The following is a 576,716-nucleotide window of genomic DNA, read 5'->3' on the forward strand; positions in this document are numbered from 1 at the left end:
TAGACTATACAACAGAAGGTTGCAATAAATGTCTGTATGTGGGAATGGAAATTTGTGACTGTAACTCTGGGAAAGAGGCTGCTGAACAATTGAGTTGGAATTTTGCATGGGGACATTTTTCGAGAAGACGAAACTTTTAAGAACAACTGATTAAAGAAATTCCAAAAGTTGTTTTGAATGTTGTTTTTGAATTGATCGTTGACTGAACTACGCAACTGTTAATTTAAGTAGCACAGTAAGCGGCATCGTTAATGACAGCATGAAAACACTTCATTAGCTAAGTTGTTCTCTCCTACTTTCCCTCTTCAATATTCTCTCGTTAATTTACATTACATATAATTTTATCGAGTTGGAGTTACACCAAGAAATAGTTTTATTCTAATTTTAATCTCATCAACGATTTCTTTTAGAATAACTTTGATCGGCCTGGTGTTCTAGATGTCCCATTTATGCACCTTTTCAGTTAACGTAAGTAATCCACCTTTAAATAAATGCAACAGATTATTTCTCCGTGTTGCTTTGTCTATCTCCAGAAAATTAGGAAAACCTTCTTTTTTATGACACGTTTCTTTTAGAATAGGACCATTATGATCCCTAATTGTTTCGGCCAATCAGCGGCATGCTTCTTTTCGAACAATTTATAAGGTAAATTTAGAAATAGTTTCAACACCTAATTTTCTCTTTTTAAACCGTTATGTACTCGGCAGAGTACCCTGGTTTCAAAAAACATGGTTAACCCGGGTCCTTTTTCTATTTTTGCCCGATTTTCAGTCTGGGCTCTCAAATAATTGGAAAATCAGTCTATTATTATTTTTGGTTTTTTATTTTACAGGAACCTGAGACCACATCTGGTTCCTGTAAATCTGGATCTTCCAGACCAAGAGACAAATTAGTACAACTGTCAATAAAACCGAACAACATTGCACAATGGTCCAGAAACCAAATTTAGGAAAAAATTTGGTTCTAGAGCTCTATAGCGATATTTAAGAGAAAACTTCCTTCTACAACAACAATATCGCACGCTAGCCGGGGGACTAATGCGGTCTCGATCAACTAGATTAGTTGAGGGAATTCGTTATCGATATTGTTGTCGGCACATTTTGCATGTTGTAGGATAAGTACTAGTATAAGTAAAATTTGGGGTAACTCAAATTTACGAAGAAATCAAATATCTAACTTTTGTATCTTGATAGAAAAAGAACTTGTTCTACAATGTTATAGCTTCGTTAATTTTAAGTGCCTTTGTAGAAAAAAGTTCTTTTCTATCTTTGAAAACGACCGATTTATTTTAAAAAAAAACACATTTTGTGCTTTAGGGCTTCTTAAGAGGAACAATTTACAATGCTGATATCGTGAATATCTCAATTCTACTCTACTTCAGTTATTAATTTTTTCATAAACAAATACACTAAAGTCGCTCTTTACGCGGGGGATACGTGCCGCGTTACAAAACGCGTAAATTCCGGAATCCTCGTAAATTCCGGAATCCGCGTAAAAAACGCGTGAATTCCGGCATCCGCGTAAAAAAACCGCATAAATTCCGAAATCCGCGTAAAAAACCGCGTAAATTCCGGAATTCGCGTAAAAAAAGCCGCGTGAAAAAACCGTGTAAAAAGCGACCTTAGTGTATGCGTTTTCCATTTTTTTTAACTCTAATATTTATTTGGGCCCAACCGCAAAGCATAACGGGGCTGAATATCTTTTGGAGTAGGGAAAAGCCAGCTTGAGTAGAGCCTGTATCCCGACTGCTCCTCCTCAAACAGGCATAAAAACCCTCTCATCTTTTTTCTTTTAAAAATACAATTTAAAAATAAATGTCATTTAAACCTACGGCTAACAGTAACATTAAAGTTCTTTTCTATATGAGTAAATATCAATTTTTAATACTATTCGTCCCTTATCTCTTAGAAATCAGAACTTATATCTATGTTCGGTGGATCATGTATCTCAGGAAGAAGCGATGTTTCATGTGTCTCTAAAAAGATGAATAAAAGAAAGAAGAAAAAGAACAGAATTAGTGTGAAACTTTTTAATGGAGGTTGTGTTGGAAAATAAGAAGAAAAAGCAAGGATATGATCAAATTCGAAAGCGTTTTTTATTTGTTTGTCATTCTTTTTGGGGCGAGCATAAAAATATATTTTGGTCTCAATTTGAAGGAGAAAATAGGACTCTATATATGGAGATATTTGAACACATAACAAAAATTCAAATAATTTTATATATTATGCATATATAAGCACACAGATTTCTTTTTTAGTATTTTTTCTAAAACAAGAAGTAACTACCTTTAATATGATCCAAAAAGATCGAAATCGAACAACTGGTTCAAAAGTTATGAATTTTTGAAAATAAAATACATCGAACAAGGCCATTTTTATGGTCACCCTATTCCGAAGCTAGTCCCCCTACGACTCATCGAAAAAGTACGGGTTTGATTACCTCCAACATAGATCCATCTCTGCAATTTTGAGCACAATTTAAGCACTTTGCGTTGTTAATTCCGAAATAGGGTAACCATAAAAACACAAAAATGTATAACTTTTGAATCAGTTGATTGATTTCCGATATTTTTTGTATCAAATTGAAGGTAATTATTTCTGGTTTAAGAAAAAATACCAGAAAAAAAGATCTGTATTCTTTTACATGCAAATTATTTAAAACTATTGAAATTTTTGTCTTGTTTTCAAATTGAATTTACTCAATTTTAAAAAATTACATTATTTTTAATTTCTCCATATACAGAATCAAATCTAGATGAACATTTCAAAAGGTCCTATCTGCTTTCATCGTTTCTCCGGAGTTTTTTTTTTTTTCATTTTGGTAATGTTCACACAACATTTATTTGACACGGCACAATACAAGTTAATGTTTAACTGAGCCAAATAAAATTCTGGTAATGGTTCAGCTTTAGTAACTCTCCCGAGCGTGGGTTTCGTAATCCTTCTGCTATCAACTTGTGCAAATCATGTGTCATAAAATGTGTCTAATAAGTTGTGAAGATTGAATGAAAGTAATCGATCGTTGTTGTTTCCTTTAAATTGAAACCAAGAGATTTTTTTTATGTTTGTCCAAAAGACAGATGAAAAACGCATATTTTTTGATAAAAAACATAATTACAACATCAGCATTGCAAATTATTTCCCTTAAGAAGCCCTAAAATTCGTTCAAAGACAGTTTTGATGTGAAAATTGAAACAAAAAAGTTAGAGCACAAAATGTGTTTTTTCAAAATAAATCAGTTGTTTCCAAAGATAGAAAAAACTATTTTCTACAAAGTTACCTAAAATTAACGCAGCTATAATATCGTAGAAAATTTTTTCCTTCTATCTACAAAGATAAAAAGTTAGATACTTGATATATTCTAAAATTTGGATCACCCCAATTTTTGATATTTTTCGATAAGCGCTTTATCATATTTAACAACTTTATAGAAGAAAGTTTTTCACTTAAATATTGCTATAGAACTCTAAACCCAAATTTCATCCTAAATTTTGTTTCTGGACTATTGAGCATTGATATCAAAATTCATTAAATCACTCCAAGAGTTGATTCTCATTCATTTTGAGCCAATCTGATGAGTTGTCCGAAATGGCCATTTCGGAGCAGGTTTTGAATATGGTCCTGGAAAACCGGATTTACGGGAACCATATGAGGACCAACGCGAACGGTTTTAGATCCCGTATACTGAAAGCAGACAAATTTTCCAATCTTTTGACGGATCAAGATCCAAAAATTGCCAAGTATATAACGGTTAAATTATTAATCTTTAGATTGTCTCATTATCAGTATTTTCCATTTAGTCGATTTGCTCAGGTAAAGTATTAAATAAATTTTTTCTGCAAACGCTGAAATTGTCAGAAGGAGAAATCTTGCTACAATTCTACAATTTCACGCAAAACAGGACAACCATTTCAATTGACCATTTTGGTCTAGCTGAAAATTTGCACAGAAATTTCTATGAGCTAAAGATGCGCTATAGGAAACCTTTTTTTAATCGCGACACAAAATGGTGAAATTCAGAAAAAGGTATCGATGTTCACAAATATTTTTGGAGCCAGATGGGATTGATTGGTCGTTGTGACGTCCTCGGCAAAGTTGTAAATGGTATTCTTTTCGTTCCAAAAAAATATGCATCGCTAGAAAAAATTTTTTTTTTCAATTTTTTATAGTGGATTTTTTTTGGAAGAAAAAAAAATTACCTGCAACTTTTTCGAAGAGACTTTATTAACTGTTTAGACGCTAAAAATAATTTTGTCATTAGCAGAAGAGAGGCGCAGAAGAGAATCCCAGCATGTCAGCACATTAAGTCAGGAGGGATTATTTTTTGCGCCTTGTGTATAAAAATGATAAAAAAATATTTTAGTATAAAGTGCTGCTTAAAACTGAGTCGTGATTGAAAAAAAATATGTTTACCTATAGCACAAAATGACATCCTTAACCAGGATGTTCCTGTGCATCTGTGTAGCCAAATCAAAAATGACAGTTGAAAAAAATTAAAACTGGCACATTTTCCACAGAATAGCTCTCCTCCACCGAAGCGTGTTTTTTTATGGTCATGTCATATCAGGTAATACGAGAAAAAATCTAACGCAATATCAAAATTTTAAATTTTAAATAGGTCGTCTTGAAAAAAAAAAAACTATCCAAAAAACACAACACCAGAAATCTTCAAAGTAAGTGATTTTAACGCTGAACACCGGTCATAAAATAATTCTCTAACTAGTTCCAAAGGGAAAATTTTGTATGATGATTATTGCTTCTCAAGATATAATTAAGTTCAATATCTGAATAGTTTTGTATGCTTTTCTTCCGTAAGAAATCCATCTATGATCGATTTAGTATTAACAGACATAATTCATTATCTTTTAGCAATCAACACAACCTGTTTAGGCCGATTTTCTTCAATTATCCTGATATGAAACGGAGATGAAAAGCATATCTTTATCTACTAATTTAATGTCGTAACTAATTACATAGAATACGAAATGTATAGTTTCGGATGGAATAGTATAGTGAAGAATTCAGATACTTAATGACAAGTTTTCCCAAACGACATCCTTTCTTTTGCAGTGTTCGTACATCGTCCTCCAGACTCACTGTTTATTAATCAATCATTTATAGCCTTTAACATTTAAAACACATATTAGCTTCATTGCAACCTAACCACAATTCTGCTAACAAACTCTGTCATTGCAAACGTACGCGCAAAACCCAGTTTATGCATAATTTAACAGGTTGCTGATGAGATTTGACATTGCTTTCTACAGTTACCGAGAATAGTTGGTATGGCTTGTTTTCGGCTTACAAACGGACAATTTATTGTGATACATTTGGGTGTAGAGATATAAAAAAAGTACAGTAGACGACATATCTGAAACAGAGTAACCTTAAATGCGGTCGCAGTCAGCTGTAGCTGCTACCAAGGGTTCATAACTGCACGCAGGTTATATCGCACCACAAGCTACAGCTGTCGAGTTCATCTCAACAGTCAGCCGGTGGCGGTGCATACGTGAGTAGATTGTGGCCACCACCATCGTCATTGACGGCGGCTGGCTTTTTTTTGTGCTACTAGGCGGTAGTGTGCTATACTGTAGCCATTCTCTCTCTCTCTCTACCGCACCTTCTTCCTCTCCCTCTCGTGGGGCCGATCAAAATTGAATAAAATGCCGATCATCTATCTTTCGGTGTGCGCTGTGTTGCTGCCGGGCATGAGTAGACCACCGCGCTGGCATTAGGCAGCGACCACCGAAACAGTAGTAAGATAAACACCTTGCTAATCAGATGCCGCATAGATTATTCGGTGCTTGATCCGTTTCGCGGCTTTAAAATTTTTATTGTCGCTGGCGGCGTTTCTCCGGAGATAACAATTTAATATCCAATGATACAGATAATGCTGACACCTATCAATGCGAATTCGATATGAAGAATGTGAAAAATTCTTTGTGAAGGTTATTACAATAATTTTCAGAGAAAGCCGCCTTAGGAAGTGAACTTTTGAAATTATGTTAAGATTTTATTCTAGATTTAACGAGCAAAGTCAAAATATTTGTAGAAAATATAGCATTATTGTAAAAGTTATTGTGAGCAAATGGAGAAAATAAGAATGCTAAATCAGGTTGAAAATTATAATATTGAGAAGAGAAATAAAATAAAAAATAACTTTTACATTACTTGTTGAAAAAGTAATTATCCCTTATCAGCCCAGGATTCCCCGTGAAAATTTCATTTCTCTCAATTGCAGATAGCTACTGAGTCCGCGTACAAAACCAAACTAGTCTGATGTGATTTTCTCTATCGGTATCTATTGGCGTTCATAAAAGTATTACCAAATGATTTATTTATTTTATTTTTACCAATAAATTGTGTTTATCAAACTTATATTATAGGTTAGGTCCACCTAACATATGATAACAGTTTTGTTGTTTTAATGCAGTCTTATCTAAACGAAGAACCATTGAACTAGGATCTAGCGCATATATTTTATTTTTGACATTTTGTTGCACTTGAAGATAAATGTTGAAACAAACACCTGAATTCAAGTGAATTAATCAAAGAACAATCTAGCAGTTATTTTTCTACTTAAACAGTGAACTTGATCAGTAGCGAATAAAAGTTTCTGCCCTGATACTCTTTGCATGAATACTAACAAATTACATGTTTGTACAATTACTGCAAGATTAAAGACATTCATTAGACTTGATGTCAAAAATTGCTTTATAAACTGAAGTTTCATTTCATCAGGGTAATAAAAGCTAGCCAATATAAATTACCCGCACTAAGTGTTCTACGGCAGGCTCGGATATTTTCGCCAGATACCGACATTAAACAGCAATTGTGTCCCTGGCTAACCTCGACAGGAGTACCATTCCGTTTCTAGCATTCGCTGCCTCCCTCACCGCCACCCATCGACAATCTAGTATTTTTCTGGTACGTTACTTTCCACTCGAAGCGGTAGAACAAGTTCAAATGAATCTGCGGAGCAAAACAAGAAAACTGGTAAACCGCAAAATCAAAGCCACAAACAACTAATAAACGGTGTACAAATGAAGGAAGAGAAAAACCGCGACCGCGTTCCACGAGAGAATCAAACCTAAGCCGCGCGCACGGAGCGGAGAGTGCGGGAACAGGCCCAAAAGAGCTTTTTAAAAACAGTTATATTATTAGTTTTCGCTCTCTGGGCCACTCAGACCTGCTGCAGCTAACTGCCATGTGATTCGCAGCAGCAGCGCGCACACAGTCCACACCGCCCGGCGCGCACACGTTCGAGTCGATCCCAGGCCAGCCACAGTAGATCCCTCCCAGGCTCTGAGCTTGCGCGAATCCCCTTCACCGGGTGCACGCAGTGGCAGCAGACTGGCTATTGTGGAACTGCACATTAGCGACTAGCTGCTGACGGTGACGGCCGGTTAGCCGTTTGGGACTGGATCAGGGAGTTACTGTCGGATGGGGTGATGTTGTTGTACCTGTTGAACACCAATGCGGTTGCGAATGATCTATTCCATCAGTTAGGGATATTTTGTCTATAACATGAAACTTTCGAGAAAGTTTTATTGCTAGGTTTTTTACCTCATGAGTGCTCGACACGGGTACGCTTCCCACAAAATGAAATGCTTCTTACCTTCGATCTTGGCCTGTCAAAAGAATGGAAAATCTGTATATTTTTAGAATTCAGGACCGGCAGATATCTAATACCATATCTTGTTCCTGTGAATTCGGATCTTCGGGATTATGTTCCGGTGAGACAAATTAGACAAATTAGTTCAGTCAAAATTCATTAAATCCCTCCAGGCGTTGATTTTTATTAATTTTGAGTCTATCTGATGAGTTGTCCGAAATGGCCATTTCGGAGCAGATTCCGATCCTGAAAATGGTCCGGATTTACGAAAACCATATAAAAACCAACGGCTCTTTAGATTCCGTATACTAAAAATAAACCAATTTTCAAACCTTTCGACGGGTTTAAAATCAAGAATTAAAAGAGTTAGAAGCATTTTATGTGCATGGCTCCCAAAATTTGCCATAACGGTTAATGAGGTCAAGTTCATGAAACCCAAACAACTCAGCGGTGAGCAGGCAGTGGAAGAAAAGCGAAGGCAACTGACACTGCGTGAACAAGGAAGAGGAGGGATTATTTCAAGCTTTATCCGAATCTTTCGATTTGGGACGTGGCCAATCAGATCAGTTCTTCCATTTGGTTCGTCCAGCAGACAATGAAGCGGGTTGAACTTCATATCTTCAAAGTATGTAGGGGTATGTGGCGGGACTATCATCATCATCATTCAAGGTAAGGAAGGCGCCTAACCGAGCCAATAAACAGGGAAGTACGCACCAGGAAGGCTGCGAGTCCCGTCTAGAAGTTCCGGAGAAATTCCGAAAAAAGAATGGGCCACAAATTTGCCATAAAGTGCGGTAAATTCAGCAATCCGTGCATAATGACCGGCACCATCCACAGCCAAATATATACAGAAGAACGTCTCCTGAAGCGCCCGCCACGTTTCCTCTGATCCCACGAAGACGAGACATTGTTATGGCTGGATCTGGAATTGTGCCATTACGTGAAACCGGTGATAGAGTGGTACGAAGCCAGCGATATTGTTTTGTGCCGAAGAAGGCAAACTAACCAAAACTTCGCCCAAAAGAAAAAAAAAATTCTGGAAAACAAAGGAAGGTCTTGAAAAACGACAAGAATATGAATAAAGGTGCAAGTATTTAGCCTATGAGAGGAAATGAATAAAAAAAATTTGCAAAAACATAGTAAATATCTATTTATTTATTTCCTAAGCTGAGTTTCAAAAATATCCGACCCAAAAAGAAATTTTGGTGACCATTTTAGTCTGTTATTTTTTGGCGAGTAGCTATACACAACACACTAGTTTTCTGATCAACATTTTTACAGCAAAACTATGCAAATCGTTAAACGTTGATTGTTCAATATAACCAATCGCATTTTAAGCTTGATTAAAATATTAATTCGGACCGTTCAATTTATGTTGAAAAGGTGGATGATTGGAGTAATGGGTATACGGAGTTTAAATCCACATACACAGAATTAATTTCCCAAATTAATGTTTTTATCCAATTGTCATCAAATTTGCAGAGTGTAAAAAACAACAATTGAAATTAGTTTTGCCAATATTGATTTTTTTCGCCTTTTCATTCATATGCTTGCTCTTTGGCCGCAAATCCCGGCCAGTAAGTTTTGCACGACCGAGTTTACCGTTGCATCTCCAACGACTATGACGGAAAGGAAGTAGTACATATTTGTAACTGTGATAAGTAACGGATTTTTAATTCCCTTACCTTCTAAGTTTACTACTGCTCTTCTTTACCGAGTCTAGTTATTTCCCTTGTAGAAGACTGAACCATTGCGACCATTTTTAGATCTATTGTGGTTACTCCCGCTAAGAATCAACAATTATAATTCCCTGGAGAGGCATTCATTCAACTAAACTAATTTTTTTATAACTCACTTTTATGGTAAGGGAAGGGTCAAAAGTTTGGTTTTGGGAGGGGGGTAGAATAAACTGCTTAAAAGCCCGCCTGACATCGAATGATCTGACTCTATTAGCATTCGAACTTATGACCATCAACTCGTCGAAGCGGACTCTGTAACCATAAGACTACACAACTCTCTTTTATTAAGCAATTCTTCCTGACGGGATAATACTACAAGGTATACAGCCCTTATAGCTCTTATCTTAAACCTTTCATAGTTCTGAAAAGAACCGATAATTTTCAACTAGAAATGCGTGCTACAGAACGCTGATGATGGCCCCATCACCGGTAGCATTGAATATTTTCCTTAGCCGCAAATAATAAATTTGCTCTCCGCTCTGTTCTCCGGTAGCTGTGCCAGCAAAATATTCTGCAGCATACGATGGTACCTCTTGCTGCCGTAAGCAGAATAAAGGTATGGTGTTCCGCGGTGTCTTTTATAGACTGTTCCGAATATTATAAATACATCTTCTTTCTTGAATAAAACAAAAAAAAAAACAAAAGGATTTTTCCGTTCATTTTATTCTGAAATTTAGATAATAAGTGTTTTCTTTTCAGTTTCAGTTCAAGTTGGGATTATTTTTCGTAGGATACACGAGTTCTCTAACTTTTCTCTTAACTCTTTTGCACAGTGTGTTCTCCGACCATTTTTACCACTTTAAGCCAATCTTTTTTAAATTTTTTAACATTGTCCGCTGGTTTGACATATTTCCTCAGCTTTGCCTTGGTCAGAGCCCAAAAAGTTTCAATAGGGCGAATTTCAGGGCAGTTTGGAGGATTCATCTCCTTTGGGACACATGTGACATTATTTGTTTTATACCACCCTAGTGCATCCTTAGAGTAATGGCAGTAAGCTAGATCGGGCCAAAAGATTGGAGGATTGTTATGCTGCTTAACCATGGGTAACAACCTTTTCTGCAAACACTCTTTCACGTAAATTTTACCATTCATTGTGTCATTCGTAATGAATGGACGAGATATTTTTCCCACATTCACAAATGGCCTGCCAAACCATTTCCTTCTTGCCGAATTTTTCGGTGTAAATGGCTTTCACTGGTCCAGGGACATCCTTTCCCTTCGGTGATGTATAAAATTGCGATCCTGGCAGTGTCTTATGGTCCAGTTTTATGCAGGTTTCGTCATCCATGATAACACACCCCATTTTTTTGGTCAGAAGTTTGTCATAAAGCTTTCGAGCTCTTGGTTTCACAGATTCAGCTTGTTTTGGATTTCGTTTTGGCTGCTTCTGCTTCCGACGGGTCTGCAGACCCATTCTTCCCTTGGCACGCATAACGTTACTCGCCGAGGTTCCAAGCTTTATCGCCACATCTCGTACTGATACTGAAGGATGCCGCTTGTAGTATTCCTTAACCTTTTTGTCCATTGTGGGATCAACAGGCCCGGGTTTCCTACCACGTCTTGGGGCATCAGTAAATGTGCACTCTTCACAATACTTTCGCAATGCGGTTTGAACTGCTTCGACACTTATACCTTCTTCTCTGGCTAATTTTCTTATAGAAAGACCACTCACGGTGCCCCATTTGTGCACATTTCGCTTTCTTTGCTCGGGAGAAAGGCCACGCATTTTAAAAATTTCGCACTAAATGTTAGAAAAAATGACAGCATCTGTTTCATTTGGATGTAAACAACAGGACGCAGCCAACGTTTGGTTGAATACTGCACGTTATTTGAAATGACGTTCGATCGTAAGTGTATTTATAATTATCGGAACGGTCTATAGTTGACTTTTTAAGAGCCAGCTAATGCATTATTTGAACAGTAATGATTTGCTAATCCCAGAACAATCAGGTTATCGAGAGGGACACTCTTGTGAGTGTGCTTTGAATTCGGTGTTAGCAAAATGGAAAGAGAAAATCGAGGCTGAAGAAATTATTTTTGCGGTGTTTCTGCAACTGAACGCGCTTTTGAAACAATTTCCAGGCCCTTATTGGTGCAAACATTGGAGCGTTTTGGTGTCTACTTGTGTTCTAGAATTCAGGAGACTCGTTTTCATGATTCTGAGTCAGTTTCCATTGCTAATACACTGGGTGTACCACAAAGAAGTATTTTAGGGCCCATTTTGTTTATAATTTATATTAATGACATGAAGCGAGTTTTATGGTTTTGCGATGTAAATTTATTCGCCAATCACACTGTACTTTTGAGCGTAGGTTTTTGCAATGCAGGCGGGGCGACGCAGATTCGAGAATGAGAAACGAAACAAACCACTTTGCTGAGTCAAAATATGTAAGCAGTGGAATTTATTCCGTCCATGTTGTTGTTATTTGTGCTCGGGAAGCAAGGCAACAACGAAGACAGTGTATGGGAAAGCCATTAGGCAGTTAATCAGCTATGTAAACACCAAACAAATGATAACAATCAAATGTTTTAAATTTTATCCATCCACCGACATATAGCTGACTAAGATGCATTAAGCCGTTCGCTTGCTGTAATTGTTTAAAATCTAACACAACATTTGCCAGTTTCATTTTCAATTTTACAAAATGTACTCTGGTATAGAGGTAACGAAGAGGTAGTTCTACGTCAAAGCTGTACAAGCGAAGCAATGGCGTGATAAGTGCTACGAAACAACTGCTATATCTATTTCAACAGTAGTAATGTTGACTTGCCCGATTTAGTAGTGACCGTACTTCCATAACCGTGCACCACACTTAGGAAGATCAAACGTTTCAATCACAACGAGATATAGGGGAACTGTTTCATAATTCATCTCAGCCCATAGATTCATCTTAAACAGTATGGAAACACTATGGAAAACAGGGAACAACGCATATTTTCAAACAAAACCAATCTATTAATCCATGGAATGGATTCTTTTCAGTTCACTTTAGATTTCTCATAAAGTGGAATCCTCAAAAACTTACTTAAAAGCTCTAAATTTGATATTATCCGCATTCGAAAACTTATTTAGGCCGTTACAAATTTTATTTTCATTTTATGTCAACCCCCCCCCCCCCCTCTCAAAAATCTTGAATATTGGAAGGGGAAGAAGTAAAAGCTCAAACCGTTTTATTCATTTCTTTGGTTTTCCGACAGCATAAATGCTTAATTTAGCAACAAACAAGTCAAGTGACAGCGAGAATGTCGTCGAAAGGCAAGCGAAATAAATAATAATAATAATAAAGTGTTACTTTTCAACATTTATTTGAGTGCAATTCATAACTTGCACGCAATCTTTGATCAAAGATATTTCTTTTTTTTCGTCTCGGTGTTATTTATTTTTTGCCACCCCCTCTGCTAACTTTGATAACCTTGGACATAAAAAGAATTCGAAATTTGTATCAGCCTTATTTCAATCACCTACAACAAAAAACAAAATCCGCGCATTGCTCTATACGGCTACAACGGGACTTGTTCAGCAGCCAACCAAAGTTTTTTTTTTTTCATCATTAGCGGACCTCTTATTACTTTAACCACTAAACAAAATCACTCACTACACTAAGAATACTTCAATCTTGAAAATGTTCACCTCAAATTTCCAAAAACAATCTTTAAGGCTGATACAAATTTCGAATTCTTTTTATGTCCAAGGTTATCAAACTTAGTAAAGGGGGTGGCAAAAAATAAATGGCACCGAGCCGAAAAAAAAGAAATATCTTTGAAGAAAGTTTGTGTGCAAGTTATGACGTTTGTAACTTGCATTCAAATAAATGTTGAAAAACAACACTTTATTATTATTACCGTAAAACGGGGTAACTTTCATCATTTTTTTCACTTTTTCGTGAGTATTTATATATTTTACAACTAAAATTGCAGGTTTCATATTTTCAAAACCAGTACTGGCATCCTTAGAACTTGAGAAGTTAGTTTTCAAAGCCCTTCGAAAAACCTGAACATCAAAACATTTATTTTTCGTCGTTGTTTCAATTTTCCTTATTTGGTCAGTTTCAATTTTGAATAGTTTTGAAACCTTTTTGAACTAAAAATGTTAGATATTTCTTTGATAACATGTTTAGTGACGCTTCCCGTTCTCCTTGACTGCTTTTACTGCGGAGGATAGTCCTGTCCTTGCATTTAGCCGCGGTATGTACTGAGAGGCATTTTTAAGCCATATGTAATTTTACCTTTCGATGATGAAAAACGTAAACGTTGGTCGCGAAAGTTGCTAGAAGTATTTTGTAAGTCGACAATCGTTGTAAAATTTTTGGCTAGCTCTAGCCTCCTACGTTCTATGCTCTAGCCAAGACAACATCCTGGCGTAGGGCAAGATGTTGTCTTGGCTAGAGCATAAAACTGGACTTTTTTAACAAATATAAACTAATTAACATTGAATGTAATAAATTTGACTAAAATTTTTTCTGGTTGATCGAGAAAATTTAATAACGAATTCGGAAAACATGTCAATGAATACGAAATGTTCAATATTCGACTAGTATAAAGTGCTCTTTCTGGCACTTGCTGAGAGTAAGAAATATAACGATCGAATTAATTTTGAAGTTTGGCCATCAAAACAATAAAAAATTTCAACCAATACAATATTGTTCAGACCTCGAATGACACAAGACTATCATGTTATACTCAATTTTAGCAAAAGTAATCACGGAGCAGTTTTATTTCAACTATTCATGAGAAGGGTAAAACTGATCAATGTTACTTCGCTGATCAATGATACCCCGTTTTACGGTATTATCTATTTCGCTTGCCTTTCGACGACACTCTCTCTGTCACTGGACTTGTTCATTGCTAAATTAAGCATTGATGCTGTCGAAAAACAAATAAAATGAATAAAACGGTATGTGCTTTTTTTTCTTCCCCTTCCAATATTCAAGATTTTTTTTGAAGGGGGGGGGAGGGTGACATAGAATTGAGAATAAAATTTGTAACAGCCTAATTAGCAGAAATATACGAGATGATTGTTTACAAATCCCAAATTTCAACTGTATGTTTTTTATCTGTGTTCACTGCGTTGAAGATAATCAAAAGTTGCCAAATCAGTTTCTGTTTATACGAAAAAATCATACTGAAAATGTTGAATCATTCCGACATAATTGACTTAAATCGACAGCACTGCAGTGGTTACCTAGGTTACCAATTTTGCATGTAAACAACTACAGCGGATATCTAGGTAACCTACTAGGACGGTTTGCGGATATGTTCATTCATGAAAGTGTGATCAACAGTGTAATGAATATGGGGGCGTCGTGTGAGGAATAATTGAGCAGTGATTTAAGTTTTGAGATGAATATGGAAGCGTTGTGAAAAATAGATTGTTTTAAAAAACTCTGGATAAATCTAGCTAAGTTTACTAAATACCCAATGCTGGGTGGTTCCTTAAGAGCATGTAAGGGTATTTTGTTTGTTTGTTCATTGATTTCATAAAAATTTGGTGTTTAATTCATGCATTCTTCGTGAATATCGGCTTAATGAGATGAATAATGGAACAAATACCCTATAAACTACCTATATAACCTCAATATAATGACTACCTTCAACATGATGAAACAAATAATGAACAATATTATTGTACAACATTGGATTGATTGGACGTTGAAATCAAAGCGAAACGGCTATATATGGCGAAAAAAGTAGAAAGTGTACCTTCAGCATGACAACGCTCCAGCTTATTCCGCACTCATTATAACTCATAAATCAAAAGAATTGCACTACGAACTGGTTCCACAACCGCCATGTTCGCCATATTTAGTTCCGCACGACTATATCCAGTTCCCCCAGTGTTTCTTTCTACGAAGTGACTTCACTCGCATGAAGAGGTAAATTTGAAAACAAACGACTATTGAAATTTTAGAGAATCGCTACAATAAGTGTATAACTATTGATAAAGACCATGTTGTAGAAGATTTTTCATAATAATGATCATTTTTTGATTAGTAAACCAAAGACTTTGAACCCATGAAGGATTGTGCTCATAAATTTGTATGATGTAATGTTACAGTAGTTACCTAAAATCGAACTCAAATATTGTAACTGGTCCACCACGAGCTAAACGTAGAATACTTTGGTTTGATGCCCTCCAGCTGGAATAAACATTTCGGTGGAAATATGCATATATATTTTTTCCTTAATTTTAAATCCGGTGAGTACGTTAATATTTATAAATAAAACCATTTCTAATATGACCATTTTGAAAAAACCGGATTAAATCACCGATGTGCATGATGATGATTGAATCCCACAGAAATACTTTCCATAACCGGATAACACCTCTAGCACAAGTTCCATTCCAACTTTAGCTTTAGCGGAACAGAGGAATAGCGTAGGCGAATAGTTGTGCGATCTTTTTCGTACTTATATCATTCATTTTCACTCCCAAGAGAACAAAGTCACTAAACGGTGAATTCACCGTAAAAAATCGACACGTTACTGCCAAGTGGATTCAACTTACTTCTGTGCTAATAGATGAAACATTTCATATCTACGTGGATTACACTTGCGTTTCATTTCACTGCACAAAATCAAGTGTCTTACACTTTGGTTTGCCATGTCATGCATACCAAAATCATTCATTTCACACTCAGATTTCAATGCTTACACACGTCAAATGCCAAAACACGTTAATATACTGAGGATTCCAATAAAAATCGATGTGGGTCGACATAATAGAATGATTAGGTTCGTTTATTGACATTCATATGTAAAGAGCATTAGGGATTAACGTGCGATTTATTTTCAGTGTAGAAGAAAATTCTAACACTTTGTAAACAAACCTGTGGCAAGTGTCAAAAAAGTGAGGTTATTTTTGTGTGCAATGATATACTTTCATTTTTGCAAAAGAAATAATGAAATTTGCTACTGCTGTCATACTTTAACGAACATACAGCCAGGGCTAAAAGTAAATACACTTGCAGTTTTAGTTAATTTTCCATATTGGCGCACGGATTTAAGTTGTTAAATGATGTTATGTTACGTCATTACGGTGTGCAGACACTCTTTTTAAAAGAGGAACGCAAAAATAACTGGAATTTTTCTGTGTCGGTGATTCCGAAAGTTTTTTGCGGGAGTTAGTGCTTTTAAGGTGGCGAAAAAAAATGAATACACTATAACAATATACATATACAGAATATTCCAAATAAGCTTTATTTATCTACATATCGTTAGCAAAGTGACCTTCTACGTTACAAAACTCATTTTCAGTATTTCGTGGCTTGTCCTTTGTTTTATAAAACCATATTCAGTAGTCGTGGTATGTTTTCCACCAGGTTCTTACGAAGAGAAGCTGTAATAGCATTTCACGTTGCCTGTACGACGTTCCATAAGGCTGTTTTATTCTTTGGATGATGCTTTATAACGAAGGACTTAGCATACTTCCATAGATTTTTGATAGGGTTTAAATAATGTTTCAACTATTAGCACAGATGTAAGTGGAATCCTCTTCGCAGTAACGTGTCGATTTTTTACAGTGTAGTACACTTGGGCTTTGCTTGCTTTGATCAACGATACTTTTCTGAATATATAAAACAAGAAAAACGGAACCATCAAGTACTCGTCAACTCAACTTTCGAGTTAACGTAGAGGGCAATCTTTACTAAGGGAGGTTAAGAGGTTAGGCACATACCTTTTTATTAGAGGAAAGTTGGGAATGGTTTTCAGAGTGTGTAGCTCTTTTATTACATTAAAGTTTTAATTTTCTGAGAGTACACTTTTTTGTCAACAAAATATCACTTGTTTATTAAAAAAATAATTTATAAGAGTAGTTATGGCCGTTTCTCCGAATCTTCTATTGCGAGGATTACTATGGTTTTCAAGAAGGTCAACTGATATCATGAAATCCATAAAGTTTATTAGTTTAGAGTTATTCCGTGTTTGTTAATGATCATTTGTATAAGTAAATCGTTTGAGATGCATACGAGAGTGATTTTTACCGAGTACACGATTTTAGTGCTTAGAGCACTAAAAATTAGGTTCGAATTTGTTTGCTGCGAAGTAAAAAGTTGTACCTACGCGTTTCAAATCGCTGTAACTTTCTCCGTTTTGTTCAAATCTCTATGAACATAAATGTTCTCAAGAAGTTGTATTTTAAGATAGAGCAATAATATTTTGAAAAGCGGTATATAACCGCAAAATTTCTATTTAGTATTTTCAATACAAAACTAGAAAAATTGAGTTCAGATGCCTTTTCTAGGTAAGCTACTTATTAACAGAATTAATTAAATACAGTTATGTAAATTGCAAAAATAACTTTTTACGGATATATTAATAGAACTCTCCAAAAAATATTGCATACTATTACTTTTTAAATACACAGAAGAATTGACAAAGGATGAGATGTAGAGAACTGATTATGCTTGTAAAAAGATATATACCCACAAAAAAAACTTCAATGGCTCCGGCCAGTCTGCTTACAGACTTCTAACTTTCAATGTGAAGTGTTACCCATTTGATATGAGTTGGTATGAGCAAACTACCAAATTTTAGCAAGAACAAAGAAAAAATGCAAGCAAATATTCGCTCAGTAGCCAAAATAATATCAGTTGTGTCAAAATGTTGGGGTCATCTAAAAATAATGCAGAATAATTTCAACTTTTTTCCCTCCAAATATTTTTGCATAGTATTATTAGTTGTCTACGAATAGTTTTTAACAAGTTTAATATACAAGTAAAAGTAATAAGGCTGAAAAATAGTTCGTAATTCAAATAACTGTATAAAATTTCATTCAAATGAAAAAACCTTTATTTCGAAATTTGCGTATTTTATTTTGCAAAATTTTCCAGGTCATTACGATACAAACAAATAGCTCTCATTCATACATGCGCAACAAACATGGATAGCAAGGAGCAGTGAAAGGATCAGCATTCATATTGGTAAACGCCGAGACTACACGAAAATTCATGAAATTCAAAAAATATAAATACCTTTTAAAATTACCCTCCTAGCCCTCCACTTGCAGCTGCATATGTGGGGGAACATTCATAAAAGACGTAGCATTCGAGGGGGTTTTGCAGTTTTGTGTCAAAATGTGACGAGGGGGAGGGGGAGGGGGTGGTTCAAGACAAGCTACGTAGCGAATATGAAACTAAGAAAAAAGTTCGGTTTTGTTCTAATTGTTCATTTTTATTACAGTTTTGTCTGTTTAGAATCATTTTTAATACTTTCTTGTTTTTTCTTGTTCATCAATGTATGTTCTTGATATTAGAATTTACGAAAAAATGAAGGAAGGGGGGTTTCTTATAAAGCTACGTCATTATCTAGGGGGGGCTTTGTGACGATATGCTACAATGGTGGAGGGGGGTCAAAAAAACCTAAAAAAGCTACGTCATTTATGCATGCTCCTTAAGAGTAAGTATAGATTTGCAGTATAAAGTAATTTCATAAAAGTCTTCTTTGGTAAAGCCCGACTGACGGATCTACCAGCGATCAACGCCAAAAGCTCTCTCAAATGGTCTAAACCAACCAGTGCCAACGGTACACCACTCCTAACCACTGCTGGGTGGGTGTGTACGTACTACAGCTTCGTGGGTCCACCGCTACGGTTCATACTCTCTTCCCTCCGCTGTTGGAGTGCGCCGAGGGCACAACACAGCCCGACAGTGTCTCCAGCAGCAGAAGCCTGCTAGAGCCGTTGGCGGCGTGCGGCGGCAAACGAGCGACCGAGTGAGCAGCGTGCAGTTCCAAGTGCGAGAGGGTGGCACGGCATTCAGTCGGAGTGTTTGTTAGGCGGCAGGGCGCGCTCATGATGCTGCCTGGCTTGCTTACTTGCTGCTTATGTTTGCTGGTTTTGGCATGGCTCTGTGCAATGCATGGGCTCACAGGCTGGTGGCTCCGGTGAGACATTCTGCTGGTTTTTCGCTATATGTGTTGTCGGTATATCTCAGTACCTTTTACAGCTCCGTATGGTACTGCGCGGGCTGCTTGCTTGTTGCTTGTTTATTATGAATTTCATTTTCAGTATTGAGCTGTCCCGCGTGACGGCAGGACGTGTTTCTCTCTTTTGGCGCGCTTTTGCACTTCTCAATTCCAGTCTTGGAAAGCTCTCTGTCTCGTCTCGCTGTTTATGTGTTGTTTTGTTCTGACTTGCCAAGTAAAAAAGGCTCTTCCTGTGTTTCTTCTTGTTCCGACAATATTGCGAACAGCTGTTCCGTTTTTTTTTCTGTTAGAACCTATATCAAGTGTCATACTTAAAAAGGCCAGTATCGAACCGCAACGGAAGCCGGTTCCGCAAGTGTCAGCTTTTGAAACGAAATGTAAACAAAGTAGTGTTGGGAGGTTCGCAAAACGATCTAGTTTGTCGGACTCCACCAAGCGGAACTGCGGTGACTAACAAGTGGCAACCCGACGCCACCCGACACCCAACTGGCTCAGTCATGTGCTCGTGTTTGTGTATTATGGATTCTGATTACTGTTATTATCGTTTCAATTAGATCAATTTGCGCCAACTTCTGTGGTATTGTTGGGGACGACAGCGCGGTTGTTGATGTTATTTATTGTAGTGACTGTGTGAATGTGAGAGTGCTTGCTCTCTATCGTTTGATCCAATAGCCCCGCTAGCCAAACTAAGTGCACGGTTGCTGAGTAGTGATACATAATTGGAAAATTGGTGTTTATGGTACAAGTATGTTTACCTAAAAACCATACAAGCACAAACAAATGCGAGCCCAAAGCCGGGGCATATGCGCAGTGCAGCAGAGTGGTGAGAAAATCTCAACAATTTGGCATCTAGAGGTTACAGCCAGCCAGCCGGCCAGCCCTGCAGTAAACCCAGTTCGCGGTGTATGTCTAGCCAAGGTGAAACTTGACCACCTCGAGCACTCTACATCAATATTAATTGTAATAATAGCAAACATTATAAGCGGCAACCAGTAATCAGTGCGCAGTGCATAGAACTTCTGAATCGACCGGCCGCGCCGCCGCCGAGTTGAGAAAGCTTGTAAGTTTTGAATCGATTTTGTGCATCCATGCAGAACCTTGGACTAAACTACTTTGTTGTTATGACGGCACCGTCGAGGGCAGGCTAGCTTCCGGTGTCTATCATGAACTGGCCCATTGTAGAGCTAATCTCCACGGTGTACTAGCTAGAAGAACTGCAGTTGCTGAAATTGTTACTTTATTAAAAGTGTTAGATGCCTATTGCGAACGCAATCGCGCTGAAGCTGTTTTTGCGAACACATAAGTGCACTTGGTAAGTAGATTGAACATGCGGCGTGTCTGAGCCAAAGATTCCACTAAATGCGAAAACTATTTTTTTTTCGTTAAGTTTATCTTCCCCAATTACGTGGCTTACATTAGATTTTTATTGCTTATAAAAGATTTTTGGAATTGACACAGACTTTCAAGTCAACAGAATAAGCGGGGCTAGCGTTAGTTAATGGGTTTATTATAAGGTAAAACGTGTTTGATTGTTTTCCATAATTTAACATATAATCTTGTTTAGGCTTCCGTGAAAAATTTAATCTGGTAATTCTAAACGGGTGATTCCTTAACAATGAACATTTTCCTTGGCTTAAGAACTTTTGTGCTCAGGAGAAAAATTTAAAATGTTACTCAAAATATATCTCTGGTTTATTTTCGCAAGGCTATGTGCAAATTATAATTTTTTATATCCTACATCAAAAAAAAAAAAGGCAAACAAAAAGGCATAACGAAATGTGCCTCCGTTTTGTAACATAAAAATAGTTTCTTTATTGTGTTGAAAATATTTCGCAGGCGCAGGTTTGTAAATGGTCAAGGCAAAACGAACGATTTGTAGGATTTGGACAATTGCGATCATTGTTTTATTCTTTTCTGCGATGATCGTCTTCTTTGCTTCTGACGTTCGCAAAGCTCGTAATAAAGACACATTTTGTGCCGGTTTTTGTTTTATAATTTTAAATTTTCTACGAACATTTTTCGAAATACAAAATCTGTAGTTCTATTTAAACATGATTATTGTGATACTGTTCGATGTATAAATAAACATACTTATTATTCAAATAGTAACATCAATGATTTCCATTTGTCAAATTTGAGATAACTTTTAGATTTTTTAGGTTCAACTATCAAATAAATGGTTCTAAAAATGAACGATTAGTTTCATATTTAATTTATCATAACTGGAATTCTACGTTATTTTGATCAAATATATTGTGCTAAACTTTTAAGTTTAGTTTCAAAAAGAAATGTTTGCCTGTTACTCCGGGTTGGAAATGCTTTACAAAAGACTTCTCTTATGAAAAGAGATTCTGAGACCTGAGCAAATTAAAAAGTAATTTTACAGAATTGGAAAAAAATCGTTATATTCCACCTTGAAAATTTCCTTAGCCTTGAAAATATTCTTCAGATAGAACCAAAGAGGAACCGTTTGTAGAAACTATATACGACAGCGGTTCTCAACCTTTTTTTGTCCGCGTACCCCTTGGCGATATTTTTCATATGGGTCATTTCATACGAAGTGACCACGGAAAAGAATAAACTTGGACACGACCATCACGGATTTGGCTCAAAGCTGAGGGAATTATTCATCTAGGTTCACTATGAAAAAATCCCAATTTTGGTGTCGATTGGAATACCCCCCGCTCTGTGGGACCCCCCTCTTTGTGACAAAGTCATTTGTTCAAAATTCCGTTTTTCTTTTTCTTACAATTCATAGATGTAGGACGTCCGCAAAATACTGATAGATGATATTTAAAGAAAATAAACCAAGGAATCCAAAAAAATTATAATTTTTGACTGGAAGTGTTGCCAAATAGATTATTTTTGTATTTGAAAACTAAATTTACATTTTTCGGCAAATGCAGCCATTTTTATTTTAAACTTGATAATTTTATCGTGTTTCTTGGAAAATTTCACGTAAGAAACAAGAGGTAATATGAGCCAATCTCGAGATATAACATTTTTACGAAAATAGTTGTAATTTTCGTAAATAATTTATTTTATAGTTTATAGCTGTAAGACACCAGAAAAATAGTGATGAGTGAATTTTGAAGAAAATAAACCAAGGAATCCAGAAAAAATATTATTTTTGACCGGAAGTGTTGCCAGATAGATTATTTTTCTATTTCAAAACTAAATTTGCATTTTTCGGCAAATGTAACTGAGTTTACATTCAATTTGAATATTTCCTCGTGTTTCTCGGAATATCGGCATATTTACGAAAAACTAATTACGAAATTTAAAACCAAAAAATGCTATATCTCGAGATTGGCTCATATTACCACGGGATGATAAGTGTTTCTTATGTAAAATTTTCCGAGAAACACGATGAAACCTTCAAATTTAAATAAACTCAGCTACATTTGCCGAAAAATGCAAATTTAATTTTAAAATATGAAAATAATCGATCTAGCAACTTTTCCGGTCAAAAATGATGTTTTTCTGGATTCCTTGGTTTATTTTCTTCAAAATTCACTCATCACTATTTTTCGGGCGTTTTACGGCTATAAACCATAAAATAAATTATTTACGAAAATTACAACTATTTTCGTAAAAATGTTATATCTCGAGATTGGCTCATATTACCTCGAGATGATACTTGTTTCTTACGTGAAATTTTCCAAGGAACACGATGAAATTATCAAATTTAAAATAAAAATGGCTGCATTTGCCGAAAAATGTAAATTTAGTTTTCAAATACAAAAATAATCTATCTGGCAACACTTCCAGTCAAAAATTATATTTTTTTTTGGATTCCTTGGTTTATTTTCTTTAAATATCATCTATCAGTATTTTGCGGACGTCCTACATCTATGAATTGTAAGGAAAAGAAAAAAGGAATTTTGAACAAAAATTGCCTGACTTTGTCACAAAGAGGGGGATCCCACAGAGCGGGGGGTATTCCAATCGACACCAAAATTGGGATTTTTTCATAGTGAACCTAGATGAATAATTCCCCCAGCTTTGAGCCAAATTCGTGATGGTCGTGTCTAAGTGGCATGTACACTTCGTATGGAATGACCCATATAATGTTATCGCAGAGTGGGGGAGAGTAGTGGTAGATTATTTAATAGTAGAGTAGTTCTGGTTTCAAATTAAACTATGGTTTGAATGATTGCTACAATCATGTTTTTAAGAGCAAGATTGTACAACAAATTGGGTATAATAAAAAAATTGCTCTGTCCGCCATTACTGATTTTTTCTATCGCGTACCCCCTGAAGGCTTTCGAGTTTCCCCAGGGGTACGCGTACCCCAGGTTGAGAAACGCTGATCTGCGAGATGGGTACATTTTTCTCAACATCCCGTAGAGTGGCATTGGAGGCTTTTTCAGTTGTACATAAAAATCTGTTCGGGAATCGAGGTTTTAAGATGTAGTCCAAATTCTGTCACTTCGTTAAAATTGTTTCGAAAAACGTTTTACCTAAAGGAATTTAAAATTTGAAAAATGTTACGAAAAGTTTCAAAATGTTACATGAAAGTTTAATTGATCAATATATATAACATTTAACACCAGTGATAGCTTAGTATTGCAATTCCATGCGAAATAGGGCCATTTATAATTTTACTAAAATTTTCACACACATGTTCTTACCAGCCAAAAAATCATGCTTTCATTTGTGTCATTAAAAATATTTCATTCACGACTTTGTGTCATTAAAAATATTTTCTTCACGAATTTTCGAAAAGGGCTTGCGTAAAAGATGTATTGATGATTGAAAAAAATTAGGTTTGTTTGACTGGTGTGATATCTTCGATAAAGTTGTACATATGTAGTTTTTTTGTCCTTCCGAAACACACTGTAAATTTTGTAAATATTTTAAAAAGCTAATTTTTTAAACCCTAAATTTTCTTCATAAAATATACAAAATGTTAGCTAAATATTGATGGTCGTTTGATCAAGAAAAATTTAAACTCTAAAGGATGAAATTTGGATTTTTTGTTGGGGAAATACGGCTACTTGAAATGCTACTATGTTTCATGTCCGACGCACAGTGGTCTGGGACTGCATATAGTCGGAAAAAAGTCTTAAAAGTCTTTCAACTTAATGCATCGAGCAAGCCCTCTTCGGGAATCATTTCTGCAGGGTTTAAGCTAGTGAAAAATCACCAGAATGTTCGGATTATTATTGTTGTCATACATTTAACATAGTTGAGAAAGTAGGGTTCTTGTTCATTCACGACTTCTCTATTTTCACGTTGTTTTCCCAGGTGATTTATTACAGAATGCAGAAGTTGTGATAAATATTACAATAGTGTCGAATTGATTATATAGCCTTACTCTAGGATTCTAACAACTTCAGATATCATTTTTAAAGTTGTTAAAGTTGAAATAAGCCCTCCACAAAATAAGTATAATGAAATACTTGGCACTCCAACTTTATGTAGAGTTTTAAATGGTATCCCCGCCGATACCCGCGCTGGTTCATAGACTAAAATGTTCCCTCGTGTTCATAGAAACAGGAACAAAAAAGTTTTCTGGGCAATTATCGCCGAAACGTTCACAGTATCAAAAACAAAAACGAGCGTGCGACGCGCAAGCGGCCATTTTTTAGCTAGCAATGTTAGCTTAGAACGCCACTCATAAAAATAAAACTCAAACTACCTGAATATTAATAGCCGTTACGCATACCTTAACTATGTTTGATACACCTGGATCGTGAAATTTGGGATTTTTCGGGTTTTTCTTCTTAAAATGCTATAAGTAGCCAAAAATGATGTTTTTTAAGGTTGATTGCTTAATTTCTCAAAAAATACATCAGGTACTAACTTCATGTCCGAGGAAGAGTTTCTCAAAATACTAATCTTTACAAACTTTCTTTAGACATTATCCTTCTATTTTGCTTCCTTGAGAAGTTAGCGATAGCGCCGCCCTAGTGGTGAAATTTTGAACTACATAGCCATTACCAAAAGTTGGCCAACAGTTTCAGGATCAACTTTCGAGAAGACATCGTTTATCTAGGAGGCAACCCTTAGTAGTTATTAATTTCGCCCTGATTTCAGTCCTTTCCGACCACTGTGCGACGTTGCGGTCTTTGGACTTGGCCTTCCTCAAAGAATATAAAGTTGCATCCTATTTCGTTCAGCGTACAAAGCTTAACAATCGGTTATCATAGCTTCCCTTTCAAGATTTTACCACTTACTAGCTAGAACCCAACTTGATGTTATTGTAAGTGGTAACAATTGTGATAAAAAGCACGAGAAAACGAATCAAGTATACAGCAACCCAGCGTGCTTTTCGATGTGGTATCTTAAAAAAGAACCTGTTGATAGCTTTGACAACCGATCGTACAGCTTTGTACACTGAACGAAAAACGATACCACTTTTTATCCGTTGAGGAAAGACAATTTCAAGGGCCGAAACGTCGGACATGTAACATGCGTTTTGATCCAGCGTTACGACTGAGAAGCCGTATTCCACTGAAAATAAGTTGTAGGTAGTATAACATGTACAAGAAAGAAAACATTTTTTATGAAAATCAAAAAAATATATTATAAATTTAGTATTTTAAAAAGCCCACTTTTTAAAATCTGTTTTTTTTTACGAAAATTACATAGTGTTAACCAAGCATTGTAGCTGTTCAAACTTGGAGAAAATGAAACAAGCAAAATTTTCAAAATTTATTTTGTTCTCGTTTCACAGTGTATTTATTATCTTTAGAAGGACAAAACTGTTGTCAACAACTGTTATGGCTCTAGAAAAATTTTTGTTATTAATACGCACTCAGCGCAAATTTTATTTAAATATCTGCGAAAAGTTGTTTGTGTTAATGGAAGTATAATTTCGAGAGTGTCTCCGGTTTGTTTGATTGGTTTGTGTCTTCGGTTAAGTTGTTGATAATACTGATCGACAAAAGCGTGAAAATGTTGCCCTAATGCTATAAGAAGTTACTTAAAAAGATTACAACTTTTTTACTATTTCTGTGAATTTTGGAGCCTTGTATGTATGCATAAAAGCTTTAAAATGTCGCACAGTAAGTGCTCATCGGGTTCATCGCTTCTTCGTTGGCTTACGGAAAAACTGATTAAAGACTCTGAAAAAACTATCTTTGCTAGGGGCACCAAAATCCATAGAAATGGTTTAAAAGTTATAATCTGTCCAGTTTGATCTCTAAGGCAAAACCTGTATTTGCCAGTGTGATAATTATGTCCTTTCAACATAAGTATGCACTAGAGCAAAAACACGCCAAACGACCGATCGTCCATACCATTTTTAGCATAAAGACAGTTTTTCTCGTTTGTATTCAATTTTTAGCTTCAAGAGTATTTTTCTAAAAGGACTTCTGTATTTGAGCACGGACTTTTTTGGAAACATTGTAGCTCAGGACCTTTTGATTGTAAAGAGAATCTGTCTGAAAATGAAATATTAAATATTTTGTGAAAAAATACACTATGAAAAAATTTTTTACTGCAAAAAGTTCGAATTAAACATTAAATTTAATTTACAGACCAGTCGGTAATTGCATTTTCAACATTTTTTGTTTTCGAAAGCAACTAACAAAATAACGAAACTTTTGGTAAAAGACCCAGAATAAGGGAAGGAACAATGATATTTTAAGGTTAAGATTCAAAGCATTTTTTTAATTTAAATATTTTTAAGAATAAAAGTAGTCTAGAATTTGAAAAAAATACAGCCGAATCCCTTTATAGCGACATCGCAAGGGACTGTCGTTATAGCGAAACGTCACAATAATACAAAAAAAATTGTATATGGAGAACAGAAGGTACCGCTGAGAATGTCGTTATAGATTTAGCAATGTCGTTATAGAGAGGTTCGACTGTACTATTGTCGAAATAAAAAATGACAAGTATGAGTTTTGGTATGCCGTTATAGAGGAAGGTCGTAATAGCGAAATGTCGCAATTAAACGAAGAATTTTAGTATTAAACTGAAGGGCGTTTGAGAATGTCGCTATAGTGAGATTTGTCGTTACAAAAATGACGTTTCAGAGGGATTCAACTGTATTCTGATAGACATTTCAATTCAAAAAGCATACAACAAATAACTTCCTAAATAAATGCGTTTCAAAGTTGTTCTGAATTTAATTCAAAAATATTGGAAAAGAAATGCCAAACTATATATTAAATCGAAAAAGTTTAAAATTTTGTGTCAAAATATCAAAGTCATCTTGAAGAAAAGTTCGTAGCCTCAAGATTACAGAGTTTGGTTTGATAAACGAATGGTCATGGGTTCGAATCCTAGTAGAATCAGATCGTTCGACTTTTACGCATGGGTTTATTCCCAGACCTCTTCCCATCCCCTACTTTGATTCTTCCCTCAAATACAAGAAGAAAAAATCAGTCCAGAAACACAATTGAATGAATACATCTCGCAAGGTAATTATTATTGCCAATACCAGCAGTAACTAACGAGGACGGAGCCTAGAAGGAAGCATACAGGGGAGGGAAAAAGTATACAAATCACTTACTACGGTGAGAAAAGTACTTTTCCGGTACCAATCGATGCAGAGGTAAACTTGGTCCCTGGCAACAACGAGTGTAAAGCAGGTATTAGACGAAGCAAATATTTGCTATTTTTTCATACAGATTTAATTTTGTGCAAATAAAAATCGTACCAAAAATAGCAAATATTTGCTTCGTCTAATACCTGCTTAACACTTTCTTCCTTTCTTCGCTAATCGACCGTAACGACGACATAGCCGGCGCCGTTATCGATCCAAAGCGGAAGCTACTGAATTGTTGTACCATAGGGATGGTGATGGAATCCCAAATTAGCCATCTTGTTTTTGCTTTGACCTGTTTTTGTTTTTTTTTTCTATTTTCAATTACTAAATTAAATTAAGCAAATAGCAAAAGCTTAAGTGATATCCCATATAGGGTTTGCAATATTCCCGAGAATAGATTTCCCGGGAAACAGGAATGAAAAATCTCATTTCCCGGGAATTCCCGGGAACCGGGAAAGGAAAAAATCTTTATCAAAAATGAGATTTCAAATAAAGTCTATTAATTAAAAGTTTCAAACTATCGTTTACAATTTGATTATCAATTGAAGAACAAAATTTATTCAAGTTCACTCCAGAAATTCATGAACAATCGTCTATCAATCGCCTCAGATCCGCTGACAATTTTCGTCAGGCCCAAATAATGTAGTTCCCTTCTGTAAAACTTTGCTTAAGATCGCTGAATCACCGCTGGTGTCTGATTTCTAAAATACTTCTAAATCGGCGGTTTTTTATGCAACTTCATCAAGCTCAGAATATTGAGGCCACCTGAAATGTAAATTTCTAGAAATCTTGGTTGTACGACAAAGAAAAATCGTGCGAATAAAACCGTGTAAAAACTGCGTTATTTAAAAAAAAAACGACGTAAAAAACCGCGTTATTCGGAAAATCGTCGTAAAAACGTGTAAAAAAGACTTAACTGTAGCGTCGGACATCAAGTTCATCTGGACACCAGCTTTCGGTCAACAGACAATCGAATTATTTGAAAAAGTTTTGATAACGCATGAAAAATCTTGTTTTCTTTATTAATTGAGACCTCCTTGTTCCCCAGGAGTTACCTCATAACTCCTGGATATCCGTTTCCACCGAACCCAGAAAACTAGAAATCGCCATCTTGTCATCATCATAACCTGTGCAAAATTTCAGTTGGATCGCTTAAAATTTTGGTGTCTTAACCCTCGAAAATTAACAGCTCTAAAGAAAAATTTTGTTTGATACCCCGTTCACACTACACCCCATATCACCTGATATCAGGCGATTCGTGCCATGGAGGCCATATCACCGAATATTCCATACAATCGAGCTGTCATCATATATCGCCTCGGCTACATGATATCGCGAATAACATGTTCGAAAACCATTCAAAACCTGATTTGCAGCAGTTGGCAACACGGCCAACTTAAGCAAATGACATTTGATGCAACCCTACAAATTTCGCAATTCACGTTGCATGCGAAAAAGAAAAAAGAAAATATTTCTACTGTTGTCATCCCGCACATTTTGACAATTGCATATGAGAGACCGCGTTGGTGCAAGCCAATTAGCTAATATCTCTATCCTCATTGCTTTGCTCTTGTTGTTTTTGCTTTGACCTGTTTTTGTTTTTGCCTCTCTCCTAGAAAGGTATAGCAATCACTTGCAAAACCGAAAGTATAAAAGTGCCCCAAAGGTCCGAATGGCATATATCACTCGACTCAGCTCGACGAGCTGAGCATTTTCTGTATGTGTGTGTGTGTGTATGTGCAGATTTTTATTCTCACTCACTTTTCTCAGAGATGGCTGAACCGATTTTCATGACATCAATTGCAAATGAAAGGTCTTGTTGCCCCATAAGACTCTATTGAATTTTATTGTAATCGGATTTTTAGTTTAGAGGTTATGTTTAAAAATGTGAAAATCATGAAACATCAATATCTCAAAAACTACACATCCGATTTAAACAAAATTGGTCTCAAAAGAACAAGCTACCTTAAAAACCCCTAAGTTTTGAATTTCATAAAGATTGAATTTGTGGTTCCAAAGTTATGAAAAGAAACGTGTTCTGAAGACTGTTTAATCTCACTCATGTTTCTCAGAGATGGCTGTACCGATTTTCAAAAAATCAGTGTCAAATGGAAGGTCTAAATGCCCCATAAGACCCTATTGATTTGTTTTGCATTCGGACTATTACTTTGCCTGTTATGTTTAAAAATGTGAAATCCAGCTATGCAAAGGAACATATTCCGAAGACTACTTGGACTCACTCACTTTTCTCAGAGATGGCCGACCCGATTTCCACAAAATTAGTGTCAAATGAATGGTCTAGCTGCCTCAGAAGACCCTATTGAATTTTACTGTAATCGAACTGAAACTTCATTTGTTATGTGCCGACTTGTGAAAATTACGAAACTTTATTATCTCAGAAACTACACAACCGATTTGATTATTATTATCAGATGGGCGGGCTAGTTAAGAGTTAACTGATGAATTATGATTGAACACGTGGTTTCAAAGTTTGGCTGCCCTACACGTTCCCATTTCATTTGATTATAATCGAACTTAAGCAACCGTTATGTATTAAATTGTTAATAAAACAACGAAAGTCTATTATCTCAAAGATTACATGACTTATTTGAACATAACTAGTGTCATACGAACTAGTCATCTCTCAAACTGACAAATAACAAACTTCATAACAATTTGATATGTGGCTCAAAAGTTATGGAAAAAAGAGAAATTCAAAGACTATTTAAAACTATACCTGCTTTGATCGATATATGTGGCCTCAACATGATTTAAATGTGGTGTCGTACTATTTGAACGTTCCAAGTTCATTGATTCCTTGCGGTTTGTTTGAAGTCTGCAAATGCACGACGAATCGGCCATAGGATATGATCAAAGTCAAATAACAAATCGTTTGAAATGATTGGTTTTATCGAAATGACAACATCCTCGTCTTTTGGCTTCTGTACATCGCCCTCATTCTGAATATATTCATATTGGGTGGTATTCTGTCATTATCAGCAGACTTTCTGGCATCAATCTGACACCGAAAATACCCATATTGGGAGGTATTTTTGGTTGTTTTCCAGAAACTAAAAGTGGTCGTCTTCAAATTCAAAATAGTGTCCAGGGTCAATGTTTGGTTTCTATGCATCATCACGTTTACGGAAATATCCATATTGAGTATTATTCGGTCATTTCCGACAGTTGCCTATTAGTTGCCATTTAGCAATTCAAAATGGTGCATGAGGTCAATTGTTAGCTCCTTGCATCATTCTGGTTCCAGAGATACTCATATTGGATGGTATTTGTTTATTTTAGGCTGTTTTTCACAAACCGGTAGTCGCCATCTTGGATTTCAAAATGGTATTTAGGATACTGGTTAAAGAAAAACTCATATTGGGTGATATTTGGTCACTTTGGACTGTTTTTCAGAAGCCGATAGTCGTCATTTTGGACTTTGAAATTGCCTGTGAAATAAATTTCTGCCATCTGGGCGTAATTCTTGTTCCGAAAACATTCATATTGAATGGTATTTGGTCATTTCCGGCTGTTTGCCAGACACCGGAAGTCACCATCTTAAAATTCAAGATTGTGTCTGTGATCAATTTTTAGATTCTGTGCATCTTTCTGGTTCCATACATACTAATATTTAATGGGAATCGTCCATTTCAGGCTGTTTTCCAGAAACCGGAAGTTGCCATCTTACAATTCAAAATGTTGTCTGAAGTCGACTTGTGGCTCCAGTGCATCATTACGGTTCCGGAAATACCCATATTAGGTGGTAATTGGTCATTTGCCGCTGTTTTTTCCGACACCGGAAGTCGCCATTTTGGATTTAATAATGGCATTTGGAGACAATTTCTGGATTTTGAACGGCATACTGGTTAAAGAGTAACTCATATTGGGTGGTATTTGGTCATTTTCTGCTGTTTTCAGAAACCGGAAGTCGCCATCTTAGAATTTAAAATGCTATCTGTGGTCGATTTTAGCTCCTGTGTATTATTCTAGATCCGGATATTAATATATTGGGTGGAAATCGGCCATTTTCGGCTGTTTTCCAGAAACCGGAAGTTGCCATCTTACAATCCAAAATGTTGTCTGAGGTCGATTATGGAACATATTTGTTACCACTAAAAACATTCACCTGCCAATATGGTTCCATTTAGTTGATTAGTTCGCGAGATGTGCAGAAATTTGTTAAGAACCATGTACTTCCAGAAAAGGGAGGGGCGTCAAACCATTATGTACATATTTGTTACCACTAAAAACATTTACCTGCCAAATTTTGTTCCATTTGGTTGATTAGTTCTCGAGATGTGCACAAATTTGTGTTTCATCCAACTATTATGGACATATTAGTTACCCCTTAAAACATCCACATGCCAAATTCGGTTTCATTTGCTTGGTTTGTTCTTGAGTTGTGCAGAAATTTATGTTTCATTTGTATGGGACCCCTCCCTTCCAGAAGAGGAAGGGGTCTCAAACTATCATAGGAACCTTTATCGGGACCAAAAACCCCTACATACAAATTTTCACGTCGATCGGTTCGGTAGTTTTCGAGCCTATATGGATCAAACAGACTGACAGACCGGACTACATTTTTATATGTATAGATTACAACATCAATATTTTAGAACCGAAAGAGTGATTATACATTTATTGGATTGAAGCGTTCATGTAAATCTATTTTTAAAAATAAAAGATTGAATGAGAAAGACTGGGTCTGTCCGCTAGGTGGATTAATTTAGGTTTTTCTTTTTTCAATTACTAAATTGAATTAAGCAAATAGCAAAAGCTTAAGTGATATCCCATATCATCTGGCTATATCAGGTGATATGTGACATAATCTGAACAAGGCATAAGATGCCTAATGAACATTGATTTACATGTGCTTTGGCTAATCATTTTAATGTTTATCAGGCATATTGAACTAGACATTTTATTAGGGATGTCCATTCTCAAGGGTCAAAACATCAATAGGTCAAGGACAAAATCATGTCCGATTGAGCTGACATTTTGCACAGATCATTTATTTGGTCAATGAACAAAATGTACATGGTCGGTTTTAGGAATTTGAAAAGACCGTTTACGTTGTCACCCTAGTGTATTCCGTTGTATGTATTAATTTGAAATATGCTATTTGGCATATATAAGAGCCCGTTTCAGCCGAAACTGCTCCTATTAGTTCTAGACAGCGACAACAGCAGTTCTCACTTAGCAGCAGCAGCAGTAGTACAGTGGACACCAATGACAGCGGATAATGGAAGCAGCTGTGGCATGTGGCAGCAGCAGTGATATCAGCAGCGATAGCGGCAGGGCCAGATGGTGCAGCGGTACTTTCTCTAGTAAAAAGCTGCTTTTGTGCGTTAGCGGGCAGTTTCAGTAGTAGGTACATTAGCTGGCACTTCCTCTTATGAAAAGTTGTCGTATTTTGACAACACATGACCGTTTTGATATGCTGGCACTCGAAATATATGGGCCGTCAAATTTTCAGTGTAAAAACAGTTTTCAACTGTGTTATCAAAAAAAATGCCTTAAATCCCCGCTGTTAGGATGGCACCAGGGATATAACAGATGTGATTTTTCAGACACTTTACTTATTTCACATGACTATGTCCCTCCCCAGTGCAAAAGTTATTTAAGCGAGCAGTAAAAACTCCAAGGAAAATTTTTCTACAAAATTTTATGAAGCGATATTTTTTTTAATATCCGCATGGTTTGATGGGGATGTGGATTCGAATGCGGATGTCAATTTTCATGCGGATGTTCCGCATTTACGGATGCGGTTGCGAATATCCGTAACATCCCTAGATGGCACACAGATAAGATCAACATTATAATATATGAAATTGAAAAACAATTGTCCTTCCAAGGACAACAAACAAATTATTGAAGATATATTATTTTCACGTTCCGCGCTAGAAATAAAAGTTAAGTATTATTTTAATCTACATGCACTCTGACTGTTGAAACTTGTTTGCGTTGTATAGTGTTCAGGGATGTATGTGCAAACTGAAAGTCGGTAGCACTTCAACTCCTCTTTTGCCCAAAATTTTAAACATATTCATTACAAGTAATGTAACAAACGACATTATGTAGTTCTACGTCAACCTTGCGGTCGTGGCTTTGCATACAACCCTTGTTATTTTTTTTCAATTTTACTTGAAAAAAAAGGGGGGAAGATGTTTTGCTGATGGAGGTCGAGCTTGGCATAATTTTGAGCAACATTTGCGTGACGTACTTTTGGATGTCGCCTTAGTTTTGACTATTTTTTAAATAACCTCAGTCTGCTGTTAGGTGTTGTGCAAAGTAAATTTAAACGTTAAACTAGTTTAAGCTGACTAGTTCTATCTAGATGGTATACAGGTTGGAGGTGGCCAATACATCGGAAGAATGCTGGAGTATATGCTTTTCAAAGTTGAGCTATAGCTTAGACACATTCGTTATCCAAGTTTTAAAGTCAACTGGAAATTGCACAAACTTAGCACAGTACAGTAAATTAGATATTAGATTAGATCATTATTGAGCTCTCTAAAAGCTCAAAAAAGTAGGTTTTCCCATACAATTCATACAAATTTGAAATGCAATGCGCCAAGCGGAGACAAAACCAAACGACTTCCGGTAAGTTAAGGTTTGTTTGGGGCCCCAAAAGGAACCAAAGAACTTGGTTCTGGAAAATCGATCACTTTGCTCCACCCTAATACATATAAGTGTAATGGTCGTCTTAGAAAAATCTAGCATAGCTTACACTTACTCTTATTTGCACAACTTTTGTGTATTTGTTTGCTGTTTTTCGAGGCTATCATTAAGAAAATTGGGCCAGTGGTTCAGTTGAAAAGTATTGAGAAAAGGTTTCCTTTGAGGGCAAATGGCGACGTTTGCGCAGAATTAGGTGATTGGGTGAACTCTTAATTGGCCAACAAGTAAGAAATTGGGCTTATATTCCCAAAATTTGCATAAAAATGAATAATGAGACCAGTCTTGTCCACTTACTCATCTTTGTGCATTTATCAACACATAAATTGCATCACATCAGTTTTTTAATAGGCATTGTGATGAGCAAGAAAAAAGCACAACCTTATTGAGCGATGCCTTTGCGCGTAGGGAGTGTGGAATATAACTACACACATGAGTAGGCAAGCCAAAGCTGCGTGCTGTTGAGTAAATTTACTGTGTCTGGGCTAAATTTATCATAGACCTGCACCGTGATAGTAAAAAAAACTCAGTGAGCATAACACAGTGAGTATAGCGCAGAGCTCTACGTAAACGCTACTGAACAGGTTATTAAGGAAACAGTCAGAAAAGTTTCCCCAGCTAGAATTTTGATCATAGTGCCCTTATCAATGAGCAATAAATGTGCGCTATCTACATTTTATCAGTTGCAATCGAGAAAGCCTTTCTGCGGGAGCTTTATGCGCTTACTCTTTACAATACAAGCTTTCTGATGTTGCGTATTTTGCTTTCTTCACACAGTGTGCATTTGCTTTTAGCGCGCGAAAAAAATAATCAACTCATCCGTTTTTTTCAACATGCTTCAGTGTTCTGTACAAATTATATGAGCCTCTTTGTTACGCACGATGAGTATGCCAAGACTGGATGAGACATATGTGAAACAGAGAAGCCAGCGTTATTCCGTGTAAATCCGTATATTCTGAAGATTTCTAAGGATATTTAGCTATTCCTGCAGATTTATCTGTATTTTGTACGTCCTTAGAAGTGAAACTAGTCCGTAGATCTGGCAAGATTGATGTGAAAGTTTTTATAAACAACTTTCACATCAGTCAGAACACTAGTTTTAGACTGTTCGTTGCCTTAGGTCAACAAAGGAAAGGGGTTTTTATGCCAAAAACGTTAACTTTCTAAATTGTGCAGTCTCGCGCTATTTAGTGCATTTTAACTCTAGCCGAAAATGGGTGCCGAAAAAACTTTGTATATGATATAAATAAGGAAGATGAGCAATTCTCGCTGAAGCCGTCCCACTGGTGACATGAGGTCTTAAAAAAGGATATTTTTGTGTCTAAATGATTGAATGTAGGAAAAAAATGAGAACACCACTTAGGTTAGTTCATATTAATGGACCCCTCGAGCACAAATCGGTTAAACGGTTTTTACAAAAATTGTTTTTTGAGCAATTCTTGACCTTTTTATTGACCCATTTCTCTTGAATTTGTCATTGAAATCCCTGTAACCAACACAAAGAGGACGGAATGAAGAGGAATAATAGAGCTTTCATTTTAAGTAGAAAAATATTGGCCGCGGTCTTGGGTTTCATCAGAAAAACGTGTTTTTGAGCAAGTTCGGAACCACCGATTCTAAATTTGTTATCACCATTGGAAAGCTGAGAAAAATGCATCTTACATTCAAAAAAATAGGTGAGCATTGAGTTTACCTTGCCATTCTGGTCACTTTTCGAAATCGAGCTTCAAACAGTTCAACGCATGACGCACGGCCAACATCAAATAAACGCAATATGCTGAGCATGTGTTGTGTGTATGATGTGAACAGTCAGTATTCGTAGTTCACAGGTAGTACGTGCACACACGCACCGTAATTTTTAAATAGCCTTTAATCAATCGGCTGAATTTCGGTGGTTGCGAACTTACTCAAAAACACGTTTTTCTGATAGAATCCAAGATGGCGGCCAATATTTTTTACTTAAAATGAAAGCTCTATCATTCCTCTTTAAAACGATATGTTGGTTGCAGGGGGTTCAATGACAAATTCAAGAGAAATAAATCAATAAATAGATCAAGAATTGCTCAAAAATCAATTTTTGTAAAAACCGTTTAACCGATTTGTACCCGAGGGGTCCATCAATATCAACCAATCAAAGTGGTTCTTCATTTTTTCACTATTTTCAATCATTTAGACACAAAAAACTTTTTTTTTTTTGAAAGACCTCATGTCACCAGTGGAACGGTTTCAGCGAGAATTGCTCAGATAAAAAAAACATTAGTTTCAACAAATTTGTAGATTATTAGTTTTAAAAATCGATTCTTCTGAATTTAAGTGTATTTTTACATTCATAGACGGTCTATCAATGTTTTAACTCGCGCTTGTTTGCGTTACGGGGATCTTCTTCCTAGTGTTTCAATAAAGACGGTTCTATTTTTTTTTTTCGAGGTGTAAGGCAATACAGCGAAATTTTATTTTGTATTATTTGAAGATAAGTTTGGTATGACGGCTCGTGCTGGATTGGATTGGCGATGATTGCAACAAAAATAAACTTCCTAAGCGATACATACAGATTTACACTTGTTATAAATATAAAATACGGTATTATTCCACCACCATGAAATTTTTTCCATTCGATGTTACATGTGAGGATAGAGGCCAGAATTGTGCACACCGTTTGAGTTTTAAGAGTCGGGCCACCGTGCTAAGTTTCTAATGAGTCCGCCGTTCTGTGTTTTTCATAGATTGTTTTTCTCTTGTAAGTCTCTAAATAAATGCAAAATATTATTTCTCTATGTCGCTTATTTCCCCTAAAAAACGTCGCAAATTGTGTCGATGATAGGAAAGTTTTTGCACCTTAAAACTAAGTTAATCCATAAAACAACAAAAAAGTATCTATTCTGCTACTGAAATTAATTAAAATGAGAAAAAAATATTTTACGCTCCAATTATTAAGTTGTCATCAGGTATTAAAAATCTACATTTTTTTATTTACAGATTTCATCCGATTTAAAGGTTTGGTTCCCATATTTAAACTAAACTTTCTCACCCCCTATGACATGATCACATAACATAAGAAGCTTCGAAACTCTTATCCTTCCATGATATCGGCACCAGTGAATCGTTGTTAAAAGAAAACTTTGTACCATCAGTATGGGTTTTACGAAACAACCCCACGGAACGCAGGAACATGGGTGTATCGATGTGGCTGAGTATGATGTGTGAGATTTTGCTCAGAAGTCGAGCCGGGTTCGTGTCGAAGATGAAATGAGAAAGATACAAAACATTCAAGTGAGCAGACACTTTTCCAGTCCGCACGATTGTTTGATTATGTAAATTAAATCAAATAACTACCCATTAGGGCCAGTATTAAAATAGTTAATGTGTACCAGTAATAATTTTACGCCAAGCTCGAGTGATAGAGTGCCAGCTGTGACGCCTATGTATGTTCAAACAAATATTGGTACTTCGTTGATCGCGGGAAGTGCGAAAACGGGCAGCCGTTAATAATTAATAAAATACTAATGAGACGTATTTGGCGGTAGACAGGCAGTGAAATATGCAGGCGTGAAAGCAAAAGTGACACTTTAGGCTGATAACTACCGGTTCGGTTGCAGAAGTGTTGAGTTGGGTCTCTCACTAAGTGTGTGTTTGTGTAAGTTTGTGTGTACGCGCGCCTTAAGCCCAGTTGAACTGGAACAAACCAGTGACAGTTGACTAAGTCACGATTATCACGTGCTGATGTGGAAAAGAGTGGCCGCTAGCTTGCTTGTGCAGAATTTAAATAGAGTAATTAATGCGCGAGGATAAGGAAAGGAAAAAAATGCAGTAAATCTTTCTGCCGCGGACATAGGGATCGTTTTACAGCCAGTTGGCGGTTTGCCTTTCCGTCTAAGCGAGCCAAACCCGGCGAGGAAAAGGGGTCATTGAAGAAGTTCGGTATTTACAAGTGCAAGTGCAAGTGAGCGGAAGAGTTGTTACGGCCGGTTGGCAGCGTGCTGCCCCAGAACTAGGGCTTGGCCTTCTGGATTATGCTGTTTTAGTAAGTACCAGCCGCTGCGCTGACAACGCGTTACCTTGAATGGTGTGACTTGTAGAGTTCTAGTTTTCAATAAAGCTGGCGCGACTAGATTAGCAGTGATTGTGCGCCACCGATTGGCGTTCTATTCCGTGTCGTGCCCCTGGAGCCACGGTGCTGCTGATAAGTGACTGTCGTTGTTGTGGCTACTGCCCAGCTCCGTAAGGCTGTAGGGTAGCGCAAAGGTGGACACAACAACTCGTCAGTGCCGGCTGCTGCTGCTGAGTCCGCTGCCCCACCGAGGCGTCCTTCTAGCCCACAAAGGAGAAGGATTATCATTTTGATACGGTGTACTGGAATTTTAATGGTTTACATGGTAAGTCCTTGTTGATTTAGAATACGTAATTAAATAATGGATTATAATGTGTGATTTGCCAATGGGATTCGCGTTGTTGCACTGGGAGGGAAGGTCATTCGATGGAGACATATTTAGCCTATCGAGTGGTTTTAATCCGGTTTAATCGAATGCACGAAACTAATTGAAAGGTGTGACACATGTATGGTAAACCATCTTGAAGCTAAAAGTAGTAAATAGTACTTTCAAATACCTACTTCCGTCTAACTAAAATGAATGGGTTTCAGTTGTTCTGTTTGTGGTACAGCAGGTCATGAATTAATAATAATACCACAAAATTATAAAGTCCTTTAAAACCCACATCTGTGTTTAAATCCAATCGCAGTGGCGCGAGCAATTCGAATCAACAAAAGGCGTGATGATGTTCATGGTAGTTTTAAATTAACCACAAATTTTCGAAAGGGAATCAAAAGTTACAACTGCCAATTGCATTGCTGAAGATCACTGCAATCATTGCAGCAGCAACAGCAAAGGCACACAACAAGTAACGCAGCATTTATTATGCCCTTTCGCTTCAATAACTGAAAGGAGTGTATCTGGCGAGTGTGGCGGTGCGATCGGTAGCGTACATCGTCGGTGGCACTGCGGACCGAAGATGGACGCGACTTAATTCCTACTTCATCACCGTGAATAACTATTCCTTTCCAGTCGAATCGTGATGAGAACGTTCATGGGGCGCGAAAGGAGTCGCACGGTACATTGATACACATTTTGCAAATCACCACAATTCAGGAGATTTATGCTCATAAGTAGCTGTTGGTAAGCTCGTCACTATAATCTCTGTCGTGGAACTGCTGCGGTAGAGGCCATGGGTATTGATTTTTTAAAGGCGGCGGGTAATGATCGAGAAAAGGTGTAGGGATTTTACCATGAAACATAAAATCAGTGCCGCCACCGGTTTTATTTAAGTTTATGCTATAAAAATAATATTGACCTGAACACTTTGAGGGTACCGTAATCCGGGGTGAGATTGTGCCATACAATCCCATTGTTTGTCAGCCATGCCATGGCGATCACAAGACCAATTTTTCTTGAATAAGTTTCCTCGAAAAACTAACCGAGAAAGACTAGTCTTATGAGCCGAAGGAGATGGCTGACAAGTCACGGGATGGATGACACAATCTCACCCCGGCTTACGGTAGATGTTTAAATCGAGGTATTGGCATGTTTTTCATCGCTAACGATTACTAACTATATTCTATTACAGATCAAATCAAATACAATATTGTGAATAACCTTAGTAACAATATTGGTTTTATCAAAGTTTTATAGCGTCTACTACGATAAAATCAGTTTTGTTACTTGGGAAGAGACTTCAATGACTACAAGGGACAAACCCTTAGTGTATATTCACGTAAAATAGCTAAATGACCATACATGAGTTATTTTCTATTTGGGTGAAACTTTGTGTTTGCTTTCAACTAGAGGACACTTGATTTTTTCACAGTTTTTTGTTTTTTAAAAGGGTGCATCCTTCTAGTCGACCTAAGGTGAAATCTTTGAAAAATTGACTCGAATAAATCATATACTGAAAAAAAAAATTACTAGGTACCTATTTTTCAATATTGAATAAAGTCTTTTAACTTAATTTGCAAAAAATGCATTTTTACGTATTTATTAGAAAGTTTTGAAACTTACTACAAACTGAGTGATAATTATTTTTAGTATTTTTGGAAGAACTTTTCTTCTCATATATGATATTTAGTTTTTTATTTTTTAATTATTACCTTTCAGTTGTAAATAACGATTTTATTTAATTTAAACTTTGAAAATGACGACATTTGGAATTATGTTCACCAAGTTAATTTTTGATTATCGCTTCATCGAAAATCGTGATTTATAGTCAAGAGGTGTAACTTACATAAAAAGCATCAATTTCAAAAAGGTGTTTGCTTCTTTACAAAATTCAAACATATATTTGCATCACTTTGCGTTTTTGTAGTTTGAAAATGATATCAATTCTACATGGTGAAATTTTAAAATAATTGACAAATGCGATTTCAGTTTGAAATTTTATTTCATTATTTCAAAAAATTTTGTGAAAAAGTTCTACAACTATGGTTAACACTTTAGTAGAGATCAAAGCTTGTAATGTACAATTTTTCAAAGATTTAATTTTCTGTCCACTAGTGGAAAACCTGTATAAAGTTTCATCAGAATCGTAAATGTTCGTTTCAGATTCAGTATTTTCAGGAAGATTTCGCTTGTAATTGTTGCCTATTAAGGAATGTAATTTTGCATGGGATTCACAAGAGCGATACCAGCCAGAATCGTGGAAAAATAAGTCATGTTATGAAATTTTGCTGAGATCTTCGCGAATACATAACTGTTCATGCAAGTTTCAGTAAACTTGTTACTTTGCAAAAATTAATTTTTTTTTTCTTCAAAAATTTATTTTGATTTCAAAACCGATTTATTTTGCTTTTTGGTGTAGGTTTGTTCAATAACATTGATCAACACAGGTTTTGCTCTAGAGCTCAAACCGTAGGAAAACGAAAGATTATAGCTTTTTAACCATTGCTGAGAATGTTGGTGCCCCTAGTAAAGATAACTTCTTTAGAGACTTAAATTTCTCGTTAGCAAACGTAGAAGCGATAACCCCGGTGAGCAATTATTCTGCGGCCTTCTGACGCACTTCTTCTTTTACTTCTTCTTTTCTTTTTTCATGGCATCAGACCGTTGAGATCCTATGCCGTATACAGAATACGCCTCCACAGAACTCGGTCTTGAGCTGCTCCTCTCCAGTCTCCCCTTATATCGCTGTTCTGGCATCCTCATCGACAGCACACATCCAGGGCAAGCGAGGTCTGTCTCGAAGTCGTCGGGCTCTATCCGGTTCTCTGCTAAATATTATCTTTGCCGGTCGTTCATCCTTCATCCGTGCTACGTGGCCAGCCCACTGTAACATGCCGTGTTTCATCAGCTTAACAATATCAGCGTATTTGTAACCTTCGTACAGCTCGTGATTCATGCGCCTGCGCCACACCCCATTGTGTAGTTTTCTATTGATCGCAGGATTTTACGCTCGAAGACCCCAAGCGCTCGTCGATCGGCCTCCTTTCACGTCCACGATTAATGTCCGTAGAGCACCACCGAGAGGATCAGAGTCCTATAGGGCGTAAATTTCGTACGTATCTATAGGCTATGAGACCTAAGCTGGCTGTGCAATCCGTAATAAGCCCCATTCGTTGCCGCAATCCGTCTTTTCACCTCACGGCTCACCTCGTTGTCACATGTCACGAGAGTACAGTAAGATAAACAGATTCGTCGACCACTTCGAAAGTATCCACATCCATCTCCTCTGCAGCACCAAAATCCGTAGAACTACCACACTCTCCGCCAGCTACCATGTACTTCGTTTTGGCATTGTTTATGACAGCACCAATGATATCAATGTCGTCCGTGAAACCCAGAAGCATGAGAGACTTCGTGATGATGGTGCCGCTCCTTTGCACACCTGTCCTTCGTCATGCACCTTCTAAAGCTGTGTTGAACAACAAGTTCGAGAGCTCGTCACCTTGCATCAGACCATCTAACGTAAGCGTCGCATGTATAAGTTTAATTAGTTTTGTTGTTCAAGCATAATTTGCCACAGTTCGATGTGTTCCACTGTGTCGTACGCCGCCTTGAAGTCTATAAACAGATGATTTGTCTGCAAGTTGTGTTCTCGAAACTTATCAAGGTGAACACCTCTTCCGTTGTGGACCGTCCCGCTCGAAAACCGCATTGGAATTCTCCAACAAAGGCTTCCTGCAACGGCACTAGTTACAAAGCCGTCCTTTTCAGCGTCTTTGTGGTTCTTCAGTTCTTTGCAAGCATTCCTCACCTAGTCCAATGTTGGTGGGTCCACAGCTAGTCTGTCCTCCCCAATTTCTATCCTGTTTCCCTCGACGACTCTCCTTCCTTCCTCACCGTTCATCACCACTTCATAATGTTGTTTTCAACGCGTGGCCACCTGAGATTTATCGATAATCAGGTTCCCCTCCTTGTCATTACACAAAGCAGGTACTGGCACGGTTTCGTGCCTGTAGTAGCAATTCTCCGCCTGCGCGAAGACGCGATCGTAGTGCTCACGTTTCTTACGGCAGTGAAGCCTTTTTTCAACAACTCTTGCCGCCCGGTATTTCTGCCGCATCAGACAATTATATGCTGCTAACATATGGGCGTAGGCCAGGTTCTTCTCTTCCGTCACCTCTAGACACTCAGCATCGAACCTCTCAAGTGGTTTCCGGTGTCATGTCTATCACTTCTCGCGGTGTTTTGCTAACCGCATCATGTATGGGCTTCCACTGCTCGTTCAGGTCCACTTCAGCTGGTTCACCTGCTAGATCTATCAACTTTCCGAGTACACTCTGCAGCAACTCCTTCCGCTGCTAACCTCTGGATGTTCAGACGTGCATTTACTAGTAGCATGATAAAAAAAACTACAACAATTTTTTTTCTCTTTTTCTTTTGTGCTGGTTCGGCAGGCTTATCAGTAGGTTTTTGCGTGCATCTGACGGATAATTTAGCAGCCTTTGTTTCTTTGTTCTTTTCTCTGCAGTGCATTTATTTTAATAATGCGAATTCTCGCACTTTTCAGAACTTAATCCAAAAAAAAAAAAATGTCAATTTATAGTATATCCTAACAGGAGATTTACACGATGATAAAAATCAGACTGGAAAAACAAATTTAAAGCAAGTAATTCACAAAAATATCCAAGATTCCGAAGGAAACGCGGATATTTTCATTACGGTTTGACTTGTGCGCGTGTTTTTGTGTATAATTCACAATATTGTAGTTTACCTTTTAGAACTGTCATTTATAATTGACTGTCTGTCCACTCGGACTTGCACACAAGCTTTCATGCAAGCCTTCATGTGGGAAGCAAATGACGCTCCTTTTGATTGTCACTTTCTATGTATAAAGTACAATATTGGAAGTAACAATAAGATCACTTTTAAACTACCTTCCGCATGTCCACTATACTTATCTTTAGCAGCATCGTTTTAGTGTTCACTTCCAATTTCACACGTGATTCCGTAGTCCCAGTTACACCACTAAAATTAATTTTTTTATGCGCCGATGCAGGATTGACTCTGCACTTTTAAAGCCAGTGTTGCCCTCCTAAAACTGCCCTAAAACTCTGAATAGTTGCCCTAAATTGAATATACCTTTTTAACTACTCCTGTGAATTTTGGTGCCAATGTTACCAAAACCAAAATGTTTACCGGTATAATCGAAGTAAGCTGTTCCTGCATTTGACATGAGTCCTTATCGAGCAATTCTTTCAATATAGTGTCTTTGAAGGGTTTTGGCCTTTATTTACGCAGGATCGAAATAACCGATTTTAATGCAACGGAACCAGTCAGGTTGCGTTGTTTCACTTAAACAGCATTTCAATATTTTTTCTTAACTCTCAATGCAAATAATTTGTCAAAAAATCAAACATCACACAACTACGATAAAATCACTAACGTATAAAACGGTTTATTTACCATATGTCTCAGCTGAGTTGAAAAACAGTGTGCACTTAGATGCGCACCTAAACGGATTTTGAACGGCAATATCTTGATCCAAAGGTGAAGGTTTCCCCAAACTTGTTGTATTATATTTGGCATATCTTTTCAATGGTAAACTGAAGAAAATTTGAGTTGAAAATCAATCATTTGCAATACGAATGTACGAAAAATGAATTTCAAATTGTTTTCGTGTCGGATGGAAGCAGATACCAAGTGCGCAACTGTTGCGTGTTGCATATTGCCGATGTGCGACTAGGGAAAATTCTGTGATGTGTAATTATTTAAAAAAAATCAACGAAAACCATCAAATATCTCGATCACCAATTGTTTTACGTTTGCACGCTGTAAGGTCAAATTTTGTTACAATGCTTAGCTCCCAGAAGCTGCGAATATTTCTTGTTCTTAATAAATCTGCATTCAACGTACTATCTAACATATATTATCAAAGAAAGTAGAACGCAAGTTCCGCAAACGAGAACAGAGCTAAGTGAGCATTGCATTTTGCTCTGAAATTCAATTCAATTTGATAATAAAAAAAAATATTGAAAACTAAAGGTTTATTTGTTTACACCAGTTAAAACGCACTACACAGAGTATCAAAAAATTATGCAAAGTTGTCTATGACTCCTGGTGAAAATAAAAATGATAGAAAAAAAGAGAGCAAGTGACATTGAATGAGAATGAGAGAAAGATGAAGGACAGAGAGAAAACGAAAGATTAAGAGAGAAAGAGAATGTAGGATAAAGAGAGAAAGAAAGAGAAAGAGAAAGAGAAAGAGAAAGAGAAAGAGAAAGAGAAAGAGAAAGAAACACAGAAAAAAGACCCAAAAAATAAAATTTCTCATATCTAAAACATTTGTAAAAATCACTCAGTATGATTATTAAGTACCTCTAGGCTTCGTTTGCGCCTGCGAATACCGGAATCGGATTTTTCTAGGAAACTTAGTTTATTAAGTTGTTTGTGGATTTTGATATACTACCCAAATAAACAACAAAACAACATTTTCACACATACATACGTACATGCACTCATACACCTACATACAGGCATTTCTCAATTCGTCGATCTGAATCGGTTGGTCTTCTTAATCGATTGACAGGTAACCTCTATGGCTTCCTCTATCTACGCTAAACCGACACTAGCTGATTAAACCATAATAAACTTTAGGCCAGGAAAAAATGAAACAAGCCAAATGGCCTGTACTCTGTATTTTGACAAAAAAATCTCTAAATTAAAAATGGTCCCGTGATTAATAAATAGTAATTTAATTTTACAATCGTTTGAATCCATCGAAATAAAATCATAAGCACTCAAAAATCACATCCTAGGTTCCGAAAGAAAGTACTATTGAATGTGCAATTAGTATATAACTAGCGTAAAGGATCATAAACACAAAAAAAAGAAAACCCACACACGTACCTTCACCGTGACTTCGGGAACTACTGTGAACATTTACTGTTCCCATAAAACTCGCACTGCATGAATACCAAAATCATACCGTCCGATCCAAACTGCAGCTTCCTATTCGCTTAATAATTAAACTGAAATAAAAACTCAAAGTGTCGCTCCGCGGTAGTAGATTTCGCTCCATCCATCAAGCTATACGTACAAATCTATCTCGTAATGTTATCTAAATCGTACCTACACTCAACCGGAGGCTGCCTTCTGGTTAGTTAGTTAGCCTCTCGGGCAACGGTGGCACTAGTCGCTAACTTCGGTCCATCATCATTACTTATGCAATGCTAATTATTTTAACTTTTAACGACACCAGATAATAAGCGTGAAGCTGCGGGCTGAAGCGTGCAGCTTATTTTGTGGCTAAGTTTTCTCTTTCCTTCTTCACGGCCGAAGCTAGAAGGTTCGAAATGATTACCGGTTCAGGAGTTCGATAATGCTGTTATTGGCCATTAATAAGCTGGTTCCGGTGAATCGCATTAATCGCAAGTGTTGTCTGTCAAGATAATTTGTTTCGGTATAACTGAGACAAAGATGACAAGTTCTAATAAAAAATCAAATGATAGTAAATCTTTTTTATTGAATGATACGAACCTTTCCAAATGGTTGTAACGCTTTTATAAACAATGAATTAAATGTAATCATGGTACAAAAGAAGCAGTTGTTTTGATTTCTCGAAACACGCTAGTTTACGAGTTTACTTTTACTTTATATCCAAAACATCAATTTCTTACTTTCACTAGCCCATTTATCCTTTTTTGTTCTATTGTGATTCCCAACAACGAATCAATCGGCATTTCCCTCATAATTACGGTAATAACAATTATGTAGTGACTGGTAACATGCACCAGCTGTTTTTTATCTACCGAATCAGTGCTTGTCATAACAAGACTGATAACCCATCAATTTATGTTCGTGATGACAGCTGTTGACTGGTGAAGGAAAGGTCCCACATCATTCAAATATTTATCTTTGATTGTTGTGTGAGGTGGAAGATCATTACCGTGTTGCTGTGGCTTTAACGAACAAGGTGGAGATGAATTTCAAAACTTCATCAATTAAGTACGGAATGGAATTACTAGCATCTGAGAAAGAACTATCTGTAGGAATTTCAAAAAAAAAAAAAGAAAATGAAAACTCGTACTGTTTTAGCTTAGAATTCATGGTACTAATGTACTGGTCTATTTGACTCAAAACATATTTTTCTCAGTTTCCTCATCATAAGCGTTTTTTATTCTGTTTAATAATTATTTACTTTATGATAAGTCGAAATCTATAGAATCTGTGACAAATTATACTCAACTTCGGTGCACGCCATTCACTTTCGTTAGAAGCCTGGCCTGCCAGATCAAATGTTTCGCCCTCCTCCGTCGCGGTTCATTCGCGTTGCTGGTTTGTTGATTTGGTGCCATATGACGAGTGATTAAATGATGATAGAACGTTAGATCGAGTGGTGAAATTAGGTTATAAAATTGTGGTATGGATATTTTGAATTCGTATTTTTTCGCTATTTTGATTTTGTTTTATTATCTTTTTTTTCTTCTGATTTTTGATAGCAGATTTTGAAATTTTTGCAATTTATCAATTCGATAACCTGACCAGTTTTATATTTTGCAAATAATCGATTTGTTAAAATTTTTTAATTTTTGTTTTTGAATAATTTCAATTTAAGAATTTTGAATTTTCCACTATTCATACCTTTTAACTTAAAATTTAATATTAATTTTACAATTTACTTCATTCTGGTTCTCACACTTGTGGTTTTCCTGTATTACGAACTTTTCGCTTTTCTTAAATTCTGCTTTGATTTTCTTTCGGTTTTCTGTCTCTCTGATCTTTTGAAGTTTTTGGCGTTTTGAATTTTTTAACTTTTGGATGTTTGAATATTGCGATTTTGGATTTTGTGAAACCTGAATTTTGTATTAGAACAGTTTTTAATACTATTATTCTGATTTTTTGAATCTCTGTTCAATTTATATATATAATTTTTTTTGATATATATTATTTTTTATAAAATTCTGTTATGACTTTAATCAAACATCTATTTTCGAAAATTAATAATCATAAATTTAAAAATAAAAAAAAAACACCAAATTTAAAATAAAAATAAAATTAACTGTAAATAAACTGAAAACATTCGGTTTGATTTAACACTGCGAAAAATCGAACCTTTATATGGGATAAAAAAAATACACTCACCATGACCCGCGCGAATTGTTCGAAACCCCGCAAAACTGGCTCCGTACCATGCGAGATCATAGCCACCGGCTATGCTGCCAGCCAGTCCACTGAAGATTGATTTCGCGAGATAGACAACGAGTGTTACCCCGGGTATAAGAGCAAGTTGCAGCCATCAACCTGGCAGCTCCTTCGAGGTAGAGATGGATTGAAAGGTAGGCTATTATTAATTAAATAAAATCAAATTACATTAATCAAAAGTGTGTCTTTAATTCATACACTTTATATAGATTTAAATCAATAGACTTCCAAAGGCGTAACCACTTTGCAGACCGGTTGTTATTGCTCTTTTCGGTCTACCGGGGCCAACCAGCTGAGCTACAAAGCAAGCGGCTGCTCGCCCCTAGAAGATAGATAGTCTTAATCGCTATAGAGCTGATTCACGATTTGGATGCTGCCAGAGGTAAACTCACGAGCTGTTGGTAATGTTTTGGTTGTTCTTTCATTAGTAAAGCTATTGTTTTATGTTTACTCAATATAGCGATCAAACTATAGAAAGGGCACGAGTCTTCCGTGAAAATATTCTATCAGCATCTGGCGACTAATTCAGATCACTTGAAGGCTGTTGTAAAATGCCATTACATTTTCTGTCCAAGGACTGCCAATAGCCAAACCACCAATCTAGACGGAACAAATTATGATGACCATGTAATTGCATAATTACACGACGCACAGAAATGAACACGCGGAGCCTCCGAGAGTGCGATACAACTTTTCCTAGCCAGTTTCAAACCGTTGTGAGTCTCGATGCCGCTGCGGTGGTGGAGCGGACGTTCACATTAAAGTCGAAGATCGAAGCTTTCAGATTTTAGAAAGGAATCTCAACTTCAACCCGTACGCCCAGGCGATGATGAGTCGTGTGCTTATTCATGAAGGAAAAAAGTGAAAGAAAGGCCACACTGTATGCGTCTCTGTGAGAGGAGATTCGCTTAGACCTACGCTTTGCAGTGCTGCTGGCTAACACTTTGGCTCCTCTAGTACCCGTCCCGGGGGTTCAGGAATGGAACGAATTTCATGTCCAATCAAGTATTAAATTTGGCCTCTGCAGTGACAAATTGGCAGCAGGTCGTCCATCTGAATAGATTTATGCAAACATCAAAAAGACCTTGAACATTTTCAGCGCGCGTAGGGGTCCCTGTCGCCCCTTTCGGCTGATTTATTAGTTCACATATCGACGCCGCACGGTTCGTAGTCTCTCATGAGGCGCAGTACTTTGTCGGTAATGGATTCCGACAATCGTTGCTAAACTGAAATGATTACCTCTCAGGCAGGTCCGCTCTTACGGTATCGGTTAAGTGCTTTGAAAAGCTTTTCATTATACCGGAACCCGCTCGTATATCATCCATCGACAAGGTTCGCCTGATCGCACTTGGCACCTCAATCTGCATCCAACAAACACAAATTTACACATAAGAATTATGCTTCACCCAATATAAACAGGCTCGAATCGGCGTCGCTGGGTTTTCGATTTACATACGCAGTAATACCGTCCTTTTATTTACGAATGACACCGCACAATAGAAAGGGAAAATAGGCCAACCTGAGGCGTAAAACAAAGCGCGAAACCTGAACCAAACCCTAGTGTGTGTGTGTGTGTGTTGTGGTGCTACCGGCCGCCCGGTTAGGTTAGATCGCACCGCGATAGATCGAGTGAGCGAGTGAGATTGAAATACACGCCCTCCGTTTGGGTGCGGCTAGCGTAACCTGAATGGCTTAATATAAAAAGGATTTTTGTATCCGAACCAGGAAGTCTTGGGCCGTTTGACGTTGGACGGGTAAGCAGTGAGTCATAGCATGCTAAATTAATTTATTAGAATCGCCAATTCTTTCGGTAGGAATTAAGTGAGTCTGTACTACCTCAGTTATTAACGATCATTTCATCTTCGAGTGGAGACCAAATGGATTGCGTACACTTGTGTCATTCCATTCCAAATTCAATTAAAAGATAAAGTTGCCAGCTATCTCTCTTTCAATTTTTAAATTTCAAAAAAGTCAATATTTATTTTTACTACTATAAAAAAAAAAATTGTTCTTTTTGAGCTTTGGATTTCTGCTCTATTATCTTAGTTCGAAGAGTCGAACGTGACATTATTCGATAACCTCCGTTCTGTTTTGTTTCGCAATAAAACCATGCTCTTGGGAATCAGTTCATGTGAAAATGTCGGCAAAGGTTTCAACATAGTGAACTTTCGTTTTCAAGCTACATCTAAATATATCTAAATATATTTTTTCGATTGAATTGTTGTCAAATATGACTAAAACAGGTTTCTGATGTTATTTTAATTCGCCATAGAAATTATTGACACAATTAATTAACAACTACGGCCACACAGGTGGGTCACGTAGGTTAGCATGTCATTGTATATTTTAAATGTTTTTAAACCTTGTGACTGAACATAGTTTGTTCTTTGATTAAAACAAGTAGCCAATTCTTGAAGAACGGATTGGATTATTGATGGAATATTGCTTTCCACACGTCATGCGAAGATTTTTTTAAGGTTTTCTATCGGTTTTAGGTCCGGACTATGTGCAGGTTAGTCACTAATCCTGATACATAGGGGAATTGCTACATTATTCATCTCAGCCCATATATTCATCTCATGCAACATGAAAACACCATTGAAAACAGGAAAAACGCATTTTTTTTTCTTAAACCAATCTGCTGATCCAAGGAATGGATTCTTCTTAGTTCACTTCAGATTCCTCATAAAGTATAATCTTCAAAAACTCACTTAAAAGCACTAAATTTGATATTATAGTCGGGCATCTGCACTCGAAAACTCATTTAATTCAATCACCTTCCTCAGAAAACAACGTTCTATACGGCTACAACGGGAGTCGTTCAGCAGCCAACCAAAGTTTTTTTCATCACTAGCGGACCACTTTTTATTTTAATCACTAAACAAAATCACTCACTACCCTAAGAATATTTTAATCTTTGAAAGGTTCACCTCAAATGAATGAATTTCTACAATTCCTAAATTTCAACTGTATGTATTTTCATCTGTTTTCACTGCGTTGAAGAAAATCAAAAGTTGCCAAATCAGCTTCTGTTAATATGAAAAAATTATACTGAAAATATGGAATTATTCCGACATAATTGACATAAATCTACAGCACTGTACTGGTTACTTAGGTTACCAATTTTGCACGTAAACAACTGCAGCGGATATCTAGGTAACCTACTATGACGGGCTGCGGCTACGTTCATTCATAATAATGTGATTCATTCATGATTGACAGTGTGATGAATATGGGGGCGTCGTGAGATGAATAATTGAGCAGTGATTCAAGTTTAGAGATGGATATGGATGCGTTGTAAAGAATGGTTTGTTTTACAAAATTAAGGATAAATCTAGCTAATTTTACTAAATATACAATGCTAAACGATTCCAAAAGAGCAGTTCCCCAATATCGTTTCGAAAAACATCGCCTGCTTCTCTTGATGAAGTTTACTAAAATGTAATCCTCCATAAATGGAACCATAAGTGATATCTTAACTTTCGGTTCTTGCCTTGAACCAAAATTCACTAAAGTCGCTAGACCTTTATTTTAAAACCAAATGTCTGAATATATCACCATAAATCCAACCCTCTACACGTTTCTTCTTGTTGTACTGTTCAGTAACCCCCTGGAACGTTCTCCCATGTCCATTCCTTGGTCCATGTCGCCAGCCAAGCAGATGAATTGACTGGAGTTATTGACTATCGTGGTCCGCATGGTAAACACCGTACATTTTATAATAACTTCAAGCAGGAAAGGCAGGGAAAGGTTATCGCTTTGTCGAAGTTCTTTGCGGATTTTAAACGGATATTATTACGCACTCTAAATCTTTACGCAGCACTGTACACCACACCCAACGCAAACGGGGAACATTTTATTACTTTAGGGCAATTTTTTATTACTTATTGCGTCTTATGACTGCGCATTATACACAAATAGTAATAACCGAAAAGTAACAAAAATTATGACGGGCACACGCTTGTATGTGTTTCTGCAGGAGAACATACAGCCGAGCACCGCAGTGCATGTGTTAGCAAGACTTCACTCGCTGCATTTGTATTGATGCAACGATCAGATTCATTTTTGCTCCATTCATCAACACATAATGAGAATCTCACCCGTCAACCTCAAATGTCTAATTAGAAACACTTTCGTTTCGTCCCCCAGTGTTTACATGAAATGAATATATGTTATACTGTCTGAACAGAGTTGCCGAAGTTGCGATTATTGTTCTGGATGGGCACGAGTTTTGTATTTTCAAACAGGTGCAAATGAGTTTCCATGAACCAATGAGTATGTGTTTAGGATAGCTTGCAAGAGAGCGAATGTTTTTGTTTTTCTCTAACGCAGTTTACAGATCGTGATGTCATTTAAAGACGCATTTCAAGACTTTGAAATCATCAACGTTTGCATACTCTATGACGGGGAAAATGCTGCTTGGCAGCTCTTGTCATATTCTTCCTCTACTCCGTATGCAAACAACGAGCGAACTAATACACGCTCACCGGGTGAATTGGAGATTGAAGAAACTTGTAACATGTGCAACGTATGCGACGGTGTGTGATTTTTTTTTTACTTGAGATGTAAAGGGAGCAGTTTTTGACAGAAAAAACCTTGCATGTGGTTGAAACGACCATTATTAGATAGTCGTACTACCGTAACACGTGCTAAATATATGGCAGTATGTGTTGTTACTTGACTGGGAAAGAATTTTATTGCCTTTTTAGTAATAGGTTTGTTACCTAAAAAGCAATTTTGCGCTATTGCTTCTAAGGTAATAAGGAAAAATTTTGCCTGCATCCATCGGAGCCTTGATTGCATTACCCATTACTACTTGTCATCCTTCTTGTACATTAGGCATAATACTACCTTTTTCCACTCCTTCGGTAGCTGTTCTGTATCCCAGATCCAGACCATTGGCTGATGCAGACAGGAAGCCAACCTATCTGAACCCAGCTTGTTAAACTCCGCTGCGATGCCGTCTTTTCCAGCTGATTTGTTGTCCTTGAGCTACTATACTGACGAAGTCGTTTCTCTTGCCGTTTTTGTCCTGGATCTGTCTGTCAATCAGGTGTTAGTTGTAGTGTAGCTTCCACCAGTCGATCACCTCACGTTCATCCGTCAATATTCCTCCATGCTTATCCCAATCCCGCCTGCGCAGGATTCGTTTTTTGTTTTTGTATAATTAACGTGTTTTCTGAGAACGATACAGCTGCTTCATTTCGTCACACCCCAGCACTTTCAGCCGGTGCTTTTGTCCGGGAAAAGATGGGCCTGCTGTCATCCTTTCAGTTAATATCGTATCACGTTTTAAAGGGTTCATTGCTGTAGCATTAATGCCGGCGCTGTATTCTTCTCGTCTAAAATCGTCTGACACACTTAATCGAACCAGCCGTTACGTCGATTTCTCTCGACGAACCCAATAGCACCTTCTGCTGCGCTGTTAATGGCTGCTTTGACATAACTCCAGCAGCCCTCTAGAGGCCCCTCATGCGGCAACGCTATCTCAAGGCTTCACACGTACTCAGTGTTAAACAATGCCCGTGTCTCTACAGACAGACAGAAGCTCCAAAAGTATTAATAGGCAGCGACTTTCATAGCTTGGTAGACGGAAGCAATCCGTTCATGGCAGTTTACGAAGAGCGAATTTCAAAAAGCGCCGTTGAACTGATTCTATTCTTTCCACACCATTGTTGTAATGAGGAGTCCAGAAAACCAAGCAGTACTCCAGTATAGAGCGAGATAATGCGCAATACAATGATTTAAGGCAGTAGATATTCATAAAGTCTTTAGTGATCCTGAAGATGAATCCCAGAACTCTAGAGGCGTTGTCGACAGTGAACGAAATGTGAGGCTTGAAAGTGAACTGGGAATCCAAAATTACCTCCAAGTCTTTAACTTGGTTTACGCGCTCGATCTCAGTTACTAGCAAAGCGTATTTGTAATGTATAGTCTGTTTTTTTTTCGCGAAAATGATATAATCGAGCATTTGGATGGATTAACGTCCATACGGTTCAGATGGCACCAATCGGTAAAAACATCTAGCTGACGTTGAAGGAAGTGACAGTCTTCAATTGTGTGAACTTGAAGATAGAGTTTGAGGTCATCCGCGTAAGACAACCGTGGTCCTTTAATAACTAGGCTCACGTCATTAAAATAGAGTGGGAAGGTTAGACGGTTAGACGGCGACCGGTATGGTACGATTGAAACCATAGTAAAAGATTCCCGTTGATTCCAAGATTGTCAAGTTTTGCAACGGCTATGCGATGGGTCAGTTTATCGAAGGCAGCTGTCAAGTCAGTGTAAATGATATCCGTTTGAGCACGTTTCACCATACTGTCACTGATGTACGAAGTGAGGCAAAGTAAATTAGTGGCGGTGAAGCGACCGGCTGTGAATCCATGTTGGTCAGTGCTTATGAAAGCTTTGCAGTGAGCGAGCAAAGGCTCCATGATGACAAGCTCGAACAGTTTGGCAACAGCACAGAGCGAGGTGATGCCACGATAGTTGCTCACATCGTTTTTGTTTCCCTTCTTGAGTACTGGAAACATGTACGCCGATTTCCAGCAGGACGAGAAGACACCGAAAGTGACAGATAGCCGGAAAGCATGCAGAAGCGGAGATATTAGGTTATCAATCTGCGTTTTAAGAAACGTCGACGGAATCCCGTCAAGACCCGGGTTTAATGATGCTTTGAGTTTGCAGCAGGCTTTAGAAATCATCGTCGCGTCTAAAAGAAAAGTGTTCAAAGTTTGACCGGACCGTCGGGTATTACTGGCGGCACGTTCGACGTAATGATCGCTCAGTGTCTCGTCAGTGAATACGCTGGAAAATTTCTCGGAGAAAAGCTGACTGATGTCCTGCGGGGTGGTTGCCTTCTTACCGTTGAATGTCATAGAAGAGAGTATACCACCTTCATGTCGTTGTTGATTGACGAATCACCAAAACTGCTTGGGACGAGACTTGGGCTTTCTCTGTAAATCTTGATGATATCGGAGAAAGCATCGTTTCGGAACACTTTTGTAGGTGTGGTTGATTCTCACGTAATGACGTTTTAAGGACAGTGTACGGTGCTTAGTAAATTTTTGCAAGGCAGCTCTCTTCTGGGATTTCAACTGTCGAAGTTCTCTCGTTTGCCATGGCTGTCGGGGCGCAGGATGCTGGCACTTCTTTGGGACGTATCGGTCGATGGCGTAGGCCAATACGTTGGAGAAAGTTTGAGCGGCGTCATCGGCATCGACGGAGTCAAAAATAGAGTTCCAGTCTAGCTCAAAGAAAAACTCAGCGATTTTTTGGTGATCGGCCTTGCGGAAGTCGTAAGATACGGTAGCAGATGCAGTGTCAAGGTCGCGTTTCAATTCGGCGTTTATAGTTACTAATAATGGTGGGTGGTGGGGGACTATTTTAACCAATGGAGCAGGGGCCTCGCATAAATATGGGGCTGTGTCCTGGGCGCTCACAAAGCAGAGGTCTAAAATGCGGTTGTTCTGGTTGGTAATATGGTTAATTTGAATGAGTGTGGCTGAGCTATAGCAATCCAAAAGTAAAGCTGTGTTAGGATGGATGCTCGAATGATCCAAGTCCAGAAGAGAAACCCGTCTCGAAATTCTCTCCATGAAATCCGGGGAAGATTGAAATCGCTAAACACCATAACTTCGTCTGTTGCTTTTGCGGTTTCCAACACTGAGAAGACTGATTGGCAATGAGCAACTCGATCCGGAGGTATGTACAGAGCGCAGAGAAACAACTTACGATCGCCCAGTTTGATCGCTGTCCAAACTTGTTCAAGGCTCAAAGATGCAGTATCCACTAAAGTTTTGGCTTCGAACTTGGAACCAACAGCCACGAGAACGCCACCACCAGTAGATTTGCGACTATTGTCGGTGCTCCTATCACAACAGAAAACCTCGTAGTTATTTCCAAACACCTGGCGAGAAAGTGTGCGGGAATCCAGCCATGTCTCCGTAAGAACTATGATATCGTAGCAAAGATCCGAGTCGGCAACGCAGAAATCATCAACAACGCTGTTCATACCGCCGATATTCTGGTAGTACACGGTGACCTCTTGGTGGCGGCTAGAAAGCAAGCTGTTTGTTGGTCGTGTTGTGGATGTGCTGCTCGAAGTGCCGGGAATGCAGCTTAAATGCGAAGCGTTATCAGGCGTCGATTGGGACGAATCGTAGTAATACTTGAATGCTGAGGCAGGTTGGAAGACCCCCGATCCACATCTGCCCTCAGGACCGAGACGACTGTGGTAAGCGCTGGCTGCAATAGGCGCGACTGGTGCTATAGTTTTATAAGCTTTCTTGCAGGCGTAGTCAACGTGGCTCCCAAACGTAAGCTTATCGTCGACCATCACCCGCAAAAGCTTCATGGAACGCTTGGAAACAACAGTGCACCCACCAGCACTGTGGTGATAATTTCTCACTTAACCCAGCTAGCTCTTTGTGATCCTTTATCAGGGTCGGCAACCGACTATTGGGACTGAAGGGACTCATGCAACTTGACGACATCCCGTTAGTGAAGCGGAACGACCAAGAGACTGTTAGTGAAGGGTTACTGGCTCATTATGAAAAATTAGGAAATGCATGCTATATACTATTTATTGCGGATCATCGATACAGCTCTAAACGATGAACGTTGGGGCCCCTGATGAACGATGCGCAGCAGGAGAGGAGACGGACATACCTTGGTGACACGCGTTCCGGTCGACGTCGATAGGTCAGAAGAAACGTATGGTTCACACAGAAGATCCGCCGCAGTTCGGTCGGCGGCAGTGTTGGAATAATCATGATAAAAAAAAGTTCACTCACCGCTCAATGCAATGAAAAATCGCCAGGGAACTTCGCACAAGAAGATCATCAAGGATATTCGATCTAAAAGTTCATGAAAACACCATACGAGAATCATTATCAGCTGGCATCGTAGAGGATATTTTTGTCTGCATCTCACATGCGAGCGAAACGTACTCGGGATTCGAATCATTCGAACATCGTGTCGCCTTCGTGCTTTTTCTACGTTGAGAATAGGTAGCCTATATCAACGAACGCGCGAACTCATATTGATATTCGGTTTTGATATTTTTCGTTTCACTCAACCGCCCGGCCCGAGCGGCTCGGGTGAGGATTTTGTTAGTAGTTGTTTGGAAGTCTTGCAGATTCGACGTGCATTTACGGCTGTGACAGCAATTGGATGCGAGTTTTTGAGGAATGGATAATAATCGAAACCCATGTAAACGGTTTAAAATCGAAAAAGCTGTAGAAAAGAATGATAACTCATGCCATTGAATTACCGTGCCTTTCATTAACCTTTTTAAGCTGCTGTTTTTTTTTTTATTCTCGCTTATTTTCCGTCGGTCTAGTTCCGCCACTGTTGTGGCCAATCACCGACGCCCAGGGAGGCGACTCCACACCCAGGACCCTAACTCACGACCCGTTTTTTAACGGACCGGCGCCAACGGCTTCACTTCCTCATGCGATGGAAGGCGTGATCCCAGAGATTTTTTTTCGCCTCAGAAAATCTCCTGGTGTCGGCTAGGATTGAATCTAGACCAGTTGGGTTGGTTGTGAGTGGATCACGCCACCTCACAACCATCGACACCTATATCGGCGGTGGGATTCGAACCCAGGCGTCGAGCGTGGTTGGCGGAGACGTTACCAGAGGTCTAAAATGCGGTTGTTCTGGTTGGTAATATGGTTAATTTGAATGAGTGTGGCTGAGCTATAGCAATCCAAAAGTAAAGCTGTGTTAGGATGGATGCTCGAATGATCCAAGTCCAGAAGAGAAACCCGTCTCGAAACTCTCTCCATGAAATCCGGGGAAGATTGAAATCGCTGAACACCATAACTTCGTCTGTTGCTTTTGCGGTTTCCAACACTGAGAAGACTGATTGGCAATGAGCAACTCGGTCCGGAGGTATGTACAGAGCGCAGAGAAACAACTTACGATCGCCCAGTTTGATCGCTGTCCAAACTTGTTCAAGGCTCAAAGATGCAGTATCCACTAAAGTTTTGGCTTCGAACTTGGAACCAACAGCCACGAGAACGCCACCACCAGTAGATTTGCGACTATTGTCGGTGCTCCTATCACAACAGAAAACCTCGTAGTTATTTCCAAACACCTGGCGAGAAAGTGTGCGGGAATCCAGCCATGTCTCCGTAAGAACTATGATATCGTAGCAAAGATCCGAGTCGGCAACGCAGAAATCATCAACAACGCTGTTCATACCGCCGATATTCTGGTAGTACACGGTAACCTCTTGGTGGCGGCTAGAAAGCAAGTTGTTTGTTGGTCGTGTTGTGGATGTGCTGCTCGAAGTGCCGGGAATGCAGCTTAAATGCGAAGCGTTATCAGGCGTCGATTGGGACGAATCGTAGTAATACTTGAATGCTGAGGCAGGTTGGAAGACCCCCGATCCACATCTGCCCTCAGGACCGAGACGACTGTGGTAAGCGCTGGCTGCAATAGGCGCGACTGGTGCTATAGTTTTCGCCTCAGAAAATCTCCCGGTGTCGGCTAGGATTGAATCTAGACCAGTTGGGTTGGTTGTGAGTGGATCACGCCACCTCACAACCATCGACACCTATATCGGCGGTGGGATTCGAACCCAGGCGTCGAGCGTGGTTGGCGGAGACGTTACCAACCACACTAGGCCCTCGCTCGAAGCTGCTGTTGTTATAGCATATAAATTCTTTGCTAGAAAAAAAACATTTATTCCTTTCATCTGTTTGATAGATGATTAACCCTATTCCAGCGGACAGAAATGACTTTCGAACTTTTATTACTACATGCACATTTGACACCATTGATTAAGTAATTCCCAGAATAGCATTTTGAAAATAGCTTCTTAAAAATAAGTCGTGTTTTTCCAACCAGCTCACCTCGTTTTGACCTGAAACCAACCTAACTGCTTTAAAAACCCTTCTTTTTTCGCTCGATTTTGACCCAGTACTGATCTGGCGTGCTGCCCGAAGTGCATTGTGAAATTTGTCAGCTTCAAGCTAGCACCGCATGTCAGTGCTGCCACATATACAGGTTTGTCTGCATTTATACAGACTTTCTGCGTATTTTTCATACAGATATCTGCATATACAGATTACAGGTTTTCTGGAAATAATACAGATTTAGGGGTACTGGGGGTAAGCCCGGCACTGAGGGTAAGACCGTCACCCCTGGGATTTAACTAGAAAACGCTAATTAACTGTGTTTTGGAATATGTGAAGTGTTGGTATTTAATATTTTAGACATTTTAAGACAGATCGAAGCCACCGTGAAACGTCAACCGTCAAAATAAAAGACAAAACATACGCTACTGCAGCTGCTGCGTAAACGGATGTAATTCTTCGTGAGTGGAACTTAAGCTTTTATTCCTTTGAAAAGACTTAAATAATTTTTTGTTGCTCTACAGTTTATTGCTTGTATTGTTAGCAATCAAAGGAATTCGATCTGAGGTAAATTGAAGCAATAAATTTGTAGAAATACTCTTTTTAAAAAAATGTGTGCTGTCGGGGTAACACCGTCACCCAGCGAGTGGAGTAAGCCCGACATGGTCTGAGGCTAGTTGGATGCTACTGACACATATTTCTCATCTATTACCGATGGCGCGCTGCTAAATAAATTGATTAATCGACTTAGAACCATGCACTCAAGCTCTTCTGTGATTTATGAATGATTCCAACGGTTATTAGAGGTGTCAAATGTACTGAATCAAGTCACAAAACTGACCGCTTTCTCGGAAGTATTTGGAATATGCTCCGGTGTGGTCAATGTGATCCTGGCTAACCAGCTAACCGACAACAACCAAATTCAACAGTAACATACAGAAATGTAAGATCTCTCGTTTGGCGATTTCCGAATTCAAATTGGTTCAGTTAATTCGAGTAAATTCATGAATAAACTTAGGTGCCGGTGTTACCCCCAAGGGGTGCCGGTTTCACCCGCACTGATTGCTAAACGTCGTTTTTATCTAAGTTTCAAAACTTCACTATTACTTGTAAAATAACAGTTTGAAAGTCCTGAAAACCTTCATATCTTGTAGAAAACAATCTGGGCAATGATTCTGTGAAGGAAATATAACAATATTCGCCATCAAGTGCTACTAAAGAATCATTTTCCTTAGAGGGCCGGGCTTACCCCCAGTACCCCTATACAGATTTTTTTGGTTGTCATGGGGTCGTAAATTAAACTTCTTTATATAGTTGAAAAACATAAATTAACTCAAATGCGGTGGAGCGTGTCGGAGGTTTTATCACAGACTAACGGACGTAACACTGGAACTTAGCTCCATCGCCACAAAAAACGTTCATTTCAAATTTTCAATCGGATAACAGTTATCGCGCGAAAACGTCGTCTGGGGCGCTGTCATGAAATCTCATACATATTTAGTAGTTCCCCATTTGACACATGCAGTAACGCTAGCGCTGATGTCGAAATACATGACGCAGCGCGAACACGACAGCAGATGGTGCTAGTGTTAGTAACGTAAAGTACTGGAATCATCCAAACGATGATTTTATTGAAAATTTGTTCGACGTGTTATGTCTGTTAGCCTCTGGTTTTATTTTATTCATATGCTACGCAAAATGAATGTGTGCATGAATGAATCACGGAAAAAATGTTAAACAAGCTATATTGCATTTTTTTTTCGAGAAGGATATGTCTAGTACATATGCAGATTTATTTTACAGATTTTTTCAAATTTTACCAAGGTGATAAGATTTTTTGAGCTCCAAAATACAGATGAAAATGTGGCATCACTGCCGCACGTGCTTAGTTCGTGAACAATTATTTGGAATCTTTTTCATACTTGCATCGTAAATCACGATGGCCTTTCTTTATTCCTCGACAGATTTGCCCTGATGAAGTGGAATAAAGGAATTCGCTATCTGCTTAGGCTGTCATATGCAACTTCTAGAAAGCCCTACATTAGAACCGCCCATCAGCACCTCCATTGCACTTGTCGTAAATGAAATGTATAATCAGTTATCTGGCTGAAGAGCGGGTAAAGATCGATATTTCGTCGAACAATATCCCGAATCATTTCATGCTATTTCATTTACGACATGTGCTCTCGGTATATCATGAGCGAATGTGATGTAAAGAGATAGAGAGAAAAAACGATCTGATTGTTTCCGTATCCTTGCATCGGTGAGTTGCGGCAAATCAAGTTCATGCAAGCTCGTTTTCATGCACCTCGAAGTTCAATCGGGATTTATCAGCGTGTGAAACGAGCGACAGAAAGTTCAGAGGCGAAAACGTATCGCATTTGAAATTGATATTTTGCTGACAATTCCAACACTGCTACCTTCGAAGTTCGTAAAATAGTAAATGGTAAAATGGGATTGCCTAACGCGCAATAATATGAGTGGAAAATATGCATAGTATGAATGAAAAATATAAGCAGTATATGAATGAATTACGACTCGGCGGTAAAAGGAGTTGAGTCCGGCCACTCGTGGCCTAGTGGTGAACTGTCTTTTTTGATGGCTGTTCTCAGACTCTCCCGTCTCGATCTGTCATCTTCCCGATCTTGCATTTGTCCTCTCTCTCTCTCAGCCTCCTATACCCATACCAGATACCAATTTTTCGTGCAAATGCACAAGTGATATAAACGTTTTTCTGATCGTTTGAGGGGTAGGTAATTTTAGTGCGGGCTTTATGCCGTCTTTTATGGTCCTCCCGTTACAAATATACACATACATAGATTTAGGGTTATTACCGTTTAAGGAGTGAGGCCGTCCCTTCCCTGGGCTATGTTTTACGGAAGCTCTACCGCCACCGTACTACGCCCCAACGCCTGGTCTGAATGTTCCGGGGTGGACACCGAAGGTCTCTTTAAAGGGCCCAGGGATAACATTTTAGGAAGTGCCCCTTCAGTTTTTCAAACGGTAACGTTTAACTCGATTTTTTTTCGCAAATTTTTCGTAGCCTACTTATTGGTTAAAATAGGTTTACGGGTTAGTACACTACAAACAAAAATAAACTAACAACAATTAACAGAGAAGAGCCAGAAAAAAAAAGAAAACTGCTTTACTTAACCTACCTTACATACTAGAATTTTACATCTAACATTTAGTTTTACAAAACTCACACCAAGACGTCTCATATTCGGCACCGTTCCATCTGAACAAAATGTCCGGTAACATAATCCAGCCTCCTGTTACGATTTACGATTGTTTGCTGCGATGACCTCTGTATTATAGTGCGCTAACTCCAGTTTCCTGGAGTGCATCCAAACCTAAACTCCGCGTATGGATAGCGCGGCTTTCAACTTGAACTCGTCGTCCGTAAAGCCTGCAATCACCGCTTCCGGTGGTTGCTTCAGTTTCAACACATCGTCGTACATGGTATTCAACAATACTGGACCCAGGATGGAATGTTCGCGAAGAGACAGTCTTCTAAGCATTTTTGCATGACCGCCCTGAACAACTCGGGAGCTATCTTGAAGGTCGTTTTAATGGACAGGTTCGGGATTCCGTTTATGTTCTAGGGCAAAACTTTTGTTGACCAGTGCTATTGTTACCAGCGCGTTGATTTTTCTATCATTCTGCTTCTGCTTTGTGCTATGTTTCAACTGCTCGCAAAAAATTAATACATGAGGCATTCCATGGAAAATGGGTAATTTTTTTTTTTTCAGAATGACATTTCCGATTTCGCTGAAACTTTTTACAATTGTTCTTTTTTGATAAAAAGTTCATTTTATGATATCCGCTGTTCATGTTGATTCACGACTGCTGTTTCAAAAGGGCTTTACAAAAATGGTTACTGATGCATAAAAAATTATATATCAGGAAAACGGGTTGTTTGATTGAAATGGTGTTCAACTTAGTTGTAGGTAATGAAATTGCGGTTCTAGAAAACAAATTGTACACTGTATTTTTTCTGTGTCAAACTTTTCAAATTGTCACAAAATAATCAATATCTCGAAAAGTACATTTTTAAAAATATTATCTGTTTTACACATTGAAGATGACAATGTGTATTAATATCTGTCAACATTTGGTGATGTTAAAATGAAGACAAAAAAGTTATGGACGTTTGAGTACTTTGACATTTCCACTCTGAAATTTTTTATGTATTTTTTACTAGCTACAATGTTAAAATTTATCACTAAGAGCATGATTCCAATCCATCGCGCTGTTTTTGTACCATAATCGATCATTTTTACACTGGCGAACCCTGTTATCAAAAGATTGTTAAAGTAACACGAACACACAAAATAGATTTAGAGAACCGGGAGCTGAGAGGTTGAGCAGAAATTTTTTTTAACAGGGTATAAATTTTGTCTAGAACCGCTTTTTTATTACCTGCAACTTTGCTGGAGAATGAAATTTTTATCCATCAGTCTTGTGACTGGATAGGCCTATTTGAGACAGCAGTCGCGAGTCTACATGAAGAACTGATATTATCAAATGACCTCTTTGTCAGAAAGGAACAACTGTGAAAAGTTTCAGCGAAACCGTAAATGGTCATCAGGATCAGGATGTTATGTCCTTTCGTGTGTGATAGTTCATATTGGTTTATTATCTCTTTAGAGAGATATTTCAGATTCCATTGCGGTGGTTTTTTGCATGCTCCTCAGATACATACGATTGGCTGTTCTTTTCAAGCAAATGCGTCGCTTTGTCCACCAGTGTGAGAGCAGTTGTTTTCGCAGTGAAAGATACTAGTGAAATTTTAGGGAGAAACGACAAGCATGACTAAACATTTAGGTAAATTTTAAAATAATAACTATCACTTGAATTGTTATTCTGAATCTCCCAACATATTCAATTCTTTTTTAAGAAAATGTCTTCAGTATCATTGTGCAAAGTCTCGCGCTAGATCTGCTGAAAACTAAATTCTAATAAATCATCTGAAACTCCGACATTCCATCTCTCCCAGTTAGACTCAACCGTACGCCTAGCCAGAAATTGAATAGAATCTTTTTTACATTGCAAACTTCATCAGTTGCAATGCAAATTTAATGCCTGCTGCCGTCTGCTGGATTTACAAAAAGGGTAACAACAGACGATTGTTTCTGGACAACCGATGAGGACTGTTAGATACGAATTCACCCCACCCCGGTCCCAAACCGATCGATCGCTCGACAAATATATGTGACCTGTCTTTCGACCCTTATAGTTATGATTTGAATTTATGCATGTTGTTACCGAAGCGATGCGAAACGGCCAATGCTGCGGTGGCAGGCGACAGTTTCGAGCGTGGCTATCGTAAACTTCAATCGGCGTGACCATTGTTATGTGGCCATTGGGTATGTAAATTAAATCTCATGCACCAGCAAAAAATCGTAATGACAAATTCTGGTTCAGTTGTCAGTTGGTTTCAGGAGTATGTTGTGACTGCTGGCAAGTACCGTACCGTAGATTGAATAGATAAATCCGAAGAAAGGTGCGAGGTAGGGCGTAGGCGTTCAAAGCCAACACGGAACTGGTAGAAACATGAGGATTCGTTGCAAGAAGGTGACGTCAGTTATCGATGCTATTTTTTTATAATAACTGTAGTTCCAATCCTACTACTTTTACAGAGTCAACAGATATTTGTCTTGCTCTGAAGAGATCGGGAACATCGATAATATCTCCGCGAGAGTAATGCTTATAAATTACTGAACCATATCAATAAATAATTGCTAACTGGGCACGTGCATAAAAATTGAAACAAATTGCCTGTGACTCTCATCCTCAAAATTACTGGAATGGATAAAACCGTTCTGCCTCATTAATATATTATTAATGACTTGTGACATGTGACATTACGGGTCCAGAAAAAGCGAGGGGTTGGGTATAAGGTGGGACCATCATTATCATCACTATACCATTAGGATATGCAGAAAACAATCAATTCAATATCCGTCTGAAACCGACACCACCCCACAGCCTAGATCCACTTTTGTCGGCTGTTTGTTCACTTCAAAGCGACCCGCTCGATACAAGGTGTGATAAATTCTTGCCATTCTCGCTGAAGAAAAGAGCTCAACATGCTGCGAATTAATCTGAAACACATTCTTCAAGCTACTGCGACAGTCACCAGCGCGAGTTGTCCTGCCGGGCTAATCTTTTATTTATGCACCATTTGTCTACACTGGCATTTGGGAACTGGAAGCATTTATCTTCCACACATATATTCACTGTGTATACTCATTTGTGCGGTACGTAAGATCGTCGTGCCCGACTCGACTCAACCTGCAACCTGTCAAAGTGACGTTTCAACTGCTGATTAGCAACAAGTTGCAACTATGTAACCGAAAAATAAAGAGCTTGAAATTGATTTTAGTCTGCCAGCAGGCATCGATTAATAATAATGGAAATTACCGCGCCCGCACTCGGTGGAAAAGCTGCACATACAAGTGAGAGAGATCTCATACCTGGTCGAGGCACGTTTTCGCATTAATTACATTAGAAGATGGATGTCGTGATTAAAGCTTTGCCCTCCCTGCGAAAGCATTTCCTGCTGCTTATGTATCTTTCTTTCACTCGCGGAGCAGACGCCAGTTTTGACTTGAAGCACTCGAGCGTGTGATAAATGTTGTCGGTCATTCATGAAGACTGAAGACAGACTCGGTTACCTCGGACAGCGCGGTACACATCTGAAAATGCTCCACACTGAAGATGTTTGGTATCAATTTCAGCTGCAATTAATGAACTGTACCGTTGGCAGCCACAATTGAAAGGAGGGTCGTGCAGAAGGCTACGAAGTCATCAATTAATTTTTCGGTGCACACTAGAGGTGGGTCCGCGCAAAACGACGACGTTCTTTTGGTGGTAAAGGTTTTCCACACCGCTGACGTCGGATAGTTGGTCAACGGTCAGGGCGGAGACGAAAATTTTACCTCGGCAAATAAAATCATAACCGGCTGTAAGCATATGTTTAAAGTGACCTTCATAAGGTGGAAAATATTAAAGTTATTTTGAAAAGCAGTTCATACATAAAGCTATTTGAAAACGTTTCATTTGAATGTTATCATTAAAAAAATTAACTCTAATTCCAATTAATTGAGTCACACTCGAATCTTTTACAAACTATTCCAAGCACCCTTCAGATAACTTCTGCCGAAGAACCCACTTACTGCGGCCGAGTGAGGATGGGAAAGCCCACGGGCATCCGCGGAATGCGATGGTGAGAAACCTGCGAAGCTTGTTTCTCTAGTCTGTGGTTCTGGTTATACCCGTTACTACACATTCATACATCTACAGCTTAGCTTCTCTAATGAACTTCCAATTTCTGTCGATGGTCCTACACACTCGATGCATTTTACAACAGACTATCCGGGCAGGGAATAATTTTGGTCGTAATCATCTTGTCTAGCAGCTCGGCTTGGTTCGTTAATCTACTTTTGATCAATGCGGCCCCTCTTGACGCCATGCGTCAGTGTGTTTGTGTGTGTCTCTAGAAAATAGGAATGAAAAACATCTGCTCGAATGACAAGCTTTGTTGCGAGATTGATGATCAACCGTATCGAAATATGTTGGGTATTGATATTTTCAATTTTGCTCGATGAAGGAAACTTCGTATCAGATGTGTATAATGAAGATAATGCTTCGAGACTCCTTAGTTTGAATGTCTAATCAAATATTATTAATTCATCATCATATATGACACATATTACATTTCTTATCAATATTATTTTTGTGTAATGGGAATCGACCGTACTATTGATATTGAGATATTTCGGTTATATGTGTTCTTGCAATTTTGGAACAGTTTACTTGATTTTGTCTAGCGTTTTGACATTTCTAGTGGAATTCGGAGTTAATCTGGTTTCTTAAGTTAACGGTTGAAATGAGTGTGTTCATTTACTTACTAAACTTTGATACATTTTTTGAAGTAGAATACTTCTCTCAGGAAGTTTGGCTACATAGGGATGTGAAATGAAAATCTAAAACCGAAAAAAGTGAAAAATATGTCCAATTTCAAATGCAAATAAATCGGTTAGTATTCGATGGATTTCCTTCGTTCTTGCAGCAATAGATTGGAAAATCTTCTAAGATTCTTCCCAAAATAAGATAATTGTAATTTTATTATTCACACTATTGTACTATTGAAAATAGTCAAGCCTTGTCAAAACGAAAAATTCGACCTCTGATTGGTCGTTATATGCTTGCTTCCCAAGCACGGTCGACAGGATCATATACCTTGCAATTGAAAACATGCTATTTGGCCTATATAAGAGCCTGTTTCAGCCGGAGCCGCTCATAATAGTTCTAGACAGCGACAACAGCAGTCGTCCTTCCTTAGCAGCAGCACTAGCCCTGTGGTTGGTCACCACGTCTCAGGAGTAGCGCGGTTCTTCTCAGCGTGTGTCGCCAGACTGCCATTATTCCCCCCGTGTTGGGGCAGCATGAAGATTGCCATCAGGAAATCTAATTTTGAAAATCAAAATACCTTTTTTAAGGAAAATAAACAAGTCATTGAAAGTTAATAAATTTTGACAACGCAAGCAAGCATTCGTCGCGCCCGTGTAATTCACTGAATGTGTAATAGCTTCCACAGTGCATGATGTCCGTGTATCCTAACTCCCCCACTGTTAGGGAAGCTCAAAGGTTGCGATCAGCAACCGATTTTGAACCGCAAAATGCCTTTTTCAAGGCGAATAAACAAGTAATTGAAGGTTTATAATTTGCTGGCATCAACACAAGCAGACATTCTGTGCGGGATGCAATCAAATTCTGTTGTAGTTGTCTAATTTTTACTTAATTTAGTTAACCGCCCACTGTAAAGGCTGCGATTAGCATAACCGACTTTGAATTCACGAAGACAGTTAGGTCGACTATGCAGAGCTAATATGAAGTCGATTCAATCAATCAGCATGAACAGAATTTCGTCGTCTCCCAGTTGCCAAGTTGCAACATGATGCAACACGCAGCAGCGAGCAAACGAAATCGCTAGATGTTACAAACCGTAATAAGATACGGGTTAAAACCGTTGCGTGTGTAAGAGCACCATTGGTGTTTATTCGCTGGATACAAAAATCAAATGCGGATTGTGGAATAATTCGTCTAAAGAACATTAGGAAATGTTAAAACTGAACTGAAAGGCGTGGCCTATTACGTAGCACCCTTCGGCTATAAAAGAGTGTTTCTGCGAAAACTAGCTACATTCATTAGTCGGAAGGTGAACTGGATGAACCGTCCACAACGTTGACAGCAGTAGCAGCAGATATCGGCACTCAGCAGTAACAGACCATAGCAGCGGGTCGCGCCTGTGGCTGCCTTCAAATTAAACACTTGCCCTGTGGTTGGTCACCACGTTTCAGAAGCGGCGCGGTTCTTCTCAGTGTGTGTTGCCGGACTGCCATTATTTCCCCACTGTTGGGGCAACCTGAAGATTGCCATCAGGAAATCCAATTTTGGAAATCAAAATGCCTTTTTCAAGGCAAATAAACAAGTCATTAAAAGTTAATAATTTTTGACAACGCAAGCAAGCATTCTGTGTTGGATCCTAGCAATTTAAATCTGTCGCACCCGTCTAATTTACTGAATGTGAAATAGCTTCCACAGTGCATGTTGTCCGTGTATCTTAATTCCCCCACTGTTAGAGCAGCTCAAAGGTTGTGATCAGCAACCGATTTTGAACCGCAAAATGCCTTTTTCAAGGCAAATAAACAAGTAATTGAAGGTTTATAATTTGCTGGCATCAACGCAAGCAAACATTCTGTGGGGGATGCAATCAAATTCTGTTGTAGTTGTCTATTTTTTACTTTATTGAGTTAACTCCCCACTGTAGGGGCAGCGCCAAGGCTAGTGATAAGCATAACCGACTTTGAATAACAAACTGCCCTGTTAGAACGCGTTCACAAAGACAGTTAGGCCTCTGCCATGGTGAACGCGAACGCGAGCGATGGGGCGAGAAACTTGCCGTAGGAAAATAAACAACTCTCTTTACGGCTGTTCGGCATTCTGGATTTTGGCAATCAAAACTTCTGCTGGCTGTCTGATTTTCAGTGAGAAAACAGCCTTCAACTTTGTTGTCAGAGTGCCTGACTACGGTTTGGTAATACTGTTTGAGTTAAATGTTTACAAAATTTTACAATATTCCTCTTTCTCCCATTCAATAAAACAGGTAATACGATGCCTTCGTCATACGCAAGTTCACCATAACTCCCGCTTTCGTCGTAACACAGAGATGCAATCAGCGTCATATCCGATTTTAAATTCAACAACAAACTGTCATTTTTAGGACAACCAAACAAATGAATTGAAGATTTAATATTTTCTCGTTCTGAGCTTTAACCAAAAGTTAATTATCTTAATTTGAATTCACATGTACATATACTCTGACTGTTGAAACTTGCTTGCGCCGTAAAGAGTTTGTTCTTTTCCTGTTCAGTGAGGTCGTATTCATATGTGTAAACTGAAATTGAATAGTACTTCAACTTCATTTGCACAGAATTTTCAATACTGCCAATGAGCGGTCAGCATTTATTTGATAGGAAAAATGACTGACACGCAAGCAGCCGGGTTATCTTTCTTGTAAAAGTATTCTACTTCAACCTTGCGGTCGTGGCTTTGCATACAACCTTCCTGTGATTTTTTTGTTCAAAAAAGGTTTATAAAGACCCTAATTCAAATAATTTTCATTGCTTTAATTTCCGATTTTCCGTTACTACTACTTTCGTTACTACGACTTCTTCTGGATTTTAGAGATTCTTTCAGCAATAAACTCTTATTTGCTTTTTTTGAAGTAGAATATTTCTCTCAGGAAGTTCGGCTACATAGGGATGTGAAATGAAAATCTAAAACCGAAAAAAGTGAAAAATATGTCCAATTTCAAATGCTAATAAATCGGTTAGTATTCGATGGATTTCCTTCGTTCTTGCAGCAATAGATTGGAAAATTTTCTAAGATTCTTCCCAAAATAAGATAATTGTAATTTTATTATTCACACTATTGTACTATTGAAAATAGCCAAGCCTTGTCTAAACGAAAAATTCGACCTCTGATTGGTCGTTATATGCTTGCTTCCCAAGCACGGTCGACAGGATCATATACCTTGCAATTGAAAACATGCTATTTGGCCTATATAAGAGCCTGTTTCAGCCGGAGCCGCTCATAATAGTTCTAGACAGCGACAACAGCAGTCGTCCTTCCTTAGCAGCAGCACTAGCCCTGTGGTTGGTCACCACGTCTCAGGAGCAGCGCGGATTTTCTCAGCGTGTGTCGCCAGACAGCCATTATTCCCCTCGTGTTGGGGCAGCATGTTGATTGCCATCAGGAAATCCAATTTCGGAAATCAAAATGCCTTTTTTAAGGCAAATAAACAAGTCATTGAAAGTTAATAATTTTTGTCAACGCAAGCAAGCATTCTGTGTTGCATCCTAGCAATTCAGATTTGTTGCACCCGTCTAATTAACTGAATGTGAAATAGCTTCCACAGTGCATGTTGTCCGTGTATTTTAATTCCCCCAATGTTAGGGCAGCTCAAAGGTTGTAATTAGCAACCGATTTTGAACCGCAACATGCTTTTTTCAAGGCAAATAAAAAAATAATTGAAGGTTAATAATTTTCTGGCATCAACACAAGCAGACATTCTGTGCGGGATGCAATCATATTCTGTTGTAGTTGTCTAATTTTCACTTTATTTAGTAAACCCCCCACTGTAGGGGCAGCGCAAAGGCTGCGATCAGCATAACCGACATTGAATAATTAACTGCCCTGTTATTACGCATTCACAAAAGCAGTAAACAGCATAAACAGAATTTCGTCGTCTCCCAGCTGCCAAGTTGCAACATGATGCAACACGCAACAGCGAGCAAACGAAATCGCTTGATGTTCAGACCGCAATAAGATACGGGTTAAAACCGTTGCGTGTGTGAGAGCACCATCGGTGTTTATTCGCTGGATACACTATCTCTATACTGTCTACTGAACGCAATAATCTGCTTACATGCGACACGGGGACGGGAACATTTTCTTCTACCAAGCTGCACAACACGACACAAAACATGTTATTTTGTTGCTTCAGTGAGAGTGCTATCGGTCCGGCTCGACAGAATGTTCACAAGAAATCATTTTTGTGCATCCGTGCTACGAAACTGAGGAAAAACTTTAGAAACTGGAAAAAAAAAGGGGGAGCTTATCAAATGATCGCTCTGACACATATTTTTCAAGTTATATCATTCCACCATGTACGAAAAATAGTTCATTCCTATTTTCATCCCTATATAAGAGCCTGTTTTAGTCGAAGCCGCTCATAATAGTTCTGAACAGCGACGACAGCAGTCCTCCCTAAGCGACAGCGGGAGTGAGCAGTGGGTACCATCGATAGCGGATAGCGGCCACAACTGTGGCATGGCTGCGGATAAGCTAAGCAGTTTCAGCGGATCTCACCATCGATAGCAGCAGGGCCAGCAGATGCAGGTACAGCGGATACCAATGGCGGCCATAACTGTGGCATGGCTACGGATAGCGTTGCAGTTGCTCAGCAGTTGGGCCAGCGTATAGCGGCCACAACTGTGGCATGGCTATGCATAGCGTAGTTGTTGCAGCGGGTATATCAGCATCGATAGTAGCAGGGTCAGCTGATGCAACGACACTCCCTTCACTAAAATGCTGTTTCAGTGTGGTAGCGGGAAGCATCAGCAGCAGGCTTGCATGAAGTGAATACATCAGCCAGCAACTTTCTCTAAGGCCTCTGCCATAGTAGACGCGAAAAGCGGCGCGAACCGATTCGCTCGGCCGTAGGTTAATGTACAGCTCCACTGATGGCTGAACATTAACCTACAGCCGAGAGAATCGGTTCGCGTCGCTTTTCGCGTCTATTATGGCAGATGCCTAATGGGAAAGTTGTATCATTTTGTTCAGAAGAATATTATTGTCGGTAATATTACAGAGATGCGATTGCGTAAATCCGATTTTGAATTGAACAATTGTTCTTCTGAGAAAAAATAAAACACTTATTTGAAGAGTTAATAGCTTTTGGTACCAATAGCAGTATAGTGACAGCCTCAGCAATAGATGCAGATGCAGCCGGTACTTCCCTGAGGCCGATGTAAAGGTAAATGGGAGCAGCACGGCGAAACAGTTCGGGTTATGCTTAGACGCGCGTCATTTTTCGTTGTTGATATTTATTCCCCACATGAAACGACGCGCTTTCGTATGATATCGGTGGTATTGGCGGTAGATGCATTTGCCAACATTTCCTCCAGTAAAGCCGTGTCTAGTTTTTAATGTGAAAACACCTTTCTCATTGTGTTGACCGTGCGCCTTAGTCCTCACTATCAAGGTAACACAGAGATGTAAGATAAACACTACATCCTATGATAAATTGAACAATTGTCCTTATAAGGACAACAAATGAATAAACGAAGATTTAATTTTGAATTAGAATACTTCTCTCAGGAAGTTCGGCTACATAGGGATGTGAAATGAAAATTTAAAACTGAAAAAAGTGAGAAAAATTCCAAATGCTAATAAATCGGTTAGTTTTCGATGGATTTCCTTCGTTTTTGCAGTAATCGATTAGAAAATCTTCTCAGATTCCTACCAAATGCATGAAATTGCAATTTTGCAATTGCAATTTTATCATTCGAACTATTGTACTATTGAAAACTCTTAAGCCTTGTCAAAACACAAAATTCGACCTCTGATTGGTCGTTATACCGCGCTTTCCCAAGCACGGTCGGCAGAGTTATGGACCTAGTAAATTGGGAATGCATCATTTGGCCTATATAAGAGCTTCATCAGATAATAAACAAACATTTCATCGGATATTAAATTGAACAACTGAAATTTGAAGAACACAAATGATTATTTGAAGAGTTAATATTTTCTCGTTTTGCGCTATAATCCAAAGTTAATTATCTTCATCTACATGCATACTCTGATTATTATGACGTGTTTGCGTCGCTTAGTGTTTGGCTACGGTCATGCAAAACGCAAATAACGGCGCGATGCGATTCGGCAAGACGAAATCTGTTGAAATGTATAGCTCTACTTTGCTTTAAAAAGAGCTGTACATTTCACCACGGTAAGGCGAATCGCATCGCGCCGGCATTCGCGTTCTGCATAACCGTAGCCTTTGTTCCGTTCCCGTTTAATGATGTCGTATTAAATGTGCATATTACAATTCGGCAGCACTTCAACTTCTCATTTGCAAAAAATTTAAAAATATTCAATGAACTTCATTCAAAATATCAGACAAAAAGATATAACAATACTGCCAATGAACGGTCAACGTTTATTTACTAGAAAAAATGACTGACACGCAAGCAGCCGGGTTATCTTTCTTGTAAAAGTATTCTACTTCAACCTTGCGGTCGTGGCTTTGCATACAACCTTCTTGTGATTTTTCTATTTTTTTAGACGCATTAAAATTTTGAGGTTAATTTTGGATAAATATTTGATTTTAGCTTTCAGCCTTTTCCTAACGTTAGATAAACTCAAACTCAATTTATTTGAATTCTTTTTTATGAGATATTTAGAACCAAATTGAAATTAAATTTTTAGTTTATTTACTGTGCGAAATGTTTTCAATTAGTATGATTCAAGGAGCATTTTATTGCAATTTGAGTTATGTTTGTTTATTTTTTCATCTTTTATAATTCGTATAAAAGACATTATCTTCCCAGTTTCTACAGAAACTTCTAGCCATATTCAGCTAATTTTGATTTGATTAAAACTTTGCACAGAAATTTCTGTGGGTTAAAGATATCGTTTAAGTTTCAATTTTTTTTGGATCACGACTAGTTTGTGAAAAGGGTTTATGTAAATACCCTTGGTTACAAATATTTTAGGATTCAGACCGCTCATTAAATCGGTGTGACGTCTTCGACAAGGTTGCAGATAATATAGTTGAATAGATACTTGTTATCTTAAACCATTACCAAAAAATGACATCTTTTGCCCATAAAAACGTCTAAGCAATGTTTCAGCCAAAACAAAAATGGTCGATCAAATCGGTTGCCCGTTTTTGTGGAACTGCTCCATATTAAAAAAAAGATTTTAAACAAACATATCTGTAGCAGCTTGCAGAAAACATATGGAAAGGTAAACACTATAAGTAACAATTGTAATGAAATATTGTACGTAGTCTACATTTGCTTGACGAAACAAATAAATACATAAAATAAAAATGGATGCTATTTATTCGGGATAACATTTTGATGCTTGGTTTGGTTTGGTTGCACACCGACCAAAACACGATCATTAAAAGTTATTTTTTTCTCACTCTTCAAATTTTTTAGGTTGAACTTGGATTTTTTTTTACTGCTTTGCAACTTTGGTGTTGATGAATATTCAGCCGTAGCCTAAAAGCGCTATTATAAACTCATTATGGAATAAATTTTTGTTTGCTTGCTCTAGATTTTGGAAGTAATTTTAACCCTTTCTCGGTCATGAAGTAATTTTCATAATTTAAAAATACTTACGGGGTTAAATTTAGAACACAAAAAAAATTTATTCTCAATATTTAGCTATTTGAGTATTTATTCGAATATTATAAAAAAACAGAGAAAAACAATGTAATTTCCGAAGAAAAAAACTAAGTTTATGACCATTTGATGAATTTTATCTGATGGACTTTGGAGAAACAATTTCTCTGTATTAAGTGCAATGGTTCTTTCTGCATACTTTGAACACGTAAACACGGTTACGATGATTAAATAGGGAACCTCTGTGTGTCTCCAAATACTGGCCAGTTTAATAGCTCCTGATAACGGATATCTATAGTAGGTACATGTTGTAATTTTTTGTCATCTGTGTGCCCAGTGTTGCTCTGAGGCTCCATATAAAACTTAATAGATCAGGCGAAAAAAAAATAGCTAATTTTATGATTTATTACACTCACTAAACAAAAAATACATTTGAAATTTATGTTTTATCTGAAATCGATTAATGAATGTTGGTAAAAAAGGGGTTGTCAAAAACACACGTTATTTTTTCATGGTAAAATCCAGACTTTTCTCTGCAGTTTTTTATAATAATCCAGGCATTGATTCAAGCATCATCTTGCAGTGAACAGTAGTCAAAACAAACTATTTCCTATCATTTCTGTAAAGCTACTAATGATGATTTTCTGTCCATGTGGAATGTCGACGGCCCATGAGATAAATATGGAAGTGTCGTGAAAAATGTTTTTTTCTTTTTTCAAAACAGAGCAATTCCGCAAAAAACGGGCAACTAATTTAATCCAACATTTTTGATTTGGCTGAAACTTTACATAGATGTTTCTATAGGCAAATCATGTCATTTGGTGCTATTGGTTGAATTTTTTGGAACACGAATCATTTTGAGAAGCTATTGAAAAATGCTATTTTGGGAAGGTATTGATGATTACAAATATTTCAAGGGCCAAAACAGTTTGTTTGATCGGTGTGACGTGTTTGGCAAAGTTGTAGATAATAATTTTGTTCTCCCATAAAAATAATAAATGTACTCTGTGAAAAAAAAATAATTTTTTTTTCAAAAAAGCATGCCCTTTTTCTTAATTTCTCCATGATCGGACCGGTTGCATTGGTAATCTTTTGTAGTTTAAAAAAAATAGGTTTTCAAAAAATGAACTTTTTCATGATTGATTTTTAATTTTTCTTTAAACTCTTTTTCAAAAATTAAAGAATTTTTTCTTAGAGTGTATGTTTTTTTTCGGAAAGACAAAATTATTTTCTACAACTTTGCCGAGGACGTCACACTGATCAAACAAACTGTTTTGGCCCTTAAAAATACACTAAAGTCGCTTTTTACGCGGGAGATACGTGTCGCGTAAAAAAAAACGCGTAAATTCCGGAATCCGCGTAAAAAACCTCGTAAATTCCGGAATCCGCGTAAAAAAACCGCGGAAAAAACCCCGCTTAAAAAGCGACTTTAGTTTATTTGTAAACATCAATACCGTAAACTGAGGTGACTTTGATCACTTTTTTGATTGTATCTCAAATATTTGCAGAATTTACTGAAAACAATATTCTTTGATATTTTTAAAATAAGTACTGACATACATTGAGAAAGTTTCAGTCACTACTTCAAAAGTTTAGCAACAATTTTGCTGTTTTTAAATATGCTCTAAAAATTTTACACTAATCATCATTCCGGGGTGACTTTGATCACTTCATTGTTTTGATGAATTTGGAGTAACACTTTGCTACTCTCACTAAATTTACCAGCCTAAAACGACTTAAACGAGTTTATAAATATGGAAAGCAATTTGGGGGCCATTCACATTCTACGTGAACAGTTTATACTTTTACAGAATAAGTTTCCTGAATCTTGGAAAAAATCATATGTCTTTCCAGTCTATAAAAAAGGAGATAAATGCAACATTGTGAATTACCACGGAGTCACATCTCTGTGTGCCGGGTCGAAATGTTGCAGATTCTCGTGGGTGAGCTTTTATTTAGTGAAGTGAAATCGTACATCACGATAGAACAACACGGCTTTTTTCCCAAACGCTCGATTAACACAAACCTGCTTCAATTCTGCTCGTTTTGCATTAAGAAAATGGAGGAAAATGCTCAAGTTGACACAGTGTACACAGATCTTAAGGCTGCTTTTGACCGCATTGACCACCACATATTGTTACGGAAACTAAGCCGATTCGGTGCTTCTGACGGTTGAAAAAGATTGACATAGTAAAAGATTTGGGAGTGGAACTGGATTCCAAGCTTACATTCCAGAGCCACTACTCTAGCATCATTTCGAAAGCTAACCGCAACCTAGGTTTCATTATGCACATGGCCAAGGAATTTCGCGACCCGTACTGCTTGCGAGCTCTCTACTTCTCGTTAGTACCCTCCATTCTTGACACAGCCTCTGTTGTATGGAGCCCGCATTTACAATTTTGGAAATCCAGAATAGAAACTGTACAACACAGATTCATCAGATTCGCCCTAAGACATCTTCCTTGGTCTAACACAGTAAACCTACCACCATATGACGACAGACCTTTTGCACCTGTTGAATATCGACACTTTGAACAAACGGAGGAATGCTTCAAGAGCTGTTTTCGTCGCTGAACTTCTAATGGGTGAAATTGATGCTCCTGAGCTCCTGTCAATGTTGAATTTAAACGTTGGTTCGAGGCCTCTAAGATCTCGAGACTTCCTGCGACCTGCGTTTCATCGAACCGACTATGGAAAACATGAACCAGTTCAAGCGATGTGTTGTATTTTCAATAGTGTATATCATTTGTTTGACTTTTCTTTAACATTAGAGCATTTTGACCGTTATGTACTCGGCAGGGTACCCGGGTACCTTTTCAGACTTTGCTGCTTCAAAAAACAAGGATAACGTCAACTTAGACAGCTGAAACTTATGGAATGCTCCTAACTAGTGGAAATAAATCATTTTCCATCATTAGTCTGTTTGTAGAAACAAGGGGGGTCGAAGAGGAGGGCTTTGAAATTTTTTACCACGTAAGTACTCGGCAGGGTACCCGGGTACCCACAAAATGAAATGCTTCTTGCTTTTTCAATTCTTGACCGATTTTCGATCTTTTGTCCTATCAAAAGATTGAAAAATCTGTCTACTTTCAGAATCTGGGATCGACATGAACCTGTAACCACATCTGATTCCTGTACGGGAGCATGTTCCGGTGAGACAAATTAGTACAATTGTCAATAAAACCGAACAACATTGGTATCAAAATTCTTGAAATCACTCCAGGAATCGATTTACATCCATTTAGAGTCCAACTGATGAGTTGTCCTCAAAATGGTCGCACCGGAGCAGATTCCTGTGGGGCCCTAAATGGCATCATCATTTTGTTTCGTTAGCTTTGCGGAGCTAAATTCATTGATTATTTTCGTAACAATTGAGTTTGTGAGTAGTTGGGGGTTAGGGCAGATTACTCGTAAGAATTTTCCAAATTGCCATAATTTCGAAAAACTAGTTCTTTGGCTGAGATGAACCGTGAACATGCATTGGAATATAAAAACAATAGGACTTCAGCATTGTTCTGCATCATGCAATCGATGTTAATTTCGCACGTCAGTGAAAAAAACTATGCGACTTTGCTTTTATTGTTTCTGAACCATTCGCCGGAAATAAATATTTTTGTCTAAAGTTCACCACTATAATACACACACCAATAGATCATATATTATAATATTCGTTATTGTTCTTTTCATTCATTTTCTTTTTCCTTTGTTTGTACTTTAGAATGAGTCCACTACCAGGGGGCTCAACATGAGCTTTTTGGTGAGGGGGTAGTGGTGGGCCATTAAAAAAAAAAGAAATTATAAAAAAAAACTTCGACGGTAATTGGCGTCACTACCTGCCGGTGCCATAGTTTACGATTTGCATATATTGTGTATTTGAATAAAAATTACCAAAACGTCGTTGATAAGCTGGCAGTCAGGCTCACTACCGATATTTATTTTTGTTGTTCTCGCAGCACTGCAACCATCTCAGCCGCCACAGCGCATCAGTCGTGTTTACAAAAACAAATACATTGAAAACATTCGCGCAGTCCGCGTTGTGTGAACACGTAGTTGTTCCATGTATTTGTGAAGTCGGAAGAAAGTTCGGAAGTCGGAAGTCCGACACAATAGTGGTCACAACACCATATAATCATTCACTACCTTTAGCTAGGGATGGGCTCATCAGTTGGACTCTAAATAGACGTAAATAGATTCCTGGAGTGATTTCATATTGCTAGGGTTTCTATCCACTCATGCTGGTGGCCATATAGGGCCCCACGGGAATCTGCTCCAGAGTGGTCATTTCAAGGATAACTCAGAAAATGGACTCAGAATTTATAAAAGTCAACTTCTGGAGTGAATTCATGCACGCAAAAGTTGGATGGTGCGAAACCTGTACAAAATTGTGCGTTTTTAGCGCAATTGTTGATGTAATTCGGAACCAGTACAATGATTGCGTGTTGGGCATAACGCAATTAATGCTCTAGCGTTTCCCCAATGTATTTGGCAGCTCCAAACTACTACACCTAAACAGTTTCAATTTGTATCAAGCAGCATTGCAAAGCAAGCGAGAAGCAAAACCATTCTTATCCTTTCTGCTTGAGGACGAGACATATGCTACGCTTTTCAAATCTTTTGCACACATGCTTTCGAGATACTTTTTCTCCTTCATGCATTCCTCTGAATAGCAGCAAGCACGCACCGACAGTATGAGTGAGACTAACAACACTGGTATCAAGTATGTACAGCACGGGTGTCTCTCTCATTTCGTGAAGCAACGAGATATCGCCTTGCGCGTCGCAATCCGAACCGAAAGAGAAGCGAAAGAGCAACCTGCAAATTGTATGTGACGTGTCTAGTCTTGTCGCACATACATGGAAATTCTACGAGCGAGAGAGAAATTTCTCTCGTCGCTTGAGAAAAAAGCGATTATTCACAATTTACAAGTGTTGCCATAAAAAATCAGCAACGCTTTTGTGGCTTTGTGGAATGGAGGGTTTTGCGGTGAAGCTAGCGTTGATTACAAAATGTTGTGAACAGAATTTTGTTTCGTTTTTTTTTTGCAAATCATTCAATGGTACTTTTTAATGACCAAATCCATCGAGATAAATCGATCGAGTATTATAGCTATTTAAGTCTAGTGACTTCACAAGTTGTTGTTTGCTGCTTGCACTGCTCCATGAGTAGCAGTCACCAGTGCTGATAAAAGTCATTTTCCCCAGCAAAATTCTTCGAAAATTACAGCCAATCATCTTCAATTTTCACTTCCAATGATCGCAGCACTCTTTCAGATACACTAGACTTTCGTCCTAGTAACGTGCTGTTATACTCAGATGAAATAGATCGCGCGCATCGTTCACGGTTACGGAATAAAATTCGACGACAAATCCAACCAAATGATCTTCACTTCAAAGCGAAAAAGAAAACCAAACAGTCCACTCAATCAAAATAAACCTCACCGAAACACTTTTTCACTGACACTGACCGATGCCTTGACAATCTTCGTTAACTGATAAACTGATTTTGTTGTCTTGCTTCCATCGCATGAAATATAACGAGGTGTTTTGACAGTTCACTTCCATGCAAAAAGCGAGAAAGGAGAACTCTGAAAGGATTGTAAGAAAATAACGTTTATGGATGCTTTTTTTCACTTTCACTCAAAAGTGTCAACAAATATCAACCCTGGCAGTCACTAATACACTCGACGTGAGAAATAAAGTGTCGGTATATGATACATATTCTGATTTCATTTTATGTCAATGTTTTCGCAGTACAACTGTTGCGTTGTGCGTTTCACACATTTATTGTGCGATTTCTGTGCAACATTTGTGCGAATCGGGAAGACACAATGATTGTACAAGACTTCAACTTTTGCGTGTGGATTCCGATACCAATATTGTTTGTTTTTTTTTTTTGTCTATTATTGAAATTGCCTCGGATCTTGAACCTGGCCCCGGAGATCCGGATTTGCAGGAACCATATGGGGAACAATGGCTCTTTAGGTCCCGTATACTAAAAATAGACAAATTTTCCAATCTTTTGACGGGTCAAGATTGAAAATCGGTCAAGAATTAAAGAAGTAAGAAGCATTTCATTTTGGTGGGTACCCGGGTATCCTGCCGAGTACTTACGTGTGTTAAAATTGACGAGTACACAACGGTTAAGAACCGAATCCTTCGAAGTGATATGTTAGATTAATCGTAGAAAATGTGTTATAGTGTTAATACTTTTTATAATTCTTGACTGATTTTTGTATGTGATCTGTAATTGTAAACTATGGACACCTCATTTAAAAATGGGTTTTTATGCCGATTTGAGAATGGTTATGATGTTATCAGCTCAAGTCGGTTTTTCCCATTCCCACTTCATTGAGACTTTGCCAGTTTAAGTTAAATAAATAAATAAACAAATAAACAAATAATGGCGAATGCCCAAGATTCATACAAAATTTTTAGAATATATATGAATGATTATCCACTGAGAGGGAAGGTGGTCTAAAATTATCAAAAACTAGTCCACGAGGAATACGGCTTATTAAATTGTCCAAATTTTCATGTTACTTTACGTCTTGGGTTTTTGTTAAGAAGAAATATGTAAAACGCTGTGGAGAATATTGGGACTCAACTTTGCCATTGAGGAAAAACTTGCAGAAATAACAATAAAATTTATTGTTATAATATTTGTTCATCTTAAGAACTAATCTGGGAACAAAATGAAAAAACTTTACGTATTGCAACTTGTTGTTTCGAATCTGCTTGACCCGATTGTTTGTAAGCAACAAAAATCGCCGAAAATACACTTTATTTTCAATTAATATTTGGGCATTAAAAATACTCTTTAAATAGCAGGAAATGCATGAATAGTAGCAATGCAGACATATATCCACACAATCCACATATATCCAGTGAAGATTACGACAAATCCCAAGCACTATGGACGCTTTTTCACCACATTTTCAAAAAAGAGGTACAGTGACCCGGGTGGTCAAAGTCACCCCAGTTTACGATACCTTCCCAAAATAGCATTTTTCAATAGCTTCTTAGAAATGAGTCGTGTTCCAAAAAATTAAACCAAAAGCACAAAACGGCATCTTTTGCTTATAAAAACGTCTATGCAAAGTATCAGCCAAATCAAAAATGACAATTAAAAAATTTATTTAAACTGGGACATTTTTTGTGGAACGGCTCAATATCGGCTGAGTTTCGCTAAGTTCTATTGTAAAATTTTATTATTCTCAAGAGTAGTTTTCTGATAGGGCACAAGTCTTCTAGATGAAAGAAAAATGTTGTAAAATTTGGGCACAAAGAAAATGTTTTTGAGAAACAAACAGTCAAAATAAACAATAGATTTTGATTGAAGAAAAGGGTATTTTTTTCTAGTTTTTTTATTGTGAAAACAAAATGTTTTATCAAACTTTTGGCAATAGCCTAAAAGTTCTAAATATAAACCAAAACAGGTTCTGTGCAATTCAAGAACTAAGATGCTTACGGGTAACAACTAAAAATTTCGAATTTTTAACTTCTGCTGTCAAAAAAGGTGGATGAACTTAAAGAGAAACAAATTCATTTAGCATGAAGATATATTCACTATAAACTATCGAAAAATATTGAACATTTGACAAGGGTCCATTACCGGCCTTCCGACGAAGCTTTCTTATGATACCGGAATAAGAGCGTTGTACGGTCTTCACGTCGACTTTTCGAATACATCTCTTGATTCAACCAATCAACTGTTTACAGTTCGTTGATCTCCAGTTATTTTTGTACCGGAGGGACCTAAAATATCTTTGAATGGACGACACTGAGGTAGATTCGTTGAGTTGCGTTGCGTACAAGTGGAGTCGATCGGTTATTCAGGAACGTTTGTGTTTTTTTTTCAGTGGTCCCCGTGGTGCTGTGGTTAGCGATGTCGGTCGGCTAGCTTTCCCACACGGTTGTGATATCGGGTTCGGTTCCCGATCAGGTTGAGGTCGAGGAAATTTTCTCGACTTAGCACTGGGGCACGGTGTATCGTTGTACTTATCCTACACATGCAAAATGTGCCGAAAACAACTATCATCCCGAGGTAATATGGGCCAATCTCGAGATATAACATTTTTACGAAAAAAGTTGTAAGTTTCGTCATTATTTTATTTTATAATCTATAGACGTAAGACACCCGAAAAATAGTGATAGGTGAATTTTGAGGAAAATTAACCAAGGAATCCAGAAAAAATATTATTTTTGACCGGAAGTGTTGCCAGATCGATTATTTTTATATTTAAAAATTAAATTTGCATTTTTCGGCCAATGCAGCTAATTTTATTTTAAATTTCATGGTTTCATCGCATTTCTTGGAAAATTTTACGTAAGAAACACTTATCACCCCGTGGTAATAGAACCAATCTCGAGATATAGCATTTTTACGAAAACAGTTCTGAATTTCGTAATTATTTTTTCGTAAAAATGTTATATCTCAAGATTGGCTTATATTACCACGGAGTGGTAACTGCTTCTTACGTAAAATTTTTTGAGAAACACGATGAAACCATGAAATTTAAAATAAAATTAGCCGCATTGGCCGAAAAATGCAAATTTAATTTAAAAATATAAAAATTATCGATCTGGCAACACTTCCGGTCAAAAATAATATTTTTTCTGGATTCCTTGGTTAATTTTCCTCAAAATTCACCTATCACTATTTTTCGGGTGTCTTACGTCTATAGATTATAAAATAAAATAATGACGAAACTTACAACTTTTTTCGTAAAAATGTTATATCTCGAGATTGGCCCATATTACCTCGGGATGATAGTTGTTTCTTATGTGAAATTTTCCAAGGACTACGATGAAATTATCAAATTTAAAATAAAAATGGCTGCATTTGCCAAAAAATGTAAATTAAGTTCTCAAATACAAAAATAATTTATCTGGCAACACTTCCGGTCAATTTTTTCTGGATTCCTTGGTTTATTTTCTTCAAAAATCATCTATCAGTATTTTTCGGACATCGTACGTCTATGAGTTGTAAGGAAAAGAAAAAGGAGATTTTTGACACAAAATTGCGCGACTTTGCAATAAAGAGGGGGGTCCTGGAGAGCGGGGGGTATTCCAATCGACACCAAAACTGGGATTTTTCAAAGAGACAGTAGATGAATAATTCCCCCAACTTTGAACAAAATCTGTGATGGTCGTGTCCAAGTGGCATGTACACTTCGTCTGGAATGACCCATATGGCCATACTCAGGAAAACATTCGGTGGGACTGATATGCGATTATTTTTAAGATGGGACAATTTACCCAGCCATTTTTCCGACTATTTTAAATCAAAAATGCTTTTTTGATTTCTTCATCAATAGTGAAGCAAAAAATAGATGGAATCTGATATTTAAATCAAAAACGATGAAAATCCATATGCGATTGTAGGCAGTGCGTGCGTCTTCAGTAGCAACCGAGATCTAGCAACCCTGTCTGCAATATTTTTACGAGTTAATCCGTGAATTTTCTGCTTCTCAAAAGCTGAATATGCAAGGTACTTTTTGTTAACATTTTGCATGAAAGTGTGGCTCATGCTCATTTCACACGTCATTTTTAATGCCGAACGGGCTGGATTTCGCCGGAAACGTTCCTTCACTGCTTTGCTGGTATCCAAACACTCCTTTTTACCAGCTAGTGCCTGTATCTTTGAAAGGCCTAATTGTCGTGTAGGTAGACCAATAATCCGCTTAGAATTAGATGTGACAGCTTCCTCCTGATCTCAATGTTAGTCAATCCTTACTACTGCAAGACCCTTATTTGTTCTTTACTTGAATCCATTGCATTTTTCTTGAGAGCGGAACTGAAAACTGACGTATTTATTCCGAATAAACAGTAAACACGTCACTCTTTCAAAATATGCTCAAATGTTTGTCATGCTGTAACAGTAATTACAACGAGGGGCAGTCGAATACGTGTATCACTTCCATGCTACCACCCTGTATATTTTCAACATAGATTTATATTAAAGATAAACATTTGTTGTATGATATTCGTAAATTTCTTGTCTTAAAGCCTTTGTAGATTGGCGAACAAAATATAAGTCCCATCGAAAATTTATTTCGATATCCATATCATTTAAATTACTGTCTCCCAACCGAAGCTGAAAATTGAGCAACAAAACTAAACTGCTCGAAATAAAAGTTGCAATATTTTGGCATTTGCAAGAGGTATTCAGAAATAAAAGTTATTCATTTGTTACACTCCGTAAACGGTGATCCTCACCGGTAATGCCCCAAAAAATCTTCGGAACAAAGTTATTGTTCATACACATGATACGTGCTCTCAGTTGTACAATTACCAATTTCTCACCGAATCGCCACTAAGGTTCCAATCGAATTGATGATGGGTGTGGAGATGACTATTTCCAATCAGTTCTCTTCGTGATCTGTGGTACGTGTTAAATTGCGAAGGTCAATCGGAGAAATTGAGCTTTCCAAATAACCCGTTGCGAGTATTATCAACTGCTCGAATGCGATACACAGACGTACATATGGGATGTTACAACCGATGAACTTTTTTGTCCAATTTCTCTCCGATCGACTGCATGGTTGTTAGTTATGGCCATAGTGTGAAGTTTCGGTTCTCATGCGAACGGAACGTGGCGCCCCGTACCGGATCACTAAATTCGATTTTAATAAGCTAATGATTTATGTAACTTAATGTAATTTAATGGTTTCGATCTGCATTATGCCCGTATTCAGCCGGGACAGACTGTGCGCCATTGATTGATTACGACGACCGCGCGGTGCGATGTGATGCTTTTCCCCGCTTACTCTAGGTTGCCGTAGGGCGTGGGAATCGAACGGATCGGGAAAGGGAAACAAAATTTATGCTTTCGGCATCGCGGTTGAATAGAAGCCTGAGCGATAATCTATGCGCTGCTTCGGTGCATATTGAAGCGTTACTAAAAGCTGAGAAATATCACCCATTATTTACAGCCAATCGAGAAACAGAGAGGTAAATTGAAATGTTATGCTAATAATTACAAGCGAAAAGGATCTATATATTCAAGGTCATGTGGTTACATTGTATTAAAACTGATTACTGAACTAATACAATCCTTAGGTGCTCCCATCGAGCGCAAGTAGAGTTGAAACCGGATGGTAGAAACGAGTAACTACCTAGCGATTGTCGACAAGCATGCACGGGGTTCAATCATCACAGTGCATTAAATTGATTCGTCTCAATTGCAAATAGAACCACGATTTGCCCGTTACGACCCTATCAACCGGTGGTTCGAACTCATGTTTCAACAACATTGTTTTTGAGTAACTGATTGACGTCTTAATGCCGGCATGTCGTTAGAAAATCTGGCCTCAATTAAAATGTTCAGTGAACGTCTGTCCGCTACCTGCAGTTCAAAAAAAAAGGAACCTGTCTGATTGCGAAATTGAACTGCCAGAGCGGTCTGCGCTTTAGAAGACGGTGTAATAGGTCGTAGCCAAATGGATAACTAATTTAGTTTAACAGCAATTAGGATTTATTAGCGTCATTTACACCCAGGTGGTCCTCGACGGCAACATGCCTGATTTTATACTATAGCGTAGCCGTAAAATCACACATGAAGCTTCCAACTCCGCCTAATATAGTAGAAGGCTACACTATCAACAAGATTCCTCCTCGCCTCGGTCATCAAATCGCTTGTCTAGGCGGTGTCGGTGGTGCAATACAGCTTCAGCGAACATGCGCATGATGGCGCGATCTGGTGCCGCTGAAAAACTATTCAGCACAAATCCCCGTTAGGTACCAATCTACAGGTTTTCACGATGCGGTTGCCGCAAGACCTTTCGAGAAACAACGGATGAAACTGGGAAATGCGCTTTTGCAACACCACTGTAAGGTAGTTTGCGTATCGAAAAAGTTTACCTCCTTGTTGCTGCGATTCTATGACAAGCACTAGTATCAAAAATATACAAGTTTTTTTGAGACATCAGACACCCTTTGTTAACTTTCGTTGGTAAGTGCAACTGTGCAATTGCGTGCCTTTTTGTTAAGGTGACGACTTGCAAACGGCCGAAACAGGCCTGGTAACATAAAACCACCCGGAGCACCTATCGCAGAATTCGCAAATCAGGTGTTCATGTCAGCACCACATTTATCATTCAAGCGTATGGAAATTAGTCTACAAATTGACTTTAAAAGCCTGGTTGTAAAAATTTACATTTATTAGACGAATAGCAACGCAGCACGGACGCGGGGGAAACACCGGCAGTGGGGTGGAAGGGCTGAGAGCATATACCGCTAGGCTTCAAATTGGACGGCCTCAAGACGATTTACGACAACGGATTGGATTTCAGCCGGCGTCGCAGCCGGCCGGTTGACAGGAGCCGCCTGGGAGTCGGTGCAAACGCTACGCTTGGCAGAAGTGCACTCGCAGAACAGAAATCTTCGAGTGAAAAACTGGTTCCGATTTGCAGTCTACAAATCAGGATTGCACGATGCAGTGGGCCCACTTTCGAGTGCGTGAGACCGCGATTATTCTGTGCAGCCACGAATTTCTATTTGATAATATTTACATGCGTCCACCCTGCGCATACCCTCAAAGAGTTAAGCTTGTGTGTTGCTGGATTGCTTATAGAACCTGCTAGTTTTTTTCGATATGAATCATTATTCATTTATGGAATTGAAAATACGCGTAGCGCGGTTTAGGATTGATACGTTTTGGCAAGTGAAGGAAAAAAAATGAAGCTTTAATTCAGACTATCTGGTTTCGAATCACGCGAGTGCGAAACAGTCAGGACAGCAACGACCTTTGGAAGCAGCTTTTTGGTAGCTCTAAACTATTGATCGCAAACCAATAAATGTCTGGCCCATGTAGGTGATAGTACGCCAATCGAATTGCCAGTCTGCTGCAGGCGAAAGGTGAAAAACAGCTTCGAAATCGAACCGTGCTTATGACTTTTCGGTGCCATCTTCAATCCGTTCTCCTGCCTTCGGATCGAGCAAAGGGGTTACAACAAAAACAAACGTGCTTTCTGCAGGTCTCCTCCCTGCGCGTCAACCTTACTGCCTACCCCCGGAGAGCCATGCACTAATCAATGAGAAAGGAAAGATCGTCTTCAGTCCGCGCGTGACACGCCTTTGTACTGCCTACCCCCACGAATTGGTGTCGATTCGGCGGAGATTGTAAGCTGAGCTAAACGATTATGCGCGACTTCGATTTCACCGGACCGAGTGGGTGGCTGGTAGGTACTGACTTGAAGCAGCGGCTGCCTCCACCGGGTGAATGGATTGACGACTCGACTGCGTCTCACCGCGACTCGGTTCGGCTCCGTTCGGCGGCACACGAAAGACTTCAATGCCTGGGAAGCCGGATCACACCGTTTTGAAGATGTTGCGAATAAATAAAGGTCTCGACAAGCACGCCGTCGAATGAAGATGATACCCGCTGACTCGCGCGGTGAAAGGGTGGAGCGCGACTGCACGGTCCCTTGAACGTTTCAGTAGAGTGTAAAATCGAACAGTTGTATTAATTAGTATGAATTTTTGCAACCATCGAAGCAGAGTTGCTGATACTGATCACGTTATTTATTGTAGTAATAATAAATGAAACATCTTTTTACTCTAGTGTGTATGAGGTTCGCATATTATTATGATACCTTTAGAGGCTGCGAACATCAAATTTAACTCGCTTGTTAGATTACAGAAACTTACCTAAAAAGTGATAATTGAAGCTGCTAATTGTTGATTACCTCTCATTCATGTCCAATTAATTTACAGGAATTCTGGATTATTCACGATTATCCAAATCTTTTTTATGCAACACATTTCCTTTCAGAACAAACTTGCAAAAAGTTTTACACAGGAAAAATCGAATGTTCACTAGTTGATCGCAGCTGAAATATAGTATTTCCTATGTAAAATTGGTCGATAAATCGATTGGAGATGGTTTCATCCTGTGAAAGGCTCGGGAAAGGGTATATATTCCCAAAAGCACGCAAATACATGACGAATAAAGGTTTATCTATTTATAACGAAATAATTTGAAAGGAAACAAACTTCATTACGTTTCTGTTAGAAGCATTGGGGTAACTAGGAATGGGCTAGAGGGGGCTATAGTCCCCCTAGGATTTATGCAGCCTTTACTAGAGTACCATTACTAATTTTGCTACTCAAAATTATAATGGTACTCTAGTAAAGGCTATACTAGAGGACTGGGAACTACTAAAATATAATAACTTCTTTCATCGACCACATCGAAATAGTTGTGAATCTTGTTCAACAAGAAGACAATTTAAAAAACAATAACGACATTGATTACGCGTTTACTCTTTTTTGCTCTACCTCTCTGTTTCTTTTGTTGCATTCATTACCACGCGTTTTTATTTCACCAACAAACAGCTGTCAAAATCCAAAAGCTAAAATTTTCCCGAGTCGTTTGAAATTTTGTTCTCCTAATTGCAATTAAAATAGTGACCGATTCGAGGCAGGTGATTTCAACTATGGACTTCGGTTCATATCATCACAAATCAAATATTTCCCAGAAATAACAAAGAATAAGAACAGTAGAGCAGACATTCGGCAAATTTTTTTGTCGATTTTCTCCAGCTACTGCTGTAGTCAGAAACCGGATGCAGGATGCACTTGCTTTACTTCACATGGAGTCATTGTTACTTTAGAATGTTGGCGCTGAAGCAGTGGTACAGAAATTCAATTCATCCGTTCGAAGGTTCAATGCTGAATGAAATTCTATTAGCCAGAATAGATTAAAAAGAAAACAAGCAGTGCTACAACCTTCTCTACATGTATTTTTTCACCCACGAGAAATACAAAAAGTAAAAAAACTTGCTATACCGTTTTTGCATGAAAAATGTAGAGAATTAGCTCCCCCTAGGATTTTTCTTTAGTTACGCCAAATGGTTAGAAGAATATATAAAAACTAAGTAATCCATTCTCCAAACCCGTTTAGCATTAATGATGTCATTTCTGTAGCTGTGCGATGACAATCTGATCAGGAACATGAAATAATGACGACCTTTTTGAGGCTCATTTCACCAAGTCATTAAGGAAATTGGAGAACCTGAAGAGCTAATTCGTCCTAAAATACAAAAATTTAAAACAAGTTTTTGATTCTGATGAAACTTTGTTCTTGTTTCCAAACAGAAGACGTATCACTTTTTCACAGGTTCTTAGACCATTCTGACTCAAGACTTATTTTCGAAAGCGGCGTATAAGTTTTAGTAGGTAGAATCTTTGAAGAATTTTGTCTCGAGGGTATTGATCTCTACTAAAACGTGAACGACAGTTTAACGTTTCACAACTAAAGTCAACCAAATGGAATACAGAGTTAAAAAGACCGCTGACCTGGGTTTCTAAGAATGTCAGTTATCTGAAGAGTTTTGAATGGCGCGTTCACATTATAGTTTGTTAAAATTAATGGGGCATCTAAGTATGTACATTTACATTTTTCCAACAAATGCAGCACACGTAATCTCTTTGTTTTTCAATTGATCCATATGCAGCAGGAGGAACTTGTCTACATATAGACGAAGCTCCACAGGATTCGTCCAAGGAATCTCTCGAAGCGCGTATTTTATGAACCTTTTCTATACCGATTTGATTCCAAAGCCTAGCCTAGGACTCCAAACAACTTCCGCCGTTTCAAGGGTAGAGCGTACAACTGAATAGAACAACGTTCTCAAACAATACGGATCACGGAACTTATTAGCTATTCGCATTATAAATCCCAGATCAAGAACGGGGGCTTTCGCATTGTTACAGCTGTAGTGATCGAGGAATGTTAGTTCCAATAGGAATGTTAGGTCAAATAGAAAATTGGTATCTTTAACAACCGTTACTCGTACCATATCCTTACAGTTAATGAAGTAGCTGTGTTCGATTGGAGCCTCTTATTTGTCTGATACTGAGACGGTTAAAAACACACCATTCATGACATAGGTTAAAAAACATGTCACGGTGCTTCCACAGACCGTTATTATAAAAAAAATGCACCAAAGAATCTGAGTACACCATTCGATTCATTATGACGTCCAGAATCTCTGGTCAAAATTTCAAAATCATCGTACGGTACATTTTTGAGTAATGCCCTTTTGAAGGTCGTAAAGTACAAAAAAGTAATAAAGAAAAGACGAAATACTTTTTTATTTATTTATTTCTTTATTTATCAACAGGCCTCAAACGGCCCCAAAGATAAAACTTAAAGTTAAACAAACACTAAACATTTTTGAAATAATTTGAAAATAGTTGTCTCAACCATATCCTAGGAACATTAAGTCGAAAATATGCGACACACGATTAAACAGTCTTTGAAGCCCTGTTATGGCAGCATTTGCGGCAACGTTCGTTCTGCTATGGGTTAATCGGAGGAATGAACTGCCTCTTAAACTACGCAGCCTTGCTTGGATGTTGATGCGCCCTAGTAGAGATGGAGCATCACAACGTCCTGTCAAGAGATCGGATACTACTAAAGCCCGAGCTGTATTCCTTCGAGTATGTAGTGGGTCAAGACGGATGAGTTGATATCGGTTTTCGTAGCTTGGTAGTCTTAATGGATCATTGTAACTTATTGTAACGCATGTTTTCCAACCACCATTATATTTCTAGACATTAACAATCGGTGTAAAGATTTATTTGAAAATCCCACAGTGCACAGTGGTCTATACTCGAAAAATCGTGATCGTATTAGATTTGACTGTGAAAAATTAATATTATGTACTCAGTATGTTCAGCAAAATTGTTTTATAAAAAAAGGCCTTACTTTTGGAATTTTTGGTTTTTAGATCAATCCACCTAACAGTAAGGTAAGAAGAATATTTTCGCTAATTTTCAATATACCAGATTGCTTTCTTCAGCTAAGTTGTAGAAAAATTTAAAAGAAAAATAGATGCTGAATACTGCGATGTCCTATCTGTACGTTGGACTCGACAAAATAGAGTTTTTTGTGGAACACCCCTTCTTAAAATCAGTCTTTTGTCTATAACTTTTTCTGTGATTGTCAAAACAATAAATTTTACAAAGTCTTAAGAGAATCTTAGTTGAATGAATAAAATCTCAGAACATTTTGCGTTGTTTTGACCATTACAGACAAAATTATAGAGAAAAAATTGATTTTAAGGAGGGGTGTTCCACTAAAAAACTCTATTTTGTCGTGTCCAACGTACAGATAGGACATCGCATTATCCAGCAATTATTTTTGTTGCGAATTTTTTTCACAACTTTGCTGAAGAAAGCTATTTGGTATATTGAAAATTAGAAAAAATATTTTTCTTACCTTACTGTTAGGTGGATTGATCGAAAAATCAAAAATGCCAAAAGAAAGGCCTTGTTCTATGGAATGATTTTTCTGAAGACATTGAGTATATTAAATTAATTTTTTCTAGTCAAATCTAAACGAATACGATTTGTCGAGTATAGACCACTGTGCACTGTGGGATTTTCAAATAAATCTTTTCATCAACTGGTAATGTCTTGAAAAATAATACTTGGAATGTGTATAAGCTATTTTGGAAGTTATTTCATAAAATGGTGGTTGGAAAACGTGCGTTACAATAAGTATTTCGTCGTTTTTATATCACTTTTTTGTACTTTACGACCTTCAAAAGGCATTACTCAAAAATGTACCGTACGATGATTTTGAAATTTTGACGAGAGATTCTGGACGTCATAACGAATCGAATGGTGTACTCAGATTCTTTGGTGCATTTTGTTTTATAATAACGGTCTGTGGAACTGTACTATGAAAATGAATTTTAAGGTTATCAGCTTACACGATTCCTGAAAAACATGGAAGGGGCATAATTGTAACATAACGAAAACAACAAGGGTCCTACGTTGCTACCTTGAGGGTCGTAAAAATTTCCTAGCAGTATAGTGTGGTCAAAGTAATCGAACTCTGCTTAAATGTGAGTATAAACCGTGTCAACTTGTGCTCAATTTTCCATATGTTGCATACAAAATGTACTGAACCTAACTAGATTTGTACCATATGAGCGGCCAAGAAAATGCAATGCTGATTCGTTGAATTGTATTGTGTAACACTTCCTTGTAGGGAGCCACCTATCAAAATCTCAAGCAGTTTTGAGCCAGCAAAAAGCGATGTATTCTTCCGTTAGTTGTGAACATAGCTTTTGTTTGCCTTCATGAACACAGTAAAAATATAGGACCTTTTCCGACATTCCAGAAATGTGTCCTGATAAAGTGCAAGCGATTGGTTAATAATTATTAGGCATTTTTTCATTAGAATGGCACTTGCTGTTACAGGACAACTTCAATATTGTTTCGTAAAAAACTAGTAATGCTTATAACGCATACATTTACAGGTTTGCATTTCGTACATCATGAATTGAGGCACTATCGGTAGCGGAAATACTAGAGAACTGCTGAATGAAAATGTTACAGGTGTCTTCCTTGCATTTTTCGTTAACGTTAACGTCTCGGTAAGGTCGTAGCCAGCGTCTTTATAGATAGGGAAGCTACTGAATTATCGAACATTGAAGACGGTAAATTAATTCCAAATTATCCATTTTACGGTGGTTCTTTGTACAGCTTTACTAGCTCACCGAGGAACTGGTGCGGTCACTTAAGCTCAAGCTAACTTTCAAATTCTTCTAACTCAGTTAGTTTGTAACGCTTTTTCTTCGTTTTTCAGTAATCGTTTGTAAAATTAGCTACGTGTCCACCAAAATGCCGCAAATTGTAACTTTAATAAGTTAACTATTGGGCTAGTGCAAGTACAAGCATACAAGCCAAGGTGAACGGAGTGTTCTACTCAGCACTGCAAACTTTCACTGTCATGAAAGGATTTTCAGATGAATTTGCAATCTTTGAATCTCAGTTTTTAACGAACGAACTAAGAATGAAAGTGACTCTCAGCTCCAATCAGTTGACAATGATTGTTGGCTAGCAACATTTCTGTGATTTCGCATACGCTGTGTTGCTTCAGTGATGTTTATGTGGTTGAGAATGTAGATGGTTTATATAACCGACTCGACTTCATGCAATGAACTGGCTCGAATCAAATATTTTCGATAATTAATCAGACATTTCGTTTCTTTCAATGACCGGACTTTCATTAAAAATAGACACTGGTGACAGTTCAACTTGAGACAGTAAACATGCAGTTTTTTTTTCATTTCTTTTTGCAGTGTCAAAAATTTGCAGCCCTGGTTCTACTGTAGTTGTTTCCAGGGCTCTACATTTTCGAATCAAAACAATGAAACTGAATATTTTGGGCTGTAATTTTGATTCAAACAGTTTCATTTCTCATCGGATCATTTCAAATGAAACTGATGACTAATTCAATTGACGGAGAGAGCGACGGAAAGAGAGACTCTTCCCTTTCCCTCAGCGTCTCAATTGAAACAAGCATCGCATCGCACAGTGGTGTGAATTGTACGGCAAGGGCGGTCATAAATCATTTTTGTACAGTATTGCTCCTGAGAACTACTGAAATCGACAGAAATAGTTGTTTCTCGACTATAATAAACTTTTCCGGGACTGCCATCACCCAACTTGTTTCAATTTTCTGACATTGCCATTTTTATACATGCATAATAAGGAGCCAATCGAATATAGGAGAAAGTTTGACCATTGAATTTCAAAATATGGCAGCTTTCAAAAGTTTCACTTACCCGAAAAAAGTCCTTATGCAAAATTCAAGCACAATCTGGTTTCGTTAAGTGAAGCCTCAAAGCGATCAAAGTTTGATTTTTCTTCTTTTGCGTTATTTTTCTGGAATAATTTCAAACAAATTTGATAATTTCTCATGAACCACCCGTGTTTCAACATCAAATATCAAAATTCGAGTAAAAACAAATGTTTATGAACAAATTTGTTATTTGAGCTGAATGTACCCCAACCCTTCTAAGAAACTATGTAAAAAGTATGAAATTCAAACGAAAAAGTAACCATCTTTAGCAGCTCGTCATCGACTAAGATGCAAATATATGCAGCTGGAACCTTGACCAATCTTTTTTAGGTCCTAAATCTTACGTGTGGTGGTAATTTGATGACAGTATCTCGCGCGGAACACATTTAAACCGTATGAGTGGTGCTCTCTCACTTTACCACTACGTTCCCTCTTACGGCTAATTATGATTACAGTTCAGCACATACCTATCCAAACAACACCGCAATAGCGAAACAAATCTGTTTTCTGAAGGTTCATGATGGAAATAAACAGAAAAAGCAATTCAATTTGTATTCAAGCGGATATGTACACAATGTAAAAAAACACGTCTGTTTAAATTGATTTTGCAAGTGTCAAACACATTCCTTCATCTCGCGCTCAAAAGTAGACTGTTCATAAAATAGGCAAACAAAAACAGCTTTTCTGCATTCTCGGGTTTATAACCGATCCATTTAATCAATAATAACCAGAAAACAAAAAAATATTTTTCTCTATTTTTGGCCTATGGGCGAACCACTGTGCATCGCGTCGTTTGATGATAGTTTTGTAATACCGCAAGCCGCAGTTAAAACGGCAATGGCATTCAATAAATACGTCACGCAAGTTCCGATCAATGTTTCGGAATTTTTTTTTTCGCTGTTGATTATTGCCACTGCGTAACCACTGCAGATTGTGAAACTGGTGTTGGTGTCCTCCGTTTCATATCGTCACGTTTTTTTTTCTCCCTCTTCTCTATACATGCGTGAAGTACTGTATGGAAGCACCCTGTCTCCGACAGCGCTTATTGTCATTCTTGCCTTTACTTCTCAGAAAACCTCTAGAGTGCAGGAGAACAGCTTGCACTGCGAAAATAACTGCTCTCACACTAAGGAGCAAATAAACGCACATGCTAGAAGAGAACGACGCACCGATTTTTATCAGCTGGGCTTCTTGAAGACACTGCGGTGAAATCTGAAATCTCTCTCTTGCAAGACAATGAACAATGGTGTACTTTCTCACACGTGTGGTCATCACGCACAATAATTACACTGCAGAGCTATCTGCGGTGCGTTTCACAGTTGATTTCTTGAGCATGGCAAAAGAGGAAAAGAGATTGGGAGAAAAAAAATAGACTGCGTTGCTCGTGCCGCTCGTGGCGGTCGAATTTACTCTGGTGGAATTCATTTTCGCAGTGTAGCTACATGAGGACTACACTTTTGCCCGGTAGGTTTTTTTTCACCTTCCGCACTACTCGCCAGTGGACACTGTTGTGAACTTCTGCGTTTTCTCTGTAGAGTGATTAACCAGCTGGAAGTATGTTTGTCTTTCTGTAAGTTGGTTGAGACACTTTGGAGTGGAGAAAGAAGCAGTGTGGTGAAAGCATTTGCTACACGCAGGCACATACTGAAAGGGAAGTGCGCGGTATTTTTTTTTCTCCTCTCTTCCCACATACTGAGGAGAATGACAAGCATGCTCATTGTCATTTTCAATTGAGAATCGTCATGTTAGAGTGACGGTGATAATTTCCGCTTTTAATTGAAAAGCATATGAATCACTTTCAAGCCCTTCAGTTGTCAAAATCAAAGCAAGAGCTTTCGAGTGGGTTTTATGTGACTCACGAAGTGCTCGAAAATGATACGGAAGCGTTTCAATGGAAAGCGACGGGTAAAAGCGTCACTATAACCTGATAATTGTCAATTGAAAACGACTTTGTCGGGCTCTGGTTGTTCTGCTCCGCCACGTTAGTCTACCGAAAAGCTTGCTCAGACGGTCGACCTCGTAACCATAGGTCTAAAGGGTCTAACGCCGTTGGTGGTGGCGGGTGACTTTAACGCCTGGGCTGTTGGGTGGGGAAGTCGCTGACCGAACCAAAGGGATCAGATCGTGTTGAATGTTGGAAGCTTTGGCACAATCTAGACCTGACCAACGTTGGGACCAACAGTACATTCAGCATGAATGGAGTGGAGTGGATCATAGACGTGACGTTCTCCAGTCCAGAAATGATCACGAACTGGCGGGTAGACGATGGCTACACCAATAGTGACAAAAAAAAACAGTTTACTCTAGTGTTGATCACAACTTGAGGCGGCAAGCGACGGATAGAGCTAACACTCCAACCGTCTGGGATGGAAAACATCGCATTTCGATGCCGAGGTTTGTGTCTCCGTGCAAGACGGAGGATACAATGCGTGCGAACCGAGGAACTTGAATTAGAGCGCCATGCAGCATTTGGGTCTGCAAGATCGGCGCTAAAGAGTGCGTCTGAGGCTAGCAGGAGAGCCTGCTTTGATAGGCTATGCGCGAGTGCCAATACGTGGGGTAACGCCTACTGGATCGTAATGGCCAAGATTAAATACGGGTTGGTGCCTGCAGAATGATCACCAGAGATACTGGAGTGTATCATCGAGGGACTTTTTCCACGTCACGAGCAAAGTCCATAGCTTCCGGCGGTCCAGTCTTACGTCCAACGTTACAGTATCTCAGGAAAAGACCAGGGATGGTCGGCCAACCTACCGAACATCCAATCCGTGAGCGACGACAGCCGTGTCAAGATTAAGGAGGGACAAGGGTTACGAATGAGAACGCATTGTGATCGTCAACTCCTTAAAAGTAAGCAAGGTACCGGGACTGGATGGAATCCCAAACCTGGCCATCAAGACGGCCATTAAAGTGCCCCTATCCTTCGAGCTTTACGGGTAGTCATGCAAAAGTGCCTGGATGTCTGCCTCTTTTCGGAGAGGTGGAAGTGACAGAAACTGGTACTATTGCAAAAGGCTGGGAAACCGCCAGATGACCTATTGGCATACAGACCCATCTGTCAGTCTGACACTGCCGGCAAGGTGCTTGAGAGGATTATCCTCAACGAACTGATGAACTACACAGAGGGTGTAAACGGTCTGCAAGTAACCGGTTCGGCTTCCGGCAATTTATGCTATTCTCTCCGTCACCAAGGAGGCGGAAGTGCAAAGGAGGAATATTTGCCATTCATTTGCCATTAACAATCATCATACTTGACGTGAAGCATGCGTTCAATAGTGTCAGCTGGGACTCCATAGCGCTATCGCTTAGCAGCATCCATGTTTCAGAATTAGCGCACCATGAAACGGATGTCACGGTTGTGAATAATCGTAAATCAGAGCAACGGGTGGTGGTCAGAGTCAGAGGGGGTTGTGGTATGGGAGGCCAGTGTAGTCCAGAGCGCTAGGTACTAACACTTATCATGGTAAACGGGAAAGTACCTACAGGCTCATGTGCTTGAGGGTTGCGAGTGCGTTTCGTGCAGCGCATACGACGTAATCTGCTCCCTGTTCGGCGTGATGCCTATCAACATAGCCATCAAGGAGGACGTAAAATGCTTCGACCAACCTGAAATCAGAAGATCATTCTCGATTATCAGATGCCAGCAGAAATGGTCCAATTCTGCGAAGGGTAGATGGACGTACCGGTTTATGGGTCGGAAGGCGGTGAAGTGAAACCCCACCTAACACGAATTCTGTCAAGTCATGGTTGCTTCGGGCAGTGTCTACACATGTTCGGGCACGCTGGATCTCCCATGTGTCCAGAGTGTGCTGATGCGAAAGAGCCTGCTGAGCATGTCTTCTTCGTATATCCTCGAATTGCACGTGCACTTACAAGCCGCTTCTCAAACTGTTTTGGAGTTGCAAAACAAGCCACAGGTTGACCATCGACATGCCAATGTTAGCTAACTGCAAGTCTCCTGGTTACTTAGTTAGGGTTACTAAGAGACTTTAAAAAACCAGGAGGATGCACAGAGCTTCAAAGCCGTTCCCTGAAGTAATACCTAGTGGTCGTTCCGATGAGTATTATGGCCTGGAGAGTGAGGGATTATAGTGGGTCAAACCCCACACTATTTGAGGTTGATCTCTCAAGTGTTTGGTAGCAAATTTCCCCTATACCTGAAAAAAACGCTATATTTTGGCGAGTTTGCAAACTACGAGACCTGGCTGCGTAATCCATTGAAGGCTCTGTTCTGGTAAAGTTGTCTTCTGTGCTGGCGAGCACCTGCTCCTCGTGCTCACGCTTCTTCCGATGGCGGACTCTATTTTCGGTAGCTCTCGCCTCCCTGTATCACTTTCTGTTCTGACGCGTAGCCATAGTGAGCATGCGGCTCCTGGCACGGTTCTCCTCGTCCATCGCTCTTTGGCACTCGGCATCAAACCAGCCGTTACGTTGTTTTCCACTCGTCGTACCTACCACCTCTCTCGCTGTTGTTACAATGCTACACTCCACAACACATTTATATCCTCCACTCGTTCCTCCTACTGATCTGTTGTCTCTGGCGTACTTTTTTACTACATCATCAGCTTTCAACCACTGCACACTGGGCTAGGAAAGGAATTAACCAGAACGAAATGATTAGCGCTCTCAGGGTTTGACCAATCGATTTCCGATCTTCCACAAAGTTTCTTGGTATAGTTAGGGCTTCGAATTAAATGTTTGAATTAGTTCGGAATTTAGCTGCGAAGATGGCTTTGCGATGAAAACTTTTTTTTCTTACACACTAGAGCTTTACGGCCTTCGACAAAGTTGTAGATCTCCTAATTCTATGAATCTTTACAGAAAATAAAAAATTTCTAACTCTCCACGTAACAGAGATCTACGATTTTTTATAAAATTTGTCTGAATTTCACGTTTCACTGTGATAGTTTCATAAGTTTGCTCGAATTAATTTCTTACAAACTTTTCTCGAAAGAAATAGCATAATTGCGTCATTTTCTTCCAAGTAGGTACAGAAGTTTTCGAAGTACCTGAGTGAAAATATGACACAGAATTTCTAAAAAATATACAGTTTTGTGAATTAGATATCTCATCGGGTAGCAAGTATTAGCAAACCCTGTATTTTTCTAAAAATTATCCATCAAAAAATCTTTATTTTCTGACATTTTGAAAGATGTGTTTCTTTTGTGTTTTTGTGATATTTCAATTTAGGTATAACCACAGGTTTAATATAAAAATACAATTGCAATGTATCTATTGCATGGAATACGCAGTCCAGCGCTCTGATACTCTATCCAATTGATTTGCAGTCTTCAGCGAAGTTTTCCGGTGTAATAAGAGCTTCAATTTTACTTTTAGCGATTTGGCCGCAGAGATGGCGCTTCGACACCAACGTTTTATTTTTACTAGTTGCAAGTTGAACTGTAGTTGAAGATAGTTCTTAATCCTCAACACACATAAACGATCATTTACGGGCTCTACTGGATGACTCTTGTTTTCTGACTCTTCCAACTACGTTGTCATTTGATTCTTTTTGATTTATTATTGTATATCACTCAACTAAACTTGAAGAGTTGAACACATCCTGTATGTGTAAGTATATGTGTGCATGTCTGTATGCATGTGGAACACTCTCCAATATCACCCATGATTCTAAGAGATAGCTAGACCGATTTTCAAGTTGCGTGTTGTTGCCTTCGAAATTCACAGTTTTCGAGATATTTTAGAAAAATATATAAACACTAGTCTAATATAAAAAGTTAAATCTATAAAAAAGGAGAGTTAGAAGAAAGGTGTCTTAGGCAAAGTTGTTTGGTGGCAGCATTATCCACAACTTTGCCGAAAACCCAATTCTCTGAAGACTGAAAAGGTAAATTTTACAGCGCCACTAACGGTGGAATTCCGAACTACAAATTGTTGTTATTAATTGAGGCGATTTATATCCTTAATATCTCCTAAAAATAATATGTTCAAAATCCAGTATTTGGAGGGTAAATGAAAAAAGTTCTAGATTTAAAGCTCACGTTCCACTGTGCTGTAGTTAGAATAAGATACATTTGAAAACCTTTTTTACATTATTGGTAGTTTCGTTTTGTAATGTTTAACGCGTATGTTAGCCACCCAATCACCAAACCAAATAGTTATACTGCAGAAGCCATAGCCGGTGATCCGAATATCCGGCCAAAAATTCGTTCGTGGTATATATCTATTTGACCCTCGACTGAATATTTGATTATATAGTTTTACATAGCGTTAACAACGGTGATTAACGATTTCCGTTTAACCCTTTTAAAGTAAAACTATATACCAATAAGAACGTATTCTGAGTTACTTTCAAAAAAAAATTGGAAGTCTCCCCGACTGCCTAAATATGTTAATAATAGAAGCAAAGTTTCGTTAGTTCTGGCAAAATAATTGAAAATTTGCTTGAAGATATATATATAAATTGATATTGAATTTCCTCGAAGTTGGAAAACAATAGTTACATTTTTACGATCAATTTATACTAATTGACAATTATAGAGCAGCTTGGTCGAAAGAGTATAAGAGTATTGAACCGTGTACAATTTCCTAGACAGTTTGCTGTTTATCGTTAAAAATAATAGAAATTATAAAGCACATTTGACGGCTCTGGTTCAAGTATTCAAACGAGAAACTACTGGAAATTATTAAAAGGCCAAATCACTTTTAGCCCTTAGCATTCGTACTGACAGGCAACATGCATGGCAGACAGACACACCCACACACAGCATCATAGAGAATTTAATCAGAATCATATTTCATTGCATTGTTATTTCCCGACTCCGTTCTGGCACACCTACTGTGGCACTAATTGGAAAAAGAACTCCAGGCGGCAACGCACTTAGAGTACTTTTTCTGTTTTCCAATTGTTCAGTCTAAGATTTTAGTTTTACTTCACAAAGAACCTGTTGTAACCTATAAGTTGTGACCTATTGATTTTTTTTTTGTGAACCGTTCAACAGTACCCAAGAGTATTTTAGTAATAAAAAAACGAATGGTACGCCGTTGTTTAGCAAACTCTCAAGGTATCGTCATTTCCAATGCGCAGAGGCAATTAAGGTGAACGAATAAACATAAAAATGAGCATAATTTATGTCCCAGCAGAAGACTCAGCCGGCGATCGGGGTTCGCCAGTTTTTCCTCCTCGGAGCACATTTTCAACATATCCCTTGGGGGTCAGAGATACATAATGTAAACTAATTCCGTTTAGTTTTTTTTTGTGCCCGGCTTAAATCTCGTCTCGTCAGCATACGAATGTCGTACTAATATCACACATCCAGCAAGTGTTCGGCAAGAGCTGTTTTTGTTTAGCTTAGCGTAGTAGGACCTCATGGACGAGATTCCGTATAAAGACACGGTCCTCGTTCGTCAGCGCGTTCCCTCGAGCCATAAATCGCAGATCAGCCAGGTGATTGCGAATGAAATGTTGAGTCGCTGCGGCTATTGCTGGTGGAAGCTTCGCGTGTTGCGCTTCGGCACCAGAGAGAGAGAGAGAGGAAAACACCGGTAGCCTTATGAGTTGATGATAGATGGTACACGTAGACTGACGTTGCTTTTCCTCCCATTCAACCTCGACACCGGTTGCTGGATTCAAATTAGGCTTGGTATACCGAGGGCTGAACGGCCGGGCCCGATTTGCTATACGCGCAGGAGAGATTTTTTCTCGATGCTACAGCTTGCTCTTCCCAAACCCCTGGATCCCTTCTCCTACCTATTATCATCGCAATACGTCGCGTCGCTGTCAGACAAAGTTGTCTTGACTCGATTTGGGGACGTTCTAATACGTTTGTGATTTGCAAATTGGTTACAATTTAGACTAACAAATCAGATTGCCATAGTTTCGTGCGACGATGGTGTTTTCGATTGGATCACCGGTAATTGGCTTACATGGAACGGATAACAAATAGATGAGCAACGTAATCCGCATGGAGGGGATTCGCATTAGTAATAAAAGTAACGCAGCGGATCCATGTTTAGGATTCGAACGTAGCCATAGATCATTTTTATCTATATTGGGTTCACAAGCGAAACAGTTCGGACATCAGAGGTGAAAGCTGAACAAATATTATTTTAGAGTGCGAACCCAGCTTAGCTGTTTTTTCGACAAAACAAGATTAATGGGTTCCAGGCTTCAGATTTCAGCAGCCTCAATGACCATCTGATAAACCTAGCACCTTCACTCGAAAGGTTTAACAGATTGTGAAAGTAACTTTACGAACTTCGAAAATCTTGAAAACTACTCTGCTTGATTGTTTGCCCCACGAGCACGATCCTGTCCTTAATATTTGATAAATGTCTCATGTTTCGCGCATTAAAACTTCATTAATCAATCTCGTAACAATATGTTTTCGGACTTAATTACCTAATTAGCTTGAACGTACGTCCGAAAGGGCGCAGTGCAAAATGCGTGCCCAGTCGTACAGTCTTCTGACCCACCTTTTCTTCTCTGGCTAACAAACTCACATATGGTAATGGGCGAAGTGAACGCACGCATCGATCCTTTCAGCATACGGTTTTACGCCACACGACCAATGAAACGTGTTTATCTTTTGGGTAGGCAACATTGTCCACTACGCTGGAGCTAGGGACATAAACGAAAAACTTAACATGGGAAATCGATTTAAAGTCATCATCTCTGCTGATGATGTGGCAGTAAGCATTAACGCAACTGATTCGAAGACGACTTGGGTGAATAAAAATTAATTACTTTTCAAAATTATCATACTAAGACAGCCGCAGAAGTATAAAGTTTCGTAGAAGGGACTAGAAAAAAGCGACTGCAACACTGAAACGATTCTCTATTCCCCACAAAACAAAAAAAAAAAACAAACTGTACAAATTTCGAATGCCTGGGTAAATATTTTTCAAAGAATGATTAATTTTAGATTGTACGATTGCTGGAAATTGTGCAGAATTCACCTAGGAAATACACGTGAATTCCACAGGTATCATTCACTCTCCTGTGCGACAGCCGTCAGAAGCCCTCTGGCTTAACAATCATGATCACTGCATTGACGGCTACTTGTTGCATTCGATCTAATTCCCGTACGAAGCTACCTCGACAGCATATTTTCATAATCGTTTCCATATTCTTTTTTCTCAATGCCTCGGTCGCTTGAAGTTTTTACCATGTTCTCCATTATTGAAGTTACCTGCCACTGTTTTTTTTCGCAAGTGCCGAGCATTGCTACTACTACTGGTCCAGCACAGCTTCAGTCAGTGTGTCAGTCCCGGACAGGCAGTGCATCGGCAGCAGGAAATTCAATTGGATCAAAATTAATTTCTTGTACGATTGAGATCGATTTTTGCCGATGCATTTGATTTATGTTTCCCCCGGTTGGAAATTAATCAGAATTTACGGTTACCTGTCAGACTGTTTTAGCTCCTTCACCTTCCTCTTCTGCTTGATTTCATTGTGGCACTCAGAGCATCGGTTATGCTCCCGGCTGGCGCTTGTTCCTGAGGACGGTATTTTTTCTTTCACTGTTCGACTCCCTTCGCGCTGCCACTAATCAGCGTGATTGATTCGATATTGCTTCCGCGTGTGGAGAAATCCGGTTTGTGCCTTTGACGGTTGCTGGATTGGAAAATTGATCATTGCATGTGATTGTTTTTTCCGCTCTCTGGGAATTAGGTGAGCGGGATCGATTTTTTTTTTGCATAAATTATAAACCCTAAACTATCATTCGAAAGGTCAATACGTGCTAGAATTTGTATTTTGCTTTCGCGATCATACCTGACAAAATGTTTAAATACTGACCATAACATAACCATTTTACGGTTAAATGGTAGAATCAAATTGTCAACATAAGGATCAATAAGGTGAATTACAATAATAAAACACAAATGAATCTGTAAGATTTTTTTCTGGAAAGTAGTGAATGCAATTACAGAGATTGAATAATTAATTTGACAGAAAAGTAATTATTTTCGATTAAATTAATACTTCAGGTGGAGTTCGAACCCCGAGGCTTTGAAGTTGTTGGTTCAAATACCATCTGCAGAATTAAAAATTTCTATAATTCAATCTTTTTCCATACTTCCAGCCTTTTTTTTTATTTTTGTACATTTATTTACTGCTGATAGAAAACATGTAGTTGGTATAGCATGCTTAGGGGTATGGAGAGGAGAATTATTTTGTGGATATTGTTCTAAAATTTTATTTATTTATTAGGCCGTTACAAATTTTATTTTCATTTTATGACAACTCAACCCCCACCCCCCCCCCCCCCCCCCCTCAAAAATCTTGAATATTGGAAGGGGAAGAAAAAATAGCTAAGACCATTCTGTTCATTTAATTGGTTTTCCGACAGCATAAATGCTTAATTTAGCAACAAACAAGTCCAGTGGCAACGAAAGTGTCGTTAATAGGCAAGCGAAATAAATAATAATAATAAGAATAAGAATAATAATAATAATAATAATAATAATAATAAAAATAATAATAATAATAATAATAATAATAATAATAATAATAATAATAATAATAATAATAATAAAGTGTTATTTTTCAACATTTATTTGAGTGCAAATTACAAACGTCATAACTTTGATCGAAGAGTCTCGGTGTTATTTATTTTTTGCCACCCCCTTCGCTAACTTTGATAACCTTCGACAAAAAAAGAATTCGAAATTTATATCAGCCTTACTACTAATAACTCTGAAGAACTAAAAACCATCATGTATTATAGCTAAAATTGGCAACAAAATTTATTTCACTCACAGCGATTCAGTGAAAAAAAGCGATAGGGAGTTTTGGTTACTAAAGGGTGATTTTTTTGCTATCTGGTTTTTCGTGTATTCAGATTTGACAATTCACGCGGGAATTCTGTCAGCTGTCAAAGTCTAATGTACTCAGTTTGGTTTTCCATTTCATCATGAACAGACTTACGCCTGAACAACGCTTACATATAATCGAATTTTACGAAATTCGTCCTCTGTGGAAAATGTTTTTCGCGCAAAAATTGTGTTCACGAAGCTCATTTCACGGAGCTCATTTCACATATTGCAGAATGAGTTCGGCGAGCAATTCATCTCACAAGTTGGCCGCCTAGATCATGCGATTTAACACCGCTAGATTATTTTTTGTGGGACTACGTTAAGTCTCTCGTCTATGCGGATAAGCCAACAACAATTCCAGCTTTGGAAGACAACATTACACGCGTTATTCGCGAGATACCGTGGAATGGGGTGAAATTGAACAGTGGGGTGAAATTGATCACCTGAAAATTCGTGATAAAAAATACTAATCAAAAGATATTGCTCTTACAACACTAGGCAATGTTAACGTGTCCTTAAACGCAACTTTTGCATGATTCAAATACCTGTCAAAGTTAACCCTTGTATGCCCGGTGTAATTTTTCATATTTTCGAAAAATTCTTCTAACTCAGTCAAAACTCAATCAAATTTGATCAAACAAGTTTCCAAATAACAAAAAAAGTATTGAATTTACTTTACTAATCTTAGTTGAGGGGTAATTATGTTAAATTTGGAGAAGTGAGTAAAGTTTGATAAAAGTTTAAAAAATGTAGTTTTCAACAATGATCATTCCATACCATTAAAGAAATACTGATGAATTCGCAGAAAACCACAAATATTTTAATTTCAGAGCTAGTTTTTGAGCTTTTGCAACAAACCGAATTGAAATCGGTCTAACAACGATCAAATAAGAGCAAATTTAGCAACAAGCAGCTCGTGAACCAAAATAAACAAATTTTAACCTGAAATTTTTTTTTTTCGTTTCCAAACTAGCTGTAAATGATATTTTTTAGTACAAAAATCATCATTTATCTTCAGCATATCAAAGAAAAAGCGCATTGCCAAAAAATTTATGGATTTCAATGGTAATCAATTTCACTCCAATTTACCTCCTAGTACCTTATAGGATTATCGAATTTATTTCATGAAGTCGACAATAGAAATTTCATCAATAGCCATAGAGGTTTACTGGAGCGCATACCAGTGCTTGTTTTAAAATTATACTATTTCGGGAAATATGTACATGAAGTTAGTTAATTGAAAATTGTTATAAAAATTAATCAATTTCACCCCGTTCCATGGTACCAGCCGAAATGCTCGAAAAAGTGTCCTAAAATTGGACTTTTCGTATGGACCATTTAAAACGTGGCGGTGGCCAACATTTGAATGAAACTATCTATAAAAAGTAATGGCATAAACCAATTTATCGCCTCAAATAAAGATTTCATATAGTTTTATTATTTTTATGCGTTTTTTAAAAGAAAAACCAACTTCTTGAAAAATCTCCCTTTATATTCTAGTATATTCAGTAAAAGTGAAATTTTAACCGATACAAAGATACATCATATTTCGAATGGTATTTTTTTGTGTTTGAGCTTCAGAGCATTTCTTTAAGCAACTTTTTTCGTTTTTGTCGACCAGGGTTATGTTTTGAAGTGGCATCAAATATAGTAAATACAAGGTCAAGATTTTATTTTTTTAGACAAAAGTGTTTGGCGTTTCTCCTAGAAAGGTATAGCAATCACTCCAAAAACTAAAGGTATTAAAGTGCTCCAAAGTGCCAAATGTCGTATATCACTCGACTCAGTTCGACGAGCTGGGCATTTTCTGTATGTGTTTGTGTTTGTGTTTGTGTGTGTGTGTGTGTGTGCTTGTGTGTGAGTAACGCTCTCCCAATCTCACTCGGTTATCTCAAAGATGGCTGAACCGATTTTCATGAAATTAATTGCAAATGAAAGGTCTTGTTTCCCTCATAAGACCCTATTGAATTTTATTTCATGAAATCAGCGACATATAAAAGATCTAGTTCCCTTATAAGATCCTATTATTTTTTTTTGCAAAGCTGTTATGTTTAAAAATGTGAAATCCTGTCATGAAAAGATACATATTCCGAAGAGTACTTAAACTCACTCACTTTTCTCAGAAATGGCTAAACCGATTTCCACAAACTTAGTGTCAAATGAGAGGTCTAGCTGCCTCATAAGCTTCTATTGAATTTCACTCGGACTGTTACTTTGTCAGTAATGTATCAAAATGTGAAAATCACGAAACTTCATTATCTCGGAAACTACTGAGCCAATTTGAGCAATATTGATATCAAATGAACGGGCTAGTTGAGGTTTAACTGATGAAATTTATAATGATTGAAAACGAGGTTCGAAAAAAATCTGATGTTATCCAAAAACCAGATCTCGAAGTTTTATGTAATTCGATTTTGAAAATATCATGAACTACTTACTACCTGTGCGTTTGAAACTTTGTGAAAGTTTGATCGCTCCGGGGCTCCACTCCCCAAAAGTCGATTGAGCGATTTTGTTCTCGAAGAACATCGCTGTCATGTTTCTCGTTAGGAAACATCCATAACTAACGTAGTATTCAAGGGGGAAGGGAGGGTTTGTAGTTTTGTGACGAAATTTGATGAGGGGGGGGGTCTAGCCAAGCTACGTAGCAAATATCATTACTTTATTGTCTTTTCTTGTTTATTTATGATTTGAGGTATATTTTTGTTAATAAATGTCATGGGAGGAGGGGGGTTGGTATAAAGCTATGTAGTTATCTAGAGGGGAGTGTGACTTTGTGACGAAATCCCACGATGGGGGAGGGGGTTTGTTGTCAAAAAAACCTAAAAAAAGCTACGTCATTTATGGCTGTTCCCTTATTATTTCTAGAGGTGCAACAGTGAATTAGCAAACTGCTATTAAGGCGGCCAAATATTAAGTGCAGTAGACTACAGATCTAGTCTTCATACCTATCAAGCCGAATACCTTCAGCCCAAACTTATACAGCAATAAAATACGCTTTTGAATTAAAAAAGTGTGAATGTATGAGTTTTTCTCGAATGAAATTTTATGATAAAAACTTTGCATCACATCTAACAGTCCCAAGCCGAGGTGTTACTTTTGCAGTACATAAGAGTCGTCTTCACTCCACTCGATCCAAGGCTGCATTTTGTCAACTCTACAGTCTGCTTACCCTAACTAACACATAGAGAAGTGAGTGAGAATTCTCATGATTCCTGTAACTCGGTGACGGAATCGTGAAAGAAATCATTTCTGTGGTACGGACAGAATCTGTTCAAATCGCATATGGAAAACCTTCTCATTGATTCCTCAAGAATCAAAATGTAGGAATGTTTGGGTTTCATTTAGAAAAATCCTTCGAATACATACATGTATCTCTTTTTTTCAAGGTGGCAGGAAAATCTGTGAACAGACACCTGAGAAGAGAGCTCAAGGTGTGGGGGAGAAACTAGGGGATAGTAACATCCCCCCCCTCCCCAAACACCTACTGGTCCCTGTCTCGACCCACTAAAACTCCTCCAGTCTCCAGCCCTAGTCTTCCCGGAACGACGGTTATGTATAACGTCGGGAAGTGGTTTTTGTGCGTGATGTACCCTCTTTACTCTTACCTCCTAGCTAAATAACTGAAGACTGGTAGTTAGCTACCACTGGCGTGTTGGTGGCTGACCCGCCACAAACGTTGCAGCTCAATGACGATCTGGGACTATACTTCATATGCCCCTTGTTTCACGATGGTCGAAACATTGTCTGTCGGCGTTGATGGCGATTTTGTAGACATCATGCCGGACAAGACACAGATTGCATCGTATGACACCGCACGATACGCACTTGCAACTTTGAGGCACATGAGCCTTAGGGTGGGACAAAAAATAAATGTTAGCTCCCATGCACTTTTCGTGTTCCTTATGGGTCCTATAACAACTGTGTAATTTTTCAGATCGATCGGTGAAACGCCCGATTTGCGCCCGATTTTTAAAGTTTCCATACGATTTTATATGGAAAAATTCGCTTTTTCAAAACTTATTCTCTATAAATTCCCAGTTGGGTCCTAAAAATATATCGGTACATGATAGTTGTAGGAAATTTTCCTGGAAAAAACTCTTCTGAAGACCGTAAGGCGCTACGATGCTTGTAGAAACAGCTATTTACCCCAAACTAATTGAATGTCTGACGGACGGCTCACAATTGAAATTTTCCAGCAACACTGCTACAGCATGCTGCTATTGCAGACTTGCTTAAGTATGAGAAATAATTTCGCGTGGAATTAATTTTCAAAGTGTGATTTTTGCACATTGTATCTTTGGGAAAGCCTCCAAGATAAATTTTAGCGATATCATTTCTCATCACATGGTTGAATTTGCAACAGCAGCATGCTGCAGCAGTATTGCTAGTAAAATTCAATAGTGAGCCGTCCGTCAGACATTTAATCAGTTTGGGGTGAATAGCTGTTTCTACAAGCATCGTAGCGCCTTACGGTCTTCAGAAGAGTTTTTTCCAGGAAAATTTCCTACAACTATCATGTACCGATATATTTTTAGGACCCAACTGGGAATTTATAGAGAATAAGTTTTGAAAAAGTGAATTTTCCCATATAAAATCGTATGGAAACTTTAAAAATCGGGCGCAAATCGGGCGTTTCACCGATCGATCTGAAAAATTACACAGTTGTTATAGGATCCATAAGGAACACGAAAAGTGCATGGGAGCGAAAAAATAACACCATCGCTTTTTTCCCATATAACCGTGTCCCAGTCTAATGAGCCTGTTGTTACTTTCCAATGTGCTGCGGTAACTGTGGTACTCAACGCTCTGGACAACACTGGCCCACCATACCTAAGCATGGACAAAACCACCCTGGCAAGAAGTCTTCGCTTGCTGCCATAAACCGCTGAGCTATTGGATATTATACGAGATAGTGCTACAATAGCCGATAAGGCTCTCTTACAGGCATAGTCGACGTGACTCCCGAACGTGAGCTTATCGTCAACCATAACTCTCAAGAGCTTAAAAGAATGCTTTAAAGTGATGGTGCAGTCACCGATTGTAAACAACCGCCTTCACAACCGTGACCTCCGCCTTATGATGCGCTAGCTCCAGTTTCCTGGAGCGCATCCAGTCCTCGACCTTGCGTATACAGTGCGCGGCCGTCAACTTGACCTCCTCGATCGACTCGCCGTAAACCTCCAGCGTTATGTAGTCCGCGAAGGCGACGATCACAACCTCTACTGTGAACTTGAGTTTCAACACCCCGTCATGCATGACATTCCACAACACCAAACCCAGGATAGAACCTTGCGGAGCTCCTGCGGTGATTGGGACGTACTTCTGGTCCTTCTTCGTGTTGTGAACAAGTACTCGGTTTTGCAAGTATTTTGTACAGCGACACCGATACATGGATGCTCATGAGCGCAAGCGCTATGGAATCCCAACTAGCGCTATTGAACGCATTTTTCACGTCAAGCGTGACGATTGCGCAATAGAGTATGTCCTTTCTTTTGCGCTTGAGTGCTACCTCCGCTGTTTTGGTGACGGAGAAGGTAGCATCCAGCGTGAACCTGCCTGACCATCTTAATTACTTCACCACTAAATCACACCTTCCAGCGCAATTAATAAACAGTAACAGAGATCATCACGTTGCCTTAAGTCTTTCCGAGTTTCGCAAGAGCGGTATAACTTGCCTAACCGCGAATATGTGATCCGTGGTGGCGTGGGCCTGATAGTCGACGGCAGAGTATTCGGGAGAGTATCTTGTAGGCGGCGTTTAGCAGAGCCACTACCCGGTAATTAAGAAACTCCAGCTTATTGCCCTTTTCGTAGATTGGATACACAATACTTTCCACCCATTTTTCCGGTACTTGTTCTTTTGCACAAATCTTGTCAATGACTCAGCGCACGGCTCTAGTCAGTGTTTCTTCACCGTATTTCAACAGCTCGCTAGGAAGTTAATCCACTCCAGCAGCTTTATTGTTTTGTAGCCGGCCAATCCTCTCCTCCACTTCCAGCAAATCAGGAGCTGGAATCCTTTTGTCTTCTATTCGAGAACCATGATCAATCACCTTACCGTTCTCGCGCTCTACCGCATCGACGTTCACATTGATGGTGCCACAACTCCGGTAGAAATGCCCGCTTTCCCCTAATTTTTGCCTTGTCCAACAAAGTTTCTGCAACGCTACGACTTCGAAGTTGCGTGAATATTGCTCATCGCAGATTATACTGTCGCATTCTGGATAGCAAAGTGATTGGCAGCTCAATGTCCCGAGTTTTCAATCGTAGTTCTAATTTCGTTGCCTATTTTTTTTTTTTTTTTTGTAAGATCAGGACTACTACAATTGTTTTGATCTTTTGTGGTAATTTTGTTGCCTAAGTCCATGCCGATTGTCCCGATTCGTATTATATCCTACGTTATTTGTAACAAATTGTTTTCCGGGGCGGCTTGATGGGCTTTACCCAACCTCCTGTCTCACCGGGGGACCATCGTGTCAGCTCTATCTAGAGTGCAGGATTTTGACCAGCCACTCTTAACTTGGAGATCAGACGCTGTTTTGAGCCGCACCATCTTGGTGAATAGACGCTCGGTTTGGCGAAGCCCGTCCTTAACCGCCGAAGTATGGTTTGCATTCCAATGATTGCGTGCGTTTGAATCGAATTATTGTTAATTATAACATTCACAATATCCATGAAATGGAAAAATATAAAAAAATTTCAAGGCAGATGCCCGTGCAAGGAAAAGCTGAGCAAAATCATTTCAAATCGCCTGGAAATACGCGAAAATTTAATCGACCATTTTTGATTTGAATGAAACTTTGCACACGTATTTGGCTTAGCAAACTGAGCATTTTTCACAGGTGGAGAGATTTTTTACACCCATGAGTTACATTCTAAAAGGACGTATGCCTTTTGGCACAGGTTTTATTCGAAGCATTGTAGCCCAGGAACCGTTGGTTGTACAGAAAAACTGTCTGAGGATGAGTTGTAGGGAATTAAAAACGCACCATAAAAAATATACACTGTACAAAACAAATTTTTTTTGACCAAAAGAAAAATTAAAAATAAACGTTAAATTTCAATTTAAAAAAAAAAGAGTTGAATTTTTGTTTTATTTTTTTTTAAAGAAACTTGCATTAATACGCAACTTTTAAAAAAAGTCCAGGGTGGAGAAATGAAAAATAATTTTTTATGGTAGAATACATTTTTTTTTAAATTCTAATTCAAACATTTTTCAAAATATTCGTATTCTGATGAGTTTAAAAGATGCAGAAAGTCATTTTGAATCAAAAAACTCTTGGTAGTAAACATTCTAAAGGCATTGGTTTTCGAGTTATTTCTAATTTAAGCTCGAAAAATTATAATTATTTAGGAAAATACACGTTTTTCTTAATTTGTCCATGGTTCTCCAGCAAAAACCATACGTTCATTGGAATGCTTGATCAAAAATATACAATTCATTCTTTGACAACAAAACGATTGGGCGAACGGTTCTCAAGAAAAAAGTTAAATGTTCTAAGTGATATAAATCAAATATTTATTTTCGAGTTTTATTATCTTAGGAACATATATTTTAATATGACATAGATACTTTACAGAACTAGTTTCACCTCATATTTTATATACATCATAAGTAAATGATTCGTCATGTTTTGAAAACAGCTTCGTTTGTATCTTATTTTCTTAAATCGGAACAAAAGAGTAATACTTTTGTGTGGCAGCTATTATTATAGATTTTTTGAAAATATTGCTCCATTCTGTTACTCCTTGTTCATATTCTTCATATGATACGCAACTAAATGACATTTTTGATAAATTTTTATTATTTTGCTGATTAGACCAATCATACAATTCTTTTGCGCTTGTAATGGGATGTTCATGTTCTTTAGCTAAATTTGCAACATGCATCCTGCCATTCGTTTTAATATGCCACCAATTGCATCGCATGGGCCTTTAACATGACAAGTCGCAAAAAATGCCACTCTGCATCGACGTTATATTTTGTTTTGAACTTGCAAAGACTTGCAAAGACTTGCAAAGACTTTCTGCATCTTTTGAAATCATCAGAATACAAATATTCTGAAAAATGTTTAAATTAGAATTTTTATAAAAAAATTAATCCATCATAAAAAAAATATTTTTCATTTCTCCATCCTGGACTTTTTTTTTAAAAAGTTGCGTTTTAACGTCAAGTTTCTTTCAAAAAAAAATAAAAAAAAATTCAACTCTTTTTTTTAAATTGAAATTTAATGTTTATTTTGAATTTTTTTTTTGGTCAAAAAAAATTTGTTTTGTACAGTGTATATTTTTTTATGGTGCGTTTTTAATTCCCTACAACTCATCCTCAGACAGTTTTTCTATACAACCAACGGTTTCTGGGCTACAATGCTTCGAATAAAACCTGTGCCAAAAGGCATACGCCCTTTTAGAATGTAACTCATGGGTGTAAAAAATCTCTCCACCTGTGAAAAATGCTCAGTTTGCTAAGCCAAATATGTGTGCAAAGTTTCATTCAAATCAAAAATGGTCGATATTCGACCATCGGTCATTTCGCGCGATTTGTCTCTTCTAAATATTAGAATGACAATTCATATGTTATCCGAAGCTATAGATGTTGCTAAAAAAAACTGTAAATAAACAGCTGAACCACGAATAATGTGGTATGAATATTGCTAAACATAATGCCCCAGGTGGGACTATCAAATCGCAATGATTACATTTACTGCTTCAAATAACAGAAATATACATGATTTGTTCCCAAGAAAAAATAAACGAAAAAGGATCAGCCTTTTTTTACATCCTCTATAATTACGAATCAAATAGCAATGCAAAATGCAATATTAAAAAATCGTATATCATTGCTCTCGAACATTTCAACGTCTTTAGCGTTACTAACTAGTACCTATATACTGAATGTCTTTCGGTGCATTTTTGTTCGAATGTAATTAGCCCTGTGCATTATTAATATAAAATTTTAATAATTTTAATACAAAAAATTGATGATACTAAAAGCGTCAGATGACACTGCTAGACGGAATGCAAAGGATCTTTAACTCTTCTGTCATTTTCATTAAAAACGTATTTCGTACGCTAAACCACACATTCTCATATCCAAGTCACTCAACCAACAGAGAAAGGAATAATCTCGACTCGCGGCTTAAATTAGCCTCCGACCGTCGTCGAGAATAAGGGCAGTAGAGCAGTACGACAGGGATGTGTGTGCATAATGAGAAACGTCAATTTTAATGACAAATCGTTTCGAAATCGAACACAGCAGTCGTGAGGTGGACATAAAACTTAAAACTTTAGGCTTCAATCTCACGAGAAAAAAAAACCCTCCAGTCACAAACCCACATCGAAGCGGCCAAGCAGCAGCAGCAGTGCCCAGACCATTTGCCATTGTGTCAGAACAATGTCACCGTGCGTCGCCTGCCACTTGCCCTGTCCTCTGGTTGGCAGCCAGCCCAGTGATTCAGGAGCGTACCGCCCGACCAATGTTGACGGGTAAATTGAAAGCTAAATTTAGTGTTCTGATGATTTGCATATACTTATTGCATTTCACTTTCAGTAACTAAATTGAATAATGTGGCTGCCAACTGAACATAAAAGAAATAATATTCAATTTGATATTATTCAATCGAAACTTTCACAAAAAAAATTTAAAATTTTAAAGTTATGATGTTATTCAACGACAATAACCATAATACTTTAAAATCTTTGTAGACTTCAAACAAACTCCGGTTCAAGTACCCGAATCCAATCGAATATCAACCACTTCGGGTGCACTGCTTCACAGCTAATGTTGAAGTTGAAAAGTCCTCTCGCGATTCTATCGAGTTCTGGCCTGTCCGGCAGCTTCGTCATACACCTTCACTTACCGCGTCGCGACCGTACCGGCGAGGAAGCACGAGAAAGGGGGCCGGTTTTGGCCTTGCTCTATATACGCCCCGTGGAGGCAGAGTGCCGCCGACATTGCAACTGTCCTGTCCTAATGTGCCGTTAGGGATGTGCCTACCTACTCCTAGTCCGACTGGCATGCCAGTGTTTTATTTTGCATTCGAGTCATTAATTCGGTTAGATTCGAATCGAGTTTTAGCAGTGTAATAGTATGTGGTAAAACCGCCTTCTGCCGGCGGGCATAACCGCCACTCACCAAACGGACATCAATCATCGATCGAAGATACGAAAATGGGAAAAACTCGATGTACGAACGTGACAAAACATGGATGGCTAGAGCCTGTTGTAGGCAAAAAAACGTTATTATAATCGTAGCCGCCACCTTCCTTTCTTGTTTCCCTATTATGCTGGCGTGTCGGTTTTTATAGATGCCATTTTTTAATGATCATGTCCCCAATGTGCACCCTCATCGAGGAGAAGCTTCAATTGAGTAGGACTAGTCTTCAATGTAGGACCATCCATTGTAGCGAACTGGGTGATCAAGGTCTTGCTTTGTCTCTGCAAATAAATTAAGATATTAGCCACATCCGATTGTCATCGGAGAGTCGCGTGGCATGATTGATGATGCTGGACGGTTCGGGCGCATATGTCGGCCACAGCAGGTTGAAGGAAAAACAAACAGAATTGGTTACGGCACGATTGTGTGTGCGTACAATTGTTCATTTTCGTGAGCTCTAAATCAACGGAACGCTTAAAGGTACTTATGAATCCCCAGGAGCTCGCAGCGATTCCTTTTAGGGAATGATCGATGTTCATTCGCGCCGCGGCAAGCTAAAACCGATCAGCAACAAAAAAGCAGGTATCGGAATGAGTTTAAATCATAATGACCTGATTTGTTTCTCTCGGTTGGAGAACTTGCCGTCGGACCGTACAGCTGAAGGTGACGATTATTTTGAAAAATTGGGCAAGGTCAATCAGCTAGGCTCGATTGTTAATAGACACATCGAAGGTTTGATTAATTTGGAGTAAAAATAAACATTTGGAGAGATACTTGTCCAAATAATTTGTATTGATATTGAAGGCTATAACCCCTAAGGGGTTAAACTAGTTTTTTCGTAGTAACATTTGCACCATCGAGAAACTGGAAAACGGGATAAATACAACATAGTTGGAGTATCAGGATATGTATTGCACAGTGGAGATTTTTTCAACAAAGTAGTTAATCTTTATTTTTCTCAATAGATTTTTATAGGAATTCTAATCGTTTAATGTTTTTTGGCAGTACAAATCATTTTCTGCCGTTTTGGTTCAAGAACAGCACTTTATCCGTTCTTTCTCAGGAATAATGTTTTCGATTAAACCACAAAAGATGGATTGGGCGAAATTAGTGCATTTTCTTCACCAAGTGTTAAACAGCGTTCCTGGAGAGACTGTAATAATCACGTTTGACAAAAGTCTCATCATCCAGCCTCTTTTTTACAAAATATTTCGTCGTGCAACTTTATAACGACCTGTTTTACGGATGCTGCTTCGTTCGAACGTTTTTTGTGGTATACGCTGCTTCTTGTATGTCTTCAAACCAAAAAACTTCGGTCCCCGTGCAAATACCGCCAATTACAACTTCCTGAATGAGATTAATATTACTCTGATCAGTTTTACTAAGAGAAGAACTTATTTTGTCAAGAGGAAGGATTCTTCTCTAAATCTTGTTAGTTCTGCTAATACCGCAATACAATCACAATTCCCTGAAGAAGCCCTTCGAATGTTAAACACCTCTGGTCAATTTTGCTATAACAAGGACTTATATTTTGCCGAAACCTCGTTCCCCAAGTCAATATCGCGCTATAATTACAATTCCCTGAAGAGAACTATGTACATTACTTAGACCAATTTTGTTATAAGAGGGACTTAATTTTGTCAACAGGGGAACTGTAAAATTTAGCTTCATGTAAGGGTATGCGGTGGCTGGTAGTGAGCCTAAGAACAAATCAATGTTAAATTCTCTTGACAACCTGTTTCTACTTAGATTCAAACCCACAATCACCCGTTTGATAAGGGGTTATTTACCTTTTTAGTTATCAAAAAATCGAGAATATAATATAGCTTCTGGAGAACATTCTCACAAATTTTCGTTAAGATCTGAGCAAGCTTTGAAGCGCTTTGAAGCACGCCTCGTCGCGGCCGCATAAGCTAAACTTGAAACTTTATAAGCGTTTATCTTCATTTATATTATCGGTGTTTACGACTGCGGTCAAACCACTGAACCGATTTTCTTCATCTTTTTTGCCTTTTTCCTAGAAAGGTATAGCAATCACTTGCAAAACCGAAAGTATAAAAGTGCTCCAAAGGGACGAATGGCATATATCACTCGACTCAGCTCGACGAGCTGAGCATTTTCTGTGTGTGTGTGTGTATGTGTGTGTGTGTATGTGCAGATTTTTATTCTCACTCACTTTTCTCAGAGATGGCTGGACCGATTTTCATGAAATTAATTGCAAATGAAAGGTCTCGTTGTCTCATAGAACCCTATGAAATTTCATTGTAATCGGATTTTTAGTTTAGAGGTTATGTATCAAAATGTAAAAATCATGAAACATCAATATCTCAAAAACTACACATCCGATTTGAACAAAATTTATTTCAAATTAACGGGCTACTTAAAATATCCTTAACTTTTGAATTTCATAAAGATTGAACTTGTGGTTCAAAAGTTATGACAAGAACCGTGTTTTGAAGACTACTTAATCTCACTCATGTTTCTCAGAGATGGTTGAACCGATTTTCATGAAATCAGTGTCAAATGGAAGGTCTCTGTTTTGCAATCAGACTATTACTTTGCCTCTTATGTTTAAAAATGTGAAATCCAGCTTTGAAAAGGAACATATTTCGAAGACTACTTGAACTCACTCACTTTCTCAGATATGGCTGACCCGATTTCCACAAAATTAGTGTCAACTAATAAGTCTAGCTGCCTCGTAACACCCTATTGAATTTTACTGTAATCGGACTGTGACTTCGTCTGTAAAGTACCAAATTGTGAAAATCACGAAACTTCATTATCTCAGAAACTACAAAACCGATTTGATCAATATTATTATCAGATGAGCGGGCTAGTTAAGGGTTAACTGATGAATTATGATTGAACACGTGGTTTCAAAGTTTGGCTGCCCTATACGTTCCTATTTCATTTGATTATAATTGAACTTAAGCCACCGTTATTAAATTGTTAATAAAACAACGAATGTCTATTATTTCAAAGATTACATGACTAATTTGAACATAACTAGTGTCATACGAACAAGTCATCTCTCAAACTTACAAATAACAAACTTCATAACAATATGATATGTGGCTCAAAAGTTATGGAAAGGAAAGAAATTCAAAGACTATTTAAAACTACACCTGCTTTGATTGATATATGTGGTCTCCACATAATTTAAATGTGGTTTTGTACTATTTAAACGTTCCAAATTCATTGATTCATTGCGATATGTTTAAAGTCTGCAAATGCACGACGAATCGGCCATAGGATATGATCAAAGCCAAAAGACAAATCGTTTGAAATGATTGGTTTAATCGAAATGACAACATCCTCGACTTTTGGCTTTTGTGCATCGCCCTCATTCTGAATATGTTCATTTTGGGTGGTATTCGGTCATTTTCAGCAAATTTTCTGGCATCAATCTGACACTGGAAATACTCATATTGGGAGGTATTTAGTTATTTTGATTGTTTTCCAGAAACTAACAGTGGTCGTCTTAAAATTCAAAATGGTGTCAAGGGTCAATGTTTGGTTCCTATGCATCATCTCGATTACGGAATTATTCATGTTGAGTATTATTTGGTCATTTTCGACTGTTTCCTGGAAGTTGCCATTTAGCGATTCAAAATGGTGCTTGAGGTCAATTGTTAGCTCATTGCATCGTTCTTGTTCCAGAGATACTCATATTGGATGGTATTTGGTTATTATAGGCTGTTTTTCACAAACCGGAAGACGCCATCTTGGATTTCGAAATGGTATTAGAGAATGGTAAGATAATTTCTGGCCTCTGAGCGTCATTCTGGTAGAAGAAACACCCACATTGGGTGTAATTCGATCATTTTCCGCTGTTTCGCAGGAACCGGAAGTCGCCAACCTAACAATGGGGTCTTTGGTCGATTTCAGCTGCTGTGTATCATTCTAGATCCGGAGACACTAATGTTAGACGGAAATCGGTCATTTTTGGCTGTTTTCCAGAAACCACAAGTTGCCATCCTAAAATTCATAATGGTGTCTGAAGTCGATTTGTGTCTCCAGTGCATCATTACGATTCCGAAAATACCCATATTGGGTGGTATTTGGTCGTTTGCCGCTGTTTTTCCGAAACCGGAAGTCGCCATCTTAGAATTCAAAATGGTATCTGTGGTTGAATTTAGCTCCTGTGTATCTTTCTTTATCCGGATATTATTATATTGGGTGGAAATCGTCCATTTTTGGCTGTTTTCCAGAAACCGGCAGTTGCTATCCTACAATCCAAAATGTTGCCTGAGGTCGATTATGGTACATATTTGTTACCACTAAAAACACCTGCCAAATATGGTTCCATTTAGTTGATTAGTTCGCGAGATGTGCAGAAATTTGTTCAGAAACATGTGCTTCCATAAGAGGGAGGGGCGTCGAGCCAATATGGACATATTTATTACCCTTTAAAACATCCACTTGCCAAATTCGGTTTCATTTGCTAGGTTTGTTTTTGAGTTGTGCGGAAATGTATGTTCCATTCGTATTGGACCCCTCCTTTCCAGAAGAGGGAGTGGTCTCAAACTATCATCGGAACCTTTATCGGGACCAAAAACCCCTACATACAAATTTTCACGTCGATCGGTTCGGTAGTTTTCGAGCCTATATGGATCAAACAGACAGACAGACAACCAGACCGGACTGCATTTTTATATGTATAGATTACAACATCAATATTTCAGAACCTAAAGAGTGAATATACATTTATTGGATTGAAGCGTTCATGTAAATCAATTTTTACAAATAAAAGTTTGAATGAGAAAGGCTGGGTCTGACCGCTAGGTGGATTAATTTAGGTTTTTTAAGTTCGTTTCTCAATTCCCCGGTCATTGAATAATTTTTTATATACCCGGTCGTTGAATAATATATGAGATATAGAGTTTAACTCTGCCGAACAAAAATTTCTAACGCAGTTTTTAGAGCTCAACACATGTTTTTTTCAGGAAAAAAGTTCCCATTTGTACTGAAATAAAAAGGCTTATGAAAATGATCGTTCAGATACCCGGCACACTTCTAAACTAATGAAATAATATGACTTTTTTGATATCAGTTGATCTGGTATCTATCGTAAACAGCACAGACCTCTGCATAAAAAAACAGCGTTTCGGGGAAACGGCTGTTAATCTACATATAATTTGTATTTCCTTCGAAGGAACGTGGTTTTGTTGTTGTTGATCAACAAGACTTGCAGAAAACTTTTACTTTTATGCAATGAGAAAGGTGCTACATAGGCGGGGGCTTAACGTGGTTGGTAACGTCTCCGCCAACCACGCTCGACGCCTGGGTTCGAATCTCAACGCCGACATAGGTGTCGATAGTTGTGGGGTGGCGTGATCCATTCACAACCAACCCAACTGATCTAGATTCTTTCCTAACCGACACCGGGAGATTTTCTGAGGCAAAATATCTCTGGGATCACGTTCCATCGCATGAGGAAGTAAAACCGTTGGCGCCGGTCCGTTAATCAACGGGTCGTAAGTTAGAGTCCCGAGTGGAGTAGCCTCCCGGGCGTCGGTGATTGGCACAACAATAGTGGCGGAACTAAACCGACGGAAAATAAGCGAAAATAAAAAAAAAGAAAGGTGCTACATGCTTAAAAAACTTAAATCTTTGCTCTTTTTTCTCGCACAAAAAGATATATAACTCCTTAAAGGTATTTTTTGTCCTTTTTTCTACGGTGTCGGTTGCATATTTGGGCTTGAGGCTTTTATTCTCTTGTCCAATATTGACGAAGAAGTAGCCGACTGGTGCGATTTCGATAAAGGCGGGTACAAGGAGCAACGGGTCGAAAAAACAGCACCACAAGACCTGAAGCATCCATCGGGCAAAACTATACTCGGATGGATATCCGAACACCTGGGTTGTCGCCCAAAGCAAAGGCAGTGAATACAATGCAGATTTGTAGGGATCTGGCATAGTTTAAATATCGGGGATCTGCTGAAGGCTATGGAACCGGCAGTTTTAAGAATTCCAGCCTTCAGCCGGTAAAGATACTGGATTGCAAGCAATTGTCTTCAGTAAAATTTACACCCCATCTTTTTTCGCGTGACTTTCGGCAGGACTGCTTTGCCGAGTTATGTGCTCGTGGACAAGGTGTGTCTACCCGTGCACTCGTTTGTGCCGCGGGTTATAAACTGCCCTAAGTTCAAACAGTGGAATCATACGGCCACCCACTGTGGCAATAAAGAAGGCTAAGGCAAAAGCAGAGAGCAACACGTGGATAATGCCTGTGATAAAAAGGCTGAAAAGTGCCTTTTTTTGTGGGCAGACTCCACATGAGCTGTACAAACAGCGCCAAGACAAGATTAGGCGGTTTCTGAAAGAGCGCTCAAACTGCACTCTTTCAAAAATGCTAAAAGAGGTCACCGCCAGCAAACTAGTATCCCCGAACCTTTTCGAGATTTTGTCGTCCGATGAGCTTGACTCTGACAATTCAGTTGGAGAACCTTCTTCTGCTGAACCCGGGAAGCCTAGAAAGAGTAAAAACCTCTCTTCTCCTAAACTTCCTAGGAAAGATCCTCATTTGAAATACCAGATACTATAAAAACTAATAGTGCTGTTGGAAAGCTGAAGCAAAAGCCTCCGAGATTTGGCTCAATTTTCGCAAGGAGTTTCCAGCACTTCAAGGAACATCAAATTGCCCAACTGTTCCTTCCTTTTTTATCTAAGATTCAGCAAAAATTTGGACTGCTGAGGCTTCAGGTATTTGACAATTCCAACATAACTGATCTACTTAAAAGTCCTCTGATAGCAGTTCTACCTACAGGTAAATCGTTTTAGAAAAAAAAAATTTCGAAAGGTAAACGGACGACTACTCCTAGGCATTAAGAAGTGATATTCTTTCTATCGTATAACCGATTCCAGAAATCGAAGATTTGACTTGTCAAATGACAAAACAGTAAGGAATTTGGTATTGTCTCATTATACACACTTAGATTTTATTGCCGAGAACTCAACAGCTGATAAATTCAGTAAATTGTTCTACAAGTTCACGGCAGGATTTTCAAGAACTACGGCAAACAAAATACATGTTAGTTTACGGTAGATCGATATATTTGCTGAATGTTCGTTGAAATTTATTGCTTCGCCGAGCTCGAGTGTATAATCCTGTGTATAATCCCCCCAAAGCACAAGTTGGGTAACGGCTGCTCGTTGATATAATAGAACTTCTTCTTTCGCCTGGGGGAAATTTGGGAGATTTACACTCTCATGACTTGGCTTAGAGTTCCTTCTTTTATGATCATTACTGCTCTTTGATCTATAACTTCGATCGAATTAACCAGGGCATATCATTGCGCAAAATTTCACGATTTGGAGCATCGCGTTCGTTCGATGAATGGTGAAAATCGTATCTATGTGGAAAGACACTACGTGTGAGGCTTCGTTCCTGTGTTCCGTCGCAATTCACAAATAAATCTGGAGTTCCGCAAGGTAGCAATATGTGGCCCTTTACTCTTCGCGCTGTTCTTCAATGATGCAATGACCTCACACGAAACATTGATTGGAAGTTATACGAGGAAAAGATCTCGTAAGCTTTCCCAATGCGTTCAAATGCCTACGTGGAAAAGTCCGACGCGTTCAAGGCCTTTCGGAAGGCAATTTTATGGCTAATTCGAAAAGTTGCTAAATCACCATGCGTAAAATGCATGTGCTTTTCGGACTACAAGTTGGGTGTTATACACAAATTACGTAACGCATGAAGGAAGGAAGGGGGGTTAAGTCTGCCTTACTTATTGTTACATATGAGGGGAGGAAGAGTAGTTGAGACAGTTACGTAAATGTGATGTTTGCTCAAAATTGTAAATCTGGAGAGAGGTAAGGTTGTTCAACGTTACGTAATTTTAGGGGGGGAGGAATCATATCGAACGTTACTCATTGTTATATAGAGGAAGGAGGCCTGAAATGTAGATTTTTAGCGTTACTTAATTCATGTACGAAACGAAAAATAAACGAATATTCGGTTTATGGAATAATAATTTGAACTCGAGCTCATCTAGGATAAGTCAGTTAAATTCAGGAACAATTGGTTTTTAATTATTCTCATTCAATCATCATGTTCTGTTGAATATTCGACCGGATTGACGACCAAATGGTCTATCATATGGCTGTCATATTAGATATATGATGAAAAAATGCCAACAAAGAGTACAACATCCTGATAAGACTTTACCAAACAACGATATTACCTGTGCTCGAGTACCGTGAAACGGGGTGAGTTGAAACAGTGGGGCGAATAGACACGAAACTTCTCAGCTTGGAAAATGTTATTACAAGTTTTTGATAACATTCCAAAATTATGTAAAAAAATTCTCGAATAGTTCAATAGTAAACAAGATTTCCAAACTCATTTATGGGTAGGCAGAACTACTGTCAATTTGTTAAAAAAAAACAAATGGAGGCTCAAGTTCTGAGCGTTTCCAAATACCAAAAAACAACGCCATAGCGAAACTTTCTAGCACAAAAACATGTAGATTTGAGAAATACATAGTTTTTCATGTAAAATGATGCCAGTCCATCTCAGCCAGGACAGGGCCCAAAAACGTACAAAAAAACGGATCAACTGCGTCTAATGTAAGTCGTTGAGGATGTTACAAAGAAAACTTTCACCTCCGTCAAGCGGCCACGAAATATGGAATCGACACCCTCAGCTTCCACCAGAACTCAATCATAACTTGGAAAAGTTTACTTTACGAACTAATTTCATTTTTTGTCATGTTGACTTACATTTTAAGTTTAGTAAAGCGGGCAATGTATGTAGTTTCGCGGGAATGCGAAGATGAACGGGAATAGAAGGTGTGACTAGAATTAGAAAAAAAATTCCCTCGTCCAGACGGGCCTCGAACCCGTAAATTTAATTTTAAAATACAAAAATAATCTATCTGGCAACTCTTCCGGTCAAAAATAATATTTTTTCTGGATTCCTTGATTTATTTCCTTCAAAATTCATCTATCACTACCTTTCGGGTGTCTTACGTCTATCAATTGTAAAAAAAAATAATTACGAAGTTTACAACTTTTGTCCTAAAAATGTTATATCTCGAGATTGTCTCATATTACCTCGAGAGGATAGTTGTGTCTTATGTGGAATTTTCCAAGGAACACTATGAAATTTCAAATTTAAAATAAAATGGCTGCATTTGCCGAAAAATGTAAAGTTAGTTTCAAATACAAAAATAATTTATCTGGCAACACTTCCGGTCAAAACTTATATTTTTTCTGGATTCCTTGGTTCATTGTCTTCAAAAATCATCTATCAGTATTTTTCAGACATCTTACGTCTATGGATTGTTAGAAAAAGAAAAAAGAGATTTTGAACATAAAATGCGTGACTTTGCAATAAACAGGGGGGTCCCACAGGGCGGGGGGTATTCCAATCGACACCAAATTTGGGATTTTTCCAAAGTGACAGTAGATGAATAATTCTCCCAACTTTGAGCAAAATCTGTGATGGTCGTGTCCAAGTTTGTGCTTTTTCGTGGTCACTTCGTATGACATGACCCACCTGCAATAAATGTTACAGGAAGCCACGTCTAGACGAAGTATAGGAAAACCATGAATCGGTAGACATGTTTGACCCAAACACGGATTCTTCCGTTAAGGCTGACCCCTGCTTTAATATTTATATTCGTTCTAGATATTACAGTATTTTTTGTACGCTGCGAAATATATCTATAAATATATTCTATTCGCCCCGTTTTATGGTACGGGTGTTTTTGCTCCCGCAGCGCAACATAGGTACATCCATTGAATCAAGCTGAAACGATTGCAATATTGTTGTTTGCGTCCACTTTAGGTTACATCCATTCGACAAATACGAAAAGTTTGGAAGTTTCGGCTTTTGGGATCTGCCTGCTTCAACTGTGTTTTTCGATACATCCATGATAGAAGAACTCGTGGAATCCGTGATCATCTACGTGTGCAGCAGATCCCCAAAATATTTTTTAATGAAAATAAAAACATCAGCTGCGACAATGCGTTTCATATTAAGGGATCACTTATTAATGGGCTTCGATATCTTCAATAACAATATAACCATCTTCTCTAAGCTCGATAATTTTGCTTTAATTTTTTTAATTTTCGCGGCAAAGTGCGCTTGTCAATTGACAGACCTCGTGGGATAAGGGAGAATTGGGAAAGTGGCTACACAGAAATCCGTGACTCCAAACCCCTACTTTTTAATACCCTCAGTGCCCGAGGAATACAACCCTAAGTCTAAAGTAATTCCAATGAAAGACATTGTGTGGTCTCGTAATTTTCAAGCTGTGGATTCTTTGATAAAAGATAAGTGAGTCCTTTTTGTACTGTGCCGTGTCAAATAAATGTTGTGAAAAAAATGTGAGTCCTTTGGCTTCTTTCCGCTCAATAGCACATATAATGCGGTTTGTGAATTTTGCTCAGTGACCAACGAAAGTTCGCCACAGAGAGTTTTCTTCAAGAGACCAAAGCTGGTGTGTAATGAGAGCAAACAAGACAACTATAACATAATCATAAAATGGACTTGCAAAAATCTTTTTTGACTAAATATATGATGCGAAATTCAACAATCTGGAAAAATTTTGTCCAAACTGAAACAATTTTCTTTATTAATCCTCAAATGTAATGAACAGAAAAGGGCTCATGTACGGTTGAAAGACTACATGTGGTAAGCCGCGTTTTTAACCATGTTAATGCTAGGCGTCGCTTTTTGTCTGGTGCCTATATGTCAAAACAACACTTTTTACTCATTCAACCTTTACATTTCCGATGCATCATCGCCAGCAAATACTACGTACTAATCAATGTTTTGTATTCATTTGTTTCAGAATGGACTTGGCAATGACCCTCTGTCTGCGAAGGAGGTAGGCATATAAAACTTCTACCGACAATTATTTCTACCTTCTAACGTACGCTTTGCATGTATTGCATCCAGCGATAACCGTGAACACTGCGTTTTCTCACCTTGTACTGCGCTCTGTTCTGCTACATTAAAAGCTTACTACAGGTGTTGAAACGGAAACAGCCAACACCTAATTAAAATAAATCGAACTGTAATAAAAGGAGCGAAGCCGGTTATCATTTTCGAATTTCGCACTTTATCTGTCGAACATTTATCACCGGGATGGCGATTGCTAATAATCACATGTATTTGTGCAATATATCTTTAAGTAGCTATTAATAAGTGGCACCTCGCCTTCGTTGTACTGTTCCTCCCGATTCAGTCGGGCTGAGAATCGTACAGCAGACAGTCGTATAAATCTACACAGAAGTGGCCAATGCCACAGGATTTTTAACCACCTTTATTAAATGCATTATAATTTGTTTTTTTTCTGCTCCCCTTGTTGAAAAACGTAAAACCGAATGGGAATTTGCAGTTGCATCGAACAGGTTATTTTCGTTGCGGATAGACGTAAATCATGTTACACAGTTACGATGCCAGATGTATGATAAAGCTTTTAGACTGAAAGGGAAAACGACCAGTCTAATAATGATTGAGTTTCATTAAAAGATTTTTTCCTTCTATTATACAAATAATCTAGTACAACCAGTAATGAGATCACAAAACATAGTTCCTTATTTGTTAAGTGCAATAAAAATTGTGCTGTTTGTGTTCTCTGTACATTGCAGAAATCAAATTAAATCGCGCGTTTTTATGAAATCATAGCCTTATAACTAGTATTTGAATAGTAAATTGCACTGTTTGCATAATCAACAAGTGGAAAATTGCCACGAAGATTACCTGTCTATTATCTAATTAACCGAAAAGCTAGTAATTCAGAAAAATGTTGGATTTCACTGGTTCATTTACGGTTTCATTGCACTTTTTATCGGAGCAAACGAACTATTTTATAGCGCTTCGCAATTGTACTTTAAATTGCACTGATTAAAGCCGCTGCAGCTTTGCCAACATATGCTTCATAACAACATTCCTTTCAGAATACTCCTATGCGCTTGATTGGAATACTACGTTAGTCTGTAAATGAAAGTTTTCGAGAATAATTTCGAACAGTTTAGATTCAGGAGCAAGTCATACGACAGAAGTGACGAAATCTGAAGCAGTGATACCAGTTAAGATGCTGCGTGGCAGTGCTTCTACGGCCAGTAAATCATCGAAGAGCGATCAGTGGCATGCGCAGTTTAAGCCCACTCATCAATGTGGACAACAGGTCAGCGTGCTCATAAATATTATCTTAATTATGCACGTACCAGATGTACCGAGCTGCTGCCCGTGCATCGCACCGTTCCTTGGGCCACGGGAAAAAGAACAGCTTAGCGAAAAAAAACATACATCGCCAAAGGTTGGATCGCTCTTCTGCTCTCGTATCTACCGATTCCTTCGCATCGAGAGGACTTGCACCTGATGCATTTGCTTTTCTCAAATACGCAAGCGTAAATGATATAGGTGAGAGCTTTTCGGTTCGCGTGATAGTCCGGATTCACCAAACCCGTTGCACCGGCTGATAAATTGCCTGCATTTTTGCAGGCGTACGATTTTTCTGCCCATCACCTGAGTCGAGGTGCAAACTATGAATAAATATCTGATACAGATCCACTATATAAAACTTACAGACAACGTTGTAAATTAATAAACCGTTCCAATGCTTGTACCGGATGGACAACTTTGCACAATGCAATATTATATGAGAATGGTCTTTCTCGTGATTTTTTTTTTCACAGTGCCGCTAATCCCGGGGAGATCTCTTCGTATGAAAAGTTTCCAGTGTACGGCCTAGGATCTTACAACGTATAATGGAGATACCGGGAGCTAGTGAAAATAAAACGGCACACTATTCAAATGAGAGAAGCCATATTTCATAGTTTATAGCTTAATTTGATATCGGCTGTAGATAAGGGCAATTATCAGTAATGTTTATTGCTTATGTTAGATCCATAATATCGCCTCTTTTCTTACGCAATTTACGACTCCTAAGCTGGATGTTAAGAAGGTGCCTTTAATTGAGGAGAAGGAATGTAAATCCCGCTATAAAACAGGTCAACCGACTGAGCACCTGATCAAAATAATGTGAATTTAAATCATCATCAAAATAATGTGAATTTAAATCATCAATTAAATATCATCCGAATCCAGTGATAAAACTACTGTTATAAACTGTGATTTCTGAAAAGACACTTAAGAATCTTTTATTTTAAGTGGGCAATACAGCTGTATAGTGGTCTTAAATTTTAAAAGCAATCACTGCGGCATTAGATTTTCACTCAAAATAATCTTATTGATGCCAGCCGCAAGATTACAGAGTCTGCTTTTACAAGGGTTCAAGTATCATTTAGTAAAATGCCGTGAAATGACTTGGGCGTAGATTATTATCATTAGACTCCCCGATAAGCATTAATAAAATATTCTGAATAATCCACAAAAAATATTTGATACAGACTTGGGTGTAGACCAGGGTGTTTTTTCGGACAGGTAAACATTTTGTGTAGGGTTTTTTGTAATTCTCTGGTTACTTTTTTCCCATTTAAGTTATTGGCACTCTAATATAGACTTTGCATCATGTTTTTTCTTATCAAATCAGCAGTCAAAAATTGTAAAAAGTAGAATGGTGAAATGTTCAAACGCTGGCTTTACGTAACGCTACAAATGTGTTGACATAGATGAAGAAAAAAAATGTGTTGACAATTGCTGTGATTTATAATTAAACCTTCATACACAAGGCGGCAAAGAAAATTCACTACAAAGACCGTATACAACCGTACGAATTATCAGGTAGACGCCAACTGCTCGAACTAGCACTATTTTTTGCTCAATGTATGCCTGAAGGGCACTGGGTACTGAAATGCCACTGCGACATTCTTGCTGATTGTCTTTTGTGGCGGGCCCCGATTGCTGTGCACAGGTTACGGATTGCTCGTACTCATTGATGGAGTAGAGCTGTTTTGTTGTAAACCTGTACCCCAATTAGGTACAACATAGTTGATGAAACTAATTACCTGTTTGGGATTAGAGCTCCACACTTGGTATGGAGTTAAAAGGTAACTTCCTAAGAAGTTGTACCTAGAGGAAGCAAGAGCTCCACAAGAGCAAAGTAAATGCTCTGAGCTCTCTGGTTCAGATTTGCAGAATCGGCAGGTGTCGTTCAACACTACGCCGATTTTCTTTAAATGATAAAAAGCGGGACAGTGTCCGGTGAGGAGTCCCGTGATTATCCGTAGGTCACTACGATTTAGACTAAGTAGCTTTCTGGCGGTTCCAGGGTTCGGATAGATAAACTGTGTAGCTTGTCTACAAGCCTGTGCCTGTTGCCATTGGGATACTATTTCTAGCCCTTCCCAAGTTAGTAGTTCGCTTTTGATAGCGGAAATGGACGTACCCAGAAACGGCTCGGGGCCAATAAACCGCTGAGCTGATCCCTGTCTTGCTAGGTAGTCAGCGTGTTCATTACCCTCTACTCCGCAGTGTCCGGGCACCCAAAACAGAAAAACTGAATTCTGTCGGGAAAGTTCCCGTAGAGTTTCAATGCATGCCCAAACTAGTTTGGAAGCGCATTTGACGGACTTAAGTGCTAGTAGTGCTACTTGACTGTCCGAGAATATACCGATTTTCGCATGTCTGTAGTTGCGTTGCAGACTTGCTTGAAAACCAGATCCCGTTAGGGATCCCATTTTCGAGCCATCCGTATAGAAACTGACGATGCCAGGGAAGATTAGGCCCTCCATTGTTCCACATAGAGCGGATTGTTTCAATCACTCTATATGGAATATCCATGTTGGTCCTAAAGTCCATCCAGTCGGAGACTGTGGTTAATAGCGGAGTTAGTTTGAACTCCCTAAGTATGCGAAGGTGGCCGATTTGGTCCCCTTCAAGTATAGTTTTCCACCTTTGCAACCTTAGAGCGCCAAGCTCTGCTTCCTTTTTCACATGAAGATGTAGAGGTAGTAGGCAAAGCATAGCTTCCATGGCTGCAGTTGGAGTTGTTCGCATAGCGCTGGTAACCGAAAGACATGCAAGTCTTTGAACTTTTTTGAGTTTGGCTTGCGCAGTCACTTTGTTCACCTTAGGCCACCACACTAGGGCAGCATAGGTGATTCTTGGTCGGGCAATGGTCTTGTAAGACCAGAGTGCCAAGTCTGGTTTCAGTCCCCAGGTTTTACCGAACAGAGTTCTGCAGGCCCAGATCGCTGAGATCGCTTTCTTAGCGGCATGATCCAGTTGTGCAGACCAGTTCAGTTTCTTGTCCAGAATATTTCCGAGGTATTTGACTTCATTGCTGAAGCCCAGTCTAACTCCATTCAGTATTGGAGGAGTGATGGAGATCTTCCTTCGTCTGCCGAATGGAATTAGAACTGTTTTTAAGGGGTTTATGTTTAGACCCTCCTGTAAACACCATGACATGGTGGTATTCAGAGCCGTTTGCATTCGGCTCGACAGAGTTGCGTCATTTTTACCTCTGACGATGAGGACGATGTCATCGGCGTATCCAATGACCTCGTAACCAAGCTGTGGAAGCTTGTTGAGAAGTGCGTCGTCAACTAGTGACCGTAACAAGAGGGAGAGAACTCCTCCTTTCGGGCATCCCTTGATCACTGACAGTGTTACAGACGAATCCCCCAAGGTTGCTGTGATCACTCTGCTAGAGAGCATTGCGTGTATCCAGCTCCTTGAAGTGTGGTCGATCCCCTTATTGGAGAGAGCCGTATCAATTGATGCAAAGGACGTGTTATCGAAGGCCCCTTCAATATCAAGGAAGGCACATAGCGCCGACTCCTAGTAACTCAGGGACTTTTCAATCAACGTCACTAAGCTGTGAAGAGCAGTTTCTGTTGACTTGTCGCTTTGATAGGCATGTTGGTTCCTATTCAGCGGGGAGTCTTTCATCACGGATATATTTATCCATTATTTTCTCCATCAACTTGAGAAGTGATGAAGTCAGACTTATGGGTCTGAAAGTTTTAGGTAGGGTTTTGTCCTTTCTTCCAACTTTGGGGATAAACACTACCTTCACCTTCAGCCAGTTATCCGGAATATGGCCCAGGATAAAGCTGGCTCTGAAGAGGTTGATGAGTTCGGACATGATAGCTGCGGCCGATTTTTGTAGAAAGATGGGTAGTATGCCGTCTGGACCAGGAGACTTCATAGGGTCGAATGAGCTTAGAGCCCAACCTATTGAAGCTTCCGTAAACAGTCGACGGGCCAGCAGGATGGACTCCCGAGACGATGATCACGAACTGGAGGGTAGACGTCGGTCACACTAATAACGACCACAAGTATCTGCGAAAGCTACGCTCAAGAGCGCAATTACAGCAAGCAAACGAGCCTGCTTTAACAGATTATGCGTCAACACGAATCCGGGGGGGTGATGCCTGCAGGATCGTGATGGCCAAGACTAGAGGAGAGTCAGTACCGGCCGAACGGTCGACAGCGAGTTAACAAACTATTTCCACGCCACGATCCAAATCCCTGGCCTCCGATTGTTGGACCACCAGTTAGGAACATGGAACTCTTTGATATCGCAAACTCGTTGATGGTGAGCAAAGCGCCGGAACTAGACGGTATCCCGCACCTGGCCATGTTGTTTAAGGCGGTCATGCAGAAATGCTTAGATGATTGCCGATTCCCGGAAAAGTAGACGCGACAGTGACTGGTCCTGCTGCCGCTGGCCGGGAAACCACCCAATGCCAAACTGTCTGCTAAACACGGCAGACAAGATGGGCCTCGATAGACTGGTGAGATTCACGGAAAGTGAAAGCGGTTGGGGTAGATTTACGGTGGATGCTATTCTCTCTGTTGCTAAGACAACCAAGATAGCACTCCAACGTAAAAGGAGGATCATCCGCTAATATGCAATCGTGACACTCGACGTGAAAAACGCGTTGAATAGCGCCAGTTGGAACTCTGTAGCTCTCACGCTACGAAGTCTTAACATACCGGTGTCGTTGTATAAGATTTTGGAAAACTATTTCCAGAATCGTATACTTGTTAACGAGGGTGAAATATGTGTCCCAGTCACCACAGGAGTACCGAAAGTTTCAATCTTGGGCCCGGTGCTGTGAAATACTATGTATGACGGTGTGTTGATACTTAAGCTCCCTCCCTTGTTGGTTTTGCGGACGACATAACCTCAGAAGACTATGGCGAGGCCACAAAAGAGGTCGAGTTGAAAGCTGAACTTTCAGTTAAAATCGTAGAAGACTCGATGCTCTATGAAGCTGGAGCTCGTAGGAGTGATGGTCGACGACGAGCTCACCTTTGCGAGCAACGTAGCCACGACTTTGTCACGCATAATGAATAAAGTGCTTGCAAGCGTGACTACATCCATACTCAGGTATGGAGCACAAGTTTGGTCTCAGGCGCTGGGTACTACCTGCTACAGAAGTAAAGTCCCGGAACAAGCAGAAACCGTAAACCTCCGGCTTGGCATGCGTAGTACGACATGAATGGGTTCGCCATGAATGCGACGAGTTACGTTGACTATGTGCCAAGTTCGCTAGTGGACATGAAAAAGCGACCAGATTAGAAGATGTGGAATGCAGCTGTCTGAGACGAGCTGGATTCTCTCGAGCGGAATTAAACGTGGACGTTAGTCAAGCTTCTGAAGATGCGTACCGATCACGGACTATTCAAGGTGAAGCGAAACGAATCCGATGGGAAAGAGTGCTCACCTTGTAAGGCTGGTGGCTGGTGGCTTTAGCCAGAAAGCAGGATTCAATTATGGTGAAATCTATTCCCCGGTTGCCCATCTGGACACCTTGTTTGCTGTAACGAACAAGCTGAGGATGGCGGTGCACCAGACGGACATGAAGACTACCTCCCTCTACGGGCAATTGGACGAAGAGATGTTTATGGATGCGCACAAGGTAGGGATGGTGTGGCAGTGTGCCGCCTCAAACGTTGATTGTACGGCCTTAAGCAAGCATCAAGGGTCTGGAATGCAAGGTAGCATCCCTTTCTAGAACGACTCGGTTTCACCAGAAGTTTGAGCGATCCATTTCTCTACATAAAGGAAACCGGAAGCAGCCAAGTTATCCTTGTGCTATACATGAATGACTTACTTGTGGTAGGCCGTCAACTGGAGGCATTTGAAACAGAGAAGCAATGCTTGTAGAGCGAATTTGAGAAGATGAACATGAAAGACTTTTCAAATCATCCAGAGTGAATTCCTCAAAAACATTTTGCGTCATTTCAACATGATTGACTGCGACCCAGCATCAACGTCGATTTAGAGTCGCCTACGCTTGATGAAGGGAGAGGCAACCGACCGTACTGAGGAACCAGACCGAGAATTGATCGGTTGTGTTACGTACGTGACACTGACGCACAGTGGGGCTAATTGGTCCGTTGGCGCGACAAAACCTCATAACTCCTTAAATGTTGTTTCCACAGTATTCATGTCTTCGGCGATGTTGTTCACCATAAAAACATCTTTTTGAAAAATGTATTCAGGCAGCTTTAATGTTTTTTTCACAGATGGCGCTGGCATCTATCTTCTGAATTAATGGTGCCAGCCATTTTGTTTCTTCGGGAAAGTTGTTTATATCATCAATTGACATAAAGTTGTCGAGCATATTACAACTGTAGGACGGACCGTTGACGAGATAAAATTATTTTCATTATTCATAAACCCAAAATTTCAGAAATGAATCATAGTTGGGACTTAAGTACATATGTTTCAATTTCAAATATATTCGAATTTCCGAGTCATCATGAAATGAATTATTGGAAGTTTTTAGTTGCTTTTGTATAGTTTTTTTTGCTAATCTATGATTTGTCATTATTTTTCAGGAAGAATATAAAATATAGTTTCAATGTTATTGTTAGTGACAAAATATTCCAAATAGGAACATTGTTCAATTAAAGATTAGCTGGTCATATTCCCTTTCTTAGAGCTCCTCTTGTTATATTTTATTCTATTTGGCATAGATACTAAACGCTTACTTTTGTTTAAGACACTGTTCATTCAATAACAAACTGTTTCCTAGTACTAATAATTATTTCTCAGGGGTCTTCATACTACTGGACGTCAGTTTTGAAAGACCCCCGAACACAATTATGGTCGTATTGCATACACCGGCATTCAGCAAAGCCTATTGTAGGAAAACATCGATACGGACCCTGCTGATTAACGATTTTCTACATGAATTGACATAAAAACAATCGTTGCGAAAACTCGAATTACTCGGTAAGTCGCAACCAGTAGCAGCTGATTTTTGGTTTAGTACTAGCCAATACCTTTTATTTTAGTACAATAACAGTGTCATAGCAGAACAACGTAGAACTTTATGTTTTTCATGTTGCCGAAAATGAGGAAAAATTACAAAAAATCTTGTTTTAAATACTATGCCTCCTTCGAACCTATTTTCAACAAAACTGTCTTGATATCACATTACCTTTTAGTTTATACTCTATTTTATGAGGATCATATGAGTTAGCTAATTAATTTCTAAGTATTTTCATGCCCTACTGGAAAATATCTGTGAAAATATTTTCTTCCATTTTACAAACCTTGTAAATCCTCTCTTTCACGTTATTATAGGCTATAATTTCTAGCACATTTTCTTAATTATTTTTCAAAGTAAAATATCGTGATTTCCAGTCGATAACATGTCTACTACAAGTAGAAAATAAAATGAGGCATGAAAACTGAATTTCATTTTTTTGAGTTTTGTCGCGACTTTTCTGGATTCTGCCCGACAGTGTGACGTCAAGACCGGACCTGTGTGCTGCAGACAGCAGACCTGAGTCAATTTCAAAGGAGTCCTACGGAACTGCACTGGATACACGCCAAGAGGGTATTGGGCGTATCAGAGAAACATTGGACTTCAGTCTGGTGTTCTCAGTGAATGATTCAATACCGGATATGAAAGCTTTCCCCTAAGCAGATTGGGCGAACAATCCGGTGGACAGACGTTCGCTCACTAGAAACGTCTTCCGGGTGTGTGGGCTGGTTAACTGGGAAGCAGTTTACCATTTTGCTGTCTTCTATGGAACCGGAGAGCCCAGAGGTCTACTACGAAGATAACCAATCTACGATCAACACGGTCGAGGAAGAGCGGAACACTGGCCGCCTAAAGCACGTTGATGTTAGGCATCGTTTCGTCCGTGTACCAACCAACCAGCGAGCGAGTCACAGGCGTGATGACCAAGGGCTTGCCAGTAGATTTGTTCCAGAAACATCGTGCCACACTAGGACTAGCACGTTAGGGATATTGAGCGGAGAGGTGTTGAGATTGTCAATACCCAACACCTGTTGTTTTGATCTATGGAACCGAATCCCCCAGTCGTGGGCAAAATGTATGCAAAAACTGAAAGTCCGGTATCTTGTTCTAGTCATCTTTGATTTCGCGCTTTTAAATTCTAATGTCTCAAATTTCAACAACCGAACCGAAATATTTTATCCGCTGGACAGAAACCACTATCTATAAAATATATACACTGGGGTCTTTTTTACGCGGTTGTTTGTACCGCGTTGAAAAAATCCGCGTATTAAAAAACCGCGTTATTTTAAAAAATCGCGCAAAAAAACTCCATTCAATAATAAGATCCAATTAAAAATAATGGCACGTAAGTAAATATAAACTTTGAAAATAATATAAAAATGGTAACGAAATACACAATATGAGTTTATAGTGCTTCTAACATGAAAATTCATTGAAGAACATGACAATAACTTTTTTATAATAATTTTGCCACATGTTTAAGCTTTCGTTCCTTCATCGGAAGCTAATTGCAACGACCCTGACTCGTATCGTTATACAATTATTAATGCAGTTTTGTTCCTTCTTCCCGAATCAACGGAAATTGCATATTTTTTGATAATAACAGCAAATATATTAAAAATATGCATTATTGAGATTAATAAAACAGAATATATTATTGTCATGAACCATACGATTGATTTTTGCTTGATTGGATTTACTTATACTAAATATATTTGATACCGCGTAAAAATAATCTTCCAAATCGCGTAAAAATAATCCGCGTTATTTCAAAAAACCGCGTAAAAATAATCCGCGTTATTGTAAAAAATCGCGTAAAAAAAGTCGCGTATGAAAAAACCGCATAAAAATAACCCGCGTAAAAAAAGACCCCAGTATAAATATATATATATATATATATATATATATATATATATATATATATATATATATATATATATATATATATATATATATATATATATATATATATATATATATATATATATATATATACATATATATACACTGGGGTCTTTTTTTACGCGGGTTATTTTATATATATTATATTTATATATATATATATATATATATATATATATATATATATATATATATATATATATATATATATATATATATATATATATATATATATATATATATATATATATATATATATATATATATATATATATATATATATATATATATATATATATATATATATATATATATATATATATATATATATATATATATATATATATATATATATATAAGCACGCATTTCGATGCCCTAGGCTGTCCCACTCGAGCATAGGTCTTTTCTCGGCCTCTCTCTTTCACTCTGGGTACCGAGTAACATATAAACGGAGGCTGAGTCATAGTGTTTTCGTTTGCTTGGGCATGCAGTGAGTGATATCTTCATGAAGCTCATTGGTTAAAGGCGCGGGAACTCAACAGCCTCTTCACCAGCCGTAAGGTGTCGCATGAGCTTATTGTCAGTTGTGGGTACATATATATATATATATATATATATATATATATATATATATATATATATATATATATATATATATATATATATATATATATATATATATATATATATATATATATATATATATATATATATATATATATATATATATATATATATATATATATATAAGCACGCATTTCGATGCCCTAGGCTGTCCCACTCGAGCATAGGTCTTTTCTCGGCCTCTCTCTTTCACTCTGGGTACCGAGTAACATATAAACGGAGGCTGAGTCATAGTGTTTTCGTTTGCTTGGGCATGCAGTGAGTGATATCTTCATGAAGCTCATTGGTTAAAGGCGCGGGAACTCAACAGCCTCTTCACCAGCCGTAAGGTGTCGCATGAGCTTATTGTCAGTTGTGGGTACATAGGTCGTTCCAATTCGAACTGGTAATACATAATCGAGCTCATTTTTCCCGATAAGAAACTATTTGGCCTAAAGTAACCACGCAATGCACGAAATATGTAATCGATTGTAGATAGCTGCAAGAGACAATAAGTTTCTACTGGTTTTCAATTGTTGCCCCGAGTCATAGAAAACTTTTCGGAGATAACCACTATTTGCTCCAGCAAGACGGTGCACAAGCATATACACTAAGGTCGCTTTTTACGCGGGTTTTTTTACGCGAATACCGGAATTTACGCGGTTTTTTTTACGCGGATTCCGGAATTTACGCGGATTCTGGAATTTACGCGGTTTTTTCACGCGGATTCCGGAATTTACGCGGTTTTTTGACGTAGGACTACGTCTAACCGCACTATATTGAGATACATTCTGCGAAAACTAAAACCAAGGTGTAACGTTGGAATGAAAGATTTTTAACGGTAATACTGATGTAACCACATGATGGTTCACAATAGTCAATATGTCGTTGGATTGATTAAATGATGGTCAATTTTGTGTTTCTTCAGTTATCGTTATCACTTCATTGTTAAACAGTTAAAATTTCATAAAAGTTCCAAGGTCGAATTTTCACCAACAATGTACCAATCCTATGCGAGCACGCCTGGCACAGACTTCATGAGTAGACACCAACTGCCTGCTGTGATATCCCAAAAGGTCAACTAATATTTGCTTCTATGAGCCTAGACTATTTTGAAGTCTTGAAGGTGAAGCTTTGTCGGAAAGTTCGTAACCACCTCCACTATCAGACAGTATTACGTTGTTTATTTTTGGACTCTACACTCCGCTTTTTCAGATTTATTTGAAAAACTGAACTGAGTCAACTATGCGGTCATGTCTTGGAGGGTGGTCCTCCTACTATTTTACGCGGCACGTATCCCCCGCGTAAAAAGTGACTTTAGTGTAGGTACTACGAACTTAGCTCAAGGCTGGTGTTAGGACAATTTGATATGACCCCAATAGACTTTGTTGTCTGATCCTACATAATGTTCAACTTGGTGTAGTTTATAAAATATTCGAGTTCAAACTGGTATTTCTCAAAAACATGTTTTGATAGAAATCGACTGTCTGGGACGGGATTCGAATTCAAATTAGTTGTACACTAAGGTTGCTTTTTAAGCGGCTATTTTTACGCGGATTCTGGAATTTACGCGGTATTGTTTTCTTACGTGGATTCCGAAATTTATGCGTTTTTTTAGGCGGATTCCGAAATTTACGCGGTTTCCTTTCACGCGCCACGTATTCCCCGCGTAAAAAGCGACTCTAGTGTATTTCACTTCAACTTTACAATAGTTGACTAATTTTCATGTCGAATATTTGGAGAACGCATGAACTTCCGATCAAGACTTGGTTTTTTGAAATCCATTCTACCACTATGGTGGTAAGTGTAGAGTAAAAATTATTATTAAAAAGGATATCAGCAAACCTGTTGCGGCTACAGAAAGCGAACTTGTAATTGATTGAATGCTGCGAATCGTAACTAAAAATATTTGATATCCTACTCAACATTTCGTCAATATACTATTGCAAAGGTATGCAAATTATTACATCACAAGTTTAGGAAAACCTCTACCTTTCGATTAAAATATTAGTGTTCAAAATCCATTCAGTGATAACAAGATTATAGTGCATTTGAAAATGACACATCTTCATTACAATTCTCACAGTATTTCCCCTTATTAAAGCAAGAAGTAATCTTACATAAAAAGAAACAACGCAAAGAAATCTGAAGAACCGTACAGTTAAAAATTGTTAACATAATGGAATGTAGGGGAGGATTGTACAAAACGCACCAGTTAAGCATTGGCGCGATTTACAGCGCTTCAAATCATTTCAAAGCGACATTGAACGTGTAGGATTATTGAAGGATCTTTTTATTATATATTTATGACGGAGTTTGTTATAAAATACTCAATTTCAATGTCTTTTTTGGTAAAAATTACCACTGCCGCCAAACAAGCCTGTGACCAAAACGCACCACAACAAAGGTCAGTATGCTCCAAAGCAGTAGGCTAATATGCCACTAGCAGAAATCAGCACGCGAAGTGAGAAGCGCTTGAAGTCTCGAAAGTAAAATAAAAAATAATGGAACATGCTCTAAATTGTCAAGCAATCTCCTGCAAGCTCTTCATAGTGCATTCTGCCCCAATTTTAGTTTTAATTGTTTTTAGGTAAAAGTTAACGAAGGTTAGTGGAATAATTCGAAATACTCATAGTATTATAAACTCCAAAAATGTAAAGGTTAGGTAAACCATAAATTTTTGTATTATTTACAAGTCAGTTAATCATAAGAGCTTAAATAAAATTCATGAATAATTACATGTTGGACAGAACCACAGCCAATTGCACAGTTTTTTTTAGTATTTTGATCATTATGGTACACTTTTTCATATGAGAACTATAGAGAAGCTGGGTTTTTATGAGAAAAGCGAAGAATATCGTCATAAAAAGCCACATGTGTAAGTATTTTGGGAAATTAATAGCATGGGCCATCTTACCCAACTGGTGCGTCTTGTACGGTTCTCCCCTATTTGAAAAATTCACCTTAATTTACCTCTCTCCGTTTACCACCATCGAGCGTTCCATGTACGAGAATACAGTAGGGGTAAGCGGGGTAAGACCGCCCTCTTAAGCAATTCTGTTTATGGAAAGAAAAGTTGCGGCTGCAATTTCATTTTTTCTTCGCTAAGAGGTTCTTCTATTCAATACCCGCATTTAAAAAATAAGAACTGAAATATTTTTGTTTATTTTCCAGCTTTTTTTTTAATTTTAAAAATTCATTGAAAATGTGCAGATCTATTTCATGCGGGGTAAGCCCGCCCACCATTTTTTGAGGATAAACAATATTTTTAGGGCCGAAACGGTTGATTCTATCGGTATAGTGTCTCTGACAAAGTTGTAGATGGTATTTATTTTCTTTTTGAATAAAATATACACTGTGAAAAATCTGAAAAAAAAATTTTTTTCTAAGTTTTAACTTATTTTGTTTTCTGATTATTCAAGTTCAAATCAATGTTTAGGTAACTTTTTTGGTTTTCAAAATAAATAGATTTTTCAGAATTGGGGTTTTTCAAGATATTGAATTCATAATATACCTATCTTTAAGCTAAAAATTTAAACTCATTAAACCTATCTGTATGATTCTTTTGAAGACTTATTATGTATAGAAAAATACTAATAATTATTATTTCTTTTATTTATGTTTTCAATTTTCTATGTTTTTTTTTTTTTTGAAGAACAAAATTACCAACGACTCTATACACCAAATAAACCGTCAAAAAAAATCCTTCACAAAAATTGAGCTATTAATATTTCTATTACTCCATGATCCAACAACCATAAAATTTTAGCTTACCTTTTGTAGATTTTACAGGCAAAAACATGTTTTTTTCAAAAAAAATTGAAAAAAAAATATATTTTTAATTCTATTTCTATATATTTTCTTTAAATTTTTTTGGAGTGTGTACTTTTTTCGAAAGTAAAAAACTACTATTTTCAATTCTGCCGGAGACGTCATATCAAACACACCGTCCTGGCTCTAAAATTATTTTGGTTCATTAAAACCATTTTCACACAGGTTTACTTTTTTCAAAAATAAGTCTTGTTAAAATATATTACTAGAAAAGCTTAAACCAAATCGAAAATGGTCGATTAACATCGATGTCTTATGTGGCTTGAAGTTGCTTTACTGATCCTGTAAATATTCCCTTTGTAGTGTCGAGGCATTTGGGTCTTGAAGTAAAACAACAAGCAGTTGGATTCGTGGCGGTTTTACCCCTTGTATAGTGGGCGACTTTATCCCCAGTGGAACATTTTCATATTTGACCGAAAAAGTAGTCAAAATTACAAGATTACTCACGGCCTTTGATATTTCCGAAAGAAGATAGATTCAGGCAAGCGATTAAACGTATATTCACGAACAAAACAATAGGTTTTTAGACTGAAAAACCTTAAGTCCCGTTGCCGCAAAACAATAGCGCATTGACTGCTTGCCAGTTGAAAGGTTGTTTTTAATTATTTCTGCGACCGTTCGTGCACTATCAAAACAGAAAAACGTGCAAAATGTTATGTAATTATACTGTAATAGACACGTTAAAGAAACTTTTCAATGATTTTATAACTTGGTAGTAAAACTACGGTGGGCGGTCTTACCCCTCAGGGCGGTCTTACCCTGTTTACCCCTACAGTGTGTGTTTTAAGTGAAGCTCGAAATCTTGTTGTCAATGGCATTATGTTGACGAACCCAGTTCAACATATTCCTCGAAAAGTTGTCATTCAGCGTGCAACTCCGCGTCCATCAGATCATTGAGCGTATCTTCAATGCCACCGAAAAATAGTCTGTACCCTATAATAATTTGCAGCTCATCAAAGAATGAAATTCGAAGGCTATAGCCACCCAGTCTCAAGATCAAGACTCACGGATGTGCTTTCGTGAATCGTTCGCCTATAAAATTCTCAGCTAGTTGCCATTTTTTTCTGCTTCTCAGACAAATGCATAGCATCTAATGGACTCCAGTAAAATCAGCCCGGTAGCCATCATCGAACCGGAATGGGAGTCATTAGCGCAGGCCTTCGCACAATTTTCAGCTTCACGGAATTACCGCATTCATCAGTAGGTAACATCGGTCGGTCGGTTTCGGCATTGACCGACAGGTACCGAAATGCGACGGTGATGGTCAGTGAAAGAACCGAACAGCAGCAGCAGTGTGCGCCGTATGGCATTGGCCATGGCAGTCATCAGTGTGCAACCCGGCGTGAGAACGAGCACCCGCTACCGGTGCCGATGTCGAGCAAGCAAGCCGCAGGCAAGATTGGTAAAAATCGAATTTTATCTCGAGCTTTACGTGCCTCTTAGCGATTCGTCATTTGCCATAATTTGATCGAGGGAAGGTGCGTGTGTTTACTGTGTAAATCTCGCAAGCTTATATGCTAGATGGGTGCCAACCAGACCAGTACTGCACAACAGGACCACGCTGGACAAATAAAACGCCGACTATCACCTAGAGTATATATTTTGCCCGCCATGTGTCTCACTATGCGTTTTACTATGCACCATGATTAGTGTTGGCGTTAATTGCCTGACCACGGTCTACGTCCGGAGCAACAACAACAACAAAAAACCAACAGGCATACTAATCGACCTGTGCTCTACGCCTCTGTAAAATGTAGGCAAACGTGCGGTTATAAAAGTTCCACGTTTCACGTCCAGTTTAAATATTAGATCACGGCAAGGTCGATTGTGTCCGTGTTCGCTGGGCTAGAATTCGTGCACCTCAAATCCTTTTGATTGTTTCAGGTCAACGAGGATATTAAGAGGGGCTGACAGATTGATTTATGGCAGCGGAGTGTGCAAGTGTTCAAGCTTTTAGCGTTGCACGAGGTGACTAAACATGAATATCAGATTGACAACTGTAACAATTGTGGTTTTGATCCCATGTTCTACAGGCTGGATATGGCCTGCCCGATGCGCACATAATCCGACGGGCTTGAGGGGATTGTGTCTGCGTACCAACCCAGGAGTACGCGATTAGCGCCAAAAGAAACATCAAGGAACAGCCAGCATTTACCGTTCGCCGATGGTAATTGCCTTGGCTGCGAAATTGGTCCCCTTCTATAACCCACCGGATCGATTGCAATCGCTCAATAAAACGCGCAAGATTGTATCAAGATCTTCTTTGGCTTACATTAGAGGCCGACACAACTTTTCCTGCTGTCTACCATCAGTCAGCAAGAAGGAAAAAGGGGGTTCACATATATTTGCGTTATACGATCGATCACTTGCGATCGTCGCCGCATGGCAGCCAATAATATTTCATGTAAAACCTCCTTCGCGTTTCTTTAGGCAGAGACAAAAAGTGCAAACAACTAACGGCCGGGTGGACTGGTGTGTGCACGCGAAAAGCGAGGCTTCGGAGAATCCCTTTCTTTTGTTGACGAATTTTACGTCATTTACTGTCATTTTTTTTTGGAACAATTGAACAGCTAAATGCCAAACCATTAGTCACAAGTGTTTCAATCAGTACGATGCCAATGTTATTTTTCCGAAGTAGGTGCATAATAATCTCAAAAACTTTGACCTGTACTAAAATGTTTATGGATTAATTTGTAAAAAACTGATTTCTAAACATAAAAAATGCACTTATTTAATTTGCAAAAAAAAAAAATATTTTGATTTGTTACAGGAGCAGTATTGAAGCAGTGTTGTTAGCATCATGTTCAAAACCTAATCAATTTAAATAATAGTTCTTGTTGTTACACACATAGCTGCCGTTCCGATTTAAGTGGGCACATTTTCGTTTACCGACTTAGCAATACATACCTCGCTCTGAGCGCAGGAACATAATTGCCGCTACGGTCTGAATACCAGATTCTGCACAAACGCGGGAACGAACCAACCTACTGAACTGAAGATAAGTTCCGCCGAAGCGATATCGGATAGACATTTTTTTTTTGTTGCAGCCGGTGCGACGCCGCCACCGCCTAATTGACAGACGGCATCTCGGTCGTTGCGGATATTGCAGTCGAGATAAATTAAACTGTCGATCAAAGAGCTGGCGAGAGTTGCCAATTCGTTGACAAAAGAGCACGGCTCAAATGTGTACGCTTCGACGGACAACCTAACCAGTACACCCCCCACAACATCACCTATCCGTTTCGCTGCTGCCGGCTGCCGCTGCCAGCAGCTACAACAACGAGGCGTGCGAACAGTCGCAGATTTAAGACCTCCTGCGAGGAGAACGGCTATTAATTGTGTACAGTGTGTACGGCAGGTGCATAGAAGCAATAAATATCTTTTAAGCTGCAAGAACTGGAAGCGAGATTTAACTGAAGCCTACGGACTAACAGGGTTAATCCAGGAAAATCAAGAATGGCGCCGTGATTGATATTTGTCACATTTAATTGGTTGCTCAACATTCTGCGCCGAATCGTTTCATAACGATTGACGCTAAGCGAGCGTGGATTATCGAATTAATTTGATAACCTTGTTGTCAGTTTAATTGAAATTCATCTCTTTTCAATTTTCAAAAAAAAAACATAGTGCTCGATCAAAAAAAAGATAACAAATGCATCGGCCGGGAATCGAACCCGGGCCGCCCGCGTGGCAGGCGAGCATTCTACCACTGAACCACCGATGCCTGTTACGTTTTTCTAAGCATGTTAAGTTCACCGATTATATGCAGATTAACAAATAAATTCATTTCGCCTTTTAACATTAAGCTCCTCATAAGCGACAACGAATCTAATTTTAGTCTGCACCCAACTTGGGACCTATTTCACTTTGCTAACAAACATTCGAATATGAATCATCGCCCCTACATGACCTTTGCGGTTAAAGTCCACTTTCCACCTGTGGACCTATGTTTTCATTGTCCACCGTCATGATCATGAATGCATACCTACTATGTACGACCAAGGTATCCCGTCAAGTGTAGCAGCAAACGTTCGTTTGCACTTGTTAGTTGATTACTTTTCGCTGTTTTACGTGCAGCGTTTGCGTTCTTCCCATGCTAAGCTACGTAAATCTACGTACGGAGTGGTGAAGTAGACGCAAAAAGTCGATCGTACTTACTGTCTCTAGGGCCACAGCAGCAGCCAGTAAAGCAACAGGCAAAGCTTAATCGTTCGGTAAGACTGAGCTGCCTTTTGGTAGCAAGCAGCAGCAGCATAGTAAATATGTCTTATCTTCCATAGTTCGAACTTTTCCCATCGCTTCAATTTGGAACTTACGATTAAATTTTAGTCGCCCACTTGCATTTGATAGTAGTAAGAAATCAGTATACGACATGCAGGCAAATGAAACAGTATAAAGCCTTAAAACGAATACGAAAGATTGCTAATATAAATCAGAACAATGTTGAACAATATTCGCTACACAATTTTACTGATTCATAAAATATTTTCTGAAACAAAAAAAAATGGTAGTTTGCTGAAATATTTCCTTTTTGGATGAGAAGCTCATACGTAATGTGTATTCAAATCATTCCTAGGCAAAAAGTTACGTAAGCGCTACCTTATTGAGGCTTCATCTTTATTTCATACAGTAATCACCCGATTATATCAGTACCCGATTTTATCTGCCCAGATTTTATCACATTTCTCACCCGATTTTATCATCATAAAACATTTCATTAAAAAAATGTCAGAGTGAACTGATTTTCTATTACGCTTCAATATTTAAGAAATTTTTCATAATTCTGTGTATCATTCTGGATGTAGTTTACATTAAAAATTCAACCGATGCATAATGTTACATTTTGCTGTTTTCGTGCGAATAATTGAATAGTGATACAAATGTTTATTATAACCGTATAATATGTTCGGAGAAGTTGCAAATTATTTGAAAACGCATCTTTTGATGTAGAAAGCTGGGTGATCAATCCTCCTAAAAGTGAGATAGAATATTAACTTTTTCATTAGATAAAGATAGACGCTTGGTGTCTCAGGCAAAGTATTGGGTGAGCTCAAAACAAGAAACTTTACAGAAGACATCATGTTTCTATCTCTTACATATTGCAAGCAACATAAAGTTTTCTATGAGAAGGTATTAAAAATCGTTATTTTAAATTTAAGATTTTTCTGGTTGCAATATGTGAGAGATATCAGCATGCTGTCTTCGGCAAAGTTTAGTGTTGTGAGAACATCTAATATTTTGCTGATGGTACTGCGCTACAAAAAAGCAAGTAATTCATTTTATCAATTCGTACAAAAACATGAACTATTAAAAAAATTTAATTGTAATTTATTTGCAACTTCACATCGATTTTTTTAAGGTTTTTATTTTCTTAGGTTTGTTCAGAAAAGTTTTAGGCGACTGAATTTTCTATCCAAAATTTTTTTTTTTTAAAATAGTGATGATCGATTTTTTATAGTCACTCTTTGTTTTTGAAATTTTGTTTTTCAGTACAGGATTTCAAATTGAATTTTTCAAATATTTTTTTATAAAAGTTCAGACAGTTTTCTCAAATTCATCCCTTGACAACTTTTTTCTATCTTTTGTCATTATTCAGATATATCGATTTATAAAAAAATTAACTGCAGCTTTTTTCATATGTTTGTACAGATAAATTTTCCAAAAAAAATGAAAATCACTGATTTTACGTATTTAGTTATTGATTTAACATCTCCAATAAAAAAAATAAAATTTAAAAAATTTCCCGATTTTATCACTTTCCCTATTTTATCACGCCAAAAATCATTAGGGTGTGATATAATCGGGTGATCACTGTATTGCCTAATTAATTATGTTTTAATATATTTTGTCGTCGTAAAAAATCTTTTCTAGAACCTTTCAAATATATTAATAAATTGCAATAAATTTTACAGATTTCCACATAAAATTCGTTTATATCATTTATACATTATACCCCTAATTAATGATCATAAATCATAATGAGCAGAACCCATTGCTGGTCTTCGATGTAATATTAGTAAAAACATGAATTCGACTTTCTAAAAAATTGTTTACAGATTGCCCAGACGTGATTAATGAAAAAATTACTTTTTCAAGCCACTGTAGAAAGATGCTAAAGGGGAAGACCGAGGCAAAAGTGACTACATCGCTGCGTGCGCTTGGCCGTGAGGTCAGTTCAACCGGCCAAACACCTGGGGAATATGGACATACATGTCAGGAAGTGGCAGTCCCGTCCACTGGTCTCGGAGCCGCAGCGGCAGCAGCCGAATAAGAAGGTCAAGTCGATTTTCCCTGTGAATCGCGACGTGGCGGTGGTGATGAACGACGAAACCTACTTTACCCTAAGTGGCAACGACTAGCTGGGCACTTCGTATTTTATATCCCCCACGAAGGAAGTGAGCTCCTTGGTAAAGTTCATTTCACACACAAAGTTCCCCAAGAAGGTGCTGCTGTGGCTGACAATAGGCAAAAAGGGGATGTCAAAACCGCCCCTCTTTCGCTCCGGACTGGCTGTGAACCAAGTTCCAAGGATAATTTATAGTACGAAGTGCCTGCCGGAAGTTGCGTCGTTCATCAAAAAATGCCATGAGCGAAGATGCGGTGTTCTGGCCGGATCGGGTGTCGGCTCACAACTTGAATGTCACCGAGTGATGTGTTACGTGTGCGTGTCGGGGACACTCTCGAATCCCTTCGAAGCGCGCAGAGGGTTGAGACAAGGAGATGGATTATCCTGCACGATTTTCAGCAAAGGTAGTCAATTCATAGGCTTCGTAGACGACCTGTACATTATTACGAGAAACTCAGCGACGGCGGAGGCAATTTACGCCAGACTAAAGTGGAAGCTAGAAAAGTTGGACTGGAAATAAATGCGTCGAAAACCAAGTATATGCAAGGAAGAGGCTCGAAAGATTCCAACACGGACGGTTCCCACGGACGGTGATCATGGACGGCGACGAACTCAAAGTGGTAGAGGAGTTCGTATACTTGAGATCACTGGTAACCGTCGACAATTACACAAGTAAGGAGGCCCAACGACGTATTCATGCTGGAAATCGAGCCTACTGTGCCCTTCGCAGGACGCTTCGATCCAAGAGCATACGTCGCCGCACGAAACAGACGAAAATTCTTGATACGGCACGAGCCACTACGGCTCTAGGCTGCTGAAGTAAGCACAACTTGAAGCGATCATTGGAGGAGATAGAGCGGCTGAATATCGATATGGTACGGCGAACCCGCCAAACATTCCCCAGCTTAATCCCATCGAAAATTTCTTGGCAAACATGAAACGTAAGATCTACTCCGACAATTTTTGTTGCGAAAACTGAAGAGAAAATGATAAATAAAACGAAGAAAGATCTCAAAAACATGCCTACACGCATGTTTTCGTCCGCCATGGCGAATGTTCCGGTTAATTTCCGGAAGGTCGCTCGCATGTCGTAGATTTTTTTGCCTTCCATGGAAAATTTATCAAATTCAATTTTCTGTCTTAGTTTTTTGACGTAGGACTACGTCTAACCGCACTATATCGAGATGCATTCCGCGAAAACTAGAACCAAAATGTAACGTCGGTATGAAAGTTTTCAAACGGTAATACTGATGTAACCACATGATGGATCACAACAGTCAATATGTCGTTGGATTGATAAAATGATGGACAATTTTGTGATTCTTCAATTTTCATTATCACTTCATTGTTAAACAGTGAAAATTGAATAAAAGTTTCAAAGTCGAATTTTCACGAACAATGTACCAATCATATGCGAGCACGCCTGGCACAGACTTCAAGAATAGACACCAACTGCCTGCTGTGATATCCTGTATAGCAGTGGCAAAAAATTGACAGAATCTCCCCGTCCCAATAGGTCAACTAATGTTAGCTTCCATGAGCCTAGACTATTTGGATGTCTTGAAGGTGAAGCTTTGTCGGAAAGTTCGTAACCACCTCCGATATCAGCGGTATTACGTTCTGCTGTTAATATATCTGTTAATGTTAATAAAACTGATGTCTTGAAGGAGAATATGATGGTACAGGCAACAGTACTGCACCGAGCAATGCATGAACAGAGCGCTGGTTACTCGTCGTCTATCGATGCAGAATAACTCGAAATTCATTTTTGTGCAGTCAAGCCAAGAGAAAACTACATTGCCGCTGTTGACGCACAGTGGGGCGTGGAACACAATCAAATTGCCGTTTGAATTGTCTTCTTCTTCTTCTTGTTTCGTATAGCAGCAAATATCAGAATTCAAAATGATTTTTCGGGTGCCGCAAAATACGCTGCGCCGCCGGGGACAACGAAATGCGTTGTTTATTTTTGAACTCTACACTCTGCTTTTTTCAGATTCATTTAAATAACTGAATATAGGGTATTTGAAGGACAATAGAAAACCAAAATGCTCCGTACAGATCTTTGAATAGGTAGTTGAACGAGCTGTACTGATGATGTTATTTAACTAGCTAAATGAATTTAGTCCAATATGACAATACTAGTTGCATCCCGCGGTGGCGGTATAGAGGAAAACCAAATTCATTTAATCTTGATATTAGAGTTCCGGCATTAGTATTTGTATTTTTCAATTGAATTTTTTTTTTTTGAATTAGCATTTGCAAGAAAATATTACTTTCCATAACCTTACTTATAATTGAACAACGCTATGCAAACATTAATTGCTGAGGCTAATGTTGTGCATCACTCTAGCCCCGTTTATTTTCGAAGATTACGGACATATAACTTTCAAATATGGTATCTTCGTTGTTCTTTGGTATCTTGAAACTGATCAAATTTTTCTGATTGATTCTGTATGCTAATAAAATGCTTAAATTGACCTGAATTGAATGTTAACATGTTCATAAAATTCTATGTCAATTTCGAATTTTCTATAAAAATTCATTTTCTACTGAAACTATTCTTCGTTATCGATATTTTTTCCACGAGCTTGTAACTGCAGGAAAAAAATATATGTGACATCTTTGCCGCTTTGTGCTCGGTGAGTGAGCCAACTTCAACAAGACAAATAGATGTAGAAGGAAGTTCAATTTCTACTGAATCGTACTCAATAAAATATTTTAAAGAAGGTTGCCTTTTCGCGTAATAAAGAAAATTCGCTGTATTAGAATAAAAGATTTTCAACAATGGTCAAGAAACCCAATTTAGGGGGAAATTTGGGTCTGGGCAATATTTTAGAGTGACCAAAATTTTCGATGCTATCAAGTGTATAACTTATTTATTTTTTTAGATAGAAAACCTTGTTCTACAATTTTATAGCTCCAATAATTTTAAGTAACTTTGTATAAAAAAAGTTTTTCTCTAAAACATTGCTATAGAGCTCTAGACCCAAATTTCCCCCTAAATTTGGTTTCTTGACCATTGTGAATGTTGATAAGAATATTCTTTCTTCTAAGTTAGAGTGTCGCAAAAAAATAATCAAAATACAGACCCCGTTCAATTTTGGCAACACGCCAGAATTTTTTCTATTGCCAGTATCGAACCATGCCAAAAATGAACGGTTTTTTTCATGACTTTTTTGAATTTTAAGTGGTCGAAGACGGCCTCAACAGTATAAATGGCCACCAATGAACTAGTTTTAGTTCCAAGTCGTTTGAAGTGTCGCTTGATGAATTTGGGCTGACGACCTAGATACTCGATATTACCACCCGAACTAAAATATTTTCCTTTTGGAAGATGTTGAGCTTAAATTGGTTAAAATAAATCAAGCAAACTACAAAAGTAAAACGAGCTCAAATCAAACATAGCTTCAAATAACAATATAAAATCATTGTAGTCCTACGTCAACTATGCGGTCGTGTCTTGGATACCACCCTCCTATTTTATCGCCATCCGAAAAAAAATCCTTTTTTTTTAATGCAAACGATACCAATAAACTAAGATCGAAACCAATTAGTTAAACCGTGAATGTGCACACATTGCGCGTAAAGCAATAAACATCAGTAATCAAACAAATACATTACATTAGTTGAAGTAGATTCGATAGATTTTCGAAATCTTTCACCAATACATGCCTAAAAATGTAAGACGATATTAATAACGGGTGACAACTCAAAATTTGGAATTTATTTGAGGCTCTCTTACCCCATAATAAACAAGCCCAGAGAAAAATGAGAGTATGTATATGTAAGCTCTCTCTCCTCTTTATGCTAGTATTTTTTGTTTTGTTTATGCATCTCCAGTTCTTTAAAAAATGGCATCGAAACAAGGAGCATTCCGCAAGTGCATTGTACAGTTCGCCGTGATCTACACAACAATTTTGGCAAAAACCTCACGGCAAACCATTTTTAAAGCAAAAATCTCCCGGTTTCGACTGTGTATAATCAACAATAATACGCCTGGAAGGTAGTGAAAGACCGGTCAAAGTAGTGGACATACATGGACTTTTTCCTATCTGTCAACATCATGGTTCAAGCCTAGTGGCTTGACTATTAATCGAAATGTGTACCAGAACGAATGTTTCGACAGAATTATGATTCCATTTCGTCCAAAACAGCATACCGATGAAAAGTATGTGGTTTGGCCAAATAAAACATCATCACTCTACATCAAAAAGTTCAATCGTTCCTGAACAACCACTCGACTCCTTTTTGTTGGTTCATGCCATAGCTGGTAGATTTTTTCCTTTCTCCTAGAAAGGTATAGCATTCACTGGCAAAACCGAAGGTATAAAAGTACCTACTCCAAAAGGCCAATCACTCGACTCAGTTCGACGAGCTGAGCATTTGTGTGTGTGTGTGTGTGTGTGTGTGTGTGTGCAACTTTTCAATCTCGCTCGATTTTCTCAGAGATGGCTGGACCGATTTTTATAAAATTATTCTCAAATTAAAGATCTAGTTGGCCCATAAAACCCTATCAAGTTTTATTGTAAACGGATTTTAAGTTTGCATGTTATTTATCAAAATGTGAAAGCCACGAAAGGTCAACATCTCAGAAATTACACAACCGATTTTAACAAAATTAATTTTAAATGAACGGGCTACTTAAAAAAAACCCTTAACTTTTCAATTTTATAAACATTGGACATATGGTTCAAAAGTTAAGGAAAGGAACGTGTTCTTGAGACTATTTAATCTCACTCATGTTTCTCAGAGATGGATCTACCGATTTTCATAAAATCAGTGTTATATGAAAGGTCTAGTTGCCCCATAAGACCCTATTTTTTTTTGCAATCGGACTTTTACTTTGCCTCTTATGTTTGAAAATGTGAAATCCAGCTATTAAAAGAAACATATTCCGAAGACTAGTTGAACTGACTCACTTTTCCCAGAGATCCACAAAATTAGTGTCAAATGAAAAGTCTAGCTGCCTCATAACACCCTATTGAATTTTACTGTAATCGGACGGTAACTTCGTCTTTAATATATTAAAATGTGGAAATCACGAAACTTCATCATCTCAGAAACTACACAACCGATTTGAACAATACTGATACTAGATGAACGGGCTAGTTAAGGATTGACTGATGAATTATTATGATTGAACACGTGGTTCAAAACTTGTGAAAAGAAAGTCATATTTGAAATAGAAAAAAAAATCTTACTATAATACTCGAATCTAAAATGATATTTTTTGTCGAATGTTATATAATCAAGTCTATATATAATTTTATTGAGTCTATAATTTGTAGAATCAAGTCAAACCTCAATATAAGTACAGTGACGTTTCGATTTTACCACAATCAAAAAAAATTACACGTCAAATAATTCATGTAATTTTCGATAGAAATGCTCGAATAAAAGCGGTGAAAAAACTGCGGAATTGGCAACCGGGTTTTATATGTCAAAAGAGCCAGGTATTTTTTTAAAGCGCAATGTTGACTAAGTTTTTTATTCGACTCATATAATCGATGGTTTAATCTTGTGTTTATGTTTAGTTTTATGAACATTCAATTCACCACAATTGATCATTGTTTTATCCATACAAAAGTTTGTGGTTAAAAATCACTGTGATAATGCAATTTTGAAGCATTCTCACTTCATTATTTAGCAATAAAGCAATTAAATGTATAACAATAAACACGTTCTTCATTGTGCCTGTTTGTGGTGACCTCTTGTTGAAAACCTTCAAAACGATTCTTGTGTTAAACTTTGTGAAGTGTAAACCAAATTTAGACAGGGTATCTGACGGGAAGAATACGACCTCTGGCCGAAAGAATAGAAGACAAAGACATTTAATAGGTATAATTCCATTTTGAACCAAAGTTTATACAAAAGATACATTACATTCATTATCTATATTTCATACGTAACCAAAAATTGCACTCATTTCGTACAACACATATGTGGTGCGAAACCCACTATACTTTTGCGTGTAGCTTCTAAACATGTGATGATTTTTATTTTTACACTTTCTTCGCAACCCCAAAATAATCTGAAATTTTTTACTGTTGGTTCTTAAATAAATTCTTATAATTTTTTAAGTTACTCTGTAATCTTGATCTTACGTGTATTAATTTTTGTGTTTTGTCAGCACTTTGATAACTTTTTATGTTCTCTGATTGTTAGTGTTTTAATCATTTAAAACACCTAGTTCCTAACTTTTTTTATGATTAATCAAATAAACTTATTTTTTAGTTTTTTTTTTATGAACAGTATCCGTGAAAATAACATGCTCTGCTTCTGTACAAGAACTCTCTTCTTGTTCCAAGGACAAACATATAAACCTGAAAACGACTGTCCAGGTTATGAAATTTGCGTGGATTGAAACCTAGTGTTCAAACTACCAAACTATTTTCCTAAGAGTTTATTCAAGTATTAAGTGGGCCGATCCCGGCGGTACTGCAATACCGGGCCAACCCGTGGCGGAAGTGGAGCAAGCCCCTAACCGTTCCGCCTGTTTACAAAAATCAGTTTAACATTTGTTGTCTCCCTATGGGAGATCTATCAGATGTTAAGCTGATAAGAACAGATACTACACTTTGATCTTAGCCTTTAGGCCGAGAAGCGATACCGTTATGTGGCTGCTTCGAACGTTCCCACTGTACGCCATCGTGTTGCTCTAGCGATAGTTGCAAACGAAACCAGCCGTGCAAAGCGCAAAAAGGATAGAGACGAAAATGGTGTTGTATACAAGGAAAGATGGTTTCTGATGACTCTGCTTTCGAGACATCTTTGAAAACAAGATTACTTTTTACCTGCAATAATATGTAAAACGTTACAATGCTTTCGTGAATGAACGGTATGAAATAGTGCAGGTCAAATATGCTTTTAATGTTCAATGTCTGTCAGATGTTCTAGTAACAGTAAATCAATAACTATAATGCTTCTTTCAATTAGACTGAGGTTATTAATCATTTTACTCTTCGTTAAAACAACCCTAGCAGTTTGGTAATGTTTATTATTTTTTTTTTTTTTTCATTTTCATCGGCAAATGACCATTATGACTGTTTCACTTTCATGGCAGAGTTCACCCACCATTATCGTACCTTCACGAAAGAGAGAAGGAATTCGGTTCGGTTCGAATTTGACTCGCTAGAATAGATAAGAAAATTTAAAGCGCAAGTTGATAACAGGGCATCGCCAGACTTAGAAAGAAAGTTTTTTAGTTCCAACCGATAATAAACTCTTGGAATAGAAAAAATATCAAAAAGGTTACACACGACATTGACGATCGCATACTATTTAAAATTAGCAAGGTGTTAAACTTGGCTCAAATTCAAAAAACCTTTGGTCATCGAGGGGAATGAAAAAGCAAAATATTCTCGAATTCAATAAGAAATTAGCAAAAATATTCAGGTAATAGTAATAATTAGGTAATGAAAAAACTCCTAAACTAACATTATCGGCTTTTCAACAATTTAAAAATTTTAAACTTTTACCAGAGTGCTATTTTTTTTATAACTCTAATATTTATTTAGGCCCAACCGCGAAGCATAACGGGGCCGAATGTCTTTTGGAGTAGGGAAAAGCCAGCTTGAGTAGAGCCTGTATACCGACTGCTCCTCCTCAAACAGGCATAAAAACCCTTTCATCTTTTCTCTTTTAAAAACATGTCATTTAAACCTACGACTAACAATAACATTAAATTTCTTCTCTATGTTAAATATCAATTCAAAATACTATTCGTTGAGGTGTGATGGTTCCTTATCTCTTCGAAATCAAAACTTATACCTAAGTTCGGTGGATCATGTCTCTCAGAAAGAAGCAATGATTCATGTTTCTCTAAAAAGAATAACACAAGAAAGAAGAAAAAAGGAACAGAATTAGTGTGAAACTTTTTGAGGGTAGTTGTGTTGGTTGAAATAAGGAGAAAAAGCAAGGAGTACCAGAGTGCTATTAATTGATACATTATTATCAGTTCATTGGAAGGAACAAAATAATGAGTTATGTATATTTTATGAATGTTCTCAATCAAAACAAATTCGGTTTTCGGAATTCTGTATCAAATTTATTGTTAAAACAATACAACACCTATGACTTTTCTTGGTTACGAGTTATGAGAACACAGTGAGGAAATTATAAATAATAATCGTTAAAAATACTCTGCAGAAAAAAAGTTGAATCAGGTTAAAATAACTCTTTCTTTTATTATGTATCTGGCCCCTCTCCCTTCTATTAAATTTAACCTTTGTACTTTATATGCTCTTAACTTTCGTTAAATTTCCAATTTTTCAATTTGGACATTTTATTATCAATTATGTGTTACATAGAATTATTCTTAAATAATTATCAACCTCTGATTTTGCTAGGCTTTGTTTCCAATTGCTCTAAATTTACTCAGTTATTGTTACGATTTTATTCTACTGTTGGTTTTTATTTCATTTTGCTAGTTGTTGTTATCCAAATTTTCTTAAATAGTTTCTATTCCAATTCAATTCCGATAATGTTTTATCAACAAGAATGAATACCCGAGAAATGCGCAATGTTGTTTTAAAACAACTCTACTAAAAATGTTTTAAAGTATACGTATTTTAATATTTTTTAGAAATATAATTCATTAGAACAGCTCTTTTTTACGCGGATTCCGGAATTTATGCGGTTTTTTTTACGCGGCACGTATCCCCCGCGTAAAAAACGACTTTAGTGTACTGTATTTGAATGTTTTGTTTTTATTTTTGCTGTCAAAATCTCGGAAACGAAAAATAAACATGGCGAGTTTCCCAACTGGTGTTGACAGTCTTGGAAAATAAATTCTAAAGTGAGGTAAGTGAAAATGCCTGGATAATTAGAAATTATACTAACAAAAGGTCAATTTTAAAGATACTGTTCACAAAAGTAATTGTTTAGACTTTATTCTGCGATAAAGTCGAAGTGTTGTTTAAAAACAACATGGTGATATTTGCACATTAAAAAGTAAATCTTTCAATATTTTCATGCATATTGGTTAGTTTTAGAGCAGTAAACCTGTTAAACAAAGATTTTATATTTTTAGATGATTTTTAACGTCGTGCGCATTTAAGCGTTAACCATTGAAAATAAATTCTAGAAATTGACTAAAAAAAACTCCACAACATAAATAATAATCACTACATAAAAGCAAATTTATACTAATTTTTAGACATTCAGACAGAAAATGTATAGACAAAACGCACACAATTGGAAATTTACGGAAGACATTACAGCGAAATTATTACGACTAAAGTTTCGTGCAGTAACAGTCAAAAATATTGTAACAAAATATTCGAAAGAATAACAAAACCACACTCAGCATGGAAACAATAGCACGAAAGAAAATAATGGAATTTATCGGGGTGCCTAAACAGAAAAGAACTATAACTCTAAAGTTTGTCAAGACACATAGAAACAAACACTCCGCTTTGTAAGAAATATGAAACACCCATAAGAGGTATCAGTTCTATTTAATAAAATAAGCGTTGGATAAAAGGATATTATATTCTCCTTATTGAAGATTATTAAAGATTCTGATAATTCTGGTCTTATTTTTCTAATCATCTTTTTAATAGTAGTAGAATTACCAATCTTTCATAAAGAAGAGTAAGTTTTCAACGCATAAAATAAAAAATATGTTGTTTGGAAGATTATATTTTTTATGAATAAATTAACATTGCCAATTCATCAAAAACACATTTATCACGAATCTCAAAGTGTGAAGTATTACTTCATAAGCGTTCCATTTGCAATCATTCAAGAAATTAAATACATCGAATAGAATATTTCTGGAGTACTTCGTTATAAGGTTGTATGTCTTAAAAGTAAACAAAACGAGTGAGAGATGATTTGTGCTTGTGAAGTACAAGGGATATAACTCTCACTCACCCACTCATACGAACTTATCACAAAGTACTTTAGAATTGTATTTTTTCAAGGTAAACCTCTCAAAAAACATTATCAATTTATCATTGGTTATATTGGTTATTGGTTATAATTTATTAAAATCCATCTGACAGAATACTTGTCTTAATGAACTATTAAATACTAACACAAAAAACTATCACATACAGGCTACCTAACACTAAGTCTATTTTTAAAAGCTGCACCAGTAATATTGAAATCGAATAAATCTGAGACTGAATTAAAGCTGGCCGACATGAAGCGCATTGGGTCGAATTGACCATATCGTACACTGCGTTCAGGCAGTTTCAGTAGTGGTCTGGATCTGAAAGATCGTTCGGGGGCATATATATCCAGGTGGTCGAGAATTTCCGGGGGATCGATTACACCTAGAAGCATTTTACCGATAAATGTAGTTTGAGCCATCTGAGGCTCAAAAGTTCGCATTCCTAGAAGCCGACAGCGTTCAGTGTAGGCTGGTAGAATGGAGGGGTTGCGCAAAGGAAGGAATCTTAGAGCATGTCTTACAAATTTTCGTTGCACGGATTCAATTCTAGCAATCCAGGAACTGTGAAATGGGCACCATACTACAGAGCAGAATTCAAGGATAGACAGCTTTAGAGAGAAATACAGCGATCTAAGACAAAACGGATCGCGGAACTCGTTTGCTATCTTAAACATAAATCCAAACTGACGATTAGCTTTACAGACAATTTCATTGTAGTGTGGTTTGGAAGAAAGTGCGCTATCCAAAATTACTTCATTGTTAATCCTAACAAAATTTAATATTAACTAGCAGTGCTTCATTGTCTGACAGAATGTCCCAAAAACAAACAATTTATTTGCATTAATCTGCGATTATAAAGTTTTGGCATTTCGGTATCATTTATTTATAGTTCAATAACCTGCTTAAAAAAAGTCCACAAACCTTTAAGGTTCATTCTTTCGGCACAGGGCCAAAACATGACATTTTGAGAAACGAAAAGCTTCAACCCAATTTCCGATTAATTTACACTCGCTGTAATCGCAAATTGAGCGGAATCGATTATGTTGGGTGTCACCGGTTGAAAGTGGTTGCTCTGCACTGTTCGCGAGCCATTCACTTTCGTTGTCTGTACAGTTGGATTCGAAGCGAAGTGTCTAACAGGAGGTTCGCAGTTGCGGAGCGCAGAATCTTCGCCAGGCAAGCGCGTTCGTTTTGTTGCTTTCGTGCTCGAGAGAGAGAGGACTCTATAATCATCATCATCATCAGCAGCAGCAGCAGTAAACAGCGGAGCCGACGGTCGGCTGATCGCTTACCGTCTGGCTGATGTTCAAGTGTGGGGGTCAGTTTTTTTATTCGTTTTCCAACTCTTCCACTTTTGCTTTCGGCGATGGATCGCCAATCTTTTTTTTTCACCTGGTGTGAAATACGTGAGTAGCACGGTGCGGCGTCGTATGAGCGCCAGCCGGACTTCAGCTGATCGTAGCTTGATTTTCAATTCAATTTGAAAAGTTCTCACGATGAATTGATGCTGCTCGATGGCCAACAGAGAAGCGGCAACCGGGAAGGTAACACGCGAGTATCATGATTTGTTTGCTTATTTTGGTAGTAGACAATTGAGAAAGGCGTCGGTGGTAACAAGCGGTGATTTGTTCGGTTAATTTAATACTCGCGATATTAAAATAAGCTGTCAGAAGTACACGAGAACTTAGAGATATACCAGTTGATTGGTTTGGTTCCAAGATGTGAAGAAATTGTTGTTGAAAATAAACAAGTGCTTATTTATTATCTGATTCGATTTCCCTTCTCAGGGAAAGAGAATTAAGCATGCATAGCAATTAAGCATGTGTATTTAACACATTTCTTCAAATCCTTGTTTTTAAGGGTCTAAAACTTACAATCTTTTCATTCACAACTTTACTGGTGGACGGAAAAATGTCAACAACTAAAATTGGCACTACGACGGTTTTTTCATAGTATTCGTTTCATTAGGGTTTCAGAAATGAGCATGTACTTAACCTCAATAACTCAACCGTTCAGCTAAGAAGGGGCTCTCAATAGAAAAAAATTATCTCTTTTATTTTTTTATAAATCTATCTTGGCGACAGTGCTCAAATGATTCTAATTCTCAATTCTATAGTACGAATTCGAAAAAACACACGGTGTTCTGCAATTGCACCGCAAGGTACGTTTCCAGCAGACATTCGATTATCGTGCCGCCGGGAATCAGTTTAAAAATCTGCTTTCACTGTGATTGCAGAGCCTTTCTAAAAGAGAGGAAAGCGTGAAACATTCATAGGTCAAGGATCGCTTCTCCGCGGCACGACCGTGCGTGTCAACTCCAGTTGCGAACTCAAATCATGCCTTACGGGCATAAAACTGCGCAATCAACAATCTCTACTTAGCAGCACCCTCGTAAGCGGCAATATGATTGACAAACAGGATTTAATCTAGACCATTTCACGGGAGCTCCCAGATCGCACCTACATACATGAAGTGCGGTAGCCATAGATCGCCATGTTTGCGCCCGAGTCGTAGGTGTGAATAAAGTTGGCAAACGTAGCCAAACCCGGGTTCCTTTCATTGCCTGCCTGTCTGCCTGCTTGTCTTTGCTTCGTAGGCAGAAAGCATAAGCTGGAGCTGCCCGGATTCTGATTGATTTATGGACAAGGTGTCAGAAGTTTGGTACGTAAAAGTTTTGCTGTGATTTGAATTTGTAATAACCATTCGCGTCAAGTGTCACCGGTTATACCACACTGGTTAGAAAAGGATTTTCGCACGCTCTCGTGGCCGGCCTTCGCCGACAGCCAACCAGCAGTGACGGTCTACTAATCTAGAAGGATGTGCCTGTCTGCCGCTGGTTTCTTGAGTGCACATATACGGACGACCTTTGCAGCCGACGCGACGTGAGAGGTGCCACTGTACTACACCGTTGATTGACCAGCATCAAATTTAATTACCTTTATCTGCAGATCATGATCCAGCGCTTTCCGTCAGATTAGCGCAATCCGGTGCCACGCTGACAATTACCGCTGATGTGTGTTGTGGGACAAATTTCAACTCGCCTCCCCGTTTTGGGAGCGGAATTGCTCGTGGCTGTGCAACCACTCACTGATGACATTATTGGAGCCATGGGAACGTTTGTTTTTTTGATACACGTGGAGAAGAAGGAAAAGTCGGAATTTTTGAAGTTCGTAATACAGTACGTTCTCATAATTTGTCTGCTAAACCAAAATGTTTTCGCTGCAATGAGTACATTAGCGTGTTAAGAAGATGTGATAAATGCGTCCAAAAATTTCCATTTCAGATTCAGAACATAACCATTATTATAGCTATAGACGGTAACGGTGATTTGCTATAAATCCAACGTTTCGGCCGTTAGTTGTGACCTTTTTCAACACTATTTTCAATTTTTTTGACGAAGGCCGCGACTAACAGCCGAAATGTCGGGTTCTAGCAATGAACCGTGCTCAAAAAACGCTGGTGCTGAGAAATTTTGCAGGAATGATATTGTTGGGACATTCGATTTTTTTTTATTTTCTTTTCAATAGTAACTTAGATATTGTCCATTTGAAAGGGGGTATTTTTATTATCCTACGGAATGCCAAACCAGTTCTCAGAATTTTATAGATTTGTACTTTGAGTCTAGTTTATCGACTTACGAATGAAAATAAAATATCAAAAGATCTGGTATACCAATTTTTCCGAAAAACTCTAAGGGGACATCCACGTTTCACGTGGAGAGATTTAAAACGATTTTAACCCCACTTCATCTCCAAAACTTTGTAGGGTAGGGAACATATTCTAAGCAGCTTTAGGAACCGCCTGTGTATTTAGACAAAATACTCAAAATGTGTTGGGTGAAATTCAAACAGTAGTATATCAATATGTTCTCTATCGTTTTGTCCGTCAGAATTTGTTTTCAGATTCTAAAACTAAGTTAGTAAACTTTAACAATAATCAAGTAAAGTTACCAATCGAGGGACATTATTCCAATCACCCCGAACCTATTTTAAGCAGTCTCCATCTGTTTTGCAGGTGTTTTTTTCCAGCCCCCGAAGTGGCTCCTGAATGGCTGCAATATAGGTCGATTTGTTTCTAATGATTTTTGTTCACAGATTTCTTTGTGATTAACGGTATTTCTTATATTCGTAAGACAGCTAGACAATCAAAGTTTTCGTTTCCATCATTGAAATTGTCGATATTGATCAAAATGCGGGAGTTTTGGGCCTGTTTTCTTCGACTGATTAAAATAAGAGCTACTGCTTAAGCCGTTCCTTACCCTATGTACCGCGAACAACATTACACGTCGAAATCTGATGCTGTGAATACACTCAAAATAATGGTAACGTTGATGCTACGTGAAAACATATGTGAATTTTATTCATCGTACTTTTCACATAGCTTCTACGTGATTCACAAGCGAAGGAACTCATTTTATTCCGTGGATTCGCCACCAAAAAACACGTAAAAATTACGTTGTTTTTTAATGTGATGCACATTTTATTCAGTAAATTTCAAATTGAAGAAAAATAAAAATCGTTTAATTTTCCATGCATTTAACATGATTCTTATTCGGTTTAACGAATCTGCGGCAGATATTACAGTAATAATGGCACAATTCAATCTTTATATTCATTTAGTTGTTTGTACACTTCATATACAACTAAACGAACATAAAACTTTAAATATTCCACTATTACCGATGTGGGATAAAATTGATTAAATTACAAAGTGAATATTGTGAACCATTTTATATTTTCATTGGGATAACAATATTTGATTTTCTACTTTAATCTACATTTAGATCATTTTTGACTCGAAAGAGAATCTTTCAGCTATTCAATGAACTATTACAGGAGAACTATTGAATGATTCCATTCTCAGAATGGTTACAATGGGTAAGCACTTTTTTACCTCACATGCTAGATAGTGGTCACAATAGTTATCTAACTGCCAGTATTGATCTACTACATGTATATCGTTGTTATGCATTTTAAACTTCTGATAGTATTGAGCTAATCTCATTTTGTATTTGGAATACATCTTTTCTCGTGAAGTTATAATTTTTGTGCATCAGCAATGTTAACTTAAATGTCATCTGAATTAGCTTATCGATTGGCTGGGGCTTCGCAACATCGCTGTCGTCAATCCTGATAATTTTTCCTGGAGAGCAACTATGTTCTGTCGAGGAAGGAGGATCGTCAAGATGTGTATCTACTGAGCTCGTTCGTTTGTTATGTTCAGCTGAGCTTGGTGTTGGAAACAACGAGCTGTTGTTCGAGCTGGTAGCATCTAGTTTTTCAATCTGTTTCGCTACACTGTGCTGTAGCCATGTTGCTTCTTTTTCATAAACACGTAGCAAGTAAGTGAAAGTCGAGCTGTCAAAATATGAGTTCTGTGGGTTCTAGATGACGTGATTTTCACGTATGATTGATTGATTCTTAAGGCGAGTGTGAAATGAGCTGCACAAAGATGTTAAGGGGTGGGTAATCAATTTCAATTGTGTCAAGTAAACTCTCATAAAAGAGTGTGTATATGAGTCTACGTGATTTTTCACGTACGATCAACGTGGAAATTATTTTGAGTGAAGAATTTGAAATGAAGGATTTAAATGTGATTGCTGAGATATTCTTGACAATATTATTGAAACATATCATCTTAGGACACTGCCAGCATATATAATTGAATATTTCATTAGGGTGGCTCATATTTGACTGGCATAGTATCTTTGGCAGAAAATAATTTTGTCCTTCTATAAAATTAAACCCTGTGGAAAAAAATTTTTTTTTTAATTACAACTTTTTCTTTTGTTTTTGTAAAAAAAATAGATTTTCAAAAATCAGTTTTTTAGATAATTTTTTTTTATTTTTTTCTTTTAACTTTTTTTTCAAGAAATAAAAAATATTTTTCCGAGTGTTTTTTTTTTTTTGACGTAGGACTACGTCTAACCGTCTAACGTCGGAATGAAAGATTTCAAACGGTAATACTGATGTAACCACATGATGGATTTCAATAATCAATATGTCGTTGGATTGATAAATGATGGACAATTTTATGATTCTTCAGTTATCATTATCATTTCATTGTTAAATAGTGAAAATTTCATTAAAATTTCAAGGTCGAGTTTTCACCAACAATGTACCAATCACATGCGAGCACGCATGGCACAGACTTCATGAGTAGACAACAACTGCCTGCTGTGATATCTTGTATAGCAGTGGCAAAAAAAAATTTGACAGAATCTCCCCGTCCCAATAGGTCAACTAATGTTTGCTTCCATGAGCCTAGACTATTTTGATGTCTTGAAGGTGAAGCTTTTTCGGAAAGTTCGTAACCACCTCCACTATCAGACAGTTTCACGTTCTGCTGTTAGAATGTTATTAAAACTGATGTCTTGAAGGGAAACATGCTGGCACAGGCAACAGTACTGCACCGAGCAATGTATGAATAGAGCGCTGGTCACTCGTCGTCTATCAGTGCAGTAGAACTCGCTATTCATTTGTGTGCGACCAAGCCAAGTGAAGACTACATAGCCGCTGTCGACGCACAGTGATGCGTGTTGGGTTAACGCGTAGGTATCGTTTTGCCATCTGGAACGAAATCGAATTGCCGTTTGAATTGTCTTCCACTTCTTCTTGTTTCGCGTAGTAGCCGTGAGCCGCAAAATACGCTGCGCCACCGAGGACAACAAAATTTTGTACGTATCGGTAGAGGCAGATAGCAGAGTATATAATTGAGGTTCATTGCACAGATAAAATGCGTTGTTTATTTTTGAACTACACACTCTGTTTTTCTCATGTCCATTTTAAATTTTCTGTGAATATACATTTTTGTTTAAAAACTGTAATTCTTTATCGTTATTTTTTCCACGAACTTGTGACTGGAGGAAAATTTTACTATGTGACATCTTTGCCGCTTGGTGATCGAAGAGTGAGCCATTTTTCACAAGACAAATAAATATTGTTTAATTTCTACTAAATCGTACTCAATTTTGAATTTAGAATTTATAGAAGCTTGCCTTCTCGCGTACTGAAGAAAATTTACTGTATTAGAATGAAAGGTATTCATCAATGTTAAAGAGAATATTTTTTCTTCTAAAATAGAGTGCTGCAAATAAATAATCAAAATACAGACCCCGTTCGATTTTGCCAAACACGGCACGGCATACTTTTCTTGTTGCCAAGATTTAACCATGCCAAATATAAACGGTTCTCTTTTCATGACTTTTTTTCATAGATATTTCCACCAATGATCTAGTTTTAGTTCCGAGTCATTTGATGTGTTGCTTTATGAATTATGCCTGACGACCTGGATAATTGATATTACTACCCTAGTAATTAGAGGCTTAGTACTGCTTAGATCATGATCATTATATTACCGGCACATGTTCCGGTCATATTCCAGGAACCGTTTTACGGATTCAAGTCATTCGCTTCGGCAACATAAAGAACCAAAATTCGCTTCTTTTGGAGGATGTTGAGCTTAAATCGGTTGGAATAATCTAGAAAACTAAGAAATGTGATTAGATATAATCACTCGTTTTTGGCACATGTGTGCCAAAATCGAACCGTGGCAAAAGTAAAACGACCTCAAATCAAACAGAGCTTCAAAGGGAAATATAAAACTATTGTAGTTCTACGTCAACTATGCGGTCGTGTCTTGGATACCACCCTACTATCTTGAACAAAATTATTATCTGCAGTGTTACATGGCATCTATTGCCCATAGAAACGTAAATGCAAAGTTTCCGTCATATCAAACAAATGAAAAAAACGCATCAGAATGGCTATTAAAAAACATGTCGCACGTTTGATGATTAACAGGAAGCGTCATTCAATGAATTATATATGATACTCAGATATTTTTACTCTGTGTATGTAGTTCCAGTGAAAATCTATTCCTAAAAAGCTCAGGTTGGGCATAACTTTTTTAAATCATGCGGCGAAGACGCATAACTGAGGGCAAGAGACCGAGGCGGCACTAAGCCGCCGTGGTTTTTCGCAGTCCAAACCGATCGCCGACCCGCCGTTGGAAGCGGCGGCCTCTCGCATCAAACCAACTGATCTATTGGTTTTATATGTCTACTCAAACAAACTTTTTTCCCTTAGTGGAGTTCGAACAAGCGGTGGCGAGTAAGGACAGCATTCGCCTGAACAGCGAGTCGGTTGTATTGCTTTCCAATTGATACTATGGTGCGAAATACATGTTATTGAAAGAAGGCTGTGGTGATGATGATGATGATAACACCGTATTCCACCTCACTTTCACTCGACCTTACTCCCATTCGGCCTCACGTCCATTCGGCCTTGCGTCTTTCGGCCTTGCATCTGGCCTAGCGTACTATGGCCTAGCGTACTATGCCTCGCGTCTGTATGCTTAACGTGGTGTCTTCGTGTATTCCAACATTTAGTGATAAGGAACTTTTAAACCATCATTTATAAAGAAACTTTATATTACTCCCAAAAATATCGAGATTTATGAAGAATATATTTCTAAAAAATAAAAAATATACCGTTATAAAACAAAAACGAATGGTCCTATGCGAGAACCATGAGAAACATGCAATGCAAGTAATGAGCGATAAGATAATTTGTCGTTTTTCCAGCAACACTTTCAATAAAAGTTTTTGGTGATTAACCATTGATTCGAACGTTTGTAAATTAATTTTACACAAAAACCTAGTTAGGTGGACTCATTTCAAAGTGTGCTGATCCAAAAATAATTCTCTTCATCTTACGAAACTCAGATTTGCCGCATACAGATATTATAATTATTATTTTATGTATTGCTTGGCACTCGATAATTTGTACACTGGAGAATCAATTCAATTACAATTCTGTTACTTCATTTTGATTAAATCCAGTTAAACATTAAAATCTAAAAAATTTAAATACGTAGACACTTCAATGCGTACGCTGCAGGATATGCCTTGCGTGTAAACTAGGGTAGCACAACAGTCACTCGCACGTTTCTGGTGAAATGATTTACAACAAAGTACGCATCTGATCGCTTCACTCTCACCGGCACTGGTCGCAGAGAAGGTGGGAAATACGACGATGAAAATCGACCAATTACACGGTCAACTGTTGCACTGGATCAAAATAAAGAAACTGTTTTCCCATGGAAAATGAGCAGCGCGTTTTTTTTTCGCATAAATTTCCACAGCGTAATCAGATACGCTTTTTGCGAATGCAATCAATAAACTCCTTTGGCCGAGCTATTCATCATCATGAAAATCAAAACATTCGTATGAATTTATTCCAATTTAATTGAATATCGATGAATATATATTCACCTGCTTGGTAATAAATCAATCGTACGCTTTGACTTCCTTCTTCTCAGGGATTGTGGGACCACGGCGGGCTTATACAGCAGTTGCAATTGGCGCGCTGCCTACGGTGCCGAAGCGTTACCCCGACTGCAATGCACACGATTGCATGTGCGATGGTTCGTACGGGCTCGATGAATTCGGAATTAACCCACCCGAATCAACCAGAAAAGGTGCACGGGAATAGATAGAAACGGGCTACTTGCAGGGCAGTTCAATGTCAACGAAGTCAATTTGACACTAAAATTCAAGCTGAGCGATGGGGCAAAGTCGGTTACCCTAATTGGACGCAATAGCCGGTTGGTTCTCCTGGAGAGATAACGAGCTTAAAGGCAAGTTGATTTTAGAATATTGTAATTTTACGGAAATAAACCGATTTGGTTGAATTCTCATACAGCGACTCCGTCAATGCATAACGTCTTGCAGGATCGAATATTTTATACATATATTTTTTCCAAGCAACGGTAATTGTAAGGTTATGAGAAAATAAAATTTTAGACAACAATTGGTGGAACCCTCTCTGCAGGGGTACCAATCAACCCACATTGGTATAATCTGGAGCAATCATTTACTGACAAGTTGACAATTAATCTGCGGGCTAATACATTCTTGTGCAAGAACAGAGACCAACCCCTGTGCGTCAATCTGGATGATTTTTTAATAGTTAGCTTATGGGTGTTGCCTGCCATTACTTTTTGTTTTGACAGTAGAGCAGTTAACATTCGGGTAACAAAAAAAATTTTTTTTTTGTAATGGAGTATAGCGAATCGGTTTGTTAGTTTGCTGGCCTTCTGTTAAGGATTTTGCGAGTGTCGCTTAGTAGAAAAGGCTCAACAGTAGAGCGCCCCGCGATATAAGAGCTCGAGGCCTGGAAACTCCTTGATACAGTGTTAAGCATCCATTCTACCTGGTCCGTTCGGTTAATAATCAGAAAATTGGTTTTTATAAACATGTTTGATCCTAACTAGAGATAAGGTTGCATTAAGAACGACACTCTGCACTTCTCCGAACAAGATATAGCGCACAATCGTGCAACACCGATACATAGTCCGGACACAGTTTCGATAGGGTAACGACCCCACCTATTTTTTTTTCATTGTCCGCAATATAGTGGCAACTCTTAGAACCGTGTTTAAACATAAAAAAAGGAACAACTGAGATTGAAAATAAATTATTATTTGGCATAGTTCAATGACAAACCCCGTAAACAATTCGTTGATTAGTGGGTGGGCGAATTATGGGTCAGGGCGAATTATGGGTCCCTTACCCTACTACTCTCGTTTTGGTCGCGTTCTTCCTTTAGCGGCAGCCCACCCATTTAAACTGGCTGGACGGCTGTGTGGACTACTGGAAGCTGATTGTTGTTTACTCACGAACCGCCGGCAATAACGGCATAGCCGCGACAAGCAGGTGGGCCGGGTGCTTGCTTCTACGGTTGTCAGGTGTAACATTTATGTCACTTTCGGAAAGATCAACCGATTCAGATTCCAAAAGGTTGCAGTGTGGGCTGCTCAGAATGGCATATCAGGGAGATTGATCTACCCAATGTCGATTTTGCGCTACCGGGTACAAGTGAGTTAAATCATTTGACAGCGTAGTTAGAAACAGAACAATACCATACAAAAATTGAACAGTATCTGTCTGTTTAATAGAGTTGCTTCAAGATTTAGATTTCCAGTGACTAAACTGTAGCTACTATAATTTACAGTGTTGCGCTAGTGTAAAAAGAACTCTTGATTTTAAAAATCTAACCCACAGCTGTATTGTCGACTCATTAAACAGTCAAACTCGTAACCGTGCAAACGGGAGGGGTTTCAGTGACATAAATCTCTTTCGAACGAAAAGCAAAACGTATAACTACTCCGAATTTTTCAGTCCTGGACCGCAGCTGTTGTGATTAACCGACCTGTCAATTGAGTGGTTATGTACATATTATGTACAGCTTTATATTGCTCCATCTCTATGAACAACTTCTTGCTCAGATTATCTTAAATTTTCTTAGAAATATAGGGAGCAGAAGTATATAGGAAGCTTTGAAGTACGCTTTGTTACGTACGCTTTCAAAAGAGCATTTGGGGTCGTTTTCCGGCCTTAAAATATAATCATGCACACGTAAAAAAATTCGCCGAGTCTCAGCATTATTTGTGCCGAGATTTGGACAGCCGAGTGCTCGGAACCAACTCGGCTGAATTGATTTTGCCAAGAATCTCGGGAAACCAGTATTTGACAGATGTCATTTCATGCCGAGAATATTGGTACGAATTCGGCAAATCTAACCGAGAGACGGCATACTAGTTTAACGACCTTTCGGTTATATAAGCTGAATGTTTCGGCTGGAGTCAAGAGCCTATTTTTCAGTGGAATCCAATCGAAGAGAATAATTTCAGTTAAAATTCAGTAGTTTGCTTTCAAAAGAAAATTATAAGCAAAGAGCAAAATTCGTGCCGAGATATCAGTAATGTTTTTGCTGACCTCGGCATCAACAGAGTTTAACGATAAATTCGGCAAAAAATTTAGACGAAATTCGTCAAGCTAAGTATTTTTGGCGGAGTGTCGGCAAAATGATCTGACATCATTCGGTAACCAGGTTTTTTTTTTGCTGAAATATCGGTTGAGCCCCAAGTTACCGAGTGAGCTCGGATTTTTTTTTAGCCGAGCTCGAGATCCAGTTTTAAGTGTGTGGTTCCGAAATTACTTATATTGGATTATATTTGACCCAGAGTGTTCAGCTCTGATTAGTCGAAATCTAGGATCATGTTGGGGGCATATCACTAAAACACCCGAAACCATTCAAAATGATCGATTTCTTTCACTATTAATTGAGGTGAACTATAAAATTTCGTCTCATGAATCCTGAAATAGTAGGAGGGTGGTATCCAAGATACGCCCGCATAGTTGACGTAGGACTACAATAATTTTATATTTTTCTTTTGAAGCTCTGTTTGATTAGAGCTCGTTTTACTTTCGTAGTTTTCTTGATTGATTTTAACCAACTAAAGCTCAACATCTTCCAAAAGGAAGGTATTTTGGTTCGGGTGGTAATATTAAGTATCTAGGTCGTCAGCCCAAATTCATCAAGCGACACCTCAAACGACTTGGAACTAAAACTAAATCATTGGTGGCCATTTCTACTGTTCAGGCCACTTAAAAAGTCAAAAAAGTCATGAAAAATGAACCGTTCTTTTCTGGCATGGTTCGATTTTGGACACAGAAAAAATTCTGGCGTGTTGCCAAAATCGAACGGGGTCTGTATTTTGATTATTACTTTGCAGCACTCTATTTTAGAAGAAAAAATATTCTCTTTAACATTCACAACGAAGATACCATATTTGAAAGTTACGTATCTGTTATCTTTGAAAATAAACTGGGCTAGAGTGATGCACAACATTAGCCTCAGCAAATAATGTTTGCTTAGCGTTGTTAAATTACAAGTAAGGTTATGGAAAGTAATATTTTCTTGCAGATGCCAATGCAAAAAAAATTTCAATTGAAAAATACAAATACTAATGTCGGAACTCTAATATCAAGATGAAATGAATTCGGTTTTCCTCTATACCGCCACCGCGCGATGCAACTAGTATTGTCATATTGAACTAAATTCATTTAGCTAGTAAAATATAATCATTAGTACAGCTCGTTCAACTACCTATTCAAAGATCTGTACGGAGCATTTTGGTTTTCTATTGTCTTTTGAATACCCCATGTTCAGTTATTTAAATAAATCTGAAAAAGCAGAGTCTAGAGTTCAAAAATAAACAACGCGTGTTGTTGTCCCTGGCGGCGCTGCGTTTTTTGCGGCACCCGAAAAATCATATTGAATTCTGATATTTGTTGCTATACAAAACACGAAGAAGAAGAAGGCAATTCAAACGGAAATTCGATTGTGTTCCACGCTCCACTGTGCGTCAACAGCAGCAATGTAGTTTTCACTTAGCTTGACTGCACAAAAATGAATATCGAGTTTTTCTGCACTGATAGACGACGAGTAACCAGCGCTCTATTCATACAGTGCTCATATTCATACAGTGCCATCATATTCTTCTTCAAGACATCAGTTTTAATAACATTCTAACAGCAGAACGTAATACTGTCTGACAGTGCAGTAAAATTTCCAGTCACTCATTTGAAAATGATAAATATAAACGAATCGGTAAAACCTAGCAACCTTCCTTTTAACGTAGTGTTTACTCGTAGAAGCCAGATTTGGCAGGCCAAATTATTTCATTCGCGACCCAGCAACATATCTTCACCTGTTCACTCATTTGAATGACCACTTATTTTTTCGAGACATCGCACAATCTCAGCAACAAGGTAGTTACTTGTAGATTGAAACAAGCAGCATTTCATTTGAGTCAGTCGTTTGTGTTTCAATTGATTTTTGCGAATGGAATACGCTGGACTCAATTCATTCAAAATAGACCTATAGTGATAAACGAAGAACAGATAAAACTAATATCATTCATTTTCTGCCGTATGCAACGTAAACTGCACAGGTTTGTATCGGTTTGTGTTGTTTTGATTTTTGAGATGTTCGAGGTTTCTCATTTCTTCGCGCATAGCGAGAGGGAAGAAAACTTTGCTGCAGCGAAAAAAGGAGTGAGTTAAAATAACACCAGAGGTTTTAATTTAGGTACCCGTGAACTAGTATCGTAGTGAGTCTGACATCAGATATAGAATAAATGTATGCAGGTATTGATGCTGTACGCTGGTATGCTGTTTATTTAATATTAAATTATTTTGGCCGATTGTGCTTTGTTCACAATCAATGCACTTAGGCTGACAACATTGCAATCATTCCTGGTCTCGATAGTGATTTATTGTTTATAATATTTCGCAACGCACCATAGTTACTCATTCGCAAATGAATACGTGCAGCTATTCAATGGATAACCAACTGCAGTTACTCAAATGAAATGTTTACCAATATGAGACGATTGGGAACTGTTTGATTTGAAACAGAGTGATTATGCTGTTAGTTTTCATTGTACATTTTCGATTGAGTATGAAATTTTACTGCACTGCTGTCTGATAGTGGAGGTGGTTACGAACTTACCCATATAACCAGAAATGAGCTTCGTCACTGAACACAATTTTCGGTAAAAAAGTGGATTTTCGGCATTTTTCACAAAGGACGAATTTTGGTAATAAAATTCGATTATTTGTAAACGTTGTTCAGGCGTAAGTCTGTTCATGGTGAAATGGCAAACCAAACTGAGTACATTAGACTTTGACAGCTGTCAGAATTCCCGCGTGAACTGTCAAATCTGAATATACGAAAAACCAAATAACAAAAAAATCACCCTTTATGATTGCTTTCCAATCACGGTCGACAGAATCATATACCTTGCAATTTAAAATATGCTATTTGGCCTATATAAGAGCCTGTTTCAGCCGAAGCCTTAACAGCGTCCTCCCTTAACAGCAGCAGTAGCAGTGCAGTGAACCAGCGATAGCGGATAGCGGCCAGAGCTGTGGCATAGCAATGGATAGCGCACTGGTTGCAGCGGATCTCAGCATCGATAGCAGCTGGGCCAGCTGATGCAGGAACACCTGATACCAATGGCAGCGTATAGCGGTTACAACTGTGACATGACTACGGAAAGCGTAGCAGTTGCAGCGGGTATCAGCATCGATAGCATCTGATGCAGTGAGGCACTTTAGTGGAATGCAGTCTCTGTGCGATAGCGGGCACTAGTAAATGCATTCAATGAAAAGTTGACTCATTTTGACAACACATGAGCCGTCTAGTTTTGAATGTTAAATCAACTTTTCACTGTTTATTTTATCACAAGCAATACTTTATTCGAACTGTCAGTGATAACGCCAAGATGTGAACGGTATCTTATCCGATAGTGAATTGAACAACAAATTGTCCTTTTCAGGATGAAATAAAAACCTGATGATTGAAGAGTTAATGTTTTCTCTTGAGTTCATTTACATTTTGTCTCAGAACGTGCTGAATTATCTTTTCTTTCAGTCATAAGCAAGACATCCGACAAAATTTCATTATCTCAAAATTTAAAAATTGACAAGCCCCAACCATGACAAGCAACTTACTATATTATTGAAAATGGTCAATCCTTGTTGAAGCGCAAAATTCGATTATCCTGATTAGTCAACGTTTATTTACTAGAAAAAATGACTGACACGCAAGCAGCCGGGTTCTCTTTCTTGTAAAAGTATTCTACTTCAACCATTCGGTCGAGGCTTTGCACACAACCCTCCTGTGATTTTTTCGAGACAGCGACAGCGGCAGTCCTCCCTTAGCAGCAGCAGTAGCAGTGCAGTGGATACCAGCGATAGCGGATATCGGCCACAACTGTGGCATGGCTACGGATAGCGTAGCAGTTGCAACGGATCTCAGCATCGATAGCAACTGGGCCAGCTGATGCAGGGATAGCGGATACCAATGGCAACGTATAGCGCCCACAACTGTGGCATGGCTACCGATAGCGCAGCAGTTGCAGCGGGTATATCAGCATCAATAGTAGCAGGGTCAGCTGATGCAACGGCACTCCCTTTAATAAAATGCTGTCTTAGTGTGGTAGCGGGCTGCATCAGCAGTAAATACATCAGCCGGCACTTCCTCTAATTGAAAAGTTTTGTTCAGAAGAATTATACTGTCGGTAATATTACAGAGATGCGATTGCATTATTTATTTATTTATTTCGTCAAACAAAAGTAGACTACATATGCTTATAACTAACTTACATGCTATATGTTATTTATACTAGTGAAAGAGGAAAAAAGAGTTTATACATAATTGAATAATGGTTTCTTTACTTGGCGGATTATTACAATGAATGTATTCTACCGATTTAAATTGCGCGTTGAATTGAAATATTGTTTTAATTTAGTTCTCGACATAGAAAAGTCAATTGCTTCACAGTGTTGGTTATACACTAACATCATTTGATTAATAGGCCCGTATTTAGCATAATTGTTTCGTTGATGATTTAAAGAAAACAAAGTCCGCGATCGTAAATTTCTAGAAGGTACATAGAAATTGAGTTTTGATAATATTTCGGGTGAGTCGACACGCTGAGATACGATATCGTTAACAAATGACATCATTGCGAATTCACGACGGGCTTTTAATGATTGGATGTCAATATGTCTGCAGCGTTCGTCATATGATGGTAGGGGAAATGACGTCCATCGTAGATTACGAAGTGCATGTAACAGGAATTGTTTTTGTACTGATTCTATTCTGTCAACATGTGTTGCAGAAAACGGAGACCATACAATGCTACAGTATTCTAAAACTGACCTGACATAGGAATTATAAAGTGTTTTTATTGTGTATGGATCTTGGAAATTATAGCAGAAACGTTTTATAAAACTGAGCATGTTACTAGCCTTATTGATAATTGTATTGTAATGATCAGTGAATGTGATTTTGAGTCGGGTATGACTCCTAAGTCCCTAACTCGTTCACATTTCTCTACTACCTGATCTCCTAAGGAAATAATAATGCTTGGTATGTTTCTTTTCCTGCCAAAAGCCATCGAACTACATTTTTTTACGTTTAGCTGAAGAAGGCTTTTTTTACACCAAACATAAAAATATTTTATCTCGTTACGAAAAACGTTTACATCATCAGCGTTTTTAATTTCAATGAAAAGTTTTATGTCGTCGGCATAAATAAGAGTTTTTACATGTTTTAGAATAAAGGAAATGTCGTTTACAATTAATATAAATAGTAGAGGGCCCAAGTGAGAGCCTTGAGGAACTCCCGAGGTTACCTGAGTAGGATTCGATAGTACGCCTTTAAATTTGACTGTTTGTTGACGATCTGTCAGATACGATTCAATCCATTTGAGTAATTGTGGATGAATTCCAATTTTTCGTAACTTGAAAAGAAGCAGGGGTATATCAACGCGATCGAAAGCTTTACTGAAATCAGTATATAAGATTTCAACATAATTTCCTTTACCCATTGCGTTCAGAGAGAAGTTAATAAACTCGATTAAGTTTGTTGTTGTTGAACGACCTTTGAAAAAACCGTGTTGCGTTGGAGTAATTCTTTTTTTATTTGGTGGAATAACTTTTTGTTTATAATTGCTTCAAAAAGCTTAGGTATGCAAGAAGGAATGGCTATGCCTCGATAGTTGCAAATGTCGGATTTTTTACCAGATTTGAACACAGGCACTAGATATGAGTTTTTCCAGAATTTCGGGAAGCAACCGGATTCCAGCAACATATTGAAAATCAAGAACAGTGGGGAAGTTAGCTCTTTAGCTAAATGTTTCATAAATGCTGGCGGAATTCCGTCAGGTCCCGGACCTTTAGATGCATCCAGAGCTTTTAAAGTATCTTCAATTTCGCGTGCGCTGACATGTTCAATATTGAAATAGTTGGAAAACTCAAGAAAGTTGATGAAGAATGTATAATCACGATCAGATTCTGAGAAAGTTGTATAATTTTGTTGAAAAAAATCAGCAAATAGATCAGAGATGTCTGCCGGGTTCTTTTCAACTTTGTCATGTAGTTGCATTTTTGAAGGAAAATTTTCAGATTTTAACTTTTATTAAACATATTTGAAAAAATTTTTTGAACAAGATTTGATTTCAAGCTCAATTTTTAGTGTGAACTCTTCCAACGCGTTACTAATGGCATCGTTTAATTCGCCGCAAATGTTAAGATAAGTTGTTAAAGCATCACGATTATTATGAGTTTTGTATTTTTTGTATGCTTTTTGTTTGCGATTTTTTAAGTTTTTACAATACATCTTGCCAGTTGATACCATTTAGTTTATGTTTTAATTCATCATAGTTTGCTGACTGAAAGTCAAAAACATCTTCGAACGAATTCATCAGGCCTTTTATTCACATGCACAAATAAAGAAAACTCTATTGCTGTATGATAAACTTCGTTTTTCCATAATGGTTGTAACGAATTCGTCACACAAAAGTCTTCACTAATGTTGGACATTAACAGATCAAGATAACAATTTTGTCCATTTTTCACGTGATTTATTTGAATAAGGCCAAGACTAGAGGTTTTATCAAAAAGAAGTTGCAGCGTTTCATTTTCGCCAGTAATTGGAAGTAAAATAGTATAGTTATCGATGTCCGGAATAAAATCAATGTTGCGTTGATTGAAATCACCATATATGTGGAGTTTTACTTCAGGTAACAGGTTAGATGCTATATTTTCAACAACATGAAAAAACTTTTCAAGAATTTCTCTCCGCGCATTATTTGGAGGGAAATAGACAGAGACAAATACGTGTGTCTCTCCTGCTAGTTCTGCTTTAACCCAAACATGTTCGAACTCTGATTAGTTCTAGATTATTTGAATTTGAATTTTGCTTCTACAGAATCCAACTACCGCTCATCAAGAAAATCGCAATCGCATTTTATCTTGTCAAACGTAGCTTGACGTATAATGAGTCGGACTGTGCGTTATCGATAGCTTTCAGCAGTTCCTTTTCCGATAGCCAGATAGGTTTTGCTCTTGCTACAGAACACAGTCGACCACCAGCAGTAATAAAGATAGTGTGGATAGAAATAATAAAGCTTTCTTTGCTACAATTAATAATTTTTTTTGATAAAGAATAAACCGGTTAAAAGTAATGAAAAGATACGCGTAGTGTGTTGGTCATTAAGCTCGTGATACAATTCCCTGATAAAACATTGGTGCCGTGACCAGGATCACGGGTGTGGTTAGAATCAACCACTACGCTAACCTCACAGTTCATTCCCTGGAACCGGAGTTGCGGATAGCAGTACCTGCTCAAAAAGTACAAGGCCTGTTGAAGACAGGCTCCATGTGAGTATCTGTCCAACCGTTAACATTTATTCGAGAGGTACTTCCTGGGTCTTTTCGATCCTTCAGATTTCCGCGTGTTCCGGACAAGAGTTTCAACCCACTCGCTGTTTGCTGCACAGAGCCGCTACCAGTTTATATTGTGAAACCAACCAACCAAGTCATCCGATCCGGCGGTGTTCGAGAGTTCCTGCTTTTAGTGAGATACAAAGCCAACCTGCAGACGGCCACAGCCAAACGTAACATCATTGCTGCTGAGGTGTTAACATCATGACGGAGAAAAAAATGCGGTTGAAGCAGCTAAAGCTAAAAAATGTACTGGATTCCATTCAGCGTATAGAAGATTTCCTAAAGAATTTCAACGCGGAACGAGATGCAAGTGAAGTAGCGATCCGTCTGGCCCGACTGGATACACTAATGGAAGCATTCGAATCACTTCAAAGCGAGTATGAAGCATTCTATGACACTCCTGAATTTGTGGCGGATAATACGCAGGTAAGGGCAAAAACAGAAGAGCAGTTCATTCGGGTAAAAGGTGGCCTAGTCAACAAATTAGCTCCCCTACCTACCAACATCCCATAAGATAAATTCCTATTCGGCAGTGGAAGAATATCAACCCGGGTGCCTAGCTTGCAGCGATCATCATCCTCTGGTAAAATGCCCTGTGTTCGAAAAAATGCAACTGAAAGACCGATTGAATTTGGTTAACACTAAACGCATCTGCAGCAATTGTTTTAGAAGTAATCACTTCGCACGAAATTGTTCCTCTAATTTTTCTTGCAAACATTGTCAGAAAAGGCATCACACTCTACTTCACCCTGGATTTGAGACACCAGGAACAAGCAGTAACTGCAATCCTAACAGTCAATCTAACCGAAACGTTCCAAATCCTCCAAGACCTAACGAAAACCGTGCTGCAAATACTGGTGCAATTTCTTCTAATTCGGCAGTAGAATTCCATGGTGTGAACATATTCCTATCGACCGTCGTCGTCAAGGTGCTGGATGGGTATGGAAAGGAACATTTGACCCGAGCACTCTTGGACAGTGGATCGCAAAGCAGCTTGATGAGCGACCGACTATGTCAAAAACTGCTATTGTATCGGCATCGTATTGATCAACCTATTCTTGGTGTCGGTGAGTGTCCTATTCGAGCAGTTTGCTCGGATACAACCGAAGTAAGATCTACCGTCGGCGATTTCTCCATTCCTCTCAATTGTTTGGTGCTTAAAAAATTGACTACCGCTCTTCCTGCTGTGTCTATCGATACATCCGATTGGAACTTACCTAGCAATATTACGCTCGCTGACCCTGAATTTAATATCTCTCGGAAAGTGGATCTGATAATAGGTGCTGAACATTTTTATGCCATCCTGCAAGGTGGCCGGTTACAAATAGGTCCGAATGCGCCTACCCTAGTGGAGAGTAGCTTTGGATGGAATGTTTCGGGAAAGGCTGCTTATGATCCCCTGCCACAAACTTTGGTATGCTGTGCTTCCACACTTGAAACCCTAAACCAGAGCATTGCAAGATTTTGGGAAATAGAGGAGTTAAACGACGTCGCTCTTTCACCTGTGGATCAATATTGTGAAATATTCTACAAGCGCACTGTCACAAGAGATTCCACCGGACGGTATTTCGTGAAATATCAAAAAAAAAAGGTTACGAAATAATGATAGGCGAGTCTTTTTCTTACGCAAAATACCGGCTGGAAAGTTTAGAGCGCAAATTGGACAACAACCCCACTCTGAAAGAAAGGTACCACGCGTTTATGGCAGAATTTATTCAGCTGGGCCACATGCAGGAGGTATCGATGGAAGAATCAAAGCCGATGGTAGAATGTTTTCTCCCACACCATGCGGTGCTAAAAGAGTCAAGCACCACGACCAAGGTTCGAAGTGTGTTCGACGCATCTGCTAGAACAAGTACCGGATTCTCCCTCAACGATTCGTTACCGGTCGTACCGGCCATCCAAGATGAACTGTTTGATATTTTACTCCGCTTTCGAAAGAACCTGGTTGTACTGCTAGCCAAATTGGAATTCATCCCGATGATCGTTCTCTTCAGCGCGTGTTATGGCGATTCAATAAGAGTGATCCGATAACTAAATATGAAATGACCATAGTCACGTATGGAATAGGCCCATCGTCGTTCTTAGCTACACGCACACTACTCCAATTAGCCGAAGATGAAGGTGCTTGTTTTCCTCTCGCTGCTGCGATTTTTATATGAATGATTTTGTAAAAAGCGAGGTGGACGTACCGACGGCGATAAAATTGCGTAAAGAGATGGATGAACTGATGAACCGTGGAAGATTTTCACTAAGAAAATGGTGCTCAAATTTCCCGGAGGTCTTAGAGGGAATACCAGCTGAAAACTTAGCCTTCGATAAAGAGCCTGCACAAACTGTAAAAGCCTTAGGAGTTTCGTGGGAGCCTACAACCGATTCAATTAGGTTTGATTTTGCTTCCTTCTCAACGAGCGGAAAGATTACTAAGAATCGAATGTTGTCTGTTATCGCTCATCTATATGATCCTTTGGGATTAATTGCCCCTATTGTTGTACGCGCAAAAATATTTATGCAGCAACTTTGGTTGATGTCTATCGATTGGAATGTGGAAGTCCCCAGAGAGATCCGAATTATGTGGAAAATTTTTGTAGAAAGTCTTCCCGATCTGGCCAATTTTCGGATTCCTAGGTTTGCTTTTGGCATGGGTTATGTGCAGCTACATTGCTTCACGGATGCATCGGAATCAGCTTATGGTGCTTGCATCTACGCCCGAACAGTGATAGCTAACCAGCCGACCAAAGTTGTATTACTTGCAGCTAAATCAAAAGTGGCACCGTTACAGAAACGTACTATCCCCCGATTGGAATTATGCGCTGCGCGACTTGGTGCTCGAATGGCATCAAGAGTCATCATGTCTCTGAATCTGGAGTCTGCACCTATTTTTTATTGGACAGATTCGATGCTGGTTGTTTATTGGCTTCGTGCACCACCACAGACCTGGAAAACCTTTGTGGCTAACCGAGTGACAGAAATTCACACTCTAACAAAAAATGCTATGTGGTTGCATGTACCCGGTGTGGATAACCCAGCAGACTTAGTTTCGAGAGGATTGACCGTACAACAATTTCTGAGCTGCAAAAGTTGGACGAACGGACCCTATTGGTTGGAGAGAGGAGAGGAGTGTTGGCCAAAGCTGGATATCTCGCGAGTTACTCATGATGATGGAGACATGGAGCGTAAAACTACTACACTGTTCCTGCAAAGTCCACGACAACTTAACACTCTATTCACTCGCTCATTTACGAACAATCGGCTATTGCGTACGACGGCTTACTGTTTACGATTACGACATGCGAAAAAAGAAATGAGACCATCTGCCATAACCCTCACACCTGATGAAATTGAATACGCTCGGGATTGTCTGGTGAAAATTGTTCAAGCTGAATGTTTTAGAACAGAACTTCTACTGCTTAAAAAAGGAAGACCAGTATCCAAAACCTCATCACTGAAGCTTCTGAGCCCGTTTGTGGACACATCGGGCATAATCCGAGTCGGTGGCCGGCTCAAATTGTCCGAGCAGTCCTATAGCACGAAACACCAAATTTTGCTTCCTGGTTTCCACCGATTTACCCGCCTGCTTCTGTTATCGAACCACATAAAATTAATACACGGAGGAATTTCGCTAACATTGGGATTAGTTCGAAACGAATATTGGCCTACGAATGGCAGAAGGGCTGTTCGCAGTGTAGTAAGAACTTGCTACCGTTGTACCCGTGCGAACCCACAACCGCTGCAACAACCTGTGGGACAGCTACCGGTCGCACGCATTACCCCAAGTCGTCCCTTCGCATCCACTGGAATAGACTATTGTGGTCCGGTGTTTGTTAAGTCCCCTAAACGCAAGACTGCTCCCACCAAAGCCTATATTGCCCTGTTCATCTGCTACAGTACAAAGGCTGTACATATTGAGCTCGTGGGGGATCTATCCACAGCATCCTTTCTCTCGGCTCTCCAACGGTTCGTGGCCAGACGTGGTAAACCCGAGAATATTTACTCCGACAATGCCACGAATTTTGTCGGTACTCGAAATGAATTACATGCTCTTTACAAAATGCTCTCGAATTCCGACGAAACTGATCACATCGCTACTGCTCTCGCAACTGACGGAATACGATGGTATATGATCCCACCTCGGGCCCCCAACTTTGGTGGTTTATGGGAGGCCGCTGTGAAGGTGCCAAAGAAACATTTAGTTCGGCAGTTAGGCAGCACGTCTCTGTTATATGAAGATTTAGTAACGATTTTGACCCAGATTGAAGGAGCAATGAATTCTAGACCCTTGGCGCCTTTGTCAGAGGATCCCCACGATGTTGGAGCTATCACGCCAAACCATTTCTTGATTGGTTCACAATTGCATGGTCTACCCCATCCGGATTTAAAAGACGTGCCTACGAATCGGTTGAAAAACCGGTACCAGGTTTTCCAGCAGAAACAGCAGCTGTTTTGGTACCATTGGCAAACAGAGTACCTTAAAGAGTTGCAACGACATGCTAATATTAATCAGCGGCGAATCGAGCTTAAGGTCGGTCAAGTGATGATCCTTCAAGACAACCTCTTACCCCCCGTTCGCTGGCCGCTAGTGCGCATCGTGAGCCTGCACCCTGGTGAAGATGGTGTGACCCGAGTAGTAACAGTGCGCACATCAACCGGTGCGACCTTTAAGCGAGCTGTTGTGAAATTGTGCCCATTACCTATGATGGACCAGGAGGACTTCTCAGCGGATCCAACCCATACGCTCCAAGACAACGTAGAGGACTCGTCGAACCCGATTACAATTAAATAATGCGAAAAACAAATATGTTAAATTTAAATATAATGATATAGGGGAGAAGTACCAGTTATGGCAATACCTAAAAAATGTACCAGTTATGGCATGAACCAGTTATGGCCTGTGGAGTTTAAATGGTGTATTGCCATGACTGGTACCATTACGCTTATGCGATATAACCATAACTGGTGCACTTACCATAACTGGCTCACCTACCCTAGATTCTAGTGAAATGTTCCATTCCAGGTGGCCGGCTATGATTAGTTCTAGATTATTTGAATTTGAATTTTGCATCTACAGAATCCAACTACCGCTCATCAAGAAAATCGCAATCGCATTTTATCTTGTCATACGTAGCTTGACGTATAATTAGTCGGACTGTGCGTTATCGATAGCTTTCAGCAGTTCCTTTTCCGATAGCCAGATAGGTTTTGCTCTTGCTACAGAACACAGTCGACCACCAGCAGTAATAAAGATAGTGTGGATAGAAATAATAAAGCTTTCTTTGCTACAATTAATAATTTTTTTTGATAAAGAACAAACCGGTTAAAAGTAATGAAAAGATACGCGTAGTGTGTTGGTTATTAAGCTCGTGATACAATTCCCTGATAAAACAAACTCTTTAAACTGAATGGTGTCGATAAGCACTGAATTAAAGTCTATTGACACCGCAATTAAAACACCACCACCGGATTTCATTTCAGATAGTTAATAGTTACGATTATTTCTATAGACATTATATCGGCAACCGAAGACTTCTTCGCTGCGAACACCCTCATCCCAGCTGGTTTTGGTTGCTAAAATAACAGAAAATGAACAGGATAGTACATTTTTTTGAATTTCGTTAATTTTGTGAGCGCCTCGCATGCGGTTAAAATTTTGACAATATACAGAGATCTCGGTAGTGGTGGGGTATTCAAGTGTAGAAGCTAAAGAACGAGAGTCATTATTAACAGAAGTGTTTACCAGAACAGAGGAGGTCGCGTCATTTCCTACCTCTTCAGGTTGAACAAAATTATCGCCAGCAACGGTCGGTATATCCGATATTGAATTGAACAATTGTTCTTTTGAGGACAAATAAAACACTTATTTGAAGAGTTAATATCGTTGGGTAACAGTAACAGTATGGTAACAGCCTCAGTGACAAGTGCAGCCGACACTTCCCTGAGGCCGATGTTGTAAGAAAGTAAATTGAAGCGGCACGGCGAAACAGTTCGGGATGTGCTTAGACGCGCGTAATTTTTCGTTGTTGATATTATTCTCCACATGAAACGACGCGCTTTCGTACAATAGCGGCAATATTAGCGGTAGATGCATTTGCCAACATTTCCTTTAGTAAAGCCGTGTCTAGTTTTCAATGTGAAAACACCTTTCTACTGTGTTGCCCGTGCGTCCTCACTGTCAAGGTAGCACAGAGATGTAAGATTAACACTACATTCTTTGATAAATTAAACAATTGTCCTTATAAGGACAACAAATGAATTTATAAAGATTTAATTTTTTCTCGTTTTGCGCTATAATCCAAAGTTAATTATCTTCATCTACATGCATACTCTGACTGTTATTACGTGTTTGCGCCGTTTAGTGTTTGGCTACGGTTATGCAGAACGCAAATGACGGCGCGCTGCGATTCGGCAAGACGAAATGTGTTGAAATGCATAGCTTTACTTCGCCGTAAAAAGAGATGTACATTTCACCACGGCAAGGCAAATCGCATCGCGCCGTCATTCGCGTTCTGCATAACCGTAGCCTTTGTTCCGTTCCTGTTTAATGATGTCGTATTAAATGTGCATATTACGATTCGGTGGCACTTCAACTTCTCATTTACGCAAAATTTAAACTTCATAAATAACATAAACTTCATTCAAAATATCAAACGAAGATGAATTACAATACTGCCAATGAACGGTTAACGTTTATATACTAGTAAAAATGACTGACACGCAAGCAGCCGGGTTATCTTTCTTGTAAAAGTATTCTACTTCAACCTTACGGTCGTGGTTTTGCACACAACCCACCTGTGATTTTTTTGCATTGCTTAACTACTTTTCTTCAAAACTTATGTATCAGTTGATTCCCATCCCGGGTACCCACAAAATGAAATGCTTCTTGCTTTTTCATTTCTTGACCGATTTTCGATCTTGGCCTGTCAAAAGATTGGATAATCTGTCTTCTTTTAGAATCCGACACCAACATGAATCAGTTACCACATCTGGTTCTTGTAAATCCGGATCTTCGGGAGCATGTTCCGATAAGACAAATTAGTACAATTGTCGATAAAACCGACCAACATTGGTATCAAAATTCATGAAACCACTCCAGGAGTTGCTTTGCATTCATTTTGAGTCCATTTGATAAGTCGTCCGAAATGGCCATTTCGGAGCAGATTCTCGACCTTGAACATAGTTCAGAAGATTCGGATTTACGGGAACCATATAAGGACCAATGGCTCTTTCGGCCCCATATACTAAAAATAGACAAATTTTTCAATCCTTTGAGCATGAGCATGAGCATGATTGACCGCCTGCGGTTGCTACTCCGTTATTGACAGATCAGCTGTAATTACACAGAGAACCAACAGATGATGCTTGGGACCAACATGCATCCTCAATGTGTAAAAACTGGTAACCTTAATCTTTATATTGGGCAATACCTGCGCCGGCCGCATCCGGATGCAGGTCAAAGAAGGAATTTGTATAGGAAATGTTGACGTGATACTCGCTTATTGGAAGCCGAGAACACCTCTGCACTTCCACGAGAAATCACTGGGATGTTGGAGAAAGGGCAAAGTCAACAGCAGGGTTCGTTTTGGTAAACGATGCGCTGGTTTCGAGTGTCAGGTTCTTCGGAACAAGTATCGCGCGAACAAGTTAATATATCCGCCACGATATTCATAATGCGATCGAACTTATTCAGTTTTACAATGTAACACCGCAACAATGAACCGTACGCTAGGGTACTGAATCTTTGATCGAATTGGGACAACTTGAAATGATATGATATCTCTTCGTAAGGTAATCCTCTTTACACCGAAATCTATTGCGCGTTGTTGATCTATCTGTAGATAATTAATTAATTTATTTATTTCGTCAATCATATATGTAGACTGGTTACAATAATTTCTAAACTATACACGAACATAAAACAAATTAATTTTGTGTCCTCAGCCTCAAGGACTTGAAATACTGTTTTAATTTATACCGGGACATCGTTAATTCAATGGCTTCGCAGTGTTGATTATAAGAATTCATCATACTATTTATAGGTCCATTTATTGCGTATTCCGTACGATGATGGTTAACAGCAAATAAACTACGGTGTCGAAGTTGTCGAATAGGTGCATAAAAGTTCAATTTAGAAAGTAGTACTGCTGAGTCAACGTTCTGCGAAACGATATCGTTTACAAATCAAGCCATCGCGTACTCTCGCCGTTCTTTTAATGTTTGAATGTCAATCAACATGCAGCGTGCTTCATATGACGGAAGACGATGTGCGGTCCAAGCTTACGAAGAGCATATAGTAGAAATTGCTTTTGTACTGATTCTATTCTTTCTTCATGTACGCCAGGACGAGGAGATCACACAATGCTACAGTATTCCAGTATTGACATCACATAGGCAATATACAAAGTTTTGATAGTGTACGGGTCTTGAAAATTGTAGCAGAAGCGTTTGATGAACCCTAACATGTTGTTTGCCTTGTGTATGATAGTGTTATAGAAAATTCGACCACATGTAGGTATCGACGCGGAGTCCCTAGGGGCCGAACCCCAACCGGAAATTTTCTACCTAACAGATCGACCAACGACGTTTCTCGTACACACTTTGTCTGCTCTAAAGAAACGATACGATCCCGCGAAAAACACACCTGAAAAACAGAATATAACAATGTTGCGCGCTTATTACGAAAACTGACCATGAGTATATTTCTTGCCAAACATCGCGATCCTCTGCGTACGACGCACGCGATGTAGCCTACGCTACTCGTAGCAATCAGCTATTTGTCAATCCCGAGTACTTCCGAAGAAACAAACGCACGTCGGCCGACGCGATTATTTGGAGGGTATACATCGCGTTTTCGGTTATCGCGATATACATCGACCGGACAAAATCTTCGGTTAAACAGTCACAGTGAGACATGAACAAGTATCTGGGTATAGCCTTCGAAATCACTATATTCTGAAAACGTTCATATAAGTAAAATTCTCCCGAGCCGGAAACGCGGTTTACATCGAAGCACTATGCACGGCCGCTCTATTTCCTCCTACCGACGCAGACACTCGGGGACACGACATTTCACGCCTATTCTCTTTTAGTTGTCGATGCGAATGTTGCCTATTAAATTAGTGCTGTGCGCCGATCAAATCATCGGCGGCGGCGGCGGCGGCGGCGGCGGCGTGTATCGGCGTGCCTCTAATTACCACCTCTAAAATATTGCGTATAATGTTTGATGCAACTTAATACTCTTGATGTGAAATGCTGTATCGAATATTCACAATTCAGGATAATTTACACTCATTGGCTGTGATTCGTGGTTTCTCCCGAATCGTGAAAAAATCCAGTCTGCATAAGTATTATCGGCGCGTAAAAAATTTTCTCGGCGTCGCGCCGATTCAAAATCGTCGGCGGGAACGGCGTGCGTAAAAGTATCAGCGGCGGCGGCGTGGCGCGGCGGCGCACAGGACTATATTAAATAGAAAATTGGCAAAGTTTCATGCATACAAAGCCTTAATAATTTAAAAATGCAAATTTCCATATTGACAAATTTTCCAATCCTTTGATGGGTAAAAATCGAATATCAGTCAAGAATTGAAAAAGCAAGAAGCATTTTATTTTGGTGGGTACCCGGGTACCCTGCCGAGTACTTACGTGTGTTAAAATTGCCGAGTACATTACAGTTAATTAAATATGCCTTTGATATAGCGCAAAATTTCCTCGTATTTGGAAAAAAATCACAGGAGGGTTGTGTGCAAAGCCACGACCGCAAGGTTGAAGTAGAATACTTTTACAAGAAAGATAATTCGGCTGCTTGCGTGTCAGTCTTTTTTTGTAGTAAATAACGAACATAAAGTTTTCGAACGTTGTGAACTGATGGAACTGGAAAAATAGGTGTGACCTAATTATTTCCAGGTATACCATTCTACAACGTTCGAAAAACTTTATTTCGTATGTCGTAATACGAATGTACGAAAAATACATCTCATTCATTCTGGTCCCGCCTTTATTTTCAGTTCCTACAGATTTTCTCAGTTTCGTAACACGGATGTACAAAAACGATTTCTTGTGGACAATCTGTCGAGCCGGACCGATAGAGCTCTTTTTAAGGCAACAAAATAACATTTATTGTGTCGTGTTGCGCGGCTTGGAAGAAGAAAATGTTCCCGTCCCCGTGTCGCATGGATGCAGATTGTTGCGTGTTTGATATTGTGATGTCAAACTATAACCGTCTTCTTCAAGACGTTACATCCTTGTTAATGAAGTGTTGTGAATTTTCTAAAACAGACTCAGCATCGTGAGCAGAACGTGCCGAACTTTTTTGTTGGAAATCGGATTTGTTTCGTGTATACCGCTTGTTAAGCACAGTATCAACAAATCGTAATAAACATCACACTGCTGTGCATTTGCAGCAGCATCAAACCTCAGTTGCAGTTTATTAATAACCATTCATTATGCTCTTCCAAATACATTAAATATCCTTGAAAAAGGCCGATTGCTGCAATTGCAATTTTCATTCAATTATTGCATAAATGCTTCATGGTCAGATATACCCGCTGCAACTGCTACGCTATCCGTAGCCATGCCACAGTTGTGGTCGCTATACGCTGCCATTGGTATCCTCTGCCCCTGCATCAGCTGGCCCAGCTGCTATCGATGCTGAGATCCGCTGCAACTAGTACGCTATCCATAGCTATGCCACATCTGTGGCCGCTATCCGCTATCGCTGGTATCCACTGCACTGCTACTGCTGATGCTAAGGGATGACTGCTGTTGTCGCTGTCTAGAACTATTATGAGCAGCTTCGGCTGAAACAGGCTCTTATATAGGCCAAATAGTATATTTTAAATTGTAAAGTATATTATTCTGTCGACCGTGCTTGGGAAGCAATCATATAACGACCAATAAGAGGTCGAACTTTTCGTTTTGACTATTTGACTATTTCCAATAGTACAATAGCTTGAATAATAAAATCACAATTATCTTCATTTGGGAAGAATCTTAGAAGATTTTCCAATCTATTGCTGCAAGAACGAAGGAAATCCATCGAATACTAAACGATTTATTAGCATTTGAAATTGGACATATTTTGCAGTTTCTTCGGTTTTAGATTTTCATTTCACATCCCTATGTAGCCGAACTTACTGAGGGAAGTATTCTACTTCAAAATATTCATGACTCCCTGTGTTTGAATGAGAAGATCGACATGATGTGGTTAATTACCGTGGTATTACAGAGTTTCCAGCCGTTTCTAAATTGTTCAAAATAATAGTGAGTGGTGTAGTTCCTAGTGCGGCAAAATGCTTTTTATTAGACGACCAACATGGCTTCATACCAGGTCAATCAGTAACATTTAAGTCTGCTGAGATTCACGTCAGAATGCATTACAAACCTGGAATAGAAAGGGCAAGGTGATGTAATTTACACGGACTCGAGATACCTACTTAGGTGTTTTTCCTCAGCTAACCTCTTGGTTTCCTATTGATTGGAGCGTGAACTTTACATTAACATTGACGGTTTTGTATCTAGACCGTTTTCAAACAAATCGGGAGCGTCTCAAAATAGCAGTATTGGCCCGCTACTGTTAATTTTGCTCTGTTGAAGTGCGCACAAAAGGAGACTCATAGACATGCTGATTGGTGCGGCTGGAATAAAGAAGTAATTAATGTGGACAAATGTCAAGTCATATCGTTTCACCACACATTACAATCGATTTTATTCGATTATAATATTGTGGTTAAAAATTCTCCCCAAAATTACCGATGCGTCCCCAAAATTACCGATTTCAGAATCAGTTTTGACTCACCACGGGCGGCATCTATTTCCAAAGCAACACGGAAGTTAGGTCTTATTTCTAAGATTGCGAAGGATTTCCCGGACCCTAACTTGCGGAAATCATTGCTCTCGTCCGTCCAATTTGAGAACACGCGTCAATCGTGTTGCAGATTTTGTGGAGTCATAGAATTATTAACTTAGAAACGATCTTGAGTTGGGGTAACATATCATGCAATTTTGATACAGGAGTAACGATGAAAAAATTATAAAAAATCGACAATAAAAAATATTATAGATTTATATTAAAACAATTTCGTATCTAAAGACCAAAAAATTTAAAAAGAATCAAAATTAATCAATATTATTGCTGTTAAAAAACTTTGTTCGACCGGTTGTTACAATCAATTTAGGGAAATATACTCGGAATTAAACAATTTGTATGCATATTCAGCTTATTCTTATGTTCCAAATTAAACTGTAACCGCTAACATGCGGAAACTTCGAGCACTTCCACTATGCTTGTATCTGGCTGAATTCATACCATCAAACTCCTTTCTCTGAGCTATGAGTTCATAGTTCACAGCACACACGATAAACACTGTATAATTTATCGCCTTTAATTTGAACGATTCACCAGCAAATAAACAGAGTGGTGAATTTACAATCGGTAACCTGTCCATTTATCTTCTCGTAGTAGCCAACCACCCCTCGGCGGATTCTCGCATCGGGGAAGGTTTGTAAATTTACTAAAGGTTAATTAAACAGATTGGCAAGAATCATACGCTGATTGTGAACCCGATAAAGATTCACCCCGGCCAGAGTAGAAAAAAAATAGTAAAACATTCGCGATCGTGAAAAATGAAAGGTCAACCATATGCTAATTTTGCATCACTCTGAAGTCCATTCATCATCTAATCGTTGGAGCGACATCCTCCCTCGCCTAAACCGTGGCCACCGATGTGTTCCGTAGAGCGCGAACGGAGCATGCTACTCGCAGAACATCGCGCTGCAAAACTTGATAACGTCCAATCGATCCGTTCGTTTGCGGTTCGAATGTGGTCAATGTTTTTCATTTCGCCTCACCATAGAGAAGGTTAGTTCAGTTTGACTTCAGCACCGTTTATCACACCGAATAAGTCTTCAATCGGTTGAACTCCGCATGTTGTGGTAATTGCCGCACTGGGGTATAAAATCGACAGCACCGATCCGACTGTTGTGCACCATGTTTTATTGATTATGAATAAAATTATAAATAATTGTTCCAGTGCAACTTCGAGCAACATCGAACGAACACGACAAGGCACAGGACAATTTTCACCAACCGTTACCGCTTTTTTCCTCTCGGCATTCGTGTGCAGCGTACAACATGGAAATGGCCGTTTTGGAGCTGCGATAAATCTAATTGCACAGCAAATCGAAGAGTGTTACTGGATTGCCGCAGCCAATAGTTTGAATATGCTCCATCCGGTATAGTCAACACAATAAAGTTTTGTGTACTAAAATTGTTTAGCTATTTTTATGGCTGGAGCATGTTTTAAATTAGACCACAAATGTTTTGACGTTTAGATACATCTCAATTCAGGATGTCAATAAAAAGTTTGTTCAGCCTTACAGCATTGCAGAATTAGTCCTTAAAAATATATTTGATTGATTTCCATGCAAATCGATTCATGTCCCATACTAATAAATTCCTACTCCAAATTACTTTAAAGTAATCATATCAGTAATCAACTTAGAGATCTAAGAGATTTTTAAATACATGAAGATTTATGTAAAAATTTGATGATGTCAAAGGTAATGTGTAATGTTTTCATGTATTAAACCAAAAAAATTCGCAGCATCAGTTTCACAAAAGATTGCCTATTTACGATTGCCATTTTAACAATTAAAGTACAAGCCTAAGAAGCTTGCTTAACATGCATTCCTATGTGTAATCTATTTTGAGATTTGCTAATACCTCCCGCCAACCTCGGGGTCGCATAACTAAATTTTGAGTCGTTTCGTCTCGCGCGACGATATTTATTTAAGATTTCAACCTCAACGCTCAGTAGCAGGTGTGCTGAATGGGCGTTCGGCTTTTTACGACACACTGCAAGTCATTCCACTCGGATCGAGTGTCCGCACTGGTCATACCCTCAGGTGGTCTAAAGGGGGAAATCAATCTGAATGTTAAAACTGTTAACCAAATTCGCTGTGGGTGCACGACAGGCCTTTCAGACCTCTCTCGGAAGCTTACTGACCCGCTAAACCGAGCGTTGGCATTCTGTTATTGACGACAATAAACCTACACGGTAGGAGCATGTTAAATGTATAGTCATTCCGACTGTCATGCCTCGTTAATGACTGATGACATGTACCACCTGGAACCATGCAGGTTCCATTGATGTGATAGTTTATTTTGTAGGCTGCAGCAGGTTGTTTTGATTTTTTGTGGTTTTTTTTTCGAATGACACATCAGCGGAACTAATCAGGCAATTTGTTTGATCGCGTGACGGCTGGAAGCTGATATTTTATCACCGAAACTGTCGGAATAAGAAAAAACAAATCGTTTTTGCTAGTATACACGGACTGATTAAGCCGATAAACCCGTTAAATTAACCGTTTCAGTCGCTATATAAACAGATATTTTATCAAGTTTAAAAAAAACTCATCACTCACAGCGCGACTTAATTTGACGTTTATATTTACTTGTGTCGAAAAAACTGTAAATGATAACATGTTCGATTGATAGATATTATTTTTATGCGAATATTATATTATCAGGCACACGACAGCATTTTTGACGTAGAAACACGTAAAGTCCTTATCTTAAAACCTTGAATACTAAAAAAAAATATCCTAGCTGCTTTTTTCTAAACAATAACAGTATATTTGACACGGCACGATACATTGTACATCAACTGAGACAGATACAATCCCAGATTCTTGTTGACTCATTGAGATGACCACTTCGTAATATTTTTGGAATGTAAGCTGACTATCCAATATTACATAGAGATCTCCAACTTGGCTTACGCACTGTGGACTTTGCTTTGGAAAACTGTATGGTCAAAGCTTTATACGTTAGATGTTTCTACGCTCAGAAAAACTATGGTTAATTTATTCACTAATGGCATGGAGCAAGTTTTGTTTTTTCAGTCTTCATAACATAATCATGGAGATTTTCACATCGTCTGCAAGAAGGAGCCGTGTATCTCGCAGTGATGTAGCAGCAACGTCGTTAACGAAGAGTGAGAACAAAGGTTATTCCAGAGAACTTCCTTGTGGCATTCCATAAAAAGTTGTGAATGTCTCAAAATACAACTCTGGCAGTCAGGTATGATCGAAACCATTTCACGAGCGTGCAGAGAGCCCCAGTTTATTTGAATTTCGAAGAAGAATGTCGTGATTCACATAATCGATCTTTTTACACAGCACACCTACCCTTGCTATCCTACATTAGTATTTTTTCATGAATTAACGTGACCATTTAGTTTTTTCATCTGGTACCTACTAAACAATTCTTGTTGCAGAGAGAGATTAAAACAGTTCACAAGAGGCACCACCAACTTTCGAGCAATTTTTCAACATAGATGGCGGGATCCCGTCTGGTCCTAACCAAGTAAACTAGATAAAAAATTTTAGAACGAGAGTTCTCAACTGGATTGGTCTGCGCCAAATCATTAACGAACGTGATCTGCTTGAATCAACGACAAGTCCACTGCCTTCCGAATGTGCCCAGTGCAGTTCACTATGGTTGTAACCTCCAAATAGAAGAGCATAGACCATTTTAAGAATGATGTAGCTTTTACCTGCGTTATGTCACCGGTTCAGTGCATCCTGTTGAAATTTCAATCATGAATTGAGTTCTGAAACGTCTCGTAAAATAGTCGATTATCGTACTCTAGTATGAGAGAACGTGGCAGTACTTAAGCAGTAATAAAAAAACAGGAGGGTTGTGTGCAAAGCCACGACCGCAAGGTTGAAGTAGAATACTTTGCGTACAAAGTATTGTGGCGCCAGCACTAAATTAAAGTTCGGAAGTCAGACTTCCGACTTCCGAACTTTCTTCCGACTTTACAAACACATAGAACAGCTGCGTGTTCACACAACATGAACTGCGGAATGATTTCAATGTATTTGTTTTTATAAACCGGACTGACAGCGCAGTGGCGGCTGAGATGCTTGCAGTGTTGCGAGAACACCAAAAATAAACATCGGAAGTGAGCCTGACTGCCAGTTTATCAGCGACATTTTGACAATTTTTATTTAAATGCACAATATTCGTTGTGATAAAGTAAACAGTGAAATGCTGATATAACACTCAAAACTAGACGGCTCACGTGTTGTCATAATTAGTCAACTTTTCATTGAATGCATTTACTAGTGCCCACTATCGCACAGAGACTGAATTTCACTAAAGTGCCTCACTGCATCAGCCGCTATCGATGCTGAGATCCGCTGCACAGTTGTGGCCGCTATACGCTGCCATTGGTATCCACTGTCTCTGCATCAGCTGGCCGAGCTGCTATCGTTGCTGGGATCCGCTGCAAATAGTGCGCTATCCATTGCTACGCCACAGCTGTGGCCGCTTTCCGCCATCGCTGGTATCCACTGCACTGCAAGTGCTGCTGCTAAGGGAGGACGATTGCTGTTGTCGCTGTCTAGAACTATTATGAGCAGCTTCGGCTGAAAAAGGCCATCTTTTATAGGCCAAATAGCATGTTTAAAATTGCAAGGTATATGATTCTGTCGACCGTGCTTGGGAAGCAATCATATAACGACCAATCAGAGATCGAATTTTTCGTTTTGACAAGGCTTGACTATTTTCAATAGTACAATAGTGTGAATAATAAAATTACAATTATCTTCTTTTGGGAAGAATCTTAAAAGATTTTTAAATTTATTGCTGCAAGAACGAAGGAAATCCATCGACTACTAACCGATTTATTAGCATTTGAAATTGGAGATGTTTTTCACTTTTTTCGGTTTTAGATTTTCATTTCACATCCCTATGTAGCCGAACTTCCTGAGAAAAGTATTCTACTTAAAAAAAAACTTAAATTACATCGTTTTCTGTTCGGACGCATTGTTTATTTTACTGTAGCAGCGATCCTTGTGGCCGGATTTGGAATATATTGGCAGTCAGGCGTACTATCGATCGGAAGCTGCAATCAATGGTGTTGAGAACGATTAACACAAACCCGAGAATTACGGTATCACCCAGAAACTTGATATCAGCCAAAACATCGTCAGCAGATTTCGATTTTTCTGCGCCCGAAAGTAATCAAACAGGGTCCTGAAGCAAAATCTGATGGTCAAAAGACACGCTTGGAAGCTATGCAAAGAGGTTCCTACGAAGTGTGAAGTAAGGATCCTCATCGACGAAACAAAACGTACGTGAAGATGAAGGTCACTGAACAATGATTCAGAAACCAAATATAGAAGGAAAATTGGATCTGGAGCTCTGTAGCAATATTCTAGAAGTTGCTAACATATGATATTTTCATATTATCAGAAATCAGGATGACCACTGTTCTCGATGCAATAAAAAATATAAAGGGTGTTCAATAAGCTCAAATACAACTTTTCATGTTTGTGTAGGTGCGTACCTTGTACATTCTATGTATTGGTATTGGTGTCAGATTAAGCCTCATATATAGGCTAACCGACACGCAAAGTGTTCATTTGAGTTTTTTGTTGTATGTTGATGTCATGTTCATGTCATGTTATGTTCACCACGCACGATGGAGGAGTATCGCGACATCGTAAGAAATACTTTCACGGCACGCGGGTCAAGATTGTTTTTTTATGAGGAATTCTTTGTTTTGCAACAGCCGCACAATGTTCAAAATGATCGGCTGTGGGCGCCGACGTAGGCCAGCATCCCCCCGTCCCGAATAGACATCCTGCGGTTTCAGAGCATAAAGGATTATTACGTCCTCCAACAGCACGACGCACCGGCCCACACGGCGGATATCATCCAAGCGTTGTGTCAGGAGAATTTGGCTGATGTTTTCAATAAGACTTTGTGGCCTTCCAGCTCCCCTAGAACTCAATCCCCTGGACTTTTATGTATGGTTTACACGCATGCTGGTCAAACAGAATGATCATGAAGTGAGCACTATGGACCAATTTAAGAATCTCATGTCGCACAGTGCAACACTTAGAACAACAAACCTGATCATAATTAGCTTAATATTATTTTTGCATCGAAAATATATCGTATATTGATAAAAAAACCAACGATTACATTTGGATAATTTTTTACATGGAATTACCTACCCAAAAAGGATATATGACATTTCGTATAAAAAAATTGAATTCAGTCATAGTCAGCTTAAAACTCATCCAAATACTTTAAATCATCATCAAATGTCTTTTCGGTACACTTTTCCTTGAAATAACAAAAATTAATTTTTGTTATTTCAAGGAAAAGTGTACCGAAAAGATCATTTTTTGATCATTTTTATAGAACGATATGGTACGAAACCGAAAGCATCCGGAAGCTTTTGCTTCACCACTACAAACAAAAATATTAGCACTTTTACGTAACATCACGGGCAAAATAATTTATCCTATTTTAAAGGTACAGTTTTTTTTTTATTTCAGGAAACAGATTTTTTCAAACACCTGAGTATTCGAAGAGACTAAAAGAGACATATTTTTTGATGATAAACATTAATAACTTTGAATAGAATTGAGGTATTCACGATGTCAGCATTGCAAACTGTTTCTCTTCAAAGGCCCTTAAAGTCGTTTCAAGACAGTTTTAATGTGAAAATTGAAATACAACTTAATACGTGCATAAAATGTATTTTTTTTTTTTTTTAATTTCTAAATCGGTTATTTTCGAAGTTAGAGAAAACCTTTTCTACAAATTCGCTTAAAACTAACGGAGCTATAACATTGTAAAATAACTTTTCCTCCTAGCTGTTGAGATAAAAAAAGGTTACTATCGAACTCTAGATCCACATATCCCCCTAAACTCTGTTTCTGGACCATTGTGCACTGGTGAACAAGCGATGCACTTGTTTGAAGAGAGTAGCGTGTATCAGAGGAGCTCGTAAAAAAACACCGATGTGGAATCTGAAATATTTCTCCAAAGAGACAATAAACTGGTGTGATCTTTTCCACACGAAAGGACAATACGCTCAATAACTACACCTTAGAGATCACTGCAGTGCTTTTACTATGTGTCATTTAAGTAAATATCTAATGAGGGGAAAATATAAATAGGAAAGTGTATTGCGTTGTCTGTATTGCATCTAGAAACTAAAAAAAAAAGATAAAGGGTATGTGCTCGACTGCACAAACGTAGGCTTGACGTGGGACTATTGTGGGTTTAAAGATTTAATTCTGCCATAGCCATAGTATATAACACACACCAAACGTACAAATACCATACACAACAATCCATGAACAAAAAAAAAACACCTGTCGTAAACCAAAGCATACAAAATAATAGGAAAAATAATTACTTGTTGCCTACAAAAGTATTCTATCATAAATAAATTTACCACACACACATTAACACACACACGCTACTCACACACAGACATATACACACACATACACACACACACGCTACACACACACGCTACACACACACGCTACACACACACACGCTACACACACACACCCTACACACATACACACACGCTACACACATACACATACACACGCTACTCACACACACACATACACACGCTACTCACACACACACATACACACGCTACTCACACACACACACATACACACGCTACTCACACACACACACACATACACACGCTACTCACACACACACACGCTACTCACACACACGCTACTCACACACACGCTACTCACAAACACACACCCACACACACACACACACACACACACACACACACGCGCTACTCACACATACACGCTACTCACACACACACGCTACTCACACACACACACGCTACTCACACACACACGCTACTCACACACACACGCTACTCACACACACACGCTACTCACACACACACGCTACTCACACACACACGCTACTCACACACACACGCTACTCACACACACACGCTACTCACACACACACGCTACTCACACACACACACACATACACGCTACTCACACACACACGCTACTCACACACACACGCTACTCACACACACACGCTACTCACACACACACGCTACTCACACACACACGCTACTCACACACACACGCTACTCACACACACACGCTACTCACACATACACACACGCTACTCACACACACACACACACACGCTACTCACACACACACACACGCTACTCACACACACACACACACACACACACACACACGCTACCCACACACACGCTACTCACACACACACACACACACACACACACACACGCTACCCACACACACACACGCTACCCACACACACACACGCTACCCACACACACACACACACACACACACACACACACACACACACACACACGCCACTCACACGCACACACACACACACGCTACTCACACACACAGGCTACTCACACACACACGCTACTCACACACACACATGCTCACACACACACACGCTACTCACACACACACACACACGCTACTCACACACACACACGCTACTCACACACACACACGCTACTCACACACACCCACATTACTCACACATACACACGCTCACGCTACTTACACATACACACGCTCACGCTACTCAGACACACACACTTGGTATACGACACACTATACCTACACAAATTACTATCGGCAGCATCCAAACGGCTTCCAAGTCTTCCAATGGTCCCTTCCAACGGCTTCCAATGGTCCCCAGTGCCGATCACGTCCAGTTTCGGGCTGTATTCCAACAACGATATCTGAATTAGATTACCACTGGTGGGGTCCAACTCAGATCGAAGGGAAGCCGAACTGTTCGCTTTGACGGTCGACCAGGGAATGAGCTTCTCTCAACACGGAATGTCCTTTTATAGCGTCACTCAGTGTGGGAAACTTGGGTGATTGGGGGAAGAACCAATCACGTGGAAGCATTTCAGCTTTCTTTCTTCGTCGCTGGGTGGTAAATGCGATGCCAATTGGCTGGCGTTGCTAGCCAATGACTGAATGCGTGAAATCATTTCGTCTATGTTTTTGAAGTCTGCGTTAGGGAAATATACCAATCGTATGAAAAATGTATGTGGATATTCGACCTTCAAACTTTCCCGCAATTTTCACGGAGTAATAAGAAAATGGTAACTAAAATTATCATGTTATACAAATCTTGTATGTTTTAGCTTTCCAACGGTATATTAACTATTGAAATCGGAACAGTTGTTTGAGCGCTATTAGCATCTAAAATCTTCCATTCCGCCAACCAAAAACGTTACATGTTCAATCCAGTTTTTCCAGAAGGTACCTTAGTATCGTGAAGAAAGACGTAGTCCCACGTCAAAAGAAATCCAGCCGCCCGTCACGCATATTTGCTCTTTGAATTCTATCGAATTGATCTCTGTAGGCATACACTCACTGCGGCGTACTTCTCTGTTTTCTCTGATTAGAGTGATTAACAACTCTTGTTTGGCTCAACTGTAGTGTAAGCAGCAAATGTGTTATGTCGTTTTCGTTTTCGCGGTGTAGCTACACTCAAACGACACTTTTGACACCGAAAATGATTTATTTGATTTTTCGTGCTACCCCTTTTCTGTCTCTCCCTACACTTTTTCTGTCACTGATGACACCCGAAAAAAGCAGAGTGTACTGTAGGAAGTAACCAACACATTTGTGGGGCATTCCGGTACCCTTCTATGTAAAGACACCTCTAATAGAATAATGAGTTGATATCCCGCCTTTCGGGATCACTCTCTGTTGCAGGTTAGTACCATATTTGAGAATCACGATCTACTCTCTCTCTCTCTTTACCCGATTCCTGGTCATCTTTTTGTGTGCTTGGCCTCTCACGAAGTAAACTCAGCCTCTTTCGTTTCCGGACCATCGCGTAGGTAGGACGTGCAAGTAAGTAGCTCTTCTGCAGAATTTTACCCATCCATTCGGTCCGCCGCTAAGGATGGAGTGTTGGGACTTCACATTGGCGATCCTGCCATATTTTTCCTAAATATGCGCATCAGATAAAAACCAATATGATTGATCGGTAATCAATAAAAGGTGCACAATCTGTTGTCTGTAACATTTTGCGTTTGGTTTTTAGGAAAAAAGCTGGCTTTACTGGAGATTCATCGTTTGGTTGTGCTGATGACTGGAACGGCCATTTTGTTAAAATTAAGAAACTACGTGATGGGACGTGAAAATAGCGCGTTGTAGCAACCGCTTCAGTGGGCTACGACAGCCACTTTCGAAAATGGTGTGATTGTTTGTTCAACTGTTTCCGTGTGCTGTGACAGCCATGGAAATCCCTCTTTCAGCGCGTTGAGACAACCGCTCTCGTGCGCTGTGACAGCCATGAGAATTTTAGCTAAAGATTAGCGTGTTGGGTCAACCGCTCCAATACGCTGCGACGAACAGCGTAACCTTGAACAAATTGAGTTTTGTTTTCTCTAACCTCGCAAGCAAATGAGGAAATAAACTGCATATGCAATCGCGCGTTGTATCGACCGCTCAGATGCGCTGAAACAGCCACTTTTATTTTTCTAGAGAAATGCGAGCTGCATTTCCCGATCGAAGTTTCATTCAATCATTTATTCGGAGATGCTTTATTTACTATTCATTAAAAAATCCAATTTTCAGGAAAATATTTGAAATGTCGGCTGGAAGGTATGTGCGAGCTCCGTCGGTGGACTCGGTCTGCCACTCAGAGCAGCCAGGGGAGCTGTTCGAAGAGTATTTGGACAACATGGATTCTGTTACTGTCGGGGCTACAGAAGAGGTGGAATTTGAGGAGGTGAACGACAAAAATAATCAATCGGCCATGGAAAAATCTTGTGAGCCTGAAGTTGGCTGGCGTTATCCTTCTAAACCACCCACTCTCGTGCGAGCAGGGAGCTCTGCTTCTGGTAGTACCCCGATCAGAAAGAAAAAACAAAAATGTAACAGAAGCTGTTAGTTTGTTATGGGAAAAACCTTACAGGCTGTGTTTTCAATTTGATCCCGTTAGGTGTTAAAATAACAGAAATTATAACAGAAATGATTCTACTGGTATCAAACACATATCAAAATTTGTTACTTATGTATCAGCTTTCTAACAAAATCAGATACTATATAGAACAATATAATAACAAACATTGTTAGAAACAACAGGTTTTGATAAAAACGAAAAATTACTCAGACTTGCTTCAGAACTACTTCATTTCAGGTTTTGTTATTATAACTCATTCAGGTTCAATTTTGTTATCAAAATTATATGGAAAAATACAAAATTGTATCAATATATGTTATTTGTATCTCGCGCTGATAGAATTTTGTAATTTTTTAGTTATGCTCTTCTGATCGGGACGCGTATAGATAACGCTCCGCAGTTTCCGAAAAATGTACCTACAAATAGATTGTGGGAAGAATGGTCTCGTTTCTTAGAGAAATTCGAGATCGCAGCATCACTTTCAAACGTAAATGATCCCGCCCAACTAGCGAAACATTTGTTTATGTGCATGGGGGATCAGCTCCAGGATATTGTGAGTATCGCCAAACTAAGACCAGGTTTGAACGATCCGCGATGTTATCAAGCAATGATAACTAACATCAATACACACTTGCGAACATTAACGGATCCATTCACTGAGCACGAAATGTTAAGTAGAATGATACAAGGAAAGGATGAAACAATAATTTAATTCCTTTCACGGTTGAAGTCGAAGGTTAGACTATGTGAGTATAGGGCACTTGACGAAGATCGATTTTTATGCACCCAGTTACTAAAAGGTATGCGAGACAGAAAGCTGGCGGAAGATGCAAGGATCTACGGTCACGGAATAGTCCTTATCGTTAAGGCTGCTGCGCAGAAGGAAGCGTTCGCTGGGAATACTATTGGCCATGATAGCGTGGAAGCCGGATCAGAAGTTTTTGCTGTATTACGGAAACCATTCCAAGAGAATCGACCATTTCGGAAACGCAGTGGAAAGCCTTTATTTGTTGGTCAATCAAAAATGCAACGTTCTGCGGGGAGCCAGAACCAAGGCCGTCGTTCTCGTTGCTGGAGGTGCAATAGCTCGGCGCACATGCACAACGTTTGCCCAGCCAAGAACAGGAATTGTTTTGAATGTGGCAAGATAGGCCACTATGCTTCAACTTGTCGTCGTAGGGACATCCGTAATATCCAGACAAAAGAAAAGAATCGTAACACTCCATCAGGCTGGACTGATGACGAAAATCAAAGTCAGGTATGAATCTAAATCAGCAGTAGCTATATAGCAGAATAAACAAATAAATGAAACGGCTCTATGTGTTTTCTTACGAAACTCATTACCCTTTACAGAATATCCATGCTCTTTCGATCGGTGATGTTATGGTGGATTGTCGGTTGAGTTCTTCAGGAATAATCCGCTTCCTTATTGACTCGGGGGCAGATGTTAATACCATTGGAGAGACTGACTGGAAAGTACTTAAACAAGAGTATTGTCGAAAGGTTGCTAAGTTGGAGCCAATTGATATTCCGACGGGAAAAGAGCTAACAGGTTACGGTTCAGACAAACCATTGCTTATTAGATGTGCATTCCGCGCTTCCGTAGAGGTGGTCAAAGCTGTAAAACCGATTGTGAACGTAGAATTCCTCGTGGTTGCTGATGGACGTCGATCATTGATGGGGAGGTCTACTGCTAGTGCCTTAAGATTATTAGACGTGGGTTTAACGGTTAATCATTGCGAAAACAGGAGTAGTGGTGACGTTTTTCCCAAGATTCCTGGTGTTCTCATGAAATTCAGCATCAACAAATCCGTTTCGCCTGAACTAAATTCGATCCAACGACTTAAATTCGAACTTGAATTCGATCCAACGACTTTCAAACTTTTGTGAAAAAATCTGATGCTGTTTATGTTGGTATCGTTGCAGGAGAGAGGGATGAGGCTTGGACGAAGGCAAAAAATGACGTTTCGAAGTATTTGACGGGATTCGTGAAACAAAATGCAAAGCTGTTCGATTTCTTCGATCCTGTTTTAAAAACGGTAGCTTTATTTTATCCTAAAACAATCGTGAAATTGAAAAATTCAAATGATTTGATTTCCCACATTCGTAACAGTAACTGATCGACAAAACTTGGATAACGAATTTCGCTCGCTAAGAACAAACTTTTCGACCGGAATAGTCGCTGAAACAGATGACTTAACTTGGTCTAAGTAGTTGGACGCCACAATGCCGAATGGTAAATTCATGTTTCCGTTACTGAGATCATTTGTGCGAATTTTTTCAATAGTTCCACATTCTTCGGTTAGTGTAGAACGCATTCAATATATATTCATTATATAATTGCAACAAGTCTAAAGCCGGAAATCTCATGGCCCCTAGGCTTATGAGCTCAATTTTGAAAGTTGAGAGCTACGTTGCTAACCAAGCAGGAGCTACTAAAATTAAATTAACAAGAACATGCATGAACATAACGTAAAGAAAAATAAGCAATATCGTGTTTAGTTACTACATTTGATTATCGCCTGATTAAAAATTTGACATCAATAAAAAATTAAGCTAAAGCAAAAAATGGTGATTTGCTTCAATATATTCTTTAGGGCAGTATTTTTTCATCCATTATTCTTAGTTTGCTCGATACAGATTTTTTATACAGATTTTTTAGCCTGTGAAACAGATATACAGATATTTTCGAGCAAAAATACAGAAATAAATGTGGCAACCCTGCCTCTCACCAGGCCAAGTAAACTCAGCCTCTTTCGTTTCCGGACCATCGCGTAGGTAGGACGAGCAAGTAAGTAGCTCTTCTGCAGAATTTTACCCATCCATTCGGTTCGCCGCTAAGGATGGAGTGTTGGGACTTCACAACATTCACACGTATGTGTCAAAACTGGTTTGTTTTGGTTTTCGTTCCACGTGGTAAAGTGTCAGGAAAATTTTTTCTCAGCACATTTGCGAGATGGACATATGAAATAGAAACGAGACAAAATGACGAATGCGATAATGACCAAAACAAAACGAATTGACAGCTATCCCATTATTACGCATACCAATGCAATGACACTGAAAATGTTTTATTTGAAGCTGCAAAGTATAGCACGGAAAAAGGGTAGCTACACCGCGAAAACGAAAACGACATTAGTTGTTCTGCGAGGAACAGAGAAACAGCTCAAAAACAGAAAGAAAAGTGTGGAGTAAAAATTGCTACGCGCAACTCTCATACTGGACAAGAAGTAAACGGCGAATATTCACTCTGCTCTTTACATATATTGAGGAGAATACCAAGCATGAATTCCAGTGTTATTTCCACCCGCGAGTTGAGATGATAAGGTCAAGTCGAAGGGTGAAAATTAAGTTCAGTCATCTGAATCTCCCCTTGAAGATCAATTCATGCAATTTTGTGCACAATTGAAGCACTTTGAGTGACCAGTTTAAATTAAAGGATCAAATTAGAGGAAATTATTTCGAGTTTTAAGAAAAACACTAAAGAATTGAATATGCGTACTTTCGAATGCAAAAATCACGTTTTCAAGTTGAATTTACTTAAACACAAGAAATAAATTTTTTTTTTCATACACTTACCTTAAGATAGATTTCTGATTTTATCGAAATGTTGATCACCCCAATTTTTGATAACATGAAAATAAGCGATGGTTGAACTTTCTTCTACAAAGTAACATTTTTTAGAAGAAGGTTTCTTTTATAGAATATTGCTATCGAGCTACAGATCCAAGTTTCACCCTGAATTCGGTTTCTGAACCATTGTGCACTAGTCAATGTGATCGTATTTGCCAATAGATTCGTAAGGATTCGTATTTAGCAAAAATCCAAAATCCGTAAGTATTATTTAGCAAAAATCCATTACGGCGCAAAAGACCGCAACTGGTGGTGGTGGTGGTGTCAAGACGATGGGGTGGGTTTTTTCGAAAAAGAACATCAGTACACCCAATTTATTCCGACTATTTGAGAAACATTCAGCAACAATTGTCAACCAGAAGTTAAAGAATGGTGAAAAGCTAACTCGAGATGCGATAGAGATAACGAAATAAGGCAGTGGTTCTCAACGACGAATAGGACACAAACGGTTAGGTTTAAGGAACACCTTTCTGTACCAGTAAAAGTGAGAAAAGTGACATCCGGAATTCCACAAGGCTCCCATTTAGGCTCTTTGCTCTTCATTTTATTTATTAATGACGTTACCCTTGTGTTGAATCATCTCAAAGTATTGATATGTATGACATGAAATTGGAAATAAAAAACAAATCAGACATCCAACAATTCCAACAAGAGGTTGACATTTTCTACATTTGGTGCAAAAAAAGTCATCTTGATCTCAACGAAAAAAAATGTAATATTATATCCTACACAAGGAAAAGAAATCCTGAACATTTCAGATGCACTCTTGGACATCAAGTTGTAGAAAAGTGTTATCAAATTAGAGATTCAGGAGTAATTATGGATTCTAATTTAACATCCATTGATCACTACTACAATACGATCATCAATAGAGCCAACAGTATGCTAAGTTTTATAAAAAGGTTCAGGTATCATTTCGTAGACCCGTACACTCTAAAAACTCTCTATGTTACATATGGTCGGTGTTAAGTCAGACCGGACCAAGTCGCAAAATTGGAAAAAACGAGTTAATGATAGTATTGGCTAAAGATTTTCTTAAGCTACATCACACAACAATCAGATTTTATTTATCTCTAAAACAGCAGAAATAACAGCATGATTTTTGTCTGCTTGACCAATGAAAAGCGATTACAGTGTTCAGTCAGAATGGACCAAGTGTTTATTTTCAAGGAGACTGCCTTCGGTCAGCTATTGATAAAAGCGAACGAACGGAAGAATTTTCAAGCGTTTTTCCGGATTTCTTTGTATCAGAGAACTCTTTCCCTCACCCCACATCGGAATATGTAAAGTTTCACGCACTACCGTGGGTTTGAATGTGTTTTTGGACCGTTTATTGCTGTCCCTAACATAATCTGATATCATGCCTTATAGTGTGCAGACAAAGTGGACGATGTGTTAAGACAACACAAATGAATTTCAGCACTATCAGGCATCTTAGCGGAGTGCTTCTTCACCCGTTAGTCAAAAAAGTATACTTTATCAGTAAATGAGGAAAATGTACATGGTCCACTCTGATTGAACACGTCAATGAGAAACGTTAGTCATTTGTGTGGGTGACACAACATTCCACAATTTCAGAAAGAAGTTCAAGTTACAGTAGTAATTCTGACTTAAAACTTCATAATTTTACCAATGAATTATATCCTCAGGAGGTTGAAATAAGTGGTAAGTGTATGTTTGTTACTATTTTATGCAAGCCATTGATTTGTTGAAACAAACACAGTTTAAAGTTTATTCAAGCTATTTTCAATAATTGTTGATGTCGCAGAAGCTAACCATGTAGATTAAAAAGTTTTTGACTGTTCGGCGATCAATGGACTAAAATTATTTGTTCAATTGTTTAGTCATAATGGACCAAGTCATTAATTATTCTTCTTTGATTCAGTCAGAGTGGACCAAGTACACTTAATCAGTTACAAACCTGTCCTTTTTGAGCTCACGGCACTCCTTTTTTTCAATTGTCATATTGCATGATACAGTTAGAGAGTTACTCCAACTTATAACATCAAAACTGCGCTAAAATATTGAAAACTTCAAAATTCCCAGAGCAACAAACTTCATACTCGTTTTTCTCGAAATGATCAAAATGCCACTTGGTCCGGTCTTAACACCGACCATATGTCAGATCTATTTTAGAATACTTTAGTGTTGTTTGGTCGCCTCATCATCACGTTCATTCCAATAGAATCGAATCTGTACAAAAACAGTTTTTGTTATATGCACAAAGAAAACTAGGTTGGAATTCATTTCCTCTCCCTTGTTATGAATCACGTTGCATGCTTATCAATATAGAAACGCGTGAAAAAAAAACGAACGGTAACTCTTGTCAACGATTTAGTTCCACAACGCATAAGTTCGGAAAATTGCTAGGAAAACTCAACTTTTATACTCCTACACGTTCATTAAGAAGGCGAAAAATTTTTGTATTAAATTCCTATAGAACAGAATATGCCATGGCCGGACCAGTTAATAGTATGATGAGTCTTTTTAATAAATATTGTGAAGTTTTTGATATAACGATGTCGCGAAATGCTCTTAGAAAAAAAAATTTAACACTGGAATTACATAACTATATTTGTGATGTTAGCAATAGTTTTTTAGGTGTAGTCTACTATGATTGACGCAAATAAACTAACTATCAAATAAGGGAAAATTGTTTTGTCCGCCATTACTGTTTTTCATTCGCGTATCCGTTTTTCTGAACTTTTCTTATTAGTCTTTAGTTAGTCGTTAGACTCCGATTAAATCATATTTATTGTATACATATTTGTAAACATCACAGTTATAAACAACGGAATGCATTGATCAACTCAATCAACATACATATATTGTTCAATCGCAATATGTTGAAGTTCAAACATAGCTGCATCGGCTTGGAATCGAACCCGGGACATTCGCGAGGCAAGCGAACACCACTGAACCACCGGTACTTCTCTTCTAACAGTAACGTATTTTGTTTCTGCACGACACTGTGATCGTTAACTTTCATTTTCTCAAAATCATTTTTCCTTCATCAACACACACGGCAGCCGCACTAGAGCAAGCACTAGTTTCGCCTCAGATAGCTTTTGCTAATTGAATTGACTGAACCCTTTTAGCCTGGCTAATTGATGAGTTAATCAATCACATCCCTCCTGTGTGGTTGTGTCCTATTACTTTGGACCTGCTGCGCCCGAGGATGGTCATAACAGTTGATTCTCTGGCAAAATCATTAACTTAGGTAATGTCCGCTCGGCGAAGTACGGAGACTCCTAGGCCCAGTGATTGATGTGGGTGCCCATTCCGTGTTTAACTGGTTGCTGGGAACGATTTTACCTTTCACCTCTGAAGTTGCTCGAGCACCTTAGCGTTGCTAATAAAACTATTACACACTCCGAGAGCGACACACCGTACTGCTGCGTACACCCAGTGACGATTCTCCACCTGGTGTCTTGGGAGAATTTAAAAAATCAAACTCGAATTGCGCGGTGCGGCTTGACTGAAGCCCGATTGACGGGGACCGACAGTTCATAGCAACGTACATGAATAATTGAAAATTGAAGGTCTTTGGCAGTTTCGAAGTGGTGTGTGCCACACACGGTCAACCGTTTTGTGTCGCCAACGTCGGTTGTGGCAGCGGGCACAGTCGAAGTTCGACCAATTTAAAACAGCCAATCAAATTGACCATAGATGTCGGTGAGCGAGTTCTGCACGTGTGGAATGCTTATGCTCTATCTCGTAATCGTAATTGGATTTCGACAAGGGTACCAGAATTAGAACGGCCGGTGGATCTGAACGAGAGCGGATTAATGCGTCGTACGTATAACACATTAGAAATACATATTTGATTAAATTTACGACCTGTATAGTTGACTGAACAATCGGGCCCCAGATAACAAGAAATCGTACCAGAATGCCCACATCAAATCGTAAACATATTGATTGGAATTGTTTAATGATTATTGTACCTCATCGAATCTAATTATATATAATACATCGCAACTCTAATAAACAACTCTTACCTGCAAATAGGTGACCTATACAAGTCGTTATTATTCTAAAGCACGCTTTAACAATATATTGTGAAATTGCTAACATTATAAAAATAAAGCTTTAGAATAAATGGATTAACCTGACCGTCTGAGGCTTAGAATTTTACCTTAATTTAACTTTACCTAATTATTCTTTTGAAACCCCCAGTTAATATGACATATTACCCTGTTATTCAATTAACCCACTAGTGCCCAGTGCTGCCTTTAGACACGCATCAGTTGAACTTCTAAAAAGCTTCAATAAATACTTAAAACATGTTAATAAAGATTCATAATGATTCTATCAAGATCCGTCTGAAAAATAACTTGGGCACTAGAGGGTTTATTCACTATTAACTACAATTTCAACATAATATAAGCAGTGGTGGGTACCGCTAACAAGAAAATTAATACCACTATTCGTTACTTATTGTCAGAAACTTACTAAAAATCATGGAAAAGTTAGTATTGCTTAATGCCATATATTTTTATAGAGTTGCATGATTGCCAAAAACTTACATTTTCAAAAATACCCGCGGAATATATTCGACTTTTTCTAATAAATCCATGTCTCTCCTCCGTTAATTGACGATTTACCGTTCGATCGTAACCAACTCAAAAGTCAAATGACTGGTTAAATTTGTTGTTTCCATACTACACCTAAAACAAATAATCGGGAATGACTATCATTGTTGTGCAAAAAAACTTCATAGGTTTTGTTTATTTAATATTGTTGTGTTTGGTAGCTTCAATACCATATAGGGTCCTAGTCGTCGAAACCAAGCCGCCCAATACAGCACCCATCTGTTATTCGACCGAATCAGTGGATGGTCAGCTTCATAAACTAACTCCACTAATATCCGAAAGCGATCATATCGATTATCGCCTAATAACCGGGCAGACACTGTTCCGCTAGAAGTGCCTGCTGCTGCCTTATGTGGCGCACGCGTTTCGCGGTCAATCTTTTATTACTGCTGCTACTGCCGACTGCCGGGAACTTCCTCCTCTCCCACGACGCCTGAGATGCCGGGGCTGATGACTACTTCTAAAATGATCACCATCGCGATTGGTCTGGGCGGTTAGCTTTTACGCGCGCGCATTCAGCCACCCAGTTTACTCCTGCGCTTGCCCGTGTGTGCCTTCGGGTAGGGCGTTGGCTTGCCTATTCTCGCAGCTTATGTTTACGTGTGCCGCTACCTGTTCAGTTGGATTAGCAATAAATGCCGACTAGAATTGTTTCGCCTCAGGCTCAACGAAGGCGCGCTATATACGGCCTGCCAATAATCAAGATAGATTAAGATACTACGTCATCACTGCAACCAAGTACGTGGATCGAGTTTGACAGCAAGAAAATCCATGCAACTGAGTCAATGGGTCAGACAGTAATAGTGCCTCTAAAATATAAACGAACTAATGAGCAATTTTTATTCCATCAGTAGTCTGCACTGTAAATTCAGGTTTAGGCCGATTTATAGAGGTGTAGTTTTTGAAAAAAAAAAAAATCATGCGACTTGCATGAGTTATTAACGACCGAACCAGTCTAAATCCCTATTTACCGTAAATGTCAGAACCTCTATTAAGGTCTTACAACTAGCCTGATGAATACGAAATTGAGCAACTTAACGGCGTAGTGGTATTAGTAATATAATGATTGTTAGAGCTATCCGTTTCAAGGTCAAAACGTAGGGTAGCAACATTTTTTTACATAGACCTTAACGATAAAAAACCCACAAAAAGACTCCCCCCTAAAATTACATAAAGCTAAACCCCCAAAAATTTTCGATTTCAATGGAAAATCACAGTTACGTAACCGTTTCAACTACCCCCCTACCCCATATGTAACAGTAAGTAACGCAAACTCAACCCCCCCAACTTTAACTCATTATCCAATAAATTTGAGCTTTGAAAAAATTGTGCGATTTTTTTTCGTTTAGGATTGGTGTGCTTACTCATGACTCAGTAACTCGAACTTGCCGTTCAACATCTTTCAACATACCAGTACCTACCTTGAAAGACTTACAAAACATTATTGAAATTATTTCGATCATGGGACACATTATAACACATAAAGACGTTTTTTACGAGGGCTATTTTTTACCATGTCTCTACAGTGTATCTTGTTCACATGTCTAAAGCATTTCAAATGTCGCGGATCGTGTTAGAAACTAAAACGAAACGAACTAAAATTTATGAGAGAAGCGTGAATCCCTAAAGGATCTACCTAGAAGTGGTCGACAATAAGTTCACATTCGTTGAAAAAGACATCAAACTTTGTTCGTTTTATTTATCAACTCCTCCTCAGTTTTCGCCACAAAATTGTTGAAGTAGATTTTACGCTTCAGGTTTACCCAGAAGTTCTCGATGGGACGTAGCTGCGAACCGTTAAGCGGGTTCGCCGACTTGGGTACCGCATCCATATCTATCCGCTCCATCTCCTCCAACGATCACTTCAAGTAGTGGGCCGGACACCGTGTCCTCGCCCCTCGATGAACGTCGGAATTTCAGGTGGGCACTTCGTACTATAAATTTCCCCGTTCTCGGCTAGTCCGGAGCCAGAGAGAGCGGCTTTGACATCTCCCTCTCGCTGCTTGTCAGCCACTGCTGCACCTTCTTGGAGATCTTGGTGTGTGAAATGAATTTTACTAAGAAACTCACTTCTTTCGTGGGGGACGTAGAATACGAAGTGCCTTGCCAGTCGTTGCCATCCAGGCTGAGAAAGGTATCGTCGTCCATCACCACCACCACGTTGTGATTCGACTTGACCATCTTATTCAGCTGCTGCTGCTGCGTCATTTCATTCAGCTCCAATGGACGGGACTGGCACTTCCTGACTTGTATGTCCATTAGAGTGGGGAATCGTTATATGGGAAAAAACGAAACTTGATAGCAGAAAGCCAGAACCAAGTTTTTTTTGTTCTATTTGAGGCCCCAAACAATCCTAAGTTTATCGGAAGTCGATTGGTTTTGTCTCCGCTTGGCGCATTGCATTTCAAATTTATATGGAGATTTGTATGGAAAAACCAACTTTTTTGCATTTTCTATTCTAAAGAGCTTGTTTGTTATTCAAAAATCATTTGTCACATTGATGCAATCCGTAAAAGTATTGTAAAACTTTAAAATCGTTTTTCTCGTTTGCTTGATTTGAAACATGAGACAAATATGCGTAGAACGGCAGTGCCAAGTGCCAAGATGTTGTAGATGCCGAAACGGGCGTATCCAGTGTTCACAAAGTGCCGCACGATATCGATAAACGATACAGCATCATCAATGTGCACTTTCTACGTAAAGAAACACCCGATGACGAGAAGGAAGCACTTGACGCGCAGCTGCAGCAGGTCTTAGATAACCGCCCGCGACGGGACGTGAAAATCGTCATCGTTAACATGAATGCTCATGTAGAACGGGAGGCAATGTACAGACCGGTAATCGGGCCAACTAGTCTGCACGCCGTGTGTATCAATAAGGGCTACCAATGCGTAAACTTTGCAACTTTCGGTGTACCTTTTTCCCCCTCAAAAATTTCCCTAAAAACCAACAGAGAGAAAAACAAATCGACCACGTTCTAATTGACGACAAGATTCGGACCACTGTCTAGTGGCTGTTTGCATGCGATCAGAGTTTCCGACGATGCAATAATATCCGCCGAAGTCGAACGCCAACGGTTGCGCAACTGCGAAACACCGGAGTTCAACAAAACTATGCGCTTCAGCTGGAGCTAGTGCTACCAACGGAAGAGCAGCTTGACACAGCTACTCTAGATGATGGCTGAAGGAGTATTCAATCCGCAATAGGCACTGTTGTAGCGATACTAGGTAAAAGGGCTACGGATCATATAAACGACTAGATTGACGGCGTATGCAAACCGTTAGTCGAAGAGAAGAACGCTGCACGGGCGAGAATGCTTCAACATCATACGAGAGCGAACGAGGAACGATAACGACGAGCACGGAACAGCTAAAACGCAGTTCTCCGAAAAGAGAAGCGTCAACAAGAGGACCGAGATCGCACAGCGATTGAAGAGCTGTACCAAGCTAACGACACTCGAAAGTTCTACAAGAAGCTGAATAGCTCTCGCAAAGGCTACATGCCGCATGTCGATAAGTACAGGAGCTTGGACGGCAGCCTCCTTAAGAGTGAGTGTGAGGAGTGCGAAGACGGAACGGCAATTGATCTTGGTGCACGAGCAGAAACAAGATTCCAGCCCTGGATCTCCTGGAGGTGGAGGAGGAGATTGGCCAGCAGAAAAACAATGAAGCTGCTGGATTGGATCGATTTCGACTAGAGCCAAGATATGGAAGAAAAAATGAGTACCGGTGGAGTGGATGGAGGGTATTGTGTGCCCTAGGGCGACAAAATCAATTACTGCAATTACCGGGCAATTATTCTATTGAACGTCGCCTACACGATACTCTCCGAAATATTTTACCGTCAACTTCCACGGGCCACCACAGAACAGATCTGCACAAATGCCGCGAATACAACGTGCCCACACATCATCTATCCATCGATTTCAAATCGGCATTCAACACAATCGATCGTGATCAGCTCTAGCAAGTTATGCACGACTATGGATTTCCGGACGAACTAAAGCGATTGGTTAATGCGATCGAGAAATGTGTGTAATTCGTGTATCGGCGGCACTGTGGACCTCCTTCGAAACTCGAAGTGGTTGAAGGCAAGATGATGACCTCTCATGCCTACTGTGGCTTGCTCTGTAAGGTGTGATTAGAAAAAGGGGGGTTAACACGAGTGGCATGACATTCTAAAAGTCGGTTCTCTATTTCGCTACGCTGACGATAACGACATCGTGGCTCGAACCTTTGTGAATATGGCGGATACTTACGTCTGACTGGAGTACGAAGCCAAACGAATTGGACTGGTCATTAATGTATCGAAGTTGAAGTACATCAAATGAAGAGATGCAAGAAAAGATAGCACTAACCGGCCACCTCAAGGTCAAGTTGGTGGTAATAGAATCGAAGTGATCGACGAGTTCATGTACCTGAGCTCACTAGTAACAGTAGTGGCCGCCGACAATGATAATAACACATTGTGGCAGGAAATCGCGCATACTTAGGTCTCCGAAGGACGCTCTGATTGAGCCGAATTCGACGCCGCATGAAGTTGACCACCCACAGCACACTGATCAGACCGGTAGTCCTCTACTGCTATGAGACATCCCTAGTAACAATATTGGTTTTATCAAAGTTTTATAGCGCTCAATAAAGCCTAAACGGCGCTATAAAACTTTGATAAAACCCGTTTTGTTACTTGGGATGAACTATGCTTGTGGAGGACCAACGCGCCCTTGCGGTCGTACCATCTTCGGTGGACTGCAGGAGAACGAAACGTGAAGAAGGCGATTAAACGAGTAACTGCAAGACCTGTTTGGAAAGCCATCTATCGTGTCTACACTGCTAAGGGGCCATCCACATACCACGTGGACAGCTTGGGTGGGGGTTCTGTGTAATATCCACGGTCCATACAAAATTTTTGACCAATTCGTCAGGGACGAGACGGAGTAGCGCACAAGCGGCAAGGTGGATCGATTAGGTGCAAGATGCGACCTTCGGACACTACGTAGGCTGCAAAACTGGCGAACTACAGCCATGAACCGAGTGGAGTGGAGACGACTCTTACATACAGCAATGGCCACAACATGGCTTGAAACTGTTTGGCAAAGTAAGTACCAAGTATATATTAGGAAGAGATTCAAAAGAAATCAACATTCACCTACCACGGCCGGTGATCATGAACGGTGATGAACTCGAAGTGATAGATGAGTTCGTATATTTGAGATCCCTGGTGTTTATCGACGCTAATACAGGTAAGGAGATCCTGCGACGCAGCTGGTGCTCAGGCCTATAGTGCTCGGCAGTTCTCTATGGACTTGAAACCGTGTCGCTGCTCATATAAGGCATACGCTTACTAGCCGTAATCGAACGTAAAGTGTTGCAGACAACATTTGGTGGAGTACAAACCGAATGCAGGGAGATGATTGAGCCATGAGTTACAGGAGCAAGTTGAAGAGATTCCCATTGTGCACCTGACGAATGTCGAGAGGCTACCAAACACCGGACATGTCGCGAAGATGCCGGAAGACTGTGCGGTAAAATCGGCACTCTTCAGGGACCCATCGTTAATGGAAACAGACGCTAGATAGCTTGACAATGTTGAAGCGGATCTGCGAGTGTTCAAAACACCTGAGGAATTGGTGACGAGTAGCTCAGGACCGAGTGTAATAAAGAAAAATTCTGGATACGACAAGAGCCACCACAGCTTTAGGCTGCTGAAGTGAGTACGTATAGACGCCCAACCCCGTGATTGATCTGAGCCAATAAAATTTCACAGGCAATCATCATTTAATCTTTATTGTGCGGTTTATTTATATACAATACAAAAAAGCTTGACTTACAACAAAACAACCAAATGCCAAAACATATTAGCTATATTAATGATTTTATTATAGCTATTACGTTATCAGAAGATTTAGATCAGAAGATAACCTTGTTTGATTTTAATGTGGTCATTCAATATAAACAAAAAACTAGTTCGTTATGAAAAACTCCTCTCGTAAAACAACAATAAGCACTCAGTTCCAACTTGTTAAAATTGTTGGCAAACCGAGTAGTTAACATAAATCCTTTCCGTTTTACCTTGCAAAACCTAGACTGCCTAGAGTTTTAGAGAAAAGTACAATTTGAACGTTTGAAACGATTCCTTTTAAAACGTCTTCGGAATACACTAAATCAAAAGTAAGGATAAATTTTCTCCGATTGAAAAAGTGGAACAGGTTGTTTATAAGAAACGACCGCAAGGTTAACGTAGAATTACGACAGCCTGTATTATACGAAAGCGCGTCGTTTCATGTGGGGAATATCAACAACGAAAAATGACGAGCGTCTAAGCATAACCCGAACTGTTTCGCCGTGCTGCTTCCATTTACTTCCACATCGGCCTCAGGGAAGTACCGGCTGCATGTGCATCTACCGCTGAGGCTGTCACTATACTACTATTGGTACCAAAAGCTATTAACTCTTCAAATAAGTGTTTTATTTGTTCTCAAAAGAATATATTACCGACAATAATATTCTTCTGAACAAAATGATACAACTTTCCCATTATGCCTCTGCTATAATAGACGCGAAAAGCGACGCGAACCGATTCGCTCGGCTGTAGGTTGATGTACAGCCATCAGTAGAGCTGTACATTAACCTACGGCCGAGCGAATCGGTTCGCGCCGCTTTTCGCGTCTACTATGGCAGAGGCCTTAGAGAAACTTGCTGGCTGATGTATTGACTTCATGCAAGCCTGCTGCTGATGCTTCCCGCTACCACACTGAAACAGCATTTTAGTAAAGGGAGTGTCGTTGCATCAGCTGACCCTGCTACTATCGATGCATAGCCATGCCGCAGTTGTGGCCGCTATACGCTGGCCCAACTGCTGAGCAACTGCAACGCTATCCGTAGCCATGCCACAGTTGTGGCCGCTATACGCTGCCATTGGTATCCGCTGTACTTGCATCTGCTGGCCGAGCTGCTATCGATGCAAAGATCCGCTGAAACTGCTACGCTTATCCGCAGCCACGCCACAGTTGTGGCCGCTATCCGCTATCGATGGTACCCACTGCACTGCTCCCGCTGCTGCTAAGGGAGGACTGCTGTTGTCGCTGTTCAGAACTATTATGAGCGGCTTCGACTAAAACAGGCTCTTATATAGGGATGAAAATAGGAATGAATTATTTTTCGTACGTGGTGGAATGATATAACTTGAAAAATATGTGTGACTTCATTCTGGCTCAGAGCGATCATTTGGTAAGCTCCACCTCTTTTTTCAGTTTCTAAAGTTTTTCCTCAGTTTCGTAGCACGGATGTACAAAAATGATTTCTTGTGGACATTCTGTCGAACCGGACCGATAGCACTCTCATTGAAGCAACAAAATAACATGTTTTGTGTCGTGTTGCGCAGCTTGATTGAAGAAAATGTTCCCGTCCCCGTGTCATATGAAAGCAGATTATTGCGTGTTTGACATTGCCGATGGTAGACATGAGTATGAAGGTCAAAATTCTGCTGAGGTATCAAAATATAACCGTTTTAATATAAGACGCAAAAGCGTAAGTGCTGCATTTCTGTCATCTGCTGCCATCGAGAACAAGTATAAATTATAACCGGTCCTTCTCAGGGCCACCAACACGTTCTTGAGGCAATGTTGAATTTTCCCTCGCTTGCAAATGCTGAAATTCGCGGTTTTCCGTCTGTTACACACGATGAAAAATTTTAACTACTTCTATCACATAGTTGAAGAGCACCAAAAGGTGCTATTATATTTCACAACAGTAACAACACCGGCAAGTTTGTTCAGTTATCATCATTCCGGATAACCATTCGCCGATGATTCTAGATCTCCCGTTTTCTCTAGTAGAACTGCCTGCCATTTTCAATAATTCTGCAGCTACCGAAAACTCCATAACAGCCACCAGATAGTCAGGTGCTTAAGTATCAACGCGCCTAGCGCGATCAGCCAGAAATTGAAACCCGGCTTTTCTTTCTTCTTCATGACCAGCAACCAACGTCCGTGTGGTATCGGCACAATCATGGAATGAGTTATACATAAAACACAAAGCGCGCATTCTTAGTCAACTAGGTATATTCTGTCGACCATGTTAGGGAAAGAAGCATTGTGCGACCAATCAGAGGTCGACATTTGCGTTTCGACAAGGCTTGACAATTTTCAATAGTACAATCGTTCGAACAATCAGATTACAACTTTCTGCATTTGGACGGGTGCTTGGTTGATTTTCCAATCGATTACTGCAAAAATAACGAAAATCGGTTGGAAACTGACTGAGCTTAAAACGGTTGAAAATGGACAATTTTTGTGACGCTCTCGATGTTTTTGGTTTTTGAAATTGGATCCCTGTAATGAAATTGGTCCCCTGTATATGTTGCCGTAAGACGTAATTCTATGTCAAAAAGTAAGTTAAGCGGTCATGTACGAATAAATTAGATTTTTTTAGTTATTTTGAAGAATACAAACTGTTTTCTTTAAATCTTGGAGCAAATTGTACTGTACAAATTGTACCGAACCCACTGATTCTTTGAAAATTTTTGAGCAGCAGTTTCCATACGTTTCGAGCGTCAATCTTTTTTTGGATTTGAGGGTCTCCATCTTTTGGATTCTGAATTTCTAATTGTTAGCACACTGTCCATTTTAAGTGCTAACTACATGGTATGGCCTTGAGAAACCATTGGTAAAATTTGCGTTTAAAGAAAATATTTCTTCCTAATATTTCAGACGCATAGCCGAATTTAGGAAAGGGTGTACCACCGTATCTCCCATAAAAGTTTATTGCTCATAACTCATGAATAAATACAAAAAATAAAAAACCCAAACAAAATCGTGACGTCGATGCAAATGTTGACATCACGAATCGTATTAACGGTATACTTTGGTGGCAACACAAAACTATGGAAAAGTTCGCTTCACCTCTTTACGTACTTTTACGTGCGAAAGAAAGGAGAAAAAAGAAATACTCTCTCACACTAATGATTTGCTGTCAAATCTTCTTGGAAAAAATTTCTGGAAGAGAAAAAAATACCAAATGTCGAGAAATTTCTGTGTAATTTCGTACATTTTGACCCCTAGTTGCGGATTTGAGTAATGTTTTCAGAATTTGTTTCTGAATATATTGAAAATTACTTGGTAACATTAAAACGCCCAATGAGTACGAGAAATAGAGTTTAATGGTCGTCAACAATTAGGGCAACAAAAAATCCATTTTTCTGTAATCTAATTGATACCGCAAGAAACATACATTTCACTTTTCTTTGTATCCTAAATTACCACTAAACTAGCTTTCAGCTAGTTTATATCTAGTTATTTTTCTGCGGAAACAAAACTGAAAAAAGCCTTTTCGGAACAAATTTCTTGTCTAACGATTTCAAATTCCATCAACAAGAGCAATATTGTAAGATGACCAGTGATAACTAGCTTTTACTAACCATGGCTGATTAGGGCCTTATAAGGTCAATACTTATACGATAGGTTTGTATCTCTGGACTCTCTAAGAAATTAACTACACTCCATAATTGAATAATAAAAAAAAGGCAAATCAGCGTAAAACAAATTTACTTAACGACTTTCATGGCATTTCATCTACATAATGAATCGAATCCAAAAGTACACATTCGTAATTGAAATCTATGTAACACTTTTCACGTCCGCATTTCCGAGCATAAAACAACTCAACGATAGAATACAGACCAGGTGACGCGGTTTTCATCTTTTGGCGAAGCCTCACACCATGGCATCTCGCGTGACCGGTGGCCACTGTCAGTCAAGTAGCTACTTTTGTCACTGTGTATAATTAAACAGTACTATATCTATCTTGACTCCTTTACTCCTTTACTTGATTGATTTAATTAATTGCACAAAAGAGTGCGCAGAGCACGGACTCGACGGGTGATAGAAATCTGTTGTGTGTGCATCGGCGGCTAATGATCGTGTTTTTATCTTCGTTGGTTCGTTCGTTCATTTGCTGAAGCACCTCGGGTGTTCCAGCCATTACTATCTGGTGACAGGTCGTCACTCTAGTTTTGCCCTAAGCTTGCCGTAGAATCGTACCAACATTTGCGAGTAGTATTATTTTCGTAATTTGCTCACTGGCTGACATTATCATGGAAGGTGCAGTTATTCGGCGCCTTGGTTAAAATCGAAATTGGTAGATTTTCACCAGCTCGCACCATTTAACATTTGAAAATATTCTACCCACGAGCTTCTTAGATCACATCGACTGTGATCGAAAATATTCCCATTCTTTTTCGATATTCCTGTTCTAAATTGCTGCTCGTAAATTGTCCTTTCTCCCACTATCGCAATCTCGCGCATAGAGGAAAGCCACGATCGATCTACCTCCTGAACGAGGCCACCGGTCAACGATGTCGGTCACGTTGACTGGTTAAGCAAAGCCAATCGATCCCATCGCTTCGCTCCGCACATATAGCCACAAGACACCGAAGCAATCAGAAAAGGCAATCTGCTGCAAAAGCGCCAAATCGATTTCACGCCCAATTTGATGGTGTTCACTCCCCTCGTATGCATTTTCCTGCTTGCTGACCCACGCCGGAGGATGACGCTGTACGGGCTGGCCATGGGATACTGCGAGGTCGGTTGGCGTGACGCGATCGCATGGAGGTAGAGTGCGCGCATCGTTTAGTGTCCGAGACGAGTCATTTTCTTCGTCATTTTGGCGCGTGAGATGAGAATACCATTTAAAACGGGTGTGACCAAAAGGTTGAGAAGATAGTATAAGTTCATTAGGTATATATTTTTTCGATTAGCTGTGGAATGAAAAGCGACAAAATTACTTGGCGTAGGAGGTATGTGTTATTTCTCTTGATCAGTTACAGTCATGATAAGTTGAACTTCGTATATTCCCCATTTATCCAGGTTCTGTATTGAACTTTCTTAAATTAAATAGCTTAACATTTAACCCCGTTGCAACTTTTAGGTTTAAAAATATTTCGTAAGCGTATAGAAAGTTTTACCTCAATTCAAGATCTGGTCCAGGCATCCCAATGGTACAGTCGTTTTTGTTACTGTCTTCTAAGGATACGTTTTCTGTTGCTGTTTGTTCGTGATACCTATCCACGCTGGCGGTCCGGTAGTCACATTAAGAACGTATTGGCAACAGAGCATCACAAAAGGAAACCAAAAATGTACTCCGTGTGTCGATTCGGTATTATTTGGAGGATGTCTTAGGGACTGCGAATGTAGAAAAGAGAAGAAGCTGCTCTTTATACACACGTTCGTGTCCGCACTACACAAACAACGCGTTTTGGTTACAGCCCGAATCCACCGGAGGCATTTTTCTTCCTTGTTTTAATTGCCTATGATGGATATCGTGTGACGGCTGATAAGAAAGGCTGTGGGAAGAAAAAGCGTGAGGACTGCTCGGCACCTTGCCGACAGCCTTCGTGCAAAGAAAAGCAAACTCGGCAATAGAGCGGCTGTGCACTGAAAGATGTTTGTATCGCATACCGAATGTTATATAAAACCATACATGCCATCGTCGATGACACCCCGTTAAGCATACAGACGCGAGGCATACGGGCGCGAGGCATAGTACGCTAGGCATAATGGACGGCAGGCATACGGACACGAGGCATATGGACGCGAAGCCGAATGGACGCGAGGCCGAATGGACGTGAGGCCGAATGCACGTGAGGCCGAATGGACGTGAGGCCGAATGGACGCAAGGCCAAAGGGAAGTGAGCCGGAATACGGTATTATCGTCATCATCACAGCCTCCTTTCAATAACGTGTATTCGGCTTCAAAGTGTCATTTTAAAGCAATACACTCGCGGCCTTCATCCGACTCGCTGTTCGAGCGAATGCTGTCCTTACTCGCTACCGCTCGTTCGGACTTAACTAAGGGAAAGAAACTCTGTTTGAGTAGACCTAGCAAACCAGTAGATCAGTCGTTTGGGCGTGAGATGCCGCCGCTTCCGACGGCGGGTCGGCGGCTGGCTCGGACTGCGGAAACCACGGCGGCTGAGTGCCAAACGGGAAGGGGATTTTTTTTATCGTTGTTCACATAATTGATAAGAATCGACACCATTTTCAAAGGTCAAGATAGTGACTTTGGTTTCTGAAAGCTTGGATCAGACTTGTTATTACTGTTGAGGGTAAAAATCAGGGTGAATACTCAACGCTCACTTCTTTTTTTCCTGTATGGACTTCCTCACTGCGACCAGAATCGTAGATCTATTGTGAGATATGCCCGGGTGTCTGCTGTATCCGGCACTTCTGTTAATAGCAATACCGCTATTGAGCAGTGGCATGCTTATTATTATTGCTCATCAGTGCTTGTGTGTAATGTGATACTCTTCCTTACACGCTTACTGTTCTACTATACCGATACTCGTTCCTCTTGCCAAATATCACCAATTATAATTCCCTGGAGAAGTTTTGTCGTGCGTCCTTCTGGCCAGTTTTATTGATAAGAGGGACTTATTTTTTCTTAAGAAGACGTTACGCATAGGAATTGTAGACTTCAGCGTAAATGAAGGGTAACTGGTGGGGAGCCTGAGAATAAACCCATGCTTAAGTCCTTTTTGACATCGGATGGCCTGGTTCTACTGAGATTCGAACCCACGACCATCCGCTTGACAAAGCGGACTCTGTAACCTTGCGGCTACGCAGCTCCCTAAAACTCACTTCTCTTCACTTCACGCTCACTTCTTATCCAGCATGAGTGCTGAGTGCAGCAATTTTTGCTTCTGTTTTGTACTGTGTTTCTGCTGCACGCAGAAAAATAATACACTTGCTGCTAGTTTATTATCTTTGTGAAGGGATATGTCAGATTCCAATGCGGTGTTTTTTTGCATGCTCTTCATACGATTCTCTGCTCTCCTCAAGCAAGACACCCGGGCATATCTCACAATAGATCTTCGATTATGGTCGCACTGAGGAAGTCCATACAGGAAAAAAAGCAAGTGCGTCGCTTTACTCACCAATATAAAAGCAGTTGTTTTCGTAGTGAAAAATATTCTTCTACACAGTTGTGATTCTCTGAAGATAAACAACAAGCCTGGCTGGGCTAAATAAGGAAAATGCCCAATAACCTTCCAATAATTGTATTTCCGGGACTAGGATACGGTTGAATGGTGCAACGAAAATCTTTGAATTGAATCACCTCGTAAGTGAGAGTGTCGTGATAACCGTAAATAAATTGCAAGCGATAGAACAACTAAAGGACAGCAAAAAACCAAGGATGCCAGATTTACGTTTTTTGCGAAATACAGATTCTAAGAGCCCATATGCAGATTTTTTTCCGATCTGTAGATATCTTTTGTTACTATTCGTAGAGGTGCAGTTTATTTTTTTTTTTTCGAGTCTTATGCTTAATAACATTTTTTACGACATCGGTCAACATACATCAGTAAACGAAGCTTTGATAAAAATAAAACCGGCGAACAAAAGTACATTATATTACTTTATGACAATAGCAAGTTACATTTTGTAAAATGATAAAAAAATTCAATATCAAGTTATCGATAATTATCGTATCGTTATTCTTCTCTCTTGTATTCATACTTTGCTTCTATCAATTGAGACCTTTTTCTGTAACAGAAACCGGAGAAAACGAGATATATAAACTTGAAACCTTTACAGAAATTTGTTGTATTTCCATTAGAAATGTTGCGTAGGTATATGATAATTATATACATATATTGCATCATATTATTGCATGTCAATATGAAAGATGAAAGAAACAATGCATTGTTTTTTTTTTATTTTTTACTGATGGTGATTATAGTCACTAGTTATAAAGTCTGACGTACTTGAAATTTTGAAGACGTGTGTGGAGTTCGATCCAAACCTAGCAACCGAGCCCAATGAATGCTCAAATTACTAAAAAGATCATACCTGTAAGGGGAATAAATTCGTTAGATGTGCTGACAAATAGAAAGCTGGATAAAACAAAACTAGAACAATTTTCGAAAAACTGAAGATCTCCAACCTTTAGCTGTTTCGCTGGTGTGCCCAAAAAACTAGAGGGTTGGCAACGCTGGCTATTGGAAATCCAATTTCGTTTACTCGCAGTGGCATCGTGTGATAATTGTCACAATCGACTGATAGACGAAGTTAACTCACACGCTGAAAAGATCGGATGTTTATCGGTGATTTAACCGCCGATCACCAATAATGATTCCAGTTTGCTGTCTTACCAAAACTTTTTCGTATTCATGAAACATGTTCAACGTGAAACAATGTTGAAGATGAAAAAGTTTTTGTTAGAAATTTTTGCTTTCAGAAAAATTATGAAATGTTTTTGGAGACTAAACTGTTCGTTTCAAAAAAAAAATGTTAAATCAATTTTTACTTTTATAGTCATTGGTTTTTAGTGTAAATTTTCAAACTCATTTTTTAATATTTTTAATATTTAGACAACTTGCCGCTTGTTTGAGAAACAACTTGCCGTTTGTTTTAGAAACTTTCACCGCTTTGAGGCACCACTTCCCAATGTTCGATTGAGCTGAAATTTTGCATGGGGACTTAGTAGACAAAACTTTTTAGTCCTACTTTGAAATCTTTATCCCGGAAAACCTGCTGACCTTCCAGCATCTTCCACATTCGTTACCAGGTGGGAATCAGGTAGGTGTGGGATCTGGTGCTCTTTTGACTTACGCCGATTTGGGGTGATTCATGGTTGCCCATAAGGCGCTAATATGGCCATGACCTCCCGGCCTTGGGTAGACTACCTAGAACCCAGATAGGTGAATACTCCAGTTTGAACAAGGATATCGACTGGAAGGTATTCAAACAAAATGAGTTCGCTCAATAAATACGCTACGCTAGACGCGAAAAGATCACCAAAGCCATTCACCAGAGATGGCATCCACAAGTCTCCGCTAAAGCCAACGGATGCGCTTAAGGGGTTATATACCTTTTTGGTCGAGAAAAATGAGGGAAGTTTGAATTTATTTTTAAATGCATAGCACCATTTTCATTACATCAAAGTGGTATTTTTCTGAAAGTACAGTTTATCAACAACAACAAATTTCGTTTGATTTTGAGATATATCAATTATTACTGAAGTAATGGCCGTTTCCCCGAAACGTATTTTTTTTTTTGCAGAGGCTTGCGGTGATCCTGATAGAGACTCAGCGGGTCAACTGAAATCAAAAAACTTATATAATTTCATCAGGGAACGTTTTTCCCAAAAAAAATCACGTTTTGAGCGCTAAAAATTGCATTAAATTTTTTTTGCGGCAAAATGTAACTGTATGTTTCAAAAAGCGATCGTTCAAGGACCGGCGAATTTAATAACGAAAATTAAAAAAAATGAAGGCATTCGGTTCAGTAGTTTTCCCAGTATCAGGATCACAAAGTCATTTTTTGAAAAACACTATTCCGAGATAATCGCGTGTAAAGTTTCAAGTTTAGCTTATGCGGGCGTTGCAAGGCGTGCTGCAAATCGCTCCAACTTTCTCCCTATTGTTCAGATCTTTATGAAAATTTGTGAACAAGTTCTCAAGAAGTTGTATTTGAAGATAATGCAATAATTTTTTTTCGGTTTTTTGAAAACTAAAAAGTTATATAACCCCTTAAAGGTAGTGGAAAGATAGATACGCCTATAACCACACGCTAGACTAGACAGTCGAAGACCCAGTAAACACGAGTTCAACAGTGGCAGTGTTGTCGGTGCAGCTTAATGCCATAAAACCAGGTTCGCGCATAATCAAACCAACACATCCAAGGACTTGAAATGGAGTCTTCAATTGCTCTACGTATTTGCTGAATCGCCCACCAAGCGTACGAGGTAGTCTCTTTCCTCGCCACGAGCCTAGTTCTTGGCCTCCGGCAAGCGAGTCTCACGTCTAACGTTCCAGTATCTCAGACACAGACCGGGGATAGGGTTAAGCTCATCGTGATCGCCAAATCCGTAAACTTGAGCAAGGCACCGAACCGGATGAAATCCCTAAAGGGCTATTCCCATTACTTCCGTGCCGGGACCGGGCCGGGTCTGGGCCTCGGCTGTTCCGTGTGTTGTCCGTGCTTGTTTGAGATTGATTGCATGCGTTCTTACGGACGCATTCACACCGACGCGCCGTGCCCAGACCGGGGCAGCGCTGAGTTGCCGTCGTGCTGCCGTCGTGCGAGAGAAAAACTATCGTTGCCGACGATACCTTGTGTTGGCCGGAGAGTGCACGGAAGGTACTCGGGTAGATGCGTGTAACCCAAGTAACACACAAAACATGTTAGAAAATAATTCGCAGTGAGAGTAGTCATATAAGAGTACTATAAGCGCATTCGAAAACTTGTGTTGTTATTTTCTTGTTCTGGAGATATTATTCTATATCATGAGTGTATTTCATAGATTAATAAATATAAACTGCCTTCGCTTGTCTTTAAGTTGTGTTCATGATGTTATCAAAACAGTACAGAAAACAACTTAAAATTAAACCTTTGCGAGAAGTTGTTCTTCATCAGAAATTCAACCACACTTCGAAAACAAGCTCGTTTTCCGGTTTTGGAGATGTTTTTCAATATGTTATTTCAGCAAACAAAAACTGACATAAATGGCACTTGTCTTCAAGATGTCTTCCAGATGTTTTCCCTATTATAACAACTGTGTAAAAATGTCCAGCCGTGGCAGCCGCGCCAGTTCAATGTTACACGCCCAATAATAATTTACGTACCTGTAAAGTGCTTTTCCTTCGGTTGGTCTTAGTATTCAGCAGCCAATAACTTGATCATATTGTTATTAAAATTATTTAAACGATTTTATTCAAACTATTTGAGTTGGATCGAAATGCGCCATGAAAATGTAAACAAAACGCTTGCAGTGCAACCAATGTCACGCTAATTTCTGTTACTGTATATCTAACAACGTTTCTAGTTTTGTTATATTTGATGTTTAGATAACGTTAAAACTATACGAAAACAATTTTAACACTCAAGTGACAGAAACAATTCATTTTGAAAGGTTGAACATTGTTTTTATCAGCAATTTATAATTAATTAAAAGTGCGGCTGACGAACACAATTTTAGATCTAGCTGCACTGCGCGTAACAATTTACGCATGCGCTGGGTAAATGTTGTCATAGCAACACATTTTCGCATGCGCGCTGGTGTGGCGAATTCTGACCCACGAATGCGCGAGTTTTTTTATTCCACTAGGTCAGTGCAGATCAAGCCAGGAAAAAAGAAACGACATTGCGATTTACTAGGCAAGTAAAAAAGAGATGCCAGATAGTTGTTTACGAACTAAGCTCATGCGGTGTTGGGCTAAATTGAGACTCTTCGCAATTAAATCAATCTATTTTCCATTGATTTACAAACAGAAAACCGTATCCAATGAATGGCGCATGATTTTTTCAGAAGTAAAATGCAATGTTTCACCATGAAATTTGACGCGCACGTAGAACTTTGTATTAAAAGCGTCAAATAGTTGGTATAATATTGTTTATTTTTGGTGAATATTCGATACGCCATAATCACTATTTTTTTCCTTTGTAGTTCCTGATATAAAGCAGCGTTGTTCTATAATATTTCTATTTTGAAGTTTTATGCTTGCGTCAATGATGTTTTTATTAGTTAGTAATTACAACTTGAAAATAACTTGTTTTCTATGTTTTTTTACCGCATTGTATTTTGCAGTTTCAGTCTAGCAAGTTGGCTTGCTTTCATGAAGTTATGTAATACTTCATATAGCACCAGTACTTGTTCTAGTAGCCTTCGATTTTTGGCTTTTCTGGTGATAGAGATGCCATGGAAAAGGTATTGTCAACTGAAATCTATAACCGAAGGTTGTGTTGGAGGAGTTATCTTAACTATTCTATAACAACGTGTGTTACTTGGGAAGTTTTAGTGACATATTTCGCGTGGAGCGAGCTGCGGTATGAACAAAAAAGAGAAAGACGTTCTTTCACATACACACATCAACTTTTCTCAGCCAGAGCGCGGTGCAGGCACGGTTCATACACGGTTGGAATTGTTAGCGAAATATCATTTTCAAATGCGATACCCTTTCGCTTCCGAACTTTCTGTCGCTCGTTTTACACGCTGATATATCCCGATTGAACTTTGGGGTGTAAGAAAATGAAACATCATGAACTTGATTCGGCGCAACCGATGCCACGATATGAAAAGAATCAGATCGTTCTTTTTCTCTATCTCTTTTCATCACATTCGCTCATGATATACCCAGAGCAAATCTCGTAGATGAAATATCATGAAATGATTCGTGATATTGTTCGACGAAATATCCCGATCTTTACCCGCTCTCCAACCAGATGATTGATTGTATACATTTCTTTGACGACAAGTGCACTGAAGGGGCTGATGGTTGGTTCTAATGTAGGGCTTTATAGTAGTTACAGATGACAGTCCAAACTAAGCTTATGAGTAATAAGAGTTAGATAGTCATTTCTCTCCGTTGGGATAGGGTTAAAGGATAAGTGTTTTTCTATTGTAAAGCATTAATACTTATAACAAAGCAAAACAAAGCCTTGGTGCTAAATTCTGATCAGAAACTCGACCTTCTGTTCATAAACACAGACATATGCTATAACATAAAAAGGACCATATGCCAGGTAATTGTTCACGCCAAGTATGATGACATTTCTACAAGGTATGCTACATTTTTGTCTATCCACGCACACAAACTAATCTCGTTATGAAAAATTTCGCGTTTTGTATGGAATTCGGAACGTTTTTGGAAATTTCTCGTTTTATGTTGTTTTATGTTTGATTTTTTTGGTTGAAGAGTGGATCTCCAATTGAAACACACTAGAAATTGATATTAATTTAGATTTAGTGTGAAAAATTGCGACAATATGTCGAAATAAAATATATAAAAATGCTATATTTCTAATAGTTGGAGCATAATCTTGGTAATTGTCATAGCTCATGACTTTTGTTACTGTATGAAACATAAGCGACTCTATTTAGAAGCGCTATAAGAGTACAAGAAAAAAACGAAAAGTGCAAAAAGGTTACAGGCAAAATGATGAAAAAGAGCATATTTTACCTAAACTCCAGCGTGTTTATGTATTTCTCACAAATAAAACATGTTTCTTCATCATTTCTATAACTTTTCAGGAAAGTATGTTTTATAAGTTTAGTTTAAAATGCATAATCATTTCAAGTTTCATACAAAATCTGAAAAAGTTCATAACGCTCACTAATATTAATGCATCGACGTGAATAGCAAACCTTTTAGAACTGTCATTTATACTTGGATTGTTTACGAACTTAGCACGTGCGGTGGTGGGTTAAAGCTGACAAATTTTACAGTGCGCTTCAGGCTGCACGGCAGGTCAAAACTGGGTCAAAATCGAGTGAATAAAGAAGGGTTTTGACAGCAGTTAGTGCTATTAGATCAAATATCGTTGATGATCTTCTTGTGCGAAGTTCTCCGGTAATTTTTCTTTGCACTGAGCGGTGAGTGAACTTTTTGCCTTTCTCCTAGAAAGGTATAGCAATCACTTGCAAAACCAAAGGTATAAAAGTGCTCCAAAGGGTCGAATCTCGTATATCAATCGACTTAGTTGGAAGAGCTGAGCATTTTCTGTAAGTGTGTGTGTGTGTATGTGTGTGTGTATGTAACGCTCTCCCAATCTCACTCGATTTTCTCAGAGATGGCTGGACCGATCTTCATGAAATTAATTGCAAATGAGAGGTCTAGTTGCCCCATAAGACCCTATTGAATTTCATTGCAATCGCATTTTTAGTTTAGAGGTTATGTTTAAAAATGTGAAAATCACGAAACATCATTTTCTCAGAAACTACTCAATCGATTTTTACAAAATTGCCTTTAATTGAACGAGCTACTTAAAAAACCCTTAACTTTAGAGTTTCATGAAGATTGAACATGTGGTTCAGAAGTTATTTAAAGAAACGTGTTCTGGAGAGTGTTTAATCTCACTCATGTTTCTCAGAGATGGCTTAACCGATTTCCACAAAACTAGTGTCATTTGGAAGGTCTAATCACCCCATAAGACCCGATTGAAATATATTCCGAAGACTACTTAAACTCACTCTTTTTTCTCAGAGATGGCTGACCCGATTTCTACGAAATTAGTGTCAAATGAAAGGTCTAGCTGACTCATAACACCCTATTGAATTTCAAAGTAATCGGTCCGTTACTTTGTCTGTAATGTATCAAAATATGAAAGTCACCAAAATTCATTATCTCAGAAAGTACACAACCGATTTGAACAATATTGGTATCAAATGAACGGGCTAGTTAAAGGTTAATTGACGAATTTTATAGTGATTAAACACGTGGTTCAAAAATTGTGAAAAGAAACATGTTCCGGTGACTTTTCAAATTCACTCGTTTTCCCAAAAAAGGCTGGACTAAATTCAACAATCTTAGTGTCAAATGAAAAGTTTGGCTTTCCTAGAGGTTCCCATTTTATTTGACTATAATCGTATTTTTATTTCAACAGTTATGTATTAAATTATAAAAACAACGAAAGTCTATTACCTCAAAGATCACACGACTTATTTGAACATATCTAGTGTCATTTGAACGGGTTGTCTCTCAAACACACAAGTAAGAAATTTCATAGCAATTTGAAATGTGGTTCAAAGGTTATGAAAAGAAACGAAATTCGAAGACTATTTAAAACTGTAACTGATTTGATCAATACATAAGGCCACAACAAAATTTAAATTTGATTTTGTGCTATTCGTACGTTCCCGGTATTGCTCGTGATTGAAGTGTACGAAATTCAAAGTCATTTCTTTTATTTCGCTATTTCTTCAGCACGAATATTTTACTCCTAATTAATTTTTTTTTAACTTTTTGCCTTTCTCCTAGAAAGGTATAGCAATCACTTGCAAAACCGAAGATATGAAAGTGCTCCAAAGGGCCGAATGGCATATATCAATCGACTCAGTTCGACGAGCTGAGCATTTTCTCTATGTATGTGTGTGTGTGCAGATTTTTTTTTCACTCACTTTTCTCAGAGATGGCTGGACCGATTTTAATAAAATAATATGCAAATGAAAATTCTAGTTGCCCCATAAGACCCTATTAAATTTCATTGTAATTGGATTTTTAGTTTAGAGGTTATGTTCAAAAATGTAAAAATCACGAAACATCAATATCTCAGAAACCACACAACCGATTTCAATAAAGTTGGTATCAAATAAACAAGCTATCTTAAAAACCCTTATCTTTCGAATTTTATATAGATTGAACATGTGGTTCAAAAGTTATGAAAAGAAACGTCTTCTGAAGACTGTTTAATTTCACTCATGTTTCTCAGAGATGGCTGGACCGATTTCCACAAAATCAGTGTCATATGAAAGGTCTAGTTGCCCCATGAGACCCAATGAGATTTTGCAATCGGACTATTACATAACCTTTTTAAACATAACATGCAATGTTTAAAAAGGCTATGAAATCTAGCTATTAAAAGAAACATATTCCGAAGAATACATAAACTCACTCACTTTTCTCAGAGATGGCTGAACCGAATTTCACGAAATTAGTGTCAAATAAAAGGTCTAGCTGACTCATAACACCCTATTGAATTTTACTGTAATCGAACTGTAACTTCGTCTGTAATGTACCGAATTGTGAAAATCACGAAACTTCATTATCTCAGAAAGTACACAGCCGATTTGATCAATAGTATTATCAGATGAATGGGCTAGTTAAGGGTTAACTGATGAATTACACTCTGAAAAAAATGCACGTAAAATTTACCGGGAAAAGTAACTGATTCTCACCCACCTTCTTTTCACGTAACTTTTGCCGAATTCTCGAAAGCCGATCATGTGTCAGAGTGTTAGTGTCAATCAACCAGGTGTTGGTCAGGTAATTGTTACCTGATTTTCACGTACCTTTTTACGTGATATTTAGGTGAAACCATTAATAAAACGCATAAACCCCACATGATTTTCTCGTACTTTTTACGTGTTATTCAGATGGAATCCACGTGATCTTCAAGTAAATAAAATACATGGCGCATGTGAAAAATAATATTTATTTTTAATTTTCAACAAATAATTACATTCTCCGAAACGACATTTCCGACAGGAGAGAAACGGGATTGGCCGGAACGATTGTCAACCGTTCACCCGCAGCTGGTGCCGGAGATGTTTTGCTCGAAACTACCTGTTGATGATCCAATCGTTCCGGAAAGAATTCACCAAATGAAAATTCAAAAGATTTTTTTCTTTTGATAATATGAATATTATTCTGGCTACTTAAATTGCGTGTCTTCCAATATTGAATTAGCTGGAGCAGCTCAGGAGTCCTTTGTCCGCCATATTGACTTTTTTTGCATACTAAAAATTCACGTAAACATCGTTGTCTGAAACGTCAAACCACAGCCGCACTAACACTAACAAAGTTAAAAAAACACAAATACCAACGCGCTGTAACCATATACAGATTGTACGTGAATTGACAGTGAATCGTACGTGAAGTTTAGGTGAAAGTTACTAACGTCACGTAAAATGGAAGATTTTCTTAAGGTCAGTCACTTACGTGATTTTTCAGGTGGATTTTACGTGCGTATTTTCTAGAGTGTATGATTACACGACTTATTTGAACATAACTACATACATACTACATACTACATAACTGTCATACGAACGAGTCATCTCTCAAACGTACAAATAACAAACTTCATAACAATTTCATATGTGGTTCAAAAGTTATGGAACGAAAAGAAATTCAAAGACTATTTCAAACTATACCTGCTTTATATGGCCTCAACATTATTTAAATGTGGTATCGTCTTATTTGAACGTTCCTGGTATCGCTAGTGATTAAATTGTTCGAAATTAAGAGTCATTTCTTTTATTTCGCTATTTCTTAAGCACTAACATTACGTCAAATTGTAAATTTTTGACTTCAACTACAACATCAATATTTTAGGACCCAAAGAGTGAATATACCTTTTTTGGATTTAAGCATTCATGTAAATTTATTTTCACAAATAATAAGTTTGAATGAGAAAGGCTGAGTCTGACCGCTAGGTGGATTAATTTAGATTTTTTTATCATGACTATTCCAACACTATGTGCCTGGATGACTGCTTCTTCTTGGTGAGGTGGAAACGGCAGAGATTGGTCTTACTGCCGAAGACTGTAAAAGAATGCGTTCAATAGCACTAGTTGGGACTCCATAGCGCTTGCGCTTAGAAGCATCCATGTACCGGTGTAGCTGTACAAGGTTCTAGAGAATGACTTCCGAATCGAGTACATGTTTACAACACGGAGAATGTCAGGAGTACGTCCCAAACACCGCAATAGTACAGCAAGGTTCTATCCTGGACCCGGTGTTGTGGAATGTCGCGTGTGACGGTGTGTTGAGACTCAAGTTCCCTGTAGGAATTGTGATCGTCGGCTTCGCAAACGACACAACGCTAGAGGTCTACGGCGAGTCGATAACTCCGGAATAAGTTGGTGGATTCATCTGCCCTTTGTGGAGTTAGACCATTCTCGCTACCAGCGGAGCATCGAAAATGACCTTCTGGTACCTCGTATGTCGAAACATTCTCTCTCTTCCTTAATGGCGATGCTGATAGGCATCGTGCCGGCCAAGACACATATTGCATCGCATGACACCGTACGATACACACTCGTGACTCTCAAGCACATGAGCCTTTCGGTACATTCCAGTTTACCGCGGTAACTAGTAGTACCTAGCGCTCTGGACCAGAGTGACCCAACAGACCTAAGTATGAACGAAACCGCGCTGGCAAAAAGTCTTAGGTTGCTGTCATACGAGTAGGCGTCCGGGGGAGTGTAACTACCGCAACATCACTCTCTTAGTTTCATTCCCGGAACCTGAATACTCTTCTCAGGTGTCTGGCATGTCCGCAAAGCCCTCAAAGGCTCATAGGGGCACGAATAAGAGTAAAACTATGGATGACGGTTTTGGACTACCGTAGAGCGAACGCGAGGAACAAGAGCGATGCGCCTATACTCAAGATAGACAGGTCTAAGTACTCTTGGGTCATGAAGTCTATGAGAGGTTACGTCCAGGCTAAATGATCTGGGTACGAATGTTCGGGCCATTCGTAAATCTCGTACCGGCGATATGATTTGAGAGCTCTGCAAAGATGCAATGGTAAAATGACCCATCTATAAAGACAGTAACCTAAAAAACGTTAGGTGAAACGGGCAAGTTCGGACCCTCACTTCGATGGAGACTCTCCAGCTCAAAAACCTGCACGATATGAGCACGGTATGTCAAGAGGTGGTATGTCGAGAGCACGGTATGTCGAGAGGTGGTTGCTACAGAGGCAAATCACCTGGGCAAGGGTACGACCGGGACTCAGGTGGCCACCATAAGGCTCCCATGACCGAGGAAAACATAGTTCAAAGGTAGCCTCAATCAAGGTTGGCTGGTCTGTATGTCTCCTGGGCATCCTCCAGCAACCTGATATTTGTTCAGGGGCTTTAAGAGGGAACATGAGTCCAGGTCTTGTAACTGGCCCGACAGGTCTAACCTAAACAGGCGTTGCGGTGGTACAGGCCAAATAGCTAGAAGCTAGGGAAACTTGGCTAGGGTAGTTAATGACTACAACAATAGCGACCACCAGTCGGTCTGCTATAGCGTAAATCATAACACGAGGCCGCAAGCAACGGCTAGATTCAATACAAGAATATCGCACTTTGATGCCAATGTATTTTCGGAGGCAAATAGCAAAGAACACGAAGGAGAAAGGGTGGGATTTACCAAAATTGTACACACCGTTTAAGCTATTAGCGACGATCTGCCTTGCGGGACTGTTAATAAGTTCTCGATTCTGTGTTTTTGTCTTCGAAATATTTTTTGTTCTATCTAGAAATAAATTTAATTTTATTCGAATGCAATAGAATATTTTTCTGTGTCACTTAATTCACCGTGAAAAAATAGGAAAGAAATGAACTTATTTTGAAGCCACTGATAGAAGATACCCTCTAAAATTAAACTTTTTCAGTCATAAACGTTCAGTTTTGATAATTTTGGATACGTTCGATATGTACTTTTAGTACTTCCCAATAATCGCAGATAGTATCAATCCTTGAATAATTCGTTTATACATGCTTAGTCGTTAAGAGATTCATTGGCTAAGAATATGAAAGTCATTTGACTCAATTAAGGTCAATGTTTTGAGACAGTAAGCTCTCGTTATTATTGGATTTTAACCTTATGTTTGAACTAAATGTCAGATTATATTGGTTTTTATTCAAATTATCAGTTCGGCGAACTGGATAGAGTAATATTTGTTGAAATCGGTCACGAAATCTAATATATAAGTGTGTCTCGTGATTTTCATATTTGCATACATAATAATAAAATCCCAACTTCAATTTTCGCAGTGGTTGCTATACTTTTCTTGAGGAAAGACATAAATCGCATCAAAATCATCTGCGACCATTCCGCTCCTCGTTCGTTCACACGAAAAGCTCTATCCACACTTGCCAACAATTCTGTGCAATCCTCCTGCACCGCTACATAGTAGTCCAACGTCAATGGCATCGAATTGTTTCAAATGAGCTCCACTCGGCAAAAATCCTCCAAACCATGCTGCCGCCCAGACCAACCTGCCAGAGCTGATGGTGATTTATGAAAATATTGTTATGACTCCTTAACCGTCCACATATTTCCTCTCGTTCCGAGGAATCTCCCCACATACCGTACATACATTACAATTCTGTGGAAGACAATGGGCCATTGAAGGCGGCTAAAATCGAACATTTAAATGGATAACTTGTTCAATCGGACCGAACGATACGCGATGCTTATTCGTTAGCCAGAAGTGCATTCAATTCGTAAGTTGTTAATGAGAGAAATTTTGTCCAAATTACAACAGTCCACATTCCACTGTATGGCGGGTTACGAAAAAGGGAAACAGAAATGTCACCCCGGAGGTGTCGAAGGTTCGAAATTAACAGACCTTATTGGATCGTGGGTACCGCAGGTGGTACAGTGTACCGTAGTGACCCAGTGGTGCAGCGTTAAGCAAAGCTGAACCGAGTTCGGATATTTATTAATGAATCCTGACCGGTGACACTTGTGAGTACCAATTTCACGACTACCGAGCACCGCAGCAGCATCAATCGCGACGGCAATATCGGCATGCTGGAGTAGGATGTTAGAAAGCCGCACACTGGCCACGAGCAAGTCACAAGTGCCGCGCCGTACGAATAAGGATCGCAAATTTCAAAGCCTCCCGAGGCGGCACTTTGCTCCAACGGAAAAAAGGAGCATTAAAACAAAGACACTGCTCATACCGGTCAGGGCAGCATGGTCGGGAATCCGAACGACGACGACGACGGAGGAGAAAAAAAGTGTTTCTCGGAATGGTTGGCAGTGACAGGCGCGCGCATATTTAGTTTTGCATACGGAGCAAATAAAGTACAGAAATTTATGATTTGAACATTCCGCTTTTTCACATTCACCGCCGACCGTGTGCCGGTGCGGCAGCAGCCTCTGATTTCCCGTTTTGGAAGAAACACATTGTCGCTGGTTAGGTACGAACAGATTGAATATTGTTCCAGAAAAACCATTCATCTATAATCTGCGGGAACCTTCCGGCGGTACTATGGTCTGATTAGGAAATGGTTTGGATAAAAATATGAATGCAGTGATTATTTTACATAGTTTGAGTATTAGTTCAAATTATAAAATAGAGTTTTCAAGGAAGAGGAGTAAATAAGTTTTGAAAATTTGTAATAGAAGATCAGAAATATTCTCTTTTTCCCTTATTCGAAACCCCTCTTCCCTACCTAACAAAAATATTCATCAATCCCATAAGCCGTAAAAGTCAGTAGGAAAACGTATCCAAGATCACACTATAAACCATCAGACTAGCTAAACAAGTGCACCTCAACCTTGATTGGTGAAGACAATCACGTGTATTATTTATAGCTCCAAGCACTCTATTTGCGTACATACGAGTAATAATCCACCGAAGAACTATGCATAGATAGACTTGCTGAAAAATAATCGTGTTTTTACGCTACATGCTGCTGAAGCACCGAACAACGCTAGATAGCCCCCCGTTTTCCGCAACCGCCACTAAAAGTTTCCGCCATACCCACTGTTGGACACCAATAAATAAATACCCGAAACAAATGGCGACTACGAAGGTAAAAAATAAAATCACACCCTAAAAATACAAGATAAAAATAAATATCAGCTAGCCATTAGGGATGTTAATAAAAGCTATCGATTAAAAATAATGTTTCATGTTTGAAACCGACGCCACAAACAGTTTGCCATCCCTATTCGCATAACATTGCAGTTTTTAGTGGACAAGGTCGTCGTTAAGTTGGCCGCGTGCGAAAAAAAAAACGAAAGAGGGAGACACAGAAATTTATTTTTAATGATCCGACACCTCCATTTACTGAAATAGTGCTGCGCCCTCCGGCTGGAGGATCTTCATGTGAATAATCCGACAGATGACCGCCGGTGGATTTGTGGTACCAGAGGCTTGTTGACGGGCGTCGTGAATGAGATAAAGAGTTGAGTCAACCATGTTAACCTTTCCGTCGTCACCTGTTACTACACGGGAGGTGTTCGTAGGACCCAGCCTTTCAGTTTTGAACCACAGATTATCAGACGTGTTCTCGCAAAATGAAACTACTAAATTTCGTCAGATTGCTCGACTTCAGTCGGGTAGCGTGCCAATTGGTTGATATTTCGTCATTTCCCACGAATGAAAATTTACCTGTTTTATGAATCTGGATTAAGATCAACGTTGATGTCGAGGTTGTACCTGCTTTTGCTGCCAAGGTTACCAAGTAGCGCAGTGCTGCGCCAATTGGGGCAAAACACATCAATCCAGCCTGTGAAAGCAAACTGCCACAGGCTTTGTCAATTTGATTAAGTGCCTCTGATAGCGGGTCTGTGTACAACATGTTGGTATACTCACTACGTAATTATCGCAATTATATGTCCTACACTAGCTCATTATCTGAACGATAACGAGGATGTAGGCAAATGATCACACTTCCATATAAAACCATCCACTAGGTGGTTGGTTTATGTTTCCAATGGTCCTCAGGTCGATCGACTTGAACCATAAATCTAAAAATAAAACGCACTTGGTGATAAACATATTCGTCGCCCGAAAGTAAAAGGTAAAGTGCAATACGTTGCTCAAGTGCTAATTTTACAATTCCATTCAGAGAGAATAGTAGTAAAAATCGTGTCTTTATTGACCTGTTTTGCAACTATCTCTATATAGATCATGTTCAAGTGTTACAGTTTCCTTTCCTTGCCGTTTTTCCTCCCATCAAGCGAGATCGATTTCGATTCAAACACCGTAAACCTCAAAACGTAAAAATCAATCACGGTCGTTCGGTCTGACGACGATTTGGGCTGCTATTATACAGCAGTCTTTTATTTCAGTGTGGGAAAACAAGCTATAAATCTTATTTATTGGCAAAACACTACGATACCAAACGCGACATGGTAAAGTTTCAATGTTATTTTTGTTCATTCGGAGGATACGTGTCTGGATAAAGTTCTTGATTTTTTTTCTTAAGATAGCATAAATGCGGTATTCCGTTACTACACTGTAAAAAATCGACACGTTACTGCCAAGTAGATTCCACTTACTTCTGTACTAATAGATGAAACATTTCATATCTACCTGGAATACACTTGCGTTTCTGTTCACAGCACAAAATCAAATGTCTTACACTTCGGTTTGCCATGTCATGCATACCAAAATCAATCATTTTACACTTAGAATTCAATGCTTACACACGTCAAATGCCAAAACACGTTAAAATACCTTGGATTCCAATAAAAATCGATATGGGTCGACATAATAGAATGATTAGGTTCGTTTATTGACATTTAATGTAAAGAGCAATAGGGATTAGCGTGCGATTTATTTTCAGTGTAAGTCTATCTTATTGATGTTTCCTTCATTTGTGTGGTGTATTCAACTGTAGAATACCTCCAACTAGGCTTGCCAGAGCGAAGGAATTTTCTGTAGTACAAGTATACAGAGAATTCCGTAGAAACCGGGAGAAATCAGGGGAAATCCGTAGAATCTACGGAATTACACTGAACAGTTCTAGCATCTCTTGGCTCCAAGCATCTTGGAGGCTCCAACATGGATATTTTCGAAACCAGGATGATACCCAGAGACCGGAAATTAATTCCAGTCACCTGTTCGAATTCTCCGGTTTTCGAAAAGGAATCAAAATGGCCAAAACCATTTAATATGAGAATTTCCGACATCCAAAGGCTGAAAACCATCTCCGAAGCGCTATTTCGAAATCCGCGATACCAACTTCCGGTTTTCGAACAACAGGGTAATTTAGTTGAGCACCATTTGATGTGAGTGTTTTAGGAACTGGAAATCTACTCTAGACGAGCAAACCCCCACCATCAAATGATTTTTAAATACGATAAATCTTAATCGACCATTTTGTATCTGAATGGAACACGTATTTGAATTAGCAAACTGAGTATTTTCCGTATTCGAGATTGATAACCACAGTTACTTTTATGTATCATCGTCTGAAAATGATGCAATGTGATTATCCCAACTAACAGTAACTTTTATTCAATACTAATAAATAAAACCTCTCACCAAATGTCAGCTTACATGAGCATTGCCGAAACCGGGATTATATAAACTGGCCGTAAATCGCCACCACATTATTTCCAGAGATTTGCACTAATAAATAGTGTTGAATAAAATTTATTACCTTTGAAAAGATCGTAATCTTATATCATTCAAAGGATTCGCGATCACTTTCTGAATGGCAGAGTTCACCGGAGGGACGGCGGAAAGCTGTTTGCACACTGGAAATTTGACGGTCGACAGATTTTGATTGCCAACATCCCCGTCTGTGTGTTGACAAAATACGACAGAACTTTCCACTGGGGGAAGTGCTGGTCAATAGTGCTGATGCTACCGCCCAAAGACAGTTTTTGCACTAGACGAAAAAGTAGTACCGCTGCATCCACTACTGCTAAGGAAAAGCGAACAGCTCACGATCCGTTCATATGAACCGGTTCATAGAAAAGAGCGAACGAACGAACAGCTCGAACAATTCGACATATTTTTCCCTTTTCTGTTTTAAGATTTTCATCCCTATGTAGGCGAACTTCCTGAGAGACGTAGTTCTACGTCGAAAGTTCAGGATGAAGAAATGTATGGAAAATTTTTACTATAAGTAAAGCTTTATACACTGAACGAAAAACGGTACAACTTTATATCCCCTGAGGAAGGCAAAGTCCAAAGGCCGAAACGTCGGACATAAAACTTAGCAGCGTTTTAATCTACCTTTGAGACTGAAAAAAGCCGTATTTCCCTTGAAATTTTATGTTACAGTCGTCTTTGAACCTAATTTTCTAAAATTAAAGTTTTGCACAATTTTTTTAAATTCCATTTTTTTCTAAACAATCAGATTTCAATGATGCAATATAGTTGAAAAATAGATTAAAATCATAAAGCTCTCAGCAACTACCTTTCTAAATGCTTCCGCTTTTAAGAGATATCTCTAAGTGTAGTTTGGAAAATTTGAGTTCTACAGCAACAAGCATAGATGCATTGAAATGTACCATCAATATAATACTATTTGAAATTTTCCTTATACACCAATCATGTTCCTTCTGCTAGACGAACTGTTTTACGAGTCATTATAGTTCAGCAGAAAAGACATATTGCGTTCCTCTAACCAGTCATAATAATCTAAGTGTGACCTATTCCATTACATCCACAATTAACGATAACCATTCAAAATTATAATAGAAACTATAATCAGATTACTCATAATTAAAATATACAATTGAGGTGAATGATTGTCCCACCCAAATCACCTCTACTTTTTTTGTATTATCTAGCGCGTGAGAAATATGGTTAACTCACTTAACTTTTTACATTCACAACATATGTAGGCTGGTGCTTTGTTCGAGAGTATGTTTTATGACCAATAATTATAATTTTATATCTGTTTCGAACGAGTAGCTCAAATTAACAGTTCAATGGGGACTACGCCATTGCTGTAATCGAAATAAATGTCAGTTTCACCATTATGATTAGTTTTTTTTTTTTTTGCCATAGAAACTATGTTTTATTCCAGTTCCAAGCCATTCCGATCGCTCTAAATCTACCTCCAATTTTATGCTTAGTTAAAGGTGTCTGCAAGCTGGACATTGAGCGCAAATTTATTACATTGGAAAGTCATTTCACGATTAAATTATTTCGTCAATTAGGTCCGGAGAATGGTATTCGAGGAAATATGGTTTGACGCGATACGTTATTATTTATCTAATTTTAGGTTCATTCTAATAAAAGACTTCGAAACGTGATTTCTTTTCTAGTTGGGCTCTTATTACCATTATGTTTTACTGATTGTGCTTTTGTGTATTTGAGAAAGCGTCTGCTCGCTTTTATTTTCAATGTAACTGCATAATTGAAACATAAAGTTATTTTTTCGCCACAATAACAATAAACTTCACTAACCATCAGAAATAAATTGGAACATAACTGAGGCAAAGTCACCGCAAAAAAAAATTTTTTTTTGTATTCATATTTACTAAACTCAACAACGTTTATTTTATTCATTTAAATCAAGAATTAGTTTACTCATGCTATGAATTTGATTACCACTTAAGGCCCAAATACACACACGGCGTAATGACGTCTTCACCACACAAACTGGGAGACGGGATAGCGATCACGCCTTCTATTTTGTATGGAGAAGGTGTCATTGCGCCGTGTGTTTATTTGGGCCTTTACACTTTTTAATCATTGTAAAATATTGCACGATGCGTTACTGATTATTTCTATGGATAGATATTATTGACTTATAAACGAAAAAAAACCTAAACCTATTTGTTCAACAATTTTTCCGGAAGAACATAAACGAGTATTTTCGATTTATTCAGACATCACAAATCCAACCAAAGAGATTATTTGAATTCGCTGTAATAATTATTCGGGAAAAATAAATGGAAAAAACCAAAACTAAACATTCGCGGTGCGAAACCATTTTCAATAAATAACATGTTTTTTCATATATTCATTTACTTATAATCTTTCCGGTAGTGAGAGTGTTTTAAGCTAAATCTTTCGGATCCTAAGAAATATAAATTTATAAAACCGTCAACACTCTTCTTGAACGTTATATTGCAAAAATCCTTATTTAATGATAATAAAATAGGCAAATAATATTTTAATATTCGTTAATCGGAGAGACTATTGTTCTAAACACTTTGTTCTAAATTTTTCGCTCTCCTGGAGATTGTTGTTCCGACTAATTTTTGTTCCGTCATCGTAACGTAACAATTCAACTGTAATGTATAACGATACTTTCACGATTCCCAACAACGTTGCCAGTATGCCAAATAAATCTGGATTTTGCTAGATTTCATCTACGTCATCTCGCAAAAAGGTCATCGTTGCGAAACGGACCGTGGTCAGCCTTTAACTACCTACCCCGCCGAGAGCAAAAAAAAAAGGTCTTCACTTTAGGGAATTTAATCCGACAATGATTGCCTGATTTTTACCAGACTTTTATTTTCGTTTTGCCAGATTTTATTTAAAACTTAGTGGCAACGCTGATCCCCAGTGGTTGGTGTCCGTAACTGCCTTCCAGAAACCACAAAGTTTTAACTGAATAACGTGGGCCGATCCCGGCGGTACTGCAATACCGGGCCAACCCGTGGCGGAAGTGGAGCAAGCCCCTAACCGTTCCGCCTGTTTACAAAAATCAGTTTAACATTTGTTGTCTCCCTATGGGAGATCTATCAGATGTTAAGCTGATAAGAACAGATACTACACTTTGATCTTAGCCTTTAGGCCGAGAAGCGATACTGTGCAAAGGTTGCACCGAAAAAGCCCATCGCAGCTGGCCATGTTGCTCTAGCGATCGTTGGAAGGATAATAAGGACTACCTGTGATGTCCGTGTGCCGCGTGTCGCGGTCGGTAGTTTTTCGCCTGAACCAGAATTAGGATTTGTCCTAAATCTATGCATAATGTAGGTATAACTTCTGGTGTAGACAGTAAAAAGGATTCTTTATCATCCATGAAACCTTCTTCCTTTCATAAGCAACATCTTTGCAGTGCACAGCGGGGCGACTCCATACAATTGCTGGCCAAGCAAAAAAATGTCTTCAAATCATGGAAAATACATGGTTTTTATGTAATTTTGGGATGCTGAGTCCGAATTTGATAATATTTTTGCATGAAGATGCATATTTTTGACGCTAGGGAAATTTTTATGTTTTCTATATATATTATATGAGGAAAATTTTACGTCGGTTTAAATCTTTTGGAAAATAAAATGCATGATGCTTGAAAGACTTTCATATGTCATAAAAAAAACATAAAATATTATTCAGTTATGAAAAAATAAAAAAATATCAATTGTAAAATATGCTTTGTGTTGAAAATCACTTATGACTTGTCTTTTTCAAAGTGACTATACTACATTGCTTCTATTTATCGCATACTTCTTTTTATTCACTTCTACCTTCATCTCCATTTTTGTGTTCATTTTCAATACAGTTTAAATATCTTCAGGGAGGATTTTCATAAAGCAGTTTCTAACGTCAAAATAATAATTACCTATTTGCTCTGTAGAAATTAGCAGGCGATGTATTATGTCATGGTTTGTGCTCACACGATTGTTTTTACATGTGACTGGTATGATATAAACTTAAAACATGATTTTGGTACTGAGTGCTGGTGATTCAAAACATAAACAATGATTATTTTTTGATACTTCGGTAATTATCGGAATATAGATGGGTTTAACCTGTAAATATGAAAATAGTGTGATTATTTATACTGTTTGAAAACGTTGTTATTATCAAACTAATACGAGCCATTTGTTATTCTGTTGACGGTTTGCAGTGTAAAATTTAAATTTACATCTTGAAAGTTCAATATGTGCCGAACCCTCGTTGTTTCTCTTCGAAAGAAGAATACTCTGCGCAACTCTGCGATATATCAGGCTAGATGGATTTTAAAGCATTTTTTTCAAGCTATCTTTCAAAACTAGTGTCTAAAGTGCCAAACCCTGCCATCTAAACTTTAAATGCTGTTTTATGCAAAAAATACGTAATTTTTTGATTCCGCCTAATTTTTTTGAATATTACAATGAGATTATTATACATTGTCCGATGATGAGGATTTATTCTCGACTATTTTATATACAACTTTTTCTTAGACGTCATCAAGATTCAAGTTACCCTTGAGGCTCAAGCAAGTTCTGCAACATTGCATATTTTCCAAGAGAAACGCTAAAAACGCTGACTCAGTCAGTACACTTTAAAAATTCATAGAAAATTCAAATTTTGTCGTAATGCTCTAAACTTTAAAAAATCATAGAAAATTCAAATTTTGTCGTAATGCTCTAAAAATCTGTATTCTGACGCTTCAATAGTATACAACTATAGGAAAAATATAATTGAAAAAAAAATCGCATTTTCAATTTTGGGTCGATGGCCAGCGATTCCCCACTGTGCAGTGCAGCGAACGACTTCTGATCAACGAACTAAAAGGAAGTATTAGCTTCATCGAATGTCCAATGCTCCCCAGAGACAAGAACTTATCATCCTTCAATGTTATTATTTAGTGATATAGATAGATGTACATATGTTAACATGTCAACTTCATTGATATTTTTCAGCAATTCAAAAAATTTATAGAAATTCAAAATAAATACTACGTTTGAATAAATTGAATTATGTTTAAACTACATCAAAGATTATTGCAGGCCCGTTGAGTGGGAGGAGGGGCTCCATGTGTTGATCATGTAAATGAATAAAACTTCATTGAAATTTGTTCTTAAAATCAAAAGCATTCTAATGCTATATTATTTTCATTTGAGTTCAAGAATTCACTTAATTATTACTGAAAAAAAAAACAAAATTGAGAAAAAAATATTTTCTAAAGAATAAGATCACTAAAAAACGAACGTATTAATTATCAACTAAAAAACTCCCAAAAACTTTTACTTCTTCACTTCTTATATCTTTTTTTATCTATTTACCATGATTATCATCGAAAAATTTACTTTGATGATTAAAATATTTAAACAAGTTTTCATATTTTATGCTCTGTTTGCTATGAAATATAAAAACTAATTTAATATAATTTGTTTAAAAATAACAAAATACTACAAGGTATACAGCCCTAGGGTTGTATGAAATGGTGACGTGGGACTAAGCACTGTAATTAGGGGATTTTTTGTTACAAAATATACGGAGTCAAATAAAATTATTAACAAGTTCCAGCAAAAAATCGTAGCAATCAACAATTCCATTTTTAAAATGTAAAAAGAGATTTTGAATGAATCTTAGTAAATTAAACAAAAAATTCTCAAGCATTCGCAGGCTCTTACTCTTCTATAAATGTGTATATTTAGGGATTTATTCTTTCGACACTACCCGGTCACGATTATTTAGTGAATATCGAAGATAAAATTGTTGAGTAATTTATGGCAATCATATTTATGAGATAAACTTTCAATCACCATCAACAGCAGCATTGCAGTTTTTCCTCGATTGCACACGAATAGAAATGTACGAACAAAAGTGTACCGCTGCAGTACGAGTACCGCTGAAATGTATGAATAGAGAAGTGCCGCTGCAATCATAGACGATGAGAGACTTGCGGTTCTGTACTCCACTGGTACTGTTGCTTTTACCAGCATGTTTTCTTTCAAGACATCAGTTTTTATTAGATTCTGAAGGCAGGTTTAGAAATTGTTCAAGAATGGGGATTGTTTCAAACTTTTCGGAAAACTTTTACCTTCGAGACATTATATTAATCTAAGCTCATGGAAGCAAAAATAAATTGACCTATTGTGACGAGGAGACTCTGTCAATTTTTATTTCGATATGGATACAGAGAATATCACAGGGAACGGATGGTGTCCATTCACGTCGTCTGTGCTAGGAATGCTCGCATGTAATTGGTTCATTATTCGCGTAAATTTGTCATTTAAACTTTTTATCAATTTTACCGCTTAGCAATGAAATTAGAGTGATAACTATCATATTACAAAATTGTTATACATTTTATCTATCCAACAACATATCGGTTGTTGTTATCCATCATGTGGTTATGCTGTTATCAACGTTTGAAATTTGACGCAACATTTGCCAGTTTCAGTTCCAATTTTACAGAATACATCCCAGTATAGTAAACAAAGACGTAGTCCCACGTCAATAAAAAAAACATTCCAATATACTTAATTTTACACTACATACTCAACGAAATAATAGCATAAAAAACATAATAGCATAAAAAACACACCGATCTCAGATTTTGAAAAATGAAACAAAAATGTATTCATCATTCTCTAACTTTATCCCGTATAGCGAACAATTCGATTAGAACTGCTTTTCAAAACCGCGAAATGAAAAGACCACAAAGATAAAAGCATTGGGAGAACGGGGGCATTAACGAAAAGACTTCGAAAGACCACGGGAACTAGGGAGAAAGGGAGCATAATAAACGAACAAAAAATGACCACGTTATTTAGAAACGGCCGCTATACTCTGTGTAATCGTATACCAGTATTGGGAAAATATTTTATTTGCTATACTTGAAGTTATGCTCAAAATAATAATAAAGCCTATTTGCCCTCTTTTCTTATAAACTATTTTTATGAAATAACGTATTACCTAAAGCAACTTTCCAACAATATCTATTCTAATTGAATATGAATAAAGGACTACTTTCAGCAGGGGTTTTTCTTCGTCGTGTATTTTACATTAAAATGAATCAAAAATTAAATCGAAAACAGCAAGCAGCAGCAGCACTCCGGGTCCCACAACACCCAACCTGAGTTTTAATTCATATTCTCGCAGGTAAAAAAATACCACTCGCCCGAATAGGGACTTGAACCCTAGACCGTTGGATTAAAAGTCCAACGCTCTACCGACTGAGCTATCCGGGCTGTTGCAAATACCTTTCACACGGGAAAAAACCTAACAATCTTACTTAAAATATATATTAAATGTCTTATGAAGTTAACGTACAAATTTAGAGTTTTTTTTAATAACATTGTTCATTCATGACAACTTCAAATGATCAAATAACAGAATATTATATTTTCAAAATAATTACGGAAATTCCTAAATAAGTGACAACTCGTTGCGCAACGCAATCAACCGATCAGCTGTTGACGGTCAGCTATTCCGCGAGGCAGGAAACCAAACCACCCCGCGCCGGCTGCTGCTGTGACCTGCAGACGGACGGTAGCCGATGCAGTGCCCGAAAATTTAGCGCGCATTCATTAGGCATAATTTATTCTGCAAGTGTGGCCTATTGATCGGCGCTGAAATCACGCTTAACTGACCACTTCCAGGAGATTGAGCATTATTAGCGGCTGCTGCAGTCTGTGTGGTGGTTTTCGCTGTGCGCTCTCCTCGCCGCGATACCAAAATATTTCGGACAGGGGCAAACATGATTGACTTTGATTTGATTTCGGGCGGCTGTGTTGGATAATCGAATCATTCATTTTCAACGATAATTTCTGAGCTGAGGTGAATTGAGGAATTTCGAAATAAAAATTTGTTAACACTATTCTGGCCACAATTGGTCCAGTAAGCGAAGCGTGAATTTGTGCTACGAATAAGTTAGCAGCCTAGAGAAGGCGTTTTTACCTCGAGGCTCGAGCATCGTTGGCTACAAAGCGCCGAAAGAAGAGTAATTCGTTAAACGTCACGCGCACGAGTTTTTGTTAACAGTTCTAATAATTTGATTCATTGTAATACACTCGACGCGTGAAAGTAGAACTGCTGGGTAGCCGTAGTCTCACTTTCGTGACTGATAAAGTGAGTTTGTTTACTTATTCTTCACATTGTCTACGGTTTGTTTCTATGTAGGGCAGCACTGATACTTTTGCGTTCTATTGGTCAAAAGTATTGGTATTTATTTATAGTGAAAAGGATTCAATGTAATCATTGGAGATTTGATGGCAAACTCGCAAGGAATAATTGGCTTAGCACAGAAAAAAGCTAATGTTTAAAACAATGAAATCGGTGGGGCTTAGATAAATTTGAGTGTTATCGGACTTATGACGATCGATATTGTCATCAAATTTTTAATTGAAATAATTTCAGATATTATTTTGTTCATTAACTTAACATAATAATTACTGTTCCTACCGTCTCAGCTTCAGTGCGGCTTTTTTCACCGGCTGGCTCTACAAGCTTCTGAACAATCCTATCCTATATTTTTTTGGCATTATTGTTCTTAAGAAATTTCGAAAAGGGGTTCCTGGGGTAAAACGCTCCAGTCAACAAATCCAGTCAACAAAAACAGAATATATTCTTGTTAAAGCTGAGGGATCCAACCAAATGTTATATACTGATCAAAACATAAAAACTCTTATTTATTCGTTCAAACTCGCATCTGATGCTAAAGCACTCTCGAAAATGCAGTCCAGTCTGTCTGTCTGTCTGATCCATATAGGCTCTGAAAATACTACACCGATCGCACAGTGGTCTTAATTCATTTGCTCTCCAAATAATGGTTTTATTGACATACTTTCTTCCGAAGATATTTAACATATAAAAAGGCTCAAATCATGACGGAAAGTTTTAGTTCGAAACTCAACCGCTAGTGGCGCTGCGAAATCTAACTTTTTAGTCTTACACTTTAGAGAAATGGTGTCTTCAACAAAGTTATAGATGAAGTTTTTATAAAAAACTTTGTCGAAGACACTTTTCTTCTAACTCTTCTTGTTTTGGATATATAACATTTCTTATAAGACTTCTCTTTAAAATTAGTTTTTTTTTTTTTCGAATATACAAAATACTGTATATAATGTTCTATATATATTTGTATATCATTAAAACACACAACTTTGTAGAAGACACAAAATAGATAGCTTCCACACAAACCGAGTTATTGCCAAAAAATGTTAAGAGAGCATCATTTTTTGTACTCACCTAGAGCACAAAATAGCAAAAACTAGCAGACGAAACCTACATAGAATGAAATATTATCATAATCACTCCATGAAATCACCTTGATCGTTTGTCCCTTTTAGTATCTTCATTGTCTGATATGAAATTCAAAAAGACAGTTCAAATTGCAATTGCAGGGAGAATATGTCACAAACTTTAACTAGTAATAGCATTGGACAAATTCACGCAAAGAATCGTTCTCAATGTATCGATCTTTTTTTTAAGTACAGTTAAACTTGTTCATTTGAAACTTCATGTGCAGCTTCAAAACAATATTTCCACAGCATTATTGAAGAAAAACTTTTTTTTATGCGGTAGATAGGGACCGCATAAAAAAAAATTTCAGTTAAAAATAACTCGAAAGTTGTTGATTCTGATTTAGAATATCTATGAGAACAATTTTAAAACATCGGATTGATAAACGTAACTTTTTTGAAGTGGAATACTACTCTCAGGAAGTTCGGCTATATAGGGATGTGAAATGAAAATCTAAAACTGAAAAAAGTGAAAAATATGTACAATTTCAAATGCTAATAAATCGGTTAGTATTCGATGGATTTCCTTCGTTCTTGCAGCAATAGATTGGAAAATCTTCTAAGATTCTTCTCAAAAGAAGATAATTGTAATTTTTTTCATTCACACTATTGTACTATTGAAAATAGTCAAGCCTTGTCAAAACGAAAAATTCGACCTCTGATTGGTCGTTATATGCTTGCTTCCCAAGCACGGTCGACAGGATCAAACATGCTATTTGGCCTATATAAGAGCCTGTTTCAGCCGGAGCCGCTCATAATAGTTCTAGACAGCGACAACAGCAGTCGTTTTTCCTTAGCAGCAGCACTAGCCCTGTGGTTGGTCACCACGTCTCAGGAGCAGCGCGGTTTTTCTCTGCGTGTGTCGCCAGACAGCCATTATTCTTCCCGTGTTGGGGCAGCATGAAGATTGCCATCAGGAAATTCAATTTTGGAAATCAAAATGCCTTTTTCAAGGCAAATAAACAAGTCATTGAAAGTTAATAATTTTTGTCAACGCAAGCAAGCATTCTATGTTGCATCCTAGCAATTTAAATCTGTCGCACCCGTCGAATTTACTAAATGTAAAATAGCTTCCACAGTGCATGTTGTCCGTGTATCTTAATTCCCCCAATGTTACGGCAGCTCAAAAGTTGTAATCAGCAACCGATTTTGAACCGCAAAATGCTTTTTTCTAGGCAAATAAACAAATAGTTGAAGGTTAGTAATTTTCTGGCATCAACACAAGCAGACATTCTGTGCGGAATTCAATCAAATTCTGTTGTAGTTGTCTAATTTTTACTTTTACTTTATTTTGTTAACCCTCCACTGTAGGGGCAGCGCAAAGGATGCGATCATCATGACCAACTTTGAATAACAAACGGTTCACGTTTATTCACTAAAAATTCATCCAATTCAAAACAGGATTTTTGTCTAAGTACAATAATTTGCAGTCCAGTCATGCCTCGTGAACGTAAAGGTTTTCTATCACAGACATAGATTTCGTGCTCCAGCACGTTACAACACGTGGAAATTGTCTTTTGAAGTAGAATACTTCTCTCAGGAAGTTCGGCTACATAGGGATGTGAAATGAAAATCTAAAACTGAAAAAAGTGAGAAATATGTCCAATTTCAAATGCTAATAAATCGGTTAGTATTCGATGGATTTCCATCGTTTTTGCAGCAATCGATTAGAAAATCTTCCAAGATTCCTTCCAGATGCATTTAATTGCAATTTAATCATTCGAACTATTGTACTATTGAAAATCCTTAAGCCTTGTCAAAACACAAAATTCGACCTCTGATTGGTCGTTATACGATTGCTTTCCCAAGCACGGTCGGCAGAGTTATGGACCTAGTAAATTGGGAATGCATCATTTGGCCTATATAAGAACTTTGTCAGATAATAAACAGACATTTCATCGGATATTAAATTGAACAACAGAAATTTGAATGAATATTTGAAGAGTTAATACTTTCTCGTTTTGCGCTATAATCCAAAGTTAATTATCTTCATCTACATGCATGCTCTGACTATTATTACGTGTTACGTGCGTCGCTTAGTGTTTGGCTACGGTTATGCAGAACGCAAATAACGGCGCGATGCGATTCGGCAAGACGAAATGTGTTGAAATGTATAGGTCTACTTCGCCTTAAAAAGCTGTACATTTCACCACGGTAAAGCGAATCGCATCGCGCCGTCATTCGCGTTCTGCATAACCGTAGCATTTGTTCCGTTCCCGTTTGATGATGTCGTATCAAATGTGCATATTACAATTCGGCAGCACTTCAACTTCTCATTTGCACAAAATTTAAAAATATTCAATGAACTTCATTCAAAATATCAAACAAAAAGAAATTACAATACTGCCAATGAACGGTCAACGTTTATTTACTGGAAAAAAAATGACTGACACGCAAGCAGCCGAGTTATCTTTCTTGTAAAAGTATTCTACTTCAACCTTGCGGTCGTGGCTTTGCATACAACCTTCCTGTGATTTTTAAACATGCTAATCCTTTCAACCGCTTTCCTTCGTAGGCAAGCAATTCGTGACTTTTCCTACGTAAAACTGGCTCAAATAGTAATTTTTGGACGCAACACTTCTGTAATGCGTTTTAATTTATTCCAAGAATCGGAAAAACTAAATAAATGGCTGAAAATGTTGTCGGAAGTGGTCCTTTTTCATATGCCGCACAAAAAAAAATCGCACAAAAAAAGTCGCACAAAAAAAATAATCGCATAAAAAAGTCGCACAAAATAAATTTCGCACAAAAAAGAGTCGCACAAAAACAGATTTGACTGTACTGTAAATCTAGTAGGCATTTCCTAGTCCCTATTGGCCAGCTATCCGAAAGCCAAGGCACAAGAAAGCCGGAACAAAGACATCAAGAGGTATGATGAGCTTGCTGAAATATTTGAAATTACATAATAATTGTTACCTTCATAGATACAGATTAGATTAGACCACATCAAAAAGTTTTCTAGAACAGCCGTAAATGCTGATTTACTACACCGTTTTCTGGAATCAATAGATCTAGTTATAAGCAGTTTGCGAGACAAGCCACCTAATGAGATATGCGGTGATGAAAAATACAGGCCAGATATTAGTTAGGAGGATAATGCTAATTCTGATGGGGATGATTTTTCAACATTATATTTTGTATACATTTATTTTAGCAAAATTAATACATAAAAATATAATTTAATTATTAGAAAAATGCAATAGTTGATACAACTTTTTTAATTGGGAAAAGGTATGCAAGGATCAGTAATCTGGCCAACGTTTTGACATGTATTGTCATCGAAAAAGTTGAGTAAGGCTGTTTTATAAACAAAACTTAGGCAATGAAGATACCGGAAGGGACAAACGTTCAAAGTGACTTCGTAGAGTGATTATGATAATATTTCATTCTATGTAGGTTTCGTCTGCTAGTTTTTGCTATTTTGTGCTCTAGGTGAGTACAAAAAATGATGCTCTCTTAACATTTTTTGGCAATAACTCGGTTTGTGTGGAAGCTATCTATTTTGTGTCTTCTACAAAGTTGTGTGTTTTAATGATATACAAATATATATAGAACATTATATACAGTATTTTGTATATTCGAAAAAAACTAATTTTAAAGACAAGTCTAATAAGAAATGTTATATATCCAAAACAAGAAGAGTTAAAAGAAAAGTGTCTTCGACAAAGTTTTTTGTAAGAACTTTATCTATAACTTTGCTGAAGACACCATTTCTCTAAAGTGTAAGACTAAAAAGTTAGATTTTGCGGCGCCACTAGCGGTTGAGTTTCGAACTAAAACTTTCTGTCATGATTTGAGCCTTTTTTATAATAAATATCTTCGGAAGATAGTTTGTCAATAAAACCATTATTTGGAGAGCAAATGAATTAAGTTCACGTTTTTGAGCTCTCGTATCACTGTGGATCGGCGTGAAATTTTGTATATAGGGGTTTTAGGGGTCAGGAAAGGTTACTATGATAGTTCGAGACCCCTCCCTCTACTGGAAGGAAGTGGTCCCATACAAATGATACACAAATTTCTGTACATCTCAAACTCTAACCAAGTAAATGGAACCAAATTTGACATGTGGATGTTTTAGGGGTAACAAATATGTTCATAATATATGTTCAACACCCCTTCCTCTTCTCGAAGGGAGGGGTTCCATACAAGTGAAACACAAATTTCTGCAGGTGAATGTTTTTAGGGGTGACAAATATATCCATAATAATTTGACACCCCTCCCTCTTCTGGAAAGGATGGGTTTTCCACAAAAGAAACACAAATTTTTGCATATCTCAAGAGATAATCAAAAAAATGGAACCAACTTTGATAAGTTACTGTTTTTGAGAGCTAGAAAAATTTCCAGGGTGGTTACACACCCCTCCCTATTCTGGAATAGAGGGTTTTTAGGAGCTAAAAATATTCTCATGATGGTTCGAAACCCCTTTCCACTTCTGGATGGGAGGGCTCTTATACATATCAAACACAAATTACTATGGTGGTTTGACACTCCTCCGTAGTCTGGAAGGGGAGGGAGGCCTCCCATACAAATTAAACATATATTTCAACCAGGTTTTCCAGTTTCCGGGTCGATACAGAGGAGCCAAAACTCGGACCAGAATGACGCCCAGAGGCCAGAAAATGTCTCCAAATGCCATGTTGAAATCCAAGATGGTGGTTCTCGGTTTCTGTAAACAGTGAAAGTTTACCAAATTCCACCCAATATCGTAATGATGAACTGAAGCCACAGATCAGCCTCAGACAACATTTTGAATTGTAAAATGGCAACTTCCGGTTTCTGAAAAATAGCCAAAAATGGCCGATTTCCATCCAATATGAGTATTTTTGGAACCAAAATAATGCACAGAAGCTAAAAATCGATCACAGACACCGTTTCGAATTCTAAGATGGTGTCTTCCGGTTTCTGACGAACAGTCTAAAGTGACCAAATGTTACCCAATATGAGTATCTCCATTCTCCGGAACCGGAATGATGCAGGAGCTAAAAATTGACCTCAGACAACACTTGTTTTTATTATATTTAAAAAAGAAATATCTTAACTAAATTAATACTTATCATAACGATTTGACTGCTGGAACTGGACTACCTGCTGCTGATTGAGTTGCAATCGATGTCTATCCATCGATTGTCTATAATTTTGTGAAATGTGGAGACGCAACATGCTGCGGATGTTGATGTTATGTGTTTGTATGTGCAGTTGATAATTGTCGTTTGGCGTAGCCTCACTAACTCTTCCTCCTTTTTAATACTTTGTACTCAAAGTTTAATTTTTCTTTCTGAAGTAGACATGCTGAAATAACACAGTGCAACATTTTTTTTGCCTTGGCTCCTATGTATGATTTTTTGATGAAGTTTGATACGAAAATAAATTTCCATGAGTCTGAACATATTTCCACTTAAGGGGCAACAATGGCGCCATTTTGAATTTTTGAGAAACCGGTAATTTTTGTGGTTTTTTCGACGCCATTTTGTTTTGAGGCCAAATATCAAAATTCTAAGAGTTTGTATACATATAAGCATCCTTTTATCCATCTTTTGAAAAAAAACAGATCTTAAATCGGACAAAAGCTGAGCTCAAAACGGTGTTACTACGAAACCGGTTTTGGCATAGTTTTAGTATATTTCACAAAGCAAAAAAATATCGATTATTTCTGAGTATTAATGGTAATTCGCTAATATCTTAAAGTGGTAGTCAAATTATATCTTATTTTGAGTAAAAAAGTCTCAGAAATTGAATGGTAGGTGTCTGATCTACGTAAAATGTCAGCAGATAAACCTATTTTAGTATTGTATTTGCTGACATTTTACGTTGATCAGACACCTACCATTCGATTTCCGAGACTTTTTTACTCAAAATAAGATATAATTTGACTACCACTATAAGATATCAGCGAATTACCATTAATGCTCAAAAATAGTCGATATTATTTTGCTCTGTGAAAAATATACTAAAACTATGCCAAACCCGGTTTCGTAAAATCACCGTTTTGAGCTCAGTTTTTGTCCGATTTAAGATCTATTTTATTCAAAAGATGGGTAAAAAGATGCTAATATGTGGACAAACTCTTAGAATTTTGATATTTGGCCTCAAAACAAAATGGCGTCGAAAAAACCACAAACATTACCGGTTTCTCAAAAATTCAAAATGGCGCCATTGTTGCCCCTCAAGTTGAAATATCCTCAAACTCGAGGAAATTCAGTTTTGCATAAAAATACACAAAAAAATTATATATAGAAGCCAAGGCAGAAAAAAAGTCTATTTTTTTTGCACAGTGTTATTGTTAAGTTCCTCCAATCTTTTTTTGGTAATATCGGGATGCGGTGAACGAGCTAAATTTATTTCTATTTCCTCTGGTGCAGTCGCTTTCTGTTGATTTGGTTCAACAATCTGTATCTTTCTTTTGTTGAATATTTTTGATAGAATAACGTATAGTATTAAGGATATGGTTTGGTTATGATTGAAGTTGCTCCAAAATTCAAAAAACAGCATCACTTTAGTTTCCACTTAAATGACTCGTTCTGTAAATAAACGTGCTGTATCATGTCTCTTTAAGCTAGCGTCAATTTTTTAGGACATCCAGGAGTTGGATCATCGATGATGTTTTCTTCATGAACTAATAATCCAGTAGTTGGTCGATATGAGTTCCATTTTTAAATTTCAATTTTTAGAATGAAATTTGTGTATACGTTATTGTCCAAATATAGGTATTTGAAATTCTTCGAACTGAACCAAAAATTATCCTTCTAGATATTGTGAATGGTTGCTGCAATCTGAATGCAGGGGAACTGCTCCAATAGTCATCTCAGCCCATATATTCATCTCATACAACATGAAAACACAATTGAAAACAGGAAACAACGCATATTTTCTCCTTAAACCAATCTGCCAATCCATGGAATGGATTCTCCTTAGTTCACTTTAGATTCCTCATAAAGTATAATCATTTAATTCAATCACCAAGTACTCATTTAATTCAATCACCTACCTCAAAAAACAAAATCCGCGCAATGTTCTATACGGCTATAACGGGAGTCGTTCAGCAGTCAACCGAAGTTTTTCATCACTAGCGGACCTCTTTTTATTTAAATCACTAAACAAAACCACTCACTACACTAAGAATACTTTGGTCTTTGAAATGTTCACCTCGAACTTCTTAAAACAAGCTTGAATTAGCAGAAATATATGAGATGAATTTATACAATTACTAAATTTCAACTGTATGTATTTTCATCTATTTTCACTGCGTTGAAGAAAATCAAAAGTTTTCAAATCAGTTTCTGTTAATATGAAAAAATCATACTGAAAATGTTGAATTATTACGACATAATTGATATAAATCGACAGCACTGCAGTGGTTACCTAGGTTACCAATTTTGCACGTAAACATCTACAGCGGATATCTAGGAAACCTTTTACGACGGGCTGCGGCTACGTTCATTCATGATAATGTGATTCATTCATGATTAACAGTGTGATGATTATTGGGGCGTGAATAATTGAATATGGGGGAGATGAATAATTGAGCAGTGATTCAAGTTTTGAGATGGATATGGAAGCGTTGTGGTTTGTTTTACAAAATTCAGGATAAATCTAGCTAATTTTACTAAAAATACAATGCTGAACGATTGCATAAGAGCACATGAGCATATTTAGTTTATTTGTTCAATTATTTCGTGAAAATTTGGTGTTTAATCCGTGCATTTTTCGTGAATATCGGCTTAATGGGATGAATAATGGAGCAGTTCCCCTAATTTTATGTTGACGTTACTGAGTAAAATTGCTGCTTATTAATTCGTTTGATAATTCCAGTGGCATTAACTTTTTCATAGCTGCAGTTTGCATGATGAATTTGAATCAAGTTCTTCACGCATTGATTTGGTAATTGTTTTGCTTCTGTATCACATGTGAAAATATCTGATTCTTTAGGACACTTTTCAAGAGTTTCAAAGATATAAGAATCATTCTACATAATATAATTGTATTTTATCGAAACTTTTTTTTGATTCTGGATAAGTGGGTCATACTATAAACTCATAGTCATACTTGGCCAAAGTCGGTTTTATTTTTCAACATACTCTCCTCTGAGGTCAATATTGCGAGTCCAACGATTTTCTAACTTTTTGATACCGTCCGAAAAGTACTCGATCGGAAGGTCTCAAAAACACGCCTCAGTTTCAGCTAAAGGGTGTCCACGATGCAATTGCTACACACGAAATTGATTCGCAAAATTTGAGTTTTCATCCGATCCATGAAATTTTCCCTTAACCCCGGCCATAAGATTGTGCACAACCTGTGAATCAACCGTTTTCTGCATGTAAACTCATACTTTCTTCAGTTCCTCGACTGTCTTCACTACCTTAGGTACAGACGGTGTTATAAACAGATACGCAAAGAGTGAGGTCGAAAACACCAAGTAAACCGTCAAATCAAGGCTCCAAGTGTGCAATGTAAACAAACTCATGCGTGTTACTTTCGTACAGAATGTGTCTTGCAATCAGTATAAATTCTGTGAATCACGTGCAATTATGGTTCCAACGAAAAATGTGTTCGTCATGCTCATATTATGAGTGATGCATTGAAAATTATATAACTGGATGAACAAGCATTGAAACTCAGTAATATATCCTTACACTTTCTAGTGCGTATGAAAAGTCATGCGAAAATAAATGTGGTTGCCAGAATAGTTTAAAATAGAATATTAGCAAAGGGTTGCCATATTTACTGCTTTTCTCTTTGCGAATCTCTTTATAACACAGTCTCTACCTTAGGTTGTTTGAGAAGGTGCTGCTTCATGATCGCCCAGTATTTTTTGATGGGGCGGAGCTCCGGAGTGTTGGGAGGGTTGAACATTTTCGGCACGAAATTGACCTTATTGTCCGCATACCACTTCAGCACGTCCTTGGAGTAGTGGCATGAGACCAAACCCGGTCAAAAGATTGCTGGGACGTTGTGGGCTTTCAGGAGAGGAAGCAGCTGCTTCTGGGGGCACTCTTTCATGTACACCTGTCCGTTCATCGTGTCCTGGGTCACGAAAGGTGCACTCCGCTTTCCGCACGTGCAGATGGCTTGCCAAACCAGGAATTTCTTCGCAAATTTGGACATCTTCTGAGTGCGGACATGCTCCGGAACGCTGAACTGATCCTTGGCCGTGAAAAACAGGTTCCCGGGGATCTGTTTGAAGTCGGCCTTCACATATGTTTCGTCGTCCATGATGCAGCACTCAACTTTCGTCAGCATGTTGAGGTACAACTTCCTGGCACGGGTTTTGGCGGACTTGTTCTGCTTCTCGTCGCGATTAGGGGCCTTTTGTACCTTGAACGTTCGGAGCCCAGCCTTAGTTTTGGCCTTCTGGACAAAACTTCGGCTTAGGTGCAGTTTCTTAGCCACTTCCCGAACGGAGGCGTTCGGGTTCCGGTTGAAGGCCCCAACTACGCGGTTGTGATTTTTGGTGTTGTACGGAATACTTTTTCCTTCACTTCTGGGCTTCCGATCGGTGGTCAATCGTTCCTCGAACCGCTTAATCACTCGCGACACCGTGGAATTCGCGATTCTCAACGTTTCAGCGATGGAACGATGCGAAAGATCCTTGTTCTCGTGATGAATGCGCAAGATTTTATCACGCACGAGCTGTTCTTTCGACTCCATTTCCGCAAGTTTTGATCACAGGACTTTAAAACTTGCAGGATGTAAATAATGCACTATGAACTGAATCCAGCCATATTTTCATTAAATTCTACCCAGCGGTTAAAAGTTAGAGCAATTTCATCGTGGACACCCTTTATGAACTCCTGATTTGAGTAAAAACGCGTACCGATGAGCCATTTCTTCAGGTTAGGGAACAAGTTAAAGTCGCTGGGGCCAGGTCTGGTGAATACGGTGGCTGAGAAACCGATTCGAAACCGATTTCATGCAATTTTGCTTGTGCAACTAAGCATGAATGAACAGGCGCATTGTCGTGATGATAAAGCGGTTTTTCTTCTTCAAATGCGGTCGTTTTTCGGCGATTTCGATTTTCAATCAGTCCAATAATGACGAATAGTATGCTCCGGATATGGTTTTACCTTTTTCAAGATAGTCCACGGATATTACGCCATGTGCATCCCAAAATACAGAGGCTCTCCGGTCCATTGTTGCGTTTTTGGATGCTTCGGAGCACTTTGGCCCTGTAAAACGCACTGTTTTGCCTGTTGCGTTGACTCAGAAGTGTAGTAATGGATCCAGGTTATGAATCGGCGCAAAAACTCGGTTGGCTTACGCGAAAATATTGCCAAACTCTGCTGGGAAGTCGTCACATGAATTTGGTTTTTGGTCCACTGTGAGCAAACGCGGCACCCATTGCGTCTTCTTCTCATGCCCAAAACTGAATGCACGATATTGCCCAGGCATTCCAATGACATGCCTACAGCATTAGCTACCTATCTTAATTTCACTTTAGGATCATTCAACATCATATCATGGATTTTTCCGACGTTTTCTGGTGCAGTGACCTCTTTTGGGCGCTCTGATCGTTCAGGATCAACTGTGCTCGTTTGACCACAACGAAACTTTTTAAACCACTTATGAATTGTTCTAATCGACGGTCCAGAGTACGGGTAATATTTATCCAGCTTGGCCTTGGTCGCGGATATCGTTTTCTCGCGTAGTGTTTGATCAAAACTCGAAACTCAGATTATTCCATATTGAAAAAAAACTCGGAGTCGCTTCTCACTGAGAAGTTCTCAGTCCTGTAACTTGTAAATGCGTAAACATAAATAGCTGAAGTTTTGACAGACGCGATTTGAAGAATCGACAAAAATGGTTCACATGAGTGAATACTATATAATGCCATCTCTTAGAATTTTCAGCTACTTATCAGACTGCCTATGGCTGGCTGGTCTGACAAGCCTTCTTTTTTATCTCCACTTTTTCTTCTGTGCATGTAAAATTTGTGCATTAACCTTGAACAAATTACAAAGGTTACAAGTTACTCAGCTGTGCCTTTTGACAAAAACTGAGAGTTCTCGGCGATGGGGAGTTCTAGTTCATAATGTACGCATGGCTTGGCGCTCAGTAAGGCGTCGTACACGAATTACGTAACGCATGAGGAGAGGTTTGAGTTTGCGTTACTTTTTGTTACACTTACTTAGTTATCTGTGTTTTTTAGCGAAGCTGTTCTAAAAAGTCTGCATAACATGCATACGAGGCTCATATTGCATTTTTAATAAACATTTGAACATTGCAATAACTAAGTTTAATACGATCGTAATGTAAATTACTACTAATTAAATATACATACACTAACCCAATACTTAGACAGCTTTCAAAACACTGACTCATTAACTGCGGAAAGAACGTTGATTTGTGCAACAGGTTAAGATGGATTGTGTATAAGCTCTCTACCTAAACAATATCAATTATTATACGTTATCAACGACATACGTGTTGTCGTTTATGACTGGCTGAATCCGGCGGCTTTCAACCGCTTAAATGTGATAATTAATGTGCCTGCTAATGAGCCTGGTTGGCCCGTGGAGATTTATGCTAACGGCACCGAGGCAGGGGCGTTTAGCGCTGGTGAATTAATTAATATCTCAGTACTAACGATTTCATATTGACCTATCCGCCATCGGAGGCATACACCAGTAGCGCATAGGCTGGCTCCCTGGCCGCGAGATCCCCTTTTCTGTCCGTTTATGGTTAGTCCCAGCAGGAGTATAACAATTTATGAAAGGAACGCGCCGTTTTACCGCGCACGGGTCGGCACAAAAAGCACTATTTAAAACCTGTCGGAATAAAGTGCGCCTGGCTAAAGTGAGGGAGCGTTCGAAGATAAATGGTTTCACCTAAGCCCGCGCAAAATTTATAGCAACAGCAAGTGAAACCAGAGCTGTCAAACACTTGATCGCGTTCCTGATCTCGATCGCAAGTAGTTTTAGACGGTGGGAGGCGGAAAGGCCACACCGGACAGATACAATATGTGTGATTGCAGCCGCGTTTACTTTCGTAGGAGTGCAGAGAGTGTGATACAGTTTCGGGCACAGGGCGGTTTGCGGATCCGAACTACCGGGGTGGCCTGCACCTTTGTGTGTTGGTTTACTAGCTGCATTAGTCCACTCTACCTATATATACAGCCCAACCCGTGCACGATAGTTGTTCTTCACAAAAGATTTGCAGTGGCGTGGAAAGGATTCGGTAGGCAGTTTGGAAAATTATTTCAACTTATTTTCTTTCAACTGTATACTCTTTATCGATCATGACTTCTACGCCACTGTTAAAACCCGATAGGGAAACGGAGAATGATATAAGTTTCAAGGTTACACATCCTATTTGCAGCAGCGAGGACGCCGTACGCGGTACTTCGACATAGTCTCACCTGTCGACAGCAGGTTAATTCTGAATTACAAATGCACCTTCATAATGTCATTTCCATATCAACCGCAGCCGTCTTCGTGGTATCCCTCAAGGGGAGCCTTTCGGTTTTTGCCCGTAGATGTCATTACCCGGTACTGTTCACCGTAACTAATTCGATGCAAAGTGTACACCAGGCTGTTGGTGGCTGATGTCTAAGGACGCCAGAGAAGTAGTCGAAATAAAAAAAGTCGCCTAAGCAAAGTAATAAAACTTCATTATTCGATCGTGTACTAGTTCGATTGGCAGTAGAGACATAAATGACAGATGGCGATATTTCGCGCTTATAAACATAACCTACAAGTCTCTAGCTTGGAACCTTCAGCGGCCGGTGCGTGGTGCGTTCCCATGCCGAACGGGATTAGTATTTGATGGATTGAGATCTTTTCTGTCATAATTTTGACAGAGAGCACATTCCAGCGCATTCATCATCGGCACGGTTGTCTGCACGATCGAATGTGGTTCAAGTGAATTGAACTGACTGCATGTTCACCACCGGGCGAGATATGTCGCCAACCAACCGTCAGTCAACACAAACTGTTTTTATTTTTCTTTTCGTCAGGTCTCAGCCGTTCAAGCTGTACTTGCTTAATTATAAGATAAAAACATGAATTAGTTACAGTATTTCATAGTCGCATGCTGTGCAGTCGGAATGATTTCTTTACCGTCTAAGTGTCTAGTTGCGATTGCATCCGGTTGGTTCGCGGTCCAAGGCGACTGAAAGGCTTGTTACCTGCCTGTTGCGGTGACAAATGAAGAAAAACGTTCATGTTTTTAACAGATTTCTTATTTTCTATTTTTGTCCCTTGATGAATTTCTTATTGTTTGAACATTTTCACATGCTATTTTATTTACCTACTGTTTTTATTTATTTTGGTGTTGCAAAAATTATTTCATCGATCAACACAAAAAAATTTTTGTTGTTTTTAACGGCAACAACTAGTATGGCTTATAGATGAAGAAAAAAAAAACTAGTATGGCCTTCTCCAGTAATTTATTATGCAGATTAATTTCCAGCAAACTTCAACAATAATTCGCCGGAAAGTTAGATGAAGATCGGTCAGCATAATGAACAAAATATGAATTAGTTTTTCTTGTCTGAATCACACAGTGCTACTACAGACCGTTATTATGAAAATAAATGCACCATAGGATCTGAGTACACCATTCGATTCGTTATAACATCCAGAATCTCGGGTCAAATTTTCAAAATCGTCGTCGGAACATTTTTGGGTGATGCCTTTTTAAAGGTCGTAAAGTACAAAAAAGTGATAAAAAAACTACGAAATACTTATTGTAAAGCACGTTTTTCAGTCACCATTTTATGAAATAACATCCAAAATAGTTTGGAAAAAGAAAAAGGTATAGACGAAAAATAGATTTGAGGCGGAGTGTTCCACAAAAAACTCTATTTTGTCGTGTCCAACGTACAGATAAGACATCGCAGTATTCAGTGTACAGTGGGACTACGTCTTTGTTTACTATACTGAGATGCATTCAATAAAACTGGAAATGGAACTGGCAAATGATGCGTCAGATTTCAAACGTTAATAACAGTATAACCACATGATGGATAACAATAACCAATATGTTGTTGGATAGATAAAATGTATAACAATTTTGTAATATGATAGTTATCACTCTAATTTCATTGCTAAGCGGTAAAATTGATAAAAAGTTTCAATGACAAATTTACGCGAACATTGAACCAATTACATGCTAGCATTCCTAGCACAGATGATATGAATGGACACTATCCGTTCCCTGTGATATTCTCTGTTTCAATATCGAAACAAAAATTGACAGAGTCTCCCCGTCCCAATAGGTCAATTTATTTTTGCTTCCATGAGCTTAGACTAATGTGATGTCTCGAAGGTAAAAGTTTTTCGAAAAATTTGAAACAATCCCCATACGTGAACAATTCCTAAACCTGCTGTCAGAACGTAATAAAAACTGATGTCTTGAAAGAAAACATGCTGGTATAAGCAACAGTACCAGTGGAGCAGAAATCAGCAGGTCTCTCGTCGTCTATTATTGCAGCGCACAGTGGTCCAATACGGCAAAGAGTGGAACTTAATATCATAGCGCCTTTCACCTTCATCCTAGCTTAATAAAGTCTTCGGAACAATTGTTTGTATGAATGACTCGCATAATCGCAAATTATCAAAAAGTATGGAAAATTTACTAGACTAAAAATAAAAAAAAACTAACTTTTTGCCTTTCTCCTAGAAAGGTATAGCAATCACTGAAAAAACTAAAGGTATAAAAGTGCTCCAAAGGGCCGAATGTCGTATATCACTCGACTCAGTTCGACGAGCTAAGCATTTTCTGTATGTGTGTGTATGTGTGTGTGTATGTGTGTGTGTGTGTAACGCTCTCCCAATCTCACTCGATTTTCTCAGAGATGGCTGGACCGATTTCAATCAAATCAATTGCAAATGAAAGGTCTATTTGCCTCATAAGACCCTATTGAATTTTATTGTAATCGGATTTCTAGTTTAGAGGTTATGTATCAAAATGTAAAAATCACGAAACATCAATATCTCAAAAACTACGCAACCGATTTGAACAAAATTAATTTCAAATGGGCTACCTAAAAAACCCTTAACTTTTGAATTTCATTAAAATTGAACATGTGGTTCAAAAGTTATGGAAAGAATCGTGCGGATATCGACTCAGACCACCACCTAGTAGCAGTACATGTGCGCTCAAAACTATCCACGGTATTTCACACACTTCAGAACCGTCCTCCCCGGCCAAACAGCCGGCAGTTGACCAGCCCGCAGACTGCAGAGAACTACGCGCGCTTACTTGAGGAGGCACTACCTTCCACGGAAGAACTATGTGCTTCGACTCTCGACGATGGATGGGGGAAGTTACGCTCGGCCATTGGAGAGGCCGCATCCGCGGCATTAGGTGTAGTATCGTCGAGCCGACAAAATGACTGGTTTGACGGGGAATGCCAGCAAGCGATGGAGAGGAAGGAAAGAGCTTGGAAAAATTATCTAAGCATCGCCACAAGAGAGAACGCGGCCAAATACCGACGAGCATGAAATGCGTTGACCACGGTTCTGCGGAGGAAGAAGCGCCAGCAGGAGGACAGAGATCGTGAAGAGCTGGAGCAACTGTTTCGGGCTAACGATACACGCAAGTTTTTTGAAAAAGTGAACCAATCCCGTAAAAGCTACACACCGAGTCCAGATATGTGTAGGGACGTGGAGGGAAACCTGATCACAAGCGATCGCGAGGTGGTTGATAGGTGGCAGCAGTTCTTTGATGAGCACCTCAATAGCGGAGCAATGGAAGGAGGCGGAAGGGAAGTTATCCTTGGAGTTCCTACATACGACAGTAGTGTCCCAGTTCCTGATATCCTGGAGATCGAACGGAAAATTGGTTCACTTAAGAACAACAGAGTCGCCGGCAAGGACAGGCTCCCGGCAGAGCTCTATAAACACGGAAAAGAGGCTCTAGCAACGGCAACCAACTGGGTAATCTCTAGGATTTGGGAGGAAGAGAGACTACCGGAGGAATGGATGGAAGGAGTTGTATGCCCCATCTATAAAAAAGGCGATCAGCTACAATGCAGCAACTACCGCGGCATTACGCTGATCAACGCTGCCTACAAAGTCCTCTCCCAGATCCTACTCCGCCGTCTATCTCCTATAGCGAAAGAATTCATAGGGCAGTATCAAGCGGGCTTCACATAAGCACGCGCTACTAAGGATCGAATTTTCACTCTCCGGCAGATCCTTCAGAAATGTACGGGAGTACAACGTGCCCACACATCATGTTTTCTTGGACTTCAAGGCAGCGTATGATACAGTCGATCGAGACCAGCTATGGCAAATAATGCACGACTACGGTTTTTCGGATAAATTTACACGACTTATCAAAGCTACCTTAGACCGAGTGATGTGTTACGTGCGCGTGTCGGGGACACTCTCGAACCCCTTCGAAGCGCGCACACTGTTCAACATTGCCCTTGAGGGTGTAATCCGACGGGCGGGCATCGAAACGAGAGGCACGATTTTCAGCAAAAGTAGTCAACTCATAGGCTTCGCAGACGACCTGGACATTATTACAAGAAACTCAGCGACGGCGGAAGCAATCTACGCCAGACTAAAAGTGGAACCTAGAAGAGTTGGACTAGAAATAAATGCGTCAAAAACCAAGTATCTAATAGGAAGAGGCAAGAAAAAAGTAACATTCGCCTCCCACGGACGGTGGTCATGGACGGCGACGAACTCGAAGTGGTAGAGGAGTTCGTATACTTGGGATCTCTGGTAACCGCCGACAATAACACAAGTAAGGAGGTCCAACGACGTATTCAAGCTGGATTGAGCCTACTTTGCCCTTCGTAGGACGCTTCGATCCAGGAGCATACGCCGCCGCACGAAACTGACGATGTACAAAACCCTAATTAGACCCGTAGTTCTCTATGGACTCGAAACCGTGACGCTGCTCACAGAGAACATACGCGCACTGGCCGTATTTGAACGGAAAGTGTTGCGGACAATATTTGGTGGAGTACAAACCGAAAGCGGAGAGCGCGTAGGCGTATGAACCACGAGCTACAGACACTACTTGGAGAGATTCCCATTGCACACCTGACGAAGGTCGGAAGGCTACGATGGGCCGGGCATGTCGTGAGATTGCCGGATGACAGCGCGGTCCACCGGCACCAGGAATAGAGGGGTCCAACGTGCTAGATGGCTTGACCAGGTTGAAGCGGATCTGCGAATATCGAGACGTCTAGGAAATTGGCGACGAGTAGCCCAGGACCGAGTAGAGGGGAGGAAAATTCTTGATACGGCACGAGCCACCACGGCTCTAGGCTGCTGAAGTAAGTAAGTTTAGATCGTGCAAAAATATGAATCTGCTGAACAAACAAAATTTCTATCTTCATTGGGTACAGAATTATAGAGTATTTTCTGTAAAACTTACTAAAAAGCTAATTTTTTGCACTTAACTTTTGTTAGCTACATTTTACAAGAAAACGTTGTTCTAAAGATGCATTAGAACATACAAACACACGTTTTTGTTGAAGGTCACACATCTCTAGGACTTTTTCTTACAAAGTTAAAGCATGTTTTAGCTTATTTTTTCGATAAATTTAAGAACGTTGAAACCAAATCTTAACGTCTGCGTTGAAAAAATGAACTTTTTCCGAATGGTGATGAAAAACACTAGGATAGGTAATTGAGTTTAAAAAATTTCCTTGTAAGGTAACTGTTTTAGCTTAGTTGCAAAAAATTCAACGCCCTACGGCGGACGAAAACGTAGGCATGTAGGCATGTTCTGAATTCTTTTGGGTACCACATCGTTATTCAGTCGCTCCATTTCCTTCAACGATCGCTTTGAGTAGTGGGCCGATGCCAAATCTGACCAGAACACGGCGTATTCGCCCTTCTAATACCATCTTGATGAACAACTAAACTTGCGGCGGGTACTTTGTTCTATAAATTGCCCCATTCACGGCCAGTTCAGAACGAAAGAAGAGGGGCTTTGGCATCGCCTTTTCGCTGATTGTCAATTACAACAGCTCCTTCATGGGGAACTTAGTGTGTGAATTAACCTTGGAGCTTACTTCTTTCGTGGGGGAAATAAAATACGAAGTGCCCTGCCAGTCGTTGCCATCCAAGATGAGATAGGTCGCATCACCACCACAATGTCGCGATTTGCCGGAGAAATCGACTTGAGTATCTAATTCAGCCACTGCCACTGCGTCATTGCCTTAAGCTCCAGAGACCAGTGGAAGTGACTGTGCATGTTTGCTAGGTACTCTTTCACTGTTTGGCCGATTGCACCGACTTCTCGACTAAGTGCGCGCTACACAGCACGTTTCCTTCGGCCTTCTTCTTTAGCATCCATTGAAGCTTCTTGTCGCTCAGCGTCGTCGGACGTCTGGAACCGGACTTTCTTTCTGTTCTGATTGTTGTTCAATAGTGCCAAGATGTTGTAGATGCCGGAACAGGCGTATCCGGCGTCCATAAGATGCCGCACGATGTCTGTTTTCGACGCGACGGGGTACCGTTCTTTAAACGCGAACACTTTTGAACGGAAAAGCTTCACTATTTTCACCATCACGGTTAGAGTTCAACCGATACAGCTGTCATTTTTTTTCTGCTGACTAATGGGACTATGATTGATGCCGCATGGGTAGTTTTGTCAGTGCGTGTGAAGGTAAACCCATGAAGAATCGGCAATTTCTGTCCTTTAAATGCAAACGTTAGTGTCCTAAAGTTCAGCTAGGTTATGGTTGTTTTCCTACACAGGAAGGTATTCAAAACTTGGAACAGGATGGGAAGATGCAAATCCTCCAAGTTCAAATTGTTTATTAATGCATCACAACCTCACGTCCGGAGTAACTAAAAACTAAAGCTACTAATGTAAACAAACACTTCGATAACACTGTTCGACAGAAACGAAAAAATTTCCCTGAATCTCAAACTGAAAAATTAATAAATTCCAGCTTTGGTTGCATTACGGTAAATTTGAGTGCCCTTAGCGAACGGTGAAGTGCGTCAGAAGCCCGCAGAGTAATTGCTAGCCAGGTTCGTCGCTTCCATGTTTGCTTACGAGAAAACTCATTCATGTCACTGAAAAAGTAATCTTTGCTAGGGCATCAAAATTCACAGAAATGGTTAAAAAACTATAATATTTCATTTCTTCCAGTTTGAGCTCTATGGCAAGACCTGTATTGAACAGTGTTATCTAAAGAAGATCCACAGATTGCGACCACGTTTACTCACTTTCTGAAGCACTGAAACAAAAATAATATGGAGTCAAACTATAACTTTGTTGGGGAACAAATTATTTGATTTCCTCAGGGAAACTATATTTTTTAAATAATTTTTATATTTTACGAACATTGTCTACTCACAAGTTATAATTTCGTTCCTTGTTCTGTGACTTTTTAAAGCATATAACTAGTTTGAACATTGATGGTTGTAGTTTTATATATCTCTTACTGTTCTCTGCTATAGTATTCCAAATCTGTGGTTGCTCTAACGGTTGCATACACACGACCGATTATTCAACAGAACAGAACATGAACATGATGATTGGATTAGAATAATTGAAAACCAAATAATTCTTAAATTAAAGTGAACTCAAGCTCAAATCATTAGTCGGTAAACTAAATATTTGTTAATTTCCAATATTCGGTGCAATTCTAGTTTTCAACATGGTGGTTTTTGCTATTGAGGTTTTTTATCTTGGATATTGATACCCTACATCAACAATACGGTTGATTCCTGTTTCACACTAGATGTAACCTTCCGAGTAAATGATTGAAATCAAATTTCAGTTTTCCCACAAATAACAAACAGTCGAAAATATTTTTTAGATTCGTCAGCTTGAACTACATGAACATAAGTTGCCATCCAGATAACATGCCATCCAGATAACATATCGGAGACTCCCAGCTTCGTAATTTCAGTCCCCTCGTACCCGTTTTGGTTTGATTCGTCTTCTGCGACAATGGGTGTGTACCCCTCAAGGCATAAAACATTTCTCGTGGTAGGCAGTAGGGGAGGATTGTACAAAACGCACCTGTTAAGCATTTTCGCGATTTACAGCGCTTCAAATGATTTCAAAGCGACATTGAACGTGTAGGATGATTGTAGGCTCTATTTATTGTATGTTCATGACGAAGTTTATTATAAAATACTCGATTTCAATGACTTTTTTGGTAAAGATTACCATTGCCGCCAAACAAGCCCGTGACCAAAACGCACCACAACAAAGGTCAGTATGCTCCAAAGCAGTAGGCTAATATGCCACTAGCAGAAATCAGCACGCGAAGTGAGAAGCGCTTGAAGTCTCGAAAGTAAAATAAAAAATAATGGAACATGCTCTAAGTTGTCAAGCAATCTCCTGCAAGCTCTTCATAGTGCATTCTGCCCCAATTTTAATTTTGATTGTTTTTAGGTAAAAGTTGACGAAACTTAGTGAATTGGTTTGAAATACTCATAGTATTATAAACTCCAAAAGTGTAAGGGTTAGGGGTACCATAGTTTTTTTATTATTTACTAGTCAGTTAATCATAAAAGCTTAAATAAAATTCATGAATAATTACATGTTGGACAGAGCCACAGCCAATTGCACAGTTTCTTGAGTATTTTGGTCATTATAGCACACTTTTTTATATGAGAACTGTAGAGAAGCTGGGTTTTTATGAGAAAAGCGAAGAATTTCGTCTTAAAAAACCACATGTGTAAGTACTGTGGGGAATTAATAGCATGGGCCATCTTACCCAACTGGTGCGTCTTGTACAGTTCTCCCCTAATCAACTTCAAAAGTTCAGACAGACGTTGCAGGCAAGAAAACAAAAACACCCATATAAGACAGACAAAAACCATTTTTACATTTGTCCGGTCCAGTTAGAGCGAGTCCACTGCGGTATGAAAACGATTCGAAAATAAATGAAGCTCATTAGTCGGTAAAATGGCACGAAAATTGATAGCAATTTAGTGTGATAAATAAGTAACAGTCACTTTGACAGAGCTTGGACCTGTTCACGAGACTGGTTGAGCAGTACAAAGTAGGTAAATACTTCACGTTTGTATGCCACGCCACTCTGTTCTTCGTATTAGGAGAGGCTATTTAAATGCGGCACTATTCGCCCGGTGCAACATTGTTGCACCTCATGTTTTACCGTAGAAAGGAATGTAGTTTTATTTTAAAGCAGTAAAACCCACTGTCATTTAATTGTTTCCGTTTTTGTTTCGGCACGATTGTAATTGTGATATTTTACCTTCATGCACTCACATATTTAGTAATAGCAGCATTCGGTGAACCCCTTGTCCCAGTTTGCTTTCGTTTCGGGTCAATCTTTGCAAACTCATCACCGATGGCAGTTTGATTCAATCACACCAGCCGGTAATGCGCCACGATTGGGGTGGCAGTAAGCACCCAAGGAGTCTTTCCCATGGTGACCAAACTTCCCGAGACTGTGGTCTCACAGGCGGCAGACGATGATGGCAGATCTAGGCGAAGGGCGTTCACGATCATCGCGCCACCACCCGCCCGTAGGCTACAACGACGAAAAGTCTCATCCCAAGTTGTATTCCAAGCGGCACAACCCTGTTCATTAGGGTGACCAAACAAACGATCTCTTTTATTTTGCTCCTTTGCTCAAATCATTCCAATTTTACCCAGTTAGAGGAAGCGGATATTGAAACCGTCTCTGAATCACCCTACCCGTGCACGCGAGCAAACCGAGCGAAATATTCTCCCACGCTCGAAACACGATATTTCAATCTGTTTATGTAATAGATGCTAAAATGCAGATAGATTTTGATGAGTCGAAACTCTACCGACACCGCCAATACCGCCACGCCGTCTTTGTGCCTAGTAGGGCGATGATTCGGCTGGGGAAAGACCTCCAGGGGTTCAGAACACAGCAAGACGACAGTCACCGGCACAAAAGTTGGTCGCCAAGGGAAGCAATGCCTGAGATCGCAACACAGAAACATGATCATGAGGCATTCATTTACCAGAAACAGCAATTGCTACGCTTCTGACCTCCTCCCTGTTTCCGCGAAAGTGCAATGCACATTGCAAACTTGACGTTTATTGCAGTTGAATTGAATTGACTCCTAGGAGTTCCAAATAAACTCGTGTCTATTGATCGTTTTTATTGTGGTTATGCTGCGATACGTGTCTCTAGTGGAAGGTATGTACCTACTTCGATTGAGCCTATGTATGAAGGGCACAGTAAGACGAAATCTCTACCGTGACGATGGCACTAGGGGCCTGCGAAGAAAACCCGTTCTTCTCACGAAATCACGTTGTACCAACGGAGTGCGCGGTGTGGTCGCTCTCGGGAAGCAAACTGATGCAACAGCATGCATGCACTGGCGAGCAAGTAACCGAAAACGTGATCCCCAACTGGAAGATTCGCTTTCACATTGATGGATTGTTCTAGGGGGGATCAATATGTAATAGGGATGTGTTGCTTTGAACGTTGTGAAGACACAATGCATCCGATATTATTAATTAAATATATCCCGAACAAAACCTTGTCATCATATATAAAAATCATAAAAAAAAAAACAAAATAAATTACTTTACGATAAATCAATTTTTATTCATGTTTTAGTGCTGAGTTTTTGACACTAACAAACAGACATACCACTTTATACAAAATTCTAGAAAAATATGGCTCCGATTATCTTGTGTGACACCTACTGGGAATATTCCACAAAACCACCGCCCAGTGGTCCAATAAGCCAAAAAATGGAACTTAATTCCATAGCGCCTTTCAACCTCACCCTAGCTTAATAGTGTCTTCGGAACAATTGTTTGTATGAATGACCCGCATAATCGCAAATTGTCAAAAATTATGAAAAGTTTACTATCTATACATATAAAAATGCAGTCTGGTCTGTCTGTCTGTCTGTCTGATCCACATAGACTTGGAAACTATTGGATCGATCATCGTGAAAATTAGTATGTAGGAGTTTTTGGGGCCGAAAAGGGTTCCTTTGATGGTGGGAGATCCCTTCCTCTTCTGGAAGCGGGGAATCCCATACAAATGAAACAGAAATTTCTGCATAACTCAAGAATCAAGCAAATGAAACCGAATTTGGTATGTGGATGTTCTAGGGATAACAAATGTGTACATGTTAGTTCGACACCCCTCCCTCTTCTGTAAGGGAGGAGTTCCATACAAATGAAACACAAATTTCTACACATCTCGAGAACTGACCAACTAATTGGAACCAAATTTGGTGAAAGTTTTTAGGGGTAACAAATATGTCGATAAGGGTTAGACACCCCTCCCACCTCTTTAAAGGAGAGATCCCATACAAATGAAACACAAATTTCGCACAGCTCGAGAACCAATCAAGCAAATACAACCAAATTTGGCATGTGAATGTTTTTAAGGGTAACAAATATGTCCGTTATGGTTCGACACCCGTTTTTCTTCTGGAAGGGAGGGTTTCCATACAAATGAAACACAAATTTCTGCACATCTCGAAAACTAACTAAGTAGATAGAACCAAATTTGGCTGGTGAATGCTTTAAGGGGTAACAAACATATCCATAATAGTTTGACATCCCTTTCTCTTCTGGAAGGGTGGGGTTTCCTACACATGAAACACGAATTTCTGCATATCTTGAGAAATAATCAAGAAATGGAACCAAATTTGATATGTTGAGGTTTTTGAGAGCATGACAAATTTGCATGGTGGTTCGAAACTTCTTCCTTCTTCTGGAAGAGCGGATTCATGCAAATGAAAATCAAATTTCTTAACAAGAACTTATCAAATAAATGGAATCAAATTTGGCATGTTGAGGTTTTTGGAAGCAAAAAATATTTTCATGGTGGTTCAACACCTCTTTCACTTCTGGGTGGGAGGGCTCTTATACAAATCAAACACAAATTTCTATAGTGGTTTGACACAACTTCGTACTCTTGAAGGGGAGGGAGGGCTTCCATACAAATTAAACAGATATTTCAACCTGGTTCTCCGGAAAACAACCTAAAATGATCGGGTCGGTACACAGGAGCCAAAACTCGACTCCAGCCGCCACTTTTAAATTTAAGATGGAAACTTCCGGTGTCTTATATTAATAATATTGGTGTTTCCGGAATCAGGATGATGCTCAGAGGCTAGAACCCAAGTAACAATCGAAATGCTTCAAAGGCTTAGGATTGTTTTGTTTTCGTTTTATGTTAACTTACATTCAAGTCTTTGATTATATTTTGGTTTTATTTGCGAACCATAAAATATGATCCGCAAGTATTCGTTACAGTCTTTAGTTACCAAATATAACTATAAGCCTGCAGACTATACTTGTGGCCAAAATAAAACTTGATGGTCGTAACTTAGGCAGATGGATACCATGATAGGCTTGTTTGGTTTAATATAGGGTAGGGCACATATTTTAGGCAGCTTTAGGAACCGCCTATGTATGGAGACGAAATACTCGAAATGTGTTGGGTGAAATTCAAACAGAAGTATATAAATCTTTAACAATAATCAATTAAAGTTACCAGTCGAAGGACACTTTTGCAATCACCCCTACCCTATTTTAAGCAGTTTCCATCTGTTTTGCAGGCGTTTTTTTCAGCACCCTAAGTGGCTCCTGAATGGCTGCAATATAGGTCGATTTGTTTCGAATGTTGATTTCTGTGTGATTTCTTTGTGATTAACGGTATTTCTTATATCCGTGAGACAGCTAGACAATCAAAGTTTTCGTTTCCATCATTGGAATTGTCGATATTGATCAAAATCCAGGAGCTTAAGGCCTGCTTTCTTAGACTGATTAAAATAGGCGCTACTGCTTAAGCCGTTCCCTACCCTATGCTATGTTCTGATCAAATTAGGAGAATCGGTCGTGATAGAGAATTTGGGATGCGTTCGAGGGTTTATCCGGAAACAAGTCGCCTTTAATAAAAAATGCAAAATTATGAATTTCAATCCCAATTCAACATTTTATTTTACTGTATCACCGATATCACAGAGTAGTTTTGAAATTCGAATGATGGATGAAGTCAACATTTAACAATATATATATATATATATATATATATATATATATATATATATATATATATATATATATATATATATATATATATATATATATATATATATATATATATATATATATATATCATGGCATTTATTCAATCATCACCTTAGTTCAGAGGAATTAAATTTGGATTTTTATTGCTTCACGCTTAATTTGAAGAATATATCCCAGTTGAAATTTCGAGGCCATTCTATGCCAAGCAAATAGGCCTGTTGAGAACATCTGGTTCTAAGATGGAGCGCATATGAAGTTTTGATGACTGCAATAAACCTGGGCCAACTAGCCATGACACATATATATACAACGCTGTTGTTAATAGGTTGTTATATCCGCGTGGTCGGCATTGAAGCTATCATGTTTTGGTTGTGTCCAGCACTAAAAAACTTAGACCTATTCTGTTACTTGGGAAATTATCTCCAAATGCCATTTTGAAATCCAAGATGACGACTACCGGTTTCTGAAAACAGCGGAAAGGGACCAAATACCACCCTATATGGGTATTTCTAAGATCGCAATTATAAACAGGAGCTGAAATCGACCCCAGACACCATTTTGAACTCTAAGATGGTGACTTCCGGTTTCTGGAAAATGGCCAAAAATGACCAAATACCACCCAATATGGATATGGAATCGTAATGATGCACTGGTGCCACAAATCGACCACAGACAACATTTTGAATCGCAAGATGGAATTTCCGGTTTCTGAAAAACAGCCTAAAACGGTCGATTTCCATTAAATATGAGTATCTTCGAAACCAGAATTGTGCACGGAAGCCAAAAATCGATCACAGATACCATTTTGAATTAAAAATAGGCGACTTTCGGTTTCTGGAAAACAGCCTAAAGTGACCAAATACCACCCAATATGAGTATCTCCGGAACCGGAATGATGCAAGGAGCTAAAATTTGACCTCAGACACCATTATGAATTGTAAAATGGCAACTTCCGGTGTTTATTACTAAAACTTGGGCCGGATCAGAGCGGCCACACTGTCGGGATTTTCGGTGCTATAAACTTGAACTAAGAACTTGCACGGTTGCAATGCTGGGGGCACTCAGTCTTTATTCGGACGTGGAGAGATCTAAAGCGTCACAACCGTTTCATATAAAGGTTTTTTCGAGACTGATCTTTATCATAATTTGATCGTTCTACTCAGGCTGAGATGTGATACTATGGATGCTACCGGGTGTCGATAAGAATCGCTTCAATCGATATGAATGCGGTATGTGCGATCGTGTGCGTGTGGGATCAGTGCCTGGCAGCACCAACCACTAGCGATATCAAATTTTGTCTTTGTTTCGCAACATCCGGTTTCTGGACAACAGCCAAAAAAGGCCGACTTCCATCCAGTTTGAGTATCTCCGGAGCCCGAATGATACACAGGAGCAAAAATCGACCATACACACCATTTTGAATTCTAAGATGGCGACTCCCGGTTACTGGAAAACAGCCGGAAATGTCCAAATAACACCCAATATGGATGTTTCTTAAACCAGAATAACGCTCAGGGACCTGTTTCTGAAAAACAGCCAAAGGTGACCAAGTACCTCCCAATATGAGTACCTCCGGAGCCAGGATGATGTAAGGAGCTAAAAATTGATCTCGGACACCATTTTGAATTGTGAAACGGCAACAGCCGAAAATGACCGAATACTACTTAATATGGATATTTCCGTAATCGATATGATATATAGAAGACAGGCATTGAGCCTGGAGACCATTTTGAATTCAAAGATAGTCACTTTTATTTTCTGGAAAACAACCAAAATAACTGAATATCACCATGGTCTTTCCGGAATCAGATTGATGCCAGAAAAACAGCTGAAAATTACCAAATACAGTCATACCTCGATATAAGGCAATATCGATATAAGGCAACCTCGATATAACGTAACTCGATATAACGTAATTTTTAATTCGATATAACGTAACTTTTTAAAATGTATATAAATTGAAAATAAATGATACAGCAACTGTTTTGGGCTATGAATTGCTCCAAAAAAATTTTTTTAGTAACTTTTGAAACCAATGAAACCAATGCGAAAATTGTCCAAAATGGGCATAAGGAAGGTTTAAAAATACTAATAGGTGATGGGAAATAGGTTTTCACGCATTCTTCAGTAACAATACACAGGCTTGCAACAATTAAAAAAAATTTGTTTGGCTTCGATTTAACGTAAATCGATATAACGTAACGAAAATAAAAATAAAGTTGCCTTATATCGAGGTATGACTGTACCACTCAATGTGGATATTATCAGAATAGAGGTGATGTACAGAAGCCAAAAGTCAAGTGTGTTGTCATTCCGATAAAACCAATCATATCAAACGATTTATCTTTTGACCTAAATTATATCCTATGGCCGCTTCGTCGTGCATTTGCAGATTATAAACAAATCGCAAGGAATCAATGAATTTGGAATGTTTAAAATTATTTAATCAAACACAAAGGGGGCGAGACGAAGTTTGCCGGGTCAGCTAGTAAACAATAAATTGTGAAGTAGACTTTTATTGAGCAAATTACATGAAATGATTCTTTTAAGATATGAGTCTACGGTTATTACGAGTCTACGATCTCGAACACTGACTCAGAAGAAAAAAAAAGTATATACCTCTATAAAGTGAGTTTTCTTTGCACCCCTATTCTCTTAAGCTCGGATTGTTCATGGCAAAACATTTGGTTCTGCTGGTTTCCTTAGTTCGTCATGCCGTGCTATTGCGAGTTTTCGCGAAAGCCACATATATTTTCAAGCTCTTGCCTGTCTGGAAGGATTCGGAATTGGACGGTTTATTCCCACGCACTAAATAAGGCTACCACCAGTCGGATGACACATTCCCTTATGTTATGACCTTATTATTTGGTAGGTAATGGAAGAAATGATGAGAAATTTTATTTTTTTAAGTGAAAATAAATATGATTTAGACAGGCATTACTACGTGAGCCGCAACAAATTTTATTCTTTTCCATTATATTTTACAAAGATATAACTGTTACAATTTTCTAGATTTCAGCCACGTAATTTTATTAATCTTTAGAAGAATTTTCACAACTATTATTTGCATTTGTACAATGAAAATAATATATGCGTCGAAAAATAAAACCTTCCAGTATACTGTATATGAAAAACATAAGCCTGTTTTTCCAATATCGTAAATTTTTTATACCGAAAGTTAGCATAACGCATTCGAACATGATCTGAAGATTTTTCTCTAGTTTCAATGCTCTTCTTGTAGCCACAGAATCAATTTCGATAATTTATCGCATTGCAAATACAAACCCTCTCAAACCGTATCCATAAATGCTACCGAAAATCCTATTGAAAAAAATGTTGCTCATTTTCCAGCTTCGAGGTGAACTACATTTTGTAGTTAAACTGTACCATATCAACAAGTACCAAAATAAGGTGTTATGAGGTTAAAAATAGAAATGTATTCTTATATCGTTATAGGTTTACCTGTACAATTCATACACTACAGCACCTATTTATAGAACATATTTCTTTTTATATTACAGGCAGAGGGCCCACCAGTCCAGCTGGAACCAGTCGATCTCAGCGTTCGTTCGCCCCCAAAAGGTAAACGCATAATCTTCAGATAATTGTTGAAAAAATATGTGAATGTAAAAATCAAAACACGATTTGACGTTCAATTTTTCCCAGAGCACTCATTTATTCCAGTTGACAGAACAGAGAAAAAGAGTCATCTCATAGGAACTGATGTTCCTGTTCAGTTCCAGTTCCATATTTCCCAACGTTTATGCTCCATTCGTTAACGTTATCGACAATCGTAAATTATTATGTTTTATTATGTTTTAATAGTATAATTAATTCTCCAAGCTCGTTAAACATAGACCGAAAACGCGAGTACTTGTTCGACAGCTGATTCCATCTCGACGACGATGCCGTCGTTGTGGTTACTTGCAATCTCTCGGTCGTATTTACCTGGCTTACCTGGGCAGAAGCAAGATGTGAGCAGCAAACGGGCATAAACAAACGCCGACGACTACGGAGACGACGTCGGGCGGAACAGTACGGCACACAATTTGATTATAAAAACCAGATTTTATGCTCCGCTCCGGTTTTGCCACTTGTTTAAATGTTTCCTTTCATCGCCCTGACGGCTGGTCGTCTACGGCTGGTTTCGTGCCTGCGGTGTTGGAAAACAAGTTGTGTAGTTTTCCCCCACCGGCCAGGGAAGAGGTAGAGCAAAAATTATAATGCTGAACATGCGCATGACCAGACGTTTCGTTTTGAGCGCGAGAGAGTCGGATAGCTCTCCGCAGGTAAACTTACAGCTCTCAGAATGAACGTCCTAAAAGGACGTAGTGCTGTTGTAAGGTTCCATTACTGCCAGTTGAAACGCGCTTAACCATCGATAGAACTGTTTTGGACAACACATACTATATATATAAGTTTTACAACTGACAGCCTTCGGAGGTGTGTGTCTTCGTCTGTGATGGCACGATAACTGAACATTGATCGCTTTAAACACGTGTTAGTTTGCAGATCTGCTCAGTGGCGACCCGTCACACCTTGTGAACGGCAGCCGAATCTGGTATCACGGGTGAACTCTCGCTGCACGGCGCCGGGCCGTACGCACGATCGATGCCATTCGTGATACAAGACGCTGCCAAACCCAACTATTCAAAATTGTTGAGTATCGTAATTTAATACAGATAGCTTAGCCTTCGGATTAAAATTACATTGTTCAGAACGCTTCCATATCACTAGGGCATCGCCGAGCGGTTGGCCCATTCTTTTGCTACTTTGTACCCCTGTAATAATAATTGCTAAAAGTATGTTATTTTATGGTTATTATTAATATTCTTTTGCTTGCTGTAATTAAATTAACCTATTATTTACTTTATTTCTATCAATCTTAATGTAAAGAAAAGATTTAAATTAATTAAAAATTTATTCGTTTGTACACCATATAATCATTTAAAGTACCAATTACGATGGCCGAAGTAATTATAATTGTTTGTTGTTTAACAATTCCCACTTTATCATTCAATTTTGTAAGTGCCTAGTTATTTTTGTTTCGGATGTAGTACTGGACTTTATTGTGAGTTATTCCCAGTAAGGATTGACTATAATAAAACACCAATTGCACTACCATAACTTAATAAAAATTTAATTACGAAAAATAAACCCTAGTGACAACACTTGGAATAGCAATTGACTTAGATGTAAAAATTAAAAGACAATGATAAACATTTTTTAATAACCAAGTTTTGCTCAGAAATTACACTCTTTCAGCTGATACATATATATATCAGAAAACCGTATAAAAATGAAGGACCCAATTCTGCAGCATAATATTTGAAAATATATAAGTATAATATACCAATACCTTTTATGTATAGGTGGTTTAAATATAAACTAGTTTTTAATAATGCTACGGCATCATACAAAAGAATAACATTGATCACTTTTCTTGTGTTTTCTATTTATTTTGTCAGTAAAGTTTATCATCACATTTCGTATATTTTATAAAAGAAATACATTTTTGCTTACGATGTGAGAAGTGTTTTATATTTGTTTCTTCTTTTGAATTGGTGAAAGCTTCCATCAACATTAATTTTATACTTTCTATAAATTTCTTTGAATAGAAATTTATCAGAAGACTAAAGTGCTGGAATTCTACTCCATAAATTCGAAAATATTTTCAAACTCACGAATGTTGAATCATAATTCATCAGGGTAAATAAATGAAATGTTGCCTGAAATGTTAACGGTTACGTGCTGGAGCAGAATGAGAAATAGATAATAACTACTACTATCTCTGTCCGTTTTTTCGAATGAACAACAATCCAACCGTTTTTCCTGATATGCTGGTCGGTTCTGGCTACTCAAAAAGTGACCAAATAATTGGAGCTCAAACGCGGGACACCTATTAGGCGGGGGGAGGTGTTTTGGTTTTAGTAATTATCTTCGAAATTTGAACCACACCACACAAAAAAGTTTTAAAATTCTATGTTAACTGTATCAGATTCAGCACTTGAAAATCAGTCGGTTGATGGAATTTGAGCATTAAAAACAATATTGTCTAATTGAACATCAGTATTAGAAAAACAATACCTACCATTTATATCGCAATAAATGTTGGCGCCACTTCTATTAAATCTATGCTGGCCTGGAATTAACCTAGTAATTCTCAACCGATATTTTTATCAGACGAATCGATACAATTAAATGTGTATAAAAATTGTTCAGGTGCGAAAATCTATCAAATTCTTACATATCTGTTATCTTGCACATTCTTGTTTGTTTTTCGTTTTTCCCACCTTCTACGCGGTGCGAACCAGTCTGTGGCTGAAAGCCATCTTTATAAAGCAATAAAAAAAAGTTTTTCCCACCGTCTGTCAAGAATTTTCTACAGAATCGGTCATGGTTTACATATTAAAATGTTATTTTGGTCGAGCCTTAGCTTCAAAAAGCTTTTATGTTGCGTGTTTTCAATGTTGCCGAAATATTGGCATAATTTGATAACTTCTATTTTCGTTTCGGTTTCCTCTAAATTACTAACACACTAATGCCTTTATTTTGGCTCCTAAAAATAAATTAGGTTATTGGGCTTGTTTTACTTTGCGTCGTTACAACTTCATACATTTTATTTTAGGAGCCGTCCACATTCCACGGGGACAAAAATTGTCATTTTAGACCCACCGTCCGTCCGTGGACAGCCGTGGAAATTCAAAAAAAAAACATTGAAAAGAATTAAACAATTTTAATTTAGCTGAAGCCTATGAAAAAGGAGAAACGAAAAAGTGCGAGACGATGACAGCCGCAGCCGATCAGCAGGCTGTCAACAACGCAAGCCAAGCCAACAGGACATCCTCAAAATGAGCAAACTAGTCATGTCATGTCCGAATGAACAAAATACATGCGCAAGACTGAGCTATCGTGTGCAACACAAGCCAGTTTCGTTGCCTTGTGTAAGCTGTAGCTGTATGTGAGCTCGCATGAATAGCTTATTAATGAGGCTGTTTGAGTAAAAAGAGAGAAAAGTCGTCAGTATAGTGTCGCTTTCCAGTCTTTTTCCTAAACCTGATTGTGTGCTCGTGGACTCAATATTTTTTCAAAAATCTCAGTTATATTACAGACATGAAGTAAACCAAGCAACACGTACCAAATTTGTTATAAGAGAGAGATATATAAAACTTGTATGAGGAGGAAAACAAATTTCGTGACGTTACAGCGCAAACTTAGCCCAGATCCAACTTGAGTTGTATTTAACCTAGTTAAGATCTTATACAGGGTGTCACCGTGAAAGTGATACACTTTTTTTATGCCATCAAATTAAAACAGATTAATCATTCCTCTCTGGTTCTTTTTTACTATTGTGGTCGTGTAGTAAAATTACAGTTGAATCAGTTCAATTCAAATCTTCCGCCTTTGCGTTGATTACTGTAATAATAGTTACTTCGATCGGCCTTTCATCCCAGATTTTCTCCAAACGATTCTTAAAACTGTCCAAAGTCATGTGTTTTACTTCACCCAGCTTTCCTAGCATGTACCCCTAAATGCTGAAGTCCAATGGATTCAAATCGGGAGAGGATGCCCACCATTCAGAGGTACTGATAAAACACGGTAACAATTCGTTGCACCACTTCTAATCAACCAATGCCTTAATTCCTTGGCACAAGGCACAAACAATCTTCAATGACAGTTATAGATAGTACTCTTTATTAACTTTCGAACCCTTGTCGATGCATGGCAGTGTCAACCATCCTCTGTTGGATAATCCTTCTCAAACCATTACTGCAGAAGCACTCTGGAATCGTTCCACTACATTTTTATTTGTTTATTTGTTTATTTGTTTATTTTGGTATAATTTTCATCTGACTCGAAGTCTTAATGAACTAAGGTATATATGTATATAATATTAAAAACTTATCCTTTCTAGCTTTTTCTTCAATTTTTGCGAAGGCTCACCAAATTCAAAATGTTCTTCTATACGACTAAACATAATTATACACGAGGCAACGGGTTCATTGTGACCAAAGTTCGTACGATGAGAGTGATTGATTAATAGTGAGGATTGTCGAAGGGCTCTTTGCGGCGCACGAAAATTTATCAACGACAAGAGTTTTGGAGAGTCTACCTCATTATTCAACAACTTTGCCACAAATAATACCTGTTGTATCTTGCGGCGGCGTTCCAAGGTATCCAGATTGAGTAAACGACAACGGTCTGCATACGCTGGAAGATTGTCAGGTTGTCGCCAAGGTAAGTCTCGAGGAGCTATACGTATGAACCTACGCTGCACACGTTCTAATCGTATACTCCAATAAAGCTGGTGTGGCATCCAAACAAGGCTGGCGGACTCGAGGATAGGACGGACAAGTGCGCAATAGAGGGATTTGAAGCAGTATGGGTCTTTGAAATCACGTCCAATTTTCGATATGAAGCCTAACTGGCGATTGGCTTTTGAAATAATCATAGTACGATGACGATCAAAAGACAGTTTTGAATCGAAGGTCACGCCAAGATCATTCACGTACTCAACTCTATTCAAAGCCTGGCCATCTATTTGGTAATTGAATTTAATGGGCGATTTTATACGATGATAGGTTATTACGTTGCATTTAGCAATGCTGATTGTCAGGCAATTCAATTTACACCAATACACAAACGAATTTATCATTTCCTGAAGACGATGACAATTCTCAATAAACGAATCGTCAGAAATATTTTAAGGTCATCAGCATAAAAAAGCCTACATCCAATTCCTAATACAGCAGCAGCGTCGTTGAAATATAGTTTAAACAGTAGTGGTCCCAAATAACTGCCTTGTGGCACCCCAGATTTATTGGTGAATGGAGGCGATAATTGTGATCCTAATTTTATTTTTTATTGACTGGAACATCACGAAGACATGCTTCTGCTTGTTCAAAACAGCCTCCAACGTAAATAAGATTTCATCTGAAAAAAATATGTTGTGAGCAGCGTGTGTCTTCAGTAGCCATCGATATCTGGCAATCCTGTCGGTAATATTTCTACGAGATTATCCTCCAGACCTTCTGTTTCTTGATAGCTCCGTATCCAATGTCATTTTTGACTATTTTATGCATAGTGTTCTGACTCATTTTTATTTTACGAGCCATTTTTCTTGCCGACTGGCCTGGATTTCACCGGACGCGTTCTTCAACTGCTTCGATTCCACCTGCAGTCCGCACATTCCGAATTTCACCCGGTTTCTACTTGGGGACATCCGTGCCACTTTCCTCGCATCGTTTGATGGTCCTGTACAAGATGACACCTTTCTTCTGATCTGTGTGTTGCTCATTTCAGCGAGATACATAATCTTGATTTGTTCTCTACTAGAATCCAATGCAATTTTTCTCTGAAAAGAGTTAAACACTGCCTATCGCTTATAAGTGAACTGAAAACATGTGCAGAAATCAAAGCAAATACAGTTAATCAACAAGATAGCGTTCCCGATGCGAAAAGAGGCACTCAAATGTATTATATAGGTTATCATCAAATCTTGTGTTCACTGTATCAGATTCAATGCTAAAATTTATTACCGCTCTGATAGCTTGAGCAATGATGCATTTCTTTTTCTAAAAGGATAAAAAAAGCGGAGAAAACCACACGCAACCCAAAAAATGATTCCCGAAATAAAAGTTACTTCTTCAATAAATATCTGATTCACTGCTTAAAAGGTTAATTTTAGTCTGAATTTAAAAAAAAGTTGTAAAATTTCTTAAGTACTTTGAAACCATTTTTTTCTCAATAAAGTTGTTTAATAAATTCTCTAATAGCAAGAATATGAATATATATTTTATAGAAGCTAAAAAAAAGTTTTATAATGATGGATAATTGATTTCAACCAAGTAAGCAAGCTGCTTGCGTTGTGGAAGTTTTAAATGGCGAAATCGATTTAGCTAAACTTCCGTGCTTCTCACCGTGCCCTAATCAACTGACCTGCATCTAACTGCATTTCACCGTACATCATTTGAATTCAACGAGCCATCCACCGCTGCAATCAGAAACTTTCTGAGTGTTGAAGATCTTTTTGAATTTCGCCAATCATCGCGCAAGTTTGTGTATAGGTTAAATCAATCAAACATTTTGTCGACTTGTCCCCGATTATTAATAATTATTGTGACTAATGTCAGATAAACAAAGTGACAAACAAGTGATCCTGTGTAACAGTTTCACAGATTTTTTAATATATGTCCCTAAAATATATATAAAAATAATTTGCTTCTACCAATGCTATGTTCAAGGTGATAACAAATTATTAGAGTCGGTACAATTTGTCCCAGAGTTATACATGAAGCACACTTCATAAAAAATCTTTGGGGCATCGTAAGATCTAAATATACAAGATCAAATTAGAACAATGCGCTTAAATTTTGAATATCGATTTTATTGAAATATCTTGCAACAAGAATAAATGGCAAAGTAAACAGTGATAAAACAAGCAACCCAGGGCCAAGTCTATCGAGGCCACTCGAGAAAAAACAGAATCAGTTAAAAATGGCACATCAAATTACGTGCCGCAGCAGTAACTGTCAACACTTCAGAACAAAGTGTACTCCCCGATTAGAAAATGTTTGTAAACAGGCTGCCGTCGCGCTGTCATCATATCGTGAAGCACCAGCAGCCGCCGCCGCCGTGTATCGTGCTTATCGGAAGCACACGATCGCATGCAATTCAACTGCGACTTTTTCGTCTTTATTTAGATTTATCCCCAACGGACAAACATGGCGTCGCACCATACTTAGGTACAGTTACACGTGCTGGTTACCCACTTCCAACCATTTCGCATAAGTTGCGGGAAACGGCGTGCCTTACACTTGGGAAAACAGTTACCAATATGATAATGGAAAAAAATGTTTCAATGAGCGTGGATTGAATACACATTTATTTACACTTTATATTACGAATAATGTCTTACGTCCACAGAACTGTTAATCCAAACATTGAAAACTTGCAGACATGCAGTAACAAAAATAGTTTTGCGCTACACATACTTCTCTTCACCAAATTTTGACAGATTGTTGTAAACATTTTTATCTCCTATGTGTGGCAAAATCAGGTTTTTAGAGAAGGTACTTATAGAGATATTTAATATTTTGTGACAATTTGTAAAATTTGACACAGGAAAAAAATCACAGTGTATATGTTTTTTCTAGAACTACATTTTTATTGCCTACAACATTGCATTGCATTCTGATATAGAACATTTTATTCAACAGTCCATCAGTCACAATAAGGAACAACTGTGCAAGGTTTCAGGGAGATCAGAAAACATTTCGTCATACCAACCGTTGTCATATTTCAAGCTTTCATTTGTGCACTAGCCTTTTTATTTATTTATTTTTTTCGTTTGTTTAGTCCGATAAATAAAACCAATCAATGATAGTTATTCAAAAATTTAAAAAAAAATCGCAGTTTCAGCAAAATTTCTCTGTTTCTTAGTTTTTGCGATGTTTCTACTTTCAGCGTGCAATGATTCTGTCAAATTAGCATCATCTATCGAATTTAACAGTGAAATCATAGCTTCGATTGCCATGGGATTAGAAGGTGTAGCTAGGCACTTGACCGCGTTTCAACGTACTCAATTATCGTCCGAATCCTACCCAGTATCGTGGCCAATCTGAACTCAATTAACTGCATTGCGTGGTGTCAAATAAAGCTTCAATCCAACAGGCAACCTGTCCATGCCAATGGCGTAGCCAATTGTGATCATATGCAATGCACCCTAACCTCCAATTAATCAGTCTGATCGATCTGGAAGCCAATCGACTCCAAAGCTGATCTAGAAGTGCTACCTACACCTTGCCAGAAGCAAAAACAGGGAGTCTCGAAATAATGATAGACTATTTACTGCTGCTAGCCAAGTTCACGTCAATCGGCTTAGCTGATTATTACCGAGTCGAGCTACAATTGCCTGCACTTGACCAGCGTTGGGCCGTCCCACCACTACTGGCAAGCTTGAGAAGCAAACTGCGTCACCTTCCCCCCTTCGAATACACATACGTGTGCTTCCATCCTTCGCAACCTCAGGAAGCTAAAAAACAAGCCCCCAACGCAAAACTGGCGGTAACATTTTAGCTTTCATTTCATAATTCAACAATCTCTCTCGGTGCTCAGCCGCAAAAGCTCTACGGGCATCTTTTGCCACGGTTTGAGCAGCCGCGCGATGACGGATCGCGGAACGGTTTGCTTGCTTATCTAAAAGACAATCTTTACCTGGCGCGTGGTTAGAGTTTGCCCTACCTTACTTCTCAGCTGTATCTACAAGCATAAATACGTGGCGACAGCCGTGCGTTGTAAGCGCTTGATAGCTTCCACTACCTACGTCTAAGTTCCTTTTTTATAACTGAGAATTTACCTGATTTTTGCTCGCTCAAAGCTCCAGCGTGAGGAAATCTCCACAACATTCTCGATCATTCCCGTGATTAGTATAATTTATCGTTTCGGTCGGTTAGCAACGGGCCATCTCTGCCCTTTCACATGGTTAGGATTAAAGAACATATACCACAGGATTAGCACAAGTTTCGCGCTATCACCACCGTGAAAGCGAGATAAAATTCCCCGAACCACCAATAAAGTACCCAGCAGGGGACCAATTTGCATCTCATTCGTTAATTATTTTATTATTCCATGTTAGTTTTAATTGCTTCTAAACTGGTAATAACCGATCTCATCGCACTCTGCTTGCCATTACTTGTTATACCTTTCACACTCGCAAGCGTGTGCCACAGCATCTATAGCGAAATGATCTTCACTGCTAACCGATTCTAGTCATAAACACTCTATCTTTTTTTCGCTTTCGGCTTCAACCCAACAGACGATATTACCATTGGAAAGAGCGAACAGATCAGAAATGTGTAATAGGACTTTATCTAACTTAAAAGATTAAGGTGACAATATCAGCAGGAACAGTGATGGAAACGAAACGAATATGATGCAATCGTCGTTTATTCATCACTTGTGCACTTCACGAAGTGTACAGGCCGGGACTTAACTTGAATCCTCTCAACCCATAATGAAATGATGATATGGTGCATAGGTTTCTGAAAGAAAACAAACACATGACTAGACTACATCAGCTCTGAGAAGCGATTCGATCGTTGCGTTTGTCTCTCCATAGGCCGGTAGTTAGGGGAAGAAAGGATAGCAACAGGAGAATATCATGTCGCCTGAACAGCAGCAGTGGTTGGGTGCGGTGAGAGGGAATGTGTGGGGGAAGGGACTACTTCGGCAGCGGTTGAGTTTAAGCGAGAGTAGGAGGGCATACACTGTCATTTTCTTTCTTTTTCTGACAAATAATCATATTCATGAATCAAATGAATAAGGATATAACAAGTTCTGATCCCTCTGTGTAACAGAGACGAATAAATTCATATACCGAGTTGTGCACATTGAGAACCACGTGTTGTGGTGTACACTAATGAATAGAAATACATCGTAAAGAGGAAAGCAAAGAGAGTGCACCAGCACCGATACTTTGTTTTTCGCATACTGACGACGATTTCAACGCATCTGAGGCTTGTTTTATGTCTATTCATTAATCGCTAGAGGTGATTTTTTTCCTTCGCTGAGCAGGAAGCCCGCCGATAAATTGACGTCATTTAATTAGATTGGCTAATAGACGCATGAACACGTCACGTCTCATACAATCTTTGTTTTGAAATCGTGAACGTGTATGGTTTGTTAGGTAGCAATTCAGTTCACAAGTGCCTTCGTGGCGCAATCGGTTAGCGCGTTCGGCTGTTAACCGAAAGGTTGGTGGTTCGAGTCCACCCGGGGGCGAGATATTTTTTTCTCATTTTTGCGAATGAGCAGTGTTACAGCAAAAAACATTCATCAAATATGATTGCCATTTTATGAACCGTTGATTTCATCCTGTTTTGATTATAGATTTAGAAGCCTTCAAATGTAAGTTTTTTTTATACTCTTATATATATTTAGGCCCAACCGCTAAGCATAACGGGCCGAATGGCTTTTGGAGTAGGGAAAAGCCAGCTTGAGTAGAGCCTGTATCCCGACTGCTCCTCCTCAAATTGGCATAAAAACCCTCTCATCTTTTCTTCTTAAAAATACATTTTAAAAACACATTTCAAAAATACAATTCAAAAATACAAAATAATGTGACTTATAATGAATGTGTACATTAGGCTGTCCCAAAAAAAAATCGATGTTGAAAAAGTCATGGTGCTCAGCCCTAAATTGAGAGATAATGTTATTTGTAGCATTTTTGTAGAACATTTCGACTTTCTAAAAAATCGTTTTCAGGTTTCAGGTTGTTGTTTTTTATTTCCCAAAATAAAACAGTTATTTAACATATTTGTTAAAATGCATAGTTTTCCATCACATAGAAAAATGCTAATATCTCAGCTCCCCGATGAGATATCAGGTATCTTTTTTTTTATTTGTGTTTTGAAGGGATTAATCTAAAAATTATTAGAAAAGTTAATTTTTTGTGATGTTTAATGTGCTCTGGGAGTCAAAAAAAATAGTAGGAGGGTGGAATTCAAGACACGACCGCATGACGTTGACTACCGTATTCTTATATTCCATTGAAGCAAATAGTAGAGGGAATTGCAACGCTTCTTTTACAAAACTTCTGTAACAAAATTTCGAGCCACCAAAAGGTACCAGTTGCCGATTATTCTCGTTTACTGGTTAGTCCGTCAAGAATTCCAGCCATTTTAGTATTTTGCAGTAGCCATTTATTACTAACAGCAACCAGCATAACGGGTGAAACCGACACGAGATGATCGGTACTATTTTGTCTTTCCTCCTTTCAGCTGCTAACACCTAGCGCTGTCGTGAAATTAACATCAACACAAACATGCATTTTTGCAAGGTTTTTTTCCGTTAGCAGCAGCAAGTGTAGAACATAAAATTCAACTAACCGCTTCTATTATAAAACTGCGAGGCACCAAAAGGTGCCAGTTGCCGATTTCTTGTTTACTGGTTTCCGTCCAGAACTCCAGCCATTTTAGTATTTTGCAGTAGCCACCAGCATTACGGGTGAAACCGGCACGAGATGACCGGTACTATTTTGTTTTTCCTCCTTTTAGCTGCTAACACCGAGCGTCCGTATGTATCCGGTACGGTTTAATAATGAAACTGATGGGGTGAAATGTTCGAACGATATGTTTTATACCAAGGCTTCGTCAGATAATTAGAAAGAAGGAGGGGCTACATAGATGATGGAATGGTAGAGACAAATGTTTCTTGAAAGCTGCACCGGCCGCTGTCGTAATATTAACACCAACACAAACATGCATTTTTGCAAGGTTTTTTTCGCTAGCAGCAGCATTTGGTAAAACAGAAAATTCAATTAGCCGCTTCTGTACCAAAATTTCGAGGCGCCAAAAGGTGCCAGTTGCCAATTATAGTTTCCTGGTTAGTCCGTCCAGAATCCCAGCCATTTAAGTGTTTTGCAGTAGCCATTTACTACTAAAGCCACCAGCATTACGGGTGAAACCGGCACGAGATGAGCGGTACTCTTTTGTATTTCCTCCTTTCAGCTGCTATCACCTAGCGTCCGCATGTCACTGGTGCGGTTTTGGAATCAGAATGATGGGGCGCCGGCCGCTGTCGTAAAATTAACACCAACAAAAAGTTGCATATTTGCAAGGTTTTTTCCGCTAGCAGCAGCATAAACATCGGAAACAGAAAGTGACAACAACAATAACAACAAAGTCAGATCGATTGTATCCGTTAGTGTCGACTGTGCTTGGGAAGAGAGGTAGTGATTGGCTGCGCGGTATGATTTAGACAATCGATATTAATTACCAATTTTTCAATAGTGTATCTCAAACAATAGTTTGTTTTTGTTACATAAATTTAACCGTAAAAGAATTTCTGATCGATTGATGCCAAATCCTCGAAAACCTGATCATAGATGACTGCAAAATAAGCGCTCAAAACCTGACCACTTTTCTCTGGTTTTCCCTGGTTGAAATACTAGATTTTCAAATTCAGGGGCCTAACTTCGATATAGACGTTAGTCAACGTCAAAACTGAATGCAATGCTGAACCAAACCATGCAAAATATTCAAAAACAAAAATAGAAAAATACATGGAAAAATTTAGAAATCGAACAGAATTGAAAAAAGGGCAAGAAAATGGGATTGTAGCCTTAAAAAGTCATTTTTTCATAAATCACGTTTGGGCAACCTGAAAATGATTTTTTAGAAAGTCGAAATGTTCTACAAAAAGGCTATAACATTATCTTTCAATTTAGTGCTGAACACCTTGACTTTTTCAACATCGATTTTTTTTGGGACACCCTAATGTACATCTTCTTATATGACTAATAAAATTGAGGGATTCAAATGTAAGTGTTCACTATTAGAATATTTGAAAAAAATTTATGTGTAAGGAAGTGGGTTGTGATAAGGAATTTCTTTTATCAGTAAGTTACATCTGAAGCAAAATTGTATATATTTTGAACTTTTATGTCATACAGCAAAAATTATCCTGATCTACATGAAGTGTGTATTCTAACTAAACTACCTTCTCAATCCTTGAATGTTATGAATAGGTAATACATTTTTGCATTTGTTTGCATGGATGCATTTTTTTATCATCGTACCAAATAGTGAAATGGTTTTCAAAATTTCATCTTTCATGTTACAACTTTAGAATTTGAAAATCAAAATAAATGTAATCGATGATCCCGTAAAAAAAAATCAAGATTTTCTCCAGTTGTCTAAGTTTCACTATCTTCAGACTACAGAAATCAGACTTCATAGAATCGAAGTTAGTAAACAGATTTGTTGAGAAACATTCTAAAAAATTTACTGAAATAGATATTCAGAAAAGAAAACTGGAAATCGTACACAATGCAAAAAAGTAAGATTTATTTGTCCTCGAACTCGATAAAAAAATATTGTAAATAAATGAATAGATAATTAATATTGGAAAGTGATTTTTTTCGATTGGCGGTACTAACTTGCTCCCAATTTTTGTAGCAATTGTACAACAAAATTGACGACATAGACTCTACCTACCACAAAATTGCGTAATTCTAAGAGCCTCAATCGTTTCATTTAATACAAAGTTAGGTTTCGATTTGACCATATATACACACGACTGGAAACGACTATGCATGCTGAATTACTACTTTTTTTTAGGAAAACAAAAGAGATAACATTAATCTCAAATCAAAATATGAAATGGAAATTCATTCATTTTTTTTAAATTCATTTCTTCGCAAAATTGTATAAGAAAAAAAAATCAATTTTTTGGTAAGCCCAGCAATAAGTGTTGTACCGATTTAACCAGTTTCCCGATTTGATCAAGATTAATTTTCCTGATTTATCTCCGTTAGATTTTACATAAATTTTTGACCACATCGCGGGAAGTCGTTAGCTCTGGTATATAGTTTTGGGTTCCCCTATTCTCGTTTACGTTAACTTTGCTGATACCCTCTTTCCTGAAATTTGGAAGAAATATGAACGTATGTTTTAAGACGGTTCCAAAAGGTTTAATTATGACAGTTCTAAATGTAGATTATGCTGGAATCTGAGATAAATGTTTTTGCTGTTTTAGGAGGTCTTTAAAATATGTATCTCGAAAACATTAATTTGTACTGAAGTATTGTCTATAAATGAGTTGTAAACAATTGATTTCTAGACTTGAAAAATCTAAGCGCTGATAAAAATTTACTAACGGGTGAATTTTTTTCTACAGCTGTCAAAAAAGGTGGAAGAACTTAAAAAAAACTGATTTATTTCTCATGAAGATACATTCATTGTGAACTAACAAAAAATATTAAAAATTTGAGAATGGTCCGTTACCGGCCTCCCGATGAAGTTTTCTTATGGTGCCAGAACAAGAGCGTTGTACGACCTTCAAGTCCGCTTTTCGAATGTATCTCTTGATTCTACCGATCAACTATTCGAAAATCGTTGATCTCTAGGTAGTTTTGCACCGAAGGAACTCAAGAGACCAAAGAAATCTTCGATTGAACGACATTGAGGTGGATTTGATGGGTTACGTATTCAGGGTACAAATGGAGTCGAGTGGTTGTTCAGAAACGTTCGTGTTTTTTTGACGTGCTGTGATGACATTTTCTCTGGCCTAAGCACATACTTTTCACCTGTATGGTATTTTGGAAGAAATGGAATCATAATGTTGTTCAAACATTCGTTTTGGTACCGTAAACTGGGGTGACTTTGGTCACTTTTTTAAATATAACTTCAATATTTTAAAAATATACTGGATGCAAAATTATTTGATATTTTTAAAATAAGTACTGGCATGCATTGAGCAAGATTCAATCACTACTTTAAAAGCTTTGCAATTCTGCTGTTTTTAAATAAGCTCCAAAATTTTTTCATTAATCATCACTCCGGGGTGACTTTGATTCATTCAATTCATTGATGGATTTGGAGTTAAACTTTGCAACTTTAACAAATTTTAACAATTTAAAATGACCTGAATGAGTTTGTCAATATGAGAAGCAATTTGAGGGCTTTTTACATTTCACGTCAACAGTTTCTGTTGACGAATGTCCAGGATTCATACAAAATTTTTAGAATATGTATAAACGGTTGTCCATGGAAAGAGAGGGGGTCTAAAATCATCAAAAACCAATCAAATATAGTTTATCCAATACTTCAAAGTTGCATGTGACGTGCCCTCTTGGGTGGTCGTTAAGAAGAAATCATATATGTAATACACTGTTGAGATTATTGGTACTCAGCATTGCTTTTGAAGAAAAAAATGCAAAAATAATAATAAAAATCGTTTTATTAATATGTTTTTATCTTAAAACTAATCTGGGAACAAAATGAACACCCTTTACGTATCGCAGCTTGTTGTTTTGTATCTGCTTGAACCGATTGTTTGTGGGCAATAAAAATCGCTATATTTTCCACTATATTTTCAATTCATATTTTAGCATAGGAAACACTCTTTAAAAAGCAGGAAATGCATGAATAGTGGCAATTTAGACATATCTAAACACCATCAGTGAAGATTACGACAAATCTTCTATGAGACTTTTTAATACAAATTCGAAAAAGAGGTAGAGCGATCAAAGTCACCCCGCTGATCAAAGTCACCCCAATTTACGGTACACATTTTGATCGATGGCCAAACCACTAGGTTTGAGCCATGATTTTGACAAGAAGAAAAAAGTCTTTTTCTGTCTAGTACTCTGGCCGGTCTTCCACTACCTTCCTGGCGGATTATAGTTGAGGTTCTCAGAAAGCCATACATAATGAAAAACCGGAAGATTTTCGCTTTCGAAATGGTTTACCAAGAGCTTCTTGCCAAAATTGTTGTGCAGTTCATAGCGACCTGTACAATGCACTTGCGGAATGCTCGTCGTTTGAACGCCATTTTGAATGAAAGTGAGCATGCATTAACAAAACAAAAAATACTTGCATAAAGAAGAAAGATAGAGCTTCCATATACATATTCTCGTTCCTCTCTGAGCGTGTTTGTTGCGAAATAAAAAAAGCCCCAAATAATCCAAATTTTTAATTGTCACCCGTTATATAAAATTTTATTTTTGGATTTCAATCATGAATAATTAATACACTTGAAAACAAATTAAAAAACATGTTTTGAGATGATAAAACAACTATTTCAAAATTTCTTAGGAGAACAAATTTTGGTTCATACTAAGGCTTGATTCGTTTAGAGACTGAAATCACAAAACCAGTTATATCTCAGAATTGGTTCGAGGTACAAACAATGTTATTATATCAAAATGTAGATAATTCTGCAAATTCCCTATACGTTTTTGAGTTCATTGTTGAATCAAGAACTTCTTGGCAAATTTATCAGTGGAAACGAACTTAAATTAAAATTTCAAGCTTGGGAGCTGTCCAAAATCCATTTTCACGTACGTTCCGTCATCCATCAGCATGCTTGCCTTACTTTACCAAACAGTCCCAAACCGTTGTGTGGCTTTTGATGCATATAAAAGTCGTCTTCATTCCACACTAGTTCGCTAGCTCTGCAGTCTGCACTTCTGACCCTCCTCCGTGTTGTAAACAAGTATTCGATTCTGTACGTAATTATCCAGAATCTTGTACAGCGACACCGGTACATGGATGCTCCAGAGCGCAAGCGCCATGGAGTCCCAGCTGGCGCTATTGAACGCATTCTTCACGCCAAGCGTGACGATTGCGCAATAGCGTATATCCCTTCTCCATCTTGATGACAAAGAGGATTGCATCCAGTGTGGGCCTTCCCCTTCCGGAAACCGAACTGGTTTTTTTTTTACTTCTCTGTATGCCTGAAGGGCACTGGGTACTGAAAAGCCACTGCGACATTCTTGCTGATTGTCTTTTGTGGCGGGCCCCGATTGCTGTGCACAGGTTACGGATTGCTCGTACTCATTGATGGAGTAGAACTGTTTTGTTGTAAACCTGTACCCCAATTAGGTACAACATAGTTGATGAAACTAATTACCTGTTTGGAATTAGAACTCCACACTTGGTATGGAGTTAAAAGGTAACTTCCTAAGAAGTTGTACCTAGAGTAAGCAAGAGCTCCGCAAGAGCAAAGCAAATGCTCTGAACTCTCTGGGTCAGATTTGCAGAATCGGCAGGTGTCGTTCAACACTACACCGATTTTCTTTGAATGATAAAAAGCGGGACAGTGTCCGGGAAGGAGTCCCGTGATTATCCGTAGTTCATTACGGTTTAGACTGAGTAACTTCCTGGCGGTTCCGGGTTTCGGATAGATTAACTTTTTAGCTTGTCTACAACCCTGTATCTGTTGCCATTGGGTTGCTATTTTTAGCCTTTCCCAAGTTAGTAGTTCGCTTTTGATAGCGGAATTGGACGTACCCAAAAACGGCTCGGGGCCAATGAACCGCTGAGCTCTTCCCTGTCTTGCTAGGTAGTCAGCTTGTTAATTCCCCTCGACTCCGCAATGTCCGGGCACCCAAAACAGAAGAACTGAGTTCTGCCGGGAGAGTTTCCGTAGAGTTTCAATGCATTCCCAAACAAGTTTGGAAGCGCATTTGAAGGACTGAAGTGCTAGTAGTGCTGCTTGACTGTCCGAGAATACACCGATTTTCGCATGTCTGTAGTTGCGTTTCAGACATAGTTTTGCGCAGATATATATGGCATATACCTCTGCTTGAAAAATGGTGGGCCATTTGCCCAGGGAAAATGTTTCCCTGATACCGGGTCCGTATATACCGGATCCCGTTAGGGATCCCATTTTCGAGCCATCCGTATAAAAACTGACGATGCCAGGTGGAAGATTAGGCCCTCCATTGTTCCACATAGAGCGGTTTGTTTCAATCACTCTATATGGAATATCCATGTTGGTCCTAACGTCCATCCAGTCGGAGACTGTAATTAATAGCGGAGTTAGTTTGAACTCCCTAAGTATGCGAAGGTGGCCGATTTGGTCCCCTTCGAGTATAGTTATACTCCTTTGCAACCTCAGAGCGCCAAGCTCTGCTTCCTTTTTCGTATGAAGATGTAGAGGCAGTAGGCAGAGCATTGCTTCCATGGCTGCAGTTGGAGTTGTTCGCATAGCGCTGGTAACCGAAAGACATGCAAGTCTTTGAACTTTTTTGAGTTTGGCTTGCGCAGTCTTTTCGTAGGCCACCACACAAGGGTAGCATAGGTGATTCTTGGTCGGGCAATGGTCTTGTAAGAACAGAGTGCCAAGTCTGGTTTCAGTCCCCAGGTCTTGCCGTAGGTCTGTAGACACCATAACGTGGTGGCATCCAGAGCCGCTTGCATTCGACTCGACGGAGTTGCGTCATCTTTACCTCTGACGATGAGGACGATGTCATCATCGTATCCAATGATTTCGTATCCAAGCTGTGAAAGCTTATTGAGAAGTGCGTCGACAACTAGTGACCATAACATGGGCGAGAGAACTCCTCTTTGCGGGCATCCCTTGATCACTGACATTGTTACAGACAAATCTCCCAAGGTTGCTGTGATCACTCTGCTAGAGAGCATTGCGTGTATCCAGCTCCTTGAAGTGTGGTCGATTCCCTTATTGGAGAGAGCCGTATTAATTGATGCAAAGGACGTGTTATCGAAGGCCCCTTCAATATCAAGAAAGGCACATAGTGCCGTCTCCTGATAATTCAGGGACTTTTCAATCAACGTCACTAAGCTGTGAAGAGCAGTTTCTGTTGACTTGCCGCTTTGATAGGCTTGTTGGTTCCTGTTCAGCGGGGAGTCTTTAAGAAACTCATCACGGATATATTTATCCATTATTTTCTCCATCAACTTGAGGAGTGATGAAGTCAGACTTAAGGGTCTGAAAGTCTTAGGTAGGGTTTTATCCTTTCTTACAACTTTGGGGATAAACATTACCTCCACCTTCAACCAGTTATCCGGAATATGGCCCCGGATAAAGCTAGTTCTGAAGAGGTTGATGAGTTCGGACATGATAGCTGCGGCCGATTTTTGTAGAAAGATGGGTAGTATGCCGTCTGGACCTGGAGACTTCATAGGGTCGAGTGAGCTTAGAGCCCAACCTATTGAGGCTTCCGTGAACAGTCGGCGGGCCAGCAGAATGGACTCCCGAGACGCCATTTGTCTCGAATTGTCCCGCCGCGACCCATCACTGTTCAGTTCTTCGGTCTCTGTCGATCCGGGAAAGTGGGTGTTCATGAGAACCTCCAACGTTTCCTTGGTAGTGACAGTGGGGCATCCATCCTCTTTCCTTACTCATCATAAACCGTTAGTATGGTCTTTGGACATCGCCTTTTGAAGCCGCGTAGCTTCCGGCAGAGTTTGGATTCTTTCACAGAAACTAACTCTGGATTTCCGTTTAGCCTTGCGTAGCTCGGCGTTGTACTTAGTGAGGGACGCTCTGTAGTCATCCCAGTTAGATGTGACTTTTGCCCTGTTGAACAACCGCCCGACGAAGGTCACTGAGTTGATCATTCCACCAGGGTACGTCACGGCATACTCACCGCTGTGTTAGTGGACAGTTTGCATTAAAAGCATCCATGATTCTGTTTTGTGGATCATTTGCTGCCGAATTCAGGTCAACTGAATTTCGAATGTTGCTGTAACTGAAAGTTCGTGAATCGATCAGGAGTTCCTTAAAGGATTCCCAATCTGTATTCTTAGGCTTTCTGAACAGCTCCAATTCTGAGTATGTCCAATCTGAGTATGAGTACACTGACGTTTTAATCATTCCACGATCAAAAAAAATTCGCGTCATATATTTGAAACACATTTATTTCATGTTGTTTGCATGTGTTTATGCATGTTCATATGTGTTTGAATGTTATCTTTTAAATGTTCGGTAAAGTTTCACTGATTTTTTTCTTCATCTACAGTTTCGCTGTTGGCTACCAAAACTTTGTTATTTAGAGTGATAAATAAATCCAGCAAATATTATCAAGGTGTGTTTATTTCTCAAAGTTGAAGTGTTCGTGTAAATCTATTTAAACAAATAATAAGTTTGAATGAGAAAGGCTGGTCTCACCGCTAGGTGGTTTGGGTTTTTTTTTTCTGAAAATCATAACTTTTTTTGATTATATGTAATATGAGCAGCATATAAGTCATTTGAAAACAGATTTAAAAGATTACAAATGGGTAAAATCAAATGAAGAATTAACAAAAGTACCGACATTGCGGCGGCACCCAGCACAGAACCTTTTTGCCGACGCCTACTTTTGAACATGCCGGCGTATCCTTAGTGGCGTTCAACGACAATGTAAAATAGTTCGAACTTATTCGCAGTGATTCGCAACACCCCGATAACCGTGTACTCTTTTGTGCGGTGCGCATTTCATCTTCTGCATCTATGGTAGTACTTTGCAATGCTTAAAATAGTTTGCCGCATCGATCAGCTAAAAACTAAGCTAATTTCGCTGCAACACCTCTAACACACCAGCGACTAATGGCCCTGGCAGAATAAGGGCTGATGCAAATTATAGGCTCGGATCCGCTGATTTCAGCCGAATCTCACACACCCCAGGTACAAATTTGTGCTTCCAGCGGCGTGAAAAATGGTGAATATTTTTTGACGAATCTAAGGTCTTCGGTATACACAGGGAGGTGCGTACTTACCTCGCTCAATTCCCGTGGCAACGGTGCATCGACGGTGGTGTGTATGCGTGTGTGCGTTGCGCAACCATCATCGATCGGCAGTGTCCAATTTATCAACCGTGTAATTTATTGCGCTGCCTAATTTGGGGGCTGAATTTTAGAATTGCTAATAAAGAACTCGCGGATTGCTTGACGCGGAGTTTGAGCCGTGGAAATAGCGTCTGTGCGTGAAGCACGGAATGTAGGTCTGACGACGTTTTGTTGGATTAGCGGAAAAATTACTGTGACAGCTTGGAAAGGACTTTCAAAGGCGACGACCGCTGAGCTGTCGAAGAACGGACGGATGTTGCGCGTTCATGGGCAATTACAGCTAGAGATTTAACGTTTAGATCCTTTCCAAAGAGTCACCGTACAAGGTCGACAGCAATCTCCGCTAATCTAATCTAGCCGTGCTGCCAATCAAAGAATTAAGAAAAAAATCTAATGCCACCGTTAAACTACCGCAGTAAGTGTTTTATTGGATGTCAGCTGAAAGCTTTTTCCACTCACAGTGCGGAAGAGTCTCTTGGAAAAAAAGCTCATTTAGCTTTTTTGATACGAATGAGATGACTAAATTAGGTTGAACTTTTTTTCCTACACCATCTCGGTGGGCGGCATTTGAGAATGCAGTCTCTTTCTTTGTCGCCGAAAGTACCATAGCTCATGATGTTGAAGCCGTGAATGGTCCACAATGGGAAAATGTTCAATTTTAAAATAATGTGGTTTAGATGTGAGGTCATATAGTTTTCTTTTCCACTCTGTAGTATTGTAGTTACATCTAAAACCAAAGCTAGAATCTACCAAAGCTAAATCTCACAACCAGTATATTTTCATGACACATAACCGATTTCAGCTAATTCGAATTTGTAAGCACATTATTGCTTCATGTTCGTTTGGGAGTATTATCGTGTTGCTTTTCATTTTTTTAGCCATTTGCTTGGCTCACTGTAGACCACCTAGAGAAGAAAAGCAAATGATTCACTCGTCTTGCACAAGCAATTCCCAGGTGCAGTTTTTTAGCCCCAGAGGGTATCACTTGTGAGCTCGCCGCTAGCTGCCTCAGGCAACCTGTTGAGTGGTGAAAAAGCAATTGCCTAAGCATCTAAGTAAAAAAGGTAATAAACGCAAGATTGTTCTAGCTTTGGTGGCAATGCAAAAAACGCAAATCTGTACTGTGTGATTTTAAATTTAATCTATTTTAATTGTCGACATTCTCCTGTTGGGATAACCTTGACGTGATTCCATGAGGAAAAGTGGTGAATTCCAAACGGGCGATGTTGACCGTGATGGGTGATCTGGATTTTCAAGTGTTCTTTTGTTTGGCTTCAGTCCTATAGTCGTAAGAATGCTCTTCATTCTTTCAGAGCCAAGTTGTGGCCAAGATTCAAATCTTACTGCGAAGTTCATGCCTTACTAGTTCAAAGAGTGGGCATTCTCGAATAACAATGGCTTCGATTGTATTATTCCGTTTGAGTTATATTTCATAGTAGCAGCCATAATTATTCACGACTCTCTTATTTCAATTTGCTTCTTTCGGACAATGCCATTGGCTGTTCAAAATGTTATTTTTGTACCATAATTCACAATAATTGCAAAATTGATGTGTTGCTATTCCAATCACTGTCTTTCCAAATCGAAGCCCTGAGGGTGAGCGGTAGGAAACAGTCTGTCATCATAGCACAGCTTCACTACGTTTCGCCTGGATCAACTTCAAACTAATGTCAATATCTCCACGTGCTGTTGCTTGTTCGTGTTGATAGGTGCTTCAAAAAGTGAGAAAAACTCGCCGCCACTTGTTGAATATATCACATCAGGTGCAGTCCTTTCACCGCCACCGATCCGATAGCTTGTCGCGTTTATCTCACTGATGGATGGCTGCAAAATTATGCGGCTTGTCTTTCAGCTGGCATTGAATCTTTGGTTCGAAAAAAAAAATCACTGGAGGGTTGTGTGTAAAGCCACGACCGCAAGGTTGAAGTAGAATGCTTTTACAAGAAAGATAACCCCAAGCAGCCGTGCGTGTCAGTCATTTTTTCTAGTAAATAGACGTTGACTAATCAGATCAATCGAATTTTACGCTTCAATAAGGATTGACCATTTTCAATAATATTCTAAATTGCTTGTCATGGTTGGGGCTTGACAATTTTTAAATTTTGAGATGAAATTTTTTCGTATGTCGTGCTCATGACTGACGACCAGGGGCGGACGAAGAGTAATTTGAGCTGCAGGCGTAAATTGATTCGGCGCTTCCTGCTTGTCATTGTTAGCTTTATGTTATGAGCATTTTTAAAGAAGTAGGCACTGCCAGGCAGTCCTTGAGAAGTTGATAAACTGCCGAACATTTAAATTATTATCATCATTCTAGCTTTATATTTTCAAATTTTTCGCTCACTCATTTGGTGTCCTTCGATGATTGACGAGCAGGCGACCGCCTGCTTCGCCTTCGCGATAATCCGCCCCTGCTGACGACTGCTGTTGTCGCTGTCTAGAACTATTATGCGCGGCTTCTACTGAAACAGGCTCTTATATAGGTTAAATAGCATGTTTTAATTTGCAAGGTACATGATTCTGTCGACCGTGCTTGGGAAGCAATCATATAACGACCAATCAGAGGTCGAATTTTTCTTTTTGACAAGGCTTGACTATTTACAATAGTACAATAGTGCGAATAATAAAATGACAATTATCTTCTTTTGGGAAGAATCTTAGAAGATTTTCCAATCTAATGCTGCAAGAACGAAGGAAATCCATCGAATACTAACCGATTTATTAGCATTTGAAATTGGACATATTTCTCACTTTTTTCGGTTTCAGATTTTCATTTCACATCCCTATGTAGCCGAACTTCCTGAGAGAAGTATTCTACTTCAAAAAAACACAGCAACTGTAGAAATTATCATCATTTCCACTACCAGTCAGCAGATAGAAAAGAGTAATTATATACGAAAACAGTCTGCCGAACGGCAGCCCTCGCATACGCAGCATAATTTCCGCACACTCTTGCTGACTAGTCTGTTAGGCTTCTTAGGTGTGGACCCTGTGCCTCCGTCGCAATGGGTGGTGAAGCTGTTCCTCTTATAGATAAAAAGGTGCAACTTTTTCTCTCCATACCTGGCAAGTACCCGCGCACTCAGATTGCCCGCCCATACTGATACCACTTGAGACACGAGACCGGGGACTACCATAACCAAACAGAGAAAAGCAAATGATTGATCAAAGAGAAATTGCTGTATGAATAAATTTACCAGAACATAGTTGCAGCATTTTTTTCTCCACCGTCACTGGTTAAGAAAATGAACTCGTAACAAATGATGATTGAAATAGTTTGCTTTTTGCTGATTGCATTTCAGGTTTGATTTATACCTGGTCAGCCCGAACGCCGGAAACCCATTCGCCCTTAGACTCCTGTCCTAATACTTCGCTGCAAGTACATACAACAGAAAGGTACCTTACGCGCAAACTTGTTCGCCAAGCCTGTAGGGCTGTAAAATTTTACACCTTTTGCAACGCGTAGCTTTGGGTTCTCTGAGGTTTTTGAGTTCAATTTTATCCCGTCATAAAAAACGTCTTCCTGAACAACCAAGTCATTCGAGAAGTCAGGTCAGGTTATTTCCTTATTTTTTGTTCATAACTATTAAACCGAACAATCGACCAATACAAATTAAATAACAAACATTTTCAGAGCCTTTCAAATGCAGCGTTAAAATCGGTTCAGTTGGTAATAACATACTCAAATAAAAACGCAAAACGCAGGTGTCAACCAACTTCATGTAATTTAAAATATGGCGACCTCTCTAGAAAGTCGAAAGAAAATTTTTAAAGCAGTTTGGCGAATTAACTTACTTCTCCTATGTTTTGGCCATTCGATATATCAATATGATGAAGAATTTTCTATAAATATGAGAAGTACAAGTGACCCTTTTCAATTTTAGGCAAACACCCGGCAAATATATATAGTCAGTTCACGGCAGTCTAAGGCCAGTTTTTGTGTTTTAGGGTTCCAGCAAAGATAACTAGAACAAGATACCTTACTTCCATATTTTTCGTACATTTTGAACACGACCGATTTCCGAACACGACCGTGCTGCCATCTAATGACTTAAATTCTCATAAAATTGTCACTATGAGCAAAACCGATGTATCGTGCATAGTCCGTCAACGCGTTGAGCTGTCCGAGATTGTATATGAAAGAAGGTGTAGCAGTTTGGTCAGCTCGACGCTTAAGATAACATGCAGATTAATGATATTGTCATTTTTTGCACTTAATGCTATTGCCATATTTTTGGCACTTCAAATTATGAGAGAAAAGTGTGAAATTGACTGTCAGAGTGGGGATTTATATTGATATCAAAAATAGGATGACCAGAATTTTCGATGAAGTTAAGTACCCAACTTTATTTTCTTTGAAGATAAAAGAAAAGGTTGTTCTATAGCATAATAGTTCCGTTAATTTTAAGTGACTTTGTTAAAAAAAGTGTTCTTTATCTTTGAAAACATCTGATTTATATAGAAAAAAAAACGCATTTTGCGCTCTAACTTTTTAATTTTAATTTTAATCTTGAAAATGTTCTTGAACGACTTTAAGGGCTTTTTAATAAAAACAGTTTGCAATGCTGACATCGTGGATATTTCAATTCTGTTTAAAGTTATGATTGCTTTTCATAAAAAAAATGCGTTTTTTTGGTTTGTCATTCTTTTTGGGGCAAACATGAAAAATATCTTCTAGTTTCAATTTGAAGGGCACATTTGACTCTATAAATGGCGAAATTTTTAAAAATTGTGTTTTTTTTTAATTTGAATAAATTCAGTTCAAAAATATGACAAAAATAAACACAGGTTTATTTTTTGGTATTTTTTCTTAAAACTATAAGTAATTACATTTAATTTGATCCTAAAATATCAAAAATCGACCAACTGGTTCAAAAGTTATGAATTTTTGAAAATAAAATACATCGAATAAAGCCGTTTATTATGGTCACCCTATTTCGGAGCTAGTCCCCCCAACGACCCAAAGAAAAAATACGGGTTTGATTATTTTCGTCATAGACCCATCCCTGCAATTTTGAGCACAATTGAAGAACTTTGCGTGACCAATTCCAAAATAGGGTGACCATAAAAACGGCTTTATTCGATGTATTTTATTTTAAAAAATTCATAACTTTTGAACCAGTTGATCGATTTACTATCTTTTTGGGTCAAATTGAAGGTAATTACTTCTAATTTCAAGAAAAAATACCAAAAAAATAAATTTGGGTGCTGCATGTAAGAAAATGTTGCAATATTTTTTTTTGTCGTGTTTTCAAATTAAATTTACTCAAATTTAAGAAATAACATGTTTTTAAAAAATTTTCCATTTAAACAGTCAAATGTACCCTTTAAATTGAAACCAAAAGATATTTTCTATGTTTGCCCCAAAAATAATGACAAACCAAAGAAAAACGCATACTTTTTGATGAAAAACATTAATAACTTTGAGTAGAATTGTGACATTCACGATGTCAGCATTGCAAACTGTTTCTCTTGAAAAGCCCTGAAAGTCGTTCAAAACTAAAAAACTAAAAACTAATATTAAAAAGTTAGAGCGCAAAATGTTTTTTTTTCTATACAAATCGGATGTTTTCAAAAATTTTGCAAAGTTAAAAATTAACGGACCTATAATATTGTAGAACAACTTTTCTTCTATCTTCAAAGATAAAAAATTTGATACTCAATTTCATTGAAAATTTTGGTCACCCCAGCTTATTATAATGTTTCTATAAGCGCTATATCATATGTAGCAACTTTGTAGAAGAAAGTGTTTTCTATAACTTTGCTATAGAGCTCTAGACCCAAATTTCCCCCTAAATTCGGTTTATGGACCATTGTGCATTGTACATATGCTCAGGTTCACCGGGGCACCTGATTTTTGCTTTATTAACCTCGGCAAGAGTGGAAAATTTGGCTGTAGAGCGTGCTCATAGCGGTTATCAGAAATTTCTGATAGTACGCTTAATTTTAAATGATGCGCCGATAATTCTTGATTCTTCCGGAAAGTTTCATGTTTGAGAATTGAGAATGGCAGCGTCCACATGGATACTGAAAAAAATGTTTCACCTTTCAGCAGTCATATCTTGGTCTTGTCATCAGTTGATTTTGACGTTAAGTATACATCATATTAACAGTGTATAAATTAGTTCGACTTTTCCTCACGCGCAGCGACAATCATGTCCGATGAATTCTGCAAGAGTCAGGTATCTTGTTCTAGTCATCTTTGGTTCCATCCTCAGTAAGTAGTCAAACATCGTCGAACTCATTGAAAAAAGGTGCGAAAAGTACAAGCAGTTAGTTATTTTTATCGTACAGCCAATTTATATTCTCGTCAATTTTTAGTTTTCTTTGACAATGGGAAATATAAAAAGAGAGTTTGCGAAGCTAAACACGTCTGATCTACATTCATTGCAAAAAATTAAAATTATACGTCCAATTGAGGGACTGTCGTTCAAAACATGAGTGCACAAATCCTGACGCCATCAGCGTCGCATTCTCCAAAGAAAATTAATCCTAAGTAATTTTGTCATTTATGTAGATGTGTATGATGCGCGTTTACATGTATGAAAAATATGCTTTACCTTGTCATGGCGGAGAGATATATCCGCGCACCAAAAGTACTTTCCTATCTACTGTAACATATGCTTAAGCTTTAAAATTGAATAATATATTTATTTGATTTCCAATGTGATTTTTTGCGTACTTTTCTTAACAATCAGATGAAGGCCTATGTGGGCCTTCGCTGTATATAAGAACCGAAAACCCCAAGGGCACGCTGGTTCTCCACGAGCAAAAAGTGTTTGTAGGTGATCAACTTTGACAACGGGAATCACGCGAGTGGTTCGACTCTGCGTGTCTAGAGGTGACGTAAGAGAAGAACCGAGGCCTATGCCAAAACGTTAGTAGCAGCTAATCGTATGACGCGTCAGATGCCGGAGAAATACCGGGAGGCAAGGGCTGCCGAAAAGAGGCTTCACCGCCGTAAGAAACGATCGTGTCCTCGCGGAGGCGGAAAATTGCTTCACCAGCACAACACGAGGAGCTTCTATAGAACGATTAACAGAATCAGGAACCGCACCGTGCCAGTAATGAACAGGAAGTGGAACCTGGTTACCGTTAAATCGCAGGTGGCTACAGGAAAAGACGGCTTACGGGCCGAACTTTTCAAAGTCGGTAGCGACTGTGGCAGGCTATGTAGTGCAATTCACCAGATTATGATCTGAGAAACAACTATTTACGGACTGGTTGGAAGGACTCATATGCCCTATTTACAAGAAGGGACATAGACTCCACTGTGCAGTAACTATCGAGTTATAACCCTCCTGAATTCCGCCTATAAAATCTTCTTCCGTATCCTGTTCAAGCGACTGAGTCCGTTGCATGAAGCCTTTGTTGGAGAATACCAATGAGATTTTCGAGTGGAACGATCTACAACGGACCAGATGTTTACCTTGAGATAGATTTCGACAAGTTCCGAGAACACAACTTGCAGACACATCATCTATTTATTGCCTTGAAGGTGGCGTACGATACAGTAAAACACAACGAGTTCTGGCAAATAGTGGTTGAACATGGTTTTTCACCAAAGCTAATTAAACTATTACGTGCGGCGCTTGACGGTTTCACAACAAGCGTCGGCACAGCGGGCGAATTTCCGGACGCGTTTGTGACGTTAGATGGTCTGATGCAAAGTGAATTGCTGTTCAACGTAGCTTTAGAAAGTGCAATACGAAGAGCAGGTGTGCAGAGGAGCGGCACCATCATCACGAAGTTCCACATGCTTTTAGGTTTCGCGGACGACATTGATATAATTGGTGTTCACCGTAGAGCAGTTGAGTAGGCCTTTACGACTCACAAAAGGGAAGCTGCGAGAGTTGGACTCACCAAAAACACTGCCACAACGAAGTACATGGTGGCTGGTAGAGAGCGTGGTAGTTCTGCGGGTGTTGGTGTGGCGGTGGAAATGGATTGAGATACTTTGAAAGCGGTCGACGAATTTGTTTATAGTCGTACTCTCGTGACCGCGTGGTGAAGTGACAGATTGTGGCAGCGAATAGGGCTTATTGCAGATTGCGTAGCCAGCTTAGATCCCGTAGCCTACAGATCCGTACGAAATTTGCACTCCATAGGACGCTGATCCTCCCGGTGGCGCTCTACGGACATGAGTCGTGGACGATCGACGAGCGCTTGGGGTCTTCGAATGTAAAATCTTGCGATCAATACTCGGAGGCAAACGTAGCACGGATGGCGGATGAGCGACTGGTAAAGATAATATTAAGCAGAGATGGAGGCCGACGACTTCGAGGCAGACGTTACCAGCGCTGGATGTGTGCTATCGGTGAGGATGCCAGAGCAGCGGGTGTAAGGGGAGACTGGAGAGCAGCCCACGACCGAGTTTTGTGGAGACGTATTCTGGACACGGCATCGGATCTCAACGATCTGTCGCCATGAAAGTAGAGTAAGTAAGCAATTAGAATCCGCGGTGGGAGGCTAAGAGAGTTTTCCCTCAAGCCTCTATTTCTAATGTATTTTGTCTTCGACGTTTTAATGACTAGTTCGACCCGATTGGCCTCTGCTCTAAGTGTGCTGCACGTTTCCGTCAACGTCCCAAAGTTGCGTGCCATGATGTCAATGTCGTCGGCGAAGCCAAGTAACTGGTCGGAATTCCTGAAGATTATACCAGTCGTGTCTATCCCCGCTCTTCTAATAACACCTCCCATGATAGCAATGTTAAAAAGCAGACAAGAAACCTTATCACCCAGCCGCAACCCTCTTCGAGATTCGAAAGGTCTTCAGAGCGTCCCCAAAACTCGCACTGTACACATCACTCTATCCGTCGCGATCGTATGTCCCTCCAGCCTCCCAGCTGGTCTCGGGGTGCGATGCTGGCCTAGCAAGCCAGTCGTCGTATGTTCGAGTCCCGGCTTGGAAGAGACTGTTAGTGTCAGTAGGATCGTAGCGCTAGCCACGCAATTGTCCTGTACACTTAACAGTCGGCTGCGAAGTCTGTGTATAGTAGAACAGAAGGTCGAATTCCGATACGGAATGTAGCACCAAGGCTTTGCTTTATGTCCCTCCAGCCTTCTTCAAAAGAGCCTGCGTTAAGCTGCTTTTCCATTGCCATAAAGTACTTCCAGCAGCTCATGCATATTGCAACTAAATAGTAGTCCGAATCTCTATTCGCACTGCGCACTCCCGTCGTCTAGGACGTGGTCGATTTGGATCTGGTCGGGGGATTTCCAGGTGGTATAAGTGATCAGTTCTCACTCGACGCAGCTAGCTCTTTGTGGTGTTATTTCAGGGTCGGCAACCGACGACTTACCGTTAGCGAAGCGAAACGACCAAGAGACGTTTAGGAAAGGGTAACTGGCTCTTTATATACCAAAAAAAGGGAAATTCATGCTATATACTATTTATTACGCATCATCGATACAGCGCAAACCGACGAACGTTGGGGCCCATTGATGAACGACGCACAGAAGAAGAGGAGAGGGACATACCTTGAAGACACGCGTTCCGGATGATGTCGATGGTACCGAAGAATTGCACTGCTTACACGGGATGCCAGAAGTAGCCCACGGCTCACACGGAAGATCCACTGTAGCAGGGTAAAAGGCCTCAAAGCCAGGTGGACCGCCTTCAGAATCGCTCACGTGTTCCAGCGGCGAGAAAGGTGTAACCGCCGGGGAGTTGTTTCCTTTCACTCGTGGCCAAGTGGTGAAGTTCACGGGGTAGAGAATGACGGCCCCGGTAGTCGTCCTCTGACGAACGTCGAGCCTCGACACTGGGATAGATGACCCTCCGGCTCAACCGCCAACTCTGGTTGACAAAGCTAGTCACCACTTTTTCCAAACGCTATCATTTTTTTCAAATTGTCGTTTTAACTCAACTTTTTCCGACTGTCTTTCTTGATGACTATCTTCAGACTATCCTTGCTCAATCTGTCAGCTTCCCAATCTTGCCCTCTCTCTCACTCTCCTATCTCCATACCGGATACCAATTTTTCGTGCAGTTGCACAAGTAGTATAAACTTTTTCTGGATCGGGGGTGGGTAATATTAGTGCGGACTTTTTGCCGTCTTTTTTCGTTGCGGTCTTTCCGTTACAAATATATATTTATTTAGGCTTATTACCGTTTAAGGAGTGAGGCTGTCCTTTCCCTGGGCTATGTTCTACGGAGGCTTTAGTGCCTTCGTGCTTAGCCCCAACACCTGGTCTGGATGTTCCGGGGTGGACACGGAAGGTCTCTTTTAAGGGCCCAGAGGTTGCATTTTAGACAGTGCCCCGTCACTTCCTCAAACGGTAACGTTCACATCGAATATTTTTCCGCAATTTTTCGAAGCCTAATTATCGGTTGGAATTGGTTTACGGGTTAGTACACTTACACTATGTTAAACAAAAATACAAAATGATTCAGCAAACAAAAATAAACTAACAACAATTAACAGAAAAGAGCCAGAAAAACAAAAAAAAAACACTTTACTTAACCTACCTTACATACTAGAATTTTAACGCTACAAAACCCATACCAAAACGTCCCACATTCGTTACCGTTTCATGTTAGCGAAATGTCCGGTAACAGTGGCTTTGTGAATATCTTAACGGAGAACGAAGATGCTTCGGACTTCCATACCACGTGAGGATGCAAAGTTTACGCTCCCTTGACCGCTGTCGCTCGATACGGCGTTAAGGCTGTTCGGCCCAACCACCGCACAGTGGTTTAAAACGCGAAAAACGTGATCGTCAGTCTTCTGAGTATAAAAATGCCATTTAAATGCTACAGTGTATTCGACAAAGTTTTTGTAGATCTTAAGGGGCATCTCTTGATGTAAATAAATTTTTGAATAATTCTCCTAAAAGTGAGATAAATTTTTTTTTATTTACTTATCAAATCAAAACAAAGTCTTCAGCAAAGTTGTAGACAATCTTATGTAGAAAAACTTCGCTGAAGACACTTTGGTTCTATCTCTTGAAAATCGACCACATACAGCTAGTTTTATACACAGACATCCTTAAAGTTTCTAAAAATCGAAAAATACCAAATACCTTTTTCTGAAGTGATTTTAAAGGTCTACTATGTTCTAGACATTTTTTCATATTTGAAAAATACATCATTCTGCTGAACATACCTTGGGAAAATTTTCAACTTTTTTATAGGGTTTAGGACATTTTAGATAAAAAAAATGCACTTTTTCAAAATAAAATTTCTCAAAAAGCTGCAAAAGCAACAGTCTTCACTCGGAAAACGGGGATTAGTACTAACTTCCCCAGGTGGTTTCACTAGTTTCTAACAGTCTCTTAAAGACTTGGGCGTGGGTGAAAAAAATTGTTTTTCTTTGGTTTTTCAGCGTTTTTCATGTTTTTTACTTGTAAGATGTACAAAATCGAAATGATTTTTGATTTTTTATTAAAAAGTACGACTAGCATTAATATTTACGGAACCGTATTACTTTTTTTCCTCAAGCTGTGAGAAATCGTTCCGTTTACCTGGACTCCGCTATCAATATGCAACACAAACCAAATGCTAAGGACGAATCTTTAACGGTATATTGTGCACTGGCAGTCAGGCTCACTTCCGATGTTTAGTTTTGGTGTTCTCGCAACACTGCAAGCATCTCAGCCGCCACTGCGCTGTCAGTCCGGTTTATAAAAACAAATACATTGAAATCATTCCGCAGTTCATGGTGTGTGAACATGCTTACCGTGTTACCGGACATTTTGTTAACATGAAACGGTAACGAATGTGAGACGTTTTGGTGTGGGTTTTGTAGAGTTAAATGTTAGATGTAAAAATTTTAGTATTTAAGGTAGGTTAAGTAAAGTAGTTTTTTGGTTTTTCTGGCTCTTTTCTGTTAATTATTGTTAGTTTATTTTTGTTTGCTAAATCATTTCGTATTTTTGTTCAACATAGTGTAAGTGTACTAACCCGTAAACCAATTCCAACCGATAATTAGGCTTCGAAAAATTGTGGAAAAATATTCTATGTGAAAGTTACCGTTTGAGGAAGTGAGGGGGCACTGAGAGGGGGAGTGAGAGAGAGGACAAGCGAGAGAGAGAGATGGCAAGATCGGGAAGGTGACAGATCGAGAAGGGATAGTCTGAAGATAGCCATCAAAGAAGACAGTCAGAAAAATTAAAGTTGAGACGAAAATTTGAAAAGGTGATAAAAATTGGGAAACGTTGTGGCAAGTTTCGCCAGCTCTAGTTAGCGGTTGAGCCGGAGGGTCAGCTATCCCAGCGCCGAGGCTCGACGTTCGTCATAGGACGACTACCGGGGCCGTCATTCTCTACCCCGTGGACTTCACCAGTTGGCCACGAGTGAAAGGAATCAACTCCCCGGCGGTTACACCTTTCTCACTACACTTTTCACTTTTTATTCACTTTCACTATTTAATTCTATCACTTTTCACTTGCAAATACGTATTTCGGCACTGACATAATGCCTTCGTCAGTGCTTATTTGGACTGTGGAGAAAATAGCGAAACCCCAAGAATTTTATACCTAATAAGGTAAACGACTGGGGCAAATTTTAACTCAGAAAACGTAAACAACTTGAGTTAGGTAGATAAATGTGCGGCCTGGTGATCCATGCCTTGTCGGGGAGTTTTCGGTAGAAATTTAAAAAGCCAAGAGAAATGATTACCCTGATCTCTGTTAAGGAGGGTAGCTGGGTTTTGTTTGAAAATTTCTAAACTTTCTGCGACATCTAATTTCCAAGGGGATGTTACTGATCGAACTAGACTAATGTTGTCGGTAGTCATAGCGTGATCTTCATGAAATATATGTTCGGCTATTTTGGATCTGAAATGGTGAGTTATTCCTTTTTCTGAGTCTTTCTTAGCCTTTACAACCTTTCTCGCCGCTGGAACACGTGAGCGATTTTGAAGGCGGTCCACCTGGCTCTGAGGCCTTTTACTCTGCTGCGGTGGATCTTATGTGTGAGCCGTGGGCTACTTCTGGCATCCCGTGTAAGCAGTGGAATTCTTCGGTACCATCGACATCATCCGGAACGCGTGTCTTCAAGGTATGTCCCTCTCCTCTTCGTCTGTGCGTCGTTCATCAATGGGCCTCAACGTTCGTCGGTTTGCGCTGTATCGATGATGCGTAGTAAATAGTATATAGCATGAATTTCCCTTTTTTGTATATTAAGAGCCAGTTACCCTTTCCTAAACGTCTCTTGGTCGTTCCGCTTTGCTAACGGTAAGTCGTCGGGTTGTATAAGTCCCCCAACAGTCGGTTGCCGACCCTGAGATAACCCCATAAAGAGCTAGCTGGGTTGAGTGAGAACTGATCACTTATAGTTGTTCTATGTGTTTGTAATATCGGAAGAAAGTTCGGAAGTCGAAAGTCTGACTTCCGAACTTTAATTTAGTGCTGGCGCCACAATGAGGTGCGACAAAAGTAAAGTTCACGGAAGTGAGGGAAGGCTTAAAATAAAGACTGGTGTCATGATTTACGGAAGTACCTAATCCATACCAAAATACCTTCGTATGTACAAAATAATTAAATAAATAAGGGTATCTGTTTCTGAGCTGACATTTTCTTTTCAGAATTCGAGCATTGGGAAAACGTCAAAAAATGTTACTAATTTTGTTGAAAAAAAACGTGGCATTTGCATACACTAGTGACATAACAATTATTTTCAGAAAAAATCAATTTGATCTCAAATTATCATCTAATAGCAGAGAAAAGCAACTATAAACCAGAAAAAATACCAAGCTCAGAAAAAACTATATCAAATTTAATTTAGGATGCATAAAAAGTCGCGTAGATGTAGCTTCAAACATCTTAAAACACTTTGAAGGGCTTGAAAGAATAAAAAAATGAAAGGCTGCAAGGTAGAAAAAGCCAACAATGGAAATAATGGTTTAAAACGTTTTGGTTTGACAGCAAAAGTCAAAATATAATATGATCTGAACTTAGATAAAAAAGGCTGAATAATGCTTCTTAGGTGTAAAAGTAACTAAAGAAAATAAAAACGCGACCTAAAATATATAAAAAATTTCTTAACAAAAAAGGATGATGAAATAAGTAAAAAAAAATCTGGATTTCAGGAGCTTGAAAACGCATTTGGAATCCAAAGCAAATGAAGAAAATGATCTTGAATTTGGTTCATTTTAAATAAATAATTCTAACAAGAAGAAGAATAAGCCAACACGAAAATGATTCGAATTTATCCTAAAAGGGTAAAGTAAAAATTTATTACAAATTGTGCTAAAGTGGTTACATACATAGATGAAACTGATTCCACATTTAGCTCATAGGTTAGTTGAATTGCAAGTTCGAGAAATCGAGTAAAAATTTTACAAATATGTACAAAGAGAGAGGACTGTACACATATTGTCTATCGATCAGCACCTTTATTTTTTACATCGAACGAAAATGCTTTTAGTTTTCTCCTCGAACCTTATTCAATCGGCGTATCGGCACTGTCTTTCCTATTACTACCGCGGCGAGCATGATTTCTGCACAATATTAAGCAAATAATTCAATCTTGTCCGCGAGGCACAGATATATAATTTGTACTGCACTCACGGATCAACAAGGTTCGCATTAATATGCCCCACACACGCCAACAATTAGTCGGGATCGCGTCACTTCGCGTCGGATTCCAGCGCGCTGTACTGACTGACCGACCGGTCGACGACGACGGTTCCAAACCGTGCCACCAGTCTTTCGACGATTCGAGTGTGAAAATATTTTCCGTTTTCATTTGCCATGTTACGCGGCTGAAGAAAACTCCGTCGACTGTTGAGCCCAAGTCTCGAGCACAAGTGCCCCATCTATCGTACCGGAGTACTTCAAAGTTGCAGAGTTGCAAAAGCAAAACACGACTCCATGGGAAAGACCAAAGCGCTTGGCTTTCCGCTGAATAGTGTCACCCCTTTCGAGTAGAGTAGCCATGCAGAGTAACGCTGGCTGATCCGTTTCTTGCGCACCAGATCGCCGGTTCCCGGTCGACTGCAAATAGAAATCTTCACCGGCAGCTGCGCTAAGCGCCGTTGAGATTTTTCGTGACAAACATCGCTAATTAAAGTCATCCTTCGTTATCGCAGCTTTTCCAAACCGAACGGTCGTCTTTCAGATTAGCTCCTCCGCATACGAGGCAAGACGAGCTGCTATCGCATTGAGTTTTGTGAATCGAGATTTCTACCAATATAGCGTTTCAACTATACGAGTTACATACGTGCCGAGGAAAGGGGGAGGACATGATGCTGAGCCTAGCTGGCATTTGTCGCATAAATTAATTCACCGACGGCACTCTATGCTATGCTGTAAAAGTTTAAAAAAAGAAGTAGTACACAGCTTCTGAGCAGAGGCCGCACTTGAAGTGTAAAATAAACAGAGTTAATCGCTGAGAGCAAAGAAAACGAAACAATTTGTTTCACCCGATAGCTGCAAGTGCAATGTTGTCCCGATTGTGGTTGTCGGCAAATGCATCGCATTTGCGCCACTTGGTGCTCGAATGTTGGGTCGTCTTCGTTGAAACCTTCAGTGAATCATCTCGAAAGTGTGTGCCGGTCTTCTTCACTGGCTGAAATTTCGCTTTACAAGTGTCGTACATTCACGTAGATCGACTCAGACACTTTTATGTCGCAAATTAGTACCCATACACTTAAATTTGTCAGACTAACTTAAAATAATGCTTTTCATCTGGATAACTTGATTATTGTTTGGCTCAAGAGAAGAAGCTCAATTCAAATCAATTGAGTATTCGAAGTGTTGGGAGAAATTTGCCATCTTTGCAAATAGGTAAAATATTGTATTTATGATTGTCTGCAATCGACTGCACTTTTTTTCTTGTTCAGAAAGGCTTGTGTCATCACAGAACAAGGACTTTGGGTATCCTAAAAATAAAACAGGAAGATCTAAAATTATTATGTAGTACAGGATTGGAGCCAATATTGAGCTTTGAGGCATGCTTGCTCTGATAGGAAAACTAACAGATTTCGGATCCACGCAGTTATTTTTTTTAATAAGATGCATAGATATATAACAAAACAGTTAATAGGAAAAAAACAAATGGAATATGGAATTCGGATAATACTAAAAATATTCAATAAATATCCTCAATATTTGGTTGTTTCGTTTGTTAACGCTAAGGATAAACTAATCATTTTTCGGGTGCGAGTGCTGATTGGTAACGCGTTATTGCTTGTTAGCTTGATTGTTAGATCTTCAGAAAAAAAAACAACAACAAAAACTGGTGTCAATAAATCTTCTCAAACTGCCATATTTCACAACCACCAATTGCCTATCGCGTTTGAAGTGGGAAAACAAGCCCACGTCTGCGACCAAACGACTGCAACGCTCTCACTATCGAATCAACCGACAACTGCTGTCAACTGGGCACTCCGGACACGGGAAGGTGGCAGAGTTGTCATCAACCTCAACCGCAGCCCTCTCCCCTTCGGAACCCCGACAGAAACCCAATCGGATCTGCAGAGTTAATTATTGTGAAAAATGTACCCATTACAAATTGGACGCACACTTCTTGATAGCCTTTCGAAGATTTAATTACTCGTCGTCGGTCCGAGCGTCCAAATGCCTATCGTCTTTGAGCAGGCAACATCCGAAAGCCTCGTAACACCCCTCGCAAGATGTGCGGCTGTGGTTTTGTCCTCATTCTCGCCACACCACGGTGGACGTGAAAATTGTCTCCTTCGAACCAGCAACCTGGTAATACTGAAGGCATGGCTGGACGGTACCTCCCCAGAGCGGGTCCGTTCAAGTCTCTTAACCACGGTGATAGCAGACACAGGCTAGACGCTGATGTTGATGGCATTTTTATGTGACAAACGAGCACGCTTTCGCATCTTGTTCGACTGTAGAAAAGTGTAAAACATTTCCTCCTCATTAAGTTCGATTTCAATTACTATTGGCACCGACCGGTGGCAGGTGGAATGGCCGTGTTTGTTTGCTAGTATCGGACAGTCACTGTACGCAGTTAAATAGGTGAGTAATTTGCTTCTAGGATTTCAGGCTGCCGGGTCTGTTATTTGTGCTGTGCAGACTGTGGCTGTGCAGAAAATGGCTTCGATGAAACGGCACTCGATTTGTTGATTTGTTGCCTCCGGATTGATAGCCTTTGCTGGTACACCAACCATGGGGAGTATTTATGCGTTTTAAATTTGACACGAGTTCGCTTAAATTGCAGGGCGAATGCGGGTAGTGCGTTGCTTTAATTACGTTAAATTAGAAAGTTACCTGGTTGGGGACGTTGTTTCCCATAAAATTTGATTCTGCTTACGTAACTCAGATTGAACCGGCAGCCACTTTGCTGCCCGGTGACGCATTGCGTCAAGACATTTTTATGTTTCATGCGTAATGACCATTAAATTTATAGAATTTGCGTGCTTAATCGATAAAATGAAATAATTTAGTTTTTAAATCAATCATATCAATGAAACTCGAAGAACAATTGCTTATCTGATTCATTTGAGGCAAACGCATATGAAGGATTTTATTGAGTATTGTTTGAGAAACGAGAAGGTATTGATCTAATCTTACTTACTTACCAATCAGTCTCAAGATGTGGCCTTTACTGTACGCAAGAGTCGTCTCCAGTCCACTCGGTCCAAGGCATTAGTTCGTCAGCTCTGCAGTCTGCGTAGTGTCAGTAGGTCGTCCTCTGCCTGATCAATCCACCTTGCCCGCTGTGCACCTCTCTTTCTCGTACCCGACGGATTGGTTTCAAGGACCATTTTTACCGGGCTGTCGTCCGACATGGCCAACCCACCGCAACCTGCCAATCTTAGCGCTATGGGCGATAGATGCTCGAAGACCGTAAGGACGCGTTGGTCCTTCACAACCATAGCGTATGTCTCATGGCCGTAGAAGACTACTGGTCTGATCAGTGTCCTATAGATGGTCAACTTGGTGCAGCGGTGAATTTCTCTGCTGGTATCGTTGTTGCCAGTTACCAGAGGGCCCAGATACACGAGCTCGTCGATCACTTTTATTTCGTCATCACCAATTTAAACTCAAGGTGGAAGGTTAGCACTGTCTCCAATTGAATCTCTTCCATTCATGTAATTCGTCTTCAATGAATCCCGCTGGTAGTGCCTCACGAATTGCTTCGAAATTGGCGATAGTCAACGGCAAAGAGAGAATATCATGTAGACGGCATTCAGCACAGTGATTGCCCGGTAATTGCACCACCCCAGCTTGTCGCGCTTTTTCAAGATGGGACAAACAATACCTTCCATTATCATAGAATCATAGACTGGAAACCTGTTGTCTTCTGTTCGTGCACTAAGATCAATTGCCATCCATCCTCACGTTGTGCTGCATCGCCATTGAGATTCTTAACGAAGAGCTGCTTCTACCTTTCGTTCAACTTATACCTCACTCGTTCATTAGGAGATTACCGTCTAAGCTGCTGTATATATCGGCTTACGGCCTTTGCGTAGCCTTTGCGGGAACTGTTCAGCTTCTCGTTGAACTTCCGAGTGTCGTTAGCTTGGTACAGCCTTTACATTGCTAAGAGATCCCGGTTCTTTTGTTGGCGCTTTTTTCTTCGAAAAACTGAGCTTTGACTGTCCCGTGCTCGTTGGTATCATGACACGATCGCTCTCGTACGGCGTTGCAGCATTCTCGCCCGTGTTGCGTACTTCTCCTCGACTGACTATTTGCATTCGCCGTCAAATCAATCTGATGATCTAGACCCATGCACCTTAAGGCTTCAGAGGTACTACATATGGCGGGTTCCTCCTGCCATCTTCAAGAGTAGCTGCGCCAAGCTGCTCTTCCGTGGGTAGCGCTACCTCCAACTGCTATTATATTGCATCTTGGAAACAAATGAAATAATATGTTTTTATTTATGAGTCTGAATAGGAAAACCCACCGAAGGGATCACAATAGAAAATTTGTTTTCTGAAGATGGTCAAGTAGACCGAAATGTCAACAAATTTGTTTAAATAGTAAGGAAAACCCACCGAAATTCAATTAAATATTTTATTTTTTATATTTCGAAAACGCACATATTAATTTTGAAAGCAGCATAAAAATCCAGCATCTTTACTGTAAGGACGTTGCTAACAGTCCGGAAGTCCGGAAAGTAAAAAAAAAATCTACCGGGCAAAAGTGTAGTCCTCGTGTAGCTACACCGCGAAAACGAATTCGACATAAGTAAACTCGACTGGCACGAGCAACGCAGTCTATTTTTTTCCTATCAATCTTTTTTCCTCTGCTGCTGTGTAATTATTGTGCGTAATGTCCATACGTGGGGCCGATAAAATCGGGGGCAGATAAAATCGGGTACTGATATAATCGGGTGATTACTGTAGTTAGTTTCAGTAGTTTTATTTGCTCAGAATAAATTTCACGTCCACATTACGTGAAAATCTCTGTGTATATTATACATCCAATATTTCACGTAGGTATATGCTACGGGATTATAGATCGATAGATAGATAGATAGATCGATAGATAGATAGATAGATAGATAAATAGATAGATAGATCGATAGATCGATAGATCGATAGGTCAAAATCGATAGATCAATAGATCAATAAATCGACAGATCGATAGATTAATAAATCGATAGATCGATAGATCAGAAGATCAATAGATCGAAAGATCGATAGATCGACAGATCGGTAGATCGATAAGTCAATGGATCGATAGATCAATAGATCAATAGGTCGATAGATTGATAGATTGATAAATCGATAAATTAATGCATCGATAGATCGATAGATCGATAGATCAATATATCGATAGATCGAAAGATCGATAAATTGATGGATCGATCGGCCAATGATACGATGCATCGACGGATAGGTGCTGGATCAATAGAACGATGGATCGATATATCGATAGATCGATGGATCAGAAGATCAATAGATCGGAAGATCGATAGATCGATAGATCAATATATTGATAGATCGATAAATTGATTTATTGCATTATCGATCGTTATACCGATAGGTCGATAGATCGGTAGATCGATGGATCGATATATTGATAAATCGATAGATCAATATATCGAACAATAGATCGATAGATCAATAAATTGATCTATGATATGATAGATCGATAGATCGGTAGATCGATGGATCGAGAGATTGATAAATCGATGGATTAATATAACGATAGATCGGTAGATCGATAGATCAATGGTACAATAGATCGATAGATCAATAAATTGATGGATCGATAAACCTATGATACAATAAAACGACAGATCGATAAATCGATAAATCTAAAATCGACAGATCAATATATACATAGATCGATAGATCGATAGATCGATAAATCAATAGATCGATAGATCGATAGATAGATAGATAGATCGATAAATCTATAAATTGGCAGATCGATAAATGGATAGATCGATAGATTAATTAATTGATAGATCGATAGATTGATAAAGTGAAATTGATATACTGATAAATCGATAGATCGGGAGTTCGATGAATCGATAGGTAAATTGCTGGATCAATAGAACAATGGATCGATAAATTGATAGATTGATATACCGGTGATACGATAAATCGATAAATTGATAGATAAGTTAATAAATCGATATACTGAAAGATCAATAGATCAATAGTTCGATAGATCGATAGATCGATGGAGCAATAGATCGATAGATCGATAGATCGATGGAGCAATAGATCGATAGATCGATAGATTGATAGATAGATCGATAGATTGATAGATGGATCGATAAATCTATAAATTGGCAGATTGATAGATTGATAGATCGATAGATCGATAGATCGATAGATTAATTAATTGATAGATAGAGTGAAATTGATATACTGATAGATCGATAGATCGGGAGATCGATGGATCGATAGGTAAATTGCTGGATCAATAAAACGATGGATCGATAAATTGATAAATCGATATAGCGGTGATACGATAAATCGATAAATTGATAGATAAGTTAATAATTATATCATCGATCTATTGATCCATCATTCTATCGATTTATCGACTTAGCGAACTATCGATCTATCGATCTTTCGATCTATCGATGTATCGAACAATTATCATTTCGATCTATCGATAGATCGATAAATCGACAGATCAATAAATTCACAGATCGATAAATTAATGGATCGATAGATCGATAGATCAATAAATTAATAGATCGACAGATTAATAGATCGATAGATCGATGGATCAATATGCCGATAGATCGATAAATTGATTTATTGTATTATCGATCTGTTGATCCATCAATTTCTGTCTATCGTTCTACAAATCTATCGATCTATCAATTTATCGATAAATTGATATTCCGATAGATCGACAGATCGGAAGATCGATGGATCGATGGATCGAGAGATTGATAAATCGATAGATTTATATATCGATAGATCGGTGGATCGATGGGTCGATAGGTAAATAGATCGGTAGATCGATGGAACAATAGATCGATAGATCAAGAAATTGATGGATCGATAAACCGATGATACAATAAATCGATAGATCGATAGGTCGGTAAATTGATAAATCTATACATCTACAGATCGATAAATATATAGATCGATAGATAGATGGATCGATAGATCGATGGATCGATAGCTCGATAGATCGATAGAACGCTAGATCGATAGATCGATAGATCGGTAGATCGATAGATTGGTAGATCGATAGATTGATAGATCGATCTATAAATTGTATTTGAATAAATTGTTTGTAGATAAGCTTATAAATTGGCAGATCGATAAATTGATAGATTATCGATAATTTGATCTATCTATCTATCTATCCATCTATCTGTCGATCTGTCGACATATCGATAGATCGAAAGATCGATAAATTGATGGATTGATCGGCCAATGATACGATACATCGACAGACCGACAAATCGATAGAACTCCTAATCGACAGATCGGTAAATCGATACATTAACAGATCGATAGATCGATCAACCGCCAGATCGATAAACCGATACATATTTATCGACTTAGAGAACTATCGATCTAACGATCTTTCGATCTATCAATGTATCGAACAATTAATATCCATCTATCTATATCGATCTGTGGATCCATCGATCTACTGACGATCGATATCAATTCATCGATTTATCGGTCTGTTATTTTATCGATCTGTCGACTTATCGATATATTAATCTATTGATCTTTTGATTTATCAATCTTCCGATCTATCGATTTATTAATAGATCGATTTATTGATTTATTGATTTATCTATCGATCTATCGATTTATTGATCTGTTGATTTATTAATTTATCTATCTAACTATCTATCTATATCTATCTATCTATCTATATCGATCTGTCGATCTATCGATCTATCGATGTGTCGATCTGTCGATCTATCGATCTATCGATCTGTCGATCTGTCGATCTATCGATCTATCGATCTTTCTATCTATTGATCTATCGATCTATCGATCTATCGATCTATCGATCTATCGATCTATCGATCTGTCGACCTGTCGATCCAACGATCTATCGATTTATCGATCCATCAATCTATTGATCTATTAATCTATCGATCTATTTATCTATTGATCTATCGATCTATCGATCTATCAATCTGACGATCTATCGATTTATCGATCTATCAATCTATCGATATATCAATCCACTGATCTATCGATCTATCGATCTATCTATCTATTTATCCATCTATCTATCTATCGATCTATCTATCTGTCTATCGATCTATCTATCTATCGATCTATAATCCCGTAGCATGTAATCACGTAATGGGGACGTGAAATTTATGCTAAGCAGATAAAACTACTAAAACTAACTACAGTAATTACCCGATTATATCAGTACCCGATTTTATCTGCCCCCGAGTTTATCACCTTTTTTACCCGATTTTATCATTATATAACATTTCATAAAAAAAAATGTCAGTATGAACTGATTTTCTTCCTTTCTCAGTCGAATAAACAAGTATTTTAACGTTAATAATTTCTGACAACTCACGCTAGCAATCCGTGCTGGATACTAGCAATTTAAATCTGTTGCGGCCGTCTAATATGTATGGCACTAACAGCACAACTTTACAGCTTTATGCAAATACTAGAACCTAACCTACGATCCAATAGTGAAATTTTTGTTTCACCTTTATGAGAGCCCTCCCTTCCAAAAGAGGAAGGGGTGTCAAGCTACCATTGACAGATTTCTTACTCCTAAAAACCTCACCATGTCGAATTTGGTTCCATTTTCTTGATTAGTTTTCAAATTACGCAGAAGGTTGTGTTATATTTGTATGGTAGCCCTCCCTCTAAGAAAAAGGAGGGGTCTCGAGCTACTTTAAAACCCTTTCCAGCCTCAAAAACCCGTATATAAAATTTTTCACGCCGATTGGTACAGTATTTTCCACGTCTATAAGGTTCAGAGAGAAAGACAGACAAATAGAACCGCTTTTTTATATGATTAGATTTCTTGTAGTAATATAAATCGCTGATTTAACATATTAATTTATTGGTTTACCATCTTTTATAACAATATATTAATAAAAAAAATTCCCGATTTTATCACTTTCCCTATTTTGTCACCCCAAAAAAATCAAGGGGGTGATATAATCGGGTGATCACTGTATTAATGATCTTTAAAACACGGCTTGGAAAAGCATGGCGAAAGATAATTGTTATCTGGGAAAGCACTCTAAATCAGGCTTCAAAACGGTCAGTATTTTCATTTGATCTCGCTTCCTTAGCGTGCGTCACAGTAAGCTTTTGCTCATTAATGTAAAACAACCATCGCCTTTCAAACAAAGAGAAGGATGGTCATTCGACACTCGTGTATCAAAGAGATGCACACTGTCATTCATTTGGCGATGTTATTTTGGCTTACTTCTGTCTACTTTCTTCTATTTTTTACCTACGTTGAGAAATATTATCACAAGATCAATGATATGAATAATTTTAAAATTATCTGCACTTAGTGTGCGTAATTCTCATTTCTAGAAGAAATGTCAAAATATGTTCGTGGAAAAATCGTCGTGGTGGCGGACGGCGGTACTCGTTTGACATGTTTGTTCAAGAATGTATTAAAGACAGCGAGCCTTGGTAGTGTCAGAGAAAGAAAAAAAAACACGATTATCACAGTGAAAAGTGGTTCTACCGTGACCATTTCGAAGTCTGCTCTGAAGGCTGCGTTGAGAATCGTGGTAACACGGTAGCCACACTACAACATTCCGCCCTTTTCGGATATTACTTCTCAGGAAGCTGTTCTATATCCAAGATCAAGACTATCAGCTGCTGCAGACAGGAAGTAAATCTCGGTTTCGGTATATCTCCTTCAATCGCTGTGCTAAAAAAGTGGTTCTTCCTACCGTCTTGATGCTTAACCTCTTGCCATTTCGGACTTCATCGTAGTGTTATTTCCACCTATCGATCACGTTCATCCGTCAAAATTGCTCCATCTTTTTTCTGATACATTCCTACTGACGCGTCATGACGGCACAAAACCTGCGCGGGATGCATTGAGTTTCTGGTAGAACTTGAACGTTTCTTGAAAACGTTCTAGTTCCTTCAGACGGCGTTTTTTGTCACCGAAAAGATGAATCTATTGTCATCATTTCTGTTACAGCATTATTGCAAATCTTCTCGTTTAAAGTCGTCTGAAACTCTTCGTCGAACCAGCCGTTACGTCAATCCTTTTCAACAAACCCGATGACTCCTTCCGCTGCGCTATAGTTGGCTGTTTTGCCTACCTTACTCCTTAGGGGGCTTCGATGTACTCTCCGTCATCCGGCAACACAGCCTCATATCTTACGCAAAAACTGGTGACTTCAAGATATTTAAGTCGCTTCTTATCATGAAGCTGCATTCCTATAAATTTTGTTGGTAATGAAGCCTGGTACGTAATATTTTTATTAGATTCGGTAGAAATAGTCCCAAAATTTAACCACTTTCACCAATAGACTCTCTTTATACAACAAATGAAATTAAACAAAAACTTTAATTGCACAAACTGCCGCGCATAGCATGTCAGTCCCACTTGCATTTTCAGCAAGCCGTGAAAAACGCGTTTTTATATGATTTTATAACATTGCTTCTTACGAGATGGGACAATAGTGCTTATTACGGGAGTCACTCACGGTGAAATCAGAGTGAAGTGAACAAAATCCTATTACGGGACTCACGTAAGTGAGAAAAACGTCGCGAAGTGACATCTGCCGTGGAATCTGGGTTATTATGAGTGTCATATCAGTGAAGTGAGAACGGAAAAAGCGACGTTTCGCGTGGAATTATTTCACGACCATTTTGAACGGTGAAATGATTCCACGAAGCTGCCATAAGTCTTAAAGTTGATTGATTTGTGATCTAATGGTAAATATTGGATTTATTCTTCAGTAACGAAGCGAATCAGAGTTTGATCCGTGCCTTAAGGCGGTCAATTTTTCATTTTTTTGCCCGATGAAAAAAATGCAAACTAGTTCAGGAAATTTTCTATACCGAAAAAAACTTTTTTTTTTTTGATGCCGAATGTCTTAGAAATGCAGAACACGTCAAGATCTGGTGTTATCTAAAAAAAAAACAAGAAAAAACGACTTTCTGGGACTTAGACATTTTTGAGCTGGGAAACAATCTCATTTCACTTGTCCTATTCTCAATTTCACTTCACTGTCAATCTCACTCCACGGAGGTGATTTTTGTCACTTCACTTGAGGCGGAATCAGGAATAGGTCTAAAAAAGTGAAGTGAGCGAGAGAGTGAAATATATTTCACCGTGAAGTGACTCCCGTAATCAGCACCATATGTTTAGTTGTTTTCTCGCGGTTTTTCAGAACAAAGTTGTTGAGCTAATCCATTGTTACGAAACTATGCATTGTTAGCTACCATTTACGCGTAAAAACTCAATTTTACTGAAAATGCAAATGGGACTGACTTGCTATGCGCGGCGCAAACTCAATCAAAATTAATCAAAAACCAATTTGGAATAAGAGTCTAACTGTAAAGTAGCTAGATATTAACTATGTTACAAGAGCATGGTATAGGAATATTCATATAACTGCGAGTATAATTTTCACACTTCTGCAGCTTGGCGCCGGATCAGTCGATCGCCTGTTTACACGTTTTTGTGTATCGCACTAAAATGGTGTAAGGTCTACCGGTTGATTGATCGCTGGAAGAGTAAATATTTGCTGTTGTGTCTGCAAACTTGCCAAAGGTGCCTCAGGATCGGTGCTCTACTTAACCAAGACAATGTTGAGCGGATGTCAGGAATGTGTTCTCTGATATATTTTTTTTCAATACGGAGTTTCTAACTTAATTAGGGCCACCGTGACGACCTGTCAAAACGTTGAGTAACTCTGGCGTTGTTTAATGGAACGGTTTCTATTCTCGAATTGAAAGAATCGTGAGAGGCTTGGACATCCATCCATTCATGCCAAGTAATTGCAAGTCGATTGCATTGGGATGACGCAAAGGTTGGGCTCGAAGACCTAGTTATTTGCATAAATGGCTATAAATTATGTACTGGACTTGAATAAAAATGGTATTTGTCCAGTAGTTCTCGCTTACAACCATCTGTAGGATAAAGTGGGTGAACAAGTTCGGATACTAAAAATCGAATCTTCATCTAATTGAACTGTTTCGATCGTCTCAAGTACACGCTTTACCGCACCTGTCTAACAGGAAATACTAGCCACGTTTTCCCACAGTCTAGTAAAGCAGCTAGGCTCATAAATTTTCCAATCGCCCAACTCGGGCTAATTCAATTCAAATCCAAAACCCTTTCGATGGTTGCGCCAAAAGCTGCTGACTGGATCAACCTTCACAGCGCGCCAAACATGAACGCTAGCAATTCAATTTCAATGAATCCGCCATCGCAGGTATATGTCATGAAACCAAACAGCGACACTGGCAGGTCCGAACCCGGTGCAGTTTGTTTGATTTGCTGTTGTGGCCATGGCTGCGGTTGTCCCAGAAAGCTTCTCAGTTGATTGGAACACTTCAAGGAGCAAAAATAAAACATGAAGATAGTGACACATAGAGACATCAAAGCAGTGCAACAACCTCAAGCGGTATAAATACACTCGCCGACAGCATGCCGGGCAAGTGAATCAAATCTTCAGCCGCTTGGCTCTATAAACCCACTTGACCTACAGGTTTCACCCGTGAGGAGGACAATCTTATTCTCAATTGGTCCATTACCGATAGACATATTTTCATTTGGCGGTTGGTAGAATCGCACCCGTTTCAAATGACGGCATCATGTGTGTCTTCAGGTCTCACCTGCCAAAGTGACGGTCATCCAGTCTCGGTTCGACCCCAGCTAAAGTGAAGTGATGCAAAACAACAAAACATTACTCTCCTTCTTTTCAATTAATAAACATGTTATGTAACCAGTTTGACCATCATCACGCTACAAGTGGGGTATTTCAAGAGAAACACAAACCAATTCACATGCTTCTGCGTTTATGGATCCAAAAACAGTCCACTGTAGTAGCTCTACTTGGGATGGCTTATTTTTATTTCTAGATCTGCACGAAATGTTACTGACCAGTGCGATGTCATTGGCTAACCCGAGAGGAGGGTAACGGTCGTCATATGATTTGACCGGCTGTGTGAGGTCTGCATCTCAGTCATCCTTTCACAGTGCGAACAAAGATTGTTGAAGCCTTACTAATACACATCGGAACTCCCAAAAAAAAACATCTGACCATTTTACATATCCACGAGTGGTTTCTGTTCAGCAGCGGGAGCAGACAAATAAAGATGGCAAGCATGGCGAAAGATAATTGTTATCTGGGAAAGCACTCTAAATCAGGCTTCAAAACGGTCAGTATTTTCATTTGATCTCGCTTCCTTAGCGTGCGTCACAGTAAGCTTTTGCTCATTAATGTAAAACAACCATCGCCTTTCAAACAAAGAGAAGGATGGTCATTCGACACTCGTGTATCAAAGAGATGCACACTGTCATTCATTTGGCGATGTTATTTTGGCTTACTTCTGTCTACTTTCTTCTATTTTTTACCTACGTTGAGAAATATTATCACAAGATCAATGATATGAATAATTTTAAAATTATCTGCACTTAGTGTGCGTAATTCTCATTTCTAGAAGAAATGTCAAAATATGTTCGTGGAAAAATCGTCGTGGTGGCGGACGGCGGTACTCGTTTGACATGTTTGTTCAAGAATGTATTAAAGACAGCGAGCCTTGGTAGTGTCAGAGAAAGAAAAAAAAACACGATTATCACAGTGAAAAGTGGTTCTACCGTGACCATTTCGAAGTCTGCTCTGAAGGCTGCGTTGAGAATCGTGGTAACACGGTAGCCACACTACAACATTCCGCCCTTTTCGGATATTACTTCTCAGGAAGCTGTTCTATATCCAAGATCAAGACTATCAGCTGCTGCAGACAGGAAGTAAATCTCGGTTTCGGTATATCTCCTTCAATCGCTGTGCTAAAAAAGTGGTTCTTCCTACCGTCTTGATGCTTAACCTCTTGCCATTTCGGACTTCATCGTAGTGTTATTTCCACCTATCGATCACGTTCATCCGTCAAAATTGCTCCATCTTTTTTCTGATACATTCCTACTGACGCGTCATGACGGCACAAAACCTGCGCGGGATGCATTGAGTTTCTGGTAGAACTTGAACGTTTCTTGAAAACGTTCTAGTTCCTTCAGACGGCGTTTTTTGTCACCGAAAAGATGAATCTATTGTCATCATTTCTGTTACAGCATTATTGCAAATCTTCTCGTTTAAAGTCGTCTGAAACTCTTCGTCGAACCAGCCGTTACGTCAATCCTTTTCAACAAACCCGATGACTCCTTCCGCTGCGCTATAGTTGGCTGTTTTGCCTACCTTACTCCTTAGGGGGCTTCGATGTACTCTCCGTCATCCGGCAACACAGCCTCATATCTTACGCAAAAACTGGTGACTTCAAGATATTTAAGTCGCTTCTTATCATGAAGCTGCATTCCTATAAATTTTGTTGGTAATGAAGCCTGGTACGTAATATTTTTATTAGATTCGGTAGAAATAGTCCCAAAATTTAACCACTTTCACCAATAGACTCTCTTTATACAACAAATGAAATTAAACAAAAACTTTAATTGCACAAACTGCCGCGCATAGCATGTCAGTCCCACTTGCATTTTCAGCAAGCCGTGAAAAACGCGTTTTTATATGATTTTATAACATTGCTTCTTACGAGATGGGACAATAGTGCTTATTACGGGAGTCACTCACGGTGAAATCAGAGTGAAGTGAACAAAATCCTATTACGGGACTCACGTAAGTGAGAAAAACGTCGCGAAGTGACATCTGCCGTGGAATCTGGGTTATTATGAGTGTCATATCAGTGAAGTGAGAACGGAAAAAGCGACGTTTCGCGTGGAATTATTTCACGACCATTTTGAACGGTGAAATGATTCCACGAAGCTGCCATAAGTCTTAAAGTTGATTGATTTGTGATCTAATGGTAAATATTGGATTTATTCTTCAGTAACGAAGCGAATCAGAGTTTGATCCGTGCCTTAAGGCGGTCAATTTTTCATTTTTTTGCCCGATGAAAAAAATGCAAACTAGTTCAGGAAATTTTCTATACCGAAAAAAACTTTTTTTTTTTTGATGCCGAATGTCTTAGAAATGCAGAACACGTCAAGATCTGGTGTTATCTAAAAAAAAAACAAGAAAAAACGACTTTCTGGGACTTAGACATTTTTGAGCTGGGAAACAATCTCATTTCACTTGTCCTATTCTCAATTTCACTTCACTGTCAATCTCACTCCACGGAGGTGATTTTTGTCACTTCACTTGAGGCGGAATCAGGAATAGGTCTAAAAAAGTGAAGTGAGCGAGAGAGTGAAATATATTTCACCGTGAAGTGACTCCCGTAATCAGCACCATATGTTTAGTTGTTTTCTCGCGGTTTTTCAGAACAAAGTTGTTGAGCTAATCCATTGTTACGAAACTATGCATTGTTAGCTACCATTTACGCGTAAAAACTCAATTTTACTGAAAATGCAAATGGGACTGACTTGCTATGCGCGGCGCAAACTCAATCAAAATTAATCAAAAACCAATTTGGAATAAGAGTCTAACTGTAAAGTAGCTAGATATTAACTATGTTACAAGAGCATGGTATAGGAATATTCATATAACTGCGAGTATAATTTTCACACTTCTGCAGCTTGGCGCCGGATCAGTCGATCGCCTGTTTACACGTTTTTGTGTATCGCACTAAAATGGTGTAAGGTCTACCGGTTGATTGATCGCTGGAAGAGTAAATATTTGCTGTTGTGTCTGCAAACTTGCCAAAGGTGCCTCAGGATCGGTGCTCTACTTAACCAAGACAATGTTGAGCGGATGTCAGGAATGTGTTCTCTGATATATTTTTTTTCAATACGGAGTTTCTAACTTAATTAGGGCCACCGTGACGACCTGTCAAAACGTTGAGTAACTCTGGCGTTGTTTAATGGAACGGTTTCTATTCTCGAATTGAAAGAATCGTGAGAGGCTTGGACATCCATCCATTCATGCCAAGTAATTGCAAGTCGATTGCATTGGGATGACGCAAAGGTTGGGCTCGAAGACCTAGTTATTTGCATAAATGGCTATAAATTATGTACTGGACTTGAATAAAAATGGTATTTGTCCAGTAGTTCTCGCTTACAACCATCTGTAGGATAAAGTGGGTGAACAAGTTCGGATACTAAAAATCGAATCTTCATCTAATTGAACTGTTTCGATCGTCTCAAGTACACGCTTTACCGCACCTGTCTAACAGGAAATACTAGCCACGTTTTCCCACAGTCTAGTAAAGCAGCTAGGCTCATAAATTTTCCAATCGCCCAACTCGGGCTAATTCAATTCAAATCCAAAACCCTTTCGATGGTTGCGCCAAAAGCTGCTGACTGGATCAACCTTCACAGCGCGCCAAACATGAACGCTAGCAATTCAATTTCAATGAATCCGCCATCGCAGGTATATGTCATGAAACCAAACAGCGACACTGGCAGGTCCGAACCCGGTGCAGTTTGTTTGATTTGCTGTTGTGGCCATGGCTGCGGTTGTCCCAGAAAGCTTCTCAGTTGATTGGAACACTTCAAGGAGCAAAAATAAAACATGAAGATAGTGACACATAGAGACATCAAAGCAGTGCAACAACCTCAAGCGGTATAAATACACTCGCCGACAGCATGCCGGGCAAGTGAATCAAATCTTCAGCCGCTTGGCTCTATAAACCCACTTGACCTACAGGTTTCACCCGTGAGGAGGACAATCTTATTCTCAATTGGTCCATTACCGATAGACATATTTTCATTTGGCGGTTGGTAGAATCGCACCCGTTTCAAATGACGGCATCATGTGTGTCTTCAGGTCTCACCTGCCAAAGTGACGGTCATCCAGTCTCGGTTCGACCCCAGCTAAAGTGAAGTGATGCAAAACAACAAAACATTACTCTCCTTCTTTTCAATTAATAAACATGTTATGTAACCAGTTTGACCATCATCACGCTACAAGTGGGGTATTTCAAGAGAAACACAAACCAATTCACATGCTTCTGCGTTTATGGATCCAAAAACAGTCCACTGTAGTAGCTCTACTTGGGATGGCTTATTTTTATTTCTAGATCTGCACGAAATGTTACTGACCAGTGCGATGTCATTGGCTAACCCGAGAGGAGGGTAACGGTCGTCATATGATTTGACCGGCTGTGTGAGGTCTGCATCTCAGTCATCCTTTCACAGTGCGAACAAAGATTGTTGAAGCCTTACTAATACACATCGGAACTCCCAAAAAAAAACATCTGACCATTTTACATATCCACGAGTGGTTTCTGTTCAGCAGCGGGAGCAGACAAATAAAGATCACGGTTTCCAGATTGTGTATGACCGATCCCGCTGAACGTCGAATGAAATCGTACCGCGCCGCCGCCGTTAAAGGTTCCAGAGAGAAAGAGGAGAAAGAAAAAAACATATCATTTTACATTTTAATTAATTCATTATTGTGAGTAATGAGAGCAATTGCACGGGTTCGGTGCCGCAGGGCTGCGGCAGCTTGTGTTTAAAGCAAACTTACGCCATGCGGCAGTGAGCGAAGTGCGGCAGCAAATAAAGATTTGCACTTTCCGATATGCGAGCGGGCTTTTGGAAGTGGCCGTAGAGCAATTGATACTGTTGTACAAGGTGCTTGTTGTCTTGTGTATACCTGATAGCACTGCTGGGTAGAAGCACTAGGTATGGTAAACTATCACGTAAAGAGATACGCGTCTTCACGGTGAAGGTTTCGAATGGCAACTGTGCGATTAACGCGCAAAAGTGGTGAGAGGCGACAGATATTGCAGCGCTGAATGCAGCTAGTAAGACAGGATTGCTTTATCCAGTGTCGGTTTCGCTGGAAGGCAATTTGCGTACGGTTGGCTGGGGTATCATTTCAGTAATAACCAATGAGCGGTGATAAATCATGGCCAGAGCTTCGGATTTGCGAAGTAGTTCCCATGCTTCATGGCACCAGATGAGAGACCAAAAAGTATTACACTGGGCAACAGTTTGGAATCTTTTAAGGGACATTATTCTGCTGAAACTTCGAACTTAAAAGTTGAACATTTTAAGCAAAGTGTATTTTAAGACACCGTTCCTAAACTTTTATTTTTAATCAACAATCAATCGCAAAAACTTTGCGCAAAATATAACTAACAGTAATAAAATATTACAAATGATAAGCCCCGAAAGCAAAGAAATCCTAACAAATAAAATTACAAATTTCTAACAGTGTTCAGAAGTCACCATTTGTGATTGGCCATACAAACATATTATTCACCAATATTTATTAAAAATACTTAACCCCCTTAACCCTCTCACCTAACCGAAGATGAAAAAAATGTATATTGCAGCTAGTTGAAGAGCATAAGTAAACATTTAAAACTTCTAACAAATCAGATGATATGCAAACTATGTAAAAACTATTAAACTATGAAAAAATTAACCTATGTAAAAACTATGTATAAGTTAAAAATGATTTAATAAATTTGGTTTTTAGTTTCAACTATCTTGAATATTGAGAATAGGTTATGTTTCCATTTAATTCTACTACGAAAACCTACGGAAACTTAAAAAAAAAACATTTTTCAAGTATTTATTGAACCTCTTTAGAGGTTTAACTGAAGCCCGTCTAAAGACGGCACTGGGCACTAGAGGGTTAAGATACCTAATAAACCTTAAAATAATTTACATGTAGTTTGGAGCAAGTTGTGAGTCATTTTAAAAACCAATTCTAAAGCATACCATAATAAATCCTTGTTTGCCCATAAAACGGCTATGTCCCAAAAGTTAGATTTTCGGCCAAAAATTTTTTGTTTTTTGAAGATAACATCAAATCTCGTCGTTTCATGGATTTTTAAGAAATTTGGCATCTAAAAACAGATTTGAAGCAGATAAAAAAGTAGATTTTCGAGGGTCCTAATAGCACGATTTTGTATAGCTTCGTAAGCTGTCTTAAATGACTTCATTTAAACCTTTATGTTGCATTTTCAGTGTTGTAGAGAAATAAGTGCTATGCAATTCTATTTGACGCATAAAAGTGATATACAAAGAACCTGTGATTGCATTTTACAAATTTGAATTTTGAACGATGTAGGTATCGCTTTTTTGAGCATTTGGTGGATATTACCCATTAAGTTGCAGATGTAATAACAAGTACAGATTAACCATTATGTATTAAAATGTGAATATCATTAAACTCGTGAGCAATTTGAACAAAATTTTTTTAATTAGTCGTTTGAGGTTGACACAACCTCCTGAACCGGGAACCTAGGGGCCGTTCAATAATTACGTAAGCAAATAGGGGGAAGGGGGTTGTGCATTTTTCTCACGTTATCTTACAAGGGAGGGGGGGGATGAATTGATTATCTTACGTAAGAAAACAGTGTTTTTTTTTTATTCTCGCTTATTTTCCGTCGGTCTAGTTCCGCCACTGTTGTGGCCAATCACCGACGCCCAGGGAGGCGACTCCACACCCAGGACCCTAACTCACGACCCGTTTATTAACGGACCGGCGCCAACGGCTTTACTTCCTCATGCGATGGAAGGCGTGATCCCAGAGATTTTTCGCCTCAGAAAATCTCCCGGTGTCGGCTAGGATTGAATCTAGACCAGTTGGGTTGGTTGTGAGTGGATCACGCCACCTCACAACAACCATCGACACCTATGTCGGCGGTGGGATTCGAACCCAGGCGTCGAGCGTGGTTGGCGGAGACGTTACCAACCACACTAGGCCCCCGCTCTGAAAACAGTGTTATTGCTGCTGTTCAAATAACCATGTTCATGAAGTTGTGGACGGTAAAATTCATAAAAAGGACGATTAACTCGAATAAGAACCGAAGGTATTGTACTTGCTTCAGGATAATAAAACTAAAGTAAAAATTTATATATACTGGCAGTAAGATCTTACTAGCGGAAGGTGGGGTATTAAAAAATCAAAAAATCCAAAATTTAGCTATTATTTTCAGAAGAGTTGCGGTAGGGGTCCGCTACGATTGCGATGTCCGACAATGACTCAGCGGCTGCTAAGTATAGTCTCCTTTTACATGTTTGGCGTCCCATTTTCTATCACATATCAAGCACATGGAAAGCTCCCCGCAGTCGTTAACTTCACGACCGGCACCACCGCAATGCTTGCAACCTGACTTCTTTTGATCCCCTTACAGGTTCAAGATTTGAACCCCCACTTTCAAAACACCTGAAGCAAAAGTCCGGATGCTAGTTTATGCCCAAAGGACATCCTGGTCATCCAATCTTTAGTTTGGTTATCTTCAGGCTAAGGTTTTCATCCGCCGATGAAAGTCGGGAACAGGGTTGTTAATACGATAGATTATCGTCGATAATCGTCAACGCCGATACCGATGACGTAGGCTATCGTTATTGACAATGATGATAACGTCTTCAAACATCAACGGTATCAGCGATGACAATAGTCACCAGACGTTATCAGCTCATTAATGTCTTTTGTTTTGTCAGAGCAAGTGCACCAGTGGCTAAGTTTCGGTTGCTAAAGCTGGCTTGACAACCGACAAAATGACCGCGCAGAGCGTTGCTATTTACTTTCAGAGAATAACAACCCACGGTAGTGAGAATTCTAGAGAAACATTTCAAAAGGTCCTATCTGCTTTGAACGATTTTTTGATGGATCACTTTCATTCAATCTCCACAACTCATTAAACATTATAACACGTTATTTGCACAAGTTGATAGCGGAGGGATCACTCTAGCCTTCTGAATTAAAACATCGCTTGGGGGAGTTACTATAGCTGAACCATTACCAAAACAAAAAGACGCTCCGGAAAAACTATAAAAACAGATAGGACCTTCTGAAATGTTTGTCTAGAATTATCCGGTAGTAACGAGTTCATAACTTTAGCAATGCAATAGCAACGAGCCAATCCGTTGCTATTGGAACAAATGCTTGTTTGTGTTGCTATACAAGACAGTAACCAGAGTAAAATCAAATAGTGAAATCGTTTATCAGACGTTATTGATTCGATATCGTTGGGTTTCAACTCTCATTTTCTTCAAGACGTCGGATACATGGCCCCGCCCGATTTTGAGTTAAGAGCTTTCCGCCCACAACGAGCCTTCTTGACCTTCTGCGGTGTTTAAAGAGCTTCACCTTCTTGATGCTGACGCTTGCTGCTCGGTCACTCTACCGAAACATCCGGTGTCTGCTTTTACCCATGCTGAGCAACCTTAAGCTGGACAGCTAAAGCCCTTGGTCTCCCCGGGACCGCCGTTAGGCATTACTTCAGGGAGAGGACCAGTCGTGCTTTTTAGCGCTTACCTCTACGGGTAGCAGAGCAACCTATTCAGGCCAGTTAGTTACCTACTAACTAACTGGGGCATGTCGATGGTTTCCCGTCGATTGGTGCCTTGCAAAATATTTACAATCTGTGATGCAGCCTTGATGACCGCACTCCAGATTTCCCTATTCTCGCACATCCTACGCACAATATTCTCTGGCGTGGTGCCCGTCCCTCTTATTGCCAGCATTTCGTACCTTATCCGCTCGAAACGCGGACATGTGAAGAACACATGCTTCGCGTATTCTTCCGCACCCGTACATGCGGGGCACATAGGGGACTCAGCGTACCCGAACCTATGCAGGTACTGCCTAAAGCAGCCATGGCCTGACAGGATTTGTGTCAGATAAAAAATTACTTTCCCATGGCGCCTAATCTACCTTTTGTTGTGGTTGACCACTCCCGTTGCTACCTAGCCATTGAAGATGACCGTATGGTGTTGCGTATACCCCTCGTGTCGCGTTGGTCGAAACACTCTACATCCACTTTGACGATGATGCTGATGAGCATCATGCCAGCCAAGACACAGCCCGCCTCGTACGACAATGTTCGGTATGCGCACGCGACCCTTAGGCACATTAGCCTGTACGTACTCTCGAGTTTGCCACGATGGCACGAGGTACCCAAAACCTTGAACCACACTAGCCCTCCATACCTGAGTATGGACGTGGTCACGCTAGCAAGGACTTTGCTCCTGCTGCTACGGACCGCTGAGCTGTTTGCCATCATGCGGGATAGTGCCGCTACAGCCATGGAAGCTTTCCGCCTCAGGATATCGATGCATCTAACTCCGTCTTTTTTTTCTGCGAAGATCGCAGAATGCCCCCACTCGCGAAGGGAGCAGTGAGGGCATGGCTAGAGTAGGCCGCCATAGCTCCTTATGGGCAACTATGTTACCATAAGTCAGGAACAGACGCCTAACCCTACTCCTACCTGATTCCTACTATGCGATGGACTCGGAACGTACTGGAAGGCCTTCCAGGTTTAACAGGTACCATCTTACCGTTTCAAGCCGTTGTCACACGACTTTTCCAAGGGAGCTCGATGCAAAAATCAGCCCAAAGTCGCGAAAAACAGGATTAGTACTATCCTCAAAGGTCTACATATAGGAAGAGGGACAGAAAGAAACAGAGAAAAAATAATTATTCGGATAATTAAGTTCCGGTTCGGGGGACACTGTTAGTGTCAGTAAGAGCAAAATGCTAGCTCCACAATTGTACCGTATATTGAACAGTTGTCTGGGAAGTCTGTGTACCTTGTTCACACTATACCGGATATCATGTTATATCGCGCGATATCACATGATACCCGTTGCAGTGTGAACGGGTTATTAGAAATGAATCCAAGTCCGAAAAAGTATTTGTATGTGAACTGTTTTATAAATTAAATATAAAGATATGGTGGCAGCAGTCGCACAGTGGGACGGATTCAAAAAAAGGCGGACATTAGCTTTTACGAAGAAGCTATTAGTTTTCTGATAATTGTGTGTTCACCAAAGGTTTAAAATTCTTAGAGTATTTTCGAGCTGCAATATAATATTTGAGATTAAGGGGGTATGTGTAAAGACTTCGAATAAATCATTTTCGTTTCGAAATACAAATCAAAATTTTTTAAAAAATGTGAAACATCTAGTTGTTTGATGAATTTTTGTCGAAGAAATAAAAATTCTATCTCTAAAGGAAAAAAGTTATTGGGCTCCAAATTAATGACCCCCTTTAAATCAGTTATTTTACTCTATCTTTTTTATTTTAAATTTAACAGAAAAATGATGTTATGAAGAAATGAGAGTATTATAAAAATGCATTTTTTGCAACCAGAAGTGTAGTTCTAGCTATTTTAGTTTCTAATTTATTACGGATTTTCTCTTATTTCCAGGCAATGTTTAAGGGGTTATATACCTTTTTGGTCGAGGAAAATAAGGGAAGTTTGAATCTATTTTTTAGTGCTTAGCACCATTTTCATTGCATCAAAGGGGTATTTTTCTGAAAGTACAGTTTATCAACAACAAAAAAGTACGTTTGATTTTGAGATATACCAACTATTACTGGAGTAATGGCCGTTTCCCCGAAACGCTATTTTTTTGCAGAGGCTTGCGGTTATCCTGATAGAGACTCAGCGGGTCAACCGAAATCAAAAAACTCATATTATTTCATTAGTTTGGAAGTGTGCCGGGTCCTTGAACGATCGCTTTTATGAGTATTTTGTTTTCAGTGCAAATGGGAGCGTTTTTCCCAAAAAATGCACGTTTTGAATGCTAAAAATTGCATTAAAAATATTTTTGCGGCAAAATGTAACTGTATGTTTCGAAAAGCGATCGTTCAAGGACCGGCAAATTTAATAACGAAAATTAACAAAAAAAAGGAAATTGGTTCAGTAGTTTTCCCGCAATCATGATCACGGCAAAGTCATTTTTCGGAAAACACTATTCCGAGATAATCGCGTGTAAAGTTTCAAGTTTAGCTTATGCGGCCGTGGCGAGGCGCACTGCAAATCGCTCTAACTTTCTTCATATTGCTCAGATATTTATGAAAATTTGTGAAAATGTTTTCAAGATATATTTGAAGATAATACAACAAAAAAATTTTCGGTTTCTTGAAAACTAAAAAGGTATATAACCCCTTAAGGGGCCTTATCTTGAAAGTGCACAAGTATGCGCAGCCGATCTCGATGACTTTCAGTAGTATGGTTAAGAACCTTTCATTCCAAAAAAATATCACGATGGAACATTGCGAAACTTTTCAGAAATATGCAAATAAAACCGTCGATAAGTATAGCAATTTATATTGACTCACACGAGAATACTGTACTATAATGTATTTGCGTTATGAATGCCAGTTGTGAGCCTGATATCGTGCTTAAATATTCTCAACTCAAGATTATGCATGTAAATAGTTTAAATGCAACGCTTACTTAGATCCATACGATATTATGCTCACATCTGACATTCATCACGCAGTAGTACAGTATTTTCGTGTGAGTCAACATTACCTGCTATAGTAATCGACAGGTTTTATTTGCAGTTTTCTTAAAAGTTCCACAATGTTCCATCATGATACGTTTATGGAATGAAAGGTTCTTGACCATCATACTGAAAGTCACTGAGATCGGCTGCGCATACTTGCGCACTTTTAAAGTAAACCCCCTTGAACATTGCCAGAAAATAAGAGAAAATCCGCAATAAATCAGAAACTAAAATAGCTAGAACTACACTTCTGATTACAAAAGATGCATTTTTATAATACTCTCATTTCTTCATAACATCATTTTTCTGTAGAAATTAAAATAAAAGAGATAGAGTAAAATAACTGACTATAAGGGGGTCATTAATTTGGAGCTCAATAACTTTTTTTCCTTAAGAGATAGAATTTTTATTTCTTCGACAAAAATTCATCAAACAACTAGATGTTTCACATTTTATAAAAATTTTTGGTTTATATTTCGAAACAAAATGATTAATTCGAGATCTATACACATACCCCCTCAATCTCAAATATTACATTGCAGCATGAAAATACTCAAAGAATTATGAAACTTTTGTGAACACACAATTATCAGAAAACTAATAGTTTCTTCGTAAAAGGTAATGTCCGCCTTTTTTTGAATCCGTCCCACTGTGAGTCGGGGAGATTTTTTAAAGTGATTTTGGTTAACAATTGATTGTGGTATCCGAAGCAAAATAAAGGTCGGTCTCGTTCATCCAGAGTTTTAAAAAACGTTACGCTCCTCCGGATAATCGAATTTTCCGAATAATCGAGCGGATTTTTCAATTTTTTCTTATTTATTGTATTTTTTCTCAATGACTTTTTATATTTTGATATTTTTTTTCTCATTTCGAACAATCACTTTAATGATAAAAAGAATTATGTATTCGGTAAACATACCTACATGGCGATTGTATGTTGATGTTTGTCAAATACAGAAAATTTAATCATTATCAAATACAGAATATTTAATCATAATGAATCAATCGTGTCTTCTTTTTTGCATTAAGTTAACTACGCAGCATATAGCACGAAATACTGCATATAATTTGGTATTTCTAGATGAAATCAACAAATTGCAGAAACAATGATGGCTTCAGATAATCGAACCAATTTCTCCGTATAATCGAGCCCCGAATAATCGAGTTTCCGAATGAACGTACCTCCGGATAATCGAGCTCGACCTGTATGAAGATAAAATATTATGCTTTATTTCACATGTTTGAAATATAACAGACGTTGCGAAAAATGAGTGAAACAAGGATAGTTCTCAACTCAAAATATAAAAACTTTTTCTTACACTGTGTATATTACATGAAAAGTGAGATAACAATGCGACAGAGGACGAAATACTTCAAATACTGATAGCTGTCATATAACTTACCGAATGCATTTAGTATCATGTTGTTGAATAGCTAGAACGTAAAAGACTGTTCTTATTACGTGGTAAAAAATTACGGAAAAGTATGAAGGTCGAATATTCTCAAACTTCCTCCATACGATTGGCTCATTTCTCTAATGCAGACATCAAATATAAAACAGTATCGTATTCAAGAGAATAACCAAATTTTCCTCAATTCATAAGAACAGTTTCAAACCATCTTATTCATGATGTTGGGTTTTGCGTTCTCCTGTAGTGTAAGAGGAACCAGGAGAGATGGTTCTGGTACTAGCGGATCAGTTCTCTACTGGTTTCAGAATACTTTGCCTTTGTATTTCAACAGAACATCTCTTCATTTGATTTTTTTTTTTAAATACGGAAGAAAACCGCATCTATTCATTGGCAAAGGAATGTGCCGTTTAGTGGGAGGAAAACAATCCTACATTGTATTTTCTACACATTAGTAACACCCCAGAGGCACATGATTCGATAAGTTATCCCCAATAAGAGCTTTTGCAGCTGGTCATTCACAATCTTCGCGTTTCTTGTAGTTTGGAAGCGCTACATTGTAGAACAACTTTTCGAATGGGTCATTTTCAATTCAACCACTTTTTGGACATCCCTGAACAACGTTCTTAGGATCTCCTGTGGTCCATGTGATGTACAAAAATCATCTTTTGTAAAAAATAAAAGGGGACAGCAAAATACCGGATGCGGTTCCAGAGAACATCACAGACTCGCTCGGCATATTTTGCGCCTTGCCAAACAATTACCTTCGATCGTCCTGGATCATCTGTTAAGTTTGTTTCGTCATAGTTGGTTATCGAATCCTCCTTCACACTCTAGACTAATTCCGTTAGGTTTCGGAAGTAGTTTGATACAGTGTCTTGCGAAGCTTAGGCTCGGCATCTTTTTATATTTTCCTACAAACGATGCGAGAGTATTTGATGCCGTTTCGAAAAAGACGAGAGTTTGTCACTCGTACGATTTTTATTCAGTACCTTCACCCCTTAAATATCATGAAAGCATCAATGGACGCAAATGATGACACTGGACTGCTTTCCTAATGAACAGTTTGTTCTTTTAATCTTCCAGTGCGGCGTTTTCCTAGGTTCCCTTCGTAAAATTGCCGCAGGCCTGACTTTCGATACACCTTCTGTAGATTCTGACCACAATTCCTGCTGCAAGTGAAGTGCTGTAAGAGAAGATCATCGAAAAAAAAACATATCAAACTAAACAACCAGTTTCAAACGTTTAAAATGATTACCATCAACCGTTGCAGTCAACCCGTGGATGGATACTTTTCAGAAAGTTGAATGGTACGAAACATCAACTATATAACCTTTTGAAAATATGTTTTAATGATCTCAAAGCATCAACTTAGGCGTGAGATTATAAATTAATGTGTTTTCATATTTAAGCTTCCAATAAGCAAATAAAAAAAATTGAAAAAAATTGAGTTTAAGGACGTTAGTTAGATTTTTCTTTTACAGGTAAAAAAATAGATATTGCCAGTGTGTTTCACCAATCTCTCAAAGTCATAGTCAAAATTTCGAACCAGCCAAACCTGCTTCTACTCATTTCTGCAAACACAAATTAACATAAAGAAAACTCGAATTAATTCCAGGTTGTCGAAGGTCAACAATATGATACACATATATGTGATCCGGAACAGTGCGAATGTTATATTGTCATAACCTGGTGAACCGTACCAAAGCCGAGCATGGTTCACGTTACAAAAACACAATTGGAAGCGCGCACATGCACTCGCACAAAGCATAGATATGCTATATGGGTGATCATCGTCGATCATGTCACGATCAGGTTTCTGTGCTTTTTCTCAGGCTTTTAAAGTACTTAACCTCCCCATTATAGGAGCACACAGGGACACCTCGCGCGCAACGGTGATGGGGAAGCTGCAGCAGCACAAAAAAAATCCTACAATGAACTAGCTGAGATACACCGTGGCGAGTGTGGCATTTTGTGCCACGAACACATTCATGAGAGCGTAAATAACTGAATGCTCCAGTTTCAATGACGGTTGGATCCTTGGAGCACAATGGCGGCGTTGTGCAGGCTGAGAGTGTGCCTCATTACAGCAGACAAAAAGTGTTTACTCAATGATTCGGTATGGGATGAAAGGACGCAGGCGTGATCTCAGGCGCGTTGTGAAAAATGTGCGACCTGTGATCGCGCGACTTGTGCTAAATTAAAGGGATTAGGAAATTACTCGTTCAAAACACGACCGATGCCGCCGCTGCCGCCACTCTCTTTTTTATAGGTCGACGTAAGAATCCTCTGCTGCATTCGCGTTATTATTGGTGCACAAAAAAAAGCACACACAAGAGCTGCGAGCCGAAGAAAATGAATGAGAAAATAACACAAGTTCTCACCACGTCGCGATCCTCAGTTTTCGGCGTCGTGCTCGCGGCTGAGCAAACACGTGTTTACTCAACCGTTTGAGCACGAACTGTTCCGAGCGGAGCGGGCAGCAGCGGCAGATCGACAGCATTAGAAACGTCAGGCGACTGATGAACGGCGGTAAAAGTGACCGCAGCCAGCTGGCCCGGGCGCACGCCCGATCGTTATTAGACGGGACAGGAAACGAGAGGAATGTGTTAAAAAGTCGTGATTAAGGCATAAATCCGATCCGAGTCGAATCAATTCCGTCGATCTACTGTAAACGGATGTAATCCAATTGACTATTCGAATGATTAGTAAGACGAACAATAAACGCCTTAAATGGTCATAAAACCTTCATAGGTTTTTCGAAATCCGAGCAATCTGTTCGTGCGATGAAATTTCCTGCTACTGAAATATGTTATTGAAAGATTTCAACAACTTACACTCTCACGACACTACTTATCGACAGAATTAAAGTGCTTTCTTGATGATAGTGTATTTTACATTTAAGTTCGATTGAATAGCTGGAGACAATGCACAAATGTCTAGCATTCTTGTATATCATGTTATTAGATTTTTTTACTCTTATTTAAAATCGATCCTTGTATCTCTAATGAAAAATGACATTCGATCGAACATTCTTCAACTTCTGGTGAAGCAAAAAGCAACACCTGATATTTAATCTCTCCCGATCGACGACCGTTCTGTCTTGTTAACCTATAAATTACAACTCGTGCACCTATGCTAAACACTGACCACCACAACCAGCAGCAGCAGAAGCACTAAAATCAAGAATTCTTGCAACAAAAGGGTATCCGAGCGAAAGAAAAAAAAATCTATGCAAGAAGGACCGGGAGGTACCACCATAAAATAAATCTATATAGCCCATTAAACGTGCTGTTTGAGGTCTACTTTTTTCCACCATCCCAGCGACCCCCGTTCACATGGCACACACAGGTTGACAACGCCGAACCAACGCGGCTAACCGCTCGGTGACTCTTGTTTCATTTGTCCGGCCTCTAAAGACAGGCCAGAAGGGTTGCAGCAAGAAACAGGAGGTTGTTAACTGTCAATGGATTTATGTTTTCCATCGTGTGGGAGAGGAGGTCACTTTCAAAATCCCCCTTCGCTTCAACCACAACGGACAGCAACTGGGCCACCTTTAAGGGATCCACCAACCCAGTACTGTGGGGTTTTGGTGTCCAATTTCTTCTGTATGCACCTAAGCCTGGCTCCACACACGACATCGCGCCATCGGTATCGGTTTCCTACAGGTACTATCTTACAGCATCCGTCTGCTGGTCCGTCCATCAGCAGCAGTAACCGCATGCTTTTCCCAGCCAATGAACCCTTACAGTGTTTGCCATGCTATGGATCGGACTTTGGAAAAGGTCGAATCAATCCGCTGGAAATTCGCGATAGGCGCGACAACGTACTTCTATAGGCGATAGACAACTACGAGACGATGCGGGCGCTACTGCCGTACAGGGAAAAAAGCAGAACGGCATTCTGACGGACGACCGACCGAGTCCCACGGCCATCACGCAAAGGGCTGCTGCAGAGATAGCGAGCGAAACGAGAGACAAAATGTATGCAAAAACGATTTTTCAAAGTATCGAGCACATTTCAATCGAATTTACATAATATTATTGTCCATTCATTTGAATAATGAAAACGTACGTTTGACCGGGTGCAACGGACTATTGCTGGTAACCTGTCGAGAAGGTGTAGCGATCTGATGCACTTGACAGTTTTGCAGGTTCGGTCTGAAGCTGGTGGATATCTGGGGTTAAAATTATGTGAATATGCAACCATAATTTTGTTTGTGTACTTTCTGTTTGTTTCTCTGTCGTATTTGGAAGTGTACATGTGTCCTGCATATCCGTCGGAGGGCCATCGATCATAGTAAATTACAATGTTACCCTCGATTGAAGTTATAGATTGAAGTTTCCCTTCCAATGGACCGGAAACTATTAGATTTTCGCATTCCTAGAAGAATTTTCAAAATTATTAAAAATAATACGGCAATTTATTACCTTGTGATAAAAATGTTGTAAAAGAATAACTTAACATCTTAGTGGTTAAAAAAGCTAATCTGAAATGCATATTTGGTTGACGAGAAAATTTAACTGTGTAATATTTGTTATTAAAAAGTATGTCTTCAGAACACATGAATGATAGAACGTTTCGAATTTTGCTGAATAATAAATCACAGACCCCCAATATTCATAGCACTCTCGATTTGAGCAAAAATCTGGCATCGTTTTGGAAAAAAAAAACTATATTTTCTACACCTTTTGGATCTACCAATCCACCACTTTCCTATCCTGTTTCCTCCCTTTAACTGTGATTATCGAAAAGGTTCTCCAGAAAACGTACTCATTTCATCCACAATCTCATCCTTTGATCTTGTAAACATGATCCAACCTAGTACACGGGCGGATGCGTTGAAGAAAATCAATCTTGATTTCAGTTTTCTATCTTGTAGTACAATAAACCAATGCTTCCAAATTTTCGAGATGATTGATTTGAAACTCTAGAAAACTGACTCTTCGAGAATTGCTGTCATAAACAAAGCGATTAGCACTACACTTTTATTGGATTTAGTAATATGAAAACGAACTTCATATCCAGTGTGCAAAAGAGTACAAACATGTTAGCGACCTTTTAGATTTGATTCAGAGTTTGGAGAATTTGTCACATTAGAACTTTATACAATAATCCCAGCTTTGAATTGAATGATTACTCGTTCCGTGAAACCTTCTTTAATAAAAGTGTCATTTTCGTCAGAAATCTTTATTTTCATTCGATAATGGCTATAAATACATAATATATATATAGAAATAAACTGATGAGAAAACCTCTCCTACATTCATCTCAACACTTATACTCATCTCATCTCATCTCATATTTGCCCAATTTACCGTTTTTTTTTTTTTAAAGTAAAAGTAATTTACTTTTACCTTTAATTTTACCAAAAATTCGACTAATAAGAGCGATAAGATGAATATAGGTGCTAAAATGAATGTAGGAGTGGTTCGTTTACATTAAGGGTTTTTTTTTTCCTGTGTGGGCTCATCACTGCGACCAGAGATTAAATCTATTGTGATATTGCCCAAGTGTTTTCTGCTCTCCGCACTTCATATTATTGGCAGTATCACTATTGATAGGAAGTGATACGCTTATCATTCATATCCGTGCTTGTGTGTAAGTTTTACCTTTTCGTTTCAAGCTTACTACTCTACTATACCGAGCCTTTGTCCCTCCTAACAATATCGCCTGATTACAACAATTCCCTGGAGAGAACTTTCATACGTTACTCACACCAGTTTTTCATAACAGGGACTTATTTTTGTTAGAAAGAGAGTCAACAGAGGTACTGTAGAATTTAGATTGAAGGAAAGGTACTTGGTGGGAAGCCTGAGAATAAACCCATTCTAAAGTCCTTTGGCAACCAAATGGCTTGATTCTACTAAGATTCGAACCCACGACCATCCGCTTACCAAGGCGGACTCTGTAACCTTGCGGCTACGGAGCTCCCCCTACATACATTAAGGGGTTAAAAACATTTTTAGTTTTCATGAAATCGAAAATTTTTTATTGTATTATCCCAAAGTTCAACATCTTGAGAGCACTTTAACAAATTTTCATAAAGATCTGAGCAGTAGAGAGACAGTTAAAGCGATTTGCAGCGCGCCTCGCCACGGCCGGATAAGCTAAACTTGAAACTTTACACGCGTTTATCTCGAAATGGCGTTCTTCAAAACATGACTTTACCGTGTTTACGATTTCGGTACGATAACTACTGAACCGATTTTCTTCATCTTTTTTTTAATTTTTAATTTTCAGCGCTGAAAACATGTTTTTTTTGCGGGAAAAACGTTCCCGTTTGCCTGAAAACAATATACTCATGAAAACGATCGTTCAGATGCCCGGCACACTTCTAAACTAAAGAAATCATATAAGTTTCTTGATTTCAGTTGATCTGCTGCGTCGCTATCGTAAACACCGCAAACCTCTGCCAAAAAAAGCGTTTCGGGGAAACGGGCATTACTTGCCAAACGATTGGTATTTCTAATAACCAAACGTGTTTTGTTGTTGTTGAATAACTTAACTTTCAGAAAACTACTACTTTCATGCAATAGGGACGTTGCTACACGCTTAAAAAAATTTCAAACTTTGTTCTTTTTTTTCGAGTAAAAAGGTATATAACCCATTAATAAATAAACATGAATAGAAATTGTAAGCAAGGCAGAGTATATTTTAATTTCTTAAAAATGCTGTAACTCGATTTTTGCTCATAATACCTTTGAGTCATTGGTTTTTTTCATGTAAAATTCGCCCCTAAAGACGATAAAATTGCCAAAATCGAAGTCAGAATAATTTGCTGCAAAGAGCAGTTTAATTCTTCAAATAAGAAAACAACATCTTTGGCAACACTGGCGCTCTAAATTACTATATATTTTTCTATTGATGAAAAAGTAGATATAGAAAAAGTTTAGAAAAGGTGCTTGCTTGAAACGAGACAAAAACCTGACTTTGTATCTTAAAAATGCTGTAACTCGAGTACCGCGGAATAATAATTGTTTTTTATGTAAAACTTTCTAAGAAATACGATAAAATTGCCAACTTTTGAATCAAAATACACACATTTGCCGAAAAATGTTATTTGATTTTTCGAATGCAAAAAGAACACATCTGGCAACACTGTCGCCTGACATTGATATTTTTTCTAGATTCCGTGACTTATTCGCTCTTAAAATAAATATTTTTATTTATTTCTTAACATTATGTATTTATAGCCATGATTAAAATGAAGGTTTCAAACGAAAAATATAGTTTCAAATTACGAGGAGCCAGAACACTGTAAAAAAATCGTGCACAAATGGGATATTGTGTCAGAACTGTCGTTGAGAAAATTGACGAAAAATGAAAATTGTTCGTAAAAGCTCAGCGTCTGTACGTGATGTGGCGAACAGGTGGGTACATCTATATCGAACGTTATACGTGCTAAGAAGAGTCTTATGAAGACATACAAGAAGCAACGTATGCCGAAAAAAGTCAAGAAACAAGCAGCATCGGTCCAACCGAGAGCCTGAAAGTTGTACGACGACATCTTTTGCAAAAATGATGCCTGTATTATAATGGATGATGAGACCTACCTAAAACTGAACTATAAAACTTTGTCAGACCCATGGTTCTACACGGTACGGCCTGAGGTCATTTTGTGCCAACCGCCGAACTGCCCGAAAATACGTCCAATTGAGACATTTTGGGCAAACCTCAGGAGAGCAGCAGATGGAGGTAGAGGAAAAATCCACCATCTTGGATACGGTAAATGATGAGAAACAGCCATAAGCAGTATTTTTAAGTGAATTTATTAGAGAAATTGTTTGCATAATGGAGGTTGGACTCAGGAATCAAAATACCCCTTATTCAGTTATTTCTAAGTGTGCCCATACTTTCAGGTGCGGTCTTTAAATCTATTGTGGTGCATTCAAAATATTTTCCCTGGATACTCTAATGTGTTTTTTACGCGCTACCCAACGAAATAGTCATTTGAGCAAATCCCGACCAGGGATGGTCGGCCAACCTGCCAGACATCCAATCCGTGAGCAAGACAAAGGTAACTAATTAAGAACTAATTGTAATCGCCAACTCCTTAAAAGTGAGCAAGGTACCTAGACTGCACTGGATGGAACACCGGATCTTGTCATCAAGACGGCCATTAAAGTGGCCCAGGCTGCTCAGAGTAGTCTCGCAGTAGTGCCTGGGGACGCCTTTGCATCTATATTCCGGGCACTGCCGACAAGGTGCTTGAGAGGATTATCCTCAACAGACTGGGGTACAGAGGGTGTAAGCGATCTGGCAAGTAACCAGTTCAACTTCCGGAAGGGTAGATCCACACTAGATGCAATTCTCTCCGTCACCAAGACGGCGCAAGTGGCGCTCCAGTGCAAAAGGAGGGGCATTCGATATTGCGCATTACGCTTGACATGAGGAATGCGTTCAATGGCGCCAGCTGTGACTTCATAGCGCTCGCACTATGGAGCATCCATGTTCTGTTGTCGTTGTACCAGATTTTGGAAAATTACTTCTGGAATCAGGTACTAGTTTACAACACGGAGGAGGGTCAGAGGTGCGTCCGAATCACCGAAGGAGTACCGCAAGGTTCCAGCCTGGGCCCGGTGTTGTGGATGCCATGTACGACCAGTGTTGCAAAGCAAGCGAGAAGCAAACCATTTCTCCTCCTTTCTGCTTGAGAACGAGATATATGCTACACTTCTCAAGTCTTTTGCACACACGCTTTCGAGATACAATTTTTTTTGCATTCCCCTGAGTAACACAAGCGCGCACCGACACGCAACAACTATTGCTACTCAGCGACTAAAATAGAGTACGCGAGTTCCTGCTTGCGAGTAGGAGTACTCGACTAGGAGGAGTACTTGAAAAACTGTGCTCGAAAACGAAAATGCTTTCTTCCCGGTTTTGCTTCATGCACCCGACAGTGGGGCAACGTGTAGGGTATCGGGCTGCTTTGGTGAGTTTTTTTACAGCAGTCTAATGCAAAACCCGCCGGAGCGATACGCTGCCGAAGTAGTCCGATACCACGTTATTTTTTTGTCCCTCTGCAACCATCGCAAAGCATCTTGAAACAATTGTCTTCGGCTGGTCGTTCTCGCGAGTTGGGGATTATGTACACACGAGTACACACGAGTACACACGTGGAAAGTAAACGGGAGTGTGTGTATATGATCTCGGGAGCAAATGCGAGCAAGAAAGAAAGCGAAAAAGAACGAGAGATAGTTTGAATGGAGAGTGCTCCTTTGTGTTATAGCTGTAGCAACGAGAACCTCGCATGAGATGCTGCTTACGAGCGAGACTAACAACACTGTGTACGGCGGAGTATTGAAGCAAAAGTTCCCTATAAAGGTTCCCGGAGGTCTACAGCGAGCCGATCGGAGAGGTCGATCTAACGGCTAAATCGAGGACTGGATGTACTCCAATAAACTGGAGTTAGTGCACCATGAGACGAAGGTCACAAATTAGAGCAATAGACGATGGTCAGAGTCTGAGACTGCACCATTACCTCGAAGCGATCTTTGAAACTCTTGGGGGTTGTGGTTAACGACAAGCTTACGTTCAACTAACGTCTGTAAGAGGGCTATTGCAGCACTCTCGAATGTCGATGTCGAATAGCTCAACCGTGTACGGCAGCAAGCGGATACTTCTTGCCAGTGTGGTTCCGTCCATATTTAGATATGGTGGGCCAGCGTGGTCCAAGGCGCTAAGCACTACAATAGTTATCGTGGTAAACTGGAAAGTACCTACAGGCTCATGTGCCTGAGGGTTGCGAATACGTATCGTACAGTGTCTGCATCGTGTCCGGCATGATGTCTATCAGCATTGCCATTAAGGTAGTTGTATAATGCTTCGAACAACGTGACACAAGAGGCATACGAGGTACCATAAGTCATTCTCGATGGTCAGATGGCAGCGGAAATGGTCCAATTCCGTAAAGGGTCTCTGCATTATTTTACTTTATTTGGGCTTGTTTCAACGCTACTCCATCCATGACTTGAAAAATCAACGACCCGTTTAACTATCGGACCGGTGTCAACACGTTTCTTTGACTCAGAATTACGTCTTAAGGCAACATTCTGAGAGAGAGGGGTGCAAAATGAGAATCTCAATATTGACTCAGCATCTCGAAGAAAATTAAATTCCAATTTCAAAGCTCTTTTTTCTCTTCGAAACCTCTTTCCTTCTGCTTTCCTACCGCATTCATAATAACAGTTCTCTGAAGAGGCTCCTAAAACTAAACACCCCTGGTCAGTTTTGTTATAGTAAAGAGTTTATTTTTTGAGGAAGCAGTCTTATCGGAACCTCGTTTCTGCAAGCTGTATCCATATCGCGCCATAATTACTATTTCCTAAAGAGAATTATACCGTAACAAATTAGTTTTATTATAAGAAGGACTTTTTTTGTTAAAAAAATGGGACTTCTTTTTGTTAGGAGTAGAATCATTAGGGGTACTACAGTAAGATTCGTGAAGGATTGTGGTGAGGAATAAACTAAATATAAAATAAAATAAAATTTATGGAAATTAGACGCAAAGTTGGCCATGGTGGGTTGGTAACCACCCTTAAGGCTATTCAATCTTCTCCCCGACAACCCTAGACATGATACGGTAAACAACCGACCGCATTTTCAATTAAGAGAGTTAATTTCACTTTTACCTATAACAAATAGAAACAGGGTTTACGCTTTGGTCTTTACTAGTCCATATAAGCACTGTTGATGGTTGTATATAGCAACTGAATATGTATCTGTACCGACTAGTAATATCTTCGATATTTACTTCTCAAATTTAGTAGAGTTTAATTCCATTAAACATATAATTTTTTTTCTGATTTCTTGTATCACTCTACTAAGACGCTCAGTAGAATATTTCCAAAAAATAAACTTATGTTAAGGTCAGTTTCGATAACCAAAATGGCCTGATTCTACTGAAATTCAAACCCACGACCCGCTTGTCAATGCAAACTCTGTAACCGGGCGGCAACGGAGCCCCCATCCAATATTAGTGCTGGGACTATCCGGATATCCGACAAATATCCAAAATCCGGATCAACCGGATATCTGGATATTATTCGACAGAATATCCGGATTTTCGAAAAGTCGGATATCCGGATTTTGTATCAGAACATAGCTTAAAAAGAATTATGTAGATAATTACTTACGGGGATTGGAAAAAGCCATTTTTCGTGTAACGTTTTATTTAGCCAGGCTTCAAAAGACACAAAAAAAATTATGGAAATCCGGATACCTGAATAGCCGACTATTCGATTATCCATATACGGATATCCGAGTATCCGGATGGTGCTCGTTTACCCATCCGTGATCCGAGCTCCGGATCACAGGGATATCCGGTTAAAAGTCCCAGCACTATCCAATATGGGTACTTTCGGAACTGGAATAACATGTAGAGGCCGGGAATCGACCTTTTTAACTCCAACATGGTGACTTCCGGTGTCTGGAAAGCAGCCTAAAGGGCCGAGTACCACCAAGGTATTTGCGGAGTCGGGATCTTTCCCTGAGGTCGGAAATCAACTCCAGATGCCATTTCTAAGCTCAAGTTGTGATTTCCGGCTTCTAGAAGTGCATAAAATAACCAAATACAATTTAATATGAATATTTCCGTAATCAGAATGATGTCCACAGTCCGGAAATTGACTCCAGGCGTATTACCCCATTTGGCACACTTGACTTATACATGACATTGAAGCTCTTGAGTTACTTGTTATTGCACTTTTTAGTATTTGGACGTTTTTGGAGATATCATTTTCAAGGGCCGTTTACCCCACTCAACCTCAATTGGAAAAAAATACGAAATTTTGCAGATCTTCCTACCTTGAACAGACAAACAAACGCTAAAAATTTCAGCCCAATCGGAGAACATCAAAACAACATGCGGTTGCGCCTCTCGCAAACTGGCTCTTAAAGAAATTTTGATCACTTCCAATAACAACTCCACAATTCTAAATGAATGATTTTTCTTCTCGCAAATTCACGCGACCTAGTCGGGTGCTTTGACATCAATCAGTCTAACAACATAAAGCCACAGGTTTTGCCATTTTTATTGCATGCGACAACGAATGTTTAGCCCCCATTTTCAGTGTTCTCCCCTTTGCTAGCTGTGCTTGGGCTTCGAATTCTTTTTAACCGTCGCACAGTTCTCCAACAAATGCCGTGATTTTTCGCTCGAACATGAAATATATATCACGTGCTACTGATGGCTGCTTCGAATATTGTGTTTCCACCTCGTTTCGTTCTAATGCATTCGGCAGTCGCACCAAAGTATGGCGGCAGAAAATGTCTGGAAATCTATCTTACGAAAATTATTGGACATTTTCCCGCTTTTTGCTGGGATCCGATCATGTGGGTTTGATTGCTACCGCTAAAAGAAGGTGTAGATTTTCCTTTTTGCCTTTCTAGATGCTCGAATCGTGGGAATCAGCTGTGCAACGTGGCCAACGGCTAGATACCGGCCTGGTGGTTGGGAAACAAGGGCGACCGAGATCGTTAGTGTGATTTTTTTTATCGGTCTGTGTTCCCGAGGTTTGTTATTTTCTGCAGCTGATGCGAATGTCCACCAGTTCCAGTGTGCACCGAAGCATCGCCACAGAGCCACTGGCAAGCGACTGGGGCACGATAGCAATTTTACGGGACATCTTGATCGGATCTTTGTTTTACGAGTTTTGACGAGTTTCGCGAATCGGCAGAGTATAGATATGCTCAACGTCGAAGGTTTATCTGCACGCCAGGAGGGTTGTAGGCCCTCGCAGGGTGAACAATTTTACACATTCGATTGCAGTGTTATTTATGACTTACAACATCGCACCTTGTGCGCTCATTAATACGAATATCATTCGATACAACATGGCTAATTATTTCCTAATGAATTGCAGGACAACATGAAGCGCCAACAAATCGAGATTTTTTTTCTTCTTATTATGAGTAATATTCGAGTCATTTACATGTGAAGTAAAAATATGCATTACTCACTTTGAACCAATTTAAAAATATTGCCTACCATGGCCTGAAGCCAGGGCAGCATGAATACTGTGGCGAGAGCTGAGACAATTTTCACACGCAAAGTTCGTTCTACCTACCAAGAAGGTTGTGCTTTTTTTATTTAAATCTTCTCGTTTATATGGATTTGCTCTTGTGACAGCAGTCCCAGTAATCAATTCAACGATAACTCAACTTTTGTTATGGCCACCCCAATCGATGACAGCTGAGATCGTGATTGTCATTTTTAGGCCACTCTGCTGGCGCACAATCTGGCCGACTCAAGGAGAACGGCGCCTTGGGCGGCAAAACACTCCGACTACCGTAGCAATAAATAACCATCAATACGAGCACTGGGACAATTATCACCTGCTGCAGAATAATGTACGATGATTTTTATCGTATTTTATTTTTGTTGTTATTTTAATGCGACCTGCATCAAGCAGGAAATCGACTTCAAGAGAACCGTCACCTCCGAGCGGGCTCTTCGCACAGCCAATGGCCAGTGCGTGTAGAAATCGAAGCAATAAATTGTTCTTGGTGTGTCCTTTTCCATCGGGATAATCCACCGACTAAAATGGGTAAACAGGCCGTTGCTGAGGTCATTTGCTTGAAGTTCAATGTTCTTAATGATATCATTAAGCGTATTATAATTTTAAGTCTCATTTTATGATTCCATTCACTTCACTACCATTTCTGTACCTTCTTTCATTCGTTATCATTGGATAAAATATATCTAAATTTCTATATATCTCGAAGGTTGATTATGGTGTTTTAGATAAATTTCTCACATAAAGCTCCCATATAATGACTTGTAGGTGACATTTCCTTAAAGTCAGGGATGGTATTCTACACGTCTTTTTGGGACTCGTAAGCAATATACGTCGAAAACACTTCAAGTACAGATGATTCATACTCATCGACGACCTAATGTACGTAAAGATTGATTAAGGGCAGATTCTTAGACAAAAGTTCTGATAAGTTCAAATTCGTTTTTGTTGATAAATTCACAGAAAAGTTAATAATTTGGCAAGGTTTTTTGCAAGTGCGGACTGGAAACCCCGAATTTCGAGATAATCAAAACTATGGAAAAGAACTACAATGGCATCGAAATAACGGGGTGAATTTAATTTTTCAAATATAAAACCCTGGAACTAATAAATTTTAACAGCCATTTCACCGTCTTGTTGAATATGTTGAGAAAGTATTGACCTATCGCTAAGAGAAAATTTTCCTTATTCTAAACTTGATTACACGTTTGGTTTAAAGGAACCTAAAAACGCCATTATTTCGGACTCCAATCGACTTCCTGATAATACTATTACTTCCATCTCTGGAATGCTTCACATTAACTTAATTGACTTCTTTCAGCGAATGGTTAAAAAGGTTAATATGATGACCATTAAAACGGCACCTGAGAGGTGTCATAAAAGCGCCGCCTGCATAACAACTTTTTCTGCGTTCGGTCAAAATTTAACCTCGCAAAAATTAACGCTTCGAACGAGATTGTCTCGCTGGTCGACCGCAAATCAAAAGCTGCAGCTTTTGAATATACATTAGCGCAGGCCACTCTGCGCGAGCTCAGATAAGGTACGCTCAGACGCACGATAACGGGGGATTATTCGATTTTTGCATTTTTGAGCTTTATCTGCTGATTTTGCTCACTCTACCAAATAGCGGCCATTTGGCTCGATTCACTGCAATCAGTGGGCTGCTCGCGATCAATATTCCAATAATTTACCGCATACTCTGAAGTTCAGAATGGACGTGGTTTTCAAGTCGAATAAGCGAATTGCGAAATGAAAGGTCTTCCGTCTCCTTCCCAGGGTACGTGCTCATATAAGGCCACTCTACTACCAACAGACCTCCACTACACCGACTGAGACTGCACAAGTAGTAGTTATTTTGGGTGAATGGTTATTGTCAATTGGTTTATAATAAATATGGCCACTCACTGTTCAACGATTTTGCGTGCATTTATCTTTACGGTTATTTTTGTTTGCGTTTTGTGTCCTGCTGCCTTCCGTCTAAATTGTTTAATGTTTTCGAAGATAAATAAGGCTTTTTTTCACGACCACCGTTTGTGTGACTTTCGCAGCCGTATTTTCAATTAATTCTGAAACGGAATCCCGAAAGGCACCGGAAAGGTCACACGATCAACCGAGATCTCCCGTGACCCAGTTCATACAGATTAGATGAATAGATACATGCGCCTAACTGTCCGCTTGTTTACCCACGGGTATTTTTTACAACTCACAATGCACCATAGAGCGGGTTTCACCCCATGTGCAGCAACGACAACGATCCAAATCGAAACAGCAGGCTTCTCGATACGGATTGTTAGCGTTAAAGGGAAGCCCCAGGGCCACCCGCGCCTTATCGTGTCGTGCGGATGCACTAACTAATTCGAATATGGTCTCTTTCTTTCCACTTTTTTTCAGAAACAGCAGCAGCAAAATCCCCCACCGCTTTACGTGTCCGCAGCGGCATCCTGAAACGGCCTCCACCGCCACTAATCTCGGCACCGCACCTGCTAGCGTTAAGGCACAAAACGAAAGACTTGTGAGTATGGCCAATGTTTACTACTATCGCAGGGTATCTTTTATATCTAAGCAGAACAACAAGAAGCTTGAAGTCAATGAATACAAATTATTAAAGATTTCCAAAATGTTAGTGAATAACTATTGGTTGGAGTGATGCTGATCATTTAAAAAATTGTGATAAAAAGATACTGATATTACAACACTATTTAAAGTTTACGTGTCTTTTATACAACATTAACGGAGCTCACATACCTATCTGTCAAAGTTTGCCCTTGAATTTGAACGATTCTTTATCTAATAGATATAGATTTTAACCTGTGTCAAACCGATCCAAAGGATATTTTAATCGTTTCAAGAAAAATTGAAGTTGAAGTTCGCTGCTCTGTGGATTTTGAAGTTTGTAATATTTATGCGCAATATAACATTGAAATTGCATAAAAATATTTAAAGCAAATCATACTCAGTGGGTAACTGCTGATGAACTCACTTTTGATGATTAATAACCCGAAAGCAGATCAATTTAAGAAGGGATTTTGGGAATGTTTGTTTAATACTTGCTACTGCTTGAGACCAAGAAAACCCTATGTATCATTTAAAAGTATCATGAAATATTCTTATTTTGATCTAGCGAGATTGATGGTACGATATTCACTACCAGAATTTGGCTTTTGACGATCTCTGGGCGTCCAGCCACCGGTAGACAATATATCTAAAACCGTATTATAATCTATTTTACTGAACCAGTATACAATAAATACAAAAATATTCTATCTGGCAACACTTACGGTCAAAACAATTTTTTTATGATTCCTTGCTTTGTTTTCTTTAAAAATCACCTATAAGTATTTTCCAGACATCTTACGTCTTTAAATTGTAGAAACTTTTGTACACTAGACAACACAAACGAGGGTCAGAAAAGCGTCCCAGCTACCGCAGATGTACCGCAAGGTCCCATCCTGGGTCGTTAAAACTAACACTCCCTCCAGGAGTTGTAATTGTGGGTTTCGCCGATGATATAACTCTTGAGGTCTATGGCGAGTCAATTAGAGAAGTGGAGTTAAAGGCCGCGCTATCCATACGCGTAGTGGAAGACTAGATACACTCCAGGAAACTGGAGCTAGCGCACCATAAGACATAGGTTATTGAACAGAAAGTCGGAGCAGGAGGCATCGATCAGTGCTGGTGCATTCACTATCGTCTCAAAACGCTCCTTCTGGGGGTTATGATCGATGACAAGCTCACATTCGGGAACCACGTCGATTATACCTGCAGGAAAGCTTCTATGGATGTAGCGGCACTAACTCGCATGATGGCAAACAGCTCAGCGGTCCGTAGCAGCAGGCGCAAAGTTCTTGCTAGCGTGACCACGTCCATACTCAGGTATGGAGGGCCAGTATGATCCAAGGTTTTGGGTACCTCGTGCCATCGTGGCAAACTCGAGAGTACGTACAGGCTAATGTGCCTAAGGGTCGCGTGCGCGTACCGAACAGTGTCGTACAAGGCGGTTTGTGTCTTGGCTGGCTAATGCCCATCAGCATCATCGTCAAAGAGGATGTAGAGTGCTTCGACCAACGCGACACGAGGGATATACGCAACACCATACGGTCATCTTCAATGGCTAGGTTGCAGCGGGAGTGGTCCAACACTACAAAAGGTAGATGGACACACCGACTCATTCCAGAGTTGGCATGCTGGAATAATAGGCGTCATAGGGAAGTAACCTTCCATCTGACACAGATTGTGTCAGGTCATGGCTGTTTTAGGCAGTACCTGCATAGGCCCTCTATGTGCCCGGCATGTACGGGTGTGGAAGAAAACGCGGAGCATGTGTTTTTCACATGTCCGCGTTTCGAGCGAATAAGGTACGAAATGCTGGTAATAAGTGGGACACACACCACGCCAGAGAATATTGTGCGTAGGATGTGCGAGAATAGGGAAATCTGGAATGCGGTCATGAAGGCTGCATCACAGATCGTAAATATTTTGCAAGGCACCAATCGACGGGAAACCATCGACATGCCCCAGTTAGTTAGTAGTTAACTAACAGGCCTGAATAGGTTGCTCTGCTACCCGTAGAGGTAAGTGCTAAAACGCACGACTGGCCCTCTCCCTGAAGTAATGCCTAACGGCGGTCCCGGGGAGACCGAGGGCTTTAGCTGTCCAGCTTAAAGTTGCTCAGCATGGGTAAAAGCAGGATGCTATGGTGACCCCTTAGGTCACCCTCAAGCACCGTTATATTTCTTCGCAGCCTTAGTGCACTAAGCACTGGTTACTTATTCACATGGAGGTATTACAGGTATCAAGTAGAGCATGGCTCCCATGGCTGCGATTGGCGATGCGCGTAAGTTCAGTTCGCCACCATATGACGGCTGCGTAGGCTAGACGTGGCCGAGCAATGGTGATATAAAACTAGATCGCTAATTAAAGTTTTGGCCCCATGGTCTTACCGAACAATGTACTGTAGGCCCAGATCGCTAAAGTCGCCTTCTTGATAGCGTAGTACAGTTGAGCAATCCAGTTCACCTTATGTTCACAATGATTCCAAAGTTCCACTGCTGAAACCGTTGAGTACCGGAGGAGTGATTGAATGCGTCCTTCGCTTCATAAGGGATATAATTCACATTTTTCCCGAGCAATAAGGACTTTGTCATCCTAATAACCAATGACTTCGTAGCCAATTAGTGTACAATCAGTGACCATGGCAAGAGAGAGAACTCCTCCTTGATGATACCCCTGTTGATACGCATATTGTTGTATCTACAACGTGTAATAGAGTGACTTTAGAGTTTAGAGCAAAACTTCCGTGAGTTCAGGAGCGTGACGGCGAATGAACCCCAGGACAGAAAGCTTTGGTAGTCATAGTCCCGATATGGCCATTAAAATTGAGCTTTTCGTCTATTGTCACACCGAGATCACAGATAGTCGTGTCAGTTCTTATACTGTACTGATGATGAACTGGATTGGTAGAGCGTGTAAAATATATAGTTTTGCAATTTATATTGTTGACTTGTTGACACGCATACCATTATCGTCACACCAAATCACTAGAATGTTGACCTGAATGCTTTCAGGTCATCGGCGCACGAGAGTTTGAAAGAAGATATGAGCAAGTACAGATTAGATGATAAATAACAGCGGTCCAAGAACACTACCTTGGGGCACGTCAGACGCGATACAAACTGAGCGGGATCGATCTAAGTTGACCACAGCATATGAGTTTCGGCCGGATAAATATGTCAAATTCCAGTCCAAAATCCAATTTTGGAAGCCAATAAACTTTTTTTCGATGACATGGTAGTGAGGAACTTCGATACCGTACTTTTGCAAAATCAAATTACATCGCGTCGATTGGCCTCCTCATTTCTATTTTCGGTGATAGTGCGATAACAACGCGCATCAAGTTTGTTGTAGTTGAGCGATGTCTCATGAAACCGCACTGGCTGTTGGAAATGAGAGGTTCTGATGCCGTATACAGCACGTTGTGTACAGGTTTCTCGAAGACTTTGCCTTAGGCACACTATGGAAAAACCACGGTAGTTTCTTACTCGACTTACATTGCCGGACTTATAAATAGGACTGACAGATGCAATTTTCCAAACTACCGGGATCGTCCTTCCACGTAGCGATCGATTGAACAGTAATGTTATTGGAGCTGACATTTTTACACAGCATTTTTCAGGAACAGCCGTGGAATGCCATCAGTCCAGGATCCTTTTTTTACTTAAAAGAGGTTACTTCGAAGAGTTCCAGTTGGTTTTATTTGGATTCCTTAAATATTCTCCTCTGGGAGCTATAACCTTGATATCCAATCTGATGTGTTTTCGGTCTGATAAACTAAGTTCAGGTCTCTGCCAGTTTTTGACCTTTTCCGGTATCAAGGCGCTACATAGAGTAAGATCTTAGAGGAAGTGGTGCATGAGAAGAACCAAACCTGGGCGATATACCAGGACAAGCCGACGAACCACAATCAGACTAAGTACCACAACAGATTGAAACAATGGTAGCAGTGGTCCAAATTTTACAAAAAAAGTACAAACGGGAAAGGAACGATATGGACAAAAATTATAGACAAAAGACGTATCAATAAGAGGATCCTGAACAACAGAAGCTGTTCTGTGCCTGCTCTATAAGAAGGTGGGCCAATCTCCCAGAGGTTATGTGCCGCACGCCAGACATGTGCAACGACGTGGTTGGAAACATTCTCACGGATGCCAGCGACTTCGTCGACAGGTTGGAGCACTTTAATGCATACCTAAATAGTGATATAGCAAGCAGAAGCAGAATGAACTGACCTAGACGCCATAGATGACCGAGTGCTGCACTGGGTCATTTCCAGAATTTGGGAGAAGGCAGAGCTACCAGACGAATAGGAGTCGTCTGTCCCATTTACAAAAAGGACGACAAGCTGGAATGATGCAACTACCACGGTATCTCGCTTATCAATGGTGTCTATAAAAACTCCCGCAAATTCTTTTCCGTCATCTATTACTTCGTGGGTTCATGGGCCAGTATCATATGGGCTTTATGAGACCCCGCCATGAACCAGATCTTATCACTCCGACAGATCATATATGAATATAGCGAATGAAACGTGCCCACACATCACATTTAAAATGGATTCATGGCAGCTTACGATACAGTCCATAATGACTTTTTGGATAAACTGACGCGATTGACACACAGCGGATTAAGTTAAGGTGTCGGATTCAGTTGTTTGCTTTTCAACATCGCCCTCGAAGGTGTGTTCCGGGAGGCGGTTATCAACACGAGTGACACACTCGGCAGAAGGCCGAAGCCAGATGGATCAGACTGCGGATGAATGCGTCGAAAACTGAATGCATGCGAGCGAAATGCTTCAAGGAAAACCGCAACCCCCCTTCCAACTCAAGTCTCTGAAAACAGCGATGAGATGGTCGAAGAGTTCGTGTATTTGGGGTCACTGATGATCGCCGACAACCACACCAACATTCAGGCTGAAGGCTTACTATTCGCTTTAGAAGACGCTTCGATCGAATCGGTTGCCCTCTACTGAATCGAGACAAAAACGCTTCTTGTGGAGAACCTCAACTCTCTTAGATATTTTTAACGAAAGGTGCGATGGACTATTTACGGTGCAGTACAGACGGACGACGGAAAATTACGAAAACGTATGAGCCATGAGGTGCACCCGCTGCTTAGAAAGAACCCCATTGTACACCTGGCGAAAGTCTACAGGCTGTGGTGGACCGGACACGTCGCGAAGATGCCAACGATATCCGGGATGGAATCCCTGGGATACTGACGAGGGACAGCTCAGAACCATCAAGATGGCAACAACTCGTTGATACGGCATGGGATATCACAGCTCTCGTCAGTTTGGAAGATGAGGTCATCGAGCCAGTTGACGAAAGATGTAATCGCGTCACGACTGTTATTCGACAAGATTTTGAAACAATCGTTTTTTGCAAAAGTGATTTTATATGAACCTATCGTTTTATTTTTAACTTTGTTCTAAAAAATGTATAACGTTTCTCAAGATACGCAACAAATCGATCTTTCAGGACATTACTAATGAATCGAAATATTCGAAAAAAATCGGCGCATCAATTCGGGAGAAATGCTGTCAGCTTCTATACTAGGTTCGAGAAAAAATGTATTCAGAGGATGCAATAAACAGTAGAATCATTAGAGGCTGCCTCACATTTGGTAGTGATTTTTGTTTTATCAAATACCTTTTAGATATAAAAAAAATACTTAAAGATTTTTAATCAACTTAATAAGAATTAATTATTATTATACAACACCTTTGCGACAAAACCGGAATAAACCGGATACCGTTATATAAATATAAAAAATAAATACTTCCATAGCCAATTCACTTATTACAAAAGCCGGAAGACTTTTCTTTGCGTATTGCTATTGACTCAACAATACTCAAATTGTCTCCCAATGCTCTCTTCCAGATTCTTCTCCATCAACAACGATGCCAGTAAGCCCCACTCGCCATTCACTGCCAGTCATCTGTTTTCGTCACTGTGCGGGAACACCATCATCAGCAATAACAATAACAACATCGAGGAAGATGCCTTAGCCAATAACAATAACAACAACAGTAGCCTTATCAATAACAACAACTATCTTAGCGATGAATCGAAAACAAGTACCTTACGTGAAACGTATCCTATGTACAACTATTGTGTTCAGCAGAGTCCTACGCAGCTGTTTCCGCCGTTTGCCACTGGTGCCTTCAGCCATCACACCCATCTGCATCGTTCGCACGCGATGTCCCCCCAGGATATCGGCCGCCATACACCCCCACACACGTTTCTGGATCTCCAACAGCCACAGCAGCCGTCTGCCCTGCAACCAGTGCCAGTACTAAGTTCCAAGCTGATGCCGCCAATTCCGCTGGCCGCTACAATAGCAATTGCCTCCAGTTTGCCCAAAAGCCATCCGCTGAGCGAATCTGCCACTGCAGCTGCGGCGTTTCATCGGTTACTGCAACCTTCCTCCTCGTCGGCGGCTGGACTTTCGGTCAGTAGCGCAGCAGCAGCCGCAGCCGTTGCCGCTGGGCGCGCTCTTCTCGAAGCTCGACATCACAGCAGTAGCAGCAGTCCTGACCGAATCATCAAATGCGAGCGAACGGATTATTCTCTCTCGCCCCGTTTACCACCGGATATCGGAAGTGACGGCGGAAAAAGCACAGCCACGAAAAACAGAAAAATACATCGATGTGATGCCAACGGCTGCGATAAGGTGTACACAAAAAGTTCCCACCTGAAGGCGCACAAGCGGACGCATACAGGTAAGTAGCGTAGATTTACCTAATGTTTGTTAAAAGATTCTTTAATTGGTTCTATCTACAGGTGAAAAGCCGTACATCTGCACCTGGGAAGGTTGCGTCTGGCGCTTCGCTCGGTCCGACGAGCTGACGCGGCATTACCGGAAGCACACCGGCCTCAAACCGTTCCGCTGCAAATTGTGTACTCGTTCCTTCAGCCGTTCGGATCATCTCTCGCTGCACATGAAGCGGCATTGAGTGCGTCACGGTTTCTAGCCTAATAGATAGATACATCCACCAGTGAAACATTACTCCACTACTAAACCTTCCCCATCAGCCACTGTGCTAACGTGAATCTCATTTTATTGTAATTTGTCTCTCTTTCACTACTCATTTTTTACCTTGTGCTCTAAGTACTTGGAAGAACAATTGTTTCTGTTTAGATTTAAGTTCCTGTTCATTCAGTGATCGATCGAGAAAAAGGCGTCGCTAGAGGCTTTTGGCAGTTTGCAATGAGCAGTTTCTAGGGGAAATTTTTTGTCTCTCTTTGTTATAGGCAAATCACTATTTAAACAAGATTTTTAGTTATTTCTGTGATTCAATTCAATTTGTTATTATGATCAAGTTATTAAAAGGAATGTTGGGGAGCCATCCACCAAACTCCTTAAACACCAGCTAATCGTACTTTTTCCATCATCTCATAACCACCTTAATGTACAAGGAGATTGGTTCCTCGTTGGGAATATTTAAAAGACAGATAGAGGGCCCCATTTTATGAAAAAACGTTGATGAAGTAGCTCTATCCTTAAGTGCATACCATTTAGAGCAACTCTATCGGTTTCAATTGATAACTCAGAAAATTTTCCACTAGATACGGCTTTTATGTGTTCAAATAAATGTAAAATACAGGTCGGACTCGATTATCCGGAGACTCGATTATCCGGGGGCTCGATTATCCAGAGAAAATGGTTCGATTATCCGGAGTATTTTTTGTTTCTGTATTTCGATACCGTACTTTTGTCTCCCGGGTCATTGGGAGGTTCGGGGTTGTTCATAATTGCAGCGGTACAAGCCCCGTTACACTTACGCAGTTCGTTTCTGGCAGCATTCTCGTCGTTCCTTCAACCAATTATTACTCAATAACCTCCAAATCAAGGTATTATGGTTTTTCGTTGCCAATAAGGACAACCGCTATTGGTAAACCGGTTTCGGGATTATGGTAGGAACATATTCCTGTAATATAATGGCCATGATCATTGCAGTACTTAGAACCACAAGCAGGCCTGTCCCGGTTCTGTTCCGGATACTCTCGGATTATTGAACCAAAACTCATCAAGCGAAATTAATAACGACTTGAAATCCGCAAAGTAGTCCATATCGAGCGTCTAGGTCGTTATAGGTCACTCAGGAAATGGGAAAAAACATGAGTGTTTGTTTTTACATCTTCGAGATAATCAATATAACATAATTTATTATTACGTATATATGTATAACAAACGCCGACAAACAGTCTAAAGACAATTTTTAATTTTTTTCGTCGGCACATGCATTGTATACAATTTATTATAATAGAAAACTCACTATCCCAGAAGACAGATGATAAAAATTTGAATGACAAAAATGGCTCGATTATCCGGAAGGTTCGATTATCCGGAGCGAAATGTTTTTCAAAACTCCGGATAATCGAGTCCGACCTGTATAACATTTTAGAAGCAAAACTGTTCAAAAGTAGTGCTGTTTTAAACGTCTTTAATGTTTTCTCACAAAATAAAACGAAGTTAATACTACTGCTTTGTAGCGCAAGATAAACGTTTTTAACCGCTTTACGGTATAGACACTATATATATTAGGGTGGGGAATCGTTATATGGAAAAAACGAAACTTGATAGCAGAAAGCCAGAACCAAGTTTTATTTGTTCTATTTGGAGCCCCAATCCTAAATTTATCGGAAGTCGATTGGTTTAGTCTCCGCTTGGCGCATCGCATTTCAAATTTATATGGAGATTTGTTTGGAAAAACCAACGTTTTTGCATTTTCCATTCTAAAGAACTCAAAATGGCTCAAACCATAGGTTTCATAACTTCAAATGGTAGGTTTTTTGATGCCTAACAACTTGGCCGAAGACATCAAAGAGCTAGGGTGTCCCAAAAAAATACTGGAGCTGTTCAAAGTTGAGAATGTTGAAATTTATGTTGCAAATCATTTTTTCTGCCAACACTGCCAGTGTACCGGTGTCAGTCAGACTTCCATCAGAAGTACCCTCTGAAACACGTTATAGATTCCACCTACGACTAGAATATTGACCTGACTTTGTTTGTTTGATCCAGCTGGGTGTATAAACTCGTTACGACAGGTTATTTCTGATGAGAATTCTACTAGCGCCGGTACATTGGTAATGTTGGCAGAAAACAAGATTTTCTGCATTTAAATCGACATACTCAACTTTGAACAGCTATAGCTCTTCTTAGGGACATCCTAGCTCTTCAATGCCTTCTGCAAAGTTGTTAGGCATCTAAAATACAATACTTTTACATAATGTAGTGCATTATTAGATCACTATTGAGCTCTCTAGAAAGGTAAATGCAAAAAAGTAGGTTTTCCCATATAAATTTTCATACAAATTTGAAATGCAGTGCGCCAAGCGGAGACAAAACCAATCGACTTCCGGTAAGTTTAGGGTTGTTTGGGGCCCCAAAAGGAACCAAAAAAGCTTGGTTCTGGAAAATCGATTACTTTTCCCCACCCTAATATATATAGACCTGCGAAGTGAATGGCAGCAACACTGGCATCGCTAATTTTTTTATATTGTTGTTATTTGTACAATACAAATTTAACATTATGTTCTTTTTGGATCGCTCGTTTGACAGTTGTTTTGGGTCGCAGCGATTCAGTCCGCAGGTCTATATATAGTGTCTATACTTTACAGTCTGTTCTTCGACACCCACGCTCTCTATCTGCCTGCATCAATATAAAACTGGTAATCAATCCATCAAACTAAGCTGCTGCGTTAAAATTGAAATTTCTCCAAAACTAAAGCAGATAGAAAAATGCTGTCAAAGAACGATCTGTAGAACGGTCAAAAACGTTAAATTTGGGTTCAAAAACCAATAATAAAGGGTGCTTTTTTAAGAATTTGGTTTTTCTTTTAAAAAAACGCATTAAAATTGCAAAACTGTATGAAATTTTTATTTGAGCCGATACATTGGTTTATGCCATTCACTTTTTAAAGATAATTTCATTCAAATGTTGGCCACGGCTACGTTTCAAATGGTCCATACGAAAAGTTCAATTTTGGGTCACTTTTTCGAGCATTTCGGCTGGTATCTCGTTAATAACGCGTGTAATGTTGTCTTCCAAGGCTGGAATTGTTGTTGGCTTATTCGCATAGACGAGAGACTTAACGTAGCCCCACAAAAAATAATCTAGCGGTGTTAAATCGCATGATCTAGGCGGCCAATTCACCGGTCCATTTCGTGAGATGAATTGCTCACCGAACTCATTCCGCAATATGTCCATTGATTCGTGCAACGTGTGGCACGTTTCTCCGTCTTGCTGAAACCACATGTCAACAAGTCCCAGCTCTTCCATTTCCGGCAAAAAAAAAACAGAAATCATCGCGCGATAGCGAACCCCATTGACCGTAACGTTGCGGTTTTGATCATCTTCGAAGAAGTACGGACCAATGATGCCTCCAGCGTGTAAAACGTGCATTTTTCTGGGTGCATTGGTGATTCTTGTATTGCCTCTGGCTGCTCTTCGATCCAAATGCGGCAATTTTGCTTATTAACATACCCATTTAACCAGAAATGAGCTTCGTCACTGAACACAATTTTTCGGTAAAAAAGTGGATTTTCGGCAAGCGTTGTTCAGGCATTATTTTTGGATTATTTGTAAGCGTCGTTTAGGCGTATGTCTGTTCATGGTGAAATGGCAAATCAAACTGAGTACATTAGACTTTGACAGCTGTCAGAATTCCCGCGTGAACTGTCAAATCTGAATACACGAAAAACCAAATAGCAAAAAATCACCCTTTATAATCGACGTTTTTTTGTGATAAAATATATAATAAATAAATAAATAAATAAATAAATAAATAAATAAATAAATAAATAAATAAATAAATAAATAAATAAATAAATAAATAAATATCAAAATACGTTTTAAACAGCGCTACTTTCAAACATATTAGCTTCCAGAATGTTAATTTTTACATTCATTCAGACATGTAAAAGTTTTATCTAGAAGAAAATTTTCTCAGCTTTCAAATGAAACTAACAAAATCGTTCTCAGTGGTATAACCCCAAAGTTAGAGCTACTTTATGGAAGAGTATCCAAGAAACTTCAAAGTGGAATAACTTAGGTATATTAGCGCCTAGCGTTGATATACTTAATAACTTAAGTATATTAACGCTAGGGCATTGGGGAGAAAAAAATTTTTCATCGAAGCTAGCCCTCTATCAACCCCTGAAATATTTCCAACAAGAAACCAATCATCTTGTATGTTCACCTACTGAATATTACTTTACCGCAAAGTATTAAACACAGCACCTTATACTATAAAATTTCAAAAAAACATAGAACAGCTTCCGTTTCCACGAAAAACCACCGGGTGGATCAGTGTTCTTTGAAGGGTTATTTTTTGCGAGTTTAAAAGGTACGGAACGCAAAGCATCAGCTAAACGTATTCCACTTCCAAAATCAACTCAATCGTACGCCTCCTTGAAATTCACAAACAGATTTTTACAATGCGAAACAGGTGATCACTCACAAAAATGAGTAACGTCATGCTCCAATTTAGTCGATGATCCTTTTACAATCATTTCCACAACTCTTTCCAGACGACTGTTGCTTTGTGGAATACTTTGTGATAAGATCTTATGTGTAAACGTAAACAAAACGAGTGAGAGATGATTTTTGCTTGTAAGGTATAACAGATACATCTCTCACTCGTTTTGTTTACGTTTACACATACGACCTTATTACAAATTAGTCGAGCTTTCTGCTTTTAGAGCACTACAAAATTGTCCTTAGGGTTTGATACATGATTTATTTGCAGCCTTAGTAGTTCTCTAAGATGTGGTGTTTTTAAACAATTGCATGCCATACACCGCGGATTTTATTTCTCCAAAATTTGATCACGGTCTTAGCTCTCAGTCGATTCAGAATATTATGAGCTATAGAGACACTACACACAACTTCGCAAAGTAATCATGGGCGATTTTAACCCTCTAACGCTCACAAGGTTTATCATTAAAATTTATAGCTTCACGAGAAAATTCAAGCTGAACACTTTGTAGACTAACTAAAATACTGTCAACTGTAGTATTTTGAAGAAAATGCCCAGTGATGCTCTGAGGCAGCATATAAAAGTTTATGGAACAATCGTAAGCACAACAAACTAATTAATGTCAAGATATGATGATTATAATTCTTGGTGCTTTAGAGTCACCATGAGCGGAAAAGGGTTAACGGTTTACCTGCAACTTTGTGCAATTGTTTGGTTTAGAACAAGTTTTTTCTTCTTTCCTCCATTACAGAGTGTTTACATATTGAAGTAAGAGCACAGAGAACAGACGTTCATCTTTTTTTTTTTTCAAAAGATGTGTAAAAACTTGCAAACGTCTTTTACCAGTAAGTGGTAATGCTCCCGCTATGTGGCGCTCTCGTCATTACAAACCAAGCACTGATATCGATACAATATCGATACTGAAATATTTATGCAGTGGTGAGAGTTTCGCAAAATTAAAAATTTATTAAGGTGGAAGTTAAAGCCACAAATGGCCGACATCCGGCCACCACGTGGTCGACTTCAAATTTTCAAAGGCATACCACTCGGTAATAGTTTATGCGTCCCTTATGAAAACACATCCTCATGTTTATTATGGTGAAGAAAAATATAAGATAGTGTTTTCACAGGTAACGCATTAAATATTTTCGAGTCTTATGTCCTTGAAAAATCGCAGTCTTCTACAGGCTTCTACAGACTACAACCTTGAATGAGGTATTGAACGTCTCTGTTTTTTTATTGCCAGGTTTTCTGCTGCAGTCTTATGCAAAAACCTGCCGAAGATAACCACTGCCGAAGACGTTCGAAATTTACCGACCTACTGCTAAACCCAGAATACGCCCCCCATCACTCGGTCATGGGCTAGTCTCCTCCAATCGCCCCTAACGATCGGACGTCCTAATTCACCATACACCTCCAACGAGAATGGGGTCTACCACAGAGTCGCCGACCTCTGTCAAGCTCTCTGCTGAATATTATCCTTACTGGTAGCCCCTCCGATATGCGTGCCTCGTGGTCAGCCCTAAGTGGCCTACCTGCTTCCATTAAAGCCACCGCAAATTTCGTGCCAACATGCATTCGCCTTTTCACTTCGCGGTTCAGTGACATCGTTGTCATACGTCACTCGTGTTGTAAGATTTGTTTCAGAACAGCTCCTTTTCATGATTTGTTATTATAACTCATTCAGATTGAACTTTGTTATCCAAAGCAAGTGGGAAAATACTGAATCGTATCAAAATATGTTATTTGTATCTCCTGTTGATAGAATTTTGTATTTTTTTAGTTTATGCTCTTTTGATCGGGTTGTCGTACCAAGGTATACTTCGAATATTTTTCCATCTAGCTCCACCTTGACACCAACATTACTAGCACTTCCAGGTTTTCTGCCATCTTCCATGTACTTTGTTTTAGCAGAGTTTATGGCGAGCCCCAATCTCGCCGGTTCTCTCCTAAAGGGCTTAAAGACCTCTTTCTGAGCTCTATGGCTCACGGCTACGGCCGATTATATCGATATCATTCGCAAAACCTAGAAGCATGCGAGATTTTGTTTGTACACCTTCTAAGATGATGTTTAACGAAAAGTTCGAAAGTGAATTCTCTTCCTTAGTTTATCCAACATCATGATAGCGACTGATGTCTCGCTCGCTATCCGTATGCATGATGTTGATTTCTCCACCAAAAGCATTTGGTAGCATTATCTGCCACAGCTTATTTCACTTGACTGAGTCGTACTCCACCTTGAAATCCACAAACAGATAGGAAGTCTGCAGGTTGTAATCGGGAACTTATTTTGGATATGTCGTAGGGTGATGATTCGATCCGTGGAGCGTCCGTCTCGAAAACTAGCCTGGTAGTCACCGTCGAAAAGCTCCACCAACGGTCTCAATCTCAAGAGTAGTATTCGAGAGAGTACATTGTACAAAGAATTTAGCAACGTGATAATTTCTCCAATCCTTTTCCATTTTTCAGCTCTCTGATCGACTTTTCAACATTCACCTATGTTTCACAGCACATCCGTCGCTATCAATTCTAATACTGTTTCTATCACGCTCTTTTCCATCATCTCCATTCAGCAGTACCTGTAAACGTTCTCTTCACCTGCCTGCAGTCGTCGGTTTATCACGAGAGTACCAAGATACACGAATTTATCGATTACTTTATGGATGCCCTCATCGATCTCAATCTCAGGACCAAGACTCGACAAACGTCACCATGTACTTTGTTTGGATACAACCCTTTTTAAAAGACACGAATGCTGCTTCCACTGCCCTGCTGTTAATACCGTTGAATCAACAGCTTGTCCATCCTCTACAATTTCTGCCCTGCTTCTGTCGCCGGCTGTATCCTCGTCACCATTCAACAATACCTCGAAATGTTCTTTCTAAAGCATGGTCACCAGTGTCTCGTTGGTTGTCAGATGCTCTTCCTTGTCGTTGCACATGGCAGGGATTGGCACAGTCCGGTTCATGATTCCGTTTTTTACTTTGTAGAAACTTCCCGTGTCGTGTCTGGAGAAGCATACCTCCGCCTCCGCAAGAGACTGTTTGACACCTTTCCCTTATCTGGCGTGTCACATAAATCGCTGCAACCTTCGGTCGGGTTTTCCTCGTCCGTCACTTCTTGATACTTCGCATCAAACAACGTGTTGCATGTGGTTCTCGCGGAAGTGCCCAACACCTTTTACGCAGTATTGCTGACCGTATCGCGGATGTGCCCCCATTGTTCGTTCAGGTTTCCAATCGGTTCACCAATCCGCTCATCTACTTTCCGAGTGTCTGTCACCTGACAACCCTTGAATATCCTATCCTCATCAAACTGCTCAACTTATATACGTTGACCAGGCTGGCGCAATTCGTTTCTACCACGAAATGGTAATCTGAAACGGCCTCGGAAGGATCACACATCGCTGACGTCTGAGAAATGCCGACCAGAATATGATCGATCCAAGAGCAGGCTTCGCCATTAGGGTGCTAGCCTATGTGTTTCCGAATATTTCTTCGTGCAAAGTATGTAATACAGATTGCCATACCTCTGGCTTCGACAAAGTACAACAACCTCAGACCATTCTCATTACTTGTAGCATGGAAGTATACTTACCTTATCAATCAGCTCCAGACTGAAGTATCTCTTGCTGTTTGAAAAAGTTGTCTCCGTTCAATTCGGCCCATGGCTGCAGCTCGCCAGCCATGTCGTCTGCGGAGGCTCCGCACGTCGTCTTCCACTTGACCGAGTCACTTTGCTCGCTGCGCGGCTCGTCGTCTCGTTCCAATCGTGTCATTATCGAGAACCATTTTCACCGGCCTGTCGTTCGTCATTCTCATGCCCAGCCCACAGTAGTCTCCCGATTGAACGATGAGTGGCTCTCCTAGCAGCTGATGCAACTTGTGGGTCATTCATCTTCCATCTGCACTCCACCACGCAGCACCTTCAATTCAAAAACTCCAAGGGCGTGTTGGTCTTCCACGAGCATGTTTCAAGTCTCGTGGCCGTTGAGGAATACAGGCCTGATCAGTGTTTTGTAGACGGTCAACTTCGTGCGGCGAGGGATTTTGTTCGATCAGAACGTCCTCAGGGTTTCAAATTATGCACGATTTTCTGTCATAAGGCGTCGATGAATTTCTCTGCTGGTGTCGTTGTCAGCAGCCATCAGAGAGCCCGGGCACACGAACTCGTCTACCATCTCGATTTCATCTGCGCCAATATGAATGATTGGTGGTTGATACTATCTTCTCTGGAGCCTCTTCCTCTCATGTATTTAGTCTTCGATGCGTTTATGGCAAGTTCAATTCGTCCAGATTCATTCACAAGAGTTCATGCTATGATTTCGTTGCCATCGGCGAAGCCAATAAGCTGAACGGTCCTCCTGAATATCGTGCCACTCGTATCGATACCCGTCCTTCGTATTACACCTTCCAAAGCGGTGTTAACCAACAAGCACGATAATCAATCGCCTGGCCTAATCCTCGTCCTAATTCGAGAGTGTCCCCGGAACTCTAACAACACACATCACCCGGTCCATTGTCGATTCGACCAACCTTGTCAGTTTATCCGTGAAACTGTGATCGTGCATAATCTTGATCGGTTGTGTCGTACGCCGATTTAAAATAAAGTTATATTCACGGCATTTCTGTAAAATCTGCCGTACTGCGAATATTTGAGCCGTGGTGGCGAGGGCACCCATACATCTCGCCTGGTATTGACCCACGAATTCCCTCGCAAACAGTGATGATAGACGGCAAAGAATTTGAGAGAGTACTTTGTAGACGGCGCTCAGCAGCGTCATTGCACGGTACTTGTAGCAATTGAACTTGTCGCTCTTTTTGTTGGTGGGGTAAACTGTACTCCGGTACTGCCACTTCCTCCCAAGTCTTAGCAATAATTCAGTGTAGCATCTAAGCCAGTGATTCGCCACCGTGTTTCAACAACTCGTTGGGGAGCTCGTCAGCTCCAGCTGATTTGTTGTTTTTCAGCCGGCCGATCTCCACTTTAACCTCCTTGGTCAGAGGCTGCGCGTACACCGAGATCTACTACCACTTCGTTGTCGTCCTCTGCTACATTGTCGTTAAGGGGCCAGCCACATACCACGTGGACAGCTTTGGGTGGGGAGGGGTTGGCTAATGTCCACGGTCCATACAATTTTTTTAGAATTTATATGGACAGTTGTCCACGGAGGGGGAGGGGGGGGGTCAAAATCGTTAAAAACCTGTCCACGTGGTATGTGGATGGCCCCTAAGGTGTTCGTCGTAATACTGCTTCCACCTTTCAATCACCTTACATTTGTTCGTGAGAAGGTGAGAAGGTGGTATGGAGGCTGTGTCTACAATTAATGGGACGAAAAACCCTTTAGGGTGGCAAAAAATATGCAATATCAAATTCCTCGATTTCCACTGATATTTCCTGAAATATAACATCAGTTTCTCTGATGTTTTTCAGCATTTGGCACAGATGAACGCAACTCTGAAATTCAAGTAAAAAAAAGTATTCAATTGTATATGAAAGCGAACCCTAGAGGTCCCGAAATATGCTACAAAATCAGTCGTTCAAAAAAGAACCGCGTTTCGGTTAGAAATTTCTCCCTGATATTACCTGATTTCCCTGATCGATAAAAGAATTCCCTGACATTCCCTGACTTTCCAGGTTTTCCCAGGTTTTCGCCTCCCTGACCCGCGTATGCGTACCCAATGACCCCACCCGGAACTCCCGATTCCTGGATGGCTGTGACTTCCACCTTCACTTTTCTGGCATCGCTCTCAATATGTGAAAATGTGGAACCTGACCAAAGCATCCAGCGTAGAAGTGACCCGATCTCCACTAAAGTCGCTTGTGTCCCCGTTAGCACTACGAGGAGGTTAGGATAGGCAGGGCCGGCGCCACATTATTTCCCCGAGTGGGTAGTAAGGAAAAGGAAGGTTCATGGGTGACAAAGGCGTAGCCGGGGGGTGAGAGGGGGGTGACCTTCTGATACTTGAACCAGGGCCGGCGTCACACTATTTTCCCGGGTGGGTAGTAAGGAACAGAGAAGGTTCCTGGGTGACAAAGGTATGGTCAAAAATCTTGGGGGGGGGCACTGATACCTGAACAAAATTATTCGAAAAATCAACAGATTATCAACAATAGGGTGCCAATGGAATGTATGAGAAAAATTTAATTTTCGAATTTCATTCAGCAGTAATGGTTGCATTGGAAAATTGCTTTTTTTCGGATGGTGATAGAAAAAAACTAAGACAGATAGTTGGGTTTGAGAAATTTTTCATTCATATTCGACGCCTTTGTGAGCTGCCTTTCGGCAGTGACCCAGAACATTTGCCATGGTGGGCGAAAACATACGGGTAGACGTTTTGAATTTTTGCTTCGTCTTATTTATCAATTCCTCCTCAATTTACGCGACGAAGTTGATGAACGACGTTTTCAGGCAGGCACTTCTACACTACATGAAATTTCCCGATCACGACCAATCCGGAGCGAAAGAAGAGCGGCTTTGACATACCTTTTTCACTGATTGTCAGTTACAGCACCACCTTTTCAGGGAAACCTGGTGTGAGGAATGAACTTCACCTCAGTGCTCACTTCCTTCGTGGGGGAAGTAGAATACGAAGTGGCCTGCCAGTCGTTGCAATCCAGGGTGAGATAGGTCTCGGCGTCTAGTCTAAATCGACTCGACCATCTTATTCAGCCGCTGACACTGCGACATTGCCTACAGCTCCGAGACCAATGGACGGGACTTCCGCTTTCTGATGTCCATGTTCGCCAGGTACTTTTCCACTGTTTGGCCGGTTGAACCGACCTCCCGATCAAGCGTACGCCACTTCCCCCTCGGTTTTCCTCTTCAGCATTCTTTGGAGACTCTTGTCGCTCAGGGTCGTCGGCCGTCCGGAACCGGTCTTTTTTTCGATGCTCTGACTATAGTCCAGCAGTGCCAGGATGTTGTAGATACCGGAACAAGCGTAACCGACGTCCCTTTTCCGTACGATGTCTGTTTTCGTCGCGACGGGGTAACGTTCTTTGATCGCGCACACTTCTGAACGTAGTAGCTTCACTGTTTTCGTCATTATGGTTAGAGTTTGAGTAAATTTTTTTCTGCTGACTCATGGGTTACTATGATTGATGCTGCATGGGTAGTTTCGTCAGTGCGTGTAAAGGTAAACTCATGAGAAATCGGCCTTTTTTGAGCATTTTTTCAATGCTAAAGTTAGAGCTCAACAATTTTGTCTTCTCTAAAAACGTTTCCATCCAAAATTTGAGCTTAATCGAACTTCTGAGAGGGTTTCACTTACAGTCGTGAAAGTCTTACATTTTTGACTAACCTAAAAATGCACAAGAGTAGTTCTTGAAGTTTCAGAAATCGATTTTTTATGGCAAATCTCTTAGAAATGTATGAAATGTCGAGAACTGATGTTGTTTCATAAAAATTTGTTTTAAAAACAAAAATTAAATTTCAGGGACATGGAAACTTTTGCGGTGAGAGACTCGAGCTACACCAGAACACACAAGAGACACTCCCAGCTCGAACATTTCTTTCATCGATCAAAAAGCTGTAACTTTGACCGCTTTGAGGCTCTACTTCCCAAAGTCCGATTGAGCTAAAATTTGGCATGGGAAATTTTTACGAGAAAACAAAACTTTAAACCTCTATCGTATATGAAATTCAGAACTCTATCGTAAATGAAACAATTAAAAAAAAATATCCTTTTCTCTGAGTAACGTTACAACTGTACATAAGTCTGTAGATTTATAACCTCTCGCTCAACGATATCCATCAAAAAATCTGTCGCTCGCAACAGTACTTTTTTTTGGTTTTGTCCGATAGTTCCGTGTGGGTAAATACCCATATGGATATTTTCCGAGTGGGTACTACTACCCATACTACCCACATGAAACGCCGGCCCTGAGGATAGGGACGTTATCGGTAAAGGTAATAGGTCACAGTGTGGCCTTGAATTGCACTTACCAAAATTTGCTAACCAGATCAATCCCAATATTGAAGTATTTCATGCCCACATTTTTCATTCTAGTCTGGTTCGCTCTCTGATTATCTATGGACCCTGATCTATTCTTCAGTCTGATTTTTCATCTCTAATCTGTTCTGTTCTGTTGTCCTATCTTTGGTCTGATTTAGTTTTTGTTCCAGTCTCTGATGTGGCATCTGAGCTTTTAATTATTCTGTTTTAATTTCTTTTCAAGACTTTGGTTTGCTTTCCTTAGATTTGAACGCTGATCTGATCTGAAAAGTGTAGTTTAAAACAGAGTGGCGAAAAAGGTTTCATAATTAACTTCCCTGATTTTCCTGATATTCCTTAAAGTATAACATTATTTTCCCTGATATTTTTCAACATTAAGCACAAAAAAAAACAACGTAGATGAAAGCAACCATGAAATCCCAGTGAAAAAAGTGTTCGATCGGATATGAAACAAAACAGTAAAGGTCCCGCATTAGCGTTTTACGTTAAAAGCATCCGCCACAACGGATTCTGATGGCTTATGAGCCGTTTAAAAAGAATCGCGTTGCGGTTACAAATTTTCGCTGATTGTTTTTCAGTTTTCCTTGGTATTCCTAAATTTCCTTCATCGAAAAATAAATTCCCTGACATTCCCTGATTTTCCAGGTTTTTCCAGGTTATAGGGTAGCGTATTAGATGCAACTTAGTTGAGCCTAATTCGATTGTTTTAATGCTGCTTTTCTCGTCAAAATTAACGAGTAAATTTTGATTTCGTATGAAATAGTATTACTGTTTTGCAGGCCTAAAAAGCAGACGCAAGAAGCAATACCAGATCAAGTTTATTGATTTTTTTTCGATCCTCAATACTAACAGCCGAATCAATAAGCTAAACGCTGTGATACTCTTAATTTCATTACTTTGATGTAAACCACAAAAAAATTGCCCATTTTCGCTAGGAAACATAACCTCTGTTCAAAAGCCTTTGAAGATGGAGAAATCTTCGTCACGTAACACCTAAACCATAAAATAGCTCTACGATTTCATAGACGATTTCTTCCAAGCGCAGACCAATCGTTCTGCGTGCGTGCCTTCAGCCAGTCGAAACTACTGAACTGTTTGTAAAGCCAGTGAACCCTTCCGTTAGTTAATTTATTGCGGAGAATTCTCCAATAGAGTTTAACAACTGTTTTTTTTTTTTCTATCTGTTTTTGTACATAAAAACTTAAACGAAACGGCGAGCCGGCCGTGAAAAGCAACCCAGAAACAAGTGCAATTACAAAGCAAATAAATCCCAAACTAGCCACTAAGGATGTGAGTAAAACTAAAACGTGCTACTCTGGATGCATGCGTGATGCGATCAACGAGCTTGAAACGATTGAAATCAATCAATGTTCCCTCCTTAATGTTAGCAACTAGTTTTGTCAACCCCTAGATCTAAGCTAAACGAATAGTACTTTAACACGATGATATTCCTATTATTGTTTTCGGTTTTCCGAAATCACAAAATGTGAAACGTCGGATTTACTTGATGAGTTAATAGAGAGAAAAAAAACAGGCAATAGTAGAGGAAACCAGTTGATATTGTTGACTTTTATCTATCTTATTTTAAGTAAAAACCAATTGTGACAGTTTAGCCTAGCACAGCAGTGAGCCAGTAATTAGATAATCGTTGTATTTTACGTAAGTAACAAATAGTAGTAGCCCAATAGTGTACCGCGTTAAGATGTACTACGGAACCTGAGTATGCCAGTATAGTTGTTGAACAAAACAAAACGGAACCGAGTGAGGGATAGAAAAAGAGCCAGTATTTTTGATGCTACAAGATTGTTTTACTCGTTGCTGGAGACGCCCAACAGCAGCCAGTTTTGTTAAATGTTTTTTTTTTTAGAACAATTTTATAGTGATAGTTTGTTTGTGTAAGATAACTTTTCGAAGCTATTTTATTGATGAAAACAATAAAGAAATTTAAGATGAGAACAAAACGACCGTGGTTGTGTGTATGTTTCATTACTTTTTATTTTTACTTTTGTCCAAAGCATTTTTCATAATAGAATGTGTAGTTTCAATAGCTTGGTTTTGCTTGTTACCAGTTTCCATCTTGTATATATACTATCCTTTTTTGTTTAATTTTAGTGTGTACCTTGTTTTTTTTATTTGTTCAATAAATAATGGTATAATTTTTTTATTTTTTGGTTTGCTTTATATATAATGCTGTTTTTTATTTCGCCAACTTCCTTGCAATTGTCAACCCGCAATGCAATGCATAGCAAATGCTGTTGCTTTTGTTCTGTTCTTGCTGCTCGCTTGGAATCGTAAGGATTATATGCGTCGAATATTTGCAATTATAGAACTTGATTTGCTGTCTGCTTTAATAAATACTTTCAAGAATGTGTTTTTATTTGTTCTGGAGAAATTTAAATATGCAAGAGTTCCATCCATAAATACTATTACACCATACTGGGAATGTGTGACAGTTATTTGCGTGTTACGATTTTATTTGCAAGTTCACAAATTAGAATTAACCGAGCAAGTGAAAGCAACGTGTTGCTAGTAGTTGACAGTGTTAACGCTTGTAACAAATTAGCACAATCCGATCATAGCAGGATTGCTATAAGCACTTACTATTGCTATACATCTAGAAGATGAGTTTATGAGTTTATCAGATTAGAGTAAAAGGTAGAACTTAACTTTTAAACTGGAATGTGAGATATAGTAGTACCGGTCAAGAGCATCCTTCTGGTAGCACTACGAGTGATGTCTTCGCTCTCGTTGTAAGAGGAGACTAAATGTTACAAGCTATCAGAAAGAAATTAGCATCCCCTCAATCTTAACATGAAAAAGTGAAATTTCAGCATCACTTTATGTAAGATTTCCCACCTCTGCTGCAAAAAACATTCCAACTTATTGAAAAAAGAAACGTAACTGCTAAAATCTCATTCACATGACTCACATTATATTCACTGCCTATCGCTAGCCGGTACCAGCTGCTTTCTGTAGATTCATTTCCGTTTAACTAGTCTTCGGTTCATTCGCCTCATTCAAGTAAATGAATAAAACTAATACTTTACTGATAACGTAATGATAAGCAACATAAAACCGAACAGATTGCTTTACCCTGGAATGTGAAGATCACTTCAATCGTCGGTACAGTAGAGCAGACTGCATCTATTTTTGCTTATCGGCATGGTAAGGAAACGAACGGAAACGCGAGAGGCTGGCAAATATTTTACGTGCAGTGAAATATGTCTAACGAAATTGAAACATTTGTAATGTTCCTCGCGAAGCATTGACACGAGTGATTCAAATTCGAAGCAAAGCGCCGCCGCATTTGATTATGTTAGATTTTATTGTCAGGATTTTACAATGAAAAACAATCTGACAGCCAAAAACTAGAACAACTACGTTTCACGTTGCATTGATAGCAAAATATAGATAGAGTATTGCTACAATTCTTGCTTCTACCAAGCAAGCCTGACGCTGACTGACTACAAAATAAACAATTGAAGTAGTCTTCTTCGTTCCAGAATTCTGCTATCTTTCCTATTTACATCTGCTGCTGCCGAAGGCATGAACTGAAAATAGCTTTTCTGTATCAGAACAATCAATATAAATCAAGCAACAATGAATACCTACGATACTATCGGCGTGAAAAACAATGAGCAATTATATATATACAGATTCTATACACAGTGTAGATTCTCCTGTTTTCGTCTAGCTCTCAGCCTCGAACATGACCCAATGAGAAATCCTAAGCGCACCAGCAGTGGTTATTAGCTTTTTCCTTCTAAATAAATAACCATGGTTAATTTCAAGCCATATCTAATACTAGTTTGTATATGTGCAGGTAATACGCTTGCGTGAATTTTCGTCATACTGTTGACTGAAACTGTGAAACGAAAGCCAATAGTCCCGCTGCAAACCGGGTATTATCGGACATACGCGTAAAGCATTGTTTAAGCCCCTGGCGGTGTACAACTGAGCCACACTCGCTATGGCAACATTTGTTTTCTAGCATTAAAAATTCTCCTTTTCCTACAAAAATGTTCTGATTAATTTCAGTTTGTGGCATTCTTCCGGCATTAGAACCCGATATCAAACCATTTTGAATGGTCTTTGGACTTTCTCCTTTAGGAATAAAGCATTTCAACAAAATGATTCAAACTAACCAACTGATCCATTTCCTGACACACTTATGTGCCGAGAGTCATGCTGTTCAGATAGATTTTCCCTTTGCACTTGAAACTGTTTCAGATCTCTAGATTGTGTACAAGTCAGACACGTCAACTGATACCAATTTTCATCTTCTCCGAACCTCGCCGCCCGTTATTGCACGAATTCGAGCTGCCAATATTGCACCAGTACTAACATACGCACAGTCTCCGTATTCCAGTTCAATAGGCAGAGCAAGGGAAAAGGATTTGAATACTGACGTTGATTCGCGAATTGGTGTACTTTCGGCATTTTATTCCTGTGTCTGCTTTTCTACTAATGTCGTGGTTGTTGTTGTTGAGTATTGTAATTGTTAAAAGTGGTAATAAGCATTTTGTTTTAGTTCGCTTCTTTTGATCTGCTTGTAGAGAAAAGATATACACATACAACTATTTAAGTTTTTTTTTTGTTATACGATGAATATTTTTCTGCTTGTTCTTGTTGGTTTGTTCCTTGATCTATGCATTAAACTTCTATTTAATAATATCAATTTTATTGTTTTATTTCCTCCATTACTTGTCACTTTCGGACCAATCAAATATTAATGAAAGCAAAATTGAATTAGCGAAAATCAACTTAAACGGTTACTCATTGATTGAGTGCTACATGTCATCTTTTGCTTTTGATCACTTGACGTCGGAGGGTCTTGAGCACCTGGGAACATTATATTTAGATGGTTGAAAGAAATATTACTTTTTTTTTTCAAAATTCCTCGTGATCGATCACTATTTTTCTTGGAAAATGCCAATGTTTGGCCAAGACTAGAAACTTTGTAACCAAGAAAGATTGCGTCTAACTGAGGAATAGTTGCTTGAGTTCTATTTCCAGACTCCCTGAATATCTGGTTCGCCTATCGGTTCAAGGATCGACTATTTGCTTTTCCCTTCAAACGAAAGTATCAATTATCTACACAATTGCTTAAAATAAAAGCGTATAAAAATATATATATATTTTCTCTAAATTCTGAAAATACCTCAGTGTTGCAGTCAATGTTTTTCATTCAAACATTTAAAAAATAATGCTAAGCCTTCACGATTTACTTAGTAACATGGTAAAGTCTGACTTTCACTACTTTCCGTTCTGTTAATCACTAATCTGTGTGATGGATCCGTGTGTTCACATGGTCTACTAATCGCTGGTCGCTTCACCGAAGCAGCTTCAACGTTCGTATAGCAATTGGAAAATAAATAGCAACAAAAACTGTTCGAGTCTGGTGAAGAACCAAACGAGATCACGAAAGTAAACGGAAAGAAGCACCTTTAAGCTGCTTCTTTGCACAGTCGCATGCAAGCCAACATCGTCGCTATTGTCCTGCCGATCTTTACCCGCTGATGTTAGACTTTTCGGTCTTCGTCTGTACCGCGGTCGCTCGAGATGGAATTGGGACCACGCGTCTAATACACCAACACGGACTCCATCGTAATTGTATCTCATTTGGCAGAGTTACCAATGATGGCCTGGTTCTGCGCCTGCGCCAACATCAAGGCTGTCGCTGCAGACGAATCACCTCCGCTACTGCTGCCGGTTATGTTACGTCGTGCCAGACGAGATCTGTAGGAATAAATCAACGATGAATATGATAGTAAGCATCACTAATACAAATTCATTTTAAGTAAATGTTAACGAGAAAATGTGAATTATAAATTATAAAATTAATATGCATACAATATCGTTTAACTTAACATGGTAAATTCACGGTTTTAACAACCCCAGGAGTTCGAAAAATTCTGTAAACTCTAAAATCTTGTATCAAAACGGAAACGTTGCTTAGCTCTGTTTTTATAGACACAGCAAGAAAATCCAAGTTGTCTTAGTCATTTGAAAGCATAATAACTAATCAGCCACACCTGCGACAAATGTAGGCATATAAGTTTAATCGCAAACATCTTGACATCGAAAAATCATGTGCCCCTGGGAAAGCAAAATCTTGAAAAATAGCATTAAAAAGTCTCCACGGACCATTATTTCATCTTAACGGACAGTCTCAGTTCTATTGAGGCTCTTCGATCGATGAAAGATGTTAAGCACTCTCCGTATTTCCTGGGGAAAATACGGGAACATTTGAGTGCTTTATCCGGAAAATCGTTTCAGATTACCTTAGCGTGGGTCCCTTCTCACTGCTCGATACCGGGCAATGAGAAAGCGGACTCTTTGGCTCAGGTGGGCGCATCAAACGGTGAAATTTATGAAAGACCAATTGCTTTTAATGATTTTTTCGCATTTGTACGTCAGAACACGATCATCAGTTGGCAAAATTCTTGGACCAGAGGGGAACTGGGAAGGTGGTTACATTCCATTATACCCAAGGTATCGACGAATCCGTAGTTCAAGGGGTTGGATGTAGGTCGAGATTTCATTTGCGTGATGTCTCGGCTTATGTCCAATCACTATAGATTTGATGCGCACCTCCGTCGTATTGGGCTCGGGGAAAGTGGTACCTGTGCCTGTGGTGAAGGTTATCACGACATAGAGCACGTTGTTTGGTCATGCCCTGTACACCGTGACGCCAGGTCTAAATTAATAGCTTCCCTCCGGGCCGAGGGTAGAGAACCAGCTGTCCCTGTTCGTGATGTCTTGGCGAGTCGCGACCTACTCTACATGTCCCTTATATACATTTTCCTGAAATCCATCCATGCCCAAGTCTAGTCCCATTCCTTTCCACCCACATTCATCAAAACGGCAAGAACACGTCGTAGACCTCGATTTTGGAACCAGCAATTGAACTCGCCAGGAAAACCCGAAGCCTTTCTTGATATCTTGGCTCAGCGGCACACACCATATGGCCACTTGAACACCAGCGAACAACAACAACGAACCAAAACCAGCAACTAGACCCCGCACAATACCCTCAGAACCCGAGGATTACAAGCCCCTGTCCCAGCTCATGTCATCGTGGCTTAGCAGAACAAATCCATACATGCTGCATATTCTTTCGATGATCATCAGACAACCATTCAACTGCAAAACACTGATTGAATAATACATGCTAGTTTTAAGATAGACTTAGTTTCAACTCGTAGTCGGCAGCGAGGAAAAAAAAATGGTTATAGATTTTAAGTCATCCGATATAATTGGCGCCGGTAAACATTGAATTGTATTTGTGCCGTGTCAAATAAATGATTTGTGAAGAAAAAAAAGCATTAAAAAGTAGTAAAAATTATGATCGGACCTGTTCAATACAATTGGACAATTTTGGTTGTGGTGATTAAACTCCCACACGCAAAAGTTCGAGCCTTGATATGTTACTACGTTTCAATTATAATTAAAGGACGATGCTAACACATAATGATTTCGAACTTATGGGGAAACCTACCTTATTTGACCAGCTAGTAATGGATTGATCGCATATAACCAATCATGCACTTCTTTATCGCCCAGTGTCTGCAGCAAATATCCTCGATGTTTTGTAACCACACTGCATAACGAAAAGATTATTGTAATTTTCAAATAGATATTAACATTAGCCACGGTAAACCTACCTGAATGTGTTGGGCACCTTCACCATGGCCGCCTGATCCTCACTGCATTCGACTTGTGCGGTTGCCAAATTCAAGACCGCCCTCTCGACCGGATCCTTGTCCGAGCGAAAGATGAAAACGTACGGCCGACGCACGGTGACCCAACGTTTCTTCCAACCCGAGCCACCATGTTCCAGCACGTTTAAATAACCTTTACGTGCCACCACAGGACTCACACGAATCTCCTCCAGCTCGGGGACGTACAATCGAAGCGGCATCTCCTGCGTTTGTGGAGCGGGTGCAGGTGCTTCCCAACCATTCGGTACTTCCACTCGATCCGGCGAGCACAGTTCGATGGAATTACCCGATATGTAGCTGGCGTTCATATCGGCACAACCTTCGTCGCCAGGCGAGGCATCAACGGCGAGTTGGTTGTTGGCATCGCTCGTTAGATCCGCTTTGCCACCGATACGACCCTGAATCAGTTTGACACACTTCCATACCAGTTCCGTTTCACGCGGCGTCAACTCACGCTCGGGCATTGTCGGTGTCTGCTGATCTTTAACTGGTGTCTGCGGAGAAGGTGGAATAACCATATGTACCGGCGATGCACTGGCACGTTGTGCCAAGTTGCACACGTCCTTCTCAGTTTTGGTGGTAGGGTTCGGCGTGGTGTCCATACCGAGACGCTCACGCAGCATCAGCAGATGTCTGACTCGACCGACTTCCTCCAAACGGGTAAGCTTCTCTAGTTCCCACTGGTGATCAAAGATGAGCGAGTCGCCTCGAGGTCTCCATCCGTGCAGGTTTTCTTCACCGCGAACGTAAGTCGAGCTAGTATCCAAAACACGGCGCTGACGTCTTTGTACTCCTATTTGTTTAAAAAAAGCATAGTTCAAAATACAGTTCTACTGCTTGTAACAAAATAAAATGCAGCGGAAAGCGATTTGAGCCTCTGACAAAAGGCAACCACATTGTGAGTGGTTGAGAAACATGTTTTTGCTACATGAGAAATTAAACTGAAAGAAACGTAAAACAATTTTAAATTGAGTAGGTATTTATCAAGTTTAAGAAAAATGCTGTGAATAAAATCTCGCCGTGAGATATTACTTGGAAACAGGTAAAAGAGTATCCTAATTAATTTAAGAAGCTTATCAGTAATCAAAATGGAAACAAGTACCCTGGAAGGTATTAAAATAACAATTTGAAAAACGGAATTGAATCCATCAAAATATGCTGTTATGCTGAATAAATGCACAAGTTGGGACGTATCATTAAATAATGATATCTTGCTTAAAAAGCGAATACTTGTTATAAAATATTCAAATCAATGGCAGCAATTACATTTATTCACAGTTTTTTTTCGACTCATTGGATAATTGCCTCTTTGAATGAGATTTCAAGCCTGTAGCTGGTTCGCCTATCAACCAAACTATAATTCGAGTTGAAAAAAATATTCTGTTGTTAATGTTGTGAACAGGTTTTTCGATTTTACTCGGGGGAAAATCGTATAGGAAATGCAAGGTTAAAACATTATTGTAGCCAAAAAAAATTCAGCTTAATATGCATTCATCTTCGAGCGAAACAAACAAAGGTTTGGTTACGTTTTATAAAAGCAGAACGCATTACGTGCAAAAAAAAGCAGCTTGAGTTAACTAATCAAAATGCAAAACCAAACTATAGCTAGTGATCTCGCTTTCAGGGGGTTCTCGTAATGTTAGCGCTCTACACACTAGCACATTTCTACCTGGACTACCTGCTTCGGAAGCTCTCCGCAGTGACAGTTCATATACGCCGGAGAGCCGGTTAGCTTCCGGATTGCGGTACTGGCCCGAGAACAAATGCTTAAGTGAGCGGGGTCCGGTGCGTGCGTCGCGTCCATAGATGATCATGCTCAGGTCCTTGGTTATGATAGCGGGGCGGGCACAGTTTTCAAGCTGAAATCAAAGCAAGAATATTCATACAAATCTTTACTTATTACGCTCCGAAAAACTAACCTCCAAATAAGCACTGAGTGTGATGAAAATCTGTTCGCCAGTTTGCGTGACACGATTGAGCAACGCAGAGTTGTGCAGGCTAGAATCCCAAGCAGCTTCGAAGCGGAAGAACGAACGGTCGTCACCGGGTACCTCCAACACTTCTCCTGGGAACAGTCCCAGGGACAAAACACAAGAGTCCGAGTCATCCAAATCGTCAGCCGGTTCCGGTTGATTACGAATACGGCCCACAACCAACTCACGAATATCCTTCCATTTCACTTCGGGAGTCGGTTCGTGAACGATTGTTATCCTGATTCGGCGCTGGATGCCTTGATGTAGCAGGAATAGACCGCGGCACGGAAGATCATCGCTGTGGTCGACGACCGCAGGGACATATTCGCCGTTAGGAGCCAGTTCGCAAATTTCAAACCATACCAAAACATCATGCTTAGCCAGTACAGTCGACGACGGAGGACACGGTAGCGGGCCGAATTTAGGACTCCGAACTGGTTGGCTGATCGGAATACTTGGCGGCAGCATGCGACGTGGAGGCGGTCGTGTTATCTGACAATCCTGTTTGGCGTCCTTGTGCAACGGGTGGTGTTGATAGTGGCCGAAAACCTTGAACACTATCGGTTGTGTCTTCAAGTATTCGATAAACGATTTTGTGACCGGAACAGTGATCTGTACAAAAAATTGTATGACAACAATGATGTTTGAACTAATTTGAAACAGCGAGTGCTTACATTTTGCACGTGATAAAATCCAAGTGGAGCTCCAGAGCCGGAGTTTTTCACCGGTTCCGTTGAAAATGCTTCTTCATGACGATGTAAGAAGCTGCGAAAGTTTTTAAATTAGTATACAACACATAGTTAACAGAAAATAACATACTTAAATTGGCAGAAAATATCTGCATATTCCGCCGCAATTCCCGTAGCCTGCAGGACCGTTACGCGGAAAGTAAATTCCTTGCCCGGTTGAAGATGCTCACCCGGTTCCTGTTCATTGGAATCGTGCAGCTCAGAAGCGACGCTCGAGTCTCCACGACCCGAATCGGCATCCTCCTGCTCTAATTCCTCCAACTTCATGATGTCGTTGGCGCCCTCCATGTACTTTTCGTCCTTATCGTGGATAGTGCGTATTTTCGGTATCTTGTGCTGACCGTTTTGAACCTCATCGAACAAAATACGAGCGGACTGCTTAACACCGTTACTGAAATCTGCATTTTCTTCATCCATAACAGGCTGAACGGCGACACGAAGATAACCACGAACATCGCCACGCTCATTGACGATCGCAACCTTATGCACCAGTGGCACCGGGTAGAGGAGGTTACTCAAGTATACAAAGGACCTGAATATGTAGAGAAAGGTAGACAAAACTTAGTTTCTAATAGAGTTGCAAAGTTTCCAAGCCTATTCTCACCTGCCAACCATGCGGAACCATGGGAATCTATCGTAGAATGGATCTCCTCCAGTTAGGCTTTCTACGTTGTAGTCTGGCGATGTTGGACTCAGCTCAGCTTCATTGTGATACATCTCACGCATCAGCTCCAAGCGTTGCCTGAAAGTGTAAAATTAGTTAAACTCGCGATATCAATTGATAAGAGATGCATTTGTATTGGTATTGAGAATATATTTTAAACATTAACCTGATATGGCAATGACAAAAAGCGGGCTTAAGCTATGCATTTGGTGATTTGAATGGCCATGCTAATTCGTGATGTAATAAAACTAAACTAATAACTATAAAACATATCATATCTAATCCGAAATAACTAAAAATACGAAAGAATCGTGAAGAAATCGTTCTAATTTTTACTAATTATACAGCATTTTTCTCTATTCACGCCCTGTAATAATAACATTAAATATTAACATGAGGGGACGGGGGGCTCTTATTCAATATTATCATATAGGATGCTGAACTAGTTTAAAAGATTATTGAACAAACATCGAACAAACACTGTGCAAAGCTTAGGTGCTGAAGTAGCGGGGGTTGGTGTAGCGATAAATAACCATCCTCAAAGGCGTGTGAGTTAGTGACATTGTATGCGTTGAAGTATCGCAGGGCTCATACATGGTATGTAAGACCGATTGTGTAGCTTTTGTAACATGAATGAAAGTAAAAAACGTATGGATGTAGAACAAATTCTATCAGATCAAAAAGATAGATTATATGAAATGTGTTTAAAATAGAATGGAACATTGTAATTATAGTAAATTTACATAGACAAACATTCACACATTAACTGTTAATATGATCAACAGCTGCATTATAATTAATCGAATATTTACAATGTATGAATTAAGTCTCAATATATCCGGATACTTCATAATAATGTTTATTGAGGAGAATGATGAACAATAAAATTTTAACTATATTTTCCAACATAATTATCAATCAAGATGCGTATCCCCAGAATGTGTTGCAAAATACCTATACTCTTCTCAAACCTAATCACACGTATAGAAAAATAATTTATAGTGGAAATTCACAGATAAAGCAGATAATATACTGGAGACTTTGGATATGACCACTAACACTTTATAAAATATAGAAGTTTATCGAATTGAATTCATAACACAGACCTCAAACAGACTACGATTTTCTTATCAACTTTGCTAAGAACATAACCCTTCTAAATTACACTGGTCAACACAGGTACACTCCGAAAGTTTAATCAAAAAAAGTGACAGACTATTAAAGTATAGGTAATAGCTATTCAACCATTCCTGCGAATTTTAGTGATAGCCACTAACTTTTTTCAGAGACTTGAATGAGTTTTCTCGAAAACATAACGCTAAAGCGACGAACCCGGCGAGCTATTACTATGCGAACTTTTACGTAAGTTGACGCGTTTTGGCAATGGCTAAGGGCACTAAATGAATAGAACGGTTGAATAGCTATTATAATCATTAATTTTTCCGGTTTGAGATTCTGGAGGGCTCTTTTTTCCCTGTTGTCGACCAGTGTTATCCAAAACCGAACATGCAAGGGCAGAAAATATTTGTATTTTTGCTTGAATATTAAGTGAGAAAATTTAAATTTTTATTCGTACTCTAGAGTCTAGAGTATCAGTTTTCCAATCGAATAACTATAAGGGTGTTTATCCGATGACACCATCACATCGTTCATTAGAATCTTGAAATCTAATGCTAGAATAGAATCATGATTCAACAGTACATCCCGCTGAGAGCCAAGAAGATAGCCGTATCAACATAATCCTTTCCAACCGAGCCCACACAATTGTGTAGCTGAAAAATGATGGAAAACAAAACCTAAATCGAAACCATTCCTATATAAATACACTTTCTTGCTCTGGTTTTTCATTTTTCATAGTAGCTTCGATGTTGACACTAGCGTTGTTAGTGATAAAGCAATGAATTGGACGTTCAAGGAGCATAATTATGTGGGCTCGGTCGGAAAGGGATAACCAAAGGATAATATTTGTAAGTATTACATGATTGTCTGGAAAAGACAAATAGTAGCGCCAAAAGAAAACCAGTCAAATGATGGAGAAGAGAAAAGAAGAAAAGAAAAGCTAAAATTTAAAAAGAAAAGCTTAAGTTTGAAAATATCAGATCCCATTGAGGAATAAATGAAAAGGTTACATTTATTCAAATTGACGTTCAACCCTGTTCTGAAAAATGATATCCGATCCAAAACTATATGGAAATCACGTTAAAACAGCAAATCGGTTAGACACACAATTATCTCTGATCGGAATGTTCACGTTGCTGACTACCACTTTTTTTTTAAGTTTACAAAATTCATGATTTTTTTCCTAGAATAAAGTGTGTATTTCAAGTAAGCGTATTTTAGTGTTTAACGAAACCATAACTTGCTAAAATCTGCAAATTCAACCAAAATGATAATAGCAGACATTTTTAAACCCACCACACCACCACGTGTGTATTTTTAGCTATGCCACGAGAGGATTTTCATTACGCTTCATGTTTATGGTGCTTAGACCCCCCCCCCTCTTTGTAACGGTAAGTAACGTTCAATATAATTCCCTCCCTTAAAATTACGTAACGCTAAACCCCCAAAAATGTTCGATATTGAAGGGAAATTACAGTTACGTAACTGTTTCAACTACACCACCCCTCTCCCCCATATGTAACAATAATTAACACAAACTTAACCCCCCCCCCCCTTCTTCATGCGTTACGTAATTTGTGTGCGACGCCTTATACAAAACGAAAACTCAGATTGTTCTAAACGAAATACCCTTTCGGCAGCTTTGGCAAACACAGGTCCGTATGTTCCTGACTTCGTGAGCCGTAGGGAGCCCGCTTGCGTGTTTTCTCAAACGCTTTAGTTTTACAAAAGTACATATGAAAAAAAATATTGCAGTTGGTTGTATGCGATGACTACCGTCAAGCTATCCAACAACAATATCGCACGCTTAGCCTTGGGGGTCATAACGGTCTCGATCAACTAGATTAGTTGAGAGAATTCGTTATAGATATTGTTTTTGGCACATTTTGTATGTGTAAGATATAAGTACAACGATACACCGTACCCCAGTGCAGAGTCGAGAAAATTTCCAGCTCGAAAAGATCCTCGACCTGATCGGGAATCAAACCCGATATCACAACCGTGTGGGAGAGCTAGCCGACCGACATCGCTAACTACAGAGCCACGGGGACCACTCAAGCTATCCAGTATTATACAATTCTCATTATATTAAGATCTGATCGTGGCGACTAATGCTTGTGAGCTTCCCGAAACAGCAAGCCTTCAGTTGCCTCATGTAGGGGAGAACCGTACAAGACGCACCAGTTGGGTAATATGGCCCATGCTATTAGTGCTCCAAAATACTTACACATGTGGCTTTATACGACTAAATTCTTCGCTTTTCTCATAAAAACCCAGCTTCTCTACAGTTCTCATATAAAAAAGTGTGCCATAATGACTAAAATACTCAAAAAACTGTGCAATTGGCTGTGGCTCTGTCCAACATGTAATTATTGATGAATTTTATTTAAGCTTTTATGATTGACTGACTTATAAATAATACAAAAAACTATGGTTCCCCTAACCTTTACACTTTTGGAGTGTTGAATACTATGAGTATTTCAAATTATTTCACTAACTTTCGTCAACTTTTACCTCAAAACAAGCAAAATTAAAATTGGGCAGAATGCACTATGAAGAGCTTGCAGGAGATTACTTGACAACTCAGAGCATGTTCCATTATTTTTTATTTTACTTTCGAGACTTCAAACGCTTCTCACTTCGCGTGCTGATTTCTGCTAGTGGCATATTAGCCTTCTACTTTGGAGCATACTGACCTTTGTTGTGGTGCGTTTTGGTCACGGGCTTGTTTGGCGGCAATGGTAATTTTTACCAAAAAAGACATTGAAATCGAGTATTTTATAATAAACTTCGTCATAAACATACAATAAATAGATCCTACAATCATCCTACACGTTCAATGTCGCTTTGAAACGATTTGAAGCGCTGTAAAACACGCAAATGCTTAACTGGCGCGTTTTGTACAATCCTCCCCTACCGAAGTCAAAGTTTTGTCTTGAGCCCAGGGCGGAAAGTAATACGAATTTCACTGCGTGGTGTGTTTATTATTTGATGGGCCACCCACACTTTTGAGTGCTGTGTTTTCCCCATGTCTGGATAATAGAGACGAAATCGTATGCCTTAAAATGTTACCTTGAAAATTGGGTTCTTCTGATGTACTGAATTTTAAAATTTGGTAACGTGAAACTTAACGTAATAGACCCTTTCAACCATAAAATATACAATGCTTTTTTCTGATCAAGTCGATGGAGTCATTAAAAATGTTAAAATATTATTTTACCTCATACCAACATAGTCGATGGAGACGCCAAAATCGTAGATAACCATGCGTTGCCATATCAATAGAATCGATGGAGACGCCGCATAGTAAACGTAGACGAAATACTTTTTATTATTTCTATTAACAAGTAACATAATCTTGGATAATTTTGGAGAACAGGTACCGTAAGCCGGAGTGACTTTGATCACTCTAAAGCGCTCATAGTGCTTGGGATTTGTCGTAAACTCCACTGATTGTGTTTAGATATGTCAACATTACATTCATGCATTTCCTGTTTTTCATTTTTTGTATTTTTTCCTTTTTTTATTTTTACATTATTATTTTTGCAATTGTTTTCCTCAAAGGCAATGTTGAATCCCAATAATCTCAACAGCGTATTATATGTTTTCTTCTTAACGACAACCCAAGACGTCACGTAACATGCAACTTTGAACTAGTGGATAAGCCATATTCCACGTTTTCTATAATCGTAGACCACCTCCCCTCTCTGTGGATAACCGTTCATATAAAGGGTCATTTTTTAAGAATTTGGGTTTACAAAACTGTATGAAATCTTTATTTGAGCCAATAAATTGGTTTATGCCATTCACTTTTTGAAGAAAATTTCATCCAAATGTTGGCCACGGCGGTCCATACAAAAAGCCCAATTTTGGGTCACTTTTTCGAGCATTTCGGCTGGTATCTCGCAAATAACGCGTGTAATGTTGTCTTCCAAGGCTGGAATTGTTGTTGGCTTATCCGCATAGACGAGAGACTTAACGTAGCCCCACAAAAAATAATCTAGCGGTGTTAAATCGCATGATATAGGCGGCCAATTCACCGGTCTATTTCGTGAGATGAATTGCTCACCAAACTGATTCAGCAATATGTCCATTGATTCGCGCAATGTGTGACACGTTGCTCCGTCTTGCTGAAACCACATGTCAACAAGACCTAGCTCTCCCATTTCCGGCAAAAAAATCAGAAATCATTGCGCGATAGCGAGCGCCATTAACCGCAACGTTGCGGTTTTGATCATCTTCGAAGAAGTACGGACCAATGATGCCTCCAACGTGTAAACCGCAACAAACCGTGCATTTTTCTGGGTGCATTGGCGATTCTTGTATTGCCCCTAGTTGCTCTTTGATCCAAATGCGGCAATTTTGCTTATGATGATGATGATGGTCCCACCTCATACCCCTACATCGGTTTGAGCTGGACGATTTATCTATATGAGATATTTTTAAACACATGCAATATAACCAGTTGGCAAACAAATAACGGACTGGTTATTAATTTCAGACATAGTAACCCTTCAAATGAATACCAATAATTAAAAAAAAAAAATTGACGGATTTCCAATCCAAAGCTCATCCAGAACGTTTCCAACCCGAAAATTATCTGGACTTGATTAGGAATTGAACCTAATGTTTAAGAGCGTGCACTAATCAAAATTGGTTCTAGATAACGATCTAGAACTACGAGAGAGATCCAATGATACTATAGTTCTCGATAACGAGCTCTACAGATCACAGGCAAACTCAAGCCTTTTCAGTTTTCGCTCCAAACCCTATTTAAAATTGTGAAAACAGATGAATTGTTAGAAAGAAAGTGAAATAATTTAGAAAATATTACAAGCCAAAAAGCAATTTGTCAACCCGATATGCTTTTTGTTTCCATTTCAGGGGTTTAAACCTGATGTACTCATATCAAGATTGTCTATGTCAGTCTCCGCGCGCGTGACTCAAACATGTGTAGCCGACTCTTTTTTTTTACTCTACTATTTAATATTATATAACTATATTCAAACAAAAAATCCATCATCATCAATGAACATAATAAATGAACAAATAAATTAAAAAAAAATATTTCAATTTTACAATCTTCTTTATAAATTTACAAAAAATCTATGCTGTCTACGAAACAGACTTCATGTGTGAAATACAAAGCCGTTTAAACTCTGCCATTGTTGCTGCACGTTTTACTTGCCTGGGCATCGAATTGAAAAAGTTTATTCCTTTGTACAACAGAGAGTTCAGTGATCTTCCAAAAAGAAAATTTGGTGTTCTGGCATCTTCCGCGTTTCTAGTGTTGTACCTGTGCAAATCTCTTCCTCTATCAATCCGGTCACACAAATATCGAGGCAACATATTATTAAAAATTTTATATAGAAACACCATTGTCAAAAAATATACTCTTTGCTTCACAGAAAGCCATCGCAATGCGTCCAGCATAAAACTCGAGGAAGTGTATATATTACATTTTAATATTAATCGCATAATTCTATTTTGTAAACGTTGCAATCTCAATATTTACGTATTGTTTGCCAGGAATAAAATGGATGAGCAGAAATCTATATGTGGTGAAATAATTGACTTGTACAACTGAATTTTACTTCTAATAGTCAATTCATGCTTTAACCGGCACAAGACACCGTATTTTCTGGCCATTTTTTTGATGACATTATCAATGTGAGACTTAAAAGTTAATCTGTCATCAATAATTACTCCAAGATACTTTATTTCATTTACGCGATCAATCGTCTCACCATCAATTTCAATATTTACGTCTAGTCTGGAGTTGGCTGAAGAAATTATCAAGTACTTTGTCTTACTAATGTTTAACTTTAGTTGCTTAAATTTTAACCAATTCGCTAGATAATGTAAATCTTGGTTTAGAAGTGCTACAACATCAAGCGGATGCTTCGCTGCAATGAACAGAACAGTGTCATCAGCGAATAAATTAATATCACAGAACCGTAAAACTCGCTTCATGTCATTAATGTAAATAATGAATAAAATGGGCCCTAGAACACTTCCTTGCGGTACACCAAGTGTATTAGCAATGGATTCCGAATCAAAATCGTTAAAACGAGTCTTCTGAGTTCTAGCACACAAATAGCTTTCAAACCATTTGTATGCTGTCCCTACGATACCAAAGCGCTCCAATGTTTGTAACAATAAGGACCTAGAAATTGTTTCAAAAGCGCGTTTTAGATCCAAAAACACCGCAAAAATAGTTTCTTTAGCCTCGATTTTTTCTTTCCATTTTGCTAACACCAGATTCAAAGCAGACTCACAAGAGTGACCCTCTCGATAACCTGATTGCTCTGGGATTAGCAAGTTATTACTATTTAAATAGTTCATCAGCTGGCCTTTTACAACAAGTTCTAATATTTCCTCTAATGTGTGCAACATGTTAATGGGACGGAACTCTTCGGCTTTATTCGTCCCAGTAATCTTGGGGATAGGAACCACAAGAGATTCCTTCCAAACTTCAGGCACGTGCCCCGTTTGTATTGATTCATTAACAAGGTCCAGCAGGTCGTGTCCAATAACATAAAAGCAATCTTGTATTACTTTTGCGTTGACATTGTCGATACCAGCCGATCTTTCCAAAGAAAAACAAATATCTTTCAACTCTGCAAAAGTAATAGGATGAAAACCATCAAAGCTACAGTTATTATTGATCGGCTGTATTATCTCGTCCGGCTCATTGACCAAATCAATGCTTTGATTGATCGATTGAACACTATCAACGAAATAATTGTTGAATTTCTCTGCTATTACTCGCGCTGATTGTTCTCTCAAACCGTCAAATGTTATGGATTGCGGAAAACGATCTTTATTTTTCATTAATGTTTTTAATATTTTCCATAACTCTTTGCTGTTATTTTGATGTTGATCGATCTTCCTCTGTATATATTCACAACGGGCCTTTTTCAAGGCGCGTGAATATAAATTACGCGCGACAGTGTACCTATTCTAATCATTGTTATCGTTACTTCGACAAAATTGTTTGTACTTTTTATCTCTTTTACGTTTTAAACGTAAAAGATCCAAAGAGTACCAGCTGTTCGATTTATCCGATTCAATGTACTTTTCAAAAACTAGACTACTGGTACACTCTTTCAGCGTATTGGTGAGAACAGCTGCTTTATTATTCAAATCACCAGTTATTGGGAGAAAATCCAAGCTTCTCAAAACAAGCTGAGACAATGCCTGCTTTGAATATTTATTCCAGCACTTAATTTTTACCTTTTCATCACGGTTTCGATCATTCTTTATCAAAATACAAATTGTCTCATGGTCTGAAATTTTACAATCGGCCTCTGTAACAGAATGAACGTTGTCAAAATTGGCAAACACGTGATCAATTAATGTACGCGAATGTCTGGTAATTCTCGTAAATTCTGAAACCGTTTGTGTTAAATTGTAAAAGTTAGCTAACTGCTTCAATTGATTCGAATTTGGATCATTTAACCAATCAATATTGAAATCACCAGCAATGACATTTAATTTGTTTAAATCAACGAAGTAATCCCACCAGTTATCTAATATTTCTAAAAAACACTGGTTACTTGAACTAGGGGAGTGATATAAAAGTCCGAAGTTTCCAATCGTCATGCCTCCTTCAACTGAAATTCCAAGGAACCAATTGTTTTCAACAGATTCGTTTGATAGAATGTTGAATGTTACTGATTCCTTGGCGTAAATAGCAACCCCACCAGTATGTCTGGAATGCGAAAGGCAAAAAGCAACTTTGTATCCCGGAAAACTATACTGATCAAATGCATCAGCATCTACTATATGAGTTTCGGTTATAAATACTAACATTGGACGTTTTGTTTCCACAAGATGCCGCAAAGCAACATAATTTGTAGATAAACCAGCAATATTCGGATATAATATTTCTAACTTCCTCTCACATTGCGATTCTTTTAGCTGCTATTTACTAAAAAACATGTTGCTTTTTCTTTTTTCGAACAGTCTCCGATAAACCGGACACTGTGAACTAGAAGCTGGATGTTTAACGTCCAAATTCATTTTCAATTCTTTATTTTTTTTTTTTTTTATTCTCGCTTATTTTCCGTCGGTCTATTTCCGCCACTGTTGTGGCCAATTACCGACGCCCAGGGAGGCGGACTCCACACCCAGGTCCCTAACTCACGACCCGTTTATTAACGGACCGGCGCCAACGGCTTTACTTCCTCATGCGATGGAAGGCGTGATCCCAGAGATTTTTCGCCTCAGAAAATCTCCCGGTGTCGGCTAGGATTGAATCTAGACCAGTTGGGTTGGTTGTGAGTGGATCACGCCACCTCACAACCATCGACACCTATGTCGGCGGTGGGATTCGAACCCAGGCGTCAAGCGTGGTTGGCGGAGACGTTACCAACCACACTAGGCCCCCCGCTGTCAATTCTTTATTTGACTTTAAACAATTCACGCAGTTAAATTCAGTTGAAGAGCAATCAGATGTCTTGTGTTGCCCGCTACATTTGGAACATGTTTCAGGATTAACACACTCCGTGCTTTTATGGCCAAATTCTCCACATTTAAAACAACGCAAAACATTAATGGCCTCTTGTACAGGACACTTATCCCACCCAATGCTTACTTTTCCAGCACTCATCAAGGCGTTATAAGTATCCTTGTCAACTTCAACAATTACATTATATTTATTATATTTGAAGCGAGTATTTTCGTACTCCGCAATAACTTTTACGTCATTGACGTTGATGTCATTTTGACTTTTCAACAGGTCAATGAAGTCTTCAGAGGAATACCGATCACTCATTCCCACAATTTTCAACTTTGGTTTCGGAATTGTGGGAATAACAGCACTATACTTTTCACCTAGATTGCTCTCTATATCTTTTTTCACAACCTCAACATTCGGTTCTCTTTTCTTTGATTTTTCTTAAAAACGGCCCTAGTTGACCCCGCTAAAACGTTCGCGTAGGTTTGTTTATTGCAACAAAAAACCTCGTCATCGCGTCTCGAATCGTCCACAACCAGTTCATGCTAAAAACATTTTCTTACTGGGATTTGAGTCCGATTCAGAGTGAACCGTTCTCTCATTACGTGCTCTCTTTCTGTTCATTGAGGCTGCATTATTTTCCCGATCTTTAATTTCAAGATATTTTTTGAAATCATTCAGCTTACTGGCAACACTGGTTTCAATGCATACCATACTCTCACGCAGAGAGTCACTGACCGATTTCAAAATCATCTCGATACCACTTGAAATTGCCGTGTTTATCTTTGATTCGATTTTGCTTTGGTTATCGGTAAGCGACTGAGACATAGATGACAATACACCCATAATCTTGGTCAGCTCACCACTCAAAGCATCAATGTTTCCGCCGTCATCTTGGGCTGATAGACATGATACACATTCAAACATTATATTATCATTATCATTTACGACTTTCGCTGCTATTTTTGTCAGTGGTGTGCAAACTCTATGGAATTGAGACTTGCATTTACCAACGCAAATAACAGGATCATCGCTAATGCGAATGGTATTGCCACATTTCGCACAATCCATTATCCCGATACAAACAAGCAGACGCCGCTGCAAACAAATACGCTGGTATCGTCCAGCAGCAACGGCAGAGGCTATAGGCAGCGAACAATGAAAAAAAAAAAACATTAACATACCCATTTAACCAGAAATGAGCTTCGTCACTGAACACAATTTTTCGGTAAAAAAGTGGATTTTCAGCAAGTTCTAAGGCCCATTCACCAAAAATTCGACGCTGCGGCAAGTCGTTCGGCTTCAATTCTTGTACGAGCTGTATTTTGTAAGGCTTTACACCAAGATCCTTTCGTAAAATCTTCCATGTAGTCGAATAACACAAGCCCAATTGCTGCGAACGGCGTCGAATTGACATTTCACGATCTTCCACTACACTGGCTGATACGGCAGCAATATTTTCTTCTGTACGCACTCTATGTATACGTGTTGGTGGGTTTATGTCCAACAGAGTAAAACTGGTTTGAAATTTCGTCACAATAGCTTGAATAGCTTGCTCAGTAGGTCGATTATGACGACTATAAAATGGTCGTAATGCGCGAAAAACAATTTTCACAGAGGACGAATTTTGGTAATAAAATTGAATTATTTGTAAGCGTGGTTCAGGCGTATTTCTGTTCATGGTGAAATGGCAACCCAAACTGAGTACATTAGACTCTGACAGCTGTCAGAATTCTCTCGTAAGCTGTCAAATCTGCATACACGAAAAACCAAATAGCAAAAAATCACCCTTTATATCAGTGGTTCCCAACCGGGGGTAAGATAAGGGGGCCGGTAAGGGGTCCGCGAGGTCTATCTAGGAGGGCCGCGAAGCTTTTGGTAAATTTGACGGGTAATTGAAATTTGTTTCCAGATATCACTGAGAAAGCAGATTTTTAACTTTTCTGTGTATTAGAACTAAGACGTGAAACAAATTAGACTTGGAAGACGATATGAGACTACAAAACGAAGCCTCGTATTGCAAAACCCGTATCTGACCTTTTTTTGGGGGGCCGCGTTGACAACGCCAACATATTTCACTCCAAATAATAAATAGTAAGTACACACAACTATACCGAATATTCAATACCACTCTCACCTATAAAAAAAAACATTCTAGTGAACCTGTATGTTACAGAAGCGACAAGGCACTCACCGTTAAGTCAACATCAAAACGGGCTGTATAATTTTGCATTGCCGTTAATCGTTTTGGTTAGAAGAAAAGTCAACAGGTGTACTGTAGAATTCAGATTGGAGAAAGGGCACGTGGTGGGGAGCCTGAGAATAAACCCATGCTACTGCTAGTCGTTTATATAGAAGAAACCTTTTTTTTTTCTTTATTTAAATAAACATGTTTCAAATATATGACGTTCTAAATATATCACGCGAAAATATTTTTTGAGCATGGAATAATTGACACATCATTGTATTTGTCTATACCATCTTTTTTATCCAGACATAATTCCCAAGCAACATATTATATTACATCTAAGTGTCAGTAATCATTATGCGACAAATTAGAAAAATCATGTGCGGCCTCTGCAACAAACATCATTACTACTATGTAACCTGAAAAGCGCAAATTTGAAGTCTATATGCAACCAGTCCAGTTGTTACTAATGATGTTTCTGTTCAACCATCAGGTAACATGATTTGTAGCATATCGATCGCAGTGAAACAGATGCATATCATGAAACTTTTCTTGGTGAAATTAAAGTTTCAAATCAACAAATTTCCCAGGCAAATTTGTCTGGCTTTTACCCGCGACATATTTCAAAATATAACCAGCATATCCATGTCATATAAATGTGAGTGGTTCTTTGTGCTTATACATAATTTTGACATGCAAATTAAAATCCATGGTGAAACTGATGATTTTGCTTACGTAAAAAGCACGCTTCCCGAAAATGTTAGGGCATTTAATAACTCAATTACTTTTATTCACCATTCTACATAGTCGTTTAAAATATTATTCAATGCAGGAACAAATCATATATCTAAAAGTAGTGTAATTAACAGCAGAATTAATAGATAACCCTCTTTTATTGTCGGAAAACTTTGTTGCAGGGTATTTCTATATGAAGCAGAATTTTTTTTTTCATTTGCTCAAAATAATCGCCATTTTTATTGTCTCAGTCGAATTTACACTGCCAGTCAATAGAGTGGCTATATCTTTCGTTAAGCCAAACTCACATATTTATTGAAGGAAAACCAAAAGATATAAGAGTAGCGCTAGTAACGAGTCAGTGTAATTGAAACGTGAAGAGAGAAAGCTCTGAGGTTTTTCAGGTGTTTAACGCGTATTTTTATACTAGTTTTTCTTACGCGGGTTTTATACTAGTTTTCCTTGCGCGGATTTTTGATTATCGCGGTTTTTTACGCGAGTTTTCGAATCAGCTCGATTTTTTTCGCGGGTTTTTGAAATAATGCTTTTTTGCGCGGATTTTCGAATTACGCGTTTTTTTGCGCGTTACTTTTAGATCTTTCCTTTTCATATTATGATTATTGTTGCAATAGGATTAATTTTTTTTTAAATATTTGCAATGGTCTTCTTATTTAAAATAAACATGACATTTTAAGATAAGGTGTACAGAAACTTTCAGTTGGTAGTAGAATAAATTTGACATTATAGTCGGAAATCACAATTCGGTCACAATTATCTACCGTAACTACTTTTAAACTTTAGCATGTGTCTTTGTCACTTGTTTATCGTCCGAATTTGTTTCACTGAAACAACGGCATCTCAAATGTTGCCAAGTATATTATCCTGTGACAATAGATGGACAAATCGCGTCACGAAGTAACTTATTCTGCCCATGCATCTTGTTATAATGTAACGAAGCGGTCGCATAGGGAAAACACGGGCAAGACCCACAGTTTTTATCCAACCATATTCATAATATTCGACATTCACTAATACTCTCCATTAAATAATACCAATTAAACCATTCTAATAGCATTGAAAATTATAACTTTTAAAAGATCTAAAGCCGCAATAGCCTAAATTCGACACGGCGAAAACTACATCAGTTTGCTGCTCTTATGAGGGAAGAATAATTTCGATCATTTCTTGAATATGTAAACGCTCGAAATTGTCATAATTTAACTAACATTATTAATTTGTTAAAATATCGATCGATTCGTATAAAAATTAGCCGTCTTGCCCTTAGTTTCCATGTGTTGTGTTTTCATCGCAAAGAGTTAGGAAACTATGTGGCGATGCCGTTTTGTCTGCACAACACAAGTGATAACTAAAAAAACCATGCCAGCTATGACGGTGCGGTGATGCAGGCGAACTGGGAGGTGGAAAAATTGTTTACTGGCCATCCAACACATGATTCGTTTGGTAGAAAAAGACGAATCTGTTGCGGATAAGTAGAGCTGTCCATATTTTTAGTCAGCTAAGCAAGCAAACTTCGAATCAAATCTGCAATGTAACCTTTCAAAATATGTTAATTACACACAAGTCGTCGACTAGTGGCAATGTGACAAGTTTTTTGTTATTCTGCATATCACTTGCATGTAAACATGATTGTAACAAAGGATGATTCATGCAAGTTACTGTTCGACCTCGGAATTACACTAAGAGCCCATCCACATACCACGTGGACAGCTTTGGGGGGGGGGGGTGGCTAATGTCCACGGTCCATACATTTTTTTTAGAATTAATATGGGCCGTTGTCCACGGAGGGAGAGGGGGGGGTCAAAATCGTTAAAAATCTGTCCACGTGGTATGTGGATGGCCCCTAACCACTATGTAATAATACTGTATCTTGGGGAGTTGAAAAGTCGTTTCGCGACATACATGTGACCTTTTCCTCTTTCATGCAGTCTAGTATGTTTCACAGTAACTGCAGTGCTTGTTTATTGCTTTTTTCAAGAAGATGTTTCAAGTGCTGCTTGGGTTGGTTATAGAAATAAGACCGCATTGATGTCGTTTTCATTTTAACACAAGATTTCAGTTGTAGCCCTGTTCTCATCGCATAATTTTAGTGTGAAAATAACCTTGCATTTTAGATGCATTTCTTGATACCTTTTTAATAAATTGTTACGTAACTGTGATGTTTCCTCAAAATTGAAAAAAAATGAGGAATAGCAGGTGGGTCAAAATTAGAGTAACGGATCACTAAAAATTACGATGTGTATACTTCAAGAGTATCATCTGAGAAATTGATTCTCCAGTTTTCATTGTTATTGACATTTGAAATTTAGGGCAATATTTTTTTAAATAGGTACATCTTTAGAAATATTGCATCAAATTTGATGAAATTTTCGTATCTGGTGCATCCTAAGTTTTAGTTGATTTTTTTTTGTGAAAATAATATTTTTTCAATAGAAACTATGAAAAATATATGTTGAAAAATGATGTTCTGGGACACTGAAAAATTAAAAAAACACACACAAGTATTTTTCACATAATTTTGAAACTTTCCTGAAAGATTCAAGTTGTTTTTTTTTTTGTTCAATGGGATTTAGAGTTGGTGGCGTAACGGCTCATTACCTTGCTACTACTGAACTGATGTAAATGGCGCTTTTCTCACCTTTTTTGCTTCTGAGACCATAACCATTCGGTAATACCAAGAGTTGGAAAAATAGTCAAGGGATGGTTTTTGGGAAATTGCATAAATTTGCATTTGAAAACATAAAAAAAAAAAAATTGTGAGATACTACGCTGATTTTTTTTGGTAGTGGTATTAGCAAATTTTTTTGGAAGTGGTATTAGCAAATATTGATCATCTCAGATTTTTTTCGAAGATAAAACCAAAGTGGGCACTCTTCAGGAAAAAAGTTTTTCGACCAAACATGGTCGTTCAGGTGCCGAAATTTTTTCATATAATAAGAATTTACGAAAAATGTAACTCAATTTGTGTTTGCAATCAAGGGACACAAGCCGGTAAAATTTTCAACCACGCTATAAAACAACACGTTGTATCTTGTTACTTCTAGGTTTGCGGGTTGGAAGTAGAACAATCAAATTGAGCTCGTGTCGAGTGGAAGCAGACAGCAAGAGTGCAATACTATCAATCACACAACAGTTTATTACGCTGTTGAATGAAATGCAAAGAACTTTCTAAAACTGAACCAGTATTTTCAGTAGAACACATTACCTTTTGATTGAAATTAGATTATCAGATTTTGTATACATATACCATTTGATCGCATTGTGAATATCGCAGTAATCAGGACCATCAAATGTATAAATAAAAAGTTTGATAAGGCGACATCCATAAATTACATAACGCAAAAATCTCAATTTTCAGATCCCCACCCCTTTCCCATATCTAACGAAACGTAACACCTACCCCCTCACAAAAATTACGTAACGCAGTAGAAGAAATTGCCTAATAAAATGCTCGTTTTTGGAGATTCTCTCCAGAGATTTTTTGTTACGAAACACTGATCTTACATCCCCCCCCCCTTCTCTATGTAACAAATCGTAACGTTCAAGAATACGTCACCTCCCCGCCTAATGTCGCCTAAATTGACAGTTTGCGTAGTTCTACGTCAAGCTTGCGTTTGTGAATAAAGATACGACGTCTGTAACTTGCATGTAAATAATCGTTGTTATTATTAAGACTGATTATTCGGATTGCACTCTAGTTCGTTGTTAAATTAAACGTAAACGCTGCCAAAAATCAACGATATTGACAAAACATTTTAATAATAATTATCTTTTCGCCTTCCTATTTTTACCATTGAGCTTAAGCTTGAACTTGACGACGGCACATCTCGAAGTTACTCCTCCGTGATCGATCTGAGCTATAGTTGCACAAAGAACCACATACACGGCAACTTAAAATTAGTTCACCATCTTCAATGTACAACAATTCAGTAGCTTTCGCTTTGTATAGATCGATAACGGCGCCGGCCACGTCTTTACGGTCGTTGGGGCGAGGAAGGAGATTGTAAGGAAGGAGTTCTAGCAATCGTTGTTGTAAAAGACCGAGTTTACCTCTGCATCTCCACGGCTGCGACGGCAATGAAGGGTTGCGTCACCGTGGTAAGTGACGCAATCGATAAATATATTTCCTGTCAAAAAGTTGCTTCTTCAGAAACAAATTTTTCTAAATTTTCTTTAAGAAAATCTCACGTAAGATTTTTGGGGGGTGTGATGCAAAATCTTACGAAAACTTCAAAAAAAGTCTCTACGTAATCTGTGAATGACGCCCAAGTTGTCAAACTCCGCTATCTTATGCAAAAGACGCACGCGAAAATCATCTATCTCCCACTTCATCTATGTATTTAGGGGTCATCCACATTCCACGTGGACAGATTTTTAACGATTTTGACCCCACCCTCCCCCTCCGTGGACGACTACTCATCCTTGGGGTACTACTTTCCGATTCGGAACTTGACCTTCTGTTTATTATACACAGACTCCGCAGCCAACTGTTGAGTGTACAGGACTATTGCGGGGCTAGCGCTACGATCCTACTGACACTAACAGTCTCTCTCGAACCGAGACTCGAACCTACGACAACTGGTTTGTTAGGCCAGCATCGTACCTCAAGATCAACTGAGAAACAAGTGCCCATATAAATTCTGAAAATTTTGTATGGACCGTAAACATTCCACAAAATGGCATTTTTGCCCATAGAAACGCCCGTGCAAAGTTATAGCCAAATAAAAAATGATCGATTAAATTGGTTGCCCGTTTATCTGTGGAATTGCTCATGTCGCTTTATCAGCAACTACTTGTACGATTATGAACGAACTCTCGACACAGTCTTGGCAACAAGAACAATTGGCATACAATGGTTATGGGAAATGGTTATCCAAAAAAGAGTTGTAAGCACGTGGACCAACTTTTGAAGCTTCCTTCTCTCTGTAGAAACAATGAATACAGCTCAAAATGCGTCCAAAAATCGACAGTTTCCTCAAAGATACTACGGTGTTGATGAGGTGGGTGTATACGCGTATATTTCATAACGTGTTTTTCAATTCATTGATACCGAAAAAATACAGATGATTAAAACGACTTCTGCAATCAGGATTTACTGTTTATTGATTCATGGAACCTGATAAAGTCTTAAATCAGTAATAAATTTCTAAAAACCGATACTATTTCTATAGACATTCATCTTTTGAAAGAAATTCAATAAACGTGGAATTACATTACAGCAATTTCATAAAATTAAACGTTAACCTTATATCAGACGGAGTTGAAAACAAAAAGATGAACAAATGAAACTCAATCGACTAATGAATGGGAAAATTAAATACATCGATATGCGATTATGCTAGCCGAGCGCAAAGCTTGCGAGTAGATACATTTGAAAGCTGCAACAAGTGCATTAATGCGTGCTTGCAGAGAAGAATTCGCCTTATCATTAATCATGTCATTTCAATTGTTTTCCCACACATGTCAGCTAAGGAAAGTTTTCAAACCGACATCACTAATGAAACCGCTTGAAAACCCCCCCGCATGGTATGGTATGCTGTCCACAACGATGTACAGTAGAGCGTAGAGCTTATACTTGACATCGAATGTCACACCTAGAAGGCATTAAATTGGCCAATGTGAGTCGACCGCAGGTTCGACCCACGCTGAACCCGGCATCCGCAGACTGAGGTGGTGAGTTGAGGCAATCTGCCGAGCATGTGCTAGTAGATTCCAGTATGGTTTCACTGCTGCCATTCGCCACAAAGTCGGCATGCTGTCCAGTGTCAAGTCTCGGAACATCAATCATATAGCGCATTACCTCTGGTGACGATTCCGCAGAGTTATAAATCTGACGCATCAGCTCAAGACGGTAGCTAACGAGCGCGAAGCCAGTCAAGGATATGTTTGTCAAAGTTGCATGTGTGTTCATGTTGGAATATGGTTACAGGTTAGTAGTTGAGAGTGACAGTGATTCAGATGAGTGGAAAGAAAAATTAGAAAAGAAAATCAATCATTTGCTCTCGTCTGATGACACTGAAGAAGATATGATAAATTAACAAAAAAGGAAAACTGAAATATTGTTGAGACGAAAGAAGCCGAGCGGAAGTGTAGAAAAGTGAGCTTGATTAGTTGCTGAGTTTTGCCTTTGAGGATTTTTGCATGCCAGTCAAAACGTTCGAAAGTACAACTGGCGCACTAGGAGGTTGTGTTGTGTGATTGCTTAGAAGAATATGTTTGCTTCAACCAGGCAAAACAATTAAAAGACAGAGATATATTCCTGCTTTTCCCTACCGTAATTTTTCCAAACTCCAATGGTGCGTTGCTCCGTTTTTAGTGTCCGTAACTTCAACCGCAACGATCGTACGGGGAACAGGTGCCTGGCCAAACTCATCCTCTTGGCCATTAGTGAGAGCTCCTCCAATCAATGGGGATGGTGTAAGTTCCGGAGGAAGCGGTGAGTATAGTGTGTCAGTTAATAATGTGAATTGGAATTGAACCTTGTTTTTGGAGAAAAGGAAACAAATGTAAAACATTTCAGATTAACACTAGCAATATACCATTACCTTTTTCTTTAGTTCCACAGATATGGCATTGGCTTCTTTAAGGAAAATAGCGTTGCCCCACAAGTCATCTCGAAGTGATGTGAATTGATGGAAACGCCACTTACGGAAAGCCCAAGCCGCTAAGCCAGCTTCACGAGCTGTCCAACAAGACTCGAATAGCGGATTGACTGTGGATGTATCGGAAACTGTAAATAGCCTGTACGGCGAAGAAGAAAAATAAACATACCAAAAATATCTTCCTCCTGGTGAAAATCTTCTGGGCTGTAGCTACTATACATCGACATAGTCATTGATTGTTCCTCAACTTGCTTCTGAAGAGCGTCTATACGAGCCTCATATGTCTAGACCGATGGAATGTTCAAAATTAGCACTTGCGTTATACTCAAACAACATTACTCTTTTACCTTACGCTGCTCTTCGAACTCTTGATCAGCAGCACGTTTTTCACGTTTGTATTGTTCTTCTAGTGCACACAAACGCTTCTCCATTTCGACCTTCAAATCAATACCCTGCTTTTCCAACAGCTCACATTGTGCAAAGTTCCAATCAGCCACTTCACCATTAGTACCGGGTGTCTCGCAGATATCCTTATCTTTGCACTTTTCGCGCTTTTCGCGAGCCTGCTCCGGATGGGTGAACCGAAAGACATGATTCCGTCCAAGTATAACACGCGATCCGGTCTGCAGCACTTCCGGTTCGATTAGTTTTCTACCGTTGAGATATACCAGAGCATCTTTATGGGGAACTAATGTGACAACGCCATCCTTATTTTCAAAGACGCAATGCTCTTTCAGAATATGAGAGCCAGACAGCTGTATGTCCTGCGGCACATTTGCTTCTGACGTACCCAAACGTGTCAGACCTAATGGAGCAAGATTAGCAATGAGTTTAATGGAGAAAAATATATCGATTTTCTTTACCGTCTTTAATGTAGTACAACAAACACTCCGAAAGTGTCGGATCTTCGTTCAAATTCACCAAGTGTGGAGATTTCTTCGGCGAAAAAACGCCCACGGTGATGCCATCCTCCTTAACGGCGACCCCCATTTCCGCAAAAACGGCCTCCCGCTGAACGCGAATCTGTTCGGTGCGCTTCAGTTTTTCCTCCCATGTTTCGTTCAGCTCGGCAATCAGTTTTTCGCTGGCCTGCAGCTGATCGACCGCCATCTCGGTGCTAGATCCGGTACGTTTGCGCAACCGGTTGGGAGAGCACATCTTCTTCTCCATGATGCCTGCAGCATCGCCATCGACATTTACACCTTCGATAGTGTTGCCGTCGATGCCACCGCCAACGCCACCACCGCCGCCGTCGCCTCTCTCCAGTTTTATGCACTCATCCTCTGCAAAGTAAAACATTTACAATGTTGGCTTCCCTTTTTGTCGCTTGACAAAGGCGCAGAATATTTTGCGATGAGCGTAGAATAAGTGAACGAATTTCTTTACATTCGGGCCTGGTACTGGTGTGTACAGTGATTTGAAGTAGTACTCAAAAAATGTATTAATCAGGATTAATACCGTCATCCGGGGTGAGATTGTGCCAAAAAATGATGCTATTTTGTTCTCAAGCTTGTAACGCACACATTTAGGCAAAGAATTCGATCCAAAATACACCAATGCATTCTAGAATGTTTTGTTAACAACTACAACAAATATGGTTAAGTTACAATAAACTATAATTTTGCTAAAATTAAATGAACTTTGGCCTAATCTCACCCCTTCTATGGGGTGAGATTGTGCCAAAAACAAAAAGTTGAATTTAATACCTGTTAAATGAACAGTAGTGTGTCTACGAACAATCCACATGACTAACATGATAAACAGTAAGTATATGGACGACCATAAACAACGTAGACTATTAAGGGGCTTTAGAGGGTTGATCAGAAACTATGTTTCATATAAATTATAGAAAAATGTATGGCTCGATCAAATTGATACATAGAGTAATTAGTTATGAGAACGTGGCTTATAGACAGTCTCTATACACATAGTGGCGTCTCCAGGTAGCCTAAAAAGGGAAAACGTTAGGACATGAAGTTTGAGAAGACTTTTCGTTTCAATTATTTTGTGTCATTGACAACTGTATATTCCATTGGAGATCTCAAAACCTCTGGAAACGTACCCATAACCCTCCTTCTTCGCTTCAAAAGTCATCAGTTTATATAGAATTGGTGTACAAAATTTTATTACATTCCATAAGTAATATAAATCATTGAAAATTTCCATCTAACAATTGAGAACAGTAAGCTTCTCAAGCTTTTAGTCATTATTTCAAAGAATACCATAGCTGGACAACATACCTTATGCTGTGGGGAAAAAAACATACCCTATGTAAACAATGCAAGTGTTTTGGTGTATACTGATATAATTTTGTCGTGAATGTGAATTCCGCACACTGTGCCGTTCAATATAGCTTGGCACAATCTCACCCCAAAAGGGCTCGAAAAGTGTACAGTTTGGAGAAACATTATTTTCTGAGCCGGCACAGGTTCAATGCATAATATTTCCTCAACTTATTGGAGACGACATCCTAACGTACCAACTGAGCAGTAAGTTGATGTGATTTCTTGATCGGGTTGGTTTTCCTGGGACATTTTTGGATAACGTTATTTGCGCATGTTTTTCACCCTGTACTTTGAAACATTCTTGAAGCGAAACAGTTCACTGATATTATCTATATTCCATTTTAAGTTGTGAATAATTATGTCACGTTTCATAAAGTATTCAATTTGAGGTATTAGGTTTTGGAAATCTCAAGTAATTTAACATACAAACATTTCCCGTTTTGGCTCAATCTCATCCCCGTGGCTTAATCTCACCCCGGCAGACGGTACTTGAATATTTTATAATTAGAAAAAAAAAAACAAAATTGATTGTAACTAAAACTGTTGATTCTTTTTAAATTAAATAAACTATTTGGGGATCATCGCTGACGAAATCTAAAGAAAATCGATGATTTTTTAGTTTTTCGGAAAGAATCAAATCCATTCACGATATGTATTTCATAACAATGGTCTTAGGAAACATCATGAGGTAAGTTTGGATGCGTACGCACGACTCCCCGATAATGTGAAAAAATATCTCCAACCAACATCACATTTCGAAACATTTCTCCGTTCAAATCACCGTACACTGCCAGGCTCTCAATAATGTGCCACGAAAGGACACCGTGGGATGAGTGCATTCGCTACATATGAAGCGAGCGCATACGAACGGCGACTGATAACAAGCATTGAAAGCAACATACAAATAGAAAAGTATGATAATGCTGGACGGGACTATATTTATCGAAACAATATACTGGAACTAAAAGAGCGGTAATTTTACAATCTTACATTAGGAGAAAAAAATCGCTGGAGACCAGTCTCCAGGCTCCGTCGAAACAAAAAATAGTCGTATGAAATGAATAAACAGGAGTGTACTTTGGTATAATGAAAGATAAAGAATAAAGATGCTGATCAAATGTAGTCAATAGTGGTAGAAATGTAATAGAATAAACTGAAACGTAGTAGCAATACACAGTCAATAGATTGGATATAAAGTAGTGTTACAGCAGAAGGCCTCTAGGGTTGATCAAAAGTTGGGAGTTGTTTTATGTTCACGTGAAATTTTGCGAAATTATGCCAATAATTTCCCATCGCGTACTAAGCAACAATTTTTCAAATGAGTAAACAAAAGATGCCAAAACAGGTGATTCGAAAGGTTGTCTAGGTGGGCTTGTGTTAGTTCTTTTTTGTCCAACCCTATATTCGCTTATTTATCTACTTGATTTACATAGTATTTAGCAACAATTTGGTTATTATATGCGGTACGACACCAATAATATGAGCGAAAGTAAAATAATATGACAATATTTATGTACAAAAATTAAATTCGAATTTATCTGTTTGGATTTTGCGTGATTTCAAAAAAGCAGAATCTTTGCAACAATTTGTTCAATATTTTGGGGCACTTTTGTCTGGCCAAAAAGTGTAGCTACACTTGTTCCAAATTTTGCACAATATCCAAACTAATCTAACGGTACTGTTCTCTGTACGTTGGTAAGCGATGATTTATCGAAATGAAGTTATCCAAAACAAGAAATGCAAACCGAAACTAAATAATTAGTATAAGCTGTATTTTGTATTGCTTAGCATTCGACGTTCTACTTACTATTAGCATCTCGCTTTTCACAAACCACTTTACCGTCCGGTCCTACAGGAAAAGTGTGTACGTGAGGTGTTTGAGTTTTAGGATTTTTAAAATCTATCAATGCCTTAAATTTACTTAATGCTCAGTTACGATTATGTTTAAAGAGACGCAACGGTTTAGTTTAGCTACCGGTAATTTTATTTGAAAGTTTTAAATAACTTTGATGTTTGATGTATGAACATTCTGAGAACTCAAAAGAAGAATGACATAGTCCGAAATATGAAAGAGGGGACACTACGGTGTGACAAGTCCAGCCCTGGAAAATAATGGTACACTTCCAGGGCGAACCGATCGCGGTTGAAAACTGGACTAACTTGTGGAAGAGTGAAAAACTAATTGGATCACACTCACCTTCCTGCACTTCGATGCCCTCTGCCTTGAGCAGCTCCCGAAGCTTCTGGATTTCCTCCTTGAGCTCGCGAATGAGCTTTGCGTTGGCGTCCTCGTTAACAACGGCTTTGCAGACAATTTGTTTGGCACGGTCAGCGTATCTGTGAAAAATAGCGAAGGGAAGAAAAAAAAATTGAAAATCGACCGTGGGTGGGGATGCCACTTGACTGCCAACTAACCTTAGCGTGCTCAACGTTTCATCGTAGTTGATATCAGCCGGTGATATCGCCGCAATCATAGCAGTTTTCGAGTTGCCTCCGAGATTCTCACGTAGCAACCATGTTAGCACCGAGTCACGGTACGGTATGAAATCTGCCTTTTTGGATTTTTTGCTTTTCGATGCCTTCGGATCGAGAGGGGGCAGCGCGCGTGTCGGAATACGGAGGAAGAATCCATAAAATGACAATTAGAACGAGGGTTTTTTTCTGTGATGATGATAGATTGGTGCTGAGGCACACGACACGATTAGCGAAAAAAGCAATAAATTTAAGTTTAAATGTAACGGAGGGTTTTGAATGCTATGAGTGTGATGTTGATGATGCATAAAAAAATATATTTGGCATAAAATTGTGTGTTTATCTCTGAAGAATAAAATAGTTGATATCATTCTTCTAGGTTGATTATGATTTTTTGTTTTGTTAAGATATCTTATCAGTAGCACTTTACATTTAAAACGAATTAGTTACTGTATCATGACTAAGGGGATCCTTCAATATGTTTTTTCAACGATTAAAACAATGATCATTTCGTTTCTAGAAGCCCGGCTTATAAATACTGGGTCGCAATCAAACAGTGTTATGTACTATCACTGGAAGGAAAATGAGGAGTGGGCATTTTTTTTATTTTGTGTTATGAGGATGAGATGAAAAAGTGCTAATATCATTTAATAAACTCAATTAGTGACTTCCTATTTTGCAATATGGGTATAAAAATTATCGTAAATTGTGAATCAAATGCATTTGCACTGAAGTATAATCGCTGCCACTCTAGTCCTGTACCGGTCTCTGGCTGAGGAGGAGACATTGTTTTATATTGGCAACACTGTTATTGAAAATTTAGTAGAGTATAACGGAAACCGATAACTATTTCTTTGATTGATCTCAATCACTCTGCTAAGACGCTCGTTATAGATTTTCTAGATTTAACACTGTTATTATGCATCCCTGATTTCAAAATAATAATCGAAAATTAACATAGCAAAATAATATAAGGCGTTCGCTTACGCTGGTTAAATCAACATAAGCAAGCTTTAAGCAAATACTATGGAGTATAGAGTTCTCACTAATGCGTCATAAACGATTTTTTACTAGACTCATTCAAAATCGACCGACTTCAAGCGACTCGCAGTACAGCCGCTAACTGGTCAGCAATCATATTAAACCTTTCATGCCTAACTTATCTTTAACAAAAATATTACGGCAAAGTTTTTCTATTATAAGGTTGAATATCAACATTTTCTTTGGAAAATCAGTTTCTTACCGACTTGTTTACAATGTAGATAGGAAAAAAAATATCTGGCATTTCTAGTTTGTTCAGTTGGGTTTGTTAACGTCGGTTTTTTTACCCTGTTTTTTTTGTAGTGTCTCATACTTTTTGGCTGTTGCACACCCATCGAGCATTTGCACGACAGGCAGGTCCCCGGTTCAGGAGATTGTGTCGACCTCCAGAGAGGGGTACGTTATTGCCAAAGTGGATGGAGTATTCTACTGCAGTTGCTATGCTCCGCCAAGTTGGTCTACCGAAACGTTCGCGCAGATGGTCGATCAAGCAACTGTGGAACTGACGGGCCTACGGCCGTTGGTGGTTGCGGGTGACTTCAACGCTTGGGCTGTCGAGTGGGGGAGTCGCTGTACAAACCAGAGGGGCCAGGTCTTGTTGGAAGCTTTGGCAAAGCTCAACTTAGACTTGGCTAACGTTGGTACAAAATGCACCTACAGTAGAAACGGTGCCGAATCGATTATCGATGTGACGTTCTGCAGCCCGGGACTGATCACGAACTGGAGGGTAGACGACAGCTACACGAATAGCGATCACCAATCGATCCGCTATGAGGTAGGCGTGCGGAAGCAAGCAGCGAGTAGGGCCAATATTCCATCCTTCTACGGCTGGAAAACATTGCACTTCGATGCAGATGTTTTTAGGCAGGCAATTAGATGGAAGCATGAAGGGGGTGAACTGCTCCCGGATGTGGACCATCTAAATTCGATGCTGTCATGGGCGTGCGACTCCACGATGCCTAGGTCTCGTCCGCCTAGAGAGGGTAGGCCACCGACATACTGGTGGAGCGATACGATAGCAGGCCTGCGCAATGCATGCCTCCGTGCAAGACGGAGGATGCAGCGCGCACGTTCCGACGAGCAAAGAGCGGAACGCGGTGTCGCATTCAGATCCGCTAAGGCAACGCTTGAGAGCGCAATCAGAGCCAGCAAACGAGCCTGTTTCGAACGACTCTGCGCCAGTGCCAATTCGAACCCGTGGGGTGACGCCTACAGGATCGTTATGACCAAGACTAGAGGTGCGCTAGCCCCGGCCGAGCAATCACCAGCGATGCTAGAAACGATCATTCAGGGCCTCTTCCCAAGCCACGAACCAAGTCCCTGGCCTCCGGCTGACGAGTCACCACCTACCGTGAGTGACGGCAGCCGTGCAGAGGCTGACGATGCCGTAAGGGTGACGGAAGATGAATTGATCGAGATCGCAAACTCCCTGAAGGTAGGCAAGGCTCCGGGACCAGACGGAATCCCGAACTTGGCCATCAAGACGGCCATCAAAGAAGCCCCCGGGTTGTTCAGGGCGGTCATGCAGAAATGCCTTGACGACTGCCTCTTCCCGGACGTGTGGAAGCGCCAGAGGCTGGTGCTGTTGCCGAAGGTTGGGAAACCACCAGGTGACCCATCGGCATACAGACCAATCTGCCTGCTGGACACGGCGGGCAAGGTGCTTGAGAGGGTAATCCTCAATAGACTGGTGAAATATACAGAAAGTGAAAACGGTCTATCAAGCAACCAGTTCGGTTTTCGAAAAGGTAGGTCCACGGTGGATGCAATTCTCTCCGTCACCAGAACGGCTGAGGTTGCAATCCAACGCAAGAGGAGGGGCATTCGTTACTGCGCGATCGTCACGCTTGACGTGAAGAACGCGTTTAACAGTGCCAACTGGGACTCCATAGCCTTAGCGCTACAGAGTCTCAGAGTGCCGACGTCGCTGTACGAAATTCTAGGCAACTACTTTCAGAATCGAGTGCTAGTGTATAACACAAACGAGGGTCAGAAAAGCGTTCCGGTTACCGCAGGTGTACCGCAAGGTTCCATCCTGGGTCCGGTACTGTGGAACGCTATGTATGACGGCGTGTTAAAACTAACACTCCCTCCAGGGGTGGTGATCGTGGGCTTCGCCGATGACATAACTCTTGAGGTCTATGGCGAGTCTATTAAAGAGGTAGAGATAAAGGCCGCGCTATCAATACGCGTAGTGGAAGACTGGATGCACTCCAGGAAACTGGAGCTAGCGCACCATAAGACTGAAGTTATTGTTGTAAATAACAGAAAGTCTGAGCAGGAGGCATCGATTAGTGCCGGTACATGCACTATCGCCTCAAAACGCTCGTTGAAGCTTCTGGGGGTTATGATCGACGACAAGCTCACGTTCGGGAGTCACGTCGATTATACCTGCAAGAAAGCTTCCATGGCTGTGGCAGCGCTGTCTCGCATGATGGCAAACAGCTCAGCGGTTCGTAGCAGCAGGCGCAAAGTCCTTGCTAGCGTGACCACGTCCATACTCAGGTATGGAGGACCAGTGTGGTCCAAGGTATTGAGTACCTCGTGCCATCGCGGCAAACTCGAGAGTACGTACAGGCTAATGTGCCTAAGGGTCGCGTGCGCATACCGAACAGTGTCGTACGAGGCGGTTTGCGTCCTGACTGGCATGATGCCCATTAGCATCATCGTCAAAGAGGATGTAGAATGCTTCGACCAACGCGACACGAGGGGTATTCGCAACACCATACGGTCATCCTCAATGGCCAGGTGGCAGCGGGAGTGGTCCAACACTACAAAAGGTAGATGGACACACCGACTCATTCCAGAGTTAGCAGGCTGGATTAATAGGCACCATGGGGAAGTAACCTTCCATCTGACACAGATCCTGTCAGGCCATGGCTGCTTTAGGCAGTACCTGCATAGGTTCGGGTACGCCGAGTCCCCTATGTGCCCCGCTTGTACGGGTGCGGAAGAAAGCGCAGAGCATGTGTTCTTCACATGTCCGCGCTTCGAGCGGGTACGGTACGAAATGCTGGCAATATGTGGGATGGACACCACGCCAGAGAATATAGTGCGTAGGATGTGCGAAAATAGGAAAATCTGGGATGCGGTCATCACGGCAGCATCACAGATCGTTAGTATTTTGCAGGGCACCAATCGACGGGAAACCATCGACGTGCCCCAGTTAGTTAACGGTTAACTAACTGGCCTGTATAGGCTGCTCTGCTACCCATAGAGGTAAGTGCAAAAGCACGACGGGCCCTCTCCCTGAAGTAATGCCTAACGGCGGTCCCGGGGAGACAAAGGGCTTTAGCTGTTCAGCTTAGGTTGCTCAGCATGGGTAAAAGCAGACACCCATCGAGCTCTTCTTTGTTCTCCTTTTTGTACCGAGCAAGTGAAGTATCGTGTAAAAAATCGCCCCATGGTGCCTCATTTAGTGAAACTTTTGGCGTGCTAAGTGCAGTGATTTTGTGATTGTAACCAGCTTGCTTTTCTGCTCGATTTTTTTTTTCAACAGCGCCATCTTTCCGTCAAATCAACAATACGTATATCCTCAAACTCTCCGATTGAATCATCACAACGCATTGCGAAAATAATCTACTCCAAGACTGTCCGCATTGTAAGTTGACAATCTGGAAGGAGCGTCAAACTCAGCCTCACGAGTTCTTATCTCACAGATCCAGGAGTCTGTCCACCAAGATAGTGCAGCATCTGATTTCCATGTTAGGAGCGGCCAATCAACGTCCTGGTTCCAGCGTGGGACTCTAAACAGAGCTGGTACGATGGTCCTCCGATGAGACAAAGGGTTGGGGAAGGCCCAACAAGCCACTTCATAAAAATGAAAAGTTACAAACGATCAAAGAGAACAAATGACCCGATACAATTGGAAAAGACCACAGCGAATAATTCGGACTTTGAATTGGAAACTCGGAACATGGAACTGTAAGTCGGATTATCTACGACGAGTTGAATCCACGCAGCTTCGAATTCGTAGCACCGTAGGAACTTCGCTGGATAGGACAGAAGGTGTGGAAAAGCGGGCATCGGGCGGCTACCTTTTACCAGAGCTGTTGCACTACCAACGAGCTGGCTTTGTAGTGCTGGGTATGGATGCGTCAACGCGTGATCGGGTGATACCCGATTAATGTTATGATGTGCAAACTGAGGATTAAAGGCCGTTTCTTCAACTACAGCATCATCAACGTGCACTGCCCACACTAGGCGAGACTCGACGACGAGGAGGAAGTGTTCTACGCGCAGTTGGAACATGTGTATGACGGTTGCCCTAGAAGGGACGTGAAAAATGTCATCGGCGACAGACCGGTGATAGACCGAACAGCCTCCACGCCGTATCGAATGACAACGGTCAACGGTGCGTAAACTTTGCAACCTCTCGTGGTATGGTAGTCCGGAGCACCTTCTTCCCCCGCAAAAATATCCACAAAGCCACCTGGAGATCACCCGACCAACGCACAGCAAGCGAACATTGATTCGGACTACTATCTAGTTGCAGTTTGCATGCGCTCAAAACTTTCGAAGGGGTATAGCATGCGTCAAAGTCGAATGCCGCGACCCGACATCGAACAACTACGGGATCCCATAGTTGCCCAGAGATACGCGCAGCAACTAGAAGTAGTACTACCAATGGAAGAGCAGCTTGGCGCAGGCTCTCTTGAAGATGGCTGGAGGGACATACGATCCGCCATGAGTAGCACGGAAATAGCGGCACTAGGTACAGCTGCCCCGAATAAAAAAAAACGGCTGGTTTGACGGCGAATGCAAACAGTTAGCAGAGGAGAAGAATGCAGCACAGGGGAGAATACTGCAACACCGTGCGAGAGCGAATGTAGAACGATACAAATATGCGCGGAACAGAGAGAACTCGGTTCTTCAAAGAAAGAAGCGCCAACAGTAGGAATGAGAAGCGATGGAAATTATGTACCGCGTTTTATGAGTTTATTTATAGTTTTATGAGAAATTGAACAGCACGCGCAAAGACTACGTACCACAAGCCGACATAAGCCGCGACCTGGAAGAAAATCTCCTGACAAGTGAGTGTGAGGTGATCGAAAGGTGGAAGGAAGGTACTAAGACGAGCATCTTAACGGCGATGTTACAGTAGACGTAGGTGGTTCGGCAATCAACCTAGAAGTACATGCGGATAACGACAGGTTCCCGACCCCAAGCGTCCAGAAAATTGGGGAGGAAATCGGCAGGTTGAAAAACAACAAAGCCACTGGCAGTGATCAATAGCCAAACGAGCTTCTAAAACACGTTGGTGAAACAAGGGCAAGAGCGCTGCACTGGATGATTGTCAGGATTTGGGAAGATGAGACGTTACCGGAGGAATGGATGGAAGGAATCGTGCGTCTTATCTATAAAAAGGCGACAAGCTCAATTATCGTGCAATCACGCTGCTTACAAGGTACTCTCCCAAATCCTATGCCGTCGCCTATCAACTATTGCAAAGGAATTCGTGGGGCAGTACCAGGTGGGATTCATGAGGCCCGCTCCACCACGGACCAGATATTTGCACTGCGGCAAGTACTCCGAAAATGCCACGAGTACAATGTAACCACGCACCGCCTATTCATCGAATTTAAAGCAGCGTATGACATAATCGAATGAGATCAGCTATAGCAAATTATGCACAAACACGGGTTCCCGGACAAACTTACGCGATTGGTTAGAGCGAGGATACACAGAGTGATATGTACGCACTGTTTCGGGGACGCTCTCGAGTCCTTTCGAATCTCAAAGAGGGTTGCGGCAGGGCGATGGGCTTTCAAGTCTGCTGTTCAACATTACCATAGAGGGTGTTATTAGAAGTGCGGGGATATATACGAGTGGTACGATTTTCAGGAAGTCCGGCCAGTTGCTTAGCTTCGCCGACGACATTGACGTTGTGGTACGTAGCTTTGAGACGCTTACGGAAACGTACAGCAGACTCAAGGCAGAGGCCAATCGGGTCGGATTAGTCATAAACACGTCGAATTCGAAATACATGAGAAGTAGAGGCTCGAGAAAAGACTCTGTTAGCCTCTCACCACGGATTTTATTTGACGGTGATGAAATCGAGGTGGTAGTTGAGTTTGTGTATTTGGGCTCACTGGTGACCGCTGACAACGACACTAGCAGAGAGAGAAAAGGACGGGTTATGGCTGGAAATCGCGCTTACTTTGGACTGCGAAAAACGCTTGGATCGAACAAAATTCACCGCTCCACAAAGTTGATTATCTACATAACCCTTATAAGACCGGTAGTCCTCTACGATCACGAAACATGGACCATGCTCCGCTGGTCCTCCAGCGTTTCCTTGTGGTTTTCGAACGGAAGGTGCTGCGTACGATCTACGGTGGAGTGCAGATGGAAGATGGGTCATGGAGACGGCGAATGAACCACGAGTTACATCAATTGCTAGGAGAAGCTGGTATAGTCCATACAGCTAAATTCGGAAGACTACGGTGGGTTGGGCATGTCGTAAGAATGTCGAGCGAAAACCCAGTCAAAACGATTCTCGACAACGACCCAACAGGAACACGGCATCGTGGCGCACAACGTGCACGGTGGATCGATCAAGTAGAAGGAGAACTCCACAGCCTACGCAACCTGCAAGACTGGCGACGAGCAGCCATGGATCGAGTATGATGGCATCGGCTTTAAATATCTAGGATTCGGCCTGATTTCTTATCGGAATCTATGTCACTATAGTGAAAGCTTATATCGATTGTTGCTCATTGCCAATCAGCATTTTCAGTGCTGGAAACCGCAAAAGCAACAGACGAAGTTATGGTGTTCGGTGATTTCAATCTTTCACGGATTTCATAGAGAGAATATCGAGACGGTTTTTCCTTCCGGACTTGGAACATTCTAGTATCCATCCTTACGCTTCTAAACTTTTGGACTGTTATAGCTATGCCACACTCACTCGAATTAACCATATAACCTACCAGAACAACCGCATTTTAAGCCTCTGCTTTATGAGCCCATATTTGTGCGAGGATCCTGCTCCATTAGAAAAAATAGTCCCCCATCACCCACCTGTATTAGTTACCATAAACGCCGAATTAAAACGCGATCTTGACACTGCATCCGCTACCGTATCTTACGACTTCCGCAATTCCGACTACTAAAGTATCGCTGAGTTTTTCTCCGAGCTTGACTGGAGCTCCGTGAATGCCGAAGACGCCACTCAAACTCTTTCCAACGTATTGACCTATACCATCGACCGATACGTCCCAAAGAAGAGCCATCATCCTGCGCCCCGAAAGCCATGGCAAACGAGAGAACTTTGGCAGTTAAAATCGGAGAAGAGAGCTGTCTCTAAAACGTCACCGTACACTGTCCCTAAAACGTCGTAATGCGAGAATTAACTACACATACAAAAATGCGAAACGATGCTTTCTCCGATATCGACAAGATTTACAGAGGAAGCTCAAGTCTCGTCCCAAGCAGTTTTGAATCAACAGCGACATGATAGCGACCCTCCTCTATGACATTTAACGGTAAGGAGTCAGCCACCCCGCAGAACATCTGTCAGCTTTTCTCCGAGAAATTTGCCAGTGTGTTCACTGACGAGACACTGAGCGATCATCACGTTGAACATGCCACCAGTAATGCCCCACGGTCCAGCCAAACTTTGAACGCCGATCATGTAGACGCGACAATGATATCTAGAGCCTGCTGCAAACTCAAATCATCCCTAAATTTTTGTATTGATTTGTCGCTTCTTTGCACGCCAACCCTCCGTATAGCACCCTCCAACGCGATGTTGAACAATAAGGTCGACAGCCCGTCACCCTGCGTCAAACCATCTAACGTCACGAAAGAGTCCGATATCTCACAGGCTATCCTGACGCATGATGTAGAGCCTTCAAGGGTGGCACGTATCAGCCTAATTAGTTTTGTTGGGTAACCATGTTCGAGCATAATTTGCCTCAACTGATTTCTCTCGATGAACTGTATCGTACACTGCCCTAAGGTCTATGAACAAATGGTGAGTCTGCAAGTTGAATTTTCAAAATTTGTAGAGGATCTGTCGCAGGGTGAACATTTGGTTCGTAGTGGAGCGTCCCCCTCGAAAACCACATTGGTTTTCGCCAACAAAAGTCTCCTGCAACGGCCTCAGCCTATAGAACGGAATACGGGAGAGAACCCACTCTCAGCATGAATCAGTGTAAAGCACGATACAGCTGTTCGCTACCAACTTTTAAGAGTTCTGCTGGAATGCCGTCCTTACCAGCTGCCTTGCAGTTATTCAGCTCTTTCTTCGCTTTCATCCTCAATCACCATCCTGCTGCTTTCGAATACGCTGATTTCTTCACCATTCAACAGCACAGTAAAGTGTTCCTGCCAATGCCCGCCCGCCTCCGTTCTATCGGTAATAAGGCTCTCTCCCTATCGTTGCACATGACAGAAGCATCGTGCCTCGAGAAGCAACCTTACGCCTCCGCAAGGATACGCTCCCAATGCACAGTGTTTTATTTTGCTGATTTCGTGCGCAAAATTAAGAAAAAATACAAATTTGATTTAAGTGATATACTTCATACGGAAAAGTTTCTATGTATTTTATTGTGCTTTTTTTAGAATGTACGATTTAGTGATTAATTCACCTAGAAGTTATATGGAAAATTTTTTGGATTTTATTGAATTTATATTTTTGCTGAAGATTGTAAAACGGTATATATAGAAATAACAATGTTATTTGATAAAGTTAGAATTTTCATGCAAAAGATTTTTTTCATTGAAACAATCGAAAAGACTTTATTAGACAAATGATTTTATATTCCTTTAAAAGTAAAATAGACGTGCTTTCTGAACATCAAAAAGTTATCTGCGTATTCTTGCGTACGGCTGAGTAATTTGAAATTAAACTAACCCTTGAAAAACCGTTAATGGTTGAATAACTTTTTTATTTTGAACCATGCTAGATCAAATATTCAGCAAAAATGTGTATTTCTGTTTGGCTAATAATTTTGTAGAAGGTATAAAATATGTAGAAAATCCAGGAAAAAAGTTATATTTAAAGTTATGATTTGAGTGAACTTTGCATATAAAACATTTTATATCTTTGTTAACATAAGAGATAGGAATCCAACACCTTCGGCAAAGTTGCTAGTAAAACCATTTGCCACAACTTTTTCGAAGACACTAGCTGTCTATCTCACTGTCCTGAAAAAATAAATTTTCCATATCACTTCTAGGTGAATTAATCACTAAATCGTGCATTCTAAAAGAAGCACAAAAAAATACATAGAAACTTTTCCGAATAAAGTATATCACTAAAATCAAATTTGAAGAAGCTATTAATTTTGCGCACGAAATCAGCAAAATAAAACACTGTGCAATGCTGTCGTTCCGGCGATGGAGTCTTTTTCAGTAGCTCTAGCTTCCCGGTATCTTCCTACGCTCTGACGAGTCACAGTCCTGCCTAACATGTGAACTCTGCCGCGGTTCTTTTCATCAATCGCTCGCTGGTACTCAGCGTCAAACCATTCATTGGACATGGCTATCGCAGCTGTACCCAGCACTTCTCCCGCTGTGGTGCTGATTGTACTGTGGACATGCCTCCACTGTTCATTCAGGTTACCTCTAACTTGATCCTCGATCCGCTCATCAACCTTCTGCAGATACTCTGTAACCACTTCTCCAGTTGATAGCCGTTGGATGTTCAACTGTATCCTCCTTGTCGTCCTGGATTTCCAGTACACCAGAAGGGAAACAAACACGATATGAGTAAATATCGTGGCATCACCTCGCTCTGTGCCGTTGCCAAATTGTTCACTGTAAAGCGATTATAAGCACCAACATGGATTCACAGGCGGTCGCTTTACCGCCAGTAAGTTGCTTTGCCTCGCTTCATACATCAGTAACAGTGTGGTGGATCTGAATGTCACAGAATATCAAAAAAATTATCGCAGTGACGAAAATACCCAACGCGGAAAAAACAACATGGTGAAACGTGCTCAGACGGATGCCATTTACACTGAATTGACAGCTGCCTTCGATAAACTGAACCATCGCATAACCGTCGCAAAACTTAACAATCTAAGAATCCACGGGAATCTTTTACTATGGTTTCAATCGTACCTTACCGGTCGCCGTCCAACAGTTATTAGAGAATGCCAATCTTCTTATTTTGACCATACGTCTGTAATACCGCAGGAAAGTCACTTAGAACCGCTTATATTTCTGCTTTATTTCACGGACGTGAACCTAGTTATCAAAGGACCACGGTTGTCTTGCGCGAATGACCTTTAACTCTATCTTCAAGTTCACACAATTAAAGACTGCCGCTTCAGTTAGATATTTTTGCCGATTGGTATCACCGTATAAACGTTAATCTATCTAAATGACCGATTATATCATTTCGGGAAAAAACCGACTGTACATTACAAATACCTTTGCCAGAAACAGAAATCGGGCACGTAAACCAAGTTCAAGACTTGGGGGTAATTTTGGATTACCAGCTCACTTTTAAGCCTCCTTTTTCGTTCACTGTTGACAAAGCCTTTAGAGTTCTGGGATTCATCTCAAGGAGCGCTGAAGAATTTACGGATATTTACTGCCTCAAATCGTTGTATGGCGCATTATCTGCGCTGCTCTGTATTAGAGTAACTAGTCAAATGTAATTTTGTTGTATTCCCGTTTCGTTATATGTATTGACTCTCTAGAGATATTTTTATTGTTAGCTTTGAGTTACACCATTGGGGCACCTGCTTGCCTGTTGGTGAATAGACCAAATAAATAAATAAATAAAGCTTAAAAAAGAAACTGTAGTTGTCAATCAATAACATCGGCATGAAAGGGTTCAATATATTCGTGAAAGCAGCAAAAATACAGCAAGCAGAAAGCTAAATATTAGCAATTGCACAGTTGGCAAGTGATCCACACAGTTCTCCACAAGCAAATACCAAAAACGAATCGAAAAGCAATAAGGCGGCAGGTGCAGATGAAGTTCCGAGATACTTACCGACTGTAGTCGGAAAATGATGGTGATTGTTTAGATTTTAGATAGTTTTGTTGTTCAGTTTGAAGCAGTCGATTTAGGGATGCGTGATATGATGAAGTTGATGTGGGAAAAAGGCGAGCGATAATTATAAAATCATTGATCGAGATATTTGTTAACGGAATGTGATGTTGAAATAGGAGCTCAAAGAGTTAGTTAAAAAAGTTGTGTGGTATATTATTGAATGAAGGAGGAAATCATTTTAAAATTTCAAATATAACATGGAAACTCACCATTTCTGCTAGAGCGGAAATGACCTTGCCAAGGGTGGTCAAACTCTTGTTGATATTAGCGCCCTCTTTCAGTCTTGTACCCTTGGCACCGGTCGAGTCTGCTCGCTCGGAACCGGCCAAATCGACCAGGCTGATTTTGGAAACCTTCTCCGTTTCAAGGCTGGTCATTTTATCGACACGCCTTTGTGTAAAAAATATGGTAAACACAGCGTGTGAACGAGAGCTTGTTTCGTTCATGTTGGTCGCCGCTACAGTTCTATTAGATTTCAGAACAAATAAAACAAAAAGAAACACGATTATTAGGTGGAAAGCAGTTAAATCATACTAAAACCGGTCGCTGGCTCAAAATAATTACCTAGCCTTATTACCCTCATCGATAAGATCGTGAATGTCCTGGTAAGATGTCACAGCTAATTTCGACAAATCCTCTACGTACGGTCCAAGAAGGGGATGTTCGCGCACTTTGAGATTACCTTTATTTTTTGGATTTAGCAAATCCCTAACCCGCTCGCAGTAGATCTCCATATAGGACACCTCAACCGAATATTTCAAATCATCTGTCTCAGTTTCCTGTATTCGACGGAAGAGATCTTCGCAGATCATCGGGATGACACCTTCCTGGCCCTCTTCCTGTTTACCCATCATCGTGTAAGACTTGCCGGCGCCAGTCTGACCGTATGCAAATATGCACACGTTGTACCCATCGAACGAATGCTGCAGCATCTCCTCACCAATGTCGGAGTATACCATTTCCTGAGTAGAAAACTCAGAATCCCGGGGCTAGACATGCAAAAGATTAAAAAGAAGAAAAGAAATACTTTGTAGCGTTCCATATCACATCACGTAACAGCTTTAACTCACATCATGTGACCAGTACGAGTAATCATAATTAAATCGTTTGACCGACTCGCTGGTTCCCGGTGGCACCTTTGGATTCGTGATGCAAGTCGTATTGCCAGTCATTTCAATAATACATTTAGATTCGCGACCAATTTCGCGTGAGTTGAAGGGTCGCACTCGGACCGCCACCTTCACGGACGACATGACGGCGAGAGGCCCCCTAGGCCTGATGGGACGCCTTTACTGTGCTGCAATAGAGAACGATAGCAACCAATTAGCTATCCGGAGGAATATTTAACATTAGTAAGGGGATTGTTTGCTGAATATTTTCCACCATCGGATCGTAATCAATTTAGAACTTTTCAACGGGCTTTTACGTTGATATTGAAAAGGCCATTTACGATTTTCTTTCTACTATGTAGATTCTCTCTGCTCCAACGATATTGAGATTTTTTGTATTTTAATTCCCTTCGGCGAAAACGTTTCCCACCAAATTAGACGTGATTGCGTAGCAAACGGCCTGGGAGAAAAGTGAAGTCCTCTGCTATGATAGTTCCTGAAAGGCATAAATAAACTGTACTGGCGGCAGTGAAGATGGTATCGAGAAATTCGATCCCGCCAACGATATCTAGCCTAACCACAATGCTTTTGTTTGTGATCCATTAATCCGCCCTATGTTTGAACAAGTCGTTTTTCGCCAGACAAACTGGAATCGATTTTGCTGTATCGGATTACTATTCTAAAATATCGCAAACTGTTTGCCATTGACCGACGATGAATTTTTGACTGGAAAAGAATGACGATAGCTAGTGTCGGTAATTCATTTCCAGTCTATAGCGAAAAGATTTTCTTAACAAAAAATATTTTCATCGCATTTTCTGCTAATTAATTTCATCCATTTTATCAACTAGTAATGCTAAATTGTCTACATAAAACTAACGATAACGATTACTTCAATTAGAAAACTTCAGAGTTCTGTTATAACGAAGTATACGCATTTCCATTTGAAAAGATTTTAGCTGACCTTAGCTCTACGTGATAAGTTGACTGTAGTTCAGATATTAAACTAAGAAGAATCCCATTTTCTCTTAAAATTGAAAAATAATTTACATTTCAAATATGAAGCTTATAAGCCCCTGAAGCAAACACCACACGACCCTTTCATACCTCCACGAGTCCTTGAACAGGAAAACTCTTGCTGTGCGACATGTGCTATTTGCTTTTTACTGCTCGCCACTGAAACCGCAACGGAATTGCGACTCGAAATTTTCCGTATGGAAATCAGTATTGCATATTCAGACAGGAGCAGTCCTTATGAACCACATCGTTTCTGTAATATTATATTATGAACCACAGCGCCCCTCCCCACTGAAGGCAACCAGAGTGTGTAGAGTGAAAGGACAAGAATGTGACATTTAACATTTTATCCAGTTAGTAAAGAGAAGGATTTGAATGATAGACAAAATTTAAGGTGAAACGGTGTTGAATCCACAAATGGCTGACTTCGAGCCTCCACTTCGAATGTCCAAAAGCACAATACTCGGAAACTGTTAATGCGTTCCCTGTAAAAACGCTATTTTATGTTTACTTTACCACAGCAAACATAAAATAGCGTTTTTACAGGTGACGAAATAACTATTACCAAGTCTTATATCTTAATATTCAAAGTGGTGGCTCGAAATCGGCCTTTTGTGGATTCAACACCGTTTTACCTTAAGACGTAGTAGACGCTGATATTTGTCGATGTGTTATCACTGTAATGATCACAATTGACCTCTCATGTTGCACGAAGCATTGAAAATACAGTATTCACTTATCAACAATGTATAACGAAAACCTTTTTAAAATGATTGTGTTTAACGTACATCAGAGTATAACTATCTTTCAAAGGTTAAAATCATATTCGAGTTCCAAAGCAACTCTAGCTGAAATTTGGATATTATTTGGCAATTTTTAACGCATATCGCAATACAATTCGCATTTGGGAATGCTTAGAAGTCGCATGAAACATCATATAACACAAACATTACAAAACCTATTCAATAAATTCATAAAACATATACCGCGAAAGCTAATGGTACTGCGATGAAAAAAAAACCTTGCTTGGCAAACTAAGAATTTTCTACGGATGAAAAAAGTGTCAGGAACTATTTTTTAGTAGGAAGGTATGTATTTTACTCTATTTATTATGGCTCAGGAACCTTTTGTATGGAAAATTTTCAATGAACTAGTTGTAGGTTAGTAAAAATGTATGATCAATATTACACAATCCACTCTATGATAGTTTAAATATTGGGATTCAGCAGTTTTTTTTCGTGAATGTAACGAGATGATGTGTAATATTTATCGTACATTTCTTTGAATTGATAATTTGCAGGAAAACCACGAATGACCTACGAAAAAGGCATATCGTCACAAACAATTCAAAATTTTAAACTCAAATTTGAAATATTTGGAAAAAACGATACCTCCAGAAAGTTGATTACAATTAAAAATGTTTTCTTTTGATGCATATTTGGTTACAAAGGCTACAAGTCCCTTCAACTCGGTCTTAGATATTTTTTATGCAAATCTGGACAATATTACTAATATGTCTGGACAAGTTCAGCAATGCTGTACAGTCCGCTGGTTGGTCTGTCTGCTGTGAAACGCTGGGATCGAATGAATTGCCTGCTCAGCTTTGCTGCGCTAAAATCAGCTGCTGTTCTAGCGGCTGCGGGTTGAGTCCAGTAAGAGTCAACGTCAACAATACAAATACAGACACAAATATTACTGTAAGTTAAATTTCTGGTAGGCGCGGCTTGTGCACTAGAGCGAGTAAAACAATAACAACGAATCGTCTATAAAGTCAGATCGGTTGTATACTTAGACATGTTTTAGATATCAATCCTGGAATGAAAGTTTGCATAAATTTGATTCATCCCTCTTAACAGTAATACCCTCTCACTTTGAATAGTGCGAATTCGTTCTCGTTGTTCTCTTAATGAAAAAATAAATACTAGAACATAACTTCTGATATTTGTCCATGCGTTAACAGTGTAATGACCGCTCATTCATTCTTACGTTGCACAAAGCATCGAAAATAGTGACCACTCATTAACATTAACATCAAAGTATAATTATTAGGGCGGCAATAACTGTATTGGAAAAAATCTTCATCATGGAGCGAGTTGTGAGTCATTTTAAAAGTTAATTCTGAACGAACATTCTAGGAGAGAGGTGCGGGCCGTTGGCCTACAGTGTTCCAGGCCGAAATATTTGCAATTTATGAATGTGCACAAGTCTGTTTGGCTAGGAAATACAGGCATGCTAACATATGCATTTTTTCTGATAGCCAAGCAGCACTTAAAGCACTAAAAGCCTTCACATGTACCTCTAAGCTAGTATGGGAGTGCATCCTTTCACTGAAACAACTGGCAGAAAGGAACCAAGTATGTTTATACTGGGTTCCTGGTCACTGCGGAGTGGAAGGCAATGAAAAAGCCGATACGTTAGCTAGATAGGGGTCATGTACCGATTTCATTGGCCCAGAACCGTTCTGTGGGGTGTCATCAAGCGCCTTGAAAGCAGAATTGAAAACCTGGGAACATAGGACAATACAAGAGAACTGGAGATGCTCAGTAGGGCTACGCCAGTCTAAACGCTTCATAAAACCAAGCGTCAAAAAAAGCCAGCAATTGCTTAGTTTAAATAAAAAGGGACTAAGGACAATTACCGGACTGTTTACAGGACACTGTCCAAGTAAGCATCACCTGAAACAAATTGGTCAGTCAGATGACGAAATTTGTCGTCTCTGCGGGTTCGAATGTGAAACCGCAGAACATTTGCTCTGCCACTGCAGTGCACTAATACAGCGCAGAATAAGAGCCTTTGGAAAAGGAACTTTGGAGCCTTTTGAGGTCTGGTTTGCGAGTCCTAATGAGGTAATACATTTCATACGAAATACAGTGCCTAATTGGGAGAAAGGGTGCGATAGGACAACGACGATCACTTCCATCAATAGTGATATGTCTGCCACGAGAACCTAGACTAAAGAAGAGGTATACCACAAAAGATCAAAATAATGGTCGCAGTGGTCCATATCTTACAAAAAAAAAGGAGAGAGGTGCAAATTAAAATACCGGAACTATCGAGAGCGTCACGGAAATTGTCCAATTTCCAGTGCTTATAACTCAGTCAGTTTTGAACGGATTTCTCTCACTCGGGCATTAATCTATTGGGAAGCGTTTACCAAAGAACGCAACGTTATGAGTTTTTAACTATTAGACTATAGAAAAATGTAGAGCCTTGTTTCAAGCGCAACTTTCGACACCAGATAAGATTTTCAACTGCAAGATTGTGACTTCCGGTTTTTGAAAAATATGTTCAAACTTAATATGAGTATTTTTGGAATACAGATGATACACAGCGGCCGAAAACCAACTCCAGACGCCATTTTGAAAGTCAACATGGTAACGTCCGGTTTCTGGAAAACACTCTGAAAAGACCAAATACCAGCTAATAAAAACATTTTCGAAATCGAGACGATGCCCAAGAGCCAGGAATCGGATCCAACCGCCATTTTTAAATTCATGGTTTCAACTTTTTAGTCCCCGAAAATCAAAAAAGCAGCCCTTTGTGCTACATTTCGATTCAGAGCTTGACCTTCTGTTTTGTTATGCACAGGCTTCGCAGCCAACTGTTTAGTGTACAGGAGTCGAGTGTCGAGTGAAGACTCGAACCTACGACGACTGTTTGTTTGGCCAGCATCCCATCTCGAGACCAATTGGAAGGATCCAGAAATCAGCATTACACAACAAAATACTTCCTAACATGGGTATTTAGAGTTCAGAGATCGATTCGAGGCGCCATTTTGAAATACAAATGAAAACTACCGGTTCACGGAAAACAGCCTAAAACGAATAAATATTAATTTTCCGGAATCAAATGCTATCCATAGACCGAATATCTACTTCAAACGCCAATTGGAAGCTTATGGAGGTTTTCCAGTTTCCGTAAAAAACCTAAATTACCAAACAAATCCCTAATCTAGATAAACATTTCAAAAGGTCCTATCCTAGTAATATGGGTATTTTCTGCAATAAGAGCGATTCCCAGAGATTGAAAACTGGCTCCACATATATTTTCAAAATCTAAGATGGTGACTTCCGGTTTACGGAAACCATTTTGAAATGATCAACCAATATAGGTATTTCCGTAATGGAAATGATGCACAAAAACCAAAAATCGACCCTGAAATGGCCGAAAACCCTCTAATATAATTATATCAGGAATTGGGATGATATCCAAAGGTCGTACATGTTGACATGTTGACATGGGAGAATATATACTAAAAAATTTTTTCAATTATTAAAATTATCGATCATGACTACGCTGAGAAATGTGTTAACTAAGAGATTTTTTTCCAGATGTTTAGAGAAAAGCTAAGTTTCGGGGTATTTTTGGCTATTCATTAAGGTATATTTCAAACTGTATTTTGCATGTCGTGGGCTACGTTTATCTCAACATCGTTTATCTCAACATCTGAATCGATTTGGCTGAATTTTTTTTGCATGTAAAAATCGATTGTCTTACTTGTTACATAGCCGTTTTTCGAGATTTTATTTTTTCAATGTTTTATGAATTTTTAAAGTTTTTTTTTACTAAAATGGCCACCATTTCGGCAATTTTTGGAATTTTCAAGAACGGCTATGTAATAAGTTGGATAATCTATTTGTAAACGCTTAAAATTTTTTAGCCAAATCGGTTCAGTAGAGTTCATTAAGCAGACAATATGTGCAGTAGGAAAAGCGAAAAATGAGCGAACTGGAAATATGATACAGATTTGGAAAAATATACCGCATCCCGACGGGACTTGAACCCGCAATCTCCCTGTCTCCGGAATGGTGTTTTGACCAATTAAACTACCGGGTCGGTGGTACTGTTCCACAATCTATATGCGTATCACATTCCACTGCCGACTTATTCTATCGCTCTTCCCTAACTGCACACACTGCTGTGCAAGCGTTATTTTTTTAGGTTCAGTAGATGCTGAAAAAAACGTACCACCAATTGACAAATATGGTTTCGGGAGAAACACTGCCAACAGCGTAATACTTAATATATATGTATCCAGGACATGCAAAATACATCTCCAAATATACCTTAATCAATAGCCAAAACACCCGAACAAATCACTATACTTTAAACATCTGAAAAAAAAATACGAAAATGTATTATTTTTCGACTTTCCAGAGTACGGTCCCCCCTCAGGGGACGGGACAGAAGGCATATGGACGCTAGGCATATGGATGTTAGGCATAGTATGCTAGGCATACAGACGCGAGGCATAATTGGTGTGACGCAAAATGGATACGAGGCATACTGCCATACAAAGCATAATGGACGCGAGGCCGAATACGATGATGTATAATCGCATGAGATACAATTATCGTGACTATGTGTGCCGGATTTGCAACATCCATATCCATCAGATTGTCCATTGAAAAATATGTTGCACGTTCGATGATTGACAAGAAGCGTCATTCAATGAACTGTAAATTAAACTCAGAAACGAGGCGGCACTAAGCCGTCGTGGTTTCTGCAGTCCGAGCCGGCCGCCGACCCGCCGTCGGAAACGGCGGCCTCTCGCACACAAACGACTGATCTACTGGTTTGCTAGGTCTACTCAAACAGAGTTTCTTTCCCTTAGTTAAGTCCGAACAAGCGGTAGTGAGTCAGGACAGCATTCGCTCGGACAGCGAGTGTATTGCTTTCCAAATCACACTCTGAAGCGAAATACATGTCTGGTTGTAATGATGATGACGATAATACCGTATTCCGGCTCACTTCCCCTCGGCCTTGTGTCCATTCTGCCTTGCGTTGATTCGGCCTCGCGTCCATTCGGCCTCCCGTCCATTCGGCCTCCCGTCCATTCGGCCTTGTGTCCGTATGCTTGCCGTCCATTATGCCTAGCGTACTATACCTTGCGTCCGTATTCCTCGCGTCTGTATGCTTAACGGGGCGTCATCCCCCCTCAAACTACATAGAAAATCATTGTTTGTAGTCAAAATGTATAAAATTTACATAAAAAATATGAATTTTGATTCAGAATAATTAATAAATCTGTGTTAAATTCGAAAACCTATGCAAAATATCAGCGTTCGTTCCAGATTTAAGCATTTACAGGATGATTTTGCTACACGCAAAATTTATCCGTATTACTTAATTAGCGATAACGTGAAATGACTCTTTAGGTACCGTAAACTGGGGTGACTTTGATCACCGGGGTGACTTTGATCACTGTACCTCTTTTTTGAAAATGTGGTAAAAAAGCGCTCGTAGTGCTTGGGACTTGTCGTAATCTTCACTGAATGCGTGGATATATGTTCGCATTGCTACATCTCATGCATTTCCCGCTATTTAAAGAGTGTTTTTCATGCTAAAATATTAATTGAAAATAAAGTGTATTTTTGGCGATTTTTGTTGCATACAAACAATCGGTTCAAGCAGATTCAAAACAACAAGTTGCAATACGTAAAGTTTTTTATTTTGTTCCCAGATTAGTTCTTAAGATGAACAAATATTATAACAATACATTTTATTGTTATTTTTGCAAGTTTTTTCTCAAAGGCAATGTTGAGTCCCAATATTCTCCACAGCGTATTACATATTTCTTCTTAACAAAAACCCAAGACGTGAAGTAACATGCAAATTTGGCCAATTTCATAAGTCATATTCCTCGTGGACTAGTTTTTGATGATTTTAGACCACCTTCTCTCACAGTGGATAGCAATTCATATATATTCTAAAAATTTTGTATGAATCTTGTACATTCGCCGTTATAAACTGTTCACGTAGAATGTGAATGGCCCCTAAATCGCTTTCCATATTTATGAACTCGTTTAAGCCGTTTAAGGCCGTTCAATTAAGTGAAAGTAGCAAAGTGTTACACCAAATTCATCAAAATAATGAAGTGATCAAAGTCACCCCGGAATGATGATTGGTGTAAAATTTTTAGAGCATATTTCAAAACAGCAAAAATGTTGCTAAACTTTTGAAGTAGTGACTGAATCTTTTTCAATGCATGCCAGTACTTATTTTAAAGATATCAAATAATATTGTTTTCAGTATATTCTGAGTATATATGTAGATACATGTAGAGTATATATGAGATACAATCAAAAAAGTGATCAAAGTCACCCCAGTTTACGGTAACAAATCTGTTACTTAAAAAGCAATAAAGTTCATCTCCAGTCAAGTAACAACACATACTGTCACATATTTAGCACGTGTTACGGGAGTACGACTATCTAATAATGGACGTTTCAACCACATGCAAAATTTGCTCTGTCAAAAAAATTGCTCCCTTTCAATCTCCAGTCAAGAAACAACACCGTCGCATATGTTGTGCATGCGCTGCGAGGGCGACTCCCCCTGCCACAGATTAATGTACAGCACTACTTGGAGCTGTACATTAACTCACGGTAAGACAAACCGTCGCAACTCAGGCCGTTCCTTCTATCTCCAATTCATCCGGTGTGCGTGTATTAGTTTGTTGTACGCATACGGAATGAAGAAATAATATGACAAGAGTCGCCAAGCAGCATTTTTTCCCATCATACAGTATGCAAACGTTGATGATTTCAAAGACTTCAAATGCGTTTTGGAATCACATCGCGATTTGTAAACTGCGTCAGAGAAAAACACAAACATTTGCCTTTATGCAAGCTATCAAAACACGCAATGAGTGTGCTTCATAGAAACTCATTTGTTCCGGTTTGAAGATACAAAACTCGTGCCCATCCCGAACAATATTCGCAACTCTGGGCTCACGGTATTGCATATTTTCATTTCAAGTAAACACTGGGGAACGAAACAGTAGTGTTTCTAATTAGACAATTGAGGTTGACGGGTGAGATTCTTATTATGTGTGAATAAGGGGATAGAAATGAACCTGATCGTTGCATTAATACAAATGCAACGAGTGAAGTTTTGCTAACATATGCATTGCGGTTCTTGGCTGTATGTTCTCCTGCAGAAACACATACAAGCGTGTTATTACTTTTTGTTTATTACTCTTGGTGTATAATGCGCGGTCTAATGCACAATAAGTAATAAAAAGTGGCACCAAACTAACAAAATGTCCCCCGTTTATGTTGGGTGTAGAAATGGAATCATTTCTTTGGCATTTCTTTGGCAATTTCTTATTCAACAGAATCATCAATTTAATCATTTTTATATGTTTATATCAATACAAACATTTTTTTCATATTCTTCATTTCACCTGCTTTTAAAAAAAAGGTTGAAGATCTGATAAAACCACTTAAAGCACATCACATCAGACACAAAAGCACATCTACTTCACAAAGTTCCCATAATCAATTTCAAAGAATTCACACACAAATGAGTTGAAACTGGAAAGAGCCAAAAATCTTTTATTTCGCGACGTGCTACACTTTTGACCTAGCTTCAATCTGTTTCTACCGATTTTTCGCGAAAATTAGTCACGATGTTCATTAGTGTGAAGGAAAAAGTATACATAGTTTAAGTGGTTACGTGATTCTTACGTTCCGGTGCATGGGAAAAAGATTCTAGCGCTCATCCAAAAGTGCAAATTGAATAAATTAGGGGCTGATTTAGCAGTATGGTAATAACTTATTGCAGGTAAATCGAATAATATACAATATTTCATGAGGCATTGACGTTACCTTAATATTATAAATTTCAATGGTTTAATTTTGTTTATGAGATGTGGGGTGTTATAGAAATCAACAGCCTCAGAGAAAAAACATTCAACTTTCTATAAAACACGGCACAAATTTTACACCAAACACGTTTTTCATTTTAAACGTGCCTAAGATAGAACTGTGTAGGAGCCATCAATAGTCGGCCATTCGAATTTTCAAAGGCTCACAGGACTCGGAAATAGTTAATGCGTCACGTGTGAAAAGACTACTTCATGTTTGCTGTGGTGTAGTGAAATTTTTTCGCTCCCACACTTCTTTAACCTTAATATTAATTTTCTATTCATCACACGTAGACCCATGTTTCGAGTCTATTTATAAGTTCAGTATCAAATGCTGTACATTTAGCGTGTATGTCAACAACGGTAATATGCCACCTGAACGGTAATCTATTTAATCAAGCATGCTGATAAACATGATTTAGTTATGTTATCGAATTGACGCGAGTAAAACCCAGTTGGTTTTCTATCTTTCTTATCGAACAAACAGTCATAATTTCGAAATCAAAAATTAGCCTTCTAGCATGCTGCAGCAATATTACTAAAAAAATTAAATGGTGAGCCGTTCGTCAGACATTTAATCGGTTTGGGGTGAATAACTTTTTCTACTGGCATCGTAACGCCTTACGGTCTTCAGTAGAGTTTTTTCCAGGAAAATTTCCTATCAATATTTTTAGGAGTCAACTGGACATCTATAGAGAATAAGTTATGAGTGTAAGTGGATTTTTCCATATGAAATTGTATGGAAACTTTAAAAATTGGGCGCAAAAATATAGTTCCACTGATCGGTCTGAAAAATTACACAGTTGTTGAAGGACCCATAATAAACACACGAAAAGTGCATGGGAGCGAGAAAATATTACCATCGCTGTTTCCCATATAACCATGTCCCAGTCTAATAATCATACTTCGAGTTGACTCCCAACTTTTAAATAAGTGAAAATGTAAATAATAAATAAATAAATAAAATACACCCTTTCTTAGTAGTATAAGGTCACAATTCCATTGATCATCATTGGATATTTACTATGAAACGGTTATTGGAAGATTCCTAATCGTTATGATAATGGCAAAGTAATATTGGAGGTTAAATGCATCGCTCTATTTTTATTACAACGTATTTCTACTTATAATAATATAAACATCAGGCTAACTCTACTAATTTTGATGATGCTGTTTTTATGATGATGTCATTACACCCAAATTTTCCGCCCCGGGTGTCACTCAATCACATCTGCGTTTCGCATTTGAAATAATAAAACAAATGACAAATAATGTCCAATTTATTTACGTGAAGAATCCAATCAGTTATAAATTCCGATTATATTGACTTGTTGAAAAGCAATTGCGAAAAATACTAAACAAACTAATCCAAGACGTTCGTCTCCTTCCTTCGTGAGAGAGTGCTCTAGAGAAAACTATAATGTTGATTAATCGCCTATTGGAACACAAATATTGCTAAAACATCCGTTGTGAACAAAACAACCCGATTGTACATGACCTAGTGATTCCTTGGGGACGGCCAATTTTTCTCATCCGAACAGAGAGAATGTTTCGTTTTGTAGTTACATCTTACTACTACGGCTGACTAAGTTAATGTTGGCGTCAATGGGTTGCTTGCGTGTCTGACTGCCATTTGATTACAGCGCACCGGTTGAAATTGTAAACCAATAATAATAAAAGCAATAAGAATATTTCATTCGAGACACACTGACGCTAACGATGAATCACACGGAACGAAAACTCGGCTGCTGGATAAATTCTATAACACGAAAAACGACTTAGTTTCAGTTTGAGAAATTTCAGGTACCCATCGATATGAGATGATTGATAAGCAAAGTTGAAATTTAAGTCAAACAAAAACAATGAAATAAAATTTAGGGTATATTTTGCTAGAAGTTTTTTCTTCTCGAGCAGATTTCTAGCTCAGATGTTATATTATGTCATTTTGCTCTTTTCAACAAACGAGTAATGTTTTTGGAAGTTCAAAATAATTGTAAATGATATTGAAGCGTAGAATGTAAACACTACTTGAACGTGAATTGGGAATTTAAATATGTATATGTTGTAACAAAATTCAGCTGCTTAAAGGAAATTTATTATCTACAAACAAGCTATGCATTTGGGATAGGATGGGAAGGCCTTTAAATGATAATCGTGACAATAAATTTCAGTAGTTCCGTATAAAAACAGTTCGTTAAAGAAGTAGTTCAGCTACTGTATGAAAAACAACTGCTCAAAAGTCAACGAACTCCATAGGCACAAGTTTTTAAATCAATTTAACATAACAGGAGAATAAATGCCTTCCTTCTTGTACCAGTAGCCTAGTTTAACTAGGCAATAAGCAATGAGCAAGAATGAGCAATCAGCATGACTGCGCTGTATAATCGAATGCAATTTGTCTCAATGGTGCACACGAGAAAATAACTCTAAACTATTATACTTTTTTTTTCAGTCAATCCCCATGAAGGCTGAGAAATGCACACAATACATTCACGTAACGTACAACTAGTGACAGTGCTCTATAGAATGCACACAAGTTATTCATGTTCAAATAAATTTCCTCTCTGCTTAGCTATAATATACGGCGAACAGTATAAAAGCTGCTGTTTTCCACGGTGACGGTAGTAAAACCTTCTTCAAAGGCAACATCTATCAGAATCGAAAAAAACTGAAAATGAAAACTCCGCCAGCAGTGCGGTCATCGCCTCGCCAAGCTCTCGCTCTCTCGCTGTAGATTTCAGAGAAATGCTCAATGTCGTACCCACGTGAACCGAACCGGATTGACGTTAGTCCTTTACCCGCCGTGCTTCTTCCCCAACGTTATGTTGCCCCACGAACACATACTCAGTGCGCAGTACAATTCCTCGTAGGTAAGTATATATGCAACATCAAAACAAAGTCAAACGAAAAGCCTCATCTCCCCGGTTAGTCACAACACCCTAGGTTATGACAATTTTCCCACCACGGATAATTGCCGAGCAGACGTCGGCCAGCGGGCAAAAGCATTTCTGGTCTTTTGGGTGTCTACCGTTTTCTTCGTGAGCTTCTCCGCTTACACAGGCAGAGGATGAGTCATCTCGCACGAGCCAAGCAGAATGAACTCGCTCTGCCCTGCTCACACTCCATAAGAATTGTGGAATAAAGGAATTTTTCGAAGCACAGTTTCTTTTGCTGTAGCCTCCTGCCTCAGTACAAGTTTAGCTTGAAGTGCTGTTATATACGGCAAAAGCAGAACTAGAACGGGTTTGGGTGAAGGCATATTTTTCAGAATAAACTAATTTGCTTCCAGATAGCATCTGCGTCCTGTGTGATAACGCATTATTTTTCTCGCTGTGTTTTGAATAATGAATCATATATTTGGAGTGGAGTTTATCAGTAGTTTGTGATATAGGTACGGGCAAGAAAACCCCAGATGTGATGTAATGGAAGAGAAAATAAGTTGAGATTCTCGTGCCAGAGCAAAATTTTGAAATTGCTACGGATTGTGAATAGGTATCTCATAGGAAGCTAAAACTACCTTGGATGGAACACGTCCTTTAGTAAACCATTGGTCAGATTAACTCAATTCATGCGAAAACTCGAGGGATTTCCAGAAAATTTCCATCGAGAAACATGTTATCCAGCTAATCTGTATCAGAATCACGAGAAATATTTGTAAATTCCAATTGATATCAAGAGAAGAAGTAGTTTTTGGTCAGGGTGATCCACTGATTAAAGAGGTCCATCCAAGGAAGATCTATCCTAGTTGAAATTACACGCAAAAGTTGAAGTCTTGTACAATCATTGTGTCTTTCCGATTCGCACAAATGTTGCACAGAAATCGCACAATAAATGTGTGAAACGCATAACGCAACAGTTGTACTGCGAATACATTGATATAGATTGAATTCAGAATATGCATCATATACCGACACTTTATCTCTCACATCGAGTGTATTAGTGACTGCTCTTTCTCTCTTGCTCGTAGATTTTCCATGTACGTGCGACGAGACTAGATACGTCACATATAATTTGCAGGTTGCTCTTTCGCTTCTTTTTCGGTTCGGGTTGCGACGCGCAAGACGATGTCTCGTCGCTTTACGAAATGAGCGAGACACCCGTGTTGTACATACTAGATGCCAGTGTTGTTAGTCTCACTCATACTGTCAATGCGTGCTTGCTGCTACTCAGGGGAAAGCGTGTGTGCAAAAGACTAGAGAAGCGTTGCATATGTCTCGTTCTCAAGCAGAAAGGAGGAGAAAGGTTTGCTTCACGCTCGCTTTGCAAAGCTGCTTGATACCAGCTGAAACTGTTTAGGTATAGTAGTTTGGAGGTGACAAATACATTGAAAAAACGCTAGAGCATTAATTGCGTTATGCCCAACACGCAATCATTGTACTGGTTTCAAACCACATCAACAATTGCGCTAAAAACGCACGATTTTGTACTGGTTTCGCACCATCCAACTTTTGCGTGTATATACCGTAGAGGAACTGCTGTTTTTATCGTAGAGTAAATATGCTAGGGTAGAATCTTGAAATCTAAATTTTTTATGACTTTTCGAAGATTGGTATAATAACGTTTTTTTGACATTTTTTTTTTTTTTGAAAAAAAGTACATAACTTTGAAACGCTTTGTAGCTTCAATTATAGCTTGGATTTTTTTGACATCATAAGAAAAGTTATTGTAAATATTATGCAAAACAAACCCTTTCATTAGATATTGTTAAATTTGGTCATAGTAGGCCTGACACTAAAAAATTTAAGAAAATGTTATTTTTTGTAGAAAAGTAGCTTAAAAGTTTAGTTGCCGCAGTTTGCCACGGTTGTGACTACATTCAAAATTTATTTAAAAACGTAAGCTTTCAAATGCATACTGTCCGCTGTAGCGCAAAACTGCGCAAATTGTCACTTTTGTGTAAAAAACGATAGCAGATTTTTAATTTTTTTTCTGAAGTTGAAATTTCATCCAGGGTTAATTTTATTCATAACTATGATTCCCCAATTAATGAAAATTTATGATATCGAACTCAATCCGTCTCAATACGTTTTAAAAAAGAAAACAGTAAACAAATATTTATGAAATCATAATTATGTCAAACTAATTTATCACTTTCTGCATATTTAAGACAAATTTGAAAACACTCAGCCCTTTTTTTATGATCATGGAATTCGCTAAACTGATTGAAGTGTCAAATCCTAGAAGCAAATTCATACCATCAAACTCCGGCTGACAATAGCCCGTTTACGGTTTGCTTTTGCTTCGCACTCGTTTGCATACAAAAGTGAAGCACACAGTTTGCTGTATGAGAAAAAAAAACAAAGAACATTCGTCGCCTTCCGCATCTTTTCGTATTCATTTAGAACGTTATGCGATTCTAGTGTCTTGGTTTTCAAATTCATAAATTCGTTAAATTTTATTATGGAGCCTTCAATTTCAGCGGCACCACCTAATTTAATGTCTAGTAAGTTATCAATTCATGGTTTTATACATGTATTTACATGTCCTCTTTTAACCATAGAAAATGGGATTAGAAAGACAACATATATATGAAACAATGAAACATCAAAAACCACTAGAAGAAATGAAAATAGCAGCGAAAGAAAATTTTCCTGCTAATAAGTATAATGAATTTTAAATTATCTGGAAACAATTCAATAGGAAATTTCAGCAATCACAGCGAAAGATGATGATGATGATTTTTTAATTTGTAATTAGATTGTATTACTTATGTTTTAATTTAATAAAACATATATATTCAGGCATAATTTGTTTAATTCGAGGGTCCGTCCATAAAGTACGTGTTTTTTCAATGGAAAGGACGCTTAGTGGCACTACTTGTGGTCAAAGATCATATAATTCTATGAAAAAAAACGTAAACAAAAAAAGTGCCAAAAAACATTAAAAGTTGGATTTCGTGCTTTATGGACGGCCCCTAACAAAAAACGGATGCCAGATTCGTGTCCAGCGCCCCAAAATTATGTAAATACCAAGTTTTTGTCGCATTTATCGACACTTTTTTTGCTTGGCTAGCCTTTGTATGAAGTCGCCCCATTGTGCGGTGGTCCACTAAAGTACGTGGTCCATCCAACCTAGTTTTAACTACCCTGTACTAAGTGCAGGAATTAAAGGTTGAAGTTTAAAAAAACTTAGTGTCTATTCTGTATTCACTGTAGGTTAATTAAGGTCTATTTACTGTAGGTTAATTTACCCTAATTTTCGCTGAAAACTGACAAATTCATTGGGATTACTCTTTCGTAATTGAATTGATTGGTAAATAAGCTACAGAATGTTAATGCTTGTATAGAACAAAGCAAGCAGTTTTTACGATTGTTCGTTTAACACGACAAACACTTATGAACAAAACTCAAGTTACAGCATGTTTAAGCAATAAAGTCAAATTTTTCAGATAAATTATATCAATCTATTTCTAAGAGGTTGTTTATAAGAACGACCCCAATGTATGTGATTTTTTTCGGGGATGCTGATAATGAACATGGGCTGATGATGTGACTTAGACTTAGACTCGTCCAGACGTGACTCGAATCCGCAACCACATACATTGCCTACTTTATAACTTAAGATATATTTCATTGGACAAAAAATGTAATTAGTTCATGAAGTAACGAGCCCAAGGTTAACGTGGAATTACAACAGCCTGTCTTATAGCAATGTATTTTTTGCATCAGGTTTTGGACTCAATTGGGGTAAATTTCTGTGATAAATCACTCACAGATATTAGCAGTAGCCAAATGGCTGAAAACAAAGGGATGCAACAGATCCGGACAAAATTACCAACATGTCCGAATATGTTCAGTTATGCTGTGCAGTGCTGCGATCCGCTGGTTGGTCCGTCTACTGTGGAATGCTACGATCTAATGGGGCACCTGCTCAGCCTGAGGCACCTGGGCTAGAATCAGCTGCTGCTCCGTCGGCTGAGGGTCGAGTCAATTTTTAATAAGAGTCAACCGTCCTCTTGCTGCAGTAATCGGTTACACAATGAAGACAAAATTGATGCATGCTAGCTTTTCTACGTATAAACTGAAAGATAAACCTCCGGTAGGCGTGTCTTTGTAGTGGGGTGTCCCAAAAAAAACGATGTTTTAAAAGTCAAGGTGCTCAACCCTCAACTGAAAGATGATGTTTTTTATAGTATTTCTGTAGAACATTTCGACTTTCTAAAAAATTGTTTTCAGGTTTCCCGAACGAGATTTATGAAAAAAACCCCAACGAATGATAAGTCCTAATTGCGAAAGCAAACAAATCCTAACAATTAAAATTACAAATTTCTAAGTGTTGAGAAGTCACCATTTGTGATTGGACACATAAAAATAAAAAACGGTATTTTTGTGCAAATGCTTAGTTTTCCATTACATATTAAAATGTCAATATCTCAGTTCTCAGATAAGACACAAAGGATATTTTTTTATGTAAATTTTCGTCATGAATCCCGTATTCCAGTATAAGTTTCAGTTTCTGACTGATATTTTTTGTATGTGTTTTGAAGGGTTTTATCTAAGAATTATGGGAAAAAATAACTTTTTGCGATGTTCAATGGGCTCTGTGAGTCAAAAATTGAATGCGATGCTGTTGGGCCATGTAAAATATTCAAAATTAACCCTACATAAATAAAAAAATATATGAAAAAAGGCGGGAATCGAACAGATTTGCGAAAAGTCCAAAAGAGCGGTTTCGTAGCTTAAAAAAGTCTTTTTTTTTCATAAATCGCATTTAGGCAACCCGAAAACATTTTTTTGAAATGTTGAAATGTTCTACGAAAACACTATAAATAACATTTTCTTTCAATTTGAGGTTGAGCACCTTGATTTTTGCAACATCGATTTTTTTTGGGACAACCTACTTTGTGGACTAAAGAGAGTGAAACAACAACAAATCGGTTATAAAGTCCAATTGTCTATAAAGGACTTGCGCTTCGGCTGTGCTGGAGAAGGTGGCCTTGTTTCAGTTCCGATTGGTCGAAACATGTGCTCAACAACGCTCTACATTTTTCAATAGTTGGCATTACAAAATAAAGTTTTCCGTATTTTTGTGGATGCATAGCTAACTTTCCAATCGCTTGTTGTAAGAACGAAGGAAATCCATTGGAAACTGACTGAGTTTTAGGCATTTGAAATTGGACTATTTTCGTGGCGCTCTCGATGTCTTCAGTTTGTCAATGTGTATGTTGCCGTAAGACGTAATTCTACGTCTAAAAACCTTTCTTTACGATGTGTAGGTTAGAACAAAAAAATCCATTAATACAAAAAATCCATTAATCATTCCATTAATAAAAAACTATATTGGTAACAGTTTCGGTCAAAATTTACATACTTTCTGAATTCACTTGCTAATTTCCTTGATCCACATGTTAATCATGAACATAGTTCCATAAGTATTAGTGGTGGAAAAAATAATAGGTGTGAGCATTGCCTATTAAGTCATCTACATTTTGACCTGTTATGTATAAGGCATATTTGAACACAATATCTGTGTAAGATTGCTTGAATTATGGACATTTAATAAAAAAATACTATCTGTCGAAATTCATGGTGTTTTGCCCGTGAGCGAAAAAATACAATATTTTCAGCGGAAAACATGATAGGTAAAGGTAAACTATACATTGTGACGTGACTGTCAATACAATTTACTTATTAAAAAATATTGATTTATGGTTTTCTGTGAGTGGTAACAGTAAGTCTGTACTGATGAACTAATAATTCATAAGTTGGGTTTATAATTTTGCTTTTTGTTTACTGGTAAAGGGTCGCGGTAAACATTTCAGCCCTGATACAAAGCGGCTGATCAAAAGCTACAGTATAAAGGAGAAACCTTCATATAAATATCATCGGCTGCTCACAGAATAGACTAATTCTCTCCAAAATGCAATTTCTAGAACGTTTATTAATGTAACATATCTGGAGACATAAAAAAAACTTAGAAAAGAAGATTGCTTAAAACCAGAGAATATTTGATTTTATTTCCTGAGAAATAAGTAACTCGAGCTTAGCTCAAAACTGACAACAATGCAGCCCAACCAGAGGATTTAATCCCTGCAACGCGCAAGGGAAAGTGCCGACAAATTTTATAGACCGATTTTTCGGAAATAATGACTCCTTTCGATGAGAAAGAGGTGAAAAATTCTCAGTCAATCGACCTACTCCCCAAAATTTCTTCACTGAAACAGAATGCGAATGAAATTTTGATTTATTGTCAAAATTTCAATCGCATGAGAAGCCCTGCAAAAATGAAGGAAATTTATAAAAATTTACTTAGCGCATCCTTTTCTATTATTCTGGCTACTGAAACCAGCTGGGATGAAAGTATAAAAAGTGAAGAAATTTTTGGTAGCGCCTATAATGTATTCAGAGATGATAGGAATTTTGTTGAGTCCCAAAAGAAGTCAGGCGGCGGAGTATTGATAGCTGTTTCGTCTAACTATAGTTCCGAAACTATCAAAACAACAAAAGTTAAGGAATTTGAGCATGTGTGGGTTAAATCCCACATAGCAGGTGAAATACACGTGTTTGCTTCAGTGTATTTTCCTCCTGACCATGCTCACAAAACCACTTATGAAACCTTCTTCCAAATTACTGAACAAATTTTGTCACAACTTCTTCCCGAAGCTAAAATCCATATTTATGGAGACTTTAATCAACGCCATGCAGATTTCATGAAGGACTCAGAAAATGAATGTATTCTTCTTCCAGTCGTTGGGGACAATGAAACACTGCAACTTATTTTTGACAAAACCGCAAATTTCGGATTGAACCAAATCAACCACATCAAAAATCAACAGAACTGTTACTTAGACTTTTTATTTACAAACATTTATGATGATTTCTGTGTGACTGAATCATTGAATCCTCTATGGAAAAATGAGGCGTATCACACGGCAATCGAATACTCTTTATTTATACATCCGCACCAAAAACCCAACGACTATGAATACGGGGAAGTCTTTGAATATGGAAAGGCAAATTATGAAAATATTCGCAATAGATTAAACAATGTTAGCTGGCAATTTATTCTTAAGAATAGAGGAAATGTTGACGTGGCGGTGGATACTTTCTATGAAATTTTATTTGATATAATTAAACAGGAAATACCTCTGAAGAAAAGGAGACGTACTGGAAATACAAAAAATCCTGTCTGGTATAATAGTCATATAAAAAATTTGAAAAACCGTAAACAAAAAGCACATAAAATCTATAAAAGACACAACAGTAGTGAAAATTTAGCAATCTATTTGGATATATGTGATCAACTGAATCTTGCCATCAGTAATGCGTTTGATGAATATAATGCAAAAACTGAACTTGAAATAAAATCCTGTCCGAAGAACTTCTATAGTTGCGTGAAAACTAAACTAAAATCTGACAATTTTCCCTCTATAATGCATCTTGACGAAAATGTCGGGGATAACTCGGAAAGGATTTGCAATCTTTTTGCGAAATTTTTCCAAGAAATCTATACAACATTTTCTGAAGAGGATCGCGACCACAATTATATCGCATTTTATCCAAACTTCTCGAGGGATATTGGTGTAAACCAAATTTATGTGCAGGATATTTTTCAGGCGTTGAAGAGCTTAGATGCCTCTAAAGGTCCTGGACCTAACGGAATTCCGCCAGTATTTATGAAAAATCTTGCAACGGAGCTTACAGCTCCATTGTTCTGGCTCTTCAACATGTCATTGGAATATGGATGCTTCCCATCAAAATGGAAAAACTCGTTTCTAGTGCCTATTTTCAAATCAGGCCGGAAATCCGACATACGTCATTATCGTGAAATAGCCCTAATTTCTTGCATTCCTAAACTATTCGAAACAATTGTAAATGAAAAACTATTTTCCCAAATTAAAAACCGAATAACTGAGAAGCAACATGGCTTCTTCAAGGGCCGTTCAACATCGACTTGAATTTATAAATTATTCATTTTATGCAATGGATAATGGAAACCATGTAGAAGCTCTTTACACAGATTTCAGTAAGGCATTTGATCGCATAGACATACCAATGCTACTTTTCAAATTGCAAAAAATGGGACTTGAGCCAGAACTCCTGAAGTGGCTCGAATCATATTTAACCAATCGCCAACAAATAGTTAAATTTAACGGACAAAACTCAAATCCGATTCTAGTCACTTCTGGTGTCCCCCAAGACTCTCATTTAGGACCTCTTCTTTTCATCTTGTACGTTAACGACATTTCCTTTATTCTCAAAAAACAAAAGTGTTAATTTATGCCGACGATATGAAGCTCTTTTTGGAAATAAGAAATGAAGAAGACATCAATGCATTCCAGAATGAAATATACATATTCTACACATGGTGTAAAAAAAGCTTACTAGAGTTAAATGTAAAAAAATGCAACCTCATATCATTCTGTCGAAAAAGAACAACACCAAACATTACAATATCATTAGAAAACCAAACTGTAGCAAATTGTGAAAGAGTTAGGGACTTAGGAGTTGTCTTAGACTCCAAACTAACCTTCATTGACCACTACAACACAATAATCCACAAAGCTAATAACATGCTAGGATTTATAAAGCGCTTTTGTTACAACTTTCAGGATCCGTATACCATCAAAACATTTTATATAGCCTATGTAAGATCGATACTGGAATACTGCAGCATTGTATGGTCACCCTATACAATCACACACGAAGAAAGAATAGAATCGGTACAGAAGCAATTTCTATTGTATGCTCTCCGTAAATTAGGTTGGACATCATTTCCTCTTCCATCATATGAAGCTCGTTGCATGCTCATAAACATACAAACATTGAAAGAGCGTCGTGAATTCGCAATAGTGTCATTTGTAAACGACATCGTTTCGCAGTGCATTGATTCAGCTACACTTTTATCTAAGCTAAATTTCTACGCACCTCTTAGACAACTTCGAAATCGAAACACGTTTGCCACCAATCATTACCGCACAAATTATGCAAAATTCGGACCCTTGAATCGTATGATGGCAACTTACAATCAATACTGCGAAACCATTGACTTTATAATGTCTCGGCATGAACTTAAACACTTTTTTAGCTCAATACGCAATCGCAACGTTCATTGAAAAATATAGTTTGTAAGTAAACATTGTATTAGAATATTAGAATATTGTATATTGTCTACTTCTGATTAACGAAATGAATAAATGAATAAATACAAAATATGTTTTTCAGATTCTTTGAAAATAATGTGTCAGTTTACTTCTAGACAGTGTAGTAAGAGCATATGTGTAAAAGAATTTCGACCTTGAAAAAGATATATCAATAATTTATAAACGTCACACTGTGTAAAACTAGCGCAACGTTTAACTATTTCATTAGAAATCTTCTAACGTGAGCTCGTTAGGTTATGTATTTGTATCTGTATTGAAGAAAGCTATGTACTCAACATGAACGGTTTTAAATTTATTGGATAATGTTTACGTTAAGTGCAAAATCAAATCAAAACTTGTGTGAATTAGACTGGTGCCGGTCTCCATCAAAATTTATTGATACTAAACAAAATCAATGTTTATCATTTTTATTAGGAATTCCTGCACTCGAGTAAATAATTGTTTCAACTATTAGGCATCACTTCATTCGTCTAGTTTGTTTTGATGTTGTGTTGGGAGATCATTCGAAATGTAAATTAAAAGTTTTAGTTTGTCTATTTCATTTAACATAATTGCAAACACATCACATATGTTGATACAGTTTTGGCTCTGTACGTCGATTTTAGATCGCCTTTTTTAATTTTCATTCTGAGAACAATTGAAATCAAATCAATCAAATGATTGTTTCTAGGTTGAAAAAGAATTTTGCGAAAAACTGCAAAGTTAATACAGAAAAATTATACATGTACTGCGATGTTTTATAGACCGTTTTATATACTCAAAAACTAGAATGAATCCTGCAGAACATCTTAACAGGTACGTTTTCAATATCGAACGGATATCCGTCTCCAAAATACAAATACTATGATTTGAACTCCATGGTTTCATAATACGGAAAACTTTGCTTCGACATATTTTTTTAACTCGAGTTTGTCGCTAGCTTTTCTATCTCAAAGCAAGTTTTTGTCCGCGCTAGTCTGAGTAAAAGTTTTTGCTCTAGTGCGCTTTCATGCTTGTTACTGAATTTCCGCGAAAGTAAATCTGTATGGAAAATCCAGGTAGAAACGAACCCCGTATGGGAGGGGATAGAAACTTTCCAGCACAGATTGAACTGTTTCGCCAAACGATGACTCATCACCGCATGTGCATTTAAGCTGCATCCGGTGAGAGTGAGAGAGGAAATGGAAACCAAGTTGCATTCTATCAGACGGTGATGCTTTTTTGCCAGCATAATAAACGGCTGCATACACTCATAACCGGCATACATGTACACTCGAAAGTCGTACATAATAGAGCATTGCAAATATGGGAATACATGCGATTGGGAAAATCGATATCCATAAAGCACAAAGCTTAATCTAACTCTATTGAAATATTGATCCAAATGAAATAGCTAGCTAGATTTGACAAACAGGTTATAAATAATTCAAATAAAAAAAAAACATTTCTAATTATATTTAGTTTTAAATTTCGTACTATCATATTGTCGATAATTTTATCCAAAAATTCAATCAATTATTCCATTCCATTATACTGAAAATACCGAATTATAATCTGAAATAAATTCAACAATTTCCCTTCGATTTAGTTAACGAAACCTATTGAAATGATTTAAATCCATACCAATACTTTCACCTACGCGCCCCGCCATAATGTCTAACGGATGTTTATCAACTATGACTATTTGGCAACTTTCATGCATAGAACAATGATCAATATCTCGACTAGAATGGGATGCGCAAAAACTTAATCACTATTTGCACTATTGCAGTATTTCGTATAAAAACGGCATATCACTTGGAGAATTATGAATTACACAGGGACAACCACGAAAAAAATCCACTAACGACATTTGCTACGTAATGATCCTTGGAGAGGGCTCACTCCTGACGAGCAGAAAAATTCGCGAATGGTCATAAACGGCTGGTTCACAAAATGGCGTGCCAAAATTAAGGCACGAAAGTCCACCGCACATTTAAGATCATAACGTTTCGGTTTTTCTACAAGTTTCCAGCACATATAGTTTTAATTCCGTGCTTCATGGTGGTACACTCGGAAGAAAATCTATAACCACACTTTTCAACATGGCCGCCGACTATTTTTCATCACAGACGAAAATCGAATATGGATTTAAGTCTTATACATGACCTCTAACAATTTTTCATTGTGAAACTGTAAAACCTTTAACCACTTGAAAATTTTATGCTTTTCTAATCATTCGGTGAACAAATATGCAACAAGACAAACCGATTTTCGCACAATAATTAGTTACACTTACTGAAGAAAACTAATAATACAACTGCACTGGGGATAGGTCCAGGACCTATTATGTCGTACCCTTTTTTCTTTTCTGATGACTCTTAAGTTTTGATGGACTAAAAGTTGTCCCCAAAAACTAGGAAATTTCACGATTTTCCGAAATTTTCACCACTAGATTCCCTCTGAACAAGGGTGCCTCCGCACTGAGCTGCAAATAATCTCTCCGCAGTGAACCGCAATTTCGACTACAAATCCATACCGACCGAAGTTTCATACGAAACTAAACTGGAACAGTCGGGCAATTAGGACTCACAGCTGAGAGAAAAGCAAGAGGGTTTGAAGGAATTCCGGGAGACAGCAGACGAAACACGGCAGTGCGCATGTGTGTGCTCTCCTCCGTGCCGAAGGAGGGTCCGTTTGTTATCGATTCCAAAACATAGATTAGAGCACACAGAGTACATGATCGAATCCACCTACCAGCCGAATACAATCGAGTCATCTGCCTATGTTCTCTGATAATTTTGTGCTGATTTTGGCAACCAGAGCGCATTTTTTTGACTGTGAGTAATCAAGCATTTATGCTTTTTATTTTTTTCGGAATATAAATTACTAACCTAATCGTTTTTTAGGCATGCTTTCTATGCACGACTTCAATTTTGTGTAATTTCGAATCTTGTATCAATACACTACTTATGAGTTATGAAGAAAAGATTAAATATATGGTTACCTGTATTACTATATATATGTAAACCCTGAAATTCTAGGCAAAATACAAACAGTTTACAATAAATGGAAAATAAATTTAAAAAACAAACCAATATTGATTCACTTATCAAGCTCTGCGTATGTAAAAACGATGATTAAATTATCGAATTTTGCATAGTTTTTTTTGTAAGATTTGGACCACTGCGACCATTATTTTGATCTTTTGCATAGTTATAAAATGCAATCATTGAAATAATATCGAGAAAAACAATCATCCTAGCTTTCCGCATTATTGTACTATGATTTTAGAAAATATTAGATTCAATAATATATTAAATAAACTTTCAATGTTTTTCATTAACTTTTAATTGTGTGAAAAGTCTGATTTTCAACAGTTGTCATTTACGAGAAATTTCATTCAAGAAAACGGCAGCCAAAGCGCATGGAGTGTTAAAATAAAAAATCGGGAAAGCTGATCTAAGTGAAACAAGGTGACGCGATTGGTTCCGTCGCTTTAAAGACGGGTAAATCAATGTTGTCGACTGTCCGCATGAAAGAAGCCAAAAACCTTCAAAGACGCTGAGTTGGAGGAGTTGCTCGATGATGATGCATGCCAAACGCAGGAACAGCTTGCATCGGTTTTAGGAGTTACCCATCAAGCGATTTGCAAGCAATTAAGTCCTTTGGAAGCAATTCAAACACAAGGAATTTGAGTTTTTCATGATTTGAAACCAAGGCACATTGCATGTCATTTTTTCTCCTATGAACAACTGCTCCAGTGGCAAAAAAGGGATTGCTTCATCCATTCCATTCCAAAGAAAAAACCTGAATTAATCCACCTAGTGGTGCAGAAACCTTTGTTATACTAACTACCTATTACTTTACACTTATTAGACCAGTAAACCACAAATCCAAATATACCAACGTAAATCCAATTCCAATAATGAATGAAATGAATTTAAAAGATAGTTTCCAGAGAATGAACCAAATACGATCATTGAATTAAAGCTTGACGTGGGTTTCGCAAATATTATGGATGTTGTCACTGGAGTATATGAGTGTTATTTTTTCGATCACAAACCAATTTTTAAATGCTAGTTAGAAGCAAATCAAATTTTTTCTTGAAATAATCGAACGTGAGGAAACAGTAATAGATAACAACTAGAACTAGAACTTCAAATATGTATGTTAGTTTATTGTAGTTCTTTTTTTTAAATCCCCATAATCCAGGTTTGAATATCACTTTCACTTTATTTTTAGAAATCGCAGGACCTAGAATTATAAATCAGCATCTTATATTTTTTAAGAATTGAAGCCAATTTCTACAAACTTGTTCTCGAAAAATTATAGTTCAGAATTATACAGGAAAAAAACTATCTATGAAAGTAGTTAATTTAATTCTATCTCAAATGCATTATCTGAAAATTAAGGTTTTGTACGACATTTGTGAATTTTGGATGTTCAGAGTGTGGTCGAGAACATTATTCTTTTCGAAGGTCTAGGCTGTATGATAAAATTCGACATAAAGACTTTATAAAACTTGCTGCGATAACGAGAAGCGGAATAACATGTATACTCTGATTGCATTTAGTCTTAAATTAGAAAGCAATATTGAGCCATGTAAAGTTGCTTCAGTTTCATCCAAACTGTGAATCATCGCATCTCGATGTTCACAATTTATCAACACTTTTTCCTTATTTTGCCAATTACGTTCACCATCAATTCCTGGTCACGAGTAAAAATTATATTCAGAACTGAATTTAAAACATAGAATAAGTGTTCAACTGAAAAGTTTTCCAGCTGTTCAAAATGTAGCATTGCAAACGGGTGGCACTAACATATTCGTACGTAGATAGGTCTATACATCTTTAATAAAGCTTTTCAAAATATCTGCATCGCTAATTGTGTTACATTTGAACACTGTGAGATCAGATTTTGCTACAATGTTTGGCTCCCGAAAGCTGTAGAAGATTCTTATTCTTCGCAAATCTAGGTTCAACGTACAATTTAGTATTCTATAAAAAGTGAGGACGGGAGCTTCGGAAGAAAAGGAGCTAAGTAAGCATTGCAGTTTCTTCTGAAATCTGGTTCAAATTTCCAAGAAAAAGCTTAAGGGTAATTTATTTACACCAGTAAGGACGCGCTACGAAGAGTGTAAAGATTATGAAAAGTTGTCCATGATTGTTGATTTCCTTTGAGAAATAAATAGCGATACGAAAAAAGAGGGATAGAGAAGAGGAAAGAGCAGTGAGAGAGAAAAATTATCCAGAAAGTGAAATATCCCATGTCTAAAGTATACTTTGGCTAAAACTCTAAAGTTCAAGCAACCAATAAAAGATCGCATTCAGTATGATTTTCAATGATCTCTGGGGCTTTCATTTGAGCATGCGAACATCAGAATCGGAATAAGCGTTCTGTAAAAAGAGTGTTTTTCATTATTTTTCTTTTTTGGGTCGATTTTAATATACTACACATATAAACAACATATTTACACATACATACGTACAGGCACACATACACAAACATACATAAATTGTTCAATTCGTCGATCTGAGTAAATTGGTATACAACACATGGCTCTCCGTACCATTAATTTTACCTTAAAAGTTAAATGTCTCATATAAAAAATGCTCTTTGATCAATATTTTAAATTCTGAGCCACTAATCAAAAATCCACTCGGTAGCATTCTGGGGGAGCACAGTAGCTTTCGTTTGCGTATAAGATCATCAAAATCGGATATTGCGTTCTGTAAGAAAGGTGCGTTAGTATTTTGCGGCACATACATACAGACAACATACATACACACACACACACACAGATACACGAACAGACATTGCTCAGTTTGTCGAGCTGAGTCGAATGGTATATACGATTCGGCCCTCCGAATCTTGGATCTATTTTGCGTTTTTCGACCGATTTGATAACCTTTGTTTAGTATAACAAAGGTAAAAATATGGAGACTGTCCGGTAATACTTCTAAGTCATCCGCTCGGTCAAATATACACACTGCGAAGGTTGTGCTGTGTTTTTGGGGGGGCAGGTCCGTGTTATGAGCTGTTGACACCAAACGACGACTTACTAGGGAAAAGTATCGACCTCAATTGATGCCATTGATGCCATGACAACGCTCGGTCTCATACTGTCACAGTCGGTCAAACTTTCATAGAAGCGCTCAAATGGGCAGTCCTACATCACCGTCATATTTCCATGATATTGCACCGTCCGATAAATACTTGTTTTATTCGATCAGTCATGGTCAGCAGTGATGAAAAGAATCACTTTTAGCGATTCTGAATACATATGAACCAAACCTAAGATGCGTTGACATCGTCGTCAGTATGCGAGTCAATAAGTATCAGAGTTGGTGCACTCTCTTTGTTTTCCTTCTTACGATATATTTCTTGATACTAGTGTACACCACAACACGTGATTCTCAATGTGCCCAACTCACGATGTGCCACCACGCGAATAATTCGTGGTTTTTTGGCAAAAAAAAGAGATTAAATTAACTAAACCGCAGCCGAAGTAGCCCCTTCCACGACACTTTCTCTCTCACCGCACCACACCTCTGCTGCTACCTATGTAAAAAACCCAACGAGCGACTTCCTTCGCTTTTACTTTGCTGGCTGATATAGTCTAATCGTGTAACTGTTTTCTTCGAGAAACCAATGCACCAAACAAGCATTTCATTACGGATTGAGAGGATTCAAGTTTAGTCGACATCTGTACAGATTATGATTTGTGCAGCTGAAGATAAAGCCTAATTAGTCTAATTTCCATCACTGATCAGTAGTTTTGCTCACATGAAAAAAACATCGAATGAAGGCTTGATTCGTGGATAGCCTCGGCTAGTAATCGGCTGGATAATACGTACCATCGGTGCCATATGGACCTACAGGAATAAAATGGATCCCACACGTGGTCCTTAGTCTCTTATCCAGCCACTCCTATCCCGACCTCCACGTGGTGTCAGCTGAGATACGAGCAACTAAGGAAAAATCGAGTAACCAACCCCGATGGGAACTCATTCGTATGCTGACAGGGAAGGAGGGCTCTTTTGAATTTCCGAGCGTCTGTCCTCCGTGTTAGAAGCGGCTCAAAAGGAAGTTTGTACCAACGCGGGACTCTAAACAGTGTTATGCGAGATGGCCCTCCGAAACAGGGTGTGCAGGCCTTACAATCCACCACCGTAAAACACTCACAAGTAATGAACAAGGAACAAACAGCTGCGGACTGGAACAATCGGCACAGACCAACGTGAGGACTCTGAACATTGAACTGGCGAACTCTCATTTTCCAAGGGAACACCCGAATGCTCTCTGAAGTATTGAAATCCCGCAGCTTCGACGTCGTAGCACTACAGGAGGCATGCTGGAAAGACTCGTACGTTCCGGGAGGGTCTGCCATCTACCAGAGCTGCAGCAACACATATGAGCTGGGGACAGTTTTTATATTGATGGGCAAGATACGGAATAGGATTTGGGTGATTGGGGGGTGGCCAATCCGCCCTCGAATGTGCAGGTTGAAATTCAAGGGCCGGTTCTTCAACATCAGCATCATAAACGTTCACAGCGCTCACTTCGGAAATACCGAAGACGACAAGGATGCATTCTACGAGTAGGTGGAGCGTGAGTACGACCACTGCCCAAAACATGATATCAAGATCGTCATCGGGGTTTTCAACGCTCAGGTCGGCCAGGATGAGGAATACAAACCGGTGCACACTGGGAAGAAATGAACCCAAATTTCCACTAATTAAAAGCCGCTGGGCTGGCAACCGGAAATATAGCATTTCTTATGCAAAATTGATCAATAAATCGATTGGTGATAGTTTCATCCTGTGCAGGGCACGGGGAAAAGGTCTATATTTCCAAAAATACGCAAAAATAGATTGAAAAGGGGCAAAATAGACCATTTTCCGAGCCCTACACAAAATGAAACCATCACTAATCGAATCATCGACCAATTTTACATAAGAAATGCTATATTTCAGGTTGTCAGTCCAGCGGCGATAATTTAGTGAAAATGTGAGTTCCGGTTATTCCACTAAATAATCGCCGCTTGGAAGGGCGGTCTACGACGGAACAAATCTCTACCATACAGCAGATCCTCCAGAAATGCCGTTAATATAGAACCCCCCGTCTCCGCCAACCACGCTCGACGCCTGGGTTCGAATCCCACCGCCGACATAGGTGTCGATGATTGTGAGGTGGCGTGATCCACTCACAACCAACCAAACTGGTCTAGATTCAACCCTAGCTGACACCGGGAGATTTTCTGAGGCGAAAAATCTCTGGGATCACGCCTTCCATCGCATGAGGAAGTGAAGCCGTTGACGCCGGTCCGTTATTCAACGGGTCGTAAGTTAGGGTCCTGGGTGGAGTCGCCTCCCTAGGCACAACAACAGTGGCGGAACTAGACCGGCGGAAAATAGGCGAGAATAAAAAAATACAGAACCCCCACGCACCACCTATTCATCGACTTTAAACCGAAGCTGGTTAGACTGATAAAGGCTACGGTGGATGGGACGCAGTGCTGTATGATCTCGGGTGGATTGTCGGGTCCATTTGAATCCCGCAGGAGGCTTCGACAGGGTGGTGGTCTTTCCTACCTGCTATTAAAAGTTCGCTACTGGGTATACTGAATCGAGCGGACATCAACACGCAGGGTAAAATATTCGACAAATCCAGTCAATGCGTTTGCTTTGCTGATGGCATGAACTTTGTCGACAGAAAAGTACACCAGGTCAAAACGGGAAGCAGCGAGGGTTTGATTGCAGGTCAATACGTCTAAAGCGAAGTATGTGCTAGCCGACTGACAAGGCCTAGGTAGTAGCATTATGATCGACGACGATCGTAATGAAGTTAGATACTTAACTTCCTCGAAAATTTTGGTCACCCTAATTTTTGATAATTTTTTTACAAGCGCTTCAGCATATGTAACAACTTTGTAGAGGAAAATTTTTCTCTAAAATATTGCTATAGAGCTCTAGACCCAAATTTCCCCCTAATTTTGTTTCTGGACCATGCATTGTGCAGTGATTAGTCCATACAGAAAAAAGCAAACAGACATTGAAATAATTGGAAACGATCAAATTGGTTCAATTTTAAGAACTTTCTCGTAGTATCAAACTTAATGAAAACATGATAACAAACCCGGTGGAAACTTAAATCGTACATAAGATGGCGAAGAGCGGCGTACAACAACGTCTGATCCAGATTGTGTAACGAGTCTACAAAACGTACTGCCTGGAAATATATCGGAGGCAACAGTCACATGCTTAGACAGGATATTGTATTCTTAGTAGGATGACACGTTAAAAACTAGACATCTTGAGTGCATTATAAATACAGTGTACGTATTGGGTTCGCGATCAAAAAGCAAAAAAAGCAACCACTAAAAAATATCTGGATTTCGTAGACTGAAGCCGTTGCAACTTTCACGGCAAGTACCAGGGCGGTTTTCGGGAAGGCTAAAACGGACCAAATGTTCTGAGAAGCAAACTTGCAGACTCAGAATCTGTTTTAGTATGTTCATGTTTTTGTCAAATTTTGACTAAGCTGATTCCTGCCACCCTCAACAGTTGAATCATCATTAGTTAGAATAGCAAGCTATCTAAAATGTATCTGAAATGCTCCTAGTTAGGAAGCACATGTGATTTATTCATTTTTCAGCGAAAACATGACATTTCACAAACCTACACAAACAAACCATCCAAAACTAACTACTGAAATTCACTTTGTTCGTCTGAACGCGAGTTAATAAATCGATGTTCATCGATATCACACACATACACACAAAACAGGGATTTCCCGAAGGGTGGTACCTCTACATGGGGTGAATCTGTACCGGTAACGGTGCAACGATCACAGTAAAAATCAACCCCCAGAGCACAGTGCTGCCAATTTATGCACACAAAACAGGCCATGATTCACCATTGCACCTTCATCGTTAGAAACAGTAGGAATGGCAATGTAGGCGCATTGATGCGCGCGCATTGAACAATCGTCCATTGCAACGACTGTCAGGCGGTTGTAGCATAAAACGCTACTAGATGTAGGTATGTTGTTAGTGGTGTGAGATGCAGTTTCATTCATTTCCTATGCATCGTGAATGAGTGAACAGAAATTGGAATGGTACAGGTTGCTAGTCACTGTACCTCCATCGGTTCGTCGCCAGTAGGGAGCTTCACAATGCGATGTCCTATTTGCTTTGCAATATTTACGAGTATTCCTTAAAAAGTATTAGTAATCTTTTCATTTTGCTGTAGCAGCCCACAAACAGTAAATTTTCATTAGGGTTTCAATCTGTTGTGTTGAGTAAGGCTTTTTGTTGGAACAGATTAAAGGGAACGGTGTGAAACTCCAATGACTGCTTTCCAGACGACAGCGCGTGCTGCGTGGGATGCGAACTGCGACGAGAGAAACTATGACGTTGAACGGAAATAGACACCATCGACAAGTGAAAAGTAAATTACGCAACGAAGGAATGATGTTCAATATATGATGCTGGCGAACAGTAATGGCGATGATTGACCTTTTCAGATGTATTGCAAGGATGCGTTGCAGCTAAATCATTTTTCCCACTGAAACATTATAATAGGTTTGAATAGACTTCCATCGATAACAGTTTTATCGTCTGTGTGTATTGTGTGGAATCGTCCAATAACCATTCCAAATAAACGTGAATGACAACTCATTACCCTTTTATCAATCTCACCAGCATCTCTTATTATAGGACCACCCAGAGTTTTCCACAGCGTTCATTGCGTATGGGTAGCGATGGGAAAAATATTGCAGCTCGCCTGGGACCGCATCTGGATAAAAGACTGAAGCATCAAATCAACCAACTTTTGCTTCAACGCATTTATCTTGCGTAGTCTGACATTCAGTAGATGAATTCGAGAAAAAAAATTCTGTTTTCTACCTTGTTTATTAGCTTTTTGCACGTACTCTAGAGTGTCGTTCTCGTTCACCTTCGCCCATCTTTTTGTGCGTCCCGATTGAGAAGAAAGAACAAAATGTTGTTTGGGAAATTTCATTCAACGAATACAGCTCATGAAAATATGACATTACGTCTGTTAAAGACGTTAAAATTAACTGCAAATTTTTTCGTGTCTTTTCATATGAGCAAACATAATCATGATTGCTTTTGATTTTCAATTTTTTTTAGGGATACATAGGGATGTGAAATGAAAATCTAAAACCGAAAAAAGTGAAAAATATGTCCAATTTCTAATGCTAATAAATCGGTTAGTATTCGATGGATTTCCTTCGTCGTTGCAGCGATAGATTGGAAAATCTTCTAAGATTCTTCCCAAAAAAAGATAATTGTAATTTTATTATGCACACTATTGTACTATTGAAAATAGTCAATCCTTGTCAAAACGAAAAATTCAACCTCCGATTGGTCGTTATATGATTGCTTCCCAAGCACGGTCGACAGAATCATATACCTTGCAATTTAAAACATGCTATTTGGTCTATATAAAAGCCCGTTTTAGCCGAAGCAGCTCATAATAGTTCTAGACAGCGACAGGAGCAGTTGTCCTCCGGAACTTTCATTATCTACATAAAGTTCAATTTTTCGCATAATCAAAATTTAAAAGAAACATGATGACGTTAACATGATTGCTTCCCAAGCACAGTCGACAGAAACATAGACCTTGCAATTTGAAATGTGCTCCTTATTAGTATAGCAGCAAGGATGGGAAATATCGACTGATATGGCTATCGATAGTTATCGATGATTTCTTACTCCTATCGACAAGTTTTTCCCTATATAAGAGCCTGATTTAGTCGAAGCCGCTCATAATAGTTCTAGACAGCGACAACAGCAGTCGTCCTCCCTTAGCAGCAGCACTAGCAGTACAGTGGATACCAGCGATAGCGAATAGCGGCCACAGCTGTGGCGTAGCAATGGATAGCGCACTATTTGCAGCAGATCCCAACAACGATAGCAGCTGGGCCAGCTGATGCAGGGACAGCGGATACCAATGGCAGCGTATAGTGGCCACAACTGTGGCATGGCTATGGATAGCGCACTAGTTGCAGCGGATCTCAGCATCAATAGCGGCTGATGCAGTGAGGCACTTTAGTGAAATGCAGTCTCTGTGCGATAGTGGGCACTAGTAAATGCATGCAATGAAAAGTCGACTCATTTTGACAACACGTGAGCCGTCTAGTTTTGAGTGTTATATCAGCATTTCACTGTTTACTTTATCACAACGAATACTTTCTTCGCACTGTCAGTGATAACGCAAAGATGTAATCGGCATCTTATCCGATACTAAATCAAACAACAAATTGTCCTTTTCAGGATGAAATAAAAACCTGATGATTAAAGCGTTAATGTTTTCTATTGAGCTAATTTATATTTTTAAATTTGTAAAAGTTATAAATTTTACTTTACTTCCGTGTCTTAGAACGTACTGAATTATCTTTTCCTTTAGTCATGAGCACGATATCCGAAAAAATTTCATCTCTCTCGGGTTATCTTTCTTGTAAAAGTATTCTACTTCAACCTTGCGGTCGTGGCTTTGCACACAACCCTCCTGTTTTTTTTTTTGTTCGGGTTTTGGGGTGTTGAAACAATGTGTGGCAAAAATTCGCCTTTCAAATTTCGTTCAACTCAATCGGGAGTTGAGCCTCAAAGCGGTCAAAATGTCGCTTTATGACGGATAAAAAAGCACAGGTAGTTCATGAAATTCTCGATCCCGAAAATTGTTTTCAAAGCCAAATGTCTTAGAAACGAATTAATTGTCATGAAAAAATCTTACTAGAGTTCCAGAAAATAAATCGAGACAAAACCAGATATCAACGTTTCATGCATTTATAAGACATTTAGCATTACCATATTCTCTCCTATTCTCTCTCTTCAATTTCCCCATCTACACCCATATCCCTACTATAAATGCCTTACGCGGCTGTCCCATGTTAGGGGCGGCGTACAACAGCGTCTGATCCGGACCGTGCGGCTGAATCATGAAATGCTGCATCCCGCCAGCTACACATCAGCAGGATGTAGGTATTGCGAGTCTGATACGAACGAAATTAGGAATACGGAACGTAACAATCGGCAAAGACCTAGGCTACAAACACGAAAACAGAAAACGGTAAACGATTGGGAACTTAGATCGTCCGGTTTCTCAGTGAGCAAGCTCGAGCTAACTTGCTTGCTCGAGACCTACAGCGCCAGAAAGTCGAAATCGCAGCGATTCAAGAAGTTCGTCGGTAAAATTCCGGCGAAATGGAATTCCCTTCAGTAGACCATATGACTCACACTTCTTTCAAGTACTATATATCTACTACAGCGGCGGCAAAACAACGTAACAAGGTATCGGTTTCCTAGTGCTGGAAAATCAGAAAACAAGAGTCATCCGGTGGGGGCCCGTAGATGACCGTATATGCGACGATGCATACAAACATACACTGCCGGTAACCGCAAGTCAGTCCCATCTGTAATTTTGTCAATTTTGAGCTAGCATCGTATTTTGGCCTAGCTTTGAGTATATTTTCAGATGTACCGATAAAAAATACTGGTTTGTTCAACAAAAGTGGAAATCAATACCAAGTCGAATTGTCACATTAGGCAAAGTAACCGCAAGTCAGTCCCAGAGGAAAAATAACCGAAAGTCAGTCCCGATTTACAAAAAAAAAACATGCATAATACAACAGCAAAATGAATGGGGAGTAAAAAAAAGTTCGATACGAACGTTTAGATGAAAATAACTTATCTAGTAATAATTATGAATTATTGGGATTATTTGGGATTATTTTTTAGTTTGAATTGGTGATGAAGTTATGTGGAGCAATTTTCTGTTAATACGAATTCGAGTCAATTTTTTTTCTTGGTTCGCTTTTTCGTGGATCTATCCGCAAAATCTTGAGTATCGAAAAAACTTCCATCAGATTCCAGGAAATCGTTCCAAGAAATCTCCAAAGGTGATGCTCGAACCTCAAATGGATTTGGATCATCTTGACATTTGTTGTCAGATGAACCAACTGCAGTCCTGGCTTCAGTTTCTTTATTCGAGTCCTCACCGGATAAGCTTTCATCAGTTCCGTACATCATGAGATTTTCCAACGTCGACATTTCTTAAAAGGTTCTCATGGACATACACTTCCTAACAGCGAAGGATTGACAGTTTTCCACGGCAACGGATAACAACACGTCAACACGCACTATAGTTTCAACATGGCAATGTGACTGACTTGCGGTTACTTTTCACTTCGGTGTAGAATGTAACGGCAAGTCAGTCACACTCAAGGTTTTTATCATAAAATCAATTATATCAATGGTTTTTACAACGTAATTAGTGCAGGCTAGTATGCAAACTATATTTTAGCATGAATATTGACAAAATAATTCATCTTAAATAAGTGATAACTATGCGTGAATGAAATATCTTTCGAAGCTGTTTTCTCGTTTTAACATTTTTACAGATGGAACTGACTTGCGGTTACCGGCAGTACAGCGGTTGAAACCTGATTGCGTGGCATAAGAATAATACGCTAGAGAAATGGATCTACGGAACGCAAAACAGCAGGAGCAGGCTTCGAAATGGTCACGGTGGAACCACTTTTCACTGCGATAATCGTCTTATTTTTCCTCTGACGGTGGTAGACGGTTATTTTAGAAATGAGAAGGTTGTTTAGACGGTTGTTTTAGAAATGAGAACAACGCGACTTGTGTGCGGAGATTTTGGAAATTACCTATATCATTGATCTGGTGATAATATGTCTTAACATAAATAAAACGAAGTAGACTGAAACAGACCAAAATATCATCGCCAAACGAATAACAGTGTGCATCACTTTGATGCACGAGTGTCGAATGACCATCTTGTCTTTTTTTTATCCTCGCTTGTTTTCCGTCGGTCTAGTTCCGCCACTGTTGTTGTGCCAATCACCGACGCCCGGGCGGCGACTCCACCCAGGACCCTAACTCACGACCCGTTGGTTAACGGACCGGCGCCAACGGCTTTACTTCCTCATGCGATGGAAGGCGTGATCCCAGAGATTTTTCGCCTCAGAAAATCTCCCGGTATCGGCTAGGATTGAATCTAGACCAGTTTGGTTGGTTGTGAGTGGATCACGCCACCTCACAATCATCGACACCTATGTCGGCGGTGGGATTCGAACCCAAGCGTCGAGCGTGGTTGGCGGAGATGTTACCAACCACGCTAGGCCCCCGCCTAATCATCCTGTCTTCTGTGTGAGAAGCGACGGTTGTTTTACATTTACGAGTGAAAGCCTTCTGTAGCGCACGCTAAGGTATCGGAATCAAATGAAAATGCTGACCGTTGCTCAGGCTTGTAGAGCAGGAGAAACGAGTGACAAACATAAATCGGCTGTGAAGTACTATTCTCGGTTTCATTGAAGCGAATGCGAGAGAGGTGATAGGTACGACGCGTGGAAGACATCGTAACGGCTGAGTATCAGAGAACGACGAACGAGATGCACCGTGCCAGGAGCTGCATGCTCACTGCGGCTACGCGTCAAAACAGAAAGAGATACCAACAGGGAGACGAGAGCTGCCGAAAATACAGTCCACTATCATAAGAAGCACGAGCACGAGGAGTAGATACTCGCCAGCGCAGAAGACAACTTTACCAGAAACGACGCACGGAGCTTCTATAGAACAGTCAACAGAGTCAAAAGCAGGAATTGCCTTGTGCCGGTGATGTGTAATAACAAGAACGGCAACCTGCTTACAGAATAACTGACGAATGTAGCCAGGTAAAAAGAGCATCTCCAGGCGCTATTGAAAGATGAGGGGCAAGATAAGCAAAACAGGGACAGCTGTGGAGCCACGAACACAGAATAAGGACCCTTTATAAGGCAGTGGCAACTGTATTGCTACCAACGGAAAAAATATTATTCATTGTTCATTTTCTTCAGCCACATCTGACTTCACAGTTTTAATGACGGGTGATGGGGAAAAGCCTTTGTGTATAAACCTGGAATTGACCTTTTATATCTTTTAATACATTTTTACATGTCTGTCTGTGAATTACATGGTTAGGTCTCGGTTATATTGCAGTGTGCACCGGGAAAAGAAAGACCAGGAAGCAAATGTTTTCACGAGAAAAAGTAATAGACAGAAACTCACCTATTCCTGACAACAGACTCCAACTGGCGTCGTTTCAATTTGTTATTGAACACTTATACTGACATAGTGTATTCAAATAGCTCGTGGACTTTGTTAAATTGCCGACATATCGAAATTATCGCTTCATTTCGTCCGTATTCCGTACTCCGGAACTCCAATCTCAGCGAGTTTCTCCGGCGTAAGGGGATGGATGGCACATAAATATTTAGATGGTTCAGTATTAAAGGTGCGTCAACAACACCAAGTAATAATTTTGCCGCGAATATTGCTCTGGTAGAGTCACGCCTGTTGCAAAGTGTTTCCATTCCAAGAAATCTGCACCGGATGTCGTATTGCGATATGCTGGCTGCGTTGTTCCACGGAAGCAGTCTGAGGGCAATGAATCGTGAATTTCCTCTGGGCAGCTTTGAATCGAACAATCCAGAAATCCGTATAAGGACTCTATACTACTCATGCAGTCTCGAGGGATGATCGTACCAGTGAATAGTACATTGATCGCAAGCTGTGTAGGTCGATAAAATCTTTCGTAGTCCGCATGATGAATCCCAGATTGCGATTTGCTTTTGTAATTACGTTTAAGGGGTTATATACCTTTTTGGTCGAAAAAAATGAGGGAAGTTTGAATTTATTTTTAAGTGCATAGCACCATTTTCATTGCATCAAAGTGGTATTTTTCTGAAAGTACAGTTTATCAACAACAAAACAATACGTTTGATTTTGAGATATACCAATTATTGCTGGAGTAATGGCCGTTTCCCCGAAACGCTATTTTTGCAGAGGCTTGCGGTGATCCTGATAGAGACTCAGCGGGTCAACCGAAATCAAAAAACTCATATTATTTCATTAGTTTAATAGTGTGCCGTGTCCTTGAACGATCGCTGTTATGAGTATTTTGTTTTCAGTGCAAACGGGAACGTTTTTTCCAAAATATACACGTTTTGAGCGCTAAAAATTGCATTAAAAAATGTTTTACGGCAAAATGTAACTGTACGTTTCAAAAGCGATCGTTCAAGGACCAGCGAATTTAATAACGAAAATTTAAAAAAAAATTAAGGAAATCGGTTCAGTAGTCAGGTAGTCAGTAGTCGCAATCAGGATCACGGCAAAATCATTTTTCGGAAAACACTATTCCGAGATAATCGCGTGTAAAGTTTCAAGTTCAGCTTATGCGGCCGTGGCGAGGCGGGTTGCCAATCTCTCTAACTTTCTTCCTATTGCTCAGATCTTCATGAAAATTTGTGAAAATGTTCGCAAGATGTTGTATTTGAATATAATGCAATAATTGTTTCTCGGTTTTTTGAAAACTAAAAAGGTATATAACCCCTTAAGTAATGATTGTAAAAAGTGAGACTTGTGTCCAGGATGACCCCCAGATCCTTCATTGAATCTACACGCTCAGGTTGAGTGCCACAGATTTGGTAATTCCATATGATTGGTGCAGTTTTATGGGTACACGATATAATACAACATTTTGGGCACTGATAGTCATGCAGTTTCTCAGGCACCAATCTTGTAAGAGATCGATCATCCGCTGAAGTTCCTATGATTAAATATATTTTCAAGTCGTCAGCATACACTAATCTAACTCCATGTGGAAGCAAGCGGGATATGTCGTTGAAAAATATCGACAATAATAGTGGACCAAGGTTGCGACCGTGGGGAACGCCAGCGCTGTTTGTAAAACAATCGGATTTCGCCGCAGGTAGCTAAGGGGTAATATCTACCGAAAAAAAATTTTTTTCGCCATTTTTTTTATTGCCCTAAATCATGCTAAAACTATCCAAGAATCAAAATCTACATCGCCCAAGTACAGATCTAAACTCAAAGTTCGTTTAACCCTTTAACGGGCCGAGGCTAAGAAAATGTCATTGAATTTTATTGTTTATTTCTGATCACTGATCATAGCTCGTAATTATGAAGCAGAAAAAAACGATAGTTGTTGGTGGCAATATAGTTGCCACTGCCTTATAGAGGGTTAAATCAATTTTTACCGAACAGCTTTTATACTCCAAAATCACATTTTTCGTTTAATTTGGCGATGCTCGTTTTTCTTTTTATTTCAAGGCTTTGTAAACTAGCAGAAGTTACCTATGATTTTAAGTATAGAGGTCTCTGAATCAAGTTTCGACCGTTATAGCGTGTCTACAGCACGTGTTTACTCACAATTCCCCTTTGTTTATTCGATCAGCCATTCTCGTTGTGTACGTTCTTTGTTTGAGTTTTTCTATACTTTTTAACTGTGAGTTATATTCAAAAGTACTTAAATATGACTGACAAGTTTGAGTTTTGTGTGGGATCGGGCGCCAACTGTGTCAAAGTCGCTGAGCATCGCATGTCTGATATCGCAAGGAAAATAAAACCCAGGAAGGACAACTTTCCGGCGCAGGGATAGCTGACTGAAGGTAAAAAAATTATTAAGGGGCTTTATTATTGCGATTCTTAAGATTTATAGCATTTTGAAACTTTAAACGTGTTTTTCTCAAAACCATGTTTCCAAAATCGGCGAGCAGTAGAATTGAATAAGTTTACATTCGATTGACTTGAAATTTTAACTGTAGCTTCTTCATTAGATTATCTAGTGAAGTACACACGATTTTAGTGATTGATTGACAACAACTAAAGTTATAAACAAACAAAGTCGATTTTTTTTTTCGTCGAAACAAAACTTTTTTTTTTCAAACCATTGCCATTTTGCGAAGAAAAATTCTAAAAATATAATCATGTGTACTTTACTAGCGACACTTATGTAGATAATGAAAATTTTTTTGTTTTGGTTATAGGTGGAATTGAGCACGACTTCTACTGCTCGCCGCGGAACAACTTAAAAAAAGCGGTTCACGGCAATCGCTGCACAGCCGCCATTTTGTAACAACAATAGTATAAAAAATATTTTTTTCTATTCTGCAAAGAGTTGCTCAATCCAATGGTATAACATTTATATACCTTACATCTCAAATGTCCTGTGAAAAAATTCATGAAAAAAGCCTTGTTTTTTTTTGAGCATTTGGTAGATATTACCCTTTAACGCAAATGCTATGTTTAATCAGATATCGTCCCCTTAATGCTAGAACTAGATAACTCGAAAGTTCCAAAACTCGTTGAAACACGATAACAAGAAAAAATGTTATTCATCAACTACAAAACTAGATATCTCAACGTAGAACAAATGGGTTCTGTGCTAAAACTAGATAACTCGGCTCTTAGTTGATTATTCGTTGCTATAAGTGGATATTTTATCAAATAGGTCGGAGCGCGAGAAAAGGATGACAAATCTTACTTGGTTCATGCATTGATTCAACACATTTTGTCAGTTTTGTGCAGTACTAGTGCAACTCAAAATGCATAGTCTCGAGAAAAACCCATTAGAAAATTAGCGTCGAAAATTTCCAAGGAAACTTTGAATTTTAATACTTCCCATTCTTATTGAACATGTTTGGGTTTATCATGAACATGTTATTAGCACGTTTTACAAGTTAAAACCTTATTTTTACCACTTCTATAGCGATATTTCGATACGAGCTACAATGGCACTTCTATGCATAACTCTGATTTTCATAACTTCATGACATGAAACTCAACAGTATAGCATCGTTTGCCTTGATGGCTCAAGACTCAAAAATTTAAAATTTCGTGTTGAACCCCTGTTGCAAAACCGACTTTTTGTTAAATAGTTTGTGACTACACGAAAATAGAACACCTGCGAAAATGTCTTTTTGAGGCCTGAAATGACATGGATGCTTGTTATAAAATCTGAGCCATTCAAAATGGCATATAACACCAGGAACAAATTTTACACGGAGAGTTCAACAAGAAAAGCAGAAGAGTATTATAAAGGCCAGTACAATGACTCTATCGTTCACCAATACGGCCGTTCCAAGCATATTTGTCCCATGATCTATGCAAACCTTATGGACGCTGGGACAGTTATGCTTGGAGCGGCAGAGTACACATCTCAAAAAAAAAATATAATGCACTCAAGTTTTACTCTGATATAAAACCTCTAGCTCTCAAAGATTGGTTCAAAACTTTTTATCGGAATTTACCACATAATGATAAAGCCAACGACAATCATCTGTGAAGGGGATGTAGATTTACGGTATAATTTTGATTGTTAACAAGTAAAAACGGCAAGGCCACTGGGAAGGATGGTACCCTGGCCGAACTTCTAAAAGCGGGAAGCAAGCAGCTGTACTACGCAATCCATCAGACCATACTGAGGATCTGGATGGACGACAAATGCCGAAAGACTGGTTGGAAGACCTCATATACCAAATCTACAAGAAGGGCCATCGACTGGATTATTGCAACTATCGAGGCATTATATTGCTCAACTCCTTCGTCAGCGAATACCAGGCTAGTTTTCGGTAGGGGCGTTCCACGACAGATCAAAAGTTCACCCTACTAGAAATCCTCGATAGTTCCGATAGTATAGCTTGCAGACTCACCATCTCTCAGATTTTAAAGCGGTATACAACTCAGTGAAAAGAAGCAAGCTGTGGCAGATTATGCTGGAACACGGTTCCCCAACGAGACAAATTAAGCTGAGTCGTATGACGCTGGAGAAATGGAAATCATGTGTACGGATAGCTGGCGAGACATCAGTCGCGTTCGTAATGTTAGATGGACTGAAGCAGGAGGATGAGCTTTCCAACTTACTGGTTAATAGAGCCCTTGAAGGCCTTCAGGCTTAAGCGGGAAGCGACGAAATTGAGACTAGGCATTGACTCTGTTGAAACAAAGTTCATGGTAACTGGCAGAGAGCGTGTGAGTTCCGGTGGTGTTGGTGCTGAATTGAAGTTTGATGGGGAACGATTTGAAGTGGTTGATGAATCCGTATTTCTTGGTACGCTTTTGACATGTGACAACGATATGAACCGCAAAGTAAACGACGGGAGGTCCTTCTACGGATTGCGTAACCAGCTGAGGATCCGTAGTATGCAAACTCGCACAAAACTAGCGCTGTATAGAACACTGATTCTTTCGATGGCTCATTACCGACATGAAGCATGGACGCAGAAAGAAGCTAATTGCCCGGAGTTTTTGAGCGTCCTGCGATCGATACTTGGCGGTAATTTGGACGATCTGTTGATGCACGAAATGACAGAAGAAGGGCTGTCCAAGACAGAAGAAACTGGACATGTCTTATTCGTTTGGCCAGTAAACGGTCCGTTGGCCAACAAAGTGAAGTAAGTAACGTAATCCTTATGAAGACTGAGTGACGTGAGCGAACGGATTAGCTGCTAAGGGGCCGTTCTCCGTCTTTTCCTAGCCTTTCAAAAACTGTTCAATTTTGTTTTCAATTTTGTTCAAAATATGAACAAAATTTGTTCATATTAGTTATTCGAAGGCAAACCGTTAAATCGCTTTTAAATTTTTGTAAATATGCTTTTCTAACGATAAATCAATCATGAATGCGTTGTTTTTAGTGACAATAATGACTTTGTGGAACAGTATTTAGTGGCCAGAACAAAACATAAGTCAGAAAAAATAAAAACTACGTTTCGCAATTTGATTAAACCTAATTGTCACTAAATAGTTATTGATAAAACAAATGTATACATTATCGAGAGAATAATTAAGTATTGAACAACAAAACAATTGTTATCAATAAATTATCTCTATTTTCTTATTTACCACCTCACCAAAAAACATACATTCAAAACTCTATCAGATCCTACAAGAAGCATATTTTTTATCTTTATTCGACCATCCTCTTAAACATCTACATCACAGCAATTTGGAGTTGTATGTGCACACTACGTACCAAACGGCAAACAGCGTAAGGAAAGTGCCCACAGAATCATCGTTCAAATGGTGCCAGCCTGTCCTCGGTCAAATGTATAAAATTTTCTCTGCTGTACCTACTACCACTGTACCTAGATGTACATATCTACACAGCGATGCCGCCGACTAAAACTTTCAGTTGAAACTGTTGTTTCATTTTGCGTCACCGAGTAGTAAATGGCACCAGCTAGCTTGCGATTTTCACGTCCGATGGTCTGTCCACCCACTCTGCCAGCCACAGGCATTTGCGGGGCATACTGGCAGTATGGGGACTTCGCCACGACGACGTGAGGAGTAAACTTTTCCCGCATCTGCTTTTGCGGATATGGATGAACCCAGTGAAGGTATTGTCAATGATTGGACCATCCGAGTGCTATGCTGGTTCGACAGTGGTTCGGTTTTTTTTTGGTAATTTCCACCGACGACCGATTGTGAAAGTCGCCGCTTTTCCAGCTCATGCTCATGTCTGTGATCTGTTAAATAATTTAACACACGAGAGTTCCCCTCTCACGGGACATCTACTAAGCTATCTTGTGAAGTTCTATTAACGCTACTGTCTCACGTGAGCTGGAGCCTAGTAATTCCGTTGTTTCGATAAAAGGTGGAAATACAATGAAAAAAACCTAAATTAATCCACCCAGCGGAGAGACCCAGCCTTTCTCCTTCGAACTTATAATTTGTTAAAATAGATTTACTCCAACACTTAAAAAATACACCTTGATTATTCCTTCTGGATTTGTTATTCATTCTAAACAACAAATTTTTGGTAGTCAACAGCACAACAATACCGAACATTTAAAATTTAACATATCATCGGCTTCGTGCAACACTGGCACAACTCAAAATTTTGCATTTTTGAGTTTTTGATGGCAAACGATGCCAAATACTGTAAAGTTTCATCACACGAAATCCCATTTCGAAAATCACAAAAATTCCAGAGTTATGAGTAGAAGTGCCTCTGCTGCACGAAATTTCTCCATAAAGTTAGTAAAAAAAAGGTTTTAACTTGGACAACGTGAGCACGTAATATGTGCATAATAAACCCAAAGATGTTAAATAAGGATTGGTAATCTTAAACTTCAAAGTTTTCTTGAAAATCCAAGGATAAATTTTTGACGCAAATTTTCAAACGCGTTTTTCTTGAAACTATGTTTTTTTGAGTTGTGCCAGTGTTGCACGAAACCGACGATATGAATATAAATTAACACATATACATGCAAATAACATTACACTGGGGTCTTTTTTTACGAGGTTGGTTGTACCGCGTTGAAAAAATCCGCGTATAAAAAACCGCGTTATTTTCAAAAATCGCGTAAAAAAACTCCATTCAATAATGAGATCCGATTAAAAATAATGGCACGTAAGTAAATATAAACTTGAAAAATAATATAAAAATGGTAACGAAGCTCACAAAATGAGTTTATAGTGCTCCTAAAATGAAATTTCATTGAAGAACAGGACAATAACTTTTTTATAATAATTTTGCCACATGTTTAAGCTTTCGTTTCATTATCGGAAGCTAATCGCAACGACCCTGACTCGTATCGTTATACAGTTATTAATGTAGTTTTGTTCCTCGTCCCGAATCAACGGAAATTGTCTATTTTTTGATAATAACAGCAAATATATTAAAAATATGCATTATTTAGATTGATAAACAGAATATCTTCTTGTCATGAACCATACGATTGATTTTTATTATGACTTTATTGGATTTACTTATACTAAACATATTTAGTACCGCGTAGAAATAATCTTCCAAATCGCGTAAAAATAATCCGCGTTATTTCAAAAAACCGCGTAAAAATAATCCGCGTTATTGTGAAAAATCGCGTAAAAAAAGTCACGTATAAAAAACCGCATAAAAATAACTCGCGTAAAAAAGACCCCAGTGTAAATTCCTTCAACTATATGATGCGAATTTGTTTCTGATTGTGGTATAATGGATTTGTACTCATATACTGCCTATAAATATTCAGATGTATAAGATTTAAAATAATGTATAATTAAATGTTGTTGCTTATACATTAATTTGAATGATCTTATCAGTGAAATTGAAATTCTTTAACGCAGTTGATATTACTGATCGTTTCTGAAAGGCATCCAATGAATGGTCAAATACCAATCAATATGGGTTCTTGAAACCTGGATTATACCCAGTGGCCAGAATCCAACCTAAAACCCAATTTTCAATCCAGATGACCACTTTTGGTTGCCTGATAATCATAAAATCATAGAATCCATCATAAAATTGCCGAACTGCCTAATCTGGGTATTTCTATGGCGAAGATGGCGACAGTTTCCGATCAACAGCGTAAAGCGACAAATATCATCCAATACGATTTGGGGAAGCTGTATGATACCCTGAGACCAGAAATCATCTTCAGACGCCTTTTTAAATTTCTAGACAGTAGCTTCCGGTTTCTACCAGTCTAAAAGGGACAAACATTACCCAATGTAAGTTTTTCAGTACCCGGGATGATGCTCAGAGACCAAGAATCAACTTCATACTTCATTTTGAAATCCGAATTTGCGACACCTGTTTTCTTTAAATAAGTCGTGTAATCTTTGAAAGAAGAAATTTTCAATATTTTTACAATTCAACACATAATGGATAAAGTAAAAGTCCGATTACACTGGTCAACACAAGTGTTGCCCCGAAGTTCAAACTAAGAAAAAATGAAAAATTATAGCTTTTTCTGTGAATTTTTTTCTATATAGGGCAACTATTACGAACTTTAGAGCAGCATTTTTTTCGATTTTGTCAACCAGTGTTGTAATTAAATTAAATGGGTACCAATAAAGCAACTGAACCTCCAATTTAAAACTAAGATTGTTGAAATCAGTGATGCCATCTTTGCACAGAACGGAAGGTCAACTTCAGGTATATGATCGAACAGAAAGTGCACACAAAAAGGACTGAAAAATGACAATTGAATTTTCTGTGCTCTCGGGCAATATATATTTGTCGTGTACGTTTATGCCGCTTTGAATTGACGGTTATTTCAACAGTTTAGCCCGTTTAATATTACGTTCGATACAAAAACGTTTTGGGAAAAATTCGCAATTATTCACATTTGTGGAGTTTGTCATATTACAATAGTGTAACGAAGGTATTGTAATCGACAAATGTTGATTTGAAACACGAACAACAATCAATGTTATTGGAAAATTGTGCGTTTTAAACCGTTAATGTTGCAATTCTTCCATTTACAATTGTACCATGTATTATCGACGTTTTTTTTTTTTTTTGAAAATTGTTAAAATGTAAAATGCAGTTCGTGAGTTTTTTTTTTTCAACTCAAGAAAGTACTTTGAGTTTTTGAAAATCATGGCACAGATGGATTTTTTAACGCAAACTTTCCGAATATTTATAATAAATGAATCACATTTTTATTCGGAAATGAAATTTAAAAACTAGTTTCATCCTCTTATTAGATTATATTACATGTTTTGCCGATTGACTCTAGTCCATTCTGGAGAATATAGATTTTCTACTCTTTGATGCGACATGCGACATGCCATTTAAATAAAAATAAGCAGAATAAGGTTAAATGTTAATAATCTGATTATTTTCACAGTTAAAAGGAGTATATTACTGAAAAACAATAAAGGAACAGTTCTACAATTATCTATGCCGGTATCTGAGTCAGCTGTTTTGAAGGATGCTAGGGGCAAGACACTGCGTAACCCAATAGGTGATTAGTAATCCTAACAAAAAGAAACAACCGGTGTCATCTTGCAACATGGATAGCTCAACCCAACGAGTGAAAGTCATTCACTAGTTGGGCTACGAATTTAGTGCAACGAGCAAAATCCGATTGTATTCATTGTTACTAAGTGTTTATCGTTGCATTTTCAGACACTCCTCTAGTCACATCAAAACTCTTTGAAGTCATATTATCGTCGTTGTGATGTTGGTGTATAGAAACATAGTAAAACGGTATGTAAAAAGTACAACCTGCTATATTGCAAAAAAAAAATGCCAAAAACTAAAGTTGTTTATTAAAACAACCGATGACCAAAATTCATCGCATCTTATAATATACTATTTCGAAGCATTCAAATCATAAATCCGGTGAAGCTACATACCTTGCTACTGATATTCATTCATTTTAGAAGCAATTCACAACTTGAAACACATGAATTTGCGATTTTCATTTGCTTAGTTATGTCGTTTTCGTTTTTGCGGTGTAGCTACCCCGCGGACTACACTTTGTCCTATCACTGTTTTTTTTTTTTACATTTTCCGGACTATCCCGGACTACCCTTTTTCTGTCCCGGACAGTCCGCGAAAGAAACAGAGTACAGTTTTGAAGACACCAACACATTCACACGTATGTGTCAAAATCAAAAAAAAAATGTGTCAAAACCGGTTTGCTTTGATTATCGTTCTTCGCGTGTCAAACATCAGGTTGAATTTCATTATTATTTCATTTTTTTATTTTGTCATTTTTCAGTAAATTGGCAAATTTTTCGTACAGTAGCACAAACGCGATAAAAGACAATAGCGATAATGACCAAATCAAAAGTCACAGCTACCTCTGGTATTACGCACACCATTGCAACTGCTCGGAAAGTGTTTTTTTTTTCAGCTGCAAAGCGTAGTCCGGGACGGGATAGTCCTGCCGTAAAAACGAATTCGACATTAGTAAGAAACTATTAACAAGTTGAAAAAGTTATTTGCTGTCGCTTGGTGATGCTTCGTCTCCAACCGTACAAAACAAAAAAAAACGCTTTTCCGCTCGTGCCTACTTGTTGATCAAACCGTTTCACCAAGTCCTATACGCTATGGTTGGGAAGTTAATGTGATAAATTAATGATAGATAAATGATATATCAACCAATATCGTGTAATATTACCGAAATATTTTTCATGAAATAAAGTTGTCAAGCCCCTAGAAATAATGTGTTTTCCTTCTTACAGATGCTTAGCAGGGTTAACCTGTAGTGTTTATGCGACAGATTTATACCAGTGTGTTTGATTGATTTCGATAAAAGTAGTATAAATTCTGTTTATTTTCCGTGAAAAAGCGTTCTTTCCACCCCTAGGGAGCGCTGCAAAATTCACTGAGCACTTAGCAGTTTTCGTATCACAGATGACCTTCCGTTCTGTGATCCTTGGGCAAACGAGTGAATTTGATAAAGTTTTCTGAACACGTTCCTTTTCATAACCCTCGAACTACATGTTCAATCATCATAAAATTCGTTATTAAGGGGTTTTGAAGACAGCCCGTTCATTTGGTACCTATTTTGTTCAAATCGGTTGTGTAGTTTCTGAGATAATGGAGTTTCATAACTTTCACATTTTGATACATAACAGACAAAGTTACAGTCCGATTATAATAAAATTCAATAGGGTTTTATCAGGCAACTAGAACTTTCTATTGCAACTTATTTTGTGAAAATCCGTCCATCCATCTCTGAGAGAAGTGGGTGAGTTCAAACAGTCTTAGAAACATGTTTCTTGTCATAGCCTGATTTCACATTATTATACATAACAGAAAAAGTTTAAGTCCAATAACAATAAAATTCAATAGGGTCTTATGGGGCAATAAGACCTTTCATATGACACTAAGTTTGTGAAAATCGGTCCAGCCATCTCTGAGAAAAGTGAGTGAGTTTAAACAGTGTTTGAAACACGTTTCTTTGTATAACTTTTGAACTACTTGTCCAATCATTATAAAATTATTTCACAAATGGTTCAAAAAACAAGCCCGTTCTTTTGATACCAATTCAAATCGGTTTCGTAGTTTCTGAGATAATGAAGTTTTGTGATTTTCACATTTTGATACATAACCTCGAAACTAAAAATCCGATTACAATAAAATTCGATAGGGTCTTATGGGGCGACTAGACCTTTCATTTGCAATTAGTTTCATGCAATTAGCCATCTCTGAGAAAATCGAGTGAGATTGGGAGACCGTTACATACATACACACACACACATACACACACACATACAGAAAATGCTCAGCTCGTCGAACTAAGTCGATTGATATACGACTTTTTGGATCACTTTTATACCTTTAGTTTATTCAGTGATTGCTATACCTTTCTAGGAGAGAGGCAAATATCGAGCTTCTTCTAGCGTACCTTCCGATAGTGCTAGAATAGAAAATTCGGTCAACTATCTTTGTTTTGTGATGCTACATTTTATTCGATGACTAACTTTTGACAAGCGAGACACCCGATCTACAGGAATCTTTACAGACTAAAAGTACAATGAGTTTTCAAAGTATTCCGGTTGAAGCTTGCTTCATTTAAAATCAGGAAATATTGATTTACCTACAAACGAGCCGAAACACAAACGACCGAATTTCAAACGGTCAAACTAATAGACGGCCGAATCACAAAATGCCGAAAATTCATTGAAAATGGATGATGATTTTAATAAACCCCGAATTAATCGACCTACCGGTGAAACCCAGCCTTTCTCATCCGAATATATTATTTGTTAAAGTAGATTTACACGAACACTTCAATTTTCAATTTTTTAATTTTTGCAAGATTTCTTTTTACTCTAAATAACAAGTTTTGGTAGCAAACAGTACAACTATACCGAACATTTAAAACATAACATTCACTCACATATGAACATACAACATACACACATGCAAATAACATGAAATAAATATGTTTCAAACATTGACGCGAAATTTTTTGTTTGGTCGTGGTATAATCGAAACGTCATAACTTGACGTGGCTTGCTCTGAAAATCGCAAAACACTGAAATTCGCCAAATCAACTGTGTATGATGTACTCAGCATTTCCGTAAACGGATGACCGTGACCCGGAGGTAAACCCAGGACTCTCCGATCAGGATATTGTCAAAAAATATAGTGTCCTGGGAGGGAGAAATGGATACGAAGCTGTGGGAGTGTCAAAACGAACCAGAATGAGCTGTCATTGACTGTCAATTTGAGTTTTTGTGTTCATTGTCGTTTTACAAAATATTTTGGTTTATTTTTACGTAAAATAATAAATTTCATAAGCTGTAAGTAATAATCACGTCAGCGTACTTCGATTATTGATCTTGCGCTTTAATGCCTTGGTTACAATTTCGAACACACTTCATCACAGTCGAATCACATACATAAGACATACGTAACACTCAGGAAGAAATCTTCCAAAAAAGTTGGTACAAAATGAACTACTCGAAAGTACCAACCTCTGTAAAAAAAAACCTCTGTTTGAGTAGTTTATGGAGGTTGTGTACCTGCGCAGCCCTGCATTTGTCTCGTTCCCACTTGAAAAATGCAGCATTGATTTTGTAAACAACTTTTTGACAGTTTCGCAAGAGATTTTGTTGAGGGCTCGGGTAGAGCCGCTATGAAAAAAAATTCAATCCGTTCATTTTCGTCGAGCAGTTCATACTGGTGTTGGTACCGGGTGATGTGGGGCAAAGAGTACCAAAAAAAATCGCCAGTGTTACGTATCTCTAAGTATGTGGTCGAATGATGGTTCTCGTTTCACAAAATAGTGAGATGCAGGATTGCAAAATTTTTGCAACTGCATGAAACCCCGAAAAAGCTCCCTGACAGATTACGCTCTCGTACACATTTTCAGAAAGTCTGCGCAAATATATATAAACTCAAAACTGATAAAACACAGACTCGAAAAATTTGTGTTTCACAGACAAATTTGCACATTCAGTATTTCTGATGTTGCTAAAAATTTCGGTTAAGTCATGCATACGTTAAAGCAAGAAGCTATCAAAAACCGACGCATGTGCGTGTTCTCTGTTTTGAATGTAGTAGGGTAACGAACGTCTTCGTCATTTGGCTGAAACTTTGCATAGACGTTTCTATAGGCAAGAGATGCCTTTTTGTGCTATTGGTTTAATTTTTTGGAACACGACTCATTTTTGAGAAGCTATTGAAAAATGCTACTTCGGGAAGGTATTAATGATTACGAATATTCTTAGCGCTAAAACGGTTTGTTTGATCGGTGTGACGTTTGCGACGAAGTTGTAGGTAATAGTTTTGTCTTTCCGAAAAAAATATACATCCTGAAATAATTTTGTTTTGTTGGAAAAAAGTGAAATAAAAATTATCCAAAAAAACTCATTTTTGAAAAATCCATTTTTTGTCACAAAAACTACAAAAGATTACCTAAACAATGCAACGATCAGAGAAATCAAGAAAAAAAATTTATGATTTTTTGAAAAGAAATATTTTTTTACTACAGGATACATTTTATTATGGAAGGACAAAATAATTATCTACAACTTTGTCAAAGAGCGATTTCGAACTCTGATTAGTCGGTTAATGGTTGTTTTCCCTAGCACGGTCGACAGAATTATATTCCTAGTAAACTGGGCATGCTCTTTTGGAGCTATATAAGAGCCTGTTTCTGCTTAAAGCAATAATTTTGCTAGTAGGTGTTGACTAGAATGGTCCTTACAAAGTAGCAGCGGGTGGCAGCGGATAGCAACAGCGGCGTGCTACCAGCGGCAGTAGTGGTAGCAGCATCAGCGATGGATGCAGCAGCGCTTCCTCTATTGAAACTTGCCTTTGTGCGGTAGCGACAGCAGCAGTAGCAGTAAATAGCTGTCTTTGTGCGGTAGGGGCAGCATCAGCAGTAGGTACATCAACCAGAACTTCTTCTAAAGAAAACCTGCCATATTTTGGAAACACACAAACGTTTCGAGATGCTGAAAATCAAATCTGTCGGCCGTCAATTTTTCAGTGTGAAAACAGCTATCCACTGTGTTATCAAAGAATGCTTGATTCCCACTGTCGGTGATAGCACAGAGATGCGAGCAGCACCATATCCGATATTATATAAAACAACAAATCTTCTGTTGAAAATTGTCAAGCCCCAATTATGCGAATGGCTAGACTACTGAAAATGTTCAAGTCTTGTTGAAACGCACATTTTGATTGATCTGATTGATCGCTTTCCCTATCACGGTCGACAGAAATTTATACCGGCGACTAAGACGATCCTAACTAAGCAGCAACGGGTAGCAGCAGCAGTGGCAGCAGCAGCGCTCGCAACGGGTATTAGCAACGGCAGCGGGTATCAGCAGCGGTGGTAGCTGCCTTCAAGCGGTAGTGGCAGCATCAGCGGTAGGTGCATTGGCCAGCCCTTCTTCAAGTATTTTCGCAACACAAACGTGTTTGTGATGCTAGCAATTAAAGCCTGTCGGCCGTCAAATTTTAAGCGTGAAAACAGCTTTCCACTGTGTTATCTGATAAATGCCTTAGGGGCCATCCACATACCACGTGGACAGCTGGGGTATGTGTAATGTCCACGGTCAATACAAAATCGTTGAAAATCTGTCTACGTGGTATATGGTTGGCCCTCTAATCCTACTGTCGTGGATAGCAAGATAGCAAGAAAGATGCGACCCCGATCATATACGATCTTAAATTAAACTAAAAGTTGTGCTTTTTAAAACAAATTAAATTTTTTATTGAGGTATTAGTAGTGCAACGGGTATCAGTAGCGGTAATGTTGATATCAGCCTCAGCGGTAGGTGCATTAACAGTAGAGTAGCAAAATTGACGTAGCTCAGGGGCGGCTCGTGACTTTTTAACTTACCTGTTCAACTAAAACTTCTAAAAACCACAGTTTGGGAAAGTAATCACAATTATGTCCGCGGAAAAACGCAAGTTATTCTTTTTGTTGCTATTCAGAAATAACACTAAATAAAGAGGTATAAATATGAATTTAGATTTGAAATTCTATTTCGTCTGGCGGCAGGTTACACCTACGGACGAGTCGTTCCTGATAGAGCTGTTCGTTGCAACACTTGCATGCCTACATTCGAAAGTGATCACGAATGCTTTGAATAATAAAATTCTTCGAATGATAGTTAGATAACGATAACTTTTACCAACACTATTTATTAGTGTAAATCTATGGAAACAATGTGGCAGCCCTGAAAAAATTCAAAAAAATAACTGGGGTCGATTTACAGCCTATTAAAATCATCAAGGTTCCGGCAATACCATCTTGGTTATTTTTCAGGAACCGGAAATCAATCTCTTGAATCTCAGAATAATCGTAGATCAACCCCAGAGTCTTTTAGTGTTAGCACATTATGTTCAGAGTGTTTTATTAGTTTTGGATTAGTCAAGATCATTCACGAATGCAACAATGCAAGTAATGCAACAAACAACATTTTGTAGTTATACGTCCACCTTGCAGTCGTGGCTTTACATACAACCCTTCTGTTATTTTTTTATCTTTTTGCAAAAAATGGTACAGGTTTATTCATATCATCAGAGCATTTTTCTTATACAAATCTTCGAACAGAAATGACATTTTTCTTTTACCCTACAAATTCAATATCAATCAACTTCATTGCGAAGAGACCTCTAGTTATATTGATATAACGTTTGAAAAATTACACATATTTTCTGGCCTATATCGCATTTACTCGTCACCAAGCCCAGAATGTTCAGATACATGTTATAAAATAACTTCTATAATATAGAAGTAACTTCTAAAGTTGAAGTGGGTATGCGGTTAAAAAGAAGAAAAAAAAATAACGCTAAATATTATGTACAGCCTAATTATAAACGATTTCTTATCAGGAGTTATCAGTAAAAACAGTCAAGATTATACTCACGAATAGAATTCTCTTTTTATTTCCAAAAATTAGCTCAAACACTTATTTGTAGTTAATCATAAAGTAAGTTATTGATGTAAACCGTGTCTTGATCGATGTATTCTCAAAGATTAATGCATTCTGTAACGCTGTGGTCAATGTACAACATTATGTATTATTTATACAATACAATGCCGTTTAAAATTTTTGGGGTGTTATCAAACTGATAGCATAACCTGCGGGAATTCGGTACTTAAGGAAAAATAGATCGATTTCCTAAATCTATTTCGCTTTTATCTATAGCTCAGTTGGCACGATAATGTATATAGCTTAGGGAATTTAATATTTGAGATAATGGGAGCTGCGGCTAATATGAAAAAGCTAAGCTACTTTAATCGTTAAAAGCATTAAATCAGGGCTATTATTAACAAATTACAATCCAAAACATCAAATATCAATCAAATAAACTTAAAAAACTTGTAAGTGCTTCGTAGAATGAGCAAAAACTTGTTGACTCTGACAGTAAAACTCGCAACGCCGACTATCTTCGCTATTTGGTTTTTAAATGACACATCTGATTCCATATCTATACACTACATTCTACCCGAATTGCTACTCACCAAAATACTTTGTACCATTCACTACTGAATATTTTTTCTCGTTCCGTTTAGCACAACGGGATGCTTGAGGGATAAACATGAAAATGACAAACCAAGACAAAATATCCATCGACAATAATAATAGCTGTTCCAAATGCTCCTGATACATACGTCTACTTACATATGGTTCTACTTTCATTTACTGTTACCTCAAAGGGTAAAAAAACGTTCAGTTTTTTTCTTACACGGAATTCCGTTAGAACCACTAAAATGTGCATAACATTTTCCGAATGTCGCAGCAATATAATTTTATATGGCTTTGGCATCTGTATGGGAGTACAAAATCTGTTTAACATTGTTAGAGTAATCTGCCATTTCCCATAAATAGCTCTCAAAACCCTTGGTAAGCAGAAATCATATATTTACAAAGTAGTTGAAAACGATTCTTGATTCAAGACAAGCAACAAATGTTTATTTTCAAACCCACATCTGAACAGATATAATAATTTCATAGAAGCATTCAGTAAATTACCATGGATCTCGTTTTGTACAAACAAAACAAAATTGAGTAAATAGTGTTTAGGCATAAGTTTAAGTTCAGTTACAAATTTGACAGACTATTCCTTAGTTTTCGAAAAAACCGAAAAAAACTCATCATGCCTTGCTATGAACATCCTTGTTCTTTTTCTGTGATACACTGTAACCTTGGTGTATCCCACTTTGGATTTTTCTTGCGCAACAACATTGATTCTGCATCCAATTCAAGTGCATGGTAAAAATACTGAGTGCGAAACATATATCTTTGTACCTATATGCTCATAGTTCCAAGAATATATCAAAGAGAACAGGTGAACAAAATCAATCGATTATCGTAAAAAAAAGAATGTGATCTTATAGCAATGAATACCGTGAAACATTGCACCTGACAACCTTACTAAAATAGTTTTTTAACCTACCAAAAATATACGAACTGGTAGCTGTATATTAATGAAACAAAACGGGGTGGGTTTTTCTGATAAATCGAAAAAGCTAACATATTGTACACGGGAGTTAGTACATGAGAGTTTACCTTGAAATCGATATCCAGCAGATAAGAAAATCTTACTTTGTAGCACTTTTAACAAATCACTGTTGTAATTTCGAACAAGCACCTTAAGCACAATTTCAAAGCACCAAGCAAGAAAAATCCTTGCACTCGTAATACACAATCACTGGAAGAAAATTCGATTTTTCTTTTTCCACTGACTGACACTGTGCACCAAACCTGAGGGTTGTTTTTCTTCTGATCTGATCAGTACAGTGGCGAAAAAAAAGAAGAACAGAAGGACTCATGCTGTCAGTGGAATGTAAACAAACTTCATAAACATATACGATACTGGCAGTACGTTAGTATCAAAATAGTCAATATCGAATAAAAACCTACTCATAACTACTTTCAGTCATATCCAACTTTTCACGAGCGGTAATCTAACGGTTGTCGAACTAGTTACAGCCAGGTTTTCTTTACGCGGGGGATACGTACCTTGTAAAAAAAAACCGCATAAAAAACCGCGTTAAAAAAAACCGCGTAAAAAATCGCGTTAATTCAAAAATCCGCGTAAAAAACCGCGCTAATTCAAAAATCCGCGTAAAAAAACGAGTTTTTCAAAATATCCGCGTAAAGTAGTCCAGCAAGAAGGGCTTTAGAAAAAACCCTAGACGCTCTAGAACCAGTATTTCAAATTGTCCTCTCCATTCCGGATCTTTCGGTGGGCGGAGAGTATATTTTGGACTATGTCTTTTACTAGATAAACCACTTAAACGTTTCTGGTTCCAAACCCACGTTAATTCGGGAATTCGCGATTTTTTTTTTTGAATTAGCGCGGTATCGCGTAAAAAAAACCGCGTAAATTCAAAAATCCGCGTAAATTCAAAAATCCGCGTAAAAAAACCGCGTTAATTCAAAAATCCGCGTAAAAAACGCGTAAATTCAAAAATCCGCGTAAAAAAAAACTCGTAAAAAATCCGCGTAAAAAATAACCTGACTGTATATCACTCCTTTGACATCGCGCCATGTTTCAAGCGCTAACATCTCAACATATGTGTAAGGGATCATTCAAATAATACATAACGCTCTAGGGGGTGGGGGGGTATTCAGCGGAGCGTTATATTGCATGTGGCAAACATGTAAAATTGCGTTACATGGGGGTGGGTGGGTATTGAAAATTGCCAAATTCCGCGTTATGTAATATTTGAATGGTTCCTAAACGAGATAACATATCACCGCCTCTGTTCATACATCTTTATCTTACTGCTGACAACGGGCACAAATTATTTTGAGCCCAGGACATGAGTTCATTGTCATTCACTGTTCCTCGGGATGCCAATGGCTCGAGTTATATGGATTCGACAGATAAAGGAGGTTGTCATACTACTAGTTCAAAATAGATTTTTTTAAATTTTCACTAACTGGCAAGTGATGCACAAAGTGACACTTCTGCTGCTGGAAAATATAACCCTGATAGAGCACAAAATGACATTTCTGCTGCTGGCTTATGGAAAATACAACCCTTACAGGGCACAAAAAGACATACTACTGGCCTGCGGAAATATAACCCTGGTTCGCGTGTTATGATATGAATACCAAATGTGAAGACATTTCTCAATTTCGAAGACATAAGGGCTTGTGTGAAGAAGTGGGTGCCTAATAGTCGGTTGATTGACCGCACCTGATTTAATGTGTTGTGCTGGGATTTTCGCTTACTTTCAATTGGAATCTTATAGGTGGAGACATTTTTTTATTGAGTGTGAAGACATTTGAAAAACGACCTAACATCCCTGTGTCCTGATTTCTTGACGACGGGGTTTGCCTTAAAATCACTTACAGTTGTTAAAGTTCTACTGTTTAAATTTGAAAAAAAGGGGAAGTGGAATGTGTATTTCTATGATATTTCTCAGAAGAAAAAATAATACCCCTAAAACACCCTATAAACTAGTAGCATATCTGGCATAAAATATCACTAGTTGTAGTTCCATGTCATGATACTTGAATTAGGGTTATGTTGTTTTTCCGCAAAAATTACACTCTGTCTACTATTTATCACTTGGTGAAAAATTAAAAAATATGTAATTTCTTACTTTGAAATTCAAAGAAAAATCGAAAAGATCTAAATAAATTACGTAGTGCTTACTGAAAGGTCGATTTTCAACTAAAAGTTTTTTTAATCAAAACCCCTCATTCCAATAGAGCTTTCTACGCCAGATCTTACCAATACAGGCTTAGCCGTGCATTCTTGAAAAATCGATTTGTTTTCAACCAAAAAATCAGCTGACATTTGATTTCGAAAAATATTTCACCTATGAATCCTAGTTCATTAGTGTTACCTGTTTTAACAAATTTTGCTTTAGTGGAAAAACAGATGAAAAGAACTAAAAATCGGCTTACAATTTGAATAAAAGTTCGGGACAGAAGGAGATTTTTTATTACCACCAGCGTGTTGATTATTTGCACCCAAAAAAAACTTTTATTAGTGAAATCGACCACTAATACTAGCGCAGATAGAAAGGTCTAAAGCAATAGTATGAAAAAAAAGTAGGAGGTTGTATCCAAGACACGAACTACGTAGAACTACGTACACTATTAACAAATGCATTGAGTGTTTTATTACCCTAGTAACACAACTGGTTTAATCAAAGTTTTATAGCACTTTTTTGGCTGTATCGAGCGCCATAAAACTTGAATAAAACCAATATTTTTACTTGAGAAATGAGTTATAATAGGATTCAGCATTGTTAGCAGAACGTGCCGACTTAAAAGCCATACACAGCACACACGCACAAATCATACCATATCATTGACACACACACATCATACCATATTATACAGACACGCACACACATCATACCATATCATACAGACACCCACACACACACATCATACCATATTATACAGACACACACACAGCATACCATACCATATCATACAGATAAACACACACATCATACCATATCATACACACACACACATCATACCATATCATACACACTCACACACACATCATACCATATCATACACACATACATCATACCATATCATACACACACATATCATAAACACACGCATATCATAAACACACACATATCATAAACACACACAAACACGCATCATAGCATATCATACACACACATCTCACCAATCAAATATCACACATGCTACAGCTATTAACACACGCTAAACCTCTCCTTACACTGCTTCCGGGCCGGGTCCGTGTTCTCTCCGGGATTTTAATGCATTCACACTGCCTCCGTATTTGAACCGTACTCTGACTGAGATCCGACTGTCCGGCACGAATCCTTTATGTTAATTTACCTTGGTAAATGTAGTTTGCTGTTCAAAATCGGATTTGCTGAACGCAGCCTTTGTGCTGCCCACAGTGGGGGAATAAGGAACTCATACAACACACTGTAAAAGCTGTTTTCACACATAGTTAATTCAGATTGCTATGCTAGCTGGATAGCACAGCATGCTGCTGTTTGCCAAAATAAGACCAAGCTTAATCGTGTGGAAGAAGGCCTAAGCCTTCAACCGGCAATCCGAAACGTTTGTTGCTACCGGGCTGCTGCTATATGTGACCAACCAGCAACTGTTTTTTCCAAGCCGAAAGCAAATTCGGCAAACTAGCTGATACTGGCGCAAACTGCTTCGCTACGGCTAACTAGGTATGTCGACCTTTTTAGGAAAAGCCAGCAAACGACCAATCAGAGGACGTTATTTTTATTTCAACAAGGCTTGACAATTTGCAATAGTGCAATAGTTTGCAGATTCAAACCACATTTTTCTGCATTTGGGCAGATGCGTGTATAGTTTTCCAATCGATTGCTGCAAGAATGAAGGAAATCAGTTGAAAAACAACCGACCTATAAGCATTCGAAAAGCGACAAATTTCGTCCCAGTTTTCCAGTTTGCATCCCTGTGTGGTATGCTAAAGTAAAACGTAGTTCTACGTCAAAAAAGATCACAACTATTGAAATTCCAGTGTAATCGAAGTCTAAATAGAACGCTTGAATTATTGTCAGTGTAACATAGTTGGGTGAATTCCTAATTTCTACCTACCAAAAATGAAATATTTCGCATGAATGAAATGTTTCGCGAAATAATTCAACGGGGAGCAGCACATACAATAACCAGTGGCCGGACCAAGAAACATACGAGATAAAAAGGCTTGCCCCACAGTTCTATACATGGTCCACCCTATCGTGAATTGTAAAACTCTCCCCAATCATCTGACCTTTTTGGTCTTAATGAAATTTGGGGGAGGGTGGGGAAAAGCCCATTTGGGAAATTCCTTTCGAAACACCCAAATACGCGTAAAAACCCCACCATCTTTTGATCGAGTATTACATGCTTTAAATTAAGTCCAACAACAATACAACATACTATTATTACAGATGACACATGAAACTACTTAACTTAGCTCTGACAGAAAAACGAACCTAATCCTAACAAATTATAATATTCGCTTAAGTCTATTTTTGAAAGTAACACTTGATACATTGAAGTCAAATGAGTCAAATACATTATTAAAGACGTCACATATCGCCCTGATGGGTTCGTTTTGACCATATTCTGTACGATGAAATGAGAGGCGCAGAAAGTTTCGCATTCTTAAATTTCTATAGGGCACATTTATGTTGATTTCAGAAAGGATGTTTGGAGCGTCAATTTCGCCAGTTAACAGTTTTCCTACAAATACGGCCCTGAATACGTCTCTTCTTTTTGCTAGTGTGTCAATGCCAAGTAAGCGACATCGACTGGCATAGGGCGGTAATTGGACAGGATCACGCCAAGGAAGAGATCTCAGAGCAAAACGAAGGAACTTGGCTTGAACTGATTCAATCCGGTTGGTCCAGATATCAGTGTAAGGACTCCATATTATGGCTGATGTTTCCAAAATAGATCGAACTAGTGAGACATATAGCGATAGCAAGCAAAACGGGTCAGTAAACTCTTTGGCGATTCTCATCATAAATCCGAGGTTTTTGTTCGCTTGTGCAATGATATGAGAATAGTGATGCTTGAAGGAAAGCTGTGAGTCAAGCAGTACGCCCAAATCTTTTATCACAGACACTCTCTCAAGAGTTTCTCCAGATATACTATAATTCCAAGGTAATGGCTCCAATTTTCGTATGAATGAAATTACAGAGCATTTGGAAACACTCAGCAAATTACGGGTACACCAATTAGAGAATTCATCAAGGTACCGTTGCAATTCTTTGCAGTCCTCTGTGGAGCGAATGATGCGAAATAGTTTTAAATCATCACCATAGATGAGTTTACTGCCAGGTGGGATGACGAAACAAACATCATTGAAAAAAAGGTTAAAAAGCAGTGGTCCGAGATTGCTTCCTTGAGGAACACCTGACAGGTTAACGAAGCTATCTGACTCTGTGTTGCCTAGTTAAATAAACAGTGTTCGGTCTACAAGGTAAGATTTTAACCACTTACTGAAGTGATGTGATGCACCAAGACTTTCAATTTTAGCCAACAGAATATTGTGAACAACACGGTCGAACGCTGCTTTCAGATCTGTATAGATGGTATCCACTTGCAGCCCCTTCTCTATATTTTTTATACAATGCGATGAAAACTCAAGTAAATTAGTCGTAGTCGATCTACCTGGGTAAAACCATGTTGGGCCGTAGACATATATGGCTTAAATTCACGAGATAAAATGTTGCCGACAAGAATTTCGAATATACTGGTTTTCCCTCATACATCGAACATGGTCCACCCTATCGTGAATTGTGAAACTCTCCCCAACCCAAATTTAATCAAACTATTTTTAAAACTTAACTAAGATCCTAGGCTACTCAAAAAACACTATGACATTGAGGGAGTATGATATTTGCGACCATGAGGGCATATGTGAAAATATACTGGTTTTCCCTCATACATCGAACATGGTCCACCCTATCGTGAATTGTGAAACTCTCCCCATCCCAAATTTAATCAAACTATTTTTTAAACTTAACTAAGATCCTAGGCTACTCAAAAAACACTATGACATTGAGGGAGTATGATATTTGCGACCATGAGGGCATATGTGAAAATATACTGGTTTTCCCTCATACATCGAACATGGTCCACCCTATCGTGAATTGTGAAACTCTCCCCAACCCAAATTCGACCAAACTATTTTTAAAACTTAACTAAGATCCTAGGCTACTCAAAAAACACTATGACATTGAGGGAGTATGATATTTGCGACCATGAGAGCATATGTGAAAATATACTGGTTTTCCCTCATACATCGAACATTGTCCACCCTATCGTGAATTGTGAAACTCTCCCCATCCCAAATTTAATCAAACTATTTTTAAAACTTAACTAAGATCCTAGGCTACTCAAAAAACACTATGACATTGAGGGAGTATGATATTTGCGACCATGAGGGCATATGTGAAAATATACTGGTTTTCCCTCATACATCGAACATTGTCCACCCTATCGTGAATTGTGAAACTCTCCCCAACCCAAATTTTATCAAATTATTTTTAAAACTTAACTAAGATCCTAGGCTACTCAAAAAACACTATGACAATGAGGGAGTATGATATTTGCGACCATGAGGGCATATGTGAAAATATACTGGTTTTCCCTCATACATCGAACATGGTCCACCCTATCGTGAATTGTGAAACTCTCCCCTACCCAAATTGAATCAAACTATTTTTAAAACTTAACTAAGATCCTAGGCTACTCAAAAAATACTATGACATTGAGGGAGTATGATATTTGCGGCCATGAGGGCATATGTGAAAATATACCGGTTTTCCCTCATACATCGAACATGGTCCACCCTATCGTGAATTGTGAAACTCTCCCCAACCCAAATTTGATCAAACTATTTTTAAAACTTAACTAGGATCCTAGGCTACTCAAAAAACACTATGACATTTAGGGAGTATGATATTTGCGACCATGAGGGCATATGTGAAAATATACTGGTTTTCCCTCATACATCGAACATTGTCCACCCTATCGTGAATTGTGAAACTCTCCCCATCCCAAATTTTATCAAATTATTTTTAAAACTTAACTAAGATCCTAGGCTACTCAAAAAACACTATGACAATGAGGGAGTATGATATTTGCGACCATGAGGGCATATGTGAAAATATGCTGGTTTTCCCTCATACATCGAACATGGTCCACCCTATCGTGAATTGTGAAACTCTCCTCAACCCAAATTTAATCAAACTATTTTTAAAACTTAACTAAGATCCTAGGCTACTCAAAAAACACTATGACATTGAGGGAGTATGATATTTGCGACCATGAGGGCATATGTGAAAATATACTGGTTTTCCCTCATACATCGAACATTGTCCACCCTATCGTGAATTGTGAAACTCTCCCCAACCCAAATTTTATCAAATTATTTTTAAAACTTAACTAAGATCCTAGGCTACTCAAAAAACACTATGACAATGAGGGAGTATGATATTTGCGACCATGAGGGCATATGTGAAAATATACTGGTTTTCCCTCATACATCGAACATGGTCCACCCTATCGTGAATTGTGAAACTCTCCCCTACCCAAATTGAATCAAACTATTTTTAAAACTTAACTAAGATCCTAGGCTACTCAAAAAATACTATGACATTGAGGGAGTATGATATTTGCGGCCATGAGGGCATATGTGAAAATATACCGGTTTTCCCTCATACATCGAACATGGTCCACCCTATCGTGAATTGTGAAACTCTCCCCAACCCAAATTTGATCAAACTATTTTTAAAACTTAACTAGGATCCTAGGCTACTCAAAAAACACTATGACATTTAGGGAGTATGATATTTGCGACCATGAGGGCATATGTGAAGATATGCTGGTTTTCCCTCATACATCGAACATTGTCCACCCTATCGTGAATTGTGAAACTCTCCCCAACCCAAATTTTATCAAATTATTTTTAAAACTTAACTAAGATCCTAGGCTACTCAAAAAACACTATGACATTGAGGGAGTATGATATTTGCGACCATGAGGGCATATGTGAAAATATGCTGGTTTTCCCTCATACATCGAACATTGTCCACCCTATCGTGAATTGTGAAACTCTCCCCAACCCAAATTTTATCAAATTATTTTTAAAACTTAACTAAGATCCTAGGCTACTCAAAAAACACTATGACAATGAGGGAGTATGATATTTGCGACCATGAGGGCATATGTGAAAATATACTGGTTTTCCCTCATACATCGAACATGGTCCACCCTATCGTGAATTGTGAAACTCTCCTCAACCCAAATTTAATCAAACTATTTTTAAAACTTAACTAAGATCCTAGGCTACTCAAAAAACACTATGACATTGAGGGAGTATGATATTTGCGACCATGAGGGCATATGTGAAAATATACTGGTTTTCCCTCATACATCGAACATTGTCCACCCTATCGTGAATTGTGAAACTCTCCCCAACCCAAATTTTATCAAATTATTTTTAAAACTTAACTAAGATCCTAGGCTACTCAAAAAACACTATGACAATGAGGGAGTATGATATTTGCGACCATGAGGGCATATGTGAAAATATACTGGTTTTCCCTCATACATCGAACATGGTCCACCCTATCGTGAATTGTGAAACTCTCCCCTACCCAAATTGAATCAAACTATTTTTAAAACTTAACTAAAATCCTAGGCTACTCAAAAAATACTATGACATTGAGGGAGTATGATATTTGCGGCCATGAGGGCATATGTGAAAATATACCGGTTTTCCCTCATACATCGAACATGGTCCACCCTATCGTGAATTGTGAAACTCTCCCCTACCCAAATTGAATCAAACTATTTTTAAAACTTAACTAAGATCCTAGGCTACTCAGAAAATACTATGACATTGAGGGAGTATGATATTTGCGGCCATGAGGGCATATGTGAAAATATACCGGTTTTCCCTCATACATCGAACATGGTCCACCCTATCGTGAATTGTGAAACTCTCCCCAACCCAAATTTAATCAAACTATTTTTTAAACTTAACTAAGATCCTAGGCTACTCAAAAAACACTATGACATTGAGGGAGTATGATATTTGCGACCATGAGGGCATATGTGAAAATATACTGGTTTTCCCTCATACATCGAACATGGTCCACCCTATCGTGAATTGTGAAACTCTCCCCTACCCAAATTTTATCAAACTATTTTTAAAACTTAACTAAGATCCTAGGCTACTCAAAAAATACTATGACATTGAGGGAGTATGATATTTGCGGCCATGAGGGCATTTGTGAAAATATACCGGTTTTCCCTCATACATCGAACATGGTCCACCCTATCGTGAATTGTGAAACTCTCCCCAACCCAAGTTTAATCAAACTATTTTTAAAACTTAACTAAGATCCTAGGCTAGTCAAAAAACACTATGACATTGAGGGAGTATGATATTTGCGACCATGAGGGCATATGTGAAAATATACTGGTTTTCCCTCATACATCGAACATGGTCCACCCTATCGTGAATTGTGAAACTCTCCCCAACCCAAATTTTATCAAACTATTTTTAAAACTTAACTAAGATCCTAGGCTACTCAAAAAATACTATGACATTGACGGAGTATGATATTTGCGGCCATGAGGGCATATGTGAAAATATACCGGTTTTCCCTCATACATCGAACATGGTCCACCCTATCGTGAATTGTGAAACTCTCCCCAACCCAAATTTAATCAAACTATTTTTTAAACTTAACTAAGATCCTAGGCTACTCAAAAAACACTATGACATTGAGGGAGTATGATATTTGCGACCATGAGGGCATATGTGAAAATATACTGGTTTTCCCTCATACATCGAACATGGTCCACCCTATCGTGAATTGTGAAACTCTCCCCATCCCAAATTTTATCAAACTATTTTTAAAACTTAACTAAGATCCTAGGCTACTCAAAAAATACTATGACATTGAGGGAGTATGATATTTGCGGCCATGAGGGCATTTGTGAAAATATACCGGTTTTCCCTCATACATCGAACATGGTCCACCCTATCGTGAATTGTGAAACTCTCCCCAACCCAAGTTTAATCAAACTATTTTTAAAACTTAACTAAGATCCTAGGCTAGTCAAAAAACACTATGACATTGAGGGAGTATGATATTTGCGACCATGAGGGCATATGTGAAAATATACTGGTTTTCCCTCATACATCGAACATGGTCCACCCTATCGTGAATTGTGAAACTCTCCCCAACCCAAATTTTATCAAACTATTTTTAAAACTTAACTAAGATCCTAGGCTACTCAAAAAATACTATGACATTGACGGAGTATGATATTTGCGGCCATGAGGGCATATGTGAAAATATACCGGTTTTCCCTCATACATCGAACATGGTCCACCCTATCGTGAATTGTGAAACTCTCCCCAACCCAAATTTAATCAAACTATTTTTAAAACTTAACTAAGATCCTAGGCTACTCAAAAAACACTATGACATTGAGGGAGTATGATATTTGCGACCATGAGGGCATATGTGAAAATATACTGGTTTTCCCTCATACATCGAACATTGTCCACCCTATCGTGAATTGTGAAACTCTCCCCAACCCAAATTTTATCAAACTATTTTTAAAACTTAACTAAGATCCTAGGCTACTCAAAAAACACTATGACATTGAGGGAGTATGATATTTGCGACCATGAGGGCATATGTGAAAATATACTGGTTTTCCCTCATACATCGAACATGGTCCACCCTATCGTGAATTGTGAAACTCTCCCCAACCCAAATTTAATCAAACTATTTTTTAAACTTAACTAAGATCCTAGGCTACTCAAAAAACACTATGACATTGAGGGAGTATGATATTTGCGACCATGAGGGCATATGTGAAAATATACTGGTTTTCCCTCATACATCGAACATGGTCCACCCTATCGTGAATTGTGAAACTCTCCCCATCCCAAATTTTATCAAACTATTTTTAAAACTTAACTAAGATCCTAGGCTACTCAAAAAATACTATGACATTGAGGGAGTATGATATTTGCGGCCATGAGGGCATTTGTGAAAATATACCGGTTTTCCCTCATACATCGAACATGGTCCACCCTATCGTGAATTGTGAAACTCTCCCCAACCCAAGTTTAATCAAACTATTTTTAAAACTTAACTAAGATCCTAGGCTAGTCAAAAAACACTATGACATTGAGGGAGTATGATATTTGCGACCATGAGGGCATATGTGAAAATATACTGGTTTTCCCTCATACATCGAACATGGTCCACCCTATCGTGAATTGTGAAACTCTCCCCAACCCAAATTTTATCAAACTATTTTTAAAACTTAACTAAGATCCTAGGCTACTCAAAAAATACTATGACATTGACGGAGTATGATATTTGCGGCCATGAGGGCATATGTGAAAATATACCGGTTTTCCCTCATACATCGAACATGGTCCACCCTATCGTGAATTGTGAAACTCTCCCCAACCCAAATTGAATCAAACTATTTTTAAAACTTAACTAAGATCCTAGGCTACTCAAAAAACACTATGACATTGAGGGAGTATGATATTTGCGACCATGAGGGCATATGTGAAAATATACTGGTTTTCCCTCATACATCGAACATTGTCCACCCTATCGTGAATTGTGAAACTCTCCCCAACCCAAATTTTATCAAATTATTTTTAAAACTTAACTAAGATCCTAGGCTACTCAAAAAACACTATGACAATGAGGGAGTATGATATTTGCGACCATGAGGGCATATGTGAAAATATACTGGTTTTCCCTCATACATCGAACATGGTCCACCCTATCGTGAATTGTGAAACTCTCCCCTACCCAAATTGAATCAAACTATTTTTAAAACTTAACTAAGATCCTAGGCTACTCAAAAAATACTATGACATTGAGGGAGTATGATATTTGCGGCCATGAGGGCATATGTGAAAATATACCGGTTTTCCCTCATACATCGAACATGGTCCACCCTATCGTGAATTGTGAAACTCTCCCCAACCCAAATTTGATCAAACTATTTTTAAAACTTAACTAGGATCCTAGGCTACTCAAAAAACACTATGACATTTAGGGAGTATGATATTTGCGACCATGAGGGCATATGTGAAAATATGCTGGTTTTCCCTCATACATCGAACATTGTCCACCCTATCGTGAATTGTAAAACTCTCCCCATCCCAAATTTAATCAAACTATTTTTAAAACTTAACTAAGATCCTAGGCTACTCAAAAAGTACTATGACATTGAGGGAGTATGATATTTGCGGCCATGAGGGCATTTGTGAAAATATACCGGTTTTCCCTCATACATCGAACATGGTCCACCCTATCGTGAATTGTGAAACTCTCCCCAACCCAAATTTAATCAAACTATTTTTAAAACTTAACTAAGATCCTAGGCTACTCAAAAAATACTATGACATTGAGGGAGTATGAGATTTGCGACCATGAGGGCATATGTGAAAATATACTGGTTTTCCCTCCTACATCGAACTAGGTCCACCCTATCGTGGATTTTGAAACTCTCCCCAACCCAAATTTAATCAAACTATTTTTTAAACTTAACTTAGATCCTAGGCTACTCAAAAAAACACTATGACATTAAGGGAGTATGATATTTGCGACCATGAGGGCATATGTGAAAATATACTGGTTTTCCCTCATACATCGAACTTGGTCCACCCTATCGTGGATTGTGAAACTCTCCCCAACCCAAATTTAATCAAACTATTTTTAAAACTTAACTAAGATCCTAGGCTACTCAAAAAAACACTATGACATTAAGGGAGTATGATATTTGCGACCATGAGGGCATATGTGAAAATATACCGGTTTTCCCTCATACATCGAACATGGTCCACCCTATCGTGAATTGTGAAACTCTCCCCAACCCAAATTTGATCAAACTATTTTTAAAACTTAACTAAGATCCTAGGCTACTCAAAAAACACTATGACATTTAGGGAGTATGATATTTGCGACCATGAGGGCATATGTGAAAATATACTGGTTTTCCCTCATACATCGAACATTGTCCACCCTATCGTGAATTGTGAAACTCTCCCCATCCCAAATTTAATCAAACTATTTTTTAAACTTAACTAAGATCCTAGGCTACTCAAAAAGTACTATGACATTGATGGAGTATGATATTTGCGGCCATGAGGGCATTTGTGAAAATATACCGGTTTTCCCTCATACATCGAACATGGTCCACCCTATCGTGAATTGTGAAACTCTCCCCAACCCAAATTTAATCAAACTATTTTTAAAACTTAACTAAGATCCTAGATACTATGATATTGAGGGAGTATGATATTTGCGGCCATGAGGGCATATGTGAAAATATACTGGTTTTCCCTCGTACATCGAACATGGTCCACCCTATCGTGAATTGTGAAACTCTCCCCAACCCAAATTGAATCAAACTATTTTTAAAACCTAACTAAGATCCTAGGCTACTCAAAAAATACTATGACATTGAGGGAGTATGATATTTGCGGCCATGAGGGCATATGTGAAAATATACCGGTTTTCCCTCATACATCGAACATGGTCCACCCTATCGTGAATTGTGAAACTCTCCCCAACCCAAATTTAATCAAACTATTTTTAAAACTTAACTAAGATCCTAGGCTACTCAAAAAACACTATGACATTGAGGGAGTATGATATTTGCGAAATAAAACCATGACTCGAAGTTTCCGGTCGCATCTGACTTTTGACCGGATTCTACCGGATGCGATATCTCACGAAGCAGTAAGCTTATCCACCTGACCAAGCCTGAATTTTTTTGACACAGATCGTGCTGCGAAGCCGTTGTCAACTTTGGCTGAAATCAACAATCAGCTTTCCCCTAACCGGCAGAATCAGGCCAGTTATGTCATCGTGCAAAAAAAAAAGGTTTTCATGTTGATATTCCCTCATGAACTGTTGAACAAATAAAACGGCAGACATGAAGGAAGATGATTTTCCTGACTTAAAACCGAATTTCCCGGTAGAGTGGCCACCCTGCATTGAAGCAGGATGATCTTTGTGATCATGAGAGTCAAGCGTGTAATTCCCTATGATGGTGAAACGCGGGGCGGACCGCCTCTTCCGTCACCGTTCAGTACGCCAGTGGTGTTTCGGAAATTAACGATGATGAACATTAGGTTTTGTTTTAAATTTTTTTATTTGAATCACTGCTGATGTTGCGGCTGCTGATGTTGCGGCTGCTGATGTTGCGGCTGCTGATGTTGCGGCTGCTGATGTTGCTCTCCAGGGCGGTTGAGTAAGTCCCTAATTTCTTGTAGCAACGCTACAAGTTGCTCGTGCCGTTGCAATTGCTCCGCTGCTTCTTGCCCCAATTGCTGCTCGATTTGCTGGAACTGCCAGTTGTTCCCCGAGCGTTGGGCTGGCACCCAGCGCCACTGGCCGCTTCCGCGTTGGACTGGCACCCAGCGCCACTGGCCGCTTCCGCGTTGGACTGGCACCCAGCGCCACTGGCCGCTTTCGCGTTGGGTGCTACCCTGGGATCCCCCTCGCGAACCGCCAGCGTATCCATAATTTTGCTGCATTGTAACTGAAAAAAAAAACAATTTCAAAAATATTCACCATTTTAATTAAATAGCTTCGGCAGTGGTTTTCTCCGGCAGGCTTTTGAACAAGAATCCAGAAACCACTTCCAAAGACGTTCTTACATAGTATGTATACTATATTAAGTACTTACATTTTTATTTTCAACTTTCCGAACAGTTTAAAAATTCAACTTCACTCTTTCAACGTTCAAACTAAAATGCGGTGCGGATACTAATTGTGCAATGCTTACCGCAATTCGGTAAGTATCGATATTTTCAAATTTGTTGGTATCGATATTTAATGCATATATTATGTATGGAAATTTTCGTTTGAAACGTAGTTGGCACTGCACTACAAGAGATATTCTGCTTTTGTTTTGTTGAAATACCCGAAAAAAATAAGATGTTTTTTGAGGTGAGAACAGTAAATGGACAATGTTTTTTATTGTAACCAAAAAAATTTCAATACTAAATGTAACATAGTAGAAAATGAAGGAATATTTTATATCGAAGAAACCAATGAATTCAATGATTATTTATATAACTCACAAGATGAGGAACTGAAGCACCTTAAAACAATTTATGAAAACAGTCCCTTTTTCCAAAGAGCTCACAGTGATTTTAAATTAATTTTTGCTGATAATAAATCAGAAGAAAACTTTCGTGCGATAGAAGAGCATTTGTATAATTTTATAATAAACTTTTTGAAAAAATATGTTTCATATCTCCCGATGCTAACGCAATCTCTTTGCAAAAAGACATACAAAAACATAAAAGAGGATAAGCGACAAGAAGCTAATCATGCTAACAATGGATTAATAGAAGCACATCATAAGAATACGAAACAGGAAAGTAGAAAAAATATATTATTGGGAAATCCTCCTATTAGACTAGACGATCATATCAGATAAATATTGAAAAAAGACGTAGATTACAAAACGAATCTTCTTTTGCACAACATACGTACCAGCAGAGCTACAAGAAATACAAAGAAGCTCGGTAATAAAACAAAACAAATTAAAAACGACTCAATGGTTTCGAAACGATACGTTTCTAGTAGTTCAGAGTCGAAAAGTTCATCAATTTGCTATTCTTCAGCTAGTGTTACTACTAATATGTTAGTATCAAATATAAAAAGAACCAAAGAATCATTCCGTAAGAAAACATTGAGAAGCGAAAACAAAAATATCCCAAAGAAAAGAAAGAATAAAAGAAAGTTGTTACCGGCAGAAACGATGTCGTCAATCTTCAAAAAACGAAAAAGTACGCTTAGCCCAATACAAGAAGAAATAGCAACTACTAATTCACAATCCCCAGAAATTATAAGACCAATTACTTCCAACAAAACTATTAAGATTAGACACGATTCACCAAGTTCTATAAGTCATACTATGTATGATTCTGAATCGGATGATATAATTAAAATGAAATTTACCACAATCCTTGAAGAAAGTATATTAAATGAAGTCAGCTTAGAATCCTCAGAAACTTTTAAACCAATTGCGTCATCTACACCATCTATACGAAATACATTACAAAAAAAAAACAGGATTTCAATCAAATCGTTAACATTAGACGTGATTTGTCAATTTCATCCGCGATTCAATATGATATTGAATCAGATGAAACCACTAAATTGAGACTTAGCACAATATTGGAAGAAAGTGTGCTTGATGAAAATAATTATTTGAAAAATTCACAGTTAGTGCTGGAAACCACCAGGTTTGAAGGTTTTAGTTCAATTCATGAGTCTCATTTTCAAGGATTTGATATACTCCAGAGCAACGGTCTTATGAATTCTTTCGCATATTATATGAAAAATAGAAATAATAAATGTGATTGCATCAAAGTTATTTGGAAAAATGGAAAATATTTGGAATATGGTGATATGAAGACATTGTGGACAAATTGTTTCAAAGATTGGCCTACAAATATTTTTTTAGATTTTTATTTATATTTTTTAGTTAATTTACTAGAAAAAGATGTTAATACAGTTCTTTGCGATCACATATATTTATTGTTTGGATTTCACAACATTGATCCACCTAATAATTTTATGAACAAAATCATAAACGAATATTTTGCCAAGCCTATTACCATACTTCCTCTGTTAAACGAAAGGCACTTCAGTGTAGTTGTCATTGATCAAATTAAGCACGAGTTTTATTACTATGATTCACTGAACAGGCACAGCCCAAAATTAATGTATACAAGATTACTGAACACAATAAAAAAATATGTTCGACCGGATGAGAAAAACAATAAAATACTATTGAAAAAATTAGAAGAAATGAATATTATGAATGTATCTGTTAACTTTCAGTTAGATGGTGTTCACTGTGGAATCCACGTTATTAATAATGTTGAAAAATATCTTAATCAAGAAAGTTTATATGACGCCAACTTCGATCCAATAGAATACCGAAAAAAACTCGTACATACTTTGATTTTAAATTCAGACAACATAGATAGATACTGCTCGATGTGCACATTTGAATTAGATGCATATGATACAATGAATAAAAATAAGTTCCGATGTACCAACTGTCTAAGATGGTGGCACGAAGAATGTGCATTGATTTACTCTCGAGGTAAGATTCTAACTTCCAAGTTTTATGCATAATGTGTTTGCAGAATTGAAGGCGAAGTTTTCTTAATATATTAGGTGATAAACTTATAATATCAATACCATAAAAATAAAAAGAGTACAAAGTTGTTTCAAAGTAAAAAAAAACAATACAAATAAGTAGGTAAATAGATCTAACTCTGCCAACAAACATAGAAACTATAAAGTAGCTTTGTAGTAAGTTTTGTTGACGGTCCCAAGCCCGCAAAAAGAGGAGGGGATCTGAAATAAAATCCGAATTTGTATTGTTTTGAACCTATATGAATCAATTTAATGTAGAATCGCAATCGTTCTGATGTGATACAATGTTAAAGTTTTTTTTAAATGTGGTCATATCTTAACCTTGAAAAAATAATCCGATCATCGAAAACTTCAGACCAGTATTTGTTTGTTTGGCCCTTGGTCCCATAGGCTCTTAATTTGCAAAAATTATTAACTGAGCCATTCCACAAAAAAAAAACGAGCAACCAATTTAATCGATCATTTTTGATTAGGCTGAAACTTTGCATAGACGTTTCTATAGGCGAAAGATACCATTTTGAGTTATTGGTTTAATTTTATGTAACATGACCCATTTCCGAGAAGCTTTTGAAAAATGCTATTTTGGGAAGGTATAGATAATTACAAATATTTTAGGGCCAAAATGGTTTGTTCGACTGATACGACATCTTCGATAAAGTTGTGGATAATAATTTTATTTTTCCAAAAAAATATATACTCCAAAAAATTTTTTTTTGAAAAAAAATAAAATAAAAATAAAAATTAATTATCTTAAAAAGTTCATTGTTTAAAAATCTATTTTTTATGAAAACTTAAAAGTTATGAATTTTTGAATGAATAGAAAAAATTTTAATTATTTTTTCGAAGGGCATATTTTTTGGAAGAACAAAACTGTTATCTACAACTTTGTCCAAGACACTATGCCTATCATTTGAACCGTTTTGGCTGTAGAAATCTTGAATTTCCAATAGAGTGCTCTATGGGGAAATAAAAACATTTGTACGACCAACACAGTTTGTTTGATTGGCATAGTCTCTTTGGTAAAGTATAGACAATAATTTTGTCCTTCCATAAAAAATGTACCCTGTGAAAAAAAATTAAAATTTTGTTCAACAAATCGCAACTTTTTTTTCCTGATTTCCCTTTGATCGTACCGATTGCATTGTTTAGGTGATCCTTTGTAATTTTTATAAAAAATGAGATTTTTTAAAAATAAGCTTTTTAGATGATTGGGTTGTTCAGCTATTCACGGATTTCCGATTTTTATATATCATTTGAGAGTAATTTTCTGAGTAAAACGTGATTTTTTTAAACTTTATATCATTATCCTTCGTTTTTTAAATGAAGAATAAATGTTCGCTCTAAAACGCTACAATGAGAGTTGGTATATGAACGAACTGTCATTGTAGCGATTTCGAGCAGTTTATTTAAAACTGATTTAAAAAGCGAAGGACGATAGAAAAAAATTTTAAATCACGTTCTTCCCAGAAAATGCAAATCTTTTAGATGATATTTAAAAGGAGCAAATAGTTGAAGAGGTTGTTTATAAAACACGACCGCAGAGGTAACGTAGAATACGACAGTCTGTCTTATGTCAATGTATTTATTGGAATAGGTTTGGGGTAATTAATTTAATAGTCTCTTTGCTCCAGATGACGTTTACCTCTGTAGCCGGCACCGCGGTAAACTGATTTGCTTGAGGAGAAACAGTCTCTTATGTAGCCTGAAGAGTGCATTCCCGGCTAACCAGGTACTCCATTCTGTCGTCCTTTTTAGGGAAAGGCAGCAAGCGAGCAATCAAAAGTCGACATTTGCGTTTCGACAATGGTCAACAATTTTCAATACTACAATAGTTTGAACACTCAGAATACAATTTTTTGCATTTGAACGGGTGCTTAAACGATTTTCCAATCGATTGCTGTGAAAATGACAGAAATCGGTTTTAAACTGACTAGGTTTAAAACGTTTGAAATTGGACAATTTTTGTGATGCTCTCGATGTTTTAGGTTTTGAAATTGGATCCCTGTACATATTAAAATTGGGTCCCTGTAATTGTTGCCGTAAGACGTATTCTACGTCAAAACTGATATAGCTAAACAACCCAATTAATTTTTAATTTTTCTTCTAACTTGTTTCCAAACAAAATTTTTTTTAGAGTGTTTATTTTTTTTCGGAAAGACAAATTAGTATCTACAACTTTGTCGAAGACGTCACCCTGATCAAACGAACCGTTTTGGCCCTATACCTTTCCAAAATAGGATTTTCAATAGCTTCTCAAAAATAAGTCGTGTTCCAAAAAATTAAATCAATAGCACAAATGGCATCTTTTGCCTATAGAAACGTTATGCAAAGTTTCAGCTAAATCAAAAATGACAATTTAAAAAAATATTAAAACTGGGGCAACTTTTGAGCCGTTCGACTTTTTTTTGTGTAAAGATACCCAGCAAACAATTTTGTTGATTTACAGCTTATTAAACCATTGTTGGGTGGATTTTGGGCGAACTATTGCTGAATAGGCTGTTATTCAACAAAATTGTTTGTTAGGTATCAACCAGGCCTATGAAAAGACGCCATTTTTATATGACCGAAAAATAACAAGCAGAATATTGGAACCACGGTGGGTTCGAAATGGAAATGGAGCCACAAAAAAGTCACATACAACCCAGTGCAAAAGCATAGGCGCGTCTAAGGCCTGGTATCAACACGTTTAATAAAACTGTAACATTTCATCTATCAGATTGCTGACGAACTGTTGTTGGACCAAACTAGCCATTTTGTTAATATCCACAAGGTATTACCACAGGATCGAACCTCGAATAATATGTCGTTCCCGCTAGAACAGAATGATTGACTGCTCACAAGTTACTATCTTTTAAGATTTAAGATATTAATCAATAAAATGCTGAAAAGTCTGCAGTTCGTTTTTAGTCTCTTTCTCATTCAAACCGAATACTCTATAGCACACGTCCTTAGTCTGTTCACCAAAATTTTGCATCCGAAATATCCGAACTTTCAATGGGTAAATTCTAGTGTTACTTCATTAGGACTACAAGTCTGAAAAAAATAAATAAATTATGATAATTTAATAAAAATTATAAAAATTTAATAAAAAAAAATAAATAATTATGACATGATTAATATAAAACTCACTGGATAACTAGACATTTTTAAGTTGCTAAGGAGTTTAGTCAAATTTTATAAATAGTTTGAATAAAATTCGCTTGCTAAATTCCTATAAGTTTTTTTTTTTTCAAAGCACCTAGATGTCGATTTTAAATGATGGTATTGTTGTAGGTATTATAATTGGAGAATTACCCAATTTTTAGTAGCTGACGAACGGCAATTTTGGTAGGTGAGTTCACACAATTGTGAATATACCTACCAAAATCTCATCTTCCGAAATTGTTGGTTATAATACTAGCCACATATCTGAAAAGCGCTAGTTTATAAACGATTTGCAGCGGAAATATTTCATTTTGGTCGCTGCGGAGAGGTAGGTAAGATCACACAACATAATAAAAGTCGGAACTCACCTACCCGATTCCTTCACCTACCAAAATGAAAGTTTTCAAATATTGAGGTAGGTAGGATTTTGGTAGGTAAATTCACACTAGTGTGTAACATCACAAAACTCATAACTGACAGCATAACAACAGTATAGTTTGACAGTTGCAATTTTTGAAACAGTTTTGTAGATTTTTGTGTTGGTTCCGCAAATTAGTGAAAAGGAATTTAGGGAAACCTAATCCTACGAATGCATTTGGCTTAACCGTAAGTAATGTTCTTTTTGTAAACTGAGTTCCAATAACCTTTAATGGTTACTGCAGATGAATGACGCAACCGGTGCCAAGGAGGAAAAATCTTCCGCGACAGCTGAGATGTTTCCTCTAAACATTAAAATCAAACAGGAAAAGACGACGAGCTACGAAGATTCGAGCAAATCGGAAACTGTTGATACATTGTCAATCGATTTGAATCTGTCCAACATATTTGCATCATCGCGAACTAGTACCACACCAGTTGGTTCTGCTACCGGCAATCAAGAGGATAATGATACTACTAAAGAAACAAAATCTATAGAACCACTCAAATCTTCAAACGAAATTTTAACAGAGCTATTCAAAGTATTTAATGCAGCTCCACCGGAAATCATCGACGATGACTCCAACGATGCCGATCAAAAGAAGAAAAAACGAAAGCACAAGAAGAAATCTAAGAGGAAAAAGAAAGATGATGGGATTGAATCTTCGTCGGATGTGACACCGGAGGAAGGAGAGATACTGAAAAAAGCCAAGAAAATCAAAAAGGAAAAGGATAAAGAAAAGCACAAGACTAAAAAAATTAAAAATAAAGAAAAATTAAAAAAGGAGAAAAGTAAGAATAAGGAAAAGGAAGCACGTAAAGAGGATAAGATTCCGGTAAAATCTGAGATGTCCTCAGTCGTTGTCAAGAAGGAACTTACGGACAATCGATACTCCCGAGAATCAGCAGATTATCGTGATGCGCGGGAATATCATCATTCTTCCCATTATCACGGATCAAGGTAAATTTGAGTTTGATTATAAATAAACTTACAAATTTATTTATTTTCTAGTTCTAAAGAAGATCACTATCACACAAGAATTAAACATGAAAAAGTGGATCATTCATACAGAGATTATGATAAAGAGAGGGCTCGGGAACGTGATAAGGAAAAGGTCGACAGTAGACCAAAGAATAAAATTCAAATTAAAAGTCTAAAGGACAGCGCTGTTTTTAAGGAAGCTGCTACAAGAGAGAAGGATCGCGAGAGAGAAAAAGAGCGCAACAGAGATCGCGCCAAAGAGCACACGGATCAGCGGGAAATGAGGCGCCGTCGATCGGATTCTGAATTCTCAATATCAGATGAGGAACCTTACCGGCAAGGTCGGTATTATGATTTCTACTCTAAGAAATACAATTCATTTTATGCCAGCTATAAAGATGAAGAGTATCAGCGCAGCCGCAAGCGTAAGCGAAGCGAAGAGAAAGAACGATATAGAAAATCCAAATCAAGATCTCGATCGCCTCCACAGTTTGACAAGCAAAAGCTTCTGGAAATCGCGCGTAAAAATGCAATTTCTATGCTTAAGAAAGGTACCCTTCCGGGAGCCCAAGGCTTAGACAAAGAATCTAAGGAGAAGCTTATCTTGAAAATGAAGACTACTGGTAAAACAGTAGAGGAATTGACCGAGTATTGTAAGAAAATTTCCGAAAAAGAAAGTTGTAATGACCTTTCGAGTGTATCAGAAGATAGCGACCACGATGTAGATGGCGGCTCGAAAGCTTTTCATCATCCTTTTCAAATAAAAGACCCTGGACCAATTGTGATGAACATCAAAAATGCCGTTCCTCTACCGCCCAAGTCCGCCGAGCAAACAAAAGCCCTTCTGTTGCAGTATCCTGTATCTTCTGGTGCTCAACACAGAAAAATGGAGACCGAATGGGTTCCTGTAGAAAAACCACCGACAGCTGCACCCGTGGCAATAGTTCGCCCAGAGAAATCTGTATCAAAAGCCTTACCGCTTTCAGCTTCATTCGTTCAGCCGATTGAACAGCAACAACCGGCTTATACGACTGTAAACCCTATACCGGGACCGCAAGTTCTTCCGCCAATTGTTGCGGAAGTACAACAACCATTACCACCCGAACCTGCACCGATTGCTCCCACTCTGCCCGTTCCGCTTCCAGCCGAGCTCTCAGTTGCACCGCCGCCCATTAATCTAAACTCATTGCCTCCATCGGTTGCAGCAATAGAACCTCCGCCGATAGAAGTCTTTCCAACAAACCAGGAAGCCATCAAATTAGACGTATCTTCTATCATTTCTCAGCGATTGAATGCGATGCGTAAATTGCAAGACAATCCAGCCGACGCAGAAGCAATCAAGTTACTTTACAACACTCAGAAAGATATGTCCGCGTGGGCATCATCGAAATTTACGCCCGGTCAATTTTTAGGCTCCACCGGGGTTCAATGCCTGAGTCAACGAGAATTGGCCGAAGGTTATCAGCCTTGGGCAAAGCGGGACTCACTTAAACAAACCGCTCCAGTCTCTGGTGGAATGGGAATGCATTTGCTGCAGAAAATGGGTTGGGTACCTGGCGAAGGTCTCGGAAAAGAGAAAAATGGTTCCTTAGAACCTTTGCTGCTCGACGTTAAACTGGATAAACGAGGTTTGGTGGCTAGTGCCGAGGAGCATCAGCGACAGCTTCAGTTCCAAATTCAACAGCAGCACAGCGGACGAAGAGCGCGATTCACAAACGTAAAGATTGTAACCGATGGTAAACATCCCGTCTCGATACTGGGCGAGTACTGCAGCAAGCGCAAATGGTTACCGCCACGATACGACTTGGTGCATGAAAGTGGTCCGGGACATGCAAAGAATTTTGTATTCAAGGTGATTGTGAATGGTTTGGAATATCAGCCTGCGATTACCAATAATACGAAGAAGGAAGCTAAAGCGACAGCAGCTAAGTTCTGCCTACAGCAGTTGGGCATTCTGCAGTCGTAAAATAGTACTTTCCTTTATTACTTGTATCTACTAATTTAATGCCTCTTGTATATGATACAAGTGATCATGTCGAAATAACTAAGAGAAGAATACGCGAAACTATCGCCCGCAGTAAATAGCATGATTAAAATATAAGAAACTGAAGTTTACGGATTAAATACTTTTGTAAAAGAGTACATTAAACGAACAAAAAAACAAATACATATCTAAGGCCTACAATCTAATTCGTAACAAATCAGAAGTCAAATTTTGTGCAAAATCCATTGTAGATCCTCGACCTTCCTGCACGACTACGTCTTTGTTCTTTGTATTGGTGTACTTTCCGTAAAAGTGAAAATGAGACCACCATGTTACATCAGATAACAAATGGTAATGAAATTCGTAATACGTAATGGATTGCAATCGTTATCATGTTGATGAATAGATGAAGATTGATTGTATTTAATAAAGAATAATTTTGTGGAATGTTAGTTATCAATACTAATTCATTACTTAGAATTATTGTTTATTATTGTTATCTGAACAATGATTTTATTGCAAATTTAATCAAATTGTTATGTCTGTTAATCTGTGCATGGCATGGCATACATGCAATGAGCATAAAAGAGAGGTGAGAAGTAAACTTAATAACACTTGCACGCGCCCCTCTGCCCAGAATTGATGCCAAATAGTGACGTAGCTATTTATGTTCACCATTGAGTTCGTCTAGTTGTTTACATTTGAAGCAATTACTAATACTAGAAAAATGCACTCTCCTCCTCACCTCTCTTTTATACTTATTGGCATACATGGCATACACGCACCTACATATTGAACATTCGCGACTAGAGATACTATTTGTTACTCGGTTTTGAATATTTGTGGAGTTACTCAGTTTCAGAGTTGTTCCACTCTACGAAAATGCGTCAAGTTACTCATTTGAAAGTTATTATTTCCGAGCGTGTAACGTGCGTTTATGGTCCGACCAAGAGGGCGAAGGATTCTCGTTTTACACGTTCCTTGGAACAAAAACTGGTCTAGAAAAAGTTTCCTTATAGAACAGGAAAACCGCTTTTACTTTTAGCGAATTTCTTTATTCCACCAGCTCACCACGTTTTGACCTGGAAACGCACTAACTGCTGTCAAAACCCTTCTTTATTCGCTCGATTTTGACCAGGGGGGATTTACCGCTTCAATTTCATATATGTGTGCGTTATCGCAGATCACTTCTGGTCCATGAAGTTTGTTGGTCCATGACGTTTGATAAATTACCAATGTGACGATAAAACATCATCAATTTTCGTCAAAAACTTGTTGCTGTCCCAAAATTTCACTACGGAACGCATTATTAATAAAAGTTTTCCGCGATTTCTCGAGTTTTGTTAAAAGAGAACGTTCCATTTTACTTCGATCAAAACGACAAAAACCAAAACATACAGACGCCTTGTTGCCAAATGTGTTGGTCACGGTTTCACGATATTTGACAGATAGATTCCCCCTGATTTTGACCCAGTTTTGACCTGCCGTGCTGCCCGAAGCTCACTGTAAAATTTGTCAGCTTCAACCCCAGGGGGAATCTATCTGTCAAATATCGTGAAACCGTGACCAACACATTTGGCAACAAGGCGTCTGTATGTTTTGGTTTTTGTCGTTTTGATTGAAGTAAAATTTAGTTGAATTGTAACGTTCTTTTTTAACAAAACTCTAGAAATCGTGGAAAACTTTTATTCATACTGCGTTGCGTAGTGAAATTTGGTGGCAGCAGCCTGCAATTAGCTGAAAATCATGAAGTTTCCTCGCCACACAGGAAATCTTTTAAACGTCATGGACCAACAAATTTCATGGACCAGAGTTGATCTGCGATAACGCACACATATATGAATTTTGACAGCAGTAAATCCCCCCTGTTCAACCCACCACCGCATGTGCTAAGTTCGTAAACAATTATCTGGCATCTCTTTCTTACTTGCGTCTTAAATGGCAATGACGTTTCATTATTCCTCGGCAGTTTTACCCGGACACAGTAAATTAAAGAAATTCGCTATTTGAGAGTCTTTGGGCTGTGATCCTTAGAACAGAGAAACAACTTGAGTTTCAGTTTTAAACTTGAACTGATCTTTATTATCAAAAAACATAGATTATATAATAAAACATATGTACAAAATTTCAGCTTAGGTGATAAAATTCACAAACACTATTCTAAATGCTGACTAGGTAGTTTTACCACAGAGATCAGACGTTAATCTTATTTTCAGAAGATGTGTAAAAACTTGCAACCGTCATTTAACGGTAAGTGGTGATGCTCCCGCTATATGGCACTTATGTCACTTGAAAACCAAGCACAGATATCGATACAGCGATATTTATGCAGTGCAACTGGGGCACCACAAGACAGATGTCGTTAGTGTATTAATGTATTTGGATTCAAATTTTTACACACGATTTTAAAATTTCTCTATATGAACATGAATGTCTGTTCTCTGTGGTTTCACATTCGTATATATCCTAAAATAAAAAGCAATCATCTCCTAGCCCTTGCCTTGGTCTATCAAACACGGATAGAAATAATTTATGAACGTACACAAACTTATCCGGTTTTTCTACCCTCAATGTTGATACAGATCTAATGTCATTTTCGTTTTCGCGGTGTAGCCACAGAGAACAGACATTCATGTTCATATAAAGGATTTTGAAAATCGTGTGTAAAAATTTGAATCCAAATACATTAATACACTAACGACATCTGTCTTGTGGTGCCCCAGTTGCACTGCATTAATATTGCTGTATCGTTATTTTATCGATATCTGTGATTTGTTTTTAGGTGACGCGAGCGCTACATAGCGGGAGCATTACCACTTACTGTTAAATGACGGTTGCAAGTTTTTACACATCTTTTGAAAATAAGATGAACGTCTGATCTCTGTGGTGTAGCTACACTCAAACGACACTTTTGACACCGTAGATGTTTTATTTGACTTTTCGGACTACCCTTTTTCTGTCTCTGACTACATTTATTCTGTCCCTGACGACACCCGAAAAAAGCAGAGTGTACTGTAGGAAGTTACCAACTCATTCACACGTATGTGTCAAAACTGGTTCTCCTTCCACGTGGCAAAGTGTCAGGTAAATTTTTTTTCAGCACATTTGCGAGATGGACATATGAAATAGAAACGAGACAAAATGACGAGTGCGATAATGACCAAAACAAAACGAATTGACAGCTATCCCATTATTACGCATACCAATGCAACGACATTGAAAATGTTTTATTTGAAGCTGCAAAGTATAGTCCGGAAAAAGTGTAGCTACACCGCGAAAACGAAAACGACATAAAAGAGACCATTAGAATTTTTCTTTTCTCTTAAACCTATTAGTTTGAATACGATGCGTTGCTAAGCATTTTCTACCTCCACGCGTTTACAACTAACACAATCTTATCTCTAAACACAAGCATCTTTATTTTACGTTAAAACAAGCCAAACAAAAAACGATACAACCCCACGCAGGATAAGCACCGCAGGTATCTCACATCCCAATACACAATTGGGCTGAATAAAACAGCTGATAAATTTAAAATAGCCGAAAAAAGTCTGCATACAGGTGAAACGGATTGCCACAGCGCTCAGGTTGGTTTATCAGCTGAACAAGCAATAAATTCAGGTTTGAAAACACTTGTGAAATACTCCACGCTATTATTTAGTTGTTGGCTGGCTAAGCGCCATTTCAATTAAAAAATAGCTATTAGACAACATCAAATAAACACTGAACAAACTGGTTGAATAAACGATTCTTGATACTTACGCCTGTAGTACACTCTTTGTCAAATGGTCAAATATTTGACCTTCTGACATAATGTTCAAATTTATTTGACATCATGGTTGTTGTTTGCCCGTGTTTGCCCCATGTTAAAATCGGAGAGTGACAAATAATTATCTTTGACCAAATTTTTATCTGTCAAAAAGAGACAAATATCTGACGCTCGGTCAAAGAGTGTACTACAGGCTTTACTGTCTTCTGTCTAAAAATCTCGATCGATCGATGCCAGTGCTGCTGCCATTCACTACGCAGGTCTATATATATATATATATATATATATATATATATATATATATATATATATATATATATATATATATATATATATATATATATATATATATATATATATATATATATATATATATATATATATATATATATATATATATATATATATATATATATATATATAGTGTCTATAGCTTTGACAGTTCGTTTGGCTCACAACATTCTTTCCGCCTATCTCACAATACATCAATAGTGTGTTGCCCCTAGATTCCTTAATAATATATTTGGATATTTTCGATTATTTTTGATATTTTCGATTGACCGTGTACAGAGTTCCGAATTCAGTTTTTGATTGGTGTAGAAGAGTTTCGCAAAATAGAAAAGAATCTAGCAACCCTGCTTATCTGTTTGTGAAAATTTTTGAAGAACTTGTTTATTTTCAAACTTTTGATTTCTTCGATTGAAAATTTGATGTGCTATCCTCTAATTCTCTGATAAAACAGTAGTTTGTGGATATATTTGAACGATTATCAACAATTGTTGAGTATGTATTCATCATTCGGATCAAGGAGAAGAGACGATAACTACGATTCTTCATATTCATCGGAATATCGACCCGACACGAGTGTATCCAGTTACAACACCGCGGGGACGACGTATTATGGTTATGTCAATCATTCGGCATCTCTTGTTTCCTATGACCAAGGTACTCAAAGTACAACACCTTTACCACCCAGAACAAATTATTCTTATGGAAGCAATGAGTCAAACTATACTTCGGAACCGTTTTCGCCAGTTTATAGCACTAACGTCTCCTATGGTGTCCAACCTTCAGACAGCAGTCGGTATGTTCCTGCATACGCCAACGCTGTATATTCAGCTGTCACGTCGGGCGTGGGACAAACAGAAAGTTCAACCAGTAAAAGGCAAAACGCGACCCAGCAATGGGTAAGATCTGATTCTTTACGCCAAGCCGCTCCTATTGCGGGAGGAAATGGCATGCGATTGCTCCAAAAGATGGGATGGTGTCCAGGCGAGGGCCTAGGCAAAAGAAAAGACGGCTCTCTTGAACCACACCTGCCGTACATCAAAACGAACAAAAGGGGTTTGGACGTATCTAGAACATTACATCAAAACAAGTCTTTCCGAAATTCGCAGAAAAATGGAGGACCTCGGGCGAAACCGAAACGTACATTAATAACCGAAGGCAAACATCCCATTTCGATTTTAGCCGAATATTGTAGTAAGCAAAAATGGGATCCTCCTATTTACCAAGCTGTTGTGGATGAAGGACCTATCCACGCTAAAAATTACGTTTTCAAAGTGACCGTCAATGGAACGGAATATAAAGCGGAAACGGGTAGTAACATAAAGCAAAGTGCAAAATCTGAAGCTGCAATGGTGTTTCTCCGCAAGTTTAATATTATACATAACTAGATGATTGATTACTGAATAAAACATCATGAATCATCAACCGAAGTAATGCGCGTCAAGATATATTTTGACCCCTAGATTACAGAAGACGAGGCGAGCAAAATGTTGTATTAGGGAAAGCGAGTGAAATTTGGCTGGTAACAGCTGAGTGACAGACGAGCTTCTCGTCCAAAATCCAGCCGACTCGCCATCTGCAATACCAAAATTGGTCATACGAGTGAAGCCGATGTTATAGTGCACGCAAATAGCGGTGTGAAGTGATTTGCCTTGTCGTAGGTTAATGAACAGCCAGTACAGTGAATAGAGCTTGACACTAGGCACGGCAAGGCGAATTACCTTGCACCGCTATTTGCGCCCACTATAACATCGGCTTAACACACCGCTCGCCACGGTTTCTGTAATAGGGGTCTATAACTGGATATTGAGTCTTAACATAGAGAATACTTGCTATTCCAAATAAGTCGCAACAAATGTGAATTTTTTAGTGGGTATGTAAACTGTAACTCGATTTTACCAAGCTATACTTTGCATTTGTTTGATAATGTGTTTCAGTAGTAAATTACAACATTAAAACTTATCTCACACAAATCTAAACTTCATTTTGCTTTTGCCAAACGCTCCGAAATGTCTTTCCAATTAACGACGTCCCAAATAGCATCGACGTAATTTGGTCGCAGATTCTTGTATTGTAAATAATAAGCGTGTTCCCAAACATCTATACCAAGCAAAGGAACTAATCCTGAAATGCAAAATTAAACATGTAATAGACACGAAACGTTACACACCATAGCCTAGTTACCGGTCGTAGCTTCTAATGGATCTTGATTTGGACAGGCAGCGACTCGCAGAGTTTTAGTTTTCTTGTTATAACCAAGCCAGGCCCAACCTGAGCCCTGCACAGCAACAGCGGCAGCTTTCATTTCCTTTTTGAAATTTTCCATTCCCTGGAAGTCCCGCTCAAGAGCTTGCTTCAATTCGGCCGACGGGTCAGATTTGTCGGGCGACAGGTTCTTCCAAAAAATGGAGTGGTTTATATGACCACCTCCATTGAATTTTAGAGCTGATCCAAGCTGAATAATTTTCGAAGCATCGTTTTTAGCGACAGCTTCTTTTAACTGCTCCTCTGCAGCGTTGAGATTTGTAACGTAAGCATTGTGATGCTTTTGATGGTGGAGCTGAAAAGAAAACGTTTCAAGTTGTTTGCTAGTTCTTTTTTTAGACTAGAAATAAACAACCTCCATAATTTCACGACAGATGACTGGCTCTAGAGCTCCAAAATCGTACGGTAAATCCGGAAGTGTATGCTTGTTACGACATCCCAAAATGACCGGAACATTTCTAGAATAGGCATAAATGGTAAGAATACTATATTCTATAGATAATTACATCAGGAGCTGTCAAACAATTTACATAACAATCGGCAAAGGTTTATCAATATGGCTTTGAAAATACAGAGCAAGTACGAATTGTACATAATCTTGACTTACCTGGTGGATTTGATAAATGAATTGCGAATTGCTAGCATGTTTGCTATTTCGTTTGTTGCTCGCTAGGTTTAAATGAATTATTAGTTCGTTAAAAGAATGCGTAATTAGAATAATCTGCACCTGTGGTATAGTCTGCCGTTGTGTGGTGTGCTGTTTTACTGTAGCAATATTCAGAGGGAGAGATATGCGGAGAGAATGTTGTGAACCAATGATCATAAAAGAAAGGTAAGGAGGAAACTTATAGCGAATTTCTTTATTCCACTGTGTGCGGGCAAAACTGCCGAGAAATAATAAAACGTCATCGTCATTTAAGACGCAAGTAAGAAAGAGATGCCAGATAATTGTTTACGAACTTAGCACGTGCGGTGGTGGGTTGAAGCTGACAAATTTTACAGTACGCTTCGGGCAGCACGGCAGGTCAAAACTGGGTCAAAATTAGCGAACCTATACATTAGAGAAATGACCGTTAAGGCAACTGTCAACATCAAAACGGGCGATTTGTATAATTTTGCATTGCCGTTATCCGTTTTGATGTTGACAGTTGCCTTAACGGTGAGTGTCTTGTCATTTCTCTAATGTATAGGTTCGCTAGTCAAAATCGAGCGAATAAAGAAGGGTTTTGACAGCAGTTAGTGCGCTTCCAGGTCAAAACGAGGTGAGCTGGTGGAATAAAAAAATTCGCTATTACTAACACCAGAGTCTATGTATACATAGAGTCGCGCAAAGAGAAAATCTATCGTTTCGGCAACACAGTTTTTGTGCCGTTTGTTGCCAAGAACTATACTGTTCTCTTTTTCACCATGCATAAGCGAATATCGTTTTTGAAATTCTTCACAAGGTACACAGTTTTGATAGGTTACACCGGTGATGCTTTGTTAAATTTAACTGAGCCAGTGTACAGGTTTAATGTTGGATTAAAATGTGTAGTTAAAACTTCGGAAAAACACATATTATTGATCATGCTCAATTACAACACTTTTCACCCACTCCTAACATTATCACCTTGTTTATTTACATTGCTCGATTGGTTCCCTCGTTTGACACTGATTTGGTTCCTTTGGTTTCATCTTTGCGCGACTCTATATTATAAACATAGACTCTGACTAACACTTGCACGCGTCCCTCTGCTCGCCCCCTCTGCCTAGAGTTAATGCCAAATAGTGACGTGGCAAATTGGGTTTACCAAATTGGGTTTACCAGCTCGTCTAGTTGTTTACATTTGAAGCATTTACTAATACCAGAAAAATGCACTCTCCTCCTCACCTCTCTTTTTGACGTAGGACTACGTCTAACCGCACTATATCGAGATACATTCTGCGGAAACTAAAACCAAGGTGTAACGTTGGAATGAAAGATTTCAAACGGTAATGCTGATGTAACCACATGATGGATTACAATAATCAGTATGTCGTTGGTTTGATAAAATGATGGACAATTTTGTGATTCCTCAGTTATCATTATCATTTCATTGTTTAACAGTGAAAATAGAATAAAAGGTTCAAGGTCGAATTTTCACGAACAATGTACCAATCACATGCGAGCACCCCTGGCACAGACTTCATGAATAGACACCAACTGGTTGCTGTGATATCCCGTATAGCAGTGGCAAAAAAAATTTGACAGAATCTCCCCGTCTCAATAGGTTAACTAACGTTTGCTTCTATGAGGCTAGACTATATTGATGTCTTGAAGGTAAAGCTTTTTCGAAAAGTTCGTAACCACCTCTACTACCAGACAGTTTCACGTTCTGCTGTCAGAATGTTATTAAAACTGATGTCTTGATGAAAAACATGCTGGCACAGGCAACAGTACTGCACCGAGCAATGTATGAATAGAGCGCTGGTCACTCGTCGTCTATCAGTACAGTAGAACTCGATATCCATTTGTGTGCAGCCAAGCCAAATTAAGACTACATTACCGTTGTCGACGCACAGTGGGGCGTGTTGGGTTAACGCGTAGGTATCGTTTTGCGATCTGGAATACAATCGAATTGCCGTTTAAATTGTCTTCGTCTTCTTCTTGTTTCGTATATGTAGTAGCAAATATCAGAATTCAATATGATTATTCGGGTGCCGCAAAATACGCTGCGCCACCGGGGACAGCAAAATTCTGTACGTGTTGGTAGAGGCAGATAGCAGGGTATATAAATTAGGTTCATTGTACAGATAAAATGCGTTGTTTATTTTTAAACTCTACACTCTGTTTTTCTCATGCCCACACACTTAAAAAATTTCGCCGAATCTCGGCATTGTTTGTGCCGAGATTTGGACAGCCGAGTGCTCGGCAACCATCTCGGCTGAATCTCTTTTGCCGAGAATCTCGGAAAACCAATATTTGACAGATGTCATTTTATGCCGAGAATCGCGGTACACAGTTGACTGTGCTCTCGGCAAATCCAGCCGAGAAGCGGCAAACCAGTCTAACGACCTTTCGGTTATATAAGCTGAATGTTCGGCACAGTAAAGAGCCGTTTTTTCAGTGGAATCCAATCGCAGAAAATAGTTTTGCTGTGAATCAGGTAGTTTTCTTTCAAAAGATAAATTATAAGATCGATAAGTTTTAGTAAGTAAAGAAATTTATTCATACTAAATCTTGAATACTTATCTTCATCTTGCTCGCCAGTAGGGCATTGAGCTAAACATCTAATCTGAAATTACGTCTAATGCCTATCCCTAAAACAAATAAAATATTGTATTATTGAAACTACACTTTTTAAGTTCCAGCCACTTCCCCCTAAACTGTACTACATTTTTTTCTGCTACCGGATTGTAAACACTTGTAATTTGCACAAATTTCAGCCAAACTTGTATCCGATTCCTGTTTGCTCACCCGTAACACGCATAAATTTGCACTAAGAAAAATGGCGGCAACTCGTTCATGAGAATGACAGCGGTATTGCCGAAACACGGCAACGAGTAAAATTTGTGCCGAGATACCAGTAATGTTTTTGCTGACCTCGGCATCAACAATGTTTAACGATAAATTCGGCAAAAAATAGAGACGAGATTCGTCAAGCTTAGTTTTTTGGACGAAGTCTCGGCAAAATTATCTGACAACTGTCGGCAACCGGCATTTTTATTTCTGAAATACCGGTTGAATCCAAAGTTGCCGAGTGAACTCGGATGTTTTTTTGCCGAGCTCGAGATCCAGTTTTAAGTGTGCATTTTAAATTTTCTGTAAATAACATTTTTGTTCAAAAACTGTAATTTTTTATTGTTATTTTTTCCACGAACTTGTAATTGCAGGAAAATTTTGTTATGTGACATCTTTGCCACTTGGTGATTGGAGAGTGAGCCATAACAAATAAAAATTGTATAATTTCTACTAAATCGTACTCAATTTAGGTCTGTATAGAAGCTTGCCTTTTCGCGTATTGAAGAAAATTGACTGTATTAGAATGAAAGATATTCATCAATGTTAAAGAGAATATTTTTTCTTCTAAAATAGAGTGCTGCAAATAAATAATCAAAATACAGACGCCGTTTGTTTTTGCCAAACACGACATGGCAGAATTTGCCGAAAATGAACGGTTCTCTTTTCATAATGTTTTTTTCATAGATATTTCCACCAATAAACTAGTTTTAGTTTTAAGTCGTTTGAGGTGTCGCTTTGTGAATTAAGGCTGATGACCTAGATACTTGATATAACTACTCGAGTAATTAGAGGCTTAGTACTGCTTAGATCATGATCACATTATACATTTAACCGGCACATGTTCCGGTCATGTTCCAGGAACTGTTTTACCAATTCCGGTCATTCGCTTTGGCAACATAAAGAACCGAAATACCTTTCTTTTGGAGGATGTTGAGCTTAAATTTGTTGAAATAATCAAGAAGACTAAGAAATGTGTTTAGACATAATCGCTCTTTTTGGCACATGTGTGCCAAAATCGAACCGTGCTAGAAGTAAAACGAGCTCAAATCAAACTTGACGCATGCCAAAATTTAGGGGGGGGGGGGGTTCGTCACTACCATTTTTGTTTTCAATGATGTCGAAATGAGTTTTTTAATGGAATAGTGGCAAAAAATAGCAAAAAACTAAAATACGCAAGCTTTTCGATTGATCAATTTGATATTCATATTTCCGCATCATAATTTATTGCGCTTTAGTAACTACTTTACATAACCAATATGTAGGCGAATATAAAGTTCATCACTACAATAGACCATTTTACGAGACGTTTCTGAACTCAATTCATGAATAGACCTTCCTATCTGCGCTAGTATTAGTGGTCGATTTCACTAATACAAGTTTAATTTTGGTTGCAATTAATCAACACGCTGGTAGTAACAAAAAATTTCCTCCTGCCCCGAGCTTTTATTCAAGTTGTAAGCCGATTTTTAGTTTTATTTCATCTGGTTTTCCACTAAAGCAAAGTTTGTTAAATCAGGTAACACTAATGAACTAGGATTCATAAGTGCAATATTTTTCGAAATTGAATATCAGCTGATTTTTTGGTTGAAAACAAATCGATTTTATTAGGATACAGACTAAGCCTGTATTGGTGAGATCTGGCGTAGAAAGCTCTATGAAATTTTGACAGAAAGCTCGGAACCGCTGACATAACGCACGTAAAAGTAGCATCAACATCAGCAGGATCCGTGACACCTGTCAGTTCGTAAAATGGTCTATTGAAAGGTTACAATCAGGTACAGTCGTCGTTCGATAACTGCAACGTGTTTACATTGCAGTTATCGAATGCCGCTCGATAACTGCAACACTTGACGCATGCCAAAATTTAGAGGTGGGTCCGTCACTACCATTTTTGTTTTCAATGATGTCGAAATGTGTTTTTTTAATGGAATAGTGGCAAAAAATAGCAAAAAAACTAAAATACGCAAGCTTTTCGATTGATCAATTTGATATTCATATTTCCGCATCATAGTTTATCGCGCTTTAGTAACTACTTTACATAACCAATATGTAGGCGAATATAAAGTTCATCACTACAATAGACCATTTTACGAGACGTTTCTGAACTCAATTCACGAATAAACCTTCCTATCTGCGCTAGTATTAGTGGTCGATTTCACTAATACAAGTTTAATTTTGGTTGCAAATAATCAACACGCTGGTAGTAACAAAAAATTTCCTCCTGCCTCGAGCTTTTATTCAAGTTGTAAGCCGATTTTTAGTTTTATTTCATCTGGTTTTCCACTAAAACAAAGTTTGTTAAAACAGGTAACACTAATGAACTAGGATTCATAAGTGCAATTCTTTTCGAAATTGAATATCAGCTGATTTTTTGGTTGAAAACAAATCGATTTTATTAGGATACAGACTAAGCCTGTATTGGTGAGATCTGGCGTAGAAAGCTCTATGAAATTTTGACAGAAAGCTCGGAACCGCTGACATAACGCACGTAAAAGTAGCATCAACATCAGCAGGATCCGTGACACCTGTCAGTTCGTAAAATGGTCTATTGAAAGGTTACAATCAGGTACAGTCGTCGTTCGATAACTGCAACGTGTTTACATTGCAGTTATCGAATGCCGCTCGATAACTGCAACACTTGACGCATGCCAAAATTTAGAGGTGGGTCCGTCACTACCATTTTTGTTTTCAATGATGTCGAAATGTGTTTTTTTGATGGAATAGTGGCAAAAAATAGCAAAAAACTAAAATACGCAAGCTTTTCGATTAATCAATTTGAATAGTGGCAAAAAATAGCAAAAAACTAAAATACGCAAGCTTTTCGATTAATCAATTTGATTTTCATATTTCCGCTTAAAATTGCGCTTTAGTTACTACTTTTCATAACCAATATGTAGGCGAATATAAAGTTCATCACTACAGAAAACCATTTTACGAGACGTTTCTGAGCTCAATTCACGAATGAAATTTTGACAGAAAGCTCGGAACCGGTGACATAATGCAAGTAAAAGCAACATCAATGTCAGCAGGATCCGTGACACCTGTCTTAAAATGGTCTATTCAACGCTAGGTCACAAAATATTGTTTGTGATCTACTATGCACTGCCTCACTGAGTAGGGAAAGCAAGCCAAACAATGTACAAGGAATATTTTTTTTTTCTTATAATAATTACGGGAAGTGAATCACATAACATGGTGATTTTGCTTCATTGATTAATAGTGGAGATCTATAATTTCCCATTTAGAATGAAGAGACAACAAGTAAACGAAATAGAAAAAATTCGAGAAAAATGAAAAAGTCCTTTTGAAATGTTTCTAGAGATTCAACAATTTTCATTTTCGAATGCATTTAGAATCCCCCCGCGAGATTTGTCACTTCAATGTCAAATATGACTTCGACTTCAGATTTGACGGATTGCGTTCCGATAACTGCAAAGTTGTTGCAGTTATCGGTCTTGCAGTTAAAAAGCGATGCAGTTAAAAGACTTGCAGTTATCGAACGGCGACTGTATAAAGACATGGTGTAACGATATGTCAAAAGCAGAATCGGCCATATTGGAAAAAAAATTGCCAGCCTGTAGGTTTGTTTATGAACAACTAGGGCATAAAAATTATCGCATCTCGAAATATATCATTTGGATGCATTTAAATTATAAGTATGGCAATGCTACATACCTTGCTACCCAAGACAAGACGTGACAGCTGGTAACCGTTACATTCAACCAATTTGAACAGGCTGCTGATTGGCTGAATTCGATAACGCAATCGTCACGTAGAAAATACAACGAGGTTACTTTTCACTGTAAAGCAGTGATGCTGGAGAGTCATAATTTAGCTATTATAATTGTTCATAAATAATGATGCAAAAGTATGCAAGGCACATGATATTACCGAGTAATGTATTTCACTGTTATAACTTTAAAAATGCATTGATTAATCGTTTATTACTATTTCGGTTGAAGTCTAAGAATCTTAGAAAGAAAAAATTTGGGTACCAAGAAACTTAGGAAGAAAAAATTTGATAGTAGAGGTATGCTTTATTGAACATAAAATAATAAATAAGAATTGAGTATTATTCGCCTATATATTGCAATTTTAATTTGTTTTATTTTCATTGACCTGCAGAAGTTGTTAAAAATAATCACTCTGGCATCAACGGTATGGAACGTTCAAAAAAATTTCGACGGGGATGACGGCCGTTACGAAAAGAAAAATAAGAAGCCAGCTGTCGCGTCTTGTCTTAGCTTGCTACCAATATTCATTAAGGTGAAACGGGATTGTGGTCTTTTCCCATACAATTTTGAGGTTAAAGTTCTTTTTACTTTTGTAGTTTGAGCGTAGAAAATTCGGCTTCCACTAAATAAACAGCACTCAAATTGCTACTTCAGGCATGCAACAGTTGTGAAAACAATTGATCAAAGTTTCATGTACGTAGTCTTCATGAATCAAGTAAAAATTAGATTGCAAAATTTTAGCTGATCGCGACCACGTCCCGTTTCACCTTAATTTAAGAAACAATTTCCAACTTAAAACACCTGAATTTGCGGTATTCAATTGCCTAGTTAGTGAGGATATATCAACAAACACGGAAAAGTTATTTGCTGTTGCATGGTGATGCCTCGTCTCCAACCCTCCAAACTGAAAAAACGCTTCCTCACCCCGCGCCTAGTTTTTGGTCAAACCGTTACACCATGTTTTACTCATCATGGTCATAACCGCACGCAACCATTCAAAAACCGATAAGACAACATTGGAAACGATACACGATACCTGACAATTACTTCAAATCGTTTTTAAAAAAAGTTCTGCACGCTGAAAAATCTGAAAAATAAATTAAATTTTCAAAAGATCGAAAAAATCAAATCGAAAAATAAACAATCTTTTCGATTTTTTCAAGGCGAAAGAATCGATCCCAAAAATTGAAAATCGGGGTGGAAAAAATCGATCCTCTGCAGATCGATTCAAGATTGTCCAATCCTAATCAAGTTTCTTGACAACACTAATTACAACAGTAAGAAACAGTAAATGTAAACAGTATAATATAAACAATATTTTCGACGAATGTGTTTTGGGCACAATGGAATTTCATTTGCTAACCGATTGTTCACTCTTATGTCGTATCTGTATGCAGGATACTACGGCAATTGAAGCGGAGGATATATATTCACCAGCAAAGGATGAACCCAGCATTTACAGCTTGCTTGCTGTCGTTTGCGCTCCAGTGTTTTCCAAGGAAGAACTCCAGGACAGGGAACTTCTAGGAATGCCCAAAATTGTATGTTTACCATGCAAGCAAAAAATCGTAGCTGCGTATGAGTTACATGAAGCGTGCATTGAAGCTGACCGCAAGCTATGGGACATGATCTCAGTGCAACAAGAATTACAAGACTTCCAAGATATAAGCACAGATCTAGAAGATAAAGAAAGAACGGAAACACCAGATGCCACTGAGTTTACCTGTGATGATACTTCGAATCAATTATTGGAACAGGAAAGACAACATAAAATCCGCGAGGTGTTAAAAATAGCCAAGTATAAATTGGAAAAATCGGGTGCTAGTGACAGGACATGTGAACTCTGCTGGAAAGTAACAAAGCACGCAAAGCGTCTACATGACCATATGAGAAAATTTCATCCGAATGAGATTGTACCTTGTCCTGAGTGTAATGCGGCTTTCTTTAGTTCGTTACAACTCGAAGAGCACAAACTTTTCCATTTAACAGGTCACCTATACGCATGTCCTAAGTGTAAAAAGCGCTTCAAATCCGCTACCGGAATGCGCGCTCACATACGAAGTCACAGCAGCACAGCTCGGTTTCAATGCGACAAATGCGACAAAAAATGTACCAACTTAAGTATGCTAAAAACGCATCTACTGTCGCACGGTGGCGAACGAGCTTATCCCTGTGAGCGATGTCCTTCCAGATTCAAAACGAAAGGGGCACTCAAACAGCACGAGACGGTTCACTCTAAGGAAAGGAATTATTCATGTGACATCTGTGGTTCAAAATTTACGAAAAGCAATTCACTTGTTAGGCATGTACAAATTCATTCTGGTATGTACATTGACAGAATATGTACTATACTTTTTTTTATTATAATCTTTACCTTTTCCAGAGGAACGTCCTTATGTTTGTGATGTTTGTCCACAAAGGTTAGAGACTAATTTTGCTATACTTGTTTTCGCAACAGAATATGTGTTGTTCTAACAATTGTTTTTCAATTCATGATTCACAATCACAAATAGCGAGATTCATTTCTAATAATTGAACTTACGGAAAAAGTCTTACCATTATGTGTGGGCTGGTCAAAAAAGCCAGTCATCGAATGTTTCGAATCCTACTTTTTTTCAAGTAGATATACGATACTGCGATCCTTGAATAACGATATTCTGTCGTATTGAAAAATAAATCGCATCAAAAGTACCTTTTTCTTTTGTTGAAACGTAACGTATTTCCAGGTTTAAAACAAGCAATGTTCTCAAACGCCATAAGTTCACTCATACCGGAGAAAAACCATTCAAGTGTGCATACTGTGATCGTGCCTATGCTCAAAGTAATGATCTGGCAAAGCACAGCCGCATCCACGTCGGTGACAAACCATACATGTGTGATCGCTGTGATGAAAGCTTCCGGTTGATGACCGAACTTCGCCAGCACTACAAGGTTCATTTCGACGGAAACGAACAGGGTGAAAATGAAGCTATGAACGCTCTGAACGATGTTTACTCTAATGAGAATGGCCTGTGGAATAGTCTACCTTTTTCTGTCATGTCTGTGCTGAACAGAAGATTTGAGCTAGAAAAACGAAAACAAATAAAAGAACAGGAAACAGTGGTGAAAGTTGAAGACGACAGATAGATTTTAGAGATATCGCTTCGTTATTCAAAGAATCATTATGTGGTATGTGTAATAAAGAACACAATTATTCTGCAAAGTCTCTTTTATCTCAATTCTTTTTGCTTTACTTCCGTCCTTTTTTTCTCTACTGTTCTCCATTTTTCTATTTATTCCTCGGTTTCTCTGCTCTCTTTCTTACTAATTTTATTCCTTATTCTCTCGATTTGTTCTCTATCTTCTTGATTTTTTTTAATATTCTAATTTTCATTTATATTTTTCTCACTCTTCTATTTTATCTTTCTCTTTTATTTCTCTCTGTTCATCTGTTTGATTTGTTCGGGCAATGAATGATTAAAACGGTTTACACCTTTCTTTCTTTATTTTGATTTAATGCAGTTTGATAATTATTAAAATTTCGTAAATACTTTCTGAAATTCCGAAATGGTGCAAAATTTACTTTTATTGATAATCTTAAAAAATACTTCCTGCTACAGGTCTGCCTCTACGATAAAAGTCTCCGAACAAGAAATTTTGGACAAATATTTAATATACAAAGTGCACTCGTAGTACTTCAGTTCTTTAGGTACTTTCTGTACATTAATAAAACAATACCTGATAATCAAAAATGTTTGAAAATTTGGGAAACGACGTAATTCCAATATTACATATTGGACAAAAAGGATATACATATATTTAACAAAGTAGTCTGCAGTCTTGTGTCTTGTCATTGTCAAAAAATATGATTTCGTTGAAAAAACTTTCATCGTTTCAGAAATCGAAAAATCTTTTAATGTAATTCGAAGTTCATTTAATGTAATCTGTTTTATTCTATGGCCTTGTCTATGAATAGGTGGATTCGAAGCAAACACGCTCTACCAGAACTTCCGTATGAGTATGCAGCTTTACAACCCACCATCTGTGAAGAAATAATGCAGTTGCACCACCAAAAACACCATAAAAGTTATGTAGATAACTTGAACAGTGCTGAAGAACAACTAAAGGAAGCTATATCAAAAAACGATACATCCAGAATAATCAGCCTTGGGAAGGTTATAAGGTTCAACGGTGGAGGCCACATAAACCATTCATTGTTCTGGGAGAATTTGACTCCCAAATGCACCGCACCTTCGAAGGCATTGGAAAATGTAGTGAAGCATACTTTCTACAATATGGATGATTTCAAGAAATTGATGAAAGAATCAGCTCTTGGTATTAATGGTTCCGGATGGGTTTGGTTGGGTTGGCACAAGGATACGAAAACACTGAAAATCAGCAACTGCGAGAACCAAGATCCTCTGGAAGCAACCACTGGTGCGAGAAGTGTTATTTTCAATCTTTAAATAACTGACAGTAATTTTCTACTTAGGTTTGATTCCGATACTGGGCATTGATGTATGGGAACATGCCTACTATATTCAGTATAAGAATGATCGAGCTAAATATTTCGATGCTCTTTGGGAAATCATAAATTGGAAGGAAGTATCTAAGCGCTATGAAAAGGAACGCTGTGTTGTTTAATTAGATAGAGTACATTGTTTGGGTGTGATGGCGTTTGGAAACTGTTTTTGGATTGATTATTGCCAATATTATACTGCCCGATCAAAAATAAGCCTTTTTATTTCAAACCTATTTGCTATGTTTTGATGGTTATTGCGTCGACTTTTTTATATGGTTCGGTTAACATTAGAAAGTGGTATTTCTGTCTATCGTAATTAACTCTCGATTATAACGATTAAAATATCGCTTGTCGCGCGTACGAAAGGAATAATTTGTCGGTTACTTGTTTGAACCTTTGAAAATAAATTATCTGAAACGGGACAAAACTTGCAATGAAATTTTCATAAAAACTACTACTTATACAATTAAGTTACATTAGACTTTAAACCACTTCTCCCCTACCTGTATATAAACCTTTTCTGTTGTACCTGTATATTTTTCATTGCAGTAAAGTTACGCTTCGTTCCGCTGACGGTTGTTTGACGTCTGAATTAGCATTGGGCGATACGACGGAGAGTATCGATACTTCAGTATCGATACCCGAAGAATCAAAAGTATCGAGATATTCAGAATATCGGTCAAAAAGTATCGATACCAGAAGTATCGATACAATAGCTGAGATCATTTTTTGAATTTTTGATAAATACATTTACTGAAAACCAGTAATCGATTCAGTGATTCGCGAAAATACAGCAAAACTATTTGCTGAACAGAAAACAGTAAATTAATGTTTGCTGGAATCCAGCAAACGAATTGATATGGCAAAAAAATTACGTCAAGCTGTCATTAGTAAAACGCGCCAAATCGCTGTCCAGCTGGTACGGGATCATCGCTAAGCTCCTGATAGCGAATATGGGACCATAGCTAAGTCCTTGATGGGCTAGATGAACTTAAAAGTTGAAATGATAATCATACATCTCTAGTTCAACAGTAATTTGTAATGATCCGATGGGCGAATGGAATCTGGTGCCTGACGGAAACATGGTTCCCTTGAACTAACTGGTTAACCAGCAAATTGATTTATGCTTTACTGAATGAACAGCAAATTGTCAGCTGACAACCAGCAAGTTGTATTTTGTTTTACTGAACATGCAGCAAACGACCTGCCACCTCTATGCAATTGAGCATTACTGAATAATTAGCAAATTTCATTTTGCTGAACAGATTGCTGGAAGCACAGCACACCAAAAATCAGCAAAATTTTGGTGGTTTCCAGCAATGAAAATTTGATGTGCCGACTTTTTGTTGTTTTTCTGGTATCTATCCGCATTCTCTAGAGCAGCATGAATCAAATGACTTCACAAACAAATACATACAGGTAATGCAGAAATTGTGAGCTTTGGCAAACAAATGAATTAAACAACTTATATCTTCAAGATTTGTATTCACTGGCCCAATGGGCTGTGAAGCTCCCGTCTTATTTGTATAAATTATTGACACACTTCCATAATAATTGATGAGGAAGTTGATGACATAAAAAAGTTAGATATGTCAGCGAAAATGAGATAGTGAAGTCTACCGCTGAATTTTTCTAACTAATTAATATTGCAATTTTATTTTTCACTTGAACTCTAACTTGTGTCGACGGAAAGCATGAGTTAGTTTCCGCTTGCCAATATTCGATCTGAACAGTGTAACCAGAAAACTTATATTTGTTTTTGAAATACAGTCAAATTTCGCTCGTTGGGCTATGTTTAGTTGGGCTACGTTTAAGTTGGGCTCCCGCTCGTTGGGTTATAGCCCAACTAAATCGAAGCCAAACATCATTTCTGATAACGTTGAATTTCGTTTGAGGGGTTTGTGGATGCATTTTAACGCAGAAAGTAGAATTAATTCAAATTAAAAACAAATGAAGCTGAGTAGAAATATAAACAAACAATATTTTAATCAATTGTCAGAGAAACAATATAAGTTTTGTGGCTTAATAATGCAACCTAGAGCTATGCCTATTTTTGAAAGTATTTGAGAACACGTTATTATTGAGCACTCCTCTTTGGCTTTAAATGTTTGGCTTAAGTAAAACAAATTTCGAATTTGGCCCTATGCTGCGCTTGGCTTAGATTTTGACAGTTCGTTTGGCTCACAACATTCTCTCTATCTATTTCCCCATCTAAGTTTTGCTAGTGCAAATAGACTTGTGCGATATTCATACTGACAGTGGCAGCTTTTCAGTTGTTCCAGCTCGTAACAACTAGCTGGCATCTCTATCCGATTTGCTTTGCTTTATCGCAGCTAACATCGCAGCGCTTCTACGATGTGTGGGCTCCACTGACACTGACAGACAGCATAACATAGCGTATGAAAAGTGGCGGTGATCTCGTGTACACATTGAGATGTTAGCCCTTGTAACATGGCGCGATGTCAGCTAGCTGGTCCGTATGCATAAAAGAATATCGATACAAATATCGCGGTTTTCAGTATCGATACGGTCGAGTATCGGACGCTTGTGTATCGATCCAAAAAATCGAAGTATCGCCTCAAAAGTATCGATATTTCCGATACCGATACAATATCGCCCATTGCTAGTCTGAATTGGCCTTAAAACGAATCGGTTTTGTTTATGTTATGCTTATGCTATCTGCAGTTTGTAGCGAAATTTCCAGTAAATCTGAATCAGAAAAAATTAGTAAAATAAGTCAAATGTTTGTGATGAAAACCAGTTCTGTTCAATGAAGTAGTGTTTAGTAAGGTAGTAATGAATTCTGAGTATTGAAATGCGTTAATGACATTGGCAATTCAGACAAACTCAATATTCATTTCATTAGCTACAAATCATCTTCAGTTTTCTTTATTGTAGATCAAATCGGTGTATCGAGTACGAAACCTACGATGGAATACAATTTTCAAATGAATTTTGACACGCTCTGTCGGATCTGTATGGAGGAAATTTCAATTGAATCTTCAGAAAACATTTACGCTCAAATCAATTCAACTCATTCGTCTAGTCTGTTTGATATGCTCAGATTAATATGTTCCACAGTATTCATTAAACATGAGAACATAGAACATTTACCACGCAATGTGTGTATAGCTTGTAGAAAGAGTATTATAAAGGCATATAATTTACATCAAGTTTGTGTTGAGACTGATCGTAAATTACGAGAAATTTATTTCACGAGCCAGAAAAAGCTAGATGGTACAGCTAACCACAAAGATAATACCATTGTAAATTGCGATGGCATGAATAACATTTTAGAGTTGTACTTAAAAGCAGAACCTGAAGTGACTCCAGAAACAATCGAAGAATCTGATACAGCAAGCGGTACTAAACCAACTACTAAAGAATTGAAAAAACTAGAAACGGAAAAAATACGATGTATCATTTGTACAATAGACTTTGATACAAGCGAATGTTTAGAAAAGCACCGCAAACACGTTCATTCTGATGGTTTTGAAGTTCAAGAAAATGTGCAAACAGTTGATAAACCGACCTGTCCAGTTTGTACTAAAATTTTCGCTAATTCACGTTCATTACGAAGGCACCACCGGAAGTTTCATTCCGGAAAACCAGTTGCTTCCGAAGGAAAGCGTCAGGCAGTTAGTCGAGAACATACATGCCAACAGTGTGAGAAGAAATTTAGAACATCCGTTGGACTACGGGACCACCTCAAACGCCATTCAGCAAATCATCCTTATCTTTGTACCATTTGTGGTAAAGGATTCAGAGATAACAGTAATCTGAGGCAACATTTCCTAAGACACACGGGAAATAAACCTTTCGCCTGCGAACAGTGTCCTTCCAAGTTCTATACAAAAGCAGAAAAGAATGCCCACTTGGTGACTCATACGGGTGAAAAACGGTGGGCTTGTGATATATGTGGATCTAGCTTCACGATGCGATATTCGCTAAATAAACATAAGCGAATTCACTCAGGTAGGTTATATGTGTATGTGCAAGAAATTCCCTCATTGTTTTTTTATTACTCTTTCTAGGACATCGTCCCCATGCGTGCGAGTTTTGTGATTTAAGGTAAACTATAGATAACGTTAAACTTTATCTTACTGATTTGTCAATCCAGGTTTGCTGCAAGTGACCATTTGAAACGACACATGCGTATTCATACCGGTGAGAGACCTTATAAGTGCCAATTTTGCGACCGCTCGTACTCTCAGTCGAACGACTTAGTGAAACACTGCCGTACTCATCTAGGAACGGATAATCTTTATCAATGTGATCGTTGCGAGGCAAGCTTTCGGTTACTAACAGAGCTACGGAATCACTACCAAGTCCATTTTGCAAGTGACGGCAAAGACAGCGGCCAAGAATGGGACTCTATACAACTGCAGTTCAACAGTGCTAGTTTCCTACAGAAACGATTTCAGGAGGAGCAGCAACGTAAAGACAAAGGAGAAATTGTCAGTTCCATTCCAGCTAATATCGGGGCAACTCCGCTTGCTAAAAGTGACCAGTATCAATAAATAACTTTTTGATGGTGCGTTGATTGCAGTGATAAATACTGGTTTGGATGTATAATAAACTTTTCATAAATAAATTTTAAAATTAATCCTTACTATTCTCGGTAAAATATCTCTAGTCGTTTTGTTCATTTGGAATCCAAATGTCGTTGTCCTCACAGGCTCTCGTTGTCGTTGCATTTGGGAGAATACCAAACATGCTTACAGTTAGTTTAATAAATCTAACTTAGTAATTATGAACAGTTTCGTGTAAGCTTTAAGGTTCAATCACCGCACGAATTCTAAAACGACGTCTCCTTTTCCTTCGAATTCAATGTAGAGGCTGGCACACAAGATCGTATTCAACAAGGCGTCTCCATTTTTCGAAATAGGCCTTTTACTGAGATCTAGCAGTGGCTTGCCTTAACTTAACTTACTTAACTTTCAAGCTAATGTCAATTTTTTAGTGTCCTGCGCGTGTTTACTTCATTTTCTTTGATAATTAACTCATGTTTTTGCTGATATTGGTCTAGTCCTACTGCGAAGTTTTAAACACAGCATTTTATGGAATCCCAAAGAGGGTTGTGGCAGGACGATAGGCTTTCATTTCTGCTTTTTAACATTGCCACGGAAGGTTTTTTTGAACAAGTGGGGATCGACACGAGTGGTACAAATGTACAATCTTTAGGAAGTCCGCCCAGGTAATTGGCTTCGCCGGCGATTTTGACATTATAGCACGTAACTTTGGACCGTTGACGGAAACGTGCCGCAGACTTGAGGTAGAGGCCAATCGGGTCGGACTAGTCATAAATACAAGAAGACAAAATAGTGAGAAGTAGAGGCTCGAGGAAAGACTATGTTAGCTCTCACCATTGATTCTAATTGACGGTGACAAAATCGAGGTGGTAGATGAGTTTGTGTATTTGGAGTCACTAGTGACTGCCGACAGACACTAGTAGAGAGATAAAAAGATGTATTATGGTCGGAAATTGCGCTTGCTTTGGATTGCGCAAAACGCTGTGATCTAGCCAAATACAGCGCTCCACATAGAAGATCATCTACAAAACACTTATTAGACCGGTAATCCTTTACGGTCACGAAACATGAACCTTGCTCGTGAAGGACCAGCGTGCCATTGGCGTTTTCGAACGGAAGATGCTGCGTACGATCTACGGTGCGGTGCAGATGGAACATAGAGACGATGAATGAACCAAGAGCTGCATCAGTTGCTGGGGTAACGCGCTATAGTTCATACGGCTTAAATTGGACGGCTACGGTGGGCTGGACATGTCGTAAGGATGTCGGACGAAAGCCCAGTCAAAATGGTTCTCCGCAGCTTACGCAGCAGCCTGCAAGCTATCCTTACTGAAATTCCAACACACTATATCTTAAATCTTGTTAAATGTAAACAATCGAGTTTCGGTATGCATTGTTGCTTAATTATGGTTTTCATTGTTTTTTGCAGAATTGAGGCTAACAACTGATAACTGCATAATATATTATCGAGCTCGAGAGACATTTTGCACATCACGGGTCACGGGTGTCTAAGAAAATTAGCAATTATTTTTCGCACATTATCTTTATCCAGATTTTCACGAACGGTAACGGCGAACAGTGGACGCAACCCGTTTAGACGTATACTTGAGAACAGAACAGGCACGTAAAAGTGATTCTACTGCATGACAACGCTCGGCCTTATACTCACATGGAAACGCTCAAATGAGAAGTCCTCACCCGCCATATATCTTAAATATTGCGCCGTTCGATGGCACTTGGTCTGAGCGATCAACAGTTCTGCTCATATGAAGACATCGAAAAATGGTTTAATTCGTAGATAGCCTCAAAAGACGAACACTTTTATCGTAGCGGTGTTTGTGCTCTGCTAGAAAGATGCGACAAAGCTGTAGCGACCGGAACTTAATTCCATTTCTTCGGTTTTTGCGTTTAATGCGGTTCTTCGTAGTTTAATAGTGTCGTCGGCAGGCTTGTAAACGGTCAACACATCCCGAGATCTGGAAACAATCTTTCATGTTCCCAGTTCGGCATCTGGTGATCGTCAAAATGTCAGAAATTATCGAGACAGAACTAGTCTCTCAGCTGGTTCTAAGTTTTTCGAGATTATTGTTAGTAACGTAATGCTCCATTCCACTAATAATTACATCTCTACCGCACAGCATGGTTTCATGCCGCACCGCTCAGGTCGTACTAACTTACTGGAATTTACTTCGATGTGCATTTCACATATCGAACAAAAAGCGCAAGTTGATGTCATCTACAATAATTTGAAAGCAGCTTTCGATCGTATTGACCATAGCATACTTTTGCGGCTACTATTTTCACGGCTAGGAGCATCGCGTCCAATTGTGGAATGGATCGTATTTATGTGGAAGGATACTGCGTGTGAAACTTCGTTCTTGTGTCTCGTCGCAATTCACTTATAAATCGGGAGTTCCGCAAGGTAGTAATATGACGTCTTTGCTTTTCACTCTATTCTTCAATGATGTAATGCTACGGTTATGAGCTAGCTGTAAGTTGATATACGCGGATGATCTAAAGCTATATCTGTAGTCCGTACAATCGACGATTGTCGTCGTTTGCAACATTTGCTGAATATATTCGTCGAGTGGTGCCATAGGAACTGGCTGGTAATTAATATTGGAAAATGTGAGGTAGTGACATTCCACCGCATTTTAAATCCGATTATATTCGAATGCCGCATTGATGGACTTGAGCTGAGCAAAGTTGACCGTGTTTGAGACTTCGGTATTTTGGTCGACGCTAAACTCACTTTCCACCTTCATCATGCCAGCTTAATTTCAAAGCGAGTCGACAGCTGAGATTCATTGCGAAAATTGGCCGTAACTTATATTGCTCTTTAGTACGACCAGTACTTGAAAATTGTAGCTCGATTTTTTACCATCATTAGTTAATTTAGTGTCTACGGATCGAACGTGTTCAGAAGAGGTTTGTACGACTGGCACTACGTGACCTTCCGTGGTGTTATCCGGAAAATCTCCCTCCGTATCCTAATCGCTGTCATTTACTTGGCCTCGACACGCTCGAATGTCATCGCAAATTTCAGCAAACTGCATCTGTTGCAAAAATGTTGAATGGCGAAATAGATTCGCCGGCGCTCCTATTCTAGCTAAACTTCCGTGCCTCTCAACGTTCCTTACGTTCAACTGGCCTACTACACATCGCATTCCATCGGACGTAGTTTGGATTTAAGGAACCTATGACCACTGCAATCAGGACCTTCTCGAGCGTAGAAGAATTGTTTGAGGCGAATTTGTGAATTAGTTGAAAAATTCGAATATTTTGTAAATTTGACGCTAGTTTTTATTATTTATTAAGACAACATATAGGGGGATAAAGGGCATAATGAGCACACGGGGCGAAATAGGCACCCCTCTTTTATGCGAAACTACGCATTTTTTAATACAATACGGTATGTCGAACTCTTCCGTAGCTACTACAGTAACTCTTTATGTAGAACAAAAGTGGTTTGTCTGTTTAAAATATGAAAATATATTGAAAAAATCAACTTGGTTTCCGGAAGTTGGAAAAATTATTATTGTTGCGCACTACAAAAAAAGCTTCTACGGTCGTTTAAATGGCTCAATCAAGTATGTAGACACATCAATATGACGTACGGGTCGTACCCCATATCTCACCATCATTGAAGTTTTGATTTCAAGTTATAATTGGTATTAAAATCTTATGTTAACTTCAACTAATTCGATAGGGGCGAAATGGTCACCTTTAGGTGGGGTGAAATGAGCACACCTTGTCACATAAACTTATCTAAAATTCATCTAAGTAGACTTGTGAGTTTGTCTGTTTCCATAGTCAGTGTTTATTTACAGTGATGGTGCGAACATATCCGGACTACTTCGTGATAAGGGCGAATCCTTGCTTGTTTTCCTATCTAGTTTCGCCCTAATCACGAAGTAGTCCGGATATATTAGAAAATCTTTGAGACCGAATCGGTCAGAAAAAGGGACTGCAGGCAGAATTGGCCACCATAAGGCGCGACGGGACATTCACGAAACAAGCCGCCAAGTATCACGGCATCCCGCGACAAACGTTGGGCCATTAGTTGTAGGTACTTCTACACAGTTTCAAGATATGTTTTATAAGAGTGCTCATTATACCCCGTGGGTGCTCATTATGCCCCAGTGGAGTGCTCATTGTGCCACACACATCGACTGATCGTAGTTTTTGATGCATGAATCTAATTTGTGTTACTCACCATTATACGATAAACTTTTCAATTTGTGAATAGTGTACCTTAAAATATAGATAGTTAATGCAAGTTTTGCACTGCAGACAGCTTAAAAATTTTGTCGTTTTCCATGCTTAAATCAGCTACCAAGTTAGGGTGTTCATTATGCCTCTATTCCCCCTACCGTCAGATAAATTATCGTGAATAAAATTAAAATTAAGCACTTTCATTAGATTTCACTTCCTTAGTGTGCGCCGCAGTAGGCTTTCGTTCGTAAATGTAGAAAAACCGGCGCCTCTCATACAAAGAACAGATGGTCAATTGACACTCATGCATCGAAGAGATGCACACTGTCATTCGTTTGGCGATGTTATTTTGACTTATTTCTGTCTACTACGTTTTATTTATGTTGAGAAAAGTTATTATAAAATCAATGGTAGAAGTGAGTTCCAAAATCTCCGCACACAACGTGTGTAATTCTCATTTCTAGAAAAAAATGTCAAAATACGTTTGAGAAAAAAAAGGTCTTGGTGACGAGTACTCGTTTGACATATTTGTTCAAGAATGTATTTAGACAGCGAGCCTTGCCACCGTCAGAAGAAACAGAAAAGTCGTTCTACCGTGGCCATTTACAAGCCTGTTCGTCGGAACAATTGTACGCAATTTCAGGACGTGCCGATGTATTTTTGGGACGTACCAGGGGGCGTACCCTCCAAATGAAAGAAAATGGTGTTAAGAACAAACTTTTTCTAGGCGGCAACTCTAGAAAATGATGTTTTCAACTGGCCCTGATGACTTTTTTTGGGAATCAACCGGGTTTGCTTATCTTAAATTTGAGAAGCATTTCTAGTTATTTGATATTCCGTGTACCCTAATGCTTTTATATTTTTTTTCTTAGGGCCCAAACTATGAGGAATAAAATTGTCCCGGTTGGTTTATAGCAAATTATTTTGCTGAAAATTTGTTTATCCATTGAAAAAGAACTTTTTCAACAATCAACAGTCGAAATTAGATAAAAAATAATAATAAAATAAACAATACTAAGATGCTAATTAACCAACAACTGAAGCCTTTGAAGAATTTTGCGGTTTTCTGCTACAACCATTAGCAGATGATGCTTTTCTTAGTCAGTCTTCGGATCAAATTCGTAATAATCTCCTGCTACTCCAACGGTACGTTCTGCAGGATCATTGATAACTGTCAAGCTATCACATTTCGAGTTGGCATCAAGATCTATTTATATTACCGTCTGCAATCTCCCTCATTCAAAAAACTGCTATCAAGCCGCAGCATATCGGAAAACAGTAGTAATCTTCTAAGTTCTTTAACATTATTTCATAGAGTTGCCGCCGAAGAAAAGTTTGTTTTAAATTCCATTTCCTATCATTTGGAGGGTGAGCCTCCAGGATTCCAGACTGTGAAATTTGGGACGTCCTAAAGGATGATTCGCATAATCTTAAAATGTCAAAAGTTAATTAACCCTCTATCGATAATAAAGAATCACGCACAGAATCAACCAAACGAAAAAAGTCATATACACCTTTTCAAACATAAACAGTTGTAAAAACTAAAAAAATGGTGGCAATATAGTTCTCACTAACTGTTTATATCAAAACGAACGTTGGTGGCAATAAAGTTGCTACTGCATAAATTCGGGCCAAAAACGATCATGGCTGCAAAAATTGGTGGCAATATAGTTGCCATTAACCGATAAGGGCAGTGGTGGGCTTACTTACTTTACTATTTTGGCTAACGGACCGTTCACCGGTCCAGGGCCGAACGAATTAGAGATGTCCAGCTTCTTCTGTCTTGGGCAGCCGTTCTCCAGTCTCCCCGTACACCAGCAGATCGTGCATCTTCTTCCAACGCGCACATCCACCGCGTGCGAGGCCTACCACGGAGTCGACCGGCTCTTCCTGGTTCTCTACTGAAAATAGTTTTGGCGGCTCTCTCGTCAGGCATCCTGGCTACATGTCCAGCCCACTAAAGCCTGCCCCGCTGTATTACCTCCACTATATCAGCATGTTTGTATACCTGGTACAACTCGTGATTCATGCGTCTGCGCCACACTCCGTCTTCCAGTTTACCGCCAAGTATCGATCGCAGAACTTTACGCTCAAAAACTCCGAGCACTCGTCGATCAGCTTCCTTCAGCGTCCATGCTTCATGTCCGTAAAGGGCCACCGGGAGTATCAGCGTCCTATACAGCGCTAGTTTTGTGCGAGTTTGCAAACTACGGGACCTTAGCTGGTTACGCAGTCCGTAGAAAGCCCTGTTCGCAGCTGCAACTCGTCGTTTCACTTCACGGCTCATATCGTTGTCACATGTCACAAGCGTACCAAGATAAACGAATTCGTTAACCACTTCAAATCGCTCCCCATCTATCTCCACCTCAGCACCAACACCACGGGGACTCCCACGCTCTCTGCCAGCAACCATGTACTTCGTTTTGGCAGAGTTAATGGCAAGTCCCAATCTCGCTGCTTCTCTCTTAAAAGGTACGAAAGCCTCCTCCACGGCCTTACGGTTGATACCGATGATATCGACGTCGTCCGCAAAACCAAGAAGCATGTGAGATTTCGTGATGATCGTACCGTTTCTTTCTACGTTTGCTCTTCGTACTGCACCCTCAAGAGCGATGTTAAACAGTAGGTTGGAGAGCGATTCCCCCCGCTTCAGTCCATCCAACGTTACGAAAGCGGCTGATGTCTCGCCAGCTATCCGTACGCACGATTTTGATCCCTCCTGTGTCATACGGTTGGCAAATGGCTGGACACGTGTAACTTGAGACCCTAATGTGGCCATTCACCTCTGTCCAGCAACTCCTATCCCAACCCCCACGTGGTGCCGACCGGAATACGAGTAACCTTAGCGGAGATCGGGTAACCAACCCCGGTGGAAACTATGGTCGTATGCTGACTGGGAAGGGGGTCGTACGCGGCTGTATCCCCATAGGGGCGGCGTACAACAGCGTCTGACCCGGAGCGGGCGGCTGAATTATGGAATGCTGTATCCCGCCAGCTACACCTAAGATGGCAGCCCCATCAGCAGGATGTAGGTATCGCGACCCTGGTAAGGTAGCATATCGAAACCTTTCATCAACCACGAACAACGAATTCAGAAATACGGAACGGATCAATCGGCAATGACCTAGGCTACGAACACGGAAAAAGATTAAGGTAAACGATTGGAAATTGGGTACTTGGAACGTCCGATCTCTCAATGAACCGGCGCGGGCTGGCTTGCTTGCTCGAGAACTACAGCGGCAGGGAGTCGAAATCGCAGCGATTCAGGAGGTTCGGTGGCCAAATTCCGGAGAAAGGGAATTCCGTGCAGTAGACCCTATTGCACGCACTTCTTTCAAGTACCACATCTACTACAGTGGCGGCAAAGCAGCGGAACGGGGCGTCGGTTTCGTAGTGCTGGGAAATAAGAAAACAAGAGTCATCCGGTGGAGGCCCGTAGATGACCGTATATGCGTGTTGAGGATTGAGGGCAAATTCTTCAACTACAGTTTAATCAACACCTACGCACCGACAAACGACAAATCCGTTTGAATATTCGGAAACACACCTGGAGGCATCCAAATGGAGAAACCTGCTCCCAGATCGATCACGTACTGATTGACGGTCGGCACTTTTCGGATGTTACTGATGTTAGGTCTTTTCGGGGACCAAACATTGACTCTGACCATTATCTCGTCGTTTGTAAGATCCGCGCACGGTTGTCGAACGTGCTGAAATCTCGCACAGAGAGGACGATGCGTTTCAACATTCAGCGGTTGAAAGCTGATGGCGTGGCAACAGAATACGCCAGAGAGCTGGATCAACGGATCGCAGAACAGCAGGAGGAAGGATTGGAAGACATAAATGGGCTGTGGAGCAGTATTCACGGCGCCATCGAAACGACTGCGAGAGAGGTGGTAGGTACGACGCGTGGTAGACAGCCTAACGGCTGGTTCGATGCCGAGTGACAGAGAGCGACAGATGAGAAGAACCGTGCCAGGAGCCGCATGCTCACTGCGGCTACGCGTCAGAACAAAGAGAGGTACAGGGTGGCAAGAGCTGCCAAAAATAGAACCCACCGTCGGAAGAGGCGCGAGTACGAGGAGCAGGTGCTCGCCAGCGCAGAGGACACCTATGCTGAAAACGACGTGCGGAGATTCTATAGAACTGTCAACAGAGTCAGAAGCAGGAATTTCCCTGTGCCGGTCATGTGTAATGACAAGGACGGCAACCTGCTTACTGATAAACCGACGGTTGCAGCCAGGTGGAAGGAGCATTTTCAGGCGCTATTGTACGGTGAGGAGCCGGATGAGCAGAGCAGGAACAGGATGACGATTATGAGTGACGAACAAGCTGTGGAGCCACCAACACAGGAGGAGGTGAAAAAAGCGATTAGTGAGCTGAAAAACGGCAAGGCCACTGGGAAGGACGGTATCCCCGCCGAACTTCTGAAAGCGGGAAGCGAGCGGCTGTACTATGCGGTCCACCAGATTAGACTAAGAATCTGGGAGGACGAACAAATGCCGAACGACTGGTTGGAAGGCCTCATATGCCCTATCTATAAGAAGGGCCATCGATTGGATTGTGGCAACTATCGAGGGATAACGTTGCTCAACTCCGCATATAAAGTGCTCTCCCGTATCCTGTTCTTCAGATTGAGACCGTTAACGGAATCCTTTGTTGGCGAATACCAAGCTGGTTTTCGACAAGGGCGTTCCACGACGGATCAAATTTTCACCCTGCGACAGATCCTCGATAAGTTCCGGGAGTACAACTTATCGACTCACCATCTGTTTGTGGACTTCAGGGCGGCATACGACTCAGTGAAAAGAAACGAGTTGTGGCAGATCATGCTGGAACACGGTTTCCTTACGAAACTAATAAAGCAGTGGTGGGCACCGTTCCGCTAATTCGCTAATCGCTACTTAGCACCGCTAGTATTCAGTTAGTGGTTTAGCGATTTCGCTAATTTTTGAGCCGGTTAGCAGACTGTTAGTGTCGCTAAAATTTTGGCCTTCGAAACGCTAATCGCTAATTCGCTAATTTTGTAGAGAAGCGAAATAAAACTATTTTCAAAAACTGTGGGTCGCTGATGGCGTACATAAATTGCTTCGAATGATGTACATATCTTACTGCAAAAGTTACTTTTGGAACATGTTTCATTCAAACAACGTTCATTCGTCTTGATTGTCCAGAGTTCCTTTTTTTACGACACAAGTGCAAGTGAGTCTTTTCACTCTTGACTCTAGACTCTAGCACTCTAGTTCCAGTTTAATCTAGATCACCTTGAGCATTCTGGAGAACAAGGTCAAGGTGATTTCGATTAAATTTTTGGAACGCCAAAAATGTCTGCATATTGCAATGCGCTAGAAGCTACGGTGGCTTCGGATCTACTTTTTCAAATAAGATAATATTTGAGTTTTTAAAAACATTCCCAAAAATAAGGCGGGGGCCTAGCGTGGTTGGTAACGTCTCCGCTAACCACGCTCGACGCCTGGGTTCGAATTCCAACACCGACATAGGTGTCCATGGTTGTGGGGTGACGTGATCCACTCAAAACCAACCCAACTGGTCTAGATTCAATCCTAGCCGACACCAAGATTTTCCGAGGCTCAGGGATCACGCATTCCATAGCATGAGGAAGTAAAGCCGTTGGCGCCGGTCCGTTAATCAACGGATCGTAAGTTAGGGTCCTGGCTGGAGTGGCCTTCCCGGGTTCGGTGATTGGCACAATACCAGTGGCAGAACTAGACCGCCGAAAACTAAGCGAGAATAAAAAAATCCCAAAAATATTCATTTTACATACCTACAAGCAGAATCACTAGCTGGAGCAGAGTCCAAATAACGTTCGTCAAGCCGTGCTTTGATTTGCGCTGTATGACATTTATCCATTGCAAGATGGTGCTTTGTGATAGTCGAGTAGGTTTTTGCAAGAGACGTCATATAGACGCCAACCTTATAAACTTTTCAGACAAACTGTTACATGGGAGTTATTTAAAAATCAGTTTTTTGTTCAAAACTTTTGTTAGTTGCAACAACTCGAGATATTGTTTTAAGAAATTATTGGGGCATACAAAATACATGTTTTTGCCAAAGATCACACATCTCCAGGAATGTTTTTACATAGCTATAGGATTTTTTTCGATAGTTTTAAGAACGTATAGTGTGAAAAGTGGCAAGTAGAGGAACGATGGCAATACTATTTTTTAAAGCGTAGCTTAAGAACTACAAACTGTTGTAGGTTGCATTGGCTTAGTCCACCCTTTTTGGACTGATTTGCGAGCAGCGTGTGATTGAATGAATGTCTAAATTTTCTTCGCACAAGACATTCTTATGTCGTTTTCGTTTCCGCGGTGTAGCTACGCTCAAACGACACTTTTGACACCGTAGATGTTTTATTTGACTTTTCGGACTACCCTTTTTCTGTCTCTGACGACACCCGAAAAAAGCAGAGTTTACTGTAGGAAGTTACCAACACATTCACACGTATGTGTCAAAACTGGTTTGTTTTGGTTCTCGTTCCACGTGGTGGAGTTCCACATTTGCGAGATGGACATATGAAATGGAAACGAGACAAAATGACGAATGCGATAGTGACCAAAACAAAACGAATTGACAGGTATCCCATTATTACGCATACCAATGCAATGACACTGAAAATGTTTTATTTGAAGCTGCAAAGTATAGCACGGAAAAAGTGTGGCTACACCGCGAAAACGAAAACGACATTATTTTGTCAATCAATACGTTGTTAGTCGCTAGAGTGGTAAAACCAACTTGCGCAGACTAAGAAGGTTTATTTAGCTGAAGTTCATTTTTACGATTGTTTCATCGTCTATCTAAATACATCCCTGATATCTGCTTAAAACAGTTAGTTTTGACAATCAATTTTGACAACCAAATTTTTCCTGTTAGAATGTTTGCTGCCCCATTCTTGCAGACCGGTTCACTAAATCAGGCGAGGAGATCCTAAGAGTGTTCTGAAGGTTCCTAATGATCTTCACTTGGTTATATGTTTTACCTGTACTTTTATTTTGCTCTACGAGCCACTTACGGTAATTATGGAGAAGTGACCGAAAATACTTAGTAGAGCCAAACGCAAATGATTATGTTTTAAGGGGATTGTCGGAAAATAAAGAATTTTCATGATTTTTTTTCGGACATTTAACGTATAGTGAAGTGTTCGGGTATTTTGGCTATTCATTGAGGTATGTTTGAAGATGTATTTTGCATATCTTGGATATATATAAATATAGTAAGTATTACGGTGTTGACAGCTTGGAGCGTGGATGCTCTCTCTTAACTAGTAAGTTTTTCTCAGCATCTACTGAACCGATTTGGCTAAAATTTGGACTATCTAACTGTTATCTGTGTTATTAGCGATTTATTAAACAGATATAATACATATTTATTATTTGTGAGTAACGAAGGTTTGATGTGTACATCTCCACTGTTTGTTTTAGCGGTTGTTCATCCGCACAAAATTCTGAGAACAAGTGATTTTTGAGCTCGCCAAACCGTAATGTTAATTCAACACCGCTATGCAATAATCACGAGGGTTTCAGTTGATAACTGTTATCATTAATAGGTATAAGATATTATCGAATTTTCGTTGGATTAGCTGTACACATATTTTCAGGCCAACTTATTTTTTGAGATGAGATTTTTAGATAACCTTTGGGAAGCGGTATACTTGCACCCATTTAGTGTTTTAAAAGTGGTTTAAAAATTGCACCTTGCACGGTAGTTTGAATGTTTCGCGACACGGGCTATCTTTTTAGTACAACCATTCGATCATTCAAGCATCCCAACGGAAAGTGAATGATACTACAGGCGTATATGTTTGTACGAGTATGTACATTGTGCTGCTCCGTATCAAACAGTAGTAGCACCTTCCCAATTGATATCCGGAGAGCACATGCTCGATGCTTTGAGAGTCACGCGAGAGAGTCACTATCAATTGATGACAATCGCATAATTCAGCGATAGGCGATGCGCTCGATTGGCCGTTATTGCCGGTCGGTTAGTCGGCACCGACGCGACAGATTGACCTGTTCCTCCGTGCGTTCAACATCTCCAGCTAAGGTCTGTGTCGGATTTGGCTCCTGTGGATCACGCGCTGTTCCCTAATCGGTGTATATCGTACCGGCCAGTGTCTTTTCGTGGAGAGATCAACTATACATAGGAGAAAATTGGGATTGGCGCTTCAGTTTGCAGTGGACAGTGATTTGATCAACATGGCTGAAACGGACTATTGGGGTCTTGCGAGAACTAATGGTATTGAATCCGATCCATTCATTAGGTTTTGACAATAGACTGTAGATTCTAGTGTTGTGCTAATTGATGTTTCAAAATGAGTTTGTGCAGTGCGTTGGTTGTATTAGGGTTAATATGAATGAAATTATCACAGGAACATGAGAAGATATTTAACTGACCATAGAAACCGTTGAATGTGTATTTAGTTACAACGGGCAGAAGGGAGGATATCTGAAATCTACAATCATCAGACACGAGAATGCCTCACTTAACTTTAAAAGATTGAAGAATCAAGTGGCTCATTTACTACCGTGTTCTCAGTGGTGTTGGTAACTTTCCTTTTGGGGACTGCTTTGGTGTAAGAGATATCATAAGATATGCTCAAATTGACCAAACGGTGACCGGTACAATCCAGTGAGCAAAGTGACTCAGAATAAAAACTGTATCACTGTAAACCAGCGAAAAAGTAATAATCACTAAGAATACAAGTATCGCATGTACAGCATCAATGTTTCGGTTCTGTCGGTGTATTAGAATATGTATTCAGTGCCGTTTCTGGGAGGCCGTGGTGCGGTGCGAACACAAGACAGCGTATGACATTTTATCCAGGAAAGCGGCAACGATCGCTCGGTCTTTTGTGCACCTATTTTACACAGAAAAATTCACGCCTCACAAGTATGTAGTTCGAGTGTCCAAGTGGCGGTCTGTCAAGAGCTGCGAAGGCCTGGAGAAGTATAACAAGTTATTTATTCGATAAAAAGATGCTAAATTTAACAACAATAAGGTTCAATTAATCCCATCAGTTTGTTCAGATTTTGCGGAATGGCGATTCGTGAGTGCGGAAGCCGTTCTATGTTTGTTCGTTTTATCGTTTACTAAGTATCAGCTGATTCCGAAATTAGGGTTCAAATTTTATCACATCAAGTTGTGGTCTCCCGACAAGCACGTGCGATCATACCGCATGTAGCGAAAGTACTACAGAATTGGGAAACGATTGGGCGTTTTGAGAGATACTGAATTTTATGGATTCTACGTCAGAGATTTCGTTGTTGTAGAACTGGTGACCAAACTCCTAGTTTTTGATACTAACGCAATTAAATATCAAAATGAAATTTTTTATATGATACTTTATTACCATTTAAAACACGATTTTAGGTTACTTCTACAGTAATGTGAGCACCTTCTCTGTAGATAATTCATTTTATATAATTTGATTATAAAATGAGTTCTGCTGTGCGTAATAATTGCTAGGGCATTGAACAGATTTGCCGAAGCATCACGAGAATGTCGTTTTTTCCATTTTAGTGTAATTTCTTTTCAGTAATTTTTATTAGAGCCCTTAGTTTATACGTTTGATGAACTTTTCTGAGATGAAGAAAGGTCTGTTCTGAGTGACTAACATTTGTATAGTAAGTTTTTAAAAATAACTGCCAAAAAGAATAAATATCGTGCTTGATTAATTAACATAATTTTCATTACCATAAACAAAAAATAGATAATTTATTTAAACAAGAAGTTCAAAAAACGATGATATTCTTAAAAACAAACTAATATCCTTAAAACTAATGCCGGATTATGCAAACGGTTGACAAGGAAAAATTTGGTGCCATAATATTGGTCAAACCGTTTGTGATGCTTATAATATCTGATGCTTTATAATATTTTTAATTTTTAAAATGACTAAAAGTGTTTAATATGATCAACATCGTGCAAGTATACAGCTACAAGTCAGAGGCATTCCATGGAAAATAAATAAAAATAAATATTTTTTTAGGATGTCCTTTTCGATTTTGCTGAAACCTTGTACAGTTGTTCCCAGTTGATAAAGAGGTCATTCTACACTATTAGTCTTTCATGTAGACTCACGACTGCTGTTTTAGAAGGGCCTATCCAAAAATGTGACTGATGAATAAAATATTTTGTATCAGAAAAACGACTTGTTTGATTGAAATGGTGTCTTCGGCAACGTTGTAGGTAATAAAACTGCGATTCTAAAAAAATATATACCGTGAAAATATTTGTTTTTTTCTGGACCAAACATTCCAAATTATCACAAAATTTAAAATATCCTAAAAAGTCCCTTTTTAAAAATCTATTTTTTACGCAATGAAGACGACATTATGTACTACTATATACGCATTGAAGACGACATTATGTACTACTATATGTCAAAATTTGGTGATGGTAAAATGAAAAACAAAAAAGTTGTGAACGTTTGAATATTTCATCATTTTCACTCAAAACCTATTTTTGAGGATTTTTTTCACTTTTTTCACAGGATTATCACTGAGAGCATGATACAAATCCAACTCGCTGTTTTTGTGGTAAAATTAACTATTCAATCGATTATACCTGCCATGCTATCATACCTACCTATATTATTTCCCAGCCTAATAGCTGCTATAACTACACGCAAAAGTTTAACTTATTATTCGAACTAAATTTCTATTTTTAACAACGGCTTTTATCCGTTAACATTCAAGTTCATTAAGGATACACTGTGTGTAGTAGGGAAATCGAAAAATAAGCGAACTGGAAATATGATACAGATTTGGAAAAATTTACCGCATCCCGACGGAACTTGAACCCGCATATCTGCAATCCCGGCGCGTTAGATTTGTATCATGCTCTTAGCGATAATTTATAACAATAACAGAGAAACACAAAAAAAAATTCTGAGTGAAAATGACAAAATATTCAAACGTCCATAACTTTTTTGTTTTCCATTTTACCATCACCAAATTTTGACAGATAGTAATAAATATTGTCGTCTTCAATGAGTAAAATATTTTTTAAAAAGGTACTTTTTGAGATATTTTAGATTTTGTGACAATTTGGAATATTTGGCCCAGAAAAAAAAATTTACAGTGTATATATATTTTTAAGAATCGCAATTTTATTACCTACAACTTTGCTGAAGACACCATTTCCATCAAACAAGTCGTTTTTCTGATATAAAATATTTCATTCATCAGTCACATTTTTGGATAGGCCCTTTTGAAACAGCAGTCGTGAGTCTACATGAAGAACTGATAGTATAGAATGAGCTCTTTATTAACTGGAAACAACTGTGCAAAGTTTCAGCGAAATCGGAAATGGTCGATCAGAATCGATTTGCGAAGTAGCGTGGACTTGCTCTAGTGCGTCTTAACTAAAAAATAACCTTTTGTTTTTGATAGCTTCCTCTTATTAATTTGAAATAGATTTTAGAGGAAACTTAAATGCTTACTTAGCTCCTGTTCACGCTTGCGAAGCTTCCGTTCTCACTTCCTTTGGAGTATATATTAAGTACATTGTACGTTGAACCTGAACGTTGAGATTTGCGAAGAATAAGAACATGAGAAAATTGTAAAAACATTTACAGCTTTTGGGAGTCAAGCACTTAGCACAATTAATTAACACAATTAGCGATGCAGATATTTTGAAACGCTTTACCAAATATGTATGATACACTATGCTCATGTAAAATATAAATATTAGGGTGGGGAAAAGTGATCGATTTTCCAGAACCACGTTTTTTTGGTTCCTTTTGGGGCCCCAAACAACCCCAAACTTACCGAAAGTCGATTGGTTTTGTCTCCGCTTGGCGCATTGCATTTCAAATTTGTATGAAAATTTATATGAGAAAACCTACTTTTTTGCATTTACCTTTCTAGAGAGCTCAATAATGATATAATAATGCACTACATTATGTTAAAGTATAGTATTTTAGATACTTAACAACTTTGCAGAAGGCACTGAAGAGCTACGATGTCCCTAAGAAGAGCCACAGTTGTTCAAAGTTGAGTATGTTGATTTAAATGCAGAAAATATTGTTTTCTGCCAACATTACCAATGTATCGGCGTCAGTAGAATTCCCAACAGAAATAACCTGTCGTAACGAGTTTATACACTCAGCTGGACCAAGCAAACAAATTTGGACCGATATTCTAGACGTCTAGACGCAGGTAGAATCTACAACGTGTTCCAGAGGTTACTTCTGATGGAAAACGGACTGACGCCGGTACACTGGCAGTGTTGGCAGAAGAAATGATTCGCAACATAAATTTCGACATACTCAACTTTGAACAGCTCTTGGCTTTTTTTGGGACACCCTAGCTCTTTAGTGTCCTCGGCCAAGTTATTAGGCATCAAAAAACCTTCCATTTGAAGTCATGAAACCTATGGTTTGAGCCATTCTGAGCTCTTTAGAATGGAGAATGCAAAAAAGTTTGTTTTTCCATACAAACCTCCATATAAATTTGAAATGCAATGCGCCAAGCGGAGACAAAACCAATCGACTTCCGATAAATTTAGGATTGTTTGGGGCCACAAATAGAACAAAAAAAACTTGGTTCTGGCTTTCTGCTATCAAGTTCCAGTTTTTCCATTTAACGATTCCCCACCCTAATAAATATAAACGCATCTGACGGAAGAGCTGGGATTACTTCATGAGCTAATTACATATTTTATCCTATGACTTACATTTTATGTTATATAGTAGGCAATGTATGTGATTTTTTCGAGGATGCTTATAATGAACATGGGCTGAGGATGTGATATAGACTTAGAAAAAATTTCCCTCGTCCTGACGGGACTCGCACCCGCAATCTCCGATGTTTACGGCATTGGCCAATCAAACTACTGGAAAGGTAGTTTTCCCTAATACCAATATCCAAGCACGCCTCGATCAACCACACACAATGTTTATAATAATTTGAATTAAAAAAATGGGTGGGACGAAGTTTGACGGGTCAGTTAGTTCGTATTCGTTTCCAGTTATTTCGCATTAAGTTTACAAAACTTGAGCAATTCTCGCTGAAACTGTCCTATTGGTGACACGAGGACTTTCTAGAGAGATATTTTTATGTCTAAACAATTCGATCGGATAAATTAAGCCTAAATTTTTTTTTTCGTTATCAACTCTCTTTAGCTTCTGATGAAATACGTATTACGCGTCCTGACCAATGGTACAAAAAAGGCCGGTTTTAGGATAGCGGGGGCCCGGAGGCAAGTACCTTGTGGGCGCCTCCTTTTCAGTTGTCAAAATTTCAATAAAGAAATATATTATACAAAAATATAAGTTAAAGGAAGGTTTTAGAAAGATTGTATTAGTTTTTTCTTTAATGTCAGTTATTGAAAAGTGTTAAGAATTTTTTGAGATTTTCAATTTTTTGTGTGAAGTCGAGAATCAACTTAGTTGGGCCCCATAGTGTGGGAAGTCAGGGACTCCTCCTAAATTTGGCTATGAGTATAAGTCCTGTTAGCTTTTGACAGCAGCAGCTCTGTCTTAAAATTTTTACTCTACTAAAATGTTACGAAATCAAATGGACGAGTTTAAGAAAATTGCTTTTTAAAATTCAAAGAAAATACACCGACAGCAAAATTACTGCTCATTCAATCTAAACATATAAAATGCAGTCCTGTCTGTCTGTCTGATCTATGTAGGCTCGGAAACTACTGAACCGATTTGCGTGAAATTTTGTAAACAGAGGTTTTAGGGACCGGGAAACGTTCTTAAGATAGTTCGAGACCACTCCACTATTTCGGAAGGAAGAGGTCCCATACAGATGAAACAAAAATTTCTGCACATCTCGAAGCTAATCAAGTAAATGAAGCCAAATTTGACATGTAAAAGTTTATAAAGCCTAAAAATATTTCCATGGTAGTTCGACACCCTCCCTCTTCTGGAAGGAAGGTGTCCCATACAAATGAAACACAAATTTCGCACAACTCGAGAACCAATCAAGCAAATACAACCAATTCCGCATGTTAAGGTTTTTGAGGGCAAGATAAATGTTCATGGTGGTGAGACACCCGTCTCTTTTATCAAACGAAGGGCTCTTAGACAAGTCGTACATAAATTTCTATTGTGGTTTGTCACTTCTCCTTACTCTTGAAGGAGGGGAGGTCTCCCAGAAATTTAAACAGATATTTCAACCAGTTTATTTCCGGGAGACAACCTAAAATGATCGAGATGATGCACAGGAGCAAAAAATCGACTCCAGACGCCATTTTTTAATTTAAGATAGAAACTTCCGGTTTCTGGAAAACAGCTGAACATAAACAAATACCACCCAATATGGGTGTTTTCGGAATCAGAATGACGCTTAGAGTTCAAAAATTGTCTCCAAATGCCATTCTTAAATCCAAGATGGGGACTTCTGGTTTCTGAGAAAAAAAAAAGCCGAAAGTAACCAAATACCACCCAACATCGGAATTTCCGGAATCGTAATGATGCACTGAAGCCACAAACCGATCTCAGACACCATTTTTAATTATAAATTATTATTTAGTGTTTATTAAAGTTCAACGAATTTTACGATGGTTGGTTGTAATTTCGGCTGAGCAGTCTTGAGTAAGTAGAACGATCTGGTTTTTACTGTCCGACGTTTCGTCACTGATTAGTGACATCTTCAGGGAAATTAGAATGATTTTCCCCTGAAGATGTCACTGATCAGTGACGAAACATCGGACAGTAAAAAACAAGATCGTTCTGCTTTGGAGCCGTTCCTAAACCACGTGGTCATGTTTTGATCACTTTCTATACCCCCCCCCCCTCGCCTGCTACTTTAACCACGTGGTCTTTTCATTTGACGAGTGCCCAAAATTCACCTTAATTTTTACATTTTTATTATTAAACTTTTAGTACATTCTATAGGGATCCCATACAAATAGAACACACATTTCTGCAAAACTCAATCAAGCAAATAAGATTTTGGGGGTAAAAAATACTTTCATGATAGGTCGACATCCCTCTCTCTTCAGAAAGGGACGGGTACCATACATGTGAAACACAAATTTTCGCTTAACTCGAGAAATAATCGAGCAAATAGAACTAAATTTGGCATGTGAAGGTTTTTGGAGATGAAAACTGTTTTTATGATGGTTTGTCACCCCTCATTACTTTGGAGGGGTATTTTCGTAATCGTGATGCTGCACAGAAGCTAAAATTTAACCTCAGACACTATTATGAATTCTAAGATGGCGACTTCCGGTTTCTGGGAAACAGTCCAAAATGACCGAATATCACCCAAAATGGGTGTTTTCGGAACTAGAATAACGCTCAGAGGCAAAAAAGATATTTTGAAATCCAAGATAACAACTTTTTTTTAAAGTCAGCTGAAAATGACCGAATGTCATCCAATATAAGTAATTTTAAAATCGAGGTGATGTACAAAAGCTGAAAGGCAAGTATGTTCTCATTTCGATAAAACCAAGAATTTCCAAACAATTTGAATTTGAGTTTGAACGTATCCAATGTCCAATTCGTTATATATTTGTAGACTATAACTAAATCGGAAGTTGAATCTTTGAATGTTGGTGAAATCAATTTATAATGGCTGAAATCATTTAAAAAAAATGGGCAAAACGAAGTTTGTAGGGACAGCTTGTAAGTAATAAAAACATTAAACTCAATTTGCAAAAAAAAAAAATACATAGGGGTGCGGGGTAAGATCGCTCTCTTAAGCAATTCTATTCTTAGAAATAAAAGTTGCGGCTGCAATTTCATTTTTTATTCGATAAGAGGTTCTTCTATTCAATACCCGCATTTAAAAAATAAAAACAGAAATATTTTTGTTTATTTTTCAGATTTTTTTTTCAATTTTAAAAATTCATTGAAAATGTGCAGATCTTTTTCATGCGGGGTAGCCCGCCCACCATTTTTTGGAGATAACAAATATTTTTAGGGCCAAAACGGTTGATTTTATCGATATACTGTCTTTGACAAAGTTGTAGATGTTTTTTTTCCGTTTTTAATAAAATATACACTGTGAAAAATCTGAAAAAAAAATTTTTTCTCTAAGTTTTAACTATTATTGTTTTTTTGATTATCCAAGTTCCAATCAATGATTAGGTAACTTTTTGTGATTTTTAAAATGAAAAGATTTTTCAGAATTGGGGTGTTTCAAACCCATTTATATTAAACCTGTCTTTGAGCTAAAGATAAAAACTCATTAAACCTGTCTGTTGATTTTTTAAGACTTATTATGTGTAGAGTAATAATAATTATTATTAATATTTTCAATTTTTTGTTTTTTTTTTTTTAAAGCGAAATTACCAACGACTCTATACATTAAACAAACCGCTCAAAAAAAATTCTTTACAAATTTGAGCTATTAATATTTCTATTACTTCATGATCCAAAAACCATCAAATTTTAGCTTACCTTCCGTTGGTTTTTTCAGGCAAAAACATGATTTTTAAAAAACAAATTTAAAATTTTTTTTTAAATTCTATTTTCATATCTTTCTTGAAAATTTTTACAGTGTATAGTGTTTTTTCGGAAGTAAAAAACTACTATTTTCAACTCTGCCGGAGACGTCATATCGATCAAACATTTTTACACAAAGTTTACTTTTTTCAAAAATTAGTCGCGTTAAAAAAATATTACTAGAAAAGCTTCAACAAAATCGAAAATGGTCGATTAACATCGATGTCCTATATGGCTTGAAATTGCTTTACTGATTCTGTAAATATTCCCTTTGTAGTGTCGAGGCATTTGGGTCTTGAAGTAAAACAACAAGCAGTTGTATACGTGGCGGTTTTACCCCATGTATAGTGGGCGACTTTACTCCCAGTGGAACATTTTCATATTTGACCGAAAAAGTAGTCAAAATTACAAGATTACTCACGGCCTTCGATATTTCCGAAGGAAGACAGATTCAGGCAAGCGATTAAACGTATATTCACGAACGAAACAATAGATTTTTAGACAGAAAAACCTTAAGTCCCGTTGCCGCAGAACAATAGCGCATTGACTGGTTGCCAGCTGGAAGGTTGTTTTTGATTATTTCTGTGACCGTTCGCGCACTATTCCTTTTTTTTTTAATGGTGCGCGTTTCAGGTGCAAAATATTACGTAATCATACTGTAATAGCCTGTTGAAGAAATTTTTCAATTATTATATAACTTAGTAGTAAAACTATGGTGGGCGGTCTTACCCTGTTTACCCCCGTTTTATTTTTTCCTTATTGTCAATGAGAAACTTTCAAAATTTGTCGTCAGATGTGTTATATGATGTAACTTACATCATCAGTAACAGTTAGCATCGTTAACAGTAGTCATAATTTCTGCGGGGACACATTTTTGTACATAATTAAACTTCATATGATTATGAAATTTATAGGTTTGACTGCAAGAAACGATTTTTGATGTACAAATTTAAATCGGAAATGCTCTTAGTGAATCTCTGTAGTGAAACGGAATTGGAAAAACAGTGGTTTAGCGGGATCACATCACTTACACTCAATACGAGTTGTATATGAATGCGAGAGAAATTTGAAGGAGAGAACAACGTAACAGATTAAATGTTTTCTTACTGTTTTTAGCGGTACCGCTTACTGTACAACATGGGCGCTGCTTAATAAACCATTGCGTTATTCAGTCAATGGTCAATACGGAAATCGACTTTTCGAATTTCGTTTAGCGGTAGGTATCAAATTTTGTCTTCTCGAAAAAAGCCTCCATGGAAATTTTCAACTCTATAGTAAAACAGCCTTCTTTCCAGAACCGGGTATAGTTACAAAATTCCATTCCCACAGACAGACAAACATTTAAAGCAACCTTCTGTTGCGTAGTCTAAAAAACTATATTTTCTCAATATTCCTTTGCCGGAATAAACTGCTGATACGAGACACCCTGTTTCCCTTAGGAGAAACGACGACGTTCGCAGAGTAGCGAAATAAGTAAGTGTAACCAAAATGAGTAGCGATAAAGTTTTCTTCCTGGGTGACAAAAACAAAGCAAAGAAATAAAAAAAAAAAACAAACGAGAGAGGAGTTGGAGAAGTTTAGGTTTAGGTAGAATTTTTTTTAATAACATTAACCCTTAAATGCGCACGACGTTTGAAGATAATCTAAAAGCATAAAATCTTTGTTCAACAGGTTTACTGCTCTAAAACTGACCAATATTCATAAAAAATTGAAAGTTTATTTTGCAAAGTGGAAATATGACCATGTTTTTTCAAAACAACACTGCAACTTTATCGCAGAATAAAGTCGAAACAATTACTTTTGTTAACAGTTACTTTAAAATTGACCTTTTGTTTGTATAATTTCTGATAATTCAGACATTTTCATTTACCACTAACCTTATTTTAAAATTCATTTCCAAAGACAGTTAGCACCAGTCGGAAATCTCGCCATTTCTTTTTTTCGTTTCCGAGATTTTGACATCACAAAAATTAAAACATTTAAGGGTTATACTAGCTACCGACTTGATTCCGGACGAACGTTATTTTCTCCGCATGTTTGAGAACTAATGTATTTTCAAGTCTCTGGCAGAGGTCTTGAAGCTTAACGTAGCCTTTGTAATCGAACTTCCGGAAGTCGTGCCTCAAAGCCGTCAAAGTTTAATTTTTTGACCGATGGAAAAAAGCATAAAACTTCTTATGCCGAATATCTTAAGGACCTTGAGGGTGGTTACCTAGAATCATCTTCTTAGGAGTCAAAAAATTTTTGAGCTGGAAGTCTTTTCCAGAAAATTGTTCATTTTTGAGGAGCATTTTTGAAGGCACCACTAGATCTCGAAGTTTTATGCATTTCTGAAACACTTGGTTTAAAAAACATTCCTCTTGGCACCCTAATAAACAGTAATGAAGAACCCTAATATTTAAAAAATTAAGATCGAAGGCTCTGGCGGTGGTAGGGGTTTGAATCCTAAACCCCTTTTTCTCCCTTGGCAGCGCCACTGTCGTATAGTATTATCAGGAAGATTTCGCTTGCAATTGCTGAACTTTAAATCTTAAGATTACATAGGATAAGAGAAGTAACGATTGGCGTTTTTGGAAAACTTAATCGAAATTAACTATTCGACACTGTTGACCTTGAAAATAATTATTTTATTTCCATTCAGAGAAAAAGCACTGAACCAGTGTTCAGTTGTTTTTCTCTTTTCTAACAACATCCTATTATTTTCCAGAACAAATGTGTTTTAACATCGTTGTTCGATATTGCATTCTAGAAATAAGTATAAATTCTTTGTTTTTGCTGCGATCCCAAATCGAGTGACATGTTTTGAATGTTCAATATGCATCGTCAGGTTTACATTTTATATTGTCATAAGTCATAACCCATCATCACACACTAAAGCAAACAGCACTCCATTAGAAGCAAGTTGTGCCGCATTCGTGTAGCTTCTTCTTCCTTCAGTCCTGCACTTATATTTTTATTGGGCGGAATATGGGTTTAATTGAATTAAAGTGATATATTTTGTGGCGTGTGCATGTGTATAAAGAACTGAGAAGTACTTCGGAAATGTCAGTCAGTCGACTAGTCGGATCTACTTATTCGGTGCTACCACAGACGCGGCTTTCTCGTGAACCGATATGTCAAGATCTCCAGTGAAAGTTGTTTAACCCCGTCACATTTGTCAGACGATCTATCAATTATCGTAGCGTAAGAACGAACGGTTGATAGAAAAAGATTTGTTTGAACTATTTCGAATGGTCGGGTCGAATTGTCGTTGCTGTTTTAATTGCTGTTAACGTAGAGTCATGGGATCGACATCAAGCAGAATCAAGCGGAAATGTAACGTTTAGCATGCTATTAATCCTCGGACAGATATACAGCACTGATACTAGCTAGAAAACTGTTGAATTAGAAATTTTAAACAAGCGTTTCCCTTTGCTTGAACTACGCACATTGCTGTTGAATCCCCTTTAATAGTAGCACCTTCACACGTGACTGTAAGTCATAGGGCGTTCTATATGAGGTAGAAACAATGGCCGACAAGATCGTACCGATATACCGCACTAACCATGGTCGTTCGTCTATAATGGCAGACTTGTTAATAGAAGTTTTATCTGTACGTTGCGATATGCCAGATACATTTCAAGGCTCTGGGGTATAAATCATAACAAGTACTGGTAATGATCGAAAGATAATTATATATGGTTCATCGGGAACGCATCAAAAGTGAATTGAGAGGCTTGATACTATTTATGTGTTCTAACGAATGGACAATAATTTCATTTCTTAATCTTTACAGTGGTAGGGATATAAGTAAAGTAAGAATAGAAATTATAAACATATTAGAGAAAGTGTGTAGTTAGGGATGAGCAATAAAATAAGTCGACAGCGGAATGTGATACGATATAGATTGTGGAACAGTACCACCGTCCCCCGTAGTTTAATTGGTCAAAACACCATGCCGGAGACAGGGAGATTGCGGGTTCAAGTCCCGTCGGGATGCGGTATATTTTTCCAAATCTGTATCATATTTCCAGTTCGCTTATTTTTCGTTCTTCCTCTACTCACATACTGTCTGCTTAATGAACATATTAGAGAAAATTTGACTTTTTTCTTAGAAATGCTAAAACTCGAGTTTTGCTCATAATACCTTTGAATGATAAATGTTTTCCGTGTGAAATTTACTCATGAACATTTATCAAAAAAAAGGAACGAGGGGTGGTCCACTCGGTACCAAAGATGATATATTTTCATAGTGACCTAATACGATTTCCTCAAATTTCGAGCTAAATCTGAGAAAATCTTTGGTATGGTTTTATTATTTCGCATTATTGAATTATTTGTTCAAGTATTCAAAACTCAAAAAGGATTAGAATCAAAACAAAAGTTACTAATTCGTTTCATCGAACAGAAAAGAAAGACACAATTTTCAGTGTAGTAACACGATTCAATTTAATTCAAAATCTAACTCGTATTCGTCGTCGGTATACTGAGATGTACCGACACCGGAAGATGACATTTGTCCACTGTAATCTTTAGTAGAATTTAGAACAGATATGTCCGGTCCGGAAGCAGTACGTGTAATCCGTTTCCTGCCACCACCGGGGGAATACGTGGTGATCGATTCCTGCATCGTATATGCTCCGCCAGCACGGCCTCTAGGACGGCTTCTAGGAGTATCGTATTGACCTCCACGTCTCAAAGATGTTGAAGTTTCAGCTTCGTGGTACTCGCTGGACGTTTCTGGCAGATTTGAAGTGCTGTCTTCGTAGTATTGGGAAGATTCCTCTACGTTTCCGTACGATGAGGGCGTTTTCTGCTGGGGGGACCATTCTGGAGTCCGCTGTCTTCGGGCCCATGCCGGGGTTCTTCGACTATCCGGGGTAGAAGCCATACGGGGTGTCAGCTGACTGGGAGCTGCTGGAGCCGGCAATCTTTTTATTATGAGCATTATCGCAATGTGTGCACTCTCCAAATAGTTCCGAAATGTGTCAACATTGAATGTTGGTCCTTTGAGGATGGCGTGAACGCAATATTTGATCAGTATAATGCAGTATTCTATCAGGGTTCCAAGTTCTTCTCTTGTCACCAGCGTCATTTTGTACAGAAAATCTAGAAACCACGAAAAATTTGACTGTCTTCTTCAATGATAAAATAATTTTTGTCGCATTAAACAACCGGTGTTTGCTGCGATTGTTTAGTTAGGTTCCGAATCGGAGAAACCTGAAGCAAATTATATCACTGATGTTTTTCTTCGAAAATCATGTCACTAAATCGAGAATATTAGTAGTAAACATTAATTTCAGTATTACTGAGTGCTCTAAGTAACTCATTTAGCTGATCAATGCTGCATAAATTGGAACCATTAGACTTCGAAAAATACTACAAGGTATACGACCCTAGGGTTGTATGAAATGGTAACGTGGGACTAAATACTGTAATTAGAGAGATTTTTTGTTACAAAGGTTATAGAGTCCGCACACAGAATCAATTCGTTTGTTCAATAACTTAGGTATTTTTGTTCACAGTCTCTCCTTAAACTTTGTTTTAGAAATATATTTAACAACACTCAAAAAAATGTCGTTAACACTTGGTGATATTGTGCCTGTAGGTTTTTTTTCTTTGCAAACTAGATGTTGTTTCCAAGGCATGTTGATATTGACAAGGCACAAGCGTATCGTAGAATTTCTCCTAATGTTTTTTAATCAAATCTAACTTTATTCCACAAAAACCATATGCAACAATCCTTACGTTTTCATAATGAATAATTTTGTCTTATTCAACCCTGATTAAAACAAATTTATGAATCTTACTCCGAAATTAATTTCGAAGCCTTTACATAGGTCCACTAATAGGAAACTTAGATAAGACATATTAAATTTGTTTTGTTTAACACAATAATTTCCAGCAAAAATCGTAGCAATCAACAATTACAACGAAGTTAAAGTTAAAAAAATTCATTTTTGTTTTTTGCTTCAGGTACAAGTTTTATTTTCATTTGTCAACAATTACTGTATTACGAAGACAGCTAATATACGCAGGTTTTTTATTTGATAATTTTGAATAAATCTTAGTAAAAGGACAAAAAATTCACGAGCATTCGTCGGCTCTTACTCTTCTATATATTTGTATTTTTAGGAATTTACTCTTCCGATATTATAGCGGCCACCATTATTTAGTGAGCATAAAAGATAAAAAAAAACTTATTACTTCTAACCGTTGAAAAAATGTTCAATTCTTATTCAGTCGTTCATGGATTTTATGGTAACCATATTCATGAGATAAACTTTTAATCACCATCAGCAGCGGCATTGCAGTTTTTCATTGATTGCACGCGCATAGCAATGATAGACGACGAGAGACCAGCGGCACTCTGCTCCCCATATACTGTATGGTACTGTAGCTTCTACCAGCATGTTTGCTTTCAAGACATCAGTTTTCATTATGCTTTAACAGCAGGCTTAGAAATAATTCGAGAAAACTCATCGTTCGCGTAAATTTATCCCTGACACTTTTTATCGATTTTTACCGATTTAAAAAAAAAAAATGATAACCAGCGTATTACAAAATTGTCCAACAATTTATCTATCCAACATCATATTGTTTATTGTTATCTATCATGTGGTTATGCTGTTAATATCGTTTGAAATCTGACGCGACAATTGCCAGTTTCATTTCCAATTTTACAGAATGCATACCGGTATAGAAAACAAAGACGTAGTCCCACGTCAAAAAATTGGTTCGTGGAACTCCCTGTAGCGTAAAGTTGTACGCCACAAACCTATAGTAGTTTTTTGATACGTTTAGAGAGGTTCAAGCCTAGATTAACAATTTATTTCCTCGTCATATGCTTGTTTGTCTAACGTTTGCCTATCTATGTATGACTTTTCAGACCATAGATAGAGCAATAAACAAGCAAATTAGCTTACTAACTCATCGATATTGGTGATGATGATGATGATAATGTCAAAAAATGCTAGTTACTATAGGCAGCTAAAACGCATGGAAAGCGATTCTCTACGATGTGAACACATATACGGCGTGGGAGATCGCCGCAATGGTGGCACGATTGTTTGCGTTTATGACATGGGAGTGGAAGTTGATTCACGTGCTTCAGCGTTTGGTAGTGGAGTGCTGAATAGAGATCAACATTACCGAAATTGCACATTGAAATGACTCCATGAAGAATCCATTACGGAAAAATATTCCGAGTAGATTTTGCTGTGGCCAACATAATGCACACGATGATGAAGATCAAAACGTTGTTTATTTAAAGATGTTTTGTAGAGCTTTAAATAGATATGTATTGTGCCAAATCCAAAATGATTCTGGATTTGTTTTGATCATGCGACGGTGGACGCTTGAAAATTCAATCCCAAAACTCAGTTGCTGCAGGTTGCTTTTTACGCAAAACCATTGGAGTTTTCAGACGCATAGCTGCAGTAAACTTCGCATGCTGTTCTCCTTGATTGTTTCGACGAAATTGATTGTTTTCCTGCATTAATGATATGGTACTATTTTGGTATTAAAACAGCGTAAAAAATTCAAAAGATTTCAACGATGCTCCAAGAGAGAATTAATCTAGAACAAAAATTGTATTGATTATATTAACAAAAAGTGATATTTTTAACACAAAAATTCCACCAATTCTGTGAGTTTCTAACATATTCAAGATATCGCAAATCGTCTGACGTAAAAAAATCTTTGAATGAAAATGATGAAATGGCAACGCTGATTTGTTAACGGTAACTACCTAAAGTTAGCTTTTGTGCTGCATAAGTAATACGCATTTAACATGCGATATCTAATCTTTGAAAAATTCAAACTAGAGGTTAACCAGTTGGAATTAATATGTAGCAGGGATGTGACGTAATTTAACGTGAAATTTATCATTACGGTTTCTGCTATGTATTGAATTATTAAAGTTAATTCATCGCGGGCTCAGTTTCTATGGAGTTTGTTCACCATTGCCATTCTATATATAAAAGCTCTATTGTGCTTGGTTACTTCATACAAGTCCCACTTTTTCTCTTCACGTTTTAGTCTGTTGTATAAATAATCACCTCCTGGAACGCTTTGCTGATAACATCTAAGTTTGTTGAATCATTTTGTCATAGTCTTTTACTTTTTTGAGACGAGTTCTTTTTTGTCCAAGGTGGTGGGAGCTCTGTAACCAGATATCTGAGGATAGGTCTCAGAGAGTGGGGTTGAGTTTACTAGACTTAATCTAATAAAACCCGTCAGTATAAAGCCTTTTTCCCCAGGAATCATTAGGCAGTGCGTTTGTGCTTAATGCATGCTCTTATTTCGTAAACCTCTTTGCTAGCCACGTTTTTAAGGTGGTGGGAGATCTGCTAACAGACACCTGAGAAAATAACTCAGAGAGTGGGGTTGGGTTTACTAGACCCGACTCACTAAAATCTCCAGTAAAAATTCGTGCTCTGCAGGTTCTTCCGTATATGAGCACTCGCGGAACCACGGCGAGCCTGTATGGCCAAATATATGCAAATACTGCCTGAAGCAAACATGGCCTGATGGAAGTTGACTTCCCCATATCGCCTCGCGACCCAGCCGGCTATCGCCAGTATGAGTCTATGCGTCCATCTTCCCTTGGTGGAATTGGACCAATCCCTCTGCCACCTGACCATCGAGGATGATAGTTCCGTATACCCCTTACGTCACGTCCATCGAAACACGTTGCGTCTTTTTTGACGATGATGCTCATAGGTATCATGTCAGCCAGGACGCATACTACCTTGTATGATACTGTGCGATACTCGCTCACAACCTTTTCAGTTTATCTCTGTAGTAGGTAGTACCTAACGTCTAAGACCAAATTGGTGCTCCATACCTGAGCATGAATGTAGCCACGCTGAAAAACAGTTTGCGCTTGCTGCCGTATACTGCTGAGCTATTATTCATCATGATAATGCCGCGGAGGCCGTTGAAACTCCTTTTGCAGGCGTAATCAACGTGGCTTCCAAAGCTGAGTTTGTCGTCGACCATCACTCCTAGGAGTTTCAAAGATCGCTTTGAGACTATAGTGCATCAATCGGTAATAATTTTCGCCTGTTGCACTGATTTTCGGTTGTTTATCACAATGAACGTTTTGTGATGCGCTAGCTCCAGATTCATGGAGCGCATCTAGTCATGTACCTTTTTAATCGAAGGTACAGCTTTCCACTCTTTTATGGCTTCGACATAGACTTCTAGAGTTATGTCGTCCGTAAAGCCAACAAGCACCACTTCGGGAAGGAGCTTTAGTTACAACACACCGTCATACATAATGTTCCACAGCACCGGTACTCCAGCGGCAACTGGGACGTATTTCTGACCCTCGACAGTATTGTAAACGAGCCTAGAAGTAGTTTGCCATGATCTTATACAACGACACCGGTACGTTAAAACTCCGTAGCGTGAGAGCTATAAAGCTACAACTGGCGCTATTAAACGCGCTTTTCACGTCTAGCGTGACGATTGCGTAATAGTGGTTGCCCCTCCTTTTACGTTGAAGTGCTATCTCGGCTGTCTTAGTAACAGAGAGAATAGCATCCACCGTAGACCTACCTCTGCGGAAAACCAAACTGGCTGTTTGATATGGAGCGAACGGCCTGGGCACTAATTTATGATACTTCACTATCTGAGACACTAAGAAGCAGATATACAACACTATACGATCTTTATTCAAATTGTTTAAGCCACTTGTATGTTTCTTCTTTTTATTAGATTTCCTTACTATTACCTCCGACCTAACTACAAATTTACAAACTGACCGGAGCTTTGACCACTTTTCTTCACCTCACTATTTCATGCCTATCCTTTTTTCGCGACCTAACGGACTTGCACTTGATCCTACAGTTTCACATGCACAACTATTTCACAGTGATTGAGTTTCTGACTGTGCAACTGACTTATTTACCCGATTCGCTCGCAAGGTCGTCAGAGTTACGACTGTTTTTACTGACTAAAACACAGTAAAAGGCCGTGCCCCCTATGAAACCAAAACACTACTACCTTGGCGTGCCTCACTGGCACTAGGGTCAATTTCAGTTTACGTGACTGTTTTCATCTTCCGTGAATCTCACAAGTCTATTGAGGATAATCCTCTTAAGTACCTTGTGATATCAAAAAGTTTCTCATTCGTAACCCTTACCGCCTCCTCAACTTCTGCATGGCTGCCATCACTCATAGTTTGTGATGGTTCGACAACCGGAGGCCAGAGACTTGGATCGTAGCGTGAAAATAATCCCGCAATGATTCACGCTAACATCGCTGGTAATTGTTCGGCCAGTGCCAACCCTCTTCTATTCATAGCCATTACAATCATGTAGGCGTCACCCCATGGATTTGTGTTGGCATTGGCGCATAGTCTGCCAGAGCAGGCTCGTTTTCTTGCTTTATTTGCGCTCTTGATTGTAGCTTTCGCAGACGCGTATGCGGTAAGTAGTAGAGTTGCAGCGAATAATAGGGCTTTTTTGTGGAAAGTACCGAATTTTCTGTTTACAAAATAATGATTTAAACTCAAGCCTTAACCTATCGCAGCCTTAACCAGTCGATCAGCTTTGGTATTCGCGACGCTGTGAAAGTATGATCGACAGAAGATGAAATATTGACGTTGCGGTAGACCCTCTAACCGCAACTTCAAGATTATATCTTCTGTTGATCATACTTTCACAAAGCCGGCTTTATAACTACTGACGAGTCCATCTATTGTTGGCAATACAGGGTTTTATATCCCTTTAATTGATTCTCAATCGTTATAAGGAAGAAACCAACCTATCCCGATTAGTTTGGCTGCGTTCCCAGTAACTATTACTTTTGTTTGACTGTTTAGTTGCATTTTTCAATACATTCCAGATGAACACTTATGTTTCGCATAGCTTCTTTAGAGTTTCTCACGTTGGAATCGTGGGCGTCCTCGATAACGAAACCAGAAAAATGAATCCTCAAGACTTGCACTTTCTCTGGAACTAGGAAGCATGGATGAGAATCCATTGGAATCGAAACTTTCTACTTTAAAGATTTAGCAGAATTGAAAACGACCAGATGAGAATCTAGCTGGTTTAGTGTAAAGTCACTCAGAAGAAGGTTTTTCCACATCACACAGATCGCGTCTGGATCGCGGAAACGATTTCTCTCAAGATTTCGTCACCGAGTTATAGGTGTTCTGTTCATGAGTGGATTGCCCACATCCATGCTGAATCGTCCCTCAATTAGACTAATTCCCAAATCACGGCCTAGTATAGCATTGTAGTCTTCGATAACGATTTACAGGCCATGACTTGGACAGATGTCGCAAAAAATGCGGGTGCTTCCCAAGAAATTGCGAGACTTACATTTCCATGTTCCGAGTTTCTAATCACTTGTTCGTTTTTATTGCACGAGTCAAAGACGGTTACTTTGTTCCAAATAAAATGCTTTGTGTACTGTTGATGCTGGCTCGTAAGACTTGAATTAACCTCGTTTCCCGTACCAACCACCTGTTCCGCAAGTGGTTCCGCCGCTTCTACATGAGAACAATTCTCAATAAAACCGTCCCACGGCGTCTTTCAGAAAGGATATATTTTTTTATCTATATGATTGAAAGTAGGGGAAAAATTAGAAAACCACTTTGGTTAGTTCATATTTATGGATCCCTCGGGCACCAAGTGGTCAAACGGTTTATAAAAAAGTTGTATTTCGAGCAATTCTTTATTTTTTTGTTGATCTAATTTTCTTGAATTTTTCAAAAATAGGCCGTCATCTTAGATCTCGCCGCCATCTTGGAGTTTATCAGAAAAACGTGTTTTTGAGCGAATTCGCTAACACCGATTTAGAATTTGACACCACCACCGAGTTTAACTTGCCTTTCAGATAAATTTTCGAAATCGAACTTCGAACTACGAACATTTCAACGCATGATGTACGGCCAATATCAAAGCAACGCAATATACTGAGCCTATGGAGTGCGTATGATGTGGTCAGTCAGTATTGGTAGTTTACGGTCAGTAAGAGCACCCACGCACCATTATTTCTGAAGCTCGATTTCGAAAAGTGATCTGGAAAGGCAGGGTAAACTCGTTGCTCACCCAATTTTATGAATGTGTTTTGTGGCAATTTCTCTCAGCTTCTCGAAAAAAATCAGTGATTGGAACTTTCTCAAAAACTTCAAATGAAAGCTCTATCATTTCTCTTTAAAATGACGTGCTGTTTGTAAAAATTTAATGACAAATTCAAAACAAATGGATCAATAAAAAGATCAAGAATTCAAATTTCCCTATCATTGTAGATTCGAACGAAGTGAATACACTCAATAATTATATTTTATGTTCAGCTATCCTACTGCGTGTATCATAGGCGCCAACTTTGGAAGGTAATTCACTTTTTGCCTCCAAATTTGTTTTCTAAGCGGCAACGTCCAATTTTGGTCCTCCCTACTCCAAACATTAATTCTATGAAGCGCCTTTATATGCATCGCCACAAATTTCGTACTCTTGACAGTTTTATTTATTGTTTTTAAACTTCACAAACCTCACGCCATTTTGCAACATTGCTATCTATGACGGATACCATCCAGCTTTCCACGAGCGGTAATGACGGACAGTACACGTAGCCCATTCTGACGTTTTCTGTAGGTAAGGTAATTTTCAATTGTAGTAACGGAGTAGAGAATATAACAACGTCTTGACGTAACATAGTAACTTCAACAAAAGAATGAGCGTTTTGGTAATTAAATTTCGCCGTGCTCATGTGTGGATCGAAATGAACAGAACTGGTTATTGAAGTTGCCATGCTACGTTGCAACATTTTTATTTTTATTTCATTCCGTTACTACGATTGAAAACTACGTGACCTACAGAAAACGTCAAAATGGATGCTCAAACACACATTTTTAGCGATAACTGATTTTTGTGACTGTTCAGTCGAAAGTATAACATAAGTACAAAACAGTCGAAAACTAAGCAAAATTTTTAGAAGTTCTATCAAATTTGAAAAATCAGATATTTTCAAAACTTTAGTCCCTCTCTCCCCCTTTAATGATTCTATGAAGTTTGCGCCTATGGCGTGTGTAGTTCAACTGATAACATATTTCTGAGCAGTTAAAGCATGAAGAGTAATATACATAGTGGGTGTTGGGTACAACAATCATGCGGCGGGATACTTCTTGTTAAACAAACACGTTTTGAAGGAATCAATGCAATCCTGTCGTGCAGTGAAAAACAACACTAAAAATAAAAATCTGAAAAATTTTAAGTAAATTTTATTTTGCACAACAATCCTCCACAAAGTGACTACAACTCATACATCTGTATTTATTATTGCTCAAGCTTTTTTTTGGTTCCGCAATTTGGTTCAATGATTAGCTAATGGGTAGTTAATGTGTATATTTTCGAATGATATTATTAAGTGTCATCATCAGACAGCAACATTTTTTCATTACCCACTCGTTTTTTCATTTGTAATTTATACCATTATTTTCATTATTTTTTTTATTGCTGACACATCCAGCCTCACGTCCGCATGCCTGTATATTTGTCCGCGAAACTAGCAGCAATTCAAACCCTTCTCTGGTAATGTCATTGACAACCAAAATACATTTTCCTCATAAAACGGATGAAATATCACTAACAGTACTAAACCACATTTGTATCTTTCAAATAAATAAAATAATAATTAAAAAAATAAATAGATGCATAAATAAATAAAAAAGCAAAGCCTTGGTGCTACATTTCGATTCGGAACTCGACCTTCTGATCCTACTGACACTTACGGTCCCTCCCGAGCCGAGACTCTAACCTACGACGACTGGCTTGTTGGACCAGTATCGTACCTCGAGACCAGCTGGGAGGGTTTTGGGATAAATAAATAAATAAAAACACAAATATGTAGCGTCTTCACATTTCTACATATAAACAACAATGTTTCAGTTCGAATGTATCTATATAAACACTTGTCAAGGTGAACTATAACGACATCCGACATTTCTTTCCTAGTCTGATAAATCGTAACAAGCCTCCGGTCGGGTACTTCATCATCTTATTGGTGAACATATCGCGACAGTGAAACAACTAACCTGACTTCTGTTATCGCTACACGGAGGTGGTAGCACCGAACATGTTGCCAGCTGCAATTGCAACACCACCCGTGCAGTTGCTACATGTTGCACTCTTACTGCAGCGTCTGTCTACCGGCTGCCGTAATGCTGATAAAATCGAATTGTGTCACACAACATCGGTACTGTTTGTTTTATAAACAGCGTTTAGTGATAATTACACACGGGAAGGAAGTGTACATTTAGTACCCGATAATGGCGCGAAACAAAGATGCCGCAGTTGTGCGACGTTTGCCTATCGAACATGTGTATCTTTCTGTGCTGTGCTTCGCTTGGCCAGCGACGCCGGTAACTCGAATGATGACGATTTTTCTCGTTCTCACGCTTTTTTACCCCGGAAATGCACTGGAGCACTGTTTTATTTCTGGGCTCGATAATTTCACAATGATAATTTATGAATATAATTTTTTTATTATTTTCGATTGTAACTGATTCCTAATTCAATGAATCTAGTATTATTTCCTAGGTATCTATTAATAGAATCATACATATTTTTTCTTGGCTCTTTAGTCATTTCTCATGAAACTACTACATAATATACATGAGTTCACACAAACACACACAATCACCTCAATTACTGCTAATTTATCCCAATTGTAATTCATAAGGCAACTTCGTAAACACGTTTACGTTTCAATTAGCGGGTAAGGTTTGATTGAGCCAAACAAAAATCGATGTTCTAGATATTCTAGGAATATTTCCTGCATACAACCAACGCACAGCAAACCGTAATGTTGAGTTCAATTCCAAAGCAATGTAATGATACGCACTTTTACTCAAGCATAGTTTCCATTCTTTCTGCCTCTACAGGACTAAACTGCACACCACCTGCGATAGAAGATTTCCCGCCCGACCTGTTCACGGTGGAGCAGCGACAGAACGGGGCGATAGTTTTACACGCAATTGCTAGTTTATATTTATTTGTAGCTTTGGCTGTAGTATGTGATAAGTATTTTGTACCTGCCGTCGAAAAAATATGCCACGGTAAGTGATTGATACGATTAGGTTTGATTTGGTGTAAAATTGCGCATGCGATGTACTGACCCTTATGCTACGCAGGATTAAATTGTTGGACACACATTTCGTCTCTGAAGAAATGTTGGTGGCTGGGGGCAACAAAATTTACAGGAAGGGTTAAAAACCTCTAATTTGACTTTATCTCAAGTTTGCGCTTCAGGGCAACACCTGTGTTGACCAATGTTATTAATCATTCGATCGATTTATGAACAATAGTTTTTTTTAAATCATCACGACTTATTACATTTGTTTAATGATATGTTACTTACGTGATTTGATAGTGGAGGGTCTAATCTAACGATGTGAACGGAAACACGTTGAAGAAAGTTACTAAAAATGCACTAGGATAGGGAACCTATTTTAAGCAGCTTATGGAGCCGCCGGTGTATTAAAATGAAATACTCGATATGAGTAAGGTGAAATATAAACATTTGTAGGTATATGAATTTGTTTACTATCTTTCTTTTTGTCTGTACTTGTTTCCAGATTGTACAACTGATTCAGCAAACTTTAACAATAATCAATCAAAGTTCCCAATCGAGGGACCTATTCTTAACAGCTTGCAGTTTGAGGCCCATTCTATCCGACTGATTAAAATAGGCGCCCCTGCTTAACCGTTCCTTACCCATTACAAAATGATAAATCTATTGAAAAAATCGATCAAAGCAGATAGGACATTTTGTAATGTTTCCATGGATCGAAAGAAAAATTCGATCATTTACATCGCGTAGTATTGACATTTGCATCGTGAAGGATTGCCATGGTAACAAAACAAAACCGCATAGTAAAATATTGGCCTCAAAAATACTACCGCACAATGCGGTGAAACTGATCAGTATACACAGTGCACAATTTTGTGATTTAAGAGCCATACTCTCTCTATGGAGAATTTTCTTCTTATATGTAAGTAAGTCCACATTTAAAATGAAATATAAATTGAGGTGGCCCTAATCAGCGAAATAAAACAACTAAAGTTTTTGTTTGCGGAAAATACTTATATTGTTCTCAGTGTAATTGTAGATCATTTGACATTTAGCAGCTTTTTAAAACTATTTTTCTTGTCGAAAAAGTAAAGTTTTTACAGCTTAGTTTTTTAATTCGGTAAACCTACTGAACATATTCCTCAATGAGAAAGCTAGCCAAATCGCGTCGTGACTTTTCCAATTTGGAGAGTTGCATTGAAATGTTTGTTACTACGATCCACGAAAATTGTACAGTGGTTCTAAGGTGAAACTGAATTGAAGCCACAAATGGCCGACTTCAAGCCACCCCGTCGACGACTTCGAATTTTCAAAAACACAAGACTCGGAACAGTGATAGCGTTCCCTGTGCAAACGCTATTTCATGTTTGCATCATCACAGCAAACAAAAAATAGCGTTTAACCAAAGATAACTAGAAAAAGATACCTAACTTCCATATTTTTCACACATTTCGAATACGACCGATTACCGACGGTTAGTGCTGCCATCTGATGACTTAAATTCTCATAAAATTGTCACTATGAGCAAAACCGATTTATCGTGCATAGTCCGTCATCGATCGTCGAGCTGTTCAAGATTGTATATGAAAAAGGTGTAGCAGTTTGGTCAGCTCGACGCTTAAGATAACATGCAGATTAATGATATTGTCATTTTTTGCACTTAATGCTATTGCCCTATTTTTTGCACTACAAAGTACAAAAGAAAAGTGTGAAATTGACTGTCAGAGTGGGAGTTTATATTGAGGGGTTATATTTATTTTCAGGTCCCATTCTACCAACACTTAAAGTTTGATATGTCGCAAGCCAGGTTTCAGCACCATTGTGCATATGGTCAGGTTCACTGGGGCACCCAATTTTTGTTTTATTAACCCCGGCAAGAATGGAAAACTTGACTGTAGAGTGTGCTTATAGCGGTTATCAGGAAGTTCTGATGGTACGCTCAATTTTAAATGATGCGCCGATTATTCTTGATTCTTCCGGAGAGTTTGATGTTTGAGAACTAAACATTCGTTCACATTATTAACATTTTTCGGATGGAGCACCGTACAGTCATCCACATGGATACTGAAAAAATTGGCCTTATCATCAGTTGATTTTGACGTTAAGTATACATTATATTAACAGTGTATAAATTAGTTCGACTTTTGCTCACGCGCAGCGACAATCATGTCCGATGAATTCTGCAAGAGTTAGGTATCTTGTTCTAGTCATCTTTGGTTTAACCTAGCCTTGTGCCTTTGAAAATTCAAAGTCGCCCACGTGGTGACTCAAAATGGGCCATTTGTGGCTTTAACACAGTGTGACCTAGAGGTAATGTAGTTGTAGTAGTGAACATGAGAACGCAGATAGGAAGCGATAATGTTTCTCCTTCTGCTGATTGGTGGAAGCGTCTGTTATCAGAGGATTCTGATTGGGAAAAAGTAAATCGTGCACTGTATTGATGAAAATCTAACAAAACATCTGCATTTTGGAATTTTAAGAAGTTCAAAAAAACACAGAGAGAATTTGCCGCGAAATAAGATGCGAGTAAAGAGCAAAATATAAGTTATTACATAATAAAATCATGAATCCATCTGGTAAAGTTATTCTCTATCAATTAAAAGAGTATGGCTCTAAAATCACGAACTTATATCGGAAACACTATTTCAGCCTAAGTTGTTGTTCTTTACCACTGCAATCTCAGAAAAGATCGAATAACTCACTTCGTTTAACGTCTGGTCGTATGCTGGCAGAGAAGGGGGACCTGCATGTCAGGAGCGGCTCGAAACAGTGTCTGTTCTCCACGTTAGGAGCGGCTGATCTACCGTCTTGTTGGTGCACTCAGGACTCTAAACACCAAAACCAAAGTCCTGGTGGTATTCGGGACTTAAAACAGCGGTACCACGATGGTCCTCCTACGAGACAGTGGGGTTGGTTGCGGGTCTTGCGATGCTGCACCAGGAAAAACAATCTAGCAACGAACGAAGAACAAAATAGTTCAAAACGGCGACGAAAACGAACTAACGATTGGAAATTTGGAAAATGGAACTGTCGAACTCACAATGTCATTAGAAGCACTCGAGTACTTGCCGTTGAATTGAAGAGCCGCAAATTCGACATCGTAGCGTTGCAGGAAGTGTGTTGGAGAGATTCTATGGTACGTGCGTTCCAGGATGGTCATACCGATTGCGTATCGAGGGCATTTACAAACAATTCCGATGTTCCACAAGGTAGCAATCTTGGTCCGCTACTATTCATTACATTCGCTTTGATTTTGAATAGAGGTTGTTTTAAATTGGTGTATGCTGACGATTTAAAGTTAGGTGCTGTTATACAAACGCAGGAGGATTGTTGCTGTTTATAAACCTGTTTGCTTGTTGATTGGTGCCATCAGAGATGGTATTCTACGCTATTTTTCGGGACTCGTAAATAATCTACGTTTTCTACGGTAGAAAACCTCTCGCAAGTAAAAAACTCTCAAACACTCGAAAACTCACAGTATGAGTCATACATTACATGCCATTCGCTGCACTGATTAGGTGTATTTAAGTAACGGGAGAATTAATATAACAAAAAAAAATAGAAACACGAAAAAGCAAAAGAGTGTTTTTCCGGACTTTTTCGGATTATGGTGAAACAAGCAATGATAAAGAAACTCAAAAACGCAAACAGAGTTTTCACTCAATAATCTCAATCGTAATTCACGGTTCAACAACATATTTTTGTCATCCAAAAATGCTAATGAAATGAAGCAAAATCGCATAATACACATACAAAATCAGTGCACCAGCAAAGGCGCATCTAAGGCCTGATTTCGCATTTTTGTAAAAAGTCGAACAACTCATAAACTGAGTAACTCCATAAATACGCATAATTGAGAAGCAAGGCGTTTTAAAAAGTGGTTGTTACTCACTTTATGGGTACAGTATTACTCAATTTTGAGTTAAATAATTACTCATTTTTTGGGTTCTCAATAGCTACCAAATTTAATTTACACATTTATATAATTCCGAAGATGAAATTAAACATACCTGGGTTTGTTGATTGTAGTGGCTAGAAAACCTTAGAATATTTTGCAAACGGGAGGTATTTCTAATCCGAAAACTTATGAAACACATCAAAAACAAATTCAGTCGATGAAGATTAAAAGCATCGATTTTAAATGTCAAATTCGTTCTCAATTCACACAAAATAATTATCACAACTAATAATAAATAACATTTTGAAACTTGAATTACGTTTATTCTGCATGTAATTCACCACAAAAATCTCTTTGCAGGTTTTCGTAGAATACTCGTAGAATACTCGATTTTTGGTTAGGTATTCTACCACAGGTATACTCCGTAGAAAACTCGTCGATAACTACATGTGGTTTTCTACATGACATCCCTGGGTGCCATAGAAACAAACTGATTGTTAGCGTGGAAAAATGTCAAGTCATCTCGTTCCATCGTAAATCACGACCAATTATGCATGATCATCATATTACCGGCATTACGCTCACCAGAGTAACCGAAGTGAATGATTTACGGATCCTTTGGACTCGAAAATGACATTTGATTTGCACCGCTCAGGCTTGATTTCTAAAGTAACAAGACAGTTGGGCTTTGTATCCAAGGTGGCTAAGGACTTTTCTGACCCGCATTGTTGGAAAGCAATGCATACTGTGCAATTGTATGACCGATTTTAGAGAATGCTAGTATTGTATGGAACCTCAACCAGGTCACGTGGAACCTTAGGATAGAACGGGTTCAAAAATGGTTTATTCGATCGGAACGGCGGAACTTACCATGGAGAAACCTCGACAACTTGCCTCCGTACCCTGATAGATGCCAACTACTAGGCTTAGGCACTCTGGAACGCCGAAGAAAAATACAGCAATGTAGGTTCATCACTAAGCTACTAAATAAAGAATCAGATGCCCCGGTACTGTAACAAATGGTAAATTTTCGTGTCCCGAACAGAAAACTCCAAAACGCAACATTACTGCAACCTTTGTTACCGCTGTTGGAGACCACTTCTAGTTTGACGAACCAACGCGATATAAACCGTGATTAGTTAGCATATTTATTTATTAAGACTATTTATTGTCAGATGGATTACTCAAATACAAATACAAATACCATCTACCAAAGTTGCGGTATACTTGGTACAGGTTTTATCGTGAAGGGCGAGATGCAGAAGTGGATGATTGGGTGGTGGCCGATCACTTCCCGAATGTGCCGGTTGAAGATCAAAGGCCGGTTCTCCAAAGTCAGCATCATCATTGTGCAAAGCCCTCACATCGGAAGCACCGATGATGATAAAGATAAAGATAGCTGGAGCGCGAATACGACCGCTGCCAAACATATGATCAAGATCATCATCGGGGATTACAACGCTCAGGACGGCCCTGGAGGAGGAGTTTAAACCAGTAATTGAAATGTTCAGCGTGCACCAGCTGACCAACGAAGATGGCCTAAGACTCATCAACTTCGTTGCCTTACACATCGGTACACCTGGAATCACCAAATTAGACAGAATCACAAATAGACCATGTATTGATTAATGTTTGGCACTTCTAGGACATCACCGAGGCGTCAATACCGATTCGGACCAATACCTAGTGATTGTGAAGATGCGCTCAGAACTCTCCATTGTGAACAACACTCGATACCGGCGCCCGTCACGGAACAATCTCGCGCGACTGTGATAAATCGCTGCAAACTACGCGCATTCGCTCTAGGTATCGCTGCCGGAAAAGAGCGAATTAGTTAAAATCCCTCTCAAGGACTGTTGGAGTACTGTGAAAACAGCCATGGGGTATATGGAATGAAACTGACGGAATGAGTGGTTCGACGATGCGTGTCGAAAGGTGTTGGACAAAAATAGCGCTGCGCGGGTACTAATGTTGCGTCGAGCTACCGTCAGAACGTGGAGCGATATAGACAGAAGAGAAGACAGCAAAACCAACTATTCCTGGATAAGAAGCGTCGCCAGGAAGAGCTGGAGTTTGAGGTACTAGAACAGCTAAATCACTATCAAGAGACGAGAAAGTTTTACCAGAAACTCAACGCATCCCGCACAGGCTTTTTGCCGCGAGCTGCAATGCGCCGAGATGAGAAAAGGAGTATTCTGGTGGACGATCGTAGGGTGACCGAAAGGTAAACGTAGCACTTCGATGAACACTTGAATGGCGTACAGCAAGAGGACTAGCACGGCAATGGAAATGACATCGTCGATGCGACAGAGGACGGAAATGTGCCACTCCCAACGTTAGGCGAAAAAGAAGAAAAAAATGCCATCAAGCGGATGAAGAACAGCAAATCGGCCGCCTAAGATGGTGTCGGAGCGAAACTAATCAAGATGGGTCCGGATAAGTTAGCTGAGTGCCTGCGTAGACTGATTGTTAAGATTTGGGAACCAAACAGCTGCCGGAGGAGTGAAATAATAGGGTTATATGTCTGGACTATGAGAACTATCGTGCGATCACCATCCTGAATGTCGCCAACGAAGTGTTTTCCCAAGTCATCTACAAACGTCTGTCGCCATCAGTAAATGGATTCGTGGGAAATTACCAAGCTGGCTTCATAGAAGGCCGGTCAACAATGGACCAGATTTTGGCTTAGTGACAGATCCCTCAAAGGTGCCGTAAGTACAGAGCCCCTACACACCATGACATAACTGACAGGAAAGGGATATGGAAGATCATGGACGAGAACGGATATCCCGGGAAGTTGATCCGACTAATTAAGGGTACGATGGATGGTAACTAGTGCTATGTGAGGTTTTTTCCCGGTGCATTTGAATCCCGCAGGGAACTTCGGCAATGTGATGGTCTCTCTTATCTACTGTTCAACAGAAGGTGTTATGCGACGAGTGGCGTTCAACATGCGGGGAACGGTTTTCAAACGATTCAGCCAATTTTTCTGCTTTGCCGATGACGTGGACATTGCTGGTAGAACATTTTGTTTTGGGCAGCACACCAGACTGAAACGCGATGCAGGGAAGGTTAGGCTGAAGCTAAATACCTCCAAAACGAAGCACCCGCTAGCTGGCGAAACCGAGCACGGCGTGGCCCACTTAGCCAGTACTGTGACGATTGACGGCGATGAGCCTGAGGTAGTCGACGCTTTCGTCTACCTTGGCTCACTGGTACCTTCGGACAACGACACCATATTATCTACGAAAGTCGTGGCTACTATGGGCTTCACAAGCATCTGCGGTCCAACAGGCTCAGCACTTCAAAAAAAGTGTATCCTGTACAAAACGCTTATAAGACCGGTTGTGCTCTACGGGCACAAGGTGTCAACACTGCTCGAGGAGAACTCACGAGCATTCGGAGTTTTCGAACGACGGGTGCTAGAACCATCGTTGGCGGCAGAGGATGAATCACAGCTGGAGCAACTCGCTGGCAAACCCAGTATCTCGAAGGTGGTCAAAGCCGGACGGACACGCATGACAGAACATGTTGCACGAATGCCGGATAACTATCCTGCTTAACTAGTGTTCGCTGGCAACCCGGTTGGTATACGGTGAAGAGGAGTGCAGCGTGCAAGGTGGTTAAACCAAGTGAAGCAAGACCAGGCAAGCATTGGATGCCAGTGGGAGAAACGCAACCAGAAACCGAGTTTATTAGACGGATTTTGTTCTTCAGGTTATATCTTAATGATGTTACGCCAGATAAAGTAAATAAGTTGATGTAGATATTAGAAGGAACAAACGTTGCAATCAATTTCGTAAAATGATTATGACAATAACTCATACTACGCGTTTTTCGTCTGCTGGTTTTCGCTCAACAGTGATCTGGAGATGTACTATATATTTTGGCTATAACTCGGGCTTTAGAAGCTATTATTTAGTATCTTCTACAATGTTGTGTGTTTTATTGGCCACATTATAGCTCGACAAATGTAGTTTTTAACGATGACCGTGCCATACCATCTCTATGCAATATTTATGATTTACCAGAACATTACAAAAACTAAGATTTCTGAGCTAATTTTTTATTGTATGCAGTGAACTGCATTGTATTCGGTCGAACGATTATCAAATAACATTTGTACCAAAAGTATAATTGTCTCGTTTGATAGCTTTCAGTCAAAAAACATCATTTGCAATGAGCATATCGAACAATAGCACATTTCCAATATAATGGATTCTTGGGAGATCAATTTAACCCCGATTTATTCACCATTCCAATATAATGGATGAGTTTCTTGGGAAATCAATTTAACCCCGATTTATTCACCATTCATTCACCTTAGAGAATTCTCGAATTTGTTCCATAGGAGCTTCTTGGGCACATACCAATACTCATTTCAAATTCCGGAAAAAGGACAAGAACCGAGATATTTGAAAAATGATCAAATTCCCCCCACTCTTTAATTAAACAAAGTGGTATTTTCTTGTCCTCGTGAGTATTGACGCGAGTATGACAAAAAGAAGCTAAAAAAAGAAAAAAAAAACGTTTTGGATTCTGTGTCGTTCCATTTTCACGGCGACGAGCCTTTTATATTTACAAAAATCTATTGTCAAAAGCGTCTATAGATGATCAACGGAACTAACAATTCCTGAGCATGTCACGCAGGTTACTGGCAAATAGACCATTTTTCATCATTTATAATGAGATGTTTTCAACATCTTCTTCTGATCTTCAGAAGGTCAAAAAATAGAACTCAATACTCGATAAAATGTAGAATAATCTAAGAGTGAGATACACCAGAATTTTTATTTGAATTCAGCTTCAATACTGTCATCACCGCAAAGCAAAGTTTTGGTGCTACATTCCGATTCGAAACTCGACCTTCTGTGTCGAGACTTCGCGGATGCTAAAGTGTGAAAGACAATTGCAGAGCTAGCGCTACGGGGATCCTATTGACTCTAACAGTCTCTCGAGCCGAGACTTCAACCTACGATGACTGGCTTCCCATCGAACAATTTTGTTGATTTATAGCTTGTTAAGCTGCTATTACGCAGATTTCAGCTGAACTAAAGCATAACAAGTTATTATACAACAAAATTGTTCGTTGAGTTGTTAAGGGGTTATATACCTTCTTGGTCGAGAAAAATGAGGGAAGTTTGAATTTATTTTCAAGTGCATAGCACTATTTTCATTGTATAAAGTGGTATTTTTCTGAAAGTACAGTTTTTTGACAACAAAAAAATACGTTTGATTTTGAGATATACCAATTATTACTGGAGTAATGGCCGTTTCCCCGAAACATTATTTTTTTGCAGAGGCTTGCGGTGATCCTGATAGAGACTCAGCGGGTCAACCGAAATCAAAAAACTCATATTATTTCATTAGTTTAGAAGTGTGCCGGGTCCTTGAACGATCGCTGTTATGAGTATTTTGTTTTCAGTGCAAACGGGAACGTTTTTCCCAAAAAATGCACCTTTTGAGCGCTAAAAATTGCATTAAAAATTTTTTTGCGGCAAAATGTAACTGTATGTTTCAAAAAGCGATCGTTCAAGGACCGTTGAATTTAATAACGAAAATTAAAAAATAAGATGAAGGAAATCGGTTCAGTAGTTTTCCCGCAATCAGGATCACGGCAAGCCTATTGCTCAGATCTTTATGAAAATTTGTGGAAATGTTCTCAAGATGTTGTATTTGAAGATAATGCAATAAATTTTTTTTCGGTTTGTTGAAAACCAAAAAGGTATATAACCCCTTAAACCAACATTGTACCTTGAGGCCAGCTAGTAGGGTTGCTTTCATGTTTTACACTAGGACAGGACGTGACAAGTGGCTTCTAGTTATTCTTCTTTTCGTTCAAAATTGCCCTCATGAAACATTGTGATTTTTCGGCACGACGCTTGCCAGTGTTTCCAAAAATGTTTAATTAGCAAAATATGAATATCAAGGATTTTTCAAGTTCTGGATTTCAATTTTAATTAATTCATTTGATAATGCCAGTTCAATTGATTAGAAGATATATGTTAAATTTATTTGAACCAGCCATAATTTCAACTCATTTTGGGTTCCTCTTGCTTTTCATGAAATGAATCTGCTATTGTTCATCATACGTAGTTCCAAAAACATGAATAACATTTCGAATGTTGATTTTTATAGACATTACACAGTATAGTGCATGAAAAAGTTTCAAAAAATTGTTGAACCAAAAGCTGTTCATTCACTAAGTAAGCAAAAACAGTGTGAACAAAAAATACCGATAGTTTTCGCAGCACGGCCAACCGTACCGACTAATAATAAAATTTAACAGTGCGCTAAGTGAAATCGACCAATCAGAGAGGGCTTTCGCATTAACAGAACTTTGGGTGATTTCTGGTTTCTCTTGTCACGTCCTGTCCTAGGTTTTACATCATTCATTAAAATCTGTAATTATTTTATTATGCGCAAAATATCACGTGTCGGGCCCATTGTTGACAAAACTCGTAAAGATGATAAGTATGATAAGCAAAACAATTCGCAGTGCTTTTACTCCGATGGAGAGTTTAGTATGGTGTGATACGTAACCTAATCGGAAAATAAATCTTCGGTAATAAGTCCATTCCAGCCGATTGCGGCCTTCAGCTTCAAAAATCGTATCTAATAATCCGTTTGGCAATAAATATATCCAGAGCCGGATTTACGATTGTGGGGGCCCGGGGCCCAGTTTACAGTGGGGGCCCCAAAATAAAACAAACCCGTTTTTTTATCGTACGAGTTAAAAACATTTATTTGTTATTGAAAAGTTACCAAAAATTTGTTAGATTTTATTTACGAGTTTTTTTTGCAGAGAACTTATTGATTGAATAATCAACATTCAGCTCCTTCATAATATTGTACTCTCAACTTAACAATGCTAAGTTTGAAAGCCTTTCACTCTTCATAGTCGTACGCAACCTATTTTTGTGTTTGATTTTTTTCTTCATGTAATCATCTTTTTTGAGCTCCACTTTGATATACGCGGGGTTTTGTGGTGACAGCTCATTTTGAATAAATGTAATAATAAATTCGGTTCTTGCTCACTGTTTATAGCCAGATCTAACTGTCGAATGATTTGCACCAGAGGTTCCAGATGTTTTCGAAAGATGTCTGCAACTGCTCGAAATCCGGAATTTTTTTCTTGATATCTGAAATAATCTATCGCAATTTGAAAAAAAAAATGCGATCCGCAGGCAAAAATTTGCACACAATTTGAGTAAGACTGCGCAAATATAAGGCTACGCTGGCAATAATCTACAGAAACTAGGAAAAAACTACACACATCTGCAGGTCAATAAAATCTCCACACAGACTCTGAAAATCTGCATTTTACAACGCAAATCCGGTATCCCTGATTCGGACAAGTAAACTTATTTTCGGAATCAAGAGCAATGCATTAAAAAAACTTGTGGATTATGTATTTTCTTTCCTGCTTGATCTCCCATGCGCGCTGGTTCGATCAGGGGGGATCTATCTGTCAAACATCGTGTAACCAACATATTCGGCAACATGGTGTTTGTTTTGGTTTTTGTTCTTTTTGGTTATGAAATTGAAAACGATGTGAAATATTATAGAATTGGAACGTTTTTTTTTATCAAAACTCGAGAAACCGCGGAAAACTTTTATGAATGTGTTGTGTAGTGATTTTTTCCTCATTATCGTTCATAGTTACAAACGTCACGGACCAACAAACGTCATGGACCAGAGCTGATCTGCGATAACGCACACATATATGAAATTTGACAGCAGTGAATCCCCTCTGGGTTCGATTCAAATGGTGTGTTAATGTGTGTCATTCCAAGTGAATCAAAGGATCTTATGGATGTAGTTGTGATATTGGCGCTCGCGAAAAAATAACACTGAAGAAAAATTTCAGATTGAAATGGTCTGTTCAAATTTTCTTGCTGTAAATTGAACTTTTGATTGAATCTCATTTTTGATAGAGAAAAGAACTTTTTCTCGTACTGTGGGGGCCCCAAAAATGTGGGGGCCCGGGCCCCCTGGGCCCTCCCTTTAATCCGGCTCTGAATATATTATACGGCTAGACAAAATAACAGAGCTTGTGACCAAAACAGTCATCAAAAGGGTAACGTCTGTAAAAATTGTGACAATTAATTTTGGCATAGTAAGATTAATTATTCAATCCATTCTGTTTCTAACGTCGTTAGGAACTTTGAGTTTACAGCTTAAACTCGAATACAAACCAAATTTATCGGACCAGATTTTTATTTGCACAAGCAACTAATATTTATTTCAAACTAGTTAACATAAGGGTCAGTTTATCCGACTGTGGTTGAGCCGGTAGTTTCAGCTTGACAGAAGAAATCTACAAATAGTAACAGGCTTTATTCTTCCGGTAAGACATTCTTCTGATCTGATTTCAGCGCTAAACATGTCGAACGATGTGGCCGGGGCGACTTTTATGGCAGCGGCGACGTCGGCACCGGAGCTGTTTGTCAACGTAATCGGAACGTTCATCACCGAGGGGGACATCGGTGTTGGCACCATCGTGGGGTCTGCCGTATTCAATATTCTAGCGGTGGCTGCCTGCTGCGGGATCGGTGCCGGGATGGTAGGCATTAATTAGCTCTGCGAAGCGCTTCTGCTACGTGGCTCGTGTTGGTACATTTTATCTCAACTCACAGCACAGGCTAAATTGCATTTCAGGTAGTTCCACTCGATTGGTGGCCACTGACGAGGGATTGCCTGGCGTACGGCATCACGGTGGCAATACTGATATGTATCATACACGACGAACGGGTCGAATGGTATGAAGCACTGATACTGGTGCTGCTGTACATTGTGTACATTGCTGTTATGTATTACGACAAGGCGTTTCAAAAATGTGCACGAGGTAAGTTTTACTCTTCGGAAAAGTCCATGATACGGTCACGCTGTGCCGGAAGCGACCAGGTGACACACAGGCAATGTTTGTGGGATGGTTTTAATAAAGTATTTAATCCTTTTATTTTTTCAATGTTTGCACCATCACAAACGCCTTCATTTTTGCACCTAATGCTGTATGCACAGATGGAGTGAAGCACGCTCGCAGTCGAAGATCGCACGATGTATTTAGTAGTATGAAATCAATCTCCAGCAGAGAACAAGGTAAAAATGATCAATCGATGTTTTTTATCGTACTAGCAATGCGAAATTGAGAAGAAAAATCGATTTTGAGTAATTTAATCATAGCTGCGGTAACATTAAACAACTCGTGACGTCAAGGACACTTGCTATACACTTTATTGCACCGGTCCTCATGAATGCAGCTATTGAAAACGGGATGAGAGCACAATTTTACTTAATCAATTCGCATTGACCCTAATATAAACACAAGTCTTACTTTTTACTTACCTCCCTTGTTTTCCTGTCACAATCTTCTACAGAGGCAGTTGAAGCGCATCTTCCGCTACGTATCAGTCACTTCCAGCAGAATGGCAATTTGAAGAACGTTACCCATATCGACTCGAGCAACAATGAATTGACGTCATCGGACCTGGAGATGCAAATTAAAGCGATCAGTGTCAGCGGGGGAGGCGGCGTCGTTACGGCAGCTCCCGGGGTGGCCCTGGCAGCGGCAACCGTACTCAGTGATCAGCAGCAGAATTCGCAGCAACAAAATAAACATCGTCACAGCGTTGGTAGCTCGAATGAAGCTGCCAGTGTGGAAGATACCGATCAGCCACCGCCACCACCAAGTCCTACGACGCCGCCTCTTTCGTCAAACAGTGCCGAATCTGTCAAGCAGTCGCTGAACGGAAATGAATCCGGTAAGGACTCGATGGCCGCGGAAAATGAATCCGGTAAGGACTCGATGGCCGCGGAAAATGGTACGATGGGATCGGATCCAAGCGACGACGATGAAAAGGAGGAAGAGTTTCAACTGCTCAAGTATCCCGCGAAGCAGAGCAAATTTCGACAGTTCTCGTGGATAATCACGTGGCCCATCTATCTGTTGTTTGTGTTTACGATTCCAAACTGTGAGAAACCGCGGTTCAAGAACTGGTTCCCATTGACATTTATCATGTGCATCGTTTGGATTGGCTCTCTATCGTATGTGGTTGCTTGGATGATAACTATCATTGGTGAGTTTCGTTTATGCTATTATGTATATTTTTGGTTTTATTTTGGGTGAAAAATTGCTGAGTGTGTAGGTGACAAACTTTCGAAGATGAAAACCTTTTTGACATTGCACAAGCTTGTAACAAACACTCCATTACCGTGATTGGTAATAACCTCATTTCCATGAGATGACTATTCTATTACCCAACGGAAGCTAAGGTCATTTGTATAAACCATGACCGTATAGCACCATCGGAAGAATCAACGTCCTAGTGAGCGCCAATTAACAGCTAAAATTAACACAAAACACACGGGAAGCTGCGTAGCCGCAAGGTTACAGAGTCCGCTTTGTCAAGCGGATGGTCATGGGTTCGAATCTTAGTAGAATCAGGCCATTCGATGTCAGAAAGGGACTTTAAGCATGGGTTTATTCTCAGGCTCCCCACTAGTTATCCTTCCTTTACGCTGAAATCTACAATACCTTTGCGTGACTTCCTTCTAACAAAAATAAGTCCCTCTTATCAATAAAACTGGCCAGAAGGACGCACGACGAAACTTCTCCAGGGAATTATAATTGGTGATATTTGGCAGGAGGGAACAAGGCTCGGTATAGGAGAATAGTAGGCGTGTAAAAGGAAAGGTAGCACATTTAAACACAAGCACTGATAAAAAATAATAATAAGCATGCCACTTCTCAATAGCGGTATTGCTAATAATAGAAGTGCGGAATACACAATAGATCAACGATTCTGGTCGCAGTGAGGAAGTCCACACAGAAAAAAAAAACACAAAACAAGCTTAATGCTGTGTTTGTTCGCTTCGCTAGACACATTGAAATTAAAAACATGGGAACAGTTATTAAATACACGAGACATGTAACGTATTGGTTCATGACGGCCATTATCAGTCCTTGCCCGGGGGATTCTCAGGAACGGGTGCGATCGGAAGTTGCGGTGCAAGCATGGAAATTTTCACTCACTAGCAATATTTCATGCAAATGTGTTCTTTGATTCATCAGCTATCGTTCAAGTGTTTCCACTCGCGTACAAGTTTTCCATAGTAACGCTGCTGATTGTTTTTCGCTTCTAAGAGTTCCGAATACTATAGAAGAAGACTGAATGATTCAAACACGATAGTATTTATTGTATCCAAGTTCACTTGCAATCAACGGTATCGCGAGAATCTTTGAGATATGATCGTCAGTGATACAAAATTATGAATCCAAATGAACGTTAGATTGCGTTTAACTGTTTTCTTACCGGAGCAAATAGGAATCATCAATGCTTACGGAAATAGTAGCATGGTGCATTAGCATGTGATATTTGAAATCACTAAGAATCATCGCGGTATATCACGGTGAAAGCACGACGTGGAGTAACCGAATTACGCCTGCAAGCAACCAACATTTGAAAGCATCGCTGCGATCGCTCGAGTGCAATCGTAAACGATTCTTTCGTGAAACACTCGCTATATGTTGTTCGCTCCCCCTAAAGCAGGCAATACTGAAACAAAATCATCAAAGAAAGCTACCATATATTTCTTTGCTATAAGTTGTCTCTTGCATGCGTGAGAATGTGTAACTTTTAATAACGATGGTTTGCTGGGATTAAAAGCTTATGAATAACAAGTTCAGAAATGATACCCGAATGATTGTTATGCAATACGATTTTTTCCATCCTTGGCGGTGGCGTATGTTGATGTTCAAGTAAAAGCCAATATTGCTTTGAGAAAGGCTCACCTATGAAACACGCTTTAGCCATGTTGCGTCTATCTTCCAACAGTTCTAACCTTAACAGCAAGTAACGATTCTCGATTCTCGTAGTAAGCAGGTTAGGTTTTAGAGTGTCCATTTTAAGACGATTTGCAGCTTCCCGAAATTCGGGAAATAGAAATTTGATTTTCTGGGAAATCTCGGGATTCCTGGAAATGAGAAGAAATGCAAAGAGAAATAAAAAAGCGGCGATTTATTCAATTTGTATTTTTTTGTTATATAGATTCGAACTCATAAAAAGCATTAAAAAAAATATCAATTTTCGAAAACACATTTTCAATGTCAAAAAGACGGGTAGTAATTCATGAATAGGATCTACTGTCGAATTTCGTTTAGCGGCAGGGTTTAAAAATTTCGTTTTTTCGAAAAAAGTTTTCATGCAAAATTTAGAAAAATGCGCAAGTAGTTGTTCATAATATTTTTAAAATCGATTTTTCTATCCAAATAACTCAGAAATGCATGAAACGTCTAGGTCTTGTGTTAACTCGATCTTTTTTTTTTTGAAAATAATACCGGGGGCTTGGGACTGGGTGACTCTTTTAGCTCAAAATTTTTTGGTCTCGTCGAAATCGAAACCTTGTATTTCAATACCGATTTCGACGTTTTCCTGTGCATTTTTATCGTGCAGAAAAATGAAACTCTGACCGCTTATAGGGGCTTATTACGGGAGTCACTTCACGGTGAGAACGAAGTGAAAAATTCTCACTGTAAGGATCATATCCATAGACAAAGAGTGAAAGAGATTGTTTATACTGTTTAGGGCTGGGTTTGCAAATGTTTATGTAATCGATCAAACTATTGCTATAAAGCTTTCAGACAGTAAGCGTTTTTAAGCTCATTGGCAAAGCGAAAGAGGAATCCTAGCTGAGACGAGGCTTTCGAAATAATGTATGCAACATGATTTTTGAAGTTCAGTTTGGTATTGAGCAGGATCCCCAGGTTCTTTACCGTCGATTCACACTTTAAGTGTATGCCTGCCAAAGCGTAGTTGAAATGGATGTTGGAGCGTCTGCGACTAACCGAATTTAAAGACATCCGGTTGAGTTTACACCAGTCAGCGAAGGCTTCCAATTACTGTTGCAGGAACAATGCGTCCTCTGGTTGTTTTATCGTGTATTATAGGTCAGTGGCAAAGGATAGATAAGAGCATTTAAGAATAACGTTGACATCGTTCATGTACAGCAAGAATGAGGAACATCGGAGCGGACCAAAAAAGAAAGGGTGAGGAAATGTGGTCACCGATTTTGACGGACATATTTCTGCTAGTTAGATACGATGCGAGCTAGACAAGTAAATTATCATTTATGCCAAGTTTGTTAAATTTGGCTTTAGCTATCTAGTGATTCCTTTTATCAAACGCCCTAGATGAATCGGCATCGACTTGTTGCTTATATTTTAATTGACGAATTAAAAATGATGTGAAGCGGGTTAGGTTAGTCGTTGTCGAAGGCTTAGACATAAAACCGATGGAACCGGAACTTCAGATCCATACCTGCTGCCTTGACCATATCATCGATGATAACGATTTGCGAATCAGATGCCGTCAGTCGGGAGCATTTCTGGTAGCGGCGGTCAAAACGCTGCTAAATTGAGATCGAAAGAGGTCGGCAATATCCGCAGTCGTTTCAGCTTCCAGCAAACCATCGTAGAGGGCAATCCGGTTTCCTTTGTTTGGCTGTTGACATACCGCTAAAAACCTTTGGGGTTATTCTTGAGGTTATTTTGTAAATGGTCCTGATAAGCCTTATGTAGACGCTTGTAAAGTTACTTACATTCAGCGTTTGCTAACATATAGCTGGTTCTAGTAGAGTCCGTACAATACTTGCTCCCTATATAAACCGTAGAGGGTCTTTTTCGCCGTACTAACGGTTGCTATCGTTACTTCGCGGCTATCATCGTTGTTGTGTGCTTCGAGAGTACCAAGGTAAATGAGTTTATCGATTACTTTAGATATCTCCATTATTACAATTCTCAGTACCACCACTCGAACTCTTTCAGTACTTCGTTTTGGTAGAGTTGAGTTCCCATAGGGTACGAATGCATCTTTCACTGTTCTGCTGTTCATACGAATAGCGTAAATATCATCCGCAAGGAAGCACCAGGAAGCATACTTACTTCGAGACTACAGCACCTTTTTTGCATGCTCTTCGTACTACATCTTCCAAGGAAATGTTGAACACTTTAACCATCAATGTTAGGAAACATTGTACAAAATTTGTCATCTGATCCTCCGACAACTCTATCCTCATTGCAGTTCATCAACACCAGAAAACATTGTTTCCAACGCATGACCTCCAGCGTCTCATGGTCTGTCGCCATAGAGTCCACGTTTGGCTTTTGATAGAACCGCACATCGACGATGTGTGAGAAATGTCGACGACCTTCAAGCAAAAACGGTTTATCTAGAGGTAGGCTTTACCATTATGGTGTTGTCATGTGTGTTTCCAGATAACAAAAGCAAAGCAAAGCCTTGGTGCTACATTCCGATTCGGAACTCGACCTTCTGTTTTATTTATACACAGACTTCACAGTCAAATGTTTTGGGTACTGACACTAACAGCCTCTCTCGAGCCGAGACTCGAACCTCCGACGACTGGTTTGTTAGGCCAGCATCGTACCTCGAGACCATCTGGGAGATACGTTTCCAGATATCACGTTGTGCAAAATATGTGTTTCAAAATGCCACACTTCTCGATACACGTTCAATCCTTGTCGATGTCGAGAGATTTTCTGAGTTGAAAAGTCTCAGGGATCACGTTTGCGTTTCTCGAGGAATGGTCGTTGGATGAAGTCCCGGGTAGAATCATCTTCTCGGACGTCGGTAGAAATAGATTCTTGGAAAATAGACTAGATTGAAAATGACATAAGTGTTCCAGCAGTTTTAAGGTATTAATAGATTAGCTGAAAAGCCATAACTTTCAACGACACGTTTCCCTCACAGGTGGAGGACTTGTTTCAGATAACTTACCGCTAGCTGTCCTGGATTTTGGATTCTTCTCCTGCTGTGGATATTGTGGGCACAGTCGAGCGATCTATAAATATAGAGTCTGCTTTGAAAGCATTCATTGTACTAGAACCACAGACAAACAGACGTTCCACTCGGTAAAATTGTGGTTCCGACCAACTTGTGCGACACCTACTGGACATATTCCACAAAATATAAACTTTCAGCCTTTCGAAGTTCTGAGTTCGAAGGGAAAAAGCACATCAGCGCCACTACCACTGCGGCGGGAATATTCCGCATAACTGAAACTCATTTGAATTCGCCGTTAATTTGATCCATGTCAATAAATTTCGTGGTACGTCTGCATGTTTGTGCCTGAACGACTTGTTGAATTGACAACGATTTTGGAAGATCATGACAACTCATGCTTTCTGTCCAAATCCAAAGTATAATAACAAATTACTACGGGAAAATAAAAGATATTCTTACCTGACTTATTTTTTATCGAGGCAATTTTTATCGAGGATCTTCACGACATAATAGCTTGGAGCACCCCTCCCCCTTTGCACTGTATGACGAGCTTAGGATATTTCTCAAAAGAATCGCACGCACCTGGTCCATCAGCATCTCGTTCCAGATCTTGGAAATGAGCTTCTCAAATTGCTTCTTTAGATTATGGTCCTGGAAGCTGGAAGGCCACAAAGTCTTATCGAGAAAATCAGTCGTATTCTCCCGATAACACGCTTGGACGATATTCGCCGTGTGCTCCGGTGCACCGTCCTGTTGAAAGAGATGATAATCCTAGAGGTCCCGAAGTGCCGAAGCCCACTTACTTAAGAACTTCGGTCTTATAGTACGCGGTGTTGATTTTCACGTTTTTTATTCGCATCAATGGGTGCTTCTCACACCTAGATCCCAGCCTTCGAACCATCGCCTACGCGGTGCTCTGGAAGCGTGGGATGTTAATGTGGGACGAGAAGAAACTGACCAACGTCGGCGCCCACAGTCGATCATTTTGAATATTGTGCGGCTGTAGCAGAACAAAGAGTTCCTCATTAGAAAATACGAACTTCTGACCTGCGTGCCGTGAAAGTATCAGTTTGGCTCTATTCAGCTTTTTCTCCGTTGAAAACTTAGTGAACCTCACGTTTCTTGTACGGCTTGTGTACCAGGTCCTTCATCATGATGATAAGGGCAGTCCCGGTCAGCAGCGATATTCCGGATCGAACGGTTCATTTTTTGACGAACCAACTCCCTCACCATTTTGTTGACTGTTGGCGTCCTCGCCGAACGCGGTCGCCCGAATCTCGCACGGTGATTGGCCGAGCCCGTCTTTCGGTACCGTCAGATGAAAATCTGCTTCAACCCGAGGGATTTCAATCGCCGGAATATGTCGTCGGGTCCCTCACCACTCGCAAACCACTTAACTATGATATCGCTGTACACAACGATTAAAAGTTGTATTCGAGCTTATTAAACACGAAAGCGGAAAGCGAGGTCTGTCGTGGTTTAACAATTTAGGTATTCGGAATATCATATTCCAAATTGAGGGGCTATATTCCTTTTTAGTTATAAAAAAATCGATTTTTTTATTGCATTTTCTTTAAGTACAACTTCTTGAGAATATTTTCACAAATTTTCATATAGATCTGAGCAATAGGGAGAAAGTTAGAGCGATTTGAAGCGCGCCTCATTACGGCCGCATAAACTAAACTTGAAACTTTATACGCGTTTATCTCGGAATGGTGTTTCTCAAAAAATGACTGTGTCATGTTTACGATTGCGGTAAAACAACTGAGCCGATTTTCCTAATCCTTTTTTTAATGTTCGTTGTTAAATTCCCCTGGTCGTTGAACGATCGTTTTTTGACGTTGGACTAACGTCTATATCGAAGTTAGGCACCTGAATTTGAAAATCTAGTAATTCAACCGGGGAAAACCAGGGAAAAGTGGTCAGGTTTTGAGCGCTTATATATCAGTCATTTCTTTTCAGAATTTCGAGGTTTTGGCATCAACCGATCAGAAATTCTTTTACGGTTGAATTTATGTAACAAAAATAACCTATTGTTCGAGATACACTATTGAAAAATTGATAAATCACATCGATTGTCTAAATCATACCGAGCAACCAATCACCACCTCTCTTCACAAGCACAGTCGACACTAACGGATACAACCGATCTGACTTTGTAAACAGTCTC

At 38.8% G+C, this 576,716-nt stretch overlaps 8 protein-coding genes, 1 long non-coding RNA gene and 5 other non-coding genes across 26 annotated transcripts in view; 7 read left to right on the forward strand and 7 right to left on the reverse strand.

Moving 5' to 3' along the window:
- Positions 1 to 19,380: 19,380 nt before the first annotated feature.
- On the forward strand, positions 19,381 to 362,001 carry LOC129724280 (Kruppel-like factor 3). Its single transcript, XM_055679014.1, has 7 exons — positions 19,381 to 20,589; positions 37,435 to 38,831; positions 125,779 to 125,814; positions 274,206 to 274,266; positions 350,274 to 350,394; positions 356,318 to 357,159; positions 357,221 to 362,001. Exons 2-7 carry the CDS (start codon positions 38,820 to 38,822, stop codon positions 357,391 to 357,393), a joined length of 1,245 nt encoding a protein of 414 aa, XP_055534989.1. The 5' UTR covers positions 19,381 to 20,589; positions 37,435 to 38,819; the 3' UTR covers positions 357,394 to 362,001.
- Positions 144,116 to 144,186, reverse strand: Trnag-gcc (transfer RNA glycine (anticodon GCC)). Its single transcript has one exon. It is a non-coding gene; the product is annotated as a tRNA-Gly (tRNA).
- Positions 153,222 to 153,416, reverse strand: LOC129726253 (U2 spliceosomal RNA). Its single transcript, XR_008728302.1, has one exon. It is a non-coding gene; the product is annotated as a U2 spliceosomal RNA (small nuclear RNA).
- On the reverse strand, positions 161,604 to 274,811 carry LOC129724281 (uncharacterized). The gene is made up of 4 exons (XR_008727900.1): positions 274,642 to 274,811; positions 187,303 to 187,480; positions 187,059 to 187,227; positions 161,604 to 162,063 (listed from the first exon to the last, which is right to left on the reverse strand). It is a non-coding gene; the product is annotated as an uncharacterized LOC129724281 (long non-coding RNA).
- On the reverse strand, positions 239,408 to 239,602 carry LOC129726254 (U2 spliceosomal RNA). The gene has a single exon (XR_008728303.1). It is a non-coding gene; the product is annotated as a U2 spliceosomal RNA (small nuclear RNA).
- Trnak-uuu (transfer RNA lysine (anticodon UUU)) lies at positions 243,629 to 243,701 on the reverse strand. Its single transcript has one exon. It is a non-coding gene; the product is annotated as a tRNA-Lys (tRNA).
- Trnan-guu (transfer RNA asparagine (anticodon GUU)) lies at positions 284,393 to 284,466 on the forward strand. The gene has a single exon. It is a non-coding gene; the product is annotated as a tRNA-Asn (tRNA).
- A 9,848-nt stretch (positions 362,002 to 371,849) lies between the features above and the next one.
- LOC129725981 (kinesin-like protein unc-104) lies at positions 371,850 to 474,090 on the reverse strand. Of its 7 annotated transcripts, none has more exons than XM_055682480.1 (21): positions 473,873 to 474,090; positions 417,995 to 418,221; positions 417,489 to 417,913; positions 417,134 to 417,389; positions 404,813 to 404,976; positions 404,595 to 404,734; positions 404,205 to 404,246; positions 400,976 to 401,395; positions 400,460 to 400,917; positions 400,282 to 400,396; positions 400,056 to 400,222; positions 399,784 to 399,989; positions 399,105 to 399,365; positions 380,930 to 381,067; positions 380,396 to 380,857; positions 380,251 to 380,341; positions 379,523 to 380,188; positions 379,273 to 379,462; positions 377,547 to 378,396; positions 377,381 to 377,482; positions 371,850 to 375,618 (listed from the first exon to the last, which is right to left on the reverse strand). In XM_055682480.1, the coding sequence occupies exons 2-21, from the start codon at positions 418,175 to 418,177 to the stop codon at positions 375,498 to 375,500; spliced, it is 5,457 nt and encodes a 1,818-aa protein (XP_055538455.1). In that variant the 5' UTR covers positions 418,178 to 418,221; positions 473,873 to 474,090; the 3' UTR covers positions 371,850 to 375,497. The 7 variants fall into 7 exon arrangements, with proteins under 7 accessions (XP_055538455.1, XP_055538456.1, XP_055538457.1 ...); XM_055682481.1 differs by lacking the exon at positions 473,873 to 474,090 and adding an exon at positions 442,120 to 442,332; XM_055682482.1 differs by lacking the exon at positions 473,873 to 474,090 and adding an exon at positions 442,061 to 442,332 and having other exon boundaries at positions 379,282 to 379,462.
- Positions 474,091 to 494,656: 20,566 nt separating this feature from the next.
- On the forward strand, positions 494,657 to 498,047 carry LOC129721357 (protein Son). Its single transcript, XM_055673823.1, has 3 exons — positions 494,657 to 494,790; positions 494,847 to 495,562; positions 495,614 to 498,047. The coding sequence occupies exons 2-3, from the start codon at positions 494,847 to 494,849 to the stop codon at positions 497,547 to 497,549; spliced, it is 2,652 nt and encodes an 883-aa protein (XP_055529798.1). The 5' UTR covers positions 494,657 to 494,790; the 3' UTR covers positions 497,550 to 498,047.
- A 3,912-nt stretch (positions 498,048 to 501,959) lies between these two features.
- LOC129722895 (protein Son-like) lies at positions 501,960 to 503,603 on the forward strand. Its single transcript, XM_055676735.1, has one exon. The coding sequence runs from the start codon at positions 502,122 to 502,124 to the stop codon at positions 503,010 to 503,012; it is 891 nt and encodes a 296-aa protein (XP_055532710.1). The 5' UTR covers positions 501,960 to 502,121; the 3' UTR covers positions 503,013 to 503,603.
- Positions 503,514 to 504,727, reverse strand: LOC129722896 (superoxide dismutase [Mn], mitochondrial). The gene is made up of 5 exons (XM_055676736.1): positions 504,617 to 504,727; positions 504,497 to 504,558; positions 504,245 to 504,347; positions 503,809 to 504,184; positions 503,514 to 503,748 (listed from the first exon to the last, which is right to left on the reverse strand). The coding sequence occupies exons 1-5, from the start codon at positions 504,710 to 504,712 to the stop codon at positions 503,606 to 503,608; spliced, it is 780 nt and encodes a 259-aa protein (XP_055532711.1). The 5' UTR covers positions 504,713 to 504,727; the 3' UTR covers positions 503,514 to 503,605.
- LOC129722894 (superoxide dismutase [Mn], mitochondrial-like) lies at positions 504,623 to 515,827 on the forward strand. 7 transcript variants are annotated; one of them, XM_055676728.1, is made up of 4 exons: positions 512,335 to 512,381; positions 512,502 to 513,426; positions 513,488 to 513,524; positions 513,831 to 514,460. In XM_055676728.1, the coding sequence occupies exons 2-4, from the start codon at positions 512,634 to 512,636 to the stop codon at positions 514,228 to 514,230; spliced, it is 1,230 nt and encodes a 409-aa protein (XP_055532703.1). In that variant the 5' UTR covers positions 512,335 to 512,381; positions 512,502 to 512,633; the 3' UTR covers positions 514,231 to 514,460. The 7 variants fall into 7 exon arrangements, with proteins under 7 accessions (XP_055532708.1, XP_055532703.1, XP_055532702.1 ...); XM_055676727.1 differs by adding an exon at positions 515,060 to 515,199 and having other exon boundaries at positions 512,342 to 513,426; positions 513,831 to 514,272; XM_055676731.1 differs by having other exon boundaries at positions 512,373 to 512,391.
- Positions 515,828 to 518,249: 2,422 nt separating this feature from the next.
- LOC129722581 (zinc finger protein 154-like) lies at positions 518,250 to 520,217 on the forward strand. The gene is made up of 4 exons (XM_055676164.1): positions 518,250 to 518,395; positions 518,504 to 519,580; positions 519,640 to 519,676; positions 519,726 to 520,217. Exons 2-4 carry the CDS (start codon positions 518,536 to 518,538, stop codon positions 520,123 to 520,125), a joined length of 1,482 nt encoding a protein of 493 aa, XP_055532139.1. The 5' UTR covers positions 518,250 to 518,395; positions 518,504 to 518,535; the 3' UTR covers positions 520,126 to 520,217.
- A 12,141-nt stretch (positions 520,218 to 532,358) lies between these two features.
- Positions 532,359 to 576,716, forward strand: part of LOC129723906 (sodium/potassium/calcium exchanger 5) — a 51,696-nt gene continuing 7,338 nt past the window's right edge. The window contains exons 1-6 of the mRNA XM_055678402.1: positions 532,359 to 532,608; positions 555,660 to 555,833; positions 568,124 to 568,311; positions 568,407 to 568,593; positions 568,770 to 568,847; positions 569,126 to 569,824. Of these exons, the coding sequence (XP_055534377.1) occupies positions 532,569 to 532,608; positions 555,660 to 555,833; positions 568,124 to 568,311; positions 568,407 to 568,593; positions 568,770 to 568,847; positions 569,126 to 569,824 (1,366 nt within the window). The 5' untranslated portion in view covers positions 532,359 to 532,568. The remainder of the gene's footprint in view (positions 532,609 to 555,659; positions 555,834 to 568,123; positions 568,312 to 568,406; positions 568,594 to 568,769; positions 568,848 to 569,125; positions 569,825 to 576,716) is intronic.

This window comes from Wyeomyia smithii, chromosome 2, assembly GCF_029784165.1.
Source record: "Wyeomyia smithii strain HCP4-BCI-WySm-NY-G18 chromosome 2, ASM2978416v1, whole genome shotgun sequence".
Classification (NCBI taxonomy): Eukaryota; Metazoa; Arthropoda; class Insecta; order Diptera; family Culicidae; genus Wyeomyia; species Wyeomyia smithii.

Bases quoted from the DNA above. Each gene is read 5' to 3' on its own strand.
- LOC129722896 (XM_055676736.1), bottom strand. From the start codon at position 504,712: ATGATCATTGGTTCACAACATTCTCTCCGCATATCTCTCCCTCTGAAT. The intron at 504,185-504,244 runs GTTGTTTATTTC...TTTTCTTTTCAG, and splicing joins TCTGTCGTGAAATTATGGAG to CTCCACCATCAAAAGCATCA. The intron at 503,749-503,808 runs GTAACTAGGCTA...TTTGCATTTCAG, and splicing joins TCCATTAGAAGCTACGACCG to GATTAGTTCCTTTGCTTGGT.
- LOC129721357 (XM_055673823.1), top strand. From the start codon at position 494,847: ATGAATGACGCAACCGGTGCCAAGGAGGAAAAATCTTCCGCGACAGCT. The intron at 495,563-495,613 runs GTAAATTTGAGT...TTTATTTTCTAG, and splicing joins TCCCATTATCACGGATCAAG to TTCTAAAGAAGATCACTATC.
- LOC129722581 (XM_055676164.1), top strand. From the start codon at position 518,536: ATGGAATACAATTTTCAAATGAATTTTGACACGCTCTGTCGGATCTGT. The intron at 519,581-519,639 runs GTAGGTTATATG...TACTCTTTCTAG, and splicing joins ACATAAGCGAATTCACTCAG to GACATCGTCCCCATGCGTGC. The intron at 519,677-519,725 runs GTAAACTATAGA...TTGTCAATCCAG, and splicing joins TGCGAGTTTTGTGATTTAAG to GTTTGCTGCAAGTGACCATT.
- LOC129722895 (XM_055676735.1), top strand. From the start codon at position 502,122: ATGTATTCATCATTCGGATCAAGGAGAAGAGACGATAACTACGATTCT.
- LOC129725981 (XM_055682480.1), bottom strand. From the start codon at position 418,177: ATGTCGTCCGTGAAGGTGGCGGTCCGAGTGCGACCCTTCAACTCACGC. The intron at 401,396-404,204 runs GTAAGTAGAACG...TTTACTTTGCAG, and splicing joins TGAAAAGCGAGATGCTAATA to AGGATGAGTGCATAAAACTG. The intron at 380,342-380,395 runs GTATGTTATTTT...AAACTTTCGCAG, and splicing joins GATATTTTCTGCCAATTTAA to CTTCTTACATCGTCATGAAG.
- LOC129724280 (XM_055679014.1), top strand. The intron at 274,267-350,273 runs GTAAACGCATAA...ACTTTTTTTCAG, and splicing joins CGTTCGTTCGCCCCCAAAAG to AAACAGCAGCAGCAAAATCC. The intron at 350,395-356,317 runs GTGAGTATGGCC...GCTCTCTTCCAG, and splicing joins AGGCACAAAACGAAAGACTT to ATTCTTCTCCATCAACAACG.
- LOC129722894 (XM_055676727.1), top strand. From the start codon at position 512,448: ATGGAATTTCATTTGCTAACCGATTGTTCACTCTTATGTCGTATCTGT. The intron at 513,427-513,487 runs GTATGTACATTG...TACCTTTTCCAG, and splicing joins GCATGTACAAATTCATTCTG to AGGAACGTCCTTATGTTTGT. The intron at 513,525-513,830 runs GTTAGAGACTAA...ACGTATTTCCAG, and splicing joins TGTGATGTTTGTCCACAAAG to GTTTAAAACAAGCAATGTTC.